Below are 495,733 nucleotides of genomic sequence, written 5' to 3'. Positions count from 1 at the left end.
AAAACAAAACAAACAGACAAACAAGCAAACAACAACAATAGTCTCCTACAATCAGTCAAAACTGGCCCTGGTATCACTGACCTTGAGAAATCACCTCTCAGTGCAAACAGAGATCTTCACCTCTGTTTCTCTGTTTTTCCAGATCTCTAAATGAAAGACTTTTTAAAGGCCCAGCCTTGTTCTAGACACTTAAAACTACGTTTGCAACCACGCTGTTTTGGGGTAACACAAAACTCTGAGCTCTGTATATGCAAGATTTTTCTTTCCATTCTTTCTTCCAAATTAGGAAGACTAAGAGAAAATAATTCAGAATCATAGAATATCCCGAGTTGGAAGGGACCCATAAGGATCATCAATTTAGCCTCTGTTGTTTGTTAATTATGTTCAGAAGTTCCTACAGAACATCAGCTTCTTGTATCAGACTGTTCCTGCATTCACTATGTGCCCAAGCATTTACCCATTCAGCTCCATTAACTGAGTTATTCCCTATCCTTATCAACTGTTGAAATTTCCCTTTGAGACCTCAGTCCACCAAAGAGGGAAAAATGCACTTAGTGCGGGAAACACAGCCCTATGTTTTTGCCTCCCTCCTGCCAACATTTGCAGTGCTTAAGATAATACATTCTGCAATAAAAATGAATGAAAATTTGAAATCATAAGTGGAGTTGTACTGTCATAATCCACTCAAACTGCATCTCTCGTAGGTGTCATCTTTTCTGAGTGCTGGAAATAATGAAAGAGAGGTCTGGCTATGAACCCTGCCAAAGCCAGGAGCAACTGCCCCACACAAAGCAAGTTGCAGCTGCCAACTGTTTCCAGCACAGCAAGGACTGGGGACTTCTTGCTAAACCAAAGTGCCACCAGCTGCCACTACACGGCTGACAAGGAGATCATCGCATGTACAAGGCAGCAGCTCCAGAAGGCCTGCAGGAACTTTGTGGGAAGGGGACTAGTTAAATCTCAGGATGTAGAGGCTGCTCCCCAACAGTCATGCTTATTTAGCTGATGATTTACGTCTACAAAAGCATCAACTTCTCAACAAATTATTTATCAAAAGATTAGCTTCACTCTTTCTGATTCACAACACTGACTTTCAGGATATTCAATCTAATAATTCTGAAGTAGATATGAATAAACAAACATGGCATTATGCTAAATTCATTAATTATGCACCAAGTTACACAGTGCGAAAATTACACACAACACTGGGAGCTTGTAGAAGATGTGTCTGCAAAAGATAAAGTACTATCTACATGATCAGAAACATCATTTCACTTTTAGCTTTACCTGTTTTGGATGTTTTGGCTAAAATGTGTTATTAATTTTCAAGTTGTGATTGACTGATCTAGCATATGATATCTCTATCTGATGTTTGAATGTTCTACACACTGCACGTAAGAGCAATCTGCCTAGTCTGATGTTCTGTCTCTTACAATAAGCAGCCACAGACAATTTTTTTTACAGAGATGCATACAGAACTGTGCATGTTTAGGGCCATCCTTCCCTTGTGTACTCATTGGCCTGCTAACAACTTCAGCTTCAAGGATTCTTCATTTGGAAGGTGCACCTAGATCATATTTGACAGCTCTCTTCTCTGACAAAATCTCTCTTCTCCCTGGAGACACCCTTCGGTCACATTAGCTGAGTATGTTTTCATAGAATCCTCAATACACCACATATCACAAACGTTGTAGTATATGATCTGTTGTTAAAATAACCATTTACTTAAGAGTTTCAGTTGTAAGATATAGCTATTCCTCTGTTGTTCTGTGTGGGATCAGAGAAACACTAAAGAGCTTTCCATCTTCGAAGGGGAAGAAAAGAGAAGAAAAAAGAAAGTTCCCTTTTCATCAGGAAGGGCCCAATCTTTTGACATCAACAGACTCAGATCATCTCTTGCAGGAGACAAACGTTCTTTTAGGAATTACAGTCCCAGTTGAAGCTTTTCAATGTTGCTGAGCAAATCATAAACTTGATTATCAGATAAAGCTTTTCCAGGGACAAAATAGTGACTGTTAAATCACTTGCTTCCTAGACACCCAGAGTTACAGCCAAGGGAGGGGCCAAGAGAACTAGCATTAAGCTGTGCTCATAAGGGCCCTCCAGCAAAACTTCTTCCAGGCACTCACAGGTGAGTATCTGCTTTTGTTCAGACTCAGAACCCGTGCAACTCCTCACCTTCCTCCTCCATGTGACAGTCCCATTCTCCCATCTCCTTCTGGGGATGAAGGATTCTTGTTTTCTCCCGGCTTCACTTACCTTGTCTGAGGTATCAGCCTATATTCAGTACTGCTGGACCAGGGAGCCTGTTTCAAAATGCAGTTCAGTGTTCTCTCAGTGTCATGGTAACCTAAAAAAGGAATTATACTGACATTAAAAAAAAAGTTTAAACAACAAAGACAGACTCCCTTGGCCAGTAATACTCTCACACCTCACTTCTCTGTTGTTCTTCCAGCAGTCAGTCCTGGTTGGGGTGTTGCAGCATCACTCCAACAGCTGGCAGGGGCACCGTCAACTTCCCTTTCCTCCCAGTTTCCATCTTCTCACTCAAATCAGAAACTACTTTGTATTATCGGAGACAAGGAGCCATCCTTCTGAATACTGTGTGTATATAAGAAAAAGGATGCTATAAGAAAAAGGGTCAAAATAGGTCTGTAGAATTTGTATAGATTTTATATATATTGTATGAATTTACCTGTTATCCAAAATTTCTTAAACTTAACTAAGAAAGCATTTGGTTTGAGTTTTGGGGTTTCTTCTGAGAGGTGGTTTCCTATACAAACACATGAGGCTGCATTACAGCTATAAGTTTCTTTTAAACACACAGTGTTGTAGCAGTATGAAAATATCTGTGCAAACCTTGTAAGGGTGATGTTGTTAAGCCCTGCATTAGCATATTGATGTTTCTAAACCCAGCAGATTCAGGTATCATCACCTCCATTAAAACTCTCTCATAAATTTTCTACAAACAGTTTTATAAACAGAGAAAATGTCTGTATCCCTGACAAACTTAGTATCAGTAAGAAATCAAAAAAACTGTTCTGGAAATTTTCAATAAATGAGGTAATATTGTGATACATATTAAGATACATGTTAAGACAACACATTGCTTACAAGTTTCTGAAGTTTAATATGTAGGGTTGCTGCATTTCTTTTCATCAACAAATGGTGGAGGAAATTGCAGAATTGCTGGTGCTCTTGCTCCTTTGCACTTGTTTGCTGTAAGACTTCTCCACAGTCTATTACAATTTAATTTCATAAATATCCCTTGAAAATAGGGGTTTAAAAACAAAACAAAACAAAACACAAAATGGCCTGCATCCCCAGTACTGAAAAGTGAAGCAGGCTATATTTAGAACCACCTTTGCAGAAAGGGGACACCTCAATAAATGCTGTGTGGCCATTTGTAAGGGTTATGTGTCTGCCGATGCAATCTACATTTTTTACGCTAATAGTACAAGTCAGAATAAATATCATCTCCTCTCATGTGACAGCCCTTTGATAAAGCAGAATTGGCCTGGTTGATTAGGAATACGTGTCAAACACAGATAATGGGGGAATCCCTTTCAGCAGTGTCACACAACCTCAGCAACCATAATGAGACCAATTTAATGAGCCTTCTGTTTTACAAGAGATATTAATTGCAGTCCTGTCACATAAGGTACAATTCAAGATAAAATACGTAAAAAGGAAGGGGATGGGATTTCATTCCATTTTTGTCATGATTATAAATTTTCTTGCAGGATCATGAATCTCCCAACTGCTGATCTAAATACTCCAGGTGGCTGACACCACCGTAGAACAATGCGTATTGTTACGAAGACTGTTGAACACTAGAAGAATGCCAGGCTTTTTGTTCATATTTCTGCCATTGTGATTTTTATTCTACTCTAGGCAGTTTTCTCTTTTTTAAAAAAAAAATAAAATTCTATTTCCATCTTTTTGTTTGTTTCTTTGTTTGTTGTTGTATTAGTAAGAATGCAATGGGAATCTGCCCTACAAAAAGAAAGCACCGTGTCCATGTATTCATCCATGATGCTGCTTGCCTTTTCTCACTGGTATGGTCATCATCTTAAAAATGTTTTTGCAAGTGTTCCATCTGATGCTTCTTCAGCAAGGCTCAGAGACTTGCAATTAAGCATACATCTAAGTGTTGTGTCGGATTGGAGTACAAATTATATTTATGCATGTAAATCAAAACTCTCAGTTCAGGATTTCAAAAGATATATCCGCATCCAATTACTCTTTATAACAGAACATGTGCTCTCCGTTTGTGTATCACACCAACTTCGCGTTGCCAAAGCATGTGCTCCCACCCAGGGCTCCTGTGATCGAGGGAGAGGAAGGACCTGCTAGGTGACAGATGCTCGTGGCTGCGGCACGGCAGTGGGGACGCTCCCCACTCTGCAGCCTCACCCGCGAGTCAAAGCAGCTGCAGGCTAATCTCCTGCACGTGGCAGATGCTGAGCAGCGGGTGCTGCCTGCACATGCATCGCGGGATTGAACAGGTCTTAGGCACTGCTTGCACATCCGCTTGCGTTGGGGATTAATTTAAAATTAATTCTAATAAACACATTGTCATGTCAGCAGGTGTAATGTGCTTCCTAACCAGGTCTAGGCTTTCATTTAGCAATGGATACACCTGCAATGAAACAGTGGCTGCAAAGCCCTGACTGAATATATTCAGCTCCAGACATTCCCAAACTATATCGAAGTGGTAGAAACTTAAACTTAGTTCTCATTCCTAATCCAGTCATCAGATTAGAAGAATTCGGTTGCTATGAGATCCTGCAACAGCAGCTTTGCAGAGAGCATTGCTGCTTAACAGCTGAACCTTAAAGCTGTTCCTACTCCTAACCCTTTTTTTCTGGCAATGGCAAGAACTGCAAAAACAGCTCTGTTGTACTGTACTCCCACTTTGTTGGTCATTAAAAAGTTGACTATCTCCTGACTGAGAAGGTGATAGATGAACAAAAGCAAAGATGGGCTAATTTTTCTACAAAATACATTAGAGTTGTGGGAATATTTACCACCTAGGTAGAGCTTTACACACTAGCCCGAGATGCTATGCCAGACATCTTAGGACATCATAACAATGGTCTAGAGCTGCTTGCTGTGAGGTAGCTTCTAAGAAACTTTTCTTCCATACATTGGTGCCACGAGCTGCGTCTGTTATTTTTTGTAAAAAGCCTACATATTCAGGAAATGTAGTGCTGAAATTCAGTCAGCCATACACGTACTGCAGAATTCAAAGTATGGTGCAAAGTCGGTCAGGCAAATGAAACAAAACACTGAAATACACACTTTTTCTCAAGTTTAGCCTTACACAGCAAAATATACACATGCTTCAGGACATCTCTCTGAGCAAAAGAGGGTCCTAAATCCCATCCTCAAGAAGTTACTCAGGGTCAGATTTGGCCCAAAAATGCAAATATATACTAACTTCCTCAGATGTATCTTGGAGTCCTAACTCTTATTAAAATAAATAAATAAATAAATAACCTAGCTAGAGTTTGGGTACCTCAGCAACTTCACAATTCCTGTCCAAGGAATTTAATTTGCTTCTGAAAAGAGGTGCTTTAAAAATCATAAATATGTAATTCACGGTAATAAGACCTTAGCACTTGCTCCCATACTTGCTGGACCAGAAAGCAAGTTTGACATTGGAAAGAATAGCTCTTTACTGCTCATATGAAAATGCTGGGGTCATTCCAGGTGACCCTGTGCAGAGATAAAAAGACTAACAGAGTTGTTGTGAGCAGTATTCTCTGATTATAAAAAAAAAAAAAAACACAAAACGAACAGATGTGGGCACATTCTCTAGAATAATTATTGATTTATCGTGTCATGATTGTTTTATCATTTTTTTATTTTTTATCATTTTCTTTAATGGAAAATAATGATATGGCAAGACAATGTAATGCACTATTTCATACTATGCATTCTGACAATATCCTTTTCTGAGATTTTTCATCTTATTTTTCTGAAAAGTATCATGTATATATAAGCTACTAGCAGTCCCCTTCGACATTCTGACCATGAAAGAGTACACTAGAATATTGATAACCCAATGCAACATTCTAATGTTGGAAAATATATTACTTTTCAGTAATTAAAATGACTCAACAAGAAAAACATGAATGAATATATTAACTCATTTTCACAGTCTTTTACACTGTCACATCGTGAACAAATAAGAACCTCAGGTATGTAAACGCAGCATTTGCTTTCTCCTGCAAGGAGATCACTTACCACTGAGCCGGGACAGACCCTTTTCTGTGACCTCTGTGAAAGTTGCCCCCCGGCTCCCCTGCAGTTAACACGTTCTGACGATCATCCTTTGTCTCAGTCACATACTGGCAAAGGGCTCTGCTTCACTGAAATCAATCAAACAAACTGCTCCAAGCTTTAATCTTCTACGCAATAGCCAGAGCAACAGAGTGCCATCTCACGAATCCCATATTTGTAAGCATTCAGTAGAAGAAATGTGACGTATTGCCTTCTCTGTGATCAATATGACAATTGATATTTTCACCTTGTTCTGTGAAAGCTGCTTCCTAAACCAAGCACCTGTGAGTAAATATTAGCAAGGGCAGATTGGTCGTTATATATTAAATTTCAACGACCATGATAAAACCTGGGAGCACCCAGAAAACAAGCTTCCCAGTTTACAAGAAAAGTCAATTTCCCAACCATCACAGACCTGCCAGAAGAGCATCTAGACTTCACAGGATCAGTATTAAAATGCCACTGAAGTGGTGCTCCCTAGCTCCATAGCCCAGGCAGGGAACGGAGGAGAGTGTCAAATGCCTCCTAGCATTTTTGTATGGCTTTTCCAAGACATCTGAAATACCTCGGGAGAGCAGACACCTAACACCCTCCGGACCCTTCAGTTTGCCCATCCTGCATGACAGCAACTGCTCAGCTCTGGGGTTCTGAGAACAGCAAAAGCACCCCGAAGCCCTTGATTCAAGGTGGCAGCTGCCACAGCTGAAGACCTCTAGCTACTGATTTAAACACCTTAGCCTTCCAGCAAACAACCCAAAGCTGCAGTTCAGGCCAAACCCTTCCTCCTTTACTGAAGTAAAAGTAATGGTTAACGTCCAGGTTAGCTGTGCAGAACAGGTCTGGTACCCTGGGGTACGAGATTTCACAGGAGCTGGGGAGTGTGTGTGAGAAGTGTTGCTAGCTGGTCCCCTCTCGGCTACCGTTATAAAAAGGTGCTTGTTATTCCAGAGGAAATTAGAATACTTTATGCTCACAAAGTATTTAAAATGCAACTACTTCAAAAAGACAGGCTACAACTGAAGTTTTCAACAGCGGCTTTCAGAGCCCCACCCTCAGCAAAGTAGAAAGAAAAGAAACAGGAGCTCAGCATTTCTCACAAAATAGGGCTGTGTAAAACCCCCAGGCCAAAAATACTCTTCAGACATCCTTGGAGAGCATAAAAGATCAAAACTTCAGTCTCAGCCCTGTGTATCTGAATTGCTAATAGATGCTCAGTACTGTCTCCATCTGCAGTGTCACACAACGAGGATTAGAGGTAATCGTGTTTTTAAGGAAAGGGAGTGTTTCACATTGCCAGAAGCATCTTCAAGACTCAGACTCAAAATTATGATTTAGCATTTTCTGGTTTGCCCTGGACTAGCTTTTCCAATCCCCCGTTTATGAACAGCTGCACCAATACCGCACTGCTCTCATGTGCTACATAACAATGGGACATTGCAAAACTACAAAGGCTCGTCCTGTCCATTTAGCCGGCGTGTCACAGGGAGACAAAGCATAATGCAGCCCTGTGAAAAGTCCACCCACAAACTTCATTTCACACTATGAAATGAGGCACTTGAGTTCTCTGCCTTCCTGCTCTCAAACGAGTTCACACGACAACAACTTCAGCATTTTGGGGACTGCAGCATGCAGCCTTCCATAAAGTCACCTGTTTAAAAGAATCATAATTAAAAATACTTCATTACATTTTGTTTATTCTTTCTTTAAATTTGTTGTGTTCAATCCAATTTAAAATGTAAATGAGTACTGAACAATGAAAAAGAGCTGTTGCCATTGAAGAGAAAAGCTATGTCATCTTATTAAAAACCTAACACTCCTGAATTTGAGTCCACAGCACACTGAAGTGAATATAAAAAGATATTCCTAAAAATACACTTTCTTTTTTTCACTACCAAAACACACTGCCTTGACATTTCCAGATAAAGTTTAAAAAACATCGTGGCATTGGTTATCAAATGGGCAATATTTATTTTACCAATTTAACTTGCAGCAAAATGTCCATTATGCTGACATGGTGGAACCAAAGAGCTGGACCTCCTCTGCACACACACACACATGCAAACACACACTCATCTTACCAAAAGTTGGCAGAACAGCCACATGGCTCCAAGAGGAGGAGCAACAAAACCAAACATTAAATGTCAGCAAAAGACATCCTCGGCACAGCTGTATTTGGAAAGCAGTGTTTTGCTGCTACTGGGGTGTGTTGATGGGACTGTACAACAAATGTAGTGTCACAGCAAAAAGAAATCAAAAGGAAGGGACGGCAAAGAAGGCTAAAAACTACTATTTTAGAAGTGCATTTTCCCCAAGCAGAGTGGTAGAAATAGGTGAGGACTTATTCAAGCAAAAAAATATTCCTAATATTAATCTGTTTTTATCCGTAATTGCATCTTCCTATCTGGTTTTATTCAGATTTTATAAGCCCACAAATAGCTGTTTTAAGCATCTAATTTTATCATTAATTAATTCTCTGCACAAGGAACAATGACAAACTTGGAACAATTTTCCTAAATGAGAAGGAGACAGCTGATGGCTCAGGTTTCCCAACACTGCTGATCTTTGACCTTTCTGAAAATTCACAGGCAAATCTCCCCACCAACCTTCTCTTGCAGCTGAGTCTCAGCACCGTAAACTGTCAGCACTTACATTTATTACGGTTGTGATAAAATGTTGGATATCCTTCTGCAAAGCAAAAGGAGGTTGACAGCTTTATCAATTTTATGGGGTTGGAACTAGATGATCTTTAATGTCCCTTCCAACCCGAGCCAGTCTATGATTCTATGATTTATGTTAACATGGCATGAAAAAAACAGGTCAGATCCTACAATATCCTGAACATTTTCCTCTGCCACAAACTTGAGGTGCCATCAGGGTAGATCCAAGGACACAGTTTGCAGAACTTTTGCCTGAATGCGCTTCTGGTTGTTATTCCAACAATAGTTATACACAGAAATTTTAGCAAGCACAATCAGTACAAAACATGGTGTCTCCAAACATGGTCTGAAGACAGCTAACATCAGCTTGATCCTGCAGTCCTTCTAAGTCACCCTCATTGATGATAAGGGCCTGTTTTGGTCATTTAGTTTAAGCACAGGCACTGCTCCTTTGACTTGACAAGGGTATTTGCCATATTAAGAATTGCAGGAGTCAGCAGACATGCTGGTCCTCACATTCAGGAGAAAGAACCCATTTAAATATCCTTATGATTAAGTGAGGGTATTAAAAAACAACTCTCTGACATGCAGGTGAGCACAATGAAATTATGGTAACAAACCTTGTGCAGACACAGCTGGAGCAGGATACGGCCCTCAGAGCCAGCTGAAAGCTCCAGGGAGCCGGGCGAGAGATCCTCAGATGGCACAATCACACCCTCCTCTCAAGAAAAGAAACGAAAATTTTGAAGGTCAGTGCCAGCCTTCCTCACTTAAGTCACTGAACAAAACTGAAGGAATGAAAAACAGCTTTCCTAGGAACTTCTGAAAAATTTAGCTAAAGGATTGTGATGGGAGCTGGATAAATGCTATTTCTGTTGCCTTCTCAGGAATTCCTTTGAAAAAAACAGCATTAAAGTAAATGAACAAATTAATCACCACAGACTTTTCCTTGTGATTACATGACCTAAGAAGTTCCAGAGGGGAAAGTGCTCATCTGTAACTAGGCTGTTAAGAAACTACCCTGCAAATAAGAACTTTCTCTCTTTATTATAATGGGTCTTGACATTGACATTGTCATGTTAATTTGCCAATTCAATCACAGTATTTGCTTGAATTGAGGCAGCAAAGGCATATGAACATCAGCCACCAGCTAAGTCCATGAAAGACAAAAGCTGCCCTTTTATGGTCAGTGGTACTTCATGTTGTTTTCTTCCTTTTACCAAAATTAATGGTCAGATCCAGGAAAAATACAGACTGGCTAAATTGTAATAGTTATCTTCTTGTTTTAGGAAAAAGAGGAACCTCGGGAGGGGGGGGGGGGGGGGTGAAGATGGGACAGGACAAAATTCAATGAATCATTAGCCAGATCATGTTTCTCAAAGAAAGTGAGCTAAAATTCTATCGCAGCTGAAGTAAACTGGCAGAGGATTTGGCTGTAACAAAGACAACCCTCCAAGCACGAAGCTTACCATTTTGTGAGTTCAGGGATATACCTGCCATTGCCTGGCCCCCGTTTGGGAAAGGGCTTGAGGCAGAGGAGCAGAAAAACTGAGTGCAACCCATAAATGGGAGCCAACATGAACGAAAGGACCACGTGCTGCATACTAGTATCTACAGAAGATGCATGGAACCAGACTGAGTAGGTACAAAGACACACCTGCCAACCTAAGAAGTGAAGAAATGGAGAAATGTTAAAATACAATGTCAGATTTTGTGTACTTTTTACAAGCACCTTGCCGACACAGGCCTCAAACATGGAAAAAGACTGATTGCTGTCTCACTTTTTAAACAGAAATTTTTGTACCTTTGGAAGATTCTGGAGTTGTCCAAAAAGCTTATGGAGGGCTTTCAGCAATCTTGTTTTACCTCCATCTTCCTCATATGTACCTTCAGTCTCATGATGGGTTTCAGCCAGATGCTTATGTGTGGTGCTTGATTAGACATTTAAGAAAACAGGACTTTGTTCCAAACACAGGAGGAGACAGACGTGAAACTGCAAGAGCAAGTTGCAGGGAACGAATGTGAGATACTCTGTGCTGGCTCACTTCGTCTTGTGGACCACACTTTCTCTCAGAGGCTGAGCCCTGCTTTTTATTCCTACAGCTCAGGGGGCTGGTCTCCAGCAGAAGTGTGGCATCAGGCTGGTGCTCTAAGCCATCAGCAGTCCCAAACTGTTGTTTCCAAGAACACCATTGCTACCTCACTTCCCTTCCTGTCTCTAGCCTTTGCTAGAGACAGATTGATTACTAAGAACATGAGAGCTGAACAGTATATACATTTACATAAATTACACATTGTGTGAATACAAAGTTTTGGTTCAATCAAAAGCAGCAGCCTCAGAAGGAACCAGATGGGAACATGAATAGGTCGAAATTAATGACTTGCAGAGATACAGGAGAATTCAGCATCAAGTTGTCTCTCTGGTTAAGTTCACAAACCAGTGTCTCAAGAAGGTAACAAGTGTTTGAAGTGAAAACATAAGCATCACAGCAGTGGGCAAGAAACTTAATTGTAACTTGAAAATCAAACCTCAAAGGTCTTACAAGGTCACTGATCTGCAGGTGGATGTCCAATAGAAACGTGATACTGTAGACCTGACATATAAGAGCTCTCTTAATCTCTTCTTTCACATGCATAAGTAACTCATACTGCATGCACATGTCATATCTGTAGTAAACAATTCATTTAAAATCATTTATGGACAGCAGAAAATGTATTTTAATAGTATTTTTCTAAAGGTCAGATAATGCAAAGGAAAACAGATAAAAAAGAAACCAAAGCTTATTCAAGTGATATTTTGAGTATTTTGAGGTTTTCTAATCTCATTAATTATGAGATAACATAATGTTGTTAAAAAATAATACTTTACAGAATTGAGAAGGAATAAGTTGCACAGCAGGCTCAAGATTAAGACTAAGGAAAGTCCCATTAAGGCAGTTTGTCCCAAGTTTACTCTTGCCTACAACAGCATAAGAGAGCATACTCTTGGATACAACAGTATGCAAGTACATTAAACAATTATAACATAAAAGTATAATGTTCTCTTCCCAGTAGAGGTGTACCAAACCATAGGAATCCCTATGACTCCTACTCATAGGACATTTCACTCCCCCCACACTTTGGGGAAGGCCACATCCTAGGTTTTGACCAGATCATTTGGGGCATAAAATAAAAACCAGTTACGCAATTCACTTTCCATAACCCACAGTCCCCAGTAGTCATGCATACTCTGAACTGAGAGGGCTACCTCCATTCTCCAGCTCGCCAGACAAACCTTACTTCAAAAGTTGCTATCAGGGTCCTTCTGACTTATAGGTAACAGTGCCTGCTGTCACATTTACATTTATGCCTTAAATGGGCCACACTTTCAGAAAGTCTGCTTGCACATTCCCTTCACACCTACACAGCACAAGCAAATGCACACACATGCACACCAGGGCAAATTCTGCTTAGCAACTGAAGCTAACTATGAAGAGTAGTTAGTATTGCAAGCCCCTAATAGCAAAAATATCAGCACCCAGCCTTCCTAATACCATGTTGGTGCACACACATGCATACACATCCTGAGGAGCTTAGAATAATGCTAAGGCATATTTTGCCTCTACTTTCTATTTGTCAGTGTGCTTCTGACCTACAAGCTGGAGCTGTTAATTCTAACAATCCAAGATGTTCTCCCCTTTGGGAGAAAACAGCAAAATATGCTAAATACAGTGTATACTTACTAGCTGGGTAGTGGCTTCTCTAACAGCAATAACCATAATAAAGTTGTCAGATCTTCCTTCTTACTTCTCATTTGACACTGTAACTATGTCTACCATCTTAAGCTATTGTGGTGGTAAGAGTCACATCAAATTGCTCCTGTAATTATCAGTATGCTTATGCATCCCCAGATACAGCTATCCCCCGGATTTCCAAGAATATTACCAAAGAGCTGAGTCTGAAAAACAAATACAATGTTTTAAACTGCAAAAGAATACTAGTTGTCTGCTTGCTGCAGGCTATAAAGAGCAGAAGATTTTGTATCCCTGCCTTACAGTTCCTCAAGCAAAGGGCTTGGACATGCACCTGACAGCAGGAGCAGAAGGTTTCTACTTCCCTAGCCCTGAGACGGCATCAGCCTCCTGCAAGGGTAGGGTCAATCTCACCTGGTAACATCCTTCTTATGTCACTTGAGCTGACATTGTGCAGACTCAGTGCAGAATCTCACTGAGTCATCACCAGCAGCTGTGTGTCAGAAACCTTCTTAGAGATCTTTAGAGGAAGACACCAATACTTATTTACTGTACCACACTGCCTAAATAGCCACGGCCATGCACTGCTGGCTGCACTGGATCTACTTCACACGTATAGGAGGACTTTCCTTAATGATGTTAGCAGGGCTATGCCAAACACCAGAGAGTTAGAACATTTTGTGTAGGCATTTCTGTACCAGAGGCACTGGCTGCTCATACATTGCGCTTTTGACTTACCCTGCCTTAGCAGATGGAGGGGATACAGTCAGTCACTTGTGAGGCTAGGCTGGATTTGTTAATTGTTCAGTGGCAGGCCAACTCTTATTCAGTCAAAGCCTTTTCCACCCACAGAAGTCAGAAATGGAGAATGTTGATCAAGGTCTCTCCCAGCTAGCTCAGCTCCCTGCCATGTCAGAGTTGTTCCTTACTGTAGATTCGCACACTTAGAAATCAGTCAGATTTTAAATCTCCTCACAACATTCAGGGGGACATCATTGACAAATTCTTTCACAGTGAGTGTCATTACAAATTCAACAGCTGAAATACCAATCTGCATCTATTATTCTGTTTGCAGGGTTTTAAAGATGCATCATGGTCCACCGTTGTCATTCACCTGGCGCACACATTTTAATGTCTTGAGTTTGCCAAGCGAGCCAAACCCATGGGCCAGTTAGTTCCCACTAATGTGGTCTGCCACACAAAGAAGCAGAAGAGAAGTTTCTGGGGGGCCACATGCAAAGTAGCATCTCAGCAGACAGTTTTATCACACAACCTCTCACCTTGCAATGAGTGTCCAGACAACAGTGGTGTGAGACAGGCAATGCCTCTTGAGAGAGATGTAAGACATAGGTTAGTTGGGCTTGGACCTGGTTATGAAAGATCCTTCTGAGCCTGGTAGTGGCTCGCAGCAACCTGAGGAACAACTTGAAAAAGTCATGTCCCTGTCCATGTCAGAGATGGTGCAGATACATGATGTGGCAAAATAGTGTTGCAAGCTTCCCACCTTACAAACTGTGAGTAGCTGAACTACTCAAGTTGCCCCTTCCAGCCTTCAGATCAGTGAGTCCCACGAAGGACTTATAAACAGAAAGTTTTTTTGTCCAGGAAAGAAAACTGGAGAGGACCATGAGAGTCAGAAAGGAATTTCCCCCAGGCCAAACTGCTTCCTCACACACACCCCAACCCCCTTTATCGCTAACTGCTGCCACTGCAGTGACCACACAGGACATTCCTGTGGCACCTTCTAATTTTGTGGCTTTGATCTTTTGCACTAATGGCTGAGTTTTATTAGAGGGTGCTAGGAAGTTTCATCACTTTGGATGAATGTTTTGTGGACCAGTCTGAAATGTAAGTACTTGGCAAGTCTGTTAGTCTAACCTAATACAAAATGGTATCATTTTTAATGATTTTTCAAATGTTACGCTGAAGGAGAAAACATACTTACTGCCAAAGAGCAGTCTCAGATACTGCAGGGAGAGAAAGGCTAATCAAGTATACAGTCAAGGAGAAAGGCATTGATCCCCCCAAAAATTTGAGTAGATTTACTCCCAGGATCAGGCATGCAAACTGGTTCCTCAACTCCATATTTGTGGGTTACAAGCATAATGCCCAGGAAAGACAGCAATTAGAATATTATTACCCAAAAGTCTCCTACATCAAAGCAGTCAATGATCTTAGTTATCTAGATAAGCTTTAAACCTACGTTGAGCTCTTAAAAATGATAGTGATTGTTTTCAACAAAAGAATTTTAAGAAGACGAAAAATTAAAGGCGGCAGCAGGCTCCCAGCTACCTATAACTCCAGCTGAAAAATCTTTTCCTTTTAGAATGAATTTATGTTACAAAATACGTTTTGTTTGGTATGCTATTACACAGCTTTATGTTCTTTAATTTTTCTATTCACTCACCTTCTGGAGAAAGAAAAATGAAATTAAAAACAAAAGCTGATAGTAAACATACATTATGAAATATGAAGAATCATGGGACCAACTGACCACTGCAGTGATTATGAAAACTGTAAACTATTTAAAGAGAGTACTTTTCACTGCTCTTCATTAGGGTCTGATTACCTCAGCCATTAACATTTGGCTCTTATTATTATGATTGTGAAATACTGTTCACACTAATGGACAAAGAAAGTTGACGTGGCTATCTTGATTAACTCATCAATAATCATTTGGAATAATTTTTCTTCATTCACTGGATGAATCATTCACATGTCCTTTAATAATGCACATTGTTGTATAGTAAATTAGCATTAAGATTACTCACCTCTGGGAGCTACACTCTATTTCAAAGCATTGCTCAAAAGATATTTGAAATGTGAATTTTGCTTCCAAAAAAAAAAAAAGGATTATCAGAAAACAATGACTTCTTTGTAACTTTTCAGTACACCAAGATGTAGCCCTTGGGTTACACAACTGAGCGCAACCTTTAAGCCATTAGATAATCAGGAACATATAAATACCCCATATTCCCAACTATTTTAATTCTTTTTAGGAGAGTAAAACAAAACTCTCATTCCTCCTAACACAAATATAAAATTGAATAATGAATTGAAGTAACCTTTACGTGCATAAAGAACATAACAAAAGCACACCAGTTGGTTGTGGATCTGACCTTGCAAACTCCTCCACTCAAATGAGGTTTCATAGCTGGTGTGACTGCACAATCTTTGCATGTGGAAGTGAGTCCTGGGAGCTCAGTCCTGACCCTGTGGAAAGCCCCAACAAGTCAGCTTCTTGCTGAGGTTCACCTACAAAGGACAGGAGGTGGTGAACTTCTGGTTCTCAAGTCATGCCATGGTCACTGTGGCAGATAATAACTTCTTATCAGCTCTTCCCAGCAGCCCTGCTCACGTCTCAGATATTATTTTCTGTGAAACAGCAGTGGCATGGCATTTCACCCACCTCTTCCCTGCAAAAGCCAATGCTAACAGCCAAGGCAATTCCTGAGATAATCAAGAGTCTTGGCTTTCCCCATCTCGGTATACACTGCTCAATTTTTTCCCCCACAAACACTACATACTACCTCTCTGAAAGTGCATCAAACAGCTGTTTTACCATTTGCCCCTTTACTACCCATTGTAACCAGACCTTCATAGCTCTGAGGAAGAGCAAGCTACTTCTACCTTTCTGCTGGCCTCCAGCACGTGAAAGTAACAACCACCAGAAGTCAGGCCACCAAGACACTGTCCTGTGTCCCAACTGCAGCCAATGGCAGGTTGTCAAAAAGAAGACAAAACAGGAGAGATGCATAGCGCTATTTTTCTAATTACTTTTCAAACCACATAAGCCTGTGGTGGAGACATCCAGAGTTTGACTGCATACCATGGGGGCAAATAACTTCTTTTACTTGTTTTCAGCCTGTAATCTGATAATTTCTTTTGGTGGTTGTTGTACAGGAAAGACAAGGAATAGTAAATTCCCTAGGAACTTTTTCACGGCTGTCAGGATTTTACAGCTTTCCATAAACTCTTCATCTCTCTTCCACACGAAGGAGTGCTAGCTTTTCAACTGCAATGACCAAACTGTTATTTTCTGTTCCCTCCTCTTTTCCTGTTTCTTTGTTGTTCTCCCCCAACTACTATGCACTAACTGTTTCTGAAATCTGTGCTAACACCACTGACAGTGTTCAGCTGACACTGATCAGTTCAGAGCCCAGTACTGTGCATGCAGTGTCAGGTGTGTTTTCTCCCCTCGTGCCTGTTAATTTGCTTTAATCTGTAGAAAATTTCATGTCTTTTTATTTCCTAGACACTTTGTAGCATGAAACTGCTCTGTAAACTTTTTTAAGCCTTTATTGTTTAGGTATTTTTCTTTACCTGCCCTACATAATGTCACAGCAGTGAACGCACTCACTTTGCCATCACCCGCTTTACAAGCTATTATCTGTGAAGATGTAAAGCAGCCCAGGACCAGCACCGGTTCCCAAAGGACTCTCCTGTGACATCTCTCCATTAAGCAACCCAAATATGTATTTATTAAAAAACAACTCATTTATCCCTGTGAAGAACTTCCTTATTTTAAGTTCTTTCATCTTCTTTCACAGTTTGGTCTCTTTAGGAAGCTTTGGGGAGGGGCCACATTAAAAGTAGTCCAAAACTGGGGATAAGAAGAAGGGAGAAAGAACACATCGCTTCCATTTCTTTATCTCCCATTTTCCTTCATTCAGACATACCCATCTCAGGTATAGTTTACCATGAAAATAATCTTTCTGAAGACTACTGTGTTTTCTCTTTTTATAAATGGTCTTTCTGAAATAGCATGATTGCCAGTTGTTGTTACGCAGTTATTCTTACAACAGCAACAAAATCACCAAGAACCACATCATTAATTCATCCAGAGAAAAACTGTTTCACAAGGAGGAAGTTACTGTTGGGGATAGAGAAGGAGAATAACATTTGTTCGATAGTTAGGATTAATTGGAAAATAAACTGTGTAATGGATGCTTGTGGAGGAATAAATAACATAATGGAATAGTCAGGGTATTTTCCTATCTTTATGTACAAGTCATCTATATCATTCCCCACTCATAGAGCTGGAAATAAATACTACATAAATATTAAAAAACTTTTTATAGTTACAATGGGAAACACATCTTCCTGTGCTTTACAGCTGAGATAGCGCTTGTCTGCTCTTTTCTCTCCATGCTTTATGTAGCAGCTATTTCAGCACACTGAACCTGCCTGCCGAGTGAGGAGGGCAGCTGTTCATCTGGTGCACATTTCCACTGCAACGGCTCCGGCAGGAACATTTGCACCTCCAGCCAACGCTATTGGCATCAATGGTGCCAGCGGGATCTACAAGATTTCCGCTCTTTCATACACCTATCATATAACAACACTTGAATTGTGTAGGTTTGTCATTTCAGGAGACCCAACTCAAGAGCTCTTGAGCATATTCTCAAAGCTCAGAAAGAATACAAACAAAGGAAATGACATGTGGTTTTATGATTACTGCTATAAAACATTTTATCAGCTGAGGGACAGTACCCCAAACTGCAATGCATATTCATACAAATGATCCTCAGTTAACCCGATAATTCTCTTAATTTTGCTACTTTGTACTTATTCTAGCTTCTTAACTGTTGCAAGCCAACTGCTGTGTGTGCTGGGTTTGTGCAGGATCTGGCCTAGCAACTGGGCATTTGAGCCTATGGTAGCAAGAACATTTTTCCATCAACTGCTACGATTTGCAGAATGAGAAATAATTTCATTTTCTCCCTCCTGCTGCCCTGTAATTTTTCTTAAGTCTGATAAGATAGGTACCTTAAAAAGTCACCACAGAGAAAACAACAGCAAAAGACAAGGAAAAAGGTGAAATTAAGACTTAGATCAATGGTTTCGTTTATAGGATCTGAGACACCGGAATTCTTACATTCAGTAAGGATTTTTTTTCCATCAAAAATGACTCTGTTTTCCCAAGGAGAAAATTTTGAACAAATTTCTACTTTTCAGTTGGATATAGTTGTGGCTAAGAAGCTTTCACCAAGTTTAGTAGGGTAGAAAGGAGATGCCATTCAGTGTCTGGTTCCCCTTTCATCATTATAGGAAGAAGTATTTCTATAGAAATAGTCTACATACAGTTAGTTCAAAGTCTTCCATGTTCTCAGTTCAGTACAATTCCTGTGTTGTTTTTTTTTGTTTGTTTGTTTTTTGACAATAAGCACATTCGCAATTTTTTTTCCTGGTGCATATTTTTGTACAAACAAAATAAATATTTGTCTGTTTCACTGTTCTTCTGTTCCCAGAAAACTGTCCCCTTAACTGTCCTTAATTAAGAAGCCTTTGTACTTTTGGACCATATTCATATTTTCCTTAATAATTCGTGTATCATAAAGTCATCAGTGCTTAGTGAATTAATTGTTTTTCTTTGTCATTTTATGTGAGAAAACCAAAAGTTGTCCTTTCACTCATCACCCAAGAATCAAAATTGCATCAACAGGGGAGAACATGGAAGCAGAAGCTTTCAGAGCAGTAAGCAGTGAGTGTGAAAATGAACAAAGACAACTGACATTACTTTCCTGCTCCTGCACCCAAACATGGTCTGTCTACTATGAACCATGGAAGCTATTTATGTACTGATGAACCTGATACACATTAAGTTCACTTGAGGATTTATTCAGTACCCTTATACAATCCTAAAAGACCCTGTTGGAAACAATGAACAAAAACTGGTAAAAAGAGATCTTTTCAGTAGGTAAAATATTAATAGATGAAATTCTCCAATACATTAGGATGTTCTTATTTGTGAAAAATTCAGTGCCATTAACAATGTGCAGTTTGGCATAGAAGTGGTGAGAGAACTGGATCACTAGGTACAAAGATGAAGATTCTCAACTCTTCAATAAAATACCTGCACTGCTGACCCACTGCCACATAAAATCAACTTACCACCTCATGAGGTCTGAGTGGTCAAAACCAATTAAATCATGTTTCCAGAAAGATCCTGTTTCCAAAGAACACACCCGTATAGGACAAGTACAAAATAATGAACACAAAAAAATCTATCGTTCCCTTATGCATACATATTTCCTTTGATCATGGTTAAAAATAGCGGCACCAGGATCATTGGCTTTTCTGCCATTCTGAAGCATGAAACTCCTTTAATATTCCACTATTCTTCAGACATGGACTACATGTGACCAGAACAGTTCAGATTTCATCTATCTGAGTGAGGTCTTGGGCTCTGCTCTATAGGAGATATGTAAATGCTAAAAATAGCTGTTTGTTCTAGAGTTAATCACAGCATCATGCCCCGTTCCCAAAATGGCTCCTGCGAACAGGAGGTTTGAGGAAAAGCATCTAAGAGTTTTGAAGGTGCTGGATTTATTTATGTAAAAATAGGACACCATGTCACCTGCAGCTGTACGTTAATTTAGTATGGTCTTTAAATTGATGTGGCTGTGCTATTAACAACAGGGTAGAGCTCACGGTACAACCCCAGGCATATTATCAGCATTAATCAATTAACAAAAGCAATCACCTCCTGAAATCCCTCAGTATGTACAGATTTTCTGGTATAAACCAGAATATAACTAGTTTCTTTAATTTATTTAATGTAACAATGTTTTGCTGTTTTTAAAATTAGTATCTGCTGTCTGTAGTCAGCTTGCTTCATTGATCTCCCCTTCTCTGTTGCCTCATTTTTGTTTTCAAGTGTTTTTCTTTTAAATCTATCCTTTAAAAATTCTTCACAATAACATAATTAAAAGAAAAAACAAAACGAAACAAAAATTCTTGGCAAATTAGGTGCCTTTTAGGGACAACATACCAGCTCTGTTTCCATGCTTTAAAAATTAACCTACCTTTCACTGAAAACATAAAGCTTGCATACAAAGTCCACCAGATTTTGTAACTTGGTTAAAAAAACAATAACCCCAGTGCTGAAGACATATTAACCTAGTTTTATGAAGAACTAAATAGAGCTTGAGTAAACAAAAATAATCACAAAGGGACAATTTTAATGTTGAAAAGTTCTGAGCATCCAATAGAAAAGCAATACTGAATTGCTGTGGTTCCCCCAGCTCCTAAGCCTGCAGGAACTGCCTGGCCCCAGGCCAGAGGGACCGCTGATGGCCCTGGGGGAGCCATCTCTGCACCAACAGAGGACAGAAGAAGCAAACTCACCCCATGCTGACAAGCTGTGCTGACCCCAACAGCTAGGATGTCTTTTGGGTACACTCCTGGAGCCTTCTGCTTTGTGGGAAGAAAGAGAAGATGCCCGCTGCTCCAAAGGGGAAAGGTCTCTTGTGTCCCAGGAGCCTCGAGCCCCTGCCATTTGCTGACTGCTGCTCCTCCATGCTGGCTGTGGGATGACAAGGGAGGGGAAGCACCAGGAGGGCAGGGGGCTTTGTGATAGCCTCACAGTGCCATCATCTTTGCTGTTTTCTTATATTTCATGACAAACAAATTGCAGCCAACCTTGGGAACTTTATCAGAAGCACCCACATGAGCCCTAAAAACGTGATCCAACTCTTTCCCATAGCACTTTGTTCTGAACAAGTCCCTATAAAGCTCAGTTACTATCTAGGCCTTTTCATCAGTTTTTTAATATACATCAATAAACAAGTAGTTGCAAAAGGTTTTGAAACAGCTGTGACATAGCATGAGTCAGATATCAATTGGCAAAACATGAATGCTGTGAGCGACAAGCATTTCACAGCCAGGTTTTTCTTGTAATGCAAGAAAGTGAGGAGAAGGGCCAAGACCAGAACTGCCTTGGGAGGCTCCTTCTTTGGTGTGTCCCAGGCAACTCCTGGAAGAAAAGCCTTGCTGATTGGAAAGACCTGTCCCTCAGTGCTCTCTCTTGCCACATTTTCAGCCCAAGCCTCCCATTTTGTACTGTACGATCACGCAGGTTTGCAGAAGCCAAAAGCTCCTGTCTGCACATGCACATCCCCATCTGTGCAGGTACACTGCAAGACAAGAAAGTGTGCTGCTGCATGGACACAAACCAAGAGAGGGCTTTGCCTATGCACCCAGGTGAGCCAGCCCTCTCAAAGTGGCAGGTAGCGCTACTACCAGCTTTTGAGATGTTACTGAAAGCTGGGGGGGGTTGGTTCTTTCCCTCAAGGTGCTGCTTCCTCTTGGAGGTTTGTGGTCAAGGAAAATTCCGTGTTCATTGTTTTAAATGCTGCTGGACAGCAAATCTGGCTTGTGAGAAACATTAAGCAGATACCTACCAGGAGCTCCGAGGAGCCTGGACAAATAAACCCTCAAACAACTTGTTTTCAGAATCTTCTGATTTTTAAGCAAATTCCCTTTCTTTTTTTCTCTTTTTTTTTTTTCCCTTTCATTTGACTCCCAATTTCTCCAGAATTGAAGAGAGGCCGGTGCAGCTTACAACAGCAGTTGTTAGCACACTACCACCCATGCTTGCATTCTTGGTGCGGACACGGGCCCGTGTACAGTCTCATACATGCAACTGGTGGCCTGTCTTATCTCTCTCCCTCCCCCGAAATGTCCCAGCATAGGCCTTGGGACAATAAAGGGCATGCAGGCTACTTTTTTACTCTTTGAAACACCCCCAGAGAATCATTCCCAGGCAGAGGAATGCTCACTATGGCCGTACCCAGTCGCACTAGAATAGCAGGTCTGCATGATGAAACCCTGCTTAAAGCTATCTCATTCACCACCACTATTTGCTTGCCTTGGATTTCTTGCCTTTCACTTCCTGACTGTGGAGAAGATGTGGAGGAGAGATCTTGTGAATCAGGGTGAAAAGCACCAAAGAGAAGAGCCTTTTGCACAAAAATTGAGAAATGCTTTCAGCTAAACATGCAAGCACCTAAGCCCCTGGCTGCATCTTCTTCAGGTTTCAGTACATCTAGTTGTGCCACTCTTCGAGCCGTTTCCACCCACAGTTACCCACCCAACCACTCTTTCTTACGCATATAATAAAACAAACATAAGTAAGCATGCAAAAAAAGTAGCTTTTCACCATGTCAGTCAGAGTTACCCCATCACATTCATGAGCCTGCCTGTCAGAATACAGCTGCTACGAGTTTACCTGAATGCTCAGAGTTTGTCATTTCATGACTGGAGGCTGTGAATTGCGAATAATGCAAGTACTAAAATCATAGCCCAGTGCCAGCTGCCCTGTGGGAGGGACTATAAACTCTGCAGCCAGAGTAAACAGCAGGATACTTTGAGTGACCACTGCTTCATCCTCCCACACACATCTTATTCATCTCGTCTCCTTTTGATGACATTAAAAGCTGCTGCAGCATAAAAAGAAATATTAATCTGCAAGAGAAATATGAACAGCAATTTAATACTCAGGCAAGCTAACAGATCTGGAAGCATGGCATAGCTGTTACTGTCATCAACCAGCTTTCTCGCTGAACATAAGTTTTGGTAAGTTATGCTTGTCAAAAAATACAGAAGTAGAGACAATATGTGGAATATTTAACTCTATTAGATATTGAAGAAGTTGCATTCAAGCTGTTGAGCAGAAGATGTAAGCAAAGCTTAGAAGAGTTCCCTTGTTTTCCACAAGTTTAGAATATTATCATTCCCCTTTCTCAGAGCATTATTTTTACTTCATCAAATAGCTGGTGGAAATACAAAGGAGAAAGGAGATACTGAACTTCTGGGTAACATTTTTTCTTTTGTGCACCAAGCATCCAGGCAGGTGTTTCTAAATAAGCAGTGTAAAGCTCTGCTGCTAAACCCATAACAGGGTTAGTCTGGACACGTAACAAGGCACTCCTTAAAAACACCCTCCACCAACCTTTGCAAAAGAGACGATTCCTCTGTTACACTGGCACAAATCTGCTGAGCTTAACAGGTCTAATTTTCAGCATATACCAGTAGGATGCCCGAGGCAGGCCCACAGTTACCAGCCCAGTTAAATTCTGGTAAGGAAAAAGCCTGTGCAACCTTCAGAAGGAGCCCAAACAAAGGCTCAGCAGCCAGCCATTGTGCCTTTAACTGATCAGAGAGAAACCACCTGCAGGAATACCCCCTTTTCTGTTTTCTCCCAGCAGAACCTTCCAAATGATGATTAATCACTGAATAAACTGAACAACTGACAATGACATAATGACAAAGGGAAGGCAAAGAGGGGCACCGGCACTGGTGGATGTGGCTCGAGCATGGGTGGGTGGAACGGCCAAAGAAGATGGATGGCCTGAAAACGCTTGACACTTAAGTATCTCCTGTGTAGCAGGAGAACGGCTATGCTAAAGCAAGCTGCCAACTTCAAGCAAATAATGCTCTACGCAGCAAGCTGACACACTTCCTTCAGCTGTCAGCAGCAACAGAGAGGGGCAGCTTCCTCAGGAATGAACTAATGAGGCTTTTAATTGGGATGTGAGCCCAGATAATAACAGAAATAAGTGATACTGTAAATGACAGGATAATCCATTACAGTGGAAAGCATTGAGAATGTTTTACTGATTATATCCACAGATTATCCTACCTATGTCCCTACTAATTTGAAAAATGATGAATCATAGGGTTCAAACAGGACTCAGATGAGTCAATTAGACTAAATAGTGATATCAAAAGCTCATATTTTCTACACTTAGGAATCAAGCATGTTTTCCCTAACAACAAACAAAAATGAGCTATGTTTCAGACTCTCAGTTGACCAAGTCATTAGCAACATGGAAGAGTACTTCTTTAAGTTTTCCGCATTTTCAGATGTTCTTGCCCCCATGGAGTCCTTTCTGGCAGATGTTTATTAACGGGAAAAACATTTGCAGGAAATGAAATATTGTCTTGCAGCATTCTGCTGATTCCACTTCTAATTCTGTCAGTTCAGGGTTACTTTAGGTGTTTCACTGAATATCAATGTAACAAGAAAACTTGGACTGCTATTAGCCAAGCTCTGCACATCTAGTACTCAGACCAAAACTGAGCTCCAGTGTACAAGTGGGGCATCACTTCTCTCCTTAAGCACATAATGCTCTACCTGAAGTTGAAATGCAAGTGGTATAAGGTTAAGTCTTAGGGACAAATTTACCATACATCATGGCTTGGGCAGTAATTTACACTAATGCAGAATGATTAGGTAAATCTTCACACCTGCTTGAAGATACATGGGCATTAAACACTTTACTGTCTTTGAAAACACTGCTAAAAGATCACTTGATTTGAAAGGTGCTTTCTACTGAACAAAGAAAGGTGGTCTGGCTCAGTCTGGTGCCAGTTTTGCACCCGATGAAACAAGCAGCAAAGTCCAAATAATGTTAATAGGAATAAATCCTCTGCTAGTATTTTTGTTATGCTTCTGTTTCATCTTAGGAATGTAGTACAGGTACAAAAGAGGATTTGATGTTTTGGTTTTCTGATTATTTTTTTTTCCTCTCTCCCCTCCCCATAAGGAAAAAAAGAGAGAAAGGAAAGAACTGGGGTGAATCAAACCCCAGATGCTTTTATTTTAGCTTCAGGTTCAGTTAGAGCATTTTTCATTTTGAATTACAACACTGAAAGCAGGAGTATCTCCATGTATCTGAAAACTGCTGTGAATATTTTCTACATCTCAAAAGGCATTTTTATACAGAAAAACATTCACAAACCACTTCATCTACTTAGAATATAAATTAAGTCCAATCTCATTCTAATTATGACAATTTGCATTTTCTCACTGATTTAACAGAAAAGTTAAACAGACAATTAAGACAAGAAATACTGCAACGATGCATCTGCACTTCCAGACTTTATGTCACTATTTGTATAGTGTACTTCATTGGCCAATGGTTTAGTAAAATTTAGCTTTACCTACCATTTTCTATAAAAGATCTGTCACCAAATGCAGCCTTAGAAATATCTTAGCTTTGAAAAAAAAAAATAGAAATAGACATTTGAGGACTGAGAGATTTATACAAACCCCAAGTAATTTCTTGGGGGCAGAAAACAATTGTTCAGGAGCATTTATCACTACGAAACCAGAATCTTGTCAAAATGCCCAGAAAGGGACTTGCTCAGAGCGTTCTTCTGTAGCAAGCAATGTAAAGACTACTCCTTCTGTACGATTCTCCTTCTCAGCATAGGAGGTGTGTAGTGTAGCATGCAGTCTGCCCACTTCTGTGCAAGTAGCTTGCAGACGCCACATGCACAAAAGCTGTATTTGGCTCCATCCAAGATGCTTGCCTCCCCTACCTCCACAGCACCTCAAAGCACCTCCTCAGCAGTAAAGACACTTTCCGACTTTCCCATTTCAGTTGCTCTACAAGACAGGGCCACAGAAAAGTGAAAATGAGCACGAATGGTAGCATGGCACTTAGAGAAAGGCTTGGAGCCTGCTCATTGCTTAAGGACCAGTTGGATATTCTGCATAAAACATCCTGCTTTCAGCTCAGACACTGCTGATCCTTCTGTGGCCTAAACAATCTTTGAAGCCAGGGCTCAGTTCCCAGCATCACTCGTGAACTCTCAGAAATGTTGCCTGTCTTTAATTACAACATTACAGGACTGCCAGTATTTCCTAGGAACATACCCTACATACCCTGAAAGGGCTCCTGAGTGCACAAACATTTTCAATCTTTTTACTTTCATGCTAATATTTGTTCCATTTCTCCACCATATCAAACAGTTCCTCATGACAGCTCTCCTGCACGTAACCACCAGCTGTCTGTACGTCCACCTTTATGTTTCATGTTAACTGCTCTCATTCCTAAAAAATCACATCACTCACAATAGATGGTCAGAATCCTCCATTCCAAACCTACCCAAAACCGTTCCAACTCTTTCATTTGTACAGTCAATGTTAATTCTCATCAAAGCTCTCCTACCTCAACCCCCGTAGGCACTCTTCCTAAATCTTCCAAACTCTCCAGCTACTTTAAGGAATCTTGACTCTTCAATCAAGAATCAAGCCTCTTATCCAACTGGTTTAAAATCTTGGGCCTATGTCGTATATTCCAACTGTTTTACACTGTCCCTTGTCCACGGACAACAGAAAATTTAAGGTGGTTGTTTAATGGTAAAGACACAACCTTTCCTACAGAAAGGAAAAATTCATTTTCAGCTCTGCCCAGACATCAGTAGCTATTGCCATATTTGCTAAGTATTTTTCTCTACACTGACACCTTTCTATTACAGCACAGACTTTTCTACTGATTTTTGGAATCCCTTTCTGTGATCTCTGCTGTCCTCTCAGAGATGCTCATTATTCACAACCACACTATCTGGAGCTTCTCGATGCTATTTTTCCTACACATTCATGCTTCTACATCTGTATTTTTGGGCAACCCCATGGTTCTTTTTCAATGTCTATTACCAACAAATATTTTACTTATTTCCTTTAGATTTTCCATACGTATTTCTTTTGATCCAGGCAGGATCAGGAGATGAAGATAAAACGCTTTCAGGAATAGCTCTCTCTCTGTTTTTCTTCTTGCTTCATATTTAGCAGAGCTATCTACACTGGCTCTTCAGAAAGAAGTTCTGGTAACCTTTGAAATGTACAGATATGAGTTTTAAATGGTTCAGCAACAGACAAGGCTAGAAAATTTGTGAACGGGCAGGGAAGAACTTACTCCTTCATTTTCTTTAGAAGCTTCTTTTCTGAATTCTTACAAAAACATACATCCCAGTGAGTGAGGAAATAGAAGAGAAATACGAAAGTACAGACAGTGCATTTTCCCTTCAAAATGTTTAAAACATCTTGTGCTGTTTCTTTGCAACAGTGAAGATTGATGCCTTTTTTAGGATAATGCTTCAAGGAACTACATTACAAAAAATACCAGCTTCCTTTCAGCTAGTTCTCTGCATGTGGCAGGATATTGGTGAAAATCAGCAAATTTGGCATGTTAATGTTCAACCAGGTACAGTGAAGGGTGCAAAGCACTTAAAGACAGATCAGCTTGACAGACACTGCACTCCAGCCTATTTAGCCAGGCATGTACTTTAGTTGTAAGTTGCCTTGTTTAATTAGCTGCTGAGGTGTTCCATCTTCATCCCTAGTGCCTCATGCCTCATAGGATGCAGAAGCAATCACTGCTTAGGACGATGACAGAGCAGGGCTTGATTGTTCTACAAGATGTCCCACGGATGAGGACCAGACACTGTTGATTAATCATTAACTTTGAAATTCTTAACATCATTTTTTTTTCTTTTAGTGATGCTAAGACAGACACTTTGGAAAGATCTGAAATGCTCTGTAGAAGACGACAGATTGCTTTGTGTGTATTTTAAAAAGGGCTGATTACAGCAGGCTCTACCACCAGACCAATTTAAGAATGGGAAAAACATAGGAAGGGATGGTGGAATTTCTAGGAGAAATAAAAAAGGCAACCAAAACCACATTCACACAAATGTGCATTTGAAATCTATATAGAGATGTCCCTATTGAACATAATACAATATATATAGGATTAAATCATACCTTGCTGAAACTACAAGAACAGTCTCTAGCAATCAGCAAAATTCCTCAGTCCACAGGCTTACATTGCTTGTACAGAGGAAAGAAGAGAGACTCATGGAAGGAAAAAGTAGAGGTGGACTGGACCAAATAGCAGAGAACTGACTGCAGAAACTACCCTAAAGTAAGTGCTCTTAAAAATGGATTTCCAGGTACTGTGCTCACTGCAAAAATCTACTTGAAATCTTTTGTAACATTGATTCTGATATACCCTGATACATCCTGATACACCACCACAGTTTAATTCTCAGATGCTGCAAAAGGATTTCTAGGAGCTCTGCTGCAGAGCATTTCATTTTCTTTATGAGGCTAGGTTATGCATTTAGGTTATTTTACATCATTAGTTAGGTAATAGCCTAGACATTCATACCTTCCACTTGCTCCTGACTCCAAATGGCTATATAAGTAAGAAATTTTCAAGAGTTCTTACGAAAACAACTTTAGTCCAGTGCTGGCTAATACAGTATTCCCAATATGCATCAGTTTTAACAGTTCAAATCAGTAAGCCCATTCTCCTACCCTTTGAGCTTTCTCTTTCCATCCCTTCAAGAGGTGTTGCAGAGTAGGGCATAGCAATCAAGCCTTGATGTTACTGTATAGCCATCACATTTCTTTGGCCGTTTCAATTTGTTGTTGGATCCACTGAGTCCACAGAAGTGCACATACTCCCACTTGCATTGGCCACAGAAATCAAATGACGGTACTGAAAGAAACACTCATCTATCCAAGGAGAGTCAGCTTAACTTTCTTAACTTCGCATCTCCCCTTCCCTTTTTTAGGTAGGTAAGGTTATCCCCTTGTTCCTCCCAGATGGATCAATAACTCAACATGCAGCAGCGATCTCCAGCTAGCCATCCCGTGCCTTTGGAAGCTCTGTCTTCTGGCTAAGGCACGTGGTACTTGCCATGCAAGCACTTCCCACCCTTTGCATGGCACACACAGCCCTTTAACTGGATAAGAATCTAAGGTCACAGACTGTTGGCAGTGGTGAGGAGACCCAATTCCCTTAGCTCTTCCCTCATGCCTTCCTAGTCAACCATAGCTCAAGTGCACTGAGCTTCAGGACACACAGAGGAACCCAGCCCGCCACTAACTCAGACAGGCAATTTTTAAGGAGGTTCTTCAAAGTTTTTGCAAGGCACAGTTATTTTTTGCATTTTTTCCCCAAGTCCTTTAATTGACACGGAGTAAAAGTTGTGTGATTTACATGCGCCTGGAAAGGATGGAAACAGCTATTTTTAACTGTATCACTTGCTTTTAATTCCATCATTCAATTAGACATATATTTTAGCTTCAGGAAACTTTCTTTTCAAGAGGTGAAATGCCAGCACAGTACACTAGCAGAACCATTAGCTGTCAAAATAAAACAGGCTTCATATTCACAGAACAACAAGATCAACTACACACGACAGAAATAAGATGGCAGCGCACTTTTACTTTTCAGCAGCTAGTGCAGTATTTTCTGTATTAAATTTAATAGGCATTTTACATGGGATGTCAGATATTTTTGTCTCTGCAAATAGGGACCTTTCCTTAAAAATAAATAAATAAATAAATAAATAGAGGTTTTCTGCTGCTTATACAGGGAAATCATTGAGGAACAGCACAGAACTGCAGCCTTACACTAGCAATGACTAGGTAGTCATCATTTTTAAAAACAATGTCACAAAAGCTATTTCTACACTGTCACTCTTAAGAATAATTAGTTTCCATCAAAGCAACAGATTATCTGTTCATGTTGTCCACTGGGTCATTACAATGGGCAACCAATACAGATAAATGGTATCTAATCTTTTCTGCTCTTCTATTGGATAGATTGATGGTTATAACATCTCCAATATTATAAGGCAGAAAAATTATGCTGACATTTAGAAGCAAAAGCACAGAAAGATAAAACTAAGTACAAAGCACAACCAGCACCATAAAGAAAAAAAAAAAGCTAAAGACAAATAGAATAGAAAAACAAATGACAATTAAGCCAAAGGAGAGTTATAGAGGGGAACAGCTATACGTTGTGGGTGGCAAGGAGCTCAATTAATTATAGAACATGAAGGGAAATCCAGGCATTTCCATGAGATGTTATTAAAAGACATATTGACTGAGCTTTCTTTGCATGTTTTGCCTTAGCAGAAGACAAAAGGATTTCCCTGGTATTGATTTGTTCCTGGAATTGGTCGACTTTAAGCCATGAAGAATAACATAATAAGAGGTGGCTGGGTAGCAAACAAGAAAGAACGAATCGCTGCCACTGACACTCACGTTTGTGAGCTTCCATATATTATTGCCTTTTTCAATTTAGCATTTGTTCATATTGCTTGTCAGACAGCAATAAGCCACAAAATATTCCCTAAACTAAAAATGGCTAGCCTATCAGTTATCCTACTGTACAAATAATCACCATTTTCAGCTGACCTGCTCAGGAATACTAGCAATGTTCCTGAAAGGTACTAAATGCCCTGAACTGCTCCCAAAGAGGAGGGATGTACTCAGCCCTTTCCCCCGGCACTGAGGGCACTCATCCCACATTCATCTGCTGCATCCTCTGCTGCAGTAGTTTTGCAGTCGTAGAGGATGACCACAAAACCAGTCCTCCAGCTGAAGTAGCAAGATGAGGATTACATTGGCTGGCTGTGTGACAGCCTGTTGGCTGAAGATCTTTAAACATCATCTCGCCCATGGAGATAACAAAAGGGTCTGCTTCGCCATGATGGCCCACTCTGCAGGCAATGGCCAAAAGAAATTCAAAGAAAGTATTTTTCACCAGAATTAAATATATTAATATGAGAAAAATAAGCAGCTCTGTGCTAATAATTAGTACTGCACTAAAGTTGGCTTCTTTCCATGAGAGCACAGGCTTACAAACGTAAATATCTTCCCTTATGTGCTTAACAATTGTCCTCACAGTTATGATTCTTCAAGCAGCTTTGTATAGTATTAACAGATTGACGAGAAAATAATTCTCTATGATGAAGAATATATGTATAGCAGGCAACCACCCCCCCTCAGTGTATATATCCATGGTCAGATAGCTACCTCAAAAATTACACTACTAAAATTATATTTCTTCTCATTCCCTGGTAGTTAGCTTTTTGATTTATCAGAAACTGTCCCCAGTTTTCACCTGTGAAATTTTGGCTATCATCTGACTTTGTCCTTTCTCTGGGACTCACATGATATTGATTCCCAGGCATCAGAATACTTCAGGTATGCAAACTTTATTTGGAGAACCAGCTTTCGAAATATCAAGGGCACCAGTGGATGCAGTATGCCTTAAGCAGGCATGAACCAAGAAGCGCCTCCACAACACTGATGTTCAGAGATGAATATCTGGATAAAGAACTGCCTTTACGTTTGCTGTCATTGATATCTTTTAAGTATTCACTCTTACTCATCCACCGGGTCACTGTTTCTGGAAAGAATAAATCACAGAGCTACTCTTACTGCATTTATAATTCCAACCCAGAATGAAATGTTTTCTCCGTAAGATCTCTAAAGAGCTCCCATCTCAAATGCAAGGAAAATGCCAAAATCTTGACCCATTTTCTGAATGAAAAACTACAAAGTTCCATCACACCATTTGTAATATTCCATTAATTTCTAAAAACAGCAATATTTTATTGTTTTATTTTTACTTCATATTTGGTTTGGAATTGAATCTTTTTGTTTTGAGCAGCACAGATGAATTTTTCATTCCATAAGAGTATTCTAATTTCAGAACACTAAAACATATTAATTAAAAATGAGAAATGTGTTCAAGCCAACCTATCATACAGATTCCATTTCACTTATCTTGGTTTTGAAAGGGAAATATTTTATTTAAAACTTAGCTGTCTCTTCTAATTATCTATTCAGATCTTTCAAAATGATTGGAAAAGTTGCTCCTATCATATGTATCAGCCCTGAGGGACGACTACAGTACATAAAACACCTGAAATCATGGTATTTCAAATATTAGATTATGAATGTCAACTTAATACTGATACCTGCAAATAAATAGCATGATATAACATAAATGTTCTGAACAAATTACAAAAATGTATGTACAAGCTCCAAAACGTATGTTTCAAACTGTCTATATCCAGCAATATCTTGAGAACAGAATTCTCCACTGCAAGAGTTCTGCTTAAAGTCAATGAGGTGCAAGAGACTTTGGCAGTGACCCAATCTATTTCTTCAACTGTATCCCAAGGTATTATGATACACTACAGTCTGGTTCATTTTTATTTTAAATTAAATTTTTCGTATCCAAGCCTTTGACACAGAAAAATGTATCATGTCATTTCTCCAATTGTACAATAATTTGGCACTAACCTTTTTAGTTATAAGGAATTTGCTTCTAGTATTAATTTATAAAAGGCAAGGAGTGAAATCTGAAGCTTTAGTGCTATTGTCAAAGTTTTCTAAATGTTATGCTCCAATATTTATTTTCTTCTTAGTTGCATTTTTTTTTGTTTTTGTTTTCAAATTTAGGCTACCAGATAACTTCACAGTTGGGCTAACTGCGATTGAGATTCAGAAAGTTGATCAGTCTTTCATTTAACTAGTAGAAAACAATAAAACATATCGCACTTCAAAGCAAATGCTGCTGTGAAATTTGGAGCTAATTTGGAAAGCAAACAGAAGCACCTCTAAAAAAAAGTGAAAAGTTTAAGCCCATGCTGTCAGAAAGGGGCTTGTACTTACGAATAAGGAAATTGTCTTCTAATTCTTTGAGTTCTTCTTTTGTCGGGGAAATTTCCCACACACAAAAATTTTTTTACTCTTACTCCTATGACCTTGAACTTGTGCAAAATCCTACTTTTTGTTACCTGTTCAAGTAAATAGGGTAATATAACTTCAACTCTGAGGTATTAGCTCTTCCTCTCAATTGCTCATATTATAATACTTAAGTTTCTTCAGTATGTCCTCTATTTTTAGAAAATAATGGAATCAGAATAAAAAGATGAAACTTTCCACAAATGGAGACCCAGAAACAATACAGATTAAGTCAATCAAAATCCTTCAAGATTTTTACAACATTCCACTTTGATTTTTTTTTAAAATAATTTAAATTCCTAAGTGAAAAGTCAGTTGGACTAAAAATGAAACTTTTCATTAAAAAAAAAGAAACTTTTCCATAGTTTCAAAGCTTTTCTTCCATATTTTTTAAACAAATACTGTGTTAAAAATCATCATCATCCTTCCTCCCCCTAAGAAACAGCTTTTATTTCATAGTCTCATTTTCAGGGGAAAAATATTGAAGTAATATTGACTACCTCTACTCCCAGAATTTGGGACCTTTAACCCTGTGATAGTTGCTGGGAGGAAGGTAATCTCTCTCCTCAGGATCTCTCAGGTTGTGCAATTGTACAAATTAGCGGACATCATCTACTTATCACTCTCCTTATGGTAAGTAAGTTTCAAGAGACGGTAGTGCTCTGATATTACATATGATATAGCTGAGTGAATGAATGTAAAGTAGGAGGATAAGAAACTGTTTTATCTAGTTTTTTCCTCCCTTCTGTTGTCTGTTTATGCTGTGACATTTTCTTGTTTTAGCTCTCTTATGCTTCTTTAGAAATTAAATGAGATCCAGTATCCCAGAGACTACTGGCACTTATGGATTACTGAGGCTAACATAATAGCAATTAGCTGAGAAAAAGAAGAAACCAATTGCCTGAATTTAACTTTAAAAAAAAAAATCCTACATCAAAAATCAGGAGGAAAGGTGAGGCTTGGTAAAGAAAGTCAAGTTTTGGAAATACAAGGTAAAAGAATGTGCAGGCAAAGCACCTCTCTTCAATTACAGGAGTGAGAAAAATGGATGAAGGAATTGTGGGGCTGCAACGACACTGAAAGAATGGCAGCCTCATGTATTCAGCCTCACCAGCAATCTGCCAGCTGGCACTAACATTTTCTAAACATATCCAGGATACTCAGAACATGATGTTTAAGCGATCTATACTACTCAGTTTACACCAGGGAACCACAGGCATATTCCACCTGATTGCCAGAACAGTTAAGTTTCACAGTTTCACATGTTGTGCATGGGAAGACAATGTTTGGAAACCCATCCTGACAACTACATTTCTTTTGAGTTGCTGAGTGCCTGAACTCAACTTTTTATCAGTTTGAACTAGAATGGATCTACCTAACCCTCAAAGAAAGAAAAAAGATATTTGTGGAGTCAGCAACTATTCATGTTTATCACATGACTGTAAAATCTGAGATCCTATCAAAGAAAATAACTAGAAGTATGGGTGCATACCTTCCTATGCAAGTTGTTAAACTAAATTGAAGCTTTAAGCTGTGACCTACTTTCAAAACAGATCTATTTACATCTCTGATTTACTATTGACTTTGATCAAACATTTTTTTAGCCTAGCTTGTACTCAGAAGGCATTATTCCACACCATATTCTGTTCAAGTTAGAAAGGCCATTTTGCATTTTTATTTAAAGGGGCACAAAAAAGTAACTTTTAAAAGCACATCAGGACAAACCCACAAAAAGCTTCTCTTTCTTTTCTATGCTTTTGGACCGCTAAACCTAGACTCACCACTATGTCATATGAAACTCTCTAGCCTGATCACAAAGTCTGCTGACAAAATGTTGTGTAGGAAATTACAGACAAAATTTCACTTCTTTGCATCTTGTAAGATGGTGAACAAAATAGCATTATGCAAACAGTACTTCTGGGAACAGTGTACCTGGGACAGATAGAGATGCAGGGCAGTAGACTTGGCAAGTCTCAGTCCTGTTGCTCCCTGGCAGAGCTGATGAAAGACAACACAGCACATTTGTGTGCGAGTATCCCTGAAGTGGATCATCTAGCCAGTCTTACCTACAAGCTCAACAACTATTAGATTCCTATCATCCAGGTTTTCAGGTTGGTACACAAAATACAGAGGGGAAAGGCTATTGAGATGCATAGAGACTGTCTAATTTTAAGCATCTGACTTAAGAGCTGTAAATCATACCCTGAGGGCATCCCTCTTCTGCAATGAACATGCACAGAGCTTGCCTGATCTGCCTGGGCTCAAACCTGGGCTGTTAGTGGTGTGCGTGTTCCTCAGTGTACTGCTAAAGAAAGAAGACATTCTACTTACACCTGATGGCGTGGCCAGAGCCACAACCTCTCTTCTTCCTTGAGACTCAGCCAGGACAATGGATCTCAGCAGGATCCCAGACTCACCCAAGCAGGCAAGGTACAAGAACCACAGAGTGTGAGCCCTTCCCCCTCCCACAAGCACTGGCTCCAGGTCCTTCACATGAAGACCTTTAATGGTCCAGATTTCTCTCAAACTCAAATACCTCACAAGCACATAGACACCCAGACTGTGCAGCTGAAGCTCAGGGTGGCCTGATGTGGCTTCAGCTGTAAGTGCTCTGAAACGCAGGGAAATCAAGTGTCTGCAGCAGATGGTATGGGTATGGTAACCTGGACTGATTTTTTCACTTGTCAGAATAATGCAAGACCTGCAATGAGTTTAACTTCACCAACTCTAGCAGGTCAGTTTACAGGGTAGATGGTTCAGACATAGAGTACCAGTACCTTACTCTCTGAGCTTGCTGGAGGCCATAGCTGGGCAGAGGGCATAAAGAGCCAGTTCTGTGATTTCCTTCTAACTTTGTGAACAAACAACCCTCTCGAGATCACCATTCCTGCTAGCACTGAATGTACTGCCATTTATAAAAGGTCAAACTGGATTCACCTGGTATTAATTCAATGGGTAGTTTGATTTTTACATTTGCTGCCACACTTCAAAGCAAGAACTAAGAACACACTGTAAACATAACTCTTACCATTAAATTCCGTAACTTATGGTTACAGAAAAATTAAAGTTCCTTGTTTGAAACCAGATGCATTTTCAAGAGCTCTTTTACCTGATTTTGTGCCCACACACTTCAGTGGTATCTGTGTGTTACATGCTGAGAATAGTTTACATGTTCCAGTCATAGGGGAGAGAGTTCCTCGGCTCTGAGCAAAGCTTGACTTTTCAGTTATGAAGGATATAAATATTTCTAGGATAGGAAACTAAGTGCTTGACTATAAGAGCCAAATGAGGAAAAGGGCTGATTCATTAGTAAAAGGAAATCTAAATTTACATAACCATACCTAGACATAGACATTTTTGAGAAATACATACACTTTGCTTTAAAGTGGCACATTTGAAAGGAAATTTTTTTTGATCAACCTTTGTAAGTTTAAGATAAAGGCCTCCAAAAGGACTGCTAAATCAGAGAGGTTAGATATTTCAACAGCCAAGGAACTTTCTTTGACCGACCAAAAACAATTCAGGGAAACAAATGTTCAAATCAGGATTGACATGAGAAGAAAAATGAAAATATTTGTTATTTGTATCTTCTACTACACTGTGACTTTTCTTCACTGATCCAAACATCTGTCCTTGCAAGCGAAACTATCAGCCATGCAGCGTTCTACCCTAGCAATACTTGTGTTGGTAAGAGACCTGTGTTCTTTACCTGGAACCCATCCAGTTCTACTGTGCCTCTAAGTGCAACTTACAAACCCATTAGACTCTGGGATATTGAAAATACAATGGAAGAATGAGAAGAATAGCAATAAAAGACTGCAGCGAAATCCAGGTCTAATATTTTAGCATTGAGTCAGTAGTTCTTAGACCTCTTGAAGAGGTTTTGTTGTTCTGTGGTTGACAGACAGACACCAACTGGAACGACTTGGTGTGTATATGTGAAATGTTTCACAAATTGCCACTTAACCACAGACATGGCATTACGCAGTATTCCAAAGTGAGATCTGTATCCTTGCATTTCAATAACTAAAATCCTCCCTACTTAGTAAATCTGAACATGACAGAAGTCATTAAGTTCCTTGGGAGTCATTAGTGTTCTCCAACTAGATGTTATAAAGGGCTTTTAGTAATAATTTTTGCAGTGCTATCACTGGAACTTCACAGACAAGAGACAAAACCAACCTATGTAACAGATTAGTTAAAACAAGCTGTAACATGTTCAAGTGCAATCTACACAGAAAAGACAACAGGCTATGTCAAAACATTTCATCATTGTTCCCACAAGTAACAATATAATTTGGTATGTCCCAGAGCATGTTTGTAACAATACATCTACACAGAGAGTTTAGGCCACGCTCAATCTCAAACTTTTCTTCACACACCCTGCATAAAAGCCTTAAGACTTAAGTTACAGAGCTTGCTTTCTTGCCTGCTGGGAACATTGAACCAAAATCCATGACTGGGGCCCATTGGTGTTCCACATACGGCAGGCAAATGCAGAAAGTAGCCAGACTTGAATCCTGAGCAGGAACTTCTGCTCTTATTTGCTCATTTGAAAGTCAGTCCTAAAAGCAAGACCTACATAAGTGAACAATTCTGCCTCCCATACTCTTTCCGTAACTGACCCAAACTTCAGCTTTTCCTTTGAGAGGTTCTCCAGAGTTCAGTGGATTGCCTCCCTCTTCACATTAACAGACAGTTACTTCTTTTTCATCTGCTTATTCCAAGTAAAAGCTGTAAGTACAAAATTACATGCTTCTAAAGCTTTGCAGATGGATGCGTAAGCTTTTCAGTGATGAACATTAACTCATTGCACTGGCACATAAATCTGCTGATGGTGGTCTGGGAAACCTAGTGTTGGCTGTTTCCAAGCCTCTAGGATACTCAGCAACACAGCATATTTTGTAAGAGCTGTGTATCACTACTAATCTCTGAAGATGCTTAAAAAAAAAAAAAAGTGCATACAACAAGGAATAGAAAAAAATATTTACTGTAAATCTAGTAAAAATAATATTCAGCTCCAGTTGCTTTGAGGTAATCAAAAAAAATGAAGCAGAAAACAGCTCTGAAGACATTTTTTCCTGCTTTTGAGTGAAGACAGTTGTGTTCAACGGGGCTTAGTATGGGGTAGTGCACACCAAGCAGGCATAAAATTGTTCTTAGCACCTGTCATGTGGATAAGCTTTGCCATAATAAGGTGTGGTACAGACAGTAAGACACAGTAAGACAGAAACTTAGAGAACTGGAAAACAGAAAGTCTGCTCAAGAGTTGTGGAGAATGTCTATTCAGACATCCATTTATTGCAAGACAGGTAAAAGATAGCAGAAGTGCAGACTGACACATAGTGGGTTATAATTGATAGTCAATGGAGAATCTCACAATTAAATAAGAGAAACACTCAGGAAGAAGCAGAGTTTGACAACAGTCATTTTTGTCAAAGCATCATATTTGAAGTAGTGGAAAAGACAGTGTCCTTGGCCCTGGGAAATTCTGCCCTTTCTGCCAAGAGGAAATTGTAATTTTCCTATCCTACAACTGAAATTCTGCAGTTACCTCCACTGACCAGCCAGTCAAAAGAGCTGATTATCCTGCTACAGTTAGCATTGGTGCGGCCTCACCCTGAATATTGTGTGCAGCTCTGGTCTCTAAAATGTAAAAAGGGTATTAAGGTAGTCAAAAGTATCCAGAGGAGGGCAACAAATCTGGTAAAAGGGCTGGAAAGCATGTCCTATGAGGAGAGGACACTTGGGTTGTCTAGCCTGGAGAAATGGAGGCCAAGAGGCGACCTTTTTGCTCTCTGCAACTTCCCAAGGAGGGGAAGCGCAGAAGGAGGTGCTGGTCTCTGCTCCCTGGTCACTGATAGCAGGACGCAGGGGAACAGCACAGAGCTGTGCCAGGGAAGGCTCAGGCTGGATGTTAAGGAAAATTTCTTTACCACCAGCGAGGTGGTTGGTGCCCCATGCCTGTCAGTGTTCAAGAGGCACTTGGACAACGCCCTCATTAATGTTTTAACTTTTGGTTAGCCCTGAAGAGGTCAGGGAGCTGGACTCATTGATCTTTGAAGGTCCCTTCCAGCTGAACTATTCTATTCTAATAGGGCAGGGAGGACAACTCCATCCTGTAAAGCACCAGGACACCTCTGTGACTGCTCTGCCACTACACTGCCCTGATTTCTGGAGGCAGGGGCTGCAGGAGAAGCCCTGGTGATGTGGGAGCCGCTGTGGCTACCTGCAACCTTTTGTAACAGGCATGCTCAAGTTCCTGGAAAGACATTCTGCGGCCATGTCCCCTGTCCCATAGCACTGAATTCTCCCTACCCATGGAGGATGAACAAGCAATATGTTTCAGGTCTTTTGAAAGGGCCTCAGTCTTGCAGAGAAAAGGTAGGAGAAAGGCAGGTCTATGCTATCTGCTACAGTGGGCTTTCTTCAGTTGTCCCATACATAAGAAAGAAACAGTCAGGAGTACAAGATTTCCCCCTGTGATTTTAATTATATACCCAAGTGGTAGTTGTGCCTCTGTCGGCTCACTGCAGTTTCTGAGTACACGGCAAAATAGATGGGACTTTCTGAACACAAAATATGAGCAAAATGCAGCTCCAGATACATGTGGACACATGGACTGTAACAACATCTTTGCTCTCACCATTTCTTGCAAAGCAACAGGAGCATTAAGTCACATAGGCCAAACAAAAGTGCTACTATAAATGAAGCCAGCACCTAACTTGAGTTTGGAACAAGGTGTTGAACATCATTCAGCAGACCCTGCTTTTTGCCAGCTTACATCAAATGCATTTTTAAAGGAATATTTGCTCCTAGCAGTCAGGAGTGTACACATACAGCAACATCAGAACAAATATGATGCTCACAAATTACTAACTAGTTTTAAACCCTGCAGTTTCTCCTGATGGAAGCCTAGCATCCTGTAATGGGTTGAACTGCTGTTAGGGGAAAATATCTACTGCTTTATAGTAATTCAAGTTCCAGTGAAGGGTATTTTTCACTCTAGTCTCTTTAACACTCTTTATACAAAGTGCCACAGCTTGTCTTAAACCTGCTATTTACTGAAGTAAAAAGATTTCCAGGTATGAGGAAAATGTAGTATTATCTGTTATAGATCAAAAAATAATAAAGCTTGTGATGATTTTTTATTTTTCACATATTTAAGTCTATATATTGTCTAGTGTTGTTTCACCATTGTCTCATCATCAAGATTAACATTAAATCAAACAATGAATTATTCATGAGGTGTGAATAAATGGAATTAGCCTTTCTAGCGTTCACTCTGTAAATCACATCTTCTGGATAAATGCCTTTTTTTCTCTCTCTCTCTCTCTTTTTTTTTTTTTAATGTCTGAACACTAGAAATAATGACCTGGCTTGCAGCCTTGCTAGATTAGTTCTTGTTAGGGTGATATTTTTAGATGAACATAGGTCTCATCAACCAAGAGATGTCAGGTCTGCTATCATTCCTGTCAGCTTCCTAACTTCCAATGATTTCCCTCTCCAACCCTAAACTCTGCCTTCACCCCTAGTAGCCATGGTACCTGGAGCTCAGATGATTTGTTGAGATTGACTCATTATCTACTGTGTTGTAACAGCAGTTAGAAACTGAATGACATTCAATTAAAATGATATTAGCAGCTCAGGAGTGATTTTGTTTAATTTACTCCTACTCAGATGTAAAAACATTAGTGACTTTTTTAATTGGACCTCATAATGTCTAACTCCTACTCAAATGCAATGAAATTAAAGACTTTGGTGGCTAAATACCGCTTAATTTACTCCTACCCATCTATAATGACATTAAAGATGCTTTAGGGTAGATATTGTTTCCAATCATTTATATTCAAAAGAAATCTGAGCTTATAGGTACTATTATTGAGCATATAATAAAATCATGCAAGAAATGTATCTATACGGTAGGGGATAGTTGGTTACAAGTAATATTAAAAAGTAATCATTCATTTTTAATGCAGGGATATTAAAAAGTAATGTTAAACACAAGAATCTGTGAAGTTTTCTGTTCTTCACAGCCTCTTCAAGGACACAATCCTTTCCTTTTTATATTTAGTGTGCGGTTTTACATGAAACATTTTTATTAAATTGCACATAGTTTTAAAATCTTTCTTATGTGGCATTTATATGATAAATCCAATGCTGACTTGTGTCATTACAGGGATAGACAGCAAAGCATACATTTCAGTAATGGGGTACATTTTGCTCCGTAACTGTTTGTAATACAGCTTAATGCACCCTTCTAAAGTTCAAACATTTTAGAGGACTATGTGGTTCTCTATCGCATTTACACTACATTGCCTCCTTTTTAAAGATGACTTCTCCTGTACTGAGTTGATGCTGTTTGCTTCTAAAATACAAGTACCTGCTCGATGCTTTGAAACAATCATATGGCTGGACCATCAAATCTTTCATGCCTCTCTTACACAAAAATCCCATTGATTTGGCCTTTAGCATATTCTTTTCTTCCCCTTTCCAAGTTTAAAAAACAAAATCATTATTAAAAATGTCTTCCCTTGCTTAGCTAAACTTCTAATTCTTAAAATAAAAAGCATTTATAAAATTTCACTTTTGCTTGTATTATGAAGACAAGTGATGCAGATGACAGATTTGCCATTGAGAAGGCAGAACAAGATTTCTTCTTTAATCATCTGCTCTCAACTAGCATGCGGCTACTGAAATGTTCAAATGGAAACGCCTTTCCAGGTAAGTAGTATGAACCATTGCCAAGGGAGAGAGGAGATTCTTCTCCTCTTCCTTCCTGTTGGTGACACCCAGCCAGCATCCTTGTCCTGCTGACTGGTGGATGGTTCAACGATTGTCTTTTGCCCTGTTTTTCAAGTGAAAGTGCCTACCAACTTCTTCCCATTCTATTTGGAACAGTTCCTTGAGCTCCTGAACAGCAAAGTCTGTCAGAAACCAGGATCCTTGTTTCATTTTCTGATTCTGAAACACTAGTCAATGTGTTATTTCGGGATTCCCAGTGTTGCAAGCTAAAGTAATTTATTAGAGTTTATAATAATTACTTCATAATTTTAAGATTTTCATTGTATAAACAAAGTAAAGTAAAAAGTATTTTAAAGTAAAGTATTTTAAAGTAAAAACTATTTTAATTCTAGAAAACATTTGTATGCAATTTTGTAATCCATTCCACTTAAATATGGAACTTGGACATGGAAGAGGATTTGGAACAAATTTCTCCCTCAGCATGGGCTTGCAAGGGGCAAAACAGCATGGGCTTGAAATACCAAAGAGCTTCAACACTGTTTTGGAGTACTCATAGCAACATTAATAACTACATAAGCACCTGAAGTTAAGCACCAGCTAATGCAGACCATTCATACACCTTCCGCTCTTTCCTTCAGCAGGTCATCTGTCAGGTGACACAATAAGAGGGACCACATTAAAACACTGAATTAGTACCTTGACCTGGCACGGGTGTGAGCATCCAGGGCCAGACAGGTTTTGACACTCTCCAGGGATCACTGGTAGTTGGGCTGAGTGTGCTACAATGTCCCGTATTCAGCCACATACCTGTGAGCATCTGTGTGTTTATTTCTGGGTCACAGCTACTCCTGTTCTTCCCTTGCTGACAGGATTATCCAAAACCTGTACGGGTTGGCACAGTGGTGCTGTGGAAAGAAAAGGGGCACCCTAGTTACAACAGAAGAGTAACAAGGACATTACCATATATTTGGATATGGCTCAGCTGTCGACAGATAACCAATTTTCTAAAATTAACCTACTACTGATATTTAGCATGTTTACTGTAGATATGATCAACATAGCTGTCTCTATCTAAAGTGGTCAGCAGGGACCACTGTGCATTTTAATTTCCGTTGATACTACATCTTTTTCTCACTACGTTTTTTCTGACATCTCCCTCCCTAAAGCAGTCTCTGAATAACCTATTGCCAATTGGTACAATATAACAGAGAGGAATCACAGTTACAATATGGTGAGTAAACATTGATGAACAATTTCTGCAACAGGGAACACCACTAAAACATTTTAGAGAAGGAGGAAGACATTAAAAGCAGTGATTGCTTTTCCTGAGTCACAGAAATCTGAAACAGATACAAAGAAATATACAAGGACTTCTAATTGTCTTCCACATCTCGGAAATTAAAGGAATCATTAATAGAATACAGTTCTAAATATCTCGCACGTACAGTGAAAATAATCCAGTATCATCAATTCATGTGTGAAATGACAAGATACGCAGCTGAGTACGTATTTGGCTGCACTGGAAGACTCACAATGCAGCACAGTGAAGCACAAGACTCAGATTTGATTGTAGGTTTTGTGTACTCCCTCTGAAGCCAGAAGCATTTTTAAGGCTAAAGCTACTGTGACCAAGATGAAGTCCTTTAACGGACTGAGACTTCAATGCCTACACTGTGCAGAGATGCTTTATATTAACAAGGCCTTTTAAAGGCCTAATAAAGAACCAGAGAGAATGTACACCTTCAGTAGAAAAAGAGAGAAAAATCTCTATAATTGCCCTTTTCTAAGATGGGTGTTTAAGAGCCAAATTTAAACCAACAGTTAACCTTGATTTAGTTCCCCTGCTTGAGTAACACGGGCTACAAGCAGACCGCGTCCCATCGAGTGCAGTCCTTGACAGCCAAAGGAAAGGGCAGTCCCAGTGGGGCCACAGAACACCAGCTCCTTGTCACCACACTGCTGACCAGGCAACCCAGTTTAATCTTCATGGTGTGACCGCAGCCACTTTACAAGGCACCCTGATTTTCAGTATTGGTTCATGACTCGTTACATAGAACATCCAAACCGCCTATATCCTCTCCTATCTAACCTCATTGTATAAAGCCATTATTTAATACATGCAATAGCAAACCTCATGCTGATATATTTTCCAGCTTTCTGTATATAAAAAAAAAAAAGGAGAAAAGAAAAAAGAAAGTTTTCTTTGTTTTCTGTATCTCAACCAAATAAAACGTTTTTGTTGCAATTAGTTCATAATTGTTTCGGGAAAGAGGAAGATACTCTGTAATTTCCATGGTGGAAATTTTAATAAACAGCACCCTCAAGAGGATTAGAACTCACTTCCTTCACTGTTTGGAAAAAAAAAAATCAGTTGCTATGCTACCACTTTTAAATACAGCCAGAATCATTTCCAAGGGTTATTTAAGGTGTTTAACTGCAGAACAAATACTGTACGGGAATCCATGTATGCACAAATACTCCCAGTCATAAGTGTTGCTGTGGTGGCCCTGAGGCACCTGTGTGGTTTCCTGTGAAACTGAGGATTGCCGAGATCAAACAGGCAATCAGTCCCTATTATGAGATGATCCTTTAAGGAGGTGACTTTGGAAAGGGATCAGGGAATAGGCTTCTTTGAGGCTCTCTGCTGCTCTCCATGTTTGGGAAAGCCTTTCTGAGAAAGGCTAATTTAATAAAGAGATCTCTGATGTTTTGCTGTGAGGGTAATGAGTCCCATGGCCATCCTGGCTTTCTGGCTGAAGGCTTGAGAGCATGCCTGGGCTGGTTCCTTACACTGCACGGGGAGGAGATCTGGACACACACTGTGGGTATTTAGGAAAGAAGCACAGCAGCTATACCCCAAGCTGGGTAACGGGAGGGCTGACTGGCACTAGAAGCATGCTGAAGGTGCCCATGTTCCCCTGGATGGACAGGACATCATTAGCTGGAGGCAACGGCAAGGAAGATTGAAGCCTCCATCCCTGCAAATCTCAGCCTGAGCCAACTCATCTTCGGAGTCCTGGAGGACAGTGACTTGTGTGATGGTAATGAAGAGATCTCTAAATCATGTCTCAGAACAGAAATTAGGTAGGCTGGGGAAAAAAAACATGATTTGCAGAGTATCAGAAAAGTCACTGTGGTGCTTCATTCTACCATTTGGATGCTTCTCTCCCATGTGTTGGCAATGCTCAAAGAAAATCAGACCCTCAGTTTAAGAAGAAGCTTGCAAAAAATAAATTAAACTTTGAGAATGAAAAGTCAATTAAATAATTCAGAGTAATTACTTTACATTTAATTTAGTGAACTTATTTTCAAAGATAGTATGTTGGCTTCTCATTGATGCAAAAATTGCACTCAAAATCTGTTCTATGTGCAAAATGCTGCTATTTGGCTTTTTTTGTTTGTTTGTTTTAATTATGAGCATTTTCACTATGCTGATCAATTTTTATGGATTAAAAAGATAACCTTACCATTTAAGACATTACTGATCCAAGGAGGCCTAAGCCAGGACAGCCTTCTGGAGAGCAGCCGGATTCTTGCCTAATGTTATTTCAGAAGAGCGTGAATTCCTGCGGATGGGACTCCTAGATACAGATGTGAATGGGACTGTCAGAGCCCATTTAATGCACCAAGGAAGCTGCTTTGTCAACTCAGACCTGACAATTCAGAACTGTTTTCACAGTTACACTTTGATACGAAGAACTATTTTTAAACTACTTTAAAAAGTATTACTTTTTTTTTAGAAGCCTTTATTGAAGCCAGAAATGAGCAGATACGTGTATGATGAAGAAAATTTAGGCAGAAATAACTCATATCTGATAATTATTCCCTGGAACAACAATAAACAGCTGCTTATCTGCAATCACGCTACTTGGCTGTAGCATTAACTTAGATATCACAACTTTCAAGCTTCACATTAATGTAAACTCCACAAATTATCTGCTGTTTACTCATGAATGGCTCTGGTCCCATTATTCTGAGGTAATTCATTTCCTCCCCTTCTCCCAAGCTTTACCACTCTTTCTAAGCATGTCTGGCAAATTTTCTGGCATGAAAGCCTTACTAAAACATACTGATTGCTTACTTTACTTGCCATTTACAGTAATTTTGGTTAATTATTTAAAAATCCATATATATATATACTCTATATATAGCCTCCACATGAATAAGAGAGGCTAATATGTAGTAATTACCTCTGTCTTCTAATTGCTTTACTCATTTTATTTGAGATAAAAATGAGCAGGAATTTTTTGCATAACTGTTAATTAAGTTTTCTTTCTTTCTTTCTTTTTTTTTTTTTCCCTTCCAGAGTAGTATAATGTACTGGGGTGGAAATACAGCTTAACCTACATTTCAGACTCAGTCATATTCCTTTTCATGCTGTAGGTAACAAAAGGTGCTCATGAATCAGCTGAAAATCTCAATTCATAGTTGGATGACACTTTTCTTCAACTAACAATCCTCAACTACAAATGCCAAACAGGAAGAGCACATCTGTGAAAAACAAGCCTCTTAAACTGAACAAATGAATAACAATAATGTGTGGGTTGTGCTTTCTATGCAGCAAACTCTGGGAAGACCTTTCTGTGAACAGCTATCTGATAACAATTGAAGACGCTTTGGTGTTCCTACTCGCCTCCCACAGCCCTTTGTATCAGCAGCTCAGCAGAGAGAGTCTGACAGCAAGATTCCTTTGTCATTTGAAATTTCAGGTACTGTAACTCAGCTCAGTGTTGCACAAAGGGACCCTCTTCTGAGTAGCTGTGTGTTTGTACAGAGAGAAATTTCTCAATGGCCAGCTCAGAGTGTGCTGCGCGAATTCTTATCTATGAGTTGTCCCAACTAAATCGCCTTCTGCTAAGTAGCATTTCATCACCTTGCTCTCCCTGACTTACACAAAGCAGTGCCCTCATTTCCAAATGAACAAACTGAAGCCTGACAACACCTGCCTGAAGCCCTACCTGTGCTGTGCACAAGAACCCATGCTGCATGCAGCTTCTCTCCCACTTTGCGAGGGTGAAGAGAAAAGCCACCTGTGCATAAAGCATCCTTAGGTTCTCAAACAAAAACATAAAACTCTGTAAAAATGGAATGGAGTTGAACAGAATAAAATTCATCTTCATATCCAAAGCTGAGTGTAAGTGGCATTTCCCCATCATTCTCAAAGGCCCACCAGAGAGACATCGCATCTGAATATAAAAATTAAGAAGTATGAACATGAGCAAATCGTTCTTGACTTGCAAGCAGCAGTCTGCCATAAGCAACCCCCCTCCTATTGTGTTTGCATTTATAGTATTAAAGAATAACTACAATAATTTGCAAAAGTTCATTCACCATATCAGAGAAGAGGGACAAGAACACTGGATAATTCATATTGCTCTTCTCTCTCAAGTCCTGCGCCAATATTTACTTACTCCAGCAACCAAAGAACAAGGAACTGTCAACTTTGACCTTCAGAGTTCATCCCAGAAAGCAAGCCCCTTTGACTGCAAGAGGGTAGACCTCCCCCACCCATCCAGAACAGCAAACAGAAGCAGTATGAAGCTTCTGACATCAAAATAAATAAATAAATAGATAGATAGATAAATAAATAAATAAGCCACACATTTCAAGTGAATGTAACATTTTTAATTTTGCAGAAAGTTCCCTTCCATCTCACCAGAAAGCCAGGTCTTAAAAATACTTCAATAATATAAGAAACAGGCTCAGATCTGCTCACTTTCCTTCTTGCCAAAACAGGCTACAATATTCCAAGTACATTAGAACATTTTTTCCCAACCATTTAAAATCCCAGTCACTGGAATCAGAGCCTGACAGCCGTTAATTTATTTGGACTCCTTCTCCCTCATCGATATGCTAGAGCTCCAGGCTGCAGCATAATCCCAGTGTTTTTCACTCCTCAAAAGAACAGATGCTACTAAGAGGAAATAACTTCAAGTGCATTCCCAAAGACAACCACTTCTCATCCGTTCCATCAGAAAATGACCAAAACACCTGTAGTTTCTTAGGAGTTCCTACCCATGACTTCCATGCCTGGTCTTGACACCAGTTCTCCAACTACAATTGAAGATGAAACACTGTTTAGAGACACCAAATCCCTGAAGGGTTTTCTTCTAGCCCAAATATGTTACTATAAAGGAAACAAGCATGCATTACAGAAAAGAATGGAACTATGTCACATGCAATTTGATTTCACAGTGATGAACTGTGTTGCCTAAAAGTTAAAACACAGGTCTCTGATGTACAACCCACTGCTTTGCTCCTGCTAGTTGTACAAGGGACACTTGTATGTAGTGCCCACCTGCAAAAACATGAACAAAAAACTGCTTAAGAGATGTTTCAACACTCATTGCTTCAGCATTTGCAAGCCATTTCAGGTCCTAGGCTAGAAAGCACTCACAAAAGCTGGAAGTAATATTAGCTTAGATCATATTTTCTGCATTTTTCTCCTCTCGTTCTTAATTTTGAAGGACAACTGCAATTGCAGTTCATCCATTTAGGCTTATCCTAAAGTCATTATTTGTTATGATGCTGTTCCTGCCTTCAGCTACAAAGAAAATGACTATCCCTACCCCCTCACAGGCAGGATTAACAGCCACAGAAAATGAGTTATGGTTAGTCTAACTGACAGGAGCTCAGAAGCAAATTCATTTTCAGAAGTCCACCTAGAGCCCAGGAAAGAATTCTGCACACTGTGTCTTCTTAACGCTTCCTCACAGTTACATAAAGAAAGTCCACAATATTTTTCTTCATTACCAGTCTGCACACCCAAGACGCATGCTGAGACCTATGGGTGCTGAAGGTAGCATGTGATGTGGCAACACCTAAACAGAGCGCCTGCACTTGCACTTAGTATTTTCTAATGTAAAGAATGTATCAAAAATATTGTCAGCATGGCTGTGTCATTTTATTTGGAGGTGAAATGATAAGTATTTTACTTATGTCTGTCAATTGCAAAAAAGGAGGCTACAGAACAGAAGATTGGCTAGAGTGTGCAGATTGTTTACAAATACATTCATACCAAATAGGTAGTAACTGGCTTCATTATTTTTATTTCAATCCATAATTTCACCTTCTTAACAGCGCAAGTGCCAGGTGGAGCTGCACGGGCTTAAGTCAGGTGAATGTAGCTTAGAAGATTCATAGACCCTGGCTTGACTATTCTTAATGCCCTCTATCAGTAGATTGACGAGTATGCTCATCCGAACATAACAAAGCTGTTATCCAAGTAGCCTATGGCTGCTACCAGCTTTTAACCACTAGACACCACCAAAGAAACAGAGTCCATGAATGAGCTGAAGAAAGACGCTTTGGGACAAAGGTATTGACTGGATGCTGATACATTGCTCTGTGCTTCTACAGATGAACACCACACAATGATAGCCAAGCAGCCTTCCAAAGCGGTAATACTTCAGTTTAGAGACCAGTTTACAGCTACCAACCAAATAGTCTAACATCACAGACAGCTTAAAAGAGTATGATAAACACATGGAATCTGTGTTCTGAAAAATAACTTGAAGAGATCTGGTTTTTGAAGTTATTGTAGTGTAAAAATGTACATATCTACCTGCAATTGCAGCAAAAAAAAAAAAAATCACAGGATTCTGCATGATTCATAGTAATCAAGAAATGAAAACTTGATAAATGAAATTCTCACCAAAAAAAAAGTGGAAAAAAAAAGGTATGAGGCAAATAACAGGCTTAAGAACAGCTGCAGCTTATCAACACGGGATTCCAGAACACATGGTAAGCATACTTCATGCCATACGACAAGTGACATGTACCACAAGTCAGTGGGAACATTCTGCATGTTAAACACACATGGCTGAAGATCCACATGTGCACTCCTGCTGCTACAAACAGCTCCACAGACGATCCAGATCGCAAAAAAGGGATTTCCTACACAGATCCAGGACAAGGGCCTTAGTTTCTTTATGGCACAAAGGTCAGGAAAACAGGGACACATCTCTCAGAGTTTACCTGGAGAAGATGTTCTTAACTTGCTTCATGAGTGGAAGCCTTAGGATTTAAAGGCTTTTAAAAAAATCTGGAAAGTCTTCATATGTTTAACAAAATATGTACAATCATGAATTCAAGTCTTACTGTCTTCAACACCTTCTCTACCAAACAGGCGTAGATGCTCTACTAGATCAGGTCGTATGTTACCTTTGCATATTAAAAAAGTAGATGGAAATATTGCCTTACATTCATTTTAATACAAATGTGTAATTTGAGGTTTATAGAGCCATGCATAAAGCATTTGTTATTGCACCTATAAGAAAACTGATCCATTAACACTGACAATATTTTTAGTTCATATTTTGTTACAAAAGCATTAAGACACGTTATGAATCATTCTGGCATTATGAGAGTTAATAGAATACTACATATTTTTCAGGATTATTAATATTTAGTGTCGTTCAGTAAATTAAACAATCAAGTTTAACTAAGGTTAAAAATATCTGATGATACAGTACGTAGATAATTGTAAATGTATATTAATGACGCTTTACACAATTGACTGGATATCTTTTCGTTAATCACTCACAAAACCATGCCAAACATATATCAAAGACTTCAGCTCTTTTTTCATCCAATCTTCCGACATTTCATTATTATGGTTACCTGATTAATGGATGCAATAATATATGTGGCATGATATGATATGTTCACATTAAATTTTAATCAAATATTACTAAATTCAGAAAACATTAAGTAAATCATGACTGATGAGGCAATATTGCTGTACTGTCATATTGATGGTTACAGAAACTCACTATGAAGAGTTACAGATTAAGGAGGAGAAGTAAATCTTATGAGGAAATAGAAGTATTTCAAGTTTAACTAGTTGGTTCTTTTAAAATTGCCTTCCAGCCAAAGCTTGAATATTAGATCCATCAAAAGTATTCCACTGTCTGTAACTGATACGAATGTTTTGTTTCCTTCTACTGCAAGTTGTCTTGTTCTTTCAAAAGCATGGATTAACATAGACTCTGCAGAAGGGCCTTTCCCAAAAGATGATGGCCTATGTAGTGAAAAATAACATTATTCTTCACTGCAGTTGGGAAAAAAATAGGCCAAATTATGTAAAAAACTTGCTATGATCTGAGATGCAGGGTGTCTGGCATGTGGAATACACTTGGTCTGTTCATTTTTACACAAATAATGCTTTTACTGCTTTGTAGAACGTGGACAGGGAGATAGATGGGGGTTAGTGCTCATAGACTAGATCTGCAAATGTAAGATGGTTTCATCCTGGGAAACCAGAGAGTATGTTTCTACTGCTGCAGACAATAGCTTTCTTTTCACCTTTAAGCCAGTACAGAATCTGTTTATTAAACTTCCAGTGTTATAATCCATGATTATGTTTGTACAGATTTAATCACACGGTACATACTAAATAGCTCTCTTCTTTCACTTGTTTGTACCTTAAAAAGTAAAAATGAAAACATGCTTGTCATATGACCATTTTTTGGATAGATTCTGATGCCAAGCTGTCAGACACCACTGGATCCTATTTTGTGTACGTAAGCCCTGTATAACTGTTCAACTGATTGTATTACAAAATGTAGTGTATTGCACAGTACTTGCTAGCAGAGCTTTCCAAAGTCTGTTTGCCTCTTCATGTCCTGGTTTCACTTTCATAATTCTTTTTGTCTTGAAAAATTATAAAGGGTGTAGGACTATCGTGTATTATATGTACGTGCATGCCAGCAAGGGAAGTCTCAGTATAAGTACTCTGCAAATAAATACTAGGCAATTCTGCAGCTACACCCCGAGTATTAAGAGCAATAAATATGTAACATGTTTAGCTGGAATGTTTTTTTGGACCACTTGGCTTTTGCTAAAAGTCATTCCATATAAAGTATTTTAAGGGAAAGCATACAGATGATAAATGGAGAGAAAGAAGGAAATTATAATGCTAAAATGGATGCAGTGAAAGTAACAACCAAGTAGAATCGACCAGGAAGGAACTCTGATAGATGCATCTTGGTAGCTCTACTGAGCTACTGGTTTCATACTGGTTAAAGTTATGGTGCAAGGACTTCAGTTAAATACCTTCTTGTTGTAAGAACTGGCTTCAGAATTTTTTAAGTGTGACTAGCTCATAGAACATAATGTGAACAGTTATGAGAATAATTAAAGAAAAGCACTAAGTTATCTTCCTTCATAGCCAGATAAGTTTTGTAGAGTTACAAGATTAAAAAGCACAAAATTCCTGTGTGTGTAAGACCTAATAAAAATGGAAGAATATATCCAAACCCACAGCTCTTACCGCAGGCAAACTCCCACTGGTGTTGGCACCTCATATGATGCAGAGAAGAGTGCAGACACTTCAAACAAAATTGCCTGGAAAGGTTTGATTCACTCTCACTTGATTAATTGAATGAGTATATTATAAGTCAGTCTTGCAGCTCTTGCTTTTCTCAGGAGTGGAAACATACCAGAAAAAAAGAGGTAATTCAAGGTCCTCAGTAAAGTTTAGATCCAGAGCATGATGTTATGGTTCAGGCCTCCAAAAAACTGCTGGCATCCTCTAGAACCCTCTGTTAACATCAAGGTCCAGCTTTTAAAGATCTCACATAGCCTTGTAGTCTACAGGGCTGTATCAAGCATTGTAGTCTACAGGGTTGTGTCAAATACCAGACCTCTTATCAGAAAGTCAACTTGAAACGGGCCTTGCATTTCAAAAATGGGCCCTTGCATTTCAGCCTGAGAGAGGAAAAACAGAACAAACTCAAAAGATTCTGAGAAGTCAGGATGGGTGATGTTCACTGGATTTAAAAAAATAAATAAAATGCAGCTTTATTTTGCTAAAGGATAAACAACTTACTTTTGTCCAACATTTTTAACCTCAGAAGGCAGTGCTGAAGAGTTTTTTATTTTTGTGGATAGAGTCAACTGAAAGAAGCGTTATTCAGCTGCCTGTAGCAGCATTTAGTTAGGCAGTAACAAAAGCAGGGAGGCAGCACTAGTACTTTCAAACATGGGGATAAACGGAGTAGCAGATCTGAGCTGGGGAAACAGGGGCAGGCCTGTGGGTTATAGGTGAGATGGGATTTGTGGCAAGGAATGGAAAGTGATGAAAGGGAGGGTGGTGGCTTTACAGCAAAGCTGTAGGAGGGGATATGTGTTATGAAATGTTAGGAATAAAGCTTGGGGCAATGGAGCACGAGTGAAAAACATGGACATCCTCACATCCCCAAGCTTGAATCCTCATCCCCACTTTAAAACACCCAGCATATGATGCCTACTTTTGCTGTCTGTCGGCCCTCACCAAGACAAAGGAAAGAGTTGTCACTGTTCATCATCATGCTCTCACACCACACAGAAAATAGTTGAGTTTCTGCTCAGCTGAGGGTTCATGAGGGTTTATGAATATAAACACAATTTTCTTGGTATCTTGCACCTGGACAAAGTGATGCAATGGCATACTACTTAGCCTTTTACCATTCCCACCAACTCCTTTACCTAAATTAGTTGTACTGAGCAAAGAAATCACACTATAAATATAATTAGTTACTTGGAACCTGATCTAAAGCCTAATGAAATAAGTAGAAAGCTTACAGAGAGAATGAGCTATAAAGAAAATATTAGTTTGATTGCTGTGGGCAAAACTACTTTCAGATCTAAGCAGAGTATTTAGCTATTTTATTCTGCAAGCAATGAGAAAAAATATTCTTGATTCTAAAACTAAAATAAGAGACCTAATTAATTCTAGAGCACCTCAATCATATACATTACCTCTTAGCATGCAGGATTTCAGTAGTTTCTTTTTTAAGCAGTAATATTTAAAAAAACATTTAATTTAAATGGTTGTGGTTCCTCTTTTCAGTAAACACATGTGAAGGCATACATTGTGTTTAAATATAATAAATACAGCTAAAATCATGCATCTGGGTCAATCCTCTGCATGTAATCAGGATTATGAAAATTTAGTTTTTCTTTTCTTATCTTTCTCAATAAATGGTCTACGTACAGATGACTGCAAATTTATTCAGACATGGTCTTGGTTGTGTTCTTGTTTTTTAACTCACCAGTTCTTCCTTCCTGGCAAATCTGGCTAGGTGTTGAATTCTCTCAGTTGCTCTGGTGGCTAAGAACATTGCCAAATTATGGTTGCTGATTTCTAAGCTGTGCTGAAGTTCTTCTGAAAATACAACTTCTCATGTCTGGGCACTCCAGTTGCAAGTTTTCTGCCCATTTTAACGGCTCGCTGTTTTCGGGTTTGGTTCTGACTGCTGACTGCATGTAACTATGAGGGAAAAAGTTACTGAGAACCTTGAAAAGCCAAAATACAAAGAGACGTGGAAGAAGGAGAAAAGGTGGCAGGAAAAGGCTTTCATTTAGCTCACACCTTCTCCAAAATTTCACTCTCTGAAAGAGACATCTCCCAGCTCTCTGAAAGAGTTTCCTTCAGCCACAGTTGTCAAAGCCCTTCTTCATGCAGTGCCTTGCCCACAACCCCTCGGAGGCATTCCCCAGAGGCAACCTGAAGAGACACGCCACGTCGAGGGAGTGATCCTGAAATCTGGTAATTCTGAGAAATCTGACAAATGGAATTAGGTCCATCAGTCCGATGGCTCTGTGTATGCGTGGTGGGAAATAAATTGTCAGAGACATAGGGGAATCCCTTTTGTTTCAAAAGTGCTTCTTCAAAGAAAGAGACATCCCCATCTCTCTTTGAGGAAGGCACTGTGTGGGAGGCTCTGTGGGCCCTCCTACAATGCCATGACTGAGAAGCCTGTCTGTAAGTGGAGCTTAACTGAAAATGCACAGTCCAGATAAAATGCAAAGGCACAAAGAGTAAATAAAGAAGTAGTCAATGCTAAGCAAAGTGTGGGCTGAGGAATTCTGCCTCCTAAGGAGGTGACAGTCAAATGAAGCTGGCTCATCATGTGTGTCAAAAGCAGCATCAGACAGGTAAATAGCAATTCTACACTTCCCTCCTACTCTAAAATTCCACTCTTAAAACACAGGGTATTTTAGGAAGCTTCCTGCTGACAGGCACATCCTGCCCAGAATCACATTTTAATAGTTCTTCTTTTAGACAAACATTTAATTTATACTTACACAGTCAGCATGATATTCCCAGGCAGCCTCCAGGGAGGAGCAAAACATGCAAAACACAGAAAAGATGGTAATGAAAAGAAATAATCATCCTGTTTTCATTGATGAGTTTACAGATAATGGAGTAAACTACTTACTGTGGTTCTGTTTTCTCTGCAGGGCAACTTCATATCTTTCAGAACAACTCTGTAGACACTGGCAAAGAATGGTAGCCATTTTCAGCCCGGCACAAAGCAGGTTAGCAGAGACTATCTGGAATGAACGTGAAACATCCGGTAGTCTAGGATCTTGGAATTTTGGATAAAAATCTATGAAGTGTTCCAAAATTATCCTCTGAGCTAAGGAGAAACTTCCACAAAAATTTAGATTTTGAACTAGTAATAATTAGAACTATTTCCCATTACAACTAATATTACACAGATGATTGTCAAGGCTTTACTTGCCTTCCACAGCAGCTTCAGAAACTGGCAACATGATGCTTCTTGAAGGATGAGGGCACAAAGATACTTTCGTTTTGCCAAAGCCAAAAAGTACTAGCTATTCATCAGGGAAAAAAAAAAAAAAAAAAGGCAAGAAACTAATTACATTGAATATAGCATTGCAAACACCAACATTGATGGTTCTGAAGCAGACTGCATATTACTAGCTGCTTTTAAAACATAAGAAAAACATAAGATTTCAAAAAATAAACATGTCAGGGCTCTTTTTATTATCTGCCTTCATTTTTTTGATCTAAAACCACCACCGATATATAGAAAAAAAAAAAGAATACCACCACAGATGTCAAGGAAAATGCCCAATTTACACCTCTGCCAACAGCCCCCAGCTGAGAAGAGACCTTGCTGGGTCCCCTGAGGGGCTTCCAGTCACTGCCTGCTTCACTGGAAGTACAGTAATGACCACTGCTGGCTACCTGAACACCAGGCATGCTGTGACATGCTGGCTTGCCTCAGCAATATGGCTCCTAAAACCTTTATCCTATTGATAGAATTTTCCCCACTACTTTAGCTCCCATTCCACAAGTGGTAAATTGGCTCAGCGTCTTACTCCATTTTTCCACCAAAGATAATGTTCCTTGAAATGGACATCGACTGTCTCTTAAAACCCAGTAAATCAAAATGTCTTTCCTGAGCCAGCAGCAGGAGTAATGGAAAACATTTCTCAGAACTAGTTTGTTTTATTTCTAAGAAAGTGTTTGACCTAATGATCTGCTTTGGCAAATTGGTATGATTTATGGAGAACTGATGAGCACACAGTAAAAAACAGCCATGCAGCTACCTGTCATGAGTCAAACTTTTTACGCAAAATTCAAAAATATACACAAACAGATCAGTGATAGATTTTAACAACAAACAAAAAAATATGTGCTGTTCAGTCAGCAAAGATGAGAAAAAGAGTTCATAGAGTGGCTAGAAATAACAGTTTTGACAGTATGCAATTTAACTGCCAGTGTATATAAAATCTCATCCTACATAGTATTTAGCAAGATCATCAAAATTTGCTGCTGGATTAATGCAGCATGGAAAAGGACGATCAACCAGCTAAGTGTGTAGATCTCACATACAGACGTAAGAAAATCAGTAAACTGTGACACATTGAGTGCAACTTCATTAACAACCAAGTCATCCGCTCGGATGTAAAGACCTTTAGCAGACTTTTTCTTATTGTAGCACTACTGGCAAGAGAGAAAAAGGCAAGGCAGCGTGGGAGTAAGGGATAGGGAAGGGCTTGTCATTACAAAGAGGAACAGTGAACAAATGGGATGGTCAAGATGGGATTTGTATTCCTACAGATGACAGACAAACGTTACCTCTTCCTGAGTGTACATATGCGTGCATGTCTGCATGTGTACATGAGCTAACAGGAAGAAGGGAACCATGAGCGTTTGGTACAAGAACAACAAGTAAGTTGTATCATCTCGTGTGTCCAAGTGCCACCAGTGAAGCACCATGTAGCCTTTTTTCTCCTGCTGACCTACCTCTTTGATGACTGCTACCGACCAACTCCACCTATCTACTACTCAGTAAGAGGGCTCCAGGTCAAAACCACTTTGGACTACAGAGGATCTGACTTGGTGATATATAATTAAACCAAGTGATAGATAAATTCTTGCAAATGAGAACAGGAACTAACAAAGTATCTTCCAGAAGCTCCTTGCCTGAAGAGACTGTCTTGTCTAACCACATACGTGTACGGAACGCTCCCCACAGGCATCGCCGTGTTGCAACGCCAGTCCCCATGGCGCAGGGCAAGGCTATGAGCTACAGCCCATCGGGCCACGTAGCTCCCTCAGAGACCACAGACGCCAGCCATGTCTGAGTATCACATCTACAAAGGGAACAAAGGGAGACCTGGACTTCTTTTACCTGTTGCTAATTAGCTTTTTCACATCTTGTTTTCTAGGTGCCTCACTCTCCCCCTCTATCTTCTATTTTCTCTCCTGTTTTCTTCCCCTCATGGCCCTTGTGGTGTTTTACAGCTGTGTCCCCATGTAGTTGGGCCACCCTCAGTTTCCATCCAAACCCTCTGTGGCAGTTTTCTTCCCTAGTCTTCATACAAAGCGGTGTTGTACAGGTAGGGACAATCACAGCCCTCAGTAACTCAGCTGGTCAGCTTGTGGGCTGTTCAGCACTCTTCACCTCAACGCCTCTCTCCAGGGCTCTTGGTTATCGTACGGTTAGCACGGCGGCCTTGCCACCACATACCTGCCAGGCGGCACTTTTGTTACCACCGCCACCTGCTCTCACACAGGGCAACCAAGACCCACAGCGGCTGCGCCGCCACAGCAGCACGGCTCCCCGCCCCGGAGGGGCTGCAGCAGCCGCCCTGGGGGCTCCCCTCGCAGCGGGGGCTCGGTGCGGGCACCGCTCCCTGACGGGAGGAGAAGGGGGACAGAGGGGGAGCTCGGGGCGCCGCCAGCGGCTGACACCCGCCCGCCGCCGGGCTCCCCTCACAGCGAGGGCGGCCGTTGGGACAGTTGCTGCCGCCGTTGCCCGGCGCGCCGCCCCCCCCCGCCTTGCCCCCGTCTCGCGCGCTGTCGCGAGATGTCGACCGGCGGGGCGGTGGCGGCGGCGCCGTGCTGACGGGCGCGGGGCGGGGCGGGGCGGGGCCGGGGCTGGGGGTGGAGCGGCGCCGGCGGCCGGGCAGGGCCGGGCGGTGGGGGCCGGCGGCACCGGGAGCGGCGATCAGGCCGCCTCCGCGCCCATGTGCCCGCAGCCCCCGCCGTCCATGGAAGTGATGGAGGGGCCCCTCAACCTGGTGAGTGCTGGGCGGGGAGCGGGGCCCGCCCGCAGCCCCTGCTCCGGGAACGGGACCGGGCCCGGCCTGGCTGCGGGGCCCGGCTGCAGCGGGCCGGGGGTGGGGGAGGCCGGGCGGGGGACGCGGGCCCGCGGCGGGCGGCTCTGAGGCGCTGGAGCGGCTGCCCGGGTGTGCTCTGGGGAGGGGAAGCGCCCCGCCGTCCTCAAGTCAACATAACTCTGCCCGGGCTGAGCCCCTGGGGCGCCCCGGCGGAACGGAACCCCCTCAGGGACCCTTTTGCGAGGCACTCGCAAAAAAACAACCGGGCCGCGAGCAGCCCGAGCTGCCGGCCGCTGCCCCGTGACCGGCACCCGGCGGTCAGTCGGTGCCCGGCTGCCTTGTGTGTCTCACCCAAGGTCGTGTGCTGGCCGCGCCTCGGGCGCAGCGATGCACGCAGCGCTCCCCAGCACCTGCCCTGGTCCCCAGCCCCGGGCAGCACCCAGCAGTACGGCTGTACTGCCCTCAGGAGCGACTGCCAGCCCGGAGGGGTTAGTCACGGCCATGCTGGCCTTGGAGATCTGCATCAGTTCTGTTTTTAAATCAAAGTTTATTTGCGCCAGCCTGCCAGCAGCCCTGCCAGACCCTTACCTGCCACAGGCGGAGCCAGCCAGGTATTTGTGGTTGCTCCCTAGTTTCAGAAAGTCTTGGAAAATGGGTGTTGTAGACCACCTGTGGAGGTAGGACTAGCAGCATGGCAGGAAGGTGGTCTTGTCCAGAGCTGAACTGAAGGTGTAGAACCATGGCAGTGTCTATATCATGCTGTCTCAGACTTCTTACTCTCTATAACAGAGAAATGCCCGAAACAGGGAGCAGCAGGAAGGAGATAGTTCTTGTAACAGCAATGTGAAACGTATAAAGTCAGGCAAACTTGCAGTACAGTGATGCAGGAAGAATAAACTACTGCTGTTCATAGACATTTTAGAAAACGTTTTAGAAGTAGATCTGGTGTATGGGCTTTTAAGGAGAAAATGGTAACTGATATTTACTAGGAAGTGTCTGTAAGCAGCAGCTTTGTGGCAGTGCAGATGTCACCAATTAGCAGGGTTTCTTACTGAGACCACACACTAGGGATTATGAGTGACAAGAGTATGACTAAAGCTTGGCTTCTGCCCGAAAAGATGTTGCTTTGACCACAACAGTAGAGTGCAATTACCTCACCTGTCTAGCACCAGGCTAAAAATAAGATCAAGACACTTTGACATAACGGATGATACAGGAAAAGGTTGCTTTATATAGTCCTATACAGAAAGTTACAAAGTTGTCAGCATGTATGTCCCTACTCCATTTTAAGAAGTGTCCCGAAACACTTAAACTTTTCCTGAAACTGCTACAGAATGGAGTCATGGATCTTCTTATGTGGAAAAACTCGCTGTCTTCAGGCTGTATCAAGTAACTTATTTTTCCCCAAGCTCTTCTATTCACCATCCCTCTCTGCAGATGAATTTCATATTTGTAACAACATTCAGGGGAGGTGCCAATTCTCCAGTGTAAGAATATTCATTTAAGTTACTGATAATGTTCAATGTCATGTACTTCTCTTGCTTCTCCTCAAAATCTCTTCTAGCTCACGTGGATCAGAAAAGCATAACTTTTTCCAGAGATGCCAAACCATTTGGACAGGAGAGAGGAAAAAATCCTAAGCTATTAACTGGTTTAGTCCACACTAACAGTTAGGCTTATTTATCCGATAACAATGACTCTTGTCTTAAGTACAAGGTATTTTCCTTCTTTCAGTGCATTGGTGGTTGCTAATTTTAGTGAAATGGCTTTTTCTAGAGTTAAAAATTTTCATTAGAACTTGCTATAATTCTTGGATGCTGCTCACTTTGTCCTTTGAAGCTCGCATCTGGTCTTAGATACTTAGAACCAGGGGTACTGTCCCGATTTTCCTAGGGATCTGAACTGATCAGAAATCCCTAGTAGTTTCGCAGTGTCTTAATGTCTCCATTTCTGTCAACATGTAGCACACCCACTGCACTTAATCACTTACGTTAGTGGCTTTCAGTTACGTATTTCACTATTTGCTTAGCTTTCCTAATTACAGGTGGCATGCCATATCTCATCTATTCTGCTGACTTCGGTTACATTATCTATATTTCAGAGAACAGAAATCTAAAGTATTTGGATTAAAGTATCTGGCCTTAATTAAAGCCTTAAGATGTTTCCTTTTCTTAAGTTAACAAAAATCTAATTAATTTGCTGATTTCCTTCTGTAGGTAGCACTGATTTGCTTTCCAGAGTTGTTTTTAATATCTATAACTTAACAATGTTTGTTTTATTTAACTGAGTTTTGATAGATGACCCTCAAGTCTAATGACTTCAGTGAGAAATGTACCTGTCTTCTTAGAGTTTGGACTTCAGTTCATAGACTTAACTTATTTTTATGGTTTGCCATTGTTGCATGCTTAACAGATAATTATGCAGTCTAACCCCATCTTTCCTTCTCTTAACCTTTCCAGGGCTTGTGCTACAGTACTAACTGCCAATTTGATTTTCCACTGAGCTGTCCTCAAGGTATCCATTGTATCCAGTGATACTTCATTTAGGAATAAATTGAGACAACTCTTCCCAAGTCTGTTGTGATCCCAGTTATTAGCGCCGTAGGAAAGTGTTTTGGGGAAGCTTTGATACCCGATCATTTATTTAGGCTCTTCCTCTTGCCCTCTTCCTTCCTTCTCCTGCCCGCCTCCTGCCTCCACAGTGTGCTGTATGCTTTGCACACAAATGTCATCTAAAAGAAGATGCAAAAGAATGGGTTAAAGCCCTGATCCTTTTGCTAAGAAGGAAGCCAGTTCCTCAGCCCTGCAAGTACAGTATTTAGGTTACACCATGGAACTTCACACTGCTATGGGCTAAATGCAGTCCCTGCACCTGCAGGCAATCATATAGTGGTTATCTAGTCCAGCTGAACACTTGTTTTCAGTGCTGTAAACTAAGGCATGTCAGCATTCCTTAACAAATTTAAAAACTTTTACAGAAGAAAAAAAATGAAGATAAGTCTCACAAGAGAAGAGGCCCTGCAGAAGCTCTTACCTTCATCTTTTGTGCTACCTACTGTAGGGGCAATTCCTTCTGCCATCTGGTTTAGGCAAAGAATTCTGGTTTCAAACCCAGTGACTATTTTAGCCTTAGGTATAGGAGAAAAAGGGGTCAGCCAAACACCTTTGAAGAATTTTCCATACTTCAGAATCATAACAGCACACAGGTGACCACCAGAAGCTTGAAAGTAACACAGTAAAAACATGAGGCAAATATTAACAACCTCAAGAAGTTAAAAAGGAGACTTGTTCATTGAATGGAGTCCAGCATCCAGAACCTCATAACTCCGTGGACTTTAATACCTCTGTGTAGGTATTCAGCTTTCCTGTAGGACACGTGCTAAGGAGCCATACCGCATCTATCTACCTTGTATTTCTCCTACAAGATCATAGCATTTCATATGGCATATAGTAAGATACAGTTCCAGATGCGGTGAATACTATTTTCTGTAAGTTTCTTGAAGTATAAGGGTAGCTTGAAAAGCTGTTTTGCTGAAAACTAGAAAGCACAGACTGGTGGCTGGAGTGAAAATAATACAACAATGCATATACTGCCAGACTCATATATCATGAAAGTTTTTAAACATTAATGCTGTGAGACATTGGTAGCAATTATTCCAGTGCAAGCCAGTCAATGGTCTACATTAACAAATGGTTTGTAACTGAAGTGAATACCACATCCAGATGAGGGGAAAATAGCAGGCAGAATATGCAATATGGAGGGGGGGTTGGGGGGGGAAGAAGGCATCTCTGAAAGTTTACCGGAGACCAAAGGATTGAGACCACATGGACCAATGTGTTTGAGATTTAATGCCACTCTGTACCTCTGTTATTTTGGTTGGGGGGAACAAAAAAAAAGTCATGTTCATCTATAGAAACATGCACTGAATCCTGTTTTTTGTTGATTTTTATTTTTTAAATAAAGCATAACCTGAAAGCTGCTATGCTTGCTCTTTCAATGTAAAATGAAAGAGAGAAAGGCATATACACTCAATTCTGAACTCAGACTAGAGGAAACAAGCTTTTAGGTAGTGAAAGTGGAAGAGACTCATATAGACATGCCTAGCAAAGTCTGTTTTTACCATGGTAATAGCAGCATTGTCTTGGCTTTCCCTTTATACATGATACATATGTATCTTTTCAGTGAAGGGAAGTGTAAGGTGTGAACCACAGAAGCAGCAGCACATCTGAGGAAAGTGAGTGGAGGTACTGAGGTGATGCCGGGGATGCTCAGCCGCACACCCTGCACACTACTAGCCTCCCTGGAAAGGCTCAGCAACGTGGTATTCAGGTCATTCAACGTTGCGTTCATGTCATTACTCCTCAAGCACAACACAAGCCTATTCTGTGTAGCAGGTCTGACACCTTGCAGGAGCTCCCAGTCAGGAACATAACTGACTAAGCTACAGGTGGCTGACAGAAGGAAGCATCATTTCCTCCCTGCTCTCCGTGCTGTTTGGGTAGCTACCAGCAGTTCCTTTCTGCTGTGTCACACTGGCATCACAGGCAGGGTACATGTGTATCAGTGAGCCACGCGGTTCAGCTCTGAGTAAGCACGCTTAACACGAGTCTGAAAGGCCAAAATGAAGCAGTCTGCCAGAGGCCTGGTGAAGCAGCAGGCTGAAGCCTTTCTGCCCCACCTCTTGGAAGCTGTTGCCCAGAGATGGCCTCTTTGCCATTGAACACTTGTGGTGCTGGTTCAGTTGTCCCTAGTGAGGGTAGCTCAGTTGCTGTGTCATCTGAACCGTGTACTTTAGGGCTGTAAGTGTGCAAACAGGAACCTAGATTGCTTTTATTGTCAGGGCAGTGGGACTGTTCTCCTTTAGCTTATAACCTCCAGTTACCAAGACCTGCATATACCTGCTGCAGCACTATCTAGAGGGGAAAAGCATTACAAAAGCAGCTGGGAGCTGTAGGGATGCGAAACAGCTTTGAAAACCAACTTGAAGTATATAGTGCTTTTATCATATTAAATGGACCAAATGGAAGAGAATGAGGTTGACCTGAGTATGCATTAAGAAAAAGGATACCACAGCTTACTGAAGTTGCAGGTGATCGGGGAAAGAACTGCAGCTATGCCTGCATGGGGTTTGGAGACTCCACCTAGCCTGAGCACTGCGTGCAAGCTGGTTTTGTGCCAGATCTCTTAAATGCATTTACGTGGTGAGGAACTCAGACTAACCTATTTTATTTTAGATTTGGGATAGGTTGGGAACACACGCACAGTCAATTAGGGCTATTCAGTGAATTAACGTTGGTTGGCAAAACGACAATAAGTTGGTTGTTTGTCTGCCCATATATTTAAATTCTAATACTACTGCTTACAATAGAGTTGAACTCCAACATCTTTACAGTTCAGTAAAAAGTGACTGAGGAGTCTGTTAATATTGAGAGTACATTCTCATGAGTTTCACATACTTATTTTGCTCTATAGTCACAGTAACTTGTAATTTACAGTTGAGTCACTGTTCTGTCAACCTTGCTAAATACAGGCTTTAAAATACAAAATTGAGCTAGCATGTGGCTAGTGGTATTGGTTGAGCAGCCACAATGGGTTGTGCCATTGTTTGTTTCTCCTTTAGTCAACTCTGTCTTTCTCCAAAGCATACGAGGAGTATTTTTAAGGGGGCTTGCTTCTGTTGATAAAGCTACATGTTGCCCTTTCTTTAGGTTTAGTGGCAAATATATCCCCATTGTTTAGCATAAGTTATAGGACAAGATTTTTAAAGTTATTTTTGCTTTTAGTGTAACTGCCTGGAAATACAAGCATTTTCTGACTTGTTTGTTTGTGTGTATTGAGGAGTGGAATGGAATAAAGAGAGAACACTAGTATAAAACTTGACCTGACTGGTCCAAGAATAAACCATAGCCATCTACTTTAAAAAAAAAATAGAAGAGCCATGATAAACATTTCCAAGTTCACTGGTTCCAGGTGAAAATGGGTTTGAAAGACACTTGTGTGTGCGTGGAGGAAGCGATGAGGCACCACTTCATCCCACCCTTCGTGGCCTGCTGCTGTGCAGTTCCACACAGAAGATACTCAGCACACTGGTACAATACTGAAGCAATAATGAGGTGCATTTTCTTATTCTTCCTTTCCCCTAAATGCATTCTTAGGAAGACAGCCCTGTATCCTTAAGGAAACAAACCACTGGACAGATCCCCCATCTCTCAGAAAAATACCTTTGTTATTGCTTTCAGCATTAAGCGAGCATAGGTATTGATCCTTTCTGGCAAAGATGACTAGTATGCACAGTTCATAGCAAAGAATAGATGGTGTTAGTGGCAAACTTTGGTTGCAACTTGAAACATTTACAGACTTGTTATACTGCAGATAACTTTCTTTGCAGTCCAATTTGCTCACGCCCCTTTACTTTAGTAGCTGGGTTTTCCTGCCTTTGTAACTTCATAGTAAGTAAACCACTGTAACCTGCAATTCATAATCACATTATAATATATTAGTTGCTAAGGAGTCCCTTAAAATTAAGGGAGAAGGCTGCAAGGTTAACAGTTTATGCAAGACTTTGTCCAGTGCAGAACAGTTCCCCTTCTGAGAACAAAGGACAACAAAACACACACAATAATATTTCAACTACATGAGGACTGTTGCGAATTACTGCTCTAAGGAGAGGGTGGTGGACTTCCCTATTTGAAAGTGAGTAGCACTACCTCTACCCTTTAGAAGTACTGCAGGATGGAGCATGCTTTTCTGCTGTTACCCTCAGCTCTGTAAGAGCTAGCAATCAACTGGAATCATATGGGAAAGGCAGCCTCCTTCTGCACCCTCAGCCTAAGCTAGGATCCTGTGGTGGTAATCCTTTAAGTCATAATGGGTCATCTTCCCTAGAAAGAAAGTTACTGTGTTTGTTTCTTTTTGAAGTTTGAGAGTAGTACAAAATCTGGCAAGCGGGCCTTGTGACTTTGTTTCACATGGCCTGCAGGTGCATCATTGTCTAGTTTATATTGGAAAGAAGTATTAATTTTAAGGCCACTAAGGAAAGCTTTAAGCAAAGAAGTACCTATACTGCTGCTTTAGAGTGGGATTTGATTATTTTTTGATTCTGTTGCTCAGAGGTTACCTAGGCAGTGGTTTGGGTTAGTTGGGTGGAGAATCAAAGGGGAGCACTGCTCTGGAACATCAGCACTGACTTACAAATGTCCCTCAGCATCTCAGCTACAGCTGGGAAGTGAGGAAAGCTGTCTGCCTTACCTGCTTCTGCAGTTCATCCAGGGGGCTTGAAGTGACTAAGTAAGGCATACACCGATCCCTTCAGATCCAAATACTTTGGAGTAACTCGAGGAAGCTTTTTAGCTTGGTCATCTGTCATTCACACCTGTTTCCTCTTAAGAGAGTCAAGTTGTTACACCTGTCCATTTGCCTACTGGGAATTCCTGCTCGTCTGGATGGGGAGGGACATCTGGAAGTAGTTGCTGAACTGCTTCCCCCCTCCAAATCCATAGCTTGTTAAGAAATTATAATTATTCTTACACCACATCCTACATATATTTCCAACACTGCAACTGGGAGAGGAAGGAGAAATCACATACGTAAACCCACTGCGGTTGTGCAGTGGCTGTTTCTGCAGTCATCACAGCAGCAGTACCAACATCAAAGCAGTCCTGTTGAATCTGTTAGGGACCAGCAGAGCAGCTTCAGTATCATTGGTGTAAACACCTTCCTTTAGCATGACATCAGACTGGGGAGAGACTCGAGAGTCGTTTTTCCCACTGTATGATATAGGGCCCATTCTTCCATTGCCAGTTTTATAACGGGATACAGACCACTGAGTTCAAAATAGCTTTGCTAACAATGGTTGGATGCTGTGTCTAAGTGTAACTGAGTGCTAAGAATAAACCAGCAGACTAGACAAGATGTAGAAGCTTACCCATGATATGTGGCATATTAAGCAAGTGCTTCTGTTGCAGGTTCATCACTTGCTGCTAGGAAACAGCACCACAACTTTCTTCAGACTGCTGCTTTTGAATGTTCTGCCATGAAAATGGGAGAAATTCCTTGGTCCTTGCACAATCAACTAACTGGAACAAGCATTTGCAAGGTGGAATAACTAACAAATTTTTCCTTGTCAAGCTGGCAGGAAAACATACAAAATGAGGAATTTCTTTCCCCGTGACTGGCTGAGAACACCTAGCTTTCTCACAGGAGGCTGCGCTGAATCACTGGATTTCCTCTGATCCTGTTCCTAATGGGGAAGGCTGGTGCTCTGCAGCAGGATGAGATGTCCTGACATCTAGATATTTTGATGTAACAGCAAGAAAAGTATTTTGACCTGGCAGTCAAAGAATCCTCTTTTCTTTTTGCTAGCACCTCTGATCTGTGTTTTTTTTTTTTTTTTTTTTCAAATTGTTTACTCATGGTCTAGCCCAGCTTCTTCAGACTCCCTTGAACTTCACTGGGAGTTAACTGAAAATGGAAATAATTTAATTGCCACACCAAATAACAACTCACTGTCCTCAAATGATCTGCATGTGCTTAAGTGATTTGAATATGACCATTCCCCAATTGTTTAAAACATGAAAATAACCTTTGAAAACAATCCATTTTTGTATGTGGAAACTAACAAATAGAACCAGTCCCTTGGCGTTTTGACTTGCTTTCTTCATTCTTTTGTCTCTAGCTGTTTCCTTTTGCCCTTTCTTTTAGACCCACCTGTGCAGTTTGCAGAAGAAGCTGTACCAATATCAATTTATTGAAAAAATTGTTTTGCAAGGAGCTACCTTTTTATGTGCATGACATAGCTAATTTGTAACTGAATGACCTGCCATGAGTAACCAAGGAGTTGGCTCTATATGAGCTGTTACTCATTTGTTCTTACCCAGGGGAAATAAGCTTCTCTTTCTGGCATATGTCATTTGTAGGAGTCCATAGAAAACAACCATAAAATAGATGATTTTCCAATAGAAAAACACTTCGCCTGCTGAGATTATTTAACCTCAGCGCAGAAGAAATAAGGAATGCTGGCAGTGCTATGAGGATTGAATGAAGATGAGGAAGAGGAATATGACTGAAGTATTTGTTGTGGAGAATCAAGGAGGTTTTTGGTGTTTTTTTAAATAATCGCCATATTAGCATAGAAAATCAGTTTTAGAAAAGCTGAATGTCTAAATGCAGTGATATAGCTGCTAGGGATTGCTTAAGAACAGTTGTTTCCCAAAAGAGGGTTTTCTGCAGAAGTCATTCTCTTCTGTGGTGTCAGAGCTGCTAAAATTCTGGTAGAAAATTGAACTTACTGTAACAATTCAGGTGTTAAGTCAATTTGGAGGACAAAAGTGACAAAGAAATTGATCTGCATTTTGGAACTTTTCTTTTTTAAAATGGATATTAGTACAAGTATCATGTTAGACTTGATAGAATCACGTCACTGTCTTGTTTGGATTGTCTTACCTTTGATGTTTCTACCAAAATTGCAGGAGCAGAGAAAAGTGTAATTCCTGTTAGGAACCAGTTGTTCTCACTTTTTGGGATAGGGACAAATGTTGTCATTTTTATATTGCTCCTGGAACATGCTTCAAGGGAGTCAGTGATTTACATGCACCAAACGTCTAAAGCCTGATGTGTTTTATGCCTTTGTTTGGGTGAAAAGAGGAAATAGAGAATTTCTACCGGGCAGAGATGGAATTAGAGAGGCGGACTGCAGGCCTTCAGTTCTGTTACCCCTACAAGTTTCCTCAGTATGGATTTGGTAAAGGCTGTCTTGAGAGACTACAGTCTTTAAAAATGTAGAATCAGACAAACACTTCTGTTTCTTAACTGTCTCGTGTTGTTTCACAGAGCTGGTGCCTGGTACTTAACATCTATTTTCTTCAAACTCAGCATGGAGTGAAGCAGTCGTGCATCCTGTGCGTTACTGATGGTTGTGCCAGTTGAGTGCTTGTAGCCATTCATATCACAAAGCTTCTCCTGGAGAAAGGGCCACAAAGTTCCTATCTTACAGTAACGACAAAAAGATTTGCTTTCATGAATGCTGCAGTGCTCATTATGCAATATTCTTTCTCACTAAGCATATGCAAATATTTGCGCCAATTGCTTGCTTTCAGCAACACTAGTCTACCCTAGTGGTTTGCATTAGTAGCTTACAAATGCTGGTATAGACTTGACTGTTGTACAGCAAGGACGTGACTGATACCTTCAGCTATGGCTGTACTGATTCCATTAATAGATGTAAGCTGCAAACAACCAAGGTCTTTTGTACTTTCTTCGACTGAGAAGCAAAGCTTGCTGAGGATGGGACAGCAGAAAATGGCAAACCAGGGATAAGCTGTAACATTTCATTTTCCAGCTCTGTAGTTCAAACATCTTGCATTCTGCTGCCTAAATTGGTCCTAAACACTTTCAGCTTTTTGTAGTTTCTGTGGCCTCTTGGTCTTTTTACACAGCTACAGTGAACGGTTGCCTATGAAGGAGAGGATGTACTTTTGGAGGAGAGCTTCAAAAGGCTTTTATTGTGTACACACTGTCTTTGCTGCATTAACGAACTTCAGTTCCTACCTGTACAGTACAGACCCTTGTAAGGCAGTATTAAAAAAAGAAACCAAATTATACATTTCAGAAGGGACTGGGAGATCTGAGCGTAAAGGCCTGAGAACTGGAATCAGTATAAGACTTTTAGATATACCAATTACTTCAAAAACAGATCTAACTATTTGTTGGTTAACCCTCATTGATGTAACACTCTTTTTAATTTTAAGGCTCACCAGCAGAGCAGAAAAGCAGACCGCTTGTTGGCAGCAGGGAAATATGAAGAAGCAATTTCTTGTCACAAAAAAAGCTGCTGGTGAGTAGATATTTCTCACATTCCAGTTTTTAAAATCAGTTTCTAGATTTGCATGTTTCATGGGAGCATCTCGTTACTTGCAAAATATTATTTTTATTCTTCGCATGTGAATTTGTTTTTCAGTCCAGATCAACGATCTTTTTAGAAACATTTTCTCAAATATGACCAGCTGAAGTCAGACATTTCCAAAGTTGATTTTGCTGGGGGTGGTTATCACTGCTAAGGCAGTTCTTGATTCAAGTCGAAGCCAACACCTTGTGTCGTGTACAAAGTGCAGTTGGGGACCTACTGTAAGCTGGTTTTGGTTTACACTTCCTTTTTTCTTCACTTCTTTCATGGCTGAAATAATGTGCTTTCTATTGATAAAGCAAATACGCAAACTTTTCATGACAAAAGTTTATTTACTTCCCCTTCCTAATATGTAAGTCAAGACAGCTAATAGCAAGTAACGAGCTCGGCTTCTCTAGAAGTTAAGCAGGACAGCAGAGCACATCACAGGCCTTGATGCGGTGACTGACAGTGTCTCTGAAGCGAGACTTTGTGCAGCTACCTGTTCATTTAACTAGTCATGCTTAATTATTTGTGATGGAGTCCCTCAGCTGGCTGACAGCGTGGCAACTGCTTGGCAGAAGAAGAAAGAGGAAATCTTAACTGGTGCAATAAGTAGGACACTTCCAGTGACAGGGCTTGTGTGTAGAAAAAATACGTGGCTACTCTGAAGATCGTAGCCTAGATACCAGGCATTCTTGCTTTCCATTCATAAATACTAGAAAACCCCATAGAATGAGAAACTGAAAACTGGTATTTATGAGTAGGAAGAGCGATGAGGGATAGCACATATCCTGATATGCAGACTTTTCTTTTTGGTTTCCTTCACTTCCTATACCAAAGCAAAACCAAATAAGGTATTGAATGTTTCTTGTTTTTCTTCAGTTGATGATTCTGTGTCATTATCTTACAACCTGAATTTGGTTAAGAATTTCTTATGTCTTGTCATTTTCAGCACTAGCAAGATACAGTCAAAGTCCGAAGTGCTGCTCTGCCTCTAAGCCAGCACATTTTTTGGTCTGAAGGGGAAGTTAATGAAAAAAATGGGGAACTACAGACTGTACCTCCTAATCAAGAATATAATTAAAGCATGACTTAATAACACAGGTGCATCATGAGAGAGGGGATTTTACTTACCACATTTTGTTTTAAAATGCACGTATGTTAAGAGTCCAGTCCTTGTCTGTGTTTCTTCCCTTCGTGGGAAAAGTTGTTGTTCTGTGACTTTCTGGAAATGGCTGCCATGATACTAAGCTTCTGTCCTTCTCTGAAAAACGAATTGTTAGCAGTCTCAGCCAACAGGATGCCATGGCAAGGGTGTAGCATAGACTACATGATTTTACAGTAAATTTTTTTCTGATTTTTGAGAAACAGCAGGTGTTTCCAGCCTCTGTAGTTTGGTAAATACTTTGCATTTTGACTACTTCTTTTAAGTGGGAATTCAGAATATGAACAGCCTGAAGCCTTTTCTTAACTTTTAAGGAAACATTCATGTCTTATAACCTTGCCTAACACATTTATCAATTTTCTCTTTTGCAGCATACCTTACAGAAGCTATGAAGCTGACCCAGTCAGAGCAGGTGAGACCCAAGTGCAGTGGACACCAGAACTCTGTTGTGTATGTGTGTTATATTGTGCCCTCACTGATCGTATCCCTCTAGTACTCCATATTGTTTTCTGAGATCCACAGCAACTACACCGGGAGGTTTGGAAGTGCAGAGATGCTAGTCTTCCTTGAGAGTTTTTGCAAGTTTGTGTGGAGCAGGGATAGGAGAGCTACTAACCCATCCAGGGGTTCCCTGGCAATGGTTTCTAGCCTGTAAGGTGCCTTCAAGTAGGTGATAAAACTTGTTTCATGGGTAACTTTTGCTCTGAAGCACTTAGGCCATTTTGCTGAGACACAGGAGCTGAGTATTTCATGTACAGTGTGCCAAATGAACCTGTTCTTTCTTGGTGTTGGTTATAGATCAGTTAAACTTCTTGTGCGTCTGCTCAGGGATATTATCACTGTCTGGCTAGTGATTTACACACACAAAAAAGACTAAATGTTAACTCCTGAACAATACCAGCAGTTGTATTAAATTTGGGTGATATATCTGAATCTCTTGCATTGCACAAGCAGAGAGCACTTCTGGTTGGATTTACTGTCTGAATAACAAAGGCTCCTCCTCTCCCTGGGGCATGCTATGATGCTGTTTATGTAAATATTTACAGGCATGTAACTTTACTTGCATGAATATTCAGGTGGATTAAGGATCACCAATGAAATTGTTTAATCTTGTTTTTACTCAGGCTCAGCTATCACTGGAATTACAAAGGGATAGTCACATGAAACAGTTACTGCTCATCCAGGAGAGGTGGAAAAGGGCAAAGAGAGAGGAAAAGCTGAAAGCCCAGCAGAACGCTGACAAAGAAGCAGCTGCACACCTTCAGACTTCTTTTAAGCCACTTGCTGAAGAATCTGATGATCAGAATGTCTTGGTTCCTGTTACTCAGAAATACAGCCCTTCCACAGAGAAACATCTACATGATATTCAGGGTGTCTTTGACAGAGACCCGGATACACTATTATTTCTGCTTCAGAAAAAAAATGAGCCAGTGGAAGCGTGTATTGGCAGTAAAGCTCCTAAAGACGACAAAACAATAATAGAAGAGCAGGCAACCAAAATTGCAGATTTGAAACGGCATGTAGAATTTCTTGCAGCTGAAAACGAGAGATTAAGGAGAGAGAATAAGCAGTTAAAAGCAGAAAGAGCTAGACTCCAAAAATCTCCAGTAGAGAAGGAGTTGGATGTAGATGCTGACTTTGTAGAGAAGTCAGAGTTGTGGAGCCTGCAGCAACACTCGGAAACTACTTCTTCAGCTGCAACTTGGCAAAAGTTTGCAACAACTGCGGGGAAGGCAAAGGACATTCCAATACCCAACCTTCCCCCCCTGGACATCCCATCCCCTGAACTCCCTCTGCTGGAACTCTCTGAAGATATACTGAAAGGACTGATGAATAGTTAAAAACCAGGAAAAAAGTGCTCAATGTAGTTACCTAAACTAAGAAAAGGGAAAACCACCAGGACAATGATAACCTGAGGGCAGAAACATCTAACACAATCCTACTGTTGGAGAAAAGGCATTAAGCAACTTTGTTACTGTGAAATACACATCATATCTGATCTACTTCATAAAACTTAAAGGTACCATAATCGGTATAAGATGGCAAGCTCTTTAGTCTTTCTCCCAATGTTTCAAACCAAATGACTGCCTGGAGAATGTTTCATGTAACACAATCCTTCAGGGGTTTAAAGTATACTATATGTAATAGTTATCTATAATGCCATAAATGATGGTGCAGAACTTAACTGTTATGGTTGCCAGTTGGCTGGCACTTCATATTGAAAAATGCTTTCTAGCATGAATTTAAACTGTGCATTTCATTATGCATAACTTTGTTAATTCAGATACAGTGCAATTTTTACACCTCCTAGATGGATTTATGTGCCACACTCTATACTCCTGACTAAGTTAACCTCAAATCAGGAGAGATTTAAATTTCCATTCTATGAAGGAACCAACTTATTAGTTCTGTTGATGAGTTTTTTTTTTGGTTATCTGTTTACATAACTAATCAGGGTGCATCAAATCTAGCTATTGGTTTCTGTATAAAGTGACATTGTTTTAAAAAAAATCTATACTTAAGGAAAAATACCCTTTTTGTTTTCAGTGATGCATGAATGGAAGTAATTCTAGCTGGCAGTATTTGATTGAACAAGAAATTGTTTACAGCTTAACCTGATTCAAAAAGGATATGAAAATAAAATCCAAGGTGTTTTGACACTAAGTGCGTGTTAAATCTGTACAAACAAATTTAGATCGCATGGTGTTAGTACACAACACTCACCTGAAGTTCTGTGTTCAGCTGTCAGCAGATACGGGAAAGCTAGGATAAATTCAGAGGGCCTTGCGTGTACATAAAGTGACTTTGCTAATAGCTTGCTTAAATACCTAGAGAGAGGTGAAGTCTCAGAGGAAGCAGCACCGTGCGTTTGCCCAGAGACAGGCTCCCCTGGGCTGAAGGAATCGTGCTGTGAGAGCTGTGCACACCCATGTGGGCTGTTGTTTTCTTCGCCGGGCGCTGCTGCTCAGCCCCTTCCAGCAGGGCTCCGGCAGTGCCCAGCCCCGGAGCACCAGCCCCGGCTGTCACCCGAACCCAGGCTTTCCTGCCGCAGGGTGTGAGGGTGGCAGCGTGTCCTGGGGGCACAAGTTAGCTCTAGCTGTTACTGATTAATAGAAAGTGTTGAGTGTTGCAAGCTACCCCATTCCAAGTTATTCTTGAGTGTTACAAGGTAAGCTTGCTCTTTCTAAGGGTACTTTTTTTTTTCCAGAATAGCCTGGAAGTACAGCAAGGACACCTCACTGCTGTGCAAATTCTCCCCATGCCTCTGTATGCCTGATCTGTCTCCTGTGCTTGCTTGAAGGGAAGTAGGGACTGCAGGCTAGAAAAAGCTATGGAAGCAAAGGTAAGATGAGTTCATTAGAGGAGGTCCCTTGTGCTGAATTGTAGCAGGAAACTAGTCTTTTTTTTGGGGGGGAAAAAGTTTTTTTCCTGTTGGAGCAGTTTAGCACGTGGTCCCACGGCACAGCTGTGGTGAGGTAACCTGTTCCAGGTCAGCCCCAGCCCGCTGCTCTCACTAAAGTGCGAGTTACGTTCTCCGCTGTCATCTGCCTGGCTGGCTGTTACAGGTAATAAGTCAGGAGAGCACAGTGTTTCTATTCTTGTAAGTAACACAAAGAAAATGGCATGTGCTCACGGGAAGGAAATCAAATTATTTAAGCACCTATCTCATGTCACTGCCAGGGCTGTTAGCTACAGACAGACATGGCAGCTGTCTCTGCAAACAGTAGCTATAGGAGAAAAGGAAGCAATTTTAAGCCTGGCTACCTACCTCTAAGAATCAGGAGTCTAAGCAGTGGGCAGGGGAATAGCAGGTGCCACCTCTGGTTCTTTTAGCCACAGCTGTTTGTCCCTTCATATCGCTGCGTAAACAAAACACCAGATCTGAAGAAGGAAGCTACTTCTCTGTAGGAATATCACCAAGTAGAGGCAAACTCTACGCTGCCACTTTGAAAGTGCAGTTGAAACTTTTCTCTCTTGCAATTCAAACATTTGTTTACTCTGTTCTTGCAGTCTGCCCACTAAACACATGAATGCTGCTGAAAACAAACTTAAGGCAGCATGGTTTAACACTACTCCCGTCAGCGGTGCAGAAACAAGAATGAACGTAATGTTCTCTTTAATAGGATAGGAGCTCCTACACTGCGGTTTAAAGTACTGCTAGCATTACATGAGCCATGGGGAAAGCTATTTCTTGTATGGTGCACAGCCCATCCTAGAGGTGGAGCAGGTGATACCACTCAAGAGTCAGACCATGGCCTAGTGAACAGCTCACGTGCTCCTGGTGATGAAAGAGCTCTCCCTAGCACTGCCAGCCTCTTCCTTCCTCCCTTCCACGCAGCAGTGTGGTCAGCTAGCAGTGTGGTCAGCTAGCAGTGTGGTCAGTGTGGTCAGCTAGCCACAAAGCCTCCCAGGAGAAAGATGTGGGAGCAGATGGGATCATCCTTCCTGGCACCATGGGACGTTTGAAAAAAACCATCTTACAGCTGAGAACCCATTGAATAATGACTTTGAACAAAGTGCTTTAAATTCTGGGCAAAAAGCCAAGTGTATGGAATAAGCACAGAATATCAACTTTTCTAAGAAAGGTATGTTTTGATATGTGTTTAGAGCTAAGCAGTCACATGGTCCATTTAAATAATGACAAGTTATATAGAGAATACTATGACAGAACAAATTTTAAGGATACATGGCAATAGATCTAAGGAAATTCTGTTCAAGGTCTATCAGCAACTAGTTTATGCCCCAACAATTTAGAACTGTTTTAAATAAGGACCGCCTTTCAGCTTGTTTGGGTTGCATTGTGAAATGACAAAAAGCAGCACCCAATTTTCCTTCCCTGCGCCGCTGGGTTAGTTTGCATTGCTGTTTACACACCTTCCTCCCAGGGACAGCTGTCTTTTCCTACCACCTCACCAAAGGATGGGGTTTTGAGAGCTGTGCTTGGAGGAGCCACCGCTCAGCTGCAGGATGTTCTCTCTCCTCCAGCCTCTGTCTGCTTTTGGACGCTGCTCTGCTTGCTGGGCATTTTGTTGCCACCGACTGCCACCTGGTGGCCGCGCGGCGCCTTGCTCGGCTCCCATTAAGACAGACCCTTCTTGTCTCTTGCAGGGTCTCTTCCTTGCTATTACCCTTCCCCATTCTTGCTTATTCCCCAGGTCCTTCAAGAATGACGAAAAGATGCAGTATGTGAATATTGTACAGAAAGTAAGCAAAGCAATTTTCATGAACTGTAGCAGCAGCAGCAAAGTGGTAAGTTATAAATGAGCATACGCTGTAACCAAAGCCTCTCGCAGTAAGTGGAAAGGTTCCCATGGGCTTTAACTCTGATCTGCATTGTTTTATAGGACATAACAAAAAATGCTGCGGTCCATTATTTCAAAGTGTCTCAACAAGAACCAATTTTAACATGTGTCCAGACACTGACTTCTATTCATAGACTTTGCTTTACCACAGAAACCTCTCTTGTCTTGGAACACAGAAACATTATCCCTGTTGAATATAGCCAACATATGCTTTGCAAAAAAGAAATTGTAATTACCTGGTCTCTGACTATATCCCCACAGAACAGGAAACCAAAGAAAGGCGGCTGGGAAGCAATGTAGCGTCTCCTGGGAATAAAATCTGCAGACTGCACCACCAGTTGATACTTAAAATGACAGCTAAAACCAAAATATAGAAGTGTTGGGTTTTACATTTCGGATTTAGATAAAGGGAAAATTGGATCTTGTGACCTCTTCCTCTCAAGAACGTTTTCATTTTCAGGAACTCTTTGGCCGTGAACTCCTTCCTACTCTCATGTCAACAGCGGCTCTTCAGCCATCTGCAATTCCTTTTGACCTGTTTTCAGTGAGTGACAGGGACTGCCCTGTCAGAAACCCATACCTGATCTGAGTCATCTAGAAAATTGGTGGCAGCCATATAAATACAACATCTCTTCCAGGCACAGCTTGGAATAAACCCATATTTATTTCACATCTATCCTCCCTGTTTTAAGAGAAAAACATTGAAGGCGAGTTCTTTAAAGATATAAAAATGAAAACAGGCTAGAAAAATGGATGACAAAATCCCTTATTTATTAAGACTAAAAATACTGTAGAAAACAAACAGTAGAACTGTCTAAAAGTATCCAGAGTGGTAATGTGCTACCACAAATCAGGTAAAGCCAGACGATATTTACCAAAACTTTCTGCCTGAATGCGATATGAAGTTTAACTGTATAAAAAAATTCATTGCTTTCAAAAGGCTCAGAGCTATAGCCATCTTTTCCCACACACCCTTTCTCTCCCATGTTTGTTTTACAATCCAGAAGTAACCTAGACTTACCCAGGCTTTTTGTCCTGTAATCATTTGAAATGTTCCTCCCGGCCTATTTGTTGCAGGAGTTAAGGTATTATTGAGATCAAACAACATAAAATCCTTAGAGCTGTAAAAATACAGGATTTCCTGCCTTAGAGCTACTAAACCCTCCTCTTTAATTCCACTAAGGAAGCACAGAACTATGATAAAACCACATGCCCTGGGACTGGAAAAAGCAACGGGCATCTGTGTCAAGAATACAGTGTATGGTATGGTTGGAAGGTACCAGGAATGTTCACTTTGATGCGTAACAACAAAAATTCTGTCTACCATTTAGCTTTAGAAAGGTCCATGTTTAAAACGCAACTGTCTGCAGACAACGCATCAGGTACAACATATCTTCAATTTGCTCTGAGGCAACATTTTCCTACTAGCTATATATAGATTGTAACTTCCTTTTCAAAACCTAGAAAAACAAATGAAAAAAGTACAGAGGTTAGTTTGTGTGCACGTCTAATGCTACAAATCATTTGCCCCTCGGTCAGAGTTTCCTAGGTCGCCCTGCTGAGATGGAAAGAAAGGGATGTGGCCATGTATGCTGCATCAGAGCAGCCCCCCACACCACTGTGTGCTCCCCCGGCCTCCGGGGGCACATGTATCATGGGAACAAAAAGACAGAGGAGGAGAACGGGCACTCCTGTGAACAAAGAGCAAGTCAAAAGGTGGAAAGCAGGAGCACAGTGGAAAGCTGACGGTCTTTGAGGCAGAACTGGGGGGAGCTAGGAGGAGAAAGCGTAGCTAAGCCTGAGTGTGAGAGTCTCAACAGGGAGAGGCAGCGTATCCAGTGCGGATGTGGGGGAGAGCACAAACATCCTGCACGGGAAAGCAGCAGAATGGGGCACAGTGGCTGTGGAAGGAGGAAGGAAGGGAAATTCCCAGTTTGGGCGCTGGGCGGAGAAGGCTGTCAGTTGTGAGAGCAGGAGCGGGCTTCACAGGATGTCACGGGAGAGGGTATGAACAAAATTACCACCTACCGAGAAGGTCAGAGAGCATGAGAATGTAGCGCTGATCAGATGGAGGTTTGGTTTACACACACAGATCTGAGCAATTTCCGTGAAGCTGCAAGAGTAAACAGATTTTCAAATCAGATTGTTACAACCCCGTGTTGTTTGACGTGTAACAGGGCCCAGTTTCACTGCCAGCGATTCCAGTAATCCAGCAACTTCTGTTTGAGCTGAAACATGTACACAGACATCCACCCATGCCAAAATAGTTCAGGTCATAGCAGCTCCACTTTGTTCTTCGCTGATTGCTTACTCTTTGCTTGTGACCTCTGCAGTTACAATAGGAAGTGCGCCCATTTAATGTACGGCTCTACCCTGGATGGCAACGAGAAGGAGCTGGAAAGGGGCGAGTTAAGGAGGGTGTACGTGGAGAGGAGGATTTGCAGTTTGGACGAGTTTGAGATGTGAACTTTCACAGGACAGGGAAAAAAAATAAAAAAGAGAAAGGAAGCTTCATGGAGAGCAAAGTAGATCAAGAGAGCTTGTTCTGAATAGGAAGGTGGTAAAAAGACAACACAGTACTTCGTGTTCTTGTTCTAGAAGTTGACAGTGCTCCTGCAAACAGCTGCAGCTGTTATCATTGAGTACTTTTGGCAACACTAGAACTGTTCAGACCAGAAAGCCTCCTAAAAAGTTTTTGGGAAAGGAAGATGAGAAGAACATGCCCACCAGTACAGCCTCAGAGAACACAGAAATGGTCCAGAGGAAAAAGCTAATCTGCAAACAACCCCTTACGCACACACCGACACTTTCAGTCTCAGACATCAGCTATGACAATCTCACTTTGTACTGGCCTTAATGCTAACTCTGCTTCCTGCACTGATTTCCTGTATAGGAGCAGGGAGCTTAACTTCATTGTGAAGGAGCCAGAAATCTTAAGACACTGAATAAACTAAGTTTGGGAAACCAAGTATTTAAGATAACAGAATTTTGGCCTCTTTTACCGGTATTGGGAGTAGCCATTACCTTTAACGTTTTTTTGTGGTCTGCTAATGCACGCAGCATGTGACTCGCAGTCTGAGTTGATGGCAGAGGCACTTTACAGCGCTCCCTGTTGTGCTCAGTTTGTGCCACGTTTACCTTGTTCACTCGCTCCTCGCTTCTTCCCCTCCCATTAGTTACTGGGGAAACACTGTCACTGTTGTGGGCCGTTTATAGACATCTGCAAGCGCAGCACAAGGTCAATTCAGAAAGCCATTTGCAAAATGCATCAGGTGTTTTTTACACACTGCAAACCATCGGATATACCCATTCACCACGTCTTTCAAACTACTTCTGGCATGACCACCCATCAATTTACTTCACATTAACTCTACTAAGCAAATCAAGTAGATAGTTAAACTCTATAGTGACTACGAAGAAATCCTATTTACGCAGTTAAAACTATTTTTTTAATCTTACCAACTTATCTTTGCTAAGAAAGCAGCAAAGGTCTACTTACCCCAGTGGCTGTGCAGCATTCCACGCAGCACTGAAGCTTGATCCCATCAGTTCAGCCTCTCTCCAAAATGAGATTTTTGTTTTCAAACCTGTCAATCTCCCTGCCTTTTCTCTGGGAGGATTCTCACTGCTTCTCCACCCATTTCAACCACATTTTCGCAGTACAATGTCTTTGTCATATACTTACGGATTCACCAGCAAAGGTGGGAGAGGAACAGGTGGCCACAAAGAACTGTAATAGTCACACATGGAAGTAACCGTTAGCCTCTGTTCAGCTGCTCATTCAGATCCCAGCTGAGGTAAGAAGTTACATCTTCAGCCTCGGAGACCCAGGTGGGGATTGCTCCCCGGCTCCCTAAGTCCCGCAGGGAGGAAGGGGCAGCCTGCAGTTCCCCACGGGGCGAAAGCTCAGGCCTCCAGAAGCAGTCAGGTGCTATCTGCTGAGCAGTTAGGGACAGCAAAGCACCTGGGTACGGTTAAGAGGTGGAGCAGGAAGCCAGGACAGACACAGTAACTGCTTTCTGTCAGTAGCTGGAGAAACAGATTGATTCCATTCAGCTCCACTACAAAGAGGATCCCAGCACAAAGAGCGAGCTGTGATGACAGCCCGTGGACTGTGCCCTAACAACTGCACTTTGTGTGGGGAAAAATAAGTGGGAGGAAGAGAATCTGACCTGCCGGTCTGCAGCAGGAACGCACGTTTTGGTGACCTCAAGACATTGCACAAATGTTTCACATACTGCACCGAAACTCAAAGAAATATTTATATTTGAGATTAAAATTCACTCATTTACACATTCTAAACTTTAAAGGAAGTACAGCAGTCTAGTTCTGTGCTATACACAGCTTAAGTTCATTTGCTGCATGTAACTGGGTATGAACTCGAGAATCAGCTGCCAAGCACAGTAACGTTAACCCCAACATATTTCTTTGTAACTTCAAATGAATTCAAACCAGTTCAACAAAGAACTTTTGGAGCCCCAAATCACCTTTGTTTCTCTTAAGATACTGTCTTAAGGCTGTCTCTTAAGAAAACTCATATGCAACTACTTTTTTTTTTTTAATCTATCAGACTTTGTCACCCTCAGAGCAGTAAGCGGGATACTTACTGTCCCATTATGGCCAAACGACAAGCTAGGTAACGGCTGCATCTAACACTTAAGACAGAAAACTAAACGTTTGGATAGTTTGAATAATTTGAAAAATTTATGTACAATTTAGCTCTTCAGACAAACCTGAAGAGCCGGAATGCTGCTCAACTGCCGAACAAAATTTATCGTTATTAAATAAAAACAAACATTATGGTGGTTTTTGTTGTTGTTGTTTTTTAATGTCATTATTTTGCTCTATTATTTGAGCTGCAAAAAGCCAAGATGCTATTTTTTTTCCTGTAGAAATTCCTTTCCCCCTTCACCCAAAATACATGTTGGATTATTAAAGACAGAACATAAGCAATGTTTAAATTGTTTTATTCTGAGCGAGGCTCTTTTTGGCTCAGCCATTTGAACTGTGCTCCAGCACTTCCCTTCGCAGTTTTGTTTCAAACCCAGAGAGGGCAGAACGGTGCACATCAACCACGGCAGAACATTTCAAGCGTTACAATAAGCGACACCGAAGCAGAGATGCACTGGCAATTACTGTGAATGAATGACTCGGGCTGTCACAAATATGCCACAAACATGAAGAACAAACACAACGAGACAACATTTGATAAAGTTCTTTTAATGGAAAATGTAAAACCCCTTTCAACTTCAATGTACAAAGCATGTGTAACACTTGCACTTTTAACAAATTAAAGCAAGCCAATGTTTTAAAAAATACATCATTGAATGTATATATGTATATATTTACATAGCATATTAAGTTTAATATTTAGCTTTAAAAGTTCACATAAATTTTACCAAAATGAGACAATTTTTAAATAAATTACACCTTTTGAAAACGTTTAATTGTACACTGAATAGCTTCAATAAAATACTGAAGTGTCTGTATTTAATATCTACTTTATATACTTTATATTTTACAAAGTTTACAATTATTTGGCAGTAATTTTCAGATTATGACATGACTGCTGTGCGGACTCAGCAAGATCCCAAATGCAGGCAATAGCTGGTGTTTGTGTCCTACTCTCACAGTAACTGTCTCAATGTAGTGAAAAATATCTGAATTATTTTAGCAAACTGTACAAGTCACATTTACATTTGATCAACAATATAGCATAGAATTTTGTGTTTTTTCCAAAAATAAATACATCATCTTAAATCTTTGACATTTCACAAACTTCATGTACATTATAATACAGGACAGCAGAATGCTGCTTCATTGTTTGCAAGTCTAACATGTAATCACAGTGGCTGTGATATGAAGCTCTACCGTTGCAGTGTCATTAACAAGTAAATACGATGACTATATTTTCTTGGCACTGATGGTCTGTGAAGCTTAAATTAGTGTGCATACTGTTCATATATTAGAAAAAAATAACCTCCATTTGATGTTAACACAGAAAAGCAGAGAGAGCTTAGTTCTCTTCCATATCTTCCATTTCACTTTCATGAATCTTCAGCGCTCTCACCATTTCTTTAACTGCATGATACAAGATATTTTTAACCTGCAAGAACATCATACATTTTAGTAAGGCTTACTTCCTAAGGAACTCCTAAAAGTAGCTACATTTAGGACTAAGCTTAATGGATGTTAAAAAAAAAAAAAAAAAAAGGAAGGCTGAAGAATCAAGTCAGTGCAAAAGGAAACACCTTTTTACACATTTTAAAACATTACGTGAAATAAATAAATAGAAACAGCAATTCAAGGGAGAGTCATTTACACCCTGGCATTCATGCTGCCGCTCATTGTTATTCTGTGTGAACAGCAGCGAGGAAGTAGCTCCACGCACTGCTCCGCATTTCAATGAGCCCGAGCATGCCCTGCCTTCACAACAGCTTCCAGAGCAGAATTCATTTCCTACCTGCAGTTTATCATCATAATTGATTTCTTCCTTTGACAGCCGCAGCTCCTGCGTTAAATGAAATGACTGTACAAGATGTTCTGGAGACACAAAGTCTTCAGTTACTTGAACGCAGCTGTGAAAATTTTGCACCTATCCAAAATAAAAATAAGAGTGATAATTAGTATTTTGGGGTTGTTCTTTGGCAGAGACACCTGAGAAAAGAGTGGGACTTGAGATCTCTAAAACCACATACTTATCAGACTGAAGGATGCCTTTATACATTTTATGTAGAGAGCAATTAAGCCTATTCGATTTAGGTAACCTGGCTTCTGGTAGAAGACTCACATTGAACAATAACACATTTGCCAGTGCTCTGGCACTTCTTCCCGCAGTCGGCTCCAACATTTATTCAGCATACCCTGATGTGCGATTCCGCCCTTTTACCAGCCGTACAGGAACTGCTGCTGTGTAGCACTGCTGCGCAGCCATTTCTGAAACACCGCGCAGGCACCGCAGCCCAACGCAGCCGCAGCCCTGCCTGACAGACCAGGCTCCTTGGGCCACTTGGACACGCAGCAAGCTGCCACCAAACTCGGCCAGGCAGAACTTGCCGTGCTCACTGACAAGTAATTGCTGGTCAAAATATTTAAAAGGAAAAAAGAAGCCATGGATAAAGCAGCAGGTCCCCAAAGGACAAAAACACTTCTTTTTCCTTTAATGTTTCCTTTACTGATGAGAGGAACCTGTGGAGAGAAATGGACACCATCTCCTGCCACCAGGTCGTATCTGGAGGGTAAGAAAAAGGAAAATGCTTCCTAGTTGTGACCTATCGGCTTCTGTTCATCTTATTCAGAAATAATATACGTTACCATGATTCACCCTCAAACCTCTACAAATTACACCATTTCTGCAGCATGTCAAAAACCTCCCTTCCCCAAGTTCTAACAGCTGCTCACCAAGTTGTGCAACATCAATTCTGCAAACCTCTGTGGAGTGGGGAGGGGTGCCTCTGCTACTGTAGCAAACAACAATCCCACCCTGCTCATTACTGATACAGCTCTGCAGATTTTAAGCTTGCATCTAGTAACATCCAGATTTTTTTAAGTTAAGAGTCCTAAGTTTCTCTTGTGATGCCTGATGTTCAAACCTTCATGGCTTACACAGCTGAGGACACAGCATTTTATTTTAAAATTATTTTCTTTTTCAGAAACACTGCCAGAGTCTGACTTTATAAGGTGGCTTACACCTTTACAGGTGAAACCCTAGAGATTAACATGTAGCTTGATGCTAGCATTGCACATCAGGCTTCTGCAGCCTGATAATCATCAGGAAAGACAAGGCAGTACAGTCTCCTTCTGTGTATGCATCAAAACTGAAGCAATGCATGAACTGAAGAGGGCTTGTCGATGCCACACAGCCTCAACTTCCAAAGAGCAAAAAAGCCACAAGTGAGGGAAGAGCTGCAGAGGTGCCACCACGAGGCGCTTGGGGAGTTTCCTAGAGCTTCAGGTGAAATGCCTGAGCTCTGTGCAGACAGGCAGCTGGCTCCAGCCCCCTCTCCTCCCTTGAAGGCTTTTCACCTGTTTCAAGTCCATACCTGCCCTTGTTTTGCTTTTCACCCCATGCAAATCCCACACGGCTCTTTCACTTTCTCCTCACTGAGACAGGATGTTACCAATTTCATCTCGCTGCCTCCCTTCATCACAGAGCTGACAGTATTCACTGCTGTCACATCATTCATTTTGCTGTGCCTTAAACGTTCCCAGCCAGTGCCTGTCTTATTGGTCTTTGGGGGGATGACAGAACTTACCTTGCCTGTCTGGTGCTTAACGTGGGAATGCCCCACTGACAGCCCATAGGCAGTTCTACTTACACAGATGTAGAATGCCAGCCGCTATCATGACACACTCATAAATATGTTTAGCAACGATTCCCCTGAGGTTCGCAGGGCAAGGACTACAACACTCCCACGACTGCCAGTTCCAGCTGAGCTGAGAGCGTGGCTTCACGCTCAGCCCACGTGAAGCAGAGATTTTCCTGCAGGGCGCAGGAGATGGGTGAGCATCTGAACAGCCCCAGACCTCAGCCGGGCTGGAGGAAAGGGCGGTCTAACCCACTGCCGCAGCTCCTCGCTGCTCAGCTGCCTCCCTCCTGTCCTCACGCTGTGCATCAGCCATTTCCTGCACGGCCAGACCCCAGGGCTAGCACGCAGCCCGGCAGCTCTGCATACGCAGCTCCCAGGCCTTTAGCATACCTGCTTATCCTAACATCTCCAGGATGTCCTATTACCTGCACCATGTTATTTTGCAATATATAATTCCGCTGTTAATCAAGATAATACAATTATAAAAAACAACATTATAATAACCTGTTCTACTATAACAATTTTTGCATTTAGTCTGAACAACACATTTCCACCACCGACTCAAGTCTTGCTATCTTTCAATTTATCACTAAAATATTTTGCAAATTTGGATAAGAATCACCAAATTAAAACCAAGGAGGACATCCCTGGAGGAAGACTGTGATACAGGCTGACCCAGAATGGAGCTGCAGAAAGAGCATATCCTTCAAAAGAACAAGAACAAAGGCATTTTTTTTAGCTAGGAATGTTTGCTGAAGAGCTGAGGGCTCGTTGTTGCAAGCGCTGGAGAAAGAATTAGACCCCGATATTAGCAAAGCGGGGGACACTTCTGAGCTCCTCTATCTGTACAGCCAAGGAGGAGACAAAAACCTACAGAGAAACACTCAAGGTACATTAAGGGAAGCATCCATACAGAGACTAGTCCAATACTACACCCTAAATCCCCCCACCCCCCCCCCTTTTTTTTTTCCAGAAAGCAAGAGGAATTGTTTACGCTACTATAAAATACTAACAAGTTACTTTAAGCCAGATGTGAATCCACAGAAGCTGGAAAGAAAAAAGGATATATAAAAAAATTAAACAACCTCCCCCACATTGAGAGCAGTGAAATTCTAGATCAGCATGTCGGAATAAGTATGAGACAACAAACCTAACAGGTTCCAGGATAAAAGTGTCTGACTACACCACACAGTGATCACAGGCAACTGGGCTCCCTAGCTCCACACATTGCCCTTATTTCCTCTGTTCCACAACATTACAGATAAGCAAATAAAAATAAAAATGCTGATTTACCACCAAATTTACTATCAACTGTCATCCAGTTTTAGTTATTAAGGATTCATGATGTGCATGTAAATCTGAAACACTTAACATGTAAACCTGAAATGCTTAACATGTAAACTTAACCCGGTACGTATTCTTGTTCAGACTTATTTTTAAGCGTTTAAATGTGCTTTGTATATATGAAGTGTTGGTGCTGATCCCTAAGGTCAGTATTTATGCATCTCTATAAAGAAAGAGTACTATACATGTACATGAAAGAACACGATGCTTTCATTTCCTCCTACGTGGCAGATTCACAGGAACTTACTGAAGATGAAAAGGTTCTCAGCTTCACCCACTACGGTTTTAAAAACACCATGTTATTAACTCCTTAGTGCCAAAAGCGAGCATTACCACTTCAAAAGCAATTCGGAGTTTGAAGCCAACGAGATAAAGATAACATTGGTCTTATTTTTGGCCCTGAAACCTGCAAACTCTAGGGAAGCCTGGAACAGTCCCACAACTTCATGTTTTGTATTCTGCATACCTTATATAAATGCCTCATGCTACATAAAACGATTTTCCTAGTACGTTTATGATTTTCTGTGGGTTCCCTTTTCAGTCTATCTGGGATGATCTCCCTTGTTTCAAGAGATCAGAGTAAGGTTAATGGAGAATGCAACACAAATCCTACTGACTGTGGGAATCCAAACTGCTTTAACCTAACGAGAGCTAAGAATATCAGCAACGCCAGACATTCCTTCACCTTTTTCTAAGGGCTTAGAAAGTGCCAGCCACTGGAGACACAGCACAGGGGAAGGCAATCTACAACCCAGTATTTGGGGTTTGTCTTTTTGTTTGCTTGCTTACTTGTTTTGTTTGTTTTTGGTGCAAACAAATCCACACAGATCATCTAGGGTTAACACAGCCATGTGAAACTCAGTGATGAAGGTATCTAGTCTGGGTAAGATACCTGTTGCTTTCAATGGACAAGCAACTGCAATAGCCAGCAGACAGACAAGGGACATTACACTTGTCATCACTACAACCCAGTCATCTCTTTTTTTTATGCAGAAAACCCCAGCACTCTGGTCACGGTGACACAGCAGGCCACTGCTCCCTCTGTGCTCAGAAGAGCTGGAAGCTGATCTGCAGATCAGAAACGAAACCGTGGCGTCTTCAAAAAGGCCTCACCTCGCTTGAACCCAACTGCAGATCACTGATGAATCTTTAATAACAAGATGGTTTACAACCCCTACTGCAGGAAGGGGATGCTCCTCATTCCTTGATTGTCAGCTACCTAATTATTGGTGCTTGACAGCTGGCAAGGCAGCAAGAAAGCAGGCTCCCTTTCCTGTTTTAAAAGGACAAAACTCATATGGGGGAGGGGGGACAGACGGACAGACTAGAACAATCCAAAAAAATCACGTGAACAATCATGCTTTCTTCCTCTTTCCACCAAAGAGGAGAAATTTGCAGACTGTGAGGAAAAAAAAAGTAACAAGATTTATGTGCAGGGAAGACTAAAGCTTGCTGCACAAATTCATATACCTTTCTGTGAAACTGCTCTATTGGTAGTACTTTCTCTTACAGAACTGAGAAAAAATATCAGCCTAGCTCTGCCAAAGCAGAATCACTCCTAATGGCAAGAAAAGCTGCTGAAGGGACAGTGATAACTCCTGGTGATTGATGTACCTTCTTCTGTGGATAAAGGAACTCAATATGGTGCACAAAACCAACACCCAAACCCTGTTGCATAACCATCTCGTTAATTACACACAAACTTTCTCCACAATTCCCTATAGCTAAAGGCAGAAAACAAGAGGACACTTGACATCTAGGTGTTTATCCTTTTGGGTTCCTTCCCCTGCCTCTCCAGGGGTTAAGTTACCTTGGGTTTAGAAGAAGACATTAACTTAACACTCTCCTAACCAGCACCAGTTTATTTAGAAAGTTACTCATGAAATAAGTGAAAAAAAGTAATTAATAATAGTCTGATCATTTTTCATTTTAGAAGAAGAAATAAACAGTATTTCAAATGTTTGAATTGTTGTTTGTTAGTACTGGCTAGTTATCTATACAAACAGATAGAGCTTGTAACACATTCCTATACACTGTTACCAGGAAGAAAATCTAACCTGAAAACAAATGCAGTATGTTTTTGAAAAAAGTTACTTTATGACATTTATGTTATGTTATTTAATCCTGTATGTCTTTAAACCTGTGTATTTTACCTGATGAAGTGCTCCTGCTGGTAGAATAATAGCATCACCAAGAAACTGAATAACCGTACAGGTTTTTACTCCATATTCTTCAAGAAGTCTTTGGCGAAGCTTTTTGTTCACATACCAACTCTGATCACGTATCGGATCATGCTCTGGTAAAACTTCTAAGCCTTGCTCTTTTGCTATCTGTAAGTACAGAAAGGATCCCAAGTTACTTTTATAAGAAGCTGAACCTTTTGCTACTTAAATTGTACATGTACCTAAGTATACTTAACTTACAAAGCTACAGTACTGCTCATGAGGGACAATGAAAAATAATAAATAAAAAAACAACTTGCTGACAAAGTATTAACCATCAACAACCTTTTCTTATGAAGTTAACCACAAAGGAACAAGTATTACCCTTAATCAATTGCTAACTGATGAATCACAGTGACTACAGAAAAAAAACAAAACATATATCCAATCCACCTGTCATGACTCCATAGACAATTATCTCATGGAAAACATACATTTTGTATTCATAATGTTAAATATACTTAATTATGTGATGCAGACCTTGAAACTGTTCCTGTGTACTAATCACCTCTCTCCTGTACTAAATGAGTTACTGAGATTTTCTCTCTTATCAGCAAAGTGGTCCCGGGGTCTATTCATCAATTCATCTCCAATTATGTATTTCAAAAATACCACCACACCGAAAATAGAAGGCGGCATGAGATTCAGTTCTGGATACCATGGCAAGCTCTGGTAGCAAATGACAAACCTAGTGACACAGCATCTAAAATTCTTCTTTCTGTTTTAAATCTGTTGCTCCAAGAGTTCCACAGTGCCCCTTAATTGCTCTAAAGAAGAAACTCTGAATAATATGCATTGTCCACCCATTCCCTTGTGTTCACTCTTTTGTTCACCACAGCCACCCCCAGCTTTCTTGTCCAAACCTAAGAGCCACCACCTCTACTTTAGGAGCATCAAGTTTTTGAATATGCAGAAAAGACTGGATGTACAGTTCATATTTTCCTGGAATTAGCTGTAATTTTGTTCTTTAGTGCTCATTTTTCCCCACAGTTCAGCTTGCCAAAGAGCAAATGTTTGAGTCACCAGAGGACAGATGCCATGGGACTGAAATACAGGTTTATAGTCCAAGAGAATTTTTACTGCTAAATTTCCTATGCTTTTCCGGCTTGTGGTAGAAACGCTGGTCTCCAGATCATTTACGGCCCCCTTTTCTTTACCTAGCTAAAACTCATCTAAATTACTGCCACAGCAGAAAACAGTTAAGATTTCTTTTGGTGATTTTTCCTTGAGCAACCGCTTCAGTTTTATATTAGCGATTTGAGGTCATCCATCAAGATCACCTTCTAGAGCGTGAAAACTTGCTAAAGGCAGGGCTCAGAAAATCGCTTCCAACATGGTATCTCTGAATGTACTGGCACTGATCGTTGCCTACAGCCCAATGGTGACCATTGGTCCTATGTTGTAAGTAATGACCTGGGAGGTTCTAAGGTGGCTCTGACTTGTTCATCACATGCTGAATAAAGAATATCTGTGCAGTAGGTCATGTTGTAGAATTTTGTCCTTGGGTACATTATCCCCACTGCTTTCATGTTCATTAAGAGACAAGGCAGTTTTTTTGTCTGAGCTAATGAAGATTGGTCGCTAAGAAGATCAGTGGTTGCTGGATTGCAGGGGTTTTTTTTGTTTGTTTTTAATGGGAAAATTCACAAATATTTCAGCATTTGGTAACACAAGCATTTGGGAAAAACAGTATCATTTAAATGCTAGTAAATAATAATAATTTTTAAAAAACATTACATTAGAAAAGAGAATTACATAAGAATAATCTCTATGTTCTCCTGAACCTTCAGACTACCTGTAACTCTTAACAGATGAGTACGTACCATGTCATGTATTTCATTCATTGACTGATGCAGCAGGTTATCCATATATCCATATATATCCTTTTATATCCATAATTTATGGATATAAAAGAAAGAATTTTGCTTCCTCCCACCTTGCATAGCATAGGGGTGGGTTTGGAGGTTTTGCACCACACCCCCTTTAACAGTTATTTAAATTATATTCATAAAATATCCACTGTAAATCTAACCTTTTGCAGAAATTCCCTTATCTTGTCAGCATCTTTGCCAGCATAAATGTGCCATAAAGCACCAGGTAATTCACTTGAATCTTTCAACCGCTTCCTTAAAAGGTCATCCAAATCTTCTTCTTCAAACTTCTTCAGTACCCCTAGGATTTTACAAAAATATTTTTCAAGAGTGAGACAGTGGAAGAACTGAAACAAAACATCTTTTCATATTTGTCGCGTGAGACTACGCAGATAAAAGTTTAGTGAACACAACAGAATGATCTTTTTGTTCATTTTCTTTAATTAGAAAGTTGTAACATGAATGCTGTAGTTACCTTTAAAGCCACATTTAATTTTTAAACTCCCTTTTACATCTCTCAAATTTGTTAGAACACATTTCTCCTACCAGAAATAAATAAGCAGAGTTGGGACCAAAAAATTAAAAGACAAAAAATGTGTCCTTCTGCAGTCAGTAGTAGTAGCAGTGTTTTCCATACCGTTCTGCAGCAGCTAGTCAATAAACTAGACTTCCCCCCCCCATTTGCTGAAGTTTTGCTGGTATTAACTCGGTGCATACACAAGCAACTCCAAAGCAAGCAAAAGACAGCAAACCTTACACTGCAGTTCTATTAGTTGCACCCTTAATCTACATTTGCTGATTATGGAATCAGAGGACAACAGAGCAGGGAAAGGAAATAAAACTATTTCCGTGATTTAAGGACTTTCATATAGGCAATGAACCTCATACAGAGAGCTAACATACACCAACTTAAGCTCCGCAGTGCTGAAAAATTACATTATAGCCCAAACAGAATAAAGCAAACACAGTGCATCCATAGGGAGCAGAATAAACAGAGGGTTTGGCAAATACATCATCCTGACATAAACATTAGAACTTTCTTTAGCTCTACCAGCCCAACACAGGAATGGAACATCAATTACAGGTAATAGCCTAAACAGATAAATAATTAAATAAATTCGAAGAGTTTGAAATACAACGTCATAATTCATAAACTGCAGTGTATTTTAGGCAGAATTTATTTGCTGACAAATCTTGAGACAATGAAGCTCCCAAGTTTAAGCTAGTACTTCATGCACTTCAAGAAAGCAGTGTCAAATTTAAAAGTGACACATTCGGTCTATTTACACCTATTTACAATGAGCTTTACCTGATTTGGAAAGTACTCCATTTCCTTTTGCTATGCCAACATAAACAAGGATGTTCACTACATCAGAAACTTCAATATGGAGATTTGTAGTTCCTATATCATGGTCTTTAGTAGCAGCCACACCTATGTTACAAATAAAAATTTGGGGTAAAATTAAAGTCAATACAAAGGAAATCAAAGCCTTAATTTTATGCCTGGCTATAAACCAAGTTCCTATTTAAAATAAATCCCCAAAGAGGAAAATTAAGTTTAATTCTAAGAGGTGAATAAATATATGCTCAAGTCAAAAGGACATGTCAGAACACTACGCCTTAGAGCAGTATTACATACAACTGTCGTTAATGACTCAGTTCTTCAGACCAATTCTTGATTGCTATCTTTAATGTGTTCATTTTAAAGGACATCTGGATTTATTTTTATTTTTTATTATCAAAGCTATTGTGCCACAAATTACAACTCATTTCTTATGCCATTAAAACAATTTGTAAACCAGAGTTGAACAAGCTTGTTTGCAAAAGAAGTAGCAGCTGGAAAAGGTCTGAGAGAAACAATCTTTTTAAAGAGATCTTTGAGTGTACAATATACAACACAGATAAAAATTACAAGAAAAGTTCTGAGATTTGTTTATGACTAGAATTATAAACACTAATACTTCATGAAGTCCCTTGTCATATGGAATTACTGAAGTTGGGAACTCTTTGCGAAAAGTAACTAATCGTTTATCTCCTTCAGAAGACTGTAACAGCACAAGAAAAGACAAACACAGAAGCATATAAACTCTCATGGCTGAGGTACACGTACTGTTAACATCCCAGTCAGTAAAGGATTTCTCCAACGTTCAGTCAGTAACTATCCTCTAAGCAAGCTCAGCTTTCTATCAAGCACTAACAAATGATATCTATCATTTTAAGGGAAGAGGTAACTGCTACACTTAGGGCATACTCACCATATGCACTGCATAGTCTGGGTCCCAAATCTGGACGGACAAAAAATCCTGGCAGATGAGAAGCCAAATTTAGTTTTCCTTCTGGACTACAGTATTCAGGCAAGGGTAAACTTTTCAGTAAGTCCTCATATCTGGAGAAGAAAAGAAAAAATAATTTGTGTCATTACACAGAGAGAAAAAAAAACAACAGATTGTCTTAAGAATATCTAAATATTAAACTCCAATACCTTGCTGGCATCATAGCCTTGAAATCTTCACCAGAAGGCCAATCTTTCAATTTTAGTAGAGCTGTCTCCCCATTTTTTACTTTCTGCCGTTCTGCAAGTAACACAGAAATTACTAAGAACTAATACGCCACAGGTGTTTTACTTTATTCAACTAAAACATGTAACCGAACTATTAAGCTGTATATAAAGGCTTCATATGTAAAACGGGATTATTAAGTTAGAGATTCAAGAAAGACACAAAACACACTCAAATAATTAAGGAACCGGTGAAGTTGTCCATTTTCTTAGTCAGACCTAACCGAGGAGATGGTATATTAGTGTATCTTGAATTCTACAAAGGTACAAAATAGAAGTTTTCAACACATTCTCTTGAAACAGATTATCTAGAGCTTTCTTCTTAAATTAATTTCTTCAAAGCCTTAAGATCCAAAATAATGCTTTAAATTGCAGTTTCTAACATTGACTGTGTTTATAATCTATGGAACAATACATGATAATAACTAAGCTTATAATGATCTTCCATGATAGTAATTCAAAACAACATACTTGAAACATCTTCAAAACCATCCCAGAACTCTTTGACGTTGGTGTTTGAAATAATACTGTCTTTGCAATTCAAGATATCAGCTTGCTGGTTTCCAAAATCTAGACTAATTGACTCAGCTTTCCACAGGCTGAAGTTCATTTTCTTATGCATACCGGACACTAGAACAGGCTGTTAGAAAAAAGAAAAAGAAAAAAAAGTAGTAATTATCCTTTATAAAGAAAACACCTCCTTGAATTAAAACTGTAATACAAATCTATCTGAAATGTACACCGAAGGCTCTGACCACACTGAGCTGTTACAGAAACTTCCATTAACAGCAACCATAATACCCAAGACATCACACGTCTTTTCGGAGGTTCCATCTCCATAGCAGTGGTTCCTTATTCATTACTAACAGTTAACTGAAGTTTCAACTACACAAGGTTCGTATGTGGAATGTACCTGACTAGCTTTTGCCCACTGTAATAAAATGTGCTAACAACATGTTTTCAAATGTGGAGTTACACAAACTGTCCTGTAACGTGTTCTCCAGAGTTCACACTGAGGTCACTTTATAGACCAAACTGCTCAATACCTACCCTCCCCTGTTTCCAGCACTCTTTGAAAAGCTTCCAGTTGTTAATGTTTTTATGGTCTCTGAGCCACAAAACATGCTTATCGCAGATCCAAGAATACTGAATATCACTGTACAACTTGTTGCCGTCATCCTGAATACATTTTCTGTCATCCTTTGGCTCATCTTTTATTTCAGATTTTACATTTATCTTTGGCGCTCTATTTGGTGGAATCTTGTTTTCTACCACTGAAGCAATTATGTCATCGAGAATGTTTGGCATAGTCCGTCCACTCTTGCCACTCTATTAGAAAACAAACAAAAGTGTGCTTAAACAATGTGAAAGCAAATAAAATTAATGTGATACATTTTTTTCTGGATGAATGACATTTCATTGTCAATTAAAAGCTTACAGTTATATACTTACTGTGTAGAAAACCACAAGCTTTCTTACATGGAACAAGTTGGAAATATACAGTTAAAACAAAACTCAAAATATTAGAATCTTCCTTCATGTTGCCAAGTAAATGCTTTATCTAACTTCACAGACGTTTTCTTCATTATACATATCAATTATCACTAAACACATATACTTTAAGCAAACATGTATGCGCGTATATACATAAGTGCTAATTCCTTCGAGAAGACTTGGAAAAAAAAGGCAATACACCTGTCGCTACTTTAACTACCAGAACAAATGTCACACATTTTCAAATCCTGAAATAAAAAACATGCATCTTGTAAACACTTACTGGTGTTCCTGTAGAGTAAACTGGAGCAAAAGCAATACCAGCATCTGTAGAACCTAGACGCAGTTTGCCTGCTGTTGTTGTTAACAAATCTCGTAAGGTTGAGCCCTGCTCATTGTTCTGGGATGCAGGAGGGGAGCTTCTACAGTTTTGGGACTCCAAATTATCCTGGTCTTTCTCCTCCTTTGAATGTTTTCCAGAAGGACACTCTTTGTTCTCTAAAACAAAAATAATCATTGGGAGTTTACACTGGTGTATCATGAGGCAGGCATAGGAACACTGGTACCCTGTATTTTATAGTGCTCGTTAATATACTGTAGCACTAGCGCACCTGAAAACACACCAGAAGATGAACTAGATCCTTCAAAATGCAGACAAACACTGTGACCATGAAAAGGCCTTCCTCAGCATCTCAGACATGCAGCTGAGTGAGTACCTGTCACAAATGAGAGATGCTGTAGCTGGAAATACTGCCATATTACACATGCATTCCACCAGTGGCTTCTCTGGTAACTAATTTTGATGCCACCAGGAGAAGGCACTGAAGTTTCAAGACTAAAATTATGGGGAAAAAGAACATATCTGTTCTTTTTGCTGAACAGAAAATAAGAGAGATTTTTCCCTAGTGCATTGAATTACTTTATTACTGGTGCCCCCAAAATCATGCACATGGTATAACAATATCAAGCATATACCTACCTTTCTTTTCTTCTCTGGCTTTCTGCTCTGCAAGATCAGCTAACCAATGCAGCGGTGACTGCGATTCAGGGGGTGTTAACTTGCTGTCTGTGCTCACATCACTCCTTGGACTTGTATTACCATTTGTCTCAGACTTTTGAGGGGTATTTTGCTGTTGAGACTCAGGCATGCACAGAGAAATTTTATTACTGTGATTAAGGACATTCTGCAAAACCTGTAAAGAACAAATTTATTTTTAAGTATATAACATTGCCTTAATGTATTTCAAAGACACCGATATCATCTAGACATTGCGTATGCAAACTAAAACGTGGCTGATACTGTTCAAATCCACAAGTAACAGAACATCTGAATAGACAGCCGTGTATACACATATTTTGGACTCACCTGAGACACACCATTCATTGCAGGGAGCTTGCCAGCTTGCGTGTTCTGCTTGCTGGTACACTGACAATGGGATTTAATTTCAAATTTTTCTCTAATATTGTGCATAGCATCTAGAAGATCTGTCAAAACTAGAAGACAATTAAGAAGGAAGACATTAGCTGTTCTTGTCAATCGTTTTGTGGCCTTCTGTACAATACACACTGTGATAAGATGCTACCCGCAAACCTTTTAAAAACATAAGCTATTAAAAATGCTAAATTTAACACTCAAAACTACTATAAAAGGACCGTCCACTTTACCATAAAGCTCACATTGAAAGAGCCAAGATCTTGAATTAAATAATTGCTTACTACTCTTTTGAATAATATAAATGTCACTCTGCATTCCCATCATATGGCACGCAACAAGCCAGCCATTCATTATTTACTCCTCATTGTTCAACAGGTGCAGTGTTGCTTCATTTAATAAAACCATCAAACTACAACAGACAGAAGTGAGCCATATCTTGAAGAAAAAAAATTAGTATGTAATCATGTAATTTAAGACTGTTGGTAATGGATATGCACAGAAGAACAAAACTGAGGTTACGCAGGCAGTCTTCACTGTGCCATTTCCAGATGCGCGGTCCACTTCACAATTTAAAATTAAAACCAGTTTCAGAATGGAGCCTGTTCTGGGGAATGTCACAATTTGAATATATTATGGAATCTAACCAGCCTTTATTTCTACCTGAACTAACATGTAACAAACCATAAAAATAATGACTGGATCTGTATTTCCAGCTTAAAATACCTCGGAATTTATTTAACAAGTTTAAAGGCACATTTGGGTTTTCTATTCTCTGCTCTGTATCGATGCTACCAGAGATTACAAAAACAGTGCTAACAATGACCACACCTAACCATGCTTCTTTATAAGGCTTGGATATAAGCAAAATTCTGAACTTTACTGGGTTTAGGATTACTGCTAGTTTTTCATTAATTCCAAGCTCCTTCACTGCTTTCTGCCTTATGATGCTCGATCAGACTTCCAACCAAAACTGTGAATCCTTTCTTTTTTTTTTTTTTTTTTTTTTTTACCCCAAGGGCAGGGAGGAACAGAAAACAAATTTCACAGTATGTGATATAAATGAACAGTGAGAAACAAATCGCCCCTAAACTGGTGCCCCACAATGCTCCTCGACAGCACTGTTCTAAAATTTTCTTTTAACAGGTGAGGTCAGATTCATTAGTACATTCTGGCTTCTTCATTCTACTTTGGAAAGGTACAAAACAGTCTCAACAAACACACTGAATTTCTACACTGCCTATCGCCAAACCCCTTCAGACACCTGTCAGCCTACATCTCCTCCTCTCTTCTTCATCTGTGCCCCTCACTGTTCAGCTGCTCAGAATCACTTGCCTTCCTGCGATGATTTGACACAATTTGCAGATTTCTAAATGGCAAATGAGAAGTTTCAAGAAGCTACTGTGGCCTCTCTTCACAGAAAGACCTGGGAGAAAAACACATGTTGCTTGTTCACAGGAGGTCTTACCAGAGCCTGGAATAATTTGTGTTGGCATCAGGTGTTTGTGATCATGAGGCTGTCCCTTCACACACTTCATCCAGGCATACAACTCCTTATCTGTAAAATAACATTGCCAATTGTTTTACTTTACTTACAATGATACACAGACAGAGATAACATATTTGGATTGGTTTTAGTTAGAAACAGTTTCTTACACTCTGTAAGCCTTTTGTACTGGTATCCTGCATGACAGGTATTTGCATACAACAGCTACTTTTCAAAGAAAATAAAAGAATAAAGGAGTTTTAATACTACTGAAATCTAAAATAGCAGCATTTGTAATGTAGACCCTTATCAATAACCGTGGAGCTTTCAAGTATATTCCACTTTATTAAATATAGGGAGCTGCCAACTAAAAGTGGCTGTCCTCCACCCAGAGAGGGCCGATCACACCAAGAAGATGGATTTTCAACTGAATCGATTCTCTGATCTGGCCCTACCATGCAGCTGCATTAAGGTTACTGGTGGCACAAAGGAGAAGGAAGTTGCATCATGGATTTCTGTCAGATTAAAGCAACCATGAAACCACAAGAATGTATGTACTGGTTAAGAATCATTTGTGGCATCAGGGAGGGCCGAGTCGGTGAGAGAGAGAGAGAGTCTCTGTACAAAATTTCAGAAAGACTGTCCCTGCCAGAAAAAAGTGCAGTGTAAAGACAAGACAGAGAAAGAACGAGAGTGAAAAATGTCTGGCCAAGCAACTGGTCACCGATCTGCTATGTGATTTTGGGCAGCAAAAGGAATGCAGTTTCTCTCTTAATTCCCAGTCTTACATCCTCCCCATTGAACTGCTACTTTTAAGAGATTATTCAAATCTTTTTACCAGTTTGCTCAGCTCTTCACTTAGAAATGCAAATTAAAGGGAATACACCAAAAGATGCAGGGAGCATGTTTAAAGTATTATTTTATTGCTGTAACATATACACATCCTATCAGATGTTCCTTTCAGACAAGTAGTAGATTCGTTACCTATACAACTGAACATGGACATAAATCAAAGTAACGTAACATATGCATGCATCTCCCTAATGTATTTTATCACTAAAATGCCGTAACACAGCATTCCATTTGATGGTGCCAGGAACTGCCTGAAGGTAACAATGGAAGCACATTCATCCGTGTACTGAAGTAATAAGAGAAGTCATTGATAAATACCTAAATATTGAATATTTAAACCTCTAACATTCCTGCTGAAGCAGCAGGAAACCAGTGTATTCTCCATTACATCTAGCAACTGTAAAAACAACTACCAGTTCCAGGAAAAATGGTGTAATATAAAGTGGTATTATATAGAGAAGGGTGGGTGGTTCTCAACTTTGTAAGAGTGCCAAAGTAGAGGTCTGCTTCACACGAACCCTACAGAAGCATTAGAAATAAAACTGCAGAGAGGGAAGATAAACTTCTGCATGTAATGCTGTGATGAACAGTAAGGAAAAAGTCTTCCCTGCTGGAAGACTGAAAAGAAGCCTGCTTCTGTATACTGTTTTTTTAAACTTTGAAGACATTTTACTAAAATTTTCCTGGCTGGTTAACACACACACACTATAAAAAGCCTCTGACTGCATGTTCCCACTAGGGTAAATAACATTCAGAGTATATCCCAAGCCACGTCAGATGGATGTACACACATGCGCACACACAGACTTAAGCCAGTTAAGGGCTGCTGGAGCAGCCTCCCACATGAAAGCACTAACGACTGCGCTCAGTGTTGGAAAACACCAGAGTTAGTTCCCTAGAAACTTCAGGCTTTGATGAAAATCTCAGGGAACATCTTACAACCGCGGTGTAGGAGGTCCCTCACTGACAGCCAAGGACAAAGTGGATGGGAGTCTCTGCATTTACTAAATGTTTGCCATCTAATACTTACACATTATTTTACTAACATTTCACATATGTGACATTATGTTGCTATGACAAACATGGAAATGCTTTTCAAAACAGCATTATATTTTAATCTGTTCCTGGCACAATATTTCACTGCAGTACTGTGCCAGGGCACAACGCCTGCCACCCAGGGGAAGGCAGCTCTTTCGAATAACCAGCCTGAGCAGGAATGTTACAGCAGGGAGCTGAATGACCAGATCAATCTTCCAAGCCATTCCCTGTTTCGATTGCAAACGAGCTGGGTAACTCAAAAAGCACAGGTTTGCAAATCAGTCCTGTTACACCTCACTACAGACCAAGTTAGACATTTCCATTAAAACACAGGAATTAGATTAAAATGAGTACATGTATAGACTTTTGGATTTTAAAACCTCCATTAACACTCATTTTAAATTCTTTGCAAAGCTTTTTTTTTTTAATAATAAAAGGTAAGCTAAGGTGAAGATAAACAATGTAGTTCTGAAGGGAAGACTCCAGAAAGCACTCATATCAAGCCCTAACAGCAATGAGTTACCATAAAACAGGGAGGTGGAATGCCAGTCTTGCAGTGGATGAACAAGATTCAACCTTGCAAGGCACACGTGAGCCAAGACAATGCACAGAAGACTGAAAAGTGGACGAAGACAAAGTAGCCCCACAGCAGTTACTTTCTGAATGATTCTACACTTACAGAAAAGAGGCAAAAAAGATCTAAGAGATACAAGAGACAGATATAAGAGACACAAGTAGTAATTAAATGTGTTACAGAAAGTCAGTTACACTTAGGGATCAGTAGCTCTACAGTAAATGAGAATAAACAGCATATACAACACTCTAGTTCATAAAGAACTGACCTCTAGAACTTTTTCTTTCCTTTGCCTTGTAACAATCCAGGCAGACCACAAATCCACATTTTGGCAGACCCAATGAATGTTAAATAATGTGGCTTCGCATGCATCACACATCTCACGGACTCCTCTCACCGCTCTCTTCCATGCAATTTTGGCTGAAATACAAAATAAGCAGAATAAAAGGCCTGAAATTTAAATGCAAGACACAGAATGAATGGTTGTAATAGATGAAGCATTCGTGATTTTCCCCTCAGATGCAGCCAGGGGTGGAGGAAGAAAATGATCCTTCATAAACAGGCCATCAACATACACCCCCTTAGCTGCATTACACAGCATCCCCTCAGTGTTCGTGTCAAGACACTAGAGAGATTAAAAAACAAAGACTAAAGTAATACAGAAAGAATATTCCTGCTCTACATGTGAGTTACAAGTACCAAGAAGAATTTCCTTAACATGTACTTTAACTCCAGGAAATGAAGAGCTAGGTTGTCACCTCACTGCCTCCTGAGCACATTAATCTCAAGACAGCTAAACTGGTGAGCTGGGTGGTAAAGGTGGCAGGTGGGGAGGGCAGGGAGGCACCTGCCCTGGACACCAAGCTGGCACTTCTGCTCTTAGGGCAGTACGTCGTCCTTGTACTGGGGGGAATTAGCAGAGCCCCTACCTAGCTCCCAGCCTGCACCCATGTGCTGTGGGCCAGGACAGACTAACCACGGCTTCGGTGGGGAGGAGGCCCACGCTCCACAGGGCCCACGCTGTTGCATTATGCTCCGTGCTTCTGCAGAGAAGGCATGTTGGAAACACAACATCTGTTGGCAGTGATCACTACTGGCTCTCTGCGGCCCTTGGCTTGGAGCTGGCCGGAGAGCTGGCAGCCGTGCTGGGAACCGAGGCTGCTCCAGCCCCAGCGGCAGCCTGGCCCTGGCCCAGCACCACCACCATGGCCTGCAGCCCCAAAGCCCACCGAGGGAGGCTGCTGCCCCTTCCCAATATAACCTTGTGCAACATGGCCTATTTCAATCAAAGGTGACAGCCTGGTAAAGCGAGCAGCTCAGAAGGCAGCAGTGGGTCACAGCCAACACAAACACCTCAACAGAACTGCACAACACCAAAACCAGAAAGAGTATTTGAGATTTCCTTACCGTCTTTCTTCACCCAGGACATGGCTGTTTTCTCGGATGTTACCAACTGACAAAATTTATCTCCTATGATATCTAAAATATATTTAGAAGTTTCTAGGTCCAGTTCATCATCTTCATAGTTTTCGTGTGTCCATAAACTCAGCGCCTCATCATCATATTGATCAGGAGAGGAGAAACCATCTATCCTAACCACTCCATTCTTACTAAAAGATAACCTAAAACCAAAAACGAATAGTTTAACTGCACGTCATACAAGGTGGCTTAGTTTACTTACTAATTACAGAAATTACAGAAAATGGCCTTAAAGCAGACAGTAAGGAAACATGAAAATTAGGAGTAACTTTTTAGGCAGAACACTTATTGGATTCAGTATAGTCATCACTCACTCTCTGTAACATTTATTACTGCTTTAAAACTGCAGATGGAAAAAGTTATCTTCTCTTTCTTGTTTGGCCGAAGTTTGGGTCCACCTACACTTCACCTTTAATTTTCAAAGCATCTGTGTCAGCAATCACTCAGTCTGACTCATATTTTCAATCCTACTGCTCTTACTCTCAGAGAACAGGAGTTAAAACACTGTATTTAAGTCTTTCTAGGCAGAATAAATCACTAATACAAAATACTGTTTACATACCACCTTTAAAATAACTGAAGGTTTTCCTGTGATCCTACCCAATACCGTCCTACTAACCACACCTATATTTAGGTGATTTTAAGCAGCAACAATTAATTATTCCATCTCACTCACATAATACAGGGTAATTCACTATTCACATGCGATTATCACAGCAGTTAAGGAATTTTACAGTAATGTCAGTAAAGCAGTCACAAAAACCGAAGTATCAAAAATGATATTCAAATGGGTATTAAATGAACAATTTGAAGGAAAGATGAGTTTTCTTTTACAGTAACGACTTCCAACAGCAGTGCAAACCTCATTACATTCAAGCCCTAGTACGCAGTCACAATGAAAATAATTAAAATGCTGTAAACTGTACCACACGAAATTCAAAACATTTGTACTTTTAAATTCCATGCCTGTGTTTGAAAATGTTGAAAGAAATTTTATCACTGATGTTCTTTTTCACACAGAAGCAGCAGCTCACAATCTAACTCTGCCACACTGGGAATCAAATATTCTTATGCAGAAGGTATTCTGAGTCCAACCTTAAAACAAATCCTTGTAGGTCTACTGGCTCTTGTAACTAAAGCTTCAATCCAAAAGAATTAAAGTCAATTCAAGGAACAGCAATGTCCTTTCCAAAACATGTTGGCTCTATATTGCCAACACAGCCCACGTGCAAATTAATGCCGTTTGGATCTGCATTGACAGCCATGCCACCTGTGCGACGCACACTATGCTGCATTCTGGGAACTTCCCCATTTACAAGTTTCCTCGATTTGCCATAATTGTAAAAAGGGAAGGCAGAACTCCTCTGTCCTCAGAAAACTCCCATCAAACCTCAAGCAGCATTCCCACCATCTACTGGCACAAGAACAATTATGAATTAGTGCAACTCCATGGTTGTACAACTTGACCAGAGTAATTGAAGCCTGCCTTTTGAAAATCCCACTTCAAATGTCAGACACCTGTGTAATGGTGATGCATTATATCTTCTGCTTGCCTAAGGTACACTGGGCAGCTGTTCTGACGTCTTTACTATAAAGCTTCAAACAGCAATGAAGTCAATCCACAAAAGAAGTAAGAAATACAAATGTAAATACTGCTAAATTAGGCAGTGTCTTTTATCAGGCAAACTGAGCCAGAAAAATCAGACAAGCTTTCAGGCACATAAGTCCTTTGTCAGTATTATTTTTAAGTTAAAACACCACATATCAGGAAACAGCTGCACTTACCGTCGAAAGTAGTAAAATCTACAAAACACTGGTGAGTGAGTTGGTTCTTCACCTTTCTTGCTTCTTATTAGCCTACATTCTCTGCATTTCTGCAAATTTGGTCCTATTTCAGAGCAAGAATCATCCTGCAAGAAGGACTCTCCTGTTTGCTTCAGCTTCTTCACTTTGCGCCAATCTTTTAACACTGAGCGAGGTATACCAGCTGCAAAAGCAAGAGGGGTTTCAGAAGAAGTACCGCAGACCCTTATACTCAGAACACGGTTAGATCACTCTGCATTCAGTATTTCTAAAAGTGCATTTGTTGTGTTCATAACATACTTCATTATTACTTCTATTTTTCCACCCATTAGACTTATGCAGGCAGGAGTACAGTTACCTATTTGCTGAGCTACGAGGAACAGCCACAACTTGCTATTTTCTCTTAAATTAGGTGGTACAGTTCACCAAATATTCCACTAAAATCTGTGGAACTGCAGAAAGAACCTCACTCTTACAAACACGTAAAATAATACAATATGCCAAGAAGGAAAGGTTTGCAGTTTGTTTCAAGTGAAAATGTATGCAAGCAAGCAGTAATTTAATGAATTAAAGCAGAGCTTTAAAAAAAAGACATCCAGCTTCTTCAGAATTTACTTTGCTGAGGGTTGCACACATATAATTACAGAAGAACAGTTCTATTTACATGTAACTCATCTGAGCTTAGTGTAAAGTATCAAGCATAAGGAAACACAGTATTCATTTGCTTTCTTTCAAATTTGTTGGCTTTGGAAAACAAGAAGTAAAATTCTGTTTTCAGTACCAAAGTCGGTCAGCCTGACCCTGAGTAACACAAGGAGCAGATCTATTGAGTAATACGCGCAATTTTCACATATGCGTTTTGAAACTGAACCCTGTTGTTACTTAACCAGGCTTTCGATTTAATGACTTTTATAAGTGGCACCAGTTTCATCTGCAGACAGATATGAGTATCTGTCATTTAATCTACTGCTACTCTTGAAAGTTCATGTCCTGTAAACACGGATCTGATGCAGGGTGACAGAGGTTAGGGTGCTAACTTTGGACTTGGTACCTGGGTTCAGATCTGTATTTTGCCAGACCTCTTGTGTAAACTTTGCAGGTGACAGACTCTCTATGCATCAGTTCATTGCCTAGATAATGCATTCCCAACCCACCTGATGAGCACAAAGGTAACTGGATTAAAACTTGAGAGCAGAAAAGGCCAAAGTGCAGGCTTGTTAGTCCAAAAGAAACTGTTTTCTGCCTTGGATCCAGAGATCCCTGGAGTCATCTGGGAGCTGCCAGACTTCAGGTTCTGGAGGCAGGAACTTGGAAGACCCCCAGTGGCTGCAGAAGTGTAACATTCCTCGCTTTGCAGGAGGGAGCCTTGCAGCCCGGAGCTCTGACCACTCTGGCTAGGCACAAGGGCTCCCAGGGCTTCCAGCAATGGCATCGGGACAAAGCAGCTTTCAGCCCCGGCAGTATCCAGATACCACCCACATGGCGACTGCCACCAAGCCCCAGATGATGAAGCAGAGTTGTCTTCAGCAACCTAAGGGAAGCCCGGGCAGCTGCTCCCCGGGGACCTTCTCTTTCCTGGAAGTTCAAAGCTAAGTATGTTTTTGGGTAAATCTTTGGGGAAAGTCCTCTACGTAACAAAAATTCCGACCAGCTCTCTCAGAAATTGTAATGACACTGACCCAAGACAAACTGCTAGAAGTATCAGAAATGCTGATCTATTTAATGGGTCATGGAGGAGAAACAGAAACACTCTGTGTCTATCGAGATGTCAGGAGAGGAAAGCAAGCACAGAAAACTGCTACCATGGGATAGGCTCAATACGTTAAGGTACAGAACACGCTCTGTGCTACAGACAACATAACAGAATACCCGAAGCTCCTACCCATTTTCAGACCTGAATCCCATGAAACAATACCATAATGTATTACAAAATACGGCTTTCATACTCATGTAACGCTAGCCAAGAAGAGACTGCCTTCCCTTAAGTTATCTAACGAACCCCTCTACAACAAACCCAGGAAAAAAAATCCTTTGCAACAATACAAAGATCACAAAGACCTAGCATGTTCTACGTATGTATTTACAGTTCACTTTTTAAAAAAAAAAAAAAAAAGTGAAACCAATAAAGACAGAGAAATTTAAAAGGTGTGTTCTCCTTGATCTTCCCCTTAAGTTGGACAGGAAAAAAAAAAAAAAAGAAGAAAAAGTAATAATGCTATCACTGGACCCAAGCCAAAATACCTCAGACAGATTGCATCACTGCCAGGACAGAGTACGACTTAGGCATCAAGTGCTCTCAGATACTACAAGAGTAACTTTATACACTAGGCAGTGAAAAGCCAAAGAATGTAATTACAGGGAGCAGCGCTTGTTTTCTTACTAACTGTACTTAAAAATTCTTGCAAAAAGTAGTCCTAGACTTTCTTACACTCAACTAAACCAGAACAAAGACAAAAGAATACTGCATAAAAAAGAATAAATTAGGATAAAAAAATAAGGTAAGTTCTTAAATAAAATCACTCCAGTTGGCAGACCAGTTTCTCTTTTTTAGATAAATCTAGTTACAATGTGGTACACACAACAGCATTACATATAAATTGAAATTCCCATTTCCCTAAATTTCCTTAAACAAGAGGGATGTTAACACCATATAATACACATGCTAGTCAAGAGTGTGAAATGACTCTCCCTCAAACCTTTCATTAAATTAACCAAATTGTAGCAGAGCGGCATCAGGCTCTCAAGGAACTGCCTTTGGCTTTCTGATCAAAGGATGAATTCAAGTTCAACAATAGAGAACCTCTCCCCCAGTAGCACTCTAAAAATAAATGTACTAGACCTTAAAAAAAAAAAATCAGTAACATAACTCTATGCACTAGTCTGGTGAATTATGATGGACAGCATAAACCAGTTTGTTTGCTGCCTATTTTTAGGCCAAGAACCAGTTTGTACACATATACACAAAATGCTCAATTTCTTAAACCAAGATATTTCAGAGGACCTCAAGACCGATAAATCTGGATCCAGGCTTTTTCACAAGCATGCTCTTTAAATCTTTTCCCAGCTATTGCACATATCGTGCACAAACCCTCCAGGATTAACACTGCTGGAGTTCACATTAGTTTGTCTTTTCCAAATCAGATTAATATACTCACTGCTGTTACTGCTGCTCTGTAACTTCAGCTTGCTTTTTTCTTTGGCACTCCGGCTAAGAACACCATTCGGTTTTACTTCTTCCTCCGCATCACCCTTTTTTTTCTGCAAATCATTTTGTTTCTTTTTGTAAGTTGGCTTGGGCTGCCGTTTAGTCCTTTGCTCTGACTTGCTCTCACTTTCATCAGAGTCTCCACTTTCAGAGCCAGACTCGTAAGTTCGTTTTGCTTTTCTCCTAGGGTGCTTATCTTCCTTCACAAACTTATCTGCCAAGATTTTACTATCTATGTTATTTTGCAAATCATTTGATGTAGAAGCTATTAAATTGACAGTACATGGCTTAATAATTTCTGAAACACTGTTCCCTGAATTCTCCTTTTTATTAGTGTTTTTATCTTCCTCTGAATGTCTTGTTAGCCAAGCCTTTTTCAGTTTAGTGTGGTAGTTTGGCTGACTTGTCTGGGAAGTTTGCCCACTGCCTACAGAGTTTGCTTTGTTTATTGTATTGCAGACGATAGCACTGTCTAGGGGGAGAGAGGTTGAAAATGTCTGATTTTTCACAGAGTTGGCCTCTGTCTCACTGGTGTTACTACTTCTAAACTGAGCCGCAGCCAATGCTGCCTTGTGCTTTTTCAAATGGACGAAGTCAGTGGAGGTGGAGAATCCCGAGCTGGGCTGAGCAGCGCTGCCGGTCTTGCCAGGGGCGGGCGTAGTTGGCGCCGGGGCGCTGACCTTGCATTCCTGGGCCTGTGCCGCCGCCTGACTTGCTGCTCTCGAGGCAGCACACTCCAGCGGCGCGCAGGCCAAGACCGTGTTCGATAAGGAGTAAGTCACTTCGGAGCTGCCCCAGCTTGACACGCTGGTAGTCGTAGCCGCTGATGCAGTTACATCCGTTTTAGTACTGCAGATCATAGTTGTGGTAGGGGTGACAGAACGAGGAACGCTGCCTTGCGAGACAGCTGGAAATTTCTTTTCATACTGTGTGCGAGCACTGTCTGAGTTCATATTTGGCAGAATGATTCTTCCAGTCTCTCTGGCTTCCGCTGTTTTCAGGCAATCTGCTTGATTTGTCACAGCTGAAGATCTCTCACTGGCTCGATCTTTGGAAGCTGACTGCATTACGGCTACGCTATCATATTTCGTGCTAGAAGGAGGACGCACAATAACAGATGCCGTGGCGGACTGCGACTTTCCGCTCATTCTTTCAACATGCCAGTCCACTTTTTCGTTATTCGGGGCATTGTTAGACTTCCACATTTCGGATAAATTCTGTTCAGAAGTGCCCTTGTAAACAGTCTGAGCTTCCTTAGGTTCAGGGACTAAAGTCGGTGGTTTCTGCAATTCTTGTATTTTACCACCACCAGCATTAACGGGTTGAACAGGAGTCAGGGTGGGAGGTGAAAGGCTGCTGTAGCTGCTTTCCTTCTTCTCTAGGTTCTGGTGCACAGGGGGGTGAAACACGGGGGCTCTGTGCAAGGCAGGCATACTCCGGAGAGTATTTGAAGATGAGACTGACAGCTGAGTAGGGCTTCTGCTGTCATTTCTAAAAGAATTGACTGAGTGAGACTGCACTGATTGTGAAAGCTGCTCAGGCATCTTGCTTGCAGAGCCTTCGCTCTCAGGTTGGTGCTTAATTAAAGGGGGAGGTTTTGAAAGAGAAGAAATGTAAGAAGGAAGAGACTGGGAACTAGCTGCTGTTGAAGGACAATTAGTCTGCTTCTCAACATACGTACTTGAAGCTTCCTTGGATGGGTATGATCTCGGTGGTTCATTTACTACGCTGTTAGACAAGGTGGTGAAATAGTTACTCTGCGGCAAGCTCTGTGGGACCGAATGCTTCATTTTATACAGTTCTGACACAGAGCGTTCTGCATCTTTCTCATATTTTACTGAATGGCTTTTGGGACTCGAAGATAAGGATGTTACCCTAGAGTAGTTCTCTCTCTCTCCCTCCAGGGCCTTTATTTTAGCTGTAAAAGGAGCAACTTCAATACTTTCTTGGAGTATCCGTCTATGTTCTTCTTTGTATTTGCTCAGTCGCTCCCCCGTCTCCTGTGGTGGCCTTGGCAGCTGGTTCAACATTGGATCTGCAAAATGTCTCTGCATATGGCTCTCCTTTGCTGTCTGTGTTCTGCTTTGCTCCAACTCTGTCTTTATTGGTGCAGTTGTAACGGAACGTAAAGGTTCGATAAATGCTTTCCTCTCCAGCTCTCTGAAAAAGGTTACACAGTTTAGTCTGAATGTTCCACAACAAGCTAAACAGAAGACCTTTCTTCCCATGCTCTGAACAAAGTTATCTATTAACACAAAATAAACTTTTCTTTATATTAGGCACAATTTTCAAAAGTCTGCAGATGACTCAGGAACTCAAGTACCATTCAAAGTCAACAGGGCAGAGTCTGTTTTGCAGCACACTGACAAGCTTTTCCCTATCACAGGCACCCGCATTTGCAAATAAACTAACATGAAGCTAGAAGACAACGTCAGGGGCTGAAATACACCCTCTTGGACTGCACTCTGTTTACACTGTGCACACAGAGTTGGGACTGTTCAGCCTGCAGAAGAGGAGGCTTGGGGGGACCTTATCAATGTCTGTATACACCTAAAGGGAAGGTGCAATGAGGACAGAGCCAGGCTCGTTTCAGTGGTGCCCGGTGCCAGGACATGAGGCGATGGGCACACAAGAGGTTCTGTCTGAACACCTGAAGCACTTCTGTGCTGTGCAGGTGACCGAGCGCTGGCACAGGCTGCCCAGAGTGGTTGTGGAGTCTCCTTGGAGATGGTCAAAAGCCACTTGGACATGGCCCTGGACGGCCCTGATCGAGCAGGGGTTGGCCCAAATGGCCTCCAGAGGTCCCTGCCAACCCCATTCTGCGAGTCTGAGTTAGAATAACGGTGCACTTACTCTTTGTGATGCTCTACTATACTTTTGGACAACGGTGGGCTAGAATGCGCTGCCAGTTTGAGAGGCCGAAGGGGATCTGCACTGGACGGTCGCACAGGAATGTGACTCAGTAATCCAAGGCTGTCAGCTGAGGTCACAGGGGTGGGCTGGTGTAACCACGGACTGGGAGTATTCTGTTAACACCAACACAGAAAACATCAGATTTCAACATAATCACGGGACCTTCAGCACAGTGCCGCAAGAGGTACTGTACCATGTCCTACCAATGAGCAGAGTAAAGTAATTTATTTTAGCATCAAATCAAATACAGTAAACATAATTTATTATTTTAAATCACTTTCTGATCACCTGGAACATCTGACTATACTTTCCTCTAGACTTACAGCATACAAAGTAATTTACATATTTCAGAAGTATTCGTAAAACAGTTTCCTATTTAAGTATTCAGTATGAATTGTCAATTTCTAGAACGGGATCTCAAGCTACTTCATCACAACTACCAAACCAATGACAGTCTGACAGTACTTTACTTCAGTTACTAATAAAAAAGACCATTAGCTGTTCAATGACTTGCAAGAAGTACTTCTTTTAAAGGAAAAATACGGTTTATTATTTCTGGAAAACAATTTAATCTCCACATAGGTAACAAGTCTCAATATAAGGGACACAATCATCTCTTTGCCAGTTGGTTCCTCTCCTACCCCCAACCAAAATTATTAAGAATGATAATCCTAAATAATCTGCTTTATGTTGCCAGATATTTTTATATAGGGTAATTTCATAATCAGCACACTACTAATATCATACAGGTACACACCTGCCAAACTTTGCAGTACGGCAAAAGCACAGAATGCACCATTTTGTACTGTACACCTAAATACTTAAAAGTCTGGCAATGCAAGTAAGCTTCTACTTGGGCATTTTCTCTGAAACTTGTAGAATAGCTCTGCAGAACAGACCATGAGCAGTTCTCAGGCTCTTTCCCCTTTCCCTCTCCTGTTTGAGGCTTGCTTAGGAGAAATATGTGCTGGCTCGTGGTCTGGGCTGAAAGAGAGGGCACTCTGTTGGGGAGTGCTGGTCAAGTGCTACCAACAGGCATGGAAGAAAGGATGGGGACTAGAAAAAGCAGAACTCCCATTTACACCCCAAAGCCTCTCAGTGCCACTCCACCCCTAATTCCTGGTATTGCCCAGTGCTTCTTCCCTCCTCTGCTCCTCACCAGTACATCCCACTCCTCCCCAGCCTCGGTGACTCCCGAATGAGAAATGCTGCAGTAGAAGAGCAGCAAAAAGCTCTCATGACACATGCACTCAATACAAAATAGATCTGCAGGTGCTACAACTTTGAAGTTCTCATTTCTAGACTTTTGAATATTTAAAGCAACCGCTTGGGTTTTGCGCTAACAGTTTTAGTGCACACATTTGCTAGGCCAGGAGTTCCCACGCTATGGCGAGTTCCCACAAATAGCCTGTAAGCTGTATTAAAGTATTATGCAAAAAAGACCTATCACCTTCTCCCTAGAGGAGCTAGGGAACATCTGCTTGGGCACCAAATGTTGCCCAAACAGCCCCATGACTCCACCTGCCGCCATCCACAGCCCAGCCCAAAGCCAGGAGCTGCCCCAGCCCCCTGCAGCCGCTGGGGAAAGGTGGGCTCGGGGGCACGCTTCCTCCAGCAGCTCAGCATGGCTCAGCCCTGAGCCGAGGGTGGCTGCTGCTTTTGTTACAGCTGAAACATGGATTCCTGTCTACGATCACAGCAGCCATGCAAACTCTTTCTGGAAACGCCCATCCTGGGGTTCTAAGATGTATTTAAAAAAGGCCTCCAGTGCCAGAGCCAGAAGACAAGTCACCACAAGACAATTGCCACATATCAACATAATTAGAAAGCTACGTGCCTCAGTATGCATGGCTGCATACTTCAGGCAACCAAAGAGAAAACTGAGTCTATCCTACGTTCTTCAAAATGGACTTCAGTAGGGGGTGGAGCGAGTAGCAACATGAAGTGATAAAAAACCACCTATAGTTTTCTCTTAAGGCTTTTCTTCCCTGCTGCATTTGACTTTATCACATTTTAGATCAAACTGACTTCGTATTACAAGGCCAACTCAAACTGAGTGTTTGGGAAAGACTCAGCCACAATGGTTTGGCTTTTCTCAAGAACAAGGCTGGGGAAGAATAGTTTTCCCCATGATGAAGAAGAAAAACAAAAAACTTTATAACCATTCAGAAACTCCCAGCTTTGACGCAAAGGCTTATAATTTGGCAGGAGGACCACTGTCAGCGACATGCCTTTTGTGGTCCCTGTGAAAATCTGCCCAAATTAGGCCAAGTTTAAGCCTCTAAAATCAGTATGCACATGCTCAGTGGAGGTTTCACTGAAGTTGTCAGCAAAGCTCTCCAAAGTTTCTGTCTGTGCTACACATGCTTCATCTTAGGCTGTTCCTACAAGGTGCCTGCAATGAGCAAGCTGTATCCCAAGCCTGCAGGAACTGAGGAAAGTTTTCCTGTAATTGCCGTGTCTGCCTACCAACCAACACCACGGCACTGGGCACTACACTGAAAAACAACTGATTTCTCCCGGGGCTTCAACAGTTGTACTCAGTGCAGAGACAGAGGAATCTTCCTGATCCGAATACAGAGGAGTAGAAAGCAGAAGAGAAGGCAAAGATGTGTGTAAACAGGCACAGAGAGGGAGAAAAGGATATGCCAAGAGAGGGTACACAGACAGGTGTGTAAGGACAAGAGAAATGGGTATATAACGCACATAAGATTTATAAATGCTAGAGTATTTCTCCTCAGAATTTCCCACTGGGTTTAGGACTCCTTCAGTCCTAGCCTTCCCCATTATCCCACAAGCACACGCAAAATTCCACCAAGCAGACAACTGCTGTACCTCTTCTAGTACTTACCTCACCTAATGGTTTCCGTAATTTAAGATAGCAAACATTCACCCTGAGGACTTTAGGTCCGAAATACGCTGGCTGACCTCACTTGGTCATGAACTAAAAACAAACATTTCATCTTACATTAAAATATGCTGGAAATCAACGTCCGGAGAACTCCCTACTCGTGGCACTGTGAAACAACAGATACCACTGGATCGCCATTTCTAGTTCTACGTCTGCTCCAAACCACTTTCCTCATCACATGCTTGGTGATACGCTTGGCATGATCCAAACTGCTGAGCTTGTACCTAGAAAACTGCTACTAGAAGACACCAGCCTCAGCTAGACACGTACTCGAGAAATCAGCACAACTTACCCTTCTCAAGGAAGCCTCCGCGTTAACAGGAGTTTCCGGGTGGACCCATTTCGAGGAGGGCAGACCGAGTCCTGAGTAAGCATGTGTTCCGTTTGGATACTGCCAAATAATTGGATAAAGCCCTAGCTGATTATAGGAAGCAGAAGGATGAGCTTGTCCGAGAAGATGTGGAGACTGGTGTTGTAACATCTGTTGCTGCTGCTGGTGTGCTAATGCCAAATGGCTTAGGCTGCTAGCATGAGCAGTCTCTAGTCGCGGGTGGCCACCCAGCAAGGAGGCAGCAGGCACTCCAGGTAACACTGCAGGAAGTAGATGAGGGTGATGAACAGAATGGTGAGGTGCGGTACTAAGGGGGTGAGTGTTAATAGCGGACAAGGGAGTCTGAGTTGAAGACCCAGCTAGCAGATGGGATGAACCAGTTAATGCAGGATGATGAGCGTTTGGATTTAAACAGGTTCGGTGGGATGAGGAATGCAGAGGATAATTATGCTGATGCAAATAAGGTGAAATGTGATTAGTTCCTGTTTCTTGTCCAATCAGAGTGGGGTCCCTGTACACTGTGAAATGTTCATTCTTGTCAATGATAAGAGGACTTTTAGTAGCTTCTAGAGCACTAACTCTAGCTGGAACTGGATGAAAACTAGACCTAGGCAAATCATGATCAGTTTTATTGGCTGACCTTGTTAATCCAGTAGTATGGCTGTTTTGGGAACTAACCTTAGACTTCACAGTATCAGAAGATTGGGTGAATTTAGGCTTAACATCAGGTGACTTTGTTTTAGGATGATCAACTGAAGCACTAGGTTTGGACTTCACAGAATCAGGGACTGGACTTTGTTTACGCAGTTTACTCTCTTCTGCTAGAGAAGCTACATTTAACGAAGACATAAACGAGCCATACTGCACTTTTTCCTTTTCAGGATTTAAATGTTCATTTACTGGTAATGCTTTCACAACCCCAGGTTGTATCAAATCCATTTTGTTAACAACACAGCTAACCCAACTTTGATCAGCATCCTGTTTTCGTGCTTCAAGGAAATTTGCAGTTGCAAACTGCTGTTTTAAATCACTGCTGTGCGATTCTGTTTTCTGAACTGTTTGCAAACCAAAGGTACTTGCAGCATTATCCTGGCTCTCCTTTTCAGACTTGTTTTCGTTAGTTATATCAAGAACACATTTCGGAGTAGGAGGTCTGGGTACAAACTGCTCATTTCTTAATTCTGCAGCATGATGTTTTTCTGCATTGCACTCTTGAACATGTGGATCCTTGGAATTCTGCTCATAAGGTGTTGGCTGCTCTGCCGCATGGAGTGAAGGCTTTTCCTGCTGATCCAAGACGGATGACTTCAGTCTTTCTGTCTCTTCACGTGTTTTATCCTCCTGTATTTCATCCCATGGAGACCGCCTATCTGTTAGTGTCTGCTCTGCTCCCTCAATGGTTTGGGATTTTCCTTCTTCTCCATTTATCTTTGAAGTGTTCTTGCTTTTTAACTCATTTTCTGAATTTTGCTCTGAGGACGAATCTGTTAATCTTTTATTTGAAATTTCTGAGTCACTGCTCTCAGAGTAATCTGAGATATTGTCTGTCCGCAGTCTCTTCATATTTAATTTCTTTTCATCCTCTTCAGGTTTTCTTCTTTTACTAAGGAAATGTTTATTTTTGTTTTTGGGGTTTTCTGTAAAAGACAAAAACATGTCTGTCACATTTTCAGGCTAGCACTGTTTTAAGCAGCTCTCCCTCCCTTTCCAATAACCGTTCTTACCTCCTCGACCTATGTAATCATATCTTTCTTCCTTCATCTTCTCTTCATCAGGCATGCTACTATCTGAGCCTTTTCTCTTATTTGGCCGAGTGTTCCTCTGCTGCTGGTGCTGGTGAGAATTCTGTTTTGGTGCTGCAGTTTGGGAATTCATTGCTGGTCTGGGACTATTTGCTTGTGCACGTGTATAATGACCCTAAAAATAGTTTTGTGATTAATAGACTTAAATACAATTTTAAGCAGCAACTTTAAACATGTATTTTTAATATTCACAATATACAAAAGTATTGAGGTAAAAAGATAAATGTATCTACGTGAACTGTGTTGCTGTTCTGGTTGGAACGAGACCGCCGGCGTGAAGTGATGCCAATATTTTCACCTTTCAACAAAGAGTGAACAACATCATCTAGAAAGGTCATCTGAACCATAGAAGGATCAACATTCTGAGGTTCTAACACCTGGTTATTGAAAAAAGGGAAAAAAATAATAATGATCAGCATATGCTCAGACATATCCAATCTATATTTTCTGTATCAGTATTCACCAGTCTATGTTGTGTGTTCAAGATTAATTAGAGAAAAGCCTACTTAATCCTGACAAGCAGAACTGAGATGCCTTCTCAATTCTGGGAATAGAGTAAAACCAAAGCAAATGTTATCTTTACGTTTTATGGTAACGATAACTTTATTTTTTCCCTTTTTTATTTTTTAAATGCCACTGCTTCACTGCTCCTTCCCTCACATTGACCTGAAAATTTGAAAATAAAAGATACTGAGCTCTTCTTAGGGGGTAATCCTTAAGTAGCAATTAAAATAAACTATTGTTTTGTAAAATTTACTGCAGAAACATACTACAATATTACTTCCAAAAGAAGTAACTGCTGAAAGAACGGAACCAAAACAACTAGAGAGAATTCTAAGAATGGAAGAGTGTTACTAGTGAGGTTTGATCTTTCAGAAAGAAGAAAATGCTAAACAGATCTTTAACCAATATGCTGCAAAGTGAAAAGATTAATATTTGGGGACAATAATCAGAGCAAATGATGGTAAAGAATGGACTTCAGCATTAGACTAGTCTTGAATTTTTATTGTCACACATGATTTAGTCAGTCATTTCAAGGCAGATGGGTCATTTACTATATTAATGTTGAGTCATTACTCTGGCCTCCTGAAACAGAATTCATTATTGCCACTACAAATACCAGCATTAATTCTTTTTGTAATGTCAACTTCAGAAATACAACTAAAACCCACCACAGTAAATGCAAATTAGGGTGGCAGTAAATGCTTAATTCAATAAATGGTGAAAAGTGGATATTTCAATTGCTTGGAAGAAGTAATTGTTACTGCAGCAATAAAGGATTTCAGTACTGAGAGAAGAAATTCTCAACAGAGCTGACAGGGAAGACCAGTTCTTAAAACTAGATCACTTTACTTCAAAGACTTAGCTAGTCTAATAGCGACAACAGAAGAAAAGCCAAACTGTAGGGCTGGAATTAATCATACCATTGCACAAACATTCAGCTTCAGAATGGCATTAACTGCCAGTCCAGTGCAAAGTCAAGCTGAATTTTCAGCAGAGGAAACAATAGACATGCCCCGATGGAAGTGATAAGTTCAGTGCTTTCTAGAGTACCACCAAAAAATGGAAAAGCTCCCAGCACATAGTTTATTTAAAACTTGTTTTCCAAGCATCACAGAGTCAAACTCACCTGGTCATTCATAACAACCATAGTGCGGGTGAAGAGATCATGATGAGTAATGATCCCAGTGAACCACTGGGTGGCAGAATCCTGTCTGTACACTCTCACCCTATAACCATTTAAGGAGTACGGACCTTTAGAAGGGGAAGAAATAAAAAAAAAAAGCCATTGAGGAATTCAGCAAAAAAATGTATTAATAGGTTTTCCTCGTTTTTTAAGCTTCATAGCAATCATATGATGTGAATGGCATGGACAGCAAGCTACAAGCTATTCTGGCACAGCACTGCCTGTGGATTTTACTTTTATTGAGGAAGACATTTTAAAATGCAAATGGTACATTTTAAGTATGCTTGAAGGTCAATTATGCCAACATTTTCAACACACAATTTTCTTATCTAACTAAATCTTTTTGCAGCCATAATGACAAATGATGGGAAAATTCCTGCCTACAAACAGCAACCATACAAAAGTAATCTGAAAGGCAGAAAGTGGCAGCAGCATGTTATACAGAAGCTATTTAATAGGCTAGTCACATGCACAGATGATTTGCTGGCAAAACAATTTAGATCTTGCTGTTTAGGCTCTGCATCTGCCAAGTCTTTCCCATAAGTGACCACAGAGCTTCTCTCTATTACAACAGTCAAAAGGCAGCTGAGCGATCCAAGCCTTGCTATGGCCCCACAAAACATTCAGGAATACACACACTAGTAAGACTTCTGCAGATGCTGCGCCTTAAAACAAGAGCTAAAAAAAACGCACACAAAGATCAGTTTAATTCATCTCCAAGAGCCCACGGGGAAGGGATGAGATGGTATGACACAATACTCATTTTAGAGTTAGTTTCGAGACCCAGAAATTGAAGTTCCACGGTTTTATTCACGTTCGGTGTCTCACTCGACCACCAGGACAGTAAGCTCCATCGCACTTGGTGTTTATACAGCACTTGGTTTATGTAGCACTTCATGTGACCACGCATCACAGTCACCAAGTTCAGTTTGCTGTGGTTTTCGCTACTTCCGCAACCAAACCCTAGGTCAGGCACACAGGAACTTAAGTAAAACCAGTCAGTATCAACCTAGGAAAAGCCTAGCTTAAAAGACTGCCGGCTGCTCAGCAGCACAGGCAGGACAGGATTCCCCTGTCTTTCCTGACAAGCGGTGTTGCTGGCCCCTGCCCAGCAAGCTTCAACACCTGGAACAGACCAGGGACCTTGCAGGTGACAGCTTTCTCCACTAAAACACCCATGTGCACAATTCTGGGTCTCTTATACCCTCTGCACAACAAAGCACATGATCATAAAAAATGTTGGCCTTGAAAACAGTCAAGAGGTCAACAGTAGTGCAAGACAGTATTAATTTAGACATTTCCTACGTGTTCTCGAGGCTGAATTTAGGAACCTTAGCAAGACTTTATCTAGGTTTTCATACAGCTGAGAGGAACAGAAACTCCATGCAATGGCAACCTTCTTCCACGCACATCCACATCATTTACTGCACTGCTGCAAACTCGAGCCCCACTAAGCCATCCGAGCTGCTGCACTCAGCTCACCCCCAGAGCACATTGCCAGCTACACAGACAAGGCTCAGCACAGCACCAGCGCAGTCTCTGCCTCTTACAGACACGTATGGGCAGAAAAAGAGCAAGAATCTAAAAGCTTATGTCTCACATTCCTGGTCTCGGACTAGACGGGGTTCCCGTGGGGACACATTTCCTGATGGCTTCTCTCCAATCCTTATTCTGAATGCCCGTGCAAAATGCCTCCAGCTCAGCTCCCACACTTCTGTCTGACCCAACCGCATTCTCCGTGTCTCAAGCCTTTCACAGCTGTTCCAAAGCTCTGCCTCACACAGACAAGTCTCCGTTAACTTCTGCCCATGTCTTTTCATGCAACGTTCCCATTCCTACTTTCCGATCCCAGCTCTTCCTCTTTTCCACCCTACTGCTAATTGCACAATTTTCAGTCTCAGTCTCTTGCTTAACCAGATCCAGCCTCTCCTCCCTCCCCAGCTTCTTGTCTCATTTTAGCATTTACGATTCCAGGCCACTGGCTTCCAAGTCCTTTCGCAGTCTTCTCAGTTTACAAGCTCCATCCCTCCCTTCTCCATCCGCTGCCAGCTTCTCTTGTATTCATCTGCACTGACCCTGTGCCAATTTCTTCCCTCTTACTCCTTGTTCTAATCTGTGTCTGTCCTTCATCCCAGTTTTTATCCTACCTATTTTTAAAACAGACTTTATCTGCCTTTAAAAACTGGGTGTTTTTCTTTTCTTACATGCTGCTGGGGTATCAGGAAGGGGAAAGATTAAACTGCGGTCATGCGACACAGGACAGCCCAGCCCAGCCACAAGCAGCCATTACAGGAAAAGCCTGGCTTTGTCTCCGGCCCCTGGCTGAATCATGTTCAGCTACGCGTTGTTGAAACAGCATGTGCAGTACTATCAGGAAGTATCTTCAGGGCCGAGGCACACACAGTGTTTGAAGAGGATTGTTATATTGTTATATCAGAGATTGTAGTGATAATAAACCTAATATGGAAAAAAAAACCCTAAGATTTTAAACGTTAAAAATCAAAGACACTTCACCAAGCAAGTTCCTTGAACTGGTTTTATTTTTCCCCAAAGCTTTCAACTTAGCCAAGTTTGGGAGTTGTTTGTTTTAAACAAGGAACAAACTACTTACCAGCCAACCTCCAAGCTCTACTCTGAAGTGTGCTGCATACTGCTATCCAAGGAAAAGGTCACCTGGACCATTTTTTTCCTTAGTCTCAATTCTTGTAAGTAAATGGACTGGTTTTGACTAAATTACCCCCTCCTCAAACTGGTGTGCTTCTTTCCAAACATTCGGAACCAGACTTCAATGTTCTTCTCCAACCCTCCTCTCCCAGAAATGAGTTTAAAGTGGAACAGTCACATTAGAAAATGTGACTGCAGAAAACACTACGATATGAGATGATGACTTCGGTCAGCATCAGAGCCAATGAGGAAAAGGTTGGATACTAAAAATGCTGTAGAGGTTGAAGTAACTGAGTATGGCAGCAACCTTAGCCAAGGGTTTTGATGAGGGCAGAACTGAAAATGTTGCGCAAGCTGCAGGGAACAGGAAAATGGTGATAGAGAGGGTGATGAAAAGAATGGAGGGGAGGAAAAAGGAAAGATTACATGGCTAGATGACAGCAGCTAGCACTACGAGAGAGACATCTGTAAGTCACTGAAAGGGTTGTGCAAAATGCATGTCCTCCTCATCTGGGAGCAGACTACATGCCAGGAGAAGGTGAGAGCAGTCCCTGCCAGCTGACCAGCACCCTTGAGGTGGCTGGCACGTCACTGCCCATGGGGGCACGTCTTTCCTCAGGCCACCCCATGCCATGTGAAGTAAGCAAGGGGATCTGAAGGGCAACTTCTCTGCAGATGAGAAGAGATGGTCTGTCAGGACACCGTTTGTTTCATCTCTTCATCTAAAATACTCCTACTTTGGTGCACTCAGAGCATCTGTTCCATACAGTTTTATATATATATATATATATATATATATATATACACACACACACACACACATATATACACACACATACGCACTTACACACACACACATATATGACAAAAATACAGTTCCTGGAACAATGGGGTGCAAGTGAGTTTTGTGTATGATGTGTTGGCAGTTTCAATCAGATGACTATTTTGATGTGGCTGGGGCTTTGCTGAGGTACTGATTCTGTACCAGTGTGGACAGGGCTCGTTGTAATTGTCTTTTTATTGTTATTCTAATAAAATACAATGAACAAGCTTAACCTTAGTTTCCTTTCCATACAACCCTAACTTGATTTTACATCACCTCCCAGTCCAGTTTTGGCTACAATTCTCATCACTCTATTAATTCATGTTGTAACTGATGATATTAAGATAAAATCTAAAATGACTAATGCTGACGTACCAACTCGCTATCTACACAGTTCCGTGCATTGCTTCTTCAGCATCTTTTCACTGTGGCCCATAAGAAAAAATCATATATAGGCAAATGAAAAGCTCCACAACAGGGAAGATGAAGTTGTGGGGTTTTTGTTTGGTTGTTGGTAGGTTTTTTGTTTTTTTTTTTTTTGGTACTGTAACTTCGGTATTATACTTACCATATTCGTTTGGCCTTCTAATCTTAGTTTATCAAAGAAACCTGACAGCAAGCAAACCTCAGTCCCATCCTTAAAATACCAGATTATTTACTGCCCCCTTCCCAATCTTAATTTATAGAGTGACTGCTTAAGCATTTTTGTCCCACAGTTGCTTTACTGTTGAGCCAGGGATTTTAGCCCAGACCCACAAAGGTTAGCTTCTGTCTCCCATTGCTAGAAAAGCCTCTGCAGAGCTAGCTGGCTGTCAGTTCTGCAGAAAGTTTATGAATACGCTGCAAACATATATAATATTTAAAACATTAGCAAGACTGAACCAAAATAATGTATTCTAATTCACACTAGTTTTCACGTAACTTGTGCCTATGCTGTAAAAATTACATGTTTGCTGCAACCTTTCAGCATTAGAATTGAGTTAAAAATTGTAACTGATTTGAAAGATGATTTTCAATTGGGGCTGGATCAATCTGAAAGTATTCACCTGTGATAGAACTGTGAAGAACCAGAAACAAATAGGTATCTGAGAAGTTATTACACAGAACAGTAACACTAACAGCGCAAATAACAGTTTTACACACACTAAAGAGGGTGTGGTTTCCCTTCATACACTTCACAACCGATGTTATAAAACATGTACATTAACACTAATGATATTCAGCTGTCCTGTAATCACTAAGACATCAAACAAGTTAAGTACAGTCTGAAGAAGTCATGCACAGCTTCTTACATAGTCTTGTTTTCTCTTTAAACAAATACTTCCCAAAGCACCAGGTTAGAAATACATTCTTCATTATACCACAAACACTATGGGAAAAGCCCCACGCAACTAATGGCCTTAAACTAGCTAACACAGAATAAAAATAACACAATTTCCCAAATAATTACCTTGCATAAAAATCTCCTGAACCTTTTGTTCCTTTACCCAGGCTTTTACTTCCTCATGTAACTGCGGGTTATCCCTGAGAACTGGGTTTAGACTGTCTACGTCGTCCTAAAGTAGAGATTAAAAAAAGAACCATATGTTATGTTTACTTGCAACATTTCTGTTTATTTTCCTAAATATATTTTAGAGTACAATATTAAGTAGCTTGATGCTAATTTTACCGATTCCCTATAAATTCCCGTGTTGTCTTCAGAAAAAAACTTTTCAGTGCAACATAGTGCTAGAAGTTATTTCATGGGAACACAGTATGTCTGATCCTGCATGTGGCCAGACTTGTAAGCTATTAATAGGATCACACTTTCAAAAACACTGTCTTACTACAAGCTAAAAATAGCCTATAAAGACTTCAATGTTTACAGGTATGCAGAAGGAATTAAGCAATGATTAAATGAGTCAAAATTTTTTTCCTTGTTTTGCATATTTGTAAAATTTAATATGGACATATTGAGCATAAACACAGACTAAAAAACCCACAAAGATAATGCATAAGAGATACCTGTATAGCAAGAGAAACAAACAGCATTACTGATTTTCTATAGGTAGGCCTTTGTTAATTAGGTAATTTCAAGTAAGGCATGCTTTAATTTTTATCTCACTTCTCCTGGATTCTCACTCACTATTTCAGTAAGACAAAATCTGGGAAATTAAGGCTTATTTAGCAGCACCATCCTTCTAGCAAGGGAAAACTAGGTACAAAATCCATCTCTGAAAGCATGGCTTAAATCATCATTCGTCACTGGACTCTTTGCATAACTATTTCTCAGAACTTCAGAGAAGATTTGCTATTTCTGCCTTTGAGGCTGTGGTAGAGAAATAAAGCTGCACTGCAGCTTGGTGCCTCCTCATGCAGAAGGCGGCCTTGGAAATCCAGGAACATTCATTTGTGCTGAGATAAATTCAGACAGCTAAAATAATCAGAGCGATTCTCGACATACAAAATGTAAAATGTTTTATCAGTACTGCAGCTGAGATCAAGTAATTTCTTTCCTTGATCTCCAACAAGTTCCTTGATGTTTCACAATTTATTATGAAGAGCTCTAGCCATAGAATATGAAGATACAAGCAACACTCATGCAATCATGCATTGCTGCCAGGCCCTCGAGTGACATGAGCAATTTCTCTCCATTCATCTGAATGAGATTATTCCTGCTAACTCACTGATCACAGGATGTCTATTTCAAATTCAAAATTCACTTCCTGACACTTGAAGATTTGCTGTGCTCCATTATGGAAAGCGCATCAATGCTTTGGCTACTAGAGAAAATGACTATCTTTCCTTGTGCTTTTGAAAAGGATACATCCTCAGATCCAAAAGGAACGGTCACGATGATCTTTGTAATACATGTCATATAGAACAAAGTAAAAGTGAAGAGGAAGTCAACGGGGCCTCCACCACCAAGTTAGAAACACCAACCAGGCAAGTGTGTTGCTAACTTTGTCAGAGGCACAAGAGGGTCCACACCAGAATTTATTCAAGAATGGCAGACTAGCAAAATGCTTTCTCTCCTGGGGAACCTAAAATGGATATATTAGCCGTTTTATTTTCCTTTGCAAATCCGTCTTTGGATTGATCCTGCATATAGAAGTAACACCACCACTGGAAAGAGGGAATGCTTTGCCAGGGGAGGCCAGCAGGCCCTGGAGCTGTGTGGCAACCAACCTTCTGTCCTCCTTCCCACGCGCTCTTTTGCAGTAGCTGCGGGAGATTCCCCTACTGAGAGTTTCACCTCTCAGATCCACAAACGTTAGGGCTAAGCAGTGGCCTGAGGCACTGCAACACTGGAAGTCTGGCTGACCTAAAAATGCAAATAACATGCAGAGCTTGTACATTTTCAGTAACTACTTCAGTTCCTCTAAGAAAATCAGTATCTTTGTTTCAAGACTACTCGCAGTGGTCAGGCACCATGAAATCAGACCCGTTACACTAACAATATTCTACTTTCCTGAGTTCTTTATGCAGTTTCTGAGTCTTTACTTTTTCTTTTAACACATTACTTTTGATTAGCCCTGTTTCTGAAGGCAAAATACACCGCTGCTGTTCTCTTTTTTAGATTTCACACCCTTCCTAACCGTCTTTGCCTTATTTGAACTTAACACTGAGGATACTGGCGAACCTTCTGACAATACTTTTTTGTTCTGTCTCCTATTCAGACGCATGACGTACTGGTACCTGTGATTGAATGCTTCATGTGAACACTTAGAAAAGGAGACTGCAAAGTCCACTTTGTGTTTCTCTTCTCATTCTTGGAAGAAGATGAGCTCATGTCAAACATGAGCTACAAAGAGCACTAAAGAGGTTGAAGATCCATTACACAAACTGCACACAGGTATGACTCGGATTATGTAGAGGACATCAAAGTGAACCTAAGGTTTCTGAACACCTGCACACACAATACACGTTTAACATGTCATCAGTCACTGCACTAGAGGAAGCATCTTGCTTCTAGATGCGAGCATGCTATGTACTGGTCAATGGAAATCAGAATAGCAAAGCAAAATTGTAACTGACAAATGAAGCTCAATACCAAGACAAATAAAAGACTCCTGAAATCTCAAAATACGCTTCTTTTGTGTATATATTACCTACATCTATGAAAAAACATGTGCCATGACTGATGGTTTTTTAACATTAGTCTTAAATTTGAAAATCTAGAAATCAGCAAATTCATTACATAATATAAGGTGACGGCCTTAAGCAAATGGGTTTACTGCATACCCCAAACTTTAGCAAAACCAGACAGGGCAACGAGCAGAAGGCTGATGACTCGCAGTCTCCTCTCTGTCGTAGAACTGAAGATGAGCAAATCACTCCTCTGCAGTATGCAGTCTTTTCCCTTAACCTGCACGTATGCTGTTCAAGAAAACACAACTCTTGTCTATTGACTTAAACCTTGGCAATTAAGACTTTCAGTTTTCCCTTCCTTCTTGGCTGGACTGGAAAGATCGACAGACTAACCCACAGAAGAATTAAATGCCCTGCAGGGTTTTCCTCTATAGCATGTTCCTCATTTGAAATAAGTTTTATTCGCAAAAATAAATATGGTGCCTCTCTCAGACTAGTTTTTCTACAAGTTTTGGAATATATTCTCCACAAAGATGTTAATGCTGATTTGAAGCCCTTATGAAATGCAAATCAAAATGCAAATAAATGGGACTGCAATTTTATTTTTTAAATATACCGTAGAATGTTCTTTATATACTTCATACAGCAGTGGTCCCTGCTCCAAGAATGACTATATACTGCAGAGAAGACAAAGAGCTTATGGGCCAGAAAAATACAGTAGTAATAACTCTTCCTGCCCTCGTGGGAGCCAGTCACATGAAGCAATACAACTACCTGAAGTTTGCCAACCTATGGCAGGTCTTACAGATCTCTGCTGCTATTTTATTTTGCCTTCCTTCCAGATTGACAGAGGAATTCACTTCTGGTGGAATGGACTTTTCCGCTTAATTATCTGAAGAATACTTGAATCTGCCTCAAGTCTCTTAAGGTGAGAATTCTCAGGTGCTGGCAATGTGCTGGACTCCTGGAAGTCATAAGGAGCATAAAGAATGAAATTTCCCCAAATAACTAAGTGATCCAGTGTTTTTCTGAGTATACCTATTCTTTCTTCTGGTGCATTAGAGCAGAGCAAGTTGGAAGCTACAGAGCACACCATCAGGTTGAGATACCATAATGCTTCAACCAGACCCACTGCTCACTCCTGGCAGGAAGCAGAAATCTTTGTTTGGAGAAGCATTTTCAGAGAGCTTATTTAGACAAACACAAGGTATCATTCAAAGACACAGGTGAACAAATACAGATCACTCACAGTGCTTCTAAACTCCTTTCAGTCACAACTCAAACAGGAATTTCAAAGCAAGTATCCACAGAAAAAACAAGTCAAAAACTAAACACATACAGAATTCACCTTTGAGCTCCATCCACAAACAAAATATTGTTTGAGATACTGACAGGCATCCGTGGATGACCAGAATCTGCATGCTGTCCAACAGGCAGCACACAAAGCTCCTTCTGAAAGGCTCGAGTGATTGCAAGCTCCTTTTCCTTTTTGGGTAGCAGGACATGTCTGTGGTGGGAACACTTCCGCAGCTCTCTAGCTCTCCAACAACCCTTGTGCTATTAAACCAAGATGTTTCCTCAGCAATTTAAACTACATTTTAAAGTCACTCTTCATAACCTTGAGGGGCGGAAACAAGTTCATTAAATTGAGAGGTGAGAGCCTGGAGCATGAAACAAAAACTCAAGAGTGCATTCAAGTACCTGCCCCCCCAAAAACGCAGCCTGTGTGCTGCATATAGGAAGGTGTGGAAACTCCACCATCAGCTGTCAACCCTTCCTTTTCAGTGAAGGAGAGGAGAACTGACGATATGTATTCCAGGAAAACCAGCCCTGGAAAAACTGTGGCTTTTGGCACTAAGACGGCTTAAAGTGAAGCCTTGAAGACCAAGTCTCAACACACGTCATGCAGTAAAACCTGCAAACGTTTACTTGGGAGAGCGCCTTCCTTAGGCACAGTGTCTACAATTGGCTTCAATGCATAAAAGACATCTTTTTAGTATCGGTAGGAACTCATTTCAGCTAGCGTTTTACAGAGAACGACTAAGTAGATTTTGCAGTCCTCACAAAGGTCAACACCACATTAGTCCTCACCATCTGTGGCTTAATTAACTATAGCTTCCTCTGGCTGCTTAGAGGTTTTCTGATGATTTAGGACACGAATTAAATGAAAACTAGTACGTAACCAACCTGAGAGTCATGTTTACAATGTTGACAAAGTATGAGCTGCACACTAAAATAAGCATTTCATTAGTACTTTAATGGTAGAGGGACCACATTTAAATTCAAACAGTGCCCATGAAAAATTTGAGATCAAAGAGTCAGGAGCTTGAACCTTCAGTTTCCTGATCACACGCATTTTACCCAGCTCAAATCATTGTCTGCTCAGATTTCCCCATGTTTCCGACCACACAACTTATCAACACTGCTTGAGCTTATTGCACATTGAGAATTACATTAAGTCATTTGACACTCTGTTTGGCATATTGCCCTTTGACTTTATCCATACCTGCATACTTCAAAACAAAGTGAAAGATGCCTCAAAAATAGTCATTTCACCTTGAAGATTTCCCAAATGTATACTCATAAGAATTCCATGTCCGTGCATCCTTTTGCCCATCCAAAACGTGTGCACAATCCTCTCCTTTCATTCCTTGATAACTAGCCTTCATTTATTCCCTCTTCCTTTTTCTTTTATCTTTCACTTATTATATCACCTGACATATATCTGATTATATCACTATCTGTAATAACCTTTCTGTGGTTACAATCTTTCCTAACAAACCTTCAAACTTAATACTGTTGTGCCTGATGCCAAGCTTAAAAAATAAAACCACCAGGAAACAGTGACATAAAATCTAGACAGGCAGGTTATCAATGTTCTTCACAAAACATTACCTATGAATTGGTAACGTCCCTGTGCCGTGCCACAAGATTATTTTTTTTTTCAGTGGCAAAAGAAGAGAATTCATCTAGAGCAGAGAAACTGGCAGCAACGGGCACCAGCTGCATCACCTGGAGCAGGTGTGGCCATGGCCAAATGGACCACGGCAAATCCCTACAAAGCAAAAATTAACTTTAACTGCAACTAAAATTAATAGATCTGCTGGTCCGCACATCTTTGTGCGCGCGTGCATTGCCCACCAGTGTGTTCTTTTTAACTCGCTGCTTTCTGACAAGTCCCCGGCCACCGGCAGAAGGCTGAAAAGTTCTGGGGGGAGATGCTAACTTCCCAGTTTACCTTAAACGGCTTTGTCTGAGCGAAGAGGAGAGGCTCAGGCTTACCAGGCGACATTAGTGCTTTCTATGTAAACCCAGCCCACACTTGACCTATTTTCTGGTGCTGCTGAGTGCCTGGTCACCATTTGCCTCATTCCAATGCAGCAGCTGCTGGGCTACTTCTGAACCAGTCAAGCCAAGCCTGAAGGCACAGCCCTGGCCCCTCGACCAGGATCAAAGTCAGGATGAGGCCAGCCGTGCCTGCAGGTGCTTGGATGTGACGCAGGGACCGCGCTCGCCCTACCTGCGCAGGCACAGTAAGGGAACACCAATCATTTATCATTTTACAAGAGGCTCCGAATGCGTTGTTAACAAACGGACAAACATGTATAGATATCTTAGACCACATACATTTAAGACTGCCGGTTATTTTCAGTATGTAACAGCAGTACCTATGAATAGAAAGTTGACACTACAGGAAAAGAAGATGAAGCCCAAAAATTTAGTAATATTTCAACTGTCAGTGAACTTAACATCTGTCAGGAAAAGCTATCAATAATTTTTCTTTTGCTCCCCACTCTTCCTTATGCCTAATACTTGTCCCCACACACCCTTACTTCCTTCCTCATTTCATCTGTACAATTAAAGAGTTGACGCTGATTTTAAATTATAATTATCAGGTTTGAGAATTAGGGGGAGTAGGGCTGTGCACATTTCTCCAAATCATGATTTCAGGCTTGAAAAAGCATCATTGCACTGATTAGTTCAGTTCTGCCAGAATAATTCACATCCCTAAGAACACCAAAAAAATCTATGGAAAAAATATAAAACTATGAAAGATTATGCTATGAAAAATGTATTAAACTTGGGAACAAATTATACAGAAGAAAATCTAGCTCATCATCAAGTATTTTAACTCTCAAACACAAAAACAAACAGAGGTACTTGCCTTCCTGTAAGACTACCGATGTCTCAGGTGAAACACGCATGTTGAAAAACCTGCTTTTTTACAAGTCAGCTCACTAATCCCACAGCTGTAGATGAGAATCCAGGATGGAAAGACAAAAGGAAGACGAGAGCAGCACACAGAACGAGCATGCAGCAGGGAAGCAAGCAGCCATCAATGCAGAAGCAAAAGCAAACCTGAGCCAGGCAGATGTTGCCACAATCAACTTAGAAACCGCTCTGGTAACTTCTACAACAGTCCCACATTTGAAAACCACGGATTAAAGAGAAGAGATGACCCTTACACTGATGGGTTATGTCACCCTCCCCCTGAGCAGCTGGGACAAAGTGCTGTCACTGTAATTCCAATCTGGGTCCTGATCTGATTTGCAGATTAGGAAGAAAACAGAAAAACTATTTGGCTGGACTGAGTGGGATGTAAAGCGGAATCTCCTGATGTGACGTCTCTTTTAGCATCTGATCTAACGACTTCCCCAAACAAGGGGCTCCTACCCACCGAACTGGTGGCCTGACAGCTTGCATTTAGAAAGCCACAGTAACCATGTGTCATTTATGCACGGAGAATAATATAAAGCTCAAGTGAACAGTACTCCTCCAAGCCCATTTCCTCCCTCATTTTGGGGACACAGCCACACACTTGCTTTTCTTTCACTGTCCATGCAGTCATGCTTCCCTCCTTGTTGCTACAGACTCCACACGCTTATCCCCAGCACCTCAGCAGTACACAGCTTTCTCCTAGTTTCTCAGCTCCTAAGAGAGCCATGGAGTACCGGTCCTCCCCCACAGCCAACAACCCTCCAATGGTGTGGGGACACCGGACCAAGCCTTTGAGTCACCTACCAGGCAACACAATGCTGCTACCACAGCTATCTATGGGAAAAGAAACCTCAAAGCGCAGACATTTCCCTGAAGCAAACAATTAGCAGAAACAAGTTAATGCTAACAAGGAAAGTAACAAAACGAGCAGATAGAAAAAAATCTTTTGTACATTGATATTAAATTTTAAACCTAGACCCAGACACCTCATGAATCATGAAGAGCGTTCAGAAGGTTTCTAGCAACTCTCCAAACCATATCCCTTCAAGGACAAGCTGTATGGATGGAGATGCCTTTAGGCAACAAAAGGAAGCGTATTCCTTTGATCATCAGTGGTCTGAACAAATGGTCCGCTAGAGAGGCAGCCTAACATCCCTAGAAATCAAGCCACAAGTTCAGTTCTTGCTCAGAGACTGACAGTTTCATCAGACACATCTACCTGGCATCGGGGACAGCAGAAGTCCCTTGCGGCAGCTTCAACTGGCCGGGCTGCAAAGCCGCACGCTGCAAGCACAGGTAATGACAGAGCAGCTCCCTCACCTCTTATCTAAGGGTAGTTACCTCCAGCACGTCTTTTATACCTCGCATTATTAGCGAGACGGTATTCATTGACAAGAATGCTGCTAACTAAAACTTTAAGGTATTAAAAAGCAAAGTTCTCTCAATTCAAATCTGCAGAACACTATCCAATATGTGGTAGATTGAGAAAAGCTCTTACCACCACCTCCTGAAACATTCATTCGAGTACACGTCACTGCGATGAACCACTCAGCTCTGTAACTTGAACTGCCATTAGCTTAGCCCAGCAGCAGCTGCAGAACCTTCTGCAAATGTCCTCAATTTTATCTCCCAAACCTGAACTCTTCAGGAGCTCTGGGAAAGCTGGGTTGGGAAAACAAGTTGGACAATTTCTTGCAGAATTTCATTCCGAAGACTGCACTTTCCTGGTGTCAGGGACACGGTGCAGAGGCTGGGCAGGCAACACTGTGCAAACGTGGAAATGCTGCCTCTGCTCTAAGACAATATTCAAAGCAGAGAAGCCATCAACAAGCACTTTTTCATGCTAAGGGCTCTGTTCTGACCTGCTGGAGCCATTTTAGGTATTTTCCCTATAAATAACAGGGGCCTGACCAGCTGGGATGCACATCATATTTGGACCAATGCTGCAGCTCTGTCCAACTCCAGAGAAAGCAGTGGCCGTGCCTTTTTATGGAACAGATGAATAATGGTCTTGCAGACAGGAAAGATTAAACTGCTAATCAGAAAACACGGGTATTTCAGTTGTTGCTGCAATAAACACTTTGGGGTAAACCTGGCGAAGTCATTCAGTGGTTAAAATTGACACAATGCTCATCAATTTCACAACATTTGTCCATTGATACAATTACTTGCACACAGAACCAAAAAACTCCTATCAAAAACATAATTCAAGACTGTATTACATCACTTGAGGGGGAAAAAAGCAGCTTGTCAAGCACCAAGCTACAAAGTCTTATGTATCCTAAAATCTGCTTTAACCTGATTTTGTTTGTTGTATATCAATGCAGTGGGAAGAACACATTCACACAGCCTCTATGGTTGAAATATAATTTCTATACTGTGTGTTTAAAACTCACTAGTAAAGTTATAAAATATGAAGTAATTTGTGAGATACACAGAAATTAATGTGCTTCAAACCCACTTGCTCAGCAAAAGCATACTGAAATACTATAATGCTGGCAGACACACACAAGAAGAGGGGGATGCAAGGAAAAACAGGAATAGTTAATTTTAAATCCATTCAAAAGACAGGAAATGTTTGCTAGATTGAACAGGACAAAAAACCTGTATAATCAGTATTTACAAACAGTGGTAGTACAAAAAAAAAAGAGAACTATATTTAATCATGTAGTATACTGTTAGGAAAAAAAGTCTGATGAGGAAAAACATGGGAAACCAAGCTCTCTAACATCAAAACAAATACCGCACTTTTATTAGCAAAGTTTTTCCAACATCTATGCAAAAAATAGCATTTGTACTTGTTTTAATTTTTTAAAAAGAAACCAAGTTTGGATAAAATCACAAGTTTCTTCAAAGATGTCTGGCCTGAAAAAGGGCTTCCACTTCCACACTTCGTCCATTCCATCTGGAATTGCTGCAGTGCTCAACTACTAGCACTTGCAAGTTGCTGAAGGCTGCAGAGAGCACAAATCCTAGACTGCGAACTAGTACTTCTGCTAGGTGTCATTTCAAACACAGCAGAAAGTTACGAAGACACGTAAGGACACGTAAGGACTACAATTGGCTGGGGTACTGCATTTCCGCTGCATTCCCCTCCATTACCTCTGCAGAAGCTGATTGAACACACTACCTCACAGACCTTTTGATGATAAAGATTTCACAACCCTGAGAAAGTCGAAGTCTGACCTCCCCTTTCAAGTAATTCATGGATCTCTGTGTAAGTGAGGTTTTCAGCATGTGCAGCCTCCTGCAAGGACAACGTAAGAAGCCTGCCCATCACGATTCATTACCTCCAATCTCTCAGCTGTACAACCTGTCCCCCAGGTTGTGGAAGGTGTTTGGTTTTCTCAATGCAAAGTTGCTCCAACAAAATACTGTACTTTCCCCATTTAAAAGCATAATAAAAACTATAGCGTTGTACTGTTCTGCAGCACATGCATCAACAGTTCAATGTTACATCAGAGGAAGGAGCAAAACCAAACAAAGCCATGAACACCTCATCAGATTGGCTATCATATTTATCAGGTCAAATGCAAGCTAAAAACTGTTTCTTGTAAAAATTGAGTTCAATAAACAGAGTTCTCCCCCCCAACTGAACTGCAGGAAAGACTGCTCTCCCCTCCCCCACGTAAACGCTCCCATGCAAGGGCAGCAGGATTTTACCCCCATTCAAGCTTCAGAGCTCCCCATGGCATCGGAATTCCCAATCCCAGCAGACAGCAACTATTTGGCAAAGTGCCAGCTGGATATATAAAAAAGTGAAAGTGACTTTTCTAGGAGCTGTGTGTCTGCATTATGAAAATGGGGTTGGTCAAGATGTCACCTAAGAAAAACACTCATGAAAAAAATTTGTTTTTTAATAAATCAAATGTGAAGATTGGAATCACCAAAGGACACAGAACCAAGGATAAGGAGCCCTCCTCCTTCTTCTGAGCAATATTTCCATGGGCTTTTACTGGTGAAAAAAGTAATAATTTCTATCAAACACAGGAAGTTCCCTACCCAGGCTAAAGGGCTAAGTAAGCCCTTTCTCCTTAAGAGAGCAAGCTAAAAGAGGCAGAGTTTTATTCCACCCACTGTGAGAATAAAGACAGGTCAAGTCCTGGGGTACACAGCACCTTTAAAGGGAGGCCCAAATGCAGGCCGAGGAGACAACACGCATCTCTCTCCCCCATTCTGCAAATAGAGGATGCGACTCCCTCCCTCGCTCCTCTCTGCTTGCAACTGCTCCGATAAAAGTCTTCTCTGTCCCACACTCGTAGCAGGCAGGGAAGACTGGCATGAGTCATCTGACCCACTTCTAGCTGGATTTAGCCTTTTGCTTCCCCTCACGTTGGAAACGTACACTGAAACATAGATGCATCGCCATTGAGCTGTTCAGACCGGCGCTCTTTACAAGGCTGCCAGAAAAGGCAGCTGGACTGCCGATGGGTGGTCCAGACACCAGAGACACGGAAAAGGAGGGAGGCAGCTCTTCAAGACAACACTGAGAAGAGTTAAAGATGCAGAAAGTTGTGTGCTTCTCTGTCAGCCGCGGAGGAAACGAAACTGGGAGCGGAGCACATGATGGCCACGGCCGCCAGCTGGCCGGCACCCGGAGTTCCCGAGCTGCCTGTGTCAACCTCAAAGGGTGGGACAAGCCCAGCAGCTCCCGCCTGCCCGGTCAGCAGCGGTACAAGTTTATGGGAACAGCAGTTTGCAGCTGCAGTAGCTATTTTTAAGCCCGAAGTAGAAGTCTGAAAGAAGTCTACACTGTATGATTATGGGCTGCTTAAAATACATACAGAAAGATACTTTATTTTACTCCCTGTTTCAACATGCTTCAAGATTTTTTTTCATGTGTACATGTTATTGCTACACAAGGCCTGCTACACCATTGGTTTATTTGTATGAGCAAGGTAATGATGCAAAAGCATCCAGGCCTGAAAAACCCACTACCTGTCCATAATAAACAGAAAAGGAGAGTACTGGAGTTGCACAACACCCTTTTCTCACGCCTTACCTCATGGCGTACAGAACTTAGATTTGCAATGTATCTAGGAGTATTTAGTTCCTCAATCTGGGGTTGTATTTCATGATTAGTAGGCAAGTTTAGTATTATTATTACTCGAACAATCTTTAAGGTGTGTTAGACATTTGATCTGTCAGCTCTCAAGCATGCAGTGCACATTTAGGAGACCAAAGTATACACACCTATCATTTTGCATGTAACACCTCCCACAGGGGATTTCTCAGTGCCGTATCTTTACATCTGGAACCTTCAGTACAGAAGTAGACAGGCTGACCTTACCATTTTGAAATACTGAGGCAATCAGCCTTGTCTGAAAAAAAAATTACATGAATTGTCCTTAAGGAGAATGTGAGTAAGTAGGTTGGACTGAAGAAAAAATCCACCATAAAGAAGAACTGAACTGTGGTTTGATTCCTTTTTTTTTTTTTTCTAAAAAAAAAAAAACAACAACAACAAAAAAACAATACGCAGGGGACTTTCAGAAGATTGTGTGCACACCCTTCCACTTCCTTCCTTGAGTGGTGAAATACCCTCTCTCAGGAAGCACAACGATTGTGAAGGAACTTCATTTGAATTCTTTGCCCTGCCTTACCCGTGCACATGTTTGTTCCAGCGCTGCGTGCTCACAAACCCAACACAGACACACAAACGGGATGAGGCAGCGCCGCGAACCCCACGCCAGGGAGCAGCCGCCCCGAGAGGCAGCGAGCCAGCACGACCGCAGCACCGGGCAATCCGCAGGCTCACCCCTGCCCTGCCCGAGCTGGCAGAGAGCTGTAAAGCACCGACTGCTGGGGCGAGGCATACTGATTCCTGGTCTTTGCACACTTGTATGGAAAAATACAATGTAAATTGCTTTTTGTTATTCTTTATTTGCTTGGCCAAAGCGTAACGCAACTGGCTTCAGCTCTTATGCTGGCTCCAGCTGCTGAGCGCAAAGCCCAGACTCCAACCCACCAGTGCCGTGACTGGTACGGCCGAACGCCACGCTGATGTGATCGCACATACCGTACACTGAGCTCTACTTCTTCATAGCCCCGTCCCGGGTCCTTCAAGGAAACTGCCATGCTTGAACAACTGAAGGCACAATCTGCTGCTTACCTTACTACGTGTAACATAATTGACAGATAGACAGCTGTACCATTCTGTGGCCAGCTAAGTTGTTACTATTACAGAAAACAATTTTAGTTTTAACTATTTTTTTTTACGTTATACCTGCATTTGTGTAGGCTTACTGTGGTTTTGCTTAAAATGTTTTTGTAACAGATGTATTTGGAAGCATGTTCATTTTCAATCTATAGCAAAAGCCACCACACCACTCACCAAATTTGTTGAGTTTTACTTAGTGAGCAATCACAAAATATACACGATATATTGTGAATGCAAAGCAGAAAAATATTAGAAACCTGTAGTCTTGAAATATGGTATGTAAGTCCACTCTTTCAGACACTAGTTTAAGACAAAAAAATGCTTGTTGCAAATTTTATGTCAATCACTTCCTGCAAAGGAACATAATTTGCTTAGCAATGACATGAAAATAACCACGGCAAACACATTTACATCTGCTTTCTCCTCAAGATCCTCTTGTCACCACCATAAAAAGAACTACATGACTAAATGGCCTGACCAACCCAGATTAATGAATGAGTCATTCTCAGTCACACACAAGTTTCACGTAGACAATAATACCGTTCGTATCCTCCATGAAGCAACACAGATAAAAGGCACCGGAAACGAGATGTAGATTGGAGTTTAAGGCACCACACACCAATTCAGAGGCATTTTCGTGGAGAAGGGCATGATTCAAGGCAGACGTATGGGAAAAAGAAAAGTCACATACCGCTTTTAGATGTAAAGAACAAATTCACTCACCGGTGGAATACTTGCTACATAAAACATTGTGAAGATAGGAAAAATGGAAAAAGGCTGGTATAGTGCAGCTGCACAACCTACTTTTAATAATGATATCCATCTAGCTCTTATGAAGCTTGCTGAATCTCTTAACAATTGAAACATGTTTATGTATGCAAAGAGCAGACATGGCATGGGAATCTGTGGTTCATGATTCCCCAGCAAGTCCTGCCAAAGTGCCTTTACTCTTGTTCTGGAAGAACCACTTCTGGTAACGAGAGTAATTTACTTCTTTGCCTACTCAAACTTTGTTTTTCCTGCCAAGACTAAAAGCATGCCAAGTGTGCTGTTTTCTTTGCCTTGAGCAGTTGTCACCTTCAAACCGGACAGCACCACCTTATTCATGAAGCCCTTTAGCCCAATGGTTACGTTACAGAGCACTGTGTTTTGATCAGAGCTAATCTGAGCAGAATTCATACCAAATGCTTGCCTGCTGCCCATTACTAATATTACAAGTACACGCAACGATGGGAAAAATTACTCAGTAGTTAAGAATTGTATCTGAAGTGAAATGGAGTCTTCCCACACAGATTCAAACTTTGTTTGCTTTGGCAGAAAGGTACTGGAATTTTAGGCACTAGCAGCAAAAGGCAATAAAAAAAGTGTTTAGATCACCATGGCCTCTGAGGACTTCATATTGAAAATGCACAGCCATGAGAGTTTAAAGCAAAAACTAAATACATTTAGAAAGACAAAGTTAACTCATCTCTGCAAAGATTAATTCCTCACTTTTGTTCTTCTGCTCAAAAACAAGTTAGCAGCATTCCAGACCAAACAAGGAAACAAAAAGGCCATTTTTTCTACTTTTGAGAAAGCAGATTTTCACAGGAAATTCAACAAGGATTTATCTAGGATCTGTTCTCATGGCAAAGAAAAAGAAGGCCTTCTGAAAAAGAAAAAAAAAAATGTACAAAACTACCTTACAGTGACTTCGAGTTAAAAATGTGCAGACTCATTTCCAGAATTAACTGAAAATAACAAGCAAAACAGAGACAATTTTCCCATTTAGGAGTATTTTAGGAGAAAACAGTCTCATGATCAAATTCTTATTTCTGTCTAACGCATTGCTGGTAACATTCAGTTAACATTTAAAAAATGGTTTCTGTTCTCTTAAAGACATCATCACCCAGTGAATTTCTCATCTGTATAATTAAATTGTAGAATTCAGCAATGGGACATTGGTAGCCCTGCAAAGAGACATACCTAAGAATGTAGTTTCCAAAACTTATCATCAATAAAATAATAATAATAATTTTAAAATCTCTGTGCTATTCATCAGTGAGCTCAACGTTCTTTCATGCACCTACATTTGATATCTGAGCAATATACAGTTAAGACACCTTTTGGATGTCTTTTTACTTATAAGGAATCTCCATCAGCAACCTTCTTGTAATGATAAAATGAAGAGAGAATTTAGGCTTCTGTTGTCACCAAGCTACTTATAACTGATACAGATCAGCAGTCTCCATCTCAGGCTTTAATAGACGGCTGTTTGCTCCATGAAGGGTGGAACAACCTCACCTTTCATACAGCAGTTGCCCTCCATGTGCCAAAATAAAAGGCCAAGAGTTAGGCAGATGAAGCTTGCATTTGGAACATTTCTCACAGGCTACTGCGTTCTACCAGCTTTTAGTGAACACCTCTTTTAAAACCACAGTTGCTAATGCTGTTAATTACAGTATTACCTACCAAGATGATATATAGCTAGCTGTTCATGATAGACGTTTTCAAAAATGACACCTTCAATTTCTATGCAACTTCCCAAATTAAAGTGCTTCTGTGTCTAAGACTCTATCAGTGAGTATTCCCTAACGGGAAGGACCTAAAACGCATACAGCACAGTTATGTTACTGCCAGCCTGGCTTGGCAATGAGACTGTTTTTTAAAAAAGGCAGTCCTTCTCAAAGATTCATTTTGTTTTGCTCAGCTCGTCTCGTGAGAAACGATCCATTGCCAAAAGGAGACTGATTACTGTTACCGGAATGAACGTTATCAGAGACATGATCTTGACAGATTTCACACAAAGGACAGACGCTAGTGCAAGTATTTGCTTTGTAAAATGAATCTGTAAGATTGCAGCTGGACTCTGAGGGTGAATTTACACTTCATGGCTCAGCTGATTTAAGAGGCTGCCGCTGCCAAAGGAGGATATCCCACTCTGCGTTGCATCATCCTGACGCCCCCCCCAGGAGGCCGCAGCAGTCACTGCACCCTCTGCTAAACCTGCTCTGCTCATTAGCAACATGCTTCCCCCCTCCTTTTTGCAAGTCAGGGTTGTGCTGGTTTAGAAGGCTGAACTAGCAAGCGTGGGGTCTGATAGTGGGAATTGTCCTTTTCAGCAAGGCCAGGCTGTTAGAGCAGCTCGAGTCATAACATGTAACTTCATCCTGACGAGAAGCGATCAACTCCTTCAGCTTCCCCACCGTGGACACACACAAAAGCAGCAGCCCTGCCACATAGCGAGCCTCCCTCTCCTTTCCCCAGCATTCTGTCGCTTCTGTTTTTCTAGCTCTATATTTGGTACTGGGAAAAAAAGATCTTGGTGAAGGAGGAGGGAAGAAGGGGTGTCAGGACAAAATTACATAGCATTTATTCAGGGCCATCTGTTATTCCAAGTCTCAAAGTACTATTTCTGTATCACTGCAGTGTACCATCCCAGCCATGAAAAAGAATTTATGGCAATTCTAATTGCAATCAGCAAGCTGAAATACCCGAGGTTTTCTATTTGTCATAAAAGAGATTTTTAAGACCTTCTTCTTACAGGGAGGGGTGAAAAAAAATCATTGCTTTTCCTCTTCTTTAAATACATGCACATTAATATACAAATATGTTTCTAATTAACGAAGAAGGCATTAAAATCAAGGATATTAGAACTTTTAGCAGTCTTAGAAACCACAGCATGAAGAAGTATTTCTTTTTTTCAAAAAAAATAACATTTTCTGCTAGCCATTCTCAAAGAAACAGTAAGTCGAACATCAATGTAGCATTGCAAAGGCCTAGAAATCAAAGCCTGGCTTCAGAAGGATGGATACTATCTTTTATCTGCTCTACAATTAACTGCACTGATTAACCTTTAAAGGGATCAGATAATTTCACTTGAAAGGTGGTTCAGTAATATTAGTTGCATACTACTCCTCAGCATCATCAAATTCCCCAGAACCAGACATAATCTTTCACAAAACGAGGAACGTTCACTGCCAATAATCAATAGGAAATTTTTCCTGTAACATAGAACTTGCCTGTAAAAAGGACTTTTAACAAACACAAGGATTTAACTAAGCTAAATGAGCAGTACTTACACAGTAACCAAATTTCTTACCTGATAGGGCTGAAAGGCACTATCTTCAGTTATAAAATCCAGCTGTTTGTCCACAAGGAATTCTACTGCAGTAATTGAATTGTATACACTTTTTCCAACCAAGGGCTTGAATGTCTGTTGAAAAAAAAGAAAGAAGACTAACGAATTAAAAAAGGCTTGGCACATCAAGCCCCCAGGACTGTATAAACACTGACATAGCAGTTCTTCCATCAAAACAAGTTAAAACAGAATAACAATTGCTATTTATACAAGAAAGGAGAGTTCGGTGTTTTTCGGTTTTCCTCTGTGCCGTTGGTGGAAAAACTAGCAAGAAAATGGAACTGCAACATACATTCTTCCTTTCCCTCATTGTTCTTGAGCAAGAGTGTTTACCACAGAAGCTCAAAGTACAGGAGCACGATTATATCTTAAACATACAGCTTAGCACGCAGATCCTCTCCTTCTGCCTGCAGGACTAGCTAGCACAGTGGTAATTATACTGAGGACGCTGAAGTGGAAACAACTGCAGACAAGAAAACGCTCCCCTTCCTGTTCTGAAATCATTCACCTTGCCTCAAGTCAACCATCTCATTTCCCTGCCCGTCTCTGCATCTATTCTGACTGCTGCCGTCCTCCCCCGCAGCCGCTCCTCCCTGCAGCACCCAGCTGCTCCAGCACAACTGCTCGCCTGACAGCTTGCCCCGTGCCCCCAGCCCCACGCCAGGGAGCAGGACTCCTCCTGATCTGGGACGCCAAGTGAGGGCGAGCCACGGGGAGAGGAGAGAGGCGAGCAGCAGGCTCCGGAGCAGGCCCTCGGTGCCATCTGGACATGTATTTGCACAAAGCACCCTGCCTCTCACGGCCCCCCCGCAGTGAGGCGCAGAGAGCTTTGCGCAGGCGAGTGGGCAGGGAGCGCGATGACGGAAAAAGCTCTCCCCAAAGAGGGGCCGAGCGGTCCCGCTGGCGCTGGCAGGGTTTCCTGGAACAGAATCGCAATGCGAGCGCGACTGAGCGGGGATGTACCACAAGGAGATGAGTCAGGTGAAAAGGAAATCCCAGCGGATGGAGGAGAGAAAATGCAGCTCTGAAGGCAGACGGCGAGCACTAAGAGGAAGGCACTAACGAACAGCAGAAAGAACAAGCAGGATGTAAGGAGAACACACACAGAGGAACAGAAAAAACAGGAACCTTATTCGATATGATGGAAAATAGGGATGGGGGGAAAGAGCAAAAAGAAACGCACCCTCTGAGCCCCGACTCTATGACCAGAATTCAGGAGGAAGAGCCGAAGAGGAGAAACAAAGGCAGGTCAAACCAGATGCTGTGCCGCACGAACGCTGCCCAACATCTGTGCGGTGCTGCCGTCCCCGCAGGACACCGCCAGTTCACGTGCCAGCCCGCAGCAAGAGAGACGGGCTAGACAGGGGAGCCTGGGGTTGCTACCGCCCTTCACAGACAGGGAAACTGAGGCACACAGCGCTTACGTAACTTGGCAGAAGCCACCTCAGCAGGGCAGCTGCAGAGCTGGTGACCTGCCTTCAGCCCATCCACGTGTCAGCCGCAGAGACAGAGGTCGTAAGAGACGCACTCAACATTTTATCAGGCTTCATTACCTACTTTGCAAAGGTGTTGCCTTGCGATTAGTCCAAATATAACCCAAGTCTCTGTGGAGCTTAAGCTGTGGCCCTTGTTAAACAAATGAGAGCACTTTATCAGAGCTACATAATACTTTCTAATAAATATATCCAACTCACAAACGTTCAGATCTAACATACTGCACTCTCATTTCTATTTTAAGGTTTCACTTCAGTTGTTACCTTCCTTGTGTGAGCAAGGGAAAAAAAAAACAACCACCCAACAACCTATCAGGCAGGCAGCCAGCCATCTCAGTAACATGGTAACTAGATGAAAGGGCTGGGAGGGCAGAGGAATATGATAATATGCTAACTACACAGTCTGAATAGCAAATAATTATTTAACCTCTAAGAGTTAAGAAAGGGCCTTTGCTCTTGCATCACTTTTCTAGAATGGATCCTGTATTGCTAATGGTTTGAGTTAAGAGAGGGTGGAGCTCACATGAAATCGCAAAGCAGGAGTGCATAAACCCATAAGTGGATAAACTTTTCTTCAAAAAAGTCAATGTTGTAGTCTTTCAGTTTTTAGTCTGCCCCCGCACCTAGGCAGACACTGCTCTACTTTTTCACACCGATTCCCTTCTAACTTTCCGTCCTATTATTCAGGTCAGGAAACACGTTTCTGAGTACAAACAACAGGACATACCACATCATTAGCTGAAACGAAACCGTGTGGAATGCGGCTTGCAGTTATCGTTCAGGATTTAGACAACACGACAGATTAAGGTATGTGTGAGCCACCGGTTTATCTTACTGCTGGTATTAAAAGAACCAGTTCCAAATATAGATCTGTGAGCATGATTATGCCGAGATGAGAAACGTAATGCCTTCTCATTTGCTTTCATAGATCTAAGCCTCTAGACAGGCCAACGCCCCCAAAATACGCATGTGAAGGATGCAGACTATCCCACAAGCACAGAAGAAAAATATGTAAATAAATAAAGCAAAACTATGCCATGTCACACACCTCCTCCTATGGGGACGGCTGCTCAGCTGCACGCAACTTGCCATTTTTCAGGCACTATTAGAAAACCTTCCCCCTATCAAAGACCAACAAAACCCCACCCTTTAAAAAAAGCTGGCCTTCTGGGGAAAGCAAAGTCCAGACTCCATCAGCTCAGAGCGATACGCAGGCCACCACCAAGGTACCCAAAGAGGGACAGGCTGGGGACTGGAACAACCTTCGTACAAAAGACGTGACCAAACTTCACAGCACGGATCACATATGCACAAAGAAAAAACGACTAAGAGCACGGCAGGCAAGAGTCAGCTACCGGAGGCAAGCATGCAAGGCATGTAACGACATGAAACCAGAATTAAGAAGGTCCAACAAGCTCCCTGCAAGCTTTTAGGGGAAGGCGCTCCCTCTTTCCATTCCCAAAGCGGAGGACAAGTCTAGGGAGAATCAGGCATACTGGCTGAAACCAGTAAAAACCAAACATCTTCAAACTCAAACCTCCCTTTCAAGCTTGCATAAAGCTTCCTTTTACCATCTATGTTAACCCAGCTCCGTCTAGACCACAATTAAGCAAACGGCTCGAGCACATACTCAATTTTAAGTGACATTGGATTCCAGCACTCTTCTAAGCTGCTACTTAAAAAAAATAATAATACTTTTTTCACCAAATTAAAACTTCCACTCGGCCAAATGGTGCTCTATAAACACAAACACTTGGGCTGCTCGGCTAGCAAGCTCCCTCACACTGACGAGAGTTTATTTCTTTCTTTGCACCTCCCTCACCCCCACCCCCAGTGCTTTTACCCCAGCTCACACAAGAAATAACCTGCCTACAGGAGGCATCTAGCCCAGCTCTCAGACAGCGAGTAACAGCTGGTTTGGGACTTTCCTGAAACCCAAACACATTTTTAGAAAATACTAAGCACCATCACTTCACAGCAAACCACCTCAGAACATTTTGATGGCATTAATCAAATATTCACCCGTACTGCCGATTACTCACGGACTGCTTCTCCTAGCACGCCTGGCAATGCAAGTCGTCTATTTATTTATCCTTCCAGACACCCCATGGCAACCGCGGGTCCCGCTCTCCCGAAGCAGCAGCCCCGAGGAGGCACAGAGCGTGATTTTCGCCCTGCCCAGCGCGACGAAGCAGTTGGAGGCCGGGCGAGGCAGCCCACGCACCCGGCCAGCGCTGAGCAGGGCGAGGGCAGAGCCCAGCCGAGCCCCTGCTGCTCCCCAGCTGAGCCCTGGCCGGCTGGCACCCAGCACTTGGGCCACAAAACATGCTTCAGAGCCCATTTTCCTACGTACAGATAGGGCGTTTGCTCTTTTTTTATTGTTTAAAAGAGAAAAAATTACCTCTAGAGGGATTTATACCACCAAGAGAACACCCAAAAAAAATAAAAATTATCCCAGCAGGCCTTTCTCGGGGTACTACCTGCAGCGTTGATATTTGCTAGCGCTGGCAGCCTTTGGCACAGCCAAGAGCCTCTTTAAACCACACAAAAAATCGAAAAGCTCATCTAAACGTAATTTATGCGTGCTATTAAGCAAACTTTTCCACGTATTGTTTTTTAGCCTGGCTGTTTAGTCTGCAATAGCGCAAACCCTGGCACCTTTTCGTTATGACACTTAATCATTAAACTCCCAAATAGCCCTACTTCTCCCCAGGCTGCTGGGTGTCGTGCCTAGCGCTCAGGGGCACGAGTTACGGCAGGGAAGAAAAATAAAGACAAAAAAGAGCCAAAACCCTCAGGCGGCGAGGACGGAGACCCCCCGGGACGGGGCAGAGCCGGTCCCGAGGGGCGCAGGGGGCGGCGGGGCCCGGCGGCCGCCCCAGCCGTTGGCTCGCACCGGCCTCCCCCGGCCAACGGCCGCCGAACGGCCGGGCTCGCGCCCCCCAGCTCCCGCATGGCCGGGCCCGGCCGCGGGGCGAACAAAGGAGCGCGGCCGGGGGCCCCGGGGCGCCGACGGAGAGACCGGGGAAGGGGGCCAGGGTAGGGGGGGTCCCACGGAGCCGCCCCCCCGCCCGTACGCACCTGGCTCCGCGCCCCGCGGCGCGGCCCGGCCCGCGGGAGCTCCGCGCCCGCCTCCGCCTTTGAAAGGGCAGGGAAAATGGTGCCGCGCCGCTTCCGGGTCGGGCCGGGCCGCGCCGGGGGCGGGGACGGCGGCAGGGGAGGAGGAGGGGGAGAAGGAGGAGGAGGAAGGCCGGCCGCCGCCTTTGTGGGGCCGCCGCCGAGCGAAGGGGCCGGGGGCTGCGGCCGCCTTACCTCGGGCTCTGCGGCCGGGCACGCGGCGAGGCTCTGAGGGGAGCCAACGGCTGGGGAGGCGCCCCCAGAACCGCCCCTCAGCGCGAGGGTGGCGGGCAGCGCGGGCACATGGAGCGGCGCCTCAGGAAATGGTGCCCGAGCTGCCCCTGCGCGGCGGGGTCTGGAGAGCCGGACGGGGGCTCAGCTCGCAGAGAGAGAGGGGAAAAAAAGCGCTGAGGAGGCTGGGATGGAGGCAGTTATTTCCTGCGAACCCTTTAAACACGCACAGCTGTACATTTTTTATTTCATGGAAAAAATATACAGCGTGGCGTCTGCCAAGAAAGTATGAGAATAATGGGAAATCAATGCATGACTACCTCTCTGTTCTCATCTTGAGTTATTCCAAATGATGTAAGCTTGAAGGTGTACTGGAATGCTATAAAATGCCGAGGTCTGAAATAATAAAGCACTTGAGTACAGCTGAGGACTGAAGTTGAAGGGGAAGCTCGCAGCCCAGCAAGGACCTTCCCCCGGCGGCTGGGTTTCTTCCCCGCCAGCCTGTGACAGGGTGCAGGGCAGGGACCCACGCTCCCCCTTCTCAGGCCTTGGCCTCTCTCCAGCCCACGTTAACACCGCGCAACTGCAGAACCGGCTCCTGCTGGGAAGGGACGCCATCGGAGGCGGTTTCTCGTATTGATTTTTCCTTTTAAGTTGTCTCCCACCTCAGCAGGCCTGGCTGCTGAGCAGCCGTGCAGGCTCCCACTGCTGCCCACAGAGCAGACGAGTGCTGAGCTCGCCCCCCCCACACCACGCTGGCCCCAGTCAGCACCAGGCCACAGCTGCGGGGAAACTCACTAAACCCTCAGCCACACCGTTTTGACCCCATTTCTTTCCAACTCTGTCTTTTCCAGCAGTACCAAGACAGGCCCTGCAAGGAGCAAGGAATAAAACACACCCTCGTTCCACGCCTGGGCGCCCAGTTACACCGCGTGCCCGTCCTCTGCTGCCCAGCAGCAGCAAGCCACACAGGCTTCCACTGGGCTGCTCACAGGGCTCGCTCCCTCCTGAAATAAAGCCTGGCCCACCAGGAGCAGCTGACGTAGGGAAATACCCTGAAGTCAGATTTTGCCAAGTAGTCTAGAAATGGTATGTGTTTGGATTTTTTTTATTTTCCTCAAACTTACTTAATTCTGTAGTCACATGATCTTCAGTTTAGCTTTTAAAACGTGTTTTGGGTTACCTCCAAGAAGTACTGAGCATCCCAAAGACATACTACTCCTACTTTAACCAAATTCCTAACTTTCAGCTTTGGGGTTTTACCATTTCTCTGAATTATGAGTGCTACCACTAGTTTTTATGCCAGTAAAAGTGCAAACAAACAAGTTATGCCTATTACAGAGCACAGCACATTCTTTCTGCTATCACAAACTGATCAGGTTGTGGTAGCAGTGTGGTACATAGTAGGGCTGTCAAAGCAAGCAATCCTTAATAATATCTGAGACAGACGCTGTTAAAATACAAATCACAAGACTGTCTGGAGGACAGGCAAGTTTGCCCGTTTGGACAAAGCTTTATTAATAGACTGCGACTTAGTAACAAAGAATATTAATACCCAGTGCAGCAGCACCTATTCATTACCACGAAGGCATTTTGCTAAAAATTCTCAAGTGGCACCAGCTCTGCCTGGAATACTAACCCAGCAACTGCATGTACAAGTTCTCCGCTTAAAGGCGACCTCAGTCAAAAGCCACTAAAGGGGAAAGCACCTTCGGAGGGGATAAAAAATGGTGAAGTTGCTACCAGTGCTATTGCTAACATCGAGTACATTTATGCAACATAAAATTACGTTTACATATTTACGGCCTATTAAATTTTTAGCACTATGTATATTCTTAAAAAAAAGAACAACGACATAGATTTGCCATGTGAAAGCATTAATACCCATATTTAAACAGCAATTTTAAAAATGAGTGTCTTTAGTTAATTGTCCTGAAGCCTATGGAAAATAATTGTATCAAGTTTGGTTATGACATTTACAAAATAGCACACTTTAGAGCAGCATATTTAATAGTCACATTATTTTAGTGGTGTTTCCAACTACTGTTTGCTTCATCTCACAATCAGGCCTGAACTCTGCCAAACAAGCCATACTATAAGCTTGCAAAACAGAGCTGCCTTTGTTCTTGGGCACTGCCAGTCCCCTATGGAACAGGCAGCGCACAGCACTGCACTCAGCAAACAATCCATGACCTTCAATTACTGTCCTGGCTTACTGCCACAGGATACATGTATTGCTGGTAACACAGCGTGCCCTATTTTGCAGATAGTCGCTAGAACCACAGATAATCATTGAAATCGATGGAGAAAGGCAAACATTCCCTTCTTAAAATCGCAGTTGCAAGTTCAGCCATGGCACAGCCCTGGGTGACTGCAGCAGCAGCCCCGGGCTGAGCACGAAGCCACATGTGCGGGAAGGGCAATACTACAGGTTTTGTATTTTTAGAGACCACACGAAAAATTCCAGGTGACATATCGCTTCGCCTTCCTCTTCAGGAGGTTTTTGGTTTGTTTTGTTTGTTTAGAGGTGGAAAGCATACCGGCTTGCATTGGCACAGCCTCGCAAGAGCTGCCTCCCCCCTCCCTTCACCCCCTCTCTTTTCTGTTTTTGTTTGGATTTTTTGGCTTCCCCCCCTCCCAGAAGCCTTTAAAAGCCGTGCAGATCCTCCGCCGAGCACATGGCTGTGCGGCAGAGGCAGGCTGGGGAGTGAGGCTGGGGAGTGGAGCCGGGCGTGGGGCCAGCTGCAGCCCCTGCACCCGCAGGCTGGCCACCCGCCAGCGCCCAGCCCCGAGTCACCGGCCTTCTGCTAGGCCACCGGCACGGCGCAGCCTGAGACACAACAAGGGCGCAGGGAAACGACAGCACGCACGCAGGCTGAGGGGGGTCTGGCTCGAGCCTGTTTTCGTTACTCGAACGCAGGGCGCAGCAGAGGGATTTACCCGTAAAACACGGTCCTTCCCCACATGTAACCCGAGAAACGCATGCGTGGGATGCTGCTGGCAAGGAAAGAACACATGTGAATGTCATGAATGAATAAATATTTAAACTTTAAAACAAACAAATGAAAGTTATTTAAATCGGCCCTCATGATTTAAATTAGCGTTTCTCTACTTATCTTCTCGCTGGGCACGCTGTCCCACATTTCCCTAGCGGGGCTGGCTGCTCCGCAGTGCTGCTCCTGCAGAAATAACGCGGTGCGCGAGCAGAGCTACGGGCGGTCTCACAAACTTTTGGATTACCTATCCACAAGTGCAAACCAGATGAGTGCAAACGGTGTGCTTCCGTGCAGAAAGCAAAGTCCAAAGGAGGAATTAGCATGCATGAAACAGTCATTACTACTCAGGCTGCAGCACAGAAAAAAGAGTAACTGACATTTACGTGCCATTTCAATTGGAAAACTCACCTTTTTGGTTACAAAGGAGGACAAAGACTATTTGGAGACAGCCACACATGCAAGAACTTCACCAGGCCATCTTTAGTAATTTTTCAAAATTGTGAAGCAGAAGACAACACTGCACATGAAGGAACACAAGCAACAACACAATACCCTACACTACATATGAGTGCTAACTGTTTTTACACTTATTTAAAATTGATCTGATTTCAAATTTGATTTCTAACCTTTGCAAAATTTTCAGCCAACTTCTGAAATCACTTTCGTCCTTCCACAGGCAACCATCATGGCTTGTGGTGCTGCATGCATCAACGTGACTGTGCAACTTTCCCCATTACTTCATCTGACACCAGCGCTGTAATCGCAACTCTGGCAATAAGCTCTGTTTGTAAACTTTGCTATTTTTGTGGTTGAATCAGTGTCCCTGCTGCAACAGACCGATAATCTTGGTAAAGGAAAAACCAGAATCATGGCATTAAAGAAGAAAATAATAAAAGCCATTGAAGGCAATGGTATTGCCTGAGCTTTCTGATTTGCTGGAGATTGCTACCAAGGTTTAAATGATCAGCAAGCTTCAGAAACTACAAATTTTTAATGTTCACAAATAATTTCAGAGATGGCTGCTTTCATTTCTCCCATTACAAGTCAAAATCCTTTAAACAAATTCAACTTGCTCTTTCAGGTCTAAAGTAGGTTTTTGTTTGTTTTTACAATTGCTGTAGTTTTGTTTCTTCCTACCCCATTCATACCTTCCACTGGCTCAGTTTTCATTTGCAGGCTGTCGCTGACATTTTTCTCTACCTCGCCTCTGCATTATGCCATTTACAGACAAACCCCTTCTGTAGGAAACCTACAGAATTGTGCTCTAATGTCAGATTTATGATTTACATCCAGAGACAAAATATTGAGCAGTTTCTCGCACTTCCCTTTGTGGATGTCTGTCATCTCAAGCCCGGTGCTGCTGTAGCAGACTTGTGTTTTCCTATTCCCTCTCTCTTCGTTAGCTGAACAGAAGTGCCATGACCTTGCCACTCACTCAAGTCCAATGACATCAGCGTCATCTTTAAGCGTGTGACCTCCTCTCGCTCAGTGTTGGGTCCAGATTACGTGAAACTCTTGCAGAGCTTATAAAACACAGGATTTTTTTTACCCATTCCCACAGTTAAAAGCACCAACCCATGCATTCTGATTACTCAAGTCTCTGCTCTTCTGGCCTTAATTAACGCCACGTGCCCAGCTCAGACCCGCCCAAACAGCTGCCACAGCCACCTCCAGCCCACCAAGCCTACTATTTGCCCTCCCTCCCCAGCAGTCCCATTGCATCAAACCGTGCCTTTGGAAGCAGTGTCTCCCGATCCTACTAGTGCTCATTTATCAATTTTGAGAACAGCTTACTGGCAGCACTTGCAGAGCTGATTCATTAACATCTTTCAGTTTTCTCCTTAAAAGTTTTTCCTGCTGTAATGACCTCTAAAACCTTGACAATGCCTTGGCCACTGCTTTATAGAAGCCTCATCTTCCCTCATAAGCAATGCCTGTTTCCCACCTGCCTGTCTACGTAAGTTTTCTGCTCTTGACTTACTCAGGCATTTTAACTCTTTTGAGAAAAGAGCTCTTTTCATACCACATTCATTCTACAATTCATTGCACAATGAAATCCTGGTCTTTCATATGGGTTTCCAAGTGCCATGGTAACGTGCCACAACAGTAATTAACCTTGGGACTGGATTCTGTCTTCCACAAAGCAAGCATGACAGTTTCAGGATCATAATGTTCTTACCCACACTCCTCCTGCAATATTCATCAAACCCTTTTTAACTTGGGTGCCATCCATGTTTTTCAGTATTCATACTTCTTCAGCCTTCTTGCTTCCCTCACAATAATGCCAAACTCCCTCCAGCTCATTTCTTCGCTTTATTCTCTTCTTCCAACCCCATCACCAACATTCACAACATTCTTGCATCCTTTCCCCTGAACTTACTGGCTGTAATGTTCATTTATAGGGCCTCCTTCCAGCCTCACCTCCAGAAAAACAACCCGACCTAGAACACCAGCACTGGGCTTCTGACGCGCTGAATTGCTGCTCGTCTGATTCAGCATCCAGCACTGCCTCTCATACTTCCCACTAGCTGAAGTCCATTACAGGGCTGGACTCCACCGTTCACCCTCCCACTGCTTCCTGCCTCCTCTCATACTTAATTCCCAAATGCTTCTTTGAAGTACACTGCGCTTCCTGAGAGTCACCTACGCTACCAGTCAGAGGCTCCCTTTCTGTTTTTCTCCCTGGAGCTACCTACCTGCCTCACCTTTTACCATCTCACCCCCTACATCCTCATTAACATCAACTTCCAGAGCAGTATTTTTTTCCTGGCGCTGCCCTGCCACTCCCTCTGTCCTTCCCTTCCAAAGCCTAAGGCACACCACTGACCAGCTCAGCCAGCTTCCTCCCTCTGACGTGGGCTGTATTCCAATTTGTTTTTTTCTTTTTGCTCTTCTCCAAAACAACTTGGGGGACACCCTTGTGACGTAAAAGCCAACTTCCCACTGCAGTGCCGGCTCCCTGACCGCTCAGGCTGCCAGCAGCCGCTCTGGCCCAGGGCCCTCTTTTGGGAACAGGCTGCGGGCTCCAGCCCTGGGTGCTCCCAAAGGCAGCGCAGCTCTGAGGGCGCCTCACTCCAGGCATCCCTTCTTCTGTTACTGCAGCGGTGAGAGCACACCCGTGCTGATATTTTCCATTCCCACAGTCTTACAGCAGTATCCAAGCAACTCTTGTAATAGCAAATGCTCCCCATGAGCCTGACGCCACACCCAGGACACGCAACATATTTTGACATCACACTATAAAACGGTCACTTGAGCCGGCCCTAACAGCTCTGTTAGGCAGAAAGTCTCCACAGGGAGAGGAATTGGCTCCTGAAACATAGCTGGGATGAGGAAAAAAGGTATTTTCAACAGGAGCTCCTGTTTGGAGCTGTCTGGGATAACAAAAGCCTCAAAAGTGCACAAAACATGAATGTAAGAATCTCGAAAAAAAGCTTAAGAACAGAGAGCAGGATTTCAGAAGAGCAAGTCCTTCAGAAGCTACAAGAGGGAAAGACCTGCTTCGGGTTATCACGTGAAACAAGCTGTTACACAGAAATTCAGATTCAGTTGCTAATAAGCCAAAGACTCCTTACCAAGGCCACCCCTTCCCCCTCACTCCCCTTTACTGACAGCCGTGTGTTTCGTTGTTAGGAAGAATAAGAGCAGTGGAATCAGTGCATCGCATTTGCAATACATTCAGAAAGGCGTTGTGGTTTTTTTTGGAAGTACTGCTGTGAAGGCTACAACTTCTACTCCCTCCTCCTTCCCTACCTTCCCTGTCTCCAAAGAATCACAAATCACATTCACCAGTTCCTTACTTTCTATCTGGCCATCTCAGGATTCCCTTAACAGGGAACGGCCACTGGAGGTGGGAAGGGATTGCTCCAGTTTTGGAACCACTGCCTCGGTGCTCTTTGAGTTCCAGCTTTCTGGGAGCAAGGTTGCACTTGGACATTTCTCTGTTTTGCAGCATTTCTTTTTTCCTTTTTATATCCTAAGCATGGACACAAAGTATAGCAGTATCTTGACAGTAACATTTTCCTATTTTGAAACACTGAGATTTAAATTTTAAGCCACATAGATACCGCGCGTTTCAGTTATCTTTGTAAAATGTTCCACCTTGCTGAGACAACACTCTAGTCCATACTCCTCAATAAAAATACCAGACAATTCATCTCACCTTCACGTGTCATGGAACCAAGGAGAGATACAACCTAGTTTCGGACTATAATCAGAAACATCTTTTAACTTTTTTGAGCAGTATTTTCCCTGCTATGTCTGTCCTATAATATTGTGACTGTATCAGAATTCCTATGCTGACACGCAGTTGTCAATTCACTACTTTGATGCCTCACTCTGCAGTACAGAAGGTTTGGGAGAACCTCTCAAAGAGGAAATTTATTTCTTTCAGGACAAATTATAAGCTTAAACCACCAAGATGTCAAGGTTAAAAGTTTACACTTGCTAATAAAAAGTCTGATGGAATAGGCAGTGTTTCAGTCAATATATTTCTGCATCAGAATAATGATGAAATATGTTGAAATAAACACCAGCATTATCTAGTAAAAAAATTAGAAAATAACCTAGATATACTGGACTGCCCCCTCCCCGCCGTGTTATTTTTAGATTCTCACATCTGCCCTCGTACATGCTCGTCCAGCAACAACCTTGATGGACAAACACTCTCTTTTCTTTCAGGAAAACACAGGACAGATGGTGTTGAAACTATTTCTCCCTGAGATAACAAGTTTTCCATTTTTTATAAATTCACTCATCTTCAAACTGTGACAGCTGTGAGCTTAAAGATAAAATCAAAATGATCCAGATCTTGTTCACTGACCTCCGAAAGGTCACACAAGTGTGTCTCACTTAAGTTTCCCACTAAATGGGAAATGCATTCCTTTTGCAAGTCCAAACATACTGGTTAGTAGAAAGAAGCTATATAACCCTTTGTGTGTTTGTTTGTTTTGGGGGGTCACGTTTTTTCCTAATTTGCGTCTCAGGCCTGCATTGTAAATTCAGGATCTTCAGGATCCTTTTGTGTAGGGTATCAGACAGTACTTACCTCTGACACCTATTTATAGTACTAATTACATTCCCTTTTTCCTCCTATAGAAGCATACATGGCAATGATACTATCCTACACCAAGTACTCCCACCTAGTCCTCTTGTTCGATTGTAGTTCTACACCTGGTTATCAGTCCTCCTGTGTATCCTGTCAAGTTTGAATTTCTCTTCCAGCACGGCTGACAGAATTATACATGTTATTTTAAAAACCAGTCTCAGGGCAGTTGTACGGGGACACTGGCACACCTGTATTCCAGGAACGGAACACATCTCGTGCACCCAGCATCACACCTGCGATCTGGGCGTCACACAGCAGGCTCGCAGTCCTCCTCTGCCTGACCAGAAGGGCCAGACCTTCACCGAGCCAGGGCTTCCAGTGCATAAGCTCTCATCTATGCTTGCCATCTGCTCCTAAATGCACGACTTGGTTTTATACAGCAACATTTTGTTCCCCTTCTATTACTTCATTTCTCAAGGACATTCTATTTTAGTTGCATAAAAAAGCCCTCATCCTCTGCGTGAAGGGATCCTCCTATTTCGTACCATCTGCAGATTGAATCAAATGTAATCAATTAGTCCAAACATTTTAGTGAAAACACTAAGCAAGTCGTTCCCAAAATGTGTGAACAGCAATTGGTAGCCAGACCTATTTCACCACTACACAGCTCCACCTATTTCAACACTACATAGCTAACATCTTGTAAGCTAATTCCTATCTCAGTTACTGTTCACACTACTAATCCCCATCTTCCTCTGATTGTTCATCACTTGCCATATTGTGGAATGCATTACAGAAGTCATGATGAATTATATTAATCGCATTTTCTTGCCTCAGAACAAAGGCAACCAGCTTTTTCGTTCAAGTGGGTCCATGATACAGCTTTTCAAGTTGCTGATGACAAGAACAGCCCATGATTAGGGGGAAGGGGAGGAAATACACAGCAGATATAATCAGTCTATTAGTAAGCACTTAAAAGAAAAAGTGAAGAGTAAAAACCATCAAGAATTCAAAAAGAATAAAATAATCTCAAAGCAAATATCCTTTTTGAAGAGAAGAGAGGAGCTGAGAAGCAGATCTTTTCACACCATCTCCTGCGATGTTCACGTATGCAAACTGACGAGATTAGACACAAATGAAACCACAGTAATGTGGGTGCACATCAAGGATAAAAAACATTCAGAAAACATTACTAGCTCAGTGTCAAAATATGCATCTAGAACGCAGCTCCCAAAGTCACCTACACTGGGTCAGCTCTTATTTGCTATTTTCATTAGTGACCCAGATGATAGAACACAGACTACATTTATAAAATTGACAAACAACCAGCTTGGTGGGACTGCAAATTATACTGAAGGACAAAAAGACAAACTGGAAAAGGGTCTGAGAAAAAAAATGAAAGGCAAAGCATTGCACATAAGCAGGAGCAGCCAGCTGGAGAACAACAGAGCAGTGAATGACTGGCTAAGGAGGAATTTCATATGAACAGAGACAGGTTGTGTTCAACTCACGAGCTCCTCCGAGTTAGTGGTACAATACAAAGAAAGTGCAAACCCAGTACTGGAACATACAAATGTTAGTACAACCTGTCTTCAGCATCCATAAAGCCTCAGTTTAGTGCTACAAAATGAGTTTTGGACATCGTTCTTCAGGCCAGGTACGTGTTCCAAAGGGAGTAATAAAACTGATGGATACAGACTGAAGAGACTGGGAGGGGAAAAAGCACAGGGTGTGTCTTCACGTATGAAAACAGGATGCTACAAGGAATAATTTGTTAATCTCTACAGCAGACACAACAACTTCCAACAGCCTTAATTTAGATTAGATGATCTCAAGGTCTTTTTCAGTCTTATGATTGCAGAGTATCTGCAGGGTCACTTACGCCTCACAAATAAAACAGCATTTAGAAACACATGCCCAAATTAATGCGATATTTAAGGCCGCTTTTATTAAGCCGCCTCCCTCTTGACTCAGCTTCTCTGATCACCACTGCCTCCTTCATGGCTTCTCTCAACAGCCACGCACTGCTGTCCTTTGTGGGCTGCAATGCAGAAGGACCCTATTCCCTGGCAGAAATACTCCAGTACTTTCCAAGTGTTTTGAGGTACCAGCTTCTCCCTGCTCTAATCCCATCTTTGGACTCCCACCGATGGAGCTGAATGAGAAGACCTACCTGCAAAGCTTGGGAAAGATTTTGGCAGATCATGCCTGACACGCAGGCCACAGGCTGTCCTTCCTTATCTAGAGAATTTATTCTTCTGAATGGAAGGTACCAGGCCACTAACAATCTCTCCTTGAAAGAGTTATAATGTATTTTACTCCATTTTCTTTAATCTCCCAAGTCCTTGATTATTCTTTCTTTCAAAAACGCCTTCCACAGCTTTACATGTTTACACAGAGGGCAGACTGACAGTCTTTCAGCTGCCTGCATAATTCTTCCCTTACCCCTCCTTATGTAGGGAATGCTTTCTCCAATCACTGGTACCACCCTGAAGGAAAGATAAGTTAAAATAGTTACAATCAGGACTAAATCTTTCCTAATTCTGAGATGGAAACTTCTATGTCTGAGTATTTTATGATCCTTAAGTTCCTCCTTCTGGTGGTACTAACTTCCATTCTCTTCTTCTCATTATATGTCTTGCCTTTTCCTCCATAGTTGTCATCATCCTTATTGAAAACTGAGCCAAAAATATTAAATGTTTTATATTTTAGTTGTGCTTTATCATTATTCTCTACCCTTCTCACCATACAAAAGCTTATTCTTTTTGTCTTCACATCATTTGCAACATCAAGTTCAGCTTTTAGAAACAAAGATATAAAAATTGAGGTCTGTGTTGTTTTTTCTGTTTGCTTTTTGCTCCCCTTTTTATGACAGGCTTCCTACATTAGTCTTACTGGACATCTTCAGTCTGGCTATTCATCCATTTTGGTCTGCACATCACATTCAGTTTCCAGACAAACTGTGAGTATCTCCGACTTGAAAATACTGAGTCCTTGGGCTCCTTACATTTGTGTTCATTTTTTCCTTGTTTAACTTTGCCACTAAGATTCAAAACTCAAATTCCAACCAACTTTCATTTATTTCCTCCATGCTTTTTATTCTGAGCCAACCCACGATTACTCAGGGTGCAATTTTAGGTTCCACCCAGCCTGACTGCTGTCGATGGCCACTGAACGGGATGGTCAGGGGCCCCTGGGGCTGGCCTTGCAGAGCTCCCCCGCGGACTCGTGGCTCTCAGTCACCTTGCTGGCGTAACTCGCGTCTTGGCTGCATGACTGCTGGGACCAGCTAGGCAAAGGCAGAAGCATTGAAGCCAGCCTTTTCAGCAGCTGATTAAGCATAAAGTGAAACTGAATCCTCAATCCAAAATGATTTTCCAGAGTAACTTTACTGCTTTTCAAAATGAAGTCTGAAGTAGCAATGATTTCCTGTTAGTTCAGGGACGAGTTTAAGAAACTTGCCAGCAATCACATCCAGGAATACCTCGGCCCTATCATTTCTTCTCTAATCTGTACCTGGGAAAGTAAACCACCTCCTAACAAGCAGTATTTATCTAACAACACTACAGAGATTGCTATCCCTATTCAAGTCTAACCCTGGGGCTAACAACAGATTCTTTACTCCCTCTGTCATCTTTCTCCAAAGTGATTTTGAGCCAAACTGATTTTGGTCTGTCCTTTTTACACCAGGACATTTTTTCTCGTCTACCATATAATTACTACTGCACAACTTTTGCTTCTGATCAGCTATTTCTGAACAGCACAAAGCACCTTGATACACGTAGCCCAATTACTAATAGCATTTTACCATACTTCTGATACTCAGCATTTTATCCCAAACTAACAGAAGCTCATACGCCTCCATTTTGTTGTCCAGGGTCTCTATATGTACACCAAACATTTCAGTTGTTTCTTAGTAACCACATCCTATTATCCAGCCAAAATCTTTCCCTAGCTGCAATGCCTGACTGTCATTTTCCTTAACCTTGGAGCTCTTTCCCTTCTCCATGAGTACCAGCCTTCTACCCACTGGCACCTCTCCATATGCCAAGACAGAAACAAGGGTTTACCTGGCAGCTCCCTGCTGGGAGCTAAGGACTGCATGGAAGTCGCATGGGTTGAGCAAAGCTTTTTTCCTGACAGGGAGGTTCCCAGCCATCACACTCACTGTCTTCTCTAAAGGCAACTTTATGGTGTAGTTTTGGGTAGAGCCTGGCTGTGAGAGTGGTCTCCTCAGGGCTCTCCTCCCTCCCAAGGACCAGAATCCCACTTAAGATCACCAGAAGATCTACTTTATGTCTTCCAGTATGGTTTGCACATCTGTAATCCACCATGGCAGAAAATTTGCTGTCATTTATCCTATCATGAATGCTAATGATGGAGTCTTTCCTTCCCACTCCCACTCAAATCCCTTCAGGATCTTTCTCAGCTTTCTCAGTCTTCCTTATCTCCTCATTCAGCAACATCAAAAGTCCCACCAAGCCGCCTGATACTCCCCAGCCACATGAGCATTCTCTTAATTCCTGGATCTGGTTTAAGTGCCAGCATCATCTCCGGTTGCATCTTGAGCCTCCCCCTACTTTCTTATTTTTTTCCTTCCACTTTTCAGCTCTATTAGTGATTTCATGTGTACTATATTTAGTCATCTTTATTAAATCTGGCATTCTTCAGGTTTCCTCCACTGCTCCCTTGATTATAACTGTCACCCCTTTCATGTCCTTGCCTTCAAGAAGGACGCACACTGAACTCCCTTGATATATTCACCAGTTACACAGCAACTACTTTATCAGCTGCTTGACTTTTGAAACCTTTTGTCTGAAGTGGTTTGAACCCTTCATTACTTTAGCTGGGATTAGCAGTAGGAATCAATTTCATATTCAAGTTCAAATGCTGTCCGTAAATTACATCCCAATCAAACACCCATCAGAAGATGCACTCATGCACCGGTCCTCAAGAAACAGATGTGGCTTTTTTCCTCTCCCCCTGGAAAGGGGTCCTGCGCTGGCTCTGTTGACCTTTACTAAAACCTCAATGCTTGATAACAAACTACATCTGGTAAAGATGTTTTGGCTATGCCTGGGGAAGCCTATCCAAATTTGGCAGAGTTAGAGGCCTCTGGGAAAAAAAAAAAAAAAAAAACACATTTGAGTTCACAGGTGTTTAACTGAGAAATGCTAGTGAGGGGCTGCCTCCCCTCCTTGCAGTCACTGCTCCTGAGCAGCGAGGCTTGTCTCAGAGATCAGAGCACCGAGTGTCACACACTGCCCTCATCCAGCACGAAAGGAGTAAGCTGAGGAGAAGGCACAAGGTACAGGAGAAGAACCGCGAGAAGGACGAGGAGGAGTAAATGGGGACAAGAGCTGGTACTGCATTAATGAGAACAGAAAGCTCCATGCGCTGCCACCACGGCGCCTCCTGGAACTTGGAACCGCACCTAGAAATCCCATGTGGCATCCCTCTGTTTTCTACCGAGATGACTTTCATGCTTTTTTTGTACCTGGGCCACAAAACCAACCAGCCAATTGGTGTGAAAAAAAAAAGCTTAGCTCTGTAAAACACAGTAACTGATGAGCGCAGGGACCAAGCTGCTCTCTCCTTACCTCCTCCTCTCCATCACCCAAAACAGTCCTGGTTAGGGAACACCCCTCCCCAAGCAGAGCAAAGGAGCGGTGCTTGACTTCCAAAAAGTACTGCCTGTGCTGCATAAGAGCAACAGAGAAACCACGAAACCACACGTGCCCCCTCTGCACCCTCCCCACACACTGTTGTTTCACACCTTCCACCTTCTCTGGCCTGCATAGCACATCAATACTTTCACCAGTTGCAAGATACAGTGCATTGTAGGTGAGGACCAGCCTTTTTTTCTGCCTTTCAACTTAGCATAGCTACTGTACATTTTATTATTATTCTCCCAATCATGTTCAACTTTTTGTACCACTATTTCAATTCACTTCTGAAATTAAACTCTTCTGGTTTGCCCTAACGAACCACACAAAGCTGATCCAAAACAATGAATAAATCAGACACCAGCATCAAAGTTAGGACTATTTAGAAGTTTTGTTGTTTCTTTTCTCCCATCCACTTAAGGTATCTTCAAGTTCCACTTATTCAAGATATAAAGCAAGCAATGGGTGGAAAATTAAAAACGAAGCTTCCTTTTATATTATCATTTCTGCAAAATGATTTTAAGAACTTTATTCCCTCCCCCACAGCAAGACAAGAAAACTTCACATTAGTTAGGTACTGAGGGAACAAAAGAATAACTCTCTCTGGCAGGTTTTTATTTTTCTGTAAAAGAGACTTCTTTCAGAGCAAGACCCACAAATGGAGCTAGACAACAGGGCAAGCACTAAATCTCCAGGACACTTTTTTCTCTCTATTTCATAGCTCTGTAACACTGCACAGTAAATTACTTTAGGAGAATCTATAAAATGAATGACCCATTTCTGGTCCAAAATCCCAGCTGCGAATCACACAGCCATTTAGCCTATAAAAAGCAAAAAGCATAAGGTTTTTTCCCCCCCAAAAAAACTGTTCTGGTATAAAAAAAAAAAAAAAAAGTGCAGCTATTTTCCAATGAATATAAAAGATGAGAAAATTGAGAAAGAAGTACAACTACTTTTAGGGCTCTTTTTTTTTTTACCCTATATATATATATAAAAAAAAAAAAACCACTCCAGTTTACCTGCACAGGAGTGTTTCATTTCTCTCTCCCAGGCATTATTCGGTTTCTGAACCACTAAGTTTCCCTATAAATATACCAAGATCTGCTAATCCCAAAAAGAAAAGGGGGTTAAGAAAAATATATCCACGTATATGAGCTTATTTCAGCAGAACACGCTTTGTATTAAGTAGCTACAACAGTGGCTTTAATGAAAGCTTACGTATTTGTCTGGTTTAGTGAGGTGGAATAGAATTATTCTGGCTGTGGAAGATATCTCAAACTCAAATGTACTTATACAAACTGCACCTTCACCCCCATCTGCAAGTTCTTCTTTGACTTCAAGCTAAAAGATAACTTAAGAAACATACCAATGGACTTCAGAAATAAATATCTCATCAACATAATGAAGAAGAAATGGGCGACTACTTGTCATAGCAAGAATCTAAATTAGGTTTCTATATTTAGAGCACCACCTTTCTTTTGAGGACAGTAATATACTGCAGTTGAAGGGCAAGAGAATTTGACCAAAGTTGGTGGAGGAGCTCCTGAACACGAGTACAGGTGGCAAAAGACAGTAAAGTGAAAGAAATTTATATGTAATGACTAGAATTGTCAAATGTAATTATAACACCAAAATTAAAACTAATCTTGTAGAAGACGGGAGGCATATGAAATTTGAAAGTGACGTTTAACTAGTAAAGTTCTAGATCTTTAAAGAAATTAAAAGGACAAAGTATTCATTCCATTATGAACTTTTTATTTATGACCTGTCAAACAGAAATGAATTAAAACATGATAATGACACCAGATATCTGTTATAGTAGTAGTGTCGTAGTTATTAAGATCTACAGATGAAGATTGACACATCTATTTCAGAACAGAAGAAGAATTTGCATTATTAAAGCTCAGTGGTTTAATTCCTTCTACATCTGTCAATGCAGTAAAATATATTAACTCTTCCACAAGCCTTATTCCACCTATTATTTTACAGAAATGTTGAGGATTCTTCTTCCATTGCATATTTATGTTTTTCCTAACCCTCAGTTACTCGTTTGCTTTTGGTCGTTGACAGAGACTTTACAAAACTGATTGTAAGCAAAACACAGCATTTTAAAGTAAACCCTTGGAATAAAAATTATTCCTACTTCATTTTTGTCTTTCATTTGGTCTCGTTCTCTTTGTCATAGAAATGCTCCTAGTCTGCAGTTACTAAAAATAGTCAAGGTGACCCTAACTCATTTATTTAGTGTATCTACAACATCCAGCAACTTTCTATTCCAAATATATCCAATACATTTTCATTTCACTTTTAACCAGATATCACATACTCTAGGCCAGATAAATAGAAAAAATGCAACTTGTTGAGCAAAGCTGCAGTATCCAAAAAGATTGCACTACGCCAACTGGGATGGACTTAATATTAGAAACTTCAACTCATACATATGCAGAAGGAAGGCAAGAAGTAATAATATAAAAGATACTGAATTTGCCACAAGACTGGTATATGACTATTAATTAGGCCAAAAAAAAGTAATTCGCAATAGTATCCAACATGTATGTAATCTTAACACTTGACCATGAAGAGGAACTGAGCCGTTACCTAGGTGTTTAAACATTTAGCAGCACATTGGCAAGTTACTGAAACACTTTTCTGGCTTCTTTCTAAGCCTCCCTGCCAACTCTAATTTCAGCGTACCTTCTTTCAGCCATCATTATTTAGAGAAAAAATGAAACGCATTCTTTTGGTCCTCCAGTCTGGTAATACCTTGCAGCTCTACTTCGTACATGTAAACACCTACAGCTTTGTCTCTTTCTACAGGACAAAAAGGCTTTCTCTATGATGCACGGGCACATCTCACCGAACTGTAGATTGTAATTGCTTTAATAATACAAAATACTTATTTTATTGGTGTTGGCATTCTGCAGCACGAGCTAGCTTTTTCAAACAGAGAACTCTAACATGAGGCTAAGATCTATGCTTTAAGAGCCAAAGTAGCTCAATGAGGACAGGAAAGACCAAAAAAAAATACACTCTTGGAAATTTCACTGAGGAGGCCTCGTGCCCCAGAAGGAAGACTGCAACCTGGCATTCAGCAAGAGCACAGCAGGATGCTGGGGGCAGAGGCATGGCTGCACTTTTCCACGCACCGCTCCATAGTCAGAAGGCTGGTAAGCAGGAGGCAGGTGGCCCACATGACCCCCTTTCTCCGCTGCGCCCTCCCAGAGGGCACGATGGCCATTTACAGGCCCATTCAGTGCAGCTCTGGAAGTGCAAGGAATTCACTTGGCTTTTTATTGTTCTTCTTCCCCCAGTATTTTTGAAACACAACTCTCATTCAAGAGGAGGGCACTCCATACGAAAGGTTGATGTCTATAAATGCATATCATTTTAGGAATTATAAAGCAAGGACAAAAATTTGAATTTCAGTTTGTTGATCGATGAATTCAACACAGGTTACTAGGAGCACTCCAACAAGATCCTGCATTATTTGCAAAACAGCCATTTAAGCATTGACTTGAGAGCCTCCTTTCCTGCCCCCTGGGATGGCTGGGGGGGGGAGGACGATGGTTGAATTAACAGAGCAAAATGCCACCCATTTCCTCCTTTTAGGGAAATTTGTTGAAAGAATTTAGAGAGAGGAAAAAAGCAAGCGAACAAATGAGATTACACAGAGACAGCATGCTTATCTTTCCTGTTACTGGTAACATCTTTGCTCATTTTAGCAGCTACTAGAGAGGATAAGCTTCTCCCTTGAGACTGAGTAACGTGTTAACACCTCCTACAATATAGGTCATTCCTCCTTTAGCTTAAGGAAGAGTAGCTTAATAGAAAAAGGTGATCAACTCTGTATTCTTGGATATTTACAGAGTTGGGATTCCTTCAGGTTTTATCTATTAGCGAAGCATACCTGCTAAGACACTGAATGTAACTCCTGTTACATGCCAACCTCTGAGGCTCTGACGTTGACCAAACCGCTTGTTAGCTGTTCTGCTCATTGCACAACGGGGCAGGGGAGCAGTGGAATACAGACTTCTGAAAAGGGAAGCCCGGTTTCGAGATCCTCTTACGTCTGCTTCAGGGATGTTCCATTCCTCCTGATCCCGCACTAGGAACCTGAACCTCTCTCTCCTCCTCAAGGAAAGGGACTGCTGGACCAAGCAGCCTCTGGGTGAAGGTTTCCATGAGACTTCTCCGTGGTTTAACAACAGTTTATTTTCCAAAAAGTCTATTTCTGTGGGTACGTCGGCCATCTAACAATGGCTGATGGTCTAATCCAGACTGGTTTACTAGCTTAAATGGACTTCTCTGTTGGAAACTAAAGGTCCTCCTACCTCTACCATATTATTACAGCTGACTGAGGGAGAAAAGAAGCCAAAAAAAATAAATTAGAACAATGAATATTATTCTCCATAGCAGAAAGTACTGATTTTAGATGGTGTCAACCATAAAATCTGAATTACGTACAGACTTCAGTGAAGGATGGCATTTAATCCAGAGAAGAGAGATTTTAGACCAACTTGTACAAACTGATTTCCCATGGGTAGTCTGTTTTGACAACAGTTACCACACTGGGACGTCTGAAATTACTACAGTCTTTCCCACACTGAAAGCGGAGCCTAGATGACCATTGATTTCTGAAATATTAATGTTTGTTAATTAAAAACTCATATGTTCATATTTACAAAGAAAGGGAGTTGAAATGGAATCGATCAAAACTTAGTGAACTTCTGAAAGCATTAGTTTTATACTGTGCAGAATATCCCTGGGCCTGTTGCATGAATAGAAAAGGCTTATTGTGTTATAGTGTCAATTTAGATAGCTAAAAATTCATGTATGTAAATGACTTTTTGTAATCTATTAGGGGAAAAAAAAGCATTAAATAAGATCAGATGCTTCTCCAAAAAGCATGGCTGAGAAAAGATCTGTTCCTATACTAAGAACTCAAGTAAAACAGGTCTGATGAAGAGTAACCAAATTAAATTTTTTTTGCAGATACTCTTTAAGCTTAAAGCCCTTGTAAATATACTTGTGATATAAATTAGAAAGAAACTAACTTCTGTCTCAGATTATTTTCCTGAACTGCAAGTGATTTAACATACTTGTGGCTCATCGGTACAAGCCTGTCCATGAAATTCATCTCTTAACATAAAGGTAGTGGAAGCAGACGACAGATGCATTCACTGCATTTACCTCTGCTCAGCGCCAGGCTGACGGAGCTGCAGCCATGCCCGCACGAAGCTGCCAGCTTGGCACAGAAGGGACCTCAGGGACAAACCCCCAGGCCAGGCCCCACACGCCTGCCTGCAGCTCGCACGCAGAGGGGACGCCTGCCTGCAGAGAGCCGTGCCAGACGTGCTCCCAACAAGCTCCTGCCACTGCTGGGAGCCCAAGCCCAGAAGACGAGACACCAGCAGCCCAGAGAAAGCACCCAGAGAGCACATGGCGAGGACATGACACCCTCCCCACCTGCTGTGCTGCTGTGACACATCATTTGCTCCCTTGGGCACAGGCTGCGCTGCAGCCAGGCTCTGCTCTTATCATCACCGCAGGGTCACAAGCTGCTCCTAGCCCCGAAACTGCATAGGTAAGTGCTTCTCTCCTACAGCAGCAGGCACAGCATCACGGTGCCTCTGTGTTAAATGCATCAGCAGCCCTCCCCTGTCTGCAAGTAGCAAAAATGCACATCCTTTTCAGTGGCACGCTTTTGATGTGAGGAAATCTTAACCTCAGCACAAAGGCCAGGAAGTCCCAGGCTAGGCTGGTAACTGCACACTCCTTGCTCCTACAAGAAGCCTTCTGTTGGGCTGGTGCTGGCAAGGCTCCCTGAGAAGTCATGTGTTTTGGCACTTACTTTTTTATTGCAGTATATGGTTCCTCTTATAACTTCTCGGTCTACTGCTTCTGCTTCTCTGAAGAATTGAGCAGATGCCCCTGTAACCATTACCTTCACACCACACTGCAGGATTTCATTTCCAAACACAAGCTTCTTTTTTTTTTTCCAGAAATAAGGAAAATGAAGACCCTGCCTTCCTCAGAACTGCAGGTGTGAGGTAGCAGACCAAAACACTACCTGCACCAACCCATCACAGTTCAGAGAAACCTTCTACAGCCCCACAAAGATAATCACCCTGGCTGAGAAACCTCAAACATGAGAAACGCTCTGACTGACAAAGGTAACCTGGGGCGGGGCTGTAAAAAAGCAGCTTTTAATCACAGGTCTCAACATGCAGAGCTGCTATCAAAACATCCATGCCACTATCAGAAAACACAAACCATGCCAGCTGGCACGGTTACTCACTGTACATGAGAAATGCTAACTGCCCAGGATCGTTCCTCCACCGGTGGGGATCTCGATGCACATGCTGCCATAGCCCCCGGCTCCTCCCATCAGCTCCACTGCCCAACTTCTGGCTGTGGACACAGCTCGGGGCTCACCTGAGGAGCCCTATCAAAAAGGCTCTGGATTTGTACACTATGCCCACTTGAGCTGACCAAAATTTGTTTATTCACCCACAATATATGTAAAAACCTGACCAGCGAAAGCACGTTGTGGTTGAGAGGACATCTGTACTTAACCAAGAGGCAGGATTCAGGTGCTGAATTGGACTTCTGGTGTGCTCCTTCCACACAGATGCTCAAAGCTGTGGGGGTATTTCTGTAGAACAGAAGTGTAACTGAGGACTGTATGTCATGTCTCTCTTCAGATCTTACAGATACGGCTTCAAAATACTGACCTACAACTTAAAAAGTTTGATTCGTATCCCTATTTTTTTGAGACTGTTCAGGCAGGTACATGAAGGCTGGAGAGGACCGGCAGCACGTGCATGTGGGACCATCAGTCCTTGAAAACAGTTTACAAAAGGCTTTGCCCAGGAAACTTTGTGGCGGTATCACATTATTGTACTACGATGAATTTTTTTTTCCCTCTCCCCAAAAGGAAAAGTTGCTTCCCTGTATCAATTTGATCAGTACCTGAGATTTCAAGCTGTCTTTTGGCAAGGCTTTGCTGCTGCTAATGCAGCGGTCACCTTAGCCGGTACCTTCACCTGGCATCCCCTCTAATTCTTTTGCCTTCCTGATGGTTTCAAAGCAGCTGATTGCACAAGTCTGTTAACAGAGGCCGATGGCAGGAAGCTGTCTTCCAGTAGCTCCATTCTTCTCATCCAGGCGCACCCAGTAGTGGTGGATAATGGTGCATTCAGACCAGCCACTCTCACACGAAGTGCCCAAGGTTCCAGCTGATGAAACTTTGTGCGCCCTGGCCTCAGGGATGAAACGCCGGCTTTTATCTCTGTGCCCCACCAACACGTACATGTACCGGTAGCCCCCAACATAGACTGGATAGATGACTTTGAAGCTCAGCCTCTGTAATGGCTTGTTCTTTTTTTCCACTCCCCTCCTCTGCCCCCTAAACTAATTTGGTCTGGAAAAGAAGAGCTATTTTGCATTTCCAACATTCAAAACAAAACCATATCCAAACTTGGCGATTATGGGGATTTCCCACTAAAATCACAGTGACCACAAGCCAAAAACAATGGAATATTTTGTCTTGCTGTATGCATTAATTTTTCAGCATACTTCTAACCTGCAACTAACAGTTGCAGAAGATTTGAATGAAACTTACTTGCCAGAGAGCCAGGCTCGGATGTGTGTCACGCTTTGAGGTCTTAGGTAGGAAATTCTTCAGGCTGACAAATACCCAGGGCCATGAACAGCAGCTAATGCTAGGGAATTCAAGCTGTGATGGTCACGAGGGGGCTGGGGGAGTAATGGGCATTAACAACCCAGCTGGCTGCTGAGGCAGTGCTAATAAACTTCTGCTTGTAGTAAGGGGAAGGAAGGAATATTGGCAAGGTACAGAAATTTGACTTTACAGCTTAATTTCTTGGTTTTGTTGACGTTGCCTATCCTGTCTTCATGAAGGAGGATGAAATCACTACAGAGAGTTCTTCAGTTTAATACAGGGGCACAAAGATAAACTTCTAGGACAGCTGAGAAAGAGTTGAAAAAGGCATGTCAAAGTGGAACAGCCCAATTCCCTCTCTGACCACATGTACAGCTCCCATAAACCACATCAAAGAATGTTAAGAGCAAAAAATACCAGAAACCTAAAAGGAAGTAGAAAGTAAACCTTTCCTAAAGAAGCTACCTGATAAATCTTGTTGAAGTGGCATGTAGCAGCAGAAGGATCTGCTAACTACTTTTATTCCCCTCTTCCTTCAGAGCAGGACGAGCCGTGGGTCAGAGCAGGTCCCTGCCTGGCTCCAGCCCTCCGCACACACACGACCCCCCCAGTTAGAGGCACAAGGGGGATGCACGATGACCTAGCAGCTACTGGTGCACAGCGGTTTACGGACCGACTTCCTGAGCCAGAGCCCGCATCCTATTTCATCGTCTCCTCTGTGAGTCAGCACAACCGCTTTCTGTATCCACCTACCTTTTTTTTTTTTTTTTTTTTAAACCACCATAGCACAGCAGTCTGCGGCAAGGGCGACGTGACAGTAACTTTATTGCTCCCTTTCTGGATAAAGCACTTCCTTCTGCTCCTTGTGAACCTGCTGCTCCACTGGCTGTCTGGGCATCCACTGGTACTTCAAGGCAATTCATTGCAGGACAAAAGTCCGCCACCCCCCTGCCATCATCTCTCTTCCAAGCTCAAGACTGCAAATCCATTTAATGCTCCTGATGATAAGTTATTACCTCCTCATTATTTTCTTTTCATCCTCTTCACTTTTACAGTTCTACTATACAATCCTTGAGGCAAGCAGACTGCATTCACTATGCTGGGCAGACATGCACTGTTAGTTTCTGCAGTGGCGTAATTATTATTTTGGCTTCATTCCTTATTCTTATTCTATCCCTTGCTCTATTCAACTGATTACTAGAGCTAAAACCAAGACCAAAACAGCAGGCCATAATAAAGGTCAATTAAGGACACACAATCACTCTCTGTTTTCTAGAATGATGATAAAATACTTGGTAAAATGATCAAATGTACATATAGACTTAATGATTTTAGAGGGCTAGTGGTATTCCACTACCAAAATACATATTTTTAAATGCAATCAGCGCACTTCAGAATGAAAAAGTACTTGACACAGCCAACACTTGCATGAAATCACATGAAATCAATGGCTCATTTGGGAGACAGGTAACAAGCCAAAATAACATTTTAAGATGATGCTATTACTCTATGGTCCTGGAATAAGTTCGCCTTTGTAAAGATCTACATTACTTGAGACAGAAGTCTATAGTAACAGTTTTACCTCTCTTGTTAACGTTAATACTTAAAAAGATTGCTTACATGAATATTTTTAATGCATTTATTTTACGCATGTTAAGACATCTCCAATAAAAGCTTTTCCCATAGAAAAGCTTAATAATTAAATTTACTGTATAATCTTCATAATCTTACAGATGAGATATTAGAAGAAAACGTTAGCAAGACAAAGCTGATAGGGAGAGACGGTATCAAAAGGTACTGCTATAAAATGGCAGCAAACCAACTGATGAGTTATGACAAGGAAATCTGCAAGCATACACTATCTTCAGACCATCACAAGTCCAGATCTCTTTTCAGAGGAAAAAGCAATACTTCTTCCAGTTTCATTATTTTATTTTACAAACACATTTTTGTGTTGATAATCTTGCCTTCATGTCCTGCACAAACACCAAACAACGTTTTGATTAATTTTCTTGGGTGAACTTCACATGAGAATGCTTCCTAGGGTGGGCTGTTCAAAAAGAAGTTTGCCAACAAAGCAGTTTGTAAAAATGCACACAGAACAGAAGAAAGAGACATATTGATATTATTTTCAAGATCATACAAAAGACCCCTTTACACTTCAGCTGAAGAAGTGAAAAAATCCTTTATGTTTCTTGAAAACTTAAAGACAGCATTTATAAAGTTCTAGACTGTAAGAGTGCATTCCTAATGGCAGCAACATCCTGTCAAGCATCTATTGACAGAGCTTTCTGGAAACAAAAGGCAATGTACATATTGTAGCTTATTCTCCACCAATGAGTTTTATATAAATAAAAATGTTTTTCTTTCGCAGAATTGAAAAATGGTACTCGATTCTGTGCTATGACAGCTTAAAACAATCACTTGATCTGACTTCAATTTCATCTGAACACAAAGCATTATTGTTACAAATTTTTATAAAGGGGGAAAACAAAACTATAGCTGTCTCATTATTAACACTTTTTGACCAGAAAACTATTCCATGCATTAGAAAGTAGAGCAGAAATTACATTTGAAGAATGCTATGGCTAAGCCTTATATAACTGTTGACCTAAAGTAAACATTAAAAAGATGACTGTATTAAAAAGATACCTGATCATTTCTCCTTTTACAGCATCAGTGATGGAACTGAACAACTGAATTCCCGATTAATATAACATGTATCAAAATACTATCTGCTCAGCTTTTTCTTTTTCTTTTTTTTCCCTGAGTTCAGTTATAATACTATTTGTGTTAATTTTTCAGTGGCTGTCTTTGCAACTTGAACAATGGCTTTAAAAGTGAGAGTTGTTTTGCCTCTGATCGCAAACTGAAAATAGAAACCAATAATACTGAAACTCAACCATAGGGAAGTCGACTGACCTCACAGAGATCACTAGTCTAATTTGAGCTTTAATATTTCACTTACCTACCAAGTGAAGTAAATGCAAAGTGCGGCAGACATCGGGGCCCCTAACTAGAACTACATATATTCTCTAACTCCAAAAAACTCTCTCCTAAAACAAAATGAGAGTCAGAGATTAGGATCTCCTTGCTCTTCCAAGACCGAATACCAAGGGTTTTGCTGCTCAGAAGCCAAGCAGCTATGCTCCTCCAAGCAACTGAGGAGCCAGAGACCCTGGCAGGCTGCCACAGAACACAAAGCCAGAAGACCTTGCTCAAAACCAACCTACCTGGTCAGCTGCCTTTTTTGCTAAGGAGCCTAAAAACCTGTGCTGCAAGGCAACCACAGAAGCTGGCACAGTTTTTAAGCAGAAGACTGTTCAGACCAGTCCCTAGAAGGAGATGAAAGACTATGTAAATGAGTTTCATAATTATTTGGTAGACTAGTTTTGGTACTCAGGACTTACAGGTTTTATTTTTAGTTCTGATATGAAGTATGTTTTTTTAGATATATAACCCTTTGCCTGGTCAATCCCAGTCAGCCTTTCTCTACTTTCATAGCTCTTACCGCTTCAGCAAGGGAAATTAAAGTACTTCTCAAAGGTTTTTCCGTACTGGTTACATGAAACTGGGATGACTTCATACTCACATTGCTATTCACACAATTATATATGAGAGAGGTGCTGCAACCAGAATTAATGCATAATTAATTTTATACTTATGCTTCCTACAAAATACTGGATTTACATTTAAAGAATTCTGCTCAGCTCAACTGACAAGACTGCACATGGTACGGGAGTTTTATTAGCCAGATTTAACATAAAGAACAGCTAAGTCTCAGAGAAATGGAATGGCTAGACCGTGAACACATGAAAGAAATCTTTCCACCTGCAAACAAGTCCCTCACTACCTAGAAATATGACATAACAGAGATATTCCCCCCTTACAGCCATTAATCTTTTTCTTTTGAAGCAATCTCAGCACTTCACTCTTCTGTTAAATGATTTTCTTATGCCCCGAAGCCCCGGGGCTGGCGCTGCAGCCGCATGTGGCCCCGCGGGCTGGCAGCCCAGAGGCAGCAGCGGGTGACTCAGGGTCCCCGTCCCCTCACATAACCTCCCGGCTGTTCCGACAAGACAGGCGCTGCAGCAAACACGCTGGCTGCTGACTCAAACAGATGCAAGACGCACAGCCCCGTTCCCTCGCAGAGCGCAGTGCCTGCTCTGTGCCATTAGCTATGATTCATCCACAGCGCAGTGCCAAAATCAAAGAACAGATCAACATTAGCAGACAGTAAATTCCAAGTCTGCTCCTCTTTGAATACTGCATGCAAATCACCTCCAGTATTATTCCACATATAGCAACTTGCCTTTCAACCTCAGGAAGCATGTTACAAATTTACCACCTTCAGTTTGTAAAAGCACAGGTCTGTTTTGACCATGCTAGCACCCAACAGAACACCAGTGATGCCTGACACCGAAGTAAGGTAAATAGATGTCAGCGTTTTGCATCAGCTGGTCTTTCCTAGCAGATGGTGGTGGTGTACTGACATTGAAAGTTAAAGTTGCGTCCCTCCAAAGCAGACCTTCGCATTTCATAGAATCTTTCACTTGGACCCCTCAACAAATGAGCCAATACATTTGTTAGAAAGGGAGAAAGGAAGACGTGACACAAGAGCTTTTGAGCAATGCTGTCAGAGAGCGTGGCACGAAGCGGTTACAGTCTTGACAAGCAAGCCAGAGAGAGACAGGCTTGGCGAATAATCCCATCCTTTTCAGCGAGACAGGATGTGGTTCCACAATAGAGCCAATATCGACTCCATTAACCAACAGTGCTGGAAACAAGTCATGAAAAATGTATTAATTTCCAGTGCTCATTACAACCCCCAAAATAGCTGCTACATGCTTACATACATACCACTTGCATTTTTTTTTTCCAAGAGAACTCTGTTGTCCAGAGAGAGCAGCAAGTTCTACCTAATGTTTTCTTTCTTAGAAGAGCAAATGTGCAAGTTAAATCAAGTCTTTTTATCCTTCTGATATTTTTATATCTGGTGAGTTAGTTCCTTCCTCTGGTAGAAAGCAAAGAGCCAAACTAGAAGAATCAAAGCTGCTGCCTAGAATTTAAGGGCTTCATTAGCAACAAGTTTCATTTTCAATTTTTACTGACGTAAATAAACTGTCTTCTCCCCAGTACACCCCACCTCCAAGTACAGCACTAAGTAACTGGGTCAGGAAAAATAATTTGAGGTTGGTAAATAATTAATATGGCAACCAAATAATTAAAATGTGTATATATTTTATGTGGCTACAATAAAATATATAGAGATCTGTACTATAACCTGTGAATATAAATATATAACTCATTTTTTCCCCCAAAAAAATAATTGAAGGATGATGTGAACCGCATGACTAATACATATGGGTCTTTAGCATCTTCATGGCTTGATAAAAAGAAAAATATACGTACATTTACATATATATCTGTATACCTATCGGTATCTGTTTAGCCCTTCCCTTATAAATTTCCCCCATAAATTCAAAACGTGGTAAGTCATCTGCTACTTTGGTATTCAGCTTACTGAGCTTTTTCCTGCCTTCTCCTGCTTTTACAATGAGTAAGAGCCCAGTAAAATTAAGACAGCCTGCATATTAAAATATCTATTTACCATGCTTTTGAAATCAAAAACATGTAGAGAAACTGTCAATATATAGGAAAAATATCTTCAAAACCAATAACCTGTTAACTTTTCTAATGTATTTCTCAGCCTTTTGTACTCCTGGAGTAACTTATTCCCTGCCAACCAAATACTGCTCCTCCTCTGCTGAACTGAAGATGACCAGGAGGCTTTAACATCACGTTCAGCATCACAGGACTATGACGGGCTCTGTGGTCATACTCGAACGCACAGAAACTGCAGTGAATCCTCCTCCCAGAGCTGTAATTCGTTCCTGTTACACGTCAGAGCACAGCCCTTCAGGGATTGCAGCAACAAGCCCGGGTAGGATGTTGCGAGGAGCCAGCTCCCGCCCCGGGGTACCTGAGCACCCAGCACCGTCACGCCCTGACTCACCACGAGCGAGCGGCTCCGCCAGCAGCCCCAGCCGCGCAGGGCCCTTGGTGCAGTGAGGTGCAGCAAGGTGAGCTGCTCGCACAGCCGCAACCCACTTCCCTCCGCTGGAGGCCCTGCGGCAGCCTTCTTACCAGGCAGGAGGCAGAATGGCAGCAGAGGCACACACGCAGACCTGGGAACAGCCCGCGCCTTAGCCCTGGAGTTTGCACCCGTCAGATGGCTGAGCACGCACGCTGCCTCATGTAAATGCGGTCATTTCAGCGAAGGCTTTCTGAGCAGCTGCATGCTGCACCCTGTGGACCGGCTGGCTTGCCCACAAGCATGCTATTCAACTGGGAAAAGGAAACCATGGAGAGGAATTGAACTGAATGACTGAAAAATTCTGTGCTCAGAAGATAACGAAGACTACTCAGAGGGGCTATTCAGTGCTAGCATTTCTGTACTCTCCAGAAATGCAAAGCTTTACTTCCACCACCCTCTGGCTGACCCACAGGAGAGCCCCAGAACCGAGGGGCGCACACGCTGTGCATGGGGCAGGTACAAGGAGCCACAAGGAGCCAGCTGAAAGAGGGGATAGAGGACCTGAGGCACTGAGTAAATACCAAATGGCTCTCAGGATTCGTAAAGGGAACGAGAGAGAAGGAACAAAACGGCACACTGGCATGTTGCATCTACATGTCATGTCTGCCTTTTTTTTTTTTTTTTGGCTTTGTCTAGACTATTATTATGGCCCCTGAATTCTTAGTAGACTGTGGAACCAGAGCTCCCACAAGGGGAGCACTCCGAGAAGACCTGAAGCTAAAGAGGAACCTTTAAGGTACTGGAGAAGAGGTGTTAAGAAGTCCTGGCTTTAAGGCAAAGCTCTAGCAAACCTGAGGGGGCAGAGGACAAGGTCTCTGTACCCGACCTCAGAGCATATTCTACACACAAGCCACGTTGCATACACAGGATTCAGAAGCAACGTCCACAGGACCAGTGATCTGTTATGGCCACAGGAAGAAATTCATTGCAAGACTACACACCTCTACATTTCCTTAGAAATGTTAGCCTCTTCTAAAACAACTTACGATGTTGAGCAGCCACTCTTCAGGCCCTACAGGGCTAGGAAATACCAGGAATGAAAAGCCTTCTCTGTCTTATGTGAGGAAGATCTATCCGGCTGAGATGACCTCCCTACAGCCATCAGTCTTGTGAAACAAATCCTTGCACAAGACCTGCCGAAATGAGGAAGAGAGCTGAGGATGAAAAAGAGAACGGAGCAGAACAGTGTATCCCCTCAGCATCACATTTGTTGGAGGTGAAAGATACACAAAGAAGGGATCAGTGATCCCTCCAACCAAGATCACGTTGCCAAGTACTTGTGGAACAACCCTGCTCTGTGTGTGCCCACCACCCCAGCTCATCAGTCTTTGTTAGGCAGAGGTAGTGGCAGGGGCAGTGACCTGCTCTCAGTTTGCCCTCCAAGAGCTCTGCCGAAGGCTGTACAGGTATGTCACCGCTAAATTGGGACTCTCTGCAAACAAACACGTATGCTCCTCTCAACAGCCACTCCTTGATTCAGCACCCTGCCTGGGATCAATGCGAGGGACTCTCCCACATCCTTTCCTCTGAGGACAGCAAAAGTGACAGCATGAAAACATTGCCACAGTGGAGAGAAAGGAAAAGCCCTCTGGACTCCATTCTCTTCTGATCAGCCATCTTCTGTGGCAGCAATAACCCTCCTTTCACAGGTAAGATGGAGGCAATAGCTACCACAAGCAGTATTTAACCCAGCAGGTAGGATCTACGTGCTGCAGTGAAAGAGCACAATCACTTGAACCACCTTCAGTCTCTCCTTGCTGATGTGAGCACAAAGACTCCCTCTTTCGACACCAGTGAGCTTCTGCATCAGCCCTCTGAATTTGGATGATGATGACCTTATATTTTGGCAGTCACTTGCCTGAAAAATGCCTATATGTTAGCATATACCTCATTCTGGCTACAGGTAGCAACAGAAAGTTTACTAGCAATTCCTAGAGATTGAGTCTGGTGTGATAAATTCAATCTAGACAAACAAAAGCTGATGCTGAAACAACAGGAGAAAAAAAACAAAGCAACCAGAAAAAATGGCAAACAGCACAACTACGCTGCCATGTTTGCATTCCTTCCCCAATACCCCTCACACCCACTTTTTTTTTTATTTTTATTCCTTTGCTGAATTCCCAATTCCCTCTTTCCTGCCAGCAACCTCTATCCCAACACAAGCCCCTCTGGCAGCTCTAGAAGCACTGATATTGCCTGCAGTTTCATCAAACAGCTGCAGAGAATTAAAGCAGGCACCAGTCATAACTTGGAATCAAATATGAGCAGTTCAAGCAGACAACCCTACCACTTTCACACCTATCTTGTTACTGATGGTATCTCCTTTGAAACGGCAAGACAGAGCCTCTTAGGTCAAAACAAGCAGCACATCCTGGGGGCAAAAGGAGAAGTGACTGAATCCTCCTTTCCCAGCTGAGCAGCCAGCCCAGTAGACAAAAGATACAGATTAACATAGTCAAAATTTTTGACGATTGCTAAAATCTTATCAGAACTGGAAATCAGCCAAGACAAAAAAGTCTTCCCTATTCCCACAACCAGGGATCCTAAGAAATGACAACCCACCTCATGTCTTGCCACAACACTACTCAAGAAAATGACTGCTCAGTAATAAAATTACTTTTCCAACCTTCATGTTGCAAGCTGAGCCTGACGCTCCTGACAGGCTGCAAATCATTGCTTGCATGAGTCTGGAGAAATGACTCAGATCTCAAACTTCCCCATTAATCTCAGGGCAGAGCACTACTGAGTCCATGTTCGTGTGGCGAGAAGTCTGGCCTTTCTCCACGTAGAGCATAAAGATGAAATTTTTGCTAAGGAGTTTGATCACTTAGCTGCGGTCTGGAACAATCTTATTTCCCCCTCTCCACAACTTCTCCCACCTGCAAGCTTGTCCCTCAGACAGTGACCAACTTGCAAGACAGCTCAATGAGCAGTAAGATGTAAAGAACAGAGAGCGCAGGTTTTGTCTGCAAGGCAGGAGAGGCAGAAACATGAGCTGGTGAACCAATCAAAGCCAACAAGGAAGGGGGGAAGTGGGGAAAGATTCAGTGACTGGAGATCCAAGCTACAGTCAATGACACAGGACAGCCAATGCACTGTAGAACATAAAATCAGTGCAGAATAAATGACTTGGAAGAGCATGATGATAAAGCGACTGGTCAAGAAATACAACTGATGAAAACACACAGGATTGAAAATCATGTTGCATATGTTTCTTGTTTTTATTATTATTTCTTATCTCAGCTACTCTGATGGTAAGGCTGTTTGAAGACCCCCCTGCTTTAACAAAAAATGAAAGACTGATTAGCCTTACTTATTACAGTTAATTTGTGTGTGGTTTATACCCATATTCTCATATCTAGCATAAAAACTGCGGAAATAAGCCTCAGTTTCTGATAAATTACAACTGCTGTTTTTACCTACATACTTGGTTACCAGTACTCTTTGGCTCTTCGCAGTTTTGTACCATGGTTGAAAAGAAGATTTCTAGTGAGCAGCAAGTATCTGCTTTGGCCTAATAAGTTATTTTCCATAAGAATTTTGATACAAACAGTTACTGGTTTTTCTTCATTTACTTTTTGTAGTCAAAATGTTATTGCTGGCCAACATAACAGTATTCAGAATGTATTGTGTTTTGTAAATCTTGCAATGACTTTCCTGTTATCTCCCATCTTCATCTCTCATTTATGAAAATAAGCAGATCTTTCAGTTCATTTCAGAGAATCTCTAAAGGCAACTAGCAAAAATCTGGATTACGTTACATTAAAGAACTATACTGAAACTGTACTAGGAAAGCAAGCTATCATTGGCGCTTTAAATTCGCGAAGTATATGCTAAGACCCTAGTTAGAACCAGTGAAAAACCATCAATATATGTTAAAGAAAAACATTTCCCAATGGGAAGTATTGACTACCTTTCACAGCCTAACTGTGCCAAAAACATCCATAGCTGATTAACAGACCTGTACTTTCTTTAAACAACAAAAAGCAAACAAAACAAGAAGTCAGTGCAACATTGTGAATACATTAGCTAAAGCATATGTTAAAATGCCATGAATATATCAAGGGAAATGTCTTGAATCCTACAAAAACTTGCAGAGGGAGGAAAAAAAAATCAGTCTCCTCTGCTATCCAAAATTTGCTTAAAACAACACAAACAGAAACCTCTGTATAACAGGGATTATACAAAAACAAGATGGCAGAACCTGTAATCATTTCAAGTTCTACTAATTCTCTTGGTAGCTAAGGATGTCCTACACTACATTACAAAAAGGCAGACAGATATAGCATCAGTGAAATGACAGCCAATAGAGCTAACCTTCCCTGTCTGGACACTTGGAACAGTTGTCCTTTCCGCTTTCATTTATACTTCGTGCGTGCATTTGTCAAGTTTAAAGAGATGACATCGGTCACTTTGCCTCTTCAAAAACAAGCTTGTTTTAGATATTTGGAGGAGAGTTTTAAAAGCCCAATAAAAGGTACAGTGGTTATTCTAATAAATAATCTAGTATACAACGTTATATGTGCCAATAATGTCATTTGTATTGAAGGAACTCCAAGTACGTCTATCATTAAAATATTGTGCAATTGCAGCAGCCAAAGATGTCGAAATCGACATTCTACGGCAGTGGCAGTCATTTCAGAGCCCTGTGCCAAAATATGATTAATCACAGTTCACTGCGTATTTTGATAGTAACAAAGGAAAATAGCTCATTGTAGAAAAAACATATCATCAATTAAGAATGCCATCAAGCACAACTGTAAGCTTCATCTTCAAGTAATATGAATACTACAGCGCTTATATATACAGATCAAGTGCCAACATAGAGAATATATATAAAACAGAAAGAAAATCGGAACTGTTAGTAAGAAAGCATTTGAAAATATGTAAATATTGTTTTCCTCTCTATGAAAATTTGTTTTCTTCTCTATGAAAAGCTCATCTGAGACTAAGCATGTCCAAAAGAAGCCTGAATCACTGCACATTCAGAAAGACAACAGATCTGCATTTCTACCTTTTGGAAGAGGACGAAAAGAAGTGAAGAAAAATTCACAGCAGGTTCTTTACAAGCTGCACATACTGGTCAGACTTAATCATCTGCAATCCCTTCACCTGCAAATCAAGTCAAACACATTATTCTGCTAGGACCACACCAACCCTGCCCGGTCAGATATTACTGCTGTCTGCTGCCAGCTTCACCAGCAAACTCAACAGCGCTTAGTTGAGGTTCATACAAGTCTTTCTAGGTGATGCCTGACAAGTTATTGTTTGCTACAAACAAATGCTGATGCAATCTCAACTCCATAATGCTTTTGCCACAGGACAGGAGCTATTATCTTACCAGAAAGTAGAAAAACATCTACAAGGTTTTAAGTACTTGATAAATAAATGCACAGTGATTCCATTTTATTTTTATATTATTTCCAGTACAACAAGGTTCCAAAAGATTTCCCTGACAATGCAATTCCTCCACAATCTTCAGTAAATGGCCACGAATATTACTCAATTTCCACGTAGGAATTAATTGCACCATGAATCTTAAAAGATGACCACACTCAAATACCTCTTGCTTCACTTACCAATCAGAGATAAAAAGAGAATTCTTTACCAGCTCTGAAATTAAAAAAAATGTTTCTTGTCCCAAAAGTAAAAGAGTATTGATTAGGTCTGTCCTAAGAAATCTCCATCTGAAGGATACACTCTGAAAGCTGAAGGTGCTGCCCAAGTCTTCAGGACTATAGTTATTAGTATCGTGCGTCAAAATTTAGTAAGGATCTGATGCTACCGAATTTGTAGCCGCTGTTTACAGAGGTACTGAGACCTCTTCATGTACACAATCCATTATTAAAAAGGTTTCTAAAAGGGAATGAATGCATTTTGATGCATCTTCAAACTGTCCTTTCTGGAAGCTACAAAGATATATCCTGGCATTTCAGTAGTACTTTTGATAAAGACATGAAAAGAAAGCCCGCTGTAAATTTAAAAGCAATTTTTTAAAGTGTTTTATGAATCATTAAGAATATTTAAAGCATGATGGGTAATAAAACTATTGTAGCTTAGAATAGTAAATGTACTGTAAGTAAACCATACCTGGATGAATAGAAAAATCAGCACACTTTAGCTTGGTAACAGAGCCACTAGGTAGCTGGTTAGAGAAAAATACAGCCTACTCCAGCCAAATATACCAAACTGCATGCAAACGTTGTTCTCTGAAAAGACTCTTATACTCATAAATGCAAAATTAATGTAAAAAAACCTCTATACAGCACATTAATGGATTTTGGTTGTATTCATGTAAATACATAGCTTTATTATTATACTTTCAAAATAGCTAAATTCATCAACCAACTATAGTAAGTACTATTGGGCTCATTTCAGGATTCAGCCAAGTGTTTCAGTGATTCCAAAAGGCATCTCTTCAGTCAGCTCTACAAAACAGTATTGTATTCCTATTGTGATGGCACTAATACAGTTTGTACCAATTCAATATATGTATTTAAAATCCCAGCAAAGCTTTTCACTGAAATACGTAAGAATTTTTCAAAGCCATTTAAAACTGAAGTCATGAAAAGAAATATAATTGTTCATCTCTTCTAAAAAAAGAAACAAGGTACTTACCCAATGACTTAGTCTCAGAACTGATGAGAAATTTCAAATTAAAATACTTGTTCAAGAGTTTTTCAGAATGATGAAAAATCTTTCATTATGCATAAGAATGGTTTGTTTCTTTTCTTAAACAATTCTGTTCAAAAATTGAATATTGAGAGGTTTCATGTAAGTTTCTGACAATTGTTCAACTAATAGACCAAATCTTTTTCATAAAGAAATCAAAATGGAGGACAAAAGCAGCTAATAAAAGACCAAAAAGATTAATAAAATACTTTTTTCTGCCCATGACTGGTGTAGACCCTATGACAGTCAGTAGACAAAAAATAAACACTATTTCTTTATTCATATTAATAACTCACCTATTTGTAAACAAGAAGTCTGACTTACTCAGGGTTAGTTGAGGTCAGCCATGTTTCTCTAGTAAAATATTAATTACTGCTAAAGGATATTATTTTCAAACAAAGGCCCATTCCCTAATCAATGGAATAAAAGAATCTGAACCTGAGACTAATGGACTATTTTGATTGCTTATAAAGTCATTCTAATGAATATCTTTCTGGAATTGTTTTGGTTCCTAAAGGCTTTATATAGCTCTACATTGACAGTTCTTAGCATTACATTGATTTCCTTACAGGTATTAAAGATGTTGGTTTATGTAATAGCTCTTTAAACCTGCAATGCATGCTAAAAATTTAAGATAAAGTAACTTACAGAATTACCAATAACTATTGTAAAAGCAACCCCTATGCTTTACTGCAAGTAAGAGCAGATATGACAGAAAAATATAAAACACTTGATTTTATGTCCTGCCCTCGTTTACATGGATATTCCATGTCGAAGAAGGTAGAAAGGCAGAAGTGTTGTAAAACCACAGATATAACAGAGTGGCTGTTTCTCAATACCTAAATGGATCTTAAAAGAAAATTAAGAAATTAATTTTTCTTAATTTTAAGAAATTAAATGGTTTCAGCATTGTTCTTCATTTGCTTAGGACAGACACCATATCCTTGTAGGGGACACATTCCAAAGAAAAATGCAAACATCTTCAGTTTAAGTTCTTGTGTTTTCTTCTAAGGAGTCATTGAAAGTGTATTTGCCATGTGTAACCCTTGACTCAACTTCCTGATTTGGCCCACGGCTGGAAGGGTGTTAATCTGAGGGCACGAGAAAGGAAGTGGTAAAACAATACGCTCCCAGCCCTAGCGTCTAACATGCTCACAGAGAAAATGGACCTTGAACCCATTACAGGTGATTGGATAGGGCACAAAGTAAAAACATTTTTCTTCTTCTATTGAAGGAAAGAAAAAAATCTGCTTGGAAGAAACAAGTCTGCCTTCAGCAGCTTCCTCCTCCACCCTCGTCTCCCCATTAATACTCCCTCATAATTCCAATTAGCCGGTGCCGATGGCCTAATCACCTGCTAACTCCTCCTCATCGCCAGTGGACTGACCTGTGCACAACCACGGCTTCTGCTCCTCCTGTCCAACCGGGACACGTGCAGACCCACCAAACCCAAGTAGGGCTTCCCAAACACTGATGAAATCCCTATCAACTGCAACACGAAGTTCAGGAAGTTACATATTTCCCTATAAACACACACCTGTAGGGAACAGGCAAGCACCTCTGGAGACTGCTGTTATGACAATGAAACCAGGCACAGAGGACATTCTGGTTTTACTACTTACAGCTTGGTTTTCACAAGATAAGAACGAGTCACCCTGTCAAAAAACAAAGTTACCTGAAACCGTAGACACTAAAGTTGTAAATCACCAATCCTATCCCAGCTAGCATCCTCATGCAGGTAAGTACCTGTAGCTGGCAGGCCCTTCCTGAACTACTTTCTTATGTTCAGCCTTTTCCACAAGCTAATATAAATTAAAAATAATAGCAGATATACATCATCGAGTTATTGCTGGAACAACTTACACAGTATTTGAGGTTACTGTGGAGAATATGTCTTTTTGTGGTTCACAAGAACCTGTCATATATGATGAAGAAAACACAGATCGTTCATGATAAATTCATCATGGAGAAGCCATTTACAATGTTTTAGTGTCTATGACAAAGAAGAAATTAAGACTGCCTTTTGCTACAAGCACTAGATGTAATCTGTTTTAATGTAACTGAAAGCCTGCAACATCTTCCAGCAGAGAAGTTTCTGTTAATGGCAGCTAGCTGAGATCTCTTGCTGTAAAAGCTTTTTTTCAACTGCAGAGCCCTAAGAGCACAGAATGGCACAACGAAATCAAAACATAATAAAGCAAAAACGATCAATATGATTCAAGTACAGACAACATGTAACAAACAGTAATAAACAACAGCACCTCATTTTCACATATATCCCTGCCTACCTCACAAGCACTTGGTGGGTTTTTTTGTTTGTTTTTTTTTTAGCAAAAGTACAGAAAAGTGGTAGTAGTAGCACCGTCCCTTTCAGCAGTGAAAAATAGACTAAATTCGCTGCAAAACCACATCTGTAGCAGATTGAACTGAAAGTTAGTTCATTGATGATGTTGTTTTTAGCCTGTTTATGGAGCGGCATCACTTAAAAATGACTACCATCGCATTACTGAGCTCCAATTCTGGGCAGCAGAGTGAGATTTTTCCAGGCTCTGTCAAAATCACAGAGGAGACAACCCTTTCCTCCCAACAACATACCAGCAGCCCAAGAAACGTATTAACCCCATGAGGTGATGAAACCATCCTTTCAATTCAATTTTCTTGTTTTCCCCAAATAACACCCTTTTTCAACACCACAAGGTCTCAAAGGACCGAAGTCTTCCACAACCCACGTTGTCAATTCTCTTCTTCAATCGAGCAATACAAGATCCTGCACCACCACTTATCTTGGTTCTTCAAAACCATGAATGATCCCTACACAGTGAGAATTCCTGTTGCTACTTCTGTAAAAAAAAAAAATAAAATTAAAAAAAAAAGTGCTATGGAAATTCCCAGAAATCAAGAGAATATTGTTTCATGGGTACTGGTTCTAGAGTGGACCAAGAAGCTGAAATAAGGCGATACAATTATAACACGACAGAAATGCCATATGGAGTCTATAGAAAAGACAACCTCAGAGGAAACAGTTGCCTTGTTTATGTGCTAATAACCAATATTCAGGTGGTCAAAAAGCTTCCTTCAGATTCTGGGCACTTTGCAATATGCAGAACTTTTAACCTAGCCTAGTGAAATGGCCCTGACTGTAACATTTTGGCTTCATCCAGACACTGATTTTACCCTGAATCTCCCATGTCTCAGCTACAATAGAACAGACTCTATTTGCACAAGGCCATATGTATCCAAATAGTGATGTACAAACTATAGCAGTTTTTTTTCAGAAAATGTGCTTTGCATTTTGGGTGGGTTTTCCGTGCTGCTATACGGTGAAGGCAGATATTGAGACAGCACATCACGGGATTCACAACAAAACCCAGCAGAAGCTGCTGGAATTCTGGGAAAGGAGAAAAAAAAAACTCATAAAACTCTAATTATGCCTTCCATAAGTCATCTTACTCAAGTCAGCATGAAGAGAGCAGTGCTTCAGTACTGCACAGCTGACAAGTCATTAATGCACAGAAGCAGCAGTGGAGATTTTAACAGTGGGTGGCTTTCAAAATTAGCTGCCAAGTGGATTTGACAGGTGTAAAACCCAGCTGCTCCTCCCCACTATCACAAGAAAAACACCGAGCAGTTGCTTGTCGATGGAAGTCTTCTGGCACAGCTTTGCTCATCCTGGGCAGCCACCATTTGGATGGAGGACAAGTACCATGCTGACATCCTTCCCTCGCTGTACAGCCTTCTCAACAGGTATGGGTCAGAGACTTTATTATTGTTATTTATTTACGTGTGTTTGTATATACACATATATAAAAACACATACATATGATATATAATACATAGCTTATACTTTTATAATATCTGTGTTACCATTTATATAAACAGCAACAAACAGAGTGACCAGACTGATGGAGATGCACAAAAGGCGCTGCAAGCAGTTATTCCTCCAAAAAAGGAAAGTTGGATTTCCAAAATACTGTGCTGAAACAGCCAGCAGTACCCACGTGCCTGTATTCTCTCACTACTGCATCTCCAAACTTGAGCTGATGCTTCTAATTCCAAGAAGTTCAGATGATTTACAGGGCTACAAAGCCACTTGTTTCCTTCAGCACAAATGGAAAATCTGTTCTCGTAAATGCTATGAAAAATCAAAGACTAAGACTACCCAGCCCATCCCAGAGGCTCCAGCATAGCTTCTGGGTTTCTTATCTGATGAAGCTAACTTTGAGCTAGCTAACTGGGATTTCAACAGCAGTATAACCACCGCGATATAGGTTTTAGCACCAGATAAAAAAATCAATATGCAAGCAGGTATCCTGCACTGAGCTTCCTGCAACCGTGGCTGGTCTGCTACTGCAACCTGCACTGCCCAGCTTGAAGATGGAACCTCATAAAACTCAATTTGTACCTTTTATAGGAATATACATGAAGTATCACCAGTATTTCATCGCCGTCTTTTGAACAGGTGCAAGTGACAGCAGTGCAGTCAACTGGGAGCACTGCTTAATGTTACAGTTGAAGGATGATAAACAATATCGAGTTATTCTGTGTAATCCTTGGAGAACAAAATGAAATGCTTTACCAGCAGGAAGCAATCCGAACTATAGAGATCTCCAGGATGCTGTGACATACTAAAGAAGCTTTCTCTAGAGGAACTGCCAAAATGGCAACTCCCAGGCCCACATGATCAAAACAACTTGGGGGTGCTGCTACCTTAAGGCTAACATTTTTTTTAAAACATACAAACAAAACAAACAAAAAAGACCACCACACACACTGTTTTATTTGGAATTCCAGCACTCTTCTGGAATGAATTTGACATTAAAAACAATTACTGCATAGAACTTAATTACAAAATACAGCCTACGTATTTTATGTATGGAAGTATGCTTTTAGAAAACTAAATCCTCTCCAAAAATGGTCTTTATTACTTAGAAGTTCAAATTTAGCAATAAAGTAAAACACCACCACTACCAAAAAGCACAAGCTTGCTGTTAGGCAACACCTTCAGACAAAACTTGGGAACAAACAATTGCTTGCAGTAGTGTAAAGTGAGCAAGAAGGCCACGTACAAACCCTCCCTGCGGCGTGGCTTTCCACTCCGGCACTCTTCTCCAGAGTGCCGTAGGACAACACCTGTATTTCACAATGGAGCATCTGGGGAGACAGATTTCAGTTTATTGCTGTTCATTTGGGGCACGTCCTGGGAAGGTAATGGCCTCTGCTTAGAAGCCTGTGTGGAGAGCACTGGCTCCCAGTAAGCAGTAGTTTAAAAAGAGCAAGTGCCAACGTACACAGGCGGGCTGTGGTACTGCTTGAGACGCTGATGTTCTGTGGGAACATTACAGCAACGCACACTCCAGCAAAATAATCTTTGAACCATCTCCAAGTGCTGTTTCTGCATGTTACTGTCTTTCACAATGCAGCAAAAATCAGGTCACTTACGCTCTGCTGAGTCAGTTACTTAAATTTTCTCTTCCCCAAACTATAACTGTCCTAAATCTCTCCTAAGCAGCTGACAGTTTCCAAGCATTTTCTCCTCTCTTGTATATATCTCATCATAATCCCAGATTAGCAAGGGATACAAGCAATGAAATTCAGACACAGGGTATGGGGAAGCTGAAAAAATCCACTTGCAGTTTTTCACTGGCTCCCCTGCAAATATTTCCTGCCCTCAAATTCGAGAAATCCTTAGGGTTTTTTCATTTTTATTTATTTAAAAAATTCACGCGACTCTGGAGACTGAGTTTTCTCTCTTTCTTACCTTCCACATACATAGTAATCCCTTTCGTGAATTTATTCTCTCTTTCTGCTGGAATATTTTGAACGTCTACTGATTTAATTGCAGTATCTACCCACATATACTTTATTTTCCATTGTGCAGAGGGAAGAGAAGAGGCCACAGTGAAATGAGTGAGTATGCAGGGGGGCAAGTTAGCAGTATCTAAATTAACTCCTTACTTTGAAAGGCACCAGTCTGATTCATAGGACCAACACAGAAAAGAAGTTTGCTAAAAACATTAAAATTAGGCCATCAAGGCATTAAATAAATCAAATTCTTGAGAGATTGAAAAAGTTGTGTTGCACCATGGTATTAAAAGGAATGAACAATGAATGTTCTACTTTCCATCATTGTGCCAAAAATAAGGACAAATTTGTCTCAAGACTATCTGGAAGCTCTGCAGAAGGTGGGTGTTCAAACTGTTTTTTTTGGTGTTTTTTTGTTTTTTTCCTTGAATAGTGACATAAATGCCAATGAAGTGGCAGGTTATAAGCATTTGCTTGATAATCCATCATAATCAAGCCAGCTGAAGCAGAAGGTGATCGAGCAAAAGGGTTCTGCAAGTGACAGCTAGGACAGAGGGAGAGGAGGGAGGTGGAAAAGGCTACGTAAGGTCAGAGGATGAGTCTATCCTCAACACATCCACAAACCTTCTAACTTAAATTTTGCCACCAAGTACTGTGACACTTAGTCAGCACGTGAACACGTGGATTTGTTCACATCTAACCAGAACAAACGCATCCTCTAGCACCCAGAACAAATCCAGAACAAATCTCATCTCCTTCTGCAGGACGACCTCCTCATTAGCATGATGGTCAGACCCAAGGCCCATGGTCCCACGGGTGCCACTGGCACTGTTCCCTGTAAATCAGCTGTGGGTTCTCACCCTGCGAAAGAGTTACTGAGCACCAATGAAGAACCACTCTTTGTCCCTGGTTTTGTTACAAGCCTGGCTAAAGCTCTGTATTCTCACAGAGCCCTGGGCAGAGTCCCAGGAAAGACTGTTCCCAAGCCACTGGTTTAGCAATGACTTCACTTGTTCCAAGAAAAAGTCAGGCAAGCACACATACACTTTTTCTCTTTGGTGGGCTGGGGAATTGAGCTGCTCCTAAAGCCATCCTTCCTTAGGCGATGAGCATATTCAGGGTCTCCTCATTAAACACATTTTAGTTTTAAAATACATATTCTTCAGAAATATACCACTGGAAGAGAACTGGTTCTTGCTGTATGCCAACCCTGGAACTGGAAGTGATAGAGTTACTGCAGGACTTTGTACTAGTTGAGACCATAGTGCAAATCTCTTGGTTTGACAAGCTGAGTGCTGTAAAGCTAGCGAAGCTCAGTCTCCATATTCAAACCATTAGAGAATTAGTATGGATTCTTCTGATTTATTATACATGAGCTTATACTGAATTTACAAATAAACTCTGGAGACAGCACTGTTTTATTTATAGCTATAACAGGCACCACGTACTTTACAAAACAAGCCATATCCAGCAGAACACACAAAGACCCTGACGACCATCTGTGCCTGTACATAACCTTCCCAGGTATCCAGCTCTGTCCCTCCAGCTAAATGAACCATTCCCCCATCCCACTTCTCACTGAATTTGACTCTGTCAAATCATTCCCTCCTTCTTCTTCTGGCTTCTACCCCACAGAAGACTGCCAGTTTCTTCCAAAAGGAAATGGCCAAAATAAAAACACTTTTTCTTCTCCTGTCCTACAAAAGTCTCTTCCATTCTTGCTGCAAGTGCAGCAGTTTCTCATGTGTTCTCCCATCCAATGCATTCACTTTCCCTTGCCTCCAATTCCAATCCTTTTCTTTCCAGCCTCTTGCACTCTCCTGGCTCCTTTTCCTCAAAAACCTACCATAATCTATCCATCTTAAACTCATTTAATCTTAATTACTTTTTCAATTACCCTTCTTCCCTTATTTTCTTTCCAAAATGATAGAACGTCCTTTAAGATGGATGCCTAAAATTTCTTTCATTTCTATCTGTAGACCTTCAAAGATAAACTTTGATTTCTGTATGTTATTAAGTTTCCAATACTCTTCCTAAATAAAATCATTTGAAAAAAAAGGAATTCAGTCCATACCTTCCTATTCTTTGAACACAAAGTTGATGCTGTTAAAAAGAACCTACAGTTTAGTTTTCCACCTTGGTGTGCTCTCCCAGGTAGTCTATCACCTTAAACCTGTCTTCCACATTATTTTACCATTCTCTAAAAATCTCGTGGCTTCTGTCCTTAATTCCCTCTTTTTTTCCCTCTACACTTTATTTCTAGATATTTTTATGTTCAGTTGGAGAGTGAATAATTAAGTTAAAATTGACAGCTCACAAAATCATCCTGTTTGGTCCATATTAATATCTTGGCTCCTCGTTGTTACCCTGCCCACACACTGACTTCCATCTCCCTCGTTGGCTGCTAAAGAGACACCATCGCACTCAAGCCTTCAGACTGAACTGTATCATAGGCGTGACTTCATCACGGATCTGTAACATCCTAATACCCAGACTATTTCTAAATCAGGGAGAAGAAATTAATCACCCTAAAATACAACTTTTCTCTTCCACCCACAGATCAAAAAAAATTTATAATCTCAGTTGCTTCAAAAGTTGTCTTCCGAAGAATTCAAAAGCAATTTTGCCTCATTTATAAAGTATTAGCAACTCTCCTAGCCCATCACTTTGAGCCTGTCACTTTTTTTTGTATCATTTATTTGTAGCCCCCTTGTTTATCAAACTAAGCTGATGCCTTCAATTTCAACGTATTATACAGGCTACTTTTCTTAATCCTTTAATGTGGAAAGACGCACTTCTACTACACACTTGCTAAGTTCTCAAAATCTGTACTATTTTCCCCATGCTACCCTGTTGGCAGAGAAGTTTTCTTCTGCATTCACATCTGTAGAGCATCTCCAGCAGTTACTTGCAACACTTCTCCCTAACTTCTAGGCTGACATCACTTGTCATCACTGTGTCTTTATGCTTCTCTCTTTACCTGCACTGACTTTTGTTTGTTACATTGCCTGTAAGCTCTCTAAGATAGGGATAATCTTTTCTTCTATGGTTTTACGGTACCCAGGAAGCTGAGCATGGCTTGAACTCAGAAATGCTGTGGCTAATGCTGCCTACGTTCCTGTAAAGCTATTTATGAGCCAGTGCCATTAAAGCTTCATCTGTGTGAGCATTCACATACTGTGCTGTGCTCACCTCTGTCACTAGCTCCAGAAGCCACCCTGCAGGGTAGCTTGCAGTTACAGCAGTCAGCTAGGCAGCCAGGAAGTTCTTCTTCAATCTGTCCAGAAGAATCATCTTCACAAGAAGGAAAAGCATTTGATTAAGGCATGAACAGGTCGAGGCCTTACACCTCCTTTCCTTTGCACACAGGTTTTCACAGGTATCTAGTCAACGTTGTCAGCGACCCTGATACAGTGAAGCACATTGATACCAGTGGGACTCTAGGCTCATTTGCTGTCAATTTGCCACCTCTGGAGTGAAGGAGGCAGGAACCCAACCAAGAGAAACAAGAATCTCATAGTGAAAGAAACTGAGCTCCAGAATCTATCCCTGTCTACGTTACAGTTTCTAAACAAGGCGAAAGAGGTGATACTTCTCATTTCCTTTCTTTCTCAGCACCTGGTTGAAAGGAATATAATCTTAAGAGCACAGCTAGACAAGGTCAGCAGAAGCTGTGCTCCCAGTAGCAGCTACACCTCAGGCATCCCAACCAGGAGGTGTTGTGACCAAGCTGCATTCTAGCAATTTCATCTATGAAGTGCTCTTTACATTGTATCACACAATGAATACTAAAAGAAATCAGTAATTGTGAAGTGATGATTGCCCCCAGAAAAGCCCACAGGAAATTACAGACCTTATCTTCTGATCAGTTTTGAACACCATATGGTAAGTACAGAATATGTTAATCAAAGAAGAGCAAAACAAAAGGTGATTAGCATCTAAATAAACAAGCACTTTCCATTCATTAATAAGGCAAAGATGATGTAGAAAATACTACATAAAATACACCTAAATATTACTTTGCTGCATATGGACTGCATCCAAAATAAAGTTATACCGGAAACTTTTATTTTGGTACTTAATAAGATGACAAGATTGTCAAATACATGAATGACTTTCCAGTATGGTTGCATGTGTGAGAAAGGTTGAGACTTCTCATTCAGTAACTATGCCAGGACTCAACTTTCAGAAAACATGCATTGTCACATCCACACTGAGGACTTCACATCAAAGTGCTGTTGGCAATCAACATTTTTACTACTTTTTCCATTACTCCTCCATTTTTAATGAGCTTTCTCCTGACTTAAAAAAAAAAAAAAAAAAAAATGCCCCTTTATAGAAGTCACCCACTTCGCTACACCAGAGTGTTCAGATAGTCTAGAAGCAACAGAATTACGATGGCAATCTGGGCACCCTCCCTGTTCCCAGAGGCCTGGAATGCTCAGTGCAGCTCTTGATAGGGAGCAGAGCTCTGGGAGGTCTCTATGGAAGGCATCTGCTCTAATTTGAGTAAATATTCTGTATCTGCACTTTCCCTCAAACATGGGTTTTCTGGAACGGGGATGGATGACCAGAGGGTTTGACTCAGAAAACAATTGTTAGAACAATTGCAAACAGGCCAGGCACAAATGCTGAGACCTTGTCTTCTTTAGCATCTGGAAACTGTGACCTACCAAGCTGTTTGAGCCCCAGTTTGGACTATATGATTTCAATCTGTTTTTGAAATGTAAAAACACGAGGTGGATGTAAAATAACAAAATACATAGATAATAAATTCTAGCTTGCTAGCAGATTTTAAAATACTGATCTCAACCAAGGAGACATGGGTAGTTTCAAAGAGCAAGTGACACGACTCTAAAATTGCAAATTCTTGCTCGAGAATTTAATAACATGAAACAGAATATTTGCCTGTGCAAGCAAGTATGTGAAAGATCCTGTACATCCAAAGTATTATCATTTCACACATTAACAAAAACATCATAAATGAGTCAAGTAGGAATATTAAGAGAAAAAAAGTCCCATCCTAAACCATTTGCGTGTCTATGCTACCACCAACATTCCTTGAACAGCTTGCCTCATAACATTCAGAATGACAGTTCTAGCCACAGCTCCAGAGAAATACACATATATTTTAGAAAGTCCTCAGAGACAACAACATGAAGGGAATACTTAAACGAAGCACAGAGACACATCTAAGATCCAGAGAAAAAAATATCTAAATCCATTACAACAACAAATTTATAAAAACCCAGGACTGAAGTTACAGATACTGAACTTAACGTCAAATATACCTAACACTTCTCCCATTCTCTTCACCGTCTTGACAAACCTGGGGGAGCTTCCTTTTCACCTGACAATTTCAGTAATCTTTCCCAACCCTCTACAGTGGAAAAATACCAACAGGTTCCTTAAGTCTCATATCTACTGATCTTCTAAAGACTTTGACAGCACTACAATTTTTTTTTGGAGCAAAAAAAAAGGAATACACAGTCATTCCTCAATAGATTATCTCATCAGATTCTTGATATTCATCAGGTCTACCTAAAGGCGTGTCAAAAACAAACAGAACCTCCTAGCAATTCTCTCAGCAGCTTTATATTTGGGCATTGATCCAGGGAGAGGAAGAGTCACAAGTATCACCTCATAAGCCAGGAAAACAATTGTCACTTTATTGATCTTTGTTCATTTTTCTCACCTTTCTGAACTTTGACTCAAATTCAGCTCCCACAAAAAAAGGTGTTACAAGTTTAAGGGTTTATTTTTCACCTCAGTTTCAATCTTCCAGAGAACAGATCATATGTTGCCAGCTACTAAGTTAATATTTATAAAATGCTTTGACTACGCAAAGTGACAATAGTTCTACTGTGTCACTCAGACTAGTTTTGCCATGCTCTAAGTCGATTCAAAAATGAATGACTTATCACATATCACACCCACCCTTTCAACCCAAGTGTGATTTATTAATATCTTCTTATCTTTTTTTTTTTTTTTTTTTTTTTTTTTACCCTCTTCCCCCTCCATGCTCACCTCTTTCCACCACATCGTGACCGAAGTAAACTAGACAGTTTCCCGAGGATAGCATTACGGAGATCAAAATCATTTAGTAAACAGGATTGCTCAAGTGTCTTACCAATGCAGGCCATTGAATTTGTTTGATCTTTGATCCCTGAGTCTGGCTTGGGTCCTTTCTTTTCGCCCAGACCAGCTGGTACTCCACCAAGAAGGTTGCAAAATCTTCATAAACTTTAACCCATTCTCGCTTTTCCCATTCAAGGTCATCAAATTCCACATATACCTGAAGAGATGTAAAAGCAGGAAGATGTACGTTATTACATGTACTCAGCATGTGCTCATCTACATGCACTTTTGAAAGCACGTGTTTTAAAATGTAATGTAAGAGCTTAATATTATCCCTTTTACTGTTATGGTATTGAAATGATATAATTAATTCAGTTCCTGCATAGAATTTTTTCTTAGAGCATGTGTGCTAAAGAGAGAAAGAGTACGTTTGCCAAAACATTACTGTGAATATTGGGTGTCTTATAGCATGAAAGAAAAGTGTAACACTAAATACTTGCTAGAATAATTCAATACATACAGCTATTTATATAAGTACGTTTTGAGAATACTTCCCGTTATCCGTTCAAATATTTCTCATACTTAAAAATAATTAATGCAAACTAATCAACCAAATAAAAAGCACAGTTTCAAAGAAAAAATCCGCCAACTGGAACAGCACCAGAAGGGACACCATAATCCTGCAGTTACGTGCAACTCCAACACACAGTACCCAACTCCAAGCTCCACCAGCAGAAGCAGCTCAGTATCCTGACATTTCTGTCTTTCTGGGATCCCACTCCTTTTGGGTTAAAACAAAAGGAAGGGAAACAAACAAACAAAAAAACATACTTTTTGTTTCCAGCTACATTAACATGGAGCCAATTTGCATCCATTTGATCTTTTGTCACCCCTGCCCTATACATTACACAGTTCTCCCTGACACGTACTTGGAGAACCACCATACTGTCCCTCGGCTGCATTTACTAAGCTGAACATGCCAAGCCTTTTGTCTTCTCTAGTAAAAAAAGGAAAGTACTTGCAGGCAAAAAGCTATCCAAAGGTTATCTGCATTAGAATGCAAACTTTTATAAATGCACTGCATTTCAAAATCACAGAATTAGAAAAAAAACATGCATAATTTGGGAAAGAAAATGATTAAGAGACATCAGTGTATTTTACAATGCTACCAAGGAGAAACATCCGTCATTATAACAAACACCACTGTTTGTCAGAAAGGGAAGATGCTCTGCTACGCTCCTGAATTTTGCCTCTTAGTCACACCCAGGGCAACTTCTGAAATCGGAGTTTCTTCCTCTATCTCCTTCTGAGAACTTACATCACTGTCACCAAAAAACTCTTGTCTTTTTAACTTTGGTTAATTTTAGGCCTGCAACATACTTCCTTGTCTAGACTTCCCGTCTCGCACTTCCAAAATGTGTGTTATATAGTGCTCCTTCTCATCTTGTCCTTCTCCCTTCTGCGTACACAACTTAAGGTTATGCCAAGCCTCCTCGCACTCCTGTATCAGAATTCATCACCCCAGTCCTCCCCACTCACAGCCATTCTTTTTTAACCCACATCACTTCCATTCTATTCCTACACGCTTCCTTCCTTTCTCTCTGAAGGCAGTGGTTGGATTACAATGACAACTTACTGCAGTTATTTTCTTCGTAGCAGCCCCCCATCACATCTCCACTTAAAATTTGCCCAACTATAAGGGAAGACAGAACTAGTTTCTTCTCCTCCCGCCAAGCTCCCCTCACTCAGGCTGTCCATCTATTTCCCACAGCCTCCATGACCTGGGTGGTGGGAAGGCAGCCGTCGCTCCCTGCTCCTCCAGCCCTCTGCCAAATGCTGACAGCTGGACATCCTTGTCATCCTGAAGGCTCTTGGTCACCACTCTCACACCTGTGGCCAACTGGTCTTTTCACCTCTCATTTCATCTTCCTTCTCTCTCATTTGCCTCCTCGCCTGAACTCTGAGTCATGGCAGAGTGCACTGGGCAGCAGCCTGCATCACGTGTTTCTTCCTTCTGTATTTCCCAAGCACAGCGTTTCCCCTCCAGATTCCCTAGATCCTTGTCTGGAATTTCTGCTGTTTGCCTGCTTCCACTGCTCCAACATCTAAACCACCCTGCTCAGCCACAGTCACCCCAGAACTCTGTATCACCTTGTCCATCAACACCCTACCCTTTTACCTTCTCCTTTGCCCACTTCACTCACTGAAACTCTTCTACAGAGAGAAGAGTAGTAGGAAACTACTACTAGCCCTTGCAGTGACCTTCGTATCAGACCTACTGGGACAGGTCATACAGAAAGTGATCCTCCTGCCTCAGCTTCTTCATTATTAAACCATCACCTGTTATTCCAGCAACAAAGTAGAAAGCAATAACAAAACCTCAAAAGAATTGTAAATTGACACTTCTCATTAAAAGGTACAATTTTCAAAACCTAACAGAAGTTATAAAATGTATAATGAAGTTACAGTAATTTCACAATCAAAACAGATTTAACAATAAACATACTCATGCTTTAAAGCATCAGCAGGAAAACATCGTATCTCAAATCATCTCAGAAACACTATCCTGAGTTTGCAGCTGCTTTGAACCCCTCTAAAGGGAAACTCTTGCAATTAAGCAAATGACAAGATTTAAAGACATCCTTCAGTGAGAGTACAGTCCAAATCATTCCCTATAATCATCTTCCTCTTAGCCCCTCTTCCCACAAATTCCACCCAACTATTCCAGGCTGGTCGAACCACTGCATTTTAGTACCTGGGAAGACACTTAGCTTGGATAGCCTATAACAGGAGGTTGAGCACGAGACTTCACACAGCAGCACGTTTAAAAATAGGAGGCAAGGGGAATCAAGTCAGTAAATGTTTCTGAAAAACACAGATAAGCCTAAACTGGAGTTAGCAGTTTAGAAACCGCCACGCTAAAACATACTGTGTCTTCTGGACACTAGCCAAAGCTTGTGGATAGCTGTGATACAATCTAGTGTTTGTGTGCAAGTTTTGCACCCCAAATAAACTGAAATCCGGTGCAACGACAGTGGGAGTTATTGCTGAGCTATCTGCCGAGTCTCCTGGCACCGTATAATTAGATCTTCAAAGAAGCAGTTCCAAGAGAAGTGAAGAATGGAGCATGGCACGGAGCCAGTCTGCCATTGCCCAGGGCACCATATTCCTCCTCTAGCAAGGCACACACACAACCTTACTTGGGAATTGCTTCTGCCAGCTTTCACCACAGTCAGGTTTTGATGCCAAGACTATTAACTATATCTTCTGGCTTTTCAAAGTTCATTTCTGAAAGGCAGAAACAGCACAGACAAAACACGGAGCCCAACCCTTCACCCATTCATTTTTATTCTTTTTTTTTCGCTAGCAAATAATGTGCTTAAAACAGGAAAATGCATTACCAATTTTTCTGAGGCAAAAGTAAAGTCTCTGAAGAGAATAGGCTTCCTCTTTCTCTGGACACTGATCTACCACACAGAGAAGAGCTGTATGAATTCATGAAAGGGAGTAAAGGGAATACAAAGGGGAGAGAATAAAAAAAAGCAATCCAGCAACCTGTGCCAACAAAGCAAAACATGCAGCCAAACTAAGACCCAGTAAGGAGTATGAAGGCTGGAAATATTTGATCTTTCTTGCTTCACTGATTAAACTCTGTACAGCAAGAAAGTCTCCAACATCTGCCTCCTTAAGAACAGATGTCGATTTTGAGATTTTTCAGCCAAATTTTGCTTCCTTGCCTTGTCAGCTATATGGAAGTTTGTTTTGCCAGAGTGGCTCAAGCTTTCTCACCACGTATGCACTGACTTGCACAAAAAGGAGAAATTCCCACTGGGATGATATTATATTTATAATTGGCATTAATGTGCTAATTTTGTAACTCACTATTTTCCAACAGGAAGCAGCATAAGCCTTTAGCATGTTTTTCCAAGTAAAGCAAGACAACAAATTAATTTCCAACGGAGTCAGCCAAACAATTGCAACAAAATATTGCTGTTTCAAAGCCAGAACACAACAATCAGGGTGAAATTTTCAACATACAGCACCATGATCCAGACTTTTCCAGTCGCTTCTGCTCCAAATAAATACGCCTGACCAAACAAATCCTGAAACCTTTTAAATGGTCATGAAACCATCTCTGCCTTCCAGTGAAGTCCATGTCTATCGCTGGGAAGCAGACCATGTGCCGTCCACTTTCTTGAAACCACCTGAGTCAGCGGCAGCCGCTCGCATCTCCTGCATGCAATAGCAGCCCGTACCACTGCCCACGGACGGGTGACTTTGTTTTGAAGGACACTGCTAATGACCCAAAGGCTGACTGCAAGTTTACTCAGCCCTAGCAATAGCTCCAGGCAGCACAGCTACAAAAATCCCTAAAAAAGTTGCATCATTTTAAGACAAAGTGTTCTCTATTAACAAGCAAATAGAGTGCCGCATAATATTTATTTACTAAGTTTCTACGCCAATGTGTGAAAATGATTCATTTTAGCAGATTTGTATTTAACAGAGCACAGGTTATGTTCTCCTCCCTAAGCGAGGAAAGCCGCCCAAGTCACCGCGCTTCCAGTGCCACACTGAGGTCTGCCTGGTGAAAGGCGACGCACACTTCCCTGCTTCTCACCAAAGGACTGTTACCAAAATATTTATGTCTAGCACGATTAATCTTCTTTTTTTTTTTTAAGATGCATTTAATAGAGCAAATAAAACACTTACCCTTTTGTACCACACTCAATAGTCTTTCACTGACACAGATTTGACTACTGGCTTCAAGGTGAGTCCCAGGGCATATCCCATTGAGTTTTATTCTTAACATTTTTTAATTAAGAGAGACTATTACACTATGTACAACTATATTACATAAACGTAAGGGCTGAGAATTCAGAATTCAGGTACTAAAAATTATCTGTGATAATCAAAAGTCTTTTAGGTCTACCTTTTAAGTTGTGTAACTAAATCCTAGCACACAATTAAGCATCAAAAACTAGTTGCCAGATAGCTTGTTTCTCAACCCTGTGATGCACAGTGATGTAAAAAGAAAAACGTAAACCTTCCATGTAATTTAGTACAGGCTTGCCTGAAAACGTGTTAAGTATAAAACAGACATGCTTTCAGTGGCAATAAAATCTCTCAAGATTTTTTTTTTTATTTTTTTTTTTTTTACCACATGCAGCCATTTGGGCTGGAAATGGGCAGCAATGGTTCCCGAGGTACCAACTCCACACAGCTCTGACGTTTTGCTCAGCTCCCCTGGTCTTCCTTAGCGTTTTATGTAGCTGAAAATTAAAACCAAGTATGCTAGGCTCTGAGAGATTTCCCTGTCTACATATTGAAATGGATGTGATTGCCAAATATCTAACTGGTATAAACTAAAGCTACTCATAAGTACACAGGGAACAGAGCCAGTAAGAGTGTTTTTATAAAACTTAATCTTCCCATCCTGTTCCCAATATCCTTGCCTTCTCAGGTTTTTACAGATTGTTTCTTTGATGGAAATAGCATTACCCAGCAGCCAAGTCTTTCTAAATATATCTTTAACTAATCAAATGCAATCAAAGCACAATTTACTATAAAGCAAAACAGCTTAACACAGTAAAATTATTACTCTGTTATACAAGTACTACCCATTTCCGCATGGAAAAGTGATGAAATTGCAACCAAAGACAGAAGAAGGGTTTTGGTTTAATAAAGAGCTTGCAATACAGTTACATACTACCAAAATTCCCCCAATCTTTCTCACTAGCATTTCAATTTTCATAGTCACTCTACACTAAAAAAAAAAACTCTTAAAAGTATCATCATACTCCTTTGCTTTACATATTGAAATGCTATATATTTGTATTTTACAAACCCTACAAGCAAAACAATATAGGAAAAAGAAGCGTATTTCAAAACAGATCGGCATCAGTCCACACAGCCTAACAACACCCTAAGCAAATGTTGGAATAGTAGCAATGGATTGGTCTTAAGCTACCACATTCTTCAGGATTAAAGGATGAGTTTTATTGCTTTTATTTATTCTTAAGAAGAGGCAGCATTTTCATTTTTACCACAAATCTGGAACAAATTTTTTAAGCACAAATACTTCACTTGTATTTGTATACCAGAAAGTATTTACTTTCAAGGAAAAAAGCAATACTAAACGTACTGAGTATTTTTAGCAGGGGTGAGCAGACACCCACAGTGCCACAGTAAGCCTTTAGAAGATGTGAAAAAATTCTTGATAAAGTTGGCATACATCTATTAATCAGACTTTTGGAATTCTTCCACCATTTAAGGAACATTATAGTTCGTCTCAAAAATGTAAGACCTCTGCTTTAACCTAATTACTAGGAAAAAGCTGTAGAGTAAGGCACGTTTTACAGCAATGAACATGGAAAGCTTTTTCGAAGATGGGACAAAGTATTTACAGTCTTATGCTATTACATCACTTAATGCATGTTATAACATTAAGTCTTTGTTGTTTCAGAGCTCCCTGGGAATCTCCTTTTTAGCAAGGCTACAGTTCAGGGTCTGTGTAGCAGGAATAGAGCCCAACACCCCACAATGAAAGGCTGCCCCCTGCCTTTTGCCACCTGCAAGAAGGAAGGAGAGTAGAGGGCATAAACACCCAGCCTGGGAGCATCTGCTTAAAACTAAAATCTATTAAAAAACTGGACATGCACACTTGCTGGAAGACCTGTCAAATATATGCCATGCACAGGAGGAAACAGGAACAGATTTAGCTAAGAATACATGCTTCAATAAACGTGAATTTTCAAGGTAGCTTCCTTATATCAAGCTTTAAAAATCACACCCTACAAATACAGAGAAGCATTTAAATAAAATCATTTATTTCAAGCAACTAATAGTCTCAAGATATACTATTGGGGAATAATAAGCACAGAAACAATCAGCATACACAATTTATGGTTAATTTTGAAATCCTGATTTTCCATTCCCTGAAATGCATGCCTGAACATTGACAATAAAGTAGCTTTTGCAGAAATGCAGATAAAAATGGTTGCAAAACTGAAGAAAATACCAGTAGTATTGCAACAACCTGCTGCAGTCTGTAGCCTGGATTGCTAAGCAACCAGCACATCACGTAGAGTGTAAAGTAGGATTGCAGGGAAGATGAGAGTACAAAAAAAAGCCTCCTACTTGGACGTCTCAATACCGTCTTTGAAAAATAACAAAAAACATTTAAGACATGGATGTGTCTTTCATGCATAAATTTAAAATATGTATTCCAAACAGAAAACTGGAGAAAATATGAACTACACTGAATTGAAAGAAAAAATATTTATTAAATGCTATTTAGAGTCCTCAATGCGTTTCTCAGAAAGACTTGTCTCTCATAAAGACAGTCTGCAGGAGTGCAAAATTTTATTTAAAAAGTTGTTTGAATCACTTATGTACTTAAAATATTTGACACATTTATTTTGCAAACCTTTTCTCCAATTTCATATGGCAAAGTGAAGTGACGTGCAAACCAAAAATTAAATCATGACTGTACTGGGCTTATATGCAAGCCTAAGCCAAGTAGTACCACTTTCAAAACGTTTTAGATTCCAAAACATACACTGAATTACTTATCAGAAATGAGAAATAAAAGTGACATTACATTTTTAAGAAAGCATTAACTATTAAATCATAGCAGCACCTAGTTAAAATATATCCATTACTCAAAAACTTCCTGGTCCTTCAGGCTCAAAAAAAGTCTTAAAAATTCTTTGTCATCACACAATGTAGGGGAACTTTTCTATTATCTAAATAACTGAATTTTTAAAAACAACTATTAAGAAACAAACACTATAGAAAGCCTGCATGCCCAGTTTAAAACCAATGTGAATTTTGTGTTTGAATCACACAATTGTGAATTTGGATAAGGTAAGAACTATCACACATTTCTATAATTATTATATAGATGGCTAGTTAAAAGCAACATGTGCATAGAGGCCTATTTTGAAAGTCATAATACAGTTTAATTCCTGTCATGTAATTACAGATCGAAATTTTGCAGCAATGACTTTTTAAATATATGATGCTGTTTTCAAGCTATATACATTTCACATCTGTAGATCTGACTGAGCCAACTGAGTGGGGTTGGAACCATTTAAGGCACTGGTAATTAATTACTAAATATTCGTGGCTTTCAGTCCATTGTGACAGCGCAATAGCTTGCTAATGAAGGTATGGTTAAAGTTTGTGTAGCAAGTTGTCAGGGGACACAGAGCACTACAGGAGGCTGGACGAAGTGCATGGTAAAAGCAACTGGTTACTCTCCATTTAGATTTCATGATTTGCCAGTGTTCCTGAACCACAAAATCCAAGCTATGGACAGTAGCATATCTCTATCGAGGCAGGACAGTTCACTGAATCGCTGGCTGGCAAGGTATGGCTAGAAAGCCAGACATGGGAAGCACTGCAACTTCAGTCCCCCAGACCGCCTGACCACGCACAGCTAGACCTTCAGGAGATGCCTCGCACCTAAGCAGGGTGCCACGATGATTCTGTGAGTTTTTCAAGTGTCTTGGTCCAGCTGAGTAGTCCAGAACTGAACCACTGCTAGGGAAAATCAATAAAAGTGCTAAAAGCGCAAGGTTTACCCCATTTCTACCAAGAACAGAAGTCTAATTAGCTAACTTCAGTAGGTGAGGAGCGAAAGCAGTTATCTTTCCAAGGTGTAGAAGACTAACTCCTGGATTAGACCCAGACCTAGAAGTATTTATCAGCATCTATCCAGGCAGAGGTTCCATGGATTTTGCACCGTTGCACGGAAAGTGATGTCCTCCCAAAGCCACCTGAACACACATCGATTTCCAACAACAAATCTTTGTTTGAGGTCAAACAAAACAGAGACTGTAAAAGAAAAGCAAGCGTTTGGGTTGTAGCCTGTGCCTTGAAATCCAGGCTAGAAAATGAAAAGAAAAAAGAACAAGTGCCTCAGCCTTCTGTGCATCCACACTGGTCTTATAAAAGCAGGCCAAAGAAACCAGTACTGGGCTCTCATGCAATTCCCCTTTTGTCAGGCAAAGCCAGGAATACCAGAAGGACACCAGCAAACCTTTATTTCGGTGAAAAACAACACAAGAGAGACGGTGAGCAGGTCCTGTTCGTACCAGCGACATGTTGTCAAGGCCTGCTCCTGATCCCAGCAGGAACGGGATCAGACACCGCAGAGGATTCACTGCACTTCTTCAGGCAGCTTACAGGAGTTATGAGGAGTATGCGGAAATATCACAAGAGTAGTCAGGAAACTAAGAGAAAAAAAATCATCTCGCACAGACAGTACATTATATTCTAGATAAATTATTTCCAACTACAAAATTGTGGTTCTTCTCCGGTCTGATGACAATTAAATACTTGCTCCTATAACCAAGGCCAATAGCCTTAAGTAATAAGCCAACCAAATGATTCTCAAGTAGATTTTTTTTTTAAATAAAATTCCCCAGAAGTATCAAGTCAAGAATCCTTAAATGTAAAAGAAATATGGTTAAATGCTTATCTCCCTCACTGATTCTCCATTAAGATGTTGGAAGATATTTCCCATAAGTTTATTCCTTCAGAAAAGAATTAGAAATATTTGAGTAGGGAAGCTAGTGTACTATACTAATTAATTTAAAGCCTAATTTTACGTCAGAGAAGAAATTTCTACCCACCGTCTTGACAATAACTTGCTGTCTCCTTTCTTCTTTGCAAAGTGCTATTTATAACCCAAGTCTGCAATCTGTTTCTCCTAGTCCTGTCTAAATCAGGTCTAAGCCATCTAATAAAGACAACAAGTAGTTTCTAAATACTACCTAGCTAGGACCCAGTCATATTTTACTTTTTTTTTTTTATTATTCTAGAAATTTGAATCACAGCCTCCTTAAAGTCTTTCCCTCCAGTCCCATGCCCGCACTCAGTGCTATCTCACACGCAGATCCTCTCTCCCCATTTTGGTCGGATTACTTGCTACCATTCCAGCCTTTGGGTTTCCATCTCCTCTGTAACTCATCTTTCAAAACCACATCTCTATTTCTTTTACATTATTGATCTTTGTCTACCCCTTTGTAGTGGCGAGCCATCCCTCATTCAAAAATAAACGCTCATATAATCTTCCTGATGTATCTAAAAGCTCCAAGACACCTGCTAACAGAGGACCATAACCAAAACTTACAGAAGTCAGCTTCTTTCCTATGAATTAACTCCAGCATTAGAGAAGAAAAAAAATCTATACTGAAAGGCTGAAGTTTCAAAGGACCAAGATTTTTCAGGTGAGTACGTTTTTCCTTTATTTTTCTGTTTGAAATTGAATCCCAAGGCTAAACTTTACACAGAGAAGAACTAGGTCATTACAGTTCTATTACATCAGTGCATAAAGGTCCACAAACCAGGATCAAGGTTCATTCTAGCTCTGAACTGAGGTATCTCCAGTATTACTAAATGGGCAGCGGAGATGAAGACCAGGAACACACATGAGCAGACAACATCAGGAAACATCCTGCCAAAATTAAGCACCATTTTGGGATCAGAATGAGGAGCACAAGCACAGCTTCTCCTTTTTCCTACAGTGTCTTAATCTACCTCTTGAGCCTCCTTGCCATAACAGCCACTGCTGTTATGTTACAGGTATCTGGTATTTGATTAGCTATCTGACCAAAAAAATACAACTCTGTAAGTAGTATATAAGCTATAAGGAAATGCAGCAGTACTGTCAGTCATTTAGGCACCTTTAATCACCTTTTCCATCTCACTGTCCTATCGAGACGTTTTATATCAGAACGAAGACCCACTAGTAATGCACACAGCCTGCTTGGTCCCAAGTTAACCAAATACTTAGCTTTTATCAATGTATTACAAAAGACTTCTAATAGACTTGCTTTAAACAACAAACTTTAGAGATTCATATTAGAATTGGGATTTTTGTAACTGATTTCATGCCACCGAGCAAGTCACCATCTCTGCTTCAGTACCCATACTGTAAAACAATCATTTCAACCCAGTTCTACCTGCTTTGACCACAAATTCTTTGGGAACTGACATTATATGTTTCTGTGGCACCAAATGTAATGGAGAACTAATGTCAGCGGGCTTCCAGGTGCTACTGAGGTGTCCCAATGCAAATCCCTTTCGATCACAGAAATACAAGGACTGGCTCCTCTGAACAACTGGCCACTTCGGTGCTGCTGCTGCTAAGGTCAGAGCATAGGAAGGACTACTTCAACCAAAGGGAGCTCTTGATGCGTATCAGCTTTAGCAATGAAGGGGGTGGAAAGTACTTAAGGTTACAAAAACTGTTCATGACCCAGATGCAAAGACCCTCTCTCTCTCTCCATAATTGTCTGCTAATGTTTTTCAGAAGATGCACTTTTGCACTCATCTATTTTTTTCATTCTGCAAGCAAATTTTTCAAGTACGTTAACAAGGTCGTTCAACCTTTTATAGCCTACCTAATCTTTAGCCAAGGTATTAACCAGTCTCAGTACCAAAATTCTCTGTTTATAATTTTTACCTTAATTTCATTAAAAAACAAAACTCATACCTTATTTTAGAATTAAGAATTGTCCAAATCTCCAATGTATTACAGCTCAAAAAAAGGGAAGAAAACAAGTTTTTTCTGCTCTCCTAGTAAAATTTTTTGCAAAGATTTCTTAAGGCAGAACAATAGATTCCTTGATAATATCAACAGTACAATAGAACAAGCAGGTAACACCACTAAACTGTTAACACTTAAGCTCAGAAGCAAAGATGTAAGAACAAAACACAATGAGTATACATCAAAAGCTGTTTAATGAATCCAACAAATAGTCTTAATTATTGCATTAGCTACCTCTGACTAATTCACTCATGAAAACCTCATACAGGCATTTCCCTATAACAACAGCAGGGAAAATATTTTCAAGCAACTGGTGTTTTAAAGATTGCAATGTTAAATCAAAAGCAAGCTCGTTTATGCACAATGGTTTTATAGACTGTAACTGTAAGAGCCATGCCTGCGTTTTAAAACAACAAAAAAAAAATCCTCCCTGCAATTCAAAATGCATGCTAGAGAATAAAGAAGCATTAATTCAGAACTGTACATGATTTGCTCACCATCTGTGCAAGTTTCTGGAAGAAAATAGCTTTTCTTTATGTCCAAGGCAGCTTTTAAATGCTAGAAATGATACATATGATAGATTACCTACTGCATTGACTCCGATATTTATGAAAGTTTATTAAATCCTTTTAGAATTGAACAATTAAAATGGGAGGCCTGGAGTATGTATATTAAGTACTGGTACTTTCCATCTTTCCCCTTTCTCCTCTGTTTCCCCAGTAACATCTCGGTGGTTTAAAATCAAGACTTAGTTTTATGTATCCTTTGGTTCAACCTTTGCTACAGACAGAAAATGCTGAACAACCTCCCCCAGATTTTTAGCACTCAGCATGTATTTGCAAGACTTTTTTTTTCCTGGGATGCTTCCTTGTAATTTTGATAATCACTTCACTATTTAAGCTTAGATTTTAAACAGAATCTTTAAGTTTCACCGTTAGCTAGTTCTTCTTTGTGACAAATAATATTAACGCACTTCAGCTCCTCCAAGTTTTCTAAGTGATTAAATAATGTTCCCTCCAGGAAAAGGAACACACTACATGAAGATATTTTTGACTGCAGGAGTCTCCAGCTGCAGAATTGTTAGTGGTGTAATATAACGGAAGTATTTATTGATAACAATAAAGATGTGAATCTGTTTTCAAAATAGATCAGAGAAACACACCCAAGGTTTCTACTTTGCTTTACCAAATAACTTCTGCTTTGCTGTACCAACTACTTAAAACTTAAATGTTATTTCTAGCAATCAGTCTCACTTCCTTCAAACTGTACGTACAATAGACCATGTGCTCCAGAAGACCACCTGCGAATGAGAAAGGAAATCATGAAATTTCACCTAAGCATCCAAGGCAAAAATATAGGACAGATGTCTTTCCTCTACTTTCAACAAATATATTAATACTGTATTAAATTAAAAGAATGTGATAAACATTTTTGAAGGTTATGTTCATTATTGGCTTTCCCGTGGCTTTGGATACACTTGTTTCACTGCGACCTCTTGTATCATAACCTGTTAAGAGTATTACAAGCACAGCCAAGGCCCACAATCATTCAACTGCAACATGCTTTGACTAAATAATAGTTCTCAGTATCACGGACAGATACGTACTCTGGTATTTTTGTTTGGTGTATGTATGAAAAATAATGGATAAAAAAAAGCTATGTTTTCCTTCTGTGCACTTCACTTCCAATAAAACTAGTAAGGCCATGATGCCTTACCCCCAGTCACTGGGCTGGAAAAAGGAGGGGAGGAGGGAATGCCACAGCTAAAACCCATTCCTAAATGCCCCTTCAGATGGGAAGGCAGAGGTCACTTACAAAGCAGTCAGACAACAGAAAACAGCATATAACCCACTCAGGGAATCCCTCACAGACACTACCATCACTACCTCACGATCAGATCAGGAGACGAAGGTTGAATAAACAAGATTCAGAGGTAACATTAAATGCACTGAACACAGGCAAGGAGAGGTTTTCTAGTTTTGCCCTTAAGAAGTGACCAGAACACTGCATATAGCCAAAAAACCCTTACTATGGTTTGGTACATGAGAGTATTACATATCAAAACGAGCTGCCAAAGAACTTTGGCACAAATTCATGGGAATCAAAGAAACATACCCGGTGAGTCCCGCAACACTGCAAAAATTAAGTGTGCTTGAGCACTGAGAGCAAAGGGCAGAGATTCCCAAGCTTTCTAATGTGTGTGGCTTTTCTTACCATCACATCCCTTCCTTTCTACCTTTGATTAAAGCAAACAAACATATGTTAACAGGATACACTTTGTCCAAGAGAGTCCACAATGGCAGAACTGGTTGTTTGGTTATGGCTACCACTAGCTTTCAGTACTGGCTGCTTTCTTAACATGCTTTCTGTATCCAAGATGTTAGGAGAAAAATCTCCCCACCCCCCAAAAAAGCACACAAGTATGCAAGTTATCTAAAGCCAAGACAAGATCAATCCTTTTGCAATTACTTGATTTTAAAACTTAAACCCAGAAATAGACAAATTGGTCATTATTTTTTTTTTCCTAATGAACCTCTAGTCCTTGAAATAATTTTTCTTCCCACATGCAACACACTGAAAAACAATTGTAAAGCTCTGAGGAAAGCCAGCACCTGCAGGAAAGGGCTTAATCTGGCAACTGCTGGTGTTGTTGAGTTATTCGTCACATAAATCTCTTATTAAGTCCCACCTCTTTCCTGTAGCTCTAACTGTTGGAGTTTGAGAAAACAGACCTCGTTTCATGCTCAACTCCCACCACTAAGCAGCTGAATCTCCTACGTTACTTAGAATACTGTTCGTGAGAGCAGACTTCACATGGAGTCATGCAACATCCTGTTCCAAGCCAAATGCTCCAGATGGGATATGTTTCACTGCTGCCTCCCCCTCCCCAGCCCGTTTAAGCTTGTTCTTTTTTCTTTGAAAGCATTTATCCCAAACTGATGCTCTAACAGCATGCTAAAACTGACCTTTGAAGAAAAATACAGGCATATCACAACTTGCTTAAAATCTAAATGTTCGTGCTACAAAATAAAAAAAAGACATTTAAATTACCAAAATATTTGTATCAGCTAATCAGTTATCAAAACCACATGTATAAGAAAATAAATTACTTGATGCAGCTCAGGAAAATCTGCCTTACTTCAGAAAGTTTGCTAATCATTTAAAAGCTTAACATTGTCACGCACGTTACTAATCTAATGGAAGTTCTCATCGACATAACAAGGAAAAAACTGTCTAGTCTGCTGATCACTCTGAATGCTGGCAATTTCTCAAACATCTGCTAAAGGTCAGATTTCCACTGCATGGAACCAATCAATGAAGCTACACAACACTCCCAGCGCCATTGGAAGTGCCAAACAAAGACCAGTGTTTTACATAAGCAAAGAAACTCAGCCTGAAATCTTCCAAAACACTGCTAGCAAAGTCTTCTCTTCTGTCGCCACACAGTACTCATCTACCTGGCAAGGACTCCTAGAATTAGTGCAGTTTTGTTTTTTATCGCAAAAACAAGTCACTGCTAACCCGTCTCTTTCTGCATTGTTTAATAGTGTACAGCTCCTAACGCATACACAGGAACGTTAGGGAAGGAAAAGTGAACATCATCTGATTTAAATGTAAAGGGTTTGTTTGGTTTTGTTTTTAATTTAAATACTAATCACTATATAAATGAGCAGTTTCAGAAAACTGAATATTCACAAAATTGGTGCCTGTGTTTCAGCTCAGAGACTTCAAACAAAACCCACCCCTGCTCAATTCTAAAAACAGATCTTGGAGTTAAAAATCAGGCTGAGCTCATAAAACTCTGTCCTAAAATCCTTACTAAGCAACCTCGGAAATATAATCCCAACATCCTACCAGATTAGGGAATTGTCGTCTCCTGCTAAAAACAGCATGCTCTAGATTTCAACAGCTTATCACATGCCATAAGACCAGTGTTTTAGCAAGAGCATTCGCATAAGAAATAAATGATCGATTCCGATGCTGCTGAAAAGCTGAGCTTGTTCTATTTTTACAGATAAAACAATTTTATATATGGATAATCTGGCATTGATTTACAAGAAAAGCCTTCCACACACTGGATAGAAGGACCAATAACAAAACACTCTGATGCAATTTGGGGATTTCTTATTTATTTATTTTCAACTCCTGTGCGTGTTGCTAAGTGATCTTCAAACTACAATTTTACTTTTTTTTTTTTAATCCATTTTAACTTCAGAGGAAACACGGATAAAAGAAGGGAGGCAGAAGTCCCTACTCACTCCAATAAATTCAACAAATATTCTCTTGCATTCCTTCTAACTCAGCAGCTATTACAGTAATAGTGTGGTGGTGCTGCAATCCTAAATGAAGGAAATACGCAATTTAGAATATACATATCTATTAAAAAAACAACCAGTGAGGACATCTCCACACAGTGAGAGCCTTGTGCCTATCCCCGGCCGTCCAGCGCTGCAGCCCTACCTCTGCTGCCTCCCAGCTTTGCTCCTGAGCCTGGCACTGCCTGCCACAGCCAGGACAGGGCACCCCGGGGGAGCCCTGCCAGGAGGAAGGCAGCTCCAAGGCGTGGGTCAGAGCAGGAGCACCGTGCCAGAAACAGTGCTGTCTGATGGATGCTGAAGGCTGTGAGGAAGACGAGGCCGTCGCGCTCCCCAGCCAGCCCAGGCCCACTGCAGAGCAGCGTTTCACGATGGCCGTGGCGAGGCAACAAAAGCACAGGCTGCTTCTACTAATACCTACCCCAAAGCTCTAACGGCACAATGAAAGTTGATGTTATCTGAGATATAAAAATGAAGTTATTAAAAATGAATTTAAATATGTCTCAAAAAAACGCCTCTTCAATTGTATTTTATTTTATTAAAGCTGAAGAGGATGAAGAGATACTTTAAGAGACAGTTATTTGTCTGCACTAGTTTCAGTTCACTAGTTTCAGTTAATGTTTGAAAAATGCCTTCAGGTCCTTTGAAGAGCTTTTTTTTGTGATTGTTTCTTACCTGATCTAGCTGCCAGTGTTTGGGCTGGTCCCAGTTTGTGGGGTGCTCAGGAGCATGGACTGTCACACTTACAGAACAGGAGGCAGCCACCAGAAAGGCCCGTCAGCATCCAGCTGTCTCCTAGCCATCGCTCCTTCAACCTTCTCCATTCAAGGGAAGCCAAAAAAACGAACAAACATCTGTATGAGATGCTTCAGGGAAGAGTGCAATGGCCAGTAACAGTTTCCATCGCTGCTGATGTTTCTCCCAGCAGTTCTGTACAACTTGCCCTCACAAAGGGCTTTCTTTGAAGTCTGTTCAGCAGCCGCACATCACCCACAGGGGAAGAAGTGTAGCAGCACACGCTTCAGCAGCAATTCCGTGTAAGGATCACATACCAATAACATGCTATAACTATGATGGCTTGCAGAATTGGGGTACCTCTCTATTCAAACATTAATGACCACATTCACATATTTGATTGTAGCTTTCTTTTTAACAAATTTCATGCCTAAGAAGCAGCCTGGCCAGATGGGAATATAGACTATACGAGTCTAAATCACATTACTCACATCTCCTCACGTACAAGTGCAGGAGGGCACTGCTCTGCCATCCCCATCGCAAACACCTGGGCAGAAGGGAGGACGAAGGCATAGGTAACCACCTCCCCATACTGGAATGGCACTGTCTGGTGAAAGGTCTGCAGAACTTACTTTTGGAAAACATACCAAACGGGTTAATCTCTCCTGCTTTTCAGTTCTCATAGAACCACACCTACCTGACAGAGGTTTTACGCCCTTCGTGCCAGCTTTCAGGGGGTTTTCGATGAAATCATACTACCCCCACAAAGCAGTAAGTTAGGGCAGCCAGCGGCTCTGCTGCCTGGCGCACCTTGACTACCTTTGCCGATTTAGCATACAGCTTGGAGCTCAGCCAACAAATGAGGAAGAGATGTTAAAAGCAAGCTCAAGGATCTGCAAAGACCAGTTTTATGAGCACAGGCCAACTGCCAAGGCATTACTTTGAACTCCACGTTACCGTGGCTGCAACAGCTTAAACCCAGCTCAAGTGCATCTGCTCTACACTGCAGTGCACACCCAGAGACTCGTCAGCTCGCTCTGGTTTGCTCTGACTTAGGTCACTCCGTCTGCTTTCAGGGAATGCACTGAGAAGGCAGTTACTTAATTCACCACAAAACTCCTTGCTAATGTACCTGAGTTGCAATGCCACCTTATGCCGCTGAATGAGCTGTACTAAAGGGGTCAGAAATTTAGTAATAAAGCAGAGGAAACAGAGAAAGAAAGCTGACTAAATGCTGCCTCCAAAAAGCTGTACAGCGAAATACTGATCCAAGACCAGCACAAATTGCTACCATTAGGTAGACATTCCAGCCTCAAATAGTTGGGAAGAAGTTTATCACTTAGCCTTAAGATTTAAAGCTTCTAGTCATGCAGTACTGAAGTTAACCCCTGAAGAATTACAGTATTACACTCACTGTGTACTGATTTTTTTTTTTGAATAATTCTTATGAGTTCATTAGTTCAAAGCATGTAAAATGTTCTTTGAAACTGTAGCTACCATAATTATTCCCCAAATCTTCTCCATGCACACAATATCCGCATGTACATTTAAGATTAATATCTTCCAGTTTATGCAATGCCATGGAGAGGCCACAAAAAGAAATTTAGATTTCGCAGCAATCTTCTCCCATGGCACTTCAGAGGAAGAAGAATACTGTTCTCCAGAGAAACTCTCAAAACAATTGCCCTTTTTCCACAACAGCTGCCATTTACTTACATTCTCACAAGGACTGATGCCATAGGCTGCCTCTCAGCAAAGAGTAACTGTCACCTCGCTTTCATCCTTTCTCAAAGTCATCATCTGTATCCCTACAGAGAAGAAGCCACTTTCTCCCCCGAGGGCAATTGGCTTCATTCCCAGTGGTGAAAACAGAAGGCAAGTGGTGGCCATTTTTGTTCAGGCAGTTGTGGCTTCAGTCCCACTGAGAAATGAGAAATGGCAGGCACAAAGGAGGGAAGCATGCTTCTCGGACCCTTGCCCTAAAAATTAATCTCTGTCCTAAACATCTTAAATCCCGCTGTATCTGCATCAGCCAGCAAGATGGATAAATGGAAGGAGAAAACATACCTATTTGAAGCATGAAAAGAAAGAAAAAAAATCTGGACTTCGGAAAACATCAGGAACAAAAATAAACTGCAGGTCCCGTTGCCCCGAGTCAGTGAGGCAAAACAGCTGTAAATCTGTCTCGACTGGCTCTGCATTATCCAGTTGCTTTGTGGCTGCAGAATGCATAAAGCAGCCATCACATGCCAGTCAATCTGACCCTCTGAATTGTTAAAAGTCTACTTTATTTAACATGGATTCACTCTTTAGGGATTTTCTTTTGTATGAGCTGGGTAAGAACACTGCCTACATGGAGTGTGAAAGATGGGTCAAGCCAAAGAAACTGCCAGAGAGAGCTACATAAAGACTGAGTCTAATCGCTAATTTCGAATCAAAGGAAGCATTTTACTAGGGCAGACTGGGGGGGAGGCGAGGGGGAAGGAGGGGAAGAGGGGATGATACGACTTACAAAACAACCTTTAAAAGTTTAAGAGATGTTATTAATTATGTGTACTGTAATTAACTGGAAAGTCAGGTAATCGCAGGCTTTAAACAGAGAGACAGCTAATTTCATTTTCCTTCAATTTTTCTGTTAAAAAAAAAAAAAAAGCTATGCCACAGTCTTTGTTTGAAGTACTATTCTGAAATGTATGGGTTTACTCTCACAGTTGTTTGGGTGATGATTACATCCTCCCCCATCCTAAATTACTGATCAAATTCGCCACCTTAACTTTGCAGTTCTTACTATTTCACTGCAATGCATTAAAGCTACCAAGTGTGGCAGGTGGGATTATTCAGCTGGGTTGATAGCATTACCATTTTCTGACATTTTAGTGCTTCATTTTGCAACCTTTATCTTTAATTACATTTCGCACTGGAGTAACAAAGAATACAAGACAATATGAAATGACATAAACGATACTCCTAACTAGAGCTGCCAAGATGCTTTTATCTCGGAGATGCCTGCAGGTTTTTTGCACTTTAGTTTCATTGCTTTTTCAACATTTCGAAAAGCACGTGAGACAGCCAGCTAATTTGATGTTTTTTTTTTCATTAAATATTCTGGTTGTATATTCTTGCATGTAGCACTTGTGATACTCTCCCCCCACTTGCAAGAATGTGAATAGTCAGATATAAGAAAGTTTAATTGAAGTATCAAAGAAACAAATCAACTTAGAAAGCATAATTACACAGTAACCCTTGAGCATACATGTAGTTAGACTTCCAGTTAAACTGTCAGCAAAAAAGGCAGTCTGTAAAGTTAATCAAGCGTTACATAACAATTAGTCCAATATATTTCTCCAGAAGACTACAAAAAGCAGAACTGGAAAGAAGAAAAAACACCAAAGTCCCTGCACTACCCCTGAACTAGGAGAAAGTCAGTATTGCATGTCCTTCAGCAGGGCAGAGCCAGAAAGCAGAACATGCTTTGGCACTGTGAGCACCAACAGGAACTGCCCAAACTGCCACCATGCACGCGGTGCCTCTGATTTCACTAGAGATATAATGGCTTCGATGCAACATCATCTGCTTATGCAGATCAGCAAAGTAAATTATCACGTTGTATCATCCACATAGTCCAAAGAATATTCTAATCTTACAACAAATGCACAATGCCCAGGTGGTATTCAATGATCTCGCAGAGCAGCATTGCAGAAACAACCTGCAAAGGGCAGTCATCAACTTAACTCATCTGTCGAAAGGAAACAGTCCCCAAAAATCAGTATCTCAACCCATTTTTAGAGAGCTCTATTGTGGCATTTCAAAGTCTACCTTTCCAAAATTTTGGCATTTCAGCAGTTACCAGTAACAAATGCACAAACACAAATGACAAGGTATACCATACACAATGAACGCTGGCCACCTTGGCAGATTTGCCTGGCTTGCATTTGAGCATAGATGAAGCTCAAGAAGCAGCACAAACATATTGTGAAGTCATTAATTCCCCCATAAATCCTGTGATACTTGAAATTTTCATTCTTCCTGAAACAGAAAGCATCAAAGACTTCACAAACCCCAACACTCTATTTAGTTGACTCTGTGCTCATTTAGCCTGTTTAGTCTCCATTTTCATTTCATGTCGCTATAACATGAAAGGTAATTTTCACAAAGAATGAACAGATCTGCCTAAGTCCACAATTCAGATTTCTTATTACATATCCTGAGCTCTCCTATGACATTTCAACAGTAAAACCTGATTTTCTGTGATGTTTTCATGCCTGTATAGAGAGAACTTGTGGTAGTCCAACTTTGAATCATGTTACCTGGAAGTAAGTATTAAAAAAAAAAAAAACCAGCCCTCAATAACGTTCTCCACATCACGTACATAAACTGATTTAGAGATTAGATCTTGCTTCATTGTTTATACTGATTAACAGTGGCTTATATAGGACAAACCTTTCTTATTGTTCATTGCTTTATGACTTGTTTTTAGAACTAACTTTTTCCAGAAGCAGAAATGTGGTTTCTTATGTTCCAAAATATACTCTCATCATATTACTCTAGAATACCCCCCTTCAGAGCTGCAACATTTTATTCCAGTACCTTGAGTTCCCTCTCATAATGCCCTCCAATCTCTTCGTACATCCCAGAGCTTCTTCCCCTCTCACCCATGTAAACGTAAGGAGATGAATTCCTGGAGATCTTTGCCGTCAAAGGAGATGGGAGACAAGACCACCAATACAGTCCTCCAAAACTGCCAGTAAGAGCAGCTAGTACGACTGGAAGAGAAGGGCCAGAGTAAGTGAACCTAAATGATATGGTTCGCTTCTCACAACTTACTTACTGTCAAACGATAATGATAACCTAAAAAAATAAAAACAAACGTGAAAAGTGAGGGTTTTTTAAAATCCATATGTACTTTTTCTTTCCAATGAAGTCTAGAAACTTCTCAGTTCTAGGTTAATCATGAAGAGGCGGAAGGGTTGTTGTTATTATACAGTTTGAACAGACTTCAAGCAGCGACAGGCTAGGCACTCTTAGCCAACCAGTATCTGTTACACTATACAACCGTTGTTTCAAGCCACATTATCACAGACTGAAACGCCTGTAAAAATGGAGAAAAGGGAAAAGGGGACAAACTTAGCACAATAGGTCTATATCCCTTCTTTCACTATATAACCATTTTCCAGGACAGTGCATCTACTACCTAGTGACTGACTCCCACCTATATTAACATTTATAGAACAGGAAAGAACAGTGCTTCTCTGCCTTCTTGACAAATTCTTGGCCAGACACCCAAATACTTTCAGAGAGCAGACCTTTAAAATTATGTTTCTGCCACCTGAGAGGTGGGGAGGACACCTTTTCTTCTTGTGAAGAATGTAGGTATGGTTCATCTAACTCATCATTTTAAGGGGGATGTCCAAGCAGCAACAACACAAGAAAATAAAGCAAAAAAAAAAAAAAAAAAACATGGGTGATCACACTTGGCAGAAGAGGCGCAAACTCATTTCAGTTACTCTTGTTTGAGGCATACTCAAACCACTGTTAAACATCAAAACTATTTGCTATATAAGGCATACATAAAAGCACTATTTGGAGCATCTTCCCCAACCAAAATTCAAGCATGACCTTCCAGACAGGTGAAAGGCCTGGCCAACAACAGCAATGGTGATCCCACAGAAAAATGTGCTCCATACATCGGTGCTAGGACAGCAAGTTCAATTTACAGCAGCCTGGGGGGTCAGCTGGAATCAACAGCTTCTGTGTGCTGCACCAGCACTGACCCTACAGAGGGATCTGGGTATTTCTGAGACCACAGGCAGTTGTTCTGACATACTGCGAAGAAAAAATACAAGGCACAATGAAAGTATTGAGTCAAACACTTTCTCCAAGAGAAAAAAAAGGGAAAAAAGGAAAAAAAAAAAGAGTAAAACAAACTAACAATAAACAGTAAAATTTCTGCAGCTAAAGAGCCTTTATAGCCTATTAGAAAAGAGGGTATCTTGCAGCATCTAAAGCATTCCCTTTTGTTAAAAGGGTCAGGCATTTGGTTGCTACCAGTCACTTCACACATACAGGCAGGCATGCCCCAAGCCTTTTTTACCCCTAAACCAGCCTAAACCAGCCTGAAATAGACAAGGGCATGGTCTGAGAAAGCCAGAAACTTGCCACATAAGGAAACACAATTCTTGTAAGAACCTAGCAAATTTCCTTCTGAAACGACCGTGGGTTCCTTACCTAGGAATACTGTACCTGCCCAGGAGTACCAGACCCAAAAGACTGCAGTAGCTCGCTGATTTATCTGTGCAGAGAGATAATGCCGTACATCTGGCAAGTCAGGACTTGCAGGATGATTTACCCCCTTTGTGAGACTGCCAAAACAGCAAGAGCCAGGCATCAGATTTCTTCCAACAATCAAATGGGTCAGACAGAAACTACCGATCAACTTTCTTCCAGAGAACAAAAATATCTGTAGTAGAAGTAGGTTTATGACCAAGAAATGCAATTTATTATTAGGTAAAAGCTCAACATTTTAAAGCTAGATATATCACTGCTTTAGTCTGCAAACTACCTTAATTTGAGAGCTCAAAGCAAAGGTCTACAAAGCAGTCCCTTGATAGCTTGATTTTCCTGCAGGCAGAAATCAACACAGGCATGCGACTGCAGTGAACAGGAAGAAAACATATGCCTGCATGACTAAGAAAACATCTATGAATTCTCCATTTAGGTGGAAAGAATTAAGCATGTTCTGGAACGACCATGCTAGAAGACAGTAAGCAATCAGTAAACGTGCACAGGTTTTGTGTGTGAAAGTCAAGAATCATTTGAAACCAGTGAAATATGAAACTTCCAATACTAGAAAGATGGCTTTCTTTAACAAAACTGGATATCCAAATGCAACTGTAAAGAACTGGATAATGCAGACTTCATCAGAAAAAGGGCTCATACAGCTAAACTATCGTCTTCTGAAAATGCTTGTGAACATTAAGAAGGTGGGGAAAAAGTGGAAGTGGCTAGCAATACATAACAACTACAGTTTAAGGTCAGTTTGTTTTTTTAGTTCCCTGCCAGTAGAAATTTGAGAGTGTCTGCTACCCTAACTTGTAAACCAAATGGCCTACCACATCTACTAAACAACCTCCAGGGATCAGGCCATATTTCCTTGTCAATGTGAGCTTGAACCTTTTAAATAACATAACCTAAAGCAAGCAACATAATTCTTTAACTGGAGTACAGAATAGCAACTGCAAGGGGCTTCTTCCAGTGCACTTGTATTTAATTCACGTGCCAGGATTGTATTTAAAAACCAAACAAAACCCACCAGACATGAAAGTGTAACAACAAAGATTCTGCAGTTTCAGTAAACCTAGTGAAATACTGAAACAAGAACTTGCATCTGCTTCATTTCTGCCAAAACCATTTATACCACAGCATAATGCCTTCAAAGCTATAAAGGTAGTAATTACAATTGGGTTTATCTTACGGCTATGATTAATGCATGTACTCGACGCAAGGTCAGGAAATTCTCCTCAGCAGCCTCCGTCAGGGGTCACACTCGCTCCCTCCTGCCCTCGCACTCCTGCTCTCGAGCACATCGGGGTCAAGGCAACCCACGCTGCCGTGCCGGCCGCACTGCGAACAAAACCGAGCTGCACGAGCAGAGGGCAAGTTGCCGGATCGACAAGTACAGAACATTTCTAAGTACAATAGTTATATTAAGTAACAGCTTTTTGCTTAAATATCCATGCATGTGACTCTCACTTAGCAGCTTGGTGGTGTAGGAGAGGGAAGCTAGAAACTCAGCTGAAAGATCAGAGAGTGAACTCTTGCTGCATCTGTTCTCAGTGCTTCCATCAGCACATTGCTCGGTGACTGCACACACGAAGACCACGTAGCCTCTCTCCAACCCCTTGCTGCCGGGACCGTGCTGAAACGAGCTATGAAGAAGTCTGAGACGCTGCTGAACAACTTCTAGTATACAGCTGAGCATTTGTTAATATCATTTGTTGTTATGCCTCAGTCTGTAATCCAATTTAGTGCTATGCACCAAAAATTGCTCTTTCTACAGTCAAAAGAAACAAAATAATCTAGGCATTAAGCAAGTAGATCTCATTCTACATAAACACAGCATTTCAAATGACCAGACTATACGATTTTGCTTCTGATATGAAGAAGAGACAGGTATGCTGGACTGATGGAAAAGATTCTCAGACAATTTGCAAAATAAATCTGAAGTTTGATTGTTACCTTGTCAGAAAAAAGAACACTGCAATAACCACACAAATCAGGGTGCAATTTAATGCTACATTTAATCCAGAGGTAACTGCAGTTTGCCTTCCTTGCATCAGGCCGACTGGTTATGGAAGAGAACAATCAGTAAGCTGGTCCTATGTAAAGATTAGGGCACTGGTCAATGAAGTTTCCCTGGATCAGCCTGCAGAACGAACACACATCGCAGGGCCATGCTGTTGGTAAATCCAACCCGAGAGAACACAGAGGGGTACGGGAAGGGAAGAAGCACCAGTACTTCCAGAGTAACCCCGTACTTCCTCAGGTGCTGCATGAAACTATTGCTGTACTGCAAACAGTAGGTTAATTCCAAAAACCTACCAGCCACTAGATGCCTCCCCTTGTTGGCCAGGAGCAAACAGCATCAATTCACGTGTGCTCTCACCGATTTAGTGCCATTAGCATCAAACGTGAAGTAAACTCTGAATTCCCCTGACTAGAGGAGCCAGGTAATGAAATCTTGCTGTACAATATCTGATAAACAAAAGCAATGAGGCCATTCCAGAGCTGGTGAGATTACCTGGACCTTTACCAGTCCTGCAGGAGAAGTGATCCATCAACTGAGACAGCACCCACAACCAACACCAAGCCCTTTCTGCCAGGCCACTGCTCTCTGTAGCAGGAACAGATCTACTTGAGGCATTACTCATTTGAGTGGCACTCTGGTCAGAGCAGACTGCTTGAGACTATTTAATGAGCCAGAGGTTTTACTGCAAAGAAGGTCTGCTAATTTGTTGATCTCTGCAGGGCTATGTAATGTTTCTGATTTACAACCCATCATTCCCATGCCTGGACTGCTTCAGACAAGTTACTCGCTTCCCTACTCCCGTAACACCAGCCGACCCAGCTGTTCTTCACCACCTCTCCATTTTCCACACCGAATCAGAAGGAAAGGTCTTTGTGTTTGCAACTGTTTCAAGAAGCTCATGTGAAATTTAATAATCATTGACCAAATGACTGGCAGGCAATCAAAGAACCAATACATTTCCAAGACAAATTTTCTCACAGTTTATCCAACACTGAAAACACAATGTCTTGCAAGGTTTTTTTTTTGTTTGTTTGTTTGTTTTAAATTAAGTAGCTGATTGACTCATACAACCCTTCTAAGTACCATTATATATGCATATATTTTAACGCATGGAAGGATATCTACTTACTGCTTGTTGTGGGTGGCTTGTAAACTTAACAACAAATTGATTTACATGTGAAACGCGTCTTGATAGACACCTTTCACGCTCTGGCATCCCAAGACCACTGCAGCAAATTACACAGAGCGCAGCAGCCAGATTTGACCTTTTAGCACTGACCTGCCGGTCTCCAGGGAAAACAAATCACAAATGACACTGTTTTCTGACAAGATGGCTCAGGCAGCTTCGTGTAAATGGATAACTATACCTGCAGACTTTGCTACCAACAGATAAACCACAAAATTTTGTGAACTACTTAACCACAAAGCCGCAATGAATACATTTGAAATTCCAAACCATGCAAAAGTTTTACCCATTTTTGCACCAAGTTTATTCAAAGTTGAGTTACTGCATTATCACCTAACATCTCCTTGGGAATACCAAAACATTGCTAATCGGGAATTTATCTTTGTAATAATACCCAGTATCTGCTACATCAAAACACTGAAACGATGCTCTGAAAATTAACCATTACCCACAACAGTCTGGCGAAGTTTACTATCAAGCTCCCTGTTGGTTTGTCAGAGTCATCAGTGATCGTTTCCCCAGTGAATTTTGATAGCACAGCTTAATAATAAACCATTCTGCCTGGAAAATGTGGGGGAAAAAAAAAAAAAAAAGAAAAAACCCTTACTGTCATCCATCTGCCCACAAGATCAAACTTCTTTTATGCATTGTTTTCACATCTAATTGCCACGACTGCCAGAGAGAGTTGCAGAATACTGTAAAGATACTCAAATCTAGTGGAAGGCATCCCATTTATGCGGTTCGAATGGTGTGGTATGTGGAAACAGAAAATAATGTTGAAAGTTGGCAGGCTTTAAAATATCCTCTTTCATGGTAAAAGTACTCTGTTTTGCACATCTGACTGAAAGGTGCTAATAACATGGTTGCTAATAACAAAGGTGCTAACAACATGGGTTGGTGTCAACTGGCACAGGGAGGCCTGCATCATTTCTAAAAGAATTTCAAGGCTCTTGTTTCCTTTCAATAGCTCTTCAAAGTCCTCTATTTAAAGTTACCCAGCACACGGGTCACCAATATACTGAGATTTCTCTCGAGACAGGATTAAGAAAACCTTTTATGGAAATGGATCCACTCCATCTATTTTACTTCACTGATATCACTCATCTTATTGGAATCACTGCTTAGAAATAGAGTCTTGATTTACCAGTCTACTTTGAGGAAACCATAAAATAAACTACTTTGGCAGCTACAGCCAGAGGTCTGCTCTAAGACCCATAAGAAAGGCAGGCAAAGATCCTTCTCTCCTAAAGAGCCAGGAAGAGAAATATTTCACGCACATGATTTCTAAGTTGAGTCACTTAACTCTGTTGCACAGTTCTTACTAGAGTACTGCACTGAGGCATATCATCGCACCCTTGAAAGTTAGCAGCTTCTTCCTCCATTTTCCGTTTACTAAGGACTTCAGTGCAAACACACAAAGCTTCTTTCTCATCTCAGCCCTCTTACACTCGATCTGCGTGAATATTAATGTTCCCAGTCTTTCCACTGCCATGTGTTCCCCAAAGTCACAAACCCTCAGTCAGCAAATACCACCAGCCTCACTCACACTCTGTGCCTGAATGCTAACAAAAGCGCTGCTCTAGGTAGAGTGAAAGCCAGAAAACCAGTATCAGACAAGACTTTTTGCCACACCTCTAAATACTGAGAGCTGTGGTGCTAATTAAAGCTGCTCCAAGTAAAACGCAGCTGCATGTCTTCCTGCTGAACAAAGTTGTTTTAGATTAGGGCATGTCACAAATTAATGCAATACGAGTAGGTAGCAAACTCGCTGGCGATTCCAAATACACGGGACTGTAACACTGGTGCCTGCAACATCAAAGCACATGCCAACGCTCAAGAGAGGATCAGGTTTTCATCATCTTTGTCAATGCAAGACGCAGCTTGCAATTCATAAGTCTTTTCTTCCTTTGTCCTTGGGACAAAATTCATGATTTGGAAGATAATTTGTCTCCTCAAAACAAACAATCACTGATTACAAAAAAATAATTATGAATAGGAACTGCTGAAGCCATCAAGCCACCAGGCACAGAACCCTTTCCACACATCCTCTCAAAGCTTCTCAATGCCTCTCTGATCCACCCAGCTGGAATGGCCTTGTTAGACAACACTGTTTGGGTTAAACAGGTTTCCTGACTCTCTGAATCCAGTTTCTTCCATTTTTACCTTCTCCCCCCACCCCGAAATACTTTACTACCTAAGACTTCTTGGCCTTCTGCATGTGTTCTTCTCAGAAATGAGAAGTCCTCCTCTAAACTCTGCGTGTCCTGGAACAGACTCCTGTTCTGTAAGAGGAACAGCATACAAAATCTCACTGAGGGAACCAACTACACCATATTATTATCTGTTTTAAGTGGCTCCCAAACATTTTAGACCACTGACAGCATTCAGTATTTCTTCCACAGAGCACCTTAAATCAAATTTAAGTTATTATCCAAATACAGTGGCAATGAAGTTCCACAGGCACCTTGCTGCTTTTTTGGGGCCCCCCAGTGACATGCAGATCTCTGTTCTAAAACAGCCTTCCAGACTGTGGTAGTGCGCTATCTCTTTCTAGTTATTCACATAAAACTACATGAAGCAGCAACAGTCGCTATAGCTACACAGCTTACAGGACCAAAGCCTTCTGGTACAAGGGACATCAGTTCACTCCACCACGCTGCCCAAGCAGGTAAAACTCACTGGCAGCTTTACATGCCCCTTATGTCCTTGTGAACAGCACTCCGACATGGAGGGAGAGCCCACGTACAATCCTTAATGGAGAACTGTTGGTGAACACTTGCCAAGCCTCCTGTGCAAAGGCTGTCTCTGCCAACTGTGACTCCTGACTTACAGACTAACTGCACAATTCATTTAGTAACAGCAAAGACAGTAGTTGAACATGTGAAAAAAATGATTTTTTTATTGCTTCTACATATAGGAATGAAAGTATTTTGAAAAAGTGTTCAAAGCATCGAAAATCTTTCTGCTTGAATTAATTTTCAAAATGCAAATAAGGAACTACACCAGAAGTCTGAACGCTAATAAGAATGTGAAGTTAGAGAACTAGAGAAAAACACTTATGACCAACTGGTTCCAAAGGCAGTTTTGAAAGTCCTTCTCTTCACATGTTCATTTTACAATTCTTAGTAGGAAAATCTTCCATCTGGCATTACAAAATAAACTTGTAGGACTGCTACTGCAACTCAGAACATAATGCCTTTTTTCTTTAATTTCTGTTTGCAGGACAAGCTACAAATAGTCACTTCCACAGTTTTATTGATGGCTCAATTATAGTTCACGTTGTCATGCACTTGGCATGACAGTATCACCCATTCTCTGCTCTGTGAAGAGTTCACGCCTTCTCTGCCCTCAGGCCTTGAAAGAGATTGCTTACTCGTAAAAAGCAGTAGCAAAGCTGAAGTAAATCGAAACTGAAGAGATAAGAAGCAAGCACAGAGGTAAAGAAAAAAGAATGTATCGGACAAGCAGTTTTGGCGGCATTATTCAACCAGCAAAAAAGAAGAAACCGTGGCAATATAAAATGTTTTTCACTGTCCCTGTGTGGGGTTCTATTGTCTTGTTTGTTCCTGAAGGACGAGGGAGCACAGCTGTCTTTTTCAGGGATATCCTCGCTCCTTAAACTACCTTTAAAACAAAAACAAATCAAGACAGCAGTGTTCCTCTTGCAAAGGAAAAAAAAATCAATTAACGGTTTTACATTTTGTATTGATCGTATTTGTGGTTTACAGGTTTGAGCTATTCCACGTTAGAAATTCAGATTTCCGCCCAGCTACAGTCTTTCCACAGAGTTACACAAACGATTTCTCTTCTTCTCTTCCTTCTCCTCCCCCCACCGCCTCTTGAGAACCGCCTGAAGGCAAATATAATTGGAACCTTGCACTCGCTACAGACATGTCATGAGCAAGAACATAATCCAGGGTCAGCAGCAGGCTAAAGCCAGCGCGCTGCACTGCCATGCGAGAAGATCAGCATGGGGACGATAAGCATGCCTACAGGCCAGCCGCGCAGCCGAGGCAGCGCTAACAGACCTGAGAGCAAGCAGCAAGCATTGTTCTCCAGCAAAATCTGTTCCCACTCTTGCTGAGCAGCTTTCCCAGCTGAGCCATTGCATCTCTTCCGCCTCCGAGTCAGGAGGCTGGAACACAAGGTCCTAAGGACTGAGAGGGTGGGGGGCAGCGGGGGGCTGAAAACGAGGATCTGCTTACAGCCAGAGCAGAGTATCATTAACTATTAATAACAAAAAGGCTGCAATGCAGACAGCTTGAAATCTGGTACAGCTTACTAAATCACAACTGCATACGAGAGCATTGTACTACAGTATACTGATAGAGCTCCACAGATCACAGTCCTTACCTTGAAATTTCATTTTAAATGAGAAATTCCTACATTTGTATGGAGACCACACAGCACATTTCTCCAGCCACGCAGCACTTACTTGTAAGAAAGACATTTGAAAAATAATTTTAAAAAATCTTATAGTTAAAAATTCATTTTAAAAGCAGGTCTTTGTGAAACAGGATGTTTTATGCCAAACAATTTACAGACAATATTCAATAAAGCACAACTGCAGATCTCAGGCTGCAATAACATCTGGGGAAAAAAAGTGATAGCCATGCTTACCTAACACAATTCCTTCACTAGGAAGAAATGATGAGTAGCTTTCTTCTGAAAAGAGCCCTTTTAAAAGCCATCCTGTCTCTCAAAGCCACAGTTCCAATTTCTTTCCACCTCACTTTAGAAAACTGGCAATCAGTAAGTAAATACTGCATTAATAAGCAAGGCATAGCAGAGCATTTTGCTTACTGCCAAATGGTTACTTGTTTTTAATTTTAAATAATGCCCAGCACACTTGCGGTCTAGATGGAGCCCTCTGTTCACATCTAAGGAAATCAATTTAGCTGATCCCCACTTTCTTCCCATTCCATGGACAGACACTTCAAAGTATACTGATCTGCCTTTCGGGTGTGCTCTTCCTTGGTGAGATACAGAATAGACACAGACACAGATTTCTAGGTTGGAAGAGACCTCAAGATCATCGAGTCCAACCTCCAAATACCTACCAAGTTTTCCAGAATGACAAGAGGACAAAGGGCTAAAGGAAAACAGGGGAGACAGACTGGAGAGAAGGGCCGGATCACACCGGCACTATCCATCAGAACGTAATTTGGGCAGTGGCAGGCCTTCAGAGCTCTGAGTAAATCACATAAAGAGCAAATCGAGTAAGAGCAAATAGGGACAACAATGCCAGTGCCAAACCAAAGTGGGGGTGCCATCTACAGGAAGGAGAGCTACAGCTGTTTGAGTGCTAGGTTAACCCCGCTTTGCTCACCACGTCCTTGCTGCAGCGGTGTTCGCAGGGCTGGGGTTCTGCAGTCCTGTTCCCCTGCTGCCACCACACTCACAGGCCCCAAAGAGCAGAAAGGAGCTCAAGAGTCCTGCCCCAGCGCTGGGCCTCACAGCTTCTGTGCTCTCCTTTCTCAAGCGAGGTGGCTGTCTTGTAGCCTGGAATATATTTTGTAAGAATGGCGAATTTCAGCGCAGCTGGGCCTAGTCTGTCAGTATCTCGTAGAGTGGAGAAGACGGTCCACACAAATGGGTTTTGTATAGAGACAGAAAATAAAGAGCCATTAAACGACCTTTAGTGACAAGTTACAGTTAGCAACTTTTTAAAAATTAACATGGTCTCAAAGTAATCCATCCAACAAGTATGTTGGAGATACATAAAGAAAAAACACATTCAGAAAACTATAAAAGCAGCAAGAGCCGCATCAAGAATGGTCAGGGTAGAAAGCCATCAGGGCAGTGCTATGACAACAACTGCAGCTGGCAGGAGGGTGGTCCATGTACTAAAACAGAAGTGAAACAAGAAACATGATAAATCTGGAGTCATAACCACATCAGAAAAAATGCTGCGTGTTTTAAGTGTTAACTTGCCTCCTTCTGGTGTTTTATTTTATTTGGGGATTTGAACGTAGCAATTCACTACCTCTGGGAGTAAAAGTAAAAACCCTGGAAAAATATTAAATGTTAATAAATTGGGGGAAAATTAAAAAAACAAAACACTTCTCAGGCATGAGAAACCAGCACAGCTCACTGTTCCATTTCTTTTTCTAGAACAGAAGCTGGCAACCTCTCAAAGCGTTTGGGACGGTATTATTTTTTCCCTTACACTTGAAGTTAAGCATGCTGGTAACATTTTTCCTCCCACCTTCCCGATTCCCACCGAGTCTGGAACTCGGCAGGAGCCAGAAGCCTTACTTCCACAGACAGGAGACACCAGAACACGCCAGTGATTTACAGCGCCTTGCCTTCGTGAGGGACGGTGCGTACCTATCCCTCCTCTGAGTCCCGCAGGCCTGGCATTCGGCAGAAGCCGGGAGGCAGCGCGTTGCAGTCGTGCCTGGCGAACAGCGGGTGACCGGACATCTCGAGAGAGCTCAGCGCAAATCAGGACCTGAGAGCTGTTTCCAGTAAAAGAAATGACCTGCTGCATGCAAGCCAGCGTTTGCTGGAACGCTGGATTTGCCATGTCAGAGCCTGTAAATTCCCTCTGGTAGGATCAAATTAGAGGGTTTGGCCTCTGTGGTCAGGGACGTTCACAATTCCAACATACCCGGCGGAGAACAGTCACACATCCAAACACCAGAAATGCTTTATTTAGAATATGGGATTACTTGTATGGAAAAAAAGACAAAACAGAAGAACTTCATGTTGAAAGTCAACGAACAGCTTATGCTCACCAACAACACTGCTTATGAGCTATACATATAGGGCACTGTTCTCTTGAACAGCACAATGCCAAATTGATTAAATTTTGGAGAACAACAGAAGCAGAATTTTTTTTTAATCCAACATATGTTTGTGGACTGAAGCTAAAGGACTGCATCCATCTCTGCTGCAATCCACATTTAAACAAAAAAAAACTTGCTAGAAGTGGAGATGGATTCAGAAGAATAAGAAACAGTTACTGAATATAAGCTGGAAAACCCATTTAGTCCATATGACCAGATCACTAACCAAGAGAAAAACTGGACTGAAACTTGCAAATATTACCAGGAAATACCTCACATGAAAACACCAGATAGTACTAGGCTACTCTGACCATGAAGCTGTATAGTCATGACCCTGGTCCACTTCAATTTTTTATTTTTAAACTTATCTATATCCTCTGCACAAAACCAGGAGTAGGCTTTATTTCTTATCACTATTAAAATGTCTGCCTAGTCAGTAGTCCTCAAGTTATACATACCTATTTAAGCAAGTTTCACAGAGACCTGATATATGATTCATCTCTTCTGCTGTTTGTGAAGGCAAGGTATATTTACACGATCCAAACAAATCATCTGATGAGAATAAAAGCGATAATACTGTCTGAGCTGCCACGATCAGAGACTTTTTCAAAAAAGCATCTTCGCATGACAAAAAGCTAATGCTACATTAGACAGCTTTTCATTAGCAGAAAGCTAATAAATTAATATCCTCAAGTAATTAATTACAAAGACTCCAGGCAACAGGAAGTCTCACGGCAAACATGTACATTCGATTTTCATAAAGATGTTCAGAGTAGGAGTATGAGCTCCAGTTTGGAGAAGACAGTGCCAGATGCACCAAGGAACTGAGTTTCTTTCTGACGGGTTGCAAATCTGTGCCACTAGTTCTCACTCTGAAAATCAAGCCAAGCACTAGCATTGACCACTGATGCTTTGTTTCTTTGAAAAACTTTAACAAAAGATTATTCATTTTAAAGTTCAGCTACATTTCCTTTGCATTGAAAGCCTATCTCGGGACAGCAGTGGAAATTTCCAAGATCTCACGGATTTTTTCATCTGTAAATCACCAAGTTTTAGCTCACGTACTAAACCTGGACTCGCAATAAGGTTAGGCAGAGCCTTGATAGCATAAAGCAGAGGACCTGAACCGCAGGACCTGAAATTCACCCTGTTGTGCCTCTCAATAGGAAATACAATGCTATTTTAACTACAATGATCAATCCCTAACAAAGGAAGATGGATTCACTGCTCAGAACCTTCAAACCAAGCCTGAATGCCTTTCGTGGAAAATATGCTTGCGTTAAATATACTCTGAAAACCCAGCAAGACAAGTGAGAATAAAACTTCATAGCTCAATTATTCAAGAGATCTTCATTACTAGATCATCTAAATGGATTACTTTTATTGCCAACAGTGCTGAACATTAATTATGATTCAGGACTTCACTCTGCTATATGCTGCACTGACAAATGAAAATATATTTTTAACATAAGAAACGTTGATTTTCCTGTTTACAATTAGTTTCATTGATATACCAGAACAGAATATACCAGCAAGTACCAGTTACGTTGGATCTGCAGCACAGCAGTTCATTTACCTAACTGAAAAGTTTTGGTTCATACCTGGCAACGGATTTATTAGTCTAGTGTGCCACATTAGCAAAACAAGCAGCTAAGAAAATGTTAGAATTAAGTTGGAGCCACTGATCTGCAAACACCTAAAAATAATGCAAAAAAAATAAGCAGCGGCTGAGCATTCAAACCTACAAGTTACCATGACTTAGTTCATCAAAATTCTCAGTCAATGCCTAACAACTGGTAAAGTTGTGCACAGGACTGGTGGCGAATAAACTGATTGCTACTTACCACAAGAAATCATAAATCAGTTTACATTTTTTGTTTTGTTTTAAAAGGCTCTCTTTTGCACAAAATACTAAGCTGGCTCCTGTCCCAGTGCTTAGCAGCTACATTAGCAGCAGAAAATGACCTGCCAACACATCTAACTCCACCACAGCAAACACATGCTGCAACACAGACACAAAAAGCCTGGGATCTTGCACCGGCACCAACCAGAACGTAACGTCCCTCGCCCAACGCACTGCATGCCACGCAGAAGCTAAGCAGCCACTGTAATAGTGGAGCTCATTAAAGTGACTTTCTAAAGGACAGAAATACCCAGCTTCCTGAGCAGGACATCGCTCAGAAAATAATCATCTCTGCTCTCTCTGCCCTGATCCGCAGGGGAAACCTAAAAAATGCATTCCAAAAATGAGCCTGGGGACTAACTGCATTGAATACCAGAAACCTTGAACTCTGTAGATATAAAGTGCCATTAAGCCAGTTATTTTACTCCCCTCCATTCACCTCTTCATGTTCCAAATGTCAAACTACATTATTTTTCTTTCTCTGGAAGATAAACTTACTTTAGCACTTCTTTCACTCTCTCTTCCCACTCCCTCAGCTCTATTACTTCCTTTTCAAATACAAAGAAGGACTTGAATGCTGAAAAGCTCATCCAGTTTTTTCACCCTGCTACATCACATTGTCTATTAATAGTTTCTCTACCTTTGAAACTTGGTTTGCCTGCACTCTAATAAAGTTAGGAAATAATGTCTGTCTTTCAAGGAGTCCTGTGTTTTCTCCTCACACTTCTGCCAAATCTCGATGATCTCATTTCTCATTTGCCCTTTTAACTGACAGCCTACACCATAAACAGAGGATACAAAACCTGGGATCAATTCAGTTCATAAAGGCGTTTCCTTAACAGGCACACTGCCTGCCATCACAGCAGGGCAAGGTAGAAAAACTTGATGGATTCTCTCAGCAGTGAACTGAAAAAAAAAAAAAATAGAATTTGGGTTTAGTTGCAGAATTAGCTTTCTCTCCCAGTCATGGGAGAGCACACCTGCCTCTGAAGACATGGACACTGCAACAAACCTACACATCCATGCAATTCCCCCGATCCTACCCTTTGACAAAACACCCCGATACCCTGCGTTAGTATCCTTCATCTAACAGTTTACCTTGTTTACCAAGTCTGACGCTTCAGATAAGCTTTTTAGGAACCTGTGAACAAACTGATTCCCTATTTCTCCTTAAGCACAGAGAAGAATGAGAAATGAGTCTAGAGAACGTTTTAACATCTCACAATGACACCTAAGGCTATCTTCATTTTTCAGGCACACCCATTTTCAGGACTCCTACATCTCAGTCTGGATGCTTGAATTGTTACAACCCACTCTTGTGAGTAGGAGTTGAAAATGGAAAAAGAACTCTTTTTACATACCCAGCTTTGGTTCTGCTGAAAAACACCAGTCCTGCAGGCTTAATTAAAAACAAAACAAAAAAAAAGCAAAGGGAAAAAAAACAAGGGATGACAGAGTCACTGGCTTAGCAGCACTCTAATTCTCTGCCAAGACATAAAATTCTTTCTGTTCCTGCCTATTTTCCCCAGACACCTCCACCTCCTCTTCCCTGTTAAACTAAACCAATATGTTCACACAGTTAAGCGTTCCAATAACTTGGTCAATATAAAATATTCACAGTAGTTCCAAATCAATCAGATGAGGATAATTCTTCCCTCTCCATTCAAGAGGCACAAAGCCTCAGAGTATTGCAAGCACACTGATGTTTCTGCCTCCCCTGGCAGCTCTGTAAGGTTGTCCTCCTGTGGAACAAATAAGAACTGAATCCTGAGGGTATTTAATGATAGCATGGTCCAGATTTCACCATGCTTTATCACTTTCGCAGGTTGGAGATGTTAAAACAAGAAGGTGTCACAAACCCTACTTAACACCTAAAATTTTGTTAGGCAAAACTGAATGAATACAAATCAGAACATATGGAGCATTTCTTCTGTCTTTCTTGACGCAGCCCACAGAAGTGATTAGCTTGGCTTGTGACCAATTTGACATCTTGACAAATTAGTCAGCTCCTCACAGCAAAAGGATCTCAACTATTACATGCTTAGGCAATCCAGGTTAATTTGACTATTACTCAACTCTTCTGCCACTCCCAATTATTCAAACCTCTACAACAAGGGGAAAACCAAAAGGTCATGGCCACATCTACAACAGAACACAAGGCATATCACTACTGGCATACAAAAAAGCCTACTGGCAACCCAAGTTGCTACCAACCCTTGTCATCAAAATGCCAGTGACTGTTGGCCTGCTAAATCATCAGAAAAACATTCAAATGAAGTAATTCCAAAGCCTTTGGCACTACAGAGCCTTGTTAGCATTCAAACTTTCTGAGATTAGCATTCGCTCCAACTTTGACTATAAATGCCGTGAAGGCACCCTAGTTCCACTTACCACTCAGCTTCCTAGCCCACAAATGGGCTGCAGACAGAGCTGAAAAGCACCAGGGTAATCCATCTCAGAAGTGACTTCCCGGGTTCACACCACAGAAACATAAGATGTGTGGTGGTGATGAAAAATACATTCTCTGTGCTGGGAGAAAAAAAAAATATCCAGACTGTCCTTAAAATAGGAGCCAAATCAGACTACTTAGCAGAACCCTATGGTTAGGGTCACAGGCAGCACTTAAACTCACTCACTGACACTAACTTGCATAGTTGGCACCCTCAAGCACAGCGTGGCTAAGACAGAGCTTTCAGTGTTCATCCCAGCACTGTTTCTGTCAACTCCTCCAAGGTCCTTACACACAGATCTATATTTAAGTCTTACCTAGGTTCTTACCTCACTTCTTACATCTTTGTTTTTTTCCCCTTGGACCTTTCTGCTCAACACACATCCTTTAACAAGGCTGCTACACAAGTAATCATTGTATTCCGTCGCAGTGACATCATCGGTCCTTTCTACATCATTCTGACTCCTTTCTCCATCAACATAACTTACTGGGGTTGGGTTTCAAGGCCTTTGAGACGCAGCTACAAAATGCCAACGCATGCTTCTGATTCATCCTTAATCACAACCTCTGTCATCATCTGCTTCGAAAAAATTTTCAATGTGCCACCATTGAGTTTTATCCCTGGCTATCCTTCAGGTTTGACAGATAACCGAGAAATAGAAATAGCGCTAGTTTGTTGTTCTCCTTCAGAACTCTCTTCTCCCTCTCCTCTGTCACAAGATTTCCCAAGGTTAGGCTCCTGTACACAAACAACACATCATTATATTCTCCTTTCAGCTCCCTCTCCTTGTGGATTTTGTAAACTCTGAGGCACAGATGATTTTAGTCCTGTGTTTGCACAGCACCTACCATAGGGAGGTCTTGGTCAAAGAGAGTCCTACAAAGTAAACAGAGCTGAATGGACACAGAAACACACAGAAATGGTCATCTCAGCAGTTCCAGCACCAACACTTGGTAGAGGCTTATCATGGGATTTGCAGTTTGTTTACCCTAGAACATCTCAGTCTTACCTTCAGACAAACAAAATCACAAATACACAGATCTCGTTTTGAAGTTAACCACCCCCAATCTTTCAGATCACCTAAAACCAAAATCACACCACTCTACTAAATCTTTGCTCTATTGCCTGCAGAACCAAACAACTGACAGACCTGTGCAACACTCTACTGCTAACACAAGTAGCCTTGATGTCTTTTTTAAGATGAATGGCCAACAGTTTCAGTAGTTTCAAGCTTCATATTAAAAATGGAGTACCTAGTTGCAAATAATATTGCCTGAGAGAAGGGAGGTACGCTGGAAGCCTTCCAACTGTAAGGCCAGGATCAGATGTTTGTGAGAAACCTGAAATGCCCTGACCATAGAAAGATGCAACAGAGAGACCGGATCTATGCAGAAATTAAAACGTTGCTCATTAGGGGGGCAGGGAGGTACCAAGAAAATGCTGAACAGGCCTAGGACAACATCAGACGGAGTGTTTTGCACAGGATGATAAAAGATCCAAAGCAGGGTCAATAATTTTGACTCACACATCCAGAAGGAACGCAGCTTAAGCTTCTCCCATTTACGCTTACATGACACACGACATCTTTTTCCCCGCACAACACTTGCCATTGCCAACAGTTTTATGCTACCTCCCTTGGTGGTTTGCTATTTAGAAGGTAAGTAAAAACACAGAACACAGCAAGGTGTACGGGAATGACATTCATAGCATTCATTTCAAAGCATCTTCACAACGCCTTCTAGCTGCAAGTGCAATTACATTAACTGCTCTATGAAAAAGTTTAAACATTTCTTTGTAATTTATTTTTACAGATAAACCATAGAACATTTTTTGCTGTATCTTTTTTCCCCAAGTATGCATTTCCCATAATGCACACATAATTTAAGTTAAAAACCACTGCAAGTTTAACCCAGACACACAGGATAGCTACCCTTCAAACTGTTAAGCCATTTGGCATGACTCCGCTAAAGCAGGACTTTGTTTCCTTTCAGATTGTTAGAAAAATCGCTCATTAGAGTACTTGACCGAGTATTTTCCATGTTAAATAATGTTAATAAAGCGTTAGGAAAAACTTGAAAGGTTTATACAGAAATAGCCAGTAGAGAAATAGAAAAATATTTTCAAGCACAACTTAACAGCAAATACTGCCCTTAGTCCATCATTACTGCTCACCGTGAGAGCCTTTACCACCACAAATGCTGTCTACCACAAAAGCCACAGCCTTATTCTCTTCTCCCAACCACCAACACCAACAAAACACAGCGGAGGTGAAGTCCTGCACACTCTATAGCATGAGCATTACAGCAGCAATTTTCAAGTTCTGTAGCAAGGTGGATATATTTATTTTTGTTTGAAATGCCTCCAATTTTTTATGTCATAAATGCCAATTCCAAGAGCTGATACCCCATTACCACACAATATTTTTTTACTACAGTTGCTAGATGTAGACTTTTTTCAAGCACATCTTCCACTCAAGACTTCCCTATTAAATTTAATCTATTGACCAAGCACCTCCAAATTTCCTAAGATCTGGAAGTTTCTGTCCACAACTGCATTTCTTACAAGAGGTTTGCAAAACACACAACTTGCAAATCAGTACACTCGGCTGAAGGCGAGCTGGCTGCTGTCCCCGGGTAGGCCTGCAGGTCCACACCTTGTGCTGCCCAGGGCCCAACTGAGGCCAACCAAAGAATGGCGTGGGATGTGGGCGATGCTAACAGCAATGCAGAGAAAAAAGCACTTGGTGTTAATTAAAAGTGGCTTTCAGTAGCACAGTTGCATATTTAAGTTAGACACGATTGTCTTCTGAGCTCTGAAGAAAAAAAAAACAACAAACCTCCACACTAAGGAAAAGGTTAATTCTGTTGGTCCATCAGTTCAGACACGAAGATCACACTCCAGAGAGACTCCGAATAGCCTGAAGGCGGATAAAGCTGCAGCCAGTTTGCACTTTACCAGACATCTGATAAACTAATCCTCATCAAGGCTACCTGCCTGTTTGAGCTCTCATAACCAACACAACTCAATTGCTGCCTTAGTTAAAAATCAGCTAAAAGGGAGACCCAGCAAGAAGCACAAATTCAGAGACAACCTGACTGCGTAGCATGGGCATGCTCCGAACCACCTCTCCACGTCCTGCAGGACACATATGCACACATACCCCAGTAGCAGCCACATCTGCCCCCCAACAGTATTTATTGGAGAAGCACCATCCAATTCATGAGACCTAACTTTGCAAGTCCCAGATTTAAGCTGCTGTGTTATCCTCTGCAGCACTTGATTGCCAGTCAGCAGTTAACCATCCCAGCTACGCTGCTGTAAAGGGAGGTGTGGGCTCTGCGTGCAGACACAGTCCCGTGGAAGAGAAGGGCATGCCTGCTGCGCTACCAGTGAATCCCCCTCTCAGAGGGAACCTGCCAAGCAGGAAGCAGATACAAGCAAGTCCTGGGAAGAAAAATGAAACACAGCAATTAAGAAGAGCTGCAAAAATAGCTCAGTTCTACAACTGCCTTGAGAAATGCCAAACTGACAGCCTTAGCACCAAGGAGTGCACAGGGCCCTCGCTATGATTAATGAAACGGCAAATACCGGCTTCATTGCTGCTCTGGCTTTTAGTAATCAATTCCTGACTTGAAATAATCAATGCTTTTTGAGACTTTGTTTTTCAGAGTTTTTAAGGAACCATTACCTTTGAGTAAGACCGAACGCAGGTATTGAACTTTACAATTAAGACTTTTCTTAGCAAATTTCTCAGTATTTCCTTGCACTAGAAAACAGACCCATTGCTTAGAAAGACATAAGCCTCACGGGGTGAGATGCTGGCTCTTCTGCAGACTACAGGTCAAAGAAGGAGCCTTCCTTTTGTCAATATACATCAAACTACGTATGGATTTCTACATCTGAATTACCATGGTCCTTTCTTCTTCCTTTCTTCCTCTGGTGAGCACATACGTAAACAACCCCTAAACACCAGTTACTGTATGTGCTTGCCCAGCGTTTCTCTAAGAAGCACTGATCAAAGACAGCTCAAGAACTGATCAAAAGGCTTTCAGCAAAAAACAAAAATCAAACTGCAAAAAAAAAAAAAACGCACAATGTTGTTTTCCCCACCCTCTCTCCCTCCAAATGCTGGCCAACTCAGTCTTAAAACCCTTAAGGGCCATGCAGCATCCCCATACGTAGCCCTCTGCTCAGCTGAAGGCATGCTTCTTTAAGAGTAGGCTCCAGGCCAAAGGCAGACTTCTCTTCTGTATGGGAAGGAAAAACACAGAGAGAGAACCAATTGCTTATTTCCACTGAAGTACTGAACTTTTGCACATGCATCAGTGAACACTCCTGAACTCGTGAGTTCAAGGTGCCTGGAAATTGGTAGGCTGCCATAACATAAAACGCACCTTAGAAAACAGCCATGAGTTGCTGTCTTTTTCCCCTCAGCCAATAAACCTAAGGACTCTCCGGAGATACCGACGGCATCCAAATGAAAGGTTCCGACTGCAGAGCTCCGTCACGTTCCTATACAAACTGCTGTTACTTGGCTTTTTATTGCTCAGTATTTCATCGGAAAAGTAACATATGGGCAAACTTAAGGCTTAACTTATATTCTGTATACCACATTTGAAACCAGTTGGTGAGCTGTGATCGACACTGCCATGTTATCCAAATGTGAGCCACACTCAAATGCATCTGAATAGTAAAACATTTAAAAAAACAACTTAGATAACAGAAAATCCAATGTCAAAAGCATTTGACAAAGGAAAAACACAAGGCAAAAGGTATACACACCCCCCCCTCATTTAACCCAGACAAGACATTATTAAAGAGTTCACAAAACTTAAGAAACATCAGTAAGCTATTTTTCCAACTGCCAACTGAAAGCCAAGTCTTTCCATGTTAAAACACAAAAATCTTTACCATGTTTTATGAAAGTACTACATTCAGTTTAAAAAGAAGCCATCTGATAGAATTAGAAAGTAAGTTACTCAATGAATAATTCAACATGGAGCCAGACTTTCCATGTTATATTTTATCGAGTTTTGGGCCTGACTGTCACTAAGTTGAAATTTTGTAAAAATCTACAGGCAACAAAAGGAACAGATTAATATAGATGAAAATTTTCTAAAGGAAAAATACAGTACGAAGCAGCAAAGTACTTGAACCACTTTCTATTTATACAAAGATATTGAAGCTTCTTGCAATGAGCCTAAATCGATTATCTTTTTAAAAAGCTTATGCAGAAGTTAAGTACCCCATTACACGGAAAAGTTACCTATCAAATTAAGAAATAGTCCTGACATTGTCTAAAAATACTCACATGTCACATCCTGACCTATATACAAATGTTAGAATATGACAGTATACAGAAGGATCAGGTATATTTAGGACAGACCACCCAGATTAATAGTTAGCAAGCCAGAAGTATTTCATTATCCTTTTCCCCCCATTTGTTTTAAGCTTTACAAACTGCTTAACAGTTATTAAACAGACCACCATCGAGGTTTGACCAACACCTGGCACACAGAAGTATAAATGAACCCACCACAGAGAGTTTGGTAGCATAACGGCCATCTCCGAGTCTCTTGGGTTAAGAAATAGCAAAGGAAAGCTCCCCATTTACACGTGCCCAGAGGGGCACAAGAAAGCACAGCACAACTAATGAAATCATCGGTGGCACACAGATAGCAAACAAGGGATGACTGTTCACATGCACCTCCCAACACAGGAGCCAGATCGTGTCTGATAGAGCAGCAAGCGATACCGCATACAGAGCACAGCTAAAACCAGACCCGTCTTTGCCACAGGACATTGAACAATTCACCCAGATTCAAAAAGGCTTCCTACAAATTCATTTAGGAAAAATCCAGCAAGGGCTACAAAGCTCAGCGAGCTCCGCTGGATGAAGGCCCTGAGCTGTAAATCAGCAGAACAAAAGCGCTGAGGACGTACAGCTATATGCCAGAGCTTTAGAGGTGTGATGAGTGTCACCCTGCCAGTTCTTAAGACCATGCTACATGGTTCACATTCAGTCTCCCCTTACACCAGCTTCTGTACTTTTGATGGAAATGCTGGTAAACAGACCACTGCCAGCTTCTGTTTCTTTGCACATCACCATGGGTCTACAGCCCAGAACTCTGAGCTCTTCCCCCAGAAACTGCTCGCCCCACACCTTTGCTTGCACGCGCTCCTTCCTGCCTATGATGATCAAGCTGCCAAGGTGACCAGGGCTGCAGAACTAAAGTCATCAAGTTCTGCTTCACAAAGAACTAGGATGCAAGAAAAGCTACAGATTAACGGCAAACTCCAGGCAAAGAGAACTCCAGTTCACAAGATTATCGATAGCAACTCGTTTAAATCACCCATTCTCTATGGTTGCGCCAACAAATCTGTCTGGTTGATAACAGTTTGGGGGTTGTTTTGTTTATTTTGAAAGGCGGTAAGTTTACATGCTGTATTTCAGGAAGGAAGGGAAGCCAAGAAGAGCAAGAAGCAAGGAAACATGCTGGAGGACTGTTTCAAAGTGAGCCCCCTTTGTCAGTGTTCCTCCAAAATCCAGCTTTCTGTTCTTTCCTCACCAGCCACGCGGGACTACCGAGATGTGGCTTGGGCCGCCTGGCAACAACTCAGCACGCGGTCTGTCTTTCACAGAGCAACTGCACACCAGATTTTAGATGATCACTTTAATAAAGAGCCCTGTTCCCTTAGCAAAAAAGTAAAACCTGGTGAGCCAACCTAACCACAGGTCAGCAGCGCCCACCTGAGCCATCACACCTAAGCGTTGCTGCAAGCAGCACTGCTAACTGCAGGCACTGCAATGTCTGGGGCGGTCACAGCACTGATGGCAACATGCAAACATCACATTCACATATAAATATTGCATGCAGCACTTCACTGAGGCATCAGAGGCATGTGCGTTTTAACATATAGATGCTTAAGTTTCCCTCAAAGGGTTTGATTTCACATCTGTTTTTCCAAAACTTGCCTTTGCAAGCAAGTATAGCATCAACAGACATGGAATGATCATGTTACACGTTGTTCTGAAGATACATTTCCTTATTTGAGTGAAAGAATAATTTATTCTTCCTGACCGAACAAATACCAATTCATCCGCAGTACCAACTCCCCGCACGACAGCTGAGCAGGTTGGGACACAAGGACTGACTATAGCAACCACAACTCTCCCAGAGGTATTTAAGCCAGCTTTCAACCCCTTCATTAGGCCACAGGTCCAGAGCCGTTTCTCCAGGAAATGGCGCCAGCTCCTGCCCTCAGCTACTTGCCGCAGCTGATCCCATACCACCTCCCCAGCCTCGGTACCACTGCTTGGAGGGTCAGATGGTGAGCTGAAAGGAAACTGTTCAGGGTTAAAAAATTAAGCCAGCAGTGCCACCAAGAGAAATGTCTGTGGAACCACAGTCTCCAAAACTTCTGAAAAGGTTGCCATGGTAGAGCCAAGCTAGAGGCCTTAATGTTTACCCTACATCTTCTGTGCTCAGGAAGCTCCTTACAGAGCCCATGAATTAGCACAAAACCACTTTCTCTCTGCACACAGAGGCAACTCCCTAACCACCAAGTAAGTTCCTCCATTCCACTGAATTCTGACAAGCAGTAACAGCTGTTTAAAGAGCAAAGTTAAAAAGAAAATCCTTAATCAGTGAAAATATTTTTTTAAAAAACTCTAGAAAACAAAACAGCAAAATCTCTGAGATTCTTCTGGTTCCTCCACACGGCAACTAATGGCAGCAACTTCTGAATAGGTCAACACGATGAAGTAACATAGCATTAGTTTAGCCACGAATGAAAGTATCTCCAGAAGGATTACACACACCCACACAGAGCAGGCCTCAGTCCCTGCCTCAAAAAGCTGGGATGGAAACCGTTCCTGCAGCAGTGCTAAACGTGAGCATCCAGAGCATGAAACTGGGCAAGGAAGTCATGCTATAGCACCACGTCATTCTGCGATAGCCACCTTATTGCCAGCTGTAGGTCAACTTCTTAAGATGATCACCACTAACTTCCTTCCAGAGAAAGCAGAAGCAGCTTATTGAGTCCTACTGAAAAGGAAGGTCAAGCCTGGTCCCAGAAGAGCTTCAAGACCACTGGGGAAGTAAACATCCCTGCAGCTCGCCAAGAGTAAGAGCAGAAAGAGCTGAGCTTATTTCTGGACATGTTTCAGAAGTACCACTTTCCCCTGCCATTACTTTCAATTGCCATAAAAGCTATGATGTTCTCAAGCAGCTTTTGAGATCTCAGCATCTGCCCAAAATGAATGGCTTCTTATGAAGTGGCTGCTCATCTCTGAAAGGCTTAACGTGACTGTGCACCAGCCCGTCAAGACACCTCCAAAGCTCCACATGAACTGCTGGAATGAGAAAAAATGATGTAACATGAATATGGAATGACAAACTATCTGTATGTATGGCACATACAAGGCAAGAGTGAACACTTTCTGGATGGACGAAATACCCGATAAATCTTTCTGAATGCCTCCTGAAAGATTTAAGTAGAGGATCAAACCTTCCCCTTTCGATATCTCATTCACTGCTGATCTACTGATTACTTGGAAACTATGCAGCAAATGAATAATTAATCTGATTAATTAATCTGCCCCCTAGATTGGGACACTTAAATTCTGTTTGCAATCTTGATATTTTCAAAAACCTTCCTCAAAATCCATCAGCATATTTATTTGTTGATCTACAGGTTCAAACTTCAATTAGTACAAAAGCAAAGAGGAAGAGAAGCAGGGCACAAAGCACTGAATCCTTGCAGTCGATAACAGGAATACTCCCGCGTTTGATCTTTGTGTGAAATTACGAGGAAACCGAACACCAACTGGACTAACTCTGGAAGACAGATGAGGTGACATTCACAGACACAGGATGACAAACTCAATCTCATTAGAAACAGAAAGGAAAAAGGAAGTTTTCTTTGCTGCTGAGCCAAGAAGAGATCGCCCAGCTGATATGCACCGTAACTTACAAGACTCTGGTTGGCTTCAGCACTGACTCAGAACAGTAGAAACAACTGGTAATTGTCTAAATCCATATTTTTTTTTCTCCCACTTGTTTCAAACCAAATTCAGAACTAACACAAAATGCATCCTGCAACAACATCCCTGGTCTGGATGCAGAGGTCGCAGCGATGTGATGAACTATGGCAGGTTTTTAACATCATCTCCCATAGCTGGAGTAAATAACGTGACAGACTTGTCACCCACAACGCGCTCTTCATCTTTAACCCAGATGCTAGTACAGAAATATGTAGTGTTTTTAAATTCCACTAACCACCAACAACTACTTTAAAGCACATTGCTTTATTTACTTTATACAATAATTTTATTGAAGATTTTTCTGCATCCTTCAGATTATTACAAGGTTAACAAGTAAAACCTGCTAAGCATGTAATACTAAAATAAGGAATGAAAAAAAATGTTCAATTTTAAACAGAATAGCTTAAAATGCATTAAAAAAATATATTGTTTCACCCTAAATACTAGCTTAGTGAAAGGAAAACAGGAGAACATGCAAACCTCACACTAAGAATGGCAGAAAACAAATGTAACACACAGAAGTGCAATTCTGTGCCTATGACAAAGCCATACTGGATTCATAAAGTTTCAGATTGAATTCCAGGCCATAAGAAAAACCAGAGGAGAACAGCTCCATGCACAGGGAAGGCAAATTTAACTTCATCTTTTCATGAGAAACTCTTAGCATATGGAATACTTCTCAAAAATAACTTCTTTTAATTCAGTACTGATAAGTTTCCATTATGTACTGTGAACTTGTGTTTTACTGATGTGAGGGCAATCCAGTCACACGACACACAGCCCACCATTATTCCCTTCCAAAGGTTTTAGTAGGCAACTGGATTTTTAACAATTCCTTGTTAGCAAATTGCCAAAGAAAAGATACCAAGAAAACACGGCTTATCAAAATTGTTAGTGTATCTTCCCCCACTGTAGTTTATCAATTTTAATGTAAATAAAAGTGAAGCAATGGCTTCAAACCCTAAATATTAGGGTTTTATGAAGGACGTACGTACAAGATATCTAACACAATGGTGATGATGACTTATTGCCATAATGCATTGTTAAATGTTACCTCAGCCTATCAAGAGACTCCCAAAGTATTTAATTATTTATTTTATCTTCCATTGTGTAGATGTCATGGCAGCAAAACTCACACATTAATAGAAGCAATGGCAATTATAAATCACAACAACATAACTATTTCTTGTTAAGGGTTGCACACTGTGTTTCAAAACCTATTTCCATTCTCTCATACAGAGAAGCCATAGAGAGGGATATATGACTAGATTCTGTATACGACTGCAAACCTTGAAAATTCAAACTCTGAACTAGTTCCAGTAAGCAAAATAAACTTATTTAAATTTTAAAAAATCATAAACACATTTTATGCACAACATAGGAAAACATACGCGCCATGTCCACGTCAAACCCCAGCAGTAGTGATTAAATAGGCATTTTGCAACCTATGCCCCAGAAAGCCATTTTTACAGAATGGCAAAGAGCAGGGAGATCAAATGGCATCAACTCCACCTCTTTCCTCCTGGCTATTTCTTTATTTGCACAGATTTATCACTGCAATCATTGCCGTGTACAGACTTTTCCAGGCAGTTAGCAGTAAGGAGAAATTAAGTTCTCAGCTACCTCTAACCCACTGCTACTTAAAAACAGGAAAGTAGCTATGAATTTTCTCAATAATAATAGTGAAATATAGATAGATAGATATACATAAATATGAGACTTCCCCACCACCACCTTTTGGTTTTAATGAATGCTCTCCATGCAAAAGGAATGTCCAGGAATGAAAGATCAGGTGGTCCAACGATCAAGTTGTGATTCAGACGATGAAAATTATCAAGAAAACTCCTGGATTAAATTGCATCCATTGCACATGTACAGCAGGTGTTTTTAAACATCTGTGAACACTACAGGATGACTAATAAAGAGACATGGGTCCCAGACCCTGGGAAGAACAAGAAGGGTCGAAGCATTCAAGAACAATAGCAGTCATCTTCCAGAAGACCAACAGTGCTACTTGTTCTCACTGTATTCCCCACTAGTGGTACCTCAATAGGAAAAGTGATAAATGCAAATTTCAATAAAATAATGAGAGAAGAAACGCTTTAGTATTTTCTCCCCCCCCACACTTTTTTTTTTTTTTTTAAATACCAAAGAGTACATACCAGCTATACTGCAATCACAAGCAGCATAAGGAAGCAGTTACTTAGCATACTTTCAGGGAGTAGGAGACACCTCTTCAGAAGAAGACACTGGATAATGGACAATTTTTCTTCATTTTACTACCAGGACAGTAATTTCAACTATGAAAATATTCAGGAATTTATTTATAAAAGTACAACCATGAAACTAAGTACCATAACTGGAGTCTCCATTTGCCTGCTCACCAGCAGAGGGGACACACAGTCCAGCACTCAGGGCCGAAGCTCGTGATATAAGGGGTTGTTCTGTTTACAGCCCATCTAACAAAGCTTGGTTTCTGATCGGTTTGCTCCTACAAAGCCCTGTGGCCACTTAACATTAATTACATCAATTGCCTCCATGTTTTCCCATGCGTTCCTAAGATCCTCCACTCGAACAAACTCCGTTTGCCCATAAATTCCTTTCCAAGTACTCACACTTACCCTCATGAGTTTGTTAACTCAGCTCTTTCTCATGCCCTTCAGCCCACCTCCACCTAGCAGCAGCTCCATCCCCCGTGGCCCACCTACCTGGGCACAATGCTAAGCACAGGGCAGCATATGCCAGAGCGGTTTGAAGTTGTGCACATGCTGGCTGGCCAGCTGGAAACCACCACTTTGCTTCCAGGAGCAGTGCACGTAATGCCGTGACCTCCTTCCCTGTTTTTTTTTTGTGGAAAAGGGCACTCACTTCTCAGATGTCAGCTTTCACAGGCTGGGGTGAAGGTAATCTTTTTCTCAGACTTCTCCATGCTCTTTAATTGGTTGAAACCAACAGAGGGGTTCACACTTATTAAGAATGAAAAGACACTGAAATGGTGTAAATGATGCTTCCTTGTGAAGCCAGGATTAAAAAAGGTAATTCAGCTCTAGTTGCTTTGCAACCATCTTGAAAATGCCTACTGATACCCTCGTCCTCCTCCCTTCCTGTAGAGGAGGGCATCGTCTGTACTTCTGCAAAGGCCATTCAGCTCAGACGGACCAGGAATATGCAAAATTGATAAAAAAAAAAAATCAGTTTCAACATCTTTATGCTGCACCCTGTGGGCAGCAATGGAACTGTCAAGGAAAATTACCGTTTCAGTCCAGTGACGAGTAACAGAAGGGTCTGGAGCTATTCCTAGGGACGACCACCTGAAAGGAAAGCCACGAAGGCTAGGAGCGGTGCTACCCAGCTGTGGTGGTACATGTGGAATCGGGCCTGACAGAAAAACACGGTTGTTCTTCGCTGCGGGCAGAAGTGAGTATTGCTATCAGCAAGTATCAAACTCATGAGAGGTTAACGTTAACCACTACTGCAGGACAGCCTAACCACCAGAAACTACCTGTTGTTCACAGAAACCTTATCGTTTCTCCCTTTGTGATTTACGCCTGTTTGCGCCTTGGGGACAGAGAACAGGTGACAGGAAAACCAAACACTGCTCTCAGAGGGAGCAGCAATGCTCCAGTAGCTCAGGACTGTCTGGGACTCATTAGATCCAGACAGTACCTCCAAAACCCTCCCAGGCTTCCGGCACCCCAAGAGGCCAGCAAGCCCCCCCAGCGTAACGCAGCGCAGCGTGGCAAGCCCACACGCAGCAAGGAACCCGGCCACAGCAGCGCTGCACTGCACCCAGGCTCAGCATCGCAGGTTGCTCAGGTCTGTCCACAGGGTGCTCTGCCACACGCATAGGCACACCCTGAGTCATCCTGCCCCGGGGAGCCCATCACAGCGTGACAGCTCTTCCTTCAACTCCCAGGGGTCGTAAGGAATGAGAATTTGAAGAGAAAAACCACTCGGATACCAGAGTTAGCAAGAGAAGGGCATGCTTACAACAAGCAGCATACATTGCCTGTTTAACATAAGAGAGACAAGCCCTGGACGCCTGGCTTTAGCGCCCTTTCTCTCTTTATGGCAGCTCTGCTCACAGAGTTTACAAATTACAGGTCTGACTTGTAAATGTTAGTACACATCTCCCCAAACGTTACTCAGTGTTTCCATAACTGCATAAAGCTTGTAGAGAATACTCTCCTGTAAGAATAACATCCAAAGCAGGCTCTAAAAATAATGTATTCTAGACTATTCTCACGTATAACCGAAGGGTGAAAGCACACGGCATTTCACACAGAAAGGCATGGACAGCACGCTACCTGAGTTACGGCTAGTATGAAGAAAAACACAACAGCACAACCCACAATATAGTAAAAAGGAAAAAAAGAAGTGGCATTTCAAGTGTCACATGCATTCTGTTTCTAAAACAAAGCTTGGAGCCCGGGATGGAGGAATGCCGGAATTCCTGGGCATTTTGCAGACCCTACTGCTCTTTCTCCGTCGCGCCAGGCAGTGGCTAATCCCCGGTTGTTCGCTGGCCGAGCTGGCGAGCAGGGCACCAGAGCACCCCGGGCTGCCTCCCACCAGCCGAGCGGCTCCCCAGGGCAGCAGCAGCAGCAGCGCCGGGCCGGGCCGTCCCTTCCCAGCCGTGCTATTTTGAACCGCGCTTTCCGCCGGCCCCACCGCCACGGGAACACGGCCCGGGGGCACCGCAGCGGCACCGCCGAGGCGCCGGGGGCCCGGCCGGCTCCATCTTACGGCCCCCGGCCCGGGGGGAGCCCGGTAGGAGCCCCGAGGCCCCGGCCGGGGGCACCCCGCCGCGTCCCCGGGCGTGTCCCCGCGTCGCCCCGGCGGGGGGCTGCGTCCCGCCCCGCCGCAGGCCCGGCCGCTTACCGCCAGCTCGACGCTGTGCGAGTCCCGCTGCGACACGGCGCGGATGACCCCTGCCCGCCAGCGCCCGCTCTCCGCCGGCTCCTCGCCGCCGCCGTTGCCGCCGAGGCAGAGGAACCGCTTCCCCACCAGCTCCGGCCGCGTCTCCACCGCCATGGCCGCCGCCGCGCAGGCACCGCACCAGCCGCCGAGCCGAGCCCGCTCCCCTACGGGCCGCCCATGGCGGGGGCAGGCGCGGAGCGGGGCTCGTTCGCCTCAGCGGCGGGCTCGGGTCCGCGCCCCTCGGCCGGGCCGGCGCCGCGGGGCCGCTCCGCCGCCGGCCGCCCTGCCACAAACAGCCGCGGGGCCGGGGGCGCGCTCCCTCCTCCTCCTCCTCCTCCTCCTCCCCGCCCGCCCTCAGCGCCGCGCTGCGGCCCCGACCACTCCGCCCCCGCAGCCCACTGCCATGGCGACCGGCACCACGCGCCGTCTCCCTCCGCCAGGCAGCGCGGGGCGGGGGGCGAGCGGCCGCCGCCGCAAAGAGTCCGCGCCCGGGGTCCCCCCGGACGCTCAGCGCCCGGCCCGCCCGGGAGCAGCCCCCCCCCCCCCGGCCCCCGCTCCGGGCCGCTGCTGCCTCAGGCCCCTCAGGGCCCCTGCGGCCCCCCCGGCTCAGCTCGGCAGACAACCATCCATCTTCTCGCCCACGGAATGCGGCGGTTGCCGAGCCCCTGCTGAGGTGCTGCAGGCCCCGCACCCCGCTGGTGGCAGCCCCGTCACCCGCAGCCAGCCCCGAGACCCCTCTGCTGCACCTCAGAGCCCCCCCCAGCTACAGAACATGGCTTCGTTATGCCTCCCCTACTCTCCAGTAAGTGCTTTTCTGTGAAGCCTGTCATTGTGCTGTGGTAATTCCACATTTAACATATTTTCCTTCGCCTTATCTACAAGGCAAAGCTTTCACAAACTTCAGCCTTTCTTTGCTGGGCCGCTTGCTTTCAATAGAGCAAGTTAATGATCTCTCACCCAGCACTGGGGAGTAAATTTGAACAGCGCACTTGTAAAAAATAAGATTATGAGGCAAGGGCAGTAAGTCAGGAATGCCATCTTAGCACATTCCCATATATTTCAGAGGAACAAATAACTTCTGGTACAAGTGAAGTTAATTAACAAAGCAAAAAAAATCAATTTGTCATTCAGCATGACAAGTTTGTTTACAGCATTGGAATAACTCGCAAGACCTTTATGTAAGAACCTATAGCTGCCTGGCATCGCATCGGCAGTAGGCTAGGAATGTACGTAGGACATAAGGTACACATGTATAAGGTGTGCTCCTAAGAATCTGCAGGACAAACCACATCACAGCCAAACAAAATGAGATCTTCATCCACATTTCAAAGTAATGCTACCAGTGACCAAAAAAATGCAGTCTTGCAGAACGTGCAAAAATTATTCTTATAGAGCAGTTACTCATAAGCAGTTTAAAAAGCAGTTACAAGGACAACTAAATAAATATTAATCATATCAAAACTCTTTATAGAGTTATTAGATTCCCTCTTGTTTAGCCAAAGAGTAATTTGAGATTATTACAGAATTATACACTTAAGTAGATTACATTAGTGTGTAACAAACCATAAAATATGCCCCAAAAGCTGAGTTACATGAAATTCCAATCTTTGTCTATTATATATCAGATACTACTATATTATTAAATATCTTTTATTCATTCCAAGAATTTATCTCAAAGTGATGACACCAGCATTACATTCTAGTATAGCTCAGAATTCACTAAAGGCTATTGTTCACCACTGTATCATTTTAGTGGTATTTTCAGGCGATAAGAACCGTAAGACCAAGTTATGTGAATGGTTAGGTGTGAATTCCGGTCACCAGGTCCCAGGTGCCGAGTGAGACGGGCAGGACCCTCACTCAGCTCCCCACCACACCAGCGAGCACGGTGCTGCCTTCGAACAGCTTGTCACACAGCCCAGGAGAAAAAGGCTTAACAGAAGGCCTTGTGGCACAGGGCCAGGGCAGACTCCATCTCCAGCCACCCCGCATCTCAAGCCCTTCTTTTTCCAAAATCATCAGCTTTCAACAACTTTTGTTACCCGCACATGCTTCAGGAATGTCAAAGCAACTGTGTTCAGGTGGATCGGTGTACAAGAGACCCATGGGACCCATTCTCCACCTTCAGTAACATTTTCTCAGCTCCTGTTCACTTACCCATTTCTTCTCAGCTTTTTCCTCCTCTCCTCACATCTCTGCCAGGTGCTGGAAGCCACAAAAGCACTAGACGTTCAGGATGCAGATCAATCGACTCTCAGTCTCCAGCTGCAACAAAACATAAACCAGTAATGCTGTGCTGTGGCCTAAGCCCCAAAGATGCACAGAGACTAGCTTTTAGACAGCCAGTGCTCTATCACACTGCAGTGGGATTTCTTCCTTCCTCAGAAGCTTTGCAGGCATCAAACCAATACATCAATCCCACTTTCAAAGCAACACCTCCTCTATTTCCTTGAGAAGTATTATGCAATACTTGAACTGAAAATCCAGAACACCATAATCTGCAGGATTGAAAGGATTAAGGACAGTTTGAATTGATGCATCTTCTGAAGAAAATAGCACAAGGAAGCCTCCTCTCAAATTACTCTAAAAAGGCCAGAGAAATCATCATCCTTTTAGTTTAGCAGCAGCACTCAGAGCCAGGCACTTGCAGGCAACACCAAAACACAGCTGACGTTTTCAGGTTTGGAGAATAGCAGGCAAAATCAAAGTGAAATGTCTAAACCCAGAAATTAGGAGGAATCCTGACAAGCTCTCCCACTACCGCACCTTAATGCTTCTGCAGCTTCTCACTACAAAACAGAAACTATTTGGTAAACTCTCCTTCTTCCCCAGATCTCCACAGCTCTGGTGACCTTGGGCCACACACCAGGTCCATGAGCCCAAGAAGCTCAGCTGTGCCTCTGTAAGCACACTTCAGATCACATTGACTCAAGCTCTTGCTGTTTCTGTGCAATCCCCACCCCACCTCAGGCCACCAGAACAATCCCCTCTCAGCTCATCTCCCACCCTAGCCCTTTGTAATTGAGGTGTCTGAGGCTGGACCACAGGGCATGGGGCTCATCTCAGGGAACCTACCACAGGGAAACTCTCCTGTTGTACTTGTACACGGTCCTAGTGCAGCTTTACTGCAGCAACTGATTGCTTTAGGTACCAAGATTTACAGACAGAGCAAAAAAAAAGAAAAAAGTTCAGCCATCTCAACAAAAGAAAAATCACACTGATGCTAGATATGACTTGCTGGTTCAATCCTTTCTCACTTAAGTCACATCTACCCAGCATTAACCACCTGAGCCAGTCAACTTGGCCCTGCCACAAAGGGACAGGAATAGGAAGGTGTCGGAAACAAGACTGTTTTCTATCCCTTCAAGCAACAAGAAACGCTATTTCCATGATTTCAAAATCACAGCATCTTCCATCTTTTGCTGTAATTGGAAAGATATTGATGGTGCTGTTTGTATCTTCAGCAAATGGCTTCTATAGCTATTTACCCCACTTCAGCTGGACATTTAATCACCTGAAAAGGCTATCATGCATGTAATGTTATTAACAGTATCCTTTAAGTGGCACAGATTGCTAAATTACTTATTTATACCAAAATATTTTCAGTCCCACTTCCCTGAAACTATACACATAGGTCAGTTGCAAAATTAAGATCTTTATGAGGAGCTATTTCTAACTTTGAAGTTGAAGCATAGCACAGCCTGCGTTGGCAGTAATTGCACCTTCTGCATACAGATAAATACTACATTTAAAAATGGTTATTTCCACTTTGCAGTAAGGAAAGTTCAGTGAGGAAGGGAAAATGACTTGTCACAGTCACAACTCTTAAGCAGAAGAAATGTTGATTCAGCTATACCTGAAATTCTATACTCTATACTTTTAGATCTATTTTACCTTTCCTTGGAAGATAGTAAATGTAGGTTCCTCTGAATCTGTAATTTATCAGAAACTTAGGAGGTCACATTTAATGCTTCCAAAGGTTCACCACCAGGAAACCAGGAAATTAAGAATCATTAAATTAATGAAATTAAGAATCTTAGTAGCAACTTGTATTATCTGGTTTTAAAAAGTTTCCTAGCTTAAATAAAACCATAGTCAAGAGAAAAAAACAAAACAAAACAACAAAAAAAACAGTATTTCTCAAACACCAGTCATTTCCCCTACAAAACTAAACCTAACTTCTGGCTTATACCTATATTACTTTTATGTTCTACGTAGTGTCCAAGGGCTTTTCTTAATGCATCCTTCCAAAAATGCCTTCCTTGAACACATAATGGAGTGGTGAAACAATCATTGAGCACTTAATGGGACACAGGCTCAGTACAAAAACCATTATTTAAATGCACCTATTTAATGCATGTACAAAGAATAATGCAGAAAGTGCAAAGGTGCATAACAGTAAGACATGAGTCCCAGGGGATTACATCCCCAGCTCTGCCACTAACACTCCATGTGGTGATTCACTATGACTTACCTCGCTGACTGTCCACAGCTGCATTCAGGGCTGTTGGTTGACAACTCCTGATCTTTTCTAGTCTCTTGACTTTCTTACTCAAGAAATTGATGCAAATTTACTGCAGTATTTACACTGCAGGTAACTACAGCACACACACACACCCCATGCCTGGGTATTACCTGCAGGACTTCAACATCACCCTAGCTGTTGCCACAACACACAAAGAAAGAAGATTTCAGCTTATTGCTTTTGCAAATCACTCCAACCACAAGCGTACTAGAAAACGCAGCAATTCACATGGCGCCCCTTTATCAACACTGACAATAGGAAGGAATTACAGTGAATTTGTAGTCTAGATTAATACTCAATATGCTGTGACTCCAGAATTTCTTTTTGTTCAAGTTAATTATCTCCAAAAGAGGTCTGAATAAATTAATATAACCTTTTATACAACCCCTTCCTCAAAAATTTGAGGACATCTTAAAACATTAACCCATCCATAACAACCCCTTTCTTCTTGTCACCCTCAAACACGTCCTACTGTTTTACAGTTGAGCCAACAAAACAGATCTCAAGAGCATCCCACATCTATTTTAAATACACAATTGACCCAGCCCAACAAAGCCACAGGAGCAGTTTCTGCTGATTCCTTGGACTTTTGCCCTGAAGCTGCAGAGCTCTGCTCACACTTTACCCACTGCTGTGGGGGCCAGCATCTTCCCTCCAGATGGTGGATAGCACCATCTTTAATACCCGTCACCACTTTCTGCAGTAATTATTTAATTGCAGCCTGAGGGTAGAGCATCATTAGACCAACATAACACTGTAGTAAGAAACAGTCTTTTGCTCCCGATGAGTTTACAACCAATAGAGACAAAAAGCAGGGTGGGAAGAATAGAGATAAAGTTGTCAGTCTGCACTTTTCCCTGAATACCCACAGGCTTAATTCCTAAGGTGAAACTTCCTGCTTTGGTCCTGCTTTGTCCCGAATCAGCGAGGCTGGATCATCCAATCTTTTGAATTTTGAATGACCTTTTGAATTTGCTTGGAGGGAAATTTTCAGAGGTTGGAAATGTTCTCATTTACTTCAAGACAGAGATCTAGGTACTACTGTTTCCTAGCTGGCTTAATGTAAGTCATTGGAGATATAAGCGTTCAGAGCAAGAACAGGCTGCAGCAGTGTAAAATTTGTGTGGCTACTCTGTGGCCATCCCAGTAATGTTAGGTTTCCAGGCAAGTTTTCTTCCTACCTTTCAGCAAGCTTCTGCCGCCAGCTTGAGGCTTTGGTAGTTCTTAGACACAGACTGAGCTTTAGGCACAGTGTAGAAGGCATTCAGATCTGTCAGCCCCTAACAGAGCTCTCCTGCAATGTTCTCCTGGGACGATGCATGCTATAATACTCAGAAGGAAGCATAAGGACTGAGAACAAATTATTTTTAGCTGAGGGGATCTACCCACAGAAGTCCAAAAGAGTTCCAGCATATTCAGAGCCTGAGCAGCTTCAGCAATACTAATGCACTAACATTCCTTCTGAAAAAGCCTTCCTTTCACCCAGCTGCTCCCAGGAACAATTCTCATTTCTAGTGTCGATTGCTCACACACCAAACCTGAAACCAATCACGCTTAAAAATGAATAAATTGATTTTTCAGAAACCTTTAACTTAAGGAAAGTTTCTGCCTACACAAACCTGAGCTATTTAAGAAGTACTAAGTGTTTCACTGCTACTAACAGTGGATTAGGTAGCAGTATACCTAGCTATGTGGAAATACTATTTTTCCTCACACAGTCTCCTAAAGCACCAACTTTGTGTTATCTAGAATGTATTTTTTTTATTTTTACATAATGCTAAATTCTTTTTTATTGATATCTCTATTTGTACAGTGAGTAGACTTCTAATGTTAGCAGATGGACAATAGTAAAAATATATGAAGACAAGTATTATTTCTAAATGGTAAGCTGTCGTATCAGTTTTAAGATATATCAGTCACTCAAACATTATGGGAGAACTTAATTCTATGATGAGTGAAAGATGTTTAAGTACATCACTTTATAAGTAGATACTATAGTTGCCACTAAAATAATTGTACAGGTACTCTTTGAATTAATTAGGAGGTGGATCAGGTCTCTTATCCTTGCTAGAGATCACTGGTACGTGGTATAAGACCCTGACTAATAAAGACAATGTAGGAAAATAAGCAACTAGAACCTTCTGTTTCAACTGCTTGAATTTGTGAGGTCTTACGAGCACTTTCAACAACTCTAACTTAAGGGGACAAAGCTTTATAATCTGATTAGCACTCTACATAAATCTTTGAATGTTTATCTTAAAACTTCTCACACACACTAAAAAAAAAATCAGTAGTAAGGACTGTACTGTTCTCATACAAGTAACTTCCTGTCTACTGATTTTTCTTCTGGATCATACAAACATTTTTGGGGGGTTGACACTTGGAAGAAGGCCCTTTTGTTCACAGCTGCTTTAGGTTGAAATTGTTTGGCTGTTATTATTACCCTGGTATAACTAAAGCAGGTAATAGTTATAGCAAGGAAATGGCTTTGCATACTACTACACAATAAAAAGCTAATGAGAAGTTTGTGGGGCTGGCAAAGGTCTAAATCTGAGATGAAAAATAGCTGAGTTTAGCTATCAGTAATTATGTACTAACTAGGGAAAATTACCTGAACTTATTACTTATGGCTACTTCCTCTGGCCAATACAAAAGTAGTTAGGTCTTTCTGAAGTCAAGGTAGAAAGAGAAGTTCATAGAAAACCATTTAAAAAAAAAAGTTCCTTTAACACCTTTTTTTAGGCTCTATACTATCACTTCTCCTCAATTTCTTTGTTCTGTTTGTTTTTAGCATCATTCTCTTACTACCTTGTTATACAAATTCATTTGCATTTTCTTAATGTAACTGTAGCGCTCTTGATATATCATAATCTATGTATCATTACAAGATGATTGGTTGATATCAGGTTTGTCTAAACCAGTAACTATCACATGTGGTAACTACCCTTTTAACAAACTCTTCTGACTGCTTTTTTTATTCACCATCATCACGAGATGATGGTTCTTCTTTCTTCCTGCCAGCAAACTGGCTCTAAATTGCATTAAAATTGATACAAGGGTTTCTTTCTTATATTCCAACTACCTGTCTTGTTAAATTTCTGTGTCAGAAAAGGCAATAAATTAGGACTGTGTTCTAGAGTTCAGTAATAGCCATTATTTTACAACATTTACCTCTTTGACAAGAATATTCTTAATATTTCATAGTGTACAGGATACAGACAAATTGATGTTACTGATTCCATGCTGATTAAGCAACAGGGTTTCCTTATTTTTTTTTCTGGTACTGTTATCCAAATTAAAACCATCACAAATTTTCTATGGAGCCAGTAACTTCTTCAATTCATTTGCTGTTCTTATTAGGAGTGTTCCAGGGTCTGTCTGTCACATTTGTTCAGGCTATACTTAAAACCAGCCCTGGAAAGGGAATTGATTTAAGGCTGTCCTTACTGCAAGAAGAGTAATGAAACGTTACATCTTCTAATGACAACCTGAAAAGGTGCAGACCTACGTGAGCAGAGAGATGAGAAAGGACTTGCCTGTCGTCTTGGACTAAAGAGCAGAAGATTGTGTTTGTTTGTTGCAGTGTCATTTAATTGAATAAAGAGATTGCCTCAGGGTTACAGACTAGATGATATTGGAAAGGACCTCTGGAGACTGTCTAGTCTGCCCCCCCCCCCACTCAGAGCAGGATCACCCACAGCAGGTTGCTCAGAAACTTGTCCAGTCAGGCTTTGAACGTCTCCGAGACTGGAGACTTCACAGCCTCTCTGGGCAACCTGTTCAACTGTTCAACTGTTCAACAAGAGTTCAACTGCTCGCACAGTGGGAAAAGTCTTAGGTTGAGATGTGGTTTCCTGTATTTCAGTTTCAGCAACTACTGTTGTTTATATAAATATCTTCAAGTCCACGTTATACAGTCATCGATGCTGTAGTGTTGGAGACATCCACTTCTCCGACCACACCCACCACCCTGAGTTATATTCCATGGCTTCCCAACCCAGAAATGCTACCTGCTTGCTACACCTATCCTCGCTGCCACTCTGCTAGTCTCTTATGCTTCCCTAGTCCTAGTGACTCTCTAGACTAGAAAACATAGAAGCGCAAGTCTGTTTTCATTGTCTGGTTTGTCAAAGTTCAGCCAGCAGATATCTCTTCAGCAAACCAGCTCTGTGGATGCAGGAATAAAACAGGCAGTTATTTCTCTCCCTCAGGTAAGCCCTAACTGTAAAGGTCAACAATTTATAAAAGCACCTGTTTTGTTGCTGAAGCATCAACTGACAGTAAACATGACTGAATTGGGAAAAACCTTGTTGGATAGAAAGATTAGTAGAGAAAGGATGTACTCAGTCCTCAGCAGTTGCAGGTATCTGCCTTGCTGTTTTATTCCCAGAGTAAATGATGCAGGATCACATTCTTTGTAGTTTTTTTTTTTTTTTTCCTGTTGCGTGTGACTTCTGGACCTGAAATTTCTACTCACTTTAAGAAACGTCTTCTCAAATTTCTATCTATACAAGCACTTATTTGGTTCTGTCCTGTGATATCTTGTAGAATGCTATGCAGGAATCCAAAGGAACAATCTGCTTTAGGATGTGTAGATTCTAACGTTCAAAAACATTCTCAATACAATGTCTACTGAAGAAATTTTAGCAAGGTGTGTGCAGGTGGTTGCATGCAGGACACATCCGCTGGCAGGAGACCTCCCTCCCTTCAGTCTTCAGCGAGTGAACTGAAGGTGGGTTTGCTGCCAGTATTAAGCCCTAAATCCCAGAACCTGACTCCAGCCTGGGCTCTGGATTACTGTACTACTGATTCACATCGACAACTTCTATATTTAGAAACTTATCATGCTTCAGCAGTAATAGGCCAAAACCAAGTAAGCCCTACTATTAAAAATAGCTGAAGGGAGGGAGGGAGTAAAAGGAAGAATAGCAAGTGGAAAAATAAATCTTGTGTCCTGGTTTGTCTGATTTTTTTTTCTTCCTTCTTCCTCTTAATCACAATGCAATTTCCACAAAACTTTGCTCTGGTATTATTGAGTTGTAGCAGTAACTAATGGGAACATTCTTCCATATGACCACATCTAAAGAGGGCTCCAAATTATGAAACATTGAGTTGTGATCTTAAGTGTAATGAGAGAACACTTCCCTGGCACAAGCTGGCCTGTGTAGAAAAGCCCTATATGTAACTTGGACTTCAGGAAATGCTTAGAAGTCAGTTCTGCTGGCATTGTAATTCCAGTGAAGCTATTTACCTGAACCAGAACTTACATGACTGTACTGAGCCTTGCTTGAGATGATTCAGAAAGGTAAAAGTCTGAGGAAGGTGGTGAGCCAGCTGGTGTGGCTACACTGATGTCCTGGATTGGGGAGTGATATCCCTTTGTAGGATGAGGCCTCAAACAGCTCTTATTAAATCTGTAATTTGAGACTCCCAAATGCACTAATGCAATGCAAATCCACTGCCTTTTTTTCTTCTGAAATTACTGACAACAGAAGGACAAAATAAAAGTTCAAGGAAATGGTTATAACAAAGCACCTTGTGTAGGTCTCAAAGCCTCATGCCATTTCCAATTTTCTCATGTTTTATTCTGCTTTGAACCCTGTGCATAAGTTATATCCCAGCAATTCAACACCGTTTCATGTTGTTTACGTGAACTTCATTATAAAAAATGAGGCTGAAAGCACACACTGGCAACTCCCAGTCCAACTGAAAACTGAAGTTGTTAATATAAGAGATTTTTAATGGTGTTTACAGTTGTAGTGCAACTCTTCTGCAGGGAAATAAAGTAAAATATTAGCATCTTTCAATTTTTGCAATAGCTACAAAACTTGTTCAGTGACAAGGCTCATGGAGCTTGGTACTTGATTTTTATCTGAGAACTAAGTGGGTCAACCACTTAATCAAATTCAATGGCCACTCAGAGCCATAGAGGTGGTTTCATGTTTCTTCATTCAGCTCATCAACACACTTGATTGCTGGACAGCAATCATTTGTGCAGCTAGTGCTCCTAAATAGTTCAGAGATCAGCTGATGAGGTTCCTGATTTTTGGGTTGCACTCTGAGATGTGTAATTGTTTTCCTGTGTGCTATTTCTGTTTTCATATATCTTGGTGAATTGTTCTACAAAACTGGGAGAGAGGATGGAAGAAGAAAAAAACGTGGGAAGAACTGTATCCACACAGCAATATGGTAAAAATGAAACCATAACAAACCAGCTTCTGATTCCCATTTTGGACTTGTGGGACTGTGACTTTTAGTGTCAGTTTTCAATAACTGGCAGTTCTTTCTAGCAGCTTCTGGGAGAAAATAGGTATACAAAAAAGGGTGAACCTCTGTGGTAAGAAGTTGTGCTTTGTCTAGACAGAGCTTCCTTGACATAATCTAGGTAATTGTTCCCTAGCCTCTTGCAAGCTACCAGCATTGAGCAGCTAAAGCAGCAGAGTATTTATGCCTGTTAAACCAGAATTTCTGCCTATTGTTTTTCCTGCCTTCATCACTTTCCACTGCTATAGTCCAGCTATGTTATACCAGGACATTAAACCCTCAGCATCCAGAATGTCTAGACAGGCTGAAAGACTGTCTGTGCTCCATTTTTCACAGAGGAACTACAGTCAACTTTCCTAAGAACTAAAAGGCTATTTGGAAAGAGAAGGTGGCAAAGTTCCTAGTACAAGACACATATTCTAGCTGCCTTCTGAAGCAAGTAATACAGTCTGGTATGGATTTCCAGCAATGCATAAAATTCCTGTGTGAGCCTCCCTCTGCTCCCCAGGCAGGCTTCAAACCTTGGACAATTACTGCTAATGTCTTAAACAGCTTGCAGTTGTATTCTAAGTACACAAGATTGTACAAAAACTTGCCATGTTAGCCGGTAATGTCATATTAAAATAACAGAGAAAAGAACTAAAAGGTGGCTTCCTTGCCACTGAGGATGATAAGGCAGAAATAAATTATTTCCATATCAAGTATGGGACCTGTGAAAGAAAGATATATTTTGGTGTGCACAATCTGCAATGCTACACAAGAAAACAAACAAAGTTTCTTTCCATATGGCCTCTGTTTTCTTCAGTGCTAGCCTCAGTCACTCTCCATATAAGAAGTAACTACTTGTTTCCTGTAAGGTAGAAGTGAATGTTGACCCTCCAATTTTTGTAAACAGAAATCTGGACACAGAATAAGGGCTGATGATCCTGTTGCTGTTAACCTACCTGCACTCTGTGTATGATTGTGGTATATATGCAAAAAAAAAAAAAAAAAAGCTTTGATTGCAGACTGCCGTGGAGGTAAGCCCTCTAAGAACAGAGATGACCAACGAAGCCTCTAGATGAACAGACCAGGTACTGAGAAGCAGTACACAAGAAAGATGCCTGGATCATAAAGGACAAAAAAAAAAAAAAAAAAGCACCCAAAATGACAAAGTGATAAAATTGATAACATATTGTTACATCTATTAATGAGGGGAAAAAGGTGGGTGGTAGAACTGTCATTCAAAGTCATATGGAGTTGAGAGAAATCGAGTCACTGTGTCAGAATACGGAAGTGCAGTGGGGGGAAAAAAGTGGATAGAGCTAGAAATCTACCATAAAGCATTTAGGGATTAGAAAAAAAAAACTGTTTAAAGATGCTTGCAGTTTACCTCATCGGAAAATTGAAAGGTGACTTAAGCACGCATAAATCATTGTGGAGAGATAACGGGTGCAAAAGAGCTCTTTAATCTATCACTTAGGGCATAGCAAGAACCCATAACTAGAAACGACAGGCAAATTCCAAGTTTAAAAGCATGCTCCCGGTTTCCTCTAAGGGAAAAACAATTTACTGATAAAACACTGTGTTCTGATGCCTCAAATCAATATCCTTTGTCTGCAATAACTCTTCAGGAAAACAAAGGTGATCTGACTCAAAACATAAATAAAGGATTTCTGTGTCTTTGAAGTCAGATGAAATGATTTGATACTCACTTCCAGTTTTAAAATTTGTAAAAAGAGATCTTTACCCAATTTAGGATAGAATACAGAGAGCAAAATCCTTGGAACAAAAGGAACTTAAGAAATGAAGAGACAGAAAGCACTGCTCCATCAAAAATCAGGATACTGCATAATAGAACAGCTTCCTTAAATGCATTTGGTGGTCAGGAGTTTTGATTAGACCTCGTTAGGAAAAACAGGACAGACATATGTCAGCTGGCTGAAGAGTAACTTTCACTTGTACATAGGCTCACAGAGGTGTTCCATTTGAGTAACTCTCCTAGCTAGTTTTAAAGTTGCTGCAAAAGGAAAATGACAATCTTCGTTCTATATTTGTGGGAGACAGGACAAAAAGTTCTGATTATTCCTTGAGTCAGCTTAACTTTCATACTAAACCTTCCCAGCAGGGTAATGACTAGTAAATACAGCCTAGAAAAGGTATGTAATCTGTTGCTTCTACAAATACCTACCCAAATGACATGGAATGATCCTGGTTGTGTTATTCATCAGATATCCTTTCTGGTTCTGGGACACTTCCTCCCTGCCTCTTTCGGGCTGATGGCCGTGGGTTGGTGCACCATTTAGCTGGAGGCTATGACTTTCTGTAAATGGATATTGTGCTGAACAAGGTTCTAAATGTTGCCAAAGAATGTACATCTCATCTTCATTTAAAGTAAAATCTATCAGCTAGTTCAAAAGGCAAACATTGTTCCTTGATAAAATGCAGCTGGTGTGCATATGAGCTTAGTCAGCAGACTATAAAATAGCATAAGCTTTCCATAGTGATCAGAAACATCAAAAGCAGAAAGTGTATTTAAAAAAAATCTCCAACATATTGCTATAATTATTAAATTTGATGCATCACAAGTAGCAATGGAATATAGATGCTGAGATGATATTACCCAGACAGGAAGGAATAATGTGGCTTTGGTCTATGTCTCAGTACGCAGATTTCAAAACACAAAGAGAAGGCGGATCATCAGATACCAGAGTATGTGTATCCCATTTTTTAAAATGGGTTTGCTCTCATGAGAAGCATATATTTACTATAACATTCAGCTGCAGCTTTTGAACAAGTTACCATCTTGTCACTCTATATGGAAACAGAGGGAAAATAATTTATGCTAATCTGTCTTGTGGACTACCCTATTGAGATGTACTTGTATATAACCCTGGTGTGTGGTTACGCTTTACCTAATGAGTAGTATCTGCAGGTCTACGTGCAATACATGTCAAAATCCTTTCTTTCTATAGCTTATCAATACTGAAGTAGGGGAGTGATAGGCATAGCAGCCTCTTGCTTTGTAAGAGTCTCTCAGGTGCTCCTAGCAATCTGGAAATGAGCTCCTCCCTGTTGCCTCTGCTCGCCCTTGCAGGGCTGCATCTCACATGTTTTAAACTCCAAATGGAAGCAATAAGATAGGATGGACATATGACTGCTCCCAGAAATACAAGTCTCAAATGGAACTGTTCTGAACTTTCCCCTTCCTTTTTAAATCACATTTCCCTCAAGAAAAAAATTCTAAGGGGTGCTCTTATGTTTCTGCTGGGAAACAAGGAACTGGACGTATTTAACCCATTGCAACCATTATAGCAACTGGTCTTTAAAAACTGATACAATTAATCAACAGTTGTATGATAAGCCTTTTAACAGCACAGTAAATTAGTTTTGTTTAAAAATAAAAAGTACACAGAGGACATCTAATATTTGTTATTTTACTCAGATCAGATTCTACCTGAATTGCCTGATTATATTCTATTGTGCTGCACTCAAAACCGTCTCATGTTGGAATGATGGAAGTGCTTTAGCTTTTTATTGACAGGAGGGCTGTTTTGGTGAATGAAGAGTGCTAGATATCCCTCTGTATTCTTGTGGGCAGGAGGGTGGGGTGGGTGTAGGAGAGTGGAGAATCTCTGGGTCTGTTCTTGCATTTACTAACTTCTCTCTGCTTGAAAAAATTCCCTGTAGTATGCAGTGAGGTCATCCCATAACTTCAGTTTGATGCTTTTTTAACTCCAACTTCTGTATTGCTTAAAATTCAGTACTAATTAAAATTGTCAGCGTCCCAAAATTCAGGAAACTGAGAAAAAAAAAAAAAACAGACCATAAATTTACCAATATCCTGTACCTGTTGTTGTTTGAACTTTCAGATTTTGCATTTGCAGGTGTATCTGCAAATAGCAGGGGAAGAACTTTAGTCATGAATACTGAGGCAAGATAGTGAAAGATAAAATAAAACTGAGACGACAAGAGTGGTTAAACCTACTAGATTAAAAAAAATGCAGAAATGCATCTCAGATTTTTTTTCCTCCCGATTTAGATGTTTCTCCTTCCTAATTTGGAATATTAATAAATTTCACATTAAATAAATTTCACATTAAAACGTATTTCTGAACATAACCTTACAGTCTCTTGGTACATTGTCTATGCCTGTATTGCGCAAGTCCTTTAAGGGACAGCTGTGTTTGATACCAACTAGCTTTGCTATGTTCCACCACTGCGCTGTGAGGATGTAACATATGTAAGCAAGGAGTGTGACATCCAGAATCTTTTGCAAAAGCTTCAGATGCTTTGATTTCATTAAATGCCCCCACTATTGCCCAATGGTTGCTCTTGAAGATGAAATCCCATTAAGGCAGTAGGACTACTTGGTCTGTGATCACAGCCAACCTTAGCTGTTTTTTTCATATATAGGAAAAATACATGGAGAGTTAAATATTCGAAGGTAGTATAAACCACAACCACGTTTTCATTATTAATCAGTTATGAAAAACACATCAGCCTAGAGTATTGTAAGAAAAAAAATCATCTGTATGTCCATTTTATATTCTGTTGTTTTAACAAATAAAATGGTATAATCTGTTCCATATTCTGACTCCAAAATAACAAATTTCTCTGGTATGATTCAATGACTGTGACAAGTATGGTTTATCTTTTTGTTTGGGCCTTAACTGAAAATTTCAAATTGTTCTGTATTTGAGACTTATTTAGAATGTGTTCATATAAAACAATCAAGGTTATAAAAAAGAAAAAACCACTGCAATTAACATACGTGTGGTTTGGAAGCTGCAAGGAAGCGGTGTCTCTTCAGGGAGCTTATCCTCGCAGCGCAGAGACTGAACCCCATGAACTCCATAGTCTGCAAACCAGTTAGCGTCTTCCTAAATGTTGCTCAATTCCTGATTTCACAGCTGCAATGCCAGAAAAAATGTTCGTTTACCTCTAAAAGAGGTGAAAGTTAAACACCATTTGTATACATACATTGTATTACACAGAAGTGGTTCAAAAAAATTGAGGGCAGCTGACCGATACCAGTGATTTTCCAAACACTGTTACAACTATTTAAAGTGACTTTTAGCTATATTAAGTGGCTTTTGTGGGGGACTTAAAAATATCCTATAATGAGATAGCTGTAAGTCTTTTGCTTACATAAAAATAGACATATGGGTAAGACATCCCAGGTTTGAATGAGTACATGGCATGGTTTTAATTTGCTTTGCCACTCCCTGTGTTTCTTCAGCACAGGAGCATGGATTATCATTCTGTACAAACTGGAAAATGAGGAAGTCCATGTGGTATCCTCATGCTTGTCTGCTGGGGGCCAGGCAAACATCACCAAGTTTGTTGCACTGAGTTAAGTCTCAAAACGTTCTATGAAATGAAGCATAATCTTCTTAGCAAAATAAATTACTCTTAGGAGCCATCTGCCCTTACCTTTTTTTTTTTTTTTTAAAAAAAAAGCCTCTTTAAATGTAAATTTAGCTTTCTACCAGAGACGGTATTGCCATGGCAACAAACACAAGAAAAATAAATGTCTTCATACAAAAAAGAGTGTTTTCCTCTTAAACATAGTTCATACAAAATAAAATATGCAGCTATAGAATTAATGTATACACTTGGACAGTAGAAAAGAGTATCATTCTCTTTCTAGAAAGGTTCTCTGAGATATTATCAAACATAATTGCCTGGGGTAAAGAATTCTTATATACTTATTTAATATGATATAAACTCAAGCTCGCATCTTGCAATTTGCTCTAGATGGGTTGCAATGCTACAAACTCCCGTAGAGCATTATGCGGGCAGCAGGATCCACCTCTGCAGAATTGTTTACAGAACTGGAGTCTAAAATGTAATCTCTTTGAGCTAATTCATATTTCAAATCCTTTGTTGTTCAAGTTTGTTTTGTGCGGTCTAATACCAGAAAGGTTTTTTATTCAAGGGGAATATAAACTGTGGTTCAGATTTCAGCTTTCATAGAATGCAAAGTTAGGCCTGTTTCAATGATAAGATTCACAAGTGGTGTAGTCTCATTTGCCCACAAACAAACTCCTTTCTATCTTTTTCTGTATCAGGTTCCCCCTATAAAAGATCACAGTGTAGGGAGACACCCGAGATGGCCAATATCATTTTCAAGATCTCAACACCTGCATAGTAAGAATACATTTGTTTTTACATTATTGTACTCTTTCCGATTTCAAGCTTAAAATTTCACATTTTACAACTATAGCAAAAATTTTGAAGTGCTACAATTGTTGAAATGCTTTGTGTTTATTTCCCCGCTTCTTCTTTTTATAAATCACTTTTAACCTTTTGACTGTGTGATTTGTGTTTGAAAGCAGCAGAGGAGCGAAGATACCTTTTCCTGGATTTTACTCATTTGAGTAGGTGAGGAATTCTGGCACTTGCCTGTGGAACAAAAAACATCTTGCACTGATCTAGCACGTCTGATCTGAAAAAGCCAATAGCTTATGAAGAGTAGGTCATTTCTTCTCACTGTAAGGCATGCAAACTGTGTATTATCCCTACTTAAAGACATTTTAAAGAATTAATTTCTGTTACAGATTGCAATACTGACCTTGGAATGTTATTTACCATGTCAGCAAGAATGGTGGTGAAAACTATAATCTGTTTCTCTACTTTAAGAATTGAATGGCACGTTCAGAAGCATTGGCATTTTGGCATTTATCGCTTCTGGTATCACTTTGTGACATTTGTTAGACATTGACCAGAAAAGTTCAGTGTTTCCAGTGGTGGCGTAGGCAGAACTTTCCACAGGTTCTTGTTCTGGGGAAAGATAAAGCAGTCTGTTTTAGCAAAATATTGTTCTTTTATGTCTACAAACATTTCTGTATACAACCTAAAGCTGGTATGCAGGAACGAGCTGCAATGGATTAGCTGAAGTACCATGAGGTATTCAGCTTCCCCAGCACGTCCCTGGCAGGTCAAAACCCGCCAGACCACAAACTCATCAAGGGTGTCTGCACTGGGTCACGCTGTGAACTGTCCTGCCTGGTGTCCTGCCTTAGACAGCTGCCAGTGACAAGGGAAAGAACAAAGGTAACAGTGCACACAGGCAGTAATCTGTCCCAAACATCTCCTCCTGCCCCCCCAGTCACCTGCAGTTTTAGATCCACTGCAGGCAGCAGTCTGTGTGACCCATGTAAGTATGTATCCTTACACAGCCTCTGGGACTGAGCATTTGTAAACCAATACTGAGAAGTTGGCACCTTTGTGCTGCAGTTCAGCCAGGTACTGGAGCACTGACAGGTCAGTGGATGTGCCCACGTCTTCAGAGCTCTTCCCTGCACCGGCCTGGGTGGGCTGGTTAAACACTGCACCCTAACCTGAGCCCACCCCACCTCCGCAGGGACACTTGGTGCCACAGCAAGCTCGCTCTGGGCCTGCCAGCCCGACAGCGGGTGATTTGAATGCACGAAACTGGTGGTTTTATGGCTCCTGCAGCAGGTAAGAGGGTAAGAAAATAGGGAAATAAGGAAACAGCGCACACGGGGTGGGCACCGTCACCCACCTTTCCGCTAGTCAGTCACTGTGCTTAAGGGGAAGGGGAGAAGGGCTGCCTCACTATGTTTTTCCTTGATTTATCTGTTCCCATCTCCCCGCGACGGCTGTTGTGAAAGGCTGCCTTCAGCTCTCACCCTAAAAACAGGCGACCCCTCACGGCATCGCTCAGGGGACAGCCACGGACTGGACCCGACAGACCCGGGGGGCGCCTGCCCGCGGCAGCGGGGCAGCCCTGAGGGGCCCGGCGGGCTTCGGGGCGCGTGCGCGGGGCCGCCGAGCCGGGCGGCGGGCGGGGCGGGGCCGGGCCGGGCCGGGCGGGGCCGCGGCCATTGGGGCCCGGCTGCGGAGGGGACGCGCGGCCGCCGCCGCCATGGTGTCCTGGATGATCTCCCGGGCCGTCGTGTGAGTGCCGGCGGCGGGCGGGGCTGGTAGGGGCTGGAGGTCGAGGTCGGGGCCGGATCGGGCCGAGCCTGGCCGAGCCGAGCCGAGCCGTCGCGGCGCTGGCGGTGCCCGGCGGGTGTGAGCGGCTCCCGCTGACCCCCGAAGCGCGGCCCGGGGCTATTGAGGGGCTGGGGAGGGGGCTGGGGAGTGCGGGCCGGCGGCAGCGGGGAGGCGGGCGGCGTTACCGCCTGCTGCCGCCTCAGCGGGGCCTCGGCAGGTAGCGGGGTGAGCTGCGGGTGAAGGTGTCACCTTCCTGAGAAAGGGTAAGCTGCGAAACCTCTGGTCTCCTTCTCATACATCGCGCCGTTCTTTCATGGAATTGAAGGTTATTTTGCTCTTTTGGGTGTGAACAATGCTCGCGATAAATGTAGAGTAATATGGGAGAAGGTGAACCTCCCTCGTGCTCCGTGCTGTGCAGCTCTCTGTGCTGGCCCCGCTGCTTGTGGGGCTGCTGGAGTTGGGATTTACCGTGTGTGAGCTTTTGTCAGGCAAACGGAGTGAACCTGCTCACAGAGCAGCCCATCGGGTGTCTGTGAAGGATGTAGTGCGAGCGTGTGACCCAGAACACTGGACGATAAATAGGGCTTCCCCATTTTGCTGGTGACAAACACCTCCCTGAAGCTGCCTGGTGTCACTTCACATGAAAGCTTTATCCTGTCAGGAAGTCTCGTAACGCCAAGTACACTTCCTTGCTGCCATCTCGTCACCTGGATAAGTAGCAGTCCTGCAGCCTTCTCCCTTCCCACTGCCCTCCGTGAGACTTGTCAGGTAATTGAGACCTGCTAAGTAGACAGCATTGTGTTCTGGGGTTGGCAGAAGATGAGCCAGGCTTGGAAGAGGCTGTAGGAAGAGTTGCCGTTCGCTCGCTCTGTCGGCATGCTCTTTCCACGGGCAATACCTAGCACTGGAGGGGAGATGCATAGGCATGCTTTCTGGAAGTCAAATGTAGCTGCTGAACCTGTTTCTGCTTTGGAACAGAAACACCAACCAGCAAATCTTTGGTTTAACTACTTCTTAAACTGCACCGGCTGTAAAAGTGGTATCAGCAGCGCTGAGCACCTCAACTTCCAATGACCAGATTCTTGTTGCTTGTTTTTTTTTTTTTTTTTTTTCTGTGAAATAAGCCACTAAGGACTGTATTTGCATTTTGAGAACTAAGTCCTCTGTGGGCCAAACCAGCATCATATCATAGGGATTGAAGATAAATTTGTGTATTGGAGTACCTGTTATTGCAAGAGATAATAAAGGACAACGTATTATGCAGTTGGGTTTTCTGGTTGCTGTTGCTCCCTCATTTGTGTGTGCTAATTATTTTTGCTAAAAAGGGAGTCTTTAATACTATTAATAAATCCTCTCCACCTTCTTGTGTCCTTGTTTCCTAGCTGTGGGATTTAACCAGTTTGCCAGTGTTCCTCTGCCCAGGAAGAGGGGAGTGCTCAGTGCATCCAAGAGAGAACTTTATACATCTTGGAGTCTGTTGTTTAAGTTTGCCAGCAGAGGACTTTATGCAGTCTGGAGACTATTGTTTAACTTTGCTTAATAAAGCAAAATTCATGCGGAAAGTAAAGGTGAAATTAAACAGAGGCCATGAGACATAAGATGCCTTCAGTCAAGTGGTCTTGAGACTGTCCTCCTTGTCCCCTTTTCTCAGTGTTCATTATGCTGTCTTCCTCCATCTGATTTTCTTCCTGGTATCTTTCCAGTCTGTTCCAGTGGCTTTGTTTCCTAGACTTTTGTGTCATTGGTTAGGAAGAAATATATTACCTTTTCCTTAAAGCCCCTAAGAAAGATGAAAATACACTTAACTGGCACATAGCCACTAAGACTAGAGGTTCTCTCCTACTTACTGTAGCGTTTTAATCTTAGCTTGGTGACTTTGTTGTGTATGAGAGCCGTGGAGATCCTATGCTGTCCATATCAAGTCCAAAAAGCCTTGTTGTCGCGTTTGTGTAGCCATCAGGAATACCTGTTTTCTTCACAGGTGCTAGGAAGGGGCAGCAGTTGTTCTAGCTGCTGCAGAATTCCTCTGACTGACCTACTATTTTCAGGGCCAAAAGAGCAGCAAAATGTGGATTTGTGGGTGTGTCACAGTGCCCTCTACTGACTTTTCACGCAGGATTTTTGTGAGGCGCGCTTGCCGAGGAAACTCACTTCTGGTTCAGTTTGAGAGCCTGTAATTTGGGGTTGATCAACTCCACTAAAAATAGTTTCCTTAAAACTTTAAGGAAGTAGGGAATAGAAGTAGTAGAGAATTAGAATTTGTAATTGCATGTGAATTGTCTTGAAGAGTCATGCATGGGGAACGGGGAGTGGTTAAAATTTGTTGCTTCATGTTATCTTTGGCAAAAGTTTGCTTTAATGAATTATTTTCTCTTTGCTCTCTAAGTACTTGGGCATATAAATGTGCAATACCTTGCACTAGCGTTGTGTCTTTTTTTCTGTCAAGAAGCCAAAGACTTGAAGCACATAATTACAATACATTCTCATTTTAAAGTTTTCCTTCTATAGGGTGCTGTTAGAGTAAGTACAGGTTATTAATTATAAAGCACTGGCTATTGCAACAGTTCTAAGAATGATTACTGCAGTGTTTTTCCTCTTTTGCACTTCCAAAACCAACAAAAAGTTAGTAATTTGTTTCAGGGTCTCAGAAAGCTTCTTAAAATGGGACACCTTGTCAAGTACTTGGTCTTTGGTGGTGGGAACTTTTAAATTTGTGGCCGCATGTCTCGTAAGCTTCTAATACAGCCTGCATCTGATTTAGTCTGCTTTGATTGCTCATTCTTCTCGTTTGTAGGGTCTGAGCAATTGTGTACACATCAGTTGCTGAGACAGTGTATTTAATAGTAAACACACTGAGTACTTGTCAGTCACAGCCTGGTATGGATGAGATCAGACTCTTCTCTTGTGCCAAGCAAAGATGTGATGCATCCTAAATACAAAGTAGATGGCCATTTTGTTCTTGCAATCTGTTGAAGCAGACTGTCTGCTGTAATCTGTTAACTTTTTTTCCCCTCCTCACTTAAAAACTAAAGTTTCCCCATCTGCGTTGCTTTGCAGCACTCTCTGCCCTTGTATTTAAGTTCATTTTCTTTTCACTCCAGTTACTCTGAAGTCTTGATAGTTGGAAGGGGTGAGCTGTAGTAGGCTCCAGGAGAATGCGTTTTTCAGAGCTACTAGTAGCTGCTTTTCTCTCTGCCTGTTTTAATAATACCTATGTTCCCTACCTGCATTTTAGAGCCTTGCAAGGAGCAAGAGATGTACAAATAAACAATTCAGCAAGCGTTCCTTGGTTCTGGAATAGTCCACAGCTATGTGAAACTGGACCAAGACTGGGGCACAGGGGAGGTGGCCTGAAGATAAGTAGTGGTATTGGCCTTTCAGCTTCTGCTACTTGACAGATTAGAACGGTTTATTTCATCAGTTTCCCAGGCATTGTCTTACTCTGCTTTTAGTATTTTATTTTTGTTTGAAATGTCCCACCTTCCAGCTGCCCCTGGAATTGCTAGACATCTGAGAGAGGACAGCTGAAGCCATAGCTCCTGTATTGATGGCACAGTCATCAGGAATCTCCGTTTTAGAGTGGTAGTGATGTTTTACGTAGCAGTGTACACTTTGTAAACCTGGATTATATCTTGCTCTTGGAATACGAAGTTGCTTTTTTTTTTTATTAAAAACAAGTACAAAAAATATGTTCACTCACGTTTGCTAATGAAACCGCTGTCAAACATGTTGCTTGAAGCAACGATAATTCATTAGGCGGAATTGGGTAACGATACTGCCACATGGTGTGTGGAAGTAAGAGCTATATACAGCCCAGTGTTCAGGGCAGAAGGGTCACTTGTGGGAGAGTTTCTTCGGCTGCTTGTAGCCTGCACTTCTTGTGGTTGGATGCTTCCAGCTGAAGCCTGGAGAATGTTGAGTGCTGTTGGATGCCGAATGCCTTCCAGCGTAAAGACCTATAAATTGCAGCTGCACTTGTGGGGGGGAAAGGATTTGCTGTCACAGTGAGTGACAGAGATGGAGAGAGGTGCTGAAATGGCCGTCTCTCCACAGAACTGAACGATTTGGTCATCATGTGTCGGTTATCCTTGACTCTTAATGCTGTGCTTAAACATTAACCAGCTTGTTGCTGGGAGGAGACATCCTCCCTTCGCCCTCCCCTCACCCTCTGCTCTCCGCAGGGTCCAGAAGTTGTGCAGCCACAGGATGATTCTGGTTGTTTGTCGACTGAAATGAAAGAGGATCATCTTTGATTAGTGGCAGCGAACCGAACCGGCTCGTGCTGCTGTCACGTAGTTGCTAGGTGCCACGTAAGTGTCATGTTGAGAATGAAAACTTGCAGGAGGAAAATAGCATTGTTTTCGGTGTCAGCATATTGCCAGGCTGCTTAAAACATACTCTGGAGCTGTCTTCTTCGCTTGCACATTGCTGCTTATTCGTTCCTGTGCTGGATCTCATTCCAGTAATAACAGTGCAGCTGCTCTAATCAAACAAGGTGTCAGAATTTTTAAAGGGCCTTAAATTTTATAGTGGGGAATCTGTAAGTATATCCAAGTCTAGGGATTATATATATTGTCTATGTGAAAATTTAAAATCCTTTATATAATTGAGCAATGAAATCATACGAGTGCTTCTGTTTGTAGCTCAGCTTCACAGTTAGGTAATCTGAATGTACAGCAAAAAGTGTCTGCTCGCTAATCTTGACTTATAATACCTATTCTGCAGGCGAGTGCAGTGACAAACAATGAGGTCTGGCAATCTGTTGGAAATAAGTGTCCCCACTGCCTGCCTGGCACACCTTTCCTTGTGTCAATGTTTGCTGTGTAGTTGAGTTGCTCTTTTCTCGCCCGTGCTTATGGCATTCCGCAGATGCGGAGCATGCGTGGTCAGTGCTCGCAGCTTATGGCAAACTACAGCTTGCTGGAAACAGATGGAGCACAACTAGAGGCGTGCTGCAGAGTCTGACATTCTTACTTAATGATCTTGGCATGTACTCTGTTACAAAACGTGCTGAAATCCACATCTGTGTCCTATGCATTGCAGATAAAGGAATACCAAGAACTGCATGGTCTGGCACAAAAGGACGTTTCTAATTAAAACAAACAACCTCTGCTCTTGTATGTTCTGCAAACCAATGTCTGCTCTGTCAGAGCGTACTTTAGGATCTCAAGCAGTTCTGCAGCATAGATGGAACAGCTTGCCTTTGCTGGTTATTTTGTACATAGAGCCAACTCCTGATATGCTCTTATAAGGACATCTCTGGGGAAGGTCCCAAGCTGAATTCTGATATATATATATATATATATATATACACATACATACATACACATATATATACATATATATATGTATAAACTGCTTTGGATTAATGCTTTTAATCCTTGATCAGAAATTCTTCAAAAATATATGTAAAAATATGTTTGGCAAAACCTTTGTTCTGGTGTTTCATGTGTAGAGCTTTCTCTGTGCTTATTGATCCTTTTTGTTCTGTTTCTGAAATTTCAAAACCTCCACCATTGTGTGGAAGTACCTTTTAGCCCTTCCAGGTTTTTAGAGAACAAAAAGAAGAAAATGTTACGGCTGAAAACAGTATGATCTGTTGTGAATCTTTCAAATCTTGCAGGCTTGCCAAAATAGATTGTAGCAATTTACTACTGCATAAATGAGATTAGGTATATAAGAATCTAGGTAGGAAAGATATATTGCAGTTTTTTTGCTGACCAGCCTGACTTGAAACATGGCTAGCTTGGATGAGACAGGACAGCCAATGCGATGAGATGCTTTCAGACACAGTGGAGTTAAAACACCCCCGAGTGACTCGCTGTGTGCTGGGCCCACACTGATAGTTCCTAGCTGAATTTATTCTGACAAAATAACAGGGCGTTACTTGGTTTCTGTTGTGCTCTAAGGCTAGTCTGCAAGCGTTGACGTGGAAGTAGGTTTAACTAGGTGAATGTTTTCCTTGTGTTAATCATCTCTGAAATACTGCTCACATATCCTGAAGACAGTTGGAACTTGTATTTGGTGTTGAAAACTAATGCAGTGCAACTTCTTTAAAAAGCCTTTAACTCAGCATTAAAATGAAGGGATCCACAAAAGGAGAACTTTCCTGAAGTGAGAAGTCTGACATAATGCTTTTTTTTCTTCTGCTAATACAGAGAGCTGCTGGAACTTGCACTGCTGGAAGGGGAAAATCGGAAAACAGTTTGTGCTTGTGCCTTCCAACAACTGTCTGGTTTTCGTTATTTCTTCCCCCTAACTCCTTTACTAACACATTGATCAAAACCATGTAAAGGAGAAAGAGGAAAATGGTCACCAGCTTAGGGATGTCTGGGTTAGTTTTGATAATAACATTACCTTAAGCTGTAACATTAACGAGAACCTAATTCTTTTGGCACTGTGCTCTTATTATTCACTTTTGTCTGCCAGTCTTTTTTTTTTCCACACTAGGACTTGGTTCTAGAACACATGGTTTCCCTTATGTCTAAAAGCAAGTCTACTGTTACTCAGGTTACGCATATTTACGATTTGACTGTTTTAGAAGCCATAGAAGAAGCTGACCTGTTCACATTGTTCAGCAGTGACCAGCTTAGAGTTCATTTAGAAGACAGTATGTCCACAGAAGCATAAAATACCTAATTTTAGGGATGGCTTTAGTGGTCATTAGGTTGCCAGAGAAGCGATTTAAACTGTTGGTTTTACAATCCAACATATACCTCTTCCAGTGGTGGTACTTCTTGAATAATAATTAACCTTGAATGCTTCAGACAAAGTGGAATTTATATTTGTATAAAGAAGATAATGTGAAATGGGCAAATTGACTGGTGGAAAATGATGCTTCTGAAAAGGTATACTTATATTCACTCTATCCTCTGAATTCCTGGTCTGTTGATATACTACGAGTCAGGCATTAACTGAATTCTCCTCTCAAAAATGAGCCTTTGGTTGGTTAGCATTGTATGCACTACTTCTTAGGAACAAAATCTACCCTCAAAGCAATTTAATGCATGAGTCTCTAAAGAGAGGTCAATAAATGAGTGGGGTTCAGGACGAAGGAAATTAACTTATTTTTCAGCATGATATTTCTGACCTTAAGGTGAAGTTACTACTACAGCTACGTGAAGAAGTTTGTTAGAGATTCTGCATGTTGTCTGTTCTTAACTTGATGTCTAGCAGTATTCATAGAGTGTCTCTAAGCACAGGTTATAATTGAGGAAACACACGTACTTAGGAACAACAAGTCCAGATGTTATCTCAGCATTATCTGCCAAATACAAATTTCATAGAAGAAGCCTTTTCCTGTGTACAATGGCAAAGTTTGTTTTTTTTAATGCTCAAAGAGGCTTCAGAAATACCTTTCTGGGTCTTGATAAGATTAACAGAACTGTTTGGAAATCAGGGTCCTTAAGGCAAAAATATAGAGATAAGTAACTTCTGATGATCAAAGGTGAAAAATAGCTGTCTGAGGAAGAGATGAGACAGACTTATTTTACTTCAGTAACTGGTGTTGTGTGGTTGCATCCATTTTCTTTGCTCGAATCATTGTCTTTTATGTAGCGTTTTCTTGGGAGAAGCAGGACCTTGAGGATGGTCTGCAACAGCATCTTTAGGTTATAAGATGTCTAATGATTAAGTTGGAGCATTTTGGCCTTCAGGGTATGAACTTTGCTTTCTTCTTTAAAACCAAACATATGGATTCGTGTTCCACATATTGTGAGGTTTGTAGCAGTGTTGAATGCTTTAAATTTAAAAAAAAAAAAAAAAAAAGGCAACCGTATGGTAAAAGCATGGCTATGTGCAGTGTGTTTTTTCTTTCATTTACAAATGGCTCAGAAATAAGATGTGGTTTATCCTGGAACAAGCAGAAGCAATTCTTAGTTGAGACCACTTCTATTTTAAATGTTAGCTTCCTATAGCAAATCATTTTGATGTTGATGGTTCTTCAGAAATGTGAAGGGAAGATACTCTTACAGCAGAAAGCTGTGGCATGATTGTGCATTTTAACTAGTGACGTTCTCTCAAGTTTCCAGCTGATCCATTTTTTGTTAACTGTATTTTCTTCTGTGGTCTTGGAGGAAATGTGTCTAGGCTACAGGTGATCTTCAGGCAGAGGCCAGGATGGTGAAACACCAGCACAGTGGCTAGCTTTAAAACCACATTTCAAAGCAGAAGAAAGCTTTAGACTAACCAAATAGTAAGAATAAAGCTACCTTGAGAGTATGTTGACTGGCTTCCTAAAATATCAACAGCATTAGAAGTTCTAGGTAATTGAACTTCCATAGTTTGTGTGGGATGTCAGGTCACTTTTTTGCTTAGTGTAGCTCTTGAGATGATAGAAGAAAACATGCTTGAACACTTCAATACAAAGAATTTCTCTCCATCTCATGCAGTTGAGACTTGAATGTCTGTGTTGTATAATTGTGCACAGAGTTACTGCGATGACTTCCACAGCTTGAAGATAATATAATTTAAGGTAAATAGGCCAAAGTTATTGCTGGAAAAAAAAATCCAGATAACCAAAATGTTCTTCTTCCCAGCACTGAAAGAAATTACTTCAACAAAATACTGAATTATCTTCCTTTGGGACTTAGATACGTTAATGAGTGAGGCTACTTTAAATGTTAAGTAGAATTGTTGTAATGATAATGTGTGTTTTGGATCACAGTCTTATAAAATAGATGTAAAAAGAAACGGTCACGTAGCATAAGCTCTGTGTAGGTATCAGCTTTCATCTTTGAACTTTAAAAGTGTTAATTGTTTTCTTACTCCATGGAATAAGCTTTTTCACGCATGTGCTAAATATAGAAAACAAAACATCTGCTGAAAGCTAGTTTGATTAAAAAAAAAAAACAAACAGCAACAACAAAAAAAAATCAACTGATCTCTAAGTGACATCTTTAATCCAGCTGACAGTCCAAGTTGATTATTAAAAGAAAAGCATGGTTTAGTGCATAGTGCAAGAACACGTCTCTTACTTGGAACAAAGTCATGCTAGGTTGTCATAAGAGCTGTGTGAAAAGCAGATGCAAACTCTCATAATTGTTGGTTAGTTCCTGGTGCTCCTGTCTGAAGCCACAGCTGGCTGCTCTCAGGCCATAAACACTTCAGTGGCAAACAGTCAGCAGGAGGTGAATTTGGGGGGTATTAAGGTAGATATGAAGAAAGATAGTTTATTTGAAGTTTCAGTAGGTGTGAGCAGCTTTGGAAATTAGTGCATCTCCAGCAGGGATGAAATTCTGCTTTGAGCTGAGGGCTAGGTGAGAGATTTAAAGCTACTTAATAAGAATGATTTTGTATTGAAGGCCTTCAGTGTTGACTCTTTATCAGGTGGAAATGTTATAGACGAATTCAGTTCCTCTGCGTGGGAGTTATGAAATCACCTGCTGAGTATTCTGCATAAATGGCTGATCTTAGTAAGCATGTAAACAGGAAACAGTACGGGGATATTCAGGATGCTGTTAGGTAGTAGTCAAACACTTATGTTGGATCAATTATTAGGTAGGCACGCAGAGAAGTCACTCAGACTTGTATAACCATTTCTATTCCTACTACAGTTTCTGTTTGCTTTTCAGTACTAGCTGTTTGGAGTTTTCCATACTGCTGGGTTTGTTGGGCTTTTGGGCTCTTTTTGAACAGGATTTGAGAGGTGTTGTTTCATGACGTGGTGATGGTATCTCCAGGCTGATACCTGGAGCAAGAGGTGAGTTGTTTCACAGGGTTTATGTACAGGTAGTGCCCTGAGAAGAGAGACTGGGAGAGCTGTGCTGTCAGAGCAGTGATGCAGCTTGTCCCTGTGAAGGGCAGCGTCCAGGCAGACTTGGACAAAGAGGAGTAGCCTGGATTTTGCTCTGGGAGTGGCTTTTAGCTGTATGCTGTTCGTACTGCCAAAGGCCCTTAAGGGAGAGCTGTTGTAACGTGCGTGCAGTAGGTTTGTTGCTGGCAGAGTGGGACTCAGGGAACTCGTATCTGGGGTGTGTTGCTGGCTGGCTGAACTGGCCTAGTAGGCTGCAAGCCACGTGTAGGCTCTGAGTTGGGAATTCCTAGGTGCTTCTCTGAAGGAGGCAGTGCATCATATGTGGGTACAGGTATCGAGTTAAGTGTTAAGACTTCTCTTTGATCTGTATTGTATTATCTATGGTTTTCTAGTAGCAAGTGGGATGAATAACAGGCAACCTCAGAAATACTGTGAAAGTTTCCAGTGCTTTCAACTCTTCGAGCATATGGGAATTCTTAACAGAATGCATTTATAAGTGAATTATAGGTGATAGTGGCAGGAAAGGGAAAGTCCTCATTCTGGGCTTGAAGAAATTTCTCTGCAGGGCAAATGGGTTAATTAAAGATATCAGTGTCCTCTTGGCATCTAGGTATTGCTTTCTCTGGGGGAAGTGTGGCGAGCCTATGCAAATAGGCAGTCAGCCTTACTGGTGTGTGAATACATCAGTGGTTCTGTACAGGTTCCAGCACAGAACTTCCGTTATAGAAGGGTTTTTTGTTATGTTTTTGTGCTGTTTTTAGACTTTTGTGGTTCAGGCAGGGCTGTTTTCCATGTTGAAAGAACTTGAAGAGTATCTGGCAACAGGTTACTTATTTTGGTGTAAGGCAATACAAGAGCATTCCATAAGCATGAGTGCATAGGATACAGAGCTCCAGGCTCTCTTTCGTGTATTGGGAGAAGGGCTTTAATAGTCTATCGGACTGCTTGTGGTTATTATACTTAGCACTTAACAAATGCTCCTGATATAGGAATCTCTGACTTTCTAGTGGGATTGGTAGGGAAGTCACTTTCCTCCTTAAAACTTCTAGGTGACTTCTGCCTGCTTGAGTAATTGCGCTAGTTTGGGTTATGCTGTGCTTTGGAAGAAGCTGGCAGTTGTTTAGGAGGATTCCAGCTTTCTACGCTGAAAGGTTAAAAGCCAGCTTGCTCAGCTCAAGAATGTGCTTTATTCAGACCTGTCAGTGCTTCTGGGTATATTCTTTAACTCTTGAGACTTTTTTTCCTATGGCTTCTTGCAATATTCTCTCTATAAGAGTGCCATGGAGGTTTTAACAGATCTGTTTCTGATTGCATTCCTGCCTTTTGTTAACTGCAGTCTCCCACAGGAGTTGAGGAGTTTAAGGTTTGCTACTGTTAACAGACACATTCTTTCAACAGATTTATGCGATTCCTATGCCCACCCCCCTCTCCCCTCCATATATCTCTGCCCTTGCATAAAGAAGGGGGAAAAAAAGAAAAAAATAGGATGCAACTCAGTGTGAAGTTCAGGAGCTTATCATCATGTTCCCCCTCCCTGTAACAGACTAGCTTTTTGACCTAAAGGTATTATTTGTAATGACTTGGGTACATACTCTTCTAATATAGCATGTTATGGCTAATGTCATGTATCTGAATGTTGTCCAGTAGCAAAATGCAACTCAATTCTGTCCGGTGTCGGAGATAAGTCTTTGTTTAGCTTAATGCCTTTCAAAAGCATTCAGGACAAAAATGTCAGGCTGAGCTTTTGTTTGTCTGAACACGTGAAAACCGAGGCGAGAGCTGGGTTTGTCTAGAACTCGCTGCCTACCCAGTCGTAATCCTCGGGGGGTGCCAGGGAGGCGTGATGGAGGGGCTTGCTTTTTCCTTTGAATTGTAGGGTGTTTTTTTTTCTGACTAGGATTCTTACAAATACTCATTATGCCTTATTTTGAGTATGTATACCACACAAATGTTTAACAGTTGTAACTTTTCATAACTAATTAGACTTAAATTTCACCACCCTCAAAAAAGAAGAAAAAATGAGAAAAGTCTTAACTGTTCTTCTTTTATGAATAGCAGCATGTAGTTTGAGCATATGAGTTACTGCTTTTCCAGTGTGTGCTGATTGAAACCTCAGCAGACGCTTTAAGAAGTATGACCATATCTTCCTTTTTAAGATCAAGAACAGCCAGCCAAAAACTCCAGCGTTGCTCTTCAGACTGTTTCATTCTACTATTTACTTTCCAGTAGGAAATTTTGCTTTCAGAAGGAGTCTTGCTTAAATTAAACTCTGTAAACATGACATGGAATAGTAGTTGTAGCAGAAGCAAAGGAATACTAATAACATTAGCCTAGTTTCTGCATCGATACAGTTCTGCAGTACAGGTAAGGCTTTGATATCACACACAGCTGGGAGTTGTCTACATTACTTCTGGTATTAGCATGGTGTATTACCATCTCTTGGAAAAGCTTGTTTGTGGAGGGGGTGGAAGATGCTCCTGTCGTAAATTGCAGGTAAAGACCGCAATATTGCGAAGGGAAAATGGACAGGGCCAGCAAAGTAATTGTATCAAGAATTTATATTCACTTCCATGGTTTTATGGAGACAGGGTGGATTTCTTTTTCTTTTTTTCTTCCATTCTCCAGCCTGCCAAGTGCTGTCAAGTGATCCTCCAGGATGTAGGTACATATTTCTACTGTAGATGCACACATTAACAAATGTCTGGCTCTGTATCAGTCTGTGCCAAGATCGTCAATCTGTCAGTGGGTGGACAAATCAGTGTCATCTGTTATCAGACTTGTTAGGGAGCTTAGCAAATGGTGCTGTCCCCATAGAATCTTATACTGAATGAGTGTCCTGAATAGCTTGTAATAGTAGGGAATAGTTGGGGCCCTTGTCTTTCTGCATTTCAGAGAAATAAATAAAAGAATCAAGTTCCAGACACTTCCTTGCTTCTGGTAATTCTTTGGCAATGTGAACAGACTGAAGTCATAAATGGACTGTTGGCTTAATGGCTTAGCATTTTGGGAGTCTTGATGCAAGTAGTCCTTTTGAGAGACTTAGAGGCTTTCATTTCATATCTATCTGTATTTTAGACATTAGCTTTAGTGTTGTTTACTAGCCAGACTAAATATGTTTTGTGCTAAAACAATGTGCGTAGAGGTGACTGTCTTGTTTTCCAGTTATCAGTCAGATGCAAACTCAGTTGCTTCACTTCAGAAATGAGTGTTTTAAATAGTTGTGCACTTAAAAGCTATTTAAAGTATTAAAATGCACATAACCTACTGTCTTATGCAACCATATGGATATGCAAATGCATCATTATCAGGTTTCAAGGGTTTGTTACTGGTTTTGCCTTGTTTTGATTTTAATCTCCTGGTATATTTGAGAAACATGTCTCTTTAAATGAGCAAAATGTCTGTAAAGGAGGTGGCTGTACCAAAAAAGGAATACTCCCCCTAGCTGCTGAGTACAGCTGGAAAGCTGAAATAGCTAGGCGTACAACTGGCAGGGAAATTACATTGGTAAGCAGGATTATCCATATATCTGCTGGTGAAATACAGCAAATGACATCACGCTCAGCTGAAATCTGTTTCCATCTGTGGAAGCTGGCTTTGTTCTTATCTGCTGTATTAGTGCAGCGTGCTAATATACACTGTGAAATACAAAGTGCATTTTAAAAATAGCACTTAAGCTTTTAAATTTGAAAAGCCTTGGGATAGTTGGGCATGTCCTTGAAGTATGTCATGAAGTCACTGTAAAAACAGCAGAGGAGGGGCTTTATCAGATGTATCACAATATCTTTATAACATGTAGCAGGAGGTGCTGCTAACAACTTTGAGATTTTTAGGGGAATCAATGCAAGCAGGAGAAGTATTAGAAAATGCCTTGCTGTTGTAGCTTTGTCACTGACACCGATTGTGCTTAGGCTCCCTGCGGCTGCTCTGTGTGTTTCTGCCTCTGTCTTCAGTCAGCTGCAGTGGGCTCTCCTACTCCTGCCTCTGTACTGATCTGTGACTTATAGATTGAGGGTAAATCTGAATTTGCTGACATTCAGCCATGCTCCCTGGTGATGAGAGGGTTTTTTTACTGTTAACGTGCCTGGTAGCTTTAACTGAGACTGGGTGACTTCGTGTGAAGGAGGTAATGATGCCAGAGTTGACAGAGGAGTCATGCCACGCTCAATGTCAGCTCTAGGGAAGAGATAAAACCTTCACCGTACTGGTTCCTGTTATTACCAGCTAAAGGTGGTGATGTCTTTCATTGTTAGTCTTATCCACCCACTTTTTGGGGAGAGGAGAAGAGAGATGAAAACTCTGGTTTTCCTCCATCAACAGACAAGTTCTAATGCTTCCATTTTATGGCAGCATTGAACACTAGTAAGTGACAGCATATTGTGTTACAAAGTTTTTTGTTCTTTGGTTTTAAAAACGAATTTCAGAAGAATTTTTTTGAAGTGAATACTAAAAGTTGATAACCTTGCTGGCTTTCCTGCCTTAATTTACTAGCTCACAGGATCTGAGTGGAGCCATGAATCAATGTGACATTGACTACTGGAAGTTTATTATTATTTCAGATGATGCCTTAATGTTTTTTATTTGTTCCCCCTTTTTTATAGTGAAAATAAGTACACTTCCCAAATAATAAACATCATTCCATTTGAAGTCTTCACTGTGGTGTCTGTAATGTTCCCAGGCATGAGCAAGTCACTTACATGTGGAGTAGGAAGCAATTGGAATTTTTCTGATTTGACCAGGTTTCAGTAAGACCAAGATTTGCTAGCTGGGAAAAACTAGCTATCTCTATTGTATTTGTCTCGTGCTAGTTACAATTCTCTTTCAACATGAGGTTGTCTTTAGCTTAGCTTACAGTAGCTTATTGCTACTGTAACAAACTTTCTTCTTGAAGATTGGTCGTTTCCAAAGCAGTGTTCAAAAAAAAAAAATCCACTTTATCCTAATATGGGCTTCTAGCAGATTTTATAGGATGTCAAATCGGGAAAATTGCTGTTTAAGTTTAAAAATAAAACTAAGCTTTTATTTAAAAAGCATTACCTGACAGTAGAGTGAATTGAAAACTATAGACCAAAATCTGTTAAGAAAAAGGTTCAAAGGGTTTCTTTCATATGCTTCATAGGAAGAAATTTACATGTGCAGTCTTCTAGTAGCTACATAAATAACTTTGGACTAGTTTTGAGAATCTGGGAGACGTACTTAAATGACCAGTAACTGCTGGCATATAATTATGGCATCTGGCAGTTAGGATGACATTCAGGAACCTTTTCTGTCTTTTCCATTCAAAGGCATTTCCGTGGCTATAAACTCTCTGTTGTATTATTTAATAAAGCTTTCCTTATGTCTGATACTTAAAGGTTATAGTTTGAGCCAGAAGAAGGGAAGGTGAGAGGCATTAGAGCTGATGTGTTACTGAACAGGGTATTACCCAGGGACAAAGAAGAGGAAGAGCTCTTGTCTACAGAAGTTCATCCAAATTAAAGCTGTTGGATCTAATAATGCTACTTCTGTTTCCAGGTCTCATGTTGCTTGGGTGAGGTGAGGTTTTTGACTGGTGGTGTCAAGATCTCCTAGTCAGCAGAAATAAAACTGTTCAGGGTTTTTTGGCGGTTGCTTTTCTTGCCCATAGGATGAAAGGTGTTTGGATTAAAGTAGAGTTGTATTTAGGTAGACTTTAACAGGTTGTGCTGAACTGGAATTCAGATAGTCTGGGCTTTTTCCAAGAGGCATTTCAACATCTGAAATGTGTAGGTAAGGTCACCTGCAGTGGCATAGCAGCTTAGCCTGTTCTTGTTAAAGAGCTTCAGGATCCATCTTCCGCTAACTCCGTTTAGCGCAGACTGTGAAATTCTGAGCGTCCAGGTCCAGATGGCCAACTATCACCCGGATGCTCTGGTTATGCCCTTTTGTATTAATGTTGTCTTAAATGATCTGCAGTATACCATCCCTTCCTACTACACAGGAAAATGACGATGATCATAAACTGGAACAGGGGGTTCTAAATAGATGTTATGCAAACAGTTTGCACTGAAAGGCCCATAAAGTGTTGGAGCAGGTTGTCTAGGGAGGCTGTGAAACCTTTCTTTGGAAGTTTCCACCACCTAACCAGATAAAGCCCTAAGTAGCCTGGTCCAAATCTGATGTCAGCCTTGGTTTAAGCAGAAAATTGGACCAGATGACTTCACAAGGTCCTTTCCAACAGAAAGAGTCCTGCAATTATTCTTCCATAACTTTCTCCTCCCTCTTTCACTTGTGGCACTTGAAGCTTAACATTAGGAGCTCTACTAATAGCCCCCCTACCCCAACAATAGATTTCCTTCTGTAAGTTAATAGGTATGTGTTTCTTATCCTGGTATATCTGATGTTGAAGAAAGTATCTTGCCTTTGCTGTTAATAATTCTACACTTCTTAAAATTTTTTTATTTAAAGTACTGTATTTTAACTGTTGGGGATTATTTTAGTATTTGAAATAGAGTTCCTACCAAGCAGAAGACTTCTGCCTATGCATCAGAGAGGAGATTGGAAGATGGGGTATATCAGACTGCAAATACAGAGAGTTTCTCTTTAGAATTTTCTAAAAATACTTAAATTGGGCTAGAATTTTTTTTAGTTTCTTTAGGGCTGAAACCCAACATAAAGCTTGGTAGCATCATGCAGTGTTATGCGGTGCTTGCACAGGTAGAACCACTTATTTAAAGCTACCTGCCACAACTATGAAACCTGAAATTTTAGTTGATTATTTACTTTGGTAAACGTTGATGATATGAGTTCAAATCTTGTGCGCTGCATCTTCCCCAGGTGGAGTCATCTTTAGAATACTACATGATGCATCTTTCTTCACTTAGCTCTGAGCAGTTAATTACTTAAGAGTTCTGAACTTTTGGGGAAGATTTCTGGCTATCCTGAGATGTGTCAATTTCTCCCACATAACCATGCTGAGCAGTTTGTAAGTGCTGGTGCAGACATGTAGCCAGGCTTCTCTGTGACTGCTGCTTTAGGCCAGTTGGAACTAAGGGCAGGCAGTTGCCTGACTTTACAAAGTGTAGCAGACCGGTGAAATAAAAGTCTAGACCTCCTGCAAGGAGGCAGCAACCACAGCTGTTGCATTTATCATGAAGAACAGTGCCACCGGTCTGTGACCAAGATAGTTTTTCCTAGAAAATGCTGTATTGTAACAAACGTTTGTTAGAGCAGATCTTTTTTCTGATTCTGCTCTCACTATGGATTGGTTGGCACCCTCTCACCCTGCTCCCTGCACCTTATGTTTGATGAATTATAGCAGAAATTGGCTGTCTCAGCAAAGTTGGATTAATTCCCGTGTGCCTCCATTTCTGTGTTTGGTTTTGCAGTGTTTTAGCAAAAGGAGCTGAATTTGCTTAACTCTTCTTGTTGTGTTACGATTGTTTTTGAAGAATCTCCTGTTATCTGATAATAGATGGTTCTAATTCTCTATGATAATGGTTAGAGGATTTTCAGGTGTGGTTGCACTGCTAAGATGGAAGCAATTTTTTGGTATGGACAGGACTGCAGGACTGGTTTTGCTTGCAGCAAAACCAGAAGAGCTACTAGTTTTGCATTATCTGCTAGAGGCAGTCCTAGAAAACTGCTATCTATGGGGTCATACGATCTTTTCTTTTGGTATTGCTTTTATTCCTGTATATTGCTAAACTTCCAAGGAACCTGTAACACTGATTTTTATTTCAAAGTATGTGAGTTTTGTTTAAAGTTGGTTAGTTTACAGTAACAATGCATTGTCACTACTTTGCTACGTATGGTATAACAAATTCTGAAAACTCTTTATTTTCCAATAGGCTGGTGTTTGGGATGCTGTATCCTGCATATTATTCGTACAAAGCTGTGAAGACAAAAAATGTGAAGGAATATGTAAGTCACATTCCTTTTAATTGCTTAATTAAATATAGCAGTGACATTTTCATTATGCAGTGCAATAGAATATATGAAAGGTGAATTCGACTGTCTCAGTATTAGATATAAAACCTGTGTGAGTGTGATGGTAGTCCTGTGACTTCTGTTTGGAATGCCAAAGAAGATGGTTCTAATTCCCTATGATAATGGTTAATGGTTTCTCAGATTTCTCATATGGAAAGGCATCCAACATGCTATGCTATATAACGATTTTAGAGGAGGTTTTTAAAACATAAACCTTGGTGTTAGCTGTATTTCAGTGGAATGCCCCAAATAATGCAATTTTGGGCAGCGAAAGGGGAAGCTTCCTAATTCTGCCCACACCTGTGGCATAAGCAATTACAGATTTGATTCTCATTGATGTGAACAGTGGCAGCATTTTAACTGTCATTGCATAGAAGTCAACAAGAGGTTCAAAATACATCTGAGAAAAGGGTAGCCCTGGTTAATCCATCGTTCTTCAAAGATTTAGATAAGATGATGTGGAGGAAAGAAGCAGAACAAACAGAAGAGTGAGATGGGGAAAGATACTTTTGCAGGTCAGAATTAATTTGTTAAATTGGGTCCTTTCGGATGTGAACAATGGTGATTAACACAAGAATGGCATGCAGTTGCAAGCTTTGGTCACTTTGTTACTTCCTAATTTGATTCAGCTACTAAGCTGTATTCTTACCTGAACCTTTTTTTTCCCCTCCATTTTTAACTCGGCTCCTTGACTTAGGACAGGGAGGCAGTGCCATCGGTCATATTAATTTGGCAGTTACAGCTGTGACCTAATGCTGCTGTCTGAGGACATAATGTTTCTGCTCTGTACTTGTTGCAGTAGCAGAATGCAGTAGATGTTGTTCCTCCTCTTGTATTTCTTGCATTTAGCCAGGCCACTCCATCAAGGCTCTGAAGTGAGCATCGTGTTCATACATACTTCTGTTTTTTTTTGTGTGCAAGCTGATTAGACCTTATTTGTGCACGCAGGGCTACTGTCTGCCACAGGTAAGCTTCTGAGAGGAAAAATCAGTGAAAATAAGAAGAGAATTTCCTCTGTATCGTCTTCACTTTCCTGGCAGGGTAAAGCATATAAATGCAAAGAGCTTAAAATCCTGTTTTCCTCCCTGATCCCTCAAAAGGGATTTACAGGGTTAGTAGAGGATACCAGTTTTGAACTCTAATACAAGCTATCACTTTGAGGTTTCTGTTGACTCTAACAATACATTCTCAAAAAATTAAATGTCCCTAGAATGCTGAGATTCTGACTCAAATAGTCAGAAGAGTTAGCTGTGACTTAGCTTTTTTTTTTTTTGAGATGTCTGTTGTTTCAACAAGACTGCTAGTAGGACCTGGAACTGTATTTTTCCAACTGTGTATTTTCATCCAATTTGAAAACAATACTTTCCAGTGACCTGTGGTCTTTGACCAGTCCCTGCAACTGCAGTTGCATACAAAATATTCATGGGACTGAGATGAATGAAAAGCATCACATTGTTTCTAAGCTCTCTTTTGTTTTTAGTGTAATACTGTGACTTTTTCGTAGGCAGGGAGTGACAGTGATTGCTCAGTGAATTACCACAGCATTGCAGGTTAGGTTAAGTGTCCTGATAGATCTTAGAATGATCAATGTCTCGTCTTCCCAGCTGGATCATTCTCTTTGGAGAGGGTATAGGTTACTGCAGCCTTCCAAATGGCACAGCTCAGCTGCCAGTTATGTTCTGGCCCAAGCCCAACTTCCTTTCCAGGGCTATGTGTGGCTCAGGACCATCTGTTTTTGTTTACAGGATTGCAAGAGCTTTATAACAGGGTGAAATTTTGGATTTAGCCACTACTTCCACCAGTTAACAACAACAACAACAAAAAAGGAATCTTGACGTGATGTATATATATATTTGCTGTCATAATGCAGCAAAATGTTCACAGAAATTTCTTAAAAATTGAGCTTTTATTGCTTCCATTTTTGATAATTTAAAAGACACGTATGTACTTTTAGTTCTAGAAATTAGGATTTGCTCCTCTGAGGAGATTTATTTGTTCTTTTAATTACCCTGGTTTAATGGAGTCGACTAAAATCTTTGAGGAATCTTTTCACTGTATTACACCAAAGTGCCTGTAATAAGGATCTGAAACATAGTTTAGAAGTCTACCATCCAGTCTTCTCAATTTTTGGCTTCAAAATCCTGACTTGAAAGACTGTGATTCAGCCAAAGCCAACAAAGATGAGCTTAACACTTGATAGAAAAAACACCCAGCAAAACAAATCTGTAATCACCCTTTTAACATAAAAAGCAAACCTGATGAAAGCTTCTTTAACTTTCTTTCAGAGTAGAGCAGCTGATGGTCTTCTGGCAGTGTCAAAATATTGACAGTGACCTTCTTCTGTTTTTTTTCCCCCCTAATTTTTCTGGTATGAAAACCACTGTAAGTCACTTGGGTTCACCTGTCAGGGATACTTTTGTTACCTAATGCATTAGTTGTACTAGAATATGATTTGCCCTGTGTTTCTGAGGGTCTGTGCCCAGACGTCAGCAGGACTCCTGGCAGATGTCACATGCCCTTCTGCTGCGTTTATTACTGTTTGTAGCATCCCCAGAGAAACTCCATTTCTGATGTTGTTTGTAATTGGATAAATAGATTAAAGATTTAATACCTTGGTTAGACCATTTTGAAAAAGGTCAGTATTTTAGGGCATTTTAAACATGCAGTTTTGCACGTTTAAGATGATGGGGCAAGGGTGGATGTTAACTTTATTTTTATTTCAGGTGTTGACTCAGGTTCATGGGAGGGTCACCAGTCTAAATGTCACATGGCCTGTCAGAGATGACTTCAGCTGTTGTGTACTTTTGTCTTAGCTTATTCAAGCCTGAAATATCTAAATCCTCTGAGAAATTGAAATGAAGAATGTCATCACATGACTGAGTTTCTTTTCAAATTGAAATGCAGAAAACTATTTAAGATAAGTGGGTACTGTGACAAAGGAAGTAGTTTTAAAGCTTAATACACAGCTATGAAATAAGCAGGAGCGTAGTGTTAGGTTTGGACTTAAGTTCACCGCACACACACAAAAAGTTTTAGAAGTGTAAGTTAAATCTGAGCCATATCCTCTGTGGGGAAACTATGTATATTCCTCACTTTGAAAGAGGGTAACATGAATTTAAGACTTGAACTAGTATCCTGCAAATGTGGTGGTTAATGCGTTGTGGGTATACAAGAAGTTAGCAATTTGTATATAGCAAAAGAAAGTTGCTGCATCTGTTTGTAGGAGTTACTTTTCTTTTCTTTTTCCTTTTTGCTTCCTTTTTCATTTGTTTTAAGCATAGATAACAGAATTTAAAGAACGTGTGGGTGTTCAGTTAGTAACAACTGAATAGACGGTGGTGCTTTGCATGGATCTATTTTGGAAACATTTTTTTGGTCATTGATATTTTAGAAAAGACAAATGCACAGAACTACTATAATATTTATTCTGAAATGTGTAGTCAGTTTATAAAACAAGATTTGAACAAATGTTCAAGAAAATAAGAGATTTAATCAACTGGCTAATAAAATACAAGTTTTAATTCTGTTTTTAAGAGCATTGTTCAATTTTGAAACAGTGATGTATAGTCTTTATAAAAAAAAAAAAAAAGCACCCCCCAACAAATTAAAAAAAACCCACAAACCTGAAGTATTAAGATGCTTAGATGTAAGTTCTTTTGTTAACAAGAATTTTGTGGTTCTTGGCATGTGACTAGAATTAAAGTTCTATGAAAATGCTTTTGTCTTGCCTTGTTCCAGTGTCAGCACCATAATGCCAAGCACACATGTAGAACGTAATTTCAAAATATAGCTGAATTAGCTGGATAATGGATGTGGTACAGTGAAAGCAAGGGCTATCTGAGTTACTGACACTGTGTTTTTTTTAATGTGTGTTCTAGAAACACATGGATGAACATTGAAGAGTGAAATATGCTTTAGTGCTACACTGGGAGTTGCACTTGACGCTTATGATAATCTACTGACTCTTTACAATGTTTTGTTGTCATCATTAAAGCTTTCTAGCAGCAGAATCAAATCTGTGAAGCTGTCCTGGGTGAGGCTGTGACCCTGGAGATCCAGGCACTTCACTCAGATCATTGATGCTGCCACCAGTTCTTAGGAACAGAAAACCCTTAAGATCTTTCTGTGATTTCTCTTGAAACCAACTTGATGCAGACCAAGACGCTGTTGAAATTCTTGCTTTGACATCTTTGAACCAATGGACTGTAAAGTACATTGTGTATTCTATATAAAGGTGAAATAAAAACTCTTGCTGATGATAGTGTTTTAATTTTCAGGTTCGCTGGATGATGTATTGGATTGTGTTTGCTCTTTATACAGTTACTGAGACAATAACAGACTTAACAGTCTCTTGGTAAGAGCCTGCTTTTTATGAACTGTGGATGTAACTATGCTTGTTTCATATGTTCTTTGATTTGTACTGATGTAACTTTATAAAGAAGTCATACTTGTAGATAGCTTTTTTTTCCTCAGTAGATTTCAGAGTGTGTATGAAGAATAACATCTGTTTCCAAGCTTGCTGCGTGCTGTTGCTTGAAGTAGTGACTACAGAATTTCTACCTTTGCTGAAGAAGCTGAGGAGGGGAAGGAAACTCTTAGAAGTATAGACTATGATTACTCCGTTTATGATTGTGTAATGCAAAGCAGATATTTTTCCATGTTTTGCAGATGACAGTATATTTCATAAACTAAATCCATAGGTCTAACTTGTTTAATTTATTTAATATAACTTAATGTATGTGAAGAATCCTTTATATTAATACATAATTGTTTTTTGAAGAGATTTCTTGTTGTTGATTTAATTAGTACGTTGTCTTATTCCTGGTGTTGATTTCATTCAACTTTTGGCTTGCCTTTAGGTTTCCACTGTATTATGAACTGAAGATAGCGTTTGTTATTTGGCTTCTTTCCCCGTATACTAGAGGGGCGAGTTTAATCTACAGAAAATTTCTGCACCCTCTTCTTTCTTCTAAAGAAAGGGTAAGAAATAACTTCTCATATTTCTAATGCCTAATTTGGAAATACCATATGCTGAAATGCTAACCACTGCTAGATAAAAGATCAGTGTGTTACTGGCTTGCAGGGTAGCGTGAACTTGGACTAGAAAAGTGCATATGAATGTCCATATATATGCCTCTGTTTAACTTGCATGAGCAGATAGTCTGTGACTTTCTATTGACATGAGAAGACAACATAGTGTTCCCTGATCTACACAGTGCACACTGGGGAGCCCAGCTGAGTGGAAGTGATGCAGTTAAATGTTTCTACTGGAAGAGCGTGTGCAGTACTCCCTATGCGGAAGCATGAGTATAGTTTTAGCAACAGCTCTTCATATCACCATTTTTTTCTAGCATACCCAAGTAATGTAACTTCCCAGGATGAATGATGTTGGTGACTTTTGGTATGCAAAGTGAATGGATGCAATGAGAGGCTTTTCACTGAAGTGTAAGGGAGGACCAATCTGCAACGGAAAATACCCAAACAGAGAATGACTACAGGATAGTTAGCTTTAGCCAAAGTATGACAAATCTGCATAGTTCTTTTTCAGTATTGTATTTGTGTGTGTAGAAAGATCAATTAGCAAAGGTGTGAAGACTACTGCTGATAAACCTCACAGTACAGAACGTAGTATTTATTAATAAAGGGTTAGTGCAGGGCTTGACCAATATTAGGTAAAACAGGTAGCTGACACAATTGCTACTGATTTGAACGATAATGTCATCTTGACCGTATGAAGGACAAATTGCAAACAGTTTCTAACTTCATAAGCTAAACGGATTTTTCTCTGTAGATTGCTAGCTATTGTGAACTGCATTGAAGTTTTTATCTCTAACTCCAGGCATTTACCACAGCTAGGGAGAAGTGTCATGTCTGTATTGTCCTTGATACGTAACTGTGTCAAAGTTCTGGCCTCTGAAGCATGTTTTGTTTTTCTTGTTGAACAACATTTGTCTGGCAATTTAAGCTTACTCTCTGCAAGAAACTTGTTGCGTAGCTGCAATGTTTCTGAGTTGGACAAAAGTAATGTTTTATCTTCTTGTTTGATGAGACTTAATCCTTTTTAGAATGAGAGAGTGTAAGTGAATGAAAGATTAGTATGCAAAGGCAAAAGTAATTGTTCCATTAAATATTTCTTTGAGGGTCTCTTCTGTATTCCCATATTGATGAAAAATAATACTGTGTGGGTAATATGTCTCCTATATGCACAGTCCTTTAATACTTAAGTATGTTTTGCTTTAGGAGATTGATGAGTACATCGTACAAGCCAAAGAAAGAGGCTATGAGACCATGGTGAATTTTGGAAGGCAAGGGTTGAATTTGGCAGCAACTGCTGCAGTGACAGCAGCTGTAAAGGTAACCTTCTGCTTACATTAATTACTTTTGTCCTTGATATACTTATTGAACAGTGTGGTGGTACCAAGGATTTGCCATTCCTGAATAAAAAGATGAATTCTGCAAATGTGTTGAAAACCTGGAACACAATGTAAGGGCTGCAGCACTGTAGTTCTCATACTATGTCTAAGATGGTTTGTAGTGATTTTTTCAATGATGGGGATCAGATTGCATGTTATCTTCTGAATTACAGTAATTTTCTATGCAGGCTTTTGGTAAAGATGACCATTGTTTCTTTTCTGTCTCCATTGTGCTTTCTTGTTGATAAACAAACTGTTTAAAGGATTTCTGGCTTCTTTCTGCTGTTTTTCTCCAATCAACTTGAGGTAACTGCATATATGAAATAAGGCATGATAGATTACTACCACAGATAAGTTATCTTGACACAATTAACTTGTTTGCAACTAGCTGATTGAATTAGTAAATTAATGCACTAAGCATAAACTTGCATATTACTGTTTAGCATACTCTTGCTTTGTCGTCTAATTTCCATTAAGTCATGAAGTAAACTGTGATTCTTACAGATTGAAGTTTGTACAAAACTCAGAACATTCAGTTGAATTTGAAAGGGTTCTGGGTCTAGGAGAACAAAAAAAAGTGCTTAAGTAAGCTTCTGAGCAACTTGTGGCCCAACAGCAGGGAGTAGAAGATTAGCATGATGATTTTTTGGCAATGTATATCATAGAAGTGTTTGGGTATCCTACCTAATATTCAATTAAAACACAAAAGTGTGGAAAGTAAGATGTGTATATCCTAGCTAAATGATAGTCTTGAGACTATCAGGATTAATTTCCTCTAGTGAATAAATGGAACTGCTGTGTTTGTAGTAACAGGACTTAAAAATGTTGGTAGGTAGCAGAAAGCACTGTAGAGATCCCAAGCTGTGACAGTTAAGGAAATGCAGCTAGCATTTAACTTAAATTTCTGTGTTCATACGTAAACTTAGTTAATAAATCAAACTCAATTTTAAAAAATGCATTTTCAAATACTATCTTAAAAAGGTTTGGAGAAAGTCCCAATGTCTTCTTTATTCACTTTCTCTCTTTTTAAAGATGTATGTGGATGGTAGTTTAAAAAAACATGGTTTTAAAATATAGGCACAATGAGCCTGGGTTCAATTTGATTGCTGGCTCCTTTTTTTGTTATTCAAATTCTTAGCATTACCTTGAGGCATGAAGTAATGTAGAATGAAATAGAGTATACCTCTAGAGGAATGAAAGTATCCAGAGTGAAAGTTGGTTATTTAAAAGCAAATAAACAAAAATAACAACAACAAAACCAACCTCAAAGTACTCTGGGGAAAATTTAAGAACTATGCTATTTAAAATGCTAAAAAGGTAAATTCTCTGCCAAACAGCAATCATAACTTACTATGATGTGTACTGTAATGATACTTAGGCTCTATGTTTTCACCATGGCTGGCTGGCTGGCTAAGGTTGAATATGTCCTTGTTAATTCTTATAGTGCTACAGATACATGGTAAAATAAATAATGCAAATATCTCCTCCCAGTTTCTTCTGAAGCATGAATAACTTTTGCCTAAATGTCATCCATGTTTGGATTTTTTAGCTATTCAGCTGTGACTGGCAGGATGCCTGCTCTATTTTCTTAAAACTTGCTTAACATGCTCATGAATATTTGTACAGAATTATTTCGGTGCAGATGAGATGCTTGGGCAAAAAAACTACTACAATACCAGAGACCTAAAATAGACATGATTTAAACACTGAAAGAAGAGACTCTCTGAAAATCTTTATTTTGGCATGTTAAACCTCTCTTCAGTTTCTCATTCCAAAAAGCTGAGAGTGAATGCTCCATGCAAGCAAATGGAGACAATGCACGTGTTCTTGATTTTTGTTCCCTGTTTTTCAAGAGCTGACTGCTGCCTCCAGCAGGTGAAAAGATTATCCCTTCAGCATGAGCTGGTGGAGCATGCTATAGTGTTTCAGGAATGGAATGCTATTAGTGGGATCAGTTTTGATGGGAAGGAGACACATTTATCATCACTTTTTTTTAATAGAACAAGCATGCTTATTCTGACACATTGGATCTCAAATTAGGAGTAGAGAATGTAGGAGGTTAAAGATGAGAAGAGGTCCAAAGAAAACTTCTGCTCACTAAAGTGTTCAAGTAAATGATGCTAGGATCTCTATATTCTCTGACTTGAGTAAATTTGCCTGGACTTCAGTAAAATCACTTAGAAAATCTGGAATATTTTCAAGAACAAAAGTGGGAAAGAGTGGCTTCTCCAAGGGCTGACAAAGGAAAATGGGATTAGCATTGAAAGGCTAGTTGGCTGTGTAGGGAAGGCTGAAGCAGACAGGTCAGTCTACTGAAATTTGACATAGATTCAAGAGTGCTCAGCTGTAAAGTTGAAATGTAATTGGCAGGAGCTGTGGCTTAGACTTCAAATTCCTATACTGATATTTTTAGCTGCTGCTAGTTAGCCCCTGTTCACATGAAATTTGTGTCCAGACAACACAATTTGATCGTGAAGCTACTTTTTCCTTAATGTATTGATTAACCTACACCAGTTGAAATTCAGTGTTTCAAAACCGGCTAAATAGCACACATTAGAAAAGTAAATTGTGTTACTGTCATGTTAATTTTAGAATAAAAATCTTTGAAAAATACAAATTTCAGGGTACTTAAAGATGAAGCACACTCTAGGATAGCTTTTTACTGTGTACTAATTAAGAAAAAATCAAGGTATGAAAGAATCAGCAACAAGATGCATTTAATGATATGAAAACTGTTGGAGCTCTTCCAGCTCAGTTTTATAGGGGTTTTTGGGAATTGTCACAATACTCAGTTCCACCAATGTGTCCTGTATTTTGATGCATCTGCTTTCCAGATCTTCAGAGATGCAACTTAACTGTACGCTGCAATTTCTGCCAACACACAAATTCTGACTTTGCAAGCTACTACGGAACACTGTTTTTTCTATCACCACCAGCAGGATGGCTACTCATTATGTTCTGAAACACACTGTACTTCCTAAAAAGGTCACACAAATACTGTTCATGTGTAAATTATTTGAAAATAATTCTTATTTTGATGGCTGTATTTCTGTATGACTGTTAGCCATCCTCAATCTGCTACCTCTCTGCTGTTTTAATGCTATTCTAATAGCCTTGCTCAAGCTTCCCCTCCTTCCTGCGTAGTGCATGACAGAGGAAGGTACCCTGCAGCCAGCTGTGGCATGCAGCCAGTATCACTATTAGCAGCTCCGCTCTCCAGCGATACTGCTTTCATCCCTCCTCCCTGCTGGGACTCCCAGGCACACTGCAGAGGTCAGTCGTGGGCCAGCAGTCCCTCTGCAGGTTGAGAGGGAACAGAAGTCCTTCCCTGTCAGCCCAGACTGGAGTGGGGAGAGAACAGCTGGGAATGTGGGTGCTGCACACCACGGCTTTGCAGCCACGGTGCTCCAGGAACCTCTGTGAATGCAGAGGCCATTCAGCACTTGTCCCATGAAGCTAAGCAGCTTTGTTCAGCAATCCTGACCACTGAGGGAGCACAAGTCCGATTTAAACAAGAAAAAATAGTCCCCGAGGCAGACATACTGTGTGGTGTCTGTTTACAGCAACTTCCCTGGGTTAAGTATATAGATTATAAAAATACATGCCTAATAGCAAAGTTGAGAAGGGCATGTCATAGATGGGGGTCAGCTGCTGTAACTACATATGAACAGCTTGCTAGAATCCAAGTCGTCTCAGAAAGCAGTCCCTTTAGTAGGCTATTTTTATCAAAAATTAGATTTAGAAACCCATTACAACTTTAATTAGTGCTTCAGATGTATCACTGGTAATGAATGCGATCTCTGAAGAAGGCTTAATATGTTTTAGGAAATACTGGTGAATAAGTAAGCAGGCTCATTTTTAAGACCTGCATTTTAAGTCTACGCAAACTTCACAGTTCATCTCTTCAAAAATAAAAAAGCTGTAAAGGTAAGCACTGGAGGCAGGAGATTCCCCACGTGCGACTGGACTGCTGTGGCCAGTAATTATCTGAACTTTCTAAGCAAGATCTCAAAGGTCTTAGCATAATAAAATTCTAAACGTGAATGTTTATTTTGTTCATGGAGGGTGGAAGAATCTTCTTAAAACTTAAGATCTGTATCAACACTTGATAAAGAACACAGCACAACAGTCCAAAAAACTTAAAAAATAAAGAACATAGCACAACAGTGCACACACCCCCACCCTCTCCCCTTGAAATTTGTCCTCTGTGTCTGTGTGGTGATATCAAACTGATCTTGATTTGGCTGGATTGGACCTTCCTGGGGGTGAGATGGAAACTGCTTCCTGGCAGAAGGAGACTGGTGGGACTGTAGGAAGTATCTGCTGAAGATGGCATGCTGTGAGCGTGACTGCAGCACAGTGGTGGTTGTGCAGCCCCCATTCCTCCTGTAACTCAGGCACTTCTGCTGCATCTCTTATTTTTCCCTGATATCTTTCCAAAGGTCTTGATGCTTGCTCATTGTTATTTTAGGGCACATTGTTTGACCTTTTTTCCACTTTGAAAAACACAATTCTGTATCCAAATATGCACTGAAAAATGAGGTCAAATGTTCACAGTTAAGATCTAGTCCTCTGTGTCTCTAATGCAGAATAAGAGATACAGGTTTGTAATTTGAATTCTTCTTAGCATGTTAATTACTATAATCTTAATTGCATTACCCTGTACAATTTCAAAATGATTGTCTTGTAGTACGTGGCATGATGAGTGAACTCACAGTGCAACTTTTAAGCAAGTGTGTCTTCCTATACTTCTGTTCAGGGCCAAATCAAGACTTTGTTGTGATGTTACAGTAGATTCTGGCCAGATTTAAAGTGAGCGGAGTTGTGCTGAAATCATATGGATTCCGCTGAGAACTGACTGGGTTCATTTCATGCATTCATCAATGTTCAGTGATTGAGACTGGAGCTGAGTTGCATCTGGTCAGGCAATGGACACACTGATCAACTGGCTTGTGTGTTATAGCAGATACTGAACGCTGTTGTTGCTGTCAGAAGAAGCAGCCCTGTCTCTCTGTTTCTCTCCATTTCTCTAGCGTCCTTGCAGCTGCCTGTCAGCCCTCAAACACAGCTGGTTTGTGAATCAGTTTACTGTGCAAATACTTCCTGATACTAGAACTGGAGCAGTGGAAGGGCAGAATTCCTGTTGTAGTGACAGACCTGCCTTAAATAAGGCCTTTTAGGAAATAAAAATAACTTTAGAGTGTGTAATTTATACACAGACCCTACAGCGTCTACAGACTCTGCAGTGGTGCATTTTAACTTAAAGGCAAGCTGTAGCTGTGTTCTTGAGAACTGTCAGTAGGAAGAGCAAGAAAAGCAAAGGCTTCTGCTTCCCTCATAAAAGCCCCTTTCTTTTATTGTTTAATTGTGGGGCATGAATGGTGGTGTAAGAATTAAATTACATTATTCTTGCATGTGTAGGGCACTTAGTTTTATATGTTGTACTCGTGAGTAGTTGTTAGAAAATGAATATTGGGTTTCAGCCACATCCTTACCCCCTCCTGCCTCTCCCCTAAGCTTTGGTGGCCATGCCAGTTTGAGGAGTATCGCTGCGCTCTCTTCACTTTACATGGTTATTTTTAACATGAAATAATTTAACATACTGGCCTACCATCTGCAAACACTTGTTGGCATGAGAGTGGGAACAAATGGTTGGGGTCAGTGGTGCAAGAACTGCTTTATGCTGTTGCTGAGAAAGGTGTGTGGAATTGTATCCAAATACATGGTACCGATACCGAACATAACACTCAAATGAGGATTTCTACTCAAAATCTTGATTTGCAAGAACAACATAAAATCTTGCTCAAGATGGGATTCATGCACAGGTTGGTCAACCATCCTCTGAAATTGTGAAATTTTTTTTTTTGGCTTCATATGCCCAAGAATTAAATGTTGTTTTAACGTGATACTAAGTAATGTGTCTGTCTTGGTTGCTTACATGCTTAAATTAATCTTTAATGCTATAATAAGATCATATGATGTAAGATGAAAGAGCTGCTTGATGACCTTCCTTTATCTTTTAACTTTCTTTATCTCCCATGTAGAAAAGATGTTAACAAAAACGATTAGAAGAAATAGTAATGCTCAACTGTGTTAAGCTATCCTTGAATGTAGTATTGGATGTTGGGTTAGTATTACGTCAGTACAGATGCACCAGTACGAGAACCTACTAGCCTGTAGTCCAGGCAGGACCTCTTTGTTTTGTGGTTTCAGGTTTCTGTGACCTAGAGCTTTTGTAGTGCTGCCAGTTTCTCAGTTACTTGAGTTACTGTTTCAGAGTGTACTTTTAATCCTTTTTTCCTTTGCATATTAAAATCTGTGGAGAGTAAAATAGAAAATATCAGAAATCTTCATCTTCAACAGCACTTCTTAAAATGGAAGTGTTAAAGCCACTGTCATGCTACCTAACACTGCTAGAGAAATATCATGTTTGAAGCAAATTGAGCATTTCTGATGGTTTTTGTTCTTTCAAACACTTCCCCTCACCCAAAAAGCCTTTATTTGTTCAGAGTAAGGGAGTGGAATGAGACATTTGTAATGAAACAGCTAGCTTATCTGTAACTTTTTCCTCTAGAATTAACATACAGTTAAACTTGGGTAAAAGCAATACTTAAAGCAAATGTAGGTTTATTGCATGCTTATGTTCAGTGAATTTTGTAGTGTAACAAGGAAACATGGACTTAACTGTCATCAAGCCAACTTTAACATCAAAATTAAAACCTCTGCTTTGTTTTCAAAGATACTGTTGTTGTATTTCAGAGTCAGGGTGCGATAACTGAGAAACTGAGAAGTTTCAGTATGCATGATTTGACTACTATACAAGGAGATGAGCCAGTAGGACAGAGGCCCTATCAGACATTACCAGAAACAAAAAAGAAAACCAGAGCCTCTGCAAATGAACCTCCAGGTAAGTATCCCTCTAAAATAAAGGAATTCTGTTTTCCAGATAATAAATAATACATGGAAGACAAAAATCAGAAAGAACAGGAGTAATTTACCCCATTTAGAAATGGAAAAAAATAAACAAAAACAAACAACACAAAGAATTCTTGAATATTTGAATGGAATTGGCTTGAGCAAGACATATTGCAATGTTAACAAATGACGCACCCTGTCCCCCCAGTGCATTTTTTTCGCAATCACTAACAGTTTAGTAATTTCTCCTGTCTCTGTCAGTTAGCAACAATAATTTGCCAAAATAAAGCGTAATTGGAAGTAAAAAAAAAAAAAAAAAAGTGATTAATTAGTGTTTCTGTGACAAATGGACAAAAAGTTAAACATTAAAATTTATGGAATCTCCATAAATAGGAAGAGAAAACTAATGGCAATGAATTCAGCAGGTCTGCGATCATTGTTGGGTCAAAATGTAAAATCACATGTGGTGATAGGAATAATGAAGGCATTAAATTGCCATAACATACTAATGCATATTGACCCTCAAAAGATGGTGTGCAGTGACCAACATGCTTTTGCAGAGATTTTCTGGAGCCTGTGCTGCTTGAAGAGAGACTTCTGTGGAATACTGTCAACCATACCTTCTTAAATGGAGAGACTACAACGTAAGGTGGTTGATATTTTTCACAAAAGAAGTAGCTCTCTTCTAGTTTCTTTTGGCCATCCCCCTAAGTTTGTCCTTTCTTTTCACCTCTCTGTTTTGGGGAGAAGTGGTGGCTGTGGACTACAAGGCATTCCAGGAATCACATGGTAGCTCAGTGTTTCTTGAGGAATAAATGGCCACCTGAATGACTCTGTGCTGAATTGGTAATTGAGCCCAGAAGGTATCCTGTGCAAGTCAGCGTAAAGTACTGGCCAGGGAAAAAGCCCATGAATTCACCAAGAGTTGTGTCAGAGATGATGTCACTGCAGCTGTTGTGCATGAGCTATTCCTCAGTAACAGACCATAAGTTATTTCTCTGAAGCAACTTGAAAATGCTGAAAATTCAATTTTCAGTAAAAACTACTCAAGTACAGGTTATACTGTGTAAATAGTCAGTGACTGTGACATTCAATCTCACGTCAAAACGTTTTCTTAGAGATACTTTAATTTTAACTATTTCTACTCCTGGACCGAAATCTAGTGTATACCTTTCCAGTTTTCTTTGAAGCTTCTTCTTTAAATTAGGGATTAAAAAACCAAACCAAAACAAAACCACTGGTGGAGTTGGAAATGCTATGTAGCAGAATGTTATTTTTTTGTGATGTGCACTAGGGGTTTCTGTACAAGCCATTTGAAAAGACCCATTTGTAGAAGGACTTTGATCATGGGGTGACTGTTATGAAAAAGGCAAATGTCATTTTGATGAATCAAATGGCATGTTACAATTACAGATAAGTATTCGTGCCACCAAAAACATCCCTAGTAAATAACTATAAGTAACAGATATGATTGAATGCTTCCACGTTTAAGAAAAGATTAATTGAAAATGTACTGGAGGCAGTGACAGGTTGTCTCTAGAATGGCAGGAGGGGCAAGTCTGCTGTGGATAGCAATGGAGCTAGGTAAGCTTGATTCTAAGTTCAGGAAAAAATGAAATGACCGAAAGGAAAGAAAGAACCTGCTTAAAGAAACATTGTTTTAAGATGAAGTGGTTATTGGTTATGAATAAAGTTGGGTTTAGTGTCTAAAAGATGTCCCTAGGTGTTCGGTCTTGTAGGTTCTGGAATGGCCTTCGAAAGTAGAGCTTGCCAGTGGGACCAGATTACATTTGGGAGCTGTATATGTCTATGATGAGGAGTCTTGGCTTTTAGACCCTAAGGATCTTTCCAGCACATGTTTTTAAGCAGTTTGCTCCCTCTAGTGAAAATGTTTGTTAATAACCTTGGTCCTAGTTTTGCAGGATTTAAGCAACCCTTAATAACTCTTTCGCATTGTATCTGTCTAAAATGAAGTTTGGTATTTAACATGCATAGAGTATGCAAGTATGCAGAAAGTATGCATGCAAGTATGAAGATACTAATCTAAAATTAGTTTTATATGTTAATTTCTAGTAAGTGCAAACTGAACTCTGGCAGTAAATTCGAGAAGTGAAAGAGTAGGATTTGATTCTATGGGGCAGAGAACTGGAGAAATGAAAGATTAGGGTTTGTTTGAGGAGGGACAAGAAGGCTGGGTGAAGAAAAGTTATTTGGTATTGATCAACTTTATATAGAACTGAGAAGTAAATCATGAAGATCATAATGTTCTTACTTTTGTTTTTAGACTTGCCACTTTTTATCTTAATGTCTCTTCTGGGGTTAAAGACGGGTCACTCAAAATCAAAAAGCACAGTTAAAAGATATGTAAGTGATGTCTAAGTGAGAAATAACACGAGACTCAGAATTCTTTCCTTATTTTGAAGGCTACTTTGATTTTGCCCTAAACTGAGTCTCTTGTATTTATCCCAAATTGCAAAAACTAAACATTCTTCTAAGGAAACATGAAACTTCATGGCTCCTGATAAGATACATCAGCAAATCTCTTCTTTTGGGGGGAGTCCTCTGAGAATGGAAAACCAGTATAGAACTTCTAATGGGAGTGGCAATGAGGAGGGAGGAGGACAATAAACTGGGCAGCTGGAAACCTTCTGGTTTGTTCTTTGCTATGAGATAGTAAAACAAACACCGAAGGAAGGAATAACCAAATAAACATATAAAGTTAAGTTTAAAACACAACATAGATTGTAAAAGGTATAGAGTGGTTTATCTCTCTAATACATCTGCCTGTACTTAATTTTAAGTACACAGTAATTTCATAGTTAATAATAGGGCTGGTGGAGAGTAGTGTCCCATTTAGTAGCCTTTAGTGTAAAAGTAGGTATTCGTCTGGCAATTTACAACAGATTACACTGAAAGTGAAGACGTTATTTTTGTCCAGATGCTTGGTGTTGGCATCAGTGTTATTCAGCACATTTAGTAGTGGCTGTGGAAAACTATAGGGCGCGCATAAAATAAAATATAGTCGGGATCAGAAGAAGGGTTTTCATTCATCTGCAAGTTTATTTTTGTTTTTTCCCCTCAAATAGCCTCCAAACAGCAGTGTTGCCAAAAATCTTAAGTACTTCTCAAGAAGACCAGTGATTTTTTTTTGTAGTTCATTGTAAAGCAGAATATGGTGCCAAACTGACGGTTTAACTTTTGTAGTTAAGGGACTGCTGCATTACGTACCCATGGAATGAACTGGCTTGTTTCTCACAAATGGCAGAATGTGCTGCTCCTGGCAGATTGCTTTATGCCTTGTTGGTTTGAAGCATCAGGAAGAGTGACGTATCCTTTAGATGGATGTGTGTACGGCTTTCTTAGAAATAGAAAAGTTACAGGTACTTTTTATTCAAGCTTTTATACGACTGCTTTTTAAAGGTTACAAAATTCCAATGGAAAAAAATCCTGGAGATGATAAAACAGATGAAGAGGTGGAAGGAACACATTCCGAGGATGAAATGTTTGCTCAGAGAGGCCTTCGAAGAACGCAGAGCATGAAATCTGTGAAAACTATTAAAGGCCGTAAAGAGGCAAGTATAATTTTTCTTAAGTGTTGAGTTTACTTTTAAAGATGTACCTTGGCATTTTAATAATGTCAGAATTTAACTTTTATCTTAATCTTAGAGGGTTTATCAATGATAACTGGGTTATAGAATGTGAAATGGAGAAGGAAGTGTGTGTGGTAACAGTATCTAGGCTTGAAGCTTTTGTAGTTTGGGGTGCTTAATGAAATTATGCAGGAATGAAATTAACTACGCAAGGGAAAAGGGATGCTTGTAATCTTAATGCTGGCACCACCAATCCCAAGTTCCAGAAATGGCATACCTTGAAAGGAGTGTAGATAATGGTGTTGTCACCTGCAGTAGAGTGTCTTGATTGTGCATATTAAGCATCTGCTGTTTTAATGGTTGAAGATAATTCACAATTATTAGTTGGCATAGACATATGGCCTGCTTTGACTTGTAACCCACAAAGAGAAGATTTGTATGTGGGATTCAAAGAGCTTTGTGTTTGCGTGTGTCACAAACTTAAGGATGCTTCAGGATAAATGTCTATGGTTAATCTCATAAAGTTTGGGGGGTAACTCTGGGAACAGCTTCTTGCCCAATTCTGTTGAAAATGTCTGTCATTCAGTCAGAGGCAGATTATCTCCCTGACTCTGTGAAGTGCCCAAAGCATGCTTAATGACACTTATTATATTGGAGTAGTGGAAAGGTAAATATTTCTGTCTGAAGTGACCTTAACTCTTTTAAGTTCTATTTTTTTTCCCCCTCAGATACGGTATGGATCACTGAAATACAGAGTAAAGAAGAGACCCACCGTATACTTCTAAGTTTATTGCACAATGCCTGCAAGTCAAACTGCTGTATTATAATAACTTGAATTCAGTACTTCAAGTGTTAAAGATCTGTGTATGATTCATATAATGGATATATATGAATAGATATGGTAGGACTTGGTTTTGTGAGCCTAAATGATTTGATAATGTATTACTCTGCTCTTCTGTAATTGCTTGTTGTTTAGACTTTAATCTGGAGAAGGTATAGGATGAATTTCATCACTGCTTAAATAAGAGTTAAATGAGTAACAGGAAACAGCTTGACTTTTTCAGAGGTACTGAGCAGACTGAAATAATTACAAGTCCAAGTGAATTAGCAGAAGCTGTAAGTGTTTGGAACTTGTGAAAGTCGAACCCATAGTGTCCTTTAGTTTACATGGAAAGATAGGTATACTTGATATATTCTTCTGAACTACAGTTCCTGAAAAGACCTATGTGTAGTTAAAAAGCATAGTTTAAAGGACAGCAGATGATATGGGGAAGGAGAAGGAAAGGTGAGATAGACAGGGAGTATCCTTAATATCATCTTCTCACATCATATTTCCAAGCTTAACAAACTTGTATAATGCTAACAGGTACAAAATGGGGGTACGTTTAGCACTTTATGCAAAACTGGGTAGTTTTGCGCACTTACTGATTTACAGCTGCACATGTTGTTTTAGTTAATTCTTAGGTAGATTAGACTTATCTTTTGAATGCCAGCAATTCTGTAGTTCGTGGTCTTTTTATAACTTGATTGCTTAAGTACACTTAGGATGCTGTAGATAATTGCAACTAACACTTAACAATATAATCAGGTGCCTTTCTGTGTCTTACAGGGCTGCGGGGTTATCTGTCTGTTTTTTTTGGTTTTGTTTTCTTTTTTCTTCCCCCTTCAGCTGAGAAGATGTAACATGATTTAAGTCAGTTTTTGGTTAAAATTGTGGTAAATAAAACTTGTAGCAATTCTGGTGATAGACCTCAGGGATCTGAGCAGCCCATCAACTGTGTAATATAAGTCATACTGTTGTGGTGGCACGTATGATTGATTATTCCGGCCCTGGTTTGGTTTTGCTCTGCATTTCTATAAGAAAATATATATATATTTAGATTATGTATATGTGTATATTTCTTATCATGTGGATTCTAAATTTGGCAGTGTAGTATTTTATTGCTAAAGTTATTACTAAAATATTTACATACAAATAGCTTTTTCTGAAAGTCTAGCTCATTTACTCAGCCATGTTATAACCTAGTGTCCATGGCATGACTGTTTGCACAGATTAATTTTGGAATGTCATTCAAGGCAGGGACTTGTCAAAATAACCTTTTGAGGTTCCTGTTAGTTCCATTTTCTGTAATTCTGAGAAGTAGGCTGACTTTAGTTTTTTACCATGGATTTTGGCAAGACAAATCCACTTTTTGTAGATAGTTTTTTTGTTACTTGGCATGGGTAGAGATGGTGTTAATTTTCTGTAAAGGAGAATGATGTGTTGTCCCTCCTATCCTTGAATCTCAGACTCCAATCCTTAAACTTTCTCCCAGGTATGACAGTCACCTGCTCTACTGCAGTGCTTTTAAACGTTTTCTTAAGGGTCTGCTGCAGTGTTTTCTTTTTATTGTTACAGCCATAGCAGGTTTGCTGCTGGTGGGCACTTAATGGCCTGTTAATACAGACTGCCATTGAAGTAGTCTTCTGTAGATTTCTTTGGGCCAGGGTTTGAATTTTATGGATAAAAATGCAGCTGGTCTGCATTGGCATTGCGATTGTAGGCATTTACAAGCAAAATGTAAAGCCTTGGACAGATGTAACGATATTGATAGCACGGTGCTTTTAGCATCTCCATGGAAGGTAAATGCTTTAGTAAGAAGTTGCAACATTCCACATGGGATCAGAAGGCCAAAGTTTGTTTTACTTTACTCAAAGACATCATTTCATGCAAGATGACAGGAAGCCTGCTCTCTCCCAAGTGAGTATAGTGCAAAAATCCTGTCCTCTAACCAAAATGGCAATTTGTGATTTAGCTTTTATAATGAGCTGTTTCCTAGGGTGCGAGGAGTGGAGGGCAGTGCTCAGAAAGGGTGTGGTTCATTGCCTCTGCCCCACAAATGTTTGCAATTCTCATCTGCTTCCCCGAATGGAGGAAACGCCCAAGCAGGAAAAGTCTGTCTGTGTGTTATGGTATGTAAGATGTTAGAGGAAACAGGCTTTTGTATTTGCATCTTGCCCTTCCTCGAAAATTAGAATAACCTGGACACTGAGTCGAATCTCTAAATGTTATTCTCCAGTTGAGCATCCTCCCTGAGCACTTGGTGCCACATCTTGCGCTAACTCATGATGTTTTTTTAATTAGTAAGCATGGCAATAAAATTGTCATTGCTTTACAAATGAGAATCCTGCGTGAAAGAGCTGAGAAAGCCCTTCTTTCAGAATTCTAGTTTCTGTTTCAACGTCATGTAGATCCTGTTTCTAGGGTTGGATTCCTTTCATGTTTCCAAGGCTAGAAGACATCTGAGTAGAAGTTTAGGCTCTAGAAAGCTCATGGTCAGTAAGTTGCTTTATGCAATGATACGTACTTAAGGCTGTAACTTCTGACAAATGTAACTTGTTAATTAAGTGGTGACAGGCTAAATAAACTCCCCTTCCCTGAAATATGGATGGGATTAGGAATGCTGGCAGTATTATTCATATTAATTACTGTTTGCATGTAAATGTATGTGTTCTTGCAGATACTGTCTTAAGTGATAAATCATCCAGTGTTTTCCTAGCTATTCTTTTTGTCTAATACCCTGCTGTAAAGTGTCCCCCTCTCTCTCCCCCCAGCTTGTTTTTGATCTTTGAATTCGTCCTGAAACTGCTTCACTATTGTTACCTTAGATTTTCTTTTCCTTGCTGTTCATTGTCAGCTGATGCTTGACAGGGCACAATTGCATAATTAGCCTTCATCCAAATGATACATATTTCTGCATGTTAAATTTAGTTTAGTCTGGTTTTGAAATGTTATCTTAAACTTTGTGTACAGAGAATTTTCAAACTTTTTTTTGCCTTAACAACTGCAAAGGTCATCTCTCTACCTTTTGCCAGTAAACTTCTTGGAAAAAAGTTAAGACATCAAAATTTGATTTAACAACCTTTTTGATTTTGGAATTTCAACTACCTATTCACATCAAATAATCTCACAAAGTGTTTCCTGAGAATTGCCTGACTGCTACCAACAAATGCTAGTATAGTTAAAGAAAAACTTACATAGGGATTAAAGGTAGTTTACAATAGAATACATATTTCTTGTAAAGTTTTGGAATATTTCCAAAATATATCTTAACTGACTCGGACTTCTTAGCAAGAGCCTACTGTACATGTTAAAATACGCAGTTTGAGATGAGGTTTAAATTGATGGCCTCAGTTGCATATAAACTTAGGCTGGACTCTGATTACAAGGTAATTGCCAATATTAGCTATTTAATGCTAATTGCTTAGCCATGTTTAAGTAACTGAATATTATCCAAGATACTTTTTGCAGATTATAACGAATTTTAAAATGAACACAAGATAATTTGGTTAAGCAGAACAGTGGAGTAAGTGCTAGATGTATTTAACACATTGTTAATAACAAAAAATGAGTTTTATTTTGGTGTTGGTTTTAATAATGGGAAGTTGTTATTTTAAAGTATTTTTCTACAAAAACACGTGTGTGCAAAGGCAATACTTCAACGTTTTTCAAGAACTCATATTTTTGAATGCTACAGACCAGAGACTGTCTACATTGAGACTGAAGTTAGTAGCTTTAAAAAATGCAATGTAAGCTTTACTTTTTATATTGTAATAATACCTTGCTGTCAGCTTGTTTACATATTTGTAGGAGGGAAAGTTTCATTATGCATTGACTTATCTTGATGCTGTCTTTAATAAATGCTGCTTTGAGCAGGACGCAGTGGATATTTTATTACCTGAATTATGATTTACAAACCAGTCACTCTGTAATTTGTATTTTACTATTATGATTCCTGTACTGAAACAGCTTATCTAAACTTCCAGGAGACTTTAAAAACTGAAGTATGACTAAACTGTCCTTCAGGTTTTGCCATGGAGCCTGATGCTGTTTTAGACTTAAATTGAATTTACCCTGCTAAAGGCAACTTCAAAATGCGGTAGCATTAAATATTTTCATTATATGTTCTTCTCAGAGTAAAGTCAAAATCAGATGCTTAATCTCCCAAAAGAGTATGGCTTCCTAGGGAAGTGTTGGAATTTTTTTTTAATTAAAACTTTTAAATTTTTTTCTATGCTAGCCGTTTTTTTTCATGCAGCATTATTGTGCTTGTGCCAAAAAACAGACTTTGTTTTGTGTTTCCTAGTGAACGGAGTTCTCTGGTACACAGGAGGAGGCAGTGAATGGGAGAATTTAGAACTTTCCTTGTTTAAATCTCACTTCTAGTAAGCTGTTAACATCCCTAGCAAAGCCCAAACAAAACACTCGGTAACCTAGTTTTCTGGACCTTTTGTGCAAGGATTCATTAACTACTATTTATAGTTACTGTGTGCTGTGCATTATGAAAATATATCCTAGAAACAGGCTATCTGTAAGGGACCCTGCAGTGACTCAGTTCCCAATGTCAGAACAGTTCATGCAGTATAAACCCTCCACCTACTGAAGAAATTGTGGCTGTTGGAAAACAACGCTGATTTTTTGCTTTATTTGTTCAACTGATGTTTCACGCATAGCAGGAACATTCATGAAAGCAGCCTAAAAGCTGTTTTCCAGCTCTTTAACGTGATGCTGGCCAGACCTGCTCAAAACATGATCGTGTAGTAATGCGAAGATTCTGCTGTACTTCTGCGCTAGGCTGAAGTGTTCAAGGAGAAGCAGATGCAGCAATGGTGAGAGCTGTTTGGGGCTCTTTTATGCAAGAGACCTTAAGCATTCTTTATTTTCCACAGTAAGCTGGGAACACATGACTGAGCAGGAGGAGAAACCTAACAGGTCCTGTAAAATCAGTAGACTTCCACAATTATTTTCATGCTTCGTGTTCTACTCAGGGGCAAAATGGGAGCCCGCCATGATTAAGTCTACCTGTGTTTGCCAAGGTTCAGCAACAGACTGCTCTATTTGAACTAAGGTAGGAATCATGAAAGCAGATGGAGTAGAGAGACTAAGGACTTTGGATAAAACCTAGGATTTCACTGTCTGCTAATGTTTAGTGCCAAAAGGGGTAAGGAAGCTCAGAAATGTTTTAGGAAGTCCCTGGTATCCGTGTTGTCAGAGTTCCAAGGTAAACAACACTTAACCCTTCCTGGCCAACATAACCACAATGTTGCATGGCACACATGGTCAAACCCCATTAATTTTAATTCTCCTGCACTAAGAAAACTAAGGGGAGATCATCCTAGCTTATTGCCTCAAAGGAAACGGACTTTTTCATGTGGTCGAAGAGAGAGGCTTAATAAAGCAACAAAACAAAGCACCTGTATAAAGGTAGTGTAATAGTAAAGCTGCATTTTCAAACTTAATGCTAGGAAAAATACAGGTATAACCATTTGTGTTACAGTCCAGAAGGAAATTACTGCATCAAAGAAGGCCACTTAACATGCTTTTGTGTCAACTCCTCCTTTTCCCAGATCCGACTAAAAAGAAGTAGTGTGTCTATCCTTAATGCTGGAACAGCCAACTTAAATAACCGGAGTTTCTTCTGTTGCCCATAGGGTTGGTCCACGGACCTTTTAGGTGCCACTGTAGAAACTGGATGAAAGCCACGGGGTAAGAATGTTTTTGGTAGGCAGTTTGGCTGAAGCAAGCAGAACTGATGTGCAGGTGCCCAGTTCCCAGGTCTGGCCCGAGCCAGCGGCCCGGGGAGAAGGGTGCAGAGCAAAATTGCCCTTTGGTAGCAGCTAGACTAAATCCCGGTGGAAAAATCCTGCTTCTCTTAAAATCGCGGAAGAGGGAGAGTTCCACTCCCCTGAAAACAGCTTCGGAGCCGTTGCGGGCTCCAGCTGTACGCAGGTGGCGGACGCATCCCGGCCCCATCCCGTCAGGGGGCCGCCGTGCTGCGGAGCGAGGGGCCGGGCCGGGCCGGGCGGGGCGAGGCGGGGCCGGCAGCGCGGCGCTGTGGCCGCCGCCCGCGGGGCCATGGCGGCGGGGCTGGAGGAGGCCTTCGGGGCGGCGGGGGAGTTCGGCGGCGCGCAGCGGCGCCTCACCGCCTTCCTCGTGCTGCTGCAGGTGAGCCGCCGAGGGCCGCGCCGGGCCGCGCCTCTCGCTCTTTCCCGCGGTCGTCCCCTGCCCCGGCCGCCCGGGGCTGCCTGCCCCCGGCCGAGGGATGCGGCGGGCCCTCGGAAGCCCCCGGTGCTAGCGCCGGGCCCGGCCTCCTCCTGCTTCCCCTCGCTGTGCGCCTGTGCCGCGTCCCGTCCCGACCGGTCTCTGAGCGGTGCCTGCGGCTGTGCTGCGTGGAAGGAAGTGGAGTCCAGCCGCGGGAAGCTTGTTTTTTTTTTTTTTTTTAGTCATTGGTGAAAGTGATATTTCACGGTGCTGTCTTTAAATAACGCCCACGCCCCGGTATGCAAACATTTATCTGTCGCTCCCATCTCCTTCGTAAAAGCCTTCCTCCTGTCAGCGCAGTTCTGCAATTTGGATTAAAGCACTGCTGGGGGGAAGGAAGTGGTACTGGTAGGTTACGGGTTTGTGTCTGTAGCTTGTTTCTCCAAGTACGTTCAAGGTAAGTGTCTGATAAAACAGCTTTGGAGCCATCAATCCAAGCCCACCACCCCGAGATGCTCCCTCTAAATTCAGAACTTTCCCACTGATGGTAACGTGCCAAAAATGATCACCGAGACTTAAGGATGTCAGTTCAAGTTAAAAGAAAAAAATCACACAAGTTGGAAGATGTTCACAACATGAAAGCCATAGGATGTGTAAATGTGCTTACAAGGATTTCCGTATGAGAATCTTTTTTTATTCCTGAACTTCCAAGTTTTCTCAGTGATCAGGTAAGGGTTTCAGTCTCTGCAATGGAATCTGCAATGGAAAGAACTAGCAGAAGTTCAAAAACAAATGCAAAAAATCTCCCTTACATTTCCAGTACTAATGATTTGTCACTGCAGGTTGTATTCTTTGAGTAAAGTAAGTAAAAAAAAGGTTTTTTTTTTGTTTTTTTTTTTTTTTAAGAAAAGAACCTTGGCCTTAGGGTTAAATCCTAGCTGTGAAACTACGCTGAAGTTCTTAATGCCTTCCTTTCCTATCCCTGGCTAAAAACCAGTAAGATAGAACAGCGTTGGAACAGAGAGGAGGGTGGCAAGATGACGCAGTCACTGAAGGTGCATCGGTAACTTAGGAGTGGTACCTGTTGCTTCCAGCTGCCCTGATGGATCATGTCGTGGGGATTTAAACACAGTAGACTTGGTTTGCATTGCTGAATGAAGGGAAATTGTTTGTTAATTTAATGAAAAGCTTACAGTATGCCAACAGAAAGGGTGGTTTCTCTTTGGGATTGTTCAGGGTAAGTGATTTGTATCTTGTTTTAAGGTATACGTGGCTTGTCAGTCAATGCTTATCGTGCTTGTGGGAGCCATGCCTGAGTATCGTATAGACCAAGAAGGAATTCCAGCGAGCAAAGCTGAGCTTGCCAAGCATATCCATTTCATGAGCAACTTCACATCTATCGTAACCGAGGCAAGTACTTCCGTCGCGCCTGTTTATTCTTTTCTTGGGATTTAGGCCACCAGTGCTTGAGAAAGTTGAGCAGGGCTTAGCGTAATGTTTTTCTTGTGCTATTAAAAATTACTGGAACCCACCCATCTGGATCTTCTAATTTATTCTTTTTTTTTTTTTAAAAACTGAAAGTATATTATTAAATTATTAGTTGAGTTTTCCTAGTGTAAAACCAATACACTTAGTAGGTTCGTTAAACTTTATTTCTTTTGTTTTCAGTTTTCTTCATCTTCACATGTTTTTGAAAGTCATTGCTAGTGAGACTAATCATTTAACTACTGTTTATAACTCTGGAATTTAGCATGAGCTCCTTCTAATGTCTCTTTTCCACCAAGAAAAGGTTCAATTTGTCATGTCTGTGCAATCTGTGCTATGTATTTAAGCTTTCCCCTGGAGTTGTTGAATTAGCTTCTCAGAGAAGATGCATCTTAAAGATTAAAACGAGCATGAAAGGGCAGTGTATGCACCACATGTCTGGGTATTCTCATGTACGGTGAGAGTGGGAGCTGGAACAGATTGAAGTTTGCTGAGTGGGACAGAAGCTTGACCCTTCATCCTCATGCCTTGTGAATTCCATGCAGAAGGCTGCGTTCGCTTTTTGCTAGTCCCTGGGCTATAATCATTGAGGGGAGTGCGAGTGACCTAAGCATTGCTGCCAGTGCCAGAAAAAAGATTGTGTGGGTGGCTTGGCTTCTAGCGTAAACTGTCAGAATTCTGCTGGCTGTGCTCTCGGCGCGGCTGTCAGTAACTTGCTAAGGCAGGATAGCTCTTGGCGTGGCTGGTGCCCAGTTTTTGCTTCCTTCCCATTATCACAAATGTGAGACTGTACTGTTTATCTTGGAAAAATGTAATGACTAAGAAATAAGAAGGAATGTTACAATATTGGGTCATATCCTCTGTCAGAAACAGATTTTCTTGATTAGCGTGATTTACAAAATCACCCTTCAATTTGAGACTCAGCAGGACGCACGATATGGAGTAATGCTTAATTTACAGTCAGAAAAAAAGCAAATTTAATCTAGTACTGTATTTTAAACGTAGGAGTCAGTGTGCCTATTTCCAAAAAATGTAGTGATTTTGAAGACTTACTAAAAAACAAGCAAACAAACAAAACTGTTCCCATTCATTTCCGTAACTAAGTTTTTTTATTACATTGTTAATAAATGTGTATATATATTTTCATGTCTTAGATGCTGGCCAACATTTTTCTGGATGTTAATGGTCTAGTAAGTAAATCAAACTGCCATGTGGATTTTAAAGAGCTAGAGGATGTCTGTTATGGTGATAGCAAAGTTGGCAATGTTTTTGTTGGCAAGCTGCAGTTAATTTTGACAAATATTTAACCAGTTCCTTTTATGCCAATAAAGTAGACGGATGCATTCTTTTAAAAGATATATTCTTCACAGATTATATCAGACTTGGTAAACTATGAGCATCTCCCAGTCACATACTAAGCAGCTAAAGTAACAGTTTGCGAATCAATCTTTTCTCTCGTCATCTTCTGAGAGGAAGCTGCTTTTATAAAGTTTATTTCCTATACTTTGCTGATGTTACGGAGTTTAAATCATAAATATTTTCAGTTCTTTTCTGGCTTGACAGCAGCACTGTTCTGCTCTGCAGCTCAACAAAACTTCAGAGGAGCTCTTAAGATCTGGTTCAAGAAATAATCATTATAATCAGTTTTGGCATAACTAAGATTTTGTAAATAACAGCTCAGGGTTTGTTTTTAGAAAGTACAGTTGTTTGAATTGCTTCTTGGATTGCCATCAGCTCAGTCTCCGTGCTTTATTTAACAAGTGATACTTAGGAAGGTGAGTTAAGGAAAATGTTTTACATTGATGTAGAAATCATCCTTTAATTTTGAGAAGTTGAATTTTACAACCGTATCTAGGACCTGAAAGGCTGTTTTCTGTCTCATATCAGCCTGAAACACTGCAGATGAGAACTGGGAGTTTGAAATTTGTATGCTGTGGTGTGCTAGCACAGAGGAGGAGGACTCACGCCAGCAGTGCTCTGTGTCTTGGAGAGGACGCGCTGTGATATTTTTATCCCAGATGAAATTTCCTGAGGATTTGTGCCCAGGAATATTTTATTGCTTAAGCCTCCTCAGAAAGTTAAGAAAACGTAAGTTTTGTGAGTTACATCTTTATCTGCCGTAATAGGGTGGAATCTAATACTATACCAAGAAGGTATAGTAGTAGGAAAGTAGCTGCAAGTGCTGCTGCACAGGAGTTTTACCATCCCAGAGTATCCAAAAATACTCCAAAACTCTGAAGTGTTGAAACTGGGTACATTAGACTAAAGTGAATGCTGTTAAATCTCATCCTACTCCTGCAGTCTGCCGTCTTGCAGGCTGCTGGACGGGCAGGGCGCAGGTTACCAGAGTGGTGGGACAGATACAGCCACATCTTATCTCTACGCTGCCGCTATGAGAGTCAGGATTGATGAATGAAAGCACAGGTTTCTTCATATTGCTATAATCACAAGTTTCTGAAAATTCCTAATATTCTCTGGGGATCTGTATTAATTCAAGGTTGAGGCTGTGGTATGCTGTGTAGGATTCTGGTCATATGCCTCTTCCCTGATCCCTGTCCCCCCTTTTAATCCTTTCATTTCTTAAAAAACAAACAAACAAACAAACAAAAACTAAGTGGTATTAGGATCCTTCTTCCTTTCATGAAAGGAAATACTGCAGATATCTTTTAGCAGATATCATTTAAAAAGTCAGCACAACACTGTTTTGGCTTGAATACTCATCCCCTTTCCCGATAAGTGTCCTTGCACATTACAAATAATTATTAAATATTTCTTTCTGTAAGGCTTTGCATTGAATTAGTTAAATTCTTTTCCTGGAACATGACTTGGGATATTCTGATCACATTTCTTTCCCAGCTTCATGATGTGAGCAATATTTGTAATCCCAGCAGTGCATTTCTGTTGCTGCTGATTCTCCTTGTGTGTAGTAGGGGGGCTGCACAAGCCAGCTGCGTGCCTTGCCCCACCAGGACATATTTTGCTTCCTACAATTTCCAACCCACTGTCAGCTCATGCTGTTCTTTTCTGTAGAACAGACTACTTTTGCTTATGCTACCTCAGTTTAGCTTTTGCATGAAGTAGAAAGTACATTTTATAAAGAAACCACACAAGAAAATACTAAGAGGTATCCATGAGTAGTTAATAAGTATTTCTTAAAGTTCTTATAAAGCAAATCTTCTTTAGGACATCTTTCCATAATCCTTTCCTGCTTCTCTTCAACACGTGTACAGTGCAGGGCAACAGCGTCAGGAATTACGGCTGCACAGCAGTAGCTGTCTCAGTACTAAAAGCGTGAGCATGCTTTATTCTTGTTAATGAATAATTTTTATTACTTGTTGATTGAAATAACTAAGCTTATGTAGAAATGGCTGAGCAGTTTAAAAATTGAAAAATTCCTAATTTTAACTTGTCACTTTGTCAAATGTTGGGAATGGAGGTGAAAGTAATTAAATCTACCAAGTCAAAAGCTTAGATTATGATATTTCTTGGAAAAGTAGAGGAAGATGTCTGTTAGGGAGGAAAAAGAAATACTAATGCTGGCTTGTGCAGCAAACTTGGAACAAAAATTGAATTGGATATAAAGAAAGCGATGGGAAATGGCACCAGAAGAATTTTGGTAGATGTCCTTGTTTTGGAGAAAGCCAACAACTTGCTGTTAATACTTACGACAATAAGGAAATTCTTTTATTACAATTATTATTATTATTGTTTTTGATAGTGGTATCTAATTGAACAAGAAGCCTACAAAGTGAGCCTTGCATCATCCCTATTTTTTGCTGGATTGCTTATTGGAAACATCACGTTTGGCCCTTTGTCAGATAAACTGGGCAGGAAACCAGTGTATATTTCAGGTAAGACCGTTAAAGTGTTCTCATGTGTTCTGCATGGATAACAACATTGCTGGTTTTGCCCTGCCTGTGGGCCACCCTGCCATGACACTGATATGGAGTCAATGGTCTGGTTAAGTATTTCTGCTAGAGTAAAGCAGCACTAAAATTGGTTGATATGAGTGTGCTCAGCAGCATAGTGGGCTCTGGAATATCAGTGACAGATGAAAAATAACCGATTTTTGCTATGACTTTGCTATTTGGGTGCAGTGCTGCATGCATTTCCTTGCCATTTTGCACCCCAAAAAAAAATAATCCCCTTTTTTTGGGAGAAGATGGGGGAGAATCTGAATTTCTTTAGAGTTGGTAACTTAGGCCCTGCTATTTTGTTTTCCAGCTGCACTTGCAACAGCTGGAAAGGGGTCATTTTTAAAATTACAACACTGTCTCAAGGAAACATTATCTTTGTTATTGTAGACATAAAGTGTAAGACTTGGAGATGATCGTAGTTTTCACGTAGTATGATGTCAGAAAGCCAAATGTGAGAGAGGAGTGCTGTAGACTCATTGCAGTCACTGTGCTCCCTGCCTTTCTTCTGAGATCAGGCTGCATAGCATAAGTACTAATGCTATTTTATTCTCTCTGCAGGTCTATTTTTTGATGTCCTTTTTGGGTATGTTACAGCATTAGCTCCAAATTATGGCGTATTTGCAGTTTCACGTTTCTTTGTTGGAATTGTGAATGGTGGAATGGCTCTTGTGTCTTTTGTCCTAACACAGGAATATGTAGGAAAATCATTTTGGTCATTTACAGGTGGGATTTGGGAATGTTTAATCATTATTACTGTGCCAAGTGTTGTTCTGACTATCAATACCTTACTTGCTACAAATTAAAAAATTTAAAATGTCAAGTTAGTTAGCATGTCAAATGAACATGATGCTGATTCATCGAAGATCTAATTTTTGTGCTTAAATAAGAAACATAGGATTGGGTTTGTTTGATAAATAGCAAAAGTAGGGTTTTTAAATGTGTACACTGATTCCAAAAATTTCGCTGCACTGAAAAAAAAAAAAAGGCAGATCCTGCCAGTTCTGAATGGTGCTGTACAGTACCTTGGGAAAATATTTTTCAGAGTGTTCTTTGGAATTTCTCTGCACCACAAAATGATTGTGTTTTTTACCTCTATTGGATGTGCTGAACATCCAGTATTTTTAAATGTCCTTTCTCGATGTCGCTGCCAAGACTTAAAGTAAATTTAACACTTGCGTGTTGTGCTGTTGTAAAACTCAGAGAAACCTTTTCAGCTAGCGCAGCATGGGGAAAAACTTGGTCCAAGTGCTGACTCGCTGTGACTGTGAGCGTATTTCTCTCTGTTCTCCAGTTACCTCTATATATTCTCTCTATACCTTCTGCTATTTTCTCATTTCTCCTCTGGACTCCTGGGGATGTAGGAGGCAGTTGTGGTTTGTTGATAGCTTTCCGTTTCAGTTGTGTTTTTTCAAGTACTGAGTTTTCTTCTCCCGGGTTCACTTTTTTGACTCACGTCATCTCTCTCCCGCCCCTCCTTCCCCCTTGCCCTTGTCTCTATCTCAGCTCTTCCCAGCCTTTCTCCCTGCAGGGCCAGCCTCCTGAAGGACCGACGAGACAGCCTGCTTCCTGCTGCTTGTCACTTTAGGTGCTTTATTCTAGTTCTGCTCAGCTGTTGGCAAAGAGGTGCTGCACAACTGATCAGGGGCTGAAGGAGAGGAAGCTGCTGAACGCTGCTCAGCAGTGTTAAAGAAGCTCTCCTAGGTGCTGCCTGTGAACTAGGCTGTGTGCGCGATAGCTGAGAGCTTCTGGGTTAGTACGAGACCTCCTGTGTTAGCCTGCAGAAGGTTTGTTGGTAGGCTTTTGGAATGGAAGTTGACCCTGTGTTTTTAAAGTTTTTATTTACACTTGTTCATCAGAAGCTTGCTGTAGTGTACCTCTGGTTTGCGGCTGTTTATATACTGACCTCAGTCCTTGTATTTTCATAGCTTTCTTGCAATTTCTGTTCCAGCCTGCCACCTCTATTCAAGATTATCTTAAAGACCTACATAAATCATTTGCAATGCTTCCCCTTCCTGTCTTTGGGTTTTCTCTTTGGTCTGTAGGTTTCTGTTCGTTTCTTGATCTGTACTATGCACCGCCCTTTATTTTTGAAAGGAAACCAGCCCTGCTCACCTTCCCCCACTCGCCCGGTTATACAAAGGCATTCGTCATTAGGATTGCACAATACACTTAAGCCAGCTGGTTCACAGAGTGCTACAAAGATACTGTAAAGATACTGCTATTTTATTTAGATCTATCAAGGGGTAGTGATTTAAGGTTTCTACTTAAGTTTGGTTTTCGTTTTTGTGTGTCTGTAGTCACTTTTTTGGTCTTGTATTTCCAGGTTCATTAACTAATTTGACGTTTGCGGTTGGCATTGCTGTTTATGCTTTACTGGGTTACTGTGTAAGAGAGTGGCGTCACCTGGCATTGGTATCAAATACTCCAGGAGTCATCTTCCTTCTTCTTTCGTTGTAAGTAGTTCATGTGCATTTTAATGATAAAAATTATGCATTGATTTAACGGTTATTTTTCTTATCATAGTTCAGAAGAGTGGTATAAACAAGGATGATATTTTTCTGTATGTTTTTATGAACCAAGCAGAAGAAAATCATGTACTGAAGGAGGAAGCATTTTTAAACAAAGCAGAAGGTCAGGGCTGCCCGGAAGAAAAGCTTGCATTTCTATTTGCTGTTACAGTTGTGGCAGCCAGCGTTGCAAAGAGCAGCTGTATGCCAGCTGTCTAATAAAGCTTGATTACAAATCTGCTTGGGGAAGGAAAGGCCTGCCAGAGGCCGTGAGCTGGAGCATCGGCCAGGAACACAGCCTCCTGCCAAAGATGGGTTTCGGTGCTTGAGAAGTTTTGGAAGCCCTCCTAGAGGAGGGGTTTTAGAATTACTTTTTAAGACAGGCATGTGTGCAAAGGGAAATAAGTGAGAGCACTTGGAATTGCGTTTCTACTGTGAGATGTCGTGTATCTGCATGTTTTTGAGGTCCCTTGTTTCTGTTTCTGTCACTATTGCATTTGCGTTCTCCTATTTAGAAATCCTACATAGACATTATTGTAAAAAAGGTAATGAAATATAGCAGTATTTAAAAAACTGATAGTGCTAGCATTGTGTTGTTAGGAAATATGCTTTTAAAATACCAAATGATATCCCATGTATACTTCTGATAGTTAGAGCTTCAGAAAAAATAAAAGCATTATTAGTGTAGTAGATTCTCTATTTAAACTCGTCTCAACATGACTGAGTGCTTTGACAAGCATTTCCAAAAATCTTTCTATAAAGTTAACCGTATATTATTATCAGAATATGTGGAATTTAATAGGCAGAACAGTGTAAATAAAATGTATTTTTCTGAATTTTGCATTGGTACCATTTGTTTTGTTTTGATTATTGATTTGCAAAACAGGGAGCTTGATTTTACTGCTTTCCTTGTAGGAACAAACTTGTCATCATTGATTTTCTTCCCTGTTAGTATGCTGCCAGAATCACCACGATGGCTGTATTCCCAAGGGAAAACTGCAGAAGCTGAAGATGTGATGCAATATATTGCCCTTGGTAATGGAAAAGAAAGATTAAATCTAAAATTAAAACCAAGTGCAGGAACTTCACGAAAGGATGAATCACCACCTGGTATACTAAACTTAGTAAAACACCCAGTCCTTCGGTGGCGAACCATCATACTTATGTACATCTGGTATGTAATAACAAGACACTGAGATGCTGTGAATGAGTCAGACATGAGGAAACTGTTAAGATTTCCATCATTTTCTCTTAAAAATGCTGTCCTCAAACTGATCATAAATCTGATGGTTAATGAGGGCAGACAGTAAACATCTAAACTGGTGTGTTGTAAAGCTGATGTTTCATTATTATTTCTGTTGCAGTTTCAGTATGTTATTTAGAATCTGCCTCAAAGCCTGCTAAGAAATAATCTGGTGAAAACATAATATTTACTTTCAGTGAAATGAGAAGCCAAAGCAGAAATTGAGAGGATATATATTTGAGCCAGTTTTAGGAAGCACTATATGGAATAGAGATCTGGAGTAAGAGTTGGAATAAGTGTAAGAAATGTGATGTAAGAACACGTGGTTCAGTGCAGGAAAACTGGGGGCAATATGAAATGCAGATAGCATATTAGGTGCTGTTTTTGTTTTTGCAACTTGGGGAAAAAAAAGATGTCAGAGCAGAGAAGGATCAGCTAACTAACCTAGAAAAAAACAAAGATCATAGGAAATTCCAGAAGTTATGCTGTGCATGTGTATGAGCATTTTTTTTTCCTTTCACATAGTTTACTTAAATAGGAACTATTCTCTTTGTCTTATTTCTCCTGTTGGACAAAATAAGAGTCTCTTCTTAACGCATTAACTGAAAACAGCTAATCTATAACTTGGCATAATTTGCCTTTTAAATCTTAACCTTTAAAGATTAGATATGCTTGTAATCTAACTATTATGGTTATTTTTAGGTATGTCTGCAGCTTGGTATACTATGGGCTAACTTTAAATGCTGGTGAATTAGGAGGAAATCTTTATTTAAATGTGGCTCTTTATGGTCTTGTGGAAGTTCCAGCTTTTCCACTCTGCATGTTCTTTATTGAGAAACCTTGGTAAGAAAAACTTATTTCCTAGTTTTCTGCATATATTTGTAGACAGCCTAGAAAAACATTAACGTTTTTCTTGGGATGATACTTCACTGTTCTTCTAAACCAGTTGATTCTTTATGGATTAAGTCAGCTGCAGGGGGTTCTGGAGTTGATATTGAAATGGGAATTTAATTTTCTGCCTTTTCCATTCTTTAGTTTTGTTCATAGTTTGAATTATTCAAGGCATGGGATTTTCCATGATTAATGTTATTAAAAACAACAAGTTTGGTCTTCATGGAAAAAAATATGTATAGTTCAGTTATTTAAGTATCTATAGCTTGTATGTACCTCTTACTTGATTTGTTCAGAGTGACTTTGTAGTATATCAAAGTCTACAAACTGCAACTGAAAACAGTTTTCAGCGTTGTTCATTTTTACTTAAATTGTTCAAAGAGACCTTTGAAGGGTGAGCTGTTTAGTTACCATGAAGGCATGGATGGTCGATGCCCATGTCTGTTCATACTTCGCAGTGTTTGGAGGCCATCCTTTGGTTGGGCACTTTTTTTTTCCAAAGGCTGGATAGTCAGTGTCAGGGCACAGTGCTACTTGGGGTTTCACCTAACCTTCAGTTTGAGTGTTTTTGTAATGGTGTCTTGGTCTCATTGAGATCAGTAGAAAAATGACTTTCTTCATCAAGGTGAGGATATTACATTTACAATTTGTTTGGCAGTAAAAGAAGCTGTAGGCTCTGCCAAGCAAAAAATAAATAAAAAAAACCACCAACCTTCACCCGAAACCCAGAAAACTTAAGGACATGCATTTAAACCACAAACAGCACAAATCTTTTCCTACATGTTAATTTCTTTGTATTTTGAAATTTTTAATTTACCTGGCAAGCTTTTATTTTTTTGATTCTTGAAGTAAGGAATATGTAGTTTTATTCACTTAATGGAAAAAAGGTGGTAAGCCAGCTGCTCTGTTTTTGTTCAGCTGTAGTGAACAGTTCCTTCAGGTACAGCTGTCTTGTTGCAAAAATATTTAGAAGATTTTAAAAATAAATATTTAGTTGCTTATAGATTAACTGCAGTTCTTCTAATTAGGGATAGTAGTTAGAAGCAGCTGTGAGAATTAATGAAATAACAAGCATAAATAGTTCTTGTACATGCCTGCAAACTGATGCTAAGGATGTATTTATAGACCTGTGCAGGTAATTATGAAATATTTAAGTATGACAGATGTAGTGATGGGTTGGTGTCTTTCTATCCTGTCTACTTCCTTTTTATTTTAAAACACTAGGTAGTAGAAACAACCTTTACTTATTTTTGCATGTATACTGTTAAATGAAGAAGCATATGAAGTAGTTTTACTGTGTTGTAGCTGCATATATTCATGTCAACTTGTAAAAATACAGATTAAGAAACTTAAGAAGTACTTTTTGAATTATTATTATGTTTGTGTGTATGCACTGTGATACCTTTTAGTGGCAAAAACAAAGTCTGTGAATTCTTGTTGCTGAAGTAGATGGGTTCTTCTTAAGAAAAAAAATCTAGAAGTAGGAAAGCATTTATGGGAGGCCTTTGGTACACAGAGCTGGGGAAACAGTGTAGGATTTTAAGCAGTTAATATGGTACCATAGGTATGTAACTTACTCATGTTGCTATATGTTTCAGCTGGTGTTTTGCAGAGGGATTCAAAATATATTGAAGGACTTTGTTTCCGTCTTTATCTTGGTGCTCTTTTCCTTCTAGGTCTGGAAGACGTAAAACTATGATGTGCTTTCTGATATTTGCAGGAATTGCCTGTATGTTTACCATGTTTTTACCAAAAAACTCTGGTAAGTATGTAGTGCTGCCAAAGTAGGTATTTGTTACATTGTTTTGTCAGCTTTTATTTGAATAATGAGTATTTCCTGACTCTCCAGTCCAAGGCTGGTCAGGTAGCCAGGGTCCTGTCTGTATTGCTTTTAACCTCTTGTAGACATAATTAGCCCTTACTAGGACCTGTTAATTGACTAAGTTTGTCTGACTCCAAGCTCTTTGCTCTCAGAAGGTCAGAACAACCTATCATGTTCAGTTTCAAATACTGACACTGCATTCATTCATTCTTGTTAATCAATTTACCTTAAAATGTTGCTTTTAATAACAAGACTGCAGGGCTATAATTTAGTTAGATCTTGATGGTATGAGACACCAAGGTTAATTTTACATTTGTTTTAGTGGCATGCAGTGTTTTTAGAAATATGAACTGAGACTTTCCTGAATTAAAAGCTTAACTCATTACTTAAAAAGAAAACAAAAACAAAACCCACTAAAGCTTAAAAAAAAAACACACTTATTTTGTATTTGGAACTTAGAAATGGAGGTTGGAATTGCAGTATGGAAGCCATGGGATGGCAAGAAGCTTGCTGTCTTTCTCAGCTTTGTACTCTGTACTGCTGCAATGTGCAGTTTGAGGACAACTCGTGGTAACAGGGTATCGTCAAGCATTTCTGATCTCAAAAGATGTCTTTTTTCTGTCATCATCAGTGACCTTCACGGATGTTTTTTTTCTTTTCACGTTTCTTTCCATTTCGAGTGCGTTTGTTCTGTACTAGCATGTACCTTAACCACTGAAAATGTAGGTCTAAATGACTCTAACAGAAATGGCCACTCAGATTCTGTTTTTCATAATATTGCCTCAGTAGAAATGTTTTAACTTTACGAGTCTGTTAACATCATAGAGCACCAGTGATGTGATTACAAAGTAGCTTTCTAAAGTTGTGTTTATCTTTAACAGATATAAATGCCGTCTGGCATCCATTTCAAATTAACTGCAGAAAAGTGTAAGAAAAAAAAAAAAACAGAAAAAAAATCTCATAATCCTATTTGCTGTGCTTGCGTTAATTCAAATCCTCAGACGTTTTGTTGTTCCTTTTATTGAGACCATCTCTTCCCTGTTTGCACTTCTCATTATATATTAAAATAAAAAAGGCACGAAAGAAAAGCAGTAGTGACTAATCCAGGATAAGGTAGTAATTGATAAAGAACTGCTAAATTCCAGGGAATCATCTTTTTTTTTTTTTTTTTTTTAATCAAGTTGACTTTAATCCCTTTAAAAGTTCTTATTTTCCTTTGTGGTAAGAGTAATACTGGTTCTTGGCCCAGAATGATCTGTATCTCTCAAGCAGAAAGAAATTCAGCTCTGAGCATGATGAAGATGAGTCACTTCCGTGGATGCAGTGAGTGTTCAGTGATATGAATATCGGATTGGGAGCTGCTGAGGGAGAGTGACAGTGGAGGGGGAATTGAGCTGTAGTATTATTTTCTTTCAAAAGCTGCTGTAAAGCAGGAAGACTTCCGTTTTGTGTCCGCTTTATACTGTAGTAGACAAAGCACACTCCTAGCCCGGGGCTAACTCACTTAGAATTTACCTGGCTGTACTGAACACAACCATAACCTTTGGTGACTTTCGTTGATATGCTTTTGACTGAAGAAAGAAAACTTCCAGTTCTTTAACTCAGTTGTTTGTTTTTTTTTGTTGATGTTGGGTACTTTCTTTTGTGCTGAGAACTACCCTTTCCTTGTGGATACTCTTTCTGAAGTAAAGACTCCTTTAGTCCTAAAGTGCTGTTTAACTGAACTTTTTCTGGTAAAGATGACATCCAGAGGGAGAATCTACATTATGGCACTGCAAATGAGACTTAGTGACATCGATGGCATCAAACGCTAATCACTAACTCCTGTTCTAGAAACTCTTAAACATCAGCACTGTTTGTTACCATTTTACCTCACTTTGCTGCCCTAAATTCTATAGATCAATTAATGGAAAATAAGTGTTTAGAAATAAACTCAAATGCTTGAATTTAGTCAGAACTTGCAACTTTGACCAAAGTTTGAAAAAGTCGCACCAACTGCAGTATTTCAGACAAAACTGCGTACATATTGTTACTACCGGACATTCAAGTGAGAGGATATTATACAAAATATAATAGAAATGTTAAAGAAGGTGCACTGATATGCTTGGCTGGATCTAGCAAATGACCTATAAATAACTGGTTGCCGGAATCCCCATAGGAGAAAAGCACATTCCTGCTTAATGGTGTTATATATGTAGAGAAAATAATGGAGTGTTGTGTAAGAGTTGCTAAATATATTTTTGCAATGAGGAAGATGCAACAAATGTCTGAGCATACTTACAAAGGACGCTGACGTGCAGTGAATTTACAGCGTGCTTCTAATCCTGCATTAATTTCCCATGCAGACAGCCTTCAGCCTCCCCTGGGGGAGTGAATGTGGAGAAGAAAGTGCACTTTAAATTCACTCCTGAGCTTCTGGGTGCTAATTTCTCTGTCTAGACAGACTCTTTTTTTCTGTTTTGATAGTAAGACCAGAACTTCCTAAGTGCACTAATGCTATATTTCTAATATGTGTATGGATATACAGCGTTTAACTTAAGTCTCCCTGGGAGAGAAGCAGTATGTTTTAAAACACAGTTGAGAATTACAGATCTCTTCTTCATTGCTTCATGTTTGGTTGATGAAAGAAAAGGTATGTCCCAGCTTTCTGATGGCAGCCCGCAAGGCTTTGAAGAGCAGCTTCACAGCTTTGCATCTGGCAACTGTATGTAATATTTGAGTTCTTACTGAGCAAAAGGAGAGCTTGGGTGAAAAAATATTATATCTATTGTGCATGAATTATGGAAATAACTGCAAAAATGCATCAAAGAAATTAAATCAAGCTTCTGGATTTCAGTTTACATACAAATGAATTTCTGCTGCAGTTGAAATAAAATTTGATTTGATCAGATGACTGGAATTGAAAATATTTAAGGGAAAGATTGCAAGGAAAAACAATAGAGAAGCAATGCGACTTTAACATTACTTAGCATCATTTGATCCAAAATGAAACATATGCTGAACTCAGTGCTGAGGAAGAGAATCTGAAATACACCTAATCAGAGCACTCATCCTTTTTCAAGTTTAACAATAAAAAAAAAATTCTCTACTTATTAAAATAGATAGTACAAACATAATCATATCCAAAGTCAGAGTAACTGAAATCAGGTTTCTTCAGAACTTTGAAAGATCCACTCTGGTTTTGTCAACTAAAGGTTGTCTACAAGTAAACGAGGCTGCGTTAGCATTCCTTCTTTAGAATTACAGGGCTGCTGCTTCTTAAGTTCCAACAGGATGTCCCTGGGGAGCAGATAAGCTTTTGAGGTGAATCAAGTTATAATGGTTTTAATTTAATATATTAGTCAACGAGCTTTTATTGTCTGCTTGTGCTTGTCAAAAGATGCAATTATGTGGTAAGATTTTTCTGTCTGCGGAGCTGGAGGCCTTTCCTTCTACCGCTATGATAGTTTTAGAATCCACCCACCCCTTAAAAAATAAATAAGTGGTGCTTGTCTTGTCCCTAAATATACCTTTACGTACTTGTTCTGCTGCTAGCTTTTAGGCTAGTTGGGAAGAAATGAGATATGGTTATTTGTGTGTGTGGTTGAAAAAAACACATAGATGAAACATTGTTTTTACATGAAAGTCTCTTAAAAAGGACCAGATGCTTTCAACATTGTGTAAAAAGAGTAAGAAAACAGACTATTTATATATTATTTCTATAAGATATCGTTTTATATATGAGTATACTTTTTATATAAAATAGTTATGTATACATATTATATATAATTATCTATGTAGTTATATGTATATGCTTAGAACTTATTTTCTTTTTCTTGAAAGGTTTACTCCTCAGTCCCACTTTGTTAGCCTTGTGTGGAAAAATGATGGTCAGTGCTGCTTTCAACATTGTATATATTTATACATCTGAACTCTACCCAACAGTGCTGAGGTAACTGAACAGAGCTTGTAGGTAAATTCAAATCCTTTCCATGCGCAGTGATCCTGATTGCTGGTGTGATTATTTTTACCTGAAATATCAATATGAGTTCGTTCTTTAATTGAGACAGTTTGTCTCAGCTTGAAAGGGCTTCTCCTCGTACTTACATGTTTTGCGGCAGTGTGCTTTCTGGAGCGGTTTCTGGCAATTTCCACCAGGGCTGAATCAGAATTTAAAAAAAAAAAAAAAAAAAAAGGAAAAAGCAGCCTTCATGCTCTGCAATGCTAGGTGCCATGTTTCTCATTTATGCTACTGATTTGGGAAGTAAAATTATAGGTTGCAGAACTGAACATGATGTGATGGAAGTGTATGCTAACTTAATTATAAATATAGAATGTGCAGTAAGGACTGTTTACAGTGCTTCTGTGTACTTAAATTTCCAACATAATTATGTTTGTTTGCCTCTTGAAAAACAAGTGCTTTTATATATTTCTTAATTAGGTATTCATAATGTAACTCATTTAATACTTTCTGCATGGCAATGATTTGCTTTATAACATTTAATTCATGAACAAGTGGGCTAAAACCTTACTTTATTTTTCATGTTCCTAACAAACTCTGTAAGGCTGAGCTCTCTCCTTTTGTCCCAAGATAAACCTGAGACAGGAAAATAAATGCCTCCTAGTCCTTTTATCCTCGGCTGCCATCTCAGCTCCATGTGGTTTTCTGAATGATACTCCAAGTACATGTTCAGAGTTTGAGCCATATTGCACTAGTTGCTCAAAAATAGCACGTTTCAAAAGTTGAGCATTCCTTTCAGAGAGCAGGAAAATGAAATGCTGAGTGGAGTAGGAAGGTGTCCTGGCTGGTAGATGCATCCTCTAGCATCTAAGACGTATTTTTAAGGATGGTGACACCCATCACTTGATTCCAGGAAACTAGGGCCTTTGTGGGGAGAGGGGCAGGGAGAGTGGGAGACTGCTTGGATTGGCTTTTTGTTTCTTTTGAAGTTCACCATTTCCCATATGTTACAGGGGCATAAACTAGACTGTGAATGCAGTTTTTGCAATAAAACTTGTGAGGATGGAGGTGGATTGGCTGTTGCTAGCTGCTCAGCTTGTCATCCTTGGCAAAGGTTTAGGTTTAATACGCAAGTCACAAGCATGCTGACTGAAACTGGATTTGGAGGTTTGCTTACATTCTCTCAATCCAAACTTCTGTGTCCTTCTAAGGTCTCTTTCTTGATTTTTTTTCTTTTAAATTATCATTTTAGAATTATTTTTATTATTTTATTATTATTTTTATTTATTTTTATTGTTTTTGTTTACCGTCCCCTCTGCTTTTCTGGAGTTAAGAATTGAGAATCAAAACTGATTTTAATTTCTCAGCTTTTCTTTGTTTCACTGTGTTCTTGTAATTTATGTTAATGCCTTCTTAAGTTCCATTGGTGTTCAGGGCCAAGTATTGTACGTGTCTAACTCATACCTAGCTGGAGTTGCAGTGGTGTCTCAGCATCTTTGAAACTAGATGTTAGTGATTAGGACGTTGATTTTTTTGTTTGTTTGGTTTGGCTTTGTTAGTCTGTGGAATTGCTGCTTCATTTGAGAATCTGCACTAATATTGTGGTATAAAAGTAACTGCGTGTCAAAGATATGGAATGCTAGTAGAGAAAATGCAAGAGTAAGTTCAGAAAATCACCAGCTTCGAGACAGATTGTGCTTAATAATATGGAAAACTATTACGTTAGACAATATGAAAATTCCCCACATGTGGCATATTATACATTTAAAAATGTGTTTGTTATCTCTCTGGTATTTTAATTAACTACAAATATTAGAGTTAATGCAAGAACAGTGATGGGAAAGTGGTTAATTTTAAGGTAAAACATCAGCACCATCTGGTGGTCTTTGTAAAGCTTTGTAGTGATCCTGGCATTCCTCCAGCACGGAGCCTTGCCATGCCATGTGATGAGACATGTCCCATTTCTAAGGTAGAAGAGAGGAGGTGGAATAAATTGTTTTTTTTGGTTTTGTTTTATCCAATTGGATATTCTGCGGAGAAGTTAAATGTCTTCAGTAGTACAGCTCCTTACTTAAACCTTCTGATTACTCTAAGCATGAAGACCGTGCTAGGCATATTTTTTTCCTGATAGTTGGTACATGGAGGAATGAGAAGTGCATCTCATGCTAGAAATGAAGTGCTGCAAACTGAAGTGTGTACACGTTTGGGGCTTTTTTCCTCCCTTCTTAATGTGTCTTTAGAATACCTGTTGGGGAACAGAAAGTTAAAAATAGAAAGCATCACTTCTGTTGTGTTTTTGAACCAAAAGGAAGGTTATCTTGCAGTGTTTGGAAATAGAATGAAATCATAGCTCTAGTAATACAGACGTAAATCACAGGTTGTTGTTTTTTTTTTTTTTTTTTTTTTTGAGAAAATGGTTGCAAAGTTATGCTATCCTTGTACATAATGTGTACAATCAGAGTGGGGGCACTGAACTGCCTAGGATGTCATCAGAAAGCATATATGCTTATTTTCACAGCAGGGGAAAAACATGTTTTTTATTTTTCTGTCAGTGGTTCCCCTTCTGGTCTCTGGCTTTCTCCGCAAGGAGCGTTCTGGTGAACAATCCTTGGTAAGCACAGTGCAATGTGAGAGCAGGCGGTGTGAGCAGCAGACAGGCTTTTGCATCTGCACGGGGCTGTTTGCTGTGCAGGCAGCGCTGGCTGAGCAGCGCAGCTAGAGTGCTGCGTGGCAGATGGAATTAGCCAGGCAGCTGCAGCAGGACTAATTGGCTTGAGCAAAGCCCCGGGCTGATGTGATTACGCTGGCTGTAGAGCTATTTTGGCTGGCATTAGTTTAGCACTGTGCTCCGTGGTGTGGTGGGAGTGAAGGCGGGAGTCAGGTTTAGTAGGTCTGCCAGCGAGCAGGGGAAAAGCAAGGCACCGAGGTGAGATCAGCGGTGGGTGGGCAGCTGCCAGCAGCTCAGCACCTCCTGAATGCTTCCAACAGCTCTTGAGCAGGATGCATCTTTCCTCTGGGTTGCCATAACATTGTTCTGCATAGTCCAAACTATGCTGGGTTCTGAATTAATTATGTCCCAACGTCTTTTAACAACTGTTTTCCTTTTGCATTGGAATTCAAACAAAATATTTTGCTTCTATGATCACCTTTTGCCATGCTTCCTCTCAGTAGGAAAAAAAGCTGGCATATCTCTGGATGTTGACAGACTTAGGGTTTGTGGGAAGGATGCTCCTAAATGAATGGTTTGGATTATTGACTGGAGTCTCTCATCTGTTAGGGATTTTGACAGAGGGGAGGAGATAGGACTTGTCTTTTGGGGTTTGGATCAATGTTGCTTCAAAGTGAGGAAGTGTGGGTTGCTATTTTCCTTTTCCCAAGAGGATGTGATGAGAGAATAGGTTGCTTTTCTATTTATTTTTACACTCAAGTCACTAGCTTTTCCTCAGCTCCTTCCATCATCTGTTTCCCTTAACCTGTGCAAAGGGCCATTAGGAAGGGTGGTGGATGTGGGTGGTTTTGGTGCTCTGGTGACCCGTGTCACCTCTCTGCTTGTCGTCTTTTATCCTGTCGCTTTCTTCCTGTGTTCAGAGAAGGAAAAGGAAATGGGCTGAGGGGGACAAGCTCAATGCAGTCGTGTGAGAGGAAGAAACTGGGAGATGTGGGAAGGAGAACAGCTGCTGTGAGCCAGTTCTTGCTGTCCAGCGCATGAGCGCTGCCAGCGTCAGTCTCTGAAGTAAGATTTTTAGGGGTGATACAAACATGGAAGATTTTTGCATTTGATCAGCAAATGAAAGGCTTTGGGGCTTTTTGACCATTTCTTAAAGAGGGTCCTGCTGTTCTAAGCCATGCTTTGATTATCGTTTAGTCTAGATGAGATTGTTTCAAACCTGTCTGAAAATGGAAGGTTGCACAGAATTCAGCAGTTTATAGTGACGCATCCGGCCAAACGTTTTCAAGCTTCACGGTAGCATATACTTGTTTTCTGTTAGGAGGTGAGCACTGACTTTTCATTTGTGTAACCTAAGGCAACAGAAGAGATCGGAGATGCCATTTGGGTGGTTCTGTCTGCAGGTCCTGCCAAATTGTGAAATTGTTCCCCATCCAGCACAGGGATGTCCAATTATATTGCCCTGTATGGTAGGCTGGAAAACCTAGCTCTGTTCCAGCTGTTGTGAGGAGTGCTTTTTGTTATGGTTTTGAAAGGGTGTGATTGACCTTTTAGCAGTTGTAGAAGATCTTGGAGTAACTGCTGGAGGGCTTAAAAAACTTCCTTCTTTTTAATTTTAATACAGTCTATTGATAACAAACTAAACAAAACACAAGTCATTTCTGACAGTGCTACCACACGTTGCAGTTCTGTATTCTGAAGCTACGTATGTTTCATCCTTTGTTTGAAACAGAAATGCTGGCTTGGGTGTCTGTTCCATGTCTTGCAGATTTGGAGGCATTCTGGCTCCATTTGTGCCTTCTATGGTAAGACTGATTTTAATTTTTATATAACAGATGTGTTAGGTTCTCTCAAAAGCATGTTGCTCATTTTGGTACCACATACATCTATATTACTTGAAAAAATATTTTCAAGAAAAAAATAAATCAGCTTCTAGAAATGATGAACAAGATGTTTGAAAGTACCTAGTGTATTACCCTTTTTGGAAAGAATCTAGTTACTCTGTGTTGTCTTAATATTTCATCTGTTAGTGAACTGATTATCATGTAATGCTTTCTGTACTGCTAAGACCCACTCTCTAGCTGAGTGCTTTTAGCGTGTAAACAATTAAAGTTCCCATGAAGCTATTTCTGAGAAATGACATTTATTGGGTTTCTTTGTTCTATTAGTACACGGATAATTGCACACATGGAAGAGTTTTAGCTTTTCAGTGTTGACTGCAGTTCACATGGATCATGTATTTTAAGAGCAGGAAATTGCAATGTTTTTCTGTTATGGATTTTTAATTTCAGAAATCTCTCAGCCCTTCTGTACCATTGGTGGTGTTTGGAATCAGTGGGCTGTCAGCAGGATTCCTGACTCTCCTTCTGCCAGAAACACTGAATAAGCCAATTGCAGAGAGCATTGAAGATCTTCAGAGTCCCAAATACAGAGTGCTTATAAATGAAAAGGCAGAGTATTTTTTTTTCTGTTGTTTTCCATTTTTCTCCCTTTATCTTACGTAAACCATGATTTAGCACATGTTGCTTAGGTTGTGCCTGAATGGACTTGCACATGAACGTTTAAAAGCCATCTTTCTCTCACATTAAGTGGAGATGAAATTTATTCTTTTTGCTTGGCTTTTAAAGATGAAAAGGCTAGACACCTTCACATATATGTATTAAATTTTATGTAAATCAATACTATTCTGTTTGCTTAAAGAAAATCAATCTTAAGGCAATCTAAGATAATCAGGGACATCACATTCAATAACATGCCTGTACTCATAGTAAAACAACTAGATGTATTTTATTACTGGATTGCGCCTTTTTCTCTGTCATGATTTGTAATGGAATATAATCTAGAATTAATGTGTATTTGAGGAAATGTTTAATCCATTATTAGTCCCCTTGGTTAGAGCCATTTAAAGCATTTTCCCATTGTAGATAGGCATTAAATAACCTTTTGAAATGGGAAATTAAAGTTTTGTTTCAACAGGCAACAACCATAGAATAGAAAATGGGAGGTATATCTACTAAGTTGGGGAACAGCTTCATAGAGGAATTATTTTTTTTTTTAAAGAATAAAAAGTTAAAAGAATTTCCTGTAACAAAGAAATCATTAACTTAGAACAAAGGAGGCTTAGTATAGATAAAAAAGAACACATGCTTTCCTTGTGGTTTTTCTTTGTGCCAGTTTGTTAATTATCTGGTTGTTATTATATTTAATCAGTTCAGTCATATTACCCACAATTTATGCTTACTGTATCCTAATCCATGTCAGTACTGCATACAGTTGAAATGGGGGAAAAAACTCATTTCTGTGCTTTTTGAATGTCATTTCACTACTTAATTTAAAAAAAAATAATGGATTCTGTTTTTCACATTTAATAGCCTACAAAATTGGACAACAAAAATAAGACGTAATCTGTTTTTCAATAATTATTTTTCCTGTCTTGACAGGCAAACCAGCTGGAAGAAAGCACTTAAGTTTCAGAATGTCTCTCTGTGCTGAAAAAATGAAGCCTCCGTTGAGAAGGTGCTGTAACAGCTGAAGGGCAGAGTCTTGCTGTATATATCGGAGTTGAAAATTTGGAGAACTTTATTGTATAATGCTGCTTATAGCATGCTGAACAGTTTTATGTGAAGGCAAGTTGAGAAGATGGAAAAAGTTGATCAAAGCTTGTGAGGAAAGAAGTGACAAATCAGTGCTTTAATGTAATGACTTAACAAAACCATACTTTGGATGTTTGGACTTCTCTATGGCTTCTTAAAATGAAGAATTCAAATAATTTATGTTACAAAATATAACTGTTAGCTTCAGATAATAAAATGTTGCAACTGAAGTGATGTGTATGATGTAAAATTTAGATGGCCTTACATATTCACACAAGCTGTAATGGTCAAAAGTAACAGCAAGCCTGTATATGCTAATTTTTTCTACTGGGTTTTTGCCTGTGAATTACAGTATACCTCAGTGTGAAGAGACCAAAGATTTTCATGTAGTTGGTCTTTGTATGCCTATCATAGGAAGCCTGAATAGGAGATCTGAAAGGAGAATAAATGGTTTTCATTGTGGGAAGAAATATTTTTTCGATACAGTTGAACATGAAAAGGCATGTGAAGTTAAAATAACACTACATTGGGAAAAATGGTGTCAAGCCTTTAAGAGGGGGAAAAGGTGCACTTAAAGGACAGGGTGAGTAACCTTTTAGTCAAAAGGTTATTAGTTCTAGCTGTACATGTGGAACTGGAAACTACTGAACATGTCATATATTGTATAATATATGTAATAATATATAATCCAAAATTATAGAAATTTCCCATGCGACATTCTTTCAGGGGGAAGGATGGTTTGCTTATCATTTAATATATTTATGTTGGAATAGATACATCATAAAGGTTACAGTTACGACAGCCAACACAATTTTGTTATTTAAAAAAAAGTTTATTGTCTGTATTACAGAGTGCTGCTGTCACCAGGACATTTACCAAGGCATTTTGAAGAATACTGTTATCATTTTGATTTTGGTCTATTATTTAAAGAACCTGTAAGAAAAAGGTTACTGAAGAGCTCATGTGTTTTGAGCAAGTTTCACAGTTAAATAATAGTTCTGCAAATAAGTGCACCCATGCAAGTATGTGTGCATTTTATGCACGTATGAATATAAATGTACATGTGGATTGCTCTGCCTGGATGCCTTGCTGTACTGCGTGTAGGTTATCTGTGTGTGTTTTACAAACAGCTAGATTAGCTCCCCATGAGGTGAAAATCAACTGGCAATTAGAACACCTAGATAATGTTGACATAAAGGGTGGATTGCATGTGCATTTATTTATTTTCTGGGGCTGCAGCTTGATGGCAAACAGCCTGTAGAATATGCTGCGAACTTTTATCATTTATTTACTCATCATTTTTGTAATGTTTCACTGTGAGGATTAGAACTGAGTTCATGATTTTTTTTCTTGAATAATATTAATGCTTCTGTCGCATTAACATTTATAATCATAGTGACTAATTATACCTCTTCGAAAGATAATTGGGTCAGCAGGGATATGGTAAAAAAACAACTTTTGTTACCATTCACTTATTTTTTTTATTATAAGAAATAAAATTTAATATGGAATAGAACAATATAAAGTTGTATTCCCAAAGCAGAGACAAGACTCTGGAGCAGAAGGATTGTGAAGGATTATGTGTTGAGAATCTGTTTCTTCCTCCTGCCACGTTAAATAAATCAGCCTATACCAGAGCTTCTTTCCTCTGCTGTTTATTCCATATCCTGCGGGGGGGAGGGAATAACAGGAAACAAAAACCAGGAAACAAAGATCATTTGCATTTTGAACATGCTTATTTTCTGCTTCATTTCACCTGGAATTAATGATTCCTTTACTTAAGGTGACTTCTGTGAATTTGGTGGATTGATGACCAGAAAGCTGCGTGTCCCAAAAATAAGTAAATGATCTTTTCAGTAGCCCTGGCATGACTCATCCATAGTACCTGCAGTACTTTTTGTGTGTGTAGGCTGTTTGGATAGTTTGGTACTTCATCTCCAGCATCCAAAAGAGAATATGAAGGGAAACATCAACTCCCATTTTTGCTTCTTATCTTTTAAGTTGAGTTTAACATGTGGTTTGCATTTTTAACTCTATTTTATATATCCTTTCTACATTTTGCTATTGCTGGATAAAAAAGGTGCTATTGGGGGAGGATGGGGAGTGTTTTTCCAGTCATATGTTTATAAATAGAGAAATTATAGCTTTATTAAATGGATTTTCAGTTGGATTAATGTGATTAGCATATTAGACTTCACAGGGTGTTAAAGTTAGGAAACCGTTTCCTTAGTTTTCATTACTGTACGTGTCACAGCAAATCAAAATGGCAGCATTTTTTAAATAGGTATCGTCCCTTAAAATTTCTGGACTTGTAAAGTTAGAAATTCTTCATTTAGAACAACTTTTTCCCATTAGTTTTAATGAAGACAAAGCATTTTTGGTAGGAATGCCCTACTAAATTCTATACGCAGTGTGGGACTATTATCTATTGCTTTCCATTTCTCTGTAAAAAGAACACGGAGCTGAGTTAATTTAAGTGGCTTAATTATACACATTAGTTCACAATCCCCATCTTTTAAGTATCACTTTTAGCTCTTCTCCTGTGCTTTATTTGTGTGTAGAAATTTGAGTATAATGTTGCATCTGCACTGCTCATCTGTTTCTGTGTTGGAACAATGTCTTCAGTGTTTTAGCGCTTAGTTGTGAAATTGCCCTTCTTTCTGTTTGTCTCTAAACTGATTTGAAGTCTTTTTTTTTTTTCCTTCAGCATCTTCCTGCTCGTACTGTGTTTCAGCTGAAAGCCTTAAAAACAATATTCATTTATTCCACCTACGTTTCAATGCCATTTCACTGTCATTATGCAATTTTTATCTTTTAATTCTTGGTCAAATTTGGTTAGCCCTGAAGTGGTCAGACAGTAGGACTCGATGATCTTCAAAGGTCTCTTCCAGCTGAACTATTCTATTCTAGAATTTAATCCTTCAGTTATCCAGTAAAAATAAACGTGCTGGTGAGCAAGAGCAATCAGAATTAGTTACAAAAAGGATATAAATATTTAAAAATATTTTCCCGTTTTTCTTCTACTTCATACCATCTTGTTTCACCTTTTTCATTCCGTGGCTATCCTGATGACCGGCTCGCTGTGGAACAGCATTTCCCTAGCAGGCAAATATCCTTTGTTTTACTTTCTCATCAGCCAGCAATTCATCTAAACATCCTCCTCCCCTTCCCCCCATCGTTTTTTAAATCAGCTCAGGTATAAAGGTAGGGGTTGAGTTCCTTTTTCAGAAAAGTAAACTTTGCATGGTATTCATGTTAAGCTCATCTCAGTGATCTTTTTCATTATCTCATTTGATGTTTCATCAAAGCTATTTCCTGCTTTGTTGGAGCACTGGATGTTATTGCTTGAAATGAAGGCTATAGATTCATTTTTAGAATTTATCCTTTTTAATCTGAACAGTGAAGTATGAATAATCCTTTGCTTTGTTGACTAATATTCTTGCAGCTAAGCAGCAGAGAAAGGAGGAGGTGAACTTTTCACACTACCATCTGTAACCAGCTGGTTCTGCCATTCAATTTCAGTTTGCTTGAGGCAAATAATTGTATCGTGTATTACAGCATGCAAGAGATATATTTTTTTTCATGCAGTGAGTTAGCAGCAGTTCATTGTGAAGGTCATCTTTCTTTGCATCACTTACTACAGGAGATGTAAAATTTCTTAGGGTTAATTTTTGATACATGAAATCCTTCCATTAGAGTTAAATTTCTGAAAATAGTGGACAGATGTACAGCTATAGGCAAACTATATATAAATCTGGTATTTTCTTGTAGTAGCAGCATTCCTTTCTACCGAGACTTCCAAGTTGGTGAAGAAATGTACAGGCTGTATTATGTAGTGGGTCTCCTGTTTGTGCCCACCTGAGGAGGGTGGTAGGTGACAATAGCTGGAGATGTTTGTGAGGGAAAGGGAAATATGGCTGAGAAGTCGATGATGACTAGAAATTAAATTATGCTTTTAACTCCAGCACACTTGTAGTGTGATTCTGAATTATATCAGGCCCGTTTTAACTTGCCGTGAAATATCCACAATATTTTCTATACTAGGTATGGTCCTGTTCCTCTGTGTAGTCTCCTGGTTTAGAAAACAAGCTGGTATTAGGATGAATAAATCAGAAAACAAATGTTGGAGCAATTTCAGTAGCTTTTAAAAGTACAGTACAACTTTGCCTGGACTGTTTTTGACGGTTTGGGCTACAGCAGTCCAAATGGATGTGAGGCTGCAGAGGCTGTTTTTTGTTTTTGTTTTTGTTTGTAGCTTTTCTCCTAAAAAAGTCTGGGAAACACTGCTTCAGTGACATCTTCCCATGTAATAGCAACCTAGTCATGCTAATGACAAGTAAGACTAAGTACATTGGCTGACAAGTAACTTCTTCAATAACTTCAGTAATTTGGACTGTCCTTTTCTGTACTGGTTGGGCTGCCAGATAGCAGCATTGTCAACATCCTGCTGGCTATATTTAAATGTCCTTGTGATGAATGGCTCCAGGTAAAAACTGGTGATTACATGCTTTTTAACTCTGAAATTCTGCATCAGCAGCACCTCATTCCTTGGTTGTCGCAGGCTTGCTCTCACATCATTTTCTGCTTTCCTTTGCATTTTTTTTTTTTTTTAGTATACAGTCCACAGTGATCAAAGGCCTCATGGAATTTTCATCTCTGTACCTACATGAGAAGGAAAAGAAAGAGACTGCAGTGTATTGCCAGCACACCAAAGGAAAGTAGAATCTGTGTACACCAAATGAAGTTACTCCGTATGTGTCCAGGTTGAAAGAAATTGTTATTTCTTTTCACCATCTTCTATCTTGTGGTTGGTCAGGTTTATAAATAGTTGGTGTCAATAGTCAGTGGCAGTTGGCTCTGAATGCTGCTGCAAGAGACCCAGCAGCAGCGAGGTTACATCCTGCTCCTTCCACCAGGGTGTCTGCTGCAGCTCTGGAGGCCTTTCATCTGTTTCAAGTCCCTAATTTAATCTTTACAATAGTGTATGCTGTTGTTCATACAAATGTCCAACCCTTTTTTAAGGCCTACCGAGTGCTTGATTTCAAAGCTATGAGATGACATTCAGTTCAGCGGTCTGTCATTGCGTTACGTTTGTTTCCTTTCATCATTTGAGATCTGCTGCCTCAGTTGCAGTGGAGGTATCAGTGATGGGGAATAATAACAGTGAATAGAAGTGTTTGACCTAAAGATACACCCCGCAATTTAGCGTTGTATATGTTGTATTGTCAGGTTTCTCTTCTATTGAAAACGTTCCAATTATTTCTGTGAATGGATGCTTTTCGAAGGCCTCTCACTTTTATATCTGTCTGTGTTTTTAAATTGGTAAGCAAAAGGCTTGAAGTGCTGGTGTAAAGAAACTCTCCAAGCATGTGCCCAGTTTTACTTGCACTAAGACCTGCTGGTAAAGCAGCAGCTGTAGCCTATGTAGGGGGGTCACTGCGACCGCTCTGACTCACAGGAGCTTGTGCTTGGCTATGTCTGAGGAAATGTCACCCAACCTCTGCATTTAACGGATGACAACTCCAGTGTTGAATTCCTGAGCTGCTTTAATCGGGTTTGAGGTGTTTTCAACTTTCATGACCAGTTCCCTGGTGGGCATAGTGACCCAGATGGTTGAAGTTAGAGCTGAAAAGTAGCTCCAGCTCCTGTTACCCTTGCAATGAGCCTGCTTGCTAACGTGGGAGCTGCAGGCAGCTGGGCTCAGCTGCTTTTTTTTTTTTTGTCATTGCTGTTTTGCTCTGTCCTGGGGAGTTCCTGTGCTTTCCTAGGGATTGTGCTTTTGCAGAGCAATTTCTTGGTATTTAGCTCTAGAAGAAGTTACTTCAGCTGCTTTTTTGCAGTTTATGCAGGCTGTCAGAGTCCTTCAAGTGTAGAAATGGAAACAGTTTTCCTGGAGCACTGCGTGCATGCCCTGTACTGCACTGCCTCAGGGACTGTCAGGGTGTAGGTATGTGCAGGGCCAGCTTGAAAGAAGTCTTGCAGCCTGCATCTCTACTTGCAGAATAGTCAGCTGCCTATATAGAGGGGTGATCACCTCTCCCTGCTCCTCACCTAGAGGGAACCTTTTACATTTGACCTGGTAGTTCTTACATGCACGCACACAGGCACTAAACAAATATAAAACCCAACCCCATGCAGATAAAAATTAGTTTTTGGAAATGAAAATTAAAAGCAAGGAGAAACAGTAACTTATACAGGAGATGGTCATCTCTGCTGGTGAATGTATCACAGAAAAGTAAAACTGGCAGCAGACAGGCTCCTGTGATCATGTCTTAACAAATTGCTGATCTGAATTGGCTATTTATTATTTTAATCCTGGTGGAACACTAGGAAGGAAGGAAAATTATTAGTGACAGATTTTAGTTGAAGTTAATTTATTGGTAGTGAAACTAATGACATGTTCCAGGTGTTCTTCAGTTTAACAATACATTTAACTATCAAGTGTTCCAATTGTAACGTGGTTAATTGAACATGATTAAACTGCTGGATTTACAAACACAGCTAATTATATAATAATTACACTTGTAGTGGGTTTATAGTGTACTTCATGACAGATATATGCAATTTAAAAAAAAAAATGCTTCCCATATGACTACCTTGCACTCGTTAATTTATAGGTATTGAGTAAAACTCTTCGCTGTGTTATTAGACCAGAATTCTACTTTGGAAAAGTTGTAGTGAGATATTGAATTAACTGATCAGATAATGTTTGTTTGCTTTCTTATGCTTACTGAGATCGAGAAGGAAAACTGACAAGAAAAAAATCTCTGCCCAGACCTTTATCGCTTTCAATTCTGATTTATCATGGCTATAAGTGGATAGTCTGCTGGAAAGTTTCAATTTCTGAACTAGAATAAAGCTGCTTTTGCATGAAGGAGAAGAAACTGTTATTGTTACTGCTCAGAAGAAAAAAAGGACACCAAAACATCTTTCCATCTGCATTCAAAGCTCTCTCCCTGGGCTGTTGCCTATAACTAGCAGTGCTTAAATCTGAGACAATGGCTCAGTGCCTCATGGCAGCTGCTGTAAAATTCCGAGGGTCAGTGCAGGCATAAACTTAACCTCTGGTTGAAGAGAAGGTCAACTTGGATATGCAGTACTGAGTGGAAGGGTAAGGAGATGGTGATTAAATCTTCTGAGTTATCACCCATCCTTTTTTTCAGCCTTAACACCTGCTTTCTGTAGGTAGGGTGCGTGTCCCAGGATAGCATAAACTGGTGTTCTCCTAAATCCTGCACAGCATAGAAAATATGGCATGAATTAAATCTTTGGCGTTTAGGCTTTGTTTTGGCTGCTAGTTATTACCCTTTTGATTAGCACCTGCTAGTTTTCTAATACACAGATCTCTGTGGTAGTCCTTTCCATTTTAGTGCCTATCCTGATGGAGATACGTCATTTAATTACGAGTAATACTTTTGTTAGGAAAGCTATGCAGTACTCTGTATGTGGAATAAACGTTTAATCTCTAATCTAATTTTTATTAAGACTATTTAATTTGAACAATTGATAAAAAGGCACCAAGGAAAACAGGTATTAGTGTGGTGACAGGGGTTGCTATGTCTTAATCTAGTAATATTGTGAAGCAGCCACCTATCTCAGTGCTCCCAGGCGTATCTGGTGGGAAAGCAGTCATGCACCCTTGTCCTCCCTGTGGCTGAGATGGGACCAGCATGGTTGGGAGGGGAGGACTGGAGAACCCTGTGAAGGCAAGTAAGAGCACGTGAATTTTCAATGGGCATCTCATCCCCAAGAGCCGTAGTCATCTCACAAGCAGCAGTACTTAGCTTCTTCTTAGGATTTATTGTAACAGTATATGATTTTGATTTTGCAGAACTTTAGCAAATTCTGAATTTAGGTTAATGTTACTGAGATAGAAAGCAGCCTTAAAGTAGCTAATTTGGAGTGACCAGGTGTCTTGCATATTGGAGAAATAGGTCTTCTGTGCTTAAATATCTGTATCTGCAGTGACAATATACACGCCTCCTCATCATTTCTATCCTAATGAATTTGCTCATCGGTGTCTGTGTAAGACTTGCAGGGAACGTTATTTTCGGTAAACTTTTTGAGTTCATTCTTGTACATCCTAAGTGTTCGTCGCACTGTGGTGTTTTCTTATTACAGGATGTTTTGCATGTGTCATTAGTACCCATATAAATATTCTGGAGTTCATGTCCAGTGTTTCTTTTCTTTGCATACAATGACACAACTATGCAATTGGAAATCTGCAATAAAATCAGGCAACAATTGGAAATGTACAGTAATATCAGCCATCTCAAGTAAGAAATCATGCCTATTCCTCCCTAATCATCAATGAAAATTAGCCTAGTCATTAGTAATAAATTCCAATAAAGGTCAGTAAATATTTCTGAGTAACTTTAAATAATACTCTTTTATTTTAAGTCTAGTTTGTTTTCTCTTTCTATCTCCAGGTGTGCAAGAATATCCTAGAAAGGGAGAGAAGTTCCTCCTCTAATTGAAATTTATTGTTGTGCAGACATCCAGTGCTGGTAGGATATATCGGAAGTAGTAAAACAGCACAGATTTATAACTGTCCTGGGATTTCTGGAGCCAGCAGAGCACTGTGTGAAATGAGCTTGCTTTAATTTTCCTGTCTTGCATTGAAAGGCAGCTCAAAACAATTGCCTGGGCTGTTGAGCACAGCACTGAGAAGCTGTGAATGTGTAGCCTGCTATGGCCTCCGCTTTGGGTAGGAAAAGACCTCTTCTACCATATTACAGATAGGCCAGGGCTGGCCATTGAGTAGAGCAGGTTTTGCTCTTGCTCACTGGCCATGCTGGGTTTATGTTTGTTTACCTATCAGTTGCTAGAGAAATTATTTTTGTTTAAATAACTTATTCCTGGGGACAAGTAGTTGCTGGAAAAAAAAAAAAGATTAATGTTGCACTGGCTTGGAGACTAAAGTGTTGAGATGGGGACCGTACCCTCATGCTGTTCCTGAATCAGTGCTGCTTAGGGCAGTGACACAAAATGGGAAAGAGAATGATTAAAGCTCATCTGGTGTCTTCATGTTATTGTGAGAAATAAACAAACAAACCAGAAAAATTATCAGTCCTGGGGACAGCTGCCTATTGAGGTTTCTATGCGGTGTGTTCCCAGACAGGTCTGTCCTGAGGTTGGCGAGTGACCCCCATCTCCAGACAGTGCCTGCCAGCTTGGTCTGGGTGGGTAAGACAACTATTTATTTGCATTTGTGGGTGGCTGCCTGTGACACCCACATCAGCTGTGCTGGTGCCTATGGGGTTGTGCTGGGCACAAAGCACGGAGAATTTATGGCACCTGCTAATGTGCCCTCTGCCTATGGGGCAGCTGAACCACTATGTTGCAGCCCTGTGCTTGTTGCTGTGCTAGACACAGAGGTCTGGAAATGGTGTTAAAAGTTTATTTATTTTTGTTTCGTGACTTTTTGCTCATGAAAAGACTATGAAAAGAGATTGAAAGTAAATTTATACTGTGCCTTTTAGGCAGTTTTATACTTCTCTCTGACAAGAAGGCTAAAAGAGCAAAAAAAACATTGACTAAGTGTCTGGTGTTTATATAAGTGCTCTTGAAAGTTAATCAATCCACTTGTGCCCTAAACAATGTTAGCTCTTCAGTTCAGAGGGGATGGGGAAAAATCCACCTGGCTTTTCTGTCTTTAAAAGGATGGTAGGACTAGAAGCAAACTATGATGAGCTTGTTTGCCTATGCCTTGATGGGATTAAGATGGGATGCAGCACTGTCACTCGGATGATGTTTTCTGTATATTTAATTGACCGTTGCAGCTTGCAAACAGACCCATTAGCTAATGTATTTATGCTGCAGGAGGCTAATGCCAAGTGGTGCTAGTGTCTCCATGTTTTGTTACGGAAAAACTTAAGGTAATTTGAATGAGTTTGGAGGAAGAACGGCAGAAAGCTGGGTTTTCTTCTGGTAATAATAAATATGGCTCTGTAATTTGTAGGCTCTACTGAAGAGCATTAAAATGCATAGACTTTTAATGAAACTGCAAAGGAAAACAAAATGAATCCCTCTGACTTAAGAAATCTATAACCGAAACTTTGATCTTGAGAAATGAAAAGGGATGTAAAAGTCCTTCTGACCTTCAAACTACTCCAGCTGCTGTAGCCCACCTCTGATCACATCAAACAGGCCCAGTACAGCAGGGCTGGACAGCGAGAAAGAAGAAAGGTGGCCTCTGGCCCTGGAACAGTGCTGGAGAAACATGGGTGGCTTTGAAAAAAGCCTTGTGATTTCTGCTGCTTTGGCAGTAATTTGGATGAGAGCCCCATCACTGGCAGGCCCACAGCCCAAACATGAGCCATGGATGTTGTGTCATCACACTGAGATGTTAGGATGTTTGTTGTCATTTAGATGGGTTATTAGCTACAGATGTTAGCAGTATTAAGGTGTCCTGTTTATTTTAATGCACGTATTTGCGTGCATGTTGTAAGCAATTTAGATGGTTTTTGTTTGGAGGGCTTTTCTCTGTGTTAAAAACTCCACAGACAAAAGCATACCCCTAGATGGGCCAGCTGCAGTTATTTGGGGTTTTAATTAATAAATCCCCTTGGCAGTTTGGGTCAGTGGTTTCTGCTGTATGTCTTCTGGACATGATCTTTGCCTTTGGGATTCAGGTTTCTGGGACCAGCTTAGCAGTGGAGTGAGCACAAGGTTAATGCTAAAACAGTGGGGAAAAGTACAATAAAATACATGAAAATCTTTATGAAGCTTCAGTGATGCCACTTAATGACTTGAAAAAATGACTAAGTAAAAGACAGAAAAAGAATTACTTGAGAACACAAAGTAAATTGCCATAAAATGGGTGTCTCCGCAAGAGCAGGTTTGTGAAGCCTCTGTTTCTGCTTCAAGAATACGTTTAACAAACTCAACTTTGAGACAATTTTTGTTCCATTGTGCTTATTTCCCAATTTTTCTATGCAGAGAGGGAACTGGTAGGAAGAGGAATGTGAATGTGACTGGGCACAGGTGGCTGACAGGCAGGCCCATCCTTTTTGTGCAAAGGCCCTTCACGCCTCAAATAGGGGTTGTGCCACCCACACATGCCAACAGTGGCGTTTGATGATTATTTCTAGGACAATGAGATGTGTGATCATGTGCTGGAGAGCATCTGAAACCCTAAATGTTGTGTTTTCACCTTTAGGAATGGACCGCGGGTCTGAGGGGAGCTGTGAGAGAGGTGTGAGGGGTGGGCCCAGCCCCTTCCGGGAGGCTCTGGAACGTTGTGGAAGGCTCTGGAACGTTCTGCCAGGTTCTCCCCCCGACCCCCCCACCCCGTGGCGCCCAGCCCAGCCCCTCAGCGCCTCTGGTGGTGGCTCTGTGGGAGTTGGCAGGGTGCCGGAGGGGAGGAGGAGCTGGCAGCCAAGGAGAGGTTGAGTCCGGGAGAAGGGGGCTTGGAGCAAGTCTTTTGTCTCTGTTTCTCGCTATGCAAACCTATTTTAATTGGCAAGAGGTTATTTTTCCCCAATGCAAGTCTGTTGGGCCTGTGACAGGGATCAGTAAGTGACTCCCCGTGTTAGCTCCATCCATGACCGTTCCCTGTGCAGCTGAGGAGGGGAGCGAGCAGCTGGGCCGGCAGCAGGCTGCAGGTCGGTGTTTGACCGACCCTAAGCCGTGCTTTCGGAGGAGGTTAGCACATGGGGTACTGGGACCAGTCCCTTTGCCCCTGGGCACGTGGCCACCGGCATGCTGCCTGCTGATGGGCCGTTCCTCCAGGCGCGTCGGAAATCCATATGCAAATGTTAGCATAGGTAAATGTTTAGGTAGCAAATTGGTTGGCTTGAAGCCGTGACTGGATCACTTTCAAGTGCAGTAGCTTATTTTGGTGTTTATTTATGTATGTATTTGCTATAGGAGGTTCTGGGGTGGCATTGCACTGTACGCAGCAGGAGAGAGCAGCAAGGAGCACAGTGCAGCAGAAGAGTTGATGGCCCTGCCAAAATTCACACTAGTCTTGTAAAGGCAGAAAAAAAATCCTGGAAACGTACAGGCGCTGCTTGCCACCACCGTTTGTATGGTAAAGTTTCCACAATTCACATACAAAAAGGGACAGCAAATGCTGCAAGGCCGCCACTGTAACGCAGCAGGGTGAATCCCGCTGACTTTGGTGACCTAATTGCAAGTTTTGGGGGCGGGAGGTGGGTGTTGGGCAGGATGCAGCACACTCTTGTACAAGAAGCACAAAGCAGACACATATAAATTGGGAAAAGGATGATTGGTACCATTGCCTAGTTTCAGATGGCACAGTAATTGTATACCCTGGGGTGCGCAGCAGCTTCTGCTTCGAAATGGAAACGCTTAGCAAGTGAATTTTATGGGAACTGCAGGTGGCAGCAGGGACTAAGTTATACAGAAAAAAATGTATTCTATTTCCTTTTTCCACAGTAGCACTGCAAATGGTAAAAATCTGAATTTCTGCAAGAAGCCTTCCCTTAAAGCCATCACTCTATGTTCTTATGGACTTGTCAGCTCCTTTTAGGTGAAATATTTTCAATAATTGTAATGACAGTTTCTGGTTTCCTTTGGGATGTCCTGCACTGCTTTCTCCAGGGTGGGTTTCTGATGGTTGTTTTGTACAAGTGACACCATTCTAAAATTGCTCATTGAATTCTGCGTTTATTTAGTGTATTCTAACTGTGTAAGTCACATAATTGAAAAGTTTAGCACAAAGAAGATCATGTCCATTTGAATTTAAGAAGCAATTGAATCTCTGCACGTTAAATGTAGAACCTTGGTGTTGTGCTTGTTACACAGAAAAACCTCAAACAGATCTGGATGAACTTAAATACAGGAGACTTCATCATTCTCTGTTTGGTTTCTAGTCCTTGAGAAAAACTTAATTCAAAGGTTAGCAAACAAATAATGGACAGACTGTTATCCCCCAAGCTCTGTGTATTTTTTGGCTAAGTGTCTTCTGTCATCTAGTGCTTTCTCATTCAGAATGCACACATGTATTTGGTATAGTCAGAATAAAGAATGTACGTGTGTATTGCGTGCTGTGGGGAACTTGAGAGAGACAATGTGCTAGAATAAAGATGGACTTCTGTGGTTCATATGGCTCAGTAGATACATGCATGCAGACCATGTGATGATACATATATATGATGGAACTAAGCAGTGTGTTTTTTTCCTTCTTTTTTTCTTTTTTTTCTACGTTACATAGCATTGGATGACAATTAAGCTGATGTGAAACTTTCCAAAACACATAAGGCTATTTCTGAGCTCTGAGGTAAGGCAGAGTTCAGAAGAATCTTTTAAAAATTCTTTATTATTTCTAAAAATAAAATTTTTAGAAAGCCGTAATTGTTGTTACTAATAAAGCTGTACCATAGTGATGGTAAGTGAAAATCCTGGAAGAATTTATTCTGATGCCGTTGGCAGGGTCAGTTCAAAATCTGCAGTAAATGTTCTTGGTAGCACGTTTTCCAATTAAAAAGCAATAGCTAAGTTCTTAAATGTGTGTCTGGGAATTAAATACTTCTGTAGAGCTAATTGCTTTCGTTGGTAGTTTTTTCAGTTGTACACTAGAATGACAACAGATATTTTGGACTGTGAATGACTCACCCTTTTTATAAAAGCCTATGCTGACACTAAGCACTCAGATGTCGTTCTCCGACTTGTGTTTCTTCCTTGGTGCCCAATGCTACTGACAAGCCATATATCTGTGCCCTTGCCCCTGGTCAGAGCAGGGGCATTGGTGAGGCACTGTACGGGAGCCAGCGCTGTTAGAGAGCGTGTCCCAGCCTCCCAATGGGAAATACTAACATGCAGTATGATGTAGAACTGTATTACCTATTAAAACATAATTATTTAGGGCATGTAGGAAAGAGAGTATATTATAAATTAAACAAAGAACAAGGTGCATTTTAATAACTGTTCCTGAGTAGTGGGAAATCTCAGACAGCCCTTAAAGGGTTTTACTATGAATATGCTGCTGTTGGGGAGGATCCTGGGGATGGGGCTCAAGAGGAAGAGAGACGGTCTATCACTGCTCAATCAGTGTGAAGAGAATTAGCTCAAGATGCTCTTGTGGACCCCTCCTATCCCTTATCACAAACATTTGTCTAAATTTATTTGGCTGCATGTCTGATTAAAGCAAATGTCAAGGTTGTGTTGTCTGCCATGAGTGTCGATTTTGGCTTGCACGCAGGAGTGCGAATGCGCCTGTACTCTTCCAATCCAGGGAGAGCTGGAGCGCCCTGTGATTTACCTTAACAATTATAATCAAAGCTGCACAGCTCAAACTATGAATGTTTGATCTTCAGAACTTCTAATCAACCCAGAGAAGAAACACCCGAGAAGCTATTTTATTGAATAAATTTAAATAATGCATTAATTTTAGAAAATAATCACACATGAGAAAATGGTGAAGTTAATCAAAGTATTAGTTTGTTCAGCTCTCAGGGATATGTAAGAACTTAAATAATGTGTAATTATCACATTTGGCATGTGCATACTTAACACAAAATACGAGTTAGATGTAGTGCACACATAACTGAATGGAGACTATGTCAATGTATTTTAATGATACGTATGGGGAATTGATATCTGTCAGGCTTGGAAGTTATATAGGAAATTGTACAGTTCCAGTTTTGGTGCACGGGTTAATGCTTTACCTTGCGATCAAGCTTAAAGTGGAGAAACCCACTCCTTGTTGTGTGTGGAGTCAAGCTGGAAGCACGCAGCCTTTTGGCAAAACTTAATGCATATAGTAAAGTAAATGCCAGATGTGTCTGCACAAGTGAGGTATCCTAAACTGTGCAACTCAGCTGGAAAAAAAGTGACCAAGGGGAGAGGTGCTATCACTGTGTGGAATGCCATCGCAGGCAGTGCTGCAGGCGGTGTGGGGGGTGATAAGCCACAACACATCGTGGTTTTGAGCAGGGCCCGCACAGCAGAGACAGGCTGGGACAGAGCTTTACAGAGACCGCTCCAGGAGCTGCAATCTTCTGTCTGAAATGGTGAGCCTCATTTATGGGGGCTCCATAGTGTGTATTGGTCTGTTGGCAGAGGGCTGGCCACAAATGGGTATAGCCTGGTAGCCTTTGCTGTAGCTTGGCCACGTGTTACAGCCCATCAGGGTCTGCAGCTGTACTGAGCGCGGTGTGGCTGTGGCTTGGTATATTAACACTCTTGCAGCAGTCTTCAGTGAGCTCAATAAAATTAATACGAGTATTAGTCAAATACTGACTGATAATTTTCTTAGTCTGGGCTCTGACAAGAGTCATGGTTTGGAAATTATGATTTCCTTTGGTTATTTCATTTCACTTAATACTGATATGGGGGACGAATATATGTATTTTTTAATTCTTACTTTTGAAATGGGCTCTTTATTCTGGCTCAGTCAGAGACTGGAATCTGGTATTTGTATTAAACATTATATCAAGTGATTTGTAGTAGCTGTGGGGTTTAGCGGGATGAGAGCTATTTGTTTTTTACACAGAAACTTGTGGTTCCTTTTGTTAGGGCTTTGAATTGCTTTTATGCTCCATTCTCGCAGGAGAAATGCAAATGCTACTGAAAAATTATATTTTGATTACAGATGAAGATAGTGAAGAAGCATTCCAACAGAAGTTGGGTATGTCTGCTTTTTGCTTGATTTGTTTTTATGTGAAAATCATATTCCACTGCCCTCCTGCTGAACGAGTAGCACGCAGAAGCTTTGGTAAGAAACGCACAGTTGCAGCCACCATCAACCTAGGCCTTTGTGCTCCAGCCCTGTATGAAGCGACACGGCAAGGCACCCCAGGGGGTTACTGGGGTCTTGGGAGTGATCAGGGAAAAGCAGGCTGTGAGCAAGCTGGATCAGGAGAAGGAAAGACTTGATTTTGATCCCCGGCAGGCAGAGGTGCTGCAGCAGCTGCTGGACAGGAAGCCTGTGTCTGAGTCGGGTGAGGAGGACAATGGCTGCAACGCTTGCTAGGGCTGCTTTTCCCCTGAGCAGAAGTCAGAGGGGACTTTCTGAGCTGGTAGCCCGCAAACTGGAGCTCATGGTAGCTTTCCCTGCATTTTGGTGGTGGCTCTCATCTCCTGTGTAGCACTGTGTTGGTACTGGGGAAAACTCCCAAACGGCTTCATTGCGCTCCCTGTGCAAATGTTCCTGTTTCTCCTTGGTTTATTTACCTTAGTACATTAAGATAAATCTGTGAACATAATGCTGCTGCGTGCTAGGGGGTGACCCTGTCATTGGGTTAGACCATGATTCTGGCTTCATGAGACACTCGCCGAGTGCAGCACTGGCAACTTTGCAGGCTTGTCTGGCTTTCTTCATCCAGAAAGGCTTCTGAAATATGTCCTGTGGATTTGCCTGTCACCTGGTAATCTGATCAGCGTACAGCACAGCTGCCAAAATTCACACAGGTCCTTGAAGGCGATGTGCAAGGTATATTGAATTACGAGCTGACCTGTTGTACCTTAAGTTATTTGCTTGTGGAGATCAGCAATTTTGTTCCATCCTCCTGCAGCTCATGAGGAAGAGCAGGGAGGAATAACCAGAGCATTTTGTGAAGATAAAAAGGTCTTTCCAACCATTTTAAAGGCACAAACTTCATCGTAGCTTATGAAGCACTAGAAAAATGACCCAGTTTTGCTGTTACTTATACCCAGTACATTAGGAACAGAAGGTAGCACACGTAATACTACCTATGTAAATGTATTGGCATTTGTCTGTTCAGCCATGTTTACTAGAGTAATTACAAATCCAGTTAGGTGTGATGCTTGCTGACCTTTAAGGAAGGGACCAAAACAAAAGGCAGAATGCATTTTTCAAATGTTAGGCAGAACAAAACCCGCAATTACCTGCCAGGATCTCAGGGTATGTTTGTATAAGGGAAGTAAAAAGCTGGACGCAGACAAAAGATATGCTGATATCAGCATGTGCTGATAGACATGCAGTAAAAATTCAGATGAAGTAACTTTATAGTTTAAAAAAAAAAGGCAATTTTCTTGTCTCATAGCTGGGGGGGGGAAGGTTGCAATCTTCCAATTACAGTTTTTGAAAATACAGAATAACCAGTGAGTGCTAGCAGCAAAAATAGGATTCTCTTGATATTTTTCTGCTGTGTCTCAACTGTTAAACCCTGATTAGCTTAAATATAAGTTTGTTATTTAAATGTGAAAATAATTTATGGTGGCACAAGATAGAAATTGGAACTCAGAATATTAATGTTGGTTATTTATCTCCTGGTTGCCTCCCGTGCACACGATTAATTTGAGTACGCAGGTATTTTCATGCGTTCTGCGGGATGCTTTTATGCAATTTACGTAGAGAAATTGCTCATTTCAGAATTACATCTCATACACTGAAGGCATTTCCCCATGTGGCATGGCTGGTGTTGTCTGTTGTTGAATTTCTCTGTGGAGAGCCTGCAGTCACGTCCTGCCTGGCAGCTGCTCTCCCCAGCACATGCAGAGATCCTCTGCCACCACACAGTTTGGCACAGTGTAAGGGAAGCAGCTATCTGGGAGTGCCCCCAACCTCTTCAGTCCCACTTTGCATCAGCATGCTCCCCAAAGGCGTTATGCTTTGGCCACGGGTGAGTACAAAACCTGTGCGATTAGGGAGCTGGAAAACACACGGCTTCCACATGCAGCTGGGGCCGGGCGCTGCTGCAGTGAGGTGCTGATGCCTGTCTGAGGGTGGGTGCAAGCTTCTGCAGCTTTGGGACGACTTCCTTCCAGAGTGGAAAACTTGCCCAGGTGCCACTAATGCCATAAGATTTTTCTTGTTGGATGGTTCAGTCATGGAGATTTGCTTGGTTTCATCTCCCCTGAGCATCCATACATGAGAGAGATGTTAGTAATTTACCTCCGTCAGTTGCAGTTGTCTCAGCGCAGGTCTTGTGTATGTATGCCACCATTTGATCTGCTTAAGTGACAAAAGCTGAAATTTTGCCTGGGCAAGAGAAGTGTTGTGTAGATTTAACTTTAATAGTACGTTTAGGATGTTTTCCACTTCCTGAAATAGTGTTCGGCAAAAAAGTGGATTCAGTGATGCCCACCACTGGTAGCTTATGACGCATGTTGAAAACCAGCTCTGTAATATACCTCTGGCTTGGAGTGTTTATTGTGTTGCTTATTCTGGGCATGCTGATTTGTCTGAACACCCCCAGCTGAAGATTATGGGCATTGCAGCAGCAAAGCTGAGCAATTATATCCCCTTTTCTGTGCCAGCCTGGAGGCTAATCCCCATGTCCCTTTGTTTCTCTTCCTTTGTTCTCGGGTAGAAAGGATAATGCCCCTGGCCCATCACCTTGGCTTTATGCTCTAAAAGTTTTGTGTGTTTTTTAAAGATCTTTTTGTCTTTTTCAAAAATAATTTTCCATGGGGGTCAGGCACCACATCACGTCTGCAGGGCCTCTGTCCTGAGGCAGAGGCAGAATTAATATATTTCACAGGAATGAGAGGCACATGCAGAGAGGGAGAGCAGATCAATGTTTAATTATGCAAATAGTCCTTTAGGCTTTAATATTTAACTGGAATAAACCTGTCAGAACTGCCATGCTGGGGACAGGCAGCGAGCGAGCTGCCGTGCCTGGGTGCTGCAGTAGTGGGGTGCTGGAGGGTTGGGGTCTGCCCAGAGGCTCCCTGCACCACTGGGGACATGCATCTGGGGCACGAGCTGCCCCCAGCGCCTGCTCCCGAAGAGAGGGCTGGCACTCCTGGGTGAAAACTCAGGATAGCTGGGTCTAGGAGAGGAGGTTTTGTGCAGTGGTGTTATGTAAAGCTTGTCAGCATTAATACAGGCTCTGCTTGGCTCACCTGATGTGGATATATGAAGGCACTTGTCTCTAGTGCTCTCCTGCCAGCTGTGGCTGAGGTCTGTCAGCTGAGAGCTACCATGCTCTCAGGCAAGCCTGTGTTTGAGCAGGGTTTTTCACTGAGAAGGCCATTTAATTCTGCTGGACTTGCTGAGCTTGTGCTGAAATCCAAGTCCTGAAGTTTCTTCTTGGTGGGTGTTACTCCAAGAGTGTGGGAGTTGGCTCCCTTCCCTGCAGGGCTTCCCTGCAGTCCCTCAGCTGGGGCCAGTGAGCCTCAAAGCTTTCTAAAGGATTCAGCTGCAGGTACATGGGTGTTGTGGTAACTGAAGAAAACTGCAACCATTTGTCAAACTTGACATGCTTTAAAATGTTTTTCTTAACTGAAAAGGTGCCATAATAAAGGGTTTTAACTCAAACCTTCACAACCACGTTGGCATTTCTGCTCATGTTACCCATGTGTTTCAGCATCCCTCTGCCTCACAAAGTTGGTGGTGAGCCCTGGGGTGGAGGTGATGCAACACGTGGGCAGGGTGTGCCTCCTGCAAGGGGTTGGAGGATTGAGTGTGTGCTCAAATGGAGAGGAAAGGTAAAAGCTGCATGTTGCAAAGAAGGTTTAAGAGAGCAGATCATCTTCCCTTCTTTTCCCCTCCTTTTTATCCCTTTTTCCTTCTCCCCAGCAGGGACTGCCTCCAGCCCTTGGCGGGGGATTTGATTCTGAGCCCAAGGAGGCTGCAGCTTCTGCAGTGGGTTGTGCCTTGGTCAGCACCTGGTGACAGGCGGGTGGGAAGCAGGGGTGGGAGCAGATGCTCAATGTGTGGAAGTGGTTGTGCCCCAGGTGTGATGGGGTGCAGCTAATAGGGCTGCTGGTGCTTCTCTTGCTGAGAATGGTTTTGAAGATGTGTGCATCTCCCTTTCCTGTGCCCACTTTTGGGATTGCTTCTGCTTTTGTCCTTTTTCCCTCTTGCTTTTTTATAGCCTGCTGATCCTCGTGTGGATGAGCACAAGTGCTAACCCTAAGATGCTCTGGGCATGTGGAAGGGAGGGCACGTTTCTTCAGATACCCTCCTTGCCTGGTAGCTGTGTTCAGCGTAACTCTGTGACCTTGTGTAGTTGAGATAATGGTGCAAGAAGATGAATATTGCCTGCTGTTGGGTTAGATTAGGTAATGAGTTTCTAGCTCTCACAGTCTCTATCAGGTTTTTCTCAGTGCCCATACAGTGCTTTGATACACTATCAAAAGAAAGTCTTGAATTATGCAAAGAATAAGGTATGAGCAGCAGTGCTACTGCTGAGCGTTGTTTTACATTGCCACTATTGAATATTAATGGTAATCAAAGATCACACAACTTTGTTTTTTAATAGTTAAAATGCTTCTTTGATAGCCTGGACAAATTGCAGGCTACACAGTAGGTATTGGTACAAATGTCAGATGGCTCTGCTACCTCCTCTAAAGCAATGGTTTTTAGGCAGTGGACAGAGGGACTGAAAACAAGAGTCAGGTTGATCTGTTGGGTATATTTGACAAAACAAGCACTTCAGCATGTTTGTTTTCATTCTCTGCTAATTCTTAATTCAGAATTTGTTGATGCTCTAATAAAGTTCAAAGATGAGTGAAAGCAATCCCATCCGCAATCTGAGATAACAGAGGTAATTACCATATACCATATTTCCAAGTTACTACAAGAAAAGCTGTCATGAGGAGCATGGTAGGGTGGGGAGGCAGAAGATGAGAATATTTGTCACTGCAGGCTTGTAGAGCTAACGTGTGCTTTAATGCTTACTGAGGGAGGGGGGGGAGTCTGGTTGTGTAACAAACCAGAAATGCGTCCGGTTGTGTAGGAAGATGGTTAAAAGTGAAATACGGCTGGCGTTTGTTTGTTTGCTTTTATGGTATGCTAAAGGGCCTGCTTTTCCCTTTGGGGTCTGCATGTTGCATTAGTCGAGTTTTTCAGTAGGGAGGGAAAGTAATTGAATACATTTTGTGACAATGAGCTCTTGCCTCTAACAGAATTGTGTTTTGCAGTTTTCACTCTCAGCTTGCTGACAAGATGATAAAAGGTAGCGTGGTGTGTGTGCCTTTTTAAATAGGCACTTTACTTCCATAGATAGGTAAATAATTTCCAAAATAACCTGCTTGAAAAAGGCAATGAGAAGAGAGAACTATGTAACATTAACATGCCAATATTTGGAGAGGGATTAATCCTTAATCAGGGAGTGGTTAAGGCAACAGGCAGGATGTAAGGACTGCATTTCCAGCCATCTTTCCCTCTTGGGCCTTGGACATTGGCAGTCTTGGAGGCTTTTGAGGCTGCAAATGAAGTATCCCTTGAAATCGCTGCTCCTAATCTGGGGTGCAGATGCTGGGTGTAGCTGCAAGTGATGGCATTTGAAGGGGGCTCCAAACACTGAGGTCAGGAGGGAAATGCCAATTAATTTAGGGGATTTTGACTTTTTCCTCGTGATACTGCGCTAAGTAGGAGCACCCCAAGGAGAAGTGTCAAGAGGGCACCATTGGTGGCTGATTTCCTTAGTGCCATCAAGGATGGGTAGGAACTAAAGGAGGATGAGCACCATTTTTCTGGTGCTTGGTAGCTAAAAGCTTAGACTGCAAGTCCATGATGTTGGAGAGGGAGGTGTATGTGGAGGTAAGGAATAATATAGATGATGGCTGTGCAAGCATATGGAGAAAGCAGAGAGGCTGGGAAGGGGGAAGGGATGAACAGATGGGAGGCAGAAAACCAGTGAACAAGGTGGAAGGGGAGGAAAAGCTTTTCTGCCAGATGCATTCCTGTTTTCGTGCCCGTGAGAGGCTGTTTCCCAAAGAGGAGCTGGGTACCTGCAGATGGCAGCTGCACCACGGGAGATGGAGTCAAAGGGAAGAAAACAGCCACCCTTGTCGTCAGTCTGTGTCTGTCTGTGCCGCTGGCTCCCTGCTGCACAAGGGTTTCCAGACGGCAGACCCGAAGGGCAGAGCGGGGCTGCGGGGATTTAGCGACGCCCTCCATCAGGGCTCAGCGGGGGCCGGGAGGGAGCCGCTGGTACATCCTGATGAACCACTTAGCTGAAATGGCTGAGAAAGCACAGAGGGAGTATCACGTACTACTTCCCAGCTCTCTGGTGGCTGTAGCACAGGGAGCGGGATCTGGAGGGCTAGATAAATAGATGCATAAAGCAAAGCCTCTGCAGGGTTTTGCTGTTGAAATTAAACTCCTTCCATCCAGCCACTGGGTACAATGTAGACCTTTTGGTGGTGGTGGTGCAACACTGGTTGCTTGCAAAAGCCAAATAATTAAAAAGAAAAAAAAAGTTTAAAACTTGAATAGGACAGTGGCACAAATGTTTAAATGAAAAATAGCAATTGGTACAACAAATGAAGGATAGCCATACGAACCCTACATCATCCTGCCATCGTTTCTCTTTTGCCTTTACGGCTCTTATGTTCCCTTTGGGGCCATGCAGACAATAGATAATCAGACAAGGATTTGCAGGGAAGATGAGAAATTAGTGCTGTATTTTGTTTATTTCTTACAGCATAATAATGCCAATATTATTTTTCAAAAGCACCTCAATCCTTGTTACTCTTTACATCAATCACTGAGGATTAAAGTGGTCTGATTGCTGCCCTTTGTATATGATGCATTCAAATATATTGAAACACAGTCTAGGATTGCAAACTCATGCTACAAAAACAAACAAACCTAGCACTGATGTATGCTTGGTAGCATGGAGAAAGGATCGTACAATGCTCTGCTTTTCTCACAAGTGTCTTCAGTGTCAAGCTCTACGTTCTTGGCTTGTGGTGAATAGGCTGTCATGGTTCCTCAATGTTGTAATTGCCACGTGTCTGTGCTTACATCGAAGTAGCCTGCACCATACGTGGCTTATTTACCTGTGTTTTGTGTGATGTATGTTGGTGTTGGTATCATGGGAGGGTTTTGAGTAAAGTGAGATACCTGTACTGAGCAGAAACTCCTCTGTCCACCCAGACTGGGTTTGAACAGGAGAGTGTTGTAGGCCAGTTTTCAATCTCTTCGAACTGAATCTCTTAACAGATTCCTAGGTCATCTCTGCCGTGCAGGCTTGAGCTTACAAACTCAGCTGTTGTATTTGGCTAGTCATATAACAACTTTGCTTAAAGCACAGGTAAGGACGAACACTTCTTTCCAGTCATCCCTTCCATTGCATAAGAGCAATAAAGCAGACAGCCACTGCCCTTGGAATTCGTGATGGTTAGAAACACCACTGTGGATTTTTGTATTGTGAGGAAGTTAGCTCTGGTGCTTCTTGGCTTCATTATGGTACCTGAGCAAAATGAGCTTGGAAAGACCTGCAGTAAGCTGCCTTACGTGTTCCTGTGTGGTTCTTTGAATGTCAGAAGCAGAGCTTATTTTTGTGTTTGAAATTAAGTGTCTTACAATAACCTGAATTTACAGCAATTTGGAATGGGTGTGGCAGAGCAGAGCAAGTTGGGGAACCCCTGCTGGAGACAGAAATTTGACTTCAAGTAGTAGGCACAGCTCTCGCTGTGGATGCTAGCAAGGAGCTCACGGACTCTATTATTTGATGGCTAAAAGTGTCTTGCAGCTGTTTAAATTTACAGCAAATTGAGAAGAATGCAGCAGAGTGGAACAGATTGTTTGTACGTGCTGTATGCGCCTGTGCGAACCTGGGCTGTGCGTCCTGGATGAGGTGTGCCCTGTGGGGTTTGTCATCTCCAGGGCTACCCACCAGCCGCTGGGCTCATCCCAGCAATCCCAAGCTGCGGGATCGGGAGTTGGGTAGCGAGCAATGTGACTGTAAAAGCAACAGATTTAAGCAGAGGACACCAGTATTGGAAAAAAGCAAGCAGAACTGCAGCCCAAAATGCTCTTCTCTGGAGGAAAGACATACCAAGGAGCTGTTCTTACTGGAAGTATCAGCCCTGAGGAGCTCTTATGTAGGGCTGCAGATGTAGCTGTCAAGTTAAATGAGAGTGGCTGGGTCTGAGGCAGTCTCCTCGCTGCAGATGTGTGCAGGTCCTGGTGTGGGACATGTCCATTGGGCACAACAAGTAACAGGCGACAGCGTGTCCGTATGGAGCAGTGCTTAGCATGAGCTTAGTTAGGATGTCTTGGAAGCAAAAGCATGCAGTAAGAACAGGGCTTTTAATTCCAAGGATCGACTGTAACGGAATCTGCTTTTTAGAGGTAGGATGTAGGGATTGATTTTGTGTCAGGAACGAAGTTCTCTGCCAGCACATCCAGCAAATTCGGGGTCTTTGATTTCTTTCCTATTCCTTACACTGGTCCAATGTTTCAGAATGAATGAGGTGCTCTGTACAGACAGTACTTTGGCCTTCAACCTTTTCAAACACATAGCAATGTTTAAAAAATAAAAAAGTAAACCACAGAACAATAACAAAAGGAAGCCACACAGTAATAGGTAGTTTTCCAGTGATCCATCATGTACTCTATCACAACTGGCAAGTGTATATTTCCAGTGCTTTCAAGCTCTTTCTCTGTGTGTGGATCAGAGGTTCCAGAGATGTATCTAGCTTTAAATGAGGCTGAGATTGTCTTTTATGCATCTGGCCTAAGAACCCTGAACTGAAAGCAAATGCAGGAGTGTAGAACCACAGCGAATTTACAAGACCTGGAAACCCCTCCAGGGAGTATTGTTATCCCCAGCTCTCCTGTACAATATGGCTGCTGTTATCAGGAGAAAACGTGAAAGCTTCTGCAGTGCCCCTAGTTTATTCTGTGTGGGGAGTTCAGAGTGCCAGGAACAGGTAATTTAAGGGACCTCCGCTGCTTAGTGGTGCTGACTCTCATAACTTTACTGGCATTGTGGCATTTGGTGCTAGTGCCATAGCTCCAGGAGAAATCCGAGTGTGTCAGAGTATCAGCATCTCTCAAGTTCATGATTACGTGGTAAAGGGGAAAGCTCAAAATGGGGCACAACTACAAGTTAAAGAAGCAACATTTGGAGTGGAAAAATACACGTTTCCCCAAAATACTTTTGTGAGGTCTGGAGACTTGGTTTAAGAGGTCTGTTTTTGTGATGCACCTGCTAATAACTCAAATAAGAGATTTATTTTTGTTTTTGTAGAGATTGTTACTTGGGTGCAGTTAGTGATCTGATGTAGCCCTAAATCAATCTGGGCGTGTGGTCAGTTATTCTCAGTTTTGTCCCTGTAACTGACCTCGTTTTCTCCTCTCCAGTGTGGTATAAAATTTATATGTATTTCCTGAAAATTGAAAGATCCAACAGAGCTTTGTGAAGTGCTGTTGAGTCAATGTGCATATAACACTGGGATTTGGGGGTAAAAGTTCTCTTAGAGGTTCAAAGTGTTATGGTCCTGCTGAAAGATTAGTGATAGATTGAGCTACATATTTGTAAGAACCCACAAGACTTGCCAAGACTGCCAATATGTGATATCTGGGCTTTGGTGTTGACTAAGCACAGTGCAAATACATGTGTGCACAAAAACTGGAAACAAGAAGTTATGAGTTTATATTGGAAAAAAATAACAACAAAAACAACGCACAAATAAAAAATCCAACAACAAACCAAAACTGAAGATCAGGGAAGAGAGGAAAATGCCCTGCAAAAAATACTTTAATTATTCACTGACAGAAAAGACAGCTTCTAGAGGATATTGTTTTCCCCGATGCAACTGTGAGAGGAAATCCTATTACTCAACCAAATAGTACATGTTGTAGGATGATGATGATGTATTAAGGATAAAATTCAAAAAAAGTCAGAAGAAACCATGCTATATTTCCTTCATATTGTGGATTGCTTCTCTTCTAAAGATATTAGATGTTTACCTGCTCAGTACTAACATCACTTGCATATAGCTGCCGTTTGTAAATTAGGTATTTGAATTGGGGGTAAGTGTCCAGGATCATGAAGCTTTTCACTTCCAACAGCTACTGAAGGAGCCAGCTGCGTGCTGTCTTGGCATGCGGGTAAAGCTACTTTCTGATTATGAGAGACTATTTAGGCTCTAAGCTATTGCTTGCCTCTTCATCGTCTCAGCATTGTACTGTGTATCAGTAGCAGGTGGGGAAGGGGGTTCTTTTGTCCCTGCTAGGATGCAAAACTGTGATTTCTGTTCGCCATCCTAGGTATGCACCTGTGTGGGTAGCTGGACCGGAGGTCTGCCCCTGCAGAGAGCAGCTCTTGGGGGTTTGCAGAGCATAATGCTTCTCGAGCCTTGTTTTCAGCTTTTGGCAGGACTGCCTTCAGTTTGGTTTTTAGGGAGGGAGGCAAGAAGGCTTTCCAGCCAGGAGGGTGTTGTGCTGCCGTCCTGTCCAGCTGCAGTCCTGAGGTCAGGGAGGGTCAGCAGTTAGGAGTAAAGGAGCCCTGGTGGGACTGTGGGCTGGAGGTGTGCTGCTTTTTGCCCCTTCTGCCCCTCCTCTGAAGATCTGATAGAAGAGATGCCTTTGAGAACGGGCTTTCGATCTGCTTCACTGCAGTAACGGATTACTGAGAAGTAGTGGTGCCAGGGAGTATGAATGCAATTTTCTTTTGCATGATTTGGCTGAAGATCAGAAACCTGCTTCAGTGAATAGGAACATTGTTGATTAAAATGCCATGACTGTTGATGCTGTATTACAGCCATATCTTGCAGTGCTGGTAGCTCAAATCTATCTTTTCTTGTTAACGTAAGATTTAAACTCAGAGAGGACTGTAGGAATTTAGAAATCACCCCTTGCAACCTATTGAGACCTTGAGGTATGGAGACAGTGAAAGCAGGCTGAGAGACAAAGCTAAGAAAATGAATATTTGCTTTTCAGTCACACTTTTTTTTTTTTCCCCAGCTGAAAGAACTCTATACAGATTCAAATGTCGTTGCATCTCATTTTGATTGAATATAAGCTGATGGTAATAGATGAGGTCTCAGATACCTCGTGAGGGCATCTACCTGGCAATGACATCTTATTAACAATAGTTAAAATGATTGCACTTGTTTCAGAACAAAAAGTGGAATATCTGTTTTTAATCCAAGTGTCTGAAGTATCTGATTAGAACTGCTAGTGCTGGGGAGGCCTTAAAATAAATACATATTTTTCTTCATGGGTGATTGTTAGGGTATGATGGTTATTTTTAGCTGTTATTGTAAGATCAGGGAAAACAAAAGCTTACCCCTCAACTAATCGTTTGTGGTTTTGTTTGTTTGTTTCTGGTGTTTTTATTTATTTTGGAAAAGCTGAAGGTGAAAATCGTTGTGTAAACATATGCACCCCTTCTCCATGGCTGATGATACTTGTATAAATGGAGGCTGCTTAGGCCGTTTTTCGAGGCTGTTCCCTTCATGTGGGATTGGCTGGAATCACATTTAAACAGCCTTTTCTGACCGGGCTGATTGGCTGAGCACCTTACTTTGTGTGTTTATTTCAAGACCAGACTGATTGCAAAGTAGTTAATTTGGTTGGGCAGGAATTTTGAAATTTCAGCTACCTCAAGCCAACTCCTGTCAAATTTGCTAATTCAATTTGGTAGATTCAGTATAACATCCTCCCTGGTGAAGGAGGTGCTGTGCAAATAGATTTTGGAGTAGGAGAACGCACCTGCTTCTGTCTCTCTTATTGTGACTTACTGAGAAGGATCCCGCTGCTGGTGAGGTTTGTGTGTCTGGTGTCAGGTTTTGCCTGCTATTGCTGTTAACTACTTAGGAAATTGAAGCGGAGTGAAACCCCATAAAAATTACCCATTTTGAGGTCACTAGTGTTATTGTTTAGTATCTCTGACCTTAATTCTGGAAATGAGGTGACACATGGAGCTTCAGGGAAGCTACATCACTGCAGCAAGTCCCACACACCAAAGCACAATGTAGGGAATAAAAACTCACAAGAGAAAAAGCTAGCCTGCAGCTAAGGCGCTGGGCAAGCCAGGCCAGAGTGCCGAGACTATCTCAGAGAAGAGCTCATATGTGCCTTTATCCTGGTATCTGAGAGGGAGGGGCACAGCATTTGGGCACCTTAGTGGCCCTAAATATTTGATCTGGTGTGTTTTCTGCAACTCCAGGGAAGGGGCAGGGGCTTGGTAAAGCAGTATTTAGGAGTGGTTCTCACCAAACCAGGCTGATCCACTCCCTTACTACTCTGTTAACACGGTGAGGGATCTGCTACCACAGATGCCTCTGGTGTTTGCTGCATCAGGAGGGTTGTCAACGGGCCACACTGGGAGCAGATTATGGGAAATAAGAGTCCATAATAGTCAGACTTCACTGCTACAAGATCTTACAGTAATGCTTGTGCTGCAAAACACCAAAGGCCAGAGAAGAAAATTGCAAACCAACTTCAATTAATAACTGAGAACAGGAATTACTGTCATTATGTGTCAGCCCCTCCAAGTCCTACAGGAGGCTGCTGCCCTTCGCTGATGACAGGTAGTGGAGCAGCAGCGGCTACTGCCTGGCCAGGAGCAGCAGGTGGGTGCTGCACAATAAAATGAGAACAGACAGCAGGGCTTCGTCTGAGAAGGATCTGCAATCCCATAATTCGTTTCCTGCTCTTATTCACCTGAAGCTGAACGTGAGGATATTTGTTCGCTTTTTTATTTCTGAGATTAGTTTAGGAGAACTGAATAAGGGGTGCAGAAAAAAGCTTGGTGACTTGAGGGATCTGTTTTTAGTTGGTCGTGTTGGGAAATGTTTTTGTTTTTGTTTACCTCTGGGCTCCATTGCAATTTATGGGTATTACTGCTTTGGAAAGCAGCAGGAGTTCCTGGGGTGCTTTCTGCCAGCCAGCCCTGTGAGAGCTGGGGGAGGAGACCAAGAAGAGTGAACAGCTGCTGTGGAAATCCAGGTGAGCAGTTGAGGTACATAGGATGGGTCAGTAATACGGTTGAAAGGATCCATAGAGGGATGTGCTTATGAGTGAAGATGGGAGATGAGTAGGATGGAACAGTTGCCAAAATCAAACATATGTGCAATGAAGAATGTTTGTGCCAAGGGGTGTGTACTGCCATCCGCTTGTGTATGGGGACTCCTTGTATATATTGTTGCAGGAGATAACCAACGCTTGCATGGTTTTAATGATACAGCAGCAATTTGGCCTATTTTAGTAAGTAGATTGATATCATTAATTCAGTATGGTGACAAGAATTGTAATATGTAGTCTATTGCATATTCAAGTTGCTAAACCTTAACCTAAATGAGGAACCTGTAAAAATGGAAGTTGATGTGGTCATGGCTGGGAGCACTCACCAGGTGCTCTGTTACTAATGAGCTGTCCAGTTCAAGGAGCAGCTACGGCAAGGCCTTCTGTGCTTCAGAAGCCTGACCAAGACTTATGTACAGGAGTTGAGCACATCTTAAACATGTGTGCCCTCACATAATTATCTTTGCACACTCATGAACCCATTCCCTCTTTTCGTGGGGGACCCCAAATACTAACACTGCTTTGGCTTTTCTTCCTTGTCTGGTGGGAATGGAAAGTGGCAGCATGAGGGCCTTATGCTGTCCCTCGGCTGGGAGACTTGGACTTGTGCTGCCAAGGGACTCCTAGAGCTGGCTGCGACAAAGGCACAGTGTTGTACTGAGGAGGTGTCAGAGCTACAGCTGGATGTCTCTACGTGAGAAGTTAGAGCAAAAGGAAATAGAAGAATGCAGGATAATTACAGTGTGGTTTGTGGCTATGACAGAGTTTAAATTGCATGGTATAAAAGGAGTGATCAGACAATGTTAATTGCTCTTGACAATGGTGTCATTTAAATTCAAATCCAAGTTTTTCTTCAAAAGTTCTGAGGAAGCTTTTGGTTATGTTGGACTTCCCAGCACAGAATGCCGGGAACACTGCAGTGTCTTGAAGACAGGATCTTACGAAGCTCTGAGATTTAGGAACAGTCCATGGAAGAGACCCAAATCAAAACAAAAACCAGAACAAAGAACCAACAGAACCAACCAAGGGCAAAGTCATCCTTCCCTCCCCAGAGCAGTAAGTGTTCATAGAAACAGCAATGACACTTGGAATAAACCTGGGCAAGAAATTTTCTATGGAAAAAGAATTATCAAAGCAGCTTGGTAATTTTTTTTCCTTTGCTATTGCTGTTTAGATTAGAAACAATTTGTATGGTTTTCTAAATAAAATAAAATGCTTTTGTGTGTAAAATCTAGATCTTGTAAATCAAGACTCAAGCAGGACAGGATTATGGATGGAAATGTTTGGTTTAATAGTGTAACAAGTTTGGAACAATGTCATCTGGTTCCGGGCTCAGCAGAGAAGGGTGAAACATCACTGGAGTCAGGGTGCTACTTGTTTCCACTGAACACTGCTAGCACAGTGTTCATTTTAATTTTTCTGTTCTTGTAGTTTTGTACAGATGTTTCTCTGCCTCTTCGGGTGATTAATATTCACATGCTGGAAGACTAATTTAAACAGGTAATAGGTACAGAGTGTAACCATTAAATCTAGTTCATAACAGAGCAGATTATTGGATGGCAATAATTAAAAATATGTGCCTGGCTTTGCAGGATGCCAACCTTTTGGTTTGGGACCCAGGGCTCACCTTAAGTGACAATAAACATTTTATATTTAGATGTTCAGAGATGAGCCAGATGAACACAAAGAGCTGTAGCAGTTCATTTTTATTTTTTTCTTTTTGTTTTCTGTAGAGGCCTTATGTATACTGACGGCAGTCCTGGAGAGCAGTCCAGCTTTGCTCGAGTGGGATACACATACAGCTTTTAATCAGAAATGACAGCTATAAAGCGGCACTATGTGCAGTACCTCTGAGACCTGTACCCTTGCATGGAGGAGGAGGTGAGCAGGATGCCTAGCAAAAAGAATGGTAACATTTGAAATATCTGGAAGAAATGCAGGTATTTGCTTTTTAAAAAGAGCTATTTCTACTTGTTCTTCTTCATTCCTGTCTTTTCTGCTCCTTCTGATAAGCAATATGGGTATGTTGTCAGAAGGATAAGATATGGAAAAAATCGAAGTGGCTTGGACCCATATTTTGTAGTTAAATGGATTCTAGCTGTAAAATTGTTCTGTAAGATGTGTAGGGCTGGGACACAAACTAAGGGAAGCTGTGGGTGATTGAGGAAATCCTGAGGTGTTTTTTGTTTTTGTTCTAAGAGCTTCTGGAGAGCTGGGTAACTTCAGGAGTGACACGAGGTCATCTTTCTCCTGACCAGCCATGTCCTGAATACTTGGGATAACCAGGAAAGTGGTTGTAACCTCAGAGAGTGGTGGTTGCAATCAAAACTCAGCAACCACATTGCCAAATTCTCCAGCCCCCTGGGTTGCTGGGCTCACCTCTAAGCTTTCTGTAAGTCGAACTTTCGAGTTCTTGATGGAAGAAAAACCTCAGCAGCTTTTAGCTGTCTTTTTGGCAGCTTCCATCAACATTTCTGACTAAATTTCACAGCTTCCAGCTGTCTACTTGGCATCAGCTTTAGGGAGCTGAGCTAGCACTAATGCTGGCCCCACTGGTGTGTGTGCCTTTGTTTGGGCTGCGATGGCTAGTGTGATGCTGGTGTGGCGCTTTTGGTGCGGAAAAGGAGCGTTCCCACAAACGCAGAAGTAAGATGGGAGTCAGTTGGCACACTCACCTCACCCTACTGTAAAGAAGCTCAAGTTTCCTGAAGGCTGGCCCCAAAATGACAGCCGTTCCATTGCACGCATCAGTATGAAAGTCAGCAGTAAAGACTGGAAAGTAACAGAAGTCCATAGTGAAGCTGTCATCCTTGTGAAGACCAAACCAGTAACCCAGGTGAGGAGTACTTGTTGTACTAGCCTTAAGTTAGTGGAGAGAAAACACATCAGTTAGCATTTAGAGGGTGACAATATTCCTATTTATATTGATTGCATGCTTATCTGGGAATTACAGCAGAAAATTCACCTTAAAGGGGATTTGGGAGAATGTCTGTTGGAAAAAAACGGTTCCGTTTATCTACGCACTTCTCTGAAAATAAACACCTGAACTCCCTATTTCTTAAACTTTTATTCTCTTTTTCAATTCTGCCATTTGTGAAAACTGGAAAACATTTTTCTTGTTCAGTCAAAAGGACTTTCTAGAGGAAAGAAGTGTTAAGAAATGTCTCAAGTGGAAAACCAGCAGGATTTCTTGCAAACAGGGACAGGACTTCTGTTAGGCATAGCAGAAGCCTGGCCATTTCACTCTACCATGGTTTAATAGAGGGCTAGGACTGAAGCTGAATCAGGAGAACTGGATTACCCCAAACCAGGAAACAAAATTTGTATTTGTCTCAATAGGTACCTTGTGATACAGCACAGGGGAGACAAAAACACAGAAATGCGGTGATGGTATTTTATATGCGGAAGGAAGAAGAAAAGCAAGCTGAGAAAGAACCAGATATTTCCAGATAATGGAAATATCCAGTCGTGATCTTACTGTTTGCAGTAGGGTAAACTGCAGATACTCTGAACAAATATAAATGTCAAAAGCCTGTGGGAGAGATGAGATCACCCAAAGGTTAGGTAGAAAAACAAAGCAGCTTCAGTGTATTTAAATAAGTGGTCCTTGTATCAAATGTTAAAACATTTCCCTCCTGTCAGTTGAGTGCTAAATGGAAACTATAAAATCGAATGCTAAAGTGAAACAGAGCAAATGTGTGTTTGGCTGCCTACATATTGCTGACAACGGGCTGTGGTGAAGACTGAAGTGGTTTGGTGGGTATCAGCAGGCTGCTGCATTCCTACAGTTAATGGGCTGTTGGATTGTTGTAAGGTGCATAAACACCCCCTAGTGCTGTATCTATATTACCAAGATATCTAGGTCAATAAGAGATGGGGAATGATAAAATCGGAATGAAGGTATGGAACTTGGAAACGGGGATGTACATTATGGAGGTTTTGTGCATTTACTCTCCTGCTTACATAAAATGGAGATGATTTATTATGGAGTCCAAAAATGCCATTAGTATGCTGCATTTGAAATGCAGACCCTAATCTTTCTTACTGTTGTCCTGTGTGAGGAATTTTAATTATTCTCTAAGGTTTAAAGGAAAAATACCCCATGGATAAAAAGAACTAATACTGTAGTAAACAGCTTTTCTGAAATGTAAGCTTTCAGAAGTAACGAAAGAGAAAATGTGGAAATGTTAGAGCAACACTCATTTTTTTACTACATTACCTTGTGTAAAGGGTATACAAGAGCTGTTAATATTTTATTACAGAGATCTGTAACTGTGTTTGCAGTTGACTGATCTGACTGTATGCTAAGAATTATGTTGACAAACAGGCATTTCTCAAGTATAGTACTGGCTTTTTTGTTTGTTTTAATGGCCAATTATTTAGCAGTATCAAGAAACCCAGTGTTCTGCTATGCAGTATTTCTTTTTCACATCATGTGTTTTTATGCACGTGTTCTGTGTGGTGGGATGCTCATAACAGGGAAACCTGCAGGAAACACATGACTTGCTCTGATCCTCCGCTGGTACCCCTCTCAGCCATGATGGTGTATAGACGTATGGTGTATAGGTGAGAGAAGAGGTGATATTTGCTAAGAATAATTACGGTGGTGCAACTTTAAAAAAATTATTATTAACTGAGTGTACCATACATGCATTTTTTTTAAATGTTAATAGTTTTCACAGTTTTGAGCTATCTTCTAAGCAATTGTCTCGTTCCAAAAATTTCCCCGAACAAGACTTCGATAACTTTCACTTCTTCCTTCTTAAATGTTAATATAGGAAAAAAAAATGGTATTTTTCAATTTCTACTTATACTTTAGCATTCAATCCCAAGCCCTTGGGATACAGTTAATTTCTCTGGCTCTGTATCACTGCTTTTCCAAGGATGAGAGTACTAGATGGCTTATTTGAAAAACAGCAGCTGACAGCTGCACTTAGTTTCAGACAGTGCTAACTTCTGTTCCTGTTACTTGAGTCTGCTGAAGATTCGTTTGATATCGAAGACCTAATTCTAGTACAGTCCTGTATTTTTAAGGTTTAGACTGTGCTGAAGCAGAGACTGTCACGTATATAACAAGTTATTCTGATAATAACGGAGGGAAACTAATTTGAAAGAAATGCCACAAGTACATGATATACCTAAATATACTTGTATTAAATTGACTCTGATTGTTAGAGGTTTCAAATGGGAAGGAAATACCACAAGCTCAGCAAAACCAGTTATATGCACATTTTCCACAGGGACCATCATGGAAAAATTGGAATAGAGTTTTATGTTCAGATACCTTTAATATTGCGCTGATTCTTCTCTGTCAATGTTGAACCACTCTTCTTTTGTGGAGATGAGAAGGTTGAGTGCTCTCCTCTTGCATAGTTCTTTTTTTTCTCAGTCCCTATTATATTCCCCAAAATGAATCTTGGTACTGTGATAACATTGCTCGGAGCTCAGAGGTGAATTTTATTTTTGTTCTTAGTCATCAGGCTGTCTTAAAATACTCAGGATGTGGAGACAAATGCATGTCACAAGCAACAAATGTGATGTTAAGAGACCTCAATCCTGCACTGATCCCAGATAAATTCCTTCTACCAGCAGGTTCAGCGGAGGATAGTGAGCGGCCCTTACATAAGCGAGGGTGTCAGGAGGTCTCTATTTTGCTTTAAAATCTGTCTCCTTGCCCATAGGCTTATGGAAGAAAGAAAAGTCAGGGTCTGAGTAAAGGCAGCAGCAACCCTTTGTGCCCAGTGTGACACAGTAAAGCAATTTAGGCCCAGATCTGCAAAGAATTTTCATGGCAATAAGATAGAGATACATGCATTGTGGGGCAACAGTAGTCCTATGTCTCCCTTCTCTGCTTCTAAATTGGGGGAAACAGCACTTCCTTACCTATTGTTCCACCTTTCCTGGGAGTAAAGACACAAAAAGCATTACAGGTTGCATAGTGCTTGAATGCTAGAAAACGTGGCTTCTCCATGTGCCACTGATGTATTTATAATACCGTGGTTGCCATTACGTAGGAATTCTTTCTTGTCACATACCTCTTGAAGCTTGGGCTCTACACAGAAGGCAGTACTTACCATTGGTTAAGAGTTGCTCTGACATGATGGAAAACAGCCAAGCACCCTATTAGACCAAGACAGAATGAAGGCAGCTGCTGGCGCCACACGTTTCAAGGGCACCACGTGCATCTTGTCATGGAAATGTAATCTAATGCTGTGACGCTGCTTTCCTTCAGGCTGTCTTAAATGTCATGGGGGCAGCACTTTTTTACTGTTAGGGAAATACTGTTTTCTTTTACTTCATGTTTTGCAGTGTATGTTCCACTGTTCTCTGCAGAAAATTAGTAAGGATGTGTACAAGAGAATCTAGATTAGTATCTGGGTGGGAGATGGGTTTTGAACCTCTCAAGAAGCAGCTTGCAGCATCCATGTCAGGTAGGGAGATGGGTTTATATTTTTAGTGAGTGTTAACGGTAGGAGAAATTTTCCTGAGTAGCACTTCCCAATGCTGCTGCAATGGGGCTTAGATGTGGAGGAGCCCAGGGGTATCCTTCCTGCCATCCTGCAGGGCTGGCGGAAGGACTGCATGCCTCAGGCTCTTGCCACATCCTCCATCAGGATGAATGCTGTGGCCAAAAGGGGTGACACACTTAACATGAGGCTAAAACCATGGTGTATGTGCAGTGTACTCAGTACTCACTGTACAGTTTCTTATTTTTTTTTTTTTCATGTTGCAGCAGCATATTGTGCGAGTTACCGAAACATCCTGAAGCCCACCCAAGACTCCAGCCCAGAATGGATTGTTTTCATCACTTTTTTCTATTTTTCCTTCCTGCTGAGTTTGTTCTTCCACACTTGAGCGAAGCAGACATGTACCTTCCTCCCCTGGCATAATGCAGCGTGGCTCAGCAATACTGAACAAATATGTCTGTGAAAATAGGAAAATTGGATAGAACTATTTAAAAAAAAATGTTTCCATGCAAGTGTATCTTATCCTCTCTCTTCATCTGAGTGAATACAACTCACATAAATGACCTTCAACATAAAGTGGAAGTGAACATTGGTTACTTCAGGCATGGAATTGCTCATTTTTAACTTGATACTGGTGTATCAAATTGCATGCAGTTTGAGTTTTGATAAGGTATTTGTTTTTCCTTTAGACTGTAAATGAAGCACGGTTTTCAGACACTATTAACTCTTTTAAAAACAATTCTCTGAATTTCATGCTTTTGAAGCATGGCAGAGAATTTCTTCTGAAAGTAGCTGCCACATAATACTTGCTTACAGAAATCAAGTGATACATTGGGAAGTTAAAATAACAGTGTAACACAGAGAGGCAGGACTTCATATTTTTCTAACCTCTCTTCACTTAACATTGCCAGTAACAACTCTTCTTTTTTCTCTTGGGAGTACATTTCACAGTGACCTTGTGACATCACATTTTTTTCTGGGCTGCCACAAAGAAAATGGATGACCTGATGGAGGTGCTCCAGAACCTCTACAAATGAAATACTGTCCAGACACAATTCTTGTTGTTATCTCCCTTTCTCCTCCACCGCCTGCAATCCATGCTGTACTCATGCATGAATTACCAGTACAATGGTTTGCAAAAATATTGGCTGTTACAGAATAGCCTTAGTTAGTAAGCAGATCCGCAAGGCCCAAGAGAACTGGGATTTTTCCCCTTCTTCTCTGTAGTGTTGATAAGTTATCAATTCCAATTCGTATATTTTAAGGTGATTTTCTATGGGTGTTTTTTATGCATTGGTCTGAGCTGCTATCCTGAGGCCAACAATTTCTTGCTTTCCCATCTGTCAGTGTCAGTAGCCACAAAGATAGTTTCCCGAGCAGCTATTGGTACAGGCCACGGCGGCAGATGTGGGGGGGCCTGCTGCGTCCCCTGAGGTGCATCCTTCCCTCTGCTTGAACGGTTACAGCCACGGAGGCCGTTCTTGCACGCCGCCTGCAAATGCCATCTGACCTTGCCTGCAGGATGTCTGCAAATAGGTTGGGCTTGAGTCCTCTCAGATGGCCTTTGGCTTGCCCGCTCTGTCATTTCCTTCATCAGCAGGCTGCCTCATTCCCCTGTAATGCTCTGCTATGCTGACTTTTCAGGACGTGGCCCAGAGCACATGTATACTCCTCTCAGCATCTCCTGTTCAAATTGGGTGAAGCAGGGCTTTCTGCCCATGAGCTGTCTCCTGGTCAGGGCAGCACAGGAAAATACTTGCCACAGAAAGCTCTTCTGGTGCTAAGCTAGCAGAGTTGAAGGTCCTTCCTTGCCATCTCTAGGCTTGCTGCTACTTCCAGCATTGCAAAGGGGTAAATCACTTTGTGCTTGCACCTGTCTAATACCCATATCCTGCACCATGGAGAACCCCCAAAGAAGTAGTCTGGGTGCTGAGCCACTTCAGAAGAGCAGCTTCTCTTCAGAGAGAGGTTTCCACAGCTTTCCGTTTGCCTCACGGCTCTAAGCAGTACATTTCTTGCCTGGTAAGCCCTTTCGCTTTTTGCGGTTGTGGAGTCCACCCCAAAGGCTGAGATCCAGGAGGAACCTACGTGTGGCAATATTGGCATGCAGAGACAGAGCAGACCATCTTCCTATATCCTCCTGAAGATGCAACAACAAAATACCCTCACCCAGCAGAGATGTGTTTTTGTCACCTCTTAGGAAAGCCGCTCCCTGCAAAGGTTGCAACTGTAATGTATTTACTGCTCTGAGTTTTGCTGTAGTGTACAGAGAATGCAATAGTGCTGGGGAGGTATCACTGCAATGAATGTGGAAGTAGTGCCTGGCCTCTCTGCTGAGCAGCTGAATTTTCAGTCCTTCAGCTGGCTAGTGGGATAGCTTTAAAAAAAAAAAAAAAAAAAGTGGGGTTTTGCCAAGTGATTTCTCCTATCTTAAATCAATAAAAATTTGATGCTTCCTTCACTCATTTAGTTAATATTTTCTCAGCTGTACACCAGAGTGCAAGTGATCAGAATCTTGTTCCTCTGAATTAGGAAGTGGAGTGTCTCAGCAGCAAACCTTGCTAGATATAGAGTTCACCTAGACCATTTTTGACACAGTAATGTAGAGGCAAAAGGCACTTCCATATATGTTGCTATATCCTGACTCATCCGTGCTTGTTCTCCTTGTAGTTGCACTACGTCATTTTTGTAGAAGAATTATAGCTGAAGGATTTACACTCAGGTCCACAAGTTCTTTGAATATTCTTATAAGAAAAGGTTTCTTTACAAGAAAATAGAAAGAAAAATATTACCAGTCTGGAGTTGACACAGAGTTGGGGCACTCCAACTGGAGTGCCTGCTTTCAAGAGGGTTTTCTATAAATTCTGCCCTGTTCCTGATGAACAGACCATTTCTGTTGTCAGTCTCAAACCGTACACTTGTCAGACGTGATGAAGGCAGAGGAATACACACAGTGTGCGTTAGCTGATTGCACATTGTCTGGAGCTGTAGAATTTTCCTACACTGTTATTGCTTTCTGGTGATTTATTTGTGCAATTTCTTGAGGAAAGTCATCTGCAGGTTTCAAAATGCATAGTGTTATGGTCTTAGGGATTTATTCTTCATGTGTAAATGGGGACTATTAGTGTCAGCTGTGAAACTACACTAAGATAGTATGGAAAGATAATCAAGACCACTTTTTGAATATGGACCTCAGCAGAATGACTGCGGGTTTTTATTAATATGCCTGGGGTATTATAATGTGACTGGAGAGCTGTCGGTAGTCTAACTAGCAGCACTACTTTTGGATAAAAAATACTGAACATTAAGGGCAGCAAACAGGTTTTAGCAGTGTAGTGTGTAAAACTTCCCCATATCTTTTGAAAGTAAACGTCTGCTTTCGTGCTAAGTACTGTCTTTTTCATCCTCTATAGGAAATATTTAAACTCTCATGGAAACAAGTAAGAAAGAAAATTACAATTTCTTAATCATTTTCACCACCAGCGGAAGGAGATGAGTTTTTATTTTAAGACTATTCTGACTGTAATTGAACCATGGTAATTACTGTGCAAACAATACCTAGTTTGCTCATAGCTTCAGGAAATTTGTGGTTTCATGAATTGTTTGCTTATTTATTTTCCGCTGCCTTTAAATCACTGGCTAGATAAAGTCAAGGCAGGCTTGCCTTGATGAATCCGTAGATAATTTGGACAGCACATTCAATATGCAGAATGCTGAGGTCCTGGCTGTAGGAAAGGCTGGGCAGTTTAAGGTGGCAGCTTGTCACTCTTAGTTTGTTACTTGGCTGTGAGAAATAACCACCTTCCTCCTGGCTGATGTGGTAGAGCAGGCCCCGTGGCACATACCTCTTGTGTTGGCTGGAAGAGACCACAAAGCATTTGCTGTATTAATGTGTTTTCATTACACCAAAATTGCTTGCACTGGCCTAAAAATCTTTCCTCAAAACTGAAAGTGACTTGTAGTCCAGCTTGGATATTGGTGAAGCCCTAGAGTCACTGCACTTGTATCTGGGCTGTAGGATGGAACCTGTTTCTGGGTGTGTAACAACAACGCTTAATGTGAAGAAAAAAATCTTTCCATCTGTAGGACATGTCTTTAGGTAAAGAGAGTATATTCATCAGGGTCACATGGACACGTTAGAAGTTAATTCTTTTTGCTTTCAGTCCATAGTCCAGAAATGGAGTACTGTGACGCAGGGAAGCAAATTCCCGTAGTTTTCTGAAATGGTTGTTTGAATTCAATTTATCTTAGGAGTCCAGCTGCAAGCTCTGCCCTTGAGCTGCTGGCAAGGCTGTTGTGGGATCAGCTCCTGTGGCTAACCAGACCCTGGCTGTCTGTACTGGCTCCTTCTTAAAAACAAAACCCACATGAAACATGCTGCAGCTCTGGCTGACACGGCATGTTTTATTTACAGCAGGAAGGAGAAATACCCATGTCACATTTGGTCTGACTACCTCAAATCACCCCCGCCTGTATTTTTTTGTTTTATTGGTCATGGAAGTGTGGTCTCTTACTGTTTTGTCATTGTTGCTCGGTAAATTACTGAATATTTCCACGTTTCATCAGTTCAGAGCCAGGCAGGTGTTGCAGTTATAGTAAGCATGTGTTCTGCACTTTTATACCCTTTACTTTCAAGCTAGATATTGTATTTTTTTTTTTTTTTTTTTTTGCTGATCTTAAAAAAATGTCAGAGGCACGTGGGATTCTTTGTATGCTGAATGCATGACTTTTGACCCAGGTAGCAAATGCAAATGGAAATGCCGTATTTATAAAGGCATTAACTGCTGAAGTAGCAGTGCTGAAGCCCAGTTTGGGGTCACGGTATAACTGCAGGAAGCAGAAGCCCCAGGAGAGCTCTGTCACTTACTGTCGAGTACCTGAAACTAAACAAAGCCCAAGTAACTTACACTTAGTGCTACTTAATATTTCCCTTTGCTCCATCTGGCAAATTATTTTTTTACTCTGAGGGATTTCTGAACTGTTGTAAAGTGAGAAGAAGAAATAGCTTTACTGTATAAAAGCAGAAGGTGTGAGCGTCCTTCAGTTTTTCACTGCTGTATTGAACAAGAGCTTTCTGCTCTTTAGAGTTTACTCAGATACCTGTACTTTCTCATCTGAGGTCTTTCTGTTAGCCTACAGGAAAGGACAATGCTTTGGACTCCTACTTCACTAACTGGTGCAATCAGAGGTCTTTTAAACATCAGGGAAAGTGCATTGTGTCCTCTGTTAGCATCTTCTAGTGTTGGGCTTTGTGCTTGTGAGTTCTTCTTGGATATGAGGTGTGCTTTGGCTCTGTACCTCTGTGTGTTCTCTGTCACTGTTTTCTACACCTGATATCCCTCTCTGTTTTCCCAAGGTGAGAAACTTTTCCCTTACACATTCCCAGGCGTGCTGATCCCCAGCTCAGCTTGTCTGTAGTGAATCAATATTTGAGAGGGACAAAGCAAATGCCATCCTACATTATGTGTGTGCTGAACAGAGAGAAAGAAGCAGTATTTTCCCCATGTGTGTATTAACTGAAAGCACAGCCTTTCCAGCTGGTTGAAATCCCATCTCAAATGAGGAACAGACTACTTAGAAACTGTCTGCATCAAAAGTACTTCCTGGTGACATGGCCCTTCCCTGGGCACCTAGCTTGATCCATCCTGACAATCAGCAGAGCTACAGGTATCGGCAGGGAGAGCTCAGCATTTTCCCTGATTGATCGTGTGACTAAGTTTCAGTCTACCTGTGCCATCAGCAGTCTCTGTCCTCTTTACTGTAGCAACTGTAACCTTACTTTTTGAGTGACTAGATAACCCACTTCAAGACATTTTATATGGTCCATCAGGCCTCTCAGCTTGCAGTTCCTTCCTTACTCTTTCTTAACCAGTATCATTTTGCAGGCTCCTTCCCTTAAAATATGATCTCACCATAATCTCTTTCATCTTAAAATAATACCAGCCATCCTCCAATCCATTTCCTCTCTCCAGCCCCTCTTCTTTCACCCTGAAGTTTAATGAACTGCTTTTTGGTGTCTTATTGTTGATACTCTCCAGCTAATTCTCATTGATGAACTGAAGCACTTTAACCAGTTGCTGGAGATCTAACTACATTTACCTTTTTTCCTGTAATATCCTATCTCTAGAAGTCTCACCTGTGGACTCAGATTCAGGGGATCTATGCATAGTCAACAAATACAAGCTAAGGTTGCACCATCTTGGACAACGCTTCGTGGAGACTTGGTTAACAAAACACAGTCTCTTGCCCTTTCCTCACTAAAGGTCAATTATTTTTTTTTTTTTTTTTTTTTTTCCCCGGGGCACTTAAGACAAGACCACCATCCTTGCAGTGCCCCAAGCTGCACTATGCATTGTTTTAGTGTGCCTATTGTTTTTTTCATCCTACACCCAGGATGTCTGTATTGTGCTGTTTCATTCTGTGCACCATCTTTGTATCTGTACAACTGAAATTCTTACTCAGGTTTCATCAGCTAATGCTTAGAGTTACCAAGGAGAACACTTAAGCTCCATTTATATCTGTTTAAAAGACTGCCACTGAGATTAATTTCTAGCCTTGTTAATTTAAGCACTTTATCACTCTTTACATTTCTCCACTGCCTTGCTTTCCTCCCTCCTATATGCTATAATTCTTCATTTGGTAGGACCCTTCTAGGCCAACCCTATGAAACTAAGAAGCTGTTAAATCCTGTTTCTGCCCTGAGGACGGTGCCAGTCTCTCACCCTCCTGTTTCACCTGATCTTATGTTGCTTGTCAGGGGGTAAGACCAGGAGGACAGCTCTGTTGGGTTCTTCCTAGGCTAGCCTTGAAATTCTCCGTGGCAGTAAAGCCTGTGTGAGGGGTGACAGCAGCGACCCGAGTCCACTGCCTTGTTTGAGCTTGTGTGCATGCCCCAGTGCTGCTGTCTTCTGGGAGGTGATATGTGAAGGGACAGAGCTATTGTGACGTGAAAATGAAGCCCTGGTAGCAGTAGGATACTATAATATGAAACTCAGCTCTGGCGAGGCCTCACCCAGAGTGCTGTGTCCAGCTCCCGGCTCCACAGTACAAGAGGGACATGGAGCTCCTCGAGCGAGTCCAGCGGAGGGCTATGAAGATGATGAGGGGACTGGAGCCTCTCTTATACGAGGAGAGGCTGAGAGGGCTGGGCCTGGTTAGCATGAAGAAGAGAAGGCTGAGAGGAAATCTTACCAATGTATACAAATATCTGAAGGGAGGGTGTCGAGGGGATGGAGCTGGTCTCTTCAGTGGTGCCCAGCAACAGGACGAGAGGCAAGGGGCACAAACTGAAGCACAGGAGGTTCTGGCTGAATATGAGCAAACTTTTCTTTATTGTGAGGGTGACGGAGCATTGGAACAGGTTATCCAGAGGCTGTGGAGTCTCCTTTTCTGCAGATATTCAAAACCTGCCTGGATGCCATCCTGTGCGATGTGCACTAGGTGACCCTGCTTGGCGGGGGTTGGACCAGATGATCTCCAGAGGTCCCTTCCAACCCCAACCGTTCTGTGATGCTGTGAATAATGCAGCTTGCTTCCTGTGAAGATTCTGGGTTAGCTGTGTGCACAAGCTCTTTCCATGCAAGTTGTTCAGACTGAAAGTATCTACATTTTGTAAATGTAATTCTATAAATTAAATCGTCTTCCCAGATCACACTTTCCTTCTATTGTTATTTGAGGGCATATAGTAGCTTTCTGTAAAATGTCGCCTTAATTGCCTTCTAGATCTACCCTATAAATCCTGACAAATGCATTTAAAAGCAAAAACAAAAGTGTATTTTTCTTCTGTTAGAGAGAGCTCAGCAAACGCCTGTAATTTTACCATGGGGCCTTGCAAAATGGTGTTATGTCAAGAAGAATAATGCGATTTAATTTATGAACCATTAATATTATTGCACATGCAATCACTGGCATTTTGTGTGTGAGAGCGGGGCAGCAGCTAATAAAATTGGGAAGAGGTTATATGTTTACCAGTGCTACCCAGATGATTCATGTGGAATAATTTTTTTGATGAATTTATTTCCTTGTGTTGACAAATTTCCTGATAGTAGCAAATGAGGATTTTTTAAAACTTATTTGCTAGCTCATAATGAATTGCTCAATAATTACTGCAGCTAATTAAACCCCTTTATTTTTAGGGCTTTTTAAGTGTGTTGAGGAAGACTTGCTTATACCACTGTATAATTAAGCAACCAGATTTTAGTTGTCTTTCTGATTTCAGATCTGCCTATTTCTCACAAAGATCATGACTGGGGACCTGATATACTGGATTTTCTATAAGCACACTCAGTGACCCAAGTGTATAATGCTGCTGCCCCGAGCTGCACGTTTGATTCTTCAGTATGAGGAGTTGGTGTTGCAAAAACTTGTACTAGTGCTTAGCTTTGCAGTGAGTCCCTCTGCAAACCATATGTGAAATACTGGCCCAGGAATGGGGTCTGGTGCCACAGTATCATCCTTTGAAAACACGAGGATTAATTTCAGGGTATAAATAAGGTATATTTGTAAGTCTTTGAAGAACAGATTGTCTGAAAATCACCTGTAGCAAGCTTTTAAAAATCAGGTTGTGCAGGTTTCTATTGATGTGTGCCTGTTCTTTTTGGATCCTTATGGAGAACAGTATTCTCTTGCTTCAGGTTCTGCTTGCAATATAGGTTTTATTTCCCTAAGTATTACGTGTATTGTACTTCAAAATAGCTCCTTCCAAGAAGGTGCCAGGCAATAAATCCATCCGGGAGATGTTGATATAAACTTAAGAGTATGGTTGGCAGCCATGAACAAAGGATGGGGATTCTAAACACGTCTGTGTTTTTTTTTTTTTTTTTTTTAATATTGTGATACTTGCTTCTGTAGCAGTGTGAAGTTTGGCTGTATTGTGAAGGTGATTGTTAGAGAAATGGCATGCCTAACGTGCCAATACAAACACAAGTTTGTTTCCAGTACAAATTGGAAACTAGAAAGCAGCAATATTGCAACCAATTAACACTCGGAGTTAGCAGTGAGCTAGTCAGAGCTGAAGTGCTATGGCAAAACAATTCTGTCTGATACTGATATAAGAACACAGAGATAATGGAAGCTTTCACTGTGTGCCTGTTATACAAAGGGATTAGTTGTGATTGAATCTAGGGTATTATTTTGATGAATTATCCCCAGTAAGGTATTCACAGAACAAGAGGAACTTGAAGAGTGGTGAAGTACAACAGAGTGTTTTTATTAGCTGATTTGAGAAGATGTGATTTAGCTTTGTCTTTGAAATTGAATCCTTGAAGTCTAGGAGAGTGTAAATCACCATTCCAGCCGTGGCCCAGATGACAAGGTAGCAAACAATCCTGTTGGGAGGAGTGCAGGCTAACCAGAAGACTGCTCCCATGCAGTTCTCTGCCACCTCAGTGCGGGTGTCACAGTAGATTGAGGTCCTCACACATTGAAAACCAGGTTCAAATATCTGTGGATAAGGGGAGACTAGTGTGTAGAAGCAAGGGAGTAAATTTTAACCACCTTTTGGACTACAAATACATTGTCCCCAACAAAGCACATTAGGAATTTTGCCTGAATAAAGACAGCCAGAAAGTCTTGCAGGTTTTTTTCTTTTTTGTTTTTCCCCAGCACAGTGGAGCTGGAACATGTTAGGGAAAAGCTGCTGTTGCGAACGACAGTAAACTTGAGCACACTTGGCCGGGCAGGTTCCCCCTCTCTGCTTTTAAAGTTGCACTGAAATCCCAATAATTATGAACTCTGTGTAGTCACTGTCCATGTCATCACATAAGTCAGAGCATTTAACTGCAAGACGGTGTATGTGCAAGGTATGCCAGCTACCAGAAGACACGTCACTTCCTTTTGTACTGTGAAGCTGGTAGAGATTTTCTGTTAAGATTGAATAGGGAAAGCAGTTCAGTGCAGTTACTGGCAACTTCCATGCTAACTTTTTCATGAGCTGATTTTTTTCTCATGTGGACAAGCAAAAGCAACAGCGCTGCTTTGTTTGTTTCCATAATGATGCATCAAAACACAGAGCTGTGCTTTCGAGTTGTGAAGAAAGATGAACATTAGTAAACAGGTCAAGAAACCCCACAACACAAAGGATTTTGTTATTCCTCCAACATTTGTCACCAGATGCTAGCCCTCCAATAAATCTTGCTTTGAGAAATAGTTTTTGAGTCTTGCTTAGATCTGACATCACTAAAAGTCCCTTGTGAACTCTGAAAAGGCAATCTCAATCCAGCTGCTGGTGTTTAGGGCTACACAAAATGAAAAGTGCTATAAATGACAGAATCTTTCTTCTAACAGATTTGACAAACATGGGGGCTGAACCTGTGAATGATGGGAGCTTTTTTATTGACTTGCTAAAGCAATGGCTTTTGCAACTTGCACAGCTGAAATAAACAGTAAAAACATGCCATGATGCAAGTTGCTGAGTAATCGCATATCCTTCCAATGAGCAGTAAATACCTTTTTGCTAACTAACCACTACATTCAAGAAGAACAAAATGTGGAAAAGATGCAGTAAACTTTAGAGTAAATCTGCTGCTGGGGTATTCAGCACCAGGATGCAATCTCTGTGTGACTTTGGGCAGGTTGCTTAGCTCAGGCGCCTCAGTTTCTTCATCCAAAAGAGGTGGTTCATAAAATCCCTTACATCACTGTATGAGAGATGATACTTGTGTTGGATTATTTCTAGGAACTTGCTAATTACTGCTGTCTCAGTAGGATGATCTCTCCACTTGCCCACCAAGAAAACGTTTCCACTTTTGCACAAACCCTAAATAGAAGTCAGGTGTTTATCACTCAGCATAAGTAATTTTTCTGTGGTAAGTGTTTATGGTTTTTGATTTTTACTTTCCCAAAGTAAATGGCCCTCTTAATTAGTTTAAATACACTTAATAAATTTAATAGATTTAGGAACAGTGTTATCTGAGTAGTATAACTTACCATTGTAGTCACTAGCTTGTCAGCTTCTTGGAGAAGCAGTCCTCACTGTTTAATCTATCATCTGTTGAAAACAGAGGAACTCTGACACCAGGCGAGTTTCATGGGGGACCCATAATAATACCAGGGAGTATTGCAGGGCTGTAGTGCACTTATTGCTCCCAGACAGGTTGTGTTGCTCAGCGTTGGCTGAGCACAATTTCGATGGAGATCAGGTCCCTGTGCAGCTGCTGGGAGTTTGCCAGCATGTGCTGCACCATGCATTGGTACTGTGAGCCATCCATTCCCTCCCCATGCCTCTGGGTTTGGGCCATTTGTGTGCTCACGGTGGTTGCAGCCCTGCCGCTGCCAACTGGAAAACTTCAATGTTAAAACTAGGATCTGCAGACTAAGGTAGGATTAAAATGGAGGGAAGTTGACAGCAGATGTGGCACTAAAGGTGTTTGCGAGGTAACTAAGCATTTTAAGCAGGCATTGGTCATCATGAGGGATTTCTTTCCATTCTGAAACTCTTCATTTTGTCTGGTTTGAATAGGTTTGAGTAATTAGGGCTGTAAAGGAAACAAGCAGCCTTGACTTGAGCATCTTTGGGAGCTGCCTGAGGCTGCCCACCTGCCCAGCTGCAGGACTTGGGCAGCTTCTCCCCTGGGGCCTGATCCATGATGCGCCTTGGCTGTCAAAGAAGGCCCTGCTTTTCAGTGTCAGTCCCTGTGAAACTTCTTTCTTGCGCTGGGAAATTGAAGGAATTGGTCTTGTTAGAGTCCCTGGGAGCGAGGGGAACACCCCAGCCACCTCTTTAGCCTCTCGAAGAGCCTATGTTGCGGTGGGCTGGGGAACAGGGAGGAGAGGGCTGGTGTGAGCCCTCCTGTTACTGTGGTGAGTGAAATTCAGAAATAGCGGTGTGACAGCAAACCCTCCAGCTGAGGAAAGTAAAAAATTTCTCAGGCAAACATTAATCTTTCAAGGGTGTGCACTCTATGGAAGCCAGGCAGAGAAATCCCCTTTCCTCTAGCAAAATAAATCCATTTTGAATAAAAAAAAATCTGCACTTAAACCTTGATAACACAATTCTTGGTATTTTTTGAAAAAAGCCAGTTGCTCCTACACACATGCCTTTCTAGATAGAACTGGGGCACAAAAAAGATTAAATCTCATTATTCTGCAAATCTCTAAATATATTAACTGGTCACAATACATAGACGTTAGGTCAGTGTACAGAAAACAACACAACAAACAAACTGCAGTGTTCCTATTCAACAGATGCCCACGGCTGATGATCAGACAAAGTGATCTGAATCACTGATTGCTGATGGGCACGTTTAGCTCCAGCCAGAGCCCAAATTGCCTCTCGCATTCACCCCATGAAGGTCCCAGCAATATAGAATCTTAGCAATGAGTCTTTGCCTTTGATGCATTTTTTTTTCCGCTAAAAGGCTCATTATAAAGTGCTAGCAATGCAAATTTAACTTCTGCTCATTTTTTCTCCCCTTTTTTTCTCTTAATTTTCCAGGCCTTTTTAAAAATTCTCCTTTACTATTTTTAATATTTAAATTAATGCAAATTAATGGTTAAATGCTGTAGTTTGCTTTGTCCTGGTGAGATAGAATTCCTTGCCCAGCTGCAGTGGGGCACACAGGGATGGTGTGACCATCAGCAGGCAGAAGCTGGGACACCTCAGAACGTGGCCATCCCCACGCATTGAGCTGTAGCGGTGAATTGCGGTCCCAGGACTGTGACTGCTTGACTGGCAGAGATTGACTGGGCTGAGCATTGGAACCAGGGCAGAAAGCAGTGTGTAAACAGCACACACTAGCTTGGGCATCTGTTTGTCATGTACATAACGGTGTTTTTGTCTCCTGAAGGAGAAGGAAAGAAATGCAACTGCTGAGCATGGAAAAAGGAGTGTGGGGACTGTGTGTGGAAAAGTGTCTGAATTTTGGTCCCAGCTGCAGGGGCTGCGCTGCTCTCTAACAGCTTGTGCTCTGTCTTCTCAGAGAATAGGGGTACAATGAGAATATAAATAAAAGTTGGGCCGACTTTGCAACTGTATTTTGAAAAAAAAAAAAAAAAGGAAAAGTTTTTTTTCAGGTTTAATCAAACTAAAAAGTAAGTGGGCTGCTATGTAGAAAAAGGAGTGAGCAGTAATGATGGATGTGCAGTCCCAGGCTAAATAGGTCCTTCACCACAGTTTGTCAGTTAAGAGATTAATTTTGTAGGAGCAAAAAAGGCCAAGTAGGTTGTGGAAGTGAACGCATGAAAATGTGAATAACAGCCCAGACAGGGAAGCCGTGAGGAAGGAAAGGAAAAGGTAAGATCTAGCAGCTTTTAAACAGCGTGCTCTGCTGGTCATGTAACTGACTTACTGGTCCTGGAGGAAATATTTACTCCAGTGTGGTCAAGGCTGATCAGGTGTTATACAGCTGCAAAATGGTTAAAAATAAAACACCATAAAACAAAACTCTTGTGAAGCAGGGGAAGAGGGAGAGATGCATGTAGCCAGGAATCACAGGTAGCTGGCAAGCTTGAGTATAGGAATGTTGTGGGAGAGTGAGCCAGTGATGGTTACAGCAAGCACTTTGGGGCAGCAGGAGCAGTACTGAGACCCTGGAGTTATTTGCAGTTTCTTGTGGCCATGCTCTTGGTTTGGTTTCAAGAAGACAAACTGGTGTTGTGCTGATCTGCTGCAGAGGGGCTAGTGTTTGCTTCTGGCTCTTACCTACAGCAATGTCTAATCTTTTCTGCTAGGTGTTTCCCCTCACTATTGACGGTTGGCAAGGCTTTACAAGAGTCCACAAGCTGTTCTTTTAAGTTGAGGAGAATGTGTGTGGCTCGCTTTTTATCCTTAAATAGCGTGCTTTTTGGTTTTATTGCTTACTTGCTTGTTCTGCATCACGGGAGGATTAACTGGAGCAGCTGGTTTAACTTCTTATGCTGTTCACTCATTTGTATCCTTCCAGCATGTCCCTTCTGATTCACATTCTTACTCAGATTCTTACTAAAATAAGCAGTCCCTGTTGTTCCCTATTTTTTTTTTTTGGCAAATTCACTGGATGAGCCATGGTCCTTTGTGAAACTCCGGGGATAGTTCAGATGAATAGTACTTTTCCTTATATGCAGATCACTTTCTGGGATGTTAGTCTTGTTTATCTTTTTGTAGAATAGATTTTATTAAGAGGTCAAGTTTCACAAAGTTATCACTTAAAATTTTAAAGTGGGGAAAAAATAAAGGGAAAAAATGGACTGATCTGGAGAAACTGTGGAGCAGTCAGCCTGCCTTTCAGCCCTAGGAAAGGTTCTGGGACAAATTATTAAACAGTCAATTTATCAGCTGCTGAAGATGATGAAGTGATTAAAAATATAAAACCACCACCCTATGGATTTGTGAAGAACAAATCATGTCAAACTAACTTGATTTCTTTCTTGGAAGGGATAATAGTACACAGGAGGATATATAATTTGACTTCTGTTAAGCTTTTGACATTTTTCTCCTATCTATATATACAACACAGGGAAATATATCCAGCATGAAAACACTGCACACAAAGGATTAAAAGCCACTCAAAAAGTAGTTGTAGCTTAGTGCCAGACTGAGAGGGTGTTTAAAGTGGGGCCAAACCACCCCATTTCTATTCTGCATTTTCATTGAGGACTTGGGTAATGAAATAGAGGTTAAATTGGTCAAATGCACAGAGGACATCAAGCTGTTATGCTGTAAGGACAATAGAAGACAAAATTGGAATTTAAAAGGGCCTTCTTAATTTGAAAGTGAGTCCTAAATTAACAAGATCAGGTTCAGCTTTTCAAAGCGCCCTGTACCTAGGAGGGATGAGGGACAAGCTCGAGTGAAAAAGGGAGAATAATAACTGCCCAGGCAGCGTGAACATCAGGAAAAGATCTTGGTGTGTATAGCAGATGAATATAGGTCAGCAATGTAGTGTTCTTGCAAAACCACATATTTCATTGTGTAATAAGTTGGTGCTCAAATTGGAGGGAACTCGGGAAAAGTGACAAGCATTTACAAAACATAGAATATAAGTACGTTTGGAAGAAGTGGTTATGTTTAATATAAAGGAAAGAAAATGGACTGGATAACGGTAGCCCAATTTGCAACATCTTTAGTGCAGAGGATTGCAACTCATTGTTCTTTTATACTTGGGATAGAACAGCAAAGCAATGTTTAATGTTGAAGAAAAAATCAGGTTGAAGGTTAGGAAAAGCTTTCTAACTGGTAATGTAAAAAGGGAACATCTTTTGGAAGGAGTCCTGATTTTTCTCTTCTCTGGAAATGTTCAGGAGAAGGCTGGCCAGAAGTTTTGTAGAGATGGGAGTTGAGAGATACCCAACACCTCTGTTAGTACACCAGACCAGAAAGCAGGGTGCCTTAAGTACCGCCGATGTGACATGACTTTTCTATGACTATTCTTTCTCTCTATGACTATTCTCTCCCTCTACCCCATCAGTAAAAGTCAGTCTTTTTTTTAACTTTTTGAATACAATCAAAATCTGTTAAGACAGACTGAACTTCCTATATGGTTTTGTTAAGTCTATGTTTGTGTCTTCCTTTCTAGAACTGTTACTTCTGTGGTGCTCTGTTAGCTTTTCCCGTATTCTGTCTGAAACCTTGTTCACTTGCGGTTTCTTATCTGGGGGATGGCTGTTCCAGCTAGAACACTGAAACATGCTCAGGGTGAGGATTTGACCTGTTTGATTCCATATAATACCCATCACAGTTTTTAACTCGTGAGCTGGGACAAACGTTAAAACCAGAGTGAGCAACTCTAGCATGCGAGCCGCTTTGTAGAGTGAATGGCAGAAATCTCCAAGCAGACTTCATCCAAAAGAGAGGGATGTGCAAGGCTTTAGTTATGCAATCAAACGGGGCTTTTGTTTTAATGTCAGCAAGGTTAAGATGAAGGGGTTGTACCAAAATAACATGTGGGAGAAGTAGCAAGGTACAGCACAGAACTGGAGCATACTGAGAAGCAAAAACTAGAGGGATGTTGGGTTTGTGCCACTGAAGAAAGTCTGCTTTGTCTGATTTGGGGCTGGACAAGGCTTCACGCTGAGAGTAATGACAGGTTTTACTGTTTGATCCTGTGTTCATGGTAATAGAACTTCATGCATCCTATACAGGTAAACATGATTTCATCAGAAAACTACCTGGCGACATGGTGATATCCTCTTCCTAATCAAAATAACTGTCAGGATCCTGAGTTTTGATAAATTGCTTGAGTCAAAAATGAAGAAGTGTTACAAAACCTTAGTTCAAAAGAAATACAGCTCACATGAATAAAAAGTTAGCTGATATCATTATTCCTTCCTCATGGTGATGACAAATACTGCCTTTTTCTTAAACAGCATGTTCCCTTATTCCTTCCTCAGGCTGATGACAGATACTGCCTCCTTCTTAAAAAGCATGCTCCAAACAAATAAGCAACCCACTACCCTTTTCTTGCTTTAATTTCCATGATCTTACATGAGCAAAGATGCAAACTTTTGGTTGAGGATCTGAACATTTGTCATATGTCACTTATTTCCAACCAATGGAGCACAAAGAAACTGAAATTCTTTCATTCTTGTAAAGCACTGTCATGGAGGAGCACAGAGTTCAGGCAGTGCAAAATGATTTAAATCTTGGAGGTCCACTCGGAAGGCTTTGGCTTCCAAGCTGCTTTTTTCTTTTCCCTCTTTTTTCTTTTTTCCCCCTCTATAATGGAAAGGAACATAATGTTCTTATAATGGAAGAAACAGATTTCTCCCATTGATCAGAATTCATTTTTTTATACACTGGAAAATTCGCTGTCTTCAGTAACACAATTAAAAGAATGTTGTTATCTTTAGAGTTTCAGTTTTCCTGCTTGATTTTTTTTTCCGAGTGCTGTCTTGTGGACAGATCACTCTGTAACGTGAACCAACACCTTCTACCATGAGCTACAATAATTTTGTTGTTCAGTGAATGTTGGATTTTTAAAAAAAAAAAACTCTAGATAGGTCTTGTTTTGTGCATTGTATTACAGAACTGAACACTGATGTGGTGTTTTGAGAAGGTGATTTTAGAACAGCTGTTGTGTTTGAAGGACCACAGAGCAATTGTGGTGGTTTTACTCGGGTGGGTGGCCAAGCTCCACTACAACCGCTCTCTCACTCCCCCTCCTCAAAGAGGAACGGGGAGAAAATACGATGAAAAGGGCTCAGGGGTTGAGATAAGGACAGGAAGATCGCACAGTCATTATCGTGATGGGCAAAACAGACTCAGTGTAGGGAGATAGTAAGATTTATTACCTACTACTAACAAACTAGAGAAGCGAGAAACAAAGGAAAGAAAAGAAACCAAAAGCACCTTCCCCCCCATCCACCCTCTTCCACCTCCTCCTCCCCCGAGCGGCGCAGGGGAACAGGGGAATGGGGGTTATGGTCAGTCTATGGTGCTCCTTCTCGGTCACTCTCGTCCCCTGTGCTGTGGGGTCCCTCCCACGGGATGCAGTCCTTGCCGAACTGATCCGGCGTGGGCTGCCCACAGGCAGCAGCTCTTCAAGAACTGCTCCAGATATGTGTCTGTACCGCAGGGTCCATCCCTCAGGAGCAAACTGCTCCAACCTGGATCCCCCACGGGCAGCAGCTCCTGCCAGGTCACCTGCTCCTGCGTGGTCTCCTCTCCAGGGGCTACAGGTCTGGCCCGGAATCTGCTCCGGCAGGGGTCTTCCACAGGCCGCAGTCTCCATTGGTGCAGGTCCACCTGCTCCACCGTGGTCTCCTCCACGGGCTGCAGGGTGGAACCCTGCTCCACCGTGGTACTCCATGGGCTGCAGGGGGACAGCCTGCTTCACCATGGTCCTCACCACAGGCCGCAGGGGACTTCTGCTCCAGCGCCTGGAGCACCTCTCCCCCTCCTTCTCCACTGACATTGGCACCTGCAAGGCTGTTCCTCACGCCTCTCACTCTTCCAGCTGCTGTGTGGCGCAGTTTTTTTTTTCCCTGTCTTAAATATGCTCTCACAGAGGCGCAAACAACAACACTTGTTGGCTCAGCTCTGGTCAGCAGTGGGGCCCTTACCTAACATGGGGCAGCTTCTAGATTCTTCTCACAAAAGCCACCTTTGTGGCCCCCTGCTACCAAAACCTTGCCACGTAAACCCACTACAGCCATCTGAAGACCTTTGCTGCACCATGCGATCTTCTGAGCGTTTCCGAAGTGAGGGATAAAATATTTTCATTTGTAGTAAAGGGTAAAAGACATCAATTATGTTCTCTGTACTAGTAACACCTAATGCAGAACATGTCCTGATGTGAGTAAAGTGGTGGTTCTGCTCTTTGAGAAACAGCATAGAGAATAAGGAAAAAAGAAAAAGAAAAACCTGACCTTTTGCCAATGATAATGCATTCATGGTTCTGTTTGTACATGCAGTGACTTTATGAAATCCTTTCATATGAGTGACACATGTCAGATGAAGCTCTTAAGGGATATTTGGCATCATATATACCACAATTACATGTTTGATTGTGCAGAATATAGTATGAAATGATGACAGTGGCATCTATTAGTGTTGAAAGTTTTACAGATTTTCTAGAGCTGTCATCCTGTGGTGTCCTAAGTCTTTTGTCTTTGGTTCCCTTTCTGACTATCATAAATGGTCCTTTTAGCTTCACTCCTTGGATGTCTGTTTTCAAGTTGTATAGTGAATGTAATATTAAATCGTAAAGCTCTGTATATGGTTCCCATATGGTCAGTAAAATCTCAGGCTACCATATTTGACCTACAGGCATTCAGAACTGACTTGTGCATTTCTGTACCAGCTGCTGATCACAGGCAACTAGCAGCAGTATCTTCCTGTCCTACCAGCTAATGTAATACAGTTTGCTTTCATGTTCATGAGTGTGCCAGAAACAGGTATCAGCACCAGAATTCACGTGATCTTTTGGCATCTTCTCTGCAATTAAATGTTTTTCTGTTCAGCAAAGAAACCTTAAAGGCCAGACTGATTTACCACTATGCCATAAAATGACAATTATTAGTGTGTGAAGAAATTGTCGTAACTAAAATAAAATCGAAGAACATACCTCTTAATATTTGAGGGAAAGATGTAAGCGTGCATATATGCATTTGTATATCAGAAGATAAACCTGAAGCAATCCTTCGCAGAGTTGCTGATGTTTGCTTTGTCTTCTGTCATCATCATTTGCTATTTACATTTTAAACAACTGCATAAGTATTTGTCATTTTCCAGTATGCTGTGAAATACAATCAGTCTCCATCAAGCAAGAAGGAAGTAGACCATTGGACTGGTTTGGGGAACTATCAAGTCCTTGAACTGGAAAAATCTAGAAAAAGAAGGAATATCTCAGTACTGAATCTGAAATAACACATCAAACAGTTTATTTTTTATTACTGATTTTTAACTTCATGATTTGGCATCAGTGTCTGAGTAGTGATGGTTTCTTTATTTTTTCTGATGCTTAGAGAATTTGACGTGTCTCAACCTTGAAAGAATGCTTTTAAAATCACCTCTCTTACCCAAAAAATGTTTTTGGGAGCTCTGATTGTTTTTTGAACTGTGAAGTTTCAGTTCAGTTCTCACGGCAAGCACCCAGACAACCTGTCTTCTGTCCTTTTTGCTTCTTAGCCGTCTGTCAGCAATATAGTTCCAAGGCTTCAGTTAGATTGACATTCATGAGCAGAAGGTATGCATTTCACCTTCACCATGCCCTCCCCAAAATCAGCATGGTGTTGTGCCATATACATAATTTATCTCTTATCCCATGACAGTAAAACCACACAAGGATGTCTCTAGCTTTATCCAGGGTGACAAGAGAATGAATTTTTTCTGTCACTATTTCCATCACACTGCTTATCACTATGCAGATACTTTGTCCATGAAAATTGTCTGACCTGTTTGATAACCTTTTGCGGGACATTGACCAAACACCAAATTAAGGGGTATTTTAGAGCCCAGTTTTCTGCCATCCTTCATCTCAATTTGCTAAAAACTTCAGTATATCAAATGGCAGACAACTGTGTCAAAATAAAGATGATTTTGCTCACTGGTAGCATGTAGATTTTTAAGAGCTAAATGGGGAAGCTTTGTATTTGTGTCTGTTAACTCACTGATTAACACCTATGCTATGATTGCCAACAGAGATAAAGAAATCTATTTTTAATCACCAGAAACTGATTATGAGAAGCGGGACATGATTCTACTTCCTCCGAGGTCAGAGGGGAAATGTTTTATTGACTACCTGGGGGCTGTTCTTCTACCCAAAGCAGAAACGAGGTGAGATCACATACTTCAAACCATTCTCGAGACACACCTGTTGTGATTTTGGAAACCATGTTTACTCTCTGCCATACCACAGCACTTGTGCAGAGCTTTGAAATTCAGTTTTTCAGAGAAAGGGAAATGAGTGATGTAAGCTCAGTGGGCAAGTGTTGTTTGTTTTACTTAACTTGTATACCAGTCCTGGAAGAGATGTAAACTGGAAGGATGTAAACAGCGGCACCGTCTTCCAAGCTTTCTTAGTCAAAGTGCGCAAACCAATTCCTGTTTCCCAGGAAACTAGTGGGTCACAATAATTGCTTAATTATTTCTGGATAGTAGATAGGAGTGTGAAACTCCTGAGCTCTGTCTCAGTCCTCTCACAGGGCTGTCACATGAAAAGCAAAGATATTGTATTTTGGTTTTCTTAAAAAATGAAAAACGTGCATCTTTAAAACACAGCTTGTGAATAAGACTATTTTTTCTATGATGGATAACAAAACCCCTGAAAATTCAATCTGAATTCAATCTGAAGCAGATTCTTTTGATTTTACACCAAAATAAAATCGGAGAAAACATATAATTTTTAGATAACGTGTATTAACTTCAGTTGTGTAACAGTTACGAAAACATAACCACATGAAAAATTTATATTAAAAAATAGAAATATGTTTCAGAAATTAGCTTCTGAAATCATTATTAATAGTTTTTTTTGTTCAAGATTCCTTTTTTTCTGATAGTTTTTGTGTGCATGTGTGAATGAAACAGCTTGACAAAATGGTGTTCTTTTGTATGACTGAAATGCATAATTTTAAATGAAAGTGTATGTTTTTTTCTGCATGTTGCTTGTTGCATGATTAAATGTAACGTTGTTTTTCAATGGCAGTTAAAGAAAAAAACAAAGCAAACAAAACCTATTTCCTCTTGATAGCGTCCCACATTTGGATGGCTATTAGATTATTATTATCTCACTTTGGAAATTTCAATGTTTCATTGTAGGAGAAAAGTTAGTAAGTTGTTTTTATAACTGGTGAATAAGGTGATCATTTTTAAGTAAGTTTTTTAAGTTCTCACAGAGGTAAAAATAAATATGCATTTAACTGCAAAATAATTGAGAAGTATGATAGCACAGCAATTATTGAGAAAGTTTTGCTCAGATTATGATTCAATTATTATTAGTCAATTGCAAGAGAGGGTTTTGCAAATTGAACTACATTAAATAATTGTAGTACGAGTTTGTAAACCGTATTTACAGCACCAATCACAATGCAGGAAATTTTATTGCTGGGAAAGTAAATACATAGTTACGCCTCAGTGGCTGTAAAATGTTTCTGTGCTATGACTGAGACAGTCCTATCTAAAAGCAACCATCTTCCTATTTTGGAGTTCAGTTAAGCCTGTATTATCTGCGATGGAGAGGAGAAAATGTCCCTAAGGTCACTTTCATCCTGTTGCATTAAATAGGAAGCCTATGAAAATGGATTAAGAATGGTACTTAAATTGCAAAAGCATCATTGTAAAGTGGATTGGAAGTGAAAATAGCTTTGGGTTCATATTCCAGTTATTGTGCCCATTAGACGTTATATTGGTTAAAAATAAAAAAGCCTACCAGTGAATTGTGGTGGATACATATGAATCACTTATCTATTCTACTGCATTATGTATTATTCTAGTAGCATAGCATTAGCATTATTTGACTTGAAAATACCATTTTCTTCGATTCTCTGACATTTTAGTCAAGAAACGAAAAAGTATTATTTGTACTTAGGCTGAAAAAATATAGGTTTATTCCTTCCTATTAAGTTCTTTAACCAAATTTAAGGAGGAATACTTTTTACAAAATTAGCTAACAGCAGTAGCAATATCAAATATACACAAAGATGAAATACAAATTTATAGGGAAGGTTGTCAATGGCAATTTTCTTCTCTGTTTGGAAATCTTCTGTAGTTTATTGTGCTAGAATGACCTGTTTCAACTTAATTTGTAGTTATTGTATTAAGTAGAGCGCTCTGAACATTATTAACAGAGCATTGGCAAACTGGAGAACCAGAGCAGTTCGGATTTTTCGCTGATGTATTTGACATTTTTAACTACGTTGCTGCCATTCTGTAGGCATAAATTACAAGCAATTTGCTGTGGCGTATGGTGTGATGATCTGTAATGTGCTCATGCTGTGGGGTTTGCCTTGCAGCGGCACTGGGACCAATTCAGACGCAGCTCAACCCGAGGGGGCTGCTCTACAGGGCAGCCAGTGAGGTCCCTGTCATGGAACCAGGGCTGGCTGGGGACACAGCCAGGAGAGGCTGTGCATACCAGAGGAAAGAAGCTTTCAGGGGCTGGTTCCTGGGGCTTGAGAGGCCAAGGAGAGGCTTGTAATTGGGCATTTCCATGGCAACAGGCTCGTGGGAGCTGCCAAGGCAAAAAGGGAAGGTGAACGCAAGGTGAAGGACAGAAAACGCCTGGGAGAGGAGGCGGGAGGAGGCACTAATGAAAGCTGTCCTAAGCGCTTGTACGAGGTCTTGAAGAAGCCCATGGCTTTGTGCCATGACACCCTGCTGGGGGCACACAGAAGGCTGGCAGAAGGGCTTGCTGGTGGTGCAGAGGCGAGGAAGATGTCTGGAGACCTGGGTGGACGTGCGGTGCTGCAAAAGGTGTGAAAATGCAAGGGGCTGAGGCTGTAGGAGCCAGCTGTGCCCCGTGCTGGAGGACTGAAGGCAGCTGCAATGCCCGTGTCTCCTCGGGAGCTGGGCCCATGGGCGGTGAGTGTCTTGCAGGCACTTGGGTAGAAAGCTTCAGTTTTACCTGGGAAAGAAATTGCCCTCAGTTCAGACTTGAAATGTAAAAGGTAAAGCAGCACAGTGTGTCACTTGGTCGGTCATATATGGTGGACATCTGATGGAGCTGCTCTTTGAAGAGTACTAGGAATGGTATTAATGTAAAAGATAATTTTTACCTGCTATTAATTATTTAAAAAGTGCTGATGAAGGGAACAAAAAAGATTGAGTGCAGTAAGTGCAGAAGTTAAAGATTTCCCTGGAAAGGTTTTAATATTTGATGCTGAGATTGTTTTTACGAGCAAACCCACAGTCAGAGGGGGTATTAACTAAAATGGCCTGAGAAAGGCCATATACGAGTTCCCTCTCCCCCCCCCCCCCCCCCCCCACCCCCCGTCCTTGGAGCCAGCTGATTTTGCTTCTTGGTTTAAGTTATATTGAGTGGCTGTGGAAATATGCAGTACAGCTCGCTCCTTCTCCTCCTCCTCCTCCTCCTCCTCGCCTCCTCCTAGGTGCGGGTTGTGTTTCTCTGTAATCATTGCAGCGATGGGCTTAGCCTCTGGGAGCAGAGTTTACCTCCGTAATTTATTTCTCTATTTCCAATTTCACACTGTGAATTTCCTGAGCACGGCTGCCTGGATGGGGGTGGCTTGCTGTGGGCTTGCTGATAATGGAGGCCTCAGGGTGGTCGGGGAAGGAAGGGGAGATGTGCTGTTGCTCTTACAGCCAAGAAGGTGGCAGCCTGTGAGCAGCAGAGCCCTGGCTCCCTTTTGCCCCAGCTAACCCTCAGTCCTTAAAAAAGCTGCAGGGAGGTCACTTGTGGGGCGAGCCTGGAGCTGGCCTGGTGGTGGCCCTGCAGCCGGGGAGAGGTAGGCACCCCCTGGGTTTGCCCATTCCGGCACAGGACACACCAAGTCCTGCTTTGCAGGTGTGAAAGGAAAAAAAACCCTCTTTGGGACTGGCTGATACTGGTGATTTCACTGATTTCCTGCAGCGCTGTGGGGCACATGGGTGAAGGTGGGAACGCATGCAGCTGCCGTTTGCCTGAGATGGCTGTTTGCCAGTGGTGTCCCATGCTTGGTGGCCACTTGCCTGAGGCAGATGCTTGCCTGAGGCTCTGCGGTTGTCATTTGCCTGAGGTGCCCCACACGTGGTGGCTGTTTCCCTGAGGCTCCCCAGCATGTGGCAGCCGGTTGCCTGAGGTGGCTGATCGCCTGAAGCGCCCTGCACATGAGGAAGCCACTTCCCTGAGGCAGCTGGTGTGCTGGTTGTAATCCCTGAGAGGACACTGGTGACCTGGGGGGCGGTGAGAGGAAAATAGTGCTGCTGACATCAGAGAGCAGGAATTACAGTGCCAGCTGAGGTGAGCAGGCCAGCAAGGGGCAGCTCTGTGCCCTCTGCTACCTGTTGTATGTGTAGGTGTGATGTGGCCCTCGAGAACAGAAGGCGGGAAGTGGCCCCAGGCTGGGGTGACTGATCTTTTGCCCTCCTGGGGAGAGCGTGAAGCTTCACGGAGGAGGGCTGACTTGGCAGCTTTCCTTCCCAGACCTCAAGGTCCGTCTCTGTGAAAAGCTCAATATTAGGTTTTTCCACAAGTTCTACTGCAGATGGGAGTCATCAGATGTACTGAAGGCTGCACAGAGAAGCAATACTATCTGCTAAGTAACACAGTTAGTGATGATATTAGGAAGGAGTGTTTCTCCCCAAGTACTGCCTGACCAGGCTTTCTTTGCACTAACAGACTCCTTGGCATAAAAAGACTCATGCTTTTGTTGAACTACTGAACAGAAATGCAGTGTGAAGCAGAGGAAGGCCGGGGAGGCAGCTGCAACAGCTGGCACAGCCTGACGGAGGGAAATAATGCATGGCAGAAGTTAGAGGAAAAAAAATCCCTCTAAAATATACCTTTTATTTCAGGGCATGATTTAGCTAAGCACCCAAAAAATAGAAAAAATGAGAATCTTGTGTTTTTTTGTTTTGTTATAGTTTTATGTCATGGAAAGAAATGAACTGCTCTGAAAAAAATATGTTTTTCTAACAGGCTTGTACTAAATTTGACAAGTTAGACTTGAATCAAGGTAATTTCTAGGGTAAGAAAGGAGTGAGGACTACCTCATAACAGTACAACAATTACAACCTTCAGAAGAAAAATAAAATAAAGCAATTTAACATAAAGGACATCAAATTAACACAACTTAAGAAAAAGCATTGAAATATGCTTTGGAAGCACTGCTTTTTACAAATAACCCTTGTGTTTCTTGGTATCTGAAGATAAACAGGCATTTTGTTGAATGGAGACGGTGTTAGTTGTCATTTGCTAGTGGGTTATTTTAAATTTCAATCACAGGCAGAAAAAAGTTGTAAATAAATAACAGTGCAAGCTTATTTTTTTTATCTTTTTTAGACCTAAGACTAGGCAGTGTTAAAGCTCTTTTAATGCTCAAGGAGGGAAGAAGTCACTGAAGAGAGAATAAAGCATGAGGCTTCAGTGAATATGACAGTGGAGAGAGGAGGAGTAAAGGCGTATGTCCAGAAGGCCCTTGCAAGTTGGGAAAATGGTGATGGAGAAGAAGCTGGGAATGGATAACAGTGTAAGAGGCAATGACCAGACAGGAAATCACTGAAGGAAAGGTCAGGCAAGGAATGGTGCCGAGCATAACAGAGTCACAGGTGACTGAAACTCTTTTGTACTGGGTGAGAGAGTTAAATGTGGGTGTGCCATGCTTATTATTCCCTCAATATTCCCCAAAATTCTAACTATAATGTTTGCTATGATGTCTTCAATTCTTTGATTAGCACAATATTTATAATCAGTTTGTTGCAGGCTTGTAAGCCAGGCTTGTCTCTGTTCTGCAAGCTTGTTTTCCTCATGTGACTCATCAAGTCTGAATTTGCTTGTATGTGGGACTACCTTTGAAGACATCTGCAAAATGCGATGGTTGGCTGCTTGGTTATTCTGCATCATTGGTATTGAGAGAACAATGCAGGAGTTTTCCAGCCTGTGTGCTTTAGCTATTCTTACTACTGTTAGCGACATAAAAGGGTAACTGATCTGTTTGGACAACACAAAATTCTTATCAGAAAAATCTGAAAGCCCTTCATAGTGCAAAGGCTGCCTCACTATCATTTTCCAAGAAAGAGAGATAGCAACACTCCCACCGGGACAGGGGAAGATGGTGCCCTTCTGCTCTGCTGGGAATACTTTAATGCTCTCAGCTGGCAACACGCTTTTTCTAGCTGTGAGAGGGACATGCCTCCGCCAGCTCCTGGGGAGACATCAGAAATGCAGTTGCTGCATGCAGAATCTCAGTAAGTAGAGCTAGCTGAAAAAACAGGCAGGAATTAAACTCATCAGGCAGGAAATAAACTCATTTTAGTCTTTCATACACCTGGTCTAGTCTAATAACTGGGTAGCTTCATCTGAACTTGTGTGAGATTTAAAAAAAATCTCATTAATAAGCTACTGTTTCTGTGCATCTAGGTGGTCTCTGTGAATTGGCCAAACTTCATGGATGCCTCCGGGAGGGAAAAGAAATCCTTTTAAATTATGGTAGCAACAATCATACAGCTGAGCTCTCTTTTATATGGTAGTAGTTGCTGTGTTGAACAGAGGCATTTCCTTCACTACAATAAACTCTACTGTTACCCATGTTGATAACAGTATTAGTTCATGTTTTTTTTATGTGCGATCATTGGGGAAAAAAAATAAGGCAGAACAATAAGAATTCTGTGATAATTGACTGGTTTGAGACAGCGTTGGTCTTGGTGATCATAAAAGGGAATAACCGGAGTAGGAATATGTGAAATTTGACATTTCTTTATTCTTAAAGAAAACAGAAGGTAGGGAGATGCAATATAAGCCAGAGCATATTATAATAGTGATATAATTTATTTATTTATTTTTAGGGCTGGTAGATTTCACCCTTGATGCACATTCTGAAGCACCATAATGTGAACTCTCAGGATAGCAGAGGAATTTTCTGGGCATAGCTATGGGGAGTGGATACAGTTGTGGATGGCTGGTAATTTGGAGAGTATGCTGAGAAATTGTATGTGGTCATAAGTGTTAAGCACAACGGAGGAGAAAAGGTTTTTAGTTAGCTCATGCCCCAACTTCAGGTAGCAATTTGCTTTATTGCCCACAGGATCAATTGTAGAGATGACATAATCAAGGAAGCTTGCATTGCTGTCTGCATGCTGCTGAAATCTCTGCTTGTGTCTATAGTTAGATCAATTTTCCAGCTTCCTGCAAATACAGGTCACTGTTTCACCTGGTGCTCCTTTATCAACTTTGAGAAAAGCATTGTTAACAGAAAGGCATCCCATCATCTGAAGACACTAGGGAGAGGGAACCTGCTGTTTCTTCTGTTATTTCAGTGGTTTATTCTTCTTTCTTACCTGAGTTTTGTTTTTCATCACTTTTTTTAGGTAATCTTGTTAATGTTATTCTGCAGGATTTAAGAGCCATGATACCAGTATGTTTTCCTTAAAGAAAAAAATGTAATGAAAGCAGTTCTATTTTTTATTCTTTGCCCCTTGGTTTGTTTCCTAAAGCCTCTTTTGGGCATCCTGTCCAATTTTTCCAGTGTCCTTAAAATGTGACAAGAAGTCCATGTGCAGTATCTTGTTACAGGTCAGAACACTGCCTCAGAGATGAGCCGAAGCACTTGCTGGTCTCTGGTTATTTCTCTTCATGCAACCAAGGATCACACTGAAACTTAGGTAGAGTCACAGCTGTGTGAGGCAATGCCCCCCCTCTATAAGTGTGGGTGGCAACTTTTTCATGGGTTTATAACTTTACGTTGGGATGTACTACAACTTTTTTTTTTTTTTTTTTTTTACATTAAAAGCTTATCAAGCATCTGGGTCCATTCTGAATGAATGTCCTCTCTTCGCTGCTTATCATTCTGATTGTGTTTGATGGTAGTTTTATTTGCAGGGATGTAATATTTATGTTCAGACTGTGAATAGAGTGGGACTGGTTCCTATTAAGTCATGATTACCTTAAAACAAACAAACAAAAAACTTTTCCCTTTCTTCTTATTTTCAGCACTTAATGTAATTTAGTCAGTTTTTAATCCATTAACTATATACTTTAGGGCTTTAAAAAACTTAAGAGAATTCTGAGAATATTACATTTCTGTTCTTGCCTTTATCAGCCAAACTTGTAATACCATCAAAGAATGAGACTTCTTTGACTATGCAGGAACTGCTTATGGAAAATTGGCTACAAAGACATCTGGAACAGCTCTTCTGCTCGAGAATTAAAACAATGTGGAAAACAATGTAAGTAGAAGAGACTTTAAACAAAGTGTAACTTTCTCAGTCCTTTAGTGTTTTCAGATATATTTGCTGGTTAATGGTGTCATCATTTCTAGTTGTACTGTATGCGTTTAAAGGATGTTGCAGTTTAAAGAACATTGTATGACACTTTTGCCAGCTTCGTGGGTCAGGGCCTTTTGGCCATTTTTTTTTTTTTCAAATCTTGGGGCTAAGAGTAGTACGTGGCACCAAAATGACTTGTTTTCAGTAAAACCATCTCCCCTGCAAAATGTAAGAAGTTCATATTTTTAACAAAATGGATGCTGTTTCACTGCATCATTGTTTCATACCTCATGATGTTGAAAAATCAGAATGTTGAGTAAACTTGTTTCATTTGTAAATATTTTTCCTGTCTGTTAAACAGTTGAAGGCTCAAACTTACCTGAACTTGCATTTTAGTTTTTGTATTCTCATAAGTCTTTTCTTTACGAGTATTGGAGAAAATTGAGGAGCTCTTAAGAAATAAGTTAACAAGTTTCAGGTTTGTTAAAACCCACGTATATGTAGTAAAACGAAACAAAAGGCCATAACTACTATGTTCTGCAACATAAAGGAATTCAAGCAAGTATGGGAGGCAGAAAGCACAGTCATAAGGTAACCGTTCTCTTGCCTGCATACCTATTTAATACTGAGGTAAGTATAACATTAATTTAAGTCTCCTATCCCTGTTGTCCCTCAAGCAATTAGCAGATACTTCAGATTAAAATTACTGTCTGAGGATGCACAGACAATACAAAGTCAACATCAGAGTAGCAATGGTTTTACTGTTTATTTTGCATGTCTTTGTTCATGTGATTTATTAATTGTGATTTTTGTCACTTGCATTTCTTTTACTTGCTTCTATTTGGCTTATTTTTCCCTGTGCAGTGGTAAGTACCTAGAATGCTATCATAGGTAGTTCTGTTGACCACTGAATACTTTCTTCTGAGATCAGTGTGCTTCAGCTGTGTAACTGTCAGAGACATGTGCTGCCACCCTTGTTGTGTAGAGGAAATCATCTATTTCAGTCACTTTTTCCATGTTTATCAGGGCATGGCTGTCTTTCACAGAAATCTGGTATTCCTGGACACACTATAGCTTTAGCATTGGTATAATGAAACACAAAATGGAAAGTGGGAAAAGTAATTAACATGCAAGTTGATCATCTCCAAAGTCTGGAAATGGATTATTTTCTCCTTTGAGAATGTTTTTGCTAGAAAACCAAAATCATACAGAGAATGAGTGGCAAAAAGTTATCAGCTTATCATACTAGAAATAAGGGCAAGAAATAAACACTTCCAAGCTCTAGAAAAGCCTCTTTCGCCTTTAGCATGAAGTCTCTCGCTTCGATACCTAGGAGCAAATATTTCATCACATATAAATATTTGTATGCATTTCAGATTTACGAGAAATGAATGAAAGAAGAATAAGACATTCGAGTGAACACTAGTGTTTACTTTAGCACAAAATTGGCAATGTGAAATACCTCCTGTTTAAGTCTTGTTTCTTACTGCATACTGACACTAAACATCTTCCTTGATTCTGCACAGCCCCAAGAGCTGTTTCTTACCCAGCACAGCACTTGAGCACATCCTTACCTCTAAGTGGTTATATAAGTTTGCTGAGATACATGAGGTATATTAGTGAACTTAGAGAAATGACAAAAGTGCTTTGTTAATTCCAGGATAGAATATTTGTAACTCTGCAGGATGAAGTCTTTCTCCCTTTTAGTGCCTGTTTTTAGTTTAGCCATTATAACATAGACTTCACTGATTTCTCATGGGACTTTATGTTTTATTGGATTAAAACCAAACATGATGATGATTTTCCTTTCTAGAGAAAAGTAACAATACATGTAGGAAAGTATTGTCACTAGTTTTCCAGGCAAAGAGGGACACCAAGGGAATTATTAGTCTGCACATCAACTCTAACACCTGCTTGCAACTAGTGTTTTTCTAATGCATGCAGGTCTAATTCTGCTGTGCACTTTTTGGCAACGCTGTAGGTACAATTGTGGCTCAGTGACTGCCTGACATTGCAGGTTCAAGCCTTATTTGCACACACTAGCCAAAGCCCAATCTCTTTTCAGTGTTGATGTTCTAGCAATTGTAGATGTATTACTGTACTAGATGTGATAGGACTATCATTTGTGCTAAATGTGGTGGGTGGCAGACCTATGGTATGCCAAGTGGTATCTCAGTATGGCAAAATATGGCATTAGCTAGAAATGTCTTAGCTTTACATGTCATATTAACGTAGTCATACTGTTTCTGGTGGCCAAGCAAGCTCATTCAGAGGCCTCTTGTCTTGGCATTGCTGCATCCTTAGACGCCAAGATAAAATGGGTTCCTAAGGATGGGTATAACGTTAGCCAGAAGCTGCATACCATTACATTACATTACAGTTACGCATGTTTTTGCAACTTTTTTTTTTTTTTTTCACCTGTATGGTGGCACAAAGAAGGGAGTGGAGATGGATGAAAGAAGGTCTGGTCTTCCCATTTCACAGGCTGAGGTATGGAAAAATCAGCCCAAGGCAACAAATAATGTTGTACTCAGACTTGTAGATCTGAAAGTGGAAGACTTCTGAGTCACAAGTTGTCATTGTGGCCACTGCCTTGACTTCTGCATTGGAGAGCATTTGCTGCCTCTCACACAGCTGGAATGAGTTTAACTGAAACAGTTTACTTTTACTGGACCACACCTTCCCAGGCTGATGCACTGCAAGTCGGGCTTTGTGGAGTGCTGCTAGGTTAGATTACAAAAGAATTGCACCTGACAAGGTTAAGTGGTCTAGAAATGACTTTGGGTTCACAGAATGGCACAGAAGGTAAACGTTCTCTACAAAATAGCTCAGAATTTCTATGGTGAAGTTGGTAAGAGAATGCAACTTACTCTGTTGTTTTGGAATAGTCCAAAAACCTGCCAAAAGCAGCACTTCCTTTTAATCTCTGGCTTTTTCCATGAAGATTTGTTTTCTTGACTGTTTTACAGGTATCAGTGGACAATCAAAAGTTGGTGGTCCAGGTGGTTGTTAGAATCTGCAGTTGGTATATAGGAAAAATAGCTTATATACGGAGGAGACCGTATTTCAGAATGGATGGTGAATTATGTTTGTAAGTTTCACTAGCTTAGAGTCCAGTGCTGACTCTGGAGGTGGTCTGATCCTGCTGCTTTCAGTCCTGTTTAGAAACAAATGGGCAGGAATTAAAGCTGGTGACATGAGTCAAACATCTCTGTTAATAGTGTGCCATTGACAAATGTTCTCAGGAAACGAAGCAATAAAAGTTTTGAGGTTGAGACCACACAATTACCTTGGGATTGGCAGAATAGACTTCAGACTGATTGACCATGTATGCCATATCTGTTTCGTAGATTACAGTGTCAGTGTTTTATAATGCTGATTCTTATCAGTGAAAAAGAGACTAAGAGGTGTAGGTGATCCTTGTATAGCTTTATGTAAGGGACTTCAGAAGGCTTGTGAAGTGTTACAGGCTGAAATTTAGAAAAGGTTTTGAATCTAAAGTTCAAAGGCTTCTTTGACCCCTATAATAAACACATGTTTCAGGTAAGATGAATTAAGCTGGAGAAAAGGGAGCAAAGAGATCAGAACACACTGCGAGCTATCTTCTATCAGTGCTTGTTCTCTGTAACTCTATTTCAGTTAATGCAGGTATATCAGCTGAAGACCACTGGAGCTAGCAAAAGAATACAGACCCCTGTGGGTTCAGGCTTGTATTTAGAAATGGGAAACATATTCTTTAGAATCAGTTGTTTTTCCTTTCAACTTCTTTAAAATTCAGGATGCTTTATGATTATCTGACATGAATATTTTAAAGCAATTTTAAGAAGAAACAGAAAGACATGACTAATGTCCCAGCATGTACTTAACTTAGCATACGGTTTATGTTTCCTTGGGGTTTCTTTATTAGCTCATGAAGGGAGATAGTGGTAATTCTGTGTATACAGAATTCAGAAGGTTTAAATTCAGTCTTTTTAGAAGTCAAAGTATAGAATAGTTTGTTTAGTAGTTTCTTCCCGTATAGCTGGCAAGACTGCTTTCTTTTTTTTTTTTTCTTCAACAAGTCAGTGAAAATTGAAATAGGCTGTAGTGAGCCAAACTATAAAACATATATGGACATTTATTGATAGCAGTCCCTGTGCTCTACTCAATCACAAAGATAATAGAAATGCTTCACAATATAACCTGAAGATTTTTTTCTGACCCTTTGCCATTTAGGAATTGCCCAGCCTGTGTGGTAGATGTTCATTTATCTTTCCTATTTCTCTGTAGGCTTTATATTACTTTTTTTTTTTTGTATATAACATAGTACCCTTTATGTGTATAATGGAGATTTTTGACAGTTTCATATATATTGAAATCTTTCCATGGGGAAATGATTTAGTATAATGGGTTTTATGTTGTTAGGATCAAAATCGAGCATATACTTTTGATCTGGTTTGTAACTAGCCCCATGAAAAGAATTCTCCCCAGAATGTCAAAAACCTATGTTGGAAGTCTGTATCTTCTTACTTTAATTCTGGACACAGACTTTTCACTGGAAGGGGGAGCTAGAGAATTCTATTACTTACAGCATCTTTTAGGAGGATAGTATTTAATTTTTGCTAAAGGAGTTGAGTTTTGCAATATGTACTAGATTGAAAGAGTAAAAGAAGAAGGAAACTTCAAGGTGGGTGAATGTGTTGTTACCCAATGCTGTGGGTGACAGGCTGACTTTACAAGTTTGATGGTCTAGGATGCACTGAGAACACCATGAACATCGTGTTGTCTGTGAAGGGTCAGGCCGACCTCATGTGATCACATGTAGGTAGGTAAAGGGTACTGCTGTTCTTCAGGCAAGATTAGAGCATGGCGTCAAAAAAAAGAAAAAATACATACATATCTTTTTTCCTGAGAACTGCTAACACAAATGCTTCTACTCTTTGCTCGTAAATTGTGCTATATTGCCTGCAATCCAGAGAGGATCCAGAAGGAAAAGTAAAACTCCTCCTGAGGATTCCCAAGGTAGTGCAAAGTACTGCTGTAGTGGGAAAAAGGCTGGATTTTGCCACCATGGTCTTACCACTTTCTGGGCTTAATGTCTGCAAGAGGTCTGATGTGTCTGATTGCTTGGTCCTGCTGTTGCATCACTTGAATAAATGAAAGTTCTTGTTGTATTTCACATGCTGACCCTTGAAAAGATCAGGAAAAAAGGACTGATTTCAGCAAGTAAATGACAGGACAGATTGGATGAAAAGTCAAGCTCTATTTTCTTTTTTCAGTTTTTTCAGTTGTCATTGGAGAGGGAAGCGGTTGCATGAGGAGGACTGGCCAATGAAACAAATTTTTTGCTTGTTTTTTATTCTCAGCCTCCACAAATGTAGGTGTAACTTTTCCACTTCAATTATTTTGGCTTTCTTCTAGCAATGGGGAACAGTATTTTTGGTATTTCTTGGCATTTTTACCACTTAGCTGCTTTATTTCTGGCAGAAAAATCTTAGAAGCTTACTTAGTCCTTTCCAGTCATCTGCTGCTGAAGTAGCAGAATTGTTTATTACTGTTGCTGAAACATAGAGTAAAGGAGACTTACACCAGGATCTGTGCATAATTGGAGATCTGTGAAGGGACAGAACCTTGAGGAACACGGGGACACAGTTGTGCCTTCTTGACCTCATGGAGAGTGTTAGTTCTGCCCTTGTACTTGAGACTGAGTAACAGCAAGATAACTGAATCATGTTCTTAGCAGCAGCATGAAACAAATGCTGCAGTGAATTAAACTTGGAACAGAAACACATGGACTGACGGCAAGTCTGCTGTGGTTTTTAAAATGTGTGTATAACACTTGAGAGTAGTTGACTGTAAATGCAGGAATACACTTTGATGTTTAAATTGTGATATGCTTCCCACCTGCTTTGCCTGCCAGCTCTGGTTCTGTAGCCATGCACCCCTGGTGAGCACTGCTCTGGGAGCAGTGTCTCCCTATGCCAGCTGAGGACTGGGGGCTAACGAAGGGCAGGGGGCCGATAGAGCAAACGGGAGCGGAGCACTGCCTAGCAGTGATTCAGCACAGGGACAGAAGCCCCTGGCATTACAGTCCACACTTATGAGCATCATCATTTTTGCAACAGAGGTGAGTTTAAAACTAGGCCATCTCTCTCCATCCAACTCAGTCTTCTCTGTCTTTTAAACTGTGTTCACAGTCTATGACACTTGTCACTGTATAAGTAGTCAGAGCAAACTTGTTAGAGTGGGGTGTTTTTAACTGGGAGAAAGAACTGGTTACTTCGGAACCATTTGAGAGTTTAATCCTCTCGTATAAGTTTAGTAATCTTAAGAACTGATAGCAGGATTCCTCAGTGGAGTGGTGAGTTGTGGAAACTGAAACTACAAATCCTGGACTATGGCACACAAACTCTAATATCAGTGGTGCTGATATAAACACCTTGAACATCTAGAAGCTGAATTTAGCAAACACAACTCTGACCTCCTCCTCCCCCCTTTCCCCCTGTTGTGGTTTGGCCCCGCTGGCAGCCAAACACCACACAGCCGTTCGCTCACCCTCCCCCCTCCCTCTCTGGGATGGGGGAGAGAAACGGGAAAGTGAAGCCTGTGAGTTGAGATAAAGACAGTTTATTAAGACAGGAAAATAATAATAATAATAATAGTATTACTAATAATAATGTGTACGAAACAAGTGATGCACAGTGCAATTGCTCACCACCCGCTGACTGATGCCCAGCCTAGCCCCGAGCAGCTGGCCCCCCACCCCAGCTAGCCACCCCTATATATTGTTCAGCATGACGTCAGACGGTATGGAATACCCCTTTGGCCAGTTTGGGTCAGCTGTTCCCTTCCCAGCTCCTGCTGCACCCCTAGCCTGCTCGCTGGCAGGACAGAGCGAGAAGCTGAAAAGTCCTTGGCTTGGTGTAAGCACTGCTCTACAACAATTAAAACATCAGCATGTTATCAGCGCTCTTCTCATCCTAATCCAAAACATAGCACCCTGCCAGCTACTAGGAGGAAAATTAACTCTGTCCTAACTGAAACCAGGACACCCCCCCAAACAAAAACACCATCAAACAAAAAAGCCATAGTATGAACAAGGTGGGTGATGAAGTAATATAGTATAGAGTTACTCTTGGACCCTGAGGTGTGCTAAAAATTTTACTTGTGTTAATGCTTTGTGATTAGCTATGTAGGTGTACCAGAAGAAGATTTCTAAGGGGTGCCATATTACCCTGTTGCCTTTTTGTCGTTTGCACTTGGATTTATATTTTTCTCCCCCAGGGTAAGATAGCTGTACACCCCAGTCTTATCAGTGCTTAAATATATACTTGATTCTGTGCAAAGATTTAATTGCTTGCCTAACTGTTTGCAGTACCAGACCCTTAATACCTGTCAACTTTCTCGTGCACTGACTCTACCCCCTGTGCTTCAGAGAGTTTAAGGCATCCCATGGTGAGTTAATCTCGTTCTGCTCCAGCTGTTGGTTATTAGAAGTAAAAGAGATTTGTTCAGGTTAGATTAAAAGAGAGAAGGACAACATACGAAAGAGACAGAAGAGAAAAACAAGAAAGGCATTTCGGGTGGTAGAAGCACCTTACATGCTCAGACTTGTCATCATAAAACAGATGCCTGCAAAACATGAAGCATTTTGTGGTTAGGCAGAGAATTGGGAGGGACGAGACGACGTTGATAGAAGGAAAAAAAAAAGAAGGAAAATCCAGCATTGGAGGTATGGGGTATTATAAAATATTAATTCACTTACAGTCTGATGTGTGAATCTAGTCTAATTTTCTGTCCTCAGAATGAAAGTGACTTTGGTGCTGGTTATTTTTGTGTGATAAAGGAGCAAGCTTAAATGAGGAAGGGATATCTCTCTTCTTTTTCGTTTTTCCTCCTGAAATATTGGTATATCAGTATGATCTCAGCATGCATTTGGATTTCCCCTGAGGCCCTTTACTTTATGTAGTATAACGTAAGAACTATCTACTTGTATATAATATATACTGTGTGGTATGTGTTAAAATGTGATGCTATATAAACATTTAAATCTTGAATTTTATTGTGTTAGATTAACAATTTAGGATTTCTTTGTCAATATCTCAAAGCCAAAGCCCACCTACCGTTTCTTACTCTCATTTTTAACTGTCATGTTGGTTGTTTCTGCTAGGGAACTTGGTGGAAGATGAGGTATATGCTTTCTCCTCAGTGACAAGTATTTGGGGTTCTGGCTCTAAAAGTCAGTCTAGATTGGGATCTGACTCAAAAACTTGTCAGACTCGCTTGTAATGGTAAAAGCATTCCATTTCATGTTGTTGACTTTTCATTACTCTGCATCACAAAAGGAGTCCACTTCAAATCTCCCATGTTCCTGAGATGAATTAAATTGGCTGAGTTCTGGTTTGATGTACTATTTGCTCTCTGTTTGCTAGATGGACCCAAACTGTTGTTGTCTTTTATCCTCTGAAAGAAGTTAAGGTGAAAAAGTAAGTGAATGTGCTTTTTGATAATGAGCTGGAGGAAATTGCATGTTGCATGACAACAGAAAGCAATCACAGGAAAGAACAATTTCTCCCCACTCAAAGAAACCTCAAAAAAAGAAGTTTTAATTAAAGGGAGATTCATCTATAATCTTAATTTATTTGTCCTCTTCCAATGTGGAGCTTTCATCAGCAGCCTTCTTCATCCTATTTTTTTCCAAAACAAGAATTAGCATATAATAAGTTAATAACATCATCATTATTATACATTAAGATGAATCATTGGGTCAACCATTCAGATGTAAACATTGCTTGGCTTTGAGGAAAATGTTGTTCATTTATTCTTTCGGAAAATCAGTGGACAAAGAAACAATCTGCTGGTCAGTGTGTTCCTGACTTCTGGGTAGGACAGTCTTGCTTTGCTAAGGCTGACAAACTGATCTCAGCATATTGAAAGATGGTTCAGTGGGATGACAGCTGGGAAGTGATACAAAGTTTAGAAAACATTCTCTGTGAACGAAGGCTGAAGAAATGTGGCTTGTTTCTGCTAAAGAGGGCTGGCACATGATAGGGGTTGTGGGGGCATGGGTTATTTACAATTTACAGTCCAAAGAGTGGGAAAGTATGACTAATATGAAACACAAATAGGGCTTCTGGGGAGACTCATTTAATGCCCTCCTTCTCTCCCTCTGTTTTGTGACAGCCCCTGGCTATTGCTTAATGGATGCGCTTCTACTAATTTTATAGAAGAAATTCATCTGAATTAGAGCTGAAGTTGATAATGATGTGTTTACCCCCTTTTTTTAGCCCTTCTTGTGCTTAGGTGGGAAAGCTCTTAAAATATATAGAGTATTTGAATATCTCAAGCCTCCCCTCTTCTCTCTCTAAGCTGACGAAGGTGCAAAAGATGACACGCAAGTTCCACACCCAAACAAGAGCTGCCATAATTTGGCTGACAGGTACATGCCAAGACTACCTTTTTTTCTCTTCATTCAGAAATTGGTTACCATTTAGTGGTTCAGTAACTAGCTTTAAAAAGTCATGAATATATTTTTTTCTGATTCAAAAATTGGACACTGAGCCAGGTGTCCCCTGAAGGCTTTAGGAAACCTGAATTCTAAGGAGGTAGCTGAGACATTCAAGACAAGACACTTCTTGACTTAATGTCAAGACATTAAAAGTTCCCTGCATTAGACTTCTCTGACTTAAATATTTAAGTCTACCTTTACTCTCATGACTTTGGTCTTAAATTTGTCCTTCTAGTCTTCAGGAGAACATTCTCCCATTTCCCTGAAAGACAGAACCTGTCTTATGAGATTTCCATGCATAACTTCAAGCAATTTACATAGAAATGTCAAGGTAAAGCTTGCAATTGCTTTACCTTGGGGGCTCACATATGGTAAACAAGATACAACAGGAGCTGGGTCGTAAAATATGAGTGTTCATGAGCTCCAATAAGGATTTTCTTTCTCACTAGTAAAAGTAAAAGGCTTTGTTTAAATTAATAATCTTATTAATTGCTATCTGGCATAAAATGGCAGCTGTAGAATGTGCTGAGAATTGAAGATAACCTACTTGACCTGTTGTAAATCAAATTAATATTAACAATCTGTCTATTTTTCCAAGTAATTAAGCAATGGTGATCAAAGCTCAATAGTTTTCTTGGAGATAAACGATAGCTTTGGAAATTAATGGTGTGAGGTGAAAGCAAGGACCATTAGCTGTAACAAATTGTTAAGAATCCAGAAAACACACTGGGCTGAGTCCTTCAGTTTGTTTTATGATTATTATATACTGACTTTTCCTTGACTCTTTTTTAGAAAACAAATGGTTATTTATACATGCTAAATAGTATAAATCCTCACGAATTAACATTTTGATAGTATAGAGCTCAATAAGGAGTAGGTTCAAGTTCCAGCCATGGTCAGCCTTTGAGAACAACCACGACTGTTACTGGCGCTGCTACCTACAGACTCTGCTTCTCACTCTTTTCACCACATGTGCCAGGATGCATTTTTTTTTTTTGTCATGCTGCTTTCACTCATGAAATTACTCCTACAATGCGATTAAAGCAAACCAAGCTTGTGGTGTTTGCAGGATCAAGTCCCATTGCCTTCTTAGTGCCTGGTAAAAGAAACACATCATCCCTTTCACTCTACTTTTGCACACCAGGAGAGACATTTCTGACATAATTAATTTTCTTTTTAAGAATTGCCCTTAGTCAGTAGTGTTTTCAGGACTGATGGTGGACAGCAAAAGTATCTCAGCAGAAGCTAGTCACCTGGCTCTTTGCAGCTCTCTGGGAGCAATAGAATTTACTGGATCTTCTGAAGATTGCGTTCTTCAGCCTCTGAGTTTAACCTGGCACTCACTGCAGTCAACAGCGTAACTGCTATCAAGTTCTCCACTGCAAAATCAAGATGAAAGCTCTTTCTCTATCTCTTTCTCTTTTTTCTTACAATAGCACAAATCAGAAGTAATTTAGGTGAAATCAATGAAACTACATCTCAGAGAGGTGATTCAAATCCAAGCTATTTGCCAATTCACGCTTCACTTACTCTACCACACTTCACCATGGGAATACTCTTGTTTCAATTAGGCATGCTGTAAGAGAAATTGAGATTTTGAAACTGTTTTTGAAAGATTTTCCTGAAGTTTTATCTTTGGGAGGTAGACAGACATCCTTTGTTCCTTTTTTTTTTTTTTTTTTTTTTGTCTAGGTCATAACTGGACACAAGTGCTTGACAGTGCTTCTTTTTTTAGACATTCCTTTACACTGACAGCTGGAGACAGTTTTAATAACTCAATAATAGCCAGAACATCAACAGATGCTAGTGTGAAAGATGCAAGTATCTCTAATATTAAGATTTGCTTTTCACCTAAAAATGCTGAACTCATAGGTCCAGCTTATTTCTGCTGTGCATAGACAGAAAGCTGTTTCTAAATTTTTGAGAAATTAAATAAAATTTATTATATTTAATAATAAATTAAAATAATTTAAATATTTTTAAAATAATTTTTTATTTTTAATTATTTTTTTAAAATAATTAAAATGATTTTTTAAATAATTTAAAAATGTTTCTTGACTACTTCTTTAAAACTATGATTCTATTTGAAGGCCAGAATAAATCAATAAACTCATCACTAATTGTTTCCTCCGTGACATGCAACCAAGCACTTTGAGAAGTCAGGTGGATGGATTGGAGCATCTATTTTTCCTTTCTTCCTGAATGAATTTTTCATTGCAATTTCTGTTTCTTTGTATTTTGGTTGGAGGTTGAGGTGATGGAAACAGTCTGTAATTTTCTTACTGAAAACCAGCCAACAAAAACAAAACCTCTTTTATTTTAGTAAATATTACCTTTGTTGCTGATCTTTAAATGTATTAGTGGAACAGATCACAGATTTTCCAGAACTTGAAGATAGTACAGAAGTCATGTTTTTCTGCAATAGGTTGCACAGTACACAGCGGGATCCTGCAAACATTTAAGAATATGAATACTTGTAACTAAAAATGCTGAAAACCTGGAAGCAAAGGCTGGTCGTCTTCTCTTTGATTGCAGTGTGGATTTCAGTCTGACTAATAATCACATAGATTTATATGCTGTGTGGTTTTTATTGTACATTTCTTAGTATGTTATTTTGCACATGCTGTTTTGTGTCAGTCAATCCTGTCAAATGTCCCCTTGAAGATGTAATTTATGTTCCTTGCGGCATTGTAATGCAGCATATGGGAATTGCTGAGAGGTTTAACAAGAGTGTGTTGGAACTGTCTGGAATCACAGAAGAAATCGGTAGCATTTTACTTGAGGTTTGTAATCCATTTGTAAAAGCCTACATGCTGTCATCCTGTACATTTTAACAGGAATGAAAAGCTGAGCCAAATTGGAAGTTGCTTTGTGGTGCTGATAGGGCAGAAGTGAAAAGCTCAGGGATGTCTGCATGAGTCCTGAGTCAGGTACCCTATTAGTGTGATCTGGGGTGAATTGGGTAGCGTCTGCCTCCCCATGGGGCGCTACACGGTCTTGCTGCTCTATTTGCTGTAGGCATTGCTAGTAGTTCTGCAGAAGTCCGCAGAAGCAACAGCAACATGCGGCAAAACAAATTGTCTGTAATAAAAGCAAACCTCAATCTCGCATCAGTGTGGAACTCCAGTGTGGCATGTTTTCTTGCAAAGTGAGAAGTAATGAGGCCATGTGGAAGCCAGATACATCTGCATTGCAAGTACCTTACATTCTGCTGCCCTGTGCCAGGCAGGGTGTTAGAGTGCTTAACAAGTGCTGCAAGCGTTGGTCAAAATGCAGTGCTATAAACCAGCAGGGTTTCAGGAGCACAAGGAGCTTCCTTCTCTGTAGAGCAGAATAACACTGGGAGAGCCTGGATAGTACTAAATTCAAAGTTCTCTGACAAGAAAAAATACGTTACCCCTACACTTTTTTTTTTCCTTCATCTTAACTGCTTTATTACTTCAGTCCTGCCAGGTGTGGTGGCTGTGCTTGTTACACAGCTTCATAAAAAAAACTGCTGTTTCTAAGCTATTCACTCTGGGCTACTCACATACATTTTGCATGTAATGTTGCTCAGAGAAGACAAAATTTCCTTTAGAAAAAAGAAAGAACATGCAGACATCTCTGTTCTGTCAGCAAGTCACTGAGTTCAATCAAGTGACCAGAAACTGAAGGTTAATGCAACTGCTTTGGAATGTGTTGCATTGTACAGAGACTCCAGCTGTCTACATAAAGCGTCCCCTGTTACGTGGAGGCAAAATGCAGCAGAAAGAATCAGAGTGGTGCTGCTCTTGGCTTTATAAAGGCACCAATACCCCCTAGCTGCTCCATCTGTCCCCAGACAAAGGAGTACCACTACCACTGTTGAGGTGGTCAAGAAACAAGTTGACTGGGAACGCTGCAGACTGCTTTGTAAAGGGGATAACGTCTGCTCTTGTGCTACATAGGCAGGGCTGAGCAGAACTGGTGCAGCTGCCTGTCAACTGGGTGAGAAACTTGAAGGTTGGTCAGTGAATGCTGGCACAGTCCTTCCTTCTGGTCCTGCGAGATTTAACTTTTCAACCCTCTAGACTGGTTGCATTTTAAATACGGTTAGTTAGGCTGTTGTGTCACTCTTGGGCACAACTGCTAGGTCCAAAGCACCTTTGCATTTCTCAGAGTGATATACCACAGAAACACTTAGCTTCCCTTCCCTTCACCACAACAACCGTGTCATCTCTCGCCTCTTCTTGGAGTCGAATCAGAGATTCCAGCTCCTCTTGTCAAGCACCGTAACACGTTCCCTTTTAGATTTTTCTCGACTTAGTGGGAAAGCAATGGAAGTGCCGCTGTGCCCCTGAACTATGTCTTGCAGTTGTTGCACAGTGAGGTGAGAGAAGAAAATGGAAGGTGGTTGTCAGAAACCTTGGCTGTGTGCAGTACATTGCTGACAATGAATGGGTTGTCTGTGAAATTTGTGATTTAAATACAGTTGAGATAATGTCTTGACTGCTGTGGTATCCATGCTGATGTGTGATGGTAAGACACATTTCATTTTGAAATTTGTAACTCTCTAGTACTGTCAGTAATATGCCACTTACTCAGACATTTGCTATGATGGGAAATGCAGAGGCAAATGTGCTTTGTTCCTCATACGTTATATTGGTATGAAATATAAAGATGAATTTATCCATCTCCTTCAAACCATGTGGTTCTCTTGTCGAGTCTCACAGAATTCTTTTCCCACTGCGAAGTTTTACTGCAGCAGCTTCCGTATCAGGAACTTACTGCAAGGTATTATGTAGTTCTGCCTTTCCTCAATAAAAATAATAAATAAAAAAAAAAGCAGTGGCTAGTCCTTCTGTTACTTGCAGTAAGTGAAATGAATGTTAGATGACAGTATTATGAAACAAAACCTCTTGAAATGGAGCAGTTGCGATTTGAATAACTGTTATTAGTGTCTAGGCTGCTAGAAATTTATGCTGTTACTTTAACTCCTATTAAAACCATAGAAACACATACTAAAACTATAGAGTAGAAATATTAGAACATGAATATCATATCCATACCAAGTAAGGCAATTTCCCTTCACTTGAGCCCCTGTATTTTCTGTATTGAACCAGAAATTTGCCTGTTTATAATAGCTTTCAGCCTTGTCTGCAACTACCACTCATACAGAACTGCCATAGAAATGCTGGCAAATTCAATGTTGGGGTCAGACTGCTTGGGTTATAATAGGCAAAAGGACTGCTTGGCAGTTACTTTTATAATTTTTACTCCTATGAGCCTGTGAAACTTTCCTCAGGACTGAGGGAAGAACAGGATTGAAAATATTTTAATTCTTTTTTTTGAATGAGGAATGCTATTGGTCTTTCCAAAAGCTTCATTAACTTTAAGCAAATGTTTGAAAGTTCTGTAGATCAGTGTTACAGAAATTGAAGTTTTTGTTTGAGTTGGAAAATTAGGGTGCTACTTTGGGTCATTGTGCAAATTCAAAGATGAAGGCAGTTTTTTTCATTTATTTTGCCTTTTTCCAGATGTATGCAAGTTCTAAGGCCTGTTGCTATTAAATTGATGATGACAGTAAAACTCTTTTTGATTGAATTAGGTCAAGAGCAGCTTCCTGTCTAGGAATGTCTGGCTACCAGACTTCAGGGAAAAAAAATCTATTTAGACCAGTTGCTTGTTTGTGTTGTTACAGCAAATATCAACAAAACCTCTAATTTAGCAATTTTGGGTAGGTTTGAACATTCATTTTATCCTTCCAAGTGATTATATTAGAAAGAAATTAGCGATTTTCCTTTATACTTGAAGGGGAATTGTACACATCTTTGAGTCATCTAAGGTATTTCACAGTTAGTAATCTGACAGGAGCTCGCTTGTCAACGTTTGACTCTGGCTTCCCTTGCTGGAATCCGAACAACTTGAAAAGAAAAAGGTAGGGGCTGGAAACCCAAGATGCCATTTATGAGCATTTGGTTCTGATGGCTCTGTGCTTGGGAGAGGCTTTTGGTAGTGCCTGCTCACAGCAGATGGGAATGCAGACTGGGGAGGGAGAGGAGGATGCCCAGAGTCCCTGTGCTGGCTGCCTGTGCCTGATGCCATGAGCTGGCATTTGCATTATCTGATTATTGCAGATCATTACAGAGTGCAACTCTTCTTTGCTGCCTGGAATAACACTTCAACCTTGCTGTTATCTGTGACTCTTTCCAGAATTTTAAATCGGACTTCTGAATGTTATTTTAAATGTTAATTTTTGTGTTTTGAGGTGCCTTGCCGTCCCTCTTGACCCCTTTCTCCCCAGCACTACAATATAGTGCTGCTGAATGTGTTTTCCTCAGTTGAGTTGTTAGTTAACAGTTGCATATTTATAAGTGGTCTTTATGCTACAGGGAAGCTAAAAAGCTATGCATTTTAAATATGGTTAGTTAGGCTGTTGTGTCACTCTTGGGCACAACTGCTAGGTCCAAAGCACCTTTGCATTTCTCAGTCATTGGAGCTTTCTACAGTAACAGCTCCAGAGTGCATATACCACAGAAACACTTAGCTTCCCTTCCCTTCACCACAACAACCGTGTCATCTCTCGCCTCTTCTTGGAGTCAAATGCTTGTTTGAGCTATGTTTGCTGTATAGTCCATTGCCAGAAACTCAAAGAAACAAAGTCAACTCTGCGAGAATGCCATGGCAATCAACATGTTAGCCAGGGAGGAATATTAGCCAGATTTACGACTGTATCGGTGGAAAAAATTGAGGGGATGTTACAGGCAAGTCAACGGAGGTTTTACCAGTGGTTCTGCATGGCAGGAACCCTGCCTTGGGCCAAAATAGCCTCAGTGGAACGCTGCTCCAAAGTTGTCAGGACAAAACTAGAGGTGATTGCTTCTCCCTCTGCGTGCAGCATCATTGCCCACTGCACAGCCTTCTGGGGTACTACAGGTAACTGAGGCAGTCAGTGCTACTGGCTGTAGAAGTATCCAGGCCTTTCTCTGTTGGGGCAGGAGGTTCGCTTTTCGGGTCTGCTGTGCATCTGTGGCCCCCAGGCTGCCAACGTGCTTGAAGAAATATTGAGATAATAGTGAAATAGAAATAGTGAGATATTTGTGGAAGATTTGATGGAAAGGGAAAGACAGCTTTGTAAAGGCCTTGAAAGTGAAGACAAGTAGCATACGTTTGTGCTAGGGAAGTGAGAGCAAGGAGAGGAAAAACAATGGCGTTCCTTTGTTGCAGTGAGGAAGTCCCATACAGAAGGGCTTCACCTTTTCTTCCTGCGTGACTGTATGGGAGGTGGTGTGTCTTAGCCCCAGCATCAAGAACGACTAATTGGTGGACCCAGAGAGCAGAACCACCCCCTGTGCCCACCCAGTAATAACCCACTGGTAAAGCCACAAGACAGTAATCTGTTTTCTGTTACCTCCCACATAAACCAGCAAACCATGTGTCAGGGAAAGGAGCATGTGGGAAGGTGCATACTGCTGCTGCTCTTACTGTCTGTGCTGGCGACACAGTTGGAATCAGCTGAAGTTCTGGTACAATAGGCTGGGCATACGGAGTTTGAGGGAAATACGTTTTTACCCATTTAGACACTTTTAGTATAGATTCTCCTTAAGCAAATGCTGCATTTGGTAGTCCTGTGTTCTTGCTTCACAGCAACTGAAGTGATCAGTGGTTTCCTGGAATGCAGGAGGAGACTGCACAGAGAACTGTTTGCTTTATTAGCTAAATTAAACTTCTTCCCTGCCTACCTGACTGCACCTGCAGTGAAGTTTGCTAAGAAGGTTCTTCAGTAGTTACCTAGTACATGCTTGTGTCCAAAAGAAATGCCCTGCATAGGAAGGGGAAGAATTTATTCCTCAGTCTGTTTTAATTCGGATTCAATTCCTCTACAGATTTTGTTTTGGGACCTGCACAAACAAATTCTTGATGGCAGAAAAGATAAGTCTTTTATCTGAGGAGATAACACCGAAGTGTGGCATTAGCAAAAACTGACTGTATTGGGATAGTTAGCTGTGGGTAATATCCAGGGGTCAGAGACAGGCAGCTCCCAGCTTTTTGTTGAATGGGACACTTGGGGATAAGCTATGGGTGTGCAGGTTCTGCAGACAGGATCAGCATCTGCTGTTCTTTCAACTTGAATATATTTATTTTTGTCTTGTGAAGTGTGAGTGCATGTAACTACAGATCTTGCCTTGAACTTTTCTCCTTTTTATTTGAGAGTTGTGTTCTGTTTGTGTTGTTTTCAAGGGCATATGCTTTCAAAATGCTTTACTCAATGAATTAAATGATGTGAGCTGGAAGGATTGTTGACATAAAAGTTCACCAATGTATGCATTCTGTTGTGATCTTGGTATGAATAGTGTTCATCAGCTCAAAAATCGCTAAGTATATTGAATCTATCTTAAGAAAATGAAGACCCTGAAGTAGAAACCTTTTTTTTTTTTTTTTAATAATCAAGAGGTTTAACAACTGTGGCATATAGCCTTTTTTTAATTGTCTGTGAATCTAAGAATCTAAACTGATCAGTAGGTGAAATGGGACCCTTGATCCCTTGCATTGAAAGCTTCAATTGATTCTATATCCTGTTCATTTTTTTTTTTTTTTTTAACTGCACAGGCCAGCTTTGTAATTTCCCCAGTTATCTTTCTTTTCAGGCAGTTCTTTGTTCTTTTTTTTTTTTTTTTTTTTTCCCCTCCCCTTCCCCCGCCCCCCAACTTGTGTCCACCTCTCACAGCACCAGAGGCTCAGGGGAGAGATTGAGACAAATACTTACGTGCATCTAGAAGTGTAGGATGCAGCCCTGAAGCTCTTCACCCTCTTCTTGCTTGGATAACTCTTCAATTAATTTTCTCAAATTATTTAACTCTAGGTGTAATCCTGAAGCATTACAGCACGAAGTCATTAGTCATGAGCAAAATCCTGGCATCCTCGTAGGCCCCAGATGTTAAAGCTCCTCCTGCTTAGAGAGCTGAAAGCTGCACTGTCACTGTTGAAAACTGTCTAGGACTTCGCTGCTTCTTGCATGTGCCATTTCTTTATCCCTCAAAAGTACCCAAGAAAAGAGACCAGTTTGTTTATCCCTAACAAGCACGCAGTAAAACTTAAGACCCTTTTCTGGTGCTGATCTCTGCTTTTTTATGAGTGAAAAAGGAGAGATTTGTTAGTGTTTGTTGCTCTGTAATGCTGCCAAGGTGTATTTCAGATGGAGGAGGCATCTCAGATGATTGCAGAGGTTCTGTACAAGAACCTGTACTGTTTAAATCCTGGGGCTGCAATGCCCAGGCTGAATACTGGAGGGTACGCTTACATTGCTTGTGGAGAGCGTGGTGGTTTTACCCTGCTGGGCAGCTGAACTCCACCACAGCCTCTCTCTCACTCCCCTTCCTCAAAGGGAAAGGGGGAGAAAATGCAATGGAAAGGGCTCAAGGGTTGAGACAAGGACAGGGAGACCACTCAACAATTATTGTCATGGGCAAAACAGATTCAGCACAGAGAGATTAATATGATTTGTTGCGTATTACTAACAGGCTAGAACAGTGAGAAACTCAAAGCAGACTGACAGTGCCTTCCCCCCATCCACTTTCTACGTCTTCCCCCTTCTCCTACATAGATAAATGAATATGTTTGGAAGTTGGATTTACAGGTGTATTACTGTTAGGTGTGCTACAGTTACTAATTTCCTGCTGAAGTACTGTAATGAAGAGTAAAGTTGTTACCATGCTTATTTTGAAGAACTAGGAAAACAGTAAATCTCAATTTATTGTGTCTCATTCTGATACCTTTTCTTTCCAGAGCCTTTATAACAGCCTAATAGCAGGGAGTAACTTTAAAGAGGGCTCAAGCTGGTTGAGGCTGCCAGAGCAGTGTAAAAGAGATGTAAAAAGACTTAAGAGTTCGTATACTATATGGTTTTCTTACATAATGGCATCTTGACCCCTTTTTCCTTACATCAATTTAGTCCATATCTGAGAAGTGAAGTGTTTCTGAAATACAAACTTCAGTTGGTTTAAAAAAAACCAAACAGAGATGTAAGCATCCAGGCTGAAAACAAGTACTGCTTTTATGATGTTGCAAATAAAAAACATATGAGAGGGGGGACTGAGAGACAAAGAAGAGTATATGTTAAACGCAGTTCTCACCTGAAGCAGATACTGGTCTCAGGGGCTATTTTTTTAAGACTAAAGCTGCTAGTAATCCAACAGGGGGTTCTGGTCTTTAACATTTGATTTAAAGGCAAGATAAGCAGTTAAAACTAACATCTGATAATCTTCCCTTAAAAAGTTACTGTTTACTTCCTTTTCTAGTAGCAGTAAAATAAATCCTGAGGAGAGAGGCATGGGTCATGTGCAGGGCCTTTTAGAGTGAGAGGGTGGTGAGTGCCAAAACTCACGCAGCTGGTGGCTTTGTCATTACTTCAAGTCACAATCTGCATTCATGAAACAGCCACTTCAACCTTGATTATGGAGTCACTGATAAATCCACAAAAGCTTATTTTTCTAATAGCATAAAGGTGGAAATTACATGCCTGAAGTCAATTGGCCATAGCATGGTGATGTTTTTTAATCACCATTCTACCCTGTCTTCAGTTAGTTTTGCCTGAAATTCCATTGCTGAGGTGAGAAATATACCAGTATTTTGCATATGACACCTTTCCAGCTTGGCCCTGGGCTCGTAGTTGACTGGAGTTTTTTAGTTAATTAGTGATATATGGACTGATTCTTGTATATTCCACTGGAACTTAAACATGTGCAAAGTACATCACAGGAATCGTGTAAAATCTGGTCACATGGGTCTTACTAGAAAGTCAAGAATTTAACAATCCAGACAGATGCTAGTGAGATTTTCAAAACCATGTAGGTGTGTAGCTCCTGTTTCAAACTAGTTCTGAAAATCCCTTCAGTATTCGCCTGTCTCTTTCACGCTTTTTCACTGTTTAAAATATGCCTTATGGGCTGTCATTTATACTTGGAAATTACTTGACCATACATATGCAGCATTAGCAGTGTTGGATGAGAGTGGATGAATAAAGATTGCAAATACCAATTAATTTGTAATTACATATGATACAGAGATTATTGGAGGCATTTTGAATTCATGCTGTGTTGGAGGACTTTATTTTTCGTTATTTTGTTACTCCATTAGTCCATGGAAGAAAAATAACTCCTGATGCAAGATGAAGCGCTGTGGTGCTTCTTATTTTTACCTAGTTATGGACTACATCTTAGGAGTGTAAAGGGAAAAACCAGTGCGCCATTGACTTTGACAGAGCCAGAGTTAATCCTTGCTACAGGGAGCAGCTTTATGATTGAACCCAATAAGAAATACCTTTGATAACTAGTGTGTGCTGTTTTAGTCTGTGACATTTAGTCATCTGAAAACATCAGGGCTGTGATAATAGAAAAATAAGCTTTAATTTTCATTTCTGATCCTTTCAATTATGCTGATATATCATCTTCTGGGAGTGTTTATAGGGTATAACTTAATCATATTATTTCCACCTATGGATTAAACAATAGGTAAATTAAAGTTGAAACATCGAGGTGAAGTTGTCTTGGCTGTAACTAACTGAAATGATTGGGCAGTATTTACAATTATTATTATTACTATTATTTACATAATGGTAATGGTATTGAGAGCTTTGTTTATCAATTATAGTTCTTTATTGTTCATATACTGAGATAAACACATATGTTAATGATATATTCTCTCATGCTCTGTTTTTCCAATTTGCTGACTTAATCCCTACAAAACCCTATTAGTTGTGCTCTCAATGAATATTTATTGCACATTCACTTTATTTTGGCCTTTGTACTAGTGACAAAGGTTCCTGTAGTAGCACGTGTAAAACCAGGACATGACAAATGGGGTGCCATATCTTTCTCTTACATATCTAGAATTAAAATACCAGCTCCATAGCTGGTGCAGCAAGATTAGATCTGTATTCTTTTACAATGCAAAAGTTCTAAGTGAAAAGTGATCAAATATCTCTGCAAAAGGACTGGAGAAACTAGCAGTCAGGAGTTCACAGGTGTCACTAGATTCATGAAAATGGAGCCTGCAATTAATGCTGATCATCAAATCCCAAATTTCACCACGTCTGTTGCTACTTCTTGCTGCATTTATTGGGACCACGGGCTTACGGTTTTGAGATGTGAGATAGGAAGGCACAACAGCAGCCTGTCATAATGTAACCTGTACATTTTTCTTGGCCATGTTTCCCGGTGTCTTGTATGTGCTTTTCCCATATCTGCTGTTTTGGGAGACTGACAGAGGTACCTTCAGAGAGAAAACACTATTTTGGCATTGTGATGATTTTTTTTTCTTTTTTTGTGTCCTTCTGAAGAGAAGCTGGAGCTGGAATTAACGTTGCCTAAAACACGAGCTGGCTTCGCTGGGTGGGATACCCAGGCCTTCCAACAGCAGAGTCTATGGAGAATGGCATCTGTAGTTCCTGTTGCTGGTAGCATACCCGTTCATTACTTTGTTGTACTAAGCGTAAATGGAAAATATTGAGGCTGAAAAGTATAAATGATTTTGGCACTGGTTTCTGCAGTATGCATGCATGTCATCTCTCTGTAATGCTGTTGCTGCACAGACTCATACTTAAAAATGCTTCAGTGCTCGCGTCTGAATCAGTAATATGAAAGAAAAAGAAAATACAAACCTGTCATTTTCTGACCATACAGAGAGCGGCAAACAAACTGTGAGCTTGCTTGCATGCCTCATATAGAAGGTTGTGATGGAGTGATGTGCTTTCATTTCAATCCTCCCAGCCCTTAATACGCTCTAACAGCCACTGTTAAAACTGTGTTTTCCTCTTTTTAGACCTTGATTTCTTTTCTCTAATGGCTGTGCCTTTTGCTTCAGGGCAAGGGTTGCTTTATGGACTCTGCATTTTTAGTTTGTTTTCATTGTTTGTTTTTCTGCACTGCCTAGATGTAAAACATCAATGTACAAATTGAGGGTAATAGTTTGATGAAAACTTGGTCCCAGAACACACTCCTTGTCCTTAGCTCTCTTTCCCTGCTCCACCCAAATACACCTAGGCTGGAGTGCTAACTGTAATCCTTGAAATAGAAGGAAAAACCTGAACTAAGATGCTGCTTAAAGCAATTAGTCAGCTGCATGCAGGTTCACTTTGAGAAATCCCTCCTGACAGTGAGTTGAACAGGGAGGTGCTAGTAGCTCTGGGATAAAAAGCTCTTCTTTAGCTTGAGCAGGAGCTCTGCGGCCTTCCTGTCACCCAACATGGAGGGAATATTTTTGAGCAAGATTCTGGGAGTTCACTGACTTTCGGTTGGGACTGAACATGATAAATGCCTTCCTTACTTATTTCAGTTTTATTGCACGGAAAAACATTTTATGCTTGAATTTTCTGGCACCTGTTCCCGTGGCTTTTAAGAAAAGGTAGTAACTCATTCTAGACCTTGTTTAATGCTGATGAAACTACTGGATTTTAAAGAAATTTCCCACAATCAGGTTGTTCCATGACAGTCTATTGTAGGGTCATGCATTGATATGAAGAACGGTATCTGCTCTTCGCTGCTGGTGTTGAATTAAATTCTGCCTTGTCATGGGGTAACAGTAGGTGAAAAGTTGATTATCCATTTTAGAAAAATAAAATTCAGGTGAAATGTTGAATCTTTTGAAATGAACGCGTAGCTTGTCATTAACTTGATTGAGGACATGACTTCTCCATTGACACGCTGCTCCTGTCACAGGGTGTTAATGTGTGGGTTTCCACTGTGTTCAAACTGACAAGGAATGTTTTTTGACTAATTATGATTGTCAGGTGCAGGCATCTAATTCCCTAATGAAAAGCTATCTGCAAAAACAATGGGAGGAGCGCTTATGACAAAAATCAAAGGCAAGTCTGGAGGATTATTTCCTTTCTCCTAAAAGATAAGTCATGTTATGGGGCTTGCTCCTAGTTTGTTTTGATTAGTGATTCTTCTCACCTTCAGTGGTAACTGGTATAAAAATTGGTATTATTTTGTACCTATTTGCATCATCTAAGGAAATGGCTGACAACGTTTGACGGAAGTTTTTTCCTTTTTTTCCCCTCTTTATGAATAATTTAAATTCCTTAATCAAAGCACTTTTTTTCTTCAGCTAGGTAATTCCATTCCTCAATGAAGAATGGTACCACCTGTATACCATGCCATCATTAAAGTGTTCTTTAGTCCTGCCATTTGAATTTGGAAGGAAATCCATTCCCTGAAGGAATAAAAAGAGCAGGATTGGTGGCCAAAAAGTCAGGGTGAATTAGTCACCAGAAATATCTTTTATTCATGGAATTAATAAATAAGGGAGAACTGCAAAAGATATGCTGCTGGGTTTTGTCACAAAATGAAATAAAAGGAATTGAAAACCTGGCTTCCTGACAAAACATCACTTACACTTTTAACAATGCATATTTTAAAATCAAATGCAAAAACTGCTAATCAGTTTTGTGCTCTTCTGAGTTTGTTTGTGTCTTCTGTGGATATTTTTAGATCTGAAAGCTGTCTTTATGAGAATATCCACTGAGAGCTGGGCTCCTTGCAGTAAGTTTGGCCTGAAAAATCTGTTTCATTTGAAGTTGGTTTTGTGCTGCCATCCCTGGCTTGCTGGAGCAGTAAATTCACAGGTAGGGTACCAAGTAAATAGGAATTTGAGCATGAAGGATCATTAGAGATTCAGGCAGCCCTATTCTCCCTCTCTGTTATTGAATGCTACTTGTGTGGTGAAGTTTGTGTCCTCTGGCTTTAGAAGCTGGGCTGGCAGAAGAGAATTTGGCAGTTTCAAACAATCCCCAGCATTGAATGGGACAGTTTACTTTTTGTTTGCTCATTTTTTGTCTTTGCTTGAAAAGCAGCTGTCTAGATACTGCACATTTTGAATCCCTGTGGCCTGACCAAGCTTGTTCTGAGAAACAGGTGAGAGGAAAAAGAAGAGGAGGATTCTTTCTTTCCTTCTTTGCTAAAGCATACTAAAACGAACAAAACAAAAAAAACCACCTCTAAAAAAAAAACAACCTTAAACCATTAAAACCACTAAAGGTTTTGTTGTAAGAGTACTTTAAAAGCAGTTCACTAAGATGATAGACTTCTAGGACCCTATGAAGTGTTACTTTTGGGCTGAGATACACGGGGGCTCAAGCAGTAAGAATGAACGCTTGCACTCAAGGATAGTATGGAAATCAGGACAACTTGTTCCCCAGCTACTTCAGGAGAACTCTTAGAGAGGATCAGAGGATCTAGGAACATTCACTCAAATGTCCAAGTGAAACATGAAAGATCTCTAGGTTCAAAAGCGTGTACTGAAAGGAAGCTCTAACACATTTCAGTAATATCCTCAACTCTTTTTATTTTAAATTATACTACAGTACAGTTCTTTTTTTTTTTTTTCCTGGAAGACAAACAGTAAGTCTGGTAGCATTAAAGTGGTTTAGAAATGTCATACATGGTATGCATAGTGATAAATTAATGTTTATTCTGTGCTTCCAATCTTGAAAGATTTGAAATGAGAAAAATGAAATTTTACAATTACAGGTTTATCCACTAGACGATGGCACCAGCATAGCATATGACTTCCTAACTATATTACTCTTAATCAGCTTCAGTTGAATTCAACAAGATAATCTCTGCAGTTGTTTTGTAAATATAGAAAGCAGTGAATTTGCTTTGGTCTGTGCTTGCGAAGCATCTACCCAGGCTCCAGCCTCCACTCATAATAGCTTTATTTTCTTCTTGTATCAGTTTGACCTGATGTAATTACAGTACCTTCAAAAGACTGTCTCCTCATTTTATGTGAGCAGGATGTGAATTAGACCTAAAACATAATTCAGAATAGATAGAATCCAAATTCAATACAACTACATAATTAACATTATCTTTGTATTCATGCAGAAAGGACTCTGTTCAGAATGAATTTCTATTACGCTACTGTTATCACAACAGTAAAGGTGAAATGCCACCTGTACTATCCATTACAGTTGTGGAATAGATGAGCTGTATTTTATTGTCAAAACATGAATCAGTTTTGCTGCCTGAAAAGGTACTGATCTGTTGTAATGAGGTTCTGTCATTGGTATCTTGCTTTGGTAAGTACCACTGATGTGCCCAGTGTCTCCACGCTCAGTTCACACATCTGAATGCCTTTCAGCTGTGAAACCTGGGACCATGCATTCTTTGATTACAAAACCAGCACCTTAGGTTTATTCACTGCCAAGCTGCAGGTGCACTAGTTGGTCAGCAGACCTCAATTGTTTTCTTGCAAAAAGGCCTAATTCTTTCCGTGTTTGTAAGGGCTACTGCCACATAAAGGATGATCCAGTCCTTGCAGCATAAGTTAGAGTTGATAAGTGGACTGTTACATACTCGCGAACTTCCAGATAGTATGTGGAATATGAGAGAAAAAGTTGGTGACTAGGACCTGGCTTTTCTGGAGATAGTTCACATCTCCTACTATTTAATCAATGATTAATCATATGTTCCTCTTGTTATAACATATAAGATGGTTGCTTTTGTAGTGTTTGCCATTTAGCACGTACTTGATCTTACCCAAGGTTGGCATCCTGAGTTTGGGCTTTCCCCTCTGCAGCTGGGAGACATGGAGAAGTACAGGGTAGGTGTGGGTAGTGGCAGTGTTGTGGTGTGTGCTGGTATTAATTAGCATTCCCTTCTGTTTACTTCAGCTACATCAGAGGAAAAGCCAAGGGGATTTATACATCACTGGAGCCTGTGCCTGTTCATTTGCACTATTTTCTGCTCTCTTCTTACCAGTTCCAGATAGCTACTGCTTAGAGAGTCCTGTGGGGATGAGCTCTGAATTGGCAGGGTTGTTCACCCATTTGTTAGCTTTCCTTCTGCCTCCTACTACTTGGTGACAGAAAAGGCAGAATGCCTATGCAACTTGAAATTTAAGGCTAGTGCTTAAGATGCTAGTGAACAAACAGGTGGTATCTTTTGGCTCTTCCATTGCGTTTTGAAATAAGGCTTTTGAGCAAAAAGTCTTCATTTCTGGTATTCTCAGGGTTACGGTACTCTAAAAAAATGTCTAGATGTATTTTAATGCTGTCAAATATTTGCCAGCTACTAACTAACGCAATTTATTCTTTTGGCTTAAACCTGTGGTTATACTGCAAAGGTGTGAAATAAAGATGGACCTTGGCTGGGTGGGTCTATATACTGTGTCACAGAGAATTTTTGCTTGAATTATAAACAGAGAAGTATGGATTTTTGATAGAAAGGAATCTGCAATTTCAGCATCAGTGGAAGAAATATTATGGCTGACTGTAAATGCAGACTAACATTGATTTTGAAAGATATCCTCCACTGCTATTGGTTTCTACAGATCTGAGCTTCTAAGAAATGATACAGAGCTCATGATTCCTCCACTTTAAATCACCTTATCCATGTATAATTAAGGTGAAAAATCAGTTTAATAAAGTGAATTTAATGACCGAGTTTAAGCTTGGTGTCAGCTGGAAAAGTTACTGGGCTTCTTTTCTCTAGATTTGCATATAAGATTCGTTTTCTGAAGAGCACAGTCGTCCATTTTCAGACTCTGAAATCCTAATTTTCCTATTACTATTTTATACAGAAGATCAAGCTTGAGAAAACACTCCTGCCAAAATTTGTTTTACATTTTGATTTCTGGAAAGAATACTCTACTGAAAATATTTTTCAACATTTTAAGTTATCGTATCTGCTACTTTAAGAAGCTCTTGGCTGTAGTTAACCTTTTGGTTGATATGTATCTAACTCAGAATGCTCCCTTGATTGTTTGGCCCTCTGGTATTGGCTCAGCAGAATAAGGAAGAACCATTTCAGTTCATTTTCCTTAAGGGTGTGGATTTTTGTTTGCTTATCACTAAGTTATTAGTACTATTAATGTTTTCTGGCAGCAGCTGCAAGTACAGTGTATGGAAGGTGATTGTGTTCATTTTACTTTTCTGGGTTCTAGAGTATAATAGCTAATTTTCACAGCATAAGACCAATAATGGAGATGAGTATCACTGGAGAGGACAAAGTTTTCTGCTCATCCAAGTCTGCCACTGCCTGACCTGCTGGACATGGTCTCTGAATTAGTTTGTATGTGAGTTTTTAACACTCTCTATGCAGAAGCCATTTTCTGTGTATAAATGAGAATTACAAAACAAACAAACAAAAAACGACAGCTCACAGACTACTTCTGTACAAGATTTTTAATGGGAAAAAATATATATATTACAAATTTTCAGAAGCTGATTCCTGAAATTTCTCTTCAGTGCAAATGCCAGGTCACTTAAAATGTTGAGGAAAAACTTAATCGTGGCATATTGCTTATCAGTTTAATCTAGATCTAGTAATTATTTAACCCCTTAAGGAGCACAAGCGCATAAAAATAATTCAGCAACTACAGTAGAAATAATAGTTCATCTGAAGTTATCCAGTAAAAATGTTCTCATGTTTAATCACTCTGCTGTCTTACTAGTTCATATTATGAACATTTTTGGAAATGCTGTGCTGTTATTGTCCTGGTATGGAAGTGTTCATAGATACTCAAGGTAAAAGGAAAAAATACTATAACCATTAGGAAGGACTAGGTGGTCCTTGGACAGTTAGGAAGGTCCTTGCACAGTAAACCATGAAACTGATCACGCGGTGATTTCTGCAGAACTGCCGCCCTCTGCCATTAAGTGCCCCATTTTCTAATCCAGAGTAGGACAGGAGTGCAAGGATTAGATGAACACACGTTTTTTTTTCCATGTCACTGCCATATGGTACACATCTTCAAAGTGCAACATCATTGTTCCTTACGTGGCGGCTTTTCTAGCAGCAGGGGAAATGTCACCAAGTGACATCAGCTAAGCTCAAAGGAAGTGCAAAAGCACTTTAACAACGGCAAATATTTTGTATCTGCCATCCTGTTTTAACCATACTTAAATGTGCATTTCGGATTGTTGGTACTTTATGCATCTCATATTATGTAGAAGTAGAAACTAAGTTAGTCCATTACAATGATTTATATTCCATCCAAGCAACACACACATCTTCTGATGAGACTGGGGACTGAAGCATATTAATGTGGTTGAAATGTTCCAGTTTCCAAAATAGAAAAAAAAATTCCGAGGAGTAAAACTAGAATAGCTAATATTACTATCTGTAGAAGTACAGTAAAAGGCAAGTGGTCTGCATCCATATTGCCTGCCACTGTGTTCTGTCTGTTTTTTATCAGCTGAGCTGTGCAAGATGCATCCGAGGAGAACCTGCAGGTTTTTAGTGATGTGCTTGATGTGCTCCTTTGGCTGATCTGGTTTTCTGTGTATGTAGCTTTGCCTAGTGGAAAGGCTCTTGGAATGCATCAGGAAAACAGATGTATTTCATTTGCGATTTCAGTGATTTCCATATATGAGAGGATCCTTAGAGATGTGTCTGCATGAAATGAATGCAGCTGCTCAGGTTGTTGCCCAAAAGAACAAACATACGGAAATTAAATGTGCCGCTAAGACGCTCTCATTTTCTGCTTATTCTCACTGATGTCAGCGTCCATCTGTCCGCCCAGCCCTGAACCTTCACTGTCATTTACACAACTGCCTCTCCTCCAGCTTCTTGGTCCCCACTGCCAAATACTTGCAATACTCGCTCTTTCTATGTTCTGATAGATCACTACCCACTGGCTGAACATAAAGAAACCCCAAACGATTGCTCCCTCCCACACCAGTCTGTTGCTTAGTTCCCTGCTCTGCAGACTGGCGAGGGCTGGATACAAAACCGAATCCAAGCAAAAGTAGGTAAGTACCCTAGGGCTATATTCTGCTCCTCCATGCTGTATGGGCTGTCTCAGATCACAGTTTAAGATTTCAGACTGTTTTCTAAAGACACCACTCAATTTTTCTATCCCTTTTATGTTGGAATGATGAAATTCAGAGTCTGACTAACGTGCATCCCTTGAAAAACCTCCTCTTCTAGCATGTTCCTGACCCCTCCTACACTGCCACTGTGTGAGAGGTTTATGGGTGCAGAAGTGGACCAGTGCAGAAAACAGTATCCAGGTGGATTGAACCATGACCAGGAGGTTTCTTTTCGAGAATTTCATGTGTTTTTCTGGAGTGACCTGAGAATCGGGCCTGTTGTTGTGGTTTAACCTGGCAGGCTAAGATAAGAGATAAGGACAGTTTCATAAAAAAGAGAGAAAATAGAATGAAACACAAAACCACCACCACACAGAATACCCAAAGCAAGTGATGCACAATGCAGTTGCACACCGCCCATTCACCAATGCTTGTCCCTGAGCAGCAGCCCCCTGGCCAACTCCCACAGGTCATTGTTCAGCATGACCCACGTGGCATGGGACATCCCTTGGGGTCACCTGTCCTGGCCCTGTCCCCTCCCAGCTCCTTGTGCACCCCCAGCGTGAACAGTCGAAAGTTCCTTGACTCAGTGAGAGCACTGCTCTGCGACAGTGAAAACATCAGGGTGTTGTCAGCATTTTTCTGTCCTAAATCCAAAACAGCACCACACCAGCTACAAGGAAAAAAATTAACTCTACCCTAGTGAAACCAGGACACCTGTTTTTAGGATTTGAAAGTTTCCTGTGCTTTTTTTTTTTTTTGTAAAGTGTTGTGCCTTGACTCCTCAGAGGGTGTCTGAAATCAATCCGAAGAAAACATGACCTCAGACAGTGACTTTAATCTGTGTACAGCTATTTTCTGATCTGTTCTTTGACCAGACTGGGGCTTGTCTATGCTGGTACAACAAGCATCGCCATGTATGTAAAGGCTGAAGGAGATGCTTTTTTTGCTGCTGTACCCCATGGGTTTCTGCTAGTGGGGACACAGTTGTATTTGTTGCTCTGACAAAGGAGGGTGCAGCGGTGGGAGGACCTGGCAAGGATCCCTTTATTCCTCTGTCTGTCTGTCCCTCCCTTCCCATGTGCTCTGCCAGATTTGTGTCGGTGCTGGGGGCACATCCCAAGGTTGCTGTGTGGAGGAGCAGGGCAAATGCTCCTCCAGCGCAGGCAGTGGCTCCAGCTGGGTCCAGCTGCTGCTGCTGTGTGTGGCCAGTGCCGTAACCAGAGTCATGATACAGGTGTGTGCTGCAGCAAGCACTGTCACTGGGATGGTGCTGGTGGTGTTCAGCTGGGAATGAGTAACGTTTTTGTATTTGTGGGAACTTTATGCTGTCTTTTGATACATCTGGCTGCTGGAGAGAGGATGGCAGCTTAGCGTGGGCTTTGATGTGTCTTAGAGAGGTATTTCTTTTTGTTCTTTTGCAGAGGAGGCTCTAGTGGTACAAAAGCATCACATTCTGGTTCCCGCACTAAATTCTGCCCCGTCCCTTCTGATGCAGCTAGGAATTCATTATGATTTAACCTTGAACCTGCAAATTTTTATCTCGCTGAGAGGCTTGAACACTTGTAACTGAAAAATCTGTCACTTCCAATTCATCTGAGAAAGAACTGAAGCAATCCCCCAAGTTCACTTTTCTTTGCTAACTACTGAGTGTGAGTCAGTTAATGCAGATGGGTTTTCTCAACGAGGGACAGCAATGCTCTAGAGGGCAGGCTTGGCCTGTATTAGAAAGGAGCATTTCCAGCCCACATTCATGCAGCCCAAATAACGTTTCAACTACTTAGCTTTCTTTTTATTCATAAATCAGACAAATCAATAATTGTTTAAAAAGTGAAGGCTTTAATTTGCTGGCATTACGTGAGAAGTAAAGGCAGCATTAAATCAAAGATGCTACTGCAATGAGGTCACGGTGTCTCTGAATATGCAAGTTGCCTTTTCACTGGTGTGGGCTTTTCTTTCCCATTGGCATTAAGCAGGTTCTGTGTTGAAAATTAGAAAAGGTCAGCATCTAGAAATGCAGTTATGTAAAGTTTCTTCTTGGGTTGTTCACAGTTTCAGAGAATGCAACATCTTATGATCCCTCGTTAACTCTGTTATAAAAACTATTGTAAAGTGTTCTTCTGGGAGGTAGGTCTCTGATGGTCCCCTTAGCAGTGGGCTTTGTCACCTGGCCTCATCTTAGTTGGTGGTGAAAGATTTGGAGGTGGAATACATTGTCTGGTCCCACAAGCTCTGGGTTAGTACTTAGGCTGCCAGAGGGCTGGGAGGATTGAAGAAAAAAAAAATTATCCAAGAGTTACGTTCACTGTGTTTGCAATGAAAATATTCATGTGGTCTAAAATAGTACAAGTGCACTGTGATCAGTCGGTCAGTATGGCCTGCCTTTCCCTAGGGTCAGCTCAGGTCTGCTGTGGGCATACACCAGGCATCACAACCCGTGGGCAATATTCAGATGGACTTGATGGTGATGGAGGCTGGTGGCACTTTGGTGTGGCGCAGGACAGACGGCAGTGCGCCTCGGGGAGCATGGGGCTGCTGATGCACTTCTCGGCACCTCTGCGCTTGGCTTAGGTGGGGCAGCGCGCACCCAGTTGGCAAAATGAGTATCTCGAGTGAGTGATCCTGGAGAAAGGGGCCAGCAAGAAGGCTAGAGGAAGACGGCTTTTACTCAGTGTTTTGTGGTTCTCTTTATTTTCATCTCCCATATGTGGTGGTGAGATAAAAAGGATAAGGAAAAGCTCTAGGTTGTTGAATATAATCTTATCTTTTTCTTTGCTCCTGGGCTGGTCAGTAAGGGTAAAGGAATAATGATCTTTTTCTGTAGCTATATGTGTAGCAGAGTGAGGACATCGGGAAAATAAAAAAAAGCCAAGACAGCGTATAATTTAACCATCAGTTTGAAATGTCTGCGTCCTAATTATGGTGTGTTTATATAGCAATTTTGCTGCCCCCACTTCTGTTATTGTTGGTGGTGGTGTTTTATTTTTCCCCTCAGACTTTTACAGCTCCCCTCCTAAGGCATTCACAGTCTCTGGACATGGGGTGAAATGATTAATAGCCTGTACTGATTTTTTAGAATGAGGAGATACAGTAGGATGAAGCAGGGAATAGCAGACTTTCTATTTTCCATTATGTTTTCAGTCCTGGAGAGGGTGCTTGGAAATGACTATTTCCATTGGAATGTTCGTGAGTTTCTGAATATTAACAGCCTTTTCTTGTGTTTCTTCTAAAGCTGATAAATGCTTCCATTTACATTTTTTTTTTCTCGTGCTAAATTCTCATTTCTGTTAGGAACCGATCTTATTAAATGGGATTCTAAAACAAAATGTCAGAAGACATAGATTAGTTGTCTGTCTGTACAGAGGTACATGATTACCAAATGAGCTGTACATTAAAATGGTGGAGCAATGGGGCATGCAGATAGAGAAGATCATTTTTAAGGGATTTGTGAAATTTACAAAGCCAATTACTATTCTGCCAATGGAGAATTTTTCACTAAACATCCAGTAAAAGTTTAAATGCCCATTAATTAATGTTTAGCTGATTCTTAATGGCAGTGAAGTCTAGTGACAGTATGACTTCAACATGAAAATGAGTCCGGTGCTGGCTCTGCAGAATGGGGAGATATATCGCTGTTAATATGGTCGCCCATTTATTACGTTGGTGTCGTAATTCAGCTGCATTCAAGGGCAGCGAAGTGAGAATTTCATAATCAGTTTGGGTGGAAATTTAAATTAGAGGTGTGTCAGCGTGGTGCTGGGCAGCAGCCTGAAGGTCGGGGAGGAAGGGATGGGGAGCTTCAGGAACGGGGAGCTGTGGGGTACAACTGGCTTGGGTGCGCCCAGCCACGAGCTGCATGAGCAACCCTGGCCCCGGACTGGGGAGGTGTCCCCTGTGAGGCTCCTGCCAGACCTGGTGCCGAGATCCCCTGTATGGCTCTGAATGGAGCAAAGTGTGTTCTGGTTTCTCCTCCTGACACCTCTTTGCTGTCATCCACACTGTTCGTGAACCCATAAACCCATAGGTAGAACCCAGAGACCTAACTGCCTGTCCTTATTCTAGCGCACCCCATCATGCTTCTCCAAACAAAATCCCTGTTGCTGACAAGAGGGTGCTTTGTCTCAGACAGGCCTGACTATTGCTTGCAGGAATGGGGAGAAGAGGGTAGCAGTGCTCTGCCGTTCCACCTGGGTTTGAGCAGACCCTTGCGCTGTGGGTACAGGAGCAAATGCAAGCCAGAGCTTACCTTCCAGCGGCCACAGGTCTTGTGAAGGCATAGGATGCAAAGGTACTGGGCCAAGCAGTGCACTCAGTTGTATGGGGATTATCCATATCAACACGAAATGACTTTTTTGGTGCTACAGTAATTTATGGAAAGCCAGGTTCTGCCTTCAGTTGTATGGCTCAGGAAGGAAAACTGTTTTAAAAATAAACTGCAAGATAAGATTTTTTTTTTCCTGCCTCAGGTATTTTAACATATAAACTGTAGCATGTTACTTCAGAGGTACTGATGGCCTGGCATTCTGGTCTAGTCAGAATGATTTTCCACTCCTGACCTGACATCTGTAATTTCCAGTTATTTGTATTTCTAAACTGCTGAGAAAAGGCGGCCCAGAAGGAACCAAACTCTTTTCTCCACTCAGAAAAACAGGGCTGGGAGCAGGGAGAGTACTGAAATCTCCACATAATGATCTTCTTGCAAAGTCCTATCCTGTTGGACCTTGAAATTGTGCCTCAACTACAAAGTTGAGGACCTGAAAAGGAATTCAGTTTTGCCCTGTGAACCAGTGTCCTGGCAGCTGTCAGCCCATTCCCTCTTGCCCATGGGGACAAGGTGTCACCAGTTGTGGGCAGGAACACAGCAGAGCAGAAGTCACAGCAGTAGGGGAGACTTGCAAATGCCTGTGTCCATTTCTACTGGGAAGTCTGTGAAGATGCCAAGGTAATGCAGAAACACAGCTGTTCCTCTCCTGACTTAGCAGTGGAGGCGTGAGAAGGGCAGTGTGACAGGCCTGGCTCTGCTCCTTTGTCCACAGCGAGGTTTGAACCTGGGGCTCTGACACCAGGAAGGGGTGTGCCAGTCTCTGTGGCTGTTTGCTCTGCCTGGTGTTTTTCTGCCACTCTCCCCCTGGTTTCTGGGTGCTGTAGTTAAGTTTGCTTAACATATTAATACTATTAATATTAATATTTCTCTGATATTTAACAAGTAAAGCCTGGGGTTTGTGTGGAACTTTATCCCATAGCAGAAGCCAGAACCTTGTGCGTTTCATGTTTTTGGTCTCTTCTCTTGCGTGTCTTAATTTTCCTCAGTTCCTGTGGTATGAAGAGGAAACCCCACACACCTAGAGCATCAGTGAGTCATCTTACTGCAGTTTTCCCCTGTTTAGAAATGAGCGTTAACTGCATCTTTAGATCAGCTATCCAAAATAGTCAACAACAAGAATTGTTTCAGTTTTCCTCTACTTTGTACATGTGGGCTGATTGTTAAATAACACTGTAAGAATGAGTACATCTGTATGAAATTCAATTTTACTGTGAAAGATGAATTGTTCATGTAAATGATTGTAGAACTGTATTGAGCACCTTTGATTCAAAGTACCATGCATGGATGCTTGAAATATGATCAGTAATTAATTCACCAATAGAGAAAGTGGAGGATTTCAGTATTACTGGTTAGTGTTCTGGAAAAGATGTTCAGAAGCTGAAGCTTAACTGTCTGTGAATTTTTTTTTTTTAACTTTTAAAGAGATTGCCTCTAAACCTTGCTTCTGAAATAGACAAAATGGTTTCAATGAATTAAGGTGGACCTTATTTTTCCTTTAGATATGAAATAAACACAATCTGGCTGCCTCCTTGCTCTTGCATTTCCTCCTCGTTGTAGTATGTATGTTAATCTTGGTTTTCTGTGAGATATTTCTACAGTTTGAGTAATTTGCTTGTATGTAGTTTTGCCAAGGAGGTGTTCAGGAATCAAAAGCACGTTCTGAATCGTAGTGTAACAGGGCCTACATGTTGAAATTTTGACAATGAATACGATGTTTGTGTTCTCTGCCACTTTATTTTTGTGATATTTTAGGATACATTTCTTCTGGCATGTGCAAGATTTACACATTTATGTTTTAATAGAAGCTGAAATCCTTTGCAATCTCTTAGCTCTACCACTGAGGTTTTACCCTGGACATAATTGTACTGAATATTCTTTTGAAGTCACAAAAATTTGCAACGGTGGCAATAGTTCACAAACTGTCCTGGCTACGTGGGGCTAAATAGATGTGAGAGGTGTGTTCTCAGTAGAGAACCACAGGATGTTTTGCTCTGTAAAACAAAAAGAAAAAAATTGCAGGAAGTGATACAGAGTCTGTATGCAGTTTTCAGGTGAAGGACATGGAGAGAGACTGTGCTAAATGTTAGGGAAGAAACTATTTGTTTAGATATTTCTTGGAAAAAATCTTTCACAACTCAATAGTTGAGAAAGACAAGTAATCATTAGATTTTTATTCAGAAGCTTTGAGATTTTCTGTAAAGCAAAGTGATGAATATTGTCCTGTAGCTGAGTGGCCAAAATGATAATACGTCTCCTTTGCTCTGCTTGGGCTATCTGAGGCAGCCTAAATACCTCAACAGCTCCTAACATGCAAATTTTTAATATATATATTTAAGTTCACCATCCTTCCAAAGTGCTGGTACTCTGTGACACCAGATACGTGGAGCCAGCAGCTTGCCATGGAAGGACTGTAACATAGAGCTCTTGGATGCCCGTGTTTTAAGCAGAGCACTGAAAAGGGAGAGCTCTACGAAAATAGTTTGAGAGCTGCAGAAAAATGCCTTACCAAAAGGTATTGTAGGGCTGTATTGAAAGGGTAGAGAGGTGATCTGATTCCTGTGCATCAGTCTTCATAGCAGGAAATAATAAGCATAAAAAGGCTGTTTACTCCTATGGATGAAGGTGCAAAAAGGATTACTGACTGGATGCTGAAGTCAAGCTGAAATAAGAAATTAGGGAAAGGTGTTAGAATACGTTACAGCAGGGGAGCTGGCCTGAACCCTGGGCCAGAGCTGCAGTTGGAGGGGTGGTTCTCTGCCAGCCAGAGCACAAGTGGTGAGCTTGCCACCAGGGTCATCTACGTGATGGCTGCACGAGCATTGTCCTCTGAGCTGAGAAAGCTGTGCCTCCACACTGCCCGGAGGGTGTGACTGCACTTCAGTCAGAAACAACGGCTGCTGTCATCAGTTGGCAGTCACAGGGTCTTGGTTGGAAAAGGGGCTGTAATTCACTGCAATAAAGATGTGTGGACCAGCTAAGAAAGAAGGGCACAACTAGGTGAAATCTCATCTCATTGGATTGTATTCTGCTGTTTAAGACTTCGAGCAATCTTACTCTGTATGGCTAAAACTAAGCTCTTTTTTAGCCCTGCCTTGGACTGCATTAATATAAAATCACAAATACGCTGGAGCTGAGCATTAGGTTATTTAATTTAGCTGTGCTGCAAAGCCATCACTGCTCAACTTATAGAAATGGCAAATCTCTGATATTTTGTCAGTTTTTATTAACAAATACCTGAATGGAAATTAGTGATCAATCTTAATAAAAGAACTGATTATGTAATTCATATCAAGGCAGTTTTAATAAAATACCTAATCCTTAAATGTGCATAATTAGATTTACACGTTCATATCACTGCAATTAGAAGTTGGTATTTAAAGGGCATGCTTCTTGTTTCACATGCTTTTAATCACTCTGCTCAAGTTTGCTTTTTCAAATTGCACAGTTAAGGTAAACATGCTTGTTTGTTTTTGTTTTTTTTTTTCCCCCAGGCATGTCATGTTTTTTCCTCTGGAATGAAATTTATATATTTATTTTGGCTTGTGCTAATCTGTAAAAGAGAGAAATAAATAAGCTAACCCCATTCAGCAGTGGGAACTTTCAAACCTTTAAAAGAGTGGTGGGGGTAAATAATTTTTTTCCAACTGTTGAAATATTCTGGCAACGGCAATGCTCTGAATACAGCTTAAGCTTCCTCCCTTCCCAGCTGTGCCTTTGCTCCCTAAAGCAAAGACCTTACTACAGTCTCTAAAGAATAAAGTTCATGGACTGTGGATTGCCTCGTCAGCTTCTGACCCTGCAGAGTCTTCTCCCTCCCCTTTGGTCAAATCTGCAAAAGTGCTTCTGTGAAAGGTGGTTGCGAAGTCAATGGGGTTACTTCTGAAATCAGAGAGAAGCACGCCTGTGATTTTTGCAAAACCCAAGTCTTGCAGTGGAAGATGCAATTGCAAGCTGTCTAAAGCAGGGTGAGCTGCACGTCCACCTGTGTGGTGCAGGTATCACAGCAACCTTGGCTTGGCTTTGGGGCACAAACTCCCAGTTCTGTAGGAAGGTTCCTCTGAGCAGGCAGCTGCTTCCATCTGCTGCTGTCTTCTGCAAGAAGGCTGAATCCTCCCGCTACCCTGGGTGTGTTATGTTTCCCTCTGCCTCCCTAAAACACTGATTTTTTTTCCTAAAGATGCCATTTAGCCTGCACTGTGTGTCTTCCTGCAGGAGTGCATCTGGTAACTATTTGGTGGCAGTTTGTTATTATGCACGCCAAGTAGTCTGAGTTGGTAGACATGCTTTGTAAGGCTGCGGCTTCGGAGCCCAGAACTTCTTTAGACATTTTAAAAAGACTGGGGCGGGGGGGTGGAAAGTTAAACTAGTGACTGGAAGGAGATTAATAATTCAGAACATTGAAATGAAAGATGAATATCAGACAAGCAATAAGTTAATGCTCGTGTTCTGCTGACCATACACGTTTTGGTATGAAATGCTTTCTCATCAGCGGGCAAAAATGCTAATGGCTGTAGTACCCCTGCAGTAGGGCTGCCCTCCTTAACTCAGGGAACCACTGAGAATAGGTTTATCTGTCTTTTTAGGAGCATCTATAAAATGGTATTTACTTTGCCTATGACAGTAGAAATGAATTGAATATATGTATTTTTTTTCATTCTGGTCCTCTCTTCTGATCTCCACAGTTAACCTCTGGTTTCATGTGCTTAAAAGAATATTGGCTTTTTTTTTCCGTTTCCCTCTTGTCCTTTTTTCCTTTCTCTCTTTTTTTTTTTTTGTTTCAGTTCAATTTTCCTTAGTTTTTCTCCTTTTTTTCTTTTTTATTTTTTTCCTTTTTTCCCTTTTTATTTTTTTTCTTTTTCTCTCCTTCTTTTCTTTTTTCTTTCTGCTTTTGATTTTATTCCCTTTTTCCTCTCTAGTAGGTGGTGTGCAGTTTTTGGCCAGGTGGGGAATAAGCAGTCTGTTGTGGAGACACTAAAAGGCCCCTCTGCATCCAGGTGCATCTGTACCGCGTGTGAAGGCCAGCCAGGTACCACAGTCCATGGCCAATGGACAGAGAACAGGTGGCTGCTTGGCTGCTGGTTAGCCAGGTGCTGCAGAGGGCTGAGGGGTTGCAACCTGCTTAAAGTCACCCTGTAGTCCCTAGCTCAGAGCTGTGCTTTTGGATGTTGGTAGGAATAATGATTTTTCTGTTTTGATCCTGAGTGCACCTGGAACAATGTAGGTCAACTTCTCCCACCCACGACCTGCAGCAAAGTTCGTAAACTCTCTGGTTAAAGTTATCCAACACAGTTGGCTTTGGCTGACCGTGTGCATCTGTGTGAGTGAAGCTAGAGAGAAAGAGGGTGATTCAGGAGGAAAGAAGCCTGTCTGTTGTCACATGGTTCTGGAGTCACATTTTCCTCTTTCGCAATCTCAGTTTGCTGCTGTTTATGGAGTGAGTTCTTGTTGCCAAACAAAAGGTGACTGCAGGGACATGAGAAATCAAGTCTAGGGAAAACTGGTGCTGCTCTTGGAAATGTATCGTCAACTGTATTGTTTGTTGCTATGGGGCCTCAGATAAGACTGCCCTATAACAGCTCTTCAGTGCTCCTGCAACCCCAGCCTTGCCCCAAACGCTGGTAAGAATTGGGGTAATGCACATTTCCCTGCCAGGTGGGAAGGGAGCACTGAGAGTGTTGATGAAGAAGGAAGAGCTCTGCTTGATTCATTCCCACATACCTTGCCTAAACCCTGCATCCCGTGAGCAAAGCAGAGACTGGAATCTGTGATGCTTTTTTGCACGTTGACTCATCAAAAAAGAAGGGCCAGGACTTGAGGCTTTTGGACACTTGGTTACAAAACTCCTCTGGCCAGAGTGTACATGGAGGTGGGAGCAGCAGGGGAGAAGAGGTCCAAACCATGAGTTACTTCCTACCAGACTGAGTGGTCCTGATGCTTCCTCTGTAACTTGGTCCCTTTCCCTTACAAACAGTGGTAGCAGATGTAATATTGACTAAGCACCAGTGTTAGCTTTATTTCGAGTATAATGTCACAGCACACACTGACAGTGCGCTTAGTGTTTCGTACATACTCAGTTCTGAATATGACATTCTGAAGAACTGACATCAAATGTGTATCCAAAGTCAATATTTGTGTAATGTCCCAATGCCATTCTGCTGAAATGGTGCTGGTTATGTAGGTGCTTTGGATGTGAACAGCTTAGAATCACCAGATAGAGCGTGAGGTAGAGAATTGCAATTGAAAATTAAATATGCTGTGGGAGATGTTACATTTCATAGAAATGGGACTGTTCCAACACCTCTATTACACTTTGTAAGTCTGAAATAAAATGAAAAAGAAAGATCAATAGTGTGTTACTGGTATCTCCAGTATCGCATTGCATAAATTGCCTTTCTTGACCTAGGCAACATATGATGAGTCTGATAGGATTAAGTAGAATGAATTTGATGCACCTAATTCAAATCATAATGAACTTCATTTTACATCATGGTGAAATGAAAAGTTTGATAGATTTGGCAACCCTCTATTTACAGAAGGTTTCCAGAGTGGAACAAGCAGAGAACAGCATCGGAAACACAAATACCTGAACTAGGAATTGGTTCCTACATTAATGAGAAACAACTGCACGTTTTTGAGAGAGTAAAGCTAGCAAGGAATTAACATTTGTGCCTTTACTTACTTGTAACTGCTGACAATATGGTTGGCTAATTTATTCCTACAGATTTTTGTTACAGTGAAGCATCTTTTGAATGTAGTTCTACCTAGCTCTGCTTTTGCTGCAGGTGGGTGGAAGCCTTTTGTTCTTTCTCACCATTGGTTGTGACTGATTATCACCACTTTAGAGGAATGCCAAAATGCAAGAACAGGAGTTACCAGTCAGTCATCACAAGTCAAATTCATTTCTTTGTAAAGAAGAGGAACTGTTTCAAGTAAAGACTTTGATGCCAAAATGGAAGTAACAGGTAAAAGTGTTCATGTAATTTATTCAAATAATGGGGTAATAACTTGCAAGTTATTCAACAGTTTTCTGACGTTTTCATTTACGTCATGTACCTTACTTGGCAAAGCATTTAGGAAGACATTTAATGAGAAGTATGTAAGTGGTCCTCCTAGGTTCAACAGGAAATCGTGCCTTAGGAATAGCAAATCCTAAACACGTTGTTAAATGTAGGGACATATTGGTACTAGTTACACATGATGAATTATGCAGTCTTCATTTTATTCAGTAGTGCAGTTGGAGAAACTTTCTGCAAGTTTTCAAATATTCCATGAGCAGGGCTGTGCAAATCATTCTAGAGAAGCTGCTACTGGGTGATGTGAAACAGATATGTTTCTGCTGCACCGGCAAAACATAAATCCCAGGGAAAGAGGAGAGAGACCTTTTTTGACTGAATAAAACATTTTATTCAACACTAAATATATATATTTTAAAATTGGATATGCTAATGCAGGTCCCAGAATACCACTTCAAATTAAAAATTATAATGCTTCACTTAGAAAATGTCAAAATACTTTTTTTTTATGATATGCCTATTGCACATGATGCAAATTTGCAAAAGTTTTGGTTTCCCCAAACTGCTTTCCAGAGAGAATGAGCTATTTATATGAGAGAAGAACTTCTTTTCTCCCATCAGCATTTCTTCCATAGTTTGCTGTATATTGCAAATACCTAGCAAATGTTACACACAGTCTTTGTTTCATATCCACCGTTACATAAACACAGCTTTTCTACAAGTAGGCTGTACAGGATTGGCACCTGAACTCTGGTCGTACGTGCTTATAGTAGTATGCGACTTGTGCTGTGTTTTTCCTTTCCCTAAATTGAAGACTATTTAAAGGAGGCTAAAGGTTTCAAGTTGGGTAGCCTAATTTCTACCTCATTTTTTTAACCTCATGTTTCCTACTCTCTGGCCACAGAAATGATTACCAGGAAAACTACTGGACAAAGGAATTTAGACAACAATTAAATAACATGAATCTGGTCTTACAGTGTCTTTATCTTCACATCACAAACAGGGTAGCTAAAACACAAATACTGAAAAGACTTGCTGCTGAAACCATTAGAAGCTGTCTGTCCAGGCTTCTCGCTGTTTCCCCCACATAGGGGGCTATATCTGGGTTTGATGTGACAGGCTGGCAAAATACAGTCGGTTCTTTAACTTTGCCTGTACCTATTTCTCAGCTTTTACCAGAGGGCAGCATATGGCCTTCTGAGCTATAAATGCTTCAGGCTGTTCCATTTAGGATATTGCAGTGATCATATTTTTTGATTGTGGAACCATGGCAATATATTGAAAACACACATGCGCTTTGTCTTTCCTTACAACAGTCTAGGTTCAGGACACCTAGAGACAAATGATGTGGAAAAAGGCCTCTGTGTCCCTACTGGCACTGACTGTACAAGTAGAAAGATACCTAGACAGAAGGTAAGAAAAGTCTCTCTTAATTTTTTAACTTCACTGATGTAAAGCCTAATGAAGTGATTTTAATTTATTTGGCTACCAGCAACAGTATTTAAATGAAGCACATAATTTGTTAAATACTAACAAATATGCTTCAGGCTGTAAAGCTAATGCAATTTTTTGCTTCACTGGTAGCCTTGGAGGCATTCGATTTCCCCTTGCCCAAACTTCAACTTCATCTGTAAGCAGGCCATACCAGCAGATTTGATCAAGCTTTTTTTGTCAAATTTTAAATTATGGCATTTTAATTTCTTCTTAAGCCTATTGAACCCTTCCTTGAGCCTCTTCCAAAACACTTGCTGCCTGTCCATCTGCCACTTCAAACGTGTGTCTGTGCAGTAACTCTGAGTGAGCCATGCTCTCTGCTCAGGTCTTGTTCCCTTGAACATGCCACTTGAATATGCTTCGGCTGCTCATTTTGTTTCTCACATTGCGTTCCGCTCAGGCAGTGGAGGAGTTCCTGAGAACTGAATACTGAAACCTCATCTAATCATTCTGTCAAACAGAGACTTTAGGACCTTAGCACAGCTTTCATGGTGAATACTCGTATATAGCCCGCATCTAATTTTTTTCATCTTTTCTAGTCCTTGACCCTGTAATCTGTGATACGTAGAGCAGGCAGCATGGAGTTCTCTTGGAGCACTGCAAAGCTAAATGCTCACACTGCTACACTTGCTACCTAGCTCACAGAAGAACATGAAATATTTGAAGACATAATGGGTTCTATGTATTATTTATTATTTAAGAGTGTTTTGTGAAGGTTGTGTGGCTGTTTTGGGGGAAGGAGGAAAGGCAGTATTGTTTGATTATTTTCCAGACAGAATGATGTATGAAGCTTCAGAGAGCTATTTTAACCATTTGATACACATAAAACTGGACTAAGAGGCAGTTTGAATGATATATTTTTTTTGGTGAGAATTCTCTTTTTGATACAAAGCTGCATAAATATTGGGGCCTTTTATAATGACTGTAGTTGCAGAGATTTTGATGGACATTCTTAATACATCAAAGCAAATTGCTATTATAGGGAGAAACGAAATGCTTGCCAGCTATAGAAAGCTGGAATGAACATGCATTTGTGGAGATGCTGAGAATGGTTGTTAGGAAGCAAGGCCAGTGTTAAAAGACCAAAGAAATGTAGATTGTAATAACAGTGTTGAGTAAAAAATAAGAAGGTAACACTCCAAAATTTCAAGTAATATACAGAGCTAATATAATGCTCTTGCGGGAAGATTTTGCCAGGGAAAATGGAAAATATTCTTATTCCAGGTAGTGTGAGGAGAAACATTATTTGAATCACAAATCTTCTGGAAGAATGCTTATGTTCTCTGTCAGATATATGCAAATTAAACAGTATTTGAAATCTTTTCACTGGATTCTGCTGGATAGAACATGTCTCAAGGGCAATCCAAGGAAAGGGAACATTTGATAAACACACATGGCTCCAGGCAGAGCTCCGTGCATCCCCACAGAGCCATGATGCCAGTGAGCTTTCTGCTGTGCCACGCTTTTTTTTCCCTCCTTCTTTAGGCTCTGAATCAAATCCATTTGAAATCAGTGGGGTACTTTCTTTAGACTTCAAAGAGCTTTGGATCAAGTGTGGTGGTAGAAGTGCAGGTCAGGAAGTACTGATCTGAGCTGCATTTCCTTTTATTTTCCTTTTCCCTTATTTGCTTTAATTTCAGAAGGGAACATGCTATATTCTGTCCGTTCTCAATCAGTCGTGGGCCATGAGCCACCAGAGCCTGACACCGTGTCATTGGGCTTTCAGAATAGGAAGGTGCTCAATTTTTCTTCTGTTCTCCTGGCTCCCTCTCACCAGATGTTCTTTTCCTTTCTCATTACATGGTGCAGTGGAAGAAAGTACCTGGCATCTTAATAATATTAGTTTTATGATAATCTGGTCTTCAGCTGTGAGATGAACATCAGATGCTTACATGGTTTCTCTACCCACACACAGAGTGTTTGTGTGCATGTAAATTTATACTATAGTATTGCTGCTACAAAATTATTCAGAATTTAAAGGCAACTATGAGTGGATATATATGTGACAGAGGCAGAAACAGATGATGTCCCCATCCTGCTAAAGGGATAGCTGCTATTACATAGCTTCCTTTTGCATCTGGCGGAAGGACAAAAGACTTCCTGAAATCCTCTTGCTGAAAACTGGATCAATTTTTGAGGAAAAATTATTCACTTAAATTTCTTCCCTCTGCATGCAGAAAGGGTGCATTTCCAGGCAGGCCCAGACAGGGCTATGGCCATTTGAAACCCAGGGGCAAAATATTCCATCCACTTCCCTTCCTGCTATTCTCCTTCCCAGTGTCCAGCTTCATGCCTTTTTCCAGCCCCTCCTTTCCCTTAACTTTCTGATAACTGAGCACAGAAAACCTTTTAACAGTGTATGCACCTGTCAGGGCAGGCTGGAGGAAAGAGATGCTGGAGTGGCTGTGATTTAGGGGTCAGATTCTATGATCGGGGAGAACATGAGGCATAGCCAACCTCTCCCAAAGAGCAGAATAGGCAGGTTGGATTTTTCTCGTGGAAATTAGCAAAAATGCTCTTCTAGAAAGAGCGTCTTACACTCTTCCAGCAAAATCTCTATTTTGCCGACTTGCAGTGTTTGCATTTGTGATGATCTTCCCGTAGCAAAGAAATTCTGCTTCCAGCAACACTTTGCAGAATAAAATTCTTGTAATCCTCTTCTCTGGAAGACTGGAGGAAATACGCTCTGTAATGAAATGTTTTCTGAAGATGGAGTCTCAGATGCTCTTCACACCAGAAGAATGATTCCTAACTGACACTACAATGTTCATTTTGCAAAGCATGTTTACAGTTAGTAGTTAAATATATTAGTGAGTTCACTGACATGACTGAAATCATAACTTTCCCTCCCATCCTTTCCCCAAAATAAAAGGAACAAAAGCCTATATACTGTATAGAAACTACGTAAAGGCTCCAATATGTCATACAGCAGATGTGGTCCTGTCAGATGTGAAATTGAAAGAGGGTACCCCAGGAACGTTTCATGTTAATTATTTAAAAAAGCATTTCTTATGCATGATCTTTCCTGCTTCTGTCTACTCTTTACGCTGTCTCCTAATATTTGAGCTCTTGGCACCAGTCAGATGAGAGCTGGGGGTTCCTGTAGAGACCAGCATGCGCACTGACAGCTCCTGAGGGTGCCCAGGCAGACACTGTGTTGTGGGAGAGTGCTGCTGGTCTCCTCAGGTAACAGCTGTGTTCCTTTACATGGTAAATCTGATGAATCTATGATCTGTACTGCATTTACGTATGCAAGAAGACCAACTAGGAGATGTGCTCATGTGTGATTATGTGACCACTCATTTTTTTTTTATTAACTGTGACCTCTCAGAATGGATTTATACATTCTGCCAAAGGAGAAAAGAGAAGAAATGTGAGTGTAGTGTTTAGCTGAACAGTGAAAGAAGCTGAACTGGAAAGAAAAACACATGGTTTTTGCTATTAAATGTGCTGGGAGTTTATCCAACAGATAGCTGATTACTTGGTAGCTCTAGGATGTTACAGGTTTCCATGGTGGCAGACTATCAAGAAAAAATGTGAACTGGTATTTTCCACCCCTGCAGTTCAATAGCTTATTGAAATAGAAGAGTGTGCTTATGAATTGCATCTTGAGTTGGAGGCTGGAAAAGTTGGAAAATCTTCCCAAGTGACTTGCTGTTTGTGTCCAGAGATTTGGAAGGGATAGAGGATGAAGTAGTGCTGCCACATTAGTTTTGTGCCAAAGGAGTTTCATACTGAGGACAGATCTACCAGGAGCACAGCACTTTTGTGTACCAAGCTCTTTGTACTTGTACCTACGTTCATTGTGATTGCTCTCTTAGGTCTCTAGAGACTGGGACTCTGGAGACACTAGCAAGAAATATTTGTACAACACAGCCATCTTAACCTGAAAACTGGTCACTAGGAAAGAGGATACTGGACAAATGTCATAAAGACAAATGCATGTGTTATTTTTTCGTGTGTGTGTGTGAGCAGTGACAAATATTTTCAAATAATGATGTATTGAAATCTCATGGGAGAAAACAACAAAGTCATTGATTAATCATGCAACAGCAGGGAACAAAGCAAGTATACAGAATCCCTAGGTATATTTGAATTTCATAAACAGGATTATATTCTTCTATGCAACTCTAATTCAAAGCTTTTGAAGCATCCATATTAGAAGACACTGGCCTGGAGTAATAATGTGATTGATAAGATGAAAGAAAACTTTGAAAAAACTGGTATTCTCTGTGCTCAAATAGAAAAGGTGCTTTGGCATTCTCAATAGGATTACAAGCTAGATACAGGCACAAAAGGCATGAGGGCCTTATTCTACTTCTACTGTGCCTGGTGTACATAATTACACCTGCTCAGGGCAGGTTCAAATGAGGTACTCCATTGCCATCGCGTTTTACTCCCCTGCTGAGAGTCAGTGTTTTAAATTAAAACCCAAAGAAAGCTTGTAAAGCCAGGGGGCTATGAGGAGAAACAAACACTGTGTGTTTTTGACCTAATGCAAATGAAATATTCTAATTCAGAGTCTGAATCTGTAACCACAGTCAGATTGAACTTGACTAGAGAGAGTCCTCAGCTGTTAAGTGTATAAAGCTGTTTAGTTAAAGGCCATGTTTTGCCATGCTTCCTTAGCAATTCCAGTGCAGCCGCCTCTGTTGTCATTCCCAGAAAAGAGTGCTGGTATAGCTGCATCATTCTTGTTCCTGGAATTCTCAGACTGTTCAGAAAAAGAAAATCTATGCAGAGTTAGGGAAAAGAATTCCCAGCCCCTGTCAGGTGGTATCTGAAATGAGTATTGAAGCCAGAAGCACACCTATTCCCTAGAATCTCCCTCTTGTTAATTTGGTTTAATGTAATGGCAGCTGGCCTCATTGGCATGTGCATAGCCAGCCCTCTGTGAATGCCAACTTGCACCGCACATCTGACATCATTTTGGGAATAAAGCATTTAAAGAATAACACTGTTATTAGTTTGGAAGCAGAATTTGACTTTATATGTGTTCATATATATGGTTCTATTTGTGAACTCTGTGCATATATATACACCTATTCCATTTGGATTATCTTTTACTGCATACTTTTAAGTATTTGTCAATAGGTAGTTTAGGATGTGGGTATGATACAATGATCAAAGAATGTAGCATGCTGAAATTAAATAGGAACTTCTGCATGAAAGTAAATAAAATGATACATCTTTCATTTGAATTTTCACAGTTGGTTCCGTAATGGCAGGAAGAACAGCAGTGTAAGAAGCTTTAATAACAATGAATACCTACTTTTTTCCCTGACCAGTAGAGTCTGTTATCCTGTAAGTGCATTCCCTTATTTTGGCTTTCCCTATTCCCCCTTAGATTTGTGTCACTGCTGGGACGAGACCCAAAATGCTATGGAGATTAATTGACCAAACTTCTTTATCTATTTTCTTCAAAGAACCATCATGTAAAAATGTTTTTACCTTTGTCAGCTGTCTTCACAAACAATATAATCCATTTATTTTCATTCTCTTAGCTGATTTAGGCTGTTATATACATTAAGCCTTTCAGTAAATCAACTTAAAAATTTAATACTTTGCAGGTGAAAGATCTTACTTGTATTTTAATATCAACATATCTAGCTTACACAAGCCTTCTAAATGAATAGCAGCATATCTTAACAAGCCTGTTGAACAGGAAAAAAAAAATCACTGATGGAGTTCTCAGCTGTTTTCAGCGAAGAAACAAGGGCTGTGAAAGATTTAAAACAGAAGAATTACCTAATTATCTGTATGCATATGAAATTGTATCATCAGGTTTGCAGACGAGGCAAACAAAACTGCCATTTTCTGCTCATGTGGAATTATGTGGGTATTGCAATTTGCCTTTTATTTTAGCAGGGGCTGAATTAGAGCCATCTGCAGTACTATATAAGCATGAGAGAGATTGAGAGAGCTCTATTTTCATATCTCTTTTATATAATAATAGAATTCTATGATAGAAAAAAATACAAAAATGAAAGACTCTGAGAGAAAAGAGAAGGTTGTTTGGGGAATTTGGATAACAATTTGATAAGCAATCTTAAATTCTGGATTTTCAGTAGTAGATAGAACTGCCTGGAAAGTTGGAAAAGCCATCTGAGCTGAGGCTTTTGTTCAAAAGGTCTGAGATGAAAGCAAACTGTGTGAGTAGGTATCCGCAATAGGAGAGGAAATGGAAGGACCGGTTATCTGAGATAGAGAAAAGATTATGCATCAGCATTTATTAGTTCCCTAAAGAAGCCCTGCTATATTTTTTTTAACTTGCACTGTGCATTTCAATGAGTAAAGGAGCGTGAATGAAGTTACGTTTTGTATTTGTGTGTGTGTATTTTAAGTGCAGTTTTAGCATGAATTAAGCCTGATGGTTTAATTTTAATTTCCAGAGGTCTTGGCATTTAGTATTAGGAAAGAGAATACAATTCTGAGCATAAGAATGAGATGGCTCTCATGCAAATAGCATTTTGAAGCAACTTTATTTTTACATCTTTTTTTCTCTCTAATGACAAAAAGAAGGAATTTTATGTGCTTGTAAGACATAAAGAGGAAATCCCCCACAGCAGAGGTATCAGCTATTACAAAATGGCCTGATTACAGAGTCCAGAACACAGTGTTCAGCCACTGCCTTATTCCTCCCCCAGACAGGGTGGGGATTACATCCTGCAAACACGTCTTTCTTTGAGAGAGTGTTTCCAGTCCTGTATCTTCCTAGCAACTTAGAGATATGTATGGGTGTATAACTGCATATTCCTTGAGGCTGGGAAGGGATGCATTACACCAATTTAAATCTAATGATTTTATTTGTATATCTAAAGCCCAGCAATTATTTGGTGTGCATAAATCAGCCTAGACTCACAGTCTGAGAGAGGAAGGATAGAGATGGCATGGTGAAGGTAACTACAAGCCATTTCTGTATCCTCCTGGGTCTTTGGCACATGGTGAAACCTACATGGCTGAAGAGGTCTAATAAGGAGACCTTAAGCACTTGAGCCAGTGGACTAGCACAGCTTCCTGCTCAGGCCCTAAAACAGCAGCCTAGGGCTGCTCCTCACCAGCCCTGCTCTGGTGGAGAGGGGTGATAAGGCTCAGGCTACCCTGTAGGTACTACCCCAGGCTTAATCAAAGCTCTCCTGAAGCTTTGTTGCTGTTACATGGTGGAAAAGTGCCGTTACGAAACAGTGATTCCATTCGAGGTTTAAATCTAGAGGTACCTTTTTCACACAGATGCTTTGTTTTCCTACCCAGAAGAAATGACAGACAGAAGGGATTAATGTCCTATTTACCATGCAGCTGGTTCTCACAGCAACAGGCAGCATAACTACAACATGATGGTACCATTTCTCGAGACCAATCTGAGGGATAGAACGGTAAAGCATAATATAAAACCTGCATAATGAAAGGTATTGGTAGAAGCTAGCAGGATTCATGGGTATGCTTCCTTCTGTTTAGGATGTGATAAAACTGTGATTTTAGGACAGGAAGATGCTCTCATGTAACAAACATGCACAGTTTTTCTTCCTCCTGTTGTTTAGCTCTGTATTCAAGATGATCTCAAACAACATGCCTGCCAAAATTTATTCAAGAATGTAAGGACTTACCATGATGTGCACTTAGATTACCTGGAAATAATTCAGAAGAGAAGAGGTCGCAGCACATCCCGGTGTGTGATGAGCTGTTTGTCATTTTCTGTTTTAATGCAGATGCTAGCAGAGTACAGACCTGGAGATAAGTGTTTTAAATAGAGCACCCAATAGGTCTGAACCAAAGAGATTCATAAATATTCAAGCAAACTCTGCTTCCCTTGAAGCCTGTGGTTAAATCTGCCAAGCCCTGTAGCTTCAACAGAACTGTACAATTGAGATCAGTACAAACCTTGTGACTGTAAGTCTTCACATCAGTTATTGCCACTTAGTAAAATCTGCCAATTCTTAAAGGACTATTTTAATAACAAATACATAATAATATGTGAAGATAATACAGCTGGATTGGGGGGTTATTTAGCCTATAGTTAGGTAGGCCAAAGGAAGGAAAAACTAGGGGTTTGAGAGAGAAAGGGAGGGAGGAATAGAGGACACACCAGGACTGCAGAAAAATGAAAGAGAATTTGTTCTCCTTATCTTAGGTGGGTAAAGCAAGAAATGATATCCTTAAGTCGGAGCAAACATGATTTATATTAGCTGTTAGGAAGACTTTTCAAAGTGCAAATTTCTAAAGCATCTAAAATCCACAACTGTTTCATCTCCACCCCAGAGAGAGGACGGTGGGGAGAAATGCCTGCCAAGAGCAATCTCTGTGTTTACATGATCTCCTTGTCTATTGTTCTCCCACCATGGGGTTTTCCTTGGAACGAAGTGATATGAATCACCAAGTGAATATTCAATTAGAATAAAGAGGTTCACCCAGTCTCTAATTCATCAGTGATCTGTATTTATACCCCTGCTATTATTTAGTTTACTCAGTGAAAGAGCTACACCATTATTTTCTGTTGCTCTATAAATATAGATGAGAAACGGTTTTGTTGATACATTTAAATAAGGTAAGCAGCGGAAGAAATTGAACTTGGAGCACATTGCTCTATCTAACAGCTAAATCAGACTTTTTAAATGAAATATGACTGAACTGATGCTGCTTCTTGCTGTTTTTTCTGGAAATGTGCAAAAATAGAAGTGAAAAAAGAAGAGAGATTGAGTATTCAGCTTGGAGAACTGTTTCCAGTATTTGAGCTCAAATTCTCTTGAAGTACAGAGTGCTGAGGCTGTGTCTGTGGATTTCTTCAGCTTTAGTAGTAAATGATCTCTCAATGTGCCAGTCTAGACAAGAACTTGTAGTTTGTAATGTTAACATAAGCTTTCATCTTGCAATGAATTGCATGTGCTGTGCTTCACTCAGATGCAAACACCACCTGGGCATTTGTAGGTGGTAGATTTCAGGCCAAATCAGAGCAGTATATTTTTTGTCTGACCATAGTATATTTTGGTAGGGATAGTCAAATGGGAAGATTCTTCAGTCTCAATTCTGTAATGTTTTAGGACTGTCAGATGTGGAAGCGTTCCCCAAGCTCAGTAAAAAAAGCAGACTGTAGTGTCTATTCCAAAAATTTAGCAAATCAGAAATACTAACAGTTCCTATCAAAAGCATTTTATTCTTAATATATTGATGCACGTGACTCTTTAGATTAGGTTGACTTCAGTATTTTTAGAAAATAATTTCAAAAAAGCTTTTTTTTCTGTTTGACAAAGAAAGTTTGCAAACAAATCTATACATTGAGAACACCGAAGAGTTAATGGAAAGGAAACATGATACAGATACTTTGTTTGAAAATCAAGATGTTCTCTTTCTTGGGAAAGGGACTTCTTTCCTGGCTTTCTCTGTTAATGATATTCCAGTTGTTCTTTGCAGCATGTTCATCAATGGGGGCTCCCAAGGTGACCTGCACAGGCTCCAGAGGTGCGGTGCATTCTCTGTACTCCTCTAGTGTTGTGTCATAGGTAACATGTTAGTACATTTGGAAATCAGACCTGTCTGCATGTAAACCCCAGACTAATCATTTCCGTTAAAATGGGACAGCTTTGTTTTCAGGCTTTCCATTGAAGGAGCCTGAATCATAGGTATTTAGAAGATGTCTAGTTCTTTTTTTTAATTTATTTTTTATTTTTACACACCTTTTTAAAGTTATGCTGCAGGAATTGTTTGCAGTTGAACTTTCTGTATTTGAGGAGTACTATGTTTGCTAATAAAAGCTATTTCCAGAAACTTCTATGAGAAATATTTGCATGTGAGCATATGATAGCAGTGTACAGGTACTGATTGTTTTCAGAAAACTCTAAGGTCTGACAGTCACCGCTGTTAAGTATTCACTGCTGACGGATCTGTAAAACATTAATGGCTTGCAATCATAACATCTACCTGCATTGGAATTTTGTCTTCTGTACATTATCATAAACATAAACTCGTGAAAGTTTAACGCTTGTTCTATCAGGAAGAGAGCAGTGAAGTGGGGATGTTCACATCTGTGATAACAGCTTGACTAGAGTAAGTAAGTTCTGAAAACAGCCTTTGAAGTAACTCATGAAAAATACCAACCAAGAGAAGCCCAATATAGTAAAATAATCTATTTATACCACAAATGTGGCTTTGTTGTCATTCTGCTGAAAAATTTTTTTTTGCACATTTATATTGCTCATCATTCTCACCCCTTTGCAGTGTAAAATCTCTGACACTGGAGGACTAATTGCAGTTTAACCCATTGTTCAAATCAGTAGGAGAACAAACACAGCAGGAAATCAGCACAAGAAGCCACAAAATACTCTAGATTTCATTCCTTTTTGACTATGGTAATGTGGCTAAAATAATTTATGATAGTACTGTCATCTGTGATGTATAGTAATCGTCAATTCCAGTCCTTTCTTAGGCTCTGAACTCTGGGCCTGTAGCTCTTCTTATTGAAGACTTGTAACACAAGATTTTCTTACATACATGCTTGCCTGACAGAGCATAGAGAGACTAAGGGATTGAATCAGAAAGTCCTGGAAATGGCTTTCAGTGCTAGGAAGCAGCAGGGACTCTGTTTTTTCATAAAACCAGATCCTCTCCTTGGTGATGAGCAAGGCTGAAAACTGATGGAAGGAAGTTAGGGCAATTAGTACAGTACCACAAGCCGGTGAGCATCTATTTACACCACAGGTCACCCCACATCTGTATTGTGGCAGTGGAGCTCTCTGATATTCCATCTGGCCCCGGGCTCACCCCTCCCAGGGCACTAGCAGCTCCAGCTGCTCACAGTTGACACCCTGAGGTCTCCCAGGGGATGGATTTTGCTCTCTCTTAAGCTCTTGGCCCAGGAGCAGTGGCACAACATTACTGCCTTTCTAGAAACTGGATCTCTTGAAGTCATGTGAAACAGCATTTCCTCACACCTTGGCCATGCTTGCTAGTTGTGCTGCACTTCCCCTGCGCTGAGATGCAGTTCATGATCACTCTTGAGCAGGGCTAGAAAATATGAGGAATGGGGTCTTGCAGGCACTGCCATATGGTGCTTTGGTTGCACCAGGGCTGTGTGCTTTTCTCTTCGGTTAACCAAGCAGCTGCCTGTGTGTCTGAACTCAGTTTTTCCTGCTGTGATTATAGGTTCCTTCTGAGGCAAGAAAAGGTATTTTAGGCATTCAGATAGAAGTTTATGTGTGGATGGGAATACATTAATCACTCTGGTTTGGGTATTGTGTGGGTGGGAATATTATTCCTGAGAATTTTAGAAAGAAATGATGGCTTCAGTAAGCATCAATGCCTATTTGTTTTTGTCCTAGTTATGTCTCTTCCAAGTGTTCCTGTGCCGTATTGTTTCAGGGTGTATGAGCCTTTCTTGGGGTTTGTTTGTTTTAATGCCTAGATTCTGGATCCTGAAAAAAGATCCATGCTGAGCCTGACACCATATGACTGGACCATCTAAATTCTGTTAGGCCACTTAGAAGATGAACTGAGTCATTATTTTAAAGGTCTTTCTTAAGGGCTTTGGCCTGAGAAGTTACTGTGATGTGTATTGAGAGTGAATTACCAAATAGGTATCTTCATTTGATATACCTTAGAACAGGTGAGGTAGTCTCAATGCAAACAATCAATCAAATTGGAATTGGTCTTGGTATTTATTGGTCTGCTGAAGAGTTTGATGAAGCTGGCTTTCAGTAGCAGCTCAGACCATGGTAGCACTCTCTTAAATTCTATGTCCATAACTCATGCTTATTAAATGTAATGTGAAATGCACCAAGAAGCCACACCAAACTTAATTTTCCTCTTTTATAATAGTAACGCTTTATGCAGTTGTAAAACCCTTGATTTGATTCTCTTGTCTAGGTTAATATTGCTTAGTATATCGAAAAATAGATTATCTATTAAAAAACAAAACAAAAAAACAGTCTGACTTTGAAGCAAATTAATCTTCAGATAAATACATAATTTGTGAAAATTATGTGCAGCGCTTAAGTAGAGGAAAAATACCTAATCCAGAAGAGAACAAAAGCTGTAGAAAATATTTGAAGGTAGAGAGCATTAAAGATGCAGAGGGAAATGTTGATAAGGATACAAACCTAACTATAAATGCAAAATCAGGATCAATCTAGGCAAATAATAAAGGCCATTTCCACATAATTACTTAGGGAGGTCTACTGAAGAGTGGGCACTGCTTAATGCAAAGGCTGCTGGAACGATGGCTCAATCATTTTTCTGCAGCTAAAGTATGTGATTATTTCCTTGTGGAAATGAGGAACAAAGGAAGTGGATTTTCCATTTCTGAATGACTGTAAATATGCCCTTAGACATATTCCAGGCTGCATTTCTAAACACTTTTGAGAAAAATTGGGCTGTTTGGAAGGTTTTAAAAAAACTGAATGCATACATTTATATTTAGCTGAATTCTGTATGCTAATAAAAAGAGTAAAGGATATGGTCTGAGACTATTATTTATTTTACAGTGGCATTGAGATGTTTCTGGCAGATAAAATGGCTATTTCATATAATGAGACAGGACTAGATAAAATATGTTGAGAAGCATGCTGATAGCATAAGCTTTCAGTTGATGATATTTTTTGAGAACTTTAAGAAGTCTTTGTGAATGAGTAAAATCAATAGGAAAAAAGACAGAAGGAGTTAAAAAAACAGACAAAACATCCCAAAACACCTACCTTAAATCTACAGCTGCATAGAAAGGATAAATGTTAGCAGATACAAAGGAGCCTTTAAGGGTGACGTATTTGAATGGAACAGTTGGATGTAGGATCACTGTGTGCTTTTGATGTTTTTATCCAAGTCTTTGCAAGGAGGATCACCAGAACAATGCAACCCAGTAATCTCAAGCAAAACAGAGCAATGAATGTGGAGAATCTGTAAACACAGTGCTTGATCATTTAAGAAATAAGATGCTTCAGAAGTCCCTTATAGAAAATAAAGCTACTTGTTTCCTTGAAACCTTTCTTGTTAAATGCTTTCAAATCTTAAGAGAACTTCCAAAACACAAAAGAACAAGTAGGAAGAAACACAGAGACTTGGGAAAGTTGTGGGTGGGAGGGGTGTTAGGAAGTGAAGTCACAGACTTGCAAATTGCTGTTTTTATTCATGGATGATAATTCAGCTAGTTTTAGATGATTATGATCAGCTCCTGATAAATATCACAGTGATAGAGATGTGTAAATGAAGAAGGTGATTTGAGGAGGATGGCTGGCCACCTTTCTGTTAGTACGTCAGTGCACAGCTGTGTATAGATTGGTGGGGTGGCTTCCTTGTTTTTGTGTGTAGTGAAATGCCCGAGCAGTCATGTGATGGATAGTCTAAAATGCTGTATGGTTCTTTGTCCATAAGGTCATGTAGCTTTTACATGCAGAGGTACGTATATAAGTATGTACAGAGTATGTACAGAATAACTTATCCACATAGGATATTAATTTGTTTCTGTGGGTTATGAAGGTGAACTATGAAACCTGATCAAACATAGTTCAAGTTGTTAGACAGGTTTACTTGCTTTCTAGACCAGATTTAAACAATATTTAAAGGAAAGCTTCCATGTATTCTAATGGCAGCAGGTTTAGGCACAACATCTCTCTTCAGGCCTTCCCAAAATACCTTCTCAAGCAAGGTCATCTTGCTCCCACAGACTTCCAAATATCGTTGGCAATTATGTGATTCTCAGGTAGGAAGCTTACTGATGTGTTTTAATTCAGAAGTCAATTTGCATTGTGGTCTCCTGTGAGAGATTTTACTCTAGAAGCTGTGTCCAGTCAAATGACATATCTGTTGACAAATGACATAGCTGTTATCTAATGACATCCTCAGATGTATTATTTTATTATTCATACAAAGCTAGCATGCAGAGACGAGCGCTAAAAGGACCCAAGGGCTTTCCTTCATCTAAGCTCTGGGCTTTGTATTTCCCTCTTAGCTCAGTCAGGCCTAACTGATTACAAATGCCTTTGCCTTTGGCGAAACTAGGATTCACTTTGTTTCCCCACAGAAATAAATTCCTTCATCTCAAAGGTCAGGTTTTCATCTAGTCTAACATCCTGTGTATTACCAGGATGCACAGAGCTTCCTACCAGGAAATCCTCCTCTCCACTGCCAAGGGCTTTGAATACTTGGGCAGAGGAAAAACTTCAAAGGTATTGCTTGTTCAATTGATTTCTTTATTTATTTTACTTTCAAAGGCATTGCTTTCCTTTCTGTGGATTTTCAGTCAACTGGTGCAGATACAACAGGTTCCTTTGAACCCTCTGAGTAAAAAATATCATAACCAAATGAAAGAAAGAGATTCTGCTTGAGAGGTATAATGGGCATTTCCCGTGGTCCTTGCACAAACAGGTTAAAATACAAAGAAAATGTTCCTTTTTTGTGTGTTACTTTCTTCTCCTCTTTCCTTGCTGGCACACTATAAGTCTTTTGATAAAGCTATGCATCCTAGCACACACCTGTACAGCCTGGCAGATTTTCATGTGCTTTTCCATCTTGATGGAAAAGTCCTGTATTGATTTCAAGATCCATCAGTGGAGGTAAACAGAGCCCTGTCTGAGGAAAGAACCAGCTGGGACATATATCATTGCTGTGCATCCTCTCTGCTCAACCATGCCAGAACACTGAGCCCCAGTGGAACTTAATAGCAAATTGAATAAAGGTTAGGATATTCTAAAATAAAACCAGAAAATGATCCAGCATCAGTGGTGTCATGTCTCTACACTCACTTCGGGTACTTTGGAAAACTTATTCTAAAAGCAGTTTTATTAGCAGCAGCTTCTTAAAAATAATGTATGTATTTGAAAAACCAATTAGCTAAGCTAAGATGAGGTTTTAAGCTTTTAAAAAATCCTGTTATCCATTGAGTCTGATAAGCCATGAAATCATATGAAAGTCACCAATTAAGCTCATCTTTTATTTTTTGAAATGGGGAAAAGATCAGATATATTTGAATCTTATTCAAGCCAATTATGTTCCTTCCAAACAAATGAACTGAAACTGTTAACGGATCTGAATTTGCCCCAGGCTTTTAGCTACCAAATCCACCTCATTTTAGTTGTTTCTCTAAAACACACCAAAAATATTGTTCCTTTATGGTTGTTAATCACATTCTCATGTGCTTCATGCCATGCAGAAAAGATTACACAATTGTGTATCATTTTATATAATCTTAATGAGAGAGCTGTAATAAATAGGAAATCTGGGGAGTCTTTTGAGTTTTTAGTGTAATCATTACAGATGCAGATACTCAGTGAATTGTATAGAATTGCAAAAGGTGTCTTTCAGGCGGTATTTTTTCCCCCAAACTACTGGATCTCATTCCATGAGCATTAAATTGAATGAATGAAGGGTTTTAGAAGCTGTGTAGAAAGCAGTCGACATCTATACTGCCTTTTTAATGAACCACATTGTCACTATTGCCTGAATTGACACAAGGCCAAGGGTGTAGGAGAAAGATAATAAATGCAAAACTTCCCTTTCGCCCTACAGAATGTAAATTCATTATGTGATGTGACATTTCAGTTGAAGTTGGCTGCACTTTGTTTCACATTCCTCATTTAGATACATTTCAAACGGTTAGATCTTTACTTTTCAGTTCTTTGTGGCTGACTGAAAGCTCTCCAACACACAGTAATCCTGCCTTAACTACAGGAGAACCCAGAACTCCACAGTAATAGCGTTGATAAGGAGAAAAGCAGTTCTCAAGTGTATGTTTTGCATATTTAGAAAAAAAAATATTTGGGGGAAGATTTACAAATTAATCTGTCATAAATGGCATCTTATTTATACATGGTATAACTGAAAAAATGAGCAGCAAATTATGGTACTTAATATATTATGGCTGAAAGATTGCACCGCACTGCCAGTACTAGGAACAGCACTCTAAATCTACGAGTTGGTCACTCCTTGATGGAGTATTTCAAGTTAATTTGTCTGATGAACTATCAAAAAATTAACTCCCCCTTTTTCTCTCCCTCTCTACATGAGGCAAAGACACACATCTTCCTCAAATGAGCACTCTGCATACAAAGAGCATGGATTGAAGGCAAATTGATGAAGTCAATACATACACCACGTGCTGATGTTAGATCTATGTATTTGGTTCAATTTGGAAAAAAAAAATTGCTGTGCTGCTGAATCTTGGAATATTTAAATAGGGCAAGTGGCACACATTTCATCTTTGGCCAAACAATCCAAAACCCAGTGTAGGGTCAAATTTTGCACCTGGATTTTCATGCAAGCAAGTTTTGATAAGCTTCTAACGGGCAAGGTGGCTTAGAGACTAAACAAGGAAATGCAGCTGGACAAATTAAAAATTATTCCTAGTCATACTTGAGCGGGTATGAAGAAGGGGAAAACTAATTGCAATACAGTCTTTTTCCTTACCTCCAATGTTTTATTGTACTGTATTATTTGCTTCCGACAGTCTTAACACAAGCAGCATCTTCTGCCTTCTGCTGTCAAAAAAACAATTCATTTATTTCAGTGAGAGCTTGAGCCACTGTGTTCCATGTGTTTGTCATCTCCACAATTCACTTTTGTAATTCATTCACCCTACCCAGGCTTACTTAAGCTCCGAATGAAGCCATAATTCACAAATAGTGTGGTAAACCACATCCTCAGGCAGCAGCAGCGCAGAAAGCCTATTATACAGGTGCTTTATCACATCTGCTATACTGACTTCTGAGAGGAAAAAAACAATTCCTGTGATAGATTAAGTCTATCCCAATAAGGGCTTCATAAATCAGTGCTACCAAAGGCAGGATTGGTTCTGAATGTTTGTCAAGATCCAGGAGAGACTGCAATCTGGCAGATAGTCTAAAAAGAAAGAGAAATGCTCTAAATGGAACTGAGAGAAAAGACCAATCAAGTGTAGGGAAATGGTTCTAGTAACCTCTCATTGCTGTAGGATTCACTCACTCGTTACTTCATCATGACATTCGTCCAACAGCAAGAGCAAAAGGAATCCCACAGCATGCTCAGAGGAGTGTGAGATTCAACTGGAAGAGCTCGCTGCCTGTGGGGAGAAGTCTAGAGTCCGTATGGACCAGTTAAGGGCATATAGGAGGAAGAACATCATAAATCTTGTTAGACAATTACCAGAGTTTTTTTGACCTTGGCATTGAGGTTTTGCCGAAGGTTTGACAGCATTATTCCTTTATTGGAATTGTTTTGCTCAGTTTCATAAGTGTATCACTAATACCTGCAGCAGGAAGGATGTAGGATGTACCTCTTTTTTTTTTTTTAATGTGTGTGTGCGTGCAACTTGTCACTGTGTGTGAATGACACAATAACTTCTCAGACAAGGTTCGTGGCAGATTATCTGCCAAGATCCTGACAAGTAAGCAACTTCCAGCAGGACAGGTAAATCAGTCTTCCAGAAGGTTATGATGATATAAGACCTATGCATGAGTGAGGACAAGAACATTAGAGAGCAATGAGAGTGTGCTTGTCTGGGGAATGTCACTCAGGTCTAGGTTCTGAGCAGCCCCTTGTCCTAGACTCCTTTCTTGGATGCCCCGACTGTGTTCAGGATTAAAAGGTATGGCAGAGAATGCGGAGTAAGACTCTGCTCTCTGGGAATGCTTATGCAGCTGCATGCTCGCTTAACTCTTGCTGACCAATTTCTTTTCAGCAGAAAAGAAATAGCTACGCTGCACGGTCAATATGTATTCTCATCTAAGCCATGTATATGCAAGTTAATACTGTATGAATAACCCTTTGGACTTTTCCTCCATTAATCAATAAGGGAGGTATGAATTTTTTTTTTGCTTTTATTTAACAGAATAAATAAAACGCTAACAAGTATTGTCAAGCTAAGAAACTCAGACAAATCTGGATTCTGTGAGTTCAAACCTGTTGCAGAGAAGCTTCTGTGCCCTGCCAGCACAGTCACAATTGTAATCCGCATCGGCTGCTGCTCCGAAGTGGTCATTTATTTCCTCTGTTTCTGGCCCGAGAGATGCCAGTTACTTCTGACCTGCCATCCCCATCACAAATGCTGCATCAGTGTGTCGTTGTGAACTGTGAAGGTAGCTGAACTACCCTTCCATTTCCAAGTCCAGTTTTTAAGAAAGTTGCAATATAAACTGAAATCTGTGATCTTTTAGAAATATAGATCTATTTAGAAATAGATCTTTGATTCTATTTCTGGTAAGGGGAGCAGACTATAATTGGTAACAAGCATGTCTTTAAAAATAAAAATAAAAATCACTTTATATTTATGGGGGAAGGGTCACATAGACATTATTCCTATATCAAAATCACGCCATGTGTAGCTTATATGAAAACATCTTTGATGTGACAAGTTATTGAGATCTCCCCTTTCAAGAATGAGCTTTAGTTAGTGAGAGATTCTTCCTAAAACAAATGAGAGAACCCAGAAACTGCACCACATCATCTGTTAGTCTCTCAACTAGACCAGGAGAAGTGAGTATCTTGTAATCACCTCCAATAATGTTTGTGCTGTGCAGGCATTTTTCTACATTTACAGTGAATTCAGAGCATGTTTCTACTGTCGGTTTAAACAAACTGCTCCTCTGAGAGCTAACTCTAGGGAGAAGCACTAGGAAGCTGGCCTCATCTCCCAGCCCTAAAATACTACAGAGGAGAAAGAAACAACCTTACAGTTTTCAGGCCCAGGGGACTTTGCTCATCTGTTTTAGGGGCTTTTTGCGCCTGCTCCAGGTGTGTTGCAGATGTGCCAGCAGGCAGCCAGCTCTGCAGCAAGGCTGTGGAGTGGTACCTGATGGTGAGGAGGTCTGGTCCCACTGGCCTGCCCTCAGCCTGGTTGGAGTTCATGGTGCCGTTTTGTTTCTCTTCGATGGAAGCAGATGGCAAATGACCCTGAAGGCAGGTACCTGCATGGAGCCCATGCCCATGTCTAATTTATGACTATCACATGCAGTTGGAGTCACTGCAACTTCATTCTTTTTGCCAGTTGGAAAGAAAGGCAGTAAAATAAGATCTCTTACTTTATTACACACAAATACCCGTTTCTGAAATAATGGGTTTTGGGAGTACTTTATAATAATGTCAAAAGCATTTCTGTTCCTTTCACTTCATGGTGAAATCACTGGTAATTCCTGCATGTAGTCGCTTTCACCATACCCAAAATGCTGAAAAAGCTGAAGAGGAACACAAGAAGACTTTCGAAGTGTTTTATTTTTAAGTTATTGCTGATAAATATTTTTGCTTATGATTTCCCACTGTGGACTCTCACTGTGTTCCTGCTCTTCTAGATAATTACTTTAAGATACTGCTTTCAGAGAAAGAGAGAAATGTCCAAGATCTAATTTTCAAAAATTCTCCAAATTAACTCTTAGATTTCTGCTGAGCCTTGCACATTTCAAATGTCAGACCGTGAGATAGTGCTACAAATTTTATCTGACTTAACTGCCACTCTCTGAACTGCAATTACTGTCGTCTGCCTGTAGGAAGAGAACTGGCTCTGTTGGAGCAAGATGCAGATCTGCATCGCTAGAGTTTCTATAATATCTATCTTGCATGCTGGTGGCATGCTAGAATAAATTGATCTGTTTCATGCACAGATTTACTCCTTAATTAAAAAAGTTTAATTAAGAAGATCAGCGTTAATTTAAAGTCATTAAAAAACCCTTAACATATTGTTGTAGATTTATTAGTGCTAAGAAGCTTGTTATGTTTTCAGGCCTGCTAGGATGAATAGTGACATGTATGAGCAGATGTAATGCTTGCTTATAATGTTCTTTGCTGACATCAGAAGCACATAATAAGTACGAAAGCTGATGTGGTTTCATTTTGATGGAGTTAGCCTCTATATTTGTCATTTCTTTGCTGTTCTGTTGACTGCAAGTTTTAGCTAAAGTGGAGGGAGAGGATGATAGGTTGAGCAAGTTGTCATTTATTGGAGTCCAGTGGAGCTGTATCTACTTCGAATGCAGGAACAGGGAAAGCCCTGCCCCTTCTGCATGTATTGCATGGTTTCTTTTTGATATATGGGTACAGTAAGTTTGTCTTAATTGTTCACAATATTCCCAGCAATCGTCTTCCAAATTGCATCCTTTTAAATAGGACGCTGCTGCATTATCAGTTTGGGATTTCCTTTGTTTCAGTTAGTACTTTGGGGCTCTGACACATTATGTAGAGAATTATGTTTATAAAGTAGATAGTAGAAGAAATCTGATAGTGACAGATACCCTGGGGAAATTGTAGTCTCTAGGAAGGGAGGTCTGCAGAAACAGGTGAGACCAGCATCTGCCAGGATGCGTTTCCCTCCTGTCCATATGTCTCCCACATAGGGTGGTGCCAGGCCCCAGCTGACCTCATGCTCTCTCCCAGCCCTTCTCTCCTCTCATTCTATGTATTTTGCATTTTACTTACCAGTGAGCTCTAGGTTTCATCCAAAAGTTGATCTTTCTGGCAGGGGGGATTAGTGTATTTGTTTTAACAGCAAGGCTTTTACTTCACTCTCGAGTTTAAAATGTTATTCATGTTTTTAATGGTGGTAGATAACTAAACAAAAATTATCAGTATTCATCATTGCTGTAAATTTGTTTTGTTCCATTGAAGTCTAGGCAGTAATACCAATTTCACTCCATCAAAGTATGTGAGCTAGTATTTCATGTATATCAAAACATTCATTAAAGACAGTGAAAAATGCAATAGGCATTTCAAGTGAGGAGGCAATGGAGGTGGGCATTTCTGGAGGCTGAAAATGCCATAGATGCAAAACCATTTGCGTATGATTTTTAATATGCTATCAGATGGTGTGCACATAGATAATTGAACTTTTTGAAGTGACAAATTAACATCCTTAGAAATTAAATGTGATGTTTAAGAAAGTTACTGAGTGTTAATGGATTTCTTCATTTTTTTTTTATACATTGGGTGTCATTCTAAAGCAATTCAGGAAAACAACAGAGGAAGCTATAAACATTTTGCAAATATTAAGATGAAGTTCCAGAAGAACTAATGAGTATGTAATTGGAAACACAAATTTACATACAAATTTGAACATGATATTTCAAAGCTTGCAAACATCAAAGTGTATTAAAATGACAAGCTATCCATGCTAGTGTACAGTTTTTATTTTAAATCGATGAAAGAATGAAATCAAAAGGTTTTACTTGTGAGATGGCTAATTATATCAAATTGCTTTAGGCAAGAGGCAGCATCAAGCCATCATGACATGCATCTGCTTTGCTTTTTTCTGTTATTGTATGCAATATCTGTGTACCTTGCAGGTCAGAAGTGAAACATGTGTCAGGCATATTAAGATAATACACAGCTTTCCATCCAGCAAATAATAGAGGCATCTCTTACTCCTACTTTGAACTCCAGGCAAATGTGCATGTATGAATCATCATTTCATTCACGGGATATAGAAGAAACTAGTTAGTCTCTGCTTTGCTAACCTGGAACTCCAGAAGCTGTTCGGACATGACTGACAAAGACCCTGAGCAGAGAAGTGCTGTGCTGAAGGGCAGCTGGTGCAGGGTCACTGCTCTAACCACAAGACACTGATCACTGATGCTTTTGGCTTCACGCCAACCAAAGCCATTTTGACCCTTTGGCTTCATGCTGACCATAGCTCACCCCCTGAACTCCCCATCTCTTATCGTTGCCTACTGCAGCTGGAGAAATGGGGAGCCAGAAGGGCTTCAGTGTTGTAGAGTTGTGTTTGTGCTGCTGCGCTCAGCTGCGTGAGCTTCCTGGCTCACATCGTGCTAGCTCAGGGCTTTCTGCAGCCTGTTCTGTTTCTATCTGCCACTGACTTGGTGCGTCCTGCTTTGCATCAGGACTGTCCTAAATCCCTCATCAGTAGAGTCCTTTCCTGCAACCTTGGTTTGGGAGCTAGGAAAGCAGTTCATCTGGCTAAGTGAAACAATGGGAGCAGTGTATGAAATGAGTAAACAGTGCCTAGCTAGTAACTGTTTAATGTGCAAAATAGTTGTGTAGTTGGCAAGAGGTTAAAAGCTAAAGAGGCTTGTGCACTAAAGTAATGAATAGTCATAGGTTTCGAAGGCCATGAGGAATATCAGAGATTTCCTCACTCTTATGGAGAACAGCAGCAGGTCACTGCAAACATTCTCATTGATGTGTGAATTTCTGCAGTCTTAAAATGCAACCTCACCTGAGGGTTCCGCAGGTTTAGCAGTGAAATGCATTACAGCAATTTAGCTGAATGGTAAGAAAAGTGTGGATCAGCGCTCCTCTCTTGACTTGAATTTCAACCAGAAATACAGCAGAGAAATTCAATACTAATTCAGCAGGATTCTTACATATTGACTTTGTCTAGTTACTGACCTTTCATGTGAAGAAAACATTTGAGGCTTTGTGAGAGAGGCTGTGTATATCTGAGGTGGCTCTTAGTGCCAAGAAACAGCCTGACTGTGGAGGCTCCAGCAAAGCCAGCTTTTTCTGCACCTAGCCTGCGGGAGGCAATGGGACCGAAGTGAAGCTGACAGCATGGAGAGTTACCACAAAAACCTGTCATAGTATGGCTACGGAGGAGTGAGAGATTCCTCCAGGAAGCTGCAACCACTTGTGGAAGAGTGGCTCACTCTCAACAGGTGGGTACTTGCAACACAATGCCATGGATTTTCAGGATATCATAATCCATCCTCTGCACCACTGCAACTATTCCTTTTGTCAGGGGCATATGGCTGAAAGAACTGTTCTTTTTTTTCCATGAAATATAGCACATAATGACTGAGATGGAGAAAAGTGTACATTTAATCTGAACATCATCAGGCAGTCTTAGTCAATGAAATGTTCTAAGGAAACTGTTTGAAAGCTGTGGAAGTACCAGACTTTGGGAATTTAAAAAAGACTAGACAAAATACTGCCAAATATATGGGGGGGAGGAAATGCTGTCCTGTCAACAGTGACAGAGATAAGAGAATGTATTTCTTTCATCTTCTGAATTCTGGGACATACTTTACTATTTTCTGTAATTAGTGTATTATAGGCTATCAAAGCCACACAGAAACGTTATTTATTTTTCTCTGGTGAGAGGCGACCTGAGTGCTTCTCAGAGCTTAGTAAAGTTATGGTAGGAGATATTTTTTAGCAGCTGTTGCTGAGTGTTGTGAATGAAATGTTTCATAGGATTGGTTTGGATTTCTTCTTTTGCTTAAATAGTGCATATAAATTGGCCACTGTTTTTCCTAATCTTTTCCCAAAGGTTTTACTGGAGGAAAATGCAGTATGGTTTTCAGTATGGAAAAAGCAGGAGGAAAAGGGGTGTGTTTTTTGTTTGTTTGTTTTGCTTTGTGTCGTGCTTTTCTTCTTTTCCTCCAAAGAAGGAAAGCATGGCCCTTGTAACCTTGGGGGATGTTGATCAGGATTTACAGCATCTGGGTTGGAATTTCCCATGGCAGTGCAATTGCCAACTACAACCCCATCTAGAATACAGTTACTGGTGGTCTGACAAGCATGTCATTTTGAAACTTTAGACAAACTTGGCTATTTCTGAATTCTGATTGATTAGAAAGGATTTGCAATTTTTCTTCCTCTTGATTCTTCCCTGTACCCCTCACCTCCTGCCCTTCTTTCTCTACCTTTTGTGCTTGCAGATTGTATGAGAAAAGCTGTAGAGTCAAAGAAATTCCCCCAGCATTGTTTAGACATTATAGTGCAAACAAAAGAGCAGTGTTGGTAACACGACATACACATGGCCGCATGGGGAATACAGTGTTCAGAGCATCAGATCCAAGCATTCTGTATTGAACCTCATGAGAGCCTTCTTATCACCACTCTGTCTTGCACATCCTCGGTCTAAGTGTGCACCACATACTGGACAAATTATTAATGGCTATTTGTAATGCCTCAGAGCCTTAGCAAGCTCTTTGGGGTACAAGGTCTGTCATTCAATTCTGTATTTGTACAGCTGCTCAGACAGTGAAGTCTTGCAATGTTACTTTTCACACATTTAGGTGATTTTTTTTCTTCCTATCTTTGTGGTCATCTGTTTTGTTACTTCATTTTTCAAGCAACAGTGAATCATGTGCAGAGAAAGCTGCTTATCCTCCTAGGTGCAATTCAGGGAATAGCCAGCTGGCCAGAACACATCTGCCGTATAGCTTTTCCCTCTGGGGTCTGTTTCCCACACTGTGTCTGTCTTTCGCTTGGCTTTCTCTGCAAGCGAAAAACTTTCATAGTTAGCCAGTCAGGGTAGCCAAACTAGGGATACTTTCCCTCCAATTTTAAAGGTTTCTTTTCCTGTCATCTCTTGGCTGTAAGTACCTCGTGCATGCTGAGTCTAAGGTACTCCCTGCCGTAGTTAATTAGTGCTCAAAACCGCAGCTTCTTGCACAAGGAGTGACAAATTGGGTTTATTCAACTGCATGTCCCCATCACTTCATGGACTTTTTAGCAGGTTGTCATAAACAAAAGAGCTATCCAAGATCTGCCAGTTTGTGTACCTGTATCTCAGTGCATCACAAGTTACAAGGATGTTTAAAATTTCTCTTGCATGTAGGCTAATATTAATGCTAAACATAAGCTATAGGCTACTTTGACTTTGTTATGAGACTGTTGCAAAGATGACTGATGAAGCTTATCAGCCTCTTTCTGTGAGGAGCTGCTATCACCTACTTACAAAAAGAAAAAAGTAATTAAGATAACATCTTTTAAATTCTAATACATACTACAAAATGCAAGAGGTGTCTATTAGTAAGCCAGTCACCTGTGAGGATCATTTTGGAACAGATGGTGAAGAAACAATTTAGCCAAAAAGTCAAAATTATGGCATAGTCCTGGAAAATATTGCCTGATGCTTATTATTATTGTAGTTATGACCCTCAGACATACGTGCATTCATAGTTTGTTGTGCTCACTCTTTTGAATGAAATTTATTGTGCCAAGTTGCCTTCATGGCATGTGTGTGTGTGAAAGAAAGTTCCAGCAACATGAAATACTCCATTTTGGTCCAAGTACACCTCTGACTTTGACTGTTACTGTGTTTGCTGTCTTGCATATTCTAAATCTATAGAGCTCTGCTATAGGGGAAGAGATGTTTTGTGTTGGGGATGAACAGACAGCAAGGCATGACTTCTTCCTGGTGTGGAATTCTTCAGATGTTGAATTTAAGCTATTTGCTGATACAAATCGATCCATTTGGGGGGATTGCTTTAAATCTGATGAGCATGTTCTACCGTAGGTTAGTAGAAGACTAGTGTGGGAAGTCCGACTTTTCCCTAGGGGTAACTAGTGGCATTATTTCTTAGTCTAAAGCTTTTGACAGATGGCTGATGGTGACCATCTTTGTTTGGGTTTTGATATTTTGTACACCTGGTATGCACAGCACATCTGAGGGAGCCCAACTCTTGCTTGTCAGGCTGAGCAGGTATCACGGGAAGGATGAGAGAGCTGTTCCCCCTGAGCAAGGTGCTTGTTGGATCTGGTCTGTATCTCTATGCAGAGCTTGAAATTTGTAGATTACCTCACTAGCACCATTTTGAAATGTCAGAGAGAAAAAAAAAAAACCTTGCAGGCATTTTTCCTTAATGTTAGATCAACTGTTGACTGATTAAAAAAAAAAAAGATTGAGAGAGGTGCTGCTCTTCAGGCTATTTTTGAAATAGCCAATAAAGTATTGTGAGGTTCAGGACATTTCAATTACGTTACTTGTCCATGTTTGAAGACTTTGTCTGTGACATGAAGACTATTCTCCATGTGAATTCTGAGATAATTTCAAACTAAATTTTGAAAAATCTATTACAAGATTTTTATTTCTTTCATTTCTTTGCTATGTGTACTTCATCTATACGTCTGGAAATAGTGATAAGTATGAATATACATTAGTAGTATGAAAGCATATAGTGGATTTAAAATTTACTTGGGAATTATGCCAAGTAGCGTTTTTTTGTTATACTTTGCTTTCTAACAGTCAATTCCTTTTATATACCAGAAAGCTATTTTGGGAATTTTTATACATAACAGGATTTTCTGGGCTATATTTTAGAAGTTTCCCCGGGTTCCTTTTTTTAGCTGTATATAGAATTACAGAATCATTTAGGTTGGAAAAGACCTCTAAGATATCTGGTCCAACCTTTAACCTAGCACTGCCAAGTCTACAGTTAAATCATGTCACTAAGCTCTACATCTAACACATTTCTTGAAGACCTCCAGGGATGGTGACTCAGCGACTTTGTGGGCAGCCTGTTCCAATACTTCACAAACCTTTCAGTGAAGAATTCTTTCCTAATATCCAACGTAAGCCTCCCCTGGTGCAACTTAAGGCCATTTCCTCTTATTTTATCACTTGGTGCTTGGAAAAGAGACTGATCCCCACCTCGTTATAGCCTCCTTTAAGGTAATTGTACAGTGAGTTTTATATGTGAGTGTTCATGGTCCCATGTAAGATTAATTTATTTCGGAATATATGAAATATACAGAAGGGAAAACTGCCCTTAAAGGCTATCTAAAATCCCACTGGTTTTCAAAGCAGAACTCCTAATTACTGTCTACACCTGACTACAGATACATTTAAACTTTTATTTCCAATGGCCTGTTAGTCATCTATTGAGGAAATAACTATGAAAATAAAAATGAACATGAGGAAGATGTATCTCTGGGTGAGAGAATGATGGCATTTAATTTGTAGTGAATTACATATCCACAGTTAAGTCTTTTGTTATACTGCGGCCAGAATGTTTGAGCTTGAAGAGTGAACTCTAAGGGATAAAATGATTGAAGGGGATGAAGAAGCAGGAACTGATGGTAAAATGACCTTTGTTTTAACAGCCATGCTTGTTTTCCTCTTTTAAGTGTTATAACTAGTATCTGGAATTAGCAGGCAACTTGCTGGGCAATGTTTTTCTACTTGTAGTGAAGCTCAGAGCAGTTCTGTGTGAGATGTATCAGTCATACACTTGCCAGAGCACATTGCTGAGCTAGGAAGGGCAGGATATCTATTGAAAAATGAATGGACAATGACTGATACCTATTAGCTAATCAACTAGTGTCATTCATACTAAAGTAGCAGTCATTTTATTACCACCATTCCTTCAACCCAAGCCTTGCAACCAAAATGGAGGATGTAGCTCATACGTCCAATCTAGAAATAATGATGTGTAGCAGATTTGGCTGTTAAAAAATGAGAGAAATGGTCCATTTGGGTATTTAGAGTACAGAGCTGGGGAAGAATAAATATGCCTAAAGGTTTTATTTATATATAATAAGACAAAAGTTGTAATAGTAAAATTTAATGCAGAAGTTATCCATCCTAGCCATTTTCATCTCCTGCTCAGTGGGTGGAACAGTACTTAGACACTTACATTTCATAGAATAAGCTTTATTTTACAGGGAGAGCTCTCACCCACTTTGTTTTTTCTACCTTTTGATCAAGTAACTATGACTAGGTGTCACAGTACCTTTCACCCATTGTTTTCACATCCTGCTTTTTAATGCAGGTTTTAAAGTCAGCATAAGAATAACTTTGAGTCTTGCTGGTCCACTGGAGAAAAAGGAGCTTCCTCAATTGGATCTCAATTATTCATTTCTTGGACTCCACGGCATTGGAGCCAAAGAGATCTGAGTTAACTCCTGACTTGTGTCATAGCCAAATCCTTGGAGGAACAACCTAGATCTTTCTTGCTTTATCATTTTTAAATATGTTCTGTGACAAGTTCACTTTCCAGGAAGGTACTTGTTCTTGTCGGTGGAGAGTAAAACTGGGAGTTTAGGTTTCCATTGCAGCTGTAGAAGGTGAAAATGAATGAAGTGTTTTAAAAAAGACATCTTCCAAGAGACAGCCCTTTCTGAGCCCACGACTCTTTGGTGCCAAAATTAATATTTGTTACTAAAAAAGAGAAAATGACAACTAGCGTTCATTTTGAAAGTGTAATGAAGTTATCACTCAAATTTGAGGAGAAAATAGAAGTGTTCTATAGGTGGGGGAAATAAGCCTATTAAAGTATTTTTAATCAGTTGCAATTTATTCCCATTATTATTGTTTTGAAATACTTTCTTTTAATCCTGGGATCCTCCTGATTATTTAAGTCCTTCTTACGTGCTGTTTTACATTGTGGAGTTATATTAAAAAAAAAAAGGAAAGAAAAGAAAAAAGCAGAACAAGATCAGTTTTAGCCCAAATCACAGTATGCTTGTTTCTACAGGGAGACATTGCCTGGTGGGTGTAAAAGCTGAGTGTTTCACTTCAGTGAGGACTGCAGATTTTAGCCCTAGCTCTAATTATTAAACACAATCCTGTTTCAGTGTGCCGTAGTTTTTACTTGCAGTGAAAACTTAGTGCTGTAAAAGGAATATTTTTTGAATTAATTAAAAAAGTAAAACATTGTCTAGTTTAAATGACTCACAGTAGCTTTCTTAGGGTGGATTATCATTTTACATTTCACCTTTATATCATCTTAATGTTATTTCTGTCCTAGGCAGTTTAATAAGCTACTCCATTTAAATAAGCTCATTGCTGTGAATACTGGGAAGAAAATTGAGTAAAAAGTCATTTAAAAAGTCAAGTTTAGAGCAGCTCATAGTGCCCCTTACGCGCATCTGGCCTGGGAACATTTGAATCTGAAATAATGAAATTGGGTTCTCAGAACTTCTACACTAATTAAAAAAAAAAAAAAAAAGAGAGAGAGAGAGACTTGTTTTCAAAAAAAATGCTGCAAATGATTCAAGTTTGGCAGTGATATTCCGTGAGCTCCAAATGTAACAGCTTCCATGGGGTGCTAACAATTCCAAGCAGTTAAGAAGCCCTGGTTGGAAATTTTCCTTTCCAGTTGGAAAATGGTGATTTGCCTATATTGAATTATGTGAATCCTGTTGACACTAGATTCGGCACTGTTAAAAAGCAGGTTTGCCCAATAGGTTCTTGCCATACAGCAGCCTGGAAGGTACACAGGCTGTCTGCGACCTCTGCTAGCAGGTCTGTGCTTTCCAGTGTCCTGGGGGTATTTTAAGCTACCTGCAGCCTTCAAATATAACTAGGCAAATCCCAATGTGATGTGCTTTCTGGCTTCTTCCCCTTGTCTCCTTGTATAGTGACAAAGATTGTTAACATATTTTCATTCTGCTCAAAATTTTGTGTTTTTATTGCTAGTATCAAAAATATAGTTCATAATGAGAAGTCTCCTGCAGAATGGAAATTCCAGTTCCTACCAGTAAAAAAAGACGAGAACTGGTGTGATCCAGGGAACTTGTGGCCTTTCTGATGCTGTGCAATATGTTCACAAACATCCTATATTTCTGGAATTAGGAAAGCTGTTAAGCAGGTGCTTAAGCAAATCTATCTTTAGGTAAGTATTCAATCAATAGGAAACAGTTGAATGCCAAGAGCAAATCAATTGGAAATTAAAGGGTATTTCCCCCTCAATTATTTTTGTTGCCCTTGTGACTAAAAAAAGACACAATATTTCTAGATGGAAATATATTTCCTGAATTGGATGTGTTTTTCAGTGTGTGATTGAAATTTTGTATATACCTGGAGGGGTTTCTGTCAGTGCAGGAGGCCTATGAGCAAGCTGTGGAAGTATAATCCCAGGACAGCCTCTGAGGAGGTTTCCCTGTAAGGCCTGAGCCCTTTAGCCAGGAATACCCAGTTGGTGTCTTGTAATGGGAACATTAAGGAGCAAGAAAACCAGGTGTGATATTTTTCTGTTGTGCTTGTACAGGACAAAAATTAAATCTATATGAAAGAGAAAATAGGCAAATTGGTGATGCGAACTCCACTGGAATCTTCTGATGCAGTGTCCCCCAGTCAGTCTGAGGGGAACGGGCCTTGCCTCTCCTCTTCCCTTGTGTGACTGCTATGCCCAAGTGCTGAACCTGCCCACCAGCTCCAAACTGCCACAGCTCTCCAAGGGGAGAACCAGTGTCATGCCGTAACAGCTTCGGCTAGCCACTCTAAAACATAGGCGTCAGTAAATGAATTTCTGGCTGTTAAAGGTCTTCAACACCTTTTGTCCTCAACTTAGTTATGGTCATGCTTAATTCTCAGCCTTGGAGTAGGTTAATGGGCTTCTCAAAAGTGTCATGTTATTGCTGCGTATATATGACTGCCAAGTTGTTCCTGTTCAGGGACACTGCAGCAGTGAAGCCCAGGTGAATCCTTTCCAAACAGCTCAGCTGTGTCTTCCCCAGACAAATGCCCTCCTGTATTTTCTCCTCATGCAAACATCGGTGATAGCTGTGCAGCACACACAGCACAAAAGGCTCCCTCTCTTCATAGATGTCTCAGTAGTAATCTAGCGAACCTGTGTCATGCATGCTTTGCATACTGGTTTGTGTTACACACAGACTGGTATGTCTCAAGGTTAGGCAAGTAGTTCACCTAGCAATTCATGCTCTGGATTCAGATGTAATTTGGTGACCAACGAGTTAAAAAGTGCTTTCCTTCTTAATGGGCTATTGGAAGTATTGCTGCTTTTCTTCATTGCTAAAACAAGCATAAGAAAATGCATTAGTTCTGGAAATTGTGAGAGGGAGTAGAGATGCTGATTGACTGTTATTTTGATAACATGTCTAGAATAATTGTTTTGGAAAAATGATAACACAACAAGGTAGGACAAGTTTTGTAGTTACAGATTCAGATTCAAGGGAAATCACCTCTATAAGGGCCCATCTCATTTCTGCAATCATGATAAATTTGATTGTGCTACTCAGATTATAAACTAGACCAAACTCCGTGGTTATTAACATTCCAGTCCGGATACATACTGAGCGATGGTGTTGCTGAGAGGTATAATTTTGAAACAGAAAGAAATTGCTGGCTGTGCAACAAGCCTGTCTACCTGTGTCCTTCACAGTTAAACACATGGGAGGGTGTACACACTCACACCCAAGTGTATGTGTGCATACAAAACCCCAGGTAGACATGTATGTAAATGAAAATAGCTGTCATCTAGTTCTGTTCAAAACTGGACTCCAGTGTAAATTTTACCAGCTGGCAGCCAGGCTGATGCCTCAGCTCTTGAGGCTGAGCTTTGCTCTGCGGTGCAGTCTGATGGGGCAGAGAATCTCATCTGCATCTCCAGCCCCGCTGATCACATCTCACTTGGTCATTGGCACTATCTTTTACATTTAGTACATGTTGTAGAAATTCATGCATCTGTGAAAAAAAAAATCTTTGAAAAAAAATTACAACCGTCTCTAAAAAATTGCCACTAATGTTTATAAAAAGTTGTCTTTAAGAAATACGTGCTTTGTCCCATTCAAACTGTTTCTTGTAAAGATGGCTTAGAAGAAATATAACTTCGATCGACTCTTTTACATTCCACCAGGAAGAAAGGATGGGAGCAAGGAAGTGTTTGTGACTCAGAGAACATTTTGTTTGTCAGCATGGTTTCAGCTTTTTGGTCCCAAACCTTCCCTGTTCCGCACAAATGTACACGTGACCTCTAGAGATTGTGCTACCGTGGAGGGGTATAACAGTGGCTGTGAGATCAGTGAGAAAAAGAGGAGAAGGAAGAGGAGCCAGTGAGATGGGGTTGTAGCTGCTGCCCTTTTTGTAGGAAAAGGGAGAATTGGACCACGATGATGAAGTGTTAAAAGACATTAACAGCGTCCAAGCATGTACAGTCAGTGCGAGGAGACAGTGAGCTGCCAAGGACAGCAGATGCTGAAGTCACAGAATAATCTGTGTTGGCAGTGACATCATCTAGTCCAACCATCCAGTCAAAGCAGGGCCAACTTCAAAATGAAGTCCATTTCAAAGTCACTTAAGGTTGCTTGGGGCCTCCATCCAGAGGTGAAGGTCCCACAGATATCCTGGGAAACTGTTTTCAGTATTTGGCTACTATCTTGGTGAGCAACTCTATAGCTTATTGTAAATTCACTTGTCACAACTTCTCACTTTCTCTCATCCTTTGGCAGGGTACCTCACAGAGTCTGTTATTGTCCTCTACAAACTCCCGTTTGGTAGTTGGGTAAAGGAATTAGATGCCTCCTTAGACTGCTCTTCAGGCTGACTAAGCCCAATTTGCTCAGGTACTTCTTGCACATTCTGTGTCTCATCCCTCCTGACCATCTTTATGGCTTTCCAGTGGACTTTTTCCTCTTGTACGTGTCTTTCTTGTACTTGGGTGCGTAAGCTGGGTGGAGTACTGCAGGTGTGGTCTCCCAGGTCTCAAAAAGGGAGAACAACCACTTTCCTTAATCTGTTGGGTACAATCCAAATAATGCAGCCCAGGATCTTAAATTAATTACTGCAGCTCCCAGTGTCTCCCAGGTCCTCAAGAAGACCTGGGGCAGTGGTACAGCCTCTGGTAGGAGAGATTTGTTGTAACTCAGGTTCTGCTCATCATGAGAGCTTGCCAGGTGGCTTGCAGGTGGCCTAAGAATGACTGTAGCCTAGAAGATTTCATTCTGTAAACTGCAAGTAAACTTCTTGCTCTAACTTAAGCCCTGGGTTGCTACTGGTATGATTTTACTGTGTATCTTTTTATGTTGTATGTAGAGGTACACTGACAACACAAAACAACCATAAGCCGTCCAGTCTCGTAAGTTATGATGGGTTCATGATTGCTTTAGTCAGCACTGTGCTGCAGAGGACGTACAGGATTGCAGCAACTTCTGTTCTTAATCTTTCAGCGGCTGAGAGTTCACCCTGAGGCAGATGCTCAGAGACTCATTCTGATCTTGTTTGCACCTCGGTAAGTCAGGAGTAACTTCAAGGCAGTAAATTGAATTATGTTGTGGGTCGGGGAGAAAGACCAGGACAAGCTACATGTCACCATTTTTTGTTCTAGGCATTTACTTTTTAAAATGATTTAATTTAGAAAGGGATTGGAATTCTTTGAGCTGCTTTTCTAACCATCTTTATTATTTGCTTTTCATTTGGTTGCTGCCAATACATGATGTTTTCTTTCTTAATCACTTGCTAGCATGGTAATTTTTTAAAAATGTATTCGGATCACAACAATTTTCTGGCAAAGAAAAGCATGAAATTCACTGTCCTTGAAATCTGCATCCGTATGGAGGAAAATATATCCTTTCATGTTTCACTGTCAGAAAAGAATAGTAACTGTGAAGTTATATTTATGTATTGAACCATGTAATATTCCAAAGGGGAGGAAAAAATATATAAAAGATGCTGATTCTTCTCTCGCTTATGTAGCATGTATATTATTTAACTGACAATGTTCAGATAATAATTTGTTATGAAAACCTGCATGTTTCAGAATAACGTAGGGGATGACACTGAACAGACTGTCATTACTGGCCATATGGCTGTGGTCTCAGACTCCCTAACAGAGTCTTCTAGCCAGTTAGAAAGCAAGAGAAAAAGCTGGTGAAATTTCCAAGTCCATCTCACTTTCTTTGCCCTGAATGCTAATCCTGGTTTAAGATGGAAAACAACTTGAAATATTGCATAAATATAAATGCTTAGCACATGCTTCGTGCTTCTGTTCTTCAAGCTGTTCTCTAGTTTTCATATTATACCCAGGAAGTGGCAGCAGAAATTCAGAAATCATGTGGACATCAGACCTTTGAAGAGAATCAGTAGATTCTATAGATAACACAATTCTTGTTTAATTTACCCAGCTGAGAACAACAGGTTAGAGTTCAGAACTTGTGATTTGTATGAACAGGACCTACACGTTTTCTCTGCTATCCCTGACTTTGTGAATGTAAGCTTCATGTGAGCTGGAGGACTCCTTGTCCTGAACAGAAAACGGAGCAGGAACTAAATCTGTTGATTTCTATAAATGAGCTTTCTGATTGTTGAATCTTTCTCATATTATTTATGTTAAGAAATTGGGAAAGTTAGCATATTATTTATTACCTGAGTTATAATGTCAGGAAGAAATAGAGCAGCTACTTTGCTCATTCACTAAGAAAGAGAATTTGGGAAATTATCTCGTATGTTTTGCAACCAATGGAATTTTCAGTGCTTTCCCCAAAACAGAATTGTCCCCATCACTGTTTTTATTTCTCTTTGCCTAGCAATTCTACTTTCATGAAGTGACATTTCTTTCTTCAACTCAGTTTTAGCCTTTCATCCACATTCTTTATGGTAAGATAGTAACTGAGATGTTTTCGTTTTGTAGAAACACTTCCTCATTCGAAAGAGGGTCCCTGGGAGATACACAAGGATATTCTGAGGCTAACTGGGCTCAGCGAATACTTAATGTGGAGGACAGAGGAAAGACAAGGCTATATCAGAGATTTACCATTTCTCTTTCACTATAGTGACTCACAGATCCCTTCTGTGTCCTTTTTTTGGAATTCGGCATTACCTGAGTTGTTTTGCTCTTCATTTCACAGGGACCACATAGACCCCATGATTACCATTCTGGTGTTTTACGTGCCTCTGAAGCCAGAAATGTTGTGTTGCTATTGACATTTTCAGTCCTCTGCCTTTTTTCCTGTCACCCATCACTGGTTGATATCTTTACTTCTCTGGTATTCTGCTATCACATTGAAGACTTGGGCCTGTTTGTTAGTGTGGAGAGCGAGTCCTGGATAACTTCTCTCTTGGCTTTTTTTGTTTGTTTGTTTGTTTTGTTTGTTTGTTTGTTTTTTCCCTTTGTGTCTCTTTTTAGCATAAACCATTACTAAGAGCCCTCAGGCATGCCTGTTTGGCTCTCCTCCTCCTTTGTCATTACATTTGAGTACCTGATTGATCCAAGTAGCATGTTAGGAGATGGCTGATACTCTTTTCCTGTCAAATAGATAACCTGAAAAAAATAGTCAATCTTTATGAAAAAGAGACAGAAGCCCATTCCTCGACTGTAATTTATGAAAGTATATCTTAATATCTTTATCGATGATCTGGATGAGGGCGTCCAGTGCACCCTCAGTAAGTTTGCAGATGACACCAAGCTAAGTGCGTGTGTCGATCTGCTCGAGGGCAGGAAGGCTCTGCAGGAGGATCTGGATAGGCTGGAGCGATGGGCTGAGGTCAACTGTATGAAGTTCAACAAGGCCAAGTGCCGGGTCCTGCACCTGGGGCGCAACAACCCCAAGCAGAGCTACAGGCTGGGAGATGAGTGGCTGGAAAGCTGCCTGGCCGAGAAGGACCTGGGAGTATTGGTTGATAGTCGGCTGAATATGAGCCAGCAGTGTGCTCAGGTGGCCAAGAAGGCCAACAGCATCCTGGCCTGTATAAGAAGCAGTGTGGCCAGCAGGTCTAGGGAGGTGATTGTCCCGCTGTACTCGGCTCTGGTGAGGCCGCACCTCGAGTACTGTGTTCAGTTTTGGGCCCCTCGCTACAGGAAGGACATGGAGGTGCTCGAGCGAGTCCAGAGAAGGGCGACCAAGCTGGTGAGGGGTCTGGAGAACAAGTCTTACGAGGAGCGGCTGAGGGAGCTGGGCTTGTTCAGCCTGGAGAAGAGGAGGCTCAGGGGCGACCTTATCGCTCTCTACAGTTACCTTAAAGGAAGCTGTAGTGAGGTGGGGGTTGGTCTGTTCTCCCACGTGCCTGGTGACAGGACGAGGGGGAATGGGCGAAAGTTGCGACAGGGGAGTTTTAGGTTGGATGTTAGGAAGTACTTCTTTACCGAAAGGGTTATTAAGCATTGGAACGGGCTGCCCAGGGAGGTGGTGGAGTCGCCATCCCTGGAGGTCTTTAAAAGACGTTTAGATGTAGAGCTTAGTGATATGGTTTAGTGGAGTACTTAGTGTTAGGTCGGAGGTTGGACTCGATGATCTTGAGGTCTCTTCCAACCTAGAAATCTGTGTCTGTGTGTGTCTGTGTCTGTATCTCCTTTCTGCTTACACCAGGTACTCACATGGACCCCAATCTTTAACGGTTGTTCCCTGTACATTCACTGTGTTATTACAGCATAAATGACAACAAGACAGTTTCTTGGGCTGCCTTATTTTGATGTGAAGGAAAGGATAATCATCTTTTATCTAAAGCGGGTTTGTGTGCCAGTGATCTGTCCACTAAATGTGTAAATAGCTGCACAGACAGCCTGTTTCTCCTCCACTCTCTGATGAAAAGCAGTCAGAGTAAGATAAGGGAAAAGAACCACGAGGCATAAGAAAGGTCAATACAGACACACAGTTTTGCTTTGAATGTGGCATTACTTTTATTGTACTTGGATATTGGACCCTGGAAAAATATTTAGAAAATAGCAGAAAAGTACATGGCTTGTTACGGTGCTTCAGATGGACAAGACAATCCTGACGTAGATAAAAATAACAAACAAAACAAAAGGCTTACTGAGCCTGGAGCTGTATCACAGAAATACAATATGTATATTGGACTTTTTTTGGTAAGATACTTCAGTATTTTACTGACTAATGCATAGATTTTAATAATGTTCTGATTTTTGTCAATGTAGATAAATGTGCCTGGAAACTACTGTGAATACAGCATTTTGCTTCAGGTATTTGTACAGGGAGTTCCATTAACTGTGTATGGCCAGAGGGTAAAATTAATCTGAAATTAATAATGTAGAGCAATGCAAGAGGACTAGCGAGTGTGCTACAAAAATGGGTTTTAAAATCTCTACCAACTGAATTTTAACATTGTACTCAGGAGTGAGCAAACATTATAAACATTCAAGAAATGTTTGCCAAGTCTGCTTGCAAGAAGTGTAGACAGCTAAAAGATGTCAACAGAGAATATTGTCGTAACACTAAGAATAATGTGTTATCTAGTGCCTAGCACTGAACGCCATGTAAACAATTAATCACAGAACAGAAACTGCTGAAAATCAGTAACATGTGAGTTGCATTTATAGGCCTGTGCTAATCAAGGAAGTTGTTTATTACTTCTGATGGATAAATCTTTTTAACCTTCTTTGACATGATATGTCAGCATCTTAAACACCTGCATCATCTTGATGTTTATGTGATCTTACTTCTGGAGAGAGAGTGAATACAAATGTTTATTTTTCTGCAGTGAGATGAACCTTGTAAAGAGACAAGAGTAATGAGAAGTATGATTGCCAAACCTTAGGGTGCAATGCTGTTGTTCAAAATGTACGGTGTTGATAATCTCACATGCACACATGTAAAAGACAGTCATAATGCAAAGCCAGCCATTTTGCTTGACAACTTTATCACCATCTTTACACTCAGTCACTGAGTGACATGCACTGAAGTTGCAGGTATTTCATGAAATGCCAAGGCATTATTGTTAAAGTTATGGTGCAAGAACTGGTAGCCGGGGATTTCAGTGTCCTGGTACTCTAAAAAGAAGAACTCTTTGTTCATTAAATGCATTTCACAGCATGTGTAGTTTACAAACCATGTGTATTTTACACCTTACCTATTCTTTGCAAATTAGGGAAGTGTTTCTTCTTTGCAAGTTAGGGAAGTCTTTCTCAATTGGAAAAGACAGTGTGCTGGTACACAAGTCTGCTCTTGAATTAAATGGAGAGAGGACAAGGCCTGGGCCCTTCCAGGGGGTGGCCAGCTGGTGGGAGCAGTGCAGGAGGAGCCCTCGCCTGGGCTGGGCAGTGCCCCACGGGGGCTGATGGGTACCTGGCATCTCAGCAGGTGAGAAGCAACAAGTTGTCAGAGACCAGGGCTGTCAGAGTTGAGGTTACCAGTTACCACTGCTGCTTTTCACCCTCTGCACAAGCTGTCAGCATGGTAAGAAGTGGCTTCTTTCTCCAGCCACTGAAATGAAGTATTTCATTACTGAATTTAATGAGAGCAGGACCATCTCATTGCCATAAAGGAATCAAAAACAGTCTGTTTTCCTTGCAGAAGAGTTTTCTTATCAGCTTCAGAGGAGCCAAAACAGAAGACTGAGAAGCACGTCTGACAGTTCTTTTCATGTCCCACCTGAAGAGGCAATTATTATAAGCTTTGTTACTAAAACTCTTGCTACTGGTGTTAAATGGCTTAACAATTAGGTATTATCTTGTTGCTCTGGGCAAAAGTTGTATCCATTTTGATAGATGTCTCACTTATCACAAAAGTTAGTATGTAAACTAGGAGATCTTGTTCGCATTTGGAACTCGGGGAAGTTGAATGTATCTTCATTTTGTCTAAAAGTTCTCAAAGGCATGAAAGATTAATCTCCTATTAACATTTGCCTGCAGCTATTTCTAAAATACATTCATTGGTTTCCGTCAAAATAATTAATCCTAAAGGAATGATTCTTAGTGTTCTTAGCTGTGTGTTTTTTACACAGGACTAGGTCCTTACTGAAACACAGTGTTTGAACAGCAAAGCATAAAAGGGATAAGTTCACAGTAATGCAACTTGACCTTTTCAACTTCCCAGCTCAGTAGAACTCCTGTAAGACTCATTTTCCTAAGTCACAAAGTGACTATTATACGGTAAAGAGCAGCAATAAATGTGCTAGTATTTCTGGTATTTAAACTGGTTTCTCATAGTAAAAAGATCCATTTAGAAAGATATTGAAGTCCATATAATAATTGAATAGCAAGAGAGCCCAGTCTGGAGGACCTTTTTGTGCTTGTTGCAATTATAAATTCTCTAGTCAGGCGTGTTTATCACTAACTTCCCTGCCAAAGACAAGGTGCTGATTTTTTAATGTGTTTCTGTTGAGACCTCACCCTTCAGATCTCTCTTCAGAACTGTAAGCTATTGCGTTAAAGACATTGAATTCTCTACCCCGATTTGTATTGTAAATTTCTTCTCAACAGTGTTAGTCATTATAAATCACTGTCTGCAGCATTTCTGTTATGTTTGATAGGATGACTTCAGTAATGCCCCTGCTGCTGCTCCAGAAAAGGTACCATTAGCAAAGCCTGCCGGGGAAAGCAGGGATGGAGCCCTACTGGCTGTGCTGTGATGCCCTTTATAGAAAGTAGACTTGTTCTGATAAATGTGAATTAAAGACCTTTTTAGGAAGGATTTGAATGCTAACACTAAAGGGATGAACTTCATCGCTGCTTACACAAGTGTGTGGCTTGGAAGTAGGAAGCATATGGGAAGATTGGAAACAGTAATAAGAAAAAATGAGAACGTGCAGAACAGGTGAAATAGAGGGGATGCAGTATAATAGGATACATGCAAGCAAGGTTCAGTACTTAGGAATAATGGATTGCACAATTAATCCTTACTGCAACAATCTGGAGATGGTAATAGCTCACAAACTGAGTGTGAGTCAACAATGTCATGCTGTCAAGAGGAAAGGCAAGCTTCCCAAAACCAAGATAAGGCATCCATCTGCTCTGCTTCACACTGCCAAGGCCTTGGAGTACCATGTCCAGCTGTTGGCATGTATCTTAAAGCTGTGAACTAGTTTAGAGAGATCCTAGAAGACAGGAGCAAGAATGATTAAAAGCATCAAAAACATGAACCACAGGTCATAGTAGAGAGTTGAGGAATGGGTCTTTAGCTAGAGAAGAAGAAATTTGAGGGCAGACGAAATTATTTTTCAGCTGCCTGTGAGATCACTTGCAAAGAGGAAGTGAATCTACTCCATCTCTACTACTGTTGGGATAAAAAATAATAGGCTTAGCAGGTGAGTTCTGTGCTTAGAAGACAAGAAAACTCAGTAACGGTTGGAGTAGTTAAATGCTGGAATAGATCATGGGATTTTGGGAATGCTGTGGAGTTGCTGCTAGTGTCTAGGAGCCAGTGGGACAGCATCAAGAACTGCTTCAGGTGGACTTGATCCTACCTTTTGGCAGAAAGATATCCAAGATGACCTGCTGAGGCCAGTTCCTGCAGTAATGTCTACAGTATTTTAAACTTTTTTAAAATTTTTATTTTTTGGGGTGGTCCTTTGGGGACCCAGGAGTTGGACTTGATGATCCTTGTGGGTCCCTTCCCAATCAGATATTCCATGATTGTGTGATTTCCTGTGCATTTCCAGGATCCTTGACGTGAAGCTAATTTCGTGACTTACGCTGTATGGGCTCAGTAGCAGGGACAAACTTTTGTTCCAGGTTTGCACAATATCTAATACAATGGAGCTTCCCAGTAACACAACACAAAACAACAGTAACAGTGGCATGGAGGGAGTTGTTCCATAGCTAAGGAGTTTATTTCTGTAGCTTTCTTGTCGCTCTGTGCATCTCAGATACAATGACAGCACAGAGAAAGAGCAATCTCTAAGCAGTCCTATCAAACTGACAGCTTCTTACTCTTATTCACTGCAGGGCAGTCACATGCCAGCTTTTAAAAAGAGTGATTTAAAAATACCAAAATGAACAATAACATCTGTAAGGCACCAATAGCAAAGGCAGTAAACAAAACAAAATGAAGTAGAACACACCAGGGGTGGAAGTTTTTTAGTGTTTGTTCCCCTTAAGGCATAAAATCATTTTGTGGATGATTGACACATGGGATTGAATTAATTTGAAAAGTTTACTGATTTGCATCTTTTGAAAACCGTTGGCCATACATAAACCTTGGGAAGTTACATAACTGTCATCCAGAGTAGTGCACTCAAGTATTTGTCAAATAATTTTAGCAGAATGATGTTTCTTCATCGTTCTTTCTGTAAGAAGTACTTCAGAGTTCTATGAGATAACAAACCTGTTATTCCCTTGTATGTCTGGAGAACGTAGCTGTTTATCAGTGAAATCTAAATCCTGCAACCTGAATACCCAGAAGAACAAGACTCACAATTAATTTTCATATGGTTCATTTGTGCTTCCATTTTTAAACATTTTGGTCTGCAGATTGATTCTTTGTCTTGAGGACCAAGTTTTCTTGTCCAAGTAATGGTGCAAGTGTGAAAGTCTCAAGCTAAAAACATTGCTGTCAACGTCCTTTTGCTTTATTTTGAGCTTTTGCACCAGGCTCCCAGTTTTAGGTTTAAGTTGTACAAAAGGGGGATTTTATACCAGTGACTTTGCTGTTTTGAACATTCTTTTGTGTGTGATTCTCACTGTATGACCTCTTAGAAACCACTACTACTTGCTGCTTGCTTGGGATCCTGCCCTAAATATATTTTAAAAGATTCAGCATTAACATTTGGCCTGTAATAAATGTCCAGTAATGACGCCAACACATCTGGCATCTCCTGAGAATTGACTCCCTAGACGAGGAACCCCTATCATGTTGTTAGAGAAATAAAAATTAAGACTTGCCATTCTATCAGTTGTTGACAAATGGAACATCTACCTATCCTCCTGTTGTCTGGCTTGCACTTGTGTCTTAGGCAGAGAGCAGAGAGGAGCAGTTTTGTTAGGTGATTTGGGAGGGTCTGACCCAATAATAGTTCCTGCTGCCATTGCCTTCCGTATGCTCAGGCATCTGATGTGGATAGTATTTACATAATAAAAAGAACCCATAAAAATGAGAATAGTAAATGTAGGTCCTCTTGCACTGTGGCATCACTTAAACACTCCTGCTTTTATTGCTTGAAAGAAACTCAGTACACAGCCACGAGTAGCAGAAGATGAGGGGTTGTGTGTGCGTGTTACGTGCAGTCGTCATGTGCTTGTTCAGAAATAAAGGCTTATTGGTTTGTTTTGCTCCCTTCCAGTAGCTGTGATGAATAGGCCTGCAATTTTCACATTTGCTACCATTTCTTTAAATTGTTTTTTTCATGTGCTCAGCAGGGGTGTGGGGAGAACAGGTGTGTACTTGATAGACTACTGGTATTTAAGTGGTGATTTGGGAAGTGCTAGGTTTATGTTTTCTCCTTTTTCTTACTAGCAGTCTTTTCTTTTTTCCTTTCCTCTACTGCCTTTTATTTCATTTTTAATACCAGCTTGTTTCAATTTCTTCATGCATCTGCTTCTTAATTTCAATTCAGTTTAGATTCTTTTCCTGATGTAAGTTAGTCATCTCTGTATATACTAGGCATTTAAGGCTGAAAGTTTTTAATGAGCCTTTGGCTTCTCATTGAGAGAGCATCAGGACATCTATGTCTGTAACCCCACGTCTCCTTAGTCTCCACCTCAGTGCTGTGGATAGCATAGGCCCTGAGAGAGCAAGGCCATGTTGAGCAAGTGTGGGTTTCAGAAATCCATGAGCCCTTTCCCTGCTCCCTCTGGAATCTGAATGGATTTTTTGCTCCTTGGGGATGAATATGTTAAATTACTCAACTCAGCAGCAACCTTTTAATCAAGAAAGAAAGAAAGAAAGAAACGAACAAACAGATTTGACAGATTTTAGTTGTTTTACCTACGTGTTCCTCTAAGAAGATGGGGTGAGGTGAGATCAGCAGGGGCAGAGGAGAGGATGAGAGAAGGAGAGCCACTGAGCATCGTTGAGGGAATGAGCTTGAGGAACAGCCAGGTTAAGCCAGCAGGGGAGTTGCAGCAGGGAGCCAGGAGCCTTCATCTCTTGCACAAAGATTGCAGGATGGCCAGGAGAGGCACTGAGAAGCTGTCTGGAACTCTTCCATGTCTGAAAAGGTCTGGTGACAGAGATTGCTGCTACTCAGAAAGGTACTGAGTTGATTGAAAGCAAAGACACATGATTTCTGTATAAATTCTAATTTTCATGTCTGTTCTAGTTGCTTTGAGCTTTCTCCGTTTTAATGGAAACAATCCAGTTTTTATTCAGACAAAATCAGTTTTTTTTTTTTTATATATTTAAAAGTCTTGCAGTCTTTTTGCAAGGGCATCCTCAGATGGAAGAGGTCTGGATGGATGTACTCAGAGTGTGGGCCTGCTTTACCTCTGTCAACTGCAGTGTTTATTGTGGTACTCGACTTCCACACAGGTGTTAGTTCAGATATGCCACACTTCTCTGTGTGTTTTTCACCCCAGATACAGTCTTCTGTCATTTTGTTGCCTTTGGGAATTTCCCCGCGTTGCTGTTCTGTTAGCAGTCTGTAGGCCATCTTCTGTCTCCTCCTGTCTGGAAACTCTTCAGACAATCAGCTGTTGAATTGTGTTTTGGGGCTCTGTAGCCCTCAGTTACAGCTGTTGGTCAGTGATAGGCATTCTACTTGCTTCCAGACATGCCGTAGGTTTGTTAAAATCCTGTGCTATTCACTCGTGTTTATCTGAGTTGCTTTCACTGGTTTAGGTGGTTTGATGAATCCAGGCCCCAAAGAAATGAAGTACTCCTAACACTGAGGTACATCTGAAGATTGATAATTTATTTATGGAGTGTGCACATAATTTTGGGTGTTGGTTGTTGTATTTTCAGGACTTGTTACATGTAGGAACTGAACGCTGTTTGAATTTTCTGGTGCGAAAAAACGTACCTTTTAAAGTGAATTAAAAAGGAAGGCAAGCATATCTTCAGGCAGGCTCTTCAAGTTTTAACTAAACAGCTTAACATTTCTTGAATCTAGCAATTTTACCTTGTACAAGCAGAGTTCCTGAAGAACAAAGGCTTAGGCAATGTGGTATATCTTGTCTTCAAAATACAGTTTATGTGACTAAGATAAGAAATACATGTTAATGTTTTTTATTCTAACTGTGGCCTAAAATAGTGAATTTCCTTCTGTATAAAGACTGTTCTAAGATTTTCATTTTCAAAACTGTCTAAATAAGTTATATCAAGTATAGAAAAATGTTCATTTAAGGTTAATCTATTTTCTCATTATCTTGTGTCAACCGTGTTATAATTGAAGTACAATTGAAATATGTTTTTAAATGCAGGGAGTAATTTTAATACCAGTTGAGTTAAAAAGTAGTGGAAAGAAACTAAGTCATATGTCAAATCTCTTCAGATCTTAAGTTAATAATATTGAAAATCGTGTAGGTCACATGTACTTTTTTAAAATTACCATGCAAAAACATCAGTAGGCAAATTATAATATGCATAATTGAAGCAAGTTAAATGATATGAAGAATGCCTTGAACAAATAGCTATGGGGGACATGTACTTATACATAACCATTAGTGTAACTCCGTAAGTCTACTCAATTAGACTTAATTACAATACTGCAAAAGTCGACACAGAAGCTGTGAGATGTGAAAAGAGACATTTTACATACTGCTGTAGGGATCATTGTATTTATGCAAGACATTGACATGGCTTTACTATACTGGGCTAATTGTAACAATTGTGTTTGACTGCAATAGCAATATGGAAACAGAGAAACTAAAACAAGGCAAGTGCCCTAGGACTGCTCAGAAATCAGATCTGTCATCTGTTCTGATTTGCACACGTCATATCAAAAGCATTCTAATGCATTGCTCCAAACATTTTATTCAAAGAAACATGCATACACCCGACCCCACGTCTCATCAGAATGTTTTAATTTCACCATAAATGAAAGATTGTACCATCCTGCCAAAATGCCTGCAAAAAAGCAATGGTAACTATCGCCACCCTGAGTCACCTAGCTGGGAAAAGGTTAGACCTTGACACTGATATCACTTACATTGACATAAATCTTAGGAGATTTTGTGTTAGTGGTGTCATGCCAGCTGGTCTGATACCACAACTAGGCCTGCAGTTTATCCATACCATTAAAGGCAGTGTAGGATTGTAAATACTGGAGTGAAAAGAAAAAATTGCTAAGTTATGTGAAACAAAAAAAAAGTTCTCTGCTATATTTTTCCAAATGCAGTAATTGCTAACTGCAGTACTTAGAAGACAATAGCAAGGCTTCCAGCTTCCTCCCACTGTATCCCTGTGTGCAGGTTGGGATGTTACAGTCTGGGTGGGTGAACAATTGGAGAGTCGGCCTCAGAGGGCAGCAGTTAATGGGACATGCTTTACTCAGAGGCCAGTGCCAAGTGTATCGCAGGGGTCTGTCCTTGAACCTGTCCTTTTCAACTTCTTTGTCAGTGGCCTGGAGGAGGCATTGGAGTGCAGGCTCATGAAGTTCCCAAAACAGAAGCACAGAGGGGCATACAAGAGAAGAAAGACAAATGCAAGTCCTGCAGCTGGGAAGGAAGCACCTCCAATGAGCTGAGGGCTGCCTGGCAGGGGAGCAGCTCTGCTGACAAGCACCTGGGGGCTCGGCGGACAGCAAGCTGGGCATGAGCCTGCAGCACTCTTCTCTTGTTGCCCAGGAGACTTCATCCGGACAGTGTGCAATTTTGGGCCCACCAAACAGGAAAGACACTGATAAACTGAAGCAAGCTCAGAAGAGGGCCACCAAGGTGGTTGGGGCTAGAGCACTTCTGTAAGGAAATGCTAAGAAAATGGGACTTGTACTGCCTGAAAATGAGAAGGCTTTGGAGGCACCTAACGGCAGCTCACTGCTGCCTAGGAGGTGGTTATGAAGAGCACTGAACCTCTTCACAACAGTGAATAGTGCGAGGACAAGAGGCAATGGGCATAAATTGGAACATGAGAGGTTCAGCCTGGCTGTAAGGGAAACCTCTTTCCCCAGAAGGACAGCCCAGCAACGAAGCAAGTTACCCAGAAAGGTTGTGTTGTCTCCAGCCTTGAAAGCTTCCAGGATGTGACAGGATAAAGCCCTGGGCAACCTAGTCTTACCCCATAGCTGACCCTCCTTTGAGCAGGAGATTGGACTAGAGCCCTCTTGAAGCCCCTTCCCACCTGACCTGTTTTTTGCTTCTGTGCTAATTTTTAAAACTAGGTTTTCAGAATGTTTTTGTAGTCATCACTTCCTGGAGTTTTTCCAGGAAATTAATGTTGAAGATAACAGTGGAGCAGATCAGGATTTTCAACAAAATTTTGAGAATAATTTTTCTCAGAGGCAACTTGATTTTCTTGAACACTTCTCTCTCTCTCTCTCTCATTTTTTTCTACTTTTTTTCCTTTTTAAAATCATAGTTAAAGACAAGGGATGTGCAAGACGGAGAAAGTCATGCAGAGATACAGGATTTTGCCTTTGAACTGCAAAATTGTTCTTTTCACCTCCTCCTGTTTACATCACTTCTCTCAGCCCTGGATGTGAACCTTCTCCATGGGAAAAGTTAAAGTTTGAGGTGTGCTGGGTCTGTGGGAGGGAAGAATTAGGGGGATCCTGATTTGCTGAGACAAAGAATGCTTTACACATCCAGTATTGCTTACTGCCAATTAATGTGGTTAAAGAGATAGAAGACATAAATTTCACTAGAATTGCTGTTCCCAGGGAGGATGACATCTAATCCAAAAAAAAAAAAATGGGGGGAAGGGAGGGGGGCTGAGGGGAATGAAGATCTCTTCTGTGCTGAAAGCTTTATGGGAATCATTTTAGAGGACTTTTACTCAAAGTAACCATAAATTTAAGGCCTGGGGTCAGCACCTCAGTCTGTATAATGTAGCATGGATCCACTGACTTCTGTGAGGTAAATCTGATTGATTCCAATGGAGCACGAAGACCCAAATGCCCTTGTAGGCAGGAGGAGCAGACAAGTGTTCCTATAGATGAAAAAAAGTTTAAAAGGACCTTGTTTGAGAGTAAAATACTACTAAAGACCCTTATTGCAAAACAGCCAATAGATGAAGAAATCATTTTCAGGACTGAGGAAAAGAAAAGGGAAATATTTTTTCTCAGTACAGAAAGAAACACATCAGTGAAAAAGAGGCCATCTGGCTCCTGGAATCCCAAAATACCAGAGCTCCTGCAGCTGAAATTTTTTGTTTAAGAAAGAGTGTTCAGCCTATCTGTCACTCAGTGATAGAAAAATATGTTAAAAAATAAAACTTATTAGGGCAGAAGAAGAAGCTGGAATTGTGAAGTCTGGAGAGGTGAAATAAACTCACTTTGGCCAAATTAGATAAAGCACCTGAAGAAGATGAAGAACATATTTCATGGAAAAAAACCACCTGCCAACAACTAGAACTATATTGAACTGAAAATTTATGTATGCTGGTTTATTTAACCTGCTCTTAGGGAGGGGGAAAAAACATTCAGAACACCTTTTTCCAATGAAATGCCCTAGGAATTCTTACTACTAGACTGCAAGGATTGTTAGTGATTTGGAAGGAAACCATTCTGGGAGAAAACCAGGAATGTGCTGTGATTTCTAGCATCAGCAAACAGACAGGAAGAAAAACCCATTGTATTGGACAACCACATCTGAAGTGTTTTAGAAGACATTTTAAACCAAATGTTCTTCACTGCCTGCTGTAAATCTCTCTCTGAGTGGACTGGAAAGTCTTCCTGTGATTGCTAGTCTGGAAAATAATATGAATAATACCAAGGCATTGAGTGGTGTCACGTTTGAATCATAAAACGGTATTGGTGCTGTAATGAATTTTAGGAGGATGGTATTAGATTTCTATACCTTATTTCATTGTTCTTATAGAAGAAGTGATCCTACCTAATGGTAACTTCATGAGGAGCATGGAATCAGCTATGTAAATCCTGTGTTACTACAATTGAATTAGCGTACATTGCAATGTCAGATAGATGTCCTTTCTATGGTCAAGACCCAGTTTTTGTGGAGGCTTCTCCTGTGTACAGTGAGAGAGAGTCCATGCCCCCCAAAACTTCAAGTTGGCAGAATAGTGAAGCATATTGCTAATAAATGGTAGTGTCAAGTACAAATCTTGTATGCAGGTACATGCACATGCTGTATACTACTAGCTCAGGATTTCTAATTGGAGAATTTTAAATGCCCCTGATTCTTAGTGATACTTGCCACATTCTGAAGGTTGAATACTTAATCTTTCCAGGTATTTTTAAAGAACTTAGTGTTAATTCATGTTTTTATACTGCCAGATGAATTTTTGGGAACTGTGCATGGTGCTTGAAGATTTTTCTGAAAGCGTTCCAAAGATTATTTAATCCACAAACTACAAGCTTCATAGGCTCCTTAATTTGATCTCATACATCTGTTTGCAATTTGGGATGTTGCAAATGGCTAGTGGGAAGTTCTGCCCGGTATTTGTTTCTTTCTGGATAGGTAACCAAACTCACTCAGGAATAAGTCCATGGATTTTAGGAGACTTAGAAAAGCAATTAACAAGGTCTGGTTTATTTATTATACTTGTCAGGCATTTATGCAATGTGAAATCAGATCCGTGTAGCATACGTCAGATCTGGTTTGCACGGTCTAGTTATGCAATTTGTTTGTTCCACGCACACAACCAAAGCATACAGAATACACTGTGCTGTGGGGGAAGGCAAAACTAAACAGTCTTGATTTATCTGTGTCACTATTTTAAAAAAAAAAAAAGCCTAGCTGCATCTCTGCAAATAAAAGCATATTTCAAGTTAAAGTATGCATTCAGCTTTTTATGGTAACTTCAGTTTTGCACCTGCACTGATCCACAGAGGCTTACCGGTGGTTCTCTGTAAATCAGATGCTGCTCATCAGAACCAACTGGAACTAGGAACTTGCTATCTTTCAGGGCCACTTCAGTCCAAGTAAAGATTTGTTTGAAGGATGTGAGCCTTTCCCATTGTTCAGAGTGGTGTACAGATATATGCGACAAGGGCAAACTAGGGCTCTTTTTAAATCTTTTTTGATTCCAACAGAGAAAGCGTTTTTGTGATGTTAAAAGTCAAGCTCTTCTATTTTAAAGGGAATAAATTGTGTATACACAATTTGTGACTTTTTTTTTTTAGGAAGCTTAGATTTATTTCTCCAAATAGAGCTTAATAAAAATCTATGAACAGAGATTTTCATCAGAATGTTGTCTATACAGACTCACTCCATTTAGGTATAAATCACCCCTCCAAAAAAATGTAATTAGCGTTTTATACTCAAGATAAAATATTTGCTCAGTTGTCCTAAAGATCATCAGTAACTGATGCTGTAGAAGTTCAGTTAAGATGTAAATGTAAAGTGTCGGTTATAACCTTCAGAAACTAGTCTTTTATAGGACATGTCAACATTTCAAAGTTTCAAAACAGTATTTACACTATGAGTCACTGAGCTTATCCCGAAGCCTCAACCTGCATGGTAAACTAAGATATTCAAAACCCGACTAGACATGGCCCTGAGCAGCCTGCTCAAGTTGACCCTGCTTTGGGCAGGGTGGCTGGACTTGCCAATCTCCAGAGCTGCCTTCCAACGTGAACATTTCTGTGATTTTTGAAGATTCTTGAAACTCACCCTTCTGGTGCTGATCTCTCCTTGTAGAGGAGCTCTTTATGGCAAGCTATGCTATAAATTTGGGTTACAGGAAAGCATCTACTCAACCTGATAACTGCAAATGATTTGAACAGACTACTCAGCTTGCCTTTGAGGACACACTATAGCTACCTATGTAGTGTTTTTGTTAATTAAAGTTAATTTTGCTAATTAAAGTCTTTTATGAAGGTTCTTGAACTCTTAAAAGGAATATTGTATATGCAGTACCATCCCAGTGTTCTTGCCAAAACCAGACAGCAATTTCTCTTTTTGATGGAGCACTCCATAATGAGGACAAGGAGACAAATTTTGCACGGTTTTGTACCTGGCATAACTCCATTGACTTCATTAAGTGAATCTCTTCTGAGTGTTGTAGATTTTCAAATATTATAGGAATATGACATAAAAGGAGTCTATATTTGAGAAATTAAAATATAAAAAGCTGCTAGCTCTGCCCTCCATAAAAACAAAATGAAAGTGTGAGGGATGTACATTCCAAATGTAAGAGTCTGAATTTACTACATTAACCCCAAGCTTGACTTAGGATAGTAAGTAACTGTTTTGGACTGATGATAATTTTGATATTACTTCCGAGAAGGAGATTTTAAATGGAATTTTGAGCAAGTGTAATATTCCTCTTATCAAAACTGAAGCTAATTTGTTGTGGTTTTGTTTATTTTCCGCATAGAGACAACAATCAACCTGATAAAAGCCGGAACAGGAAGTTTAAGCTACTTTCTTGACCTTTCCAGAATGGCAGTCCGGACTGGTGAAATCTGTGTTGCCTCAGTGCCACATGTATGTTAGTAAGCTCTCTGCTTGACAAGTTGTCAGCATCTTCAGCAGGACAACGTTCTTTCAAAAGTTCCAGCACTTGTCTGCTGGGCGTTGATGCCAGCAGTCATTCCTGGGGATTAGATGAAGTGCTCATTTTTTTGTGTTGTCTGCTGCAATGTGATATATGCCTGTAGGTCCCCAAACTAATGATGCTCAAATGTCCTTCCTCCCAGTTTGATCCAGAGACAAGAAACAAGGAATGGAGATGAAAAGAGGGAGGAACAGACAGGAAAAAAAGAGCAGATACAGAAAAAAAGGTAGGAAGAATTATTTAAACAAAAAAAAAAAAAAAGGTCAAATGGTCATCCAAAGAGAGAAACAGATGTAAGGGGTCTGACGAATAGGGACCTGCAAAGAAATTTTTCTTCAGGATTATATATTTTGTTAGTCTGGTTTTCCTGTGGAGAACCAATATATATTTTCACACTCACTGCACACATCCCCTCTCCCTGTAACACCTGTTGAACTACTCGACCAGTTCAAATTCAATTTTGTAGAAGGATGATCCTGTAGGTTTCCTTAGCACAAATGGCAGCACCGGAGAGTAAGAAAATCTCTTCCTCTTTGGGAGCTGGGGGATAATGCAACACAAACACATGCTTTGTTACCTGGAGAATCCATATTGGAAAGAAAGCTGATGAGTAAACCTTGGAAAAGCTTCAAGAAGAGCTTATACACCAGCTTATACACTATCAGCTATGAAACACAAGTAAGTAGGAAACAAGATTTTGTTGGTTTCAAGACTTTTGGATTTCCTTAGGTGTTTTATTTTAGAGAATTGACTACAGAACGAGAAAGATGGTAAGAATTAGTTCAGTAGCTAAAAGCAATTTTCAGTTAGCTTAATCTGTGTTAAATTTAGAATTGAGCTTCCAAAATGCCTCTCTGATGGGGTGTGACAAATAGCTGGAGAGCTATTTCCTCTCAGAAAGTGGCCTAGAGAGCCTTTCCTGGAGAGCCTAAGAAAACTCACTGAAAGTTTCAGGACTAGCTACGTAAGGAAACTGCCATTGTAAATCAGCAAGTAGGTCTGGTATAAGACATTACTAAAAGAAATCAGTCAAAGTAAATGTATTAAAGCAGAGTGAAACCTGTGGTAAAGAGGAGTAAGCCCACTGGTCACCTAGCTGGGAACCTGGGTATATGTCAGTCACTGTGACAGCTGCTATCCTCAATCTTTTAAACCATGCATGTATTTCACAAAGCACAGCTGAGCTGTGACAACATGATCACTTCCAATAACAATGCTGGACAGCAGGCAGAACTTACAAAGCACATATTCTAACATATAGGAAACAGAAACAGCAAATAATAAGACCTTCACTGGTACTGTGCTTTGTTTTTTTCCTGAACGTCTGCTACAGGGAGGATTCATGTTCTGCACTTGAGGCAGGTAACTTAGTAGAGATTAATATCTCAGAAAATGGGATACTTTGTCTATGAATGTCATTAACAAAAAGAGGTTGGTGTCTTCAGATGGTGATTCAGGACTTGAAATGAAATTATCTGTAGCAGATTTTGTAAAGGCCTTGCTATGCCAGAAAATATAAAAAAAAATAGACTTTCACTGATAGTTATTGACAAGTTTCACTAGCTCACTAAACCAGCTCTGAAAGAAAATGCCTTAGGGTGGAAAGCAGCTTCAGAAGATGAACCTTTTAAAATAAATCTAGAAAGTTAAATTTAAGATCATTCTAAGGTAGAAAGGAAACTTTGAAAATATGACTCCTAAGTAGCCTGTTCTGAGAAAAATGTATACCTTTCAGGGTTTGGGGTGTGTGCATGGAAAAAGGGCAACTTAGTTAATGCCAGTGACAGAACTTCTTACATAGTTTCCCCCTGGAGAGCTTTTTAGAGTACCTATGAAATCTCAAAAAGGAATATCAAGTTACAGCCAGTATAAAGGAAGTAATGAAAATCCAGTTCAAGATCACATGTTTTCTCACATAGGATATCTATCTAGTAATGACAGACCATAGAAATACAGGGCTATGGCAGTATGACCGTGTGTCAGCAAAGCACAACTTCACCATAGATAGGTTATAATTTAAGAGAGAAACAAATTCTGTTGCTTGGATTGCCTTAAATTTGTCCGTCTGAGAAGAACTCAATTCAGTGGAATTACACAGAATTCTTTCGAAATTGGGTAGAGGCCTTCTAAGAAAAGGAACATACACATTTATATGACAAACATTTAGGCTTGTACTGCCGTTTAGGACACGCCTAAACATGTATAACATTTAGATTCCATATCACAAAATGCTTAGAAACAAATGTGGTAAAGCAATTGAATAAAGGTTTTGTAGTCCCCATTTTTCTGCTGTAACTCAGAAAATCTTTGGGTTATCTCTATTTGGGAATCTTTTGTCAAGTCTGGAGATTCAAAGCCATATTTATTCATAAAGTTCAGGAGTACACAATATTTGCCTCAATTACTGCAGAGTGGTAACAGAAACAGGCTGTTGAACACTGACGTTCCCACTCACCTGCCAGGCTCCCGTAAGCCCAAGCAGCTCTCAGTCTGTCAGTAAAGGATTGGCCTCAATCACTGCATGGCTGTGTCTGATCTTCTCTGTCTCACTGACCTGCTGTCCTCTTCTGCTTCTCCTCATCAGGCTTTTTATCATGTTGTGTCCTGACTTTCTCAGCTGCTTTTGAGTGGAAGAGCTTCTGTAGGTGAATAGCTCTAGGAAATGGTGGCTGCCTATCAGCATGTGTTTTTTGTTAAGTCTATAGTTTGAGCCCTGTTGTGAGTCTCTCTCCCTATTGCACTGGGAACCTAACTTACAGTTGGTGTTTCCACTGGTAAGCTTGATAGTTAGAAGTGAAACCTTGCAATATTCAGTATTTTAACACCCAAGACATTTTGTGAATGTAGTTCCTATTCTTTGGTTGAATAGAATTACTTTATGTAAATAGCATGTTCTTTTCCTAGCCAACTGGGAAATTATTTTCAACCTTTAAGTCATACAGACAGACCGTAAGCATTACAGAAATGACTTCTTAACATCAGATCCCTTTATTTACTGTTAACTATTTTTTTACATTTAACATAATTTTGGATGTCATGTTTCTTCTGAAGGCAAAGCTCTTATAACCATGTGTTCCTCATCTCACATTTCACTGAAAGTTGGCACAGAGAAACAGCATCCAGACTAAATATTATTTTTTATATATTTTTGTTTTACGGTCCAACTGTTCTCAACTTGTTTATATCAGCATAGCCACACTGACCTCAAGGGAACTGAGAATTTTCAGCCAAAGAAAAAAGAGACATTTTAAAATAATACATTCAGCACAAAAACCTTTTGCCTTATTAGATAAAAATGAGGGTTAAATATAATTATCTAACAGCCCCTTTTGTTCTTGTAACAAACATATTCTACTTTCCGAGGCTATTTGAGTCATTTGACAATGTACATATAATTATTGCAAATGGCCACCATAATTTTGTGGACTGCATTGTGTGAAAGATACATTTCTGTTAGGACTTGGTCATGTTGGGGCAAATAAGAGTGCTGTGGAATTTACAATATATAGCACAGCTGTTTAAAGTAGAAAAACAGTGATAAATATTTTGTTGCATGTTGTGTGGTGTTTTTGTTTGTTTGCTTGTTTGTGAGGAAAGCGTGACAAAACAAAAACGAATTGGAATTAACAGTAAAAACAGAAATATTTTTTTCACAGTAGTCAACATTCCAGACAGAAATATATTGCAGTTACAGAAAATTACAGTATATTTTATATTGCTTCATGCATCATTAGCAAAATTGCCTGTTCATTTCTACTACCATAATCCCCATTGTGGGTGCTAACAGTAGTAATAATAAAAAGAGCACAAGAGAGAACTGTAGCCATTATGTAGTGAGTGCTAGTCCAATGGTTAGAAAAATTCTGTTTTGACTGGTATATTGAGTGTGGTTGATATCTGCTCTATTAAGAAAATAATTGGATCAAATTCTTTGCTGAGGTATTTTGGCAAAACAGAACAACTTAGAAAGAGATTAGTTTAGATGATCATAGAATTCTGTCCTGTTTCTCTCTGAGCAATCTTAAATTCTGACCCTGTACATGATATAAGTTGAAAGGTGTTGAAAAGGATGATATAGAGCAGGGATCGTAAACTTTATTTTATAGCTATTGCAGTGAGAGAAAGTAGATATAATCGCTGTGCACTATAGCAAATCCTCAGAACATCACTGTACCTTGACTCTATGCTTTAAAATAATGTCTGTAAAAGAAGACCAATTACAAAGCAGAGCATTCCACGAGATATAAAAAACAGTTGAAAAAATATTTTTTGGCTTAATATGAGTATGTTTACCATGTAAAGTGACTGGAAAAATTGAATGAATGTAATTGATTAGCTTTACACACTTGCTTTAAACTGTAGCTATAGCATTTTATTTTAGAAACAGAGAATAAAACCAACACTAAAGGCATGCTGTCATGTTGATTAAAATGTATTTTATATTAACGCAAACTTTAGATACATGATAGTTAAGGCTACACTAGTTTCAATTTACTTTTACTCCTTGTTGCTTTCCACCCTTGCGTTTTGAAAGTTTTCAACTTGGACTTTCAAACAGAGCTAAAGGCATTAGGTATCTAAATCTGACTGAAATTTAGTGGCAAATGGATGTTAAGTTAATTTGGGTCCCCTAGAAATTCCTAGCTAGAAACTTGTCAGCTTCCTCAATTTTTATGACATTATAACACATAAATGCAGAAGATAATTGTTAGTTTTCAAGTCAGAAAAAAGATGGTTCACTGCCCCACTTGGGGACGTAAAGCACCTGGGTTAAACCAGGCATAGAGTGGCTCTTGTCTTCAAATGGGAGAGTGCAGGCTGACAGCTCTGCCTGTGCTGAGCCCAGTTGTTTAATTGCCCTCTCTGGTGTAAAAAAGTTCAGTTTTGGCCCAGTCATTTACTTAGCTGATGGGCTGTGGTAGGACCACCATCGCCACTGCTGGTGCTGCATGTGCTTTGGGTGCTTTGAGGCTGTGGTGCAGGGACAAGGAGACTTCTGGCATGGTGTGTGACCACAGAGCAGAAACACAACTCCCATTTGAAGGAACTTACTGCGTCTCCTGAGCTCACCTTTGCATGTCAGCGCTCCAGTATGCCAGTTGAAAAATAATTCATAGCTTTCATTTGACACAGTTGCAGTGGTGAAAAAAATGAAGTAATACCCTGGTGACTCTGGCTGTTCCTCTGCAAGGAATTATGTGTTGTAAAAGTGAGGATGTTATATTTGTAATAAGGTAAATAGGAGCGGGGAACTGTGAAGTTGTTTTCACAGCAGATGATTCTGCAGGAAAGAATCACTACAGGCAGCAGAAATAGTTTATTGACTCTGAGGTCAGATCCTTACTGCTGATGGAAGATGTCCCACACATTGTGTTATATATGTTTCCAAGGGTGTTAACCTGTCTGCAATGTGAACACTCAAGGTGGCCCACAGTGTGGATGCACGATGGGGTGCTCTTACCAAAGAACATAGCTGTCAATGCGTGTCCTCTGGATAACGGAGTTAATCCAGGGAGGAAGGCACCCAGAAGTCCAGGCCTTCAGGAGAATGTGCTGACGGTTATTTATGGGCTTTTGCAGTGGTGTTTTCTCATGCTTATGATGTGTTGGTATTGCTCTTCTCTCGGAGGGTGCTTGTTTGTTAGTTTTCAAATACAAATCATACACAAATTAGAATCATAAATGTCAGAGTCTGAATTATGCATTATAGAAACAAAGCCACTGGAAGAGCATTCAGCCTCGAAGCCTGATTTCTTGGTGTTTGAAATAAATTTGAATGTTTAAATGGTTGATAAACTCTGTTTCATTTTCAAGTGTTTTGTAGACTGAAGTTGTTAAAGTGTTTAAGAATACCTTGTTAATTAGCTCATACAAATCTGGAGTCCCATGTTGCATGCTGGTAAATTAACCCTCTAGGAAACCTTAGGTATTCTTATGGCTTTGTAGTAATAATCTAGATTTTTTTTAAGCTATTCTAGAGCCTTTTCTCTCCCAGGAATCCCACTGTCCTGGTCCTCAGTGCCCCAGCAGATCTCCTACTTTGATTTTGTGCTATTTTATGAGATATAGTTGAGAGTGGGGATTATGTGAGAATTTATTTTTACTTTGGTAGTTGTTCATGGTCTGTGTTTGAACTATGGAGTAATCAGATGAAAAGATGGTGGCTCTCATTCTTTTGCCCAACTTTGTGATTATTGGCATGTAGGTTAAAAAAGGTCTTCTGAATATTACATTTTTCAAAAGATTGTGACAGTTCCAAGTAACACGATCCTGTTACACATTTAGACCCGTATTTCATTTTTTTTGGCATTTTGATATGTTGTGTCAGGACGTATCAGTCACATCCTGGCCACACGCAGCAGTGTGACTGACAGGACTGGAGGAACACACAGCAATCCCAGCAGTTCTCATTCTAAATAAGATATATTCAAAGAGAAGTGAACACTCCTGCTTCTCATCTTTTTAAATGAAGTTTACCACTCCATGCATACCCTCCCATATTCCGTGAGTCCTTAGCTGTCACTAAAGCCACTCAGCTACATCCATTCCCTAGTCATACTACCATCAGTGTCTGCTTGATGTACAGAAGCTACCTACTTTGAATCTCATTTTCCTTGGATGGAGTGCTTCCCAGTCACCAAATAAGAACAGTTTTCTCCTGTTTGCAAAATGTTACCTGCTGCTGAAAGCACCCATGCATACGTAGTGTGGGAGTATCAGGATCCCAGACCAGCAAAGAAAAAGCCAATTTCCGCTTTTATGTTGAATTCAGCATTATGAACTAGATGATTTTGCTTTTTGCTTCCAGTGTCAATGATACTTTCAAAACCAGTTGTACTCCAGTTGTGCTGCAATGTGCCTGGAGGAGAGGTATTCCCCTAACTTACTGCTGGTGTTTGCTGTTTTGTACTCTTGAACTGAGAATTCCCATCTTTTGCAAGAAAGTCTGTGGTCTCTTTCTCTCTTTTTTTTTTTTTTTCTTTTTTCCCCCAAGTCACCTCCTCCTCACTTTTTCCATGTTTGATGAAAAAATCGTCTTTGTGCTGAGAGCAGAAATAAGGCCCTGACCTCACAGCCAGGTGAAATGCAGCTCACTTTGCTAAAGTATCCAAGAGGTTTCATCCATAAGCAAAATCAGGTCTCACAGACCTCCACAGTTCATATGTCACTGCTTTTCTGTCAGCCTCTTTGCATGTGCATTATGAAATAGTGAGTTCAGCAATGATGAAGGGACATCAGCATTGCCAGCAATGGTGAGAGCCAGAAACAGAAAAGATGTGTCATGAAACACATTGCAAAACAACAAAAATGTAAGTGCTTTAAAACTGTGGGGAATTATGAATGCTTAGGGGTTAGATGACGGGAGTGAGGGCACTCAAGTAAGGCAGGGAGGTTATTTACTGGGAGACATGTAGTTCCTGGCTCCTAGTTAGGTAAGACCTCTAAAGCAGTAGAGAAAACAAACCAAGATGAAACAAAAAAGCAGGCATAGCCTCATGGGACTGATTTCTAGCTCAAAAGGCTTCCAGGCTCACCTAGCTGTGCTTTTAGTCACAGAAGCCTCCTTTTTCTCCCCACTTTCATGAGGGTTAAAGTCAGGCTGTGGCACCTAGGGTGTCAGTTGTTTCTATAGTTGCTCATTTCACTTTTAAAAGCCAGTTTCAGGCCTCCTGGCCCCTCGGCAGCGCCCTGCGGCTGCAGCTGCCTGTCAGCGGGGCTGCGTCCCCTGCGACGGGCGGGAAGCCGCAGCTGCGCCCCCTCACACCCGGCGCCGGCAGCGCGGGCAGCGGGTCCTCGAGGCTCTCACGGGCCGCGGCTTCGGTTAACCTTTGTCACCGCCCCAGCGGGAGTTTGCTCGAGTTAAAGACCAGAGGAAGTTGCTTAACAGCTGGCTTTTGGTGGGGAGTGTTTTTTTGTTTGTTTGTTTGTTTGTTTTTTTCCTCAGAGTGGGACGGGGGTTGCTCCCAGCTTGTGGGGCGGGGTGGGTGACACGTCCCGAGAGCAAACGGCAAACCCCTGTCAAAAGGACCTCAAACTTCCTCTTCTCGACGTTATACCGCAAGGAGCAAGTTGTCTCCCTCTGTGTTCAAAATGGAAATATCTGCGGTACAAGCAAGAGGGAGTGAAGAAGAGCTAAAGCTGTGGCTGCCTTTGGGTCAATTTCAGTGCCTGCAAAACCTGCGTAGAGCTAGCCTGTTACAGAAAATACCTGGGATCTTACCTGGGGTTTATATTTTAGAAGGGTATTTTATTCTCTTGAAAGCAGGTTTGTCTGGAAAACTGTTACAGTGTGTTAAGAACTTGAGCTTATTCTTTTGAATTTTGACGTTTTTATAAAGGATTTTTATTTTTTTTTTAACACCCACCTCCCCCAACTTTAAAAGGCTGGGATTTTGTAAGCAATCACAAATCCACTAAAATCTCCAGAGTTTGAGTTATATTCAGATAGGTTCTCTGAGCTTTCTCTTAAGGCTGAATTTGAAGTAGGGGATCTGAAAAAAAACCCCACAGGCTGTTGACAATATTTGGAAAGAGAAAAAGGCCGATTTCTTAACTGGCTTTGTTGATTGAAATATAGCTATTGTGGTTTGTAACCACTGAGGACTTGGCCTGGTATACTGAAAGCTAAAACACAGGCTTAAATTCTTAAAATCCTTCAGAAATATTTTTCCATTCCTATTCAAGTTGCTTGCAGTCAGCTTTTGTCTGTGAACTATACAGTTGTGAAAAACTCTTTTTCTGTCGCACCCCTCTCTGTGGCATAAGTGTTAAGTAATATCCTGACAGTTTTACATTGTATAGCGTATTGAAGACCAAATGAACAGCAGCCAAGGAGAAGAAATGTGAATGAATGTATTACTTTAAACTAATGAAAGTTCTTTGGAGTGCCTCATTAATGGTATATTAGCAGAGATCGTTCAGAGAGCAGAAGTGGGATTCAGATTTTGTGCTTCACTGGAATGAGAAGGAAAAACGCTGTTTAAATTCCATTTTGCTTTACTATCTTGTCATTTGATTAACAATGTGGAAGATATTTGGTTGGGATGAATGGCACTTGTCAGTTGGATTTTTCATCTAGATGCTTTAAATTAAGTTGGTATTCATGGTTTTGAGTCATAATTTGCACATCTTATGAAATACTGTCAGTCATACCACCTATAATGAAGAAATCTCAGATACAGTTGTATAATTGTTCTCTGCTTAATCTGACCATTAACCTTTTATGCTCTTCACAAAATGATGATGAAGTGCTGGTGTATCTTCATGATTATACTTGATAATAAATGAGTGAGTACTGTGCAGCAGTCATTTAAGGTACTGAAATTTGGATTATGTTGGCATCCCTGCGGTGGTAGCTCTACAGATCCTGTCCTAGAGCCTTTCACTAAAACTCTGGGATGTGTCTAAAATACAAGTCTAGGGCTGGTCTTGAGAGCTGGCAACTAAATGTGCTTTTTTAGGCACTCTGTAAAGCTCTCTGTAAGGGAGTCATAAGTCCCACTTCATCATATTCATCATATTGCTCAATATTGCTTCAATATAATAATAAAATAATAATAATTCAATATATAATAATATATAATAATAATAAAAATATTGCTTCAATATTTGATTGAATTAGACCTGTCTGGAATAGTTCAAAAACTAGGTTAAAGCCAATAGTGCATTTAAGTGTTAATTCAATGGAACTTCAGAATGTTCTTAAGCTTGTGTAGATGTCATTGTGAACAGAGCAGCTTTTCTAAATTCTTATCCATCAAAGCGAATTAAGATGCAACAGGTTAAAAAAAAATAAAATCTGTTGTCGCTGATAACCCAATATTCAGAGTCTGGGCAGGTGATACAAGCCATGTGGCTGTTGTTCTCGTGTGTGTGAAATCTTCCTTGGTTGCAAAGGAAGAAGTACAGAGTAAAAACAACAGTAAGAATATTAAATTCTCAGTCTGGCCCTATCTTTGCAGTGTGTGTGTTGACTCAATGAAGCACCGTCCCCCTGCTTCCCTCCAGGATAAGAGTATGACTGACTTTAATTGACTTCCAAGTTGTTTTTATCTTTAGTGTACATGCAACTGTAGTGAGTTCTCTTGTTCAAGATGTGCTGGTTACATGAGTGAATTCTGCTCAGAATCTGTCTTCTTTTCAGGGAACAAGAGAGCGCCATTCTCCCTGTACCTCCAGCGTGCAGCCCTGTCCTAGAGAGGTGTCGGGAACTTAGTCACCGGCTTCTGAAGGTACTTTGCAATTATCTGTGGAAGAAACCTAATTAATGACTACTGCCAAGAATCAAAGAAACCTGCCTGTGCATATTGACATGTAACAAGTAGGAGCCATTTTGTCTTTCAGTGGTCAGCAAATATTGGATGAATTTGTTTTCTTAAGAAGCAGAACAGTAACGGCCAGATCACAGCGTGCTGCCTGGCTAGATACAAGCTCTAGCTTATCAAAGACTGTGGTAAGATCAGTAAAGAGCTAAGTTCTGTATGAAACAGTGAGGGGAGTCTGTTTGGGAAATCAAAAAAAGCATCTCAAGATATATTAACTGTGACACACATAACTCTTCTGTAATGGTCAGCAATCTTGTATCTCCTTTGCAGAAGAATAATGATTTCCATCCCACAGATGCAATCTGCGTTTGAGTCTTCACTGCAAAAATGGCTGAATTGTCTTTTTTCTTCCTTTAAACAAACACACACACAAAAACCAGCAAATAACCTGTTAAATATCTAGCCTGTATGTAGATCACAGTGGAGGTGAAGAAGGAGTTCAAGAGGGAAATCCCACACAGGAAATATAAGCAATGATGTTTTCTAGCTTCACTGGAGTAACAACTAGATACAGTCCGACAAGATTTTTGCTGGGAACTAGCTTTATTCTTGTAGTGTTGACTGGTGAACGTGAAAGCCATACTTCTGAGACGAGGTTTTTGTCTGTGTCTTGTGGGGGTATAATTTCTTGAACAGGTATAGCTCAGGGAGCACAAACAAAAAACTAATCCCAGAAGCAATATAATTTCTACATTCAGAGCCCTCATCCACATTGCTATCAACTCCATTGTGCTTTGGGTGTTCTCCAAGTTGTCATTATGTGCTCAAAAATCCCACTGCATCACAAGGGTATAACATGTTATGAGCAGAGAAGTTGGATTTCTGTCATGAAAAGCAAAAATGAAAGGAGATAACGTAGGTGGAAGTTGTCATGATATATTTCTGGTAAGCGATGCAAAAACATCAACATACTTGAAAAAACACTAACTGAAGTATTTTGTTTTTATTTTTTTGGTACAGACTTTGCAGTGAATTTCTATAGGATACTTTGTACTTGATTTTTTGTTGTTGCTGTTGTGGTATAGGTCTTGATACTGCAAAAATATTTTTGATTGAGTAACTTTGATTACCTAAGTAATTTCAGTGAAAAATTCCCATACAATCCCTGAATATTCTTGTAGAAAACAATCTCTTATGTACATGGTTACATCCGTACTTAAGAGTTGCTAAGAGTTTGTGATGCAAAAAAGACCATTTAGTACTGTAATTCCTTATCCCAGAAATGATTGTTTATATATAATTCAGTTTTATATTTAACCCTAAAGTAAATGTTCATTTGTAGCATTAAAGAAAAAACTTCAAGCGTGATTTTTACCTGAGGAAATAGAGAACTTCTGAAATATAGCTTTCAATTTTCTGGGTGTATTTCCTGCCTTACCTTTTTCATGCTTTTAGGTAATCCCTCATTTTTGCTGTCCTGGAGACTCTCTCTCGCTCTCTTTTTTTTTTTAAATTGGTTTGTTTATAAAAATAATAACCCAGCTTTAGGAAAAACAAGATCATGTTATTTGGGAGACAGAAAGGAAATAGAAATATGATGTATTTTGTTACCTTGTATCTTTCAAATAGAGAAATAAAAGAAAACCAGCTGAAGAGAATTGTCAGTTGGGCATTTAAGACAGAAATGAAGTAGTTTGAGATGATAGCATAGTTGGCAAGGGGTTCACTGACTTTTGTCTGTGTCCCTTGGAGGTGGGGAACTTAGATAAGTGCATAAGGGAGTAAGTATTATTTTTTTTCTGAACTGTAATTGCAAATCTATTATTTTGTCAGTTTTTAAATGCTATTTGTTCCTTTTGTTTTGAAGGCCAAAGCCTCCACTGGACAATCCTCTTGGAACTTCTGTTACAGTATTTTCTAGGTGTGTCTGTAGAACAGTCTGATTAAAACATTCAGTGGTGTATGAAAAATTCTTGACTGCTTGCCACCCTGACTTCCACCCTCTTCATTTCACAATGGGACTAATTGCAGATTAGGGCAAGAAAAAACTTAGGAAGTGAGGCATTTTGCAGTCTGTCCTCAGCCACTACTAAGTAGCTGACAAACTGTATTTTCTCTTTCACCTGGCTGATTGTGCCTGTGTGCAAGCAGTGTAATCCGCACTCTGCTGTCAAAATGCAGTTTAGATGTTTACACCAGTATGTAACTCACATAGAAATAGAGTGATTGAGGTTTGACTCTCTTCTTTCAGGAATTTGGAGGCAGCACCCAAGACCAGCATCCTGGTGCTCCTGTTTACATCCATGCAGAATGGAAGGTTACCAGCACTGAACAGAAATGCCTGTCATTTTGTGTTCGTATGAAAGCTAGTCCCAGAAACCAAACCGAGGTAAGAAAACTGTTCTGTCTACCTTGCCCTAGTTTAGTTTCCAGAGATTTCTCAGAGTTCTGACTTCACAGATTGCCTGTCTTAGCTTTGTGTTTACTGACTGTTTATTTTCTCCTCACATCCTTTAACTGAAACATACAGAGGCCATCATCAGGAATGGCTTTATATCATCTTTATACTACTTACTAACTATTGCTTTCTGTTTTAATTCCTTCATATCTGAGAAAACAAAAAATATGCCAGCAGTACTTGAAGGGTTTTTTTTTTTTTTTAAATAGGTCTATGTAGAGCTAGGTAAGTTTTTTTTTTTTTTTTTTAAATAAAAAAGTAATCATAAATTCTAATTTGAGCGTACATTCTAAGACATAAAAGTTTCACAAATTTGAAAAATGGCTCGACTCTCTGTCCTGGTTTCAGGTAGGACAGAGTTAATTTTCCTCCTAGTAGCTGGCAGGGTGCTATGTTTTGGATTAGAATGAGAAGAGCGCTGATAACATGCTGATGTTTTAATTGTTGTAGAGCAGTGCCTACACCAAGCCAAGGACTTTTCAGCTTCTCGCTCTGTCCTGCTAGCGAGCAGGCTAGGGATGCAGCAGGAGCTGGGAGGGGACAGACCCAGGACAGCTGACCCAAACTGGCCAAAGGGGTATTCCATACCATCTGACGTCATGCTGAACAATATATAGGGGTGGCTAGCCGGGGTGGAGGGGGGGCCGGCTGCTCGGGGATAGGCTGGGCATCGGTCAACGGGTGGTGAGCAATTGCACTGTGCATCACTTATTTCGTACACATTATTACTATTAATACTATTATTATTATTATTATTATTATTATTATTATTATTATTATTGTTATTCTTTTCCCTGTCTTAATAAACTGTCTTTATCTCAACTCACAGGCTTCACTTTCCCGTTTCTCTCCCCCATCCCGGAGAGGGAGGGGGGAGGGTGAGCGAACGGCTGTGTGGTGTTTGGCTGCCAGCCGGGCTAAACCACAACACTCTCCTAACTTAAGAACTGATTTACCTCACTGGGGAGGACTACAGCCTGAAGTGGCAAATAGCTCTTGTCAAGGAACTTGTCAGAGACATGAGCTGTGCTGTGCCCAAGTAATCTGCACTCAGGATAGTGTCCTGGTCGTTGGACTCTGACTGTGAATAGAGAGATCACCTTGACAGGTCCTGTCCTAATGAGAGCTTAGCTGACAGTGGTGTGTTCCTGTAAAGTGTTTCTGGCAAGCCAGAGTAGCACTTTTCAATGGAGAAATGGTTTCTTCCAAAGACAGTGTCTGCTAATAATTATTTTGGAAATACCTCTTGCCTGTGATCTCAGAAGATGACACATATGCTGATCCTAGGTCTGCTAACTTGGTAAGAGGACGCTTTTTAAAAAGTACTTACAAATCTGATGGGGGAAGGTGTAGTCAGTGAAGCAGTGTAGAGCATGGAAAGAGCTCCTGCAGGGTTCCTTGCTGAGTTCCACCAAAACCTGTCAAGAGATCTTCAGTGTACAGTATATTTTAAAATGACAGACCAGAGTTAAGGGCAGTGGTGTTGGTAAATGTCTGCTTGTTACTGCTGCAGTTGCTGCTAAGGGGAAGGATTTCAGCTAATGTAGTCATCAGCCTTCCTGGTGCTCAGGGAAAGAAGCAGCAGCATTAGGAAGACTAGGGGATTTCATATTTCTAGAATGTGGTATATGTTCAAGGTCTTACAAGTGTTTCTCCAGGAGGCTCTGACAGAGTAAAGTGGCCTGAAGTCAGAGACCTGTTAGGTAAGGTTTAAAACAGAAATGTTAGTCAAGAACATTGATGAGAAGAAAAATACACAGCTTCGTTGCCTGCAGTACTATGAGTGTCCCAGTACCTGGTCACAGGACAAAATGGAACAACCTTTCCTAGGCAACCTAGGGTAGTCCAACTGGAGGTGGCATCAAAAGAGGCAATATCCTTTGCTTTTTGTCTTTCTTACTCTTGGGAAGGTAGGTGAGATGAGCGCAGCAGTGGCCATCATCTTAGACAACAGAAGCACAGGAGGTTTCCTTTACATAATTTGTCTGTTCAGCTTTTAAGCAGTTGTAACAGACAGTTTTGAAAGGAATATGGCTGTTCTGCATCTGCCCCTGCTGAACAATAGCACTGACAGGGGGGAGCTGGCATGCAGCAATGAATTCTGATCATTGGGTCTAGCAGCCCTGCAATACAACAGCTGGGAGGGAGACCTTAGCGAGCGTCCAGTTCTCTGACCTACTGGTCTCAGGTTTCCAAGAGGTAATGGGATTTCACTCTGCAGAATTTACACGTGCTGTTTTCAAAGCCAGTGGTTTTCAAAGCTACTGAGGTCAGTAGAGAGAAGAACTCAGAGCACTGGTGTGCAGTAATCCAAGTTAATTGGCACATACCAAGTCATCAGAAGGGAAAGTCATCGGAAATCCAGAATATTTTATTTTATTGTTTAACCCTCACTTCCACCTCCTAACCAGTATTGGAGACAGTCAGTGAAGCTTTTTTATTACTGGGATTCCTTTTGCTGGAGCCCAAATGGTTCATCTTAGAATTAACTCTTCCCTCTCCCACAGTTCAAATTATTTACCCTTAAATATTTCTGTGTGAAGCACTGATAACGTTTAGATCATTTTTATTCAACACTTTTTCGTTAAGAAGCAATTCTAAATAATACAGTTAAACATAATTGTCTAATACCAACCATTTTTCTTTGCTAGAAAGGGGTGATACAGTATTTAATTTTGAATTTTGAAAAAACAAGTAGTTTCACTTAAAATCAATAGTCCTGTTTCTCCTCACCCTCACACCATTTCCTGAGGCATATCTGTTAAAGCTAAATGAATCACAGTATTTTTGAATTTAAACTAGATTTGTTTTTTGCTTTAGGTATCAACAGGCTTTATGGCCAGGTTCTGCTCATCTAGAGGAAAAAATGAAATAATGGAGAAACTGTTAATTCCTTTGTTCCAAGCAGCTTCTCTGCTCTGAATAATTTTAGGGAGTTTGCAAGCACATTTAAAGCAAGCTTCACTATAAATTAAGCCTCATAGAGCCCCTTAATTTAATTTACTCTTTAAACTAAATATCTACTGAAGTAGTGACCAAATCCTGGTTAAGTAACATGGAAAAGACCATGCTTGAAATGGAGAACTCATGTTTTAGTGAGGTTGCTGATCTTTGAACTGTGCCCTTCACAATATGCTATTTCATTTAGACAAACACTATTATTAAAACTGCTGACAAGCAGTCACAAAGATACAAGAAAACACCTCTGCTACTCTAACTGTACTCTAACCGTAGTAAAATTTACAGTATTTGAATGTTCACTGGTGTTAGAAACTGTATTGCTCATCTGTATGCTCCGAGGTGATAAGCAGTACCCTTTTGAGCTGTTACTAGTGTATGAAAATCTATACAATATTTTCATTGACACTGAAATCGGCTCTCCATGTCAATTTTGACAGGATCTGAGATGATGATTACGTTGTAGTTTGCTTTGTAGGCTGTGGCAGTGTCGTTGTATATAGCTGGGGACTTACTGTGTTGGTGTTTCAGAAAAAGGATGTATGAAAGGTCAGAGAAGTAGTTTCTTAAAAGAATTTTCACTAGAAACAAAAGCTGCCTGGATGTGCTTATATGTGCATGTATCTCTTTTTAGGTGGAGAAGTGTTTTGCCTCCCACGTGGCTGTAACAAGAACTCCTTGTTTTCTTGATATCTAGCATAAGTGCTCTAAAAAAAGGGTGTGTGTGAGGGGACAGGGAGTGGCAGGTCTGTTTAAAGTCCAGAAAGGTCTTCTGTTGTGAGGATTGAACAGCATAGATGGTAACAAGCAGCAAAGTTTTGTTACTGCTGTGTGACTATGCCCTGCAAAAGTAGGCCTACAAAAGGTGCCAAACTTATCAACTGAAAAATTGAGTTCACACATAAATAGGGACCTTGTTGAACTTTGTGGTTTTTTTATGCTCATGATGGAGGGTAATGAAATATAAAAGGTAATTCCTGTCACAGCTGTGACACATGCAAGTGGAACATTGTTTTTAGGAAGGCTGCAAGTATTCAAGAGATGTATCAAATCTCTTCATTGTATTTCAAGGAACCTGCAGTGAAGTAAATATCAGGTAGTACTAGAGGGTTCAGTCTTAATGTTTTTGAATTAATTTGGTTGTTCTTCCGTACAGCTGTAAGGAAGATGTTGTGATCTTCAGAAGGTTGGAGACGATCTATTACATGTGCAAGTGGCCAGTATTTCTGTCCACCAATTCCTATTACCAAGCAGACTTGACTAGAGAAATGAGGCCTGGTTCCAGTCTTCAGCTGATAATCCAGAGTTCATACCTGCTGTGCAGCATCGTCAGGCCACAGCAAAACAAGCTGTGACTCGGGGCACTGTTTTTGGAGTTCTGTTCTAAAAGCTGAAACTGTGTTCAGATTAGTATAGACAGGTCAAGTAAATAGAGGTAACTCTACCAGGGATATTTAAAGGCTCCTCTATACCTGTCAGCTACTCAAAATAGGTGTAATTTGTACCTCATTTGAATTGTCACCAGAAGCCTCGTGTATGTTCATAAGAAGTACAGGAAATGGTAGGCTATGTCTGTGCAACCTTATGTCCAATAGCAGTACATGTTCCTCCCAGCTGTGGCAGCTGGCACAGTAGCTTATAGGAATAGTAGGAGAAATGCGTATCTTTCCCTGGAATGTGAATTGAATCTACAGTTATTCTGGAGACTTTGACTTCTTTTCTCTTCTTCAAATATTTTTGAAGGGGAATTATACTTACACCTTTCTGCTACGCAGCATTTCCTTAGATTAAAATTAGAATTGCTAAGATACCATGGAAAATGTTATTCTAGCCTAAATGTTTGTAACTCGATCAGAAGTATATTCACATTACAGTTGCAGCAATATTTTTTTAGACTCAGTTGATAAAGCGCTGGCCTTGCTTTGGATGTTCATAGTTCAGCCATGCTTCAAATCTTCTATTCCACAAAATCCCAATTCCTCTGTTAGGTAATCATCACCTACTGTACTTCTGATAAATTCTCCTACCATGCTGATTCTGTACATTGCATTCTCATTTACAGAGAAGAAATGATAGCACATTATTTTTTAAGAAAGCTATTTTTTTTATGCACAAAGTAATCACCAAAGTGTTCATTCTGTTCATGATAAAATAATGCCAAGCCCTGTAAACGGGGATTTAGTTCAGTCATGGAGAGCTCCTGAATACGTCAACATTCTCTGTCTTTGTATTCTGTTAAACTTGTTTCTGTAGTTCTAATTGGGTCACCGTAGACAATCAGTGACGGTGTTATTAAATAAACTTTCAAAGTTGCTGGCTAGTGATCTAGCTGATTAAATATGGATTAGATTCAGAATAAGCTGATAGAAAGATATCTTATTTTCTGACATGCTTAAATTTGTGAAGATGTTATGTCACATTGTATCTTATCACATTATGTTAATTTAGCACTGTGTAGGCTTTTGATGTGATGTGCTTTAGCTCATTATGTTTTCCAACTTCAGAAAAGTTTGTTATCAAGGGGCGCGAGAGTTGCTTCATTTGACAATTAATCCAAACAAAGCTATTATAGCCTGATGGAGAGGCAAAGTTTTAAAAACTATCCAGGTAAAATGCATGTTCTGTGTGTATGTGTATGGGCATGCCTTAGCTTTGAACCTAGCTGTAGGAATGGACTTTAGCCTTTCCAATAAGAAAGGTCGGTGACTATTCTACTTTCTAGTCTGGAACTTAGCCAGAAAAGCCAATCTTAAAAGACTTTTGCAGAGGTCAGGTCAAGGTGTCTGAAATGGAAAGTCAACTGTTTCTTTTTTCAAGTCTAAGGTAGTTTATTCTTCTTCTCATATCCTCAGTGTGTGTGTTTTATGTTTGAGCCATTGGCGACTGGAATTATTTTATGTGAAATTGACAGACATCTCACAGGAATGGCCTTTGGAGACAGGCCTTATATATTTTTAGATAATATCTGTGTGTGTATGCACAATTTAAAAAACGAAACAAAAAACCCACCACCAAAAAAGAAAAACCACAGTGATTTAAGTGACAGAACAGGGGGAATTAATTCACAGCCTGAAGCAAGAACAATCCTTTCTTTTGATTACAGTTTTAGTGTCTGAGTCTGAATCCAGCATGCCCTCAATCTTTCTCTTTTAGCTTGTCAGATATCTCAAGGTAAAAAGCAGAAATAGGAGAAAGGTATTGTAGAAGAAAGGAATTATCTTTCTTGAATAATCCTTTCTAGAATAGAACCAGCCCTCTAGATGACCTCTTCCTGTGCTTTCCATTGTCATGTTCTTCCTACTTGTAATCCCTATTGAATCATGATCAGGTCCTCGGCGGTTGTGTTCGCATACACAGCAGCATGTTTGGAGGTGCATGGATTAGATGTATATTGCAAAACAAAGAAAATCCTGCAATAAAAGAGCAGACTTTGGGACATAGTACTCAAACGCAAGTTTATTTTGTTATGTGGCAGTGAGATGGGCATCAGTGCTGCATGAACCACAGTAAGCAGCAGGTCCCACCCTGAGGGGCAGGTGCTCTGATGCTCTGCTGTACCACAGGGACTGTGTTCTGCTTTCCGAGTGCACTCTCATCCATGCAGGAGTCCCCTGCTTTATGCTTCCCTTCAGGATCTTGAAAAAAGGTGTTTTGTATCACCTAACTAAAAATTAGTGACATGAATACATGCAAGAAGCTTGATTGTAAAGCAGTGTTAGTGGAGCTTGCTTTTGGCTGTCACTTGGAAAGGTTTTTGTAGAGCAAAATTTCTTAATGAGCAATAGCTTGTATTTTTACATTTGTAATCAACTAATATGAAAAAAAAAAGCTTA

The 495,733-nt window shown here is 40.8% G+C and overlaps 4 protein-coding genes and 2 long non-coding RNA genes across 18 annotated transcripts; 3 read left to right on the top strand and 3 right to left on the bottom strand.

Annotated features, from left to right (window-relative positions):
* Positions 1-57,728: 57,728 nt before the first annotated feature.
* NRBF2 (nuclear receptor binding factor 2) lies at positions 57,729-72,625 on the top strand. Of its 6 annotated transcripts, XM_050711982.1 has the most exons (7): positions 57,729-57,875; positions 65,879-67,012; positions 67,555-67,653; positions 67,743-67,833; positions 68,660-68,745; positions 70,333-70,373; positions 71,086-72,625. In XM_050711982.1, exons 5-7 carry the CDS (start codon positions 68,709-68,711, stop codon positions 71,800-71,802), a joined length of 795 nt encoding a protein of 264 aa, XP_050567939.1. In that variant the 5' UTR covers positions 57,729-57,875; positions 65,879-67,012; positions 67,555-67,653; positions 67,743-67,833; positions 68,660-68,708; the 3' UTR covers positions 71,803-72,625. The 6 variants fall into 6 exon arrangements, with proteins under 6 accessions (XP_050567939.1, XP_050567940.1, XP_035396895.1 ...); XM_050711983.1 differs by lacking the exon at positions 67,555-67,653 and having other exon boundaries at positions 65,879-66,009; XM_035541002.2 differs by lacking the exons at positions 67,555-67,653; positions 67,743-67,833 and having other exon boundaries at positions 65,879-66,009.
* Positions 72,626-80,067: 7,442 nt separating this feature from the next.
* On the bottom strand, positions 80,068-238,876 carry JMJD1C (jumonji domain containing 1C). Its single transcript, XM_035541389.2, is given in 27 exon segments — positions 80,068-81,370; positions 81,728-81,859; positions 87,071-87,247; positions 89,172-89,311; positions 90,320-90,442; positions 91,266-91,396; positions 91,493-91,583; positions 92,039-92,207; positions 92,618-92,896; positions 93,345-93,559; positions 94,041-94,254; positions 94,428-94,555; positions 95,962-96,051; positions 98,712-98,774; positions 98,777-98,863; positions 99,851-100,065; positions 101,708-101,909; positions 104,881-107,090; positions 107,784-107,956; positions 111,047-112,722; positions 112,810-113,002; positions 113,121-113,264; positions 114,518-114,642; positions 119,512-119,617; positions 136,592-136,705; positions 187,566-187,730; positions 238,684-238,876. Coding segments are annotated over 27 exon segments (7,605 nt in total). The 5' UTR covers positions 238,837-238,876; the 3' UTR covers positions 80,068-81,280.
* Positions 216,637-219,156, bottom strand: LOC118245359 (uncharacterized). Its single transcript, XR_004777842.2, has 3 exons — positions 218,942-219,156; positions 217,966-218,046; positions 216,637-217,236 (listed from the first exon to the last, which is right to left on the bottom strand). It is a non-coding gene; the product is annotated as an uncharacterized LOC118245359 (long non-coding RNA).
* Positions 238,877-239,845: 969 nt separating the features above from the next.
* Positions 239,846-257,130, bottom strand: LOC118244540 (uncharacterized). 2 transcript variants are annotated; one of them, XR_007708575.1, is made up of 5 exons: positions 257,022-257,130; positions 256,068-256,276; positions 254,265-254,403; positions 251,682-251,813; positions 239,846-240,987 (listed from the first exon to the last, which is right to left on the bottom strand). It is a non-coding gene; the product is annotated as an uncharacterized LOC118244540 (long non-coding RNA). The 2 variants fall into 2 exon arrangements; XR_007708574.1 differs by lacking the exon at positions 251,682-251,813.
* Positions 257,131-257,316: 186 nt separating this feature from the next.
* REEP3 (receptor accessory protein 3) lies at positions 257,317-296,778 on the top strand. Of its 2 annotated transcripts, none has more exons than XM_035554702.2 (8): positions 257,317-257,416; positions 275,015-275,087; positions 279,431-279,507; positions 280,013-280,133; positions 281,394-281,507; positions 288,326-288,473; positions 291,902-292,053; positions 292,800-296,778. In XM_035554702.2, exons 1-8 carry the CDS (start codon positions 257,385-257,387, stop codon positions 292,854-292,856), a joined length of 774 nt encoding a protein of 257 aa, XP_035410595.1. In that variant the 5' UTR covers positions 257,317-257,384; the 3' UTR covers positions 292,857-296,778. The 2 variants fall into 2 exon arrangements, with proteins under 2 accessions (XP_035410595.1, XP_035410675.1); XM_035554782.2 differs by lacking the exon at positions 257,317-257,416 and adding an exon at positions 261,714-261,765.
* Positions 296,779-297,851: 1,073 nt separating this feature from the next.
* LOC118252099 (solute carrier family 22 member 15-like) lies at positions 297,852-321,388 on the top strand. Of its 6 annotated transcripts, none has more exons than XM_050711980.1 (13): positions 297,874-299,056; positions 300,356-300,502; positions 304,296-304,428; positions 305,053-305,217; positions 306,818-306,947; positions 307,954-308,175; positions 308,947-309,087; positions 310,812-310,897; positions 312,161-312,280; positions 314,780-314,888; positions 319,298-319,370; positions 319,857-320,015; positions 321,006-321,388. In XM_050711980.1, exons 1-13 carry the CDS (start codon positions 298,967-298,969, stop codon positions 321,030-321,032), a joined length of 1,602 nt encoding a protein of 533 aa, XP_050567937.1. In that variant the 5' UTR covers positions 297,874-298,966; the 3' UTR covers positions 321,033-321,388. The 6 variants fall into 6 exon arrangements, with proteins under 6 accessions (XP_050567938.1, XP_035411214.1, XP_050567937.1 ...); XM_035555049.2 differs by having other exon boundaries at positions 298,910-299,056; positions 312,230-312,280; XM_035554965.2 differs by having other exon boundaries at positions 298,910-299,056; positions 312,227-312,280.
* Positions 321,389-495,733: the final 174,345 nt, after the last annotated feature.

Source organism: Cygnus atratus, chromosome 7 (genome assembly GCF_013377495.2).
Source record: "Cygnus atratus isolate AKBS03 ecotype Queensland, Australia chromosome 7, CAtr_DNAZoo_HiC_assembly, whole genome shotgun sequence".
Classification (NCBI taxonomy): domain Eukaryota; kingdom Metazoa; phylum Chordata; class Aves; order Anseriformes; family Anatidae; genus Cygnus; species Cygnus atratus.
Note: the sequence above shows the minus strand (reverse complement) of the source record. Positions and strands in the feature narration are given on the sequence as shown.

Bases quoted from the DNA above. Each gene is read 5' to 3' on its own strand.
- NRBF2 (XM_035541097.2), top strand. From the start codon at position 68,367: ATGAAGGAGAGGATGTACTTTTGGAGGAGAGCTTCAAAAGGCTTTTAT. The intron at 68,746-70,332 runs GTGAGTAGATAT...TCTCTTTTGCAG, and splicing joins TGTCACAAAAAAAGCTGCTG to CATACCTTACAGAAGCTATG. The intron at 70,374-71,085 runs GTGAGACCCAAG...GTTTTTACTCAG, and splicing joins AGCTGACCCAGTCAGAGCAG to GCTCAGCTATCACTGGAATT.
- REEP3 (XM_035554702.2), top strand. From the start codon at position 257,385: ATGGTGTCCTGGATGATCTCCCGGGCCGTCGT. The intron at 280,134-281,393 runs GTAAGAAATAAC...GTTTTGCTTTAG, and splicing joins TTCTTTCTTCTAAAGAAAGG to GAGATTGATGAGTACATCGT. The intron at 281,508-288,325 runs GTAACCTTCTGC...GTTGTATTTCAG, and splicing joins CAGTGACAGCAGCTGTAAAG to AGTCAGGGTGCGATAACTGA.
- LOC118252099 (XM_050711980.1), top strand. From the start codon at position 298,967: ATGGCGGCGGGGCTGGAGGAGGCCTTCGGGGCGGCGGGGGAGTTCGGC. The intron at 304,429-305,052 runs GTAAGACCGTTA...TTCTCTCTGCAG, and splicing joins GAAACCAGTGTATATTTCAG to GTCTATTTTTTGATGTCCTT. The intron at 312,281-314,779 runs GTGAGTGTTCAG...TTTTCTTGAAAG, and splicing joins GAGTCACTTCCGTGGATGCA to GTTTACTCCTCAGTCCCACT.